The sequence below is a fragment of the Pan troglodytes genome, chromosome X (genome assembly GCF_028858775.2).
Source record: "Pan troglodytes isolate AG18354 chromosome X, NHGRI_mPanTro3-v2.0_pri, whole genome shotgun sequence".
Lineage (NCBI taxonomy): Eukaryota > Metazoa > Chordata > Mammalia > Primates > Hominidae > Pan > Pan troglodytes.
Genome location: NC_072421.2, coordinates 68,300,037 through 68,852,926, shown reverse-complemented (window position 1 = coordinate 68,852,926; position 552,890 = coordinate 68,300,037). Strand labels below are relative to the sequence as shown.

Sequence of the window (552,890 nt, the reverse complement as noted above, 5' to 3'; positions counted from 1 at the left end):
TAAGGCTGAATGTGGTTGGCTCATGCCTGTAATCCCAGCATTTTGGGAGGCTGAGGCAGGAGGATTGCTTGAGCCCAGGAGGTTGAGACCAGCCTGGGCAACAGAGTGAGAGACACTGTCTCTACAAAAAATTTCAAAAGAAAAGAAAAAGGAAATTAATGTTACTTAGCAGTATTTGGTTCTAAGTAGAAGAGTGGGGGCTGTGAGGAAGTTGAGGTTTTTGGTAGTTCATGAATGAGATGACTAAAAATATCTGAGGGGATAGGGAAGAATGGGTATTTCTGTGAAATAAAGGAAAGGAAGGGTAAAGAGAGATTCAACCTTCATAGGCAGCAGTGTTAGAGAATGAACTGCAGAATAAATAGAAAAGCAGCTATAAAATAAAGTGTTAACAAAAATTTGGACAGATGACAACTCATTTAACAAGTGCTAATAGTCTTCTGTGTGTCTGGTCCTATGCTAACAGCAGGGCTGGGGATAGGGTGGAGTGGTTGTGGTACAAGTAAAATATGATATTACATTCTCTTTTTTCGTAGACCTTAAGAGTTCAGTTGAAGAGATGTTTAGCTGGGTGTGGTGGCTTATGCCTGTAATCCCAGCACTTTGGGAGGATTGCTTGAGCCCAGGAGTTGGAGACTAGCCTGGGCAACCGAGTGAGATCTCATCTCTACAAAAAAAAAAAAAAAAAAAAAAAAAAAAAAAATTAAAAATCTGGCCAGGTATGGTGGCACATGATAGTCCCAGCTACTTGGGAGGCTGAAGCCGGAGGATTGCTTGAGCCCAGGAGGTTGTGGAGTGAGCCATGCAGTGAGCCATGATTGTACCACTGCATTCCAGCCTCAAAACAAAATGAAGAGATGTCTATACAAGGCAGGAAAATGCTAGAGACAGAGTAAGAGGTTCAGGCACATCTGGTTAGTTGTCCAGTCTTTTTCTTTTTTAAAAATATCAGGCCAGGTAAATCTCTCTTGGATGTCAAATTGGCCATTTTGGCACATTAACTGGGCCGGGCAAGAATCCTAAATCCAAACCCTCTTACCCATTAACACTGAGGAGAAGCATACTTTTCTTTGATAAGGAATTCTAATTTACATGGGTATTTGCATGTTTACCACTAATTAATCCCCTTTATCTATAGTGCAGAAAGGGCTTAACCTTATGCTGGAACCTGGGGGACAGAGGCTAACGAAAAATTTTGAACATAGCTAGACCCAAAAGAAGTCTAAATCTTCACATTCCAAAGATGCCTTATCTACCCTTTGACCCATTCTTTGAGACAAGGAATTAAGCCAGTAAAGGTGGGAGAGGTGGATAACATTCAGGCTTCTCTGGAGTCGATAGTTATCCTACATGAGATACTTCTATGTTGAAGATATTCCTACTTCTATGTTGAAATATATGCTGTAATAATTTAAGTAAAATTACTTTCTTCTGTGGAAATGTAGAACAGCTGCTCACTGAAATGGATATTTCTTCATATCCTTGAAAACTGTTGAGTCACCCTTAGTATTCTCTTCTTAGATATAATAAGTTCTAATTTTTCCTTACTTGGCTCATTTTTAACCCTTTTATCTTTTTATTATTCTGAAATCTCTCCAAGGCCCTCACATGTCCTCAAGTTGTAGAGTCTTAAATTGGACAACACTTTAATTACAGCCTGAAGGTTAGGTAGTTGTTATTCCATTTATATATCTTAGTATTTGAGTTTACTTTTGAAATATAAAGTCTTAGTGACTAATTTAGCATGTGGTTCTCTGCCACTCCCTTCCTGACCACCCACCACCCCTCATTCTTAATCTTCTTTTTTTACCTTGTTTGTACAAAAACCAGTTGTTGCCTATTTTATTTCTTCTGTCCATACCCTGTCTGTCTATGCATTTAAAAACAGAGAACTCCTTCCTTATAAAACAGACAAACCAGGGATAATTGTCAACATCAAAAAAGAATTCTTTAAATCACTGCAGGCTTCCTTTAAATAGGTGTTTCCTGTGGTGGTTTTAAGTGTTTTTATATAGGTCATCAACTGCTTGATATAAAGAAACTAAAGATAAAGGGTTAAGAGGCAGTGCCAGTTGAAGAACAGTTAGAAATTGGGATAAAACAGTAGTTCTTAGGTAAACAGTAAAATACATTCAGATTCACAGAAAAAAAAATATGTATATATATATTTTTTGAGATGGAGTCTCACAGTGTTGTCCAGGCTGGAGTGCAGTGGCGTGATCTCAGCTCACTGCAATCTCTGCCTCCCAGGTTCAAGCGATCCTCCTGCCTCAGCTTCCCGAGTAGCTGGGACTACAAGCGTGGCACCACCATACCCAGCTAATTTTTGTATTTTTAGTAGAGACGGGGTTTCACCACGTTGGCCAGGCTGGTTTCGAACTCCTGAGCTCAAGTGATCTGCCTGCCTCGGCCTCCCAAAGTGCTGGGATTACAGGCGTAAGCCACTGTACCTGGCCTGATTTATGTATTACTTTTCAAGAGAATGTTATACCAATAATATTTTTTGTCTAGATACAGTGAACTTTTCATCATCTGTACTAATGGAGGCATATACATTTTAATTTTGTTATGCATTTTTGTTGTAACATTTAAATATAGGGATGTCTAATCATAAAATTTAAAAATATTTCATAATGTCATCATACTGAAGACTCAGGAAGATCTGAAAAGAAACAGAAAGAGTACCAGACCTGGAATAGAAACCTGACTTCTAAAATTGGCTATATAGCTAGCTATAGGACCTTAGTTGAATTGCTTCACCATTTTAGGCCTGTTTTCTGAACTATACAATGAGGGATTTCGACCAAATGATCTCTGAGGTATCTTAAATCTCTAGCTTTTTATGATTTCCCACCCTTGCCAAGGAGTTGAGTAAACATTGGAGGTGATGCCACCAAAAAAGTGAAAGCACAATTTTTCCTTTATATGATGGAGTTTGCTGTAGTGTAGTTTTCTCTTTCAGAAATGAACGATTATCCTGATTAGATTTTGTTTGCCCACATCCTGTTATATCAAGTCATGAGTATACCCCCATTGAAACTCAGAGTTGATTTGGTTTACAGTTGTTCTAATTGTATCCTAAGTCTTCTAGCTGAAATTTTAAAATGAAGTAGTCACCCCATGGCGTTATTTATTTATTTTTTGAGAGGGAATCTTGCTCTGTTGCTCAGGCCAGAGTGCAGTGGCATGATCTTGGCTCACTGCAACCTGTGCCTCCCAGGTTCAAGCGATTCTCCTGCCTCAGCCTCCAGAGTAGCTGGGACTACAGGGGCACGCCACCACGCCCGGCTAATTTTTGTATTTTTAGTAGAAGCGGGGTTTCACCATATTGGCCAGGCTGGTCTCAAACTCCTGACCGTATGATCTGCCCACCTCGACCTCCCAAAGTGCTGGGATTGATTACAGGTGTGAGCCACTACGCCCAGCCCCCATGGAGCTATTTTTATTTAAAACACATACATTATAACTCTATTGATCTGATTACAAAAGTGCCTATTTTGTTAAAATGTTTTATTGTGATAAAAATTCAAAAATTATTAATGTTAGCCAACAAAATTCAAGCAAAACATAAATGTGTAAAGTAAAAAGTGAAAGATTTTTCCTTAGTCCCTCTCACCACTCCCATTCTCCAAGAATAACTTAATTTGGTGTGTGTCTTCCCAGATGTTGTTCTGTTTGTGTTTATATATTAATATACACATATATACATATATGAATACCCACACATTTGTATATAGGTTTTTTTAAATGAAATGGGATATTATATGTACTGTTTTGCAACTTTTTTTCACTTTGCATTGTATTCTGGACCTCCTCTTGCATTAATACATGGAAATTTACCTCATTTAAAAAATGACTGCATAACATTTCATGGTATGGTTGTATCACAATTTAATGATTCACCTATTGATGCAAATTTGTCTCCAATCATTCACTATTATAAATAATGCTACATATAACCTTGCTCCAGTGTGTAAGTATTTCTGTAGGATAGATTTTGAGAGAAGGAATTGCTGGGTCAAAAGGTGTGTGCCTTTTACTGTGTGTGTGTCTTTTACTGTGTGTGTGTGTGTGTGTGTGTAGAGATGGGGGAGGGGGGTGGTCTCACTTTGTTGCCCAAGTTGGTCTCGAACTCCTGGCTTCAAACGATTCTCCTGCCTCAGCCTCCCAAAGTGTTGGGATTACAGGCATGAGCCACTGCGCCTGGCCTCATTTTACGTTTTGATAGCTAAAGCTAAATTGCTTTCTTAAAGAATGCAGTTTAGGCTTCCAGTGACAGCAAATGAGAATGTTTCCCCACCCAAAGTGGGGAAATTCTGTTCACAAAAATTTCCTTGCCAAAAGTGGTAAAAATTTAAACAATTGATAATTATCCAAACTATTTGGTGAAAATCATATTTCATGGTTTTAATTTGCATTTTCTGGTACATTTAGTTGTAATGATACCACTGTCAGGTTTTAGTTTCCCCACACATTTACTTTTGGTCGTTCTAGAGGCAGTATCTATTGCTGCTAATTGAGGATACTGACCACTCTTCACCATAAATAAACCATCACACTTAATTAAAGGCCCTGAGTGTTTGTAAGTTTCTTCCCATCTGACTCTGGGGGAAGATGAAGCGATTAGCCTAGTGACAAAGCAACATTATCTGAGGCGCTCTCACAACCAGTACCTTTTTCAGATTGTCACTACTTGAGGTCAAGCCCAGAGCAGCACTGACAGCTCAACTACATGCTCTTCTGACCTCATGGGCAACCTGCTTTGGTACTCGGGGAAATATTACTTTGTCTCTTGAGCCACCATCCCTCCAGCTTGGACCCCCTGTCTAGTTATTTCTCCCAGATCCATACGTTTGATTCCTGGCAGGGATGGAACAAGGATGGGGACCAAGATCATGATGGTGACCATAATAAGAGGTCGGATTACCAGGCCTTCTGGTTGGCTGTCCAAGTGTCAATCAGAAATAAGCTTTAATTGGTCGTACGCAATGGGAAGCACATACCTGTCGTACACAATGGGAAGCACATACCCTCTTCTGATTGGCCTCTTAGTTGAGGGGTGGGCCACAGGGAAACCTGCTGGTTGGCTGGAATGGAAGACCAATAGGAACGCTGTGGCGCTGCTTTCGAAAGCGAGGCCTGCCCCGCGCCCCTGGAGCTGTCAGCGGGTGTCCTGGGAGCTCCAGAGGCCCGATTTGGTAACTGCGCTTTCCTGCAACCTAGGTATCCTCTACCCCGGTCACGCTTCTGGCGTCTCAGAATGTCTCTGGTTGTGCCGTGGTGAATGAAGCCGTAGTCCGCTTGTCCAGCCGTTAGGAAGGTCCTGCCTTAGGCTGCCGATTTCGTTCCACAAACGCCAGCCTGGGGCTCTTCCTGAGATGGGGCCGTTGAAGTCATGGGCCTGGGCCTGGGGAGTGGGGATCAGGGACCAGGGAATGGGACAATACTTTGCGGGCCTCAGGATGAAGTTCTTTATTGCAAGCATTGTGGCCCGATTCGCGGCAGAAGCGCGAGAGGCTGCACTCTGCTGCTGTGAAGGCCTTTTTTGTATTAAGTCTCAGGAAGGGAGCAGGAAGTGTGTGACCCAGAAAGTTCCGCCATCTAGGTGGCCTCCACCATTTCAGCCAGCCGCCGCCTCTGTTGCCTGATTTCACCCCTTGTGGTTCCTTCCTAGACTCATCAGCTCTAAGACCACTGCAGTAAGTACATTAGCCCTTACAGCCCCTACTCAGAAAATCCCCTTTCTTCCTCAATGTCAGTGGGCTTGACCTCCTTGCTTTTATTTATTTTTCTAATTAATTACACCAGTACATTCTCCTTGTAAAAAAAAAAATCAAAACACTATACATATATGGGGCTAACACTTTGGCCATTACGCACAATCCTTGTCCTCTTTCCCTCTTCCCCAGAGTAACTGCTGTTAACAGTTTGGTGTGTATCCTGGCAGCCTTCCAGGTCTTTTTTTCTACTTATCGTAGAAAATACGTTGTGTTGTGTTTTTATTTTAACAAAAATTATACCCTACTGTACATACCCCACAAGTTTTTTCATTCAGTGTTTTGGAAACATTTTTATTTTGGTACATCTAGGTTTACTTTTTATTTTATTTTATTTTTTAGTAGAGACGGGGTTTCCCCATGTTGGCCAGGCTGGTCTCAAACTCCTGACCTCAAGTGATCCAACCGCCTTGGCCTTCCAAAGTGCTGGGATTACAGGTGTGAACCACTGCACCCGGGCAGATTTACTTCTTTTTTTAAAAAGTGATGTATTATGCCATTGTATGGCTATAAAACAGTTTATTTAACCATTTCCTTATTGATAGACTACTAGATTTTTTCAATATTTTGCTTTTACAAATGGTACTGCTATGAGCATTCCTGAACATGACAGTTTCTCTAGGGCAGTGGTTCCCAAACTTCTTGATTGCAGGACCCCTTGACATTCCTAACAGAATTTGTTTATGTAGGTTTATGGCTCTCTCTATTCAATGAAATTAAAACTGGTTGGGTGCGGTGGCTCACGCCTGTAATCTCAGCACTTTGGGAGGCTGAGTCAGGCAGATCATCTGAGGTTAGGAGTTTGAGAACAGCCTGGCCAACATGGTGAAACCCCGTCTCTACTAAAAATACAAAAATTAGCCCGATGTGGTGGCACACACCTGTAATCCCAGCTACTCGGGAGGCTGAGGCGGGAGAATTGCTTGAACCCGGGAGGTGGAGGTTGCAGAAGTCGCGCCATTGCACTCCAGCCTGGGTGACAAGAGCGAGACTCTGTCTCAAAAAAGAAAAGAAAAGCAAACTAACTTTTCCAAAGCAAGAAATGTTATTGAGAAGAGTAAAATTGTTTTGTTTTTTTTACAAGTCTCATTAATGTCTGGCTTAATAATAGTGGACATCTGGAGTCTCATATCTGCCTCTACATTTGATCTATTGGGATGTTTTGGTTGAGTATATCACACATATATTATTGTAAATGTACATGTAACAAAATTTACCATTTTAACCATATTTAAGGAAACATTTCAGTGGCATTAAGTACATTTACATTGTTATACAACCATTACCACCATCCATTTCCAGAATTTTTTCATCTTCCAAACTGAAACTCAAAACAATAACTCCCCATTGTCCCCACCCCCAACCCTAGCAACCACCATTCTATTTTCTGTTTCTATGAATTTGACTATTATAGGTAACCTTATATAAGTGGAACCATATAGTATTTGTATTTTCATGACTGGCTTATTTCTTTTTTTTGAGACGGAGTCTGTGTCGCCCAGGCTGGAGTGCAGTGGTGTGATTTCTACTCACTGCAACCTCCGCCTCCTGGGTTCAAGCAATTCTCCCACCTCAGCCTCCAGAGTAGCTGGGACTAGAGATGCGCGCCACCACACCTGGCTGATTTTTGTATTTTTAGTAGAGATGGAGTTTCACCATGTTGGCCAGGCTGGTTTTGAACTTCTGACCACAAATGATCTGCCCGCCTTGGCCTCCCCAAATTCTGGGATTACAGGTATGAGCCACTGTGCCAGGCCGTGACTGGCTTATTTCACTTAGCAAAATGTGTTCAAGGTTCATTCATGTTGTAGGTTGAGTAATATTCCAAAGTGTGTATATATACAGACATACATACCACGTTTTGTGTGTCCATTCGTCTGTCAAGGACACCTGGGTTGTTTCCACCTTTTGTCTATTGTGAACAATGCTACTATGAATATAGGTATACAAATATCTGTTTACATTTCTGCCTTCAATTCTTTGGGGTATATATCCAGAAGTGGAATTGCTGGGTCATATAGTAGTTCTCACTTCCCTTCTGATGGACATTTATATCAGTGCTACTCAAACTGTATTCCACAGACTGGTGCCAGTCGTGAACTATCACCTGTACACAAGGAGATTAGTATAGGAACTGAGGATAGGCATTTAAAACCTTTTATAGCAATTTCATGTGGCCATGGCATCTAAGTGAATGATCACTTTTCTAGTAATTTGTTTTTTCTCTACAAAGGTATCAGTCTGTGATGGATTGGAAATTTACCAAAAAAATAACAACAACAACAACAACAAAAAACCAAGCTGGGTCAGGCGTGGTGGCTCACGCCTGTAATCACAGCACTTTGGGAGGCCCAGGCAGGAGGATCACTTGAGACCAGCCTGGGCAACAAAGTGAGATCTCATCTCTACAAAAAATTTTAAAAATTAGCTGGGCATGGCCGGGCGCGGTGGCTCACGCCTGTAATCCCAGCACTTTCGGAGGCCGAGGTGGGCGGATCACGAGGTCAGGAGATCGAGACCATCCTGGCTAACACGGTGAAACCCCATCTCTACTAAAAATACAAAAAATTAGCCAGGCGTGGTGGTGGGTGCCTGTAGTCCCGGCTACTCAGGCTGAGGCAGGAGAATGGTGTGAACCCGGGAGGTGGAGCTTGCAGTGAACTGAGATTGCGCCACTGCACTCCAGCCTGGGTGACAGAGCAAGACTCCGTCTCAAAAAAAAAAAAAAAATTAGCTGGGCATGGTGGCATGTGCCTGTAGTCCCAGCTACTCAGGAAGCTGAGGCAGGAGGATTATTTGAGCTTGGGAGGTCAAGGCTGCAGTGAGCTATCATCACACCACTGCACTCTAGCCTGGGCAAAAGAGCAAGATCCTGTCTCAAAACAAAAAAAACAAACAAAAAGACCCCAAACCCCTGGTCTTTTGCCACAGATAGTTTTCATTTTTGTTTTTTACTGAAGATGGGATGTTGCTGTGTTGCCCAGGCTGGTCTCGAATTCCTGGCCTCAAGCAGTCCTCCCACCTTGGCCTCCCAAAGTGCTGGGATTACAGGAGTGAGCCACTGCACCTGGTCACCACAGATAGTTTGGGAAGCACTGATTGAGGTAGATTCCAGTTTGGGGTTGTCATTTGCCATTAACTCTTTTTTATGGACAATGTTTCTCTAAGGTAGGTACTGAAGACTAGAATTACAGGGTTACTGGATTGAAGAGTATGTACATTTTACATTTTATTACTGCAAAATTGCTCTTCGAAAAGGCCAAATGCTTCTAACAATGGTACATGAGTCCTTTTTTTGTGCCAGAAATGATATTCAAAAAAAGAAAACTAAAACAGTATATGAGAGTACCTGTTTCCTTACACTCCTGCCAGCACTTGATATCAATCTCTTAAACTTTTGTTAGTCTGTCAGGCAAAAAATATCTCCTCTTTATTCACAGTTTTATGATTATTAGTGAATTTAAGTATTTTTTCATGTTTATTAACTTTAAATTTTGATGTAGTCAGATATATTATTCCTTTCCTTTATGGCTTTTACTTTTTTGTTGTTTTTTTGTAGAGACAAGTCTCACTTTGTCACCCAGGTTGTAGTGTAGTGGTGCAATCATAGCTCACTGCAGCCTTGAACTCCTGGGCTCAAGAAATCCTCCCACCTCAGCCTCCCCAGTAGCTGGGACCATGGGCACATACCACTACACCTGGCTAATTAAAAAAAAATTTTTTTTGTAGAGATGGGGTCTCACTATGATGCCCAGGGTGGTCTCTAACTCCTGACTTCAAGCGATCCGCCCACCTCGGCCCCCAAAGTGCTGGGATTATAGGCATGAACCACTACACCTGGCCCAGCTTTTGCTTTTTTAGTCTTAAGATGGCTGTTCTTGCTCCAAGGTTTTAAACATATTCATTTATATTTTCTTCTCATGTGTTTCTTCCCCCCTTTTTCTTACAGCTTTATTGAGGTATAATTGATGTACACTAAACTGCACATCCTTAAAGTATATAATTTGATGAATTTGGACATATGTACACACCCATGTATCTATTAACACAATCGAGATAATGAACATGTCCATCACCTCTGAAAATGTCCTTGTGTGTTCCTTTGTTCTCATACATTTCTAAATGTGTGTGTATGCTCATGCACGCATGGATGCATGGATGTGTGCTGGGATTATACACTTTTTCATTTCTTGATTAAGGTAAACTTACATACAGTAAAATTCATCTTGAGTATACATTTCTGCAGGTGCTGACAAATGCATAAAGTCATGTAACAACTGGCCAGGTATGGTGGCTCACGCCTGTAATCCCAGCTCTTTGGGAGGTCGAGGCGGGTGGATCACCTGAGGTCGGGAGTTGGAGAGCAGCCTGACCAACATGGAGAAACCCAGTCTCTACTAAAAATACAAAATTAGCCAGGCGTGGTGGTGCATGCCTGTAATCCCAGCTACTCAGGAGGCTGAGGCAGGAGAATCGCTTGAACCCAGGAGGCAGAGGTTGCGGTGAGCCGAGATCGCGCCATTGCACTCCAGCCTGGGCAACAAGAGCGAAACTCTGTCTAAAAAAAAAAAAAAAGGTCATGTAGCAACCAATACAATGAAGATATAGAATAGTTTCATCACCTCAAAAAATTCCCAGTTCTCCTTTATAGCCTACTCCTCCCCTCTACTTCCCAGTAATCACTGCCTGTTTTTTGTCACTATAGTTTTGCCTTTTCAAACCTGTCATGTAATCATACAGTATATAACCTTTTAAGACTGGCTTCTTTTATTTATTTTTATTTATTATTATTATTATTTTTGAGACGGAGTCTTACTTGTCGCCTAGGCTGGAGGGCAGTGGCGTGATCTCGGCTCACTGCAAACTCTGCCTCCCAGTACAAGCGATTCTCCTGCCTCAGCTTCCCGAGTAGCTGGGATTACAGGTGTGCGGTACCATGCCCAGCTAATTTTTGTATTTTTAGTAGAGACAGAGTTTCACCATGTTGGCCAGGCTGGTCTTGAACTCCTGACCTCAGGTGATTCGCCTGCCTCGGCCTCCCAAAATGCTGCAATTACAGGCACGAGCCACTGTGCCTGGCCTGTTTTTTATTATTATTATTTATTTTGTTTTTTTGAGACGGAGTCTTGCTCTGTCACCCAGGCTGGAATGTAGTGGTGTAATCTTGGCTCACCGCAACCTCCCACTCCCAGGTTCAAGTGATTCTCCTGCCTCAGCCTCCCGAGTAGCTGGGATTACAGGTGCCCGCCACCATATCCAGCTAATTTTTGTATTTTTAGTAGAGACAGGGTTTCACCATGTTGGCCAGGCTGGTCTCGAACTCCTGACCTCAGGTGATCCGCTCGCCTTGGCCTCCCAAAGTGTTGCAATTACAGGTGTGAGCCACCACACCTGGCCTATATATTATTATTATTGTTATTATTTATTTATTATTATTTTTTTGAGACAGAGTCTCACTTTGTTGTCCAGGCTAGAGTGCAGTGGCACGATCATGGCTCACCGCAGCCTCAACCTTCTGGGCTCAGGTGATCCTCCCACCTCAGCCTCCTGAGTAGCTGGGACTACAGGCGCAGGCCACCATGCCCGGCTAAGTTTTTTGTATTTTTTGAAGAGATGGGGTTTTGCCATGTTGTCCAGACTGGTCTTGAACTCCTGGGCTCTAGTGATCCTCTCACCTCAGCCTCCTGAAGTCTTAGGATTACAAGTATGAACCACCACGACTGGCTGGTTTTAATTCTTTAAACTGTTTAGAAGTTACTTTTGTGAATGGTATGAGATATTGCTATAACTTAATTCTTTTTCAAATATTAGGTTCGTGCAAAGTTATTGCAGTTTTTGCCATTAAAAATGGCAAATTTATTTTGCACCAACCTAACAAATAGGTAATCATCACTATATGATTTACTTTCTCCAACGACTTGAAATGACACCTTTATTATATACCCAATTCCCTTATACACACAAATCTGTTTCTGGACCACCTATTTTGTTTCACTGATGTTTGTTCTTATGCCAAAATCACACTTTTTATATTACTGCTATGGCTTTATCATAGTTTTGATACCTGATAAAGTCTTCCCTGTTGTTTTCAGACATTTCTTGCCTAACTAGTTCACTTTTCCTTCTACAAGGATTTTTAGAATCAGCCAATACATTCTCCAAAAAAATGTTGTTGAGATTTTAGTTGAGATTATGTTGAAATTTCAGCTTAATTTGGGGAGAGTGGATATCTTTACATTATTAAATTTTCCCAACCAGGAACATAATATATCCCTCTGTTTATTAAAGTTTTCAGTAATGATATGTCTCTCCTTTTATTTAGGCTTCTTTTATGTTTTATATTATTTTGTAATCCTGTGTTTACTTCTCTTTCTTTCTCATCTGTAAACTTTTGTTTTTTTTGAGACAGGGTCTTGCTGTCACCCAGGCTGGAGTGCAGTGGCACAACCACGGCTTACTGCAGCCTCAACCTCACTGCAGCTATTAACATTTATTTTTTCTTTTTTTTGGAGAGACGAGGTCTCACTATGCTGCCCAGGCTGGTCTTGAACTCCTGGTCTCAAGTGATTCTCCTGCTTGGGCCTCCCAAAATGCTGGGATTATTGGCCTGAGCCACTGCGCCCGGCCTGTAAACTTTTTTGAGTGTAGGGACATTTTTGTTTCATCCCTATATTTGCAGTTCCTGATGTATAGTAAATGCTCAGTAAATGTTTGATGAGCAAATTACACCACAATAAGTGTTCCAGCATTTCATTAAAAATGGTGGACTTCAGCCTGGGCAACATAGTGAGAGACCTCATCTCCACAGAAAATAAAAAGATTAGCTGGGCATGGCGGCATGTGCCTGTGGTTCCTGCTACTCAAGTGGCTGATGTAGGAGGATCGCTTGAGCCCAGGAGGTCGAGGTTGCAGTGCACTTCAGCCTAGGCAACAGAGCAACACCCTGTCTCAAACAACAACAAAAACAAAAAAACAAAACTTGTGGACTTGGGAATGGGGGATTGTGGGGGGAGGGGAAATGGGTGAAGAGGTGGAAATGGCTGGGGAATGGGTGGGGGCCTGGCGGGAGCAGGCAGCAGAGCTGGGTTCCCTGAGTTCTGTCAGGAGGAAGCCAGGCTGCACTTGCTGGGCAGTCGGAGGGGACAGGTGGCACCAGAAGGCAGTTGGACTTACCCTGTCGGTGACTGCGGCCTCTGCCCGTCCTGCCTTGCTGCAGGTGCCTTGGATGAGGCTGCCCCACATGCCCTGAATGATTTTTATAATCAGTGGATAAAGTGGGGAAAAATGTGGAATAACTTCAAATACAGGTAACAGAATGTCTTCAGTCATGAGGGAGGAAGCCGTAGTGAAAATCTGGATATGAACTCTGACAGATATTTGTCAAAAAGAAAAAACATCAATATAGGAGACTCAGCTGCTCGGCAACAAAGTAATCCCTTAAGAGAAAATGTTGCCTTACACCTGGCATGCCAGGCCCTTCAAAGAATTCTTCAAAGAGAAACCAACATTGTGCCACTGAAATCCCTCAAATTGTTGAAATAAGTATCAAAAAGGATAATGATTTTTTGTGTTACCCCAGGAACAAGACTTGCACGAAGAGATTCCTACTTTTGACATGCTCCATGGGGTGGGAAGAGAAACATTTCTGTTACAGTGACCCAGGATTCATTGGATACTGATAAAAAGTTTGGTAGAACTCAAAGTGGACTTCAAAGGAGAGAGAGGTGCTAAGCTCTGTACAGGACATGGACAATGTTTCCAGAAGAACTGTAGGGAAGTCGCTCTCTGAGACAGGTTGCAGGATACTGTGGGCTTGTGTTTTCCCATGAGAACTTACAACAAGCAGTCAAAGCCTCTCTTTTCCAATAAAAGAAAAATCTATTTTTCTGAATTAATGCTGGAGAAATGCCCTTTTCCTGCTGGCTCAGATTTAGCCCCCAAATGGCATTTGATTAAACAGCATACAGCTCCTGTGAGCCCACATTCAACATTTTTTGATGCATTTGATCCATCTTTGGGTTTTTTTTTTCTTTTTTTTTGAGACGGAGTCTCAATCCATTGCCCAGGCTGGAGTGCAGTGGTGTAATCTTGGCTCACTACAACCTTGGCTCACTGCAACCTCTGCCTCCTGGGTTCAAGTGATTCTCCTGCCTCAGCCTCCTGAGTAGCTGGGATTACAGATGCCCGCCACCACGCCCAGCTAATTTTTGTGTATTTTAATAGAGACAGATTTTCGCCATGTTGGCCAGGTTGGTCTGGAACTCCTGACCTCAGGTGATCGGCACACCTCGGCCTCCCAAAGTGCTGGGATTACAGGCGTGAGCCACCTCACCCAGCCCCATATTTGGTTTCTACAGAAGATGAAGATAGTTTAGAGAGAGAAGACTGCTTAGTATTGAAGAAGGGGTTGATCCCCCTCCCGATGCACAAATGCATATGTTTGAAGCGACTGCACAGGTTAATCCATTAAATAAACTGGGACCAAAGTTAGCTCCTGGAACGACTGAAATAAGTGGGGACAGTTCTGCAGTTCCACATGCTAATTGTGACCTGAAAGAGGATACAGCCACCCAGTGTTTGCAGCCATGGAGGGCAGAAGCAGCATGAGGTACATGCCCATGTTAGCAGACAGGGAGCTTGGGAAGTCCACACACAGGCTGATTACAGATACTGCTTCAGACTACAGGGAATCCTTGTTATTGGAGAGTGATGGACCGTTATGAATCAGAAGCCCTTCTAGAAGGGAAATGTGAAGACACATTTTTGCTCAGGGATGCTGGGCAAAGGGACTGCCTCTTCTCTGTGAACTTCTGGGGCTACAACAGATCCTTGCAGGCCTGAATTGAGCAGTAATCACAACTTTGGTTTTGATGCCCATGACCCCTGTTTATTTCACTCCTCCACTGTAACAGGACTTTAAGAACATTATAGCAGCCATAAAAAAAGGATGAGTTAATGTCCTTTGCAGGGACATGGATGAAGCTGGAAACCATCATTCTCAGCAAACTTAACACAGGAACAGAAAACCAACCACCGCATGTTCTCACTCATAAGTGGGAGTTGAACAATGAGAACACATGGACACGGCGTGGGGGCTGTAAGGGGAACATCACACACCAGGGCCTGTCGGGGGGTGGGGAGCTAGGGGAGGGATAGCATTAGGAGAAATACCTAATGGAGATGATGGGTTGATGAGTGCATCAAACCACCATGGCACATGTATACCTATGTAACAAACCTGTGTGTTCTGCACATGTATCCCAGCACTTAAAGTTTAATAGAAAAGAACATTATAAAGATCCCAGTTATTGCATGTTTTTTGAACTGTTGCTTACTATATTACTAGATAGGACTTTCCCTTTTAGCTGTAGTATATCTGTTGTACAATAATCTGCAGGTGCACTACATATGATGGAATTAATGGGCTCCCTTTACCATCAATGTTACAAGATTTTTGAAAAGAGTATCTTTATAAACAAAAATTTAGGGTTCACTAGTGAGAACGAGAACCAGTCAAGGCAAAGTAAACTCTCCTGTCCCCAAAGGGTGTGAATCTCATCTGCTTTCATGTGCATCAGATGTATACCTATAGCAAGCACACATAACGGTGCTAGGTTTTTTCATACAGTATGTAAGCTTAGTGTTAGTATCTGTCAGATGCAACCTTCTGTTACTTATCCAGATAAACGTGGTGTCTAGTGGAACAACAGAGGATAGAACTACAGGTGTTCAGGCCGGGCACAGTGGCTCACACCTGTAATCCCAGCACTTTGGGAGGCTGAGGCAGGCAGGTCACTTGAGCTTAGGAGTTCGAGACCAGACTGGGCAACGTGGTGAAACCCCATCTCTACTGAAAATACAAAAAATTATCTGGGTGTGGTGGCGGGCGCCTGTAATCCCAGCTACTGGGGAGGCTGAGTGGGAGAATTGCTGGAACCTGGGAGGCGGAGGTTGCAGTGAGCCAAGATTGCTCCACTGCACTCCAGTCTGGGAGACAGAGCGAGACTCTGTCAAAACAAAAACAAAAACAAACTACAGGTGTTGAGTAAGACTACAAAACAAGTTTGCCTATTTAGCGAACAGTTTGGTTTTTAATGGCTGTAGTAATTGAGTGAGGCAACTCTGGGGCATTTGCTGTGAAGAATTCTATTTCTTACTGAAGAACAAATTATTAATATCAGATGAGTATTTCAACAGTGTGACTAATGTTTGAAATTATTTTTTCTAAGAGTTTTTCTATAACCTTCCAAAAGTAGTGATGTTTATAATTACTATAAATCAAGCTTTAGAAGTCCAATACAAATAAAATAATGCCTTTCTTTTAGAAAAAAAAATGTAATTTTCTGGCCACAAGGGCATAGTGCATTTCACCTAAATGTTGATGTAGTTTATAGTCAGACTCTTTCTCTTCTGCAAAAGATACTGTTAAGTAAACCAGGTTTTCTAAATAGTCATTCTTAAGAGTTTGGACTTATAAAATTAGTAGCAGAATTTTATTTAAAGGCCCTAGGTATTAGGTTTTTTGTTTTTTTGTTTGTTTGTTTGTTTTTTAGATGGAGTCTTGCTCTGTTGCCCAGACTGGAGTGCAGTGGCACGATCTCAGCTCACTGCAACCTCTGCCTCCCAGGTTCAAGCGATTCTCCTGCCTCAGCCTCCCGAGTACCTGGGACTACAGGCGCTCGCCACCATGCCTGGCTAATTTTTTGTATTTTTAGTAGAGATGTGGTTTCACCGTGTTAGCCAGGATAGTCTTGACCTCCTGACCTTGTGATCCGCCTGCCTCAGCCTCCTAAAGTGCTGGGATTACAGGCGTGAGCCACTGCACCCAGCCAGGTATTAGTTTTTAAGTGAGCGCTTTAACTTAAAACAGCTGCTGCAATATAGTCTTGCATATGATTTTTTAAAAAGTTGATGTGACCGGGCGCGGTGGCTCATGCCTGTAATCCCAGAACTTTGGGAGGCCAAAGCGGGCAGATCACCTGAGGTCAGGAGTTTGAGACCAGCCTGGCCAACATGGTGAAACCTCGTCTTTACTAAAAATACAAAAAATTAGCCGTGCGTGGTGGTGGGCGCCTGTAATCCCAGCTACTCGGGGGGCTGAGACAGGAGAATCGCTTGAACCTGGGAGGCGGAGGTTGCAGTGAGCCGAGATTGCACCATTGCACTCCAGCCAGGGCAACAAGAGCGAAACTTGGTGTCAAAAAAAAAAAAAAGTTGATGTGCAGTCTAATTGTTGTTTCATAAAAGTTGGATCTTCTCCTGTGCCCATAATGATTTTGTGAATCATGAAGAAAATGCGACTAGAAGATGCCCAAACAAATTAGATAATAGTAACTACAATGGTTGCTGATGTTAGATTATTGTTAAACTGTAATTACTAATTTGGATGGCAGTATTTATCTCTTTTTTGTAAACACTCATAGCTAAATTGCTTAAGTATAATTTACAGAATTTCAGTGTAATTTACTCTCAATGGAAAATCTGAAACATAAATTGCAGATTTGAAAGGTACTGTACAACCATTATATCTGTAAATAACTACTTAACACCTCTTTGTCACTTAGAATACTACTTGAGTGTAATACTACTTGAATACTACTGTGAATGTAATACTACTTGAGTGAGCTCTTTTGGAAGTTATATCAAGTTCTAGTGTTTGCTTCTTAGTAACTGAACTGAATGTACAGTTCTGTCCTAGACATTTTGCACTAAAGTGGCTGAATCCATTCTTGTGTCTTTTTGTTAATGTGTTCTGTACCACTGGTGAGTGCTCCATAGTTTCCTTACCTGCTGCTACAGAACGTTATTTTACATCCCTATGGCAATTGCCAAGGCTACAAAAAAGAAAAGCTTTATTTGTATGCCACACTAACTCTTTGACTGCTAATGCGTGTTTCTGCTTGCTGTGCCTTGTTATGGCTGCTTTTTTGTGCTAATAAAGTATGTTTGGTGTTCTCCTTGTATATCTACTGTTTTATACATTTGCAACAATTTCTTTTGTAAATGGAATGGTTTGGGGTTTTTTAAAATAAGCATTATCTAACAACCTACTATAGCTAATGTAGAATTACTGTACAGTCTCATATTGACTTATCAGAATAAGCTAACTCTAAGTTTAATGCTCTGCATCTTATCAATCATAATCACATATACTGTGGAGCAGTATCTGTAGTTACTGAAAATCATTGTACAGTTTAGATTATAACAAAAAACTGGCAGAAATAATAAATCTATTGATTTCTCTGCTTATGGGTGAAAGATCAAAACTATCAATGACATATTATAGTAAATGAGTATCTGTAACCTTCCACACATCAGAAGCAGATTAAATCAAGTCTTGTGAATTATTAATATATCAGTACCACTTATTGGTTTGGGGACCATCTTAATTGAAAATAAATGCCACAAATATAGAAATTTAACCAAAGACTTGTCCATTTTAAAGCAAGATGGGGATTGAAGTCACTTATAATTTCTGTTGCTTATAATTGAAGTCCCTGAAGAACATATATCAAAGTGTTTGAGAACTTCATTCAAACCTTTTTTTTTTTTGAGACGGAGTCTCGATCTATCGCCCTGGCTGGTAGTGCAGTGGTGTGATCTCGGCTCACTGCAACCTCTGCCTCCTGGTTTTAAGCGATTCTCCTGCCTCAGCCTTTGGAGTAGCTGAGATTACAGGTGGGCGCCACCATGCCTGGCTAATTTTTGTATTTTTAGTAGAGACGGGGTTTTACCATGTCGGCCAGGTTGGTCTCGAACTCCTGACCTTAGGTGATCTGCCCGCCTCGGCCTCCCAAAGTGCTGGGATTACAGGCGTGAGCCACCGCACTTGGCCCAAGCCTGCTTTTAAAGTTTTATATGCAATTAGATTGTTATGACCAAGATTGTGTTTTAGGGACGAAACTGGAAACTCCAAGAAAGCACTTGATGTTTTTATATGCTTGTAGCAAATTGATGTTCTAACTGTAGATTTATAGAAAGTATTAATGCTTTTATGTATTTCAGAACTTTCATATGTTAAATGGAAATTATTTTAAATGTGTAACTATTTGAGTTTATGTAAGCATGTATACACTGTGCTAAAAGTCACTTGTGTTTCAATTTGTGTATAATATTAATATGCAACTTTTGGTTTAAATATTTTTCTTAAATTATTAGTGGCTTACCTTTTAAAAAAGAAAAATTACCAGCGTGAAATTGCAAAGAAAAAAAAAGTCTTTGGACTTTCCCCGCTAGAAAAATGCACAAATGTACACAGAATTTTGCATAAGTTTTAAACCTGGACATGCTCCCTGATGCCTATCCATAAGCTTCACATTAAATACTCCTAATCAGAAGTAATAAATCCTATAATAGGATTGCACTTGTTCATAATTCGACCATAGGCCATCAGGGAAGGCTTCATAGAAAAGATAGTTTTTGGTCTGAGATTTAAAGAATGAGTAGGAGTTTCCTGGATTTTCAAGGGCCGGGAAGGGCATTTTAGACTGAAGAGTCCAGTTAACTGAAAACCAATTAATACTGCAAGCCTTTTTGATCATCTGCCTTTTTGTTCACTCTGTCTTGAACCCCTTTGGGCTTCCTTCTGTTCTTCTACACTTTTCCTTACCCTCAATCATCCACCCACTATTGCCTCTCTTGCCAATTATTTGTACTATGTTTTCTGGAAAACTGGTACCATTGTAGACAGACTCTACTGTACCCTAAATTTCCTCACTGAATTCTCTCTCCACTTGCTTGCTTTAACTGAAACCCGGCTTCTCTCCCAGGGTGTGCCCTCTGTATTGCTATGGTTCTTGAGTGAAAGCCTCACATAACTGATTGAACAAATATCCCTACTGATGAACATTTAGGTTGTTTCCAGTTTTACAAACAATGCCACAGTGAAATGCTAATACATGTATGTTTGGGTACATGTGAATATATTTGTAGGATAGATTTGTGGATTTGAAACTGCTGAATCAAATGACACAAACATTAAAAAAATTGATAAATACTGCCAAATTTTTATCCAGAAAGTTTTTTCTAATGTACCTTCTTACCAAGCATATATGAATGCCTGTTTTCTTATACCTCACTGATACTGGAGAGTTATTAATCATTGTAATTTTTGTTTCCCAGAAGTCATCATCATTCCTACTCTTCATCACTGCTTCTAGACCTTTGCTTTCAACCCTCACATTAAAGGCCTCTCTTTTAAGGCTCATGCCTTTTGCAATATTACCTTTTATTCCTTCTCGATGTAGTCATTTATTGCCTTCTTGAATATTTCCTGATATTCTATGGAGACTTGAGCATCTGCTCTCTACCTCCCAGCCCATCACAATGCTCCTGTGGATGAACTGGCCAAGCAACACTCTACCTTCACAGCTCCTTGACCATTTCTAGTGCTCTTCTCCACTCTACTTCTGCAAGAAAGTTTATTAGCCTCATTCTGGATTTTGTCATTTCCCAGAATTACTCTATATCTGAAAATATACAATTCCAATATCTCATTCTCTGTCCACAACTTTTTTTTTTTTTGACAGAGTCTCGCTCTGTCATCCAGGCTGGAGGGTAGTGGCACAATCTTGGCTCACTGCAACCTCCACCTCCTGGGTTTAAGCGATTCTTCTGCCTTAGCCTCCCGTGTAGCTGGGACTACAGGTGTGTGCCACCACGCCCGGCTAATTTTTGTATTTTTAGTAGAGATGGGGTTTCACCATGTTGGCCAGGCTGGTCACGAACTCCTGACCTCAGGTGATCCACCCGCCTTGGCCTCCCAAAGTGCTGGGATTACAGGCATGAGCCGCTGTGCCCGGCCCAAACTTTATTTTTGACATTTTTATTGTTTCACTACACATAGCACCAACTCATTTTATTTTATTTTATTTTATTTTACTTATTTTGAGATGGAGTCTTGCTCTGTAGCCCAGGCTGGAGTGCAGTAGCATGATCTCAGCTCACTGCAACCTCCGCCTCCCAATTTCAAGCGATTCTTCCTCCTCAGTCTCCCAAGTAGCTGGGATTACAGGTGCCTGCCGCCACACCCAGCTAATTTTTTGTATTTTTAGTAGAGATGGGGTTTCACCATGTTGACCAGCCTGGTCTCGAACTCCCGACCTCAGGTGATCTGCCCGCTTCAGCCTCCCAAAGTGCTAGGATTACAGGTGTGAGCCACCTCGCCGGCCAACTCATTGATTTTAACAGGTGCATGGTGTTCCATTGTATACATGGACCATTATTTCATTTTGCCAGATTCACTGTACAGGCATTGTTCTAATGTTTGACTGTTGCAAATACTACTGCATTCTTTTTTGTGCATAGATTATATGTAAAACAATACTCTTTGTACATAAATCTTTGTGTGTCTCTGTGAGTATTACTGTGGGATAAATTTTTAGAAATGGATTGCTGTGTGAAATGATAAACATATTTACAATTTTAGTAGTATAGTCATATAGCCCTATAGAATCTACCAATTTACACTCCACTAACAGTATATAAAAATGTGTTTTCCCCATATACTTGCCAGAATTAGGTCGTTTTTCAATCTTTATCATTTATCAATCATTTTTTCATCCTTATCAACATGATAGGTGAAAAATATCTTGTTTAACTTATTTTTCTTTATTTCATGCTGTTTTTAATCCTTTTTTTCACTCAACAGTACGTTTTGGACATTTTTCTATGTCAATGAATATAGATTACACTATTGTTTTAAGTGGCTTTGTAAGGTGGGCACAGTGGTATGGTGCCTGTAGTCTCAGCTCTTTGGGAGGCTGAGGTGGAAAGATCGCTTGAGTCCAGGAGTTCAAGGCTGTAGTGCCCTATGGTCATGTCTGTGAATAGCCTGGACAACGTAGTGAGATCCCATTTCTTAAAAAATAAAAAAAGGCTGTATAGCATTTCATTGTGAGAATGTAATATTATTTTATTTTATTTATTTTCGAGACAGACTCTCATTACCTCACCCAGGCTGGAATGCAGTGGCACGATCTCAGCTCACTGCAACCTCTGCTTCCCAGGTTCAAGCAATTCTTGTGCCTCAGCCTCCCAAGTAGTTGGGATTAAAGGGATGTGCCACCATGCTCAGCTAATTTTTGTATTTTTAGTAGAGATGGGATTTTGCCATGTTGGCCAGGCTGGTCTTGAACTCCTGGCTTCAAATGATCCACCTGCCTTGGCCTCCCAAAGTGCTGGGATTACAGGCATGAGCCACTGTACCTGGCCTTGCTCAGCATAATGTTTTTGAGATTTATCCATGTTATTGTGTGTATCAAGTTTGTTCCTTTTCAGTGCTGAGTAGCATTCTATTGTATGACTATGCTAGTTTATCCATTCTATTCTTTTTTTTTTTTTTTTTTTTTTTTTTTTTTTTTTTTTTTGAGACAGAGTCTTGCTGTGTCTTGCCCAGGCTGGAGTGCAGTGGCATGATCTCAGCTCACTGTAGCCTCCACCTCCCAGATTCAAACGATTCTCCTGTCTCAGCCTCCTGAGTAGCTGGGACTACAGGTATGTGCTACCACACCCGGCTAATTTTGTACTTTTTAGTAGAGATGGGGTTTCACCATGTTGGCCAGGCTGGTCTCAAACTCCTGACCTTAGGTCCTGCCTTGGCCTCCCAAAGTGCTGGGATTACAGGCATGAGCCGCCGTAACCAGCGTATCCATTCTATTATTGATGGACATTTGGATTATTTACAGTTTTTGGCTACTATGAATAAAGCTGAAGTAAACATTCTGGTACAAGTCTTTTTATAAACATATGCTTCCTTTTTTTTTTTTTTTTTTGTAAATACCTAGAAGTGGAATTGCTAGACTATAGGATAGATGTATATTTAAATTTATAAGAAACTTCTAAGTAATTCTCTAAACAGGTTGTACCATTTTTTATTCCCACTAGCAATATATGAGAATTCTAGTAGTTCTTCATTCTCTCGAACACTTGGTATGGTCAGTCTTTTAACATTTTAGCCATTCTGGTGGGTGTGTAGTAGTATCTCATTGTAGTTTTTTTTTTTTTTTCCAAAGATAGGATCCCAGGCTGGAGTGCAGTGGTACAAATAGCTGGGACTACAGGCCATGCCACCACACCCAGCTAATTTTTGCTTTGTTTTTTGTAGAGGCAGGGCTTCACCATGTTGCCCAGGCTGGTCTGGAACTCTTGGGCTCAAGTGATCCACCTGCCTCGGCCTCCCAAAATGCTCAGATTACAGGTGTAAGCCACTGTGCCTGGCTCATTGTAGTTTTAATATGCATTTCCCTGAGTATTAATGATGTCAAGCACTTTTTCATGTGCTTATTGACCATTCAGATATCTTTGCTAAATATCTATTCAAATCTTTTGTCCATTTTAAAGTTGGATTAAATCCATTTTTAAATGATTGATTTGTAAGAGTTCTTTATATATTCTGCTTACAAGTCCTTTGTCAGATATATGTTTTTCAAGTATTTTCTCTTAGTCTGTGCTTGCCTATTCATTTTCTTAATAGTAGTTTTTCATGAGAAGATTTTAAAATTCAGTGAATTCTAATTTATCATTTTTTTTTTCTTTTATGACTATAGCTTTCTGTGTTCTAAAAGATCTTTGTTTATCCCTAAGTCCCAAAGATTCTCTTCTGGATTTTCTTCTAGAAGCTTTAGAGTTTAGCATTTATATTATATGTTTAGTGTCATGATCCATCTTCAGTTAGTTTTTGGGTATGATGTGGGGTTGGGGTTGAGGTTTATTTTTCCCAAATGAATATCCAGTTATTCTAGCACCATTTGTTGAAAAGACTTTCCTTTCCCCAATCCAACATTGCTTGATCAAAAATCAATGACTTTATATGTGCAAGTTTATTTCTGGGCTCTGTATTCTGTGCCATTGATCTATTTATCTATTAAGTACTGTAGTTTTATAGTAAGTCTTAATGTCAGCAATATAGGTCTTCCAACTTTGCTGTTGTTTTTCAAGATCGTTTTGGATATTTTAGATCCTTTCCATTTCCATATACATTTTAGAATCAGTTTGTCCATTTCTCTTTAAAAAACCTGGTAGTATTATGACTGCTCTTGTATTGAATCTATAGAAGAATTCTGGGAGGATTTACATCTTAACAATATTGTGTCTTCTAACTCATGATCATGGTATATCTATTTATTTCAGGTTTTTATTTGTTTTTTAAAGATGGAGTTTCACTCTGTCACCCAGGCTGGAGTGCAGTGGCATAACTATGACTCACTGCAGCCTCAACCACTCGGGCTCAAGCGATCCTCCCACTTCAGCCTCCCAAGTAGCTGGGACCACAGGTGTGTGCCACCACGCCTGAACAAGTTTTTTTGGTAGAGATGGGGTTTCACTGTGTTGCCCAGGCTGGTCTTGAACTCCTGGGCTCAAGTGATCTGCCTGCCTCGACCTCCCAAAGTGCTGGGATTACAGGCATGAGCCACCATGCCCAGCCTATTTATTTCAGTCTTGTAAAATTCCTCTTAGCAATGTTATGTAGTTTTCAATGTAGAAGTTCCTGGATGGATTTTGCTGAATATTATCAAATGCCTTCTAGAAAGGTTGTATCAGTTTACCTTACCACCAATACTACATTTTCTTTTCTTTTCTTTTCTTTCCTTCCTTCCTTTCTTTCTTTCTTCCTTCCTTCCTTCCTTTTTTTTTTTTTTTTTTTTTGAGATGGAGTTTTGCACTTGTCCCCCAGGCTGGAGTGCAATGGCATGATCTCAGCTCACTGCAACCCCCGCCTCCCCACTTCAAGCGATTCTGCTGCCTCAGCCTCCAGAGTAGCTGGGATTACAGGCACCTGCCACCACGCCCAGGTAATTTTTTGTATTTTTAGTAGAGACGGGGTTTCACCATGTTGGCCAGGCTGGCCTCGAACTCCTGACCTCAGGTGATCCACCTGCCTCGGCCTCCCAAAGTGCTGGGATTACAGGTGTGAGCCACTGTGCTTGGTCTGTTTTCTTATACTCTCATCAACACTGGGTTTTATGTCTTTTTATTCTGTGCCAAACCTAATAGGTGAAAAATTATATATCAGTTTTTTTGTGGGCTTTTTTTTTTTTTTGATGGAGTCTCACTCTGTGGTGGCCCAGGCTGGAGTGCAGTGGTGCGATCTTGGCTCACTGCAATCTCTGCCTCCTGTGTTCAAGTGATTCTCCTGCCTCAGCCTACTGAGTAGCTGGGATTACAGGTGCAGGCCACCACGCCCAGCTAATTTTTATATTTTTAGTAGAGATGGGGTTTTGCCATGTTGGCCAGGCTGGTCTCAAACTCCTGACCTTAGGTGATCTGCCCATCTCGGCCTCCCAAAATGCTGGAATTACAGGCCTGAGCCACCGTGCCAAGCCTATATTTCAGTTTTATTGGCATTTCTTTTATTACTGGTGAGGTTTGCACATACTGTATTTATTGACTTTGTATATAATTTATCATGAATTGACTGTTCTTTGTGCATTTGTCTATTGGGGTGTTCATCTTTTTCATGTTGATATGTAATGATTTGTAAAAGTTTTTTGTATGTTAGGGAAATATATATGTGTGTAACTAGAGAAGTAGGTAGTATTGTCTTTACAACATAAAGAGATTAAGGCTGAGAAAAGCTAAATGACTTGGTTCAAGATCATACAAATAATAAATGATAGAGCAAGGATTTGAATCCTGGTCTATGTGACACAAAATACCATGTTATTTCTATTACAGAAAGCCTATTTTTAATCTGTTAGTAGCTTTTCTAAGTCTTAAAAATTATTTAATATTATTGTCTCCTTTGCTAAAAGCCTTAGTTTTAGAATTTATCTCTTGCTGATGGCCTTGTTAGAACTTTAGAGAACATTTAGTATAGTTTTCTCTCTTTTTTAATCATTCAAAGCTTTTAAAAACTTCATTACTTCAAAATTATTTCAAACTTAAAGAAAAGTTACAGTAATATTACAAAGAACTTCCACTTACCCTTAACCCAGATTCATATATTTTTAACATGTTGCCACATTTGCTTTATCATTCTATCTCTATCTTTATCTATTTTTTCTCTGAATCAGAATAACCTGGAGACATAAGGCCCCTATACTCCTAAATACTTCAGCATATCTTTCCTGAGAACAGGGACATCCTCTTACAAAACCACAGCATAATGATCAAAATCAGGAAAATTAACATTGATGTAATACCACTGCTGTCCACATTCAGCTTTTACCTCTTGTCCTAATAATTTCCTTTATAGCATTTTTCCCCAGTCCAGAATACAGTCCAGGATTATACATTGAATTTAGTTGTCATGTCACTTTAATTGCCTTTAATTTGGAGTAGTTTCTCAGCTTTTCTTTGTCTTTCCTGACATTGACACTTTTGAAGAGTACAGGCCAGATATTTTGTATAATGTTCCTTAGTTTGGGTTTGTCTAATGTTTCCTCATGATTAGATTCAGATTATGCTTCTTTTTGTAGGAATATCACAGAAGTGATGTGTTCTCAGTGCATTGGCAACAGGAGGTACATGATATCACTTTGCCCCATTATTGGTGATATTAACTTTGACTACTTGGTTAAAGTAGGGTCTGCCAGGTTTCTCCACTCTAAAGTTACCATTTTTACCTTTGTAATAAATATGCAATTTGTGGGGGGACACTTTGAGACTGTATAAAATGTCCTATTCCATATCAAAGTCTCAGCCAATAGATTTTAACATTCATTGATTATTGCCTGTATCAGTTATTACTATTATATTTCAAAAATGGTGATTTTCTAAATACATCATTAGTTCTACACTTATTTGCTGGCATTCAATTGTAAAGAAGAGCTTTCCTTTAGCCTATGTATTGATTAATTAATTGATTATCAGTATGGACTCATGGATTCTTACTTATTACATGAGTTATAACGTTTTACTGTTTATTTTGATGCTCTAATTGGCCCAGATTTGGTCAGTGGGAGCTTCTTCAAGCTGGTTTCTGTGTCCATTGACATGCCTCCATCATTCTTTGGCACTTTCTTACTTTCTGGGACAACAGGAATATTTCAGGCTTATCATGTATTTTCCTGGCCCTAACCTTGGAATCAGCTATTTCTCCAAGGAAGCCTGGCTCCCTTAAGTGGGGAATGATATTTAGCAACCAGGATCTCTGTGCTGGGGTATACTTATTGCTACTGAGGTGTCATCACTTTGGGGCTCCTTTAGCTGAGAGACCTAGGATTTATCCCAGGCTTTTGAATCTCTTCCAATATCTCCACCAAGTGAGTTTAGATCTGTGCTTGAATACTTCATTATTTGAGGAAATTGCTCGAGAGACAGTCTCCTTCATTATTGGGCAACCCTTTATATTTGAAAACAGTGGCCATTGGTTTCCTCTACTAAGTCTTGTCTTCTCTGTGCTAAACATCTGCAGTTCCTTTACTGCCATTACTCTCATGGCAGAGTTTGAAGATCTCCTCATCATTCTGGTTATTCTGTTCTGTTCATACTTCAGCTCATGAATATCTCTCTTTAAAGATTGGCATCTAGAATGAAATGTACTATTTCAGGTACATGTTCTGGTCAGTACAGAAGAGTGGGTTAGTGGTTTTCTTTGTTCTAGACCCTATGCTACTACTCATGCAGGCCAAAATTGTTAGCTTTTTTTTCTTTTCTTTTCTTTTTTTTTTTTTTTTGACAGCCACATTGATCACTCTGTTGAATTATGTTGAGCCTATAGTTAGTTGAAATCACTAAGACTAAAAACTCAACTATATTTATCCATTTGGTACTTAAATGCTTATGTTTTAGGACCTAGTATGAGGCTTTAATTTGATCTCTGTCTTTTCAGCCTAAGAAATTTAGCTTATCATTCCTGCTTGTCAAACTTCTTTTGAATCCTGAATGTCATCCAGTTGTACTAGCTTCTTTTCCAGTTTATCATCTGCAAATTTGATTAGTATGCCACTAAGTGTCTTCATACAAATGACTATCTTAAAATATCAAAAAAGGCAGAGCAGAGCTCAAATATTTGCAGCCTGACTAGACACCTTTCCTATGTTGAAATCAATCCATCAAATAAGGGATTGCTACTGTTCATCTACTTTCACCTGCTGTTGTATATAGGATCTGACCCAACAGACCTGTCACAATACTACCTTGAACCAATTTCTAGTGTTTTCCTGGGATTAGTGTTTCAAAGTTATAGGGAAGCTTGTTTATTGTAAAATGGGGACCTTTCACACAGTCCAAATGTGCTATTCTTGAGTGGAGATTGTCCTGGTGTGGCTTGGTCTGTGTCCTCCTTGGTGCCAGAGGCAAAGAGAAATGTTTGAGGCAGCCAAGGCTATTCTACCTTAATCAGAATCTTCATCAAATGTAAGGAACAGAGGTTATCTAGTTCAGACTTCTAAAATCTTACTGATAAAACCTATTAACGTGTCCTTTTCTTTTAATGCTCTGTCAACAAGTGCTCCTACACATTATTTAAAAAGGAGGAAAGGTGCCTTATAGAAAGGGGCTCTCAGAATTTGCAAGTAAGGATGGGAAAAGGTCACTGTCTGAAAATGAAATAAAATGAAACAAAATGGATAAAAACAGCTATCTGAAGGCATACATCTGCAGAATTAATCTACCCTGAGACAGCTAGGTTTTCTTTTAATGAGACTGGAATGTTTTTTAGGTTTCCATCAAAGACCAGAGTATATGGTCTCAGGAAAAAGAGAATGAAATGTAATAATGTAAAGAAATCCTAACTTACTCAACTGCCTTATAAATTGGCCATCTGAAATAGTGATCTATGAATAGAAGGGTAAAGCCTGGTTATCTGCAAGGAGCCTGGAAAGGGGAAGAATAATATTTTATTTCTTTAGCCTTTTCGGTTTTTTTTTTCCGGTTGTTGTTTAATTACATAGGTAACATGTGAGTACATTCTCCTTATAAAAATATTTAAACATTACAGCTAAGAGTAAGTTTCTTCTCACTAAACTTCTTGTCCCCAATTCTGGTTAGTCAGGCTTTTTATAAAAATATCTTGAGTCAAGAAAGATAGTTTATCAGGCTTATATAATCTGATGTTAATATATCCTTTGTGGATATAAACTCCGTTTGTTTTATTTATTTTTGTTTGTTTTCTGTTTTTTTTAAAAAACATTTTTTCCCTTTTTTAAAAAAAATGTGCTCACAAATCAACCTTTTAATATATAGACTGGTCTGCTGAATTTGTCTGCCTGCCTTACTGGAGTAACTACCTTGTACAAAGATATTGCCTACCTAGGAGGTTGTTCTTGTATAGTCAGCAACTAAGCCTCCTGATCTCAAACAGCTCTCTGACATACAGGATTCAAAGAGTTTTTTTTTCTTTTTTTCTTTTTGTTGAGACAGGATCTCACTCTGTCACCCAGGCTGGAGTGCTGTGGCACAATCTTGGCTCACTGCAACCTCCACTTCCCAGGCTCAAGTGATCCTCCCACCTCAGCCTCCCGAATAGCTGGGACCACAGGTGAGCACCACCATACCTGCCTGATTTTTTTCTATTTTTTGTAGAGATGGGATTTTACCACGTTCCTCACGCTGCTCTCGAATTCCTGGACTCAAGCAATCCACCTGCCTTGGCCTCCTAAAGTGCTGGGACTGAAGGCGTGAGCCACTGTGCCCAGCCTAAAGACATTTTTAAAAAGCTCCATGAGGAGCTTTCATTTTACTGGGAAGACTAGACATGCATGTGAGGCATTTTTTGAAGGGGATGATACCATATATTCATATTATAATATAAGACAGTATATATAGCAAAGGGTTAATTGGACAGCATAAATGGGTGCTATACAAATTCATATCCTCTTTCAGTTCCTGTCATCTCTCTTTCTTCCCCTTCATTCACCTTATTTTTCCTCACCTCCCACTCTTCAATTCACTGTGATCTGGTTTCTCTTCTGCCACTGGTGTGAAGTTACTTGAGGTAAAAGATATGGGGCTCCAGGGCCACATGTTATGCTTTGCTTTTTTTTTTTTTTTGAGACAGGGTCTCGCTCTGTCACCCAGGCTGGAGTGCAGTGGCGTGATTCTCGTGCCTCAGCCTCCTGAGTAGCTGGAATTACAGGCGCGTGCCACCATACCTGGCTAATTTTTGTATTTTTAGTAGAGATGGGGTTTCACCACATTGGCCAGTCTAGTCTCAAACTTCTGACCTCAAGTGATCTGCCTGCCTTGGCCTCCCAAAGTGCTGGGATTACAGGCATGAGCTACTGTGCCTGCCCGCTTTGCTGTTTTTGACTAGGCTCATCTTATCCATTCTCTTGGCTTCAGCTGCTTATTATACACTGACTTCACACAAATGTATGTTCAATCCAGACCTCTTTTCTGAGCTTCAGACCCCGGGTAGCCATCTGCCTATTTTCATGCTCCATAGTCATCGCAAATTCACTATTTCCCATACTAAGCTACTTCCTTCCCCACCCTCTCAGCCTAAGCCCATTCCTCCTCTTGTGTTTCTTATGTCAGTGAATGGCACTATCAACCCAGTTCCCCAAGTCTAAAACCTTCACACCATCCTCTCTCTATTTTACCACCAAATCCTTTCAGGTTTATTTGCTAAATATTCACTGGATCCATATACTTCACCTTTTTTCCTAATGCCACTACCCTGGTCCAGGTCACTGTCATCTCAAACTTTATTGCAACTGTCTCCTAATTCATCTACTTGCCCCGACTCTTATTTTACCCTCAAATCATGTCCCACACTATAGCCAGAGAATATATTCTAAAACAAAAACCCTTCAGTGACTTCCCAGTCCCCTTAAGAGAAAATTCAAAATTCTTTAAGTGATTTACAAGGCCCTACATCTGGCTCCTGCATCAGCTTCATTTATCACCACTCCTCATCTCACACTCTGTACCTCAGCAATTCAAAATTCCATTTTCAATGATCGGTATATGCCATGCTCTCTTTCTCTTGAATCCAAGCCCTCATACATGCTACCCCAATGTCTGGTTGGTCCACTTTTAGTGATACTATGGCTGAGCAGTGTGTACAGATTGTGGACAGCTTAATCTTTCTATTTTAAAAGTCCTTATTGCCTTTCTCATCTACCCTCATTGTTAGAAAGGCATCCTCATTGTCTTAGCATCCACTGATGATCATTATCTGAATTATTAGTTTCATAAGGGTATTCCAAATGGTGATTTTCCTAGTTCTGTCATTCCTTCTACACTATTTTTTTTTTGAGTCAGGGTCTTGCTTCATCATCCAAGCTGGAGTGCAGTGGCACGATCATGGCTTATTGTAACTTGGAACTCCTGGGCTCAAGCGACCCTCCTGCTTCAGCCTCCCAAAGTGCTGGTATTAGAGGTGTGAGCCACCTCGCCCAGCTTCTTCTACAACTATTAACTGAAATTCTTCTGTAAATAATTTTCCCTTACCAACTAGGTCTTTTTGGTATCCTAAAATAACCATTTGTACATGATGAGTAGAATAAATGTTTAATTCTTTTGTGAATTTTTCTTTGTGCATAATTTTTTTGTGTATTTTTAAAAATTTAAGTATTTAAATTAGTGATTTGAAGCTTTGGACAATTTTGTCAGAGAAACCATTTATAAGTAGTGGTTATGTTTCCAGAATAGCAGATAAAAACTTGCTTAATCCACAGGGTCAATAAAATATTACACATAGCAATAACAAATATAAAATATTTTTGTAATATTAGTTATGAAACGAAAGAAAACAGTTTTTAAAGTTTAACTTGAGTACCAGTACTTGAGAGAAAAGCAATCTTAATTAGAGGAAGAAGAGGTAGATGGATACTTATGGTGATGTGAAGGGATCTGCAGAGTAATTTCAAGGACTTTTAGAATTTGACGGCATTGGTTCTTTTTTTTTTTTTTTTTTGAGACAGAGTCTCGCTTTGTTGCCCAGCCTGGAGTGCAATGGCACGATCTCAGCTCACTGCAACCTCTGCCTCCCGAATTCAAGCAATTCTCCTGCTTTAGCCTCCCTAGTAGCTGGGATTACAGGCACTCACCACCACGCCCGGCTAATTTTTTTTTTCTTTTTTTGAGGCTGAATGTCGCTCTGTTGCCTAGGCTGGAGTGCAGTGGTGTGATCTCAGCTCACTGCAAGCTCTGCCTCCCAGGTTCATGCCATTCTCCTGCCTCAGCCTCCCGAGTAGCTGGGACTACAGGTGCCTGCCACCACACCTGGCTACTTTTTGGTCTTTTTAGTAGAGATGGGGTTTCACCATGTTAGCCAGGATGGTCTCAAACTCCTGACCTCAGGTGATCTGCCTGCCTCGGCCTCCCAAAGTGTTGGGATTACAGGCGTGAGCCACCTCACCCGGCTGGCATTGATTCTTAATGTTTAATTTCGCTACAGATTTAAGCTATTTCCATTTATTTTTTTTCCCTTTGAGATAGGGTCTTGCTTTGTTGCCCAGGCTGGAGTGCAGTGGCATAATCATAGCTCACTGCAGCCTTGAACTCCTGGTCTCAAGTGATTATCCTGACTCAGCCTCCCAAGTAGCTAGGACTACAGGTACATGCCACAGCTCCTGGTTAATTACTTTTTTTTTTTTTTTTTTTTTTGGTAGAGACAAGGTCTCACTCTGTTGCCCAGGCTGGCCTTGGATTCCTGGGCTCAAATGATTCTCCTGCCTTGGCCTCCCAAAGTGTTGGTATTATAGGCATGAACTACCATGCCCGGCCTTAAGTTTCTTTCTCTTTCTCTCTCTCTTTTAGACAAGGTCTCTCTCTGTCATCCAGGCTGGAGTGCAATAGCATGATCGTAGCTCACTGATACCTTGAACTCCTGGGCTCAAGGGATCCTCCTGCCTCAGCCTCCCAAGTAACTGGAACTACAGGTGCACATCATGATGCCTAGCTAATTGTTTTTTTAATTTTTCTTTTTTTTTTGTAGAAATGGGAAGGTCTCACTATGTTGCCAGGACTGGTCTTGAACTCCTGGCTTCAAGAGATCCTCCTGCCTCAGCCTCTCAAAGTGCTGCTATTACAGGCATGAGCCACCATGCCCAGCCAGTCTCTCTTAATTGAGAGCAGTCTATGCCTCACATTTTCTTTGTCAAGCCATTGGCTTGTTGCAGAAAGTGAATCAGTGGTCCTGTAGAATATCCCACATTTTAGATATGTTTGTTTTCTTTTTTATGCTGTCATTTACTTTATTCCTCTATATCCCACATTTTTCTATAATGGAAGTTAGCTTTAGAAGCTTGATGATATTCAGATTCAACTTTCTTCATTTGGTCAATAATATTTAACAGGGGTAACTGTGTATTTCACTTTGAATCACATCTGGAGGCACACATCCATTCCATTTTTAATAAATGAGTAACATCTGGATTCCTTCATTATTTTATTTAACTTATTATTATTATTTTTAGAAATGTAGTCTTGCTCTGTCACCAGGCTAAAGTGCAGTGGCGTGATCATAGCTCACTGCAGTCTTGATCTCCTGGCTCAAGTGATCCTCCTGTCTTAGCCTCCTGAATAGCTAGAACTGCAAGCATGCACCACCCTGCCTGGCTAATTATTATTATTATTATTTTGAGACAAAGTCTCACTCTGTCACCCAGGCTGGAGTGCAGTGCCAACCTCCGCCTCCCAGGTTCAAGTGAGTCTCCTGCCTCAGCCACCTGAGTAGCTGGGATTACAGGTGTGTGCCACCATACCCTGCTATTTTTTTTAATTTATTTTTTACTTTTAGTAGAGATGAGGTTTCACCATGTTGGCCAGGCTGGTCTTGATCTTTTAGCCTCAAGTGATCTGCCCGCCTCAGCCTCCCAAAGTGCTGGGATTATAGGTGTGAGCCACTGCGCCCAGCCCTGGCTAATTTTTAAATTTTATTTATTTATTTATTTATTTGTTTATTTATTTATTTTTTTGTGTGTGGAGACAAGATCTCTATATGTTGCCCAGGCTGGTCTTAAACTCTTGGGCTTAAGTGATCCTTCCACCTCAGCCTCCCAAAGTATTGGGATTATAGACGTGAGCAACCACGCCCTGCCTGACTCCTTCATTATGTTTCCCGTCAACTTTTCATCTAATAGTTTAATCTGTTATGACCATTGGTGGAATTAATCATTTCACTAGTAGTTTCAAAATAGTGATTCCTTAATTTTGTTTTCCACATTAACTAGTTGGAATTCTTCTGAAAGTAAACTTTCCCTCATCAACTAGGACTATTGTGTTACTCCTACAGGGAAGGCAGGAGACATGATTAATTCTTTCCTTAATTACCAATTTTCAGAGTAAAGAGTTGGTGCTCTACTTACTTTCAATGATATCCAATGAGTTGTATATGTTTGTTATTTCCCTGTCTTTATTAACCACCCTTTAAAAAATGTCTATCACATGTACCCTATAATAAATATGTATATCTATTTATGTATCCATAAAAATTAAAAATTAAAAAATGTATTCAATGGGTTTTAATTGACTGCATTCATTATTCTTGTTAATACTCAATTTTTACCATCTTTTGCCAATGCGTTGCCTCCTGTATGTTCCTGACATGACTCATTAGTGTTCCATAGCTTGCTTGATTCCTGGCACAAGGCTTATATAGTTCCTGCCTCAGACTTGCTATTTCTCCAAGGAGTCCTAGTTGATTTATATTCTCTCTCTCTTTTTTTTAAAACAGCTTTATTAAAGTTTAATTTACATAGCATAAAATTCACCTATTTTAAATATACAATTCAAAACTTTTTAGTAAATTTATAGAGTTGTGCAACTATGTCCACAATCCAGTTTTAAAACATTTCCATCAAACTAAAAGATCCCCTATACACTTTTGCAGTCAATCCTGCTTCCTATCTGTAGCCCCAGGCAACCACTAATATGCTGTCTGTAGATTTGCCTTTTCTAGATATTTTATGTAAATGAAATCATGTGCTATATAGCCTTTTGCTTTCACTCAGCACTAGGTGTTTTTAAAATTTGAAATATAATTCACATGCCATAAAATTCATCATTTTAGAGTGTATAACACAGTGGTTTTTAATATATTCACAAGGTGTTTCAACTATCACCACTATCTAATTCCAAAATATTTCCCTCACACCAAAAAGAAACCCTATACCCATTAGCACGCACTTTCCATTTCCCCCTGCCCTCAGCCCCTGGCAGCCATTAATCTACTTACTGTCTCTATGAATTTGCATACTCTGGACATCTCATATAAATGGAATCATATAATATGTGGTCTTTTGTGTCTGGTTTCTTTCACTTAGCATAGTGTTTTCAAGGTTCATCCACGTTATAGCATGTATCAGTACTTCACTTCTTTTTACGGGTGAATAATATTCCATTGTATGGATATATAACACTTTGTTTATCCATTCGTCAGTTGATGGACATTTTGGGTTGTTTCCACTTTTTGGGTCATAGAGTAACTCTAATGTTTAGCCTTTTGAGGCACTGGTACATTGTTTTCCAAAGCACAGGCTTTTTACATTGGTTGTACCATTTTACGTTTCCACCAGCAGAGTATGAGGGTTTCAGTTTTCTCCGCACCCTTGCCAACACTTACTTATTGTCTCTCATTTTTATGATAGACATCCTAATGAGTGTAGCTACTTTGGAAAAGTCTGGCAGTTCCTCAAAATGTTAAGCTCAGCGTTCTGATCCCCACTCCCTAATGATTGTTGAAGCTTTCCTTTTTTTCTCTTTTTTTTTTTGCCCCATCCCCCTCCACCCCTCTGTTGTATTTTCTTTCTCCTCTCTTGTCCTCTTCTCCTTTCCTCTTTTCCCCTCCTCCCCTCCTCCCCTCCTCCCCTCCTGTCCTTCTGAGACAGGGTCTCATTCTGTTGCCCAGGCTGGAGTGCAGCGGTATGATCACAGCTCACTGCAGCCTCGATCTCCTGGGCTCAAGTGATCCTACCGCCTCAGCCTCCCAAGTAGCTGGGACCACAGGCACATGCCACCATGTCCAGCTAATTTTTATTTTTATTTTTTGTGGAGACGGGGTCTCCCTATGTTGCCTGGGCTGGTCTTGAACTTCTGGCCTCGTGCGATCCTCCTGCCTCAGCCTTCCAAAGTGCTGGAATTACAAGCATTAGCCACCGTACCCAGACTTTTGCTCAGTTAAAAAAAAAATTGGCCGGGCACCGTGGCTCACACCTGTAATCCCAGCACTTTGGGAGGCCGAGGTGGGCGGATTACCTGAGGTCAGGAGTTGGAGACCAGCCTGGCCAACATGGTGAAACCCTGTCTCTACTAAAAATACAAAAATTAGCCGGGCTTGGTGGCACATGCCTGTAATCCCAACTACTTGGGAGGCTGAGGCAGAAGAATTGCTTGAGTCCAGGAGACGGAGGTTGCAGTGAGCCAAGATTGTGCCACTGCACTCCAGCCTGGCCAACAGAGCGAGACTCTGTCTCAAAAAATAAAATAAAATAAAATAATATATATTTTTTTCATTTCTAAGCATGGCTTCCTAGGTATCATATCTGGGTCAGGATAACTTAGTGGTCAGCCAATAATTTGCTGGAGGTTTTCCTTAAACACCTTGGGCCAATATGTCTTCTGCCCTTTGCTGACGAAGTTGTGTGTGGGTTGGGAAACACATTCAAAGTTTGGAGAGTTTACATGTCCTCCATGACTTTTACTTCCTGATAGGCCTTCTCATGTCCTGTGCCTGTGCCTGTGCAAGGCCTCACATTCAGCCAATGAAATGTAAATAACTAGGCCCCTCTCTGGTACCTTGAACTTCAGTGTAGCCTTGCACATGCACACAGCCTCCTAGACAACCAGGGCCTTGAAGGTGCTTATCAAGCCCCACTATTACTGTCCTGTTTTCTGGATCTCTCTGTAAACTTCTGGCAGATCTGCTATTCTGTTGCTTGCTCCAACCAATATTGTAACTTCAGGTAACTGCGATTTTGGCTTCCCGTGTCTGTATGAAATTGAGTTTGCTATTGTTTTAAACACCCCTGGGCATAGGACTTTTTTGGTGCTCGTTCTTTATGAAGTAATTCCCCTCCAGCATCTAAATTGTTATTTTTTTATGGCTTGCCTTGACTTTCGTTGTAAAATCAGCTCCAGGGGACCTAGTGGGAGTGGGGGAGATGGAAGCAGCCCCGTAGTCTCCCACTGTTCTTAGCCAAAGGTTCCACAGGTTTTCTTAATTGCTTCTTAATCCAGTTTTATCATTGTTTTAAGGAAGAGAGGATTTGCTGAGTTCCTCTGCCATTCCAGAAGTCCGGCCTAATTTATGGTTTTTTTTTTTTTTTTTTGAGATGGAGTCTCACTCTGTCACCAGGTTGGAGTGCAGTGGCCCGATCTTGGCTCACTGTAAGCTCCGCCTCCTGGGTTCAATGATTCTCCTGCCTCAGCCTCCTGAGTAGCTGGGATTACAGGCGCATGCCACCACGCCCAGCTAATTTTTGTATTTTTAGTAGAGATGGGGTTTCACCATGTTGGCCAGGATGGTCTCGATCTCTTGACCTGGTGATCTGCCTGCCTTGGCCTCCCAAAGTGCTGGGATTACAGGCGTGAGCCACTGCACCCGGCCACTAATTTATGTTTTAAAAGATCATTCTTAAGTGTTCTTACTACAAAAAAGTATGTGATGTAATGCATATGTTACTTATTAGCTCAATTTAGCCATTCCACAATGTGTACATATTTCAAAACATCATATTGTATACCATAAATATATATACTTTTTATTTGCCAACTTTAAAAAAAGAACATTCTGTTAGGAGTGGAGGATGGAAGGGAAGCTGGTGACCAGGAGTATATAATTTTACTCAGCAGTACTTTGTAAGCAGGAATGGAGAATATAAATAGTTTGGTTGATTTGTGGGTGAGAATTGACATAATAGGGATGGTGGAAAATCAAGGGGATAGGAGAATAGGGAGTGTTGGTTACTGTTATTGAAGTCTCACTGTCCATGGACTCTTTCCTAAGTAGACAAGGAAATGCAGTCCAAAAGTACATGATGGCAATGGACTTTAGGGACTCAGGGGGAAAGGGTGGGAAGGGGGTGAGGGATAAAAGACTACAAATATGGTGCAGTGTATACTGCTCGGGTGATGAGTACACCAAAATCTCATAAATCACTACTAAAGAACTTACTCGTGTAACCAAACACCACCTGTTCCCCAAAAACCTGTGGAAATAAATTTTTTTTAAATAAAGGAATTTGAGACCCCCCGCCAAAAAAACCCAAAAAACCCAAAAGTACGTGATGGCTTTGGAAAATAGGCAAGAGGGTTAATGAATTAAAGGCCTTGAGGCAGTTTAAGGGTAAATTCAGGGAGTATAAGGTTTAAGAGAAGTAGAACAACAAGTAGTTCTGAGAGTGGACCCTCTGTGTTTGGTTTTGGAAGTAGAGCCATTCCAAGTGTCACTCCAGAAACAAATAATTGATACCTGGCAGGGGAGATACCATGATCACAAAGGTGGTTTTCTCAGGGTGAGGCCCATCCATTGCACTCTGGGTGTGTTGGCCCCTGTGATTTCCCCAAATACAGGAAACTCAACTGCATAATGTGTGGTAGTGGGAGACTGAGTTTGTGCTTTCCGCTAAAAAAAAAAAAAAAAAAAAAAAGAAATGGATTATTGAAATGGAATGGAGATGAAGAAGTTAGAATAGGTTATGTCAAGGATCCATGAGGTTTGGGTGTTATATCATCAAGGGGGATAATGAAGACTTTCAGGATGAGAAGAGACAAGGAAAACAGTTGGTACTGAAGTCCTCAGTGAATGTTGGGGGGAGACTTGGAGATTGACATTTAACATTGAGAGGGTCATAAAATTGAGTATTATGAACTTTGAAGAAAGAGGTTATTGAGGTAAGATGGTAAAATAATACCTTGGGGATCCAGTGAAGAAGATACAAGAAGATGATAACCTGATCTTGACTTATGGGGAGATATGAGCAAAGGAAAATGAACAGCCTCAGCTGGGCATGGTTTGTGCACCTGTAATTCCAGCTACTTGGGAGGCTGAAGTGGGAGGACCACTCAAGCCCCAGGAGTTCGAGGCCAGCCTGGGCAACATAGAGCAGGAACACTGTCAGAAAGAAAAGAAAGAAAGAAAGAAAGAAAAGAAAGGAAAGAAAGGAAAGAAAGAAAGAAAGAAAAGAAGAGCCTCAAATGAAGAGCTTTGCCAGGGAGGAAATAGCAGCACAGTTCATGGTTTGGGATGACCAGAGTTCAGGTAAGAAGATGAGATAGAGGCTGAATGGATGGGCATGACCAAAAGCTGGAAGGTTTTAGGGAATGGTGGCTAGTTTTGGCTCAAGCATAGGGTGCAATTAGTTGTATGAGAAAAAGATAATATTGGAATCTATGTGATTAGTTGGAATCCAGAACATAACTAGAGTCATTATTGTTAAAAATATTATTCCTGGCCAGGTGCAGTGGCTCACTCCTGTAATCCCAGCACTTTGGGAGGCCAAGGTGGGCAGATCACGAGGTCAAGAGATCGAGACCATCCTGGCTAACATGGTGAAACCCCGTCTCAACTAAAAATACAAAAAATTAGCCGGGCATGGTGGCGGGTGCCTGTACTCACAGCTACTTGGGAGGCTGAGGCAGAAGAATGGCATGAACCTGGGTGGTGGAGCTTGCAGTGAGCCGAGATCGCACCACTGCACTCCAGCCTGGGCGACAGAGTGAGACTCCATCTCAAAAAAAAAAAAAAAAATATATATATATATATATAATATATATTATATTATATATATAATATATATTATATTATATATATAATATATATTATATTATATATATAATATATATTATATTATATATATAATATATATATATTATATATATAATATATATTATATTATATATATAATATATATATATTATATATATAATATATATTATATTATATATATAATATATATTATATTATATATATAATATATATTATATATATAATATATATTATATATATATATAATATATATTATATATATATAATATTATATATATAATATATATAATTTATATTATATATATATTATATATAATATATATATATTGTATATATAATTATATATATAATATATATATTATATTATATATATATTTCTCTAGACAGTAAACTAAGGAAACTTTTTGAAATTGTTTTGTTTAGATCTCAGTGAAATTTGGGAACTGATATTGGTAGCTGGGAAGTAATTTGACAGCTTTGGAATACTGTGACTATGACAAATGTGAAATTGGTATGTGTGATAAATTATTAATGCCACCAATAGAATTAAAGTTGACTATAGATCATAATTTTGGTAAGAATGCAGTTTAGTATCAAACAGATTTTTCCTTGGGCTGTATCCAGTATACTTGATGAATTTTTGATCTATTTGTAATTAGAAAATTGGAGCCTAAAAAAATGTATTGATGCTGGGAATGGTGGTGTGTGCCTGTAGTCCCAGTTACTCAGGAGACAGAGGCAGTAGGATGACTTGAGCCCAGGAATTTGAGGCTGCAGTAAGCTGTGATTGCACCACTGCACTCCAGGCTGGGTGACAGAGTGAGAACTCATCTCTAAAAACATGTACTGACTTTTTGGAATGACCTTTTTATATTCTTTTCCAGGACCATTTGCAACCCACAATATATATAGGACTACTCAGGATCTGCTTTAGTGTGAGGGTTCCATCTTAATTACCCTAGCTATATTTGATATAATTTTATCTTTGTATAAATAAGATACATAGCTAGAAGCATAGAAGAGAAAATGTAAAGCAACAATGAGAGTGAATCAGAGATGTAGAGCTCCAGTTAAGAAACCCTAAGAATATTAATTGCCGGATGATAATCTGGCACATATTGAGTTCTGGCTACCATTTGTTACAGGATAAAAGAACATTGGAATAATTGGATACTGAGGTGCATAATTGCTGGCAATGGAGTGGAGGAGAGGAGTTGATCAGCTGGAAAGGAGCCTTATAGCTGTTTCTATACTAGTACTGTATATTTGATATTGGTTGACAACAGCAGAAAAATTATTTATCACCATGCTGGGGACTTATTAAATTGATTTCTACTCTGAAGTAATATGGAGGAATTTAATGGTTACTCTTAGAGATGTAATATTTCTTTATTTTTCATTCTAGCAGCCATCAGAAAAAAAAAATCACAAAAATCTATTGCTTGTACAGTCCTGTCATTTGTGACCTGGGATATTGTGCTCTTGGGCTGTCAGAATTCCAGTTTATGAGGCAATCTGTGTCATTCTGGTTTAGCCAGGTGAGTAGTCCCCCGGCTCTGTAGAAAAGAACAAGAAAGAAAAATAATAAAAAAGGGGAATGTGGAAAAATATAGATATGAATCTTAGACCCTAGAGGACAAGTTAAGGCCTGGGTTACAAGCAGCAAAACAGAGAGGAGGCCCCGGGGGTTATGGACACAGTCAGTAGAGTGGTAGTCATTAATTATAAAAACCGAGAGAACTAGGAGAACTAAGCCTGTGTGGGGACCTGGCTTGAGTTCAAAAATGAAGAAGCTTACAATGAACTATAATAAAAATATCTATGAAGGCAAGGTTAAATAGAAAGGAAGTATGCTTTCAAGTTAAAATGAATAGAAGGCCAGGCATGGTGACTCACGCCTGTAATCCTAGTGCTCTGGGAGGCCGAGGTGAGAGGATTGCTTGTGGTCAGAAGTTCGAGACCAGCCTGGACAACATAATGAGACCCTGTTTCTAAAAAAAACTTTTTAAATTAGCTGGAAATGATGGTGCACTAATGTAATCCCAGCTACTTGGAAGGCTGAGGCTAGAGGATTTCTTGAGCCCAGGAATTTCAGGTTGCTGTGAGCTATGATGGTACCACTGCACTCCAGCCGGGGCAGTAGAGTGAAAATATCTATGAATATCTATCTGTCTCAAAAAACAAACAAAAAACCCAAAAAGACCCCCAAAAAACTAAAAATACTAAAAATGGATAGAAGTTTAATTATAGGCTGGGCATGGTGGCTTGCGCCTATAATCCCAGCAATTTGGAAGGCTGAGGTGGGAGGATCACTTGAGCCTAGGAGTTTGAGATCAGCCTGGGCAACATAGTGAGACCTTGTCTCAGCAATAACTAACTAGCTAAATAAATATAAATTTAATTATGATGAATTTCCCTTTTCTAAGGAAATATTGGCTATATAGAGATGCCAATCATATTTTAAAGGTTTATTGGCCGCCTCCATTGCCGCCATCATGCCAGCCCCTCGGGTCTCCGCGAGGCTGGGTGATGCTCCAGAATGGAAGACAAGCCGATTTGGAAGCAGGTTGGATCCAGCTTCATTCAACATTACTACCAGTTATTTGATAACGATAGAACCCAATTAGGCTCAATTTACATTGATGCGTCATGCCTTACGTGAGAAGGACAACAGTTCCAAGGGAAAGCTGCGATTGTGGAGAACTTGTCTAGCCTTCCGTTCCAGAAAATCCAGCACAGCATCACGGTGCAGGACCATTAGCCCATGCCAGATAGCTGCATCATCAGCATGGCTGTGGGTCAGCTTAAGGCGGATGAAGACCTCATCATGGGTTTCCACCAGATGTTCCTATTAAAGAACATCAACGATGCTTTCACCAATGACATGTTCAGGCTTGCCCTGCACAACTTCGGTTGACCTCCTCTCAGCCAGGCACTCATACTGTTTCCTCCTCCCTCCTCTTCCCAATACTATTCCCACTCCTCCAGATGCTCCAAATATCATGCACAAATGAGCAGGGCTGCGGCGGGTGGCGCAGTGCGCTGCTGCCACTGAGGTGTTGTGCATGATGTTTGGAAACTAGACTAGTTGCTTCTGACGGGAGAAGTTTGTGTTGTACCAGCGCATGCCTTGGAAAGACTTAAGTAATGCAAAAGGTTGTCCTTTGTTTTTTTTTTTTTTTTTAAATCTATGGAGAAGTTGCTCTAGTAACCCAAAGAAGGGAAGGAGAAAGCAGCTGCCTCACCGCCCAGACATTGATTTGTTCAGACGATACAATAAAACCACAAAAAATTTATTAACAACAAAAAAAGATTTCTTTAATATTTAATAGTTGAAAGAATGAATCCTGGCTCTTCTGTGTACTAGCTGCCTGATCATGGAAATATTACTTACTTTCTCCAAACTTCAGCTTCTTCATCTATCAAGTGGATTGATACTTACTGTAAGAATTAAATTTAAAAAATAAAGCACTCAACACGATGCCTGGCACATACTTAGAGCTCAGTAAATAGTCACTATTATTAGGCAGTGGAAAGCAGAGTTAATGAGAAGGAAGTTGAATCATGTGAAGGATTATTCTTCACAGATAGGTATGCAATTACTTATTTATTGTCAGAGCAGCTTACAGAAGTTTAAGGGTCAGAGCCTCTTGGACATCAGGCTATAATGAATGCAAATTAGACTCATTTGAAGAAAAGTAGTTCCCTTTTGTTTCCTGAGTTTGTAAGAAATTAGATCTTCTATATATTTTCTCTGATGGTTAATTTTAGATGTCAACTTGACTAGATTAAGGAACACCTAGAATCCTGGTAAAGCATTATTTTGGAGTGTGTCTGTGAGGGTTTCCAGAAGAGATGATTGTGTGAGTCTGAGTGGACTAGGTGGGGAAGATTTGCCCTTAGTGTGGGCAGGCATCATTCAATCTGTTAGGGACCTGTAGAGAACAAAAAATGAGAAAAAGGCAAATGTGTTGATTTATCTGCTGGAGCTGGGATACATTTGTCTCCTGCTTTGGGCAACAGAACTCTGGTCTCCCCGGTCTTTGGACTCCAGAACTTACACCAGTGCTCCCTGCCTAACCTTCGGTTCTCAGGCCTCTGGCCTCCGACTGAGAGTTACACGCCATTGGCTTCCCTGGTTCTGAGGCCTTCAGACTTGGACTGAACCATGCTATCAGCATCCTGGGGTCTCCAGCTTGCAGATGGCCTGTTGTGGGATTTCTCAGCCTCTATAATCATGTGTGCCAATTCCCCTAATAAATTCCCTCTCATATATCTATCTATATGTATCCTATTGGTTCTCTGACTAATATACTTTCAGGATATATATATAATATAATAGTCAGGAGAACTCTGACTAATATACTTTCCTTCCAGAATAGTACTTTTAACATGAGCATTCTTTTTATTATTATTACTTTTTAGATGGAGTTTCACTTTTGTTGCCCAGGCTGGAATGCAATGGCGCAATCTTGGCTCACTGCAACCTCCGCCTCCTGGGTTCAAGTAATTCTCCTGCCTCAGCCTCCCGAGTAGCTGGGATTACAGGCATGCGCCACCACGCCCAGCTAATTTTGTATTTTTAGTAGAGATGGGGTTTATCCATGTTGGTCAGGCTGGTCTCAAACTCCTGACCTCAGGTGATCTGCCTGCCTCGACCTCCCAAAGTGCTGGGATTACAGGCATGAGCCACCGCGCCCAGCCAACATTAGCATTCTTAGTATTTACCATTAGTATTTTTAATGTTTCTGTTTGACTCAAATCTTGAATTTTTTGGAAAATAGTAAAACGATGGACAGGTTAGGTAGATAGGCCATGCTAGTTGAAAACAGAGAAGATGGTAAAGTATAAAAGATAGCTGGGCATGGCGGCACGCACCTGTAGTCCCAGCTACTCAGGAGGCTGAGGTGGGAGAATCACTTCAGACCAGTAGTTTGAGACCAGCCTGGGCAACATAGTGAGACACAATCTCTAAGAAAAAAGAGTTTCCTCCTTAATCAGTTCAGATCACCTTTTGGACATAAGTCATTAGGTTATTTGTCTGGGTAGAGTAAAGCAGGCTGCCGGGAGTTGAAGTGTCACAGGGAGACTAAAGAAGAGGTACTAAAGAGGCTTTTCAGACGGCTTATCGAAGTTAAGGAGGAGGAGTTAGGCCTCTCAGTCTAGATAGCAAGGAAAGGGATGGACTGGTTTTTATGGACCAAGTTTTGTGAGGCCTAAAAAAGCTACTTGGGAGGCTGAGGCAGGAGAATTTGCCCTAAAAGGGCAGGAGGCCTAAAAAAGGAGTCATAGGGGATAAAGTTTAAAGATACAGGATTTTTTGTTGTTATTGTTTTACATTGTTTTATTTATTTTAATTTTTTGAGACAGGGTCTTGCTCTGTTGCCCAGGCTGGAGTGCAATGGTGCGATCTTGGCTCACTGCAACCTCCAACTCCCAGGTTCAAGTGATTGTCCTGCCTCAGCCTCCAGCGTAGCTGGGACTACAGACGCGCACCACCACACCTGGCTAATTTTTGTATTTAGTAAAGACGGGGTTTTATCATGTTGGCCAGGCTGGTCTCGAACTCCTGACCTCATGATCCACCCACCTTGGCCTCCCAAAGTGCTGGGATTACAAGCATGAGCCACCGCTTCTGGCCATACACGTTATTTTTTAGAGAAGTTTTAGATTCACAGCAAAATTGAGCAAAAGGTATAGAGAGTTCCCATATACTTCCTGTCCACACACGCACAATCTCTTTTACTATCAACATCCCACACCAGAGTGGTATATTTGTCACTATCAATGAACCATCATTACTACCCAAGGTCTATAGTTTACATTAGGGTTCACTCTTGGTATTATATATTCTATGGGTTTCAACAAATGTTTAGTGACATGTATCTACCATTACAGTATCATACAGAATAGTTTCACTGCCCTAAAAATCCTCTGTGCTCCACCTATTCATTCCTTTCCTCCCAATGACTGGGAGCCACTATAGTCATCATGATGTACAATAGATCTCCTGGCCAGGTGCAGTGGCTCACGACCATACTCCCAGCACTTTGGGAGGCCAAGGCTGGTGGATCACTTGATGTCAGGAGTTTGAGACCAGCCTGGCCAACATGGTGAAACGCCGTCTCTAGTAAAAATACAAAACTTAGCTGGGCACAGTAGCTTGGGTTTGTGATCCCAGCAACTTGAGAGGCTGAGGCAGTAAGATCACTTGAGACCAGGAGTGTGAGGCTTCAGTGAGCTATGATTGTGCCACTGTACTCCAGTCTTGGCAACAGAACAAGACCCTGTCTCTAAAATAAATAAATAAATAAAAAATATAAAGTGGTTAAAATGGTGAATTTTACCTTAATTTACCTTAATTTAAAAACCACTCTTTTGTTTCTCTGTTATTTACAGAATAAAACTCTTTAACAGGCCAGGCGTGGTGGCTCATGTTTGTAATCCCAGCACTTTGGGAAGCTGAAGTAGGAGGATTAGTTGAGGCCAGGGGTTTGAGAGCAGCCTGGGTGACAGAATGAGACGCTATCTGTACTAAATAAATAAAAAAAAAATACTGCCCACTCTAGTTTTAGTGCCTTGGGAAGCTGAGACAGGAGGATCACTTGAGCCTAGGAGTTGGAGATTCCAGTGAGCTACGAGCACCACTGCACTCCAGCCTATCTCTGAAAAACAAAACAAAACAAAACAAAACAAAACAAAACAAAGCAACTATTTAACTTGGCATACAAAGCCCTACCTGTGTCTCTAGTCTCATTATTCACATGTATCTCCTTTCAAAATATTCTAGACATATTGAAAGTAAAACTTCTTTTTTGTATCTCTGTGTCTTTACATATCCTGTTCCCTATGCCTAGAATTACCAGCATTCTACTGCACTTGGCAAATGTATACTCACTTTAGAAAATCCTGCTAAAATGTTAACCTAAGCTGGGTTTGGTAACACACGTATAATCTCAGCTACACAGGAGGCTGAGGCAGGAGGATCACTTGAGGCCAGTGGTTTAAGACCAGCTTGGCAAGGTAGTGAGACTTTCATCTCTGAAAAAAAAATTAGCAGGCTGTGGTGGTGCACACCTGTAGTCACAGCTATTTGGGAGGCTGAGGTAGAGGACCTCTTGAGCCCAGGACTTGGAGGCTGCAGTGGACTATGATTTCACAATATGAAATCATATGATTTCATATGATATGATTTCACAATATGAAATCATATGATTTCATATGATATGATTTCATATGATATGATTGTGCTACTATACTCCAGCCTGGGCAACAGAGTGAGATCCTGCCTCTAAAAACAAATAAATAATAAATAAATAAAATGTTACCCTCACATGAAGCTTTTCTTAGCTGTCTCTGGGACACTTAGTTGCTTTCTGATCTATATTCCCACAGCACTTTATTCATATTTCTCTTCTATCACTTAGCTGAATTGTTTTGTAACCTGTCAGTTAACATATCTATTTCCCATTTGATCAGTGACTTTTAAACTATTTTAGAGGTCATAGATGATGTACTATAAACTGTGGAATCTGTCTAGAAAAATACACATGTACGTATATATTTACACAGTTGTTCATCAGGTTCATGAACCTCCCAAAGGACATGCACAGACTATTCACCTGCATTAGAATCACTAGGAATGCTTGTTTATAAAGCAACCTGAGTTACTAAATCAGAATCTTTTGAGGGTAGGCCTCAAATATCTTGAACAATCCCACCAGGTAATTCTTTTATTCACTAGGCTTCAAGAACCACTGTCCTAGCTTAAGGACCCCCATGGTAGACAGTGAGTTCTTGAGGGCAGAGAGTGGATATTATTGATCTTTAGATCTTATCTATCCTAAAATCTTATTGATCTTTGGATCTTGTTGATCCTAAGATCTCACCATGTAATAGAGACCAGGCTAAGAAAGAGATCATTTTTAGCCATGGTGATCAGAAAAGGTAGCAACAGGAGATGAGAATCACCTGCCCCATGGAAAATAGGTTTTCAGTAGGTTGAGATGAAGTAGTGGAAAACACTGTAGGCAAAGAGATTGGCAGCAGCAAAGGAGAGAGGCTAGAAAGTGCTATGTATATCCATGGAACCAGTAGGATAGTAGGAAATAAGGCCAGAGAGGCGGCTTATTTAGTCATTAACTAACCATCTCCTCCCAACACACTATGTACTAGATACTATGCAAAACATTGAGAATAAATATATGAATAAGACATGGCTTTTGCTTTTCAGGAATAAGAGCAATCTAGTAGTAGGGGAAACAAACATAAAATGTGATAAAGTATAACAATGGAGAGTGACATTTGAGACATCTTCACAGAGAAGGTAATTAAATGGAAACAGGGAATGAATAAGTATTTACAAAATGCACAAAGTTAGGAAGGATATTTCAGGAAGAAGAATTTAAACTACCCAGGTATGCTGGGGTGAAACAGCATGGCCCATTCTTATAACTGAAAATAGACTGGTATAATTGAACTATAGGTATAGAATAAAGAATTGGATAGAAGGTAAAGTTGGATAGGTAGGCAGTGGTCAGAGCACAGAAGAGCCTTGCATGCCAAACTATGTGAATAACTGGTAGCAGTTGAGGAGCTTTAAAGGGGAGAGTAAACTGTGTTTTAGATGGATGGTTACAGTATAAAGAAGACTGGGCAGGGGAAAGGCCAGAGGTAGGGAGACTAGGAGGACATTGGTATTCTCAAGGGAGAAATGAGGGCCTGAACAAAAGAGAGCAGGTGATATATTCAGAGAGGTTTTGTTTTGTTTTGTTTTGTTTTATGGATTCTTGCTCTATCGCCCAGGCTGGAGTGCAATGGTGTGATCTCGGCTCACTGCAACCTCTGCCTTCTGGGTTCAAGTGATTCTCCTGCCTCAGCCTCCCGAGTAGCTGGGATTACAGGCACGTGCCACCATGCCCGGCTAATTTTTTTTTTATTTTTAGTAGAGACAGGGTTTCACCATTTTGGCCAGGCTGGTCTCAAACTCCTGACCAGAGGTGATCCACCCACCTCAGCCTCCCAAAGTGCTGGGATTACAGGCGTGAGCCACTGTGCCCAGCCCAGATCATTAAAGAAGGATCAATAGGCCTTTGGTGACTAAGTGAATATGGAGAGTGTGAGAGGAGTTAAGAAGGGATTGAAGCCATTAAATGGCATGAAAATAGGTTTAGGAGCCTAGGTCAATGGTGAGACCATTAACCAAGAATGAGACTACAGGCAATAACAAAATTTGGGGAAAAGTGACAGCGATATAATAATTTCTAACATTTACTGAGCACCTACTATGTAGCAGGCACTATACTAAATGTTTTATATGTACTTACTCATTCAATTCTCACAACAACCTTACATGAAGTAGGTATTAATATAAGCCCCATTTTTACAATAGTGTTTAAGGGGTGAGCAGAGAATGAGGAGCCAGTGAAGGAGATTGAGATTATGTTCATTAAATAATCTGAATTTTGTTCTTGTTAATTTATATAGGCATCAGTTTGGGAAAGCACTTACTTGGGTTCTTTATGCCCAGAGCTATGCTAGGTACTTTGGGAGTGATCCATAGTTTGAGATACATTGTACTTTCAAGGTTACAATACTTTTTTTGAAAAGCATACTGAGGAGGTGGGACTTGGGTTGGTGGGCAAAATGGCAAAACCCCACAAAGGTCATAAACAAGACATGTTTCAAAAGAAAACATACATGTGGCCAACAAAAATATGAAAAAAGCTCAACATCACTGATCATTACAGAAATGCAAGTCAAAACCACAATGAGATACCATCTCACATCAGGCTACTATTAAAAAGTCAAAAAATAACAGCTGCTGGCAAGGTTGTGGAGAAAAAGGAACACTTACATACTGCTGGTGGGAGTGTAAATTAGTTCAATCATTGTGGAAGATTGTGTGGCAATTCCTCAAAGACCTAAAAACAGAAATACCATTAGACCCAGCAATCTCTTTATTGGGTATATACCCAAAGGAATATAAACCATTCTGTTTTAAAGGCATACACATGTATGTTCATTGTGACCAAATCACAATAGCAAAGACGTGAAATCAACCTAAATGCCCATCAATGGTAGACTGGATAAGGAAAATGTGGTATGTATACACCATGGAATACTATACAGCCACAAAAAAGAATGAGATCATGTCCTTTGTAGGAGCATGGATGGAGCTGTAGACCATTATTCTTAGCAAACTAATGCAGGAACAGAAAGCCAAATACCGCATGTTCTCACTTATAAGTGGGAGCTGAATGATGAGAACACATGGACTCATAGAGGGAAACAACACACACTGGGCTGGGTGCGGTGGCTCACGCCTGTAATCCCAGCACTTTGGGAGGCCGAGGCGGGTGGATCAGGAGGTCAGGAGATCGAGACCATCCTGGCTAACATGGTGAAACCCTGTCTCTACTAAAAATACAAAAAAAATTAGCCGGGCGTGGTGGCGGGTGCCTGTAGTCCCAGCTAGCTACTGGGGAGGCTGAGGCAGGAAAATAGTGTGAACCTGGGAGGTGGAGCTTGCAGTGAGCCGAGATTGCACCACTGCACTCCAGCCTGGGCGACAGATCGAGACTCCATCTCAAAAACAAAAAACAAACAAAAACAAACAAACAAACAAAAAACCACACACACTGAAGCCTATTGGAGGGTGGGAGGAGAGAGAGGATCAGGAAAAATAACTAATGGGTACTAGGCTTAATACCTGGGTGATAAAATAACCTGTACAACAAACCCCCATGACACAAGTTTATTTATATAACAAACCTGCACATGTACCCTGAACTTAAAATACAAGTTAAATAAAAACAAAACAAAAAATACAAAAATTAGCCAGGTGTGGTGGTGCATGCCTGTAGTCCCAACTACTTGGGAGGCTGAGATGGGAGGATCGATTGACCCCGGGAGTTCAAGGCTGCAGTGAGCCATGGTCACACCACTGTACTCCAGCCTGGGTGACAGAGCAAGACCCTCTCTCAGAAAAAAAAAAAAAAAAAAAAAAAAACATGTAATTTGTCCTGCTTTCTCCCAAGCCCCTGGCAACCACCAATGTGCTTTCTGTCTTTGTGGATTTGTTTATTCTGGACATTTCATGTAAATGGAATCATCCAATATGTGGTTTTTGTGTCTGACTTCTTTGACTTAGCATGATATTTTCAAGTTTTATCCACATTTTGGCATATATCATTACTTCAACCATTTTCTGGCTGAAAAATATTCCATTGTGTGGATACACTACATTTTGTTTTTCCAGTTATCCACTGATGGACGTTTGGGTTGTTTTTACCTTTTCACTACTGTGAATAGTGCTTCTATGAACATACGTTTTCAAGGTTTTGTTTGAATATTTGTTTTGAATCTCTTGGGCATATACCTAGGAGTGGAATTGCTGGGTCATATGGTAATTCTATATTTAACATTTTGGGAAACCACCAACTTTAATTTCCTTTAATCTGGAACATATTCCTTAGCCTTTCTTTGTCATTCATGGCATTAATATTTTTGAAGAACATAGGTCAGTTTTTTTAGAATGTCCCTCATTTTGGGTTTGTCTGATGTTTCCATGCAATTTGATTCAAGTTAAGCATTTTCAGTAGAAATAGTACAGAAGTAATTTGTGTCCTTCTCAGTGCATAATATCAGGAGGCACATGATATTTATTTGTGCCATTACTGGTGATATTAATGTTGATCACCAGTTGGTTAAAAAGATCTGCCAGTTTTCTACATTCTCAAGGTACTATTCTTCCCTTTGCAACTAATAAATACCTTTGAGGAAGATATTTTGAGAATATCTTGTTTCTCATCAAACTTTCACCCACTAGTTCTAGCATTCATTGATGATTCTTGCCTAAAACAAGTATTACTATGCTGTTTGTAAAATATTGCACAATAAGGTATTTTTCTTTGCAGTATCTGACCTTTATTTTGTGCTTGGATTGAGAATGTTGTGACTAAATTTACCTTTTGGAGAAGATACACATCAATCAGCAGCTAACTATATGCTAGTCTAAGTGACACATAGGCACTTAGAGAGAAACAAAGATATGAACATGTAACAATTAGTGTAGGGGGTAGCAGATACATAATTTATCTCCTAAGTTCTTTTTTCCCTGAGTTCATTGGCATTAATGTCACATCATTGTTGTATCGAATTCATTTGGAAATTACTCATTAATTTTTTTACCTTAATAAATCCTTAATTGAAACACTCAATATTTTTGCACAGTAAGTTTTTCATGATATATCATACCTACCACACATAGCACATCACACAGATGGACGTGAGAGCACATGAATTGTCGGTAATTTTAATGAAAACTCTGAATCCCACTGCACAGTGCTGTATCCCATTACTAGTGTGTAGACTGTTGGTTGAGAGAGAGATTCAGAGCACTAAGGAGATAGTGGTGTCAAAGCTAAGGGAGGTGAAAGTTCTAAGGTAGAAAAAGATGAATAGGATCAAATGCTGCAGAGGTCAACTAGTTATTTCATTATACTTGAAAACGCTCATGAAATTTGGCTTTTAAGCACAATTGGTGACCTTCTTGAGCAGTATAATTGGAATGGTATGGTTCAGAAACCAGTTTATAGTGGCTGGAAGAGTAAGGCAAGCACAACCATAAAGAAAATTATTGATAACCTTGAAAAAATTGTAAGTAGTAAAAAATACCAAAACGCCATAAGCAAAGTGAAAAAAGCCAAACTCATGAAAAATACTTTTGGTTTATTTTCAGATTTCAAAATTGTAGATAAGGGATTGAAGACATGTACAACCTTCTTGGAAAGCAGTTGGGCATATACAGTTAGGTGTTGGTTAGTGATGGGGATATCTTCTGAGAAATGCATCGTTAGACAATTTCTTCCTTTTGCAAACATCATAGTGTATTTACACAAACCTAGGTGGTATAGCTTACTACACATCTAGGCTATATGACATAGTCTATTGCTCCTAGGCTACAAACCTTTACAGCATATTACTACATTGAATACTGTAGACAACTGTAGCACATGGTAAGTATCTGTGTAACTATGTTTAGATACATTTATATCTAAACATAAAAAAGGTACATTAAAATAAAGGTAATATAATTTTATGGGACCATCATTGTATATGTGGTCTGTCATTGACCGAAATATAGTTATGTGGCTCATTACTATATAGCAAAGTTGAAGATATCTACCTTTCGACTAAGTAATTCCATTCCTTGTACAAAAAGTACCCATATAAGAGTGTGCATTGCAATATTGCTTGTAGTAGTGAGAAACTGGAAACACAAGTGTCCATTAGTAAGTGAATGAATAAATAAATTATGGTATATTCATATGAAAGGACTCTTTGTTCAAGTTAGTTTAAAATGAATGAACTACGGCTATAGGTGTAAACATGGAAAGATCTCAATATGAAGAAGCAAAAAAACCAAGTTGTGATATAATATGTATAATATGATATTATGGATATAAAACTAAACCATGCCAAAACTTAGTCACTTAAAACAACATTTTATGTATGTATGTTTTAGAGACAGGGTCTTGTTCTGTCACCCAGGCTGGAGTGCAGTGGCATGATCACTGCTCACTGCAGCCTTGACCTCCTGGGCTCAAGCAATCCTCCCACCTCAGCCTCTCGAGTAGCTGAGACCACAGACGTGCGCCACCATGCCCAGCTAATTTTTTATTTTTAATTTTTTTTGTAGAGACGAAGTCTTGCTATGTTGCCCAGGCTGGTCTTGAACTCCTGAGCTCAAGCAATCCTCCCACCTTGGCCTCCGAAAGTGCTGGGATTACAGGCGTGAGCCACTGCACTGGCTTCATTTATTTTATTTGCTCAAAATTCTGTGGATAATTAAATTCTGAGACTAGACTCAGCTGGGCATTTCTTCTGTTGGTCTTGCCTAGGCTCACTCATGCTGTGGCAGTCAGCTGTCAAGTTGGTGGGGGCTGGATGACCTAAGATGACCTCACTCACACATCTGGCAGTTGGCAGGCTATTGGCCACAGTGCCCACAGTGGCCTCTCCAGAAGGTTTGAACCTGTTCATATGGTGGCAGCATTTCAAGAGGGCAAGCCTCAATGTACAAGTGCTTTTCAAGCCTCTGTTTGCATCACATTTGTAGATATCCTGTTGTCCAAAGCAAATCACATGGCCAATACTGAAGGTATGGGTTCAGGTAAGAATGGTTCAATGGGAGTCATTACTCACATCTCGTGTAGTGTACAGACTGTTGGTCGAGAGAGATTCAGAGCACTAAGGAGATAGTGGCGTCAAAGCTAAGGGAAGTGAAAGTTCTAAGGTAGAAAAAGATGAATAGGATCAAATGCTGCGGAGGTCAACTAGTTATTACATACATGGAAATGAGAAATACCAAAGTCTGAATAGTGACCACCTCTGGGGAAAGAGGAAGAGGGATGGGGATGGGATAGGTACACATAATGCTTACTCTATCAATAATGTTTTACTTCTTTAAAAAATAGGAAAGAAATCTGACAAAATGTCAGGCGTGTTTTGTTTTATTTTGTTTTGTTTTGAGATGGAGTTTCGCTATTGTTGCCCAGGCTGGAGTGCAACGGCGCGATCTTGACTCACCGCAACCTCTGCCTCCCAGGTTCAAGCAATTCTCCTGCCTCAGCCTCCTGAGTAGCTGGGATTACAGGCATGCGCCACCACACCTGGCTGATTTTGTATTTTAAATAGAGACGGGGTTTCTCCATGTTGGTCAGGCTGGTCTCAAACTCCCGACCTCAGGTGATCCACCCGCCTTGGCCTCCCAAAGTGCTGCGATTACAGGCGTAAGCCACCGCGCCCAGCCAAAATGTCAGTTTTTAATAAACTGAGTTGTAGGTACATGGGTTTTTATTTTATTATTCTCTACCCTTTTTTGTTTGCTTAAAGTATTTCTAAATTTCAAAAAAGCAAATGGGAGGTGTGGAAATGCAGACTAACCTTTGAAGAAGTTTGGCAAAGGGAAAGAATAATAGGGAAAGCAGACTGTAGCTAGCATAGTTGAAGGAATGCGATTTTTTATTAAGATGGGCAAAGACTTGAGAACACTAATAGGTTAAAGAGAAGATGTCAGTAGAATAGGCTGCTATGAGAGAAAGTTAATTCAAGAAGTACATTTTAGAAGGAAGCTTATTGATCAATTCCTCTGTTGATCACTTCATATGAATTCACTTAGAATATGAAAGGAGATTTTTATGAAACACTATCAAAATTGCTAGCATTAGGCAAGGTCGTGGAGAAAAGGCAATGCTTAGACGCTGCTGATGGGAGTGTAAATTGTGGAAGACAGTGTGGCAATTCCTCAAAGAACTAAAAACTGAAGTACCATTTGACCCAGCAATCCCACTACTGGGTATAACCCAAAACAATAAAGGCACATGCACGCGTATGTTCACTGCAGCAGTATTCACAACAGCAAAGACATGGAATCAACCTAAATGTCCAGCAATGGTAGACTTGATAAAGAAAATGTGGTGGCCAGGCACGGTGGCTCACACCTGTAATCCCAGCACTTTGGGAGGTGGAGGCAGTTGGATAAACCTGAGGTCAGGACTTCGAGACCAGCCTGATCAACATGGTGAAACCCTGTCTCTACTGAAATACAAAATTAGCCGGGCATGGTGGCAGATGCCTGTAATCCCAGCTACTCAGGAGGCTGAGGCAGGAGAATCACTGGAACCTGGGAGGCAGAGTTTGCGGTGAACCAAGATCACGCCATTGCACTCCAGCCTGGGCAACAGAGTAAGACTTCATCTCAAAAAAAAAAAAAAAAAAAAAAAGCAAAGAAAATGTGCTACATATACACCATGGAGTACTACACAGCCATAAAAAGAACAAGATCATGTCCTTTGCAGGAACATGGATGGAGCTGAAGGCCATTATCCTTTGCAAACTAAGGCAGGAACAGAAAACCAAACACTGCATGTTCTCACTTATATGTAGGAGCTAAACAATGAAAACACATGGACACATAGAGGGAAACAACAGACACTGGGGCCTACTTGAGGGAGGAGGATGAGAGGATGGAGAGGTTTAGAAAAAAAAAACAATTCTTGGGTACTATGCTTAGTACCTAGGTAATGAAATAATCTGTACAACAAACCCTTGAGTCACGAGGTTACCTATATAGCAAATATGTACATCTACCTCAAACCTAAAATAAAAGTTAAAATATTAAAAAAAGAAATTTTTTTACTCTAAGTTCTGGGATACATGTGCAGAATGTGCAGGTTTTTTACATAGGTGTACACGTGCCATGGTGGTTTGCTGCACCTATCAACCCATCATCTAGGTTTTAAGCCCCACATGCATTGGGTATTTGTCTTAATGCTCTCCATCCCCCTGCCCCCTAACCCCCGACAGGCCCCAGTGTGTGATGTTTCTCTCCCTGTGTCCACGTGTTCTCATTGTTCAACTCCCATTTATGAGTGAGAACATGTGGTGTTTGGTTTTCTGTTCCTGTGTTAGTTTGCTGAGAATGATGGTTTCCAGCTTCATCCATGTCCCTGCAAAGGACATGAACTCATTCTTAAAAAAAGAAATTTTGTACACACACTTAAATAATATTACTTACAAACCTGTATATTAATAATGTAAGATAGTAAAGTTACTATGTAAGTAGTAAGGCAATATAAATAATAACAAAGCCTGAAACACAATTTTAAAAAATTGCCAGCATTTACTGCTCATAGTTGAATGAATAATGAAAGGACACTGTCTTAGTCCGTTCTCATGCTGCTAATAAAGACATACCTGAGACTAGGTAATTTATAAAGGAAAAAAGTTTAATGGACTCACAGTTCAGCATGGCTGGGGAGGCCTCAGGAAACTTACAATCATAGTGGAGCGGGAAGCAAACACGTCCTTCTTCACATGGTAGCAGCAAGTAGAAGTTCAGAGCAAAGGTGGGAAAAAGCCCCTTATAAAACCATCAGATCTCATGAGAACTCACTCACCATCATGAGAACAGGATGGGGGAAACCGTCCCCCCGATTCAATTATCTCCACCTGGTCTCTCCCAGGACATATGGGGATTATGGGAACTACAATTCAAGATGAGATTTGGATGAGGACACAGCCCAACCATGTCAGACACAGTCAGAAGAAGAAAAAGCAAGGCAACAAACAAAAGGCTACTTACTGCCAAAGAGAAGTTTCAAAATTCATTTATATAGTGAACATTTATTGAGCACTTATAATGTGCTAAACACACTGAGATACAAAGATTGGTTAAGTCTTTCTTTTCTTTCTTTCTTCCTTTCTTCTTTCTTTTCCTTCCTTCCTTCTTTCCTTCCTTCTTTTCTTTCTTTCTTCCCTCCCTCCCTCCCTCCCTCCCTTTCTTCCTTCCTTCCTTCCTTCCTTCCTTCCTTCCTTCCTTCCTTCCTCTCTTTCTTTCTTTTGAGACCAATCTCACTCTTATTGCCCAGGCTGGAGTGCAGGGGCACCATCATAGCTCACTACAGACTCGAACTCCTAGGCTCAAGCAGTCCTGCCACCTCAGCCTCCCGAGTAGCTGGGACTACAGGCACACACCACCACGCCCGGCTGCAAGATTTTATTTCTATCACCATGTATCTTACATCTAGTAGGGGATGATATTGTGTAAACAGAAATATTACATTCTAGTGTGGTAACTGCCATTGCAGAGTGGTGAACAGAGTGCTATGGGAACACAGAGAACAGAACAATCAACTATGTTTAATACACATTGCCTGTAGCATAGTGGTTAAAAGTTCAGGTTTTGAAGACCTATATTTAAATCCCACCATTTAGTAGATGACAATGCTATTTAGCCCCTTTAAATCTCAGCTTTTTCATCTGTAAAATGATAATAGTAGTTATAGAATTGATTGAGGATTAAAATAAGCTAATGAACATAAATTGTTTAGCAAAACTCCTTGATAAATAATAGCTAGTTTGTCTTTCCCAAGAAGACACATACTAAAGGATGAGTAGGTCATTGTCAGGTGAGGAAGAAAGAAAAGGACATTCTAAGAGGACAGGATACAATGTGTGAAGACATGGAGACATTATAGGGCCTGCTGTGTTTGTGGAATGGTGAGAAGCTTAGCATGCAGGAGTTTGGGGGTGGAGTAGAGCGTGAGGCTAACAACCTGGACTGAATCCTAACATGCTAGACCAAGGAGTTGTGTTTTATCCTGTAGGCACCGAGGAGTCAAAAGAATGAGTTTTGTTTTGTAAAGATCATTTCGAAAGTAGTGTGGAAGTTGAACAGGTGTAGAATGGAGAGAGATTGGTGGCAGGACTACTTAGCAGACGTAATAGTCCAAGCTGTACATTATGAGAGTCTGAACCAAGATCGAGGCAGTGCGGGGGAAAGGCTAGGCTTGACAGAATGATATTTATGAGTTAAAATCAACAGGACTGTATGCTGATTGATTAGATGTGCAGCGTTAGGGAGAAGGGATAATTAAGGCAAAAGCAAAAGCTTCTATCTTAGGAACACGGCTTGCGATTGTGAATGAGAATGTAATTCAAGAATTTAGTAAATTGTGGCAGTAGAGAAGGTAAGTCTGATTTTAGACTAGTGGAGCTTAGGGTACCTCTTTGTAACCTGTAGGTAAAGATGCTTAATTGTAATTTGGAAATACAAATCTAGAGCTTAAGCAAGAGTTCGAGGCTATTATTAAAAATTTCCACGGATGAAATTGGAAACCATCATTCTCAGTAAACTATCGCAAGGACAAAAAACCAAACACTGCATGTTGTCACTCATAGATGGGAATTGAATAATGAGAACACATGGACACAGGAAGGGGAACATCACACTCTGGGGACTGTTGTGGGGTCGGGGGAGAGGGGAGGGATAGCATTAGGAGATATACCTAATGTTAAATGACGAGTTAATGGGTGCAGCACACCAGCATGGCACATGTATACATATGTAACTAACCTGCACATTGTGCACATGTACCCTAAAACTTAAAGTATATATAAAAAAAAGAATAAAACAACTTAGATTTAACTGTAAAAAAAAATTTTGCAATCTGTCATTGTATAGATGATAGTTGAAGCTGTGTAGTAAGTAGATAAACTTTGTTCCAGGTGGTGTAAGAAGATAAGAGACTAGGACATAACCTTAGGGAATCCCAATGAATAAGTGTTGAACAGAAGAGGGAAGTCTGAAAGGGAAAGGTAAGAAAAAAAAAATGAAGAGACAGTAGTGTCATTTCTTCCCATTTCACTCCTTTCTTCCCAGAGGCCAAGAAGAACTTCTGGGAAATAAGAGCAACCAATCGCCTTAGGCTGTATAAATATGGGCCAATAAGTTCAGCAACTAGGAAGCTTTCCTTTAAAGTTGGTTGGAGTCATGGCAGAAGGCAGACTGCAGCAAATTGAACAAATGGACAGGGCGAAAGGACAGTGGCTGTAGATTAATTGTTCCAGAAATCTGGCTATGAAAGGAAGGAGGTAGAAAGGATGGTAGTTTGTAACGAGATAGGGGAGAAATAGTGTTTTAACTTTGTTTTAGAATGGGGAAACGTTAAGCATGTCTGTAGGTATATAAGAAAATGCGGAAAATAGAAGAGAAAGGGGATATTTGATGGAATCAGAGTCTAGAGAGACAATCTTCCTCGTAGATTCTTTTGGTGACCACCACTTGTAAGTTGATTTAGGATGTTCAAAGTGTGGAACAAAGCCAGAGAAGAATCGAGAGGGAGTGAGACACAAAAGAACAAAGCTTGGAGTCCTGTTCATTACTTCCTTTTATGTTCTAGAGAATGCTTATCATAGAGAACAATCAGTCTTTCTCTGGGTCTCCATTTACCCTGTTACTTTGCCCTAGAAGATGTTATTCATTTCCCTGACTGAAACAGATGGTAGAAAATGCAACTCAGCTTACTTACTGTTAAAACAAACCATCTTTTTGGACTTTTATTATTTGGAATTTTCTTATAATAGTTATATTTATTTTAGAAATTTTAGATAATACAGATAAACAAAAAATAAAAGAAAACTGGCAGCCCTACTCCCCAGGAATAATCAATATTAACATTTTGGTATATATTCTTTCAGTCTTTTTTCCCTTATCTGTAATAGGAGGAAAATATGCAAATAGCCAACCCCCATGGAACCACTTCCATAAGGCTTCTGTCAGATTCCAAATGTTCCCAAGGCTTCTATTGTACTTATGTAACAAGCCACACAGTGGATTGATTACTGTTAATGTTATGTCCTCTGGGAGTTGCCAAGGAGGCTCACACTTTCAATTACTGTACATCCCAGATTTGAAAGCATATCCCTAACTATTTGTCTTAAGGATTTTAATTTTTTTCTGTCTTGCTACTGGATATAAGTGTCTAACAATTCTCACTGGGAATTGATTAGTGAGTAGGTATTGTCAGGTAACATGATTAATGCTGTAATAAGTATATAGGAAACTAAGAACTCAGAAAAAGAATTACTCATTGAAATTTTAATAATAACTGTCATTTAAGAGATGAGATTAACTATGTGGAGAAGTGGTTTACAACTGTGTTGCTAATGAAAACATAGGAAATAACCAAGTTAATCAAAGTGCAACTTTAGAACTGGGTGGTAACTTAAAAAAGCATTTCTGCCCTCCCTCAGCTGCAGGCATCTCGGCACAGAGAGAGAGAGAGAGAGAGAGAGAGAGAGAGAGAGACTCTGTTTGTTTGGGTAAAAGTAAGGGCAGAGAAAAAAAGTTTCTGTCTGGTAATCCAGAGAATTCTTTCGGATCTGATCCAAGACCACCAAGGCAGTACCTCAATGAGTCTGCAAGAGTCACAGTGTTACTGAGCTTGGGGTGCCCCCTAACGTAGATGTGACTACAGTGACCAAAAACTTAGATCACAACACCCAAAGTCCCTTCGAATACCTGGAAAGTTTCCCAAGAAGGACGGGTATGAACAAGCCCAGACTACAAAGACTACTAAACACCTAACTTTTCAATACTTAGACACTGACGAACATGCACAAGCATGAAGACCATTTAGGAAAACATGATCTTCCCGAATGAACTAAATAAGGCACCAAGGACCAAGCCTGGAGAGACAGAGATATGTGATCTTTCGGACAGAGAATTTGAAATAGCTGTTTTGAAGAAACTCAAGAAAATTCAAGATAACACAGATAAGGAATTCAGAATCCTATCAGATAAATTTAACACAGAGATTTAAATAATTAAAAAGTATCAAGCAGAAATTCTGGTGTTAAAAAATGTAATTGACACACTGAAGAATGAATCAGAGTTTCTTAATTGCAGAATTGATCAAGCAGAAGAAAGAATTAATGAGCTTGAAGACAGGCCATTTGAAAATACATGGCCAGGCATAGTAGCTTATGTCTGTAATCCCAGCACTTCGGGAGGCTGAAGCAGGAGGATCACTTGAGCCCAGGAGTTTAAGAGCAGCCTGGGCAACATAACAAGGCATCATTTCTATAAAATTTTTTTTTAATTAGCTGGGTATGGTGGCATGTGTGCCTGTAGTCTTAGCTACTCAGGAGGCTGAGGCAGGAGGATCACTTGAATCTAGGAGTTCAAGGCTGCAATGAGCTGTGATTGTGCCACTGCACGACAGCCTGGGTGAAAGAGCAAGACCTTGGAAAAAAAACCCACAGTCAGAGGAGACCAAAGAAAAAATAATAAAAAAGAATGAAGCCCACTTACAAGATCTAGAAAATAGCCTCAAAAGGGCAAGTCTAAGAGTTATTGGCCATAAAGAGATGGGAGAGAGAGATAGGGGTGGAAAGTTTATTTAAAGGGACAATAACAGAGAACTTCCCAAACCTAGAGAAAGTTATCAATACTTGAATTCAAGAGAGTTATAGAACAGCAAGTAGATTGAACTGAAATAAGACTATGATTTAATAATCAAACTTCCGAAGGTCAAGAATAAGAAAGGATCCAGGCTGGGCACAGTGGCTCATGCCTGTAATCCCAACACTCTGGGAGGCCAAGGTGGGTGGGTCACTTGAGGCCAGGAGTTCGAGACCAGCCTGGCTAACATGGTGAAACCCTGTCTCTACTAAAAATTAAAAAAATATTAGCCAGGCATGGTGCCCTTCCCCTGCAGTCCCAGCTATTCAGGAGGCTGAAGCATGAGAATTGCTAGAACCTGGGAGGTGGAGGTTGCAGTGAGCTGAGACTGTGCCACTGCACTCCAGTCTGGGTGACAGAGGGAGCCTCTGCCTCAAAAAATAATAATAATAAAATAAAAATAAAAGATACCAAAAGCAGCAAGAGAAAAGAAAGAAAAAAAAACATACAATGGAGCTCCAATATATCCAGCAGCAGACTTTTCAGTGGAAACCTTACAGGCCAGGAGAGAGTGGCGTGACATATTTAAAGTGCTGAAGGAAAAAACTTTTACCCTAAAATAGTATATCTGGCAAAAATATCCTTCAAACATGAAGGAGAAATAAAGACTTTTCCAGACAAACAAAAGCTGAGGGATTTCATCAAAACCAGACTTATCTTACAAGAAATGCTAAAGGGAGTTCTTCAGTCTGAAAGAAAAGGATACTAATGAGGAATAAGAAATCATCTGAAGGTATAATACAAAACTCATGGGTAACAGTAAGTACACAGAAAAACACAAAATATTATAACATTGTAATTGCAATGCATAAATACTTATATCTTGAGTAGAAAGACTAAAAGATGAACCGATCAAAAATAATAACTATGACAACTTTTCAAGACATAAACAGTACAATAAAATATAAATAGAAACAACAAAAAGTTATAAGGCTGGAGGATGAGGTTAAAGTGTAGAGTTTTTATTAGTTTTCTCTTTGCTTGTTTGTTAGTTACCTTGTTTGTTCATGCAATTAGTGTTAAGTTGTCATCAGTTTAATAATAACATTGAATGTAAATGGACTCAACTCTCCAATCAAAAGACACAGAGTGGCTGAATGGATAAAAAAAAGCAAGACCCAATGATCTGTTGCCTACAAGAAGCACACTTCCCCTATAAAGACACACATAGCCTGAAAATAAAGGGATGGAAAAAGATATTCCATGCCAATGGAAATAAAAAAGGAGAAGGAGTAGCTGTACTTCTGTCAGACAAAATAGATTTCAAGACAAAAACTATAAAGAGACAAAGAAGGTCATTATATAATATAAATATATATAAAGAGACAAAGAAGGTCATTATATATAAAGAGACAAAGAAGGTCATTATATAATGATAAATTCAGCAAGAGGATATAACAATTTTAAATACATATGCATCCAACACCAGAGCACCCTGATATACAAAAGGAATATTATTAGAGCTAAAGAAAGAGACAGAACCTAATACAATAATAGCTGTAGACTTCAACACCTCACTTTTAGCATTGGACAGATCATCTGGACAGAAAACCAACAAAGAAACATTGGACTTAATCTGCACTATAGATTAAGATCTGCAAACTGATCTAAAAGATATTTACAGAACATTTCATCCAATGGCTGCAGAATACACATCTTCTCATCAGCACATGGATCATCCTCAAGGATAGACTATATGTTAGGCCACAAAACAAGTCTTAAAACATTAAAAAAAAATTATGTCAAGTACATTCTCTGACCACAGTGGAATAAAACTAGAAATCAATAACAAGAGGAATTTTGGAAACTATACAAACACATGGAAATTAAACACCATGCACTTAAATGACAAGTAGGCCAATAAAAAAAATGAGAAGAAAACTGAAAAATTTCTTGAAACAAATGATAATGGAAGCACAACATACCCAAACCTATGGGACGCAGTGAAAGCAGTTCTAAGAGGGAAGTTTATAGCTATAAGCACCTACGTCAAAAAAGTATTAGGTTGATGCAAAAGTAATCGCGGTTTTTGCCATTGAACATAATGGCAAAAAGTAATGGTTTTCACTTTCAATGGCAAAAACCGCAATTACTTTTGCACCAACCTAGAAAAACCTTCAACCTCGTTCTAGTTGAAGAGATAAACAACCTAAATGAACTTTTCTAGTTCTTTAACATGCATCATTAGGTGGTTTATTTGAAGAATAGAACCTAATGATGCATGAGACAGAACTAGAAAAACTAGAAAAACAAGAAAAAAAACCCCAAAATTAGTAGAAGAAAATAGATAGTAATGATCAGAGCAGAAATAAGTGAAATTGAAACAAATAAAACAATACAAAAGATTGATGAAATGAAAAGTTGTGTATTTTTTGGAAAAGATAAACAATATTGACACACCTTTAGTCAGACTAAGAACAGAAGAGAGATTATCCAAATAAATAAAATCACAGATGAAAAGGGAGACTTTACAACTGATACTGCAGAAATTCAAAGGATCATTAGAGGCCACTATGAGCAACTATATGCCAATAAGTTAGAAAACCTTGAAGAAATGAATAAATTCCTAGACATATACACCCTCCCAAGATTGAACCATGAAGAAATCCAAAACTTGAACACACCAATAACAAGTAATGAGATCGAAGCTATAATAATAAGTCTCCCAGCAAAGATAATCCTGGGGCCCAGTGGCTTCACTGCTGAATTTTACCAAACATTTTAAGAAGAACTAATACCAATCCTATTCAAACTATTCTGAATAATAGAGGAGGAGGGAATATTTTCAAACACACTCTACAAGGCCAGTATTACCCTGATACCAAAACCAGACAAAGACACATCAGAAAAAGAAAACTACAGGCCAGTATCCCTGATGAACGTTAACGTAAAAATTCTCAAGAAGGCCAGGCATGGTGGCTCACGCCTGTAATCCCAGCACTTTGGGAGGATGAGACGGGTGGATCACATGAGGCCAGGAGTTTGAGACCAGCGCGGCCAACACGGTGAAACCCCATCTCTACTAAAAATACAAAAATTAGCTGGGCGTGTTGCTGCACGTCTGTAAACCCAGCTACTCAGGAGGCTGAGCCATGAGAATTGCTTGAACCTGGGAGGCAGAGGTTGCAGTGAGTTGAGATCGTGCCACTGCACTCCAGCCTGGGCAACAGGGTGAGATCTTATCTCAAAAAAAAAAAAATCCTCAAGAAAATACTAACAAACCAGTCAGATGCAATGGCTCATGCCTGTCAATCCCAGTGCTTTGGGAGGCCAATGTGGGAGGATTACTTGAAGCCAGGAGTTTGAGACCAGACTGGGCAACATAGTGAGACCCTGTCTCTACTAAAAAAAAAAAAAAGACAAAAAAAGACTAGCAAATCGAATTCAACAACACATTAAAAGATCATTCATCATGGCCAAGTGGGATTTATCTCTGGATGCAAGGATGGTTTAATGTATGCAAATCAATCAATGAGATATGTCATACCAATAGAACAAAGGACAGAAACCATATGATCATTTCAACTGAAGCTGAAAAAACATTTAATAAAATTCAACATCCCTTCATGATAAAAATCCTCAAGAAACTGGGTATAGAAGAAACATACCTCAACACAACACAAGCCATATATGACAGACCACAGCTAGTATCATACTGAATGAGGAAAACCTCAAGGCCTTTACTCTAAGATCTGGAACACAACAAGGATGACTACTGTAAACACTGTTATTCAACATAGTACTGGAAGTCCTAGCTAGAGCAATCAGACAAGAGAAAGAAATAAAAGGTATCCAAATTGGAAAAGAAATCAAATTATACTTGTTTGTAAATGATATGATCTTATATTTGGAAAAAACCTAAAGACTTCACCAAAAAACTATTAGAACTGATAACAAATTCATAAAGTTACAGGATATAAAATCAACATACAAAAATCAGTAGCATTTCTACATGCCAGCAGTGAATAATCTGAAAAAGAAATCAAGAAGGTAACCCCATTTACAATAGCTGCACATAAAATTAAATAGGAATTAACTTATAAAAGGAAGTGAAAGATCTCTACAATAAAAACTACAAAACATTGGTGAAATAAATTTAACAGGATACAAAATATAGAAAGATATTCCATGTTCATGGACTGAAAGAATCAATATTGTTAAAATGGCCATACTACCAAAAGCAATCTGAAGATTCAATGTAATCCTTATCAAAATACCAATGACATTCTTCGCAGAAATAGAAAAAACAATCCTAAAATTTATGTGGAACCACAAAAGACCCTGAATAGCCAAAGCTATCCTAAGCAAAAAGAACAAAACTGGAGGAATCACATTACCTGACTTCAAATTATACTACAGGCCAGGCACAGTGGCTCATGCCTGTAATCCCAGCACTTTAGGAGGCCAAGGCAGGAGGATCACCTGAGGTCAGGAGTTGGAGATCAGCGTGGCCAATGTGATGAAACCTGTCTCTACTAAAAATACAAAAATTAGCCAGGTGTGGTCATGGGCACCTGTAATCCCAGCTACTGGGGAGTCTGAGGCAGGAAAATAACTTGAACCCAGGAGGTGGAGGTTGCAGTGAGTTGAGATTGCACCACTGCACTCCAGCCTGGGCAACAGAGGGAGTCTTCATCTCAAAAAAAGAAAGAAAAAGAAAAAAAATTATACTACAGAGCTATAGTAACCAAAACAGCATGGTACTGGCATAAAAACAGACATAGACCAATGGAACAGAATAGAGAACCCAGAAACAAATCCATACAACTATAGTAAACTAATCTTCAACAAAAGTGTCCAGAACATACAAAGGGGAAAGGACAGTCTCTTTAATAAATACTGCTGAGAAAACTGGCTATCCATATGCAGAAGAATGAAACTAGATCCCTTTATCTTGCCATATACAAAAACCAAATCAAAATGGATTAAAGACATAAACCTAAGACCTCAAACTATGAAATTACTAAAAGAAAATATTGGGGATTTATATGGTTTGGCTGTGTCTCCACCCAAATCTCATCTTGAATTGTAGCTCCCATAATTCCCACGTGTTGTGGGAGGGACCCAGTGGGAGATAATTGAATTATGGGGCGGTTTCCCCCATACTGTTCTTGTGGCAGTGAATAAGTCTCATGAGATCTGATGGTTTTATAAGGGAAAACCCCTTTCACTTGGTTCTCATTCTCTCTTTTCTGCCACTATGTAAGACATGTCTTTCACCTTCTGCCATGATTGTGAGGCCTCCCCAGCTACGTGGAACTGTGAGTCCATTAAACCTCTTTTTCTTTATAAATTACCCAGTCTCAGGTATGTCTTTATCAGCAGTGTGAAAAATAACTAATACAGGAACTCTCCAGGACGTTGGGCTGGGCAAAGATTTCTTGAAGAATACCCCACAAGCACAGTCAACCAAAGCAAAAATGGACTAATGGGATCACATCAAGTTAAAAACTTCTGTACAGCAAAGGAAACAATCAACAAAGTGAGGAGAGAACCCACGGAATGGGAGAAAATATTTGCAAACTATCTGTCTGACGAGGAGTTAATAATCAGAATATATAAGAAGCTCAAATAACTCTATAGAAAAAAATCTAATAATCCGATTTAAAATGGGCAAAAGATCTGAATAGACATTTCTCAAAAGAAGACATACAAATGGCAAACAGGTATATGAAAAGATGTTCAACGTCAATCATCAGAGAAGTACAAATCAAAACTAGAATGAGATATCATCTCACCCCAGTTAAAATGTCTTTTACCCGAAAGACAGACAATAATAAATTCTAGCAAGGATATGGAGAAAAAGGAACCCTTGTACACTGTTGGTGGGAATGTCAATTAGTACAGCCACTATAGAGGACAGTTTGGATGTTCCTCAAAAAACTAAAAATAGAGCTAGCTACCATATGATCCAACAATCTGACTGCTGGATATATACGCCAAAGAAAGGAAATCAGTATACCGAAGAGATAGCTGCACTCCTATGTTTGTTGCATCATTATTCACAATAGCCAAGATTTTGAAGCAACCTAAGTGTCCATCAACAGATGAGTGGATAAAGAAAGTGCTACATATACACAATGGAGTACTGTTCAGCCATAAAAAAGAATGAGATCCTGTCATTTGCAACAATATGGATGGAATTGGAGGACATTATGTTAAGTGAAATAAGCCAGACACAGAAAGACAAACTTGATGTGTTTTCACTTATTTGAGGGGGCAGAAAATGAAAACAATTGACCCTGGAGATAGAGAGTAGAAGGATAGTTATCAGATGCTTGGGAGGGTAGTGGTGGGGGCAGTGGGAACGATTAATTGGTAAAAAAAATACGGTTGGATAGAATAAATAAGATCTAGTATTTGATAGCACAACAGGGTGACTACAGTCACAATAACTTATCATACATTTAAAAGTAACTAAAAGAGTATAATTGGATTGTTTGTAACACAAAGCAGGATAAATGTTTGTGGTGATGGATATTCCATTTACAATGGTATGATTATTATGCATTATATGCCTATAGGAAAATATCTCACTCACCCCATAAATATATACACCTACTATGCACCCTCAAGATTAAAAATTAAAAAATAAAGCCAAATAACTTTAAATAAAGAACAAAGAATGTTTTAAATAAAATTCATAAAAAAGAGGAAATGAGCTCTGTAGTCAGCCTGAGATACAAGCTTATGGTGAAGGTTCCCACTCCATAGAACAGAGAAGATAGCTTTCCCAGTATAAATGGTATTATATAGTGTTTGAGATAATCTCCTGAAATACTACTCTATACAAACAACACTAACCTTGTAATTATATTTCTTAAGTGACCCACACCCTGAATAATGTCTTTAGAGGTCAAACATCTATAGACTAAAAGCACTTTCGGAAGGCCCATTCATTTCAGGTAGAATGTTTTATAAAAGGATTATTCTTATTGACTTCTAATGTGTCTTCCAACTCTGAAATTCATTCAGGAATGTAATAAATGGAAAGGGGATTGGGAACCACTTATTTCTAAATTTGGTATTCACTATTCCTAAAGTTGCAGTCACCAACATTGCAACTTACAGAGAAATTAGGTGCCACCAGGCTGCGTTAGACTGAGCCTTAAAGATGCCACAGTATCTCTGTGGTATTTCCTAGACCAGGGCCTGATCTGTTGTTTTGTAGGTCCAGAAACTCAATTTTGTCGGTCCATCCAAAGATGATCAGATTCAGAACTAACTTGAATTCTGTGGCCAATAGACCAGAAAGAAATGTATTAATTAATGGTTCTTAAATGTGTGTAGCATTTTAAATCTTTCCTTGTTAGTAACTTTTTTTCTATTTAAAGTAACACATTTGGGGAAAATGCAAGTTGAGAAACAAAATATAAAATATGATTAAGATGACAAACAGCAATTTCACTTCTGAGTATATGCCTGTAAGAATTAGCGCAGGGACTTGAACAGGTATCTGTACAACCACGTTCACAGCAGCATCATTCAGAATAGCCGAAAGGTAGAAGCAACCCAAATGTCCATCAATGGACGAATGGATAAATGAAATGTGGTACACAATGGAATATTATTCAGCCTTAGAAAGGAAGGAAATTCTGACATATGCTACGTGAATAAACTTTGAGGACATTACACTAAATGAAATAAACCAGACCATTCTAATCTGCTCTGTTCCTATTCCTGAAACCTTTATGACTTTGGCCTTTGTGTTCTTTTCCAGGTGACCAGGGGTGATATCTAAAAGAAGAAAGGAAGCATTAATAACATGAAAAACAGATCTGCCTTTAGGGAATGTGCTCCTTGGCTCTAGATTCCAAACTTTGATCTTTTCATTCAACTTAGAATTTATGAGTACTTACTTATGCCAGGTATTTTGTGAGACTTTGGGATAAGAAGTTGTGTAAGATTTAGCCCCTGTACAGGAAGAGTTTATAATTCTGTGGGGGAAACAAACATATGAACAAATAATTGCCATATTGCAAAGCATAAGAACAAGAATAGAGGTGCTATGGGAACACAGTATGGGAGGCTAACAGTGTTAAAAAAAAATCCTCGGCCGAGCATGGTGGCTCATGCCTGTAATCCCAGCACTTTGAGAGGCTGAAGGGGGTGAATCACCTGAGGTCAGGAATTTGAGACCAGCCTGGCCAACATGGTGAAACCCTGTCTCTACTAAAAATACAAAATTAGCCAGGTGTGGTGGCACATGCCTGTAATCCCAGCTACTTAGAAGACTGAGGCAGGAGAATTGCTTGAACCTGGGAGGCAGAGGTTGCAGTGAGCCGAGATCGTGCCATTGCACTCCAGCCTGGGCAACAAGAGAGAAACTCCGTCTCAAAAAAAAAATCCTCATGGAAGAGATAGTTGAGTATTGAAGCATAAGGAGAAATGTACTAGGCAGACATTAGAGAGAACAGCATGAGGAAAGGCAGAGAGAGATGAAAGAACATGGAATGTTTGGGGACCATCAGAAAGTTCCCTCTACGGGCTCTCTAAAAATTCATAACTATACTGAGGTGGGAGACTGGCAGTACTTGTTTTCTGGTCACAACCCTGCTGACCAAAACAGGATATGGTCCAGACAGGATAAAGTGAAGAAACCCGCAGGAAACAGCAGATGGCAACAAAAGTGATCCCTAGCTGCATTTTTTTTTTTTTTTTCCTCCAAGACAGAGTCTTGCTCTGTTGCCTGGGCTGGAGGGCAGTAGTGTGATCTTGGCTCACTGCAACCTCTGCCTCCCGGGTTCAAGTCATTCTCCTGCCTCAGCCTCCCGAGTAGCTGGGATTACAGGCATGCGCCACCACGCCCAGCTAATTTTTGTATTCTTAGGAGAGATGGGGTTTCACCATGTTGGCCAGGTTGGTCTCGAACTCTTGACCTCATGATCCACTTGCCTTGGCCTCCCAAAATGCTGGGATTACAGGCATGAACCACCGTGCCCGCCCCCCTAGCTGCTTTCATTGCTTATTGATATAAGGCACTCGCACCAGGCCATGACAGTTTACAAATGTCATGGCAACAACCCGGAAGTTACCACCCTTTCCATAGCAATAACCTGGAAGTTATCGCCTCTTTCGTAGAAAATTCTAAATAACCCACTCAGTAATTTGCATTCACCCACCCCTTAATTTGCATGTAACTGAAAGTGGGTCTGAGTATAAATACAGTTGCCAAGAACCCAGACCTTGCCAACCCTGGTGCGCTGCCTATGAGGTAGCTGTGCTCCGCAAGGAGCAGTACACTTCAATCAAAGATTACTGTCTCACACTACTGGCTTGCTCTTGACCTTTTTTTTTTTTTTTGAGACAGAGTCTAGCTCTGTCACCCAGGCTGGAGTGCAGTGGCATGATCTCAGCTCACTGCAACCTCCACCTCCTGGGTTCAAGCGATTCTCCTGCCTCAGCCTCCCAAGTAGCTGGGATTATAGGCACACACTATCACACCTGGCTAAATTTTTTATTTTTAGTAGAGACGGGGTTTCACCATGTTGGCCAGGCTGGTCTCAAACTCCTGATCTCAGGCGATCCACCTGCCTCGGCCTCTCAAAGTGCTGGGATTACAAGCATGAGCCACCCTGTCCAGCCTTTTAGCCATTCTTTAAGGGTAGGTTTGTTAACAACAAATTCACTTAATTTTCCTTTATCTGAAGGTATGTCTTTATTAGAACAGTTTTAGATTTATAGAAACATTGCAAAGATCGTACAGAGAGTTTCCATATACCCTGCATCCAGTTTCTCCTATTATTAACCACTTATATTAATATAGTACATTTGTTACAATTAATGAAGCAATATTAATACATTACTATTAAAGTCCATACTTTATTCAGAGTTCCTTAGTTTTTACCTAATGTACTTTAAAAAATTATGTTTAGCAGCAAGGTCTTCCTCTATTGCCTAGGCTGGAGTGCAGTGGTGTGATCATAGCTCACTGCAGCCTTGAACTCCTGGGCCCAAGTGATCCTCTTGCCCTAGTCTCCTGAGTAGCTGAGGCTTCAGGTACATGCCACCATGCCAGGATAATTTTTTAAAAATTTCTAGAAGAGATGTGGTCTACCTATGCTGCCCAGGCTGGACTGGAACTCCTGGCCTCAAGTGATCCTCCCACCTTGGCCTCCCAAAGTGCTGGGATTACAGGCATGAACCACCATGCAGGGCCACGTAATGTCCTTTATCTGCTCCAGAATATCATCTGGAACACTGCATTACATTTAGTCGTCATGTCTCCTTAGGCTCCCCTTGGCTATGACAGTTTCTCAGGTGTTTATTGTTTTTGATGACCTTGATAGTTTGAGAAGTACTTGTCAGTTGTTTTATAAAATATTCAAATTTGTCTGATGTCTGTTGATATGGTTTGGCTCTGCTATGGTTTGGATGGCTCCCCATCCAAATCTCACCTTGAATTGTAATCCCCATAATCCCCATGTGTCAATGGTGGGACCAGGTGGAGGTAATTGGATCATGGGGGCGGTTTCCCCCATGCTGTTCTTGTGATAGTGAGTCTCATGAGATCTGATGGTTTTATAAGCATCTGGCATTTCCCCTCCTTGCACTCACTCCGTCCTGCCACCCTGTGCAGAAGGTGCTTGCTTCTCCTTTGCCTTCAACCATGATTGTAAGTTTCCTGAGGCCTTCCCAGCCATGTGGAACTCTGAGTCAATTAAACCCCTTTCCTTTATAAATTACCCAGTCTCAGGTATTTCTTCATAGCAGTGTGAGATCGAACTAATACACTTGTCTCATGATTAAACTGAGGTTATGGATTTTAGGGAGGAAGAGCACAGAAGTGCCATTTTAATCACATCATATCACAGATACATACTATCGATGTTGATCTTGATCACCTGACTGAAGTAGTCTTTGTCAGGTTTCTCCATAGTAAAGTTATTCTTTTTCTCCTTTTCCATACCATACTTTTGAGATGGAGTTTCGCTCTTGTTGCCCAGGCTAGAGTGCAATCGCACGATCTTGGCTCACTGCAACCTCTGCTTCCTAGGTTCAAGCGATTCTCCTGCTTCAGCCTCCCAAGTAGCTGGGATTACAGGCATGCGCCACCATGCCCAGCTAATTTTGTATTTTTAGTAGAGACCGGGTTTCTGCATGTTGGTCAGGCTGGTCTCAAACTCCTGACCTCAGGTGATCCACCTCCCTTGGCCTCCCAGAGTGCTGGGATTACAGGCATGAGCCACCACGCCCAGCCATACTATACTCTTAGAAGTCACTATGTGCATTCAAACTGAAGGAATAGAGCTATGCTCCACCTCCTTGAGGGCAGAGTACCTATGTAAACTATTTAGAATTGTACATGGGAAATGTATCTCTATCTCTATCTATCTATCTATCTATCTATCTATCTATCTATCTATCTATCATCTATCTATCGGTTATAGTTTGAATGTGTCCCCAAAAGTTCATGCATTGGAAATGTAGTTAAAGAAGTGAGGTCCTTAAGAGGTAATTAGACCATGAAGGCTTTGCCCTCCTGAAAAGATTAATGCTGTTATCTCAGGAGTGGGCTCCTGATAAGTTCATACCCCTTCTGATAAGTTCATACCCCTTCCTCTCTGTCTCACATGTTCGTTTGCCCTTCCATCATAAGATGACCCTTACCAAATGGCACCAACAGCCTCCAGAATCCCAGCCTCCAGAATCATGAGCCAAATAAATGTCTGTTCTTATTAAACTACCCAGTCTATGTTATTCTGTTATAGTAGCAGAAAATGGACTAAGACACTATCTATCTATCCATTCAGCCATCCAGCAATCCATCTGATCAAGTCATTTGTTTACAACAGTATGAACTCATGGGTTATGTTTGGGTTTGTTTGTTTGTTTGTTTTTTTGAGACAGGGTTTTGTTTTGTTGCCAAGGCTGGAGTGCAGTGGTGTGATCACAGCTCACTTCTGCCTCCGGGTTCAAGTGATTCTCCCACCTCAGCTTCCCAAGTAGCTGGGACTACAGGCGGACGCCCCTGCACCCAGCTAATTTTTGTAATTTTTGTAGAGATGGGGTTTCACCATGTTTCCCAAGCTGGTCTTGAACTCCTGAGCTCAAGTGATCCACCTGCTTTGGCCTCCCAAAGTGCTGGGATTACAGGTATGAGCCACCACGCTCAGGCAGATATGTATTTTATACTTTAGGTTATAATACAATACTATATTTTATTGTTCATATTGTTCTAACTTTGGACATTAGAAGCTCTTTTAGTTGCCTCCTGTGTCCCTTTTACATCCTATCATTGTCTTTTTTTTTTCTTTTGAGCACTTCCTTACTTTCTGGCACTACGAGATGTTCCAGCCTTATCTTGTATACTTTCTGCCCTAATCTGACAATTCTTTTCTTTCTGCTCTAAAACAAATGTTGTGCCACTTTATTCTGGCCCATATGGGTTCATTTGCGAAATCTGCTCTCATTGCAATTGGTGTTCTGCTGTAAGTGATGCATCTTTTCTCTTTACCTGACTTCAAGATCCTTCCTTCCTTCCTTCCTTCCTTCCTTCCTTCCTTCCTTCCTTCCTTCCTTCCTTCCTTCCTCTCTTTCTTTCTTGAGACGGAGTTTCACTGTTGTCACCCAGGCTGGAGTGCAGTGGCGTGATCTCGGCTCACTGCAACCTCCATCTCCCGGGTTCAAGCGATTTTCCTGCCTCAGCCTCCCAAGTAGCTGGGATTACAGGTGTGTGCCACCATGCCCGGCTAATTTTTGTAATTTTCGTAGAGACGGGGTTTCACCATGTTGGTCAGGCTGCTCTCGAACCCCTGACCTCAGGTGATCCACTTGCCTCCACCTCCCAAAGTGCTGGGATTACAGGCGTGAGCCACCGTGCCTGGCCTGTTTCCTTATGTTTAATTATGATGCGTCTTGGCATGGATTTCTTTGTAATTCATTCTGCATACTATCCCATATGTGGAGATACCACAAGTTAAAAATATATTCTACAGAAATATAATCACCAATACAAAGATATCCATGTAGAGGATATTTACTGTGGCATTATTATTGATGGCAAAAAAATGGAAACAAACCATAGGGTCAAAGAGAATGTTATTAATTTGGGGAGTTCCTCAGCGATGCAGGTTGAGTTAATCATATTCCTCAGTTTATAGCATATTATCATTATTGATCCATGTTAGGTTCCTCCCTTATATACTCTCTTTTATAAGACTTATTAGGAGTAGAAAAAATATGTATATATTATCTTTCATTCTCATTCCCCATCCCCGTGCCCTCTCCACCTCATAGACAACCATTCTTTAATGTATATCCTTTTGTTTGAATGTATACTTTTGGGGTTTTTTTTGTTTTTTGTGTGTGTGTTTTTTTTTTTTTTTTTGGAGACAGGGTCTCATCTGTCACCCAAGCTGGAGTGCAGTGGAGTGATCATGGCTCACTGCAGCCTCAACCTTCCAGGCTGAGGTGATTCTCCCACCTCAGCCTCCCAAGTAGCTGGAACTACAGGCATGTGCCACCACATCTGGCTCATTTTTGAATTTTTAAAATAGAGCTGGGGTTTTGCCATGTTGCCCAGGCTGTTCTTGAACACCTGGGTTCAAGTGAGCTGCCTGCCTTGGCTTCCTAAAGTGCTGGGATTACAGGCATGAGCCACTGCACCAAGCCTGAATGTATTCTTAAAAGTACAATTTGTTATTTTATGTGTGTATTTTTTTTAATTTTTTTTTTTTTGAGATAGAGTCTCGCTCTGTCACCCAGGCTGGAGTGCAGTGGCATGATCTTAGCTCACTTCAGCCTCTGCCTCCCAGATTTAAGTGATTCCCCTGCTTCAGCCTCCCAAGTAGCTGGGATTACAGATGTGTGCCACCACGCCCAGCTGATTTTTATTTTTATTTATTTATTTATTTTTTCGGTAGAGACGGGGTTTCGCCATGTTGGCCATGCTGCTCTCGAACTCCTACCTCGAATGGTCTGCTCGCCTCAGCCTCCCAACATGCTGGGATTACAGGCATGAGCCACTGGCACCTGGCCTATGTGTGTATTTTAATTTACATAAATTGTATTGTGTTAGACATGTCAATGTTTCCTTTTTCACTCAGCATTCTGTTGTAAAAGCCATTCCTGTTGCTAGGTATATATCTAATGCATTCCTTCTAACTGCTGCATAGTACTCTAAGATATATATCTGCCACATTTTCCCTATTCATTTATCCAGTGATGGGCGATCAGATTACCTCCAACTTCCTGTTATCACAAACAACGATCTGATGAGCATCCTCATACAAGCACCTTAATGGACTTGTGTGGGGATTTCCTTGGCGTAAGAGGAACATATATGTATTTTATGTTTTAATAGATATTTTTAGATTACTTTCCTAAAAGGATACAGCAAGTCATACTTCTGCCAGCAGTGTACAAGAGTGCCTGTGTCCCTGAATCTTCACTAACACCGGATGCCATTATTCTCATTAATTTTGCCCAGTCTTTGTCAGAAATATTGCATGCATTGCCTTAATTTGCATTTCCTTGACTATAAGGTGAGGTTGAGTAGCTTTTCACATGTTTTTGACGACTTGAATTTCTTCCCTAAATTGCCTTGTTTAGATTTTAATTTTGAGTGTGTTCAGTTTGAGACACCTAGGAACATCTAGATGGACCCATCTAGTAGGCAATTCAAAATATGAGCCTGCAGGAGTTTGAGACCAGCTTGGGCAACATGGCGAAAACCCGTCTCTACAAAAAAGCAAGAATTAGCCTGGCATGATGGTATGCACCTGTAGCCCCAGCTACTCAGGAGGCTGAGGTGGGAGGATCACTTGAACCCAGGAAGTGGAGGTTGTGGTAAATCAAGATTATGCCACTGCAATCCATCCTGGGTGACACAGTGAGACTCTATCTCAAAAACAAAAACAAACACAAACAAACAAACAAACAAAAACAAAATATGAGCCTGTAGTTCCAAACAGAATAAAAGTCTGAAGACAGCAATTTGGGAGTTGACAGTTTATAGATGACAGCCAAAATCATCTAAAAGGGATCTGGAAGATAAGATTATCTTTGAAAGAAACTATAAAGTAAGAAAAGAGCTGAAAAGAAGCCCTGCAAGTTCAATATTTAAGCAGCAAATAGAGAGGAACCAGGAAGAATGTCAGAAGGAAAAGTCATAGAGGAGAAAGAGAAGCAGGAAAGAGTGATACCAGAGAAGCCAAGAGAGGAGAAATTTTCAAAGAGGATGTGATTAGCTATTTCCAAGGCTACTGAGAGGCCCTGTGAGATTAGGACTGAAAAGTAATTGTTAGATTTGTCAATTATGGCATTATTTGTGGTGAGGGTAGTGAGGGTAGTTCCAATAATATGGTAGGGGCAGAAACCAGGAGTCAAGTACAGACTCAGAAGCGAGGAAGTAGATATAATGAGAAATAGATGATCTGTTTTTGTTGTTAATTTTCTTTTTGTTGTTGTTGTTGTTGTTTTTGTTGAGATGGAGTCTCGCTCTGTCGCCCAGGCTGGAGTGCAGTGGCGCAATCTGGGTTCACTGCAACCTCTGCCTTCCGGGTTCAAGAGATTCTCCTGCCTCAGCCTCCCGAGTACCTGGGACTACAGGCGTGCACCACCATGCCTGGATAATTTTTGTATTTTGGGTAGAGATGGGGTTTCACCATGTTGCCCAGGCTGGTCTCGAACTCCTGGCCTCAGGTGATCCTACTGCCTCGGCCTCCTAAAGTTCTGGGATTACAGGCATCGGCCACTACACCCAGCTAAGATGATCCTTTAAAGAAGTTTGGATATAAAGGAAAGGAAAGAGGGTGATAGTTAGAGGGATTATAAGGTTTGGGAAAGGCTTCATTTGTTTTAAGAAACAAGAGACTTCACCATTTGTACAGGCTGATGGAAGGAGAGATTAGAGACATAAGAAGAAGAGTTTTTTTGTTTTTTAATTTTAATTTTAGTTAATTTATGTTCATTGAGACAGGGTCTGGTTCTGTCGCCCAGACTGCAGTGCAGTGGTGCCATCACAGCTCATTGCAGCCTCCTGGGCTCAAGCAATCCTCCTGCCTCAGCTCACCATGTAGTTGGGACCACAGGTGTATGGACCGTGCCTGGCTAATGTTTTGATTTTTTGTAAAAATGGTGTCTCACTTTGTTGCCATGCTGGTCTTGAACTCCTGGGCTCAAGCAATCTTCCCACCTTGGCCTCCTAAAGTGGTGAGATTAAAAGCATAAAAGCATGCCACCACGTCTGGCCAGGAGATTTTTTTTTTTAAACGGAGTTTCCCTCTTGTTGCCTAGGCTGGAGTGCAATGGCATGATCTTGGCTCACTGCAACCTCTGCCTCCCAGGTTCAAGCAATTCTCCTGCCTGAGCCTCTGGGGTAGCTGGGATCACAGGCATATGCTACCACGCCCGGCTAATTTTTGTATTTTTAGTAGAGAGGGGTTTCACCATGTTAGTCAGGTAGGTCTCGAGCTCCTGACCTTAGGTGATCCACCCACCTTGGCCTTTCAAAGTACTGGGATTACAGGTGTGAGCCACCGCGCCCGGCCAGGAGATTTTTTTTTTTTTTAATGTCCAAAATAGAACTCCTGATTTCCCTTCCAAACTTACTTCTCCCTAAGACTTTCCAATCTCAGTAAAAGGCACTCTATCACTTAGTTGCTCAGTCCTAAAACCTGAATATCACTGTTGAGTCCTCTTTTCCCCCTCTTTCTCTCATTCCATTTCATGAGCAAGTGGGAATGTTGGAAGAGCACCTAAATATTCTAGTAATCTAAGAAGCTTCCCTTGCTTCTTGAAGCCTTCCCAGAGCAGAATTTTACGAGCCATGTAAGTCGAGGTCAGAGAAAGGATGAGCTTGCTTTTTATTTCCTGACCATGTTCATAGGTAATAGTCAATTTTGAGAAGACAGCAGATACCAACCCTAAACAGCTAACTGAACTTCTTTTGATTACTAAAGACAATACATTGGCTTCAGTGCAATGTTTGGAATGCATGAGAAGCATCATCAAAATAGTACAAACTGGTAATGGGAATACATGTAGCTGTTCTTCATAATAGGTATTCATTCTGATCTTCCTTTCAGTTCTCTGGCTAGGAAGAAAGAGTATTAGGCCCCTCTCTAATAATGAAGGGGGAGGGCATGGGTGAGGGGTGTGTGTGAAAGAAATTAGCCTTTGAAAATGTGCCTTAAAACTCATTAGACTTAAAACCTTAATAGCAAAGATTGTACTCTCAATACCTGGCATATAGTATAGCTACTCAATAAATGTTTGAATCTAAACTGTTAAATTACCTCATCTAATTCTTGCAACAATTCTATGATTGTAAATGTTTTTATCCATATTTTAAAGGTTAAGATAATAAGGCTTAGAGAGTGCCCAAGTTCACGACCTCCCTTTTCGAGACTCATGGGAATGTGCATGCATAAAATAGCCTGTTCTAGAGGAGAGTCAGTGGTTTGGGTTAAGGGGTGAGACTGCAGGAAGAGGGTAGCTCTTCCTCTGCACCAATCGGCTGGCTGGCTTGCTTGCTTGCTTGCTTGCTTGCTTTCTTTCTTTCTTTCTTTCTTTCTCTTTTCTTTCTTTCTTTCTCTTTCTCTTTCTTTCTTTCTTTTTCTTTCTTTCTCGCTCTCTTTCTCTCTTTCCTCTTTCTCTCTCTCTTTCTTTCTTTCCTCTCTCTCTCCCTCTCTCTCTCTCTGTCTCTTTCTTTTTTCTTTTTCCCAAGCTGGAGTGCAATGGTGCGATCTTGGCTGACTGCAACCTCTGCCTCCTGGGTTCAAGCGATTCTCTTGCCTCAGCCTCCCAAGTAGCTGGGACTACAGGCGTGCACCACCACACCCGGCTAATTTTTGTATTTTTAGTAGAGACGGGGGTTTCACCATGTTGGCCAGGCTGATCTCGAACTCCTGACCTCAGGTGATCCGCCCGCCTTGGCCTCCAAAAGTGCTGGGATTACAGGGGTGAGCCACCACGCCTGGCCCCAATCTGCTTTAGAACAGAGTTTCTCAGCTTTGAAACTTGACATTTGCTGCGGGGTAATTCTTTGGTGTGTGTGGGGGTGCTGTCCTGTGCTTTGTACGATGTAGCAGTATCTGGCCTCTACCCACTAGATGTCAGTAGCATGCTCCTCTTCCCGGAATGCTTTGACGACTAAAAATGTCTTCGGACATTGCTGGAAGTTAAAATCACTCCGGAATGAAAACCACTGCTTTAGAGGCTCACAGGACAAAGCCAGTACTGCCCAGGAAGTTCTTCATTTCAAAGAGAGTGACTCTTCCCCAGTCTTTTCTCGCTACAAAGTCAATGGTAGACAGGCTGATGTGAACACAAATTGACCTTGACCAGTTCTAAGTCATTGCCCTTTTTCTGTGCCCTTTATACTCTTCCCTCCCTACAGGAGATTTCTGTTTTCCCTTCCCTTGCAAACCCCACCCCTACCCCCACCCTTTCAACCATGTCGGCCAACGTTGTGCTTGGTGTGAAAATAGCACCCTATGGGCAGTAGAATGGTAGTCACTTAGAGTGTGTTTGAATTTTCTGGTGAAATCCAGGCCCTTTCTGCTACCAAACTGAACTCTAGGCCCTGAGGCTGGTTGGCTCTCCATTCTCATCTCTGCTTCTCTGCCACGGTCTCCTTTGTCGTAGGGAAATGCCAGTCATAGTCATATTTGTGGAATTCCATCCATAGTTTTCAAAAAGTGGTGGAGTCAGGTCTGTCTAAATCCAATGCCTTTGTCTTGCCTCTACCCAAGTCGTTCTCAAACTTCAGTGTGGATCAGAATTTCTCAAAGCTCAGGTTCCCAGACTGAGAAAAGCAAACAAAAAACAAACAAAAACTAGCATTCCCAGTTAAATTTGAAGTTGAATGTGTGTCTCAAATATTGCAAACTTTTATACTAAAAATTTATTCACTGTTCATCTGAAATTCAAACTCAGTGAGTGTCCTGTATTTTATCTAGCAACTCTGTATAGAGAGTTTATTAAAACACGGATTGCTGGGCCCCATCCCTAGAGATTCTGATTCAGTAGGTTTGGATGGGGTCTGAGAATTTGCATATGCTGGTTCAGGGACTACACTTCTGAGAACCACTGGCATGTAGGTTAAATGGTGAAAGACAAGACGTTGCATCTGTGAAGTCTTCCCCTCAAAGTAGCAAAGCAGAAGGGGGAAAATGGCTAAAAAGAAGGTAACTGCCTGATCAGAAATCCATGTGTGAAGATATATGAATTTTTATTGATAACAATAGCGTGCTAGCTATTCAAAACTATGGATTTTGAGCAGTAATGCAAAAACAATCTAAAATTCAGTTTGGGAAACTTATTCTTACAATTTACCAAAACCTAGTGTTAGTCATTGCTCAATTTTAATTAGGTCAACGAGAATGCCTCCTTTTATAAACTAAAGGATTCTTGACATGTATGAGACATTTATGACCCTTGACAATTATGAGATTATCACAGTTTTTTTTTTAAATTTTCTTTAGTGGTTGTTTTCATTAATTATAAAAGTATTATGTGATGCTGGGCGCGGTGGCTCACGCTGATGATCCTAGCGTTTTGAGAGAGTGAGACGGGTGGATCACTTGAGGTCAGGAGTTCGAGACCAGCCTGACCAACATGGTGAAACCCCATCTCTACTAAAAATACAAAAATTAGCCGGGCATGGTCGCAGATGCCTGTAATCCCAGCTACTCAGGAGGCTGAGGCAAGAGAATCACTTGAACCCAGCAGGTGGAGGTTGCAGTGAGCCGAGACCATGCCATTGCACTCCAGCCTGGGCAACAGAAGCGAAACTCCGTCTCAAAAAAACAAACAAAAAAAATAGGTCCCAGCACAGTGGTTTACACCTGTAATCCCAGAATTTAGGACAGGGAGGCCAGGGCAGCAAGACTGCTTGAGGCCAGGAGTTTGAGACCAGCCTGGGCAACATAACAAGACCCTGTCTCTACAAAAATAAAAATAAAAAAATTAGCCAAGCATGGTGGTGCATGCCTGTAGTCCTAGCTACCTGAGAGGCTCAGGCAGGAGGATCATTTGAGCTCAGGAGTACCAGGCTGCCATGAGCTATGACTGCACCACTGCACACTCCAGCCGGGATGACAGAGCAAGACACTGTTCCAAAAAAAAAAGGCAAAAAATCTGAATAGAGACTTCTCAAAAGAAGACACAAATGGCCAAGAAGTATATGAAAAAATGCTTAACATCTGTACTAATCAGGGAAATGCACATCACAACCACAATGAGATATCATCTCACCCCAGTTGGAATGGCTATCATCAAAAAGACAAAAAAAAAAAAAAAGCAAATGCTGGCGAAGATGCAGAGAACAGGAAACTCTTGTATACTGTTTATGGGAATGTAAATTAGTACAGGCATTATGGAAAACGGTATGGAGGTTTCTTCAAAAACTAAAAATAAAACTGGTAGATCTAGCTCTCTTATACTAATCCCTGTCTCCACTCCCTACTTCAATTTTTTTTTTTTTTTTAAAAGATGGAGTTTCACCTTGTTGCCCAGGCTGGAGTGCAATGGTGCGATCTCCGCTTACTGCAACCTCTGCCTCCTGGGTTCAAGTGATTCTCCTGCCTCAGCTCCCAAGTACCTGGGATTACAGGCACCTGCCACCACACCCAGCTAATTTTTGTATTTTTAGTAGAGACGGGGTTTCACCATGTTGGCCAGGCTGGTCTTGATCCCCTGACCTCAGGTTATCTGCCTGCCTCGGCCTCCCAAAGTGCCGGGATTACAGGCGTGAGCCACCATGCCCAGCCTCTACTCCAATTTTCATAGTTATATTACTTTTAGTGTTTCTATAGATTAACTTTGTAACATTAAAAAATAAAACTTTAAGCCTGGCATGGTGGTTGAGTACCCCGTCTGAAAAATTAAAAAAATAAAATAAAATAAAATAAAATAAAAGTTTATTTCTTATTCTGTCAACTCTGATTGTATTTGTTGACTTCCCATTATGTAAGAGGAAGTTATGAATTCCCCATACCTTTTCTCCCAACTTCTCTCCCACCTCCACATTAGGTATATCTTAACTTCTACCTTGTCAAGGTTAAGAACAGTTACAATCTGTTGGGTAACGGTAATTAATTTTTCCATGCATTGTTTATAGGTTGATGCTAAAAGTTGTAAAGCAATAAGCAATATTTGCATTATTACAACTATATAAATGTTTTTCACTGCAGAGACAGGAAGGGTTTTAGGATTACACTTTCTTTTCTAGTGGCACAATGTCATGATTTCTGTGCTACTTGAAGAATATTCCTAGAGTCAAGGTCAGATGGACTCTCTTCTTACACTCCATCCAAAATCATACCACATTTTAGTCTGCTTCATATTTTCTTCTTGTTATACATGCTTATCAAGATTCTGTCTTTCCAAGCTGGAGAAGATTCTATCTCAGGGTCTGGATTTCTCACTACCCCAACTCAGGGGAGTGCTATACGGCCATTTTCCCTTGGCGGTTGTGTGTGGAAAACAATAAATACAGGAGGGTGTATAAATGTAACAGTTTAAATGAAAAAAGAAATTGTCAAGTGTCCCTCCCTGATTATACCCATCTCTTTCTACTCCCCACCGCCTCTGCCAGGTAACCACAGTCATGAATTTCGTGATAACTATTCCCTCAAATAAAAAATAATAATTTTGCCATCTGAGAATGTATCCCTAAATAATATAGTTTAGTTTTGCCTGATTTTGAACTGTGTATAAATGGAATCATACTACATATGTTCTCTTGTGATTTTCTTCTTTTATTCATATTTGAACTTTTGTTTAAATTTATGCTTATTGTTTTCTGCTTGTTCTGTTAGTTACTGAAACAGCTGTCTTAAATTTACTATGATTGTAGTTTTTTTTCTGTTTGTTTCTTCTTCTGCGTCAAAATTTTCTTTGCATTTTATAGCCGTATTATCACATACATATTATCATCCATTTTAAAGTACACAAGCAAACATTCTTTAATAGTATTTTGCAATATTCAGTTTTTTTCTTTTAACTATTACTTCCAACTGGGCACAGTGGCGCACATGCCTATAGTCCTAGCTACTCAGGAAACTGAGGTGGGAAGATTGCATAAGCTCACACGTCTAGTCCAGCCTGGGCAACATAGCAAAATCCTACCTCTAAAACAACAACAACAAAAAACTATGATTCCATTCCACTTCTCCCACAGAATTTTGTCCTAATAGGATATATTTTATGCTTGAAAGTCTTTTTTATTGCCCACCATACTTCTCTGCCTCAAAAATATATGTATTTTGGATTTTTTTTTTTTTTGAGGTGGAGTCTCACTCTGTCACCCAGGCTGGAGTGCAGTGGCACGATCGCGGCTCACTGCAACCTCTGATTCCCAGGTTCAAGCAATTCTCCTGCCTCAGCCTCCCAAGTAACTGGGATTACAGGTGTGTGCCACCACACCCAGCTAATTTTTGTGTTTTTAGTGGAGACGGTGCTTCACCAAGTTGGCCAGCCTGGTCTCCAACTTCTGACCTCAGGTGATCCACCCACCTTGGCCTCCCAAAATGCTGGGATTACAGGCGTGTGCCACCACCCCCAGCTAATTTTTGTATTTTTAGTAGAGATGGGGTTTCACCATGTTGGCCAGGCCCGTCTTGAACTCCTGACCTCAGATGATCCACTCGCCTTGGCCTCCCAAAGTGCTGGGATTGCAGGCGTGAGCCCCTGTGCTCGGCTGTAAAACAGTGATATTTTAATTCCGTTATTAATCATTAAAGAGAAACATCCTCTCGTCTATTATTTGGTTGCCCAATAGTATAGTTTTTAAGGAAAAGCAAGGTAAATGCTTGATTTTTCCCTTTAACATTTTCAAAAATATTGAGTTGGTTTTCTATCATTCTAAAATTTTCAGTAATTTAAAAAAACAGAATCATTATGAACTTGTGGATTTATACCACCAATATAGTTGGTATTTTGGGCTTATCTTGTAAATTCCCTGTCCCAGACCTGGAATCAGCCATTCTCCAAAAAGCCCTGGTTTCTTTTTAGTGAAGAATGGTATTTCAAGGCTACAGTCTTGATGGTAGCAATGCTCATAGCTACTGGGCTGGTCACTGTTTCTAAACTTTTTAAAGAAGAAAATGCCTCATGAATTCACATTGATTATTTTATTTTATTTTATTTATTTATTTTGAGACAGAGGTTTGCTCTTGTTGCCCAGGCTGGAGTGCAGTGGTGCGATCTCGGCTCACCACAACCTCTGCCTCCCGGGTTCAAGCGATTCTCCTGTCAGTAGCTGGGATTATAGGTGTGCGCCACCACGCCCGGCTAATTTTTGTAATTTTAGTAGGGACAGGGTTTCACCATGTTGACCAGGCTGGTCTTAAACTCCTGACCTGAAGTGATCCACTCGCCTCAGCCTCCCAAAGTGTTGGGATTACAGGCATGAGTCACAGCACCAGGCCAGCGCAATGATAATTTTAATTCAAATTCAGGTCTATGGGGTTTTCCTTAACTATCTTACATTTGAATCTCCTTTCTTTGACACTTGAGAATCTTGGTTCCCAAGGACATACGGGATAATACATTCAAATATCACATAACTACTCATTTGCTTTATCCCCTATAATACACACAACTGTCTCAGCATAGTAATATTAGTACTACCACCAGCAATATGATTATGAAAACAATTTGAAATGTTTTTTGCATATCATCTCTTCACTCTTTTCCCATCTTGAGTGATTACATACTGTACTCTGAGAGCCTTCACTGAATCTTACTTCTACAAGTATCCCTGTGTGTTTAGTAAGTTTATTTGATGTTCACCAACAGCCCTTATGTCATTGTATTTCTAGTTATTTTGCCTTTCTGGACTTTGTTCCATAATAGATTCCTCAGGAAGGGTCCACAGGAGCAGCATTTCCTATGTGATTGTGGATTGTTAATAGTTTGTAGCCTCTATCCTGGAAAGCCAGTGTATTAATTTGCTAAGGTTGACATGACAAAATTACAGATTGAATGACAAAAACAGAAATGTATTTTCTCACAGTTCTGGAGGCTAGAAGTCCAAAATCGGGGTATTTGGAAGGCTTGCTTTCTCAGAGGCGTCTTCCCTTGGCTTGCAGATGGCTGCCTCTTGCTGTGTCCCCACATGGTCTTTTCCCTGGTGTCTTTGTGAGTCTACATTTCTTCTTTCTATATTTATTTTTATTTTATTTTATTTTTTGAGACAGGGCCTTGCTGAGTCACCCAGGCTAGAGTGCAGTGGCATGATCATGCGTCACTGTAGCCTTGACCTTCCAGACTCAAGCGATTCTCCCACCTCAGCTTCTCAAGGAACTGGGACTACAGACCTGTGCCACCGTGCCTGGCTAACTTTTAAAAAAATTTTTGTAGAGACGGTGTCTCCCTATGTTGCCCAGCCTGGTCTCAAACTCCTGGGCTCGAATGATCCTCTGGCCTCAGCCTCCCAAAGTGCTGGGATTACAAGTGTGAGCCACCCTGCCTGGCCTCCTCTTCTTATAAAGACACTAGTGAGTTTGGATTAGTGCCCACCTAGCAGCTTCATTTTAATCACCTCTTTTGGGCCGGTGCAGTGGCTCACACCTGTAATCCCAGCACTTTGGGAGGCTGAGATAGGTGGATCACTTGAGGCCAGGAGTTCAAGACCAGCCTAGGCAACATGGCAAAACCCCATCTCTACTAAAAAGTACAAAAATTAGCCAGGTGTGGTGGTGCACACCTGTAGTCTCAGGTACTTGGGAGGCTGATCGCACCACTGCACTCTAGCCTGGGTGACAGAGCTAGACTCTGTCTCAAAAAAAAAAAAAAAAAATCACCTCTTTTAAAGGCCCAATATCCAAATACAGTCTCATTCTGAGGTATTGGGAGTTAGGGAATCAACATATGCATTTGGGGTGAAGGACACAATTTAGCCCATAACAGTCAATTTGGCTGGATAGAAAAGTCTTTGGCTCACATTTTTTTTTCCAACTTTTATTTTAGGTTCCAGGGTAAATGTGCAGGTTTGTTATACAGCTAAACTCGTGCCATAGGGGTTTGTATATAGATTATTTCATCAGCCAGATACTAAGCCTAATACCCAATAGTTATTTTTTCTGCTCCTCTCCTTCCTCTCACCCTCTACCCTCTAGTAGGCCCCAGATAGCGCATTTGTTGTTCCCCTCTATGTGTCCATGTGTTCTCATCATTTAGCTCCCACTTATAAGTAAGAAATGTGGTATTTGGTTTTCTGTTCCTGCGTTAGTTTGCTAAGGCTAATAGCCTCCAGCTCCATCCATGTTCCTGTAAAGGACATAGTCTTGTTCCTTTTTATGGCTGTGCAATATCCCATGGTGTATATGTACCACATTTTCTTTATCTAGTCTACCATTGATGAGGATTTAGTTTGATTCCATGTCTTTGCTATTGTGAATAGTGCTGTGATGAACATATGTCTGTATGTGTCTTTATGGTAGAACTATTTATATTCTTTTGTGTATATACCTAATAATGGGATTGCTGAGTCGAATGGTAATTTTGTTTTAAGTTCTTTGAGAAATCACCACACTACTTTCCACAATGGCTGAACTAATTTACATCCCTACCAGCAGTATATAAGCATTCCCTTTTCTCTGCGACCTCACCAGCATCTGTTATTTCTTTGACTTTTTAATAATTGACTCACATTTTCTTTCCTGAAATGTACTTGAATATGCTACCTTATTTTCTTATGGCATAAAGCATTGCTGTTAATGTATCTGATGACTGGCTTATTTTCTTTCCATTGTTCTCTTTGCCTGGATGCATTTTTTTTTCTTTAAAGTCCATTAATTTTACTAGAATATATTTCAATGTTGGTCATTTTGGGATGATTTTCTCAGGCACGCGAACTGTCTTTTTAATATATTGTTTTAGGCTGGGTGCAGTGGCTCATGCCTGTAATCCCAGCACTTTGGGTTGCCGAGGCAGGTGGATCACCTGAGGTCAGGAGTTCAAGACCAGCCTGGCCAACATGGTGAAATCCCGTCTCTACTAAAAATATAAAAAATTAGCCAGGCGTGGTGGCGGGTGCCTGTAATCCCAGCTACTCAGGAGGCTGAGACAGGAGAATTGGGTGAACCTGGGAGGCGGAGGTTGCAGTGAGCCAAGATCATGCCATCGCACCCCAGCCTGGGCAACAGAGCAAGACTCTGTCTCAAAAAAAAAAAAAAATATATATATATATATATATAATATATATATTATATAATATATATATAATATATATATAATATATATATATTATATATATATATATAGTTTCAAGTCTTTGTTAAAAATAATAAATAAATAGTCTTTATTATTTATTATTTTCCCTCGCTTTGGTTTTCTTCTATGTATGTTGGATTTTCTTTAACTGTCTTTTAAATGTATCACTTTCTCTCAAATCCTTTTATCTCTTTTTTTCTATTCTTTTTGTTTTAAAAATTTATTTCTTTTCATCTTCTGTTTCTCTTAAGGCATTACGTTTTGTGTTTATTTGCTCTTGAGATCCTTCTAGTTTAGAATTCATTTCTGATTGTTTTCTTTTATTTTCAATTATTTATTTAGTCCTATTACTCATTTTTTGAGTTTTTCTAGTTCTGATTTATTTTGTTATTTCATATCTTGTATCATTTTTAACGTCTTTTTACTTGTTTTGAAATAGTAGATTATAGTTTTTATGTTTTGTAGTCATGTATTTCTGCCATGCTTTCATTGTCAAAGGCTGTTATTCTCCTTATTCTCTTTATTCTTACAATAAATGCAACCTTGACCCTTTCTGTTGACCATTTCTATAGGAGTTTTTTTTTTTCTTTTAGAAGGCTGGGTTCAGAATAGATTTTCTAATTTCATGGCTTTTAGCTCCCTCTTCTGTTGCTTTTGTGTAGTTTTTTAAAATGTAGCAACTTTCTTTCTCAGATATCTTGGTGCTGTTTTACTCCTCCACTTTCATCTGAACCTTCTTTTGCTGTGCTGCTATGTTTGGATTCTATTCCCAGCAGTTTCTTTTCAATGTGGGGATTTGTCCTGGAATGGAGCTTTAGCTGGTTAGTTTTGAGAGTGCATGGGGCTCACACTGTTCCAGACCCGTGAAACTGCCTTTGCAAAAATTCTAACACTGAGAAAATTATGGCAGTGAAGGAGATCTGAGCTGGCTAACCCCATCTTGCCTTTGGCCTTAAAGCTGCCCTTAATTATTCCTGGGCTTAGGCCAAACTAACTTTGGGAGACATTTAGCTTATAGTTTAAATGATAATAGCCCTTCCCCAAAACTCAACCACCTTTGTAAAGCTAATGACAGACCACCAGGCTGAGAGGATAAAGGAGCCTGAATTCTACCAAGGTGCAAACATAAATGATTTCCAGCCCTTATTTTGGAGGTCACACGATATGCATCTTCCCCAATTACTCCTGCAGATAATATCACTATTGTAGAACCTAAGATTGGTCTTTTGAGGTCTCTTTTCAGGTTTTTTGCATGTCTGATATCGATGGCGCCACCTGGACTCTCGTCAGCCACTCTTACGGCCCCACCCAGAAGCGACTCAGAGATCAGGAAAACCATACCCCTATGATTGCACACCCAACCAATCAGTAGCAAGCACCCATTGCCTAGCCACCCCCACCCCTTCCCCCAAACTACCTTTGAAAAGCCCTAGCTCCCAAATTCTCTGGGAGATTGACGTGAGTAATAATAAAACTCTGGTCTTCAGTTCAGCCAGCTCTACGTGAATTAAGCTCCTTCTCTATTGTAATTCACTTACTTTGATAAATCGGCTCTATTTGGGCAGCAGGCAAGAAGAACCTATTGGGCGGTCACACCCAAATTGTTCCAACCTCTTTAGGTCTTACCTGCTACTGGAATATGCGTAGCCTCTTCCAGTTTCAGCTGCTGTCCTCAAATTGTCCCTCTAGGCTTCCCAGTGAGTAACTTTGGCTCTTTGGGGATTTTTGGTTTTGCTATCCCATTTTCTCTGTCTTTATGGCAGGGAGGGTTGAGGGATATTCTTTTCTTTCCGACATTTATTTTTAAAAACTATGCCACCTCCACCAACTCCCAAGAATCCTTTCGTCCATTTTTAAAAATTATTATTTTAGAGACAGGCTCTTGCTGTGTCACACAGGCTGGAGTGCAGTTGGCATTATCATAGCTCACTGCAGCCTTGAATTCCTGGGCTCAAGCAATCCTTCTGCCTCAGCCTCCTAAGTAGCTGGGACTACAGGTTTGTGCCACCAAGCCTGGCTAATCTTTATTTATTTATTTTTAGAGATGGCATCTGGTTATGTTGCTTAGGCATGTCTCGAACTCCTGGCCTCAAGTGATCTTTCCGCCTCAGCCTCCCGAGTAGCTGTGATTACAGGCACAAGCCACCTCACCCAGCTTCTCCTGCCCATTAAGTTTTCATTGCAATTATTATATTTCTCAATTTTACACATTCTAAAATCCATTTAAATCAACTTTTGAAGTGTTATTTATTGACAATAAAATGTACCTATATTACATGTACAGTTTTATGAGTTTTGACAAATCAATACTCCTGTGTAATCATCATCACCAACAAGAGAGAATATTTCTAGCATTCCAGAAAGTTCACTTGTGCCCCTTCTCAGTCAATCCTCCCCAACCATGGTCCGAGGCAACCATTTATCTGCTTCCTGTTACTATAGATTTGCCTGTTCTAGAATGCATACAAGTGGAATTGAACAGTATGTACTTTTCTGTGTCTGGGTGCTTTTGCTCAGAATAATGTTTTAGAGATTCATTCATGTTGTTGCCTATATCAATAGTTTGCTCCTTTTTAATGCTAGTATTTCTTCTTATGGATATGCCACCATTAATTCTATTGATGGACATTTGGGTACTTTTTAGTGTTTGGCTATTGTGAATAAAGCAGAATATTCTTGTGCATATCTTGTGATGGATATATGCACTCATCGCTGTTTAGTGTGCCTTGGAGTGGAATTTCTGGGTCACAGGGTACTTGTATGTTTGGCCTTATTAGATACTGCCAAGTAGGTTTCCAAAGTGGTTCTATCAATTTACACTCCTGCTAGTAATTATGAGAGTTCAGGTTGCTCCACATCCTTACCAAAAATTGGCATTTTAGGTTTTTTTTTTTTTTTTTTTTTTTTTTTGACACGGTGCAATTTTGGCTCACTGCAACCTCTGCCTCCTGGGCTCAAGTGATCCTTTCACCTCAGCCTTCCAGATAGCTGGAACTACAGGTGTGGGCTACCACACTCTGCTAATTTTTGTATTTTTTGGTAGAGATGTGGTTTCACCATGTTGCCCAGGCTAGTCTTGAACTCTTGGGCTCAAGCAATCCTCCTGCCTTGGCCTCTTAAAGTGTTGGGATTACAGACGTGAGCCACCATGCCTGGCCAGTATTTTTAAAAATAATTTAAACTTTCTGGTGAGAGAGAGAGTTTTAGTAATTTTTGACAGTGAGCTGCTCATTTTTCTTGGAAAATTATTTGTCGGAATTTTTTGAGTCATAGGGTAAAGGAGCATTTTTTCAGAAAGTTGTGTTTGCTTCTGCTAGGTACTTATGGGCAGTGCTAGTCTCTGACTGTGTAAACTAATTTAAGATTTTTAGACCACCAGTGGTGTATGTTTTAACTGTAAACTTGTGCAAGGACCAGCTTATTGTTCAATTTCTCAGGGACTTATTTATCCCCTCTACTCTGTTCAGAGCAAAGGCAACTTTTCCTTCAGTCCCTTTGGATTGGGGAGTAAGGTGGGGTGGGATAACGTTCTAATCTACCCTTACTTAAGGTTGTAGCCCTTTCTGAATCCAACTAAGACCCAAGGGTACAGAAAGAGGACCTCCTTTTAGTCTTCCCACCTTGGATGGACCTAAGGGTCTATGGGTAATTTAGCTGAAGGTTGCCAAGTTTTGTAGATACTCTCATGCCAAAAGCAGCTTCAGTGTACCACACGTCTGTATGTAACAGGGTATGAATTCCCTTTTATCTTGATAATTCTTTATCATCTTATCAGTCCTTTGATATTTTTAAATAAGTTATTTTATGCTTTATCCAATCTCTTAAGTGATTTTCTGTGAGAGGGTTGGTGCAGATCCTAATCCACCATATTATCAGGAATGGAAATTTTGTTTCATATTTCTGTCATTATTTTCTGGTATAGTTTTTATTTATTTGTTTTTCCTGGAGTTTCTAATTGCCTTTTGTATTTTCTTTTTGAGAAAAGAGACATGACTTCTTCTTCTTCTTCTTTTTTTTTTTCTGATACAGAGTCTCACTCTGTCACCCAGGCTGGAGTGCAGTTGCACGATCATGGCTCACTACAGCCTCCACCTGTCGGGCTCAAGTGATCCCCCCACCTTGGCCTCCTGATTAGCTGGGACTACAGGCACATGCCACAGCACTCAGCTAATTTCTTTCTTTCTTTTTTTTTTTTGGTAGAGACAGAGTCTCACTATGTTGCCCAGACTTGTCTTGAACTCCTGGCTTAAGTGATCCTCTCACCTTGGCCTCCCAAAGTACTGAGATTACAGGCATGAGCTACCATGCCCAGCTGACTTCTTCACATCATTAATATTTTCCAGCTTCTTACTCAGTCTACTCATTGGTTGGAATCTATTTCATTCTTCTTCTTCTTTTTTCTTAATCAAAAGGGGGGTCTCACTATATTGCCTAGGCTGGTCTTGAACTCCTGAGCTCAAGTGATCCTCCTACCTCAGACTCCCAAAGTGCTGGGATTACAGGCATGAGCCACTGCACCTGGCCTATTTCATTCTTCTTGAAGACATTCTTTCTATAGCACTGGTTTCTTTTTTAATTGATACATAATATTTGTACATATTTTGGGGGTACATTTGATATTTTGACACATGCATACAATGTATAATGATCAAATCAGGATATTCAGGACATTTGTCGCCCTGAACATTTGTCATTTCTTTGTGTTGGGAACATTTCAAATCTTCTCTTCTAGCTATTTTGAAATATACAATATATTATTAACCATAGTCACCCTACTATGCTATGGAACACTAGCACTTACTCCTTCTAATGGTGTTTGAAACCACTAACTAGTCTCTCTTCATTCCCTTCCCATACACTTCCCAGTCTCTGGTAACTATCATTCTACTCTTTATCACCATGACATCAATTTTTCCAGCTCCCAAATATGAATGAGAACCTGTGATATTTGTCTTTCTGTGCCTGACTTAAATCACTCAATATAATGTATTCCTCCAGTTCCATCCATGTTGCTGCAAATGACAGGATTTCATTATTTTTTAGGGATAGATAGTATTCCACTGTGTATATATACCACATTTTATTTATCCATTCATCTGCCATTCATCTGTTGATGGACACAAGTTGATTCCATATCTTGGTCATTGTGAATAGTGCTGCAATAAATATGGGGGTGCACATATGCCTTTGATATGTGTGATTTCCTTTCCTTTTGATACCCAGTAGTGGGATTGCTGGGTTGTATGGTAGTTTTATTTTTGGTTTTTTGAGAAACTTCCATACTGTTTTCCATAATGGCTATACTAGTTAGCATTCCCACTGACAGCGTGTAAGAGTTATCTTTTCTTTGTATTTTCACCAGCATTTGATATTTTTTATCTTTTTAGTGATAGTCATTCTAGCTGAGATGATATCTCACTGTGGCTTTGATTTGCATTTCCCTGATGAGTAGTGATGTTGAGGATTTTTTCATATACCTATTGGCCATTTGTATGTCTTCTTTTGAGAAATGTCTGTTCAGATCTGTAGCACTGGTTTCTTATTCTAAATTGGACTGATTGCTTTTCAGACCTACTTTATAATTTTTAACCTTAGAACTTTTCTCTCATTGGATTTACGAGTTATCCACTATTTCTTGCTTCCCATGTTTTTTCCTTTCTTGCATTTACCCAGGTTTTGTTAGAGTACATGCTTATGATGATTTGGCTGTTTTTTTTTTATTTTTTATTAATTTTTTTGAGATGGAGTCTCGCTCTGTCACCAGGCTGGAGTGCAATGGCGCGATCTTGGCTCACTGCAATATCTGCCTCCCAGGTTCAAGTGATTCTCCTGCCTCAGCCTCCCGAGTAGCTGGGACTACAGGCATGCACCACCACGCCCAGCTAATTTTTGTATTTTTAGTAGAGATGGGGTTTCACCATGTTGCCCAGGATGGTCTTGATCTCTTGACCTTGTGATCCACCTGCCTCGGCCTCCCAAAGTGCTGGGATTACAGGCATGAGCCACCGTGCCCGGCTTTGGATAGGTTTTTAATTCTAACTTCAGAGTAATTTTCCCTCAGAATTTTAAAGTGGTCTCACATCTGGTGTTGTTAATGAGAAATCTGCTTTTTGTTTCTTTATGAGTGACCTACTTTTCCTTTCTGGAAGCAGTTACAATTTTCTTTTTATTCCTGATAGTGTAAAGTGATATAGTGTCTAGGTGTGGACTTTTTCCCCTCCTTTGATCTTATTAGATCCTTGCAATCTACTCTGAAGTATCTCTGTTCCCTCCAGGTTAATTCTGCTTGTTTATCTTGGTGTTTCTTTTTATATGCTATTTTTCTTCATATTTCTGGTAGTCTTTGTTTCTTCATATTTAAAAATGAAGCAATAGGTAGTTGATACAGGTTTCTCTACTTTATATATGCAGATCCATTTTCTCACTGGGGTTTTCCCCTGGATAGGGAGTCTAACTAAGACATCTGTGTAACTGGTCAGGGCTTGTGACTAGCGACTTTCTCTTTTATTTTTTTATTTTATTTTATTTATTATTATTATTATACTTTAAGTTTTAGGGTACATGTGCACAATGTGCAGGTTAGTTACATATGTATACATGTGCCATGCTGGTGTGCTGCACCCATGAACTCGTCATTTAGCATTAGGTATATCTCCTAATCCTATCCCTCCCCCCTCCCCCCACCCCACAACAGTCCCCAGAGTGTGATGTTCCCCTTCCTGTGTCCATGTGTTCTCATTGTTCAATTCCCACCTATGAGTGAGAACATGCGGTGTTTGGTTTTTTGTCCTTGCGATAGTTTACTGAGAATGATGATTTCCAATTTCATCCATGTCCCTACAAAGGACATGAACTCATCCTTTTTTATGGCTGCATAGTATTCCATGGTGTATATGTGCCACATTTTCTTAATCCAGTCTATCATTGTTGGGCATTTGGGTTGGTTCCAAGTCTTTGCTATTGTGAATAGTGCCACAATAAACATACATGTGCATGTGTCTTTATAGCAGCATGATTTCTAGTCCTTTGGGTATACACCCAGTAATGGGATGGCTGGGTCAAATGGTATTTCTAGTTCTAGATCCCTGAGGAATCACCATACTGACTTCCACAATGGTTGAACTAGTTTCCAGTCCCACCAACAGTGTAAAAGTGTTCCTATTTCTCCACATCCTCTCCAGCACCTGTTGTTTCCTGACTTTTTAATGATTGCCATTCTAACTGGTGTGAGATGGTATCTCATTGTGGTTTTGATTTGCATTTCCCTGATGGCCAGTGATGATGAGCATTTTTTTCACGTGTCTTTTGGCTGCATAAATGTCTTCTTTTGAGAAATGTCTGTTCATATCCTTTGCCCACTTTTTGATGGGGTTGTTTGTTTTTTTCTCGTAAATTTGTTTGAGTTCATTGTAAATTCTGGATATTAGCCCTTTGTCAGATGAGTAGGTTGTGAAAATTTTCTCCCATTTTGTAGGTTGCCTGTTCACTCTGATGGTAGTTTCTTTTGCTGTGCAGAAGCTCTTTCGTTTAGTTAGATCCCATTTGTCAATTTTGGCTTTTGTTGCCATTGCTTTTGGTGTTTTAGACATGAAGTCCTTGCCCATGCCTATGTCCTGAATGGTAATGCCTAGGTTTTCTTCTAGGGTTTTTATGGTTTTAGGTCTAACATGTAAGTCTTTAATCCATCTTGAATTAATTTTTGTATAAGGTGTAAGGAAGGGATCCAGTTTCAGCTTTCTACATATGACTTCTCTTTTAGACTTAGGTTAGGGAAGCTGCCTTTAGGCTGGAGGCCCTCAAATGCCAAATTAGGAAGAATTTTATTTTGCTCTGTGGCACTAGCACCTACGTGATCCTTAGTTTTCTTTAGGCAGCTTATTCTATTTCTATTGAGTCCTCCAGTTTCCTTTCCTTTCCTTTCTTTCCTTTTCTTTTATTTCTTTTCTCTTCTTTCCTTTTCTTTTCTCCCTTCCCTTCCCTTCCCTCCTTTTTTTTTGGCTAGGAGATAAAGATTGGGCTAACTATGCTAAATATGGGGATGATGGGTGGGGGGATCATAAGGAGCCAATGGGGGCACTTCTTTTTTTTTTTTGGCATATGAAAATTTATTACTACAGGGTTTCCACCATTAATATTTATGATCTTGGTCTTTCCTTCTTGCCTTTGTATAGGGCCAAAAGAGAAACATTGGCTACTTTGACAACCTTAAAGCGGACTCCAGGAATATCACCAACAGCATGACCTTTGCGACCAAATCCAGCAACCAGAACTTCATCATTTCCCTCAATAAAGTTTAAGCAACCGTCGTTGGGTACAAAGGCTGTGATTTTCTTGCCATTCTTGATCAGCTGGACCCTTACACACTTCCTAATGGCAGAATTTGGCTGTTTGGCTTCAACTCCTACTTTTTCCAGCACGATTCCTTTTGCATGAGAAGCACCTCCAAAAGGGTTGGCCTTTAGGGCTGGGGGGCACTTCTTTCACAGGTTTTCAGTTCACCCCCTAGTTTTCGGACTCCCTTCTTATTTTGACCTTGAGCACTTCCTAGCTCTGAAACAGGAACCTCTCTGGGATTCTGCCAGGCACGTTGGCTTGTTCCATTCTGTTTCATCAGTTGACACACTTCCAATCTTCCAAAAATTTTTTAAGCCCATTTTCTTCACTCTTAAGGGCTTATTCTTTTATTACCATTTTAATGGGATGTCAAAAGGGAGGGAGATAAGCACATATCTTTAATCAGACATCTTCAATCAGACATCTTCATTTAGAACTCTCTTATCTTTATAATGGCTTTATAGTAGACCTTTGTGTGGATGTAATATAGTTTATTAAATGCCCAGGTGATGGACATTTGGGTTCTTTCCAGTTTTTCACTATTCAAGCAATGTTATAGTGGACATCTTTTGTACGTAAATCTTTGGGCACCTGTGCAAGTATTTCTATAAGATAAATTCATAGAAGTAAAATTGGTAGATATTGCCAAATCATTCTCTTAAAACATTGATCCCCTTCACACACTCAAAACAGCAAAAAATGGAAATTTCTTCCCTACATCTTCACAACACATTATCATTAATCTTTTTTCATCTTTGCCAATATGATGAGCAAAAATTGGCTCACTCGTTGTTTTAATTCGTATTTCTTAATTATGAGTGAAGTTGAGCGTTTTTTTCAGATATATTGGTCATTAACCAATTTTTTTTCCGTTGGTTACCTATTGATGTCCTTTGCGTATATTGTTTGTCTTTTTCCCATAGATTTGTAGGAGCTCTTTTTATATTATGTATCACAATTCTGAATCTGGGTTTACATCATTAATAAGTTTGGAATATGTAGGGTGAAACCAAATTAAGCAACCTCCTTTACCACAGGATTTTTAAAAAGCCTTTAATGTGATAATTACATTGTGAAGAAGTGAACTTAGTATGTGACATTTCTCAGATTAATCTGACCATAGAACTATTTTTTCTGGAAGTATCTTGAGGAACTAATTCTGAGGGACAAATTTGGGAGCCACTGTCCTACCTAGTGATTAAGTTCGTAAGAATGAGAACTATAGAACTATGCATTATTGACCATTTTATGTTCAGCATCCAGTACCTGGTATGTAGTAAATGCTCTGTAAATATTTGTTGAATGAATATGTTAATGCCTAATAAATGAGCATTTTTGCACCTACTAATATGGTACTTTGATAGATATTGTTCAAGATGTAGTATTATTTTATTTCATCTAATCTGAAAATCATTGACTATAAGATGCACCCATATTTTATGCACCGTTAATAAAGAACAAAATACTGCCAACTAAATTATAACACAAGGCTGGGCACGGTGTTCCCAGCACTTTGGGAGGCTGAGGCAGGAGATTCTCTTGAGGCCAGCAGTTCAAGGCAGCAGTGAGCTATGCTTGTGCCAGCTGCCCTCCAGCCTGCATGACAGAGAGAGATGCAGTCTCTAAGTAAATAAATAAATTATAACACAAGACAATTTTAGCATCTAGAATTTATATTTTATAATTATTGTAGGTTCTGTTTAAGACTTGTTTAGGAGCTGGGCACGGTGGCTCATGCCTGTAATCCCAGCACTTTGGGAGGTTGAGGCGAATGGATTGCTTGGTCCCAGGAATTTGAGACCAGCCTAGGCAACATGGCAAAACCCTGTCTCTCTCTTTTTTTTAAAAGACTTATTTAGAAATGAATTTTTATCATATATCACTATCCTGCATATGTTGCAAGGAACATTGAAAGGAAATAAATAAAACTGGTTAAAGTATTTCTAAAATATTTTTACATTTGGAGATCTGACTTCGAATTACTGTTTGACTCAGTCAACACGTTCTGAGTTTTCCATAAAATATTATTCTCTTTGTCATTAAGAACACTGAGGATTTCCGGGGGAAAAAATTGTGTCCTATTATTGTTTTCTTCTAAGTTGCTGACATCTATTATGCAAGTTTTGACGCTGGTGCTTTTTTGATCTTACCAGAAGGTGTCAGGCAATGACAACTACATCACAACTGCTGCTAGCCGACAGCAAACGTGAGATTCCATTAATTGTAAGATGCGTCCCAATTTCAGAAATTTTAAAAACATGAAGAAATGTGCATCTTTGAATCAATGAAATATGCTATTAGATATTATCATTCTTCTCTTCCTGAATTCTGCATTTCTGTTTAGCTAAATTTCATTTTCTCTTTTCCTTTATAGCCTAGCTTCTCAGAAGAGTAGTCTGCATTTGCTCTTTTTCTTCCTTCTTTTCCATTCACTCCTTAATTCACTGCGTTATGACCCTTCCCATCTCTCCAGTCTGTTTTCAGTACTTATGTACATTCATTCAACAACCAGTGATTGTTTATTGTCTGTTTGGGAAGAGAAATCACAGAATTTTAGAGCTAGATGATCTCCTAATTCTGTCTTGTTTTATATGGCAAACCATCACATATTTGGCTATTATCTGTGGCCTTTTTCTCACATGCCTTGTTTTAGATTCATTTTATTCAAGTTCAATAGTTCTAACTTCATTAGCCAGTCCCCATGTTACAAGGTTTCCCAAAAACGTCCCATCTTAGTTGCCTTAACTTGAACTTGCACTGTAGTTTGCAGTGGCTCTACTCAGATGTGAAGCCTCAAGTGAAATGCATGACCCTCTGCCGCCTTTGAAATACAGTGGAACCACAATGACCTAGCAGACCTTTTACTATAACTAGTCACCTTTTGCTCCCATTCCCCATAGATGCTCTTTCAAACTTCCTTCACCTCTCTTAGGCTGCCTTCTCTATCCTCCCACTCTGAAGATGTCCTGAAAATTAAAGCCAAATACCAGCTCCCCTACCACACCATTTAGTTACATTTGTGTGTGCTTGGAGTACTATATCTTCCCATCTCTACAGGCACATGGCTAGGTCGATATTATTTTTTCTTCTTTCTTTTATCTTCAACTTTTGCATCTCCACTAGATTCTCAGCCGCAGCCAGTAAACATGCTTTAGTAGCCACAGTCTTGTGAGAAGAAATGAGACTTCATTAATTCTTTTTTTTTTTTTTTGAGACGGAGTCTCGCTCTGTCGCCCAGGCTGGAGTGCAGTGGCGCGATCTCAGCTCACTGCAACCTCCACCTCCCGGGTTCAAACGATTCTCCTCTTGCCTCAGCCTTCCAAGTAGCTGGGACTACAGGCACGTGCCACCAAGCCTGGAAATTTTTTGTATTTTTAGTAGAGATGGGGTTTCACCGTGTTAGCCAGGATGGTCTCGATCTCCTGACCTCGTGATCCGCCCGCCTCGGCCTCCCAAAGTGCTGGGATTACAGGCGTGAGCCACCGCACCCGGCCTCTGAGACTTCATTAATTCTATATCCACCTTTAGTTAAATCTATTTTGTTCCTTTTTCATAGATAAACTTCAATTAAAATTTTAAAAATTAATATTTGTTTTTTGGGTCAAAATTCATAAGGTATGAAAGGGCATACTAGGAAAAAAATTCCTTCCCATCCTTATTCCAGTGGCAACCAGGATTTTCAGTTACTTTGGTATTCTTTTGCAGCCCAGGCCTGATGCCCTCTGGCATCCATTGTGTGTAATGAATAAACTTATCTCCTGTGCATCTAGAATGGCATTAGTTATGTGCAGTTCTTGGAGGAATTAGAAAATAGCCACAAAAATAATTTTCTTTAGGGCTTTGTTCTTTGAACACTTGTTGAGAAAAGCTGTAGAGATAAACTATTCATATATAAGCAATTGTGCATGTATATAGAATTTTTCCTCCTTTTTAGAGAAATGGAATTTTTTTTTTTTTTTTTTTTTTTTTTGAGATGGAGTTTCACTCTTGTTGCCCAGGCTGGATTGCAATGGCGCGATCTCAGGTTACTGCAACCTCCGCCTCCCAGGTTCAAGCGATTCTCCTGCCTCAGCCTCCCAAGTAGCTGGGATTACAGGCTCCTGCCACCATGCCTGGCTAATTTTTGTATTTTTAGTAGAGACTGGGTTTTGTCATGTTAGCCAGGTTGGTCTCGAACTCCTGACCTCAGGTGATCCACCCGCCTCAGCCTCCCAAAATGCTGGGATTACAGGAGTGAGCCACAGCGCCTGGCTTAGAAATGGTACATTTCTTACATGCTGCCTTACATCTCTTTTCACTTAACAATATGTATTGGAGATCTATATATCTATATCTATGTCTTTCTATCGATTGGATATATGCATCTCTAAACCTAAAGAGCTCCCTCGTTTAAAATAATTTCACCCATATCTTTAAAAAAACACAGCTTGGCTCAGTGCGATGGCTCATGCCTGTAATCCCAACACTTTGGGAGGCTGAGGGGGGCGGATCACCTGAGGTCAGGAGCTCGAGACTAGCCTGGCTAACATGGTGAAACCCCGTCTCTACTAAAAAAAAATACAAAAATTAGCCGGGCATGGTTGCGTGCACCTGTAATCCCAGCTACTTGGGAAGCTGAGCGGGAAAAGTCGCTTGAACCTGGGAGGCAGAGGTTGCAGTACGCCGAGATCATGCCACTGCACTCCAGCCTGGGAGACAGAGCAAGACTCTGTCTCAAACAAACAAACAAACAAAAACAAACAAAACAAACAAACAACAACAAAAAACACAGCTTGATTGTGCTATAATTCATATACCATGCAATTCACCTACTTAAGAGTACAATTTACTAGGTTTTAGTATATTCACAGAGTTGTGCAACCATCACAACACCTAATTTTATTTTATTTTCTTTTTCTGGAGACAGGATCCCTCTATGTTGGCCAGGCTGGCCTCCAGCTCTTAGGCTCAAGCAATCCTCCCACCTCAGCCTCCTGAGTAGTTGGGACTGCAGGCCCCTTGCCACTACACCTGGCACAACAATCAATTTTAGAACATTTTTATCACCTCAAAAAGAAACCTATACCCATGAGCAATCATTCCTCATTTCCTCCCAAACCTCTCAGCCCCTGGCAGCCATTGATCTACTTCCTGTCTCTATATATTTGACTATTATGAACATTTCATATAAATGCAATTGTAGAGTATGTGGTTTTTTGTGACTGACTTCTTTCACTTAGCATATAGTTTTTAAAGTTCATGTTGTGACATGTATTAGTATTTTATTACTTTATATTGAATAATATTTGATTGTATGGACATACCACATTTTATTTATCCATTCATCAACTGATGAACATTTGAGTGGTTTCTATTTTGGGCTATTATTAATAATGCTGCTATCAATATTGGTGTACAAATTTTTTGTGAACATCTGTTTTTATTTTTCTTGAGTATATACCTAGGAGTAGAATTGCTGGGTCATATGGTAGTCCTATGTTTAACCTTTCGAGGAACTGCCAAACTGTTTTCTGCAGAGGCTGTACCATTTTACATTCCCACCAGTAGTGTATGAGGGTTTCAATTAACCAAATTTTCATCAATACTTTTTATTATCTGTCTTTTTGATCATAGCAGTCCTAGTGAGTGTGAAGTGGTATCTCACTGTGGCTCTGATTTGGATTTTTCTGTTGACTAGTGATATTGACCATCTTTTCCTGTTCTTGTTGGTTATTTGCATATCTTCTTTAAAGAAATGTCTATTTAGATGCTTTGCCTATTTTAAAATTGCATCATCTTATTTTTATTGTGGTAAAGTATACACAATATAAAATTTACCATTTAAACCATTTTTAAATATACAGTTCTATGGCGTTAAGTACATTCCATTGTTGTGCAACCATCACCACCATCCATTTCCAGAACTTTTTCATCTTCCCAACTGAAACTTTGTATCCATTAAAAATACTAACTTTCCATTCCCTCCTCTCCGCAGCTCCTGGCAACTACCATTCTACTTTCTGTCTCTATGTATTTGACTACTCTTAGGAACCTCATATAAGAGGAATCATATGATATTTGTCCTTTTGTTACTGGTTTATTTCCTTTAGCATAATGTCTTCGACTTTTATCTAGTTTTATCTTCGACTTGTAGCATGTGTCCATATTTCCTTCCTTTTAAGGGCTGAGTAATATTCCATTGTATGAATATACTACATTTAATTTATCTATTTATCTGTCAATGAGCACTTGAGTTGCTTCCACCTTTTGATTTGCTGATATGAACATGGGTGTACAAATATCTGTTCAAGTCCCAGCTTTCACTTATTTTGGGTATATACACAGAAGTGAGATTGCTGGATAATATGGTAATTCTGTGCTTAATTATTTGAGGAATTGCCATTTTATTTTCCACAATGGCTGCACAATTTTATATTCCCAGCAGCAATGCACAAGGGTTCCCATTTCTTCACATCTTTTCCAACACTTGTTATTTTCTGTTTTTTTTTTTGATAATAGTAAAAAAATGCATTCTCTCTCTATATATATTCTAGATATCTAGTTTTAAATATATTCTATATATATTAAATATATTCTAGAGACACATCTCTGATCAGATATATCATTTGCAAATATTTTCTCCTATTCCATGGGTTGTCTGTTCTTGATGATATTCTTTGAAGAACAAAAGTTTTTAATTTTCGGCCGGGCACGGTGGCTCACGCCTGTAATCCCAGCACTTTGGGAGGCCGAGGCGGGCGGATCATTTGAGGTCAGGAGTTGGAGACCAGCCTGACCAACATGGTGAAACTCTGTCTCTACTAAAAATACAAAAAAAAACTAGCCGGGGGTGGTGGCGCATACCTGTAGTCCTAGCTATTTGGGAGGCTGAGGCAGGACAATCACTTGAACCCAGGAGGCAGAGGTTGCAGTGAGCCAAGATTGTGCCACTGCACTCCAGCTTGGGCAACAGAGTGAGACTCCATCTCAAAAATAAAAATTAAAAAGTTTTAAATTTTCATGATGTCCAGTTTATCTATTGTTTAAATTCTGTTGCTTGTGGTTTTGGTGTCATATCTAAGAATCCATTGCCAAATCCAAGGTCATGAAGATTTATACCTATGTTTGCTTATAAAAGTTTTATACTTCTAGTGCTTATATTTAGGTCTTTGATCCATTTTCAGTTAGTTTTTGTATACAGTGTGAGGTAAGGGGGTCCAGCTTCATTCTTTTTTATGTGGAGATCTAATTGTCCCACCACCATTTGTTTAAAAGGTTACTCTTTCTCCTATTGCATTGTCTTGGCACCCTTGTCAAAAACCAATTGACTCTAAATGAGAGCGTTTATTTCTGGACTCTGAACTGTATTCCGTTGATCTGTCTGTCCTTATGGTAGTATCACATTGTATAGATTACTGTAGCTTTGTAGTAAGTTTTGAAATTGGGAAGTGTGAGTCCTCCAACTTTGTTCATATTTTTCAAAACTGTTTTGACTATTCTGGGGCTCTCAAATTTCCAAACAAATTTTAGGATCACTTTACCAGTTTCTGCAAAGAAGCCAATTGGAATTTCGACGGCTGTTGCTCTAAGTCCGTAGATCAATTTAGGGAGTATTGCCATCTTAACAATATCAAGTCTTCTGATCCATGAACATGTCATATTTTTCCATTTATTTAGGTCTTCAATTTATTTTAACAATGCTTTGTAGTTTTCAGAGTAAGTTTTACATTTCTTTTGATAAATTTATTCCAAAGCATTTAATTCTTTTTGATGCTGTTATGAATGGAATTATTTTTTATTTCATTTTTAGTTTGTTTATTGATTCTGTATAGAAATACAATTGATTTTTGTATATTGATTTTGTACCTCACAACCTGGATGAACCTGTTTATTAGTTTTATTAGTTCTTAGTGGATTTTTTGGGATTTTCTATATGCAAGATCATGTCATCTGCAAATAGAGATAGTTTACTTTTTCCTTTTCAATCAAGGTGCCTTTTACTAAAAGTAATGGCAAAACCGCAATTACTTTTGCACCAACCAAATATTTAGTTATCTTGCCTAATTGCCCTGGTTAGAACTTCTAGTACAATGAGGAATAGAAGTGGCATGAGTGGACATTCTTGTCTTGTTCTTGATCTTAGGAGAAGAACATTTAACTTTTTTTTTGTTTTTTTGAGACGGATTCTCACTCTGCCTCCCAGGCTGGAGTGCAGTGGCGTAATCTCAGCTCACTGCAACCTACGCCACCGCCCCCACCCCCACCCCAGGTTTAAGTGATTCTCCTGCCTCAGCCTCCCGAGTAGCTGGGATTACAGGTGCCTGTCACCGTGCATGGCTAATTTTTGTATTGTTAGTAGAGACGGGGTTTCACCATCTTGGCCAACTTGGTCTTGAACTCTTGACCTCGTGATCCACCCACCTCAGCCTCCCAAAGTGCTGGGATTACAGGCATCAGCCACCATGCCCGGCCAACAAACTTTTGACCATTAAAGTATGTTAGTTGTGTTTTTTGCTTTTTTTTTTTTTTTTCTGAGACAGAGTCTTGCTCTGTCACCCAGGCTGTGTGCAGGGGCATGATCTCGGCTCACTGCAACCTCCACCTCCCAGGTTCAAGCAATTCTCCTGCCTCAGCCCCCCTAGTAGCTGGGATTACAGGTGCCCGCCACCACACCGGGCTAATTTTTGTATTTTTAGTAGAGATGGGGTTTCACCATGTTGGCCAGGCTGGTCTTGAACTCCTGACCTTGTGATCCGCCCACCTTGGTCACCCAAAGTGCTGGGATTACAGGCATAAGCCACTGCATGAGGCCAGTTGTGGTTTTCAAAAATAGTTCTTGGCCGAGTGCAGTGCTTCACACCTGTAATCCTAGCACTTTGGGAGGCAGAGGCGGGTGGATCACCTGAGGTTAGGAGTTCAAGACCAGTCTGGCCAACATGGTGAAACCCCATCTCTACTACTAAAAATATAAAAATCAGCTGGGCGTGGCAGCGGGCACCTGTAACCCCAGCTACTCGGGAGGCTGAGGCGGGAGAATTGCTTGAACCCGGGAGGCAGAGGTTGCAGTGAGCCAAGATGGCGCCATTGCACTCCAGCTTGGGCAACAAGAACAAAACTCCATTTCAAAAAAAATGAAAAATAAAAATAGTTCTTGAGCATTGCTTCTTCCCCTGTGCTACATCTCTGAGCCTCTACTCTGGAAATGGGGTGGGGACACCGGCTTGTTCTTCTTGGAATGTCACCTGTGTTTAATTAGCAGAGCACTGGGAAAGGCCAGTAGCCTGTAGTCTTATTGGCTTGCCAGTGTAGAACCTCTGCCCTTTAAGGCAGCTGGGACAAGGGCCATCAGGGCTGCAGTATTTTTGTCCTGCTGCACCTGAGTAGAGCCTCTGACCTATGAGTGGGGGGTGGGTGGAGGAGGGCAGCCCTCTTGGCCTGAATTGCCAGGAATTTAGCTTCTCCTGCTGGAGCTGGGGTGGTTGAGAAATGCTGGAGGTCTGCCCTTCCTGGGGAGATATTATAGCCTTTGACCGGGACCAAGCAGGAGAGGATGTCCTGTCTTCTTGGTTATATCTGCCTGGAGTGGAGTGGAGTTTCCATCATGCTGAACTGGGGTCGGGTAGGGTGTGGGTCATTGCTCAAGTATCCCAGACTCTTCTTCTTACTGTGATTTAGTAGGTTTTCTTGCATAAATATTTCTTCATTTGCTCTATGCCCTTAGGGCAATTTCCAGAGAGTTTAAGTGTGTGTGTGTGTGTGTGTGTGTGTAAGTAAGTAGTTTTTACCAACTAGGGAGTTTCACTGGGGAGTGGATCTGTGGAGCTCCTCACACTGACATTTGGAAGTGGAATCTCCCCCATTTTAAAAATAACTCCACTGTATTACACTGAAAGAACCATACTTTATTTAACTAGTTCCATACTGGTTGACATTCAGGTCATTTGAAATACTTTGCCATTAAAAACAATGCTGCTATTAATAACCCTTTATATATTGCTAGTATATCTGTAAGGCAAATTTCTTTTGTTGGGTCAAATTGTATGAATATAAATAACTTTAATAGATGTTGCCAAATTGCCCTCTATTGATGGTTTCACCAGTAATATAAGGGAGTATCTATTTCCTCATACTCTGGCCATCAGTTTGTTATATTGAAAAATGGTGGGTTTTTTTTTTTTTTTTTTGAGATAGGATCTCACTCCATCACCAAGGCTGGAGTGCAGTGGTGTGATCTTGGCTCACTGCAAACTCCACCTCATGAGCTCAATCAATCTTCCCATTTCACACTTGCAAGTAGCTGGGACTACAGGCACGTGCCACCACACCCAGCTAATTTTTTATTTTTTTGGAAAGATGGGTCTCACTATGTTGCACAGGCTGGTCTTGAACTCCTGGCCTCAAGTGATCCTCCTGCCTCAGCCTCCCAAAATGCTGGGATTACATATGTGAACCACCACACCCAGCTGAAAAATGGTTTTTAAATATAGTATTACTTTGTATTTTTCCTATTATGAGTGAAGTTAAGGATGTTTTCATGAGCTTATGGGCCATGCATTTATTTTACTGTTCGCTATTTCTGTCTTTTGTTCATTTTAAAATTGGGATGATGGTTTTTTTCTTATTGATTTGTAGGAGTTCTTTGTATATTAGGGAAATTAGCCTTTTGCCACATGAATTGCAAATTGTTTCATTCAGCATGTCCTTTGTTTTTTTTTAATCTTGCTATCATAGGTTTTGCCATTTAGAATTTCTTTTATTTTTATATGGTCAAATCCGTCAATCCTTTCTTCTATGATTTCTAGGTTTGGTTTATGCTTAGAAGGGTATCTCTCCTCCCTGTTTGAGATAATTAACTACAATCTTCCATGATACCTACTAGTGCAATTATGGTTAGTTGTGGTTTCATTTAAAACATTTTTAAATTAATACATAATATTTGTACATATTTATGGGGTACATGTAATATTTTGTTATGCGCATAGAGTGTGCAATGATCAAGTCAGGGTATTTGATGTGTCCATCACCTCGAGTATTTTTTCATTTGTATGTATTGGGAATGGTTTCATTTTTTTGCCTTTTGTGCTGCTCCTTGTAGAGCAGGGCTAACCCATAGGCAGTGTGCCCAGTGTCAGCTTCATTTTTATTATTATTATTATTTTTTGAGACAGGGCCTGGCTCTGCCACCCAGGCTGGAGTGCAGTGGCATGATCATGGCTCACTGCAACCTCTGCCTCCTGGGTGTAAGTGATCCTCCCACCTCAGCCTCCTGAGTAGCTGAGGCTACAGGCATGCACCACCATGCCTGGCTCAGTTTTGTATTTTTTGTAGAGATGGGATTTCAGTGTGTTTGCCAGGCTGGTCTCTAACTCCTGAACTCAAGCAATCCACCTGACTCGGCCTCCCAAAGTGCTAGGATTACAGGTGTGAGCCACCGCAGCCGGCCATCAGCTTCATTTTTATATTTTAATTTTTTATTTTGGTGTATTTTGGTGTAAGATGTGTCTATGGATCCAAGTTACTTATTTCCGGATAGCTACCCATTTGTCCTCAAGGACAGGGATGATGTTTTCTTTTCTGTATCTCCAGTGCCTAACATACTTCCTGGCCCATTGTAGATTGTAAATGCTGTTTGAATGAAAAACATGATACTTTTTGTACCTTATCATATTTAGTACCTGTTTTACTGTGGCAGACATACCCTAAGGTGACCCCCAATGAGTCACACCTTGTATAATCTCCTTCTCTTGAGTGCAGACAGAACTTGTGACTTGCTTCTAATCCATAGAATATGGCAAAGGTGATGGGATGTCACTCTGATGATTGCATTAAGTTATATAAAACTCTATCTCAGGCTAGGTGCAGTGGCTTATGCCTGTAATCCCAGCACTTTGGGAGGCAGAGGTGGGCGGATTGCTTTCAGCTCAGGAGTTCGAGAGCAGCCTGGGCAACATGGCGAAACCCTGTTTCTACAAAAAATACAAAAAAATTAGCCAGGCATGGCGGCTCATGCCTGCAGTCTCAGCTACTAGGGAGGCTGAGGCTGGAGAATCACTTGAGTCTGGGAAGCAGAGGTTGCAGTGAGCTGAGATCTCATCACTGCACTCTAGCCTGGGTGACACAGTGAGACCCTGTGTCAAAAACAACAATAACAACCACAGCAACAACAACAACTCTATCTCAGCAGAATGGAGTGAGTGAAATTCTCCTGCTAACCTTGAAGGTTCAAATTGCTATGATATAAACTACCTGTAGAGTGGGCCATTTGGTGGGGAACTGCTACAGCCTTTAGGAGCTGAGGGTCTCAGTCCTACAACCAGAAGAAACTAAATTCTGTCAACAACCACATGAACTTGGAAGAGCATTCCAAGCTCCAGCTCAGACTCCAACCCTGGCCTACATCTTGATTTCAGCCTGGTGGGACCCCGAGCAGAGGACCTAGCTAATCTGTGCTGGGATAATTTTAAACTGCTAAATTTGTGGCAGTTTGTTACACAGCAGTAGAAAATTAGCACATTGAAATTGTTGGCACATTTACAACTTGTTATCAATGAATACCTCCAGTTTTTCTTCATATCATTTTAAGTCAGTTCATTCCATCTTATCCCTGTGTGGTCAAGTTTTAAAACTGAATATATGGCTTCTTAAATATTTATTGCCATTAAATTTCACCTTCTTGGTTTGGAATCAGTGTTCTAGCCTGTAGATTATTTGATAGGTTTCATCTTCTCTTCTGTGAATTTTTCCTGGATGGCTTTTTTTTTTCTGCCATTCTGTAGGTTGTTCTTTCTTTTGAGATCTAATAGCCCTTATTACAATGCATTGTAATTATCTGCTTACATGCTCATCTTCCATACTAGACTATGAACTCATTGAAGATAAGGAACTTGACTTTTCACTTCTTAGCACAGTGCCTGACATGTAACAGAAGCTCAGTAATTCTTTTTGTGGCCGGGTGCAGTGATCCACGCCTGTAATCCCAGCACTTTGGGTTGCCTAGGTGGGAGGGAGGATCACTTGAGCCCAGGAGCTCCAGACCAGCCTGCATAACATGGTGAGACCCTGTCTCTATAAAAAGTAAAAAAAAAAAAAAAAAAAAAAAAAGCTGGGCATGGTATTGTGTGCTTGTATTCCCAGACACTTGGGAGGCTGATGTGGGAGGATTGCTTGAGCCGGCTGCAGTGAGCTGTGATCACACCACCACACTTCAGCCTGGGCAACAGAGCGAGACCCTGTCTCAGAAAAACAAAACAAAACAAAAAACAGAAAAGGAAAAGAAAATGAATTTACTTGATCATGTTATTATCTGTTTTAGATTACCAGAAAGTTGGTCTCTATGTAAAGAATAGAAATAATGGAACCAAAATGAGAATTTGTTAGTATATCACTAGGGTTGATCTTGAGAGCAGTCAGAAATTTCTCTAGAGTGTAGAAAGGGAGTTAATCTAGCTATTCTTATTTGATGAAAAATATGTCTAAGAATATCCAATTTCCCATTCATTGAAGCATTGCTTATCATAGTGAAAATGTGAGAACAACATAAATTTATAATAATAAGGAATAGTTATTTTAGGATACCACAAAAGGATAACACAGTAGATTTTGAAAAATGTTCAATGGCAAGTATTTTAGTTTGCTAGGGCTGCCATAACAAAATAGCACAGACGGAGTGGCTTAAACAACAGAAATTAATTTCTTCACAGTTCTGGAGACTAGAAGTCCAAGATCAAGGTATCAGAAGGTTGGTTTCTCCTGAGGCCTTTCTTCTTGGCTTGCAAATGGTCTCCTTCTTGCTGTGTCCTCACATGGTCTATTTTCTGTGTGTATGTGTCTCTGGTGTTTCTTTGTATGTTTAAATTTCCTCTTATAAGGACACCAGTCAGATTGGATTACAGCCCACCCTACTGGCCTCATTTTAGGGAATTTTCCAAATTCTAATGCCCTGCTTCTCTTTTATTAATAATTTAAACAAATGTTTTGAGACAGGGTCTCACCCTGTTGCCCAGGTTGGTGTGCAGTGGGGTGATCATGGTTCACTGCAGCCTCCACCACCCAGGATCAATTGATCCTTCAGCCTCATCCTTTTGAGTAGCTGGGATTACAGGTGCCCGCTACCATACTTTTAAAATTTTTTGTAGAGATAAGGCCTCACTATGTTGCCTAGGCTGGTCTCAAACTCCTGGGCTCAAGTGATCCTCCCACCTCACCTCCCCAAAGTGCTGGAATTACAAGTGTGAGCCACCATGCCTGGCCCCTGCTTCTCTTTTAATTACAAGTTCCAACTTAAATTTTGCTCCCATATCTGATCTCAGGCTGTTAGATGCAGCCATGCCAGTTCTTGAACACATTGCTGCTTAGAAATTTCTTCCACCAGTCTGGGCACAGTGGCTCATGCCTGTAATCCCAACACTGGGTTGCAGGTTGCAGTGAGCTGAGATCTCATTTCGCCAAGGCGGGATGATTGCTTAAGCCCAGGAGTTCCAGACCAGCCTGGAAACATGGCAAGACCCTGTCTCTACAAAAAATGGAAAAAAAAATGGCTGGGCGTAGTGGTATGTGCCTGTAGTCCCAAGCTACTTAGGAGGCTGAGGCAGGAGAATTGCTTGAGCCCAGGAGTTTGAGGCTACAGTAAGGTATGATCCTGCCACTGTACTTCAGCCTGGACAACAGAGCAATATGCTGGCTCAAAAAAAAATTTTTTTTCTTCCACCAGATACCCTAGGTCATCACTCTTAAGTTTAGCCTTCCAGAAAGTCCTAAGGCATGGACACATGCAGTCAAATTCTTTGCTGAGGCTTAACATGGTGACCTTTGCTCCAGTTCCCAATAAGTTTCTCATTTCCATCTGAGACCTCGTTTGCTTGCCTTCACTGCCCATATCACTATCAGCATTTTGGTCACAACCACTTAACCAGTCTCTAAGATGTACCAAATTTTCTTCATCTTCTTGTCTTCCTCTGAGCCCTCCAAACTCTTCCAATCTCTGCCCATTACCCAATTCCAAAGTCACTTCCATATTTTTAGGTATCGTTACAGCAACACTCTACTCTTGGTACCAAAATCTGTATTAGTCAGAGTTATCCAGAGGGATAGAACCAAAAGGATATCTATATATACATATACATATATATACACATATATATGTATATGTATATATGTATATATATGTATATGTATATATGTATATATGTGTGTGTGCATATATATATATATATATAAAGCTTATCTGTTAGTTTATATATATAAGTTTATTAGAAAGAATTGGCTCACACGATTGCAAAGGTGAAGTTCCACTACAGGCCATCAGCAAGCTGGGTAATGAGAAAAGCAAGCAGTGTGGCTTAGTCCAAATCTGAATGCCTCAAAACCTGGGAAGCCAACAGTACAGCCCCGAGTCTGAGGCCAAAGGCCCGACAGCCCTCAGGAGGTACTGGTGTAAGTCCTAGAGTCCAAAGGCTGAAATCCTAGAGTCTGATGTGCAAGGGCAGGAGGAATAAAAGCATCCTGCTCTCAAAGGGAGAGAAAAAGAGGAAACTAAGCAAGCTGAATATCTCCCTTCTTCCACTTGCTTTGTTTATGACCCACCAGCGGCTGACTGGATGGTGCCTGCCCACATTGAGGGTGGGTCTTCCTCTCCTAGTCAGCTGACTCACATGCCAATCTTCTCTGGAAACACCCTCACAGACACACCCCAAAACAATGCTTCACCAGCCATCTGGGCAATCCCTCAGTGCAGTCAAGTTGACACCTAACATTGACCATCAAAAGTAGCTGATTGTTGAAAGAGCGGCACCTCCTTCTGCTGTCTCTTCCTTCCTCTCTTGCCATGTGATGCCTGCTTCCCTTTGCCTTCCACCATGAGTAAAAGCACCCTGAGGCCCTCACCAGAAACAGATGCTGATGTTACGCTTCTTGCAGCTTGCAGAACCATAAGCCAAATAAATCTTTTTTTCTTTATAAATTACCCAGCCTCAGGTATTCGTTTATAGCAATGCAAACGAAGTAAGACACTCCTCCTTTGACATCTAATTGCAAATTCCCACCCTGAGAAGATGTTGAAATTAAAGCATCCATATATTGTACTTTAGACTGCTGTTTTTCTCTTTCTATGGGACCAGACTACATAAGATGTCAAAGCAGGAAACTTGTATTGCAATGGTCTGCCAGGTTCACCCTACTATGATATTATTATGTCTCACTACGTGAGCACAGTCACCATGGTGACTGTTTCCAGATAGCTTTAGAATGACCTCCATTTCCTACACAGCATGTTTGTGTCTTCTTATTCCTGTCTTTTAGGGGCTCTTTCTTCCTTCACAGCTCTCAGCTTTAAAACGTACATACGTCTGCCCCTTCTTCAGAAGCAGCTGGTTCATCTAACTCAACCACTCCTCCTCAAGTGCCTTTTCTCTTATCTGCAGGTGCTCAGATCATATTGGCTCCCTTCCATGAGGCAAACTTGTAGAATCTGTAATTAAGGAGACATAATCTAGGTGAAGGACAACATGGTTTTCATTAGAGGGTTAGCATTCCTAATATTAAGAGTTTATTAAAAGGCTAATAAGTAGGCAGATAGATGAGAAATAAGTGAATGAAATCTAATTAAACTTCTAAAAAGTTTTTGAGAAGGCTTTATGTCAAACGTAATTAAAAAGGAAAGAAAATATCCTTTTTCCCCACATAAAGACAAGCACTTAGTAAGATACCAGATGCTGGGATTGGAAGAGTAATAAAATGATCTCTGCATTTGAGAAGGCTGCCTAGTGGGGGAAAATATATTAACACAATTATTCTTTAATCTAAGAAGTGCTGTATTAGCCATATAAACAGAGGAACAAGAAATGAACAAACTACCTTGGAAGTGAGAGGAGTCAGGTATGCCTTCACAGAAGTGATATTTGAGATGGGACTTTGTAGTGGATATTAATGTTTTTGTTTATTTTAGTTTTTCTTCATGTCAGATAGGTAATGTGCCAATTTCACAGGTTTGAGGGAAGCAGGATGTTAAGGTTTTCATGTTAAGGATTATGTCCATATATAATCCCCCCTTTTCTCCTTCTTAGTTTTGAACCAATTGAGATATAAGTCATAAGCGACAAGTAAATGGAGATCAAAATGTTAGCATTCTTACTGATGAAATTGTTGGTGGACATGGCTTTAGATCTGTGGCCAAGCAGGCCTTTTAAACACCCTCTGCCCTGAATTAGAGAGACTGACTGACTTAGGTGGGTAAGCTAGGCCACCCTCACAGAGAGCAAATCAGAATGCACCCTCTTTGCAGACAGGATGGCTTCAAAAGTGGGAACCAGGAAAAGCTGAGCCACACATTACCCAGTACCTTCTCTCAAATTCATTAGTCAGGTTAGTCAACTTTTTTTTTCTCTAGAGAGGAGTAGTGAAGAGGCAGAAAGAGAAAAAAGTGGTTCACTGTATAACAGCAGACATCTATCTCCTCTGACCTGTGGAGATCTGCCCCTCTCTGTCATATACAATTCTGTTGGGACTGTGCATAAGAGTTCCTTACACTCCACTCCTAAGTGCAGAGGTGGGCACATGACCCCGACTTGACTATTCAAAGCATCCCATAACTTTGGGGTGGCCACAGGTCTCATGCAGGGCCAGCCAGGGTCATCATATGAAATGTGATATATGGACAAAGTCACTGGGGTCTAGTGAGTCTTTCTTTTGGATCACAAGCTGTAAGGATATACCACATCTATATCACAAGCTGTGATAAGCAAAAAGGAATAGGACCTGGAGGAAGGGAGTCTTGATGACAGTGTTTGAACCTTGTTCCTAAAGTGACATTTTTCCTTACACTTACCAGTTATATAAGCCTTGTCTTAGTCCATTTAGTGTTGCTGTAAAGAACTGCCTGAGGCTAATTTATAAAGAAAAGAGGTTTATTTGGCTTACAATTCTGATGCCTGGAAAAGTTCAAGACTGGGCATCTGATGAGGGCCTCAGCTGCTTCCACTCATGGCAGAAGGTGAAGGGGAGCTGGCATGTGCCAGCCTGTTTTTAACAACCAGCTCTTGTAGGAACTAACAGAACTAGAACTCACTCAACCCCAAGGGAGGGGCATTAATTTATTTATGAGGGATTTGCCCCCATGATCCAAATACCTCCCAGTAGGCCCCATCTCCAATATTGGGGATCAAATTTCAACATGAGGCTTGGAGGACAAACTTCCAAACCATAGTAAGCCCATATAGTTCTTTTTTTTTTTTTTTTTTTTTTTTTTTAAAGACAGAGTCTCACTCTGTCTTCCAAGTTGGAGTGCAGCAATGCCATCTCGGCTCACTGCAACCTCTGCCTCCCCAGTTGAAGCAATTCTCCCACCTCAGCCTCCCAAGTAGCTGGGACTACAGGCATGCGCCACCATGCATAGCTAATGTTTTGTATTTTAGTAGAGACAGGGTTTCACCATGTTGCCCAAGCTGGCCTCGAACTCCTGAGCACAGGCAATCCACCTGCCTCGGCCTCCCAAAGTGCTGAGATTACAAGCGTGAGCCACCTTGCCTGTCCCAGTGTAATACAGTCTTGAAACATGAGTTGGCATTTTTTAGAACAGAAAGGAAAGGACATTTCGGGTAAAAGAAAAAGCATGGGCAAAAGCCTAGAGGTTAGAAAGGTTCAGCTGTGGCTACCATAATACCAAACAAAAGAGAGAGAATTGAAAATGAAAGAAAACGTCTTATGTGGAATAGTGTTGCAAACACCCATTTCTAATAAAATAATTTAAAAAAATAGAAATAAACATTTTCTTCATGTGGTAAGGAGACTTCCAAACCAACAGTCACTCTTACTCCCTTTTAAATTGAAAATAAAATAAGGATGTCTGTTATTGTCATTATTATTTAATATTGTATTGGGTGTTCTGGCTAGCGCAATAAGATTTGAAACAGAAATAAGAGGAATCATTATTAGAAAAGAAGAGACAAAAATACTTGCAGATGATGCAGTTGTATGCCTAAGTGTTCTCCAAATAAGAAAAATATACAAAATCCAGGGGAGGAGCCAGGATGGCCAAATAGGAACAGCTCTGGTCTACAGCTCCCAGCGTGAGTGATGCAGAAGATGGGTGATTCCTGCATTTCCATCTGAGGTACCAGGTTCATCTCACTAGGGAGTGCCAGACAGTGGGTGCAGGACAGTGGGTGCAGCGCACCATGTGCGAGCCGAAGCAGGGCGGGGCATTGCCTCACTCAGGAAGCTCAAGGGGTCAGGTAGTTCCCTTTCCTGGTCAAGGAAAGGGGTGACAGACGGCACCTGGAAAATCGGGTCACTCCCACCCGAATACGGCGCTTTTCCGATGGGCTTAGGAAACGGCCCACCAGGAAATTATATCCCGCACCTGGCTCGGAGGGTCCTACGCCCACGGAGTCTTGCTGATTGCTAGCACAGCAGTCTGAGATCAAACTGCAAGGCGGCAGCGAGGCTGGGGGAGGGGCGCCCGCAATTGCCCAGGCTCGCTTAGGTAAACAAAGCAGCCGGGAAGCTCGAACTGGGTGAGCCCACGACAGCTCAAGGGGGCCTGCCTGCCCCTGTAGGCTCCACCTCTGGGGGCAGGGCACAGACAAACAAAAAGACAGCAGTAACCTCTGCAGACTTAAATGTCCCTGTCTGACAGCTTTGAAGAGAGCAGTGGTTCTCCCAGCACGCAGCTGGAGATCTGAGAACGGGCAGACTGCCTCCTCAAGTGGGTCCCTGACCCCTGACTCCTGAGCAGCCTAAGTGGGAGGCAAGCCCCAGCAGGGGCAGACTGACACCTCACACGGCCAGGTACTCCTCTGAGACAAAACTTGCAGAGGAACGATCAGACAGCAGCATTCGCGGTTGATGAAAATCAGCAGTTCTGCAGCCACCGCTGCTGATACCCAGGCAAACAGGGTCTGGAGTGGACCTCTACCAAACTCCAACAGACCTGCAGCTGAGGGTCCTGTCTGTTAGAAGGAAAACTAACAAACAGAAAGGACATCCACACCAAAAACTCATCTGTACATTACCATCATCAAAGACCAAAAGTAGATAAAACCACAAAGATGGGGAAAAAACAGAGCAGAAAAACTGGAAACTCTAAAAAGCAGAGCGCCTCTCCTCCTCCAAAGGAATGCAGTTCCTTACTAGCAACGGAACAAAGCTGGACGGAGAATGACTTTGACGAGGTGAGAGAAGAAGGCTTCAGACGATCAAACTACTCTGAGCTACAGGAGGAAATTCAAACCAAAGGCAAAGAAGTTGAAAACTTTGAAAAAAATTTAGACGAATGTATAACTAGAATAACCAATACAGAGAAGTGCTTAAAGGAGTTGATGGAGCTGAAAGCCAAGGCTCGAGAACTACGTGAAGAATGCAGAAGCCTCAGGAGCCGATGTGATCAACTGGAAGAAAGGGTATCAGTGATGGAAGATGAAATGAATGAAATGAAGCGAGAAGGGAAGTTTAGAGAAAAAAGAATAAAAAGAAATGAACAAAGCCTCCAAGAAATATGGGACTATGTGAAAAGACCAAATCTACGTCTGATTGGTGTACCTGAAAGTGATGGGGAGAATGGAACCAAGTTGGAAAACACTCTGCAGGATATTATCCAGGAGAACTTCCCCAATCTAGCAAGGCAGGCCAACATTCACGTTCAAGAAATACAGAGAACACCACAAAGATACTCCTCGAGAAGAGCAACTCCAAGACACATAATTGTCAGATTCACCAAAGTTGAAATGAAGGAAAAAATGTTAAGGGCAGCCAGAGAGAAAGGTCGGGTTACCCACAAAGGGAAGCCCATCAGACTAACAGTGGATCTCTCAGCAGAAACTCTACAAGCCAGAAGAGAGTGGGGGCCAATATTCAACATTCTTAAAGAAAAGAATTTTCAACCCAGAATTTCATATCCAGCCAAACTAAGTTTCATAAGTGAAGGAGAAATAAAATCCTTTACAGACAAGCAAATGCTGAGAGATTTTGTCACCACCAGGCCTGCCCTAAAAGAGCTCCTGAAGGAAGCACTAAACATGGAAAGGAACAACCGGTACCAGCCACTGCAAAATCATGCCAAAATGTAAAGACCATCGAGACTAGGAAGAAACTGCATCAACTAACGAGCAAAATAACCAGCTAACATCATAATGACAGGACCAAATTCACACATAACAATATTAACTTTAAATATAAATGGACTAAATGCTCCAATTAAAAGACACAGATTGGCAAATTGGATAAAGAGTCAAGACCCATCAGTGTGCTGTATTCAGGAAACCCATCTCACATGCAGAGACACACATAGGCTCAAAATAAAAGGATGGAGGAAGATCTACCAAGCAAATGGAAAACAAACAAAGGCAGGGGTTGCAATCCTAGTCTCTGATCAAACAGACTTTAAACCAACAAAGATCAAAAGAGACACAGAAGGCCATTACATAATGGTAAAGGGATCAATTCAACAAGAAGAGCTAACTATCCTAAATATATATGCACCCAATACAGGAGCACCCAGATTCATAAAGCAAGTCCTGAGTGACCTACAAAGAGACTTAGACTCCCACACAATAATAATGGGAGACTTTAACACCACACTGTCAACATTAGACAGATCAATGAGACAGAAAGTTAGCAAGGATACCCAGGAATTGAACTCAGCTCTGCACCAAGTGGACCTAATAGACATCTACAGAACTCTCCACCCCAAATCAACAGAATATACATTCTTTTCAGCACCACACCACACCTATTCCAAAATTGACCACATAGTTGGAAGTAAAGCACTCCTCAGCAAATGTAAAAGAACAGAAATTATAACAAACTGTCTCTCAGACCACAGTGCAATCAAACTAGAACTCAGGATTAAGAAACTCACTCAAAACTGCTCAACTACACGGAAACTGAACAACCTGCTCCTGAATGACTACTGGGTACATAACAAAATAAAGACAGAAATAAAGATGTTCTTTGAAATCAAAGAGAACAAAGGCACAACATACCAGAATCTCTGGGACGCATTCAAAGCAGCGTGTAGAGGGAAATTTATAGCACTAAACGCCCATAAGAGAAAGCAGGAAAGATCCAAAATTGACACCCTAACATCACAAAAGAACTAGAAAAGCAAGAGCAAACACATTCAAAAGCTAGCAGAAGGCAAGAAATAACTAAAATCAGAGCAGAACTGAAGGAAATAGAGACGTAAAAAACCCTTCAAAAAATTAATGAATCCAGGAGCTGGTTTTTTGAAAGGATCAACGAAATTGATAGACCACTAGCAAGACTAACAAAGAAAAAAAGAGAGAAGAATCAAACAGATGCAATAAAAAATGATAAAGGAGATATCACCACCGGTCCCACAGAAATACAAACTACCATCAGAGAATACTATAAACACCTCTACGCAAATAAACTAGAAAATCTAGAAGAAATGGATAAATTCCTCGACACATACACTCTTCCAAGACTAAACCAGGAAGAAGTTGAATCTCTGAATAGATCAATAACAGGATCTGAAATTGTGGCTATAATCAATAGCTTACCAACCAAAAAGAATCCAGGACCAGATGGATTCACAGCCGAATTCTACCAGAGGTACAAGGAGGAACTGGTACCATTCCTTCTGAAACTATTCCAATCAATAGAAAAAGAGGGAATCCTCCCTAACTCATTTTATGAGGCCAGCATCATCCTGATACCAAAGCCGGGCAGAGACACAACCAAAAAAGAGAATTTTAGACCAATATCCTTGATGAACACTGATGCAAAAATCCTCCATAAAATACTGGCAAACCAAATCCAGCAGCACATCAAAAAGCTTATCCACCATGATCAAGTGGGCTTCATCCCTGGGATGCAAGGTTGGTTCAATATATGCAAATCAATAAATGTCATCCAGCATATAAACAGAGCCAAAGACAAAAACCACATGATTATCTCAATAGATGCAGAAAAGGCCTTTGACAAAATTCAACAGCCCTTCATGCTAAAAACTCTCAATAAATTAGGTATTGATAGGACGTATCTCAAAATAATAGAGCTATTTATGACAAACCCACAGCCAATATCATACTGAATGGGCAAAAACTGGAAGCATTCCCTTTGAAAACTGGCACAAGACAGGGACGCCCTCTCTCACCACTCCTATTCAACATAGTGTTGGAAGTTCTGGCCAGAGCAATTAGGCAGGAGAAGGAAATAAAGGGCATTCAATTAGGAAAAGAGGAAGTCAAATTGTCCCTGTTTGCAGATGACATGATTATATATCTAGAAAACCCCAGTGTCTCAGCCCAAAATCTCCTTAAGCTGATAAGCAACTTCAGCAAAGTCTCAGGATACAAAATCAATGTACAAAAATCACAAGCATTCTTATACACCAATAACAGACAAACAGAGAGCCAAAGCATGAGTGAACTCCCATTCACAATTGCTTCAAAGAGAATAAAATACCTAGGAATCCAACTTACAAGGGATGTGAAGGACCTCTTCAAGGAGAACTACAAACCACTGCTCAACGAAATAAAAGAGGATACAAAGAAATGGAAGAACATTCCATGCTCATGGGTAGGAAGAATCAATATCGTGAAAATGGCCATACTGCCCAAGGTAATTTATAGATTCAATGCCATCCCCATCAAGCTACCAATGACTTTCTTCACAGAATTGGAAAAAACTACTTTAAAGTTCATTTGGAACCAAAAAAGAGCCCTCATCGCCAAGTCAACCCTAAGCCAAAAGAACAAAGCTGGAGGCATCACACTCCCTGACTTCAAAGTATACTACAAGGCTACAGTAACCAAAACAGCATGGTACTGGTACCAAAACAGAGATATAGATCAATGGAACAGAACAGAGCCCTCAGAAATAATGCCACATATCTACAACTATCTGATCTTTGACAAACCTGAGAAAAACAAGCAATGGAGAAAGGATTCCCTATTTAATAAATGGTGCTGGGAAATCTGGCTAGCCATATGTAGAAAGCTGAAACTGGATCCCTTCCTTACACCTTATACAAAAATCAATTCAAGATGGATTAAAGACTTAAACGTTAGACCTAAAACCATAAAAACCCTAGAAGAAAACCTAGGCATTACCATTCAGGACATAGGCATGGGCAAGGACTTCATGTCTAAAACACCAAAAGCAATGGCAACAAAAGCCAAAATTGACAAATGGGATCTAATTAAACTAAAGAGCTTCTGCACAGCAAAAGAAACTACCATCAGAGTGAACAGGCAACCTACAAAATGGGAGAAAATTTTCACAACCTACTCATCTGACAAAGGGCTAATATCCAGAATCTACAATGAACTCAAACAAATTTACAAGAAAAAAAAAACAACCCCATCAAAAAGTGGGCAAAGGATATGAACGGACACTTCTCAAAAGAAGACACTGATGCAGCCAAAAGACTTGTGAAAAAATGCTCATCATCACTGGCCATCAGAGAAATGCAAATCAAAACCACAATGAGATACCATCTCACACCAGTTAGAATGGCAATCATTAAAAAGTCAGGAAACAACAGGTGCTGGAGAGGATGTGGAGAAATAGGAACACTTTTACACTGTTGGTGGGACTGTAAACTAATTCAACCATTGTGGAAGTCAGTGTGGCGATTCCTCAGGGATCTAGAACCAGAAATACCATTTGACCCAGCCATCCCATTACTGGGTATATACCCAAAGGACTAGAAATCATGCTGCTATAAAGACACATGCACATGTATGTTTATTGCGGCACTATTCACAATAGCAAAGACTTGGAACCAACCCAAATGTCCAACAATGATAGATTGGATTAAGAAAATGTGACACATATACACCATGGAATACTATGCAGCCATAAAAAAGGATGAGTTCATGTCCTTTGTAGGGACATGGATGAAACTGGAAATCATCATTCTCAGCAAACTATCGCAAGGACAAAAAACCAAACACCACATGTTCTCACTCATAGGTGGGAATTGAACAATGAGAACACATGGACACAGGAAGGGGAACATCACACTCTGGGGACTGTTGTGGGGTGGGGGGAGGGGGGAGGGATAGGATTAGGAGATATACCTAATGTTAAATGACGAGTTAATGGGTGCAGCACCCCAGCATGGCACATGTATACATATGTAACTAAGCGGCACATTGTGCACATGTACCCTAAAACTTAAAGTATAATAATAATAAAAAAAAGAAAAATATACAAAATCCAGTAGCAATCTTGTATGTCATAAATGACCAATTAGAAAATATAATAAAAGAGATCCTAGGCCTGACACTAAGAAATATATATATGTAATATTTTAAAATAAACTCAATGAGAGATATGACCTAAGAAAAACTACAAAACTTAACTGATAAATGTAAAATAACTTAAATAAAGAGACATCTTTTGTTTCTGGATAGAAAAACTAAATGTAAGAATATTAGGCCAGGTGCCATGGCTCATGCCTGTAATCTCAGCACTTTGGGAGGCTGAGGTGGGCAGATTCCTTGAGCTCAGGAGGTCCAGACCAGCCTGGACAACATGGCGAAACCCCATCTCTACTAAAAACACAAAAATTAGCCATGCATGGTGGTGCACGCCTGTAATCCCAGCTACTTGGGAGGCTGAGTTGGGAGGATCAGGATCACCTGAGCCCGGGGGGTAGCGGCTGTGGTGAGCCGTGATCATGCCATTGCACTCCAGCCTGGGTGACAGAGTGAGACCTTGTCTCAGACAAAAAAAAAAAAAAACCACCAAACCCAAAAGTTATAGCCCCAGATATGGATGGATGTGGCTCATAACACATGATGAACTGATGTAGCTGTCAGATGTTTGCAGTGCATGCATGTGCTCACTATGTGCATAACTGCGTGGCTTGGTTTAACTGGACACAGTTTTCCGCATTTGCCTATTTCCTGATGATGAAATTGCACATTGCACATAAGCAAAGGCAAAATTCACATTCTGCTCTAATTTTTGCCTAATATATCAATTGCCTTGGAATAAAAACAATCGTTATAGCAGAACTGACTATAAAATAACTGTTTTACTTTGAAAGATAAACTGCTTGGAGTACTTTATAAAAGTTAAGTCTTGCTTAACAAATATTAAAACATAGTAAAGCATCTATTATTTAAAATGTTGTGTTGGGAAAAGAAACTGGAAACCACATGAACGTGCATAAATAGGGGACTGGTTAAATAAATGAAGGACCAACCATACTGCAGAACACTTAGCCATTTAAGAGTGAAGTGGGCCGGTTGCGATGGCTCACGCCTGTAATCTTAACACTTTGGGAGGCTGAGGCAGGTGGATCACTTGAGATCAGGAGTTCAAGACCAGCCTGGCCAAAGTGGTGAAACCCCATCTCTACTAAAAATACAAAAATTAGCCGGGAGTGGTGGCAGACACCTGTAATCTCAGCTACTCAGGAGGCTGAGGCAGGAGAATCGCTTGAACCTGGGAGGTGGAGGTTGCAGTGAGCCAAGATCTTGCGCCACTACACTCCAGCCTGGGCAACAGAGCGAGATTCTGTCTCAAAACAAACAAACAAAAGAGTGAGGTGGATCCATGACTGCTGATCTGGTAAGCAGTCCAAAATATACTTTTAAGAAAAAAAAAGAATAAAGGGCAAAAGAATATGTATGCAATGTCATATTTGTATTTTTAAAAGGATATATGTCTTTGTATTCCATGTATTTTCTTGTATAGGTACAGAATCTGGAAGAAAGAAAAATAAACTGTTAACAGTAGGGATATCAGCTGGATGCAGTGGCTCATGCCTGTAATCCCAGCACTTTGAGAGGCTGAGGCAGGTGGATCACGAGGTCGGGAGTTCAAGACCAGCCTGGCCAAGATGGCAAAACCCCGTCTCTACTAAAAATACAAAAATTAGCTGGGCATGGTAGTGGGCGCCTGTAACCCCAGCTACTCGGGAGGCTGAGGCAGAGAATTGCTTGAACCCGGGAGGCGGAGGTTGCAGTGAGCCGAGATGACGCCACTGCACTCCAGCCTGGGTGACAGAGCGAGACTCCGTCTCAAAAACAAACAAAACAAAACAAAAAACAGTAGGGATATCACATTGGGTGGGAGGAGATTTTTACTTTTTATTTTATATTCTCTCACTCTGTCACATGAACATGTTTTGCTCTTGTAATTTTTTTTTTTTTGAGACAGTGTCTTGCTCTGTTGCCCAGGCTGGAGAACAGTGGTGCAATCATAGCTCACTGCAGCCTCATACTCCTGGGCTCAAAAGATCCTCCTGCCTCAGCCTCCCCAGTAGCTAGGGCTACAGGCACAAACCACCATTCCCAGCTATTTTTTTGTAGAGGTAGGATTTAGCTATGTTGCTCAGGCTGGTCTTGAGCTCCTGGCCTCAAGTGATCCTCCTGCCTCAGCCTCCCAAACTGCTGGGATTAGAGGTGTGAGCTGCAGCATCTGGCCTGCTTCTGTAATTTTTAAATTAAAAGCTAATTTTAATGTGCTAAAACTGGAACTGGGACTAAAATAAGTAAATAAATAAATAAATTTAATATGCTAGCATAAATTCAGTCACAGATGGAAAAATAGAAAATCTAGAAATATATGCTAGTATATTTAAGAATTTAATACATGATAAAGTACATATCATCAAAGTCAAAGAAGAATGAGTAATGAATTGTGTTAGGCTGACTGATTTGTATTTTGGCAAAAATTCAAGTTACATATGTATATATATTTCACATTTTGTATATCAAAGGAAATTCAAAATATTTTAAGAGTTATGTAGAAAAAATGGGATATCATCTAGGAAAGTGTGATCATTTCTAAACTTTTAATTTCTTTTTCTTTTTTGAGACAGGGTCTTGCTTTGTTGATGGAGTGCAGTGGAGTGCTCTCAGTTTACTGCAGCCTTGACCTCCCAGGCTCAAGTGATTCTCTCATTTCAGCCTACCGAGTAGCTGGGACTGCAGGCACGCACCACCATGCCTGGCTAATTTTTGTATTTTTAGTAGGGACAGGGTTTCGCCATGTTGCCCAGGCTGGTCTCAAACTCCTGAGCTCAAGAGATCCACCCACCTTGGCCTCCCAAAGTGCTGGAATTACAGGCATAAGCCACCGTGCCTGGCCTCAACTTTTAATTAAAAGAAAATCAAATATATGGATAATTTGAGTAGTATAAGCAATACCCATATTGTTCACCTAGATTCACCACTTTTCAACATTTGTCACATTTGCTCTGTCTCTCTCCACACACATGCAAACACACATTATTTTTGCCGAGCCATTTTCAAGTTTATTACACTTCATCCCTAAATATTTAGCACATATCTCCTAAGAACAAGGACATTCTTTCCTACATAACCTCAATATTATTATCGTGCACAAGAAATTAATATTGATACAGTATCATTAGCTAATATACAGGCCACATTCAAATTTCTGCTATAGTCCCAATCATCTCCTTTATAGATGTTTTCTTAGAATTCCAATCCAAGTTCCAGCTGGGGACCATGCACTTCATAGTGTCATGATTCTCAGTCTCCTCTAGTTCCTTTAGAACAGTCCCCCTACCTAAAAAAAAAAAATCTTTCTTTTTCTTTTCTGTTTTTTTTGAGACAGAGTTTTGCTGTTGTTGCCCAGGCTGGAGTGCAATGGCATGATCTCGGCTCACCTGCAACCTCCGCCTCCCAGGTTCAAGCGATTCTCCTGCCTCAGCCTCCCGAGTAGCTGGGATTACAGGCAAGCGTCACCACACCCGGCTAATTTTTGTATTTTTAGTAGAGATGGGGTTTCTCCATGTTGGTCAGGCTGGTCTCGAACTCCTGACCTCAGGTGATCCACCCGCCTTAGCCTCCCAAAGTGCTGGGATTACAGGCGTGAGCCACCGTGCCCGGCAAAAAATTTTTCAAGACATTTGCAGAACTCTAGCTAGTTGTCTTTTGTCGTATAAAATGTCTTACAATCTGGATTTTTCTGGTTACATCCTCACAACTAGTTTCAGGGTTAAACGTTTTTGGCAAAAATATGTCATGGATGATATGTACTTCTCATTGCATCACATCTGCTGGCATATAATGTCAGTTTGCCCCATTATTTGTGGTGCTAAACTTGATCACTTAGCTAAGGTGTTTTCCACCAGATTTCTCCATTATAAAGTTACTGTTGTAGGAAGAATATTGGCCCCCGTGACTTTTTCCCTTGGTGCTTGTTAGAGCAGTGAATATGTTTCACTGTATGGAAAATGGGCTTTTGCAGAGGTAATTAAAGTTACCAACTGGCCAGTGCAGTGGCTCACACCTGTAATCTCAGCACTTTGGGAGGCTGAGGAGGGCAGATCACTTAAGGTCAGGAGTTCGAAGCCAGCCTGGCCAACATGGTGAAACTCTGTCTCTACTAAAAGTACAAAAATTAGCTGGGCATGGTGGCGCATGCCTGTAGTCCCAGCTGCTCGGGAGGCTGAGGCAGGCGGATCGCTTGAACCTGGGAGGCAGAGATTGCAGTGAGCCAAGATCGCACCACTGCACCAGCCTGGGCGATAGAGTGAGACTCTGTCTCAAAAACAAAACAAAACAAACAAAAAACACAAAACAAAAAACCCTAATACAGGACCTTTCCCTTTATAATTAAACTATAATCTGTGGGGTGGTACTTTGAGGTCATGTGAATATTTTGCTTCCCAACACCCAGGATCATCTATTGATTATCCTTGCCTGAATCAGTTATTACTTTGGTGAGTGCAAAATGGTGGTTTTCTTTCTTTTTTTCCCTCAACTGAATTACATTTTATTTATTCATTTTATTTTTGGCTTTATTGAAGTATAGTTGTAAATAAAAATTGTATATTTTTAAAAGTGTACAACATGATGTTTTTATATATGTATAATATAGTGAAATGATTATCATAATGAGGCTAATTAACATATCCCTCACCTCGCAAAATTACTATTTTTTGATGTGATAAGAACATTTACGCTCTATTCTCAGCAAATTTCAAGTATGTACACGAATATATAATACTATTAACTGTATCAAGCATAATACAGTGTTATAACTATAATGACCATGCTGCACGTTAGATCCCCAGAACTTAGTCATCTTGCATAACTGAAACTCTACATCCTTTGACCAACATCTAGGCAAATTTACAGAGACAAAAAATTGATTTGTGGTTGCCTAGGGATACGGTGAGGGGATTGGGAGAAAATGGGTATTGTCTGGGAATGGGTACAGGGTTTCTTTTTGGAATGATGAAATGTTCTAAAACTGATTGTAGTGATGGATACACAACTCTGTGACTGTATACTAAATCCTATTGAATCGTACTCTTTAAAAGACTGGATTTCATGGCATTTGGATTTTATCTCTGTGATAAATAATCAATCTCATAATCCAATCAATCACCTAATCTAAGCAACCAGATCATATACACTAATATATCATTCCAAATATGTATCAAGTTTTTCTTGAGTACTTTCCATGTGCCAGGCAGGAAGACTTGACTTCATAATCTCATCTAAGCATCACAACAACCTTGTGAAATATGTATATTATGTCCAGAAACTGAGGCTCAGGGATGTTAGGTAATCCACAGTGGCTGAGCTGTGAGTTTAACCTAGGTGCAATTCCAAACACAGCACTCCTAACGTCTATGTAATAAGGTTTCAGTTGTATAGTGTGTGTTTTCTTTCCCTAGTTAGATTAGGACTAGGAGGGCAAGGATTTTATTTTGTGTTTCCTTCATAGTCTCTTCATTGCTGTACTAGCTACTACACATAGTGCTCAATAAATGCTCAATAAATACTTAATGAATGCCAAATGGAGCTGCAGCTGGTTGAAAATACCAATTCTTTCAAAACGGATTTAGATTTTAGATTCATGGGTAATATATTCATCATGGATCATTAAAAGAAGCAAGGATATTTGAGTCCATCCTTAGTCCCCAAGATGTCTTGGTGGAGCAGGGACCACACTTTCACAACCTTTGGTGCTTTCTTATGAGTAAGAATTGATTGGGTCAGATGGATTATGGATCTGACCCAATGTGATCATTCTTAGATTCTTCGGGTCCTTTTCTGTTTCCTAGTATCTCCTAGCCTAAACGGGCCTACCCTGCTGCTGATGCCTCTCCCTGTTTGTCTTTCCTTGTGGCCACATCCCTCTTCTTGTGCATTTGAATAAGATATGGTGCCTATGGGAGGCAGGCATTGAAGTCCAACAGGCCAGGTTTTATCAAAGGTGGTCAACAATAATTATGGTGTGGTGTCAAACAAGTCATGCCTCTGAGCCTCAGCTTACACATCAATAAAATGGAACTAAACAAGCTTCCTCCTCCAAGATGTTGGTATTGTCAGAATTTCACATTTAATAGTTTAATATTTATAGGCAGCTGGAGACACATTATAGAGAGATTGGGGCCTATAAATCAATCTAGACTGGATTAATTATCTGTATACAGGTGGCTTGAAATCATCTTCCATTCTCCTGCTGCCTGCATTAGAAACACCCACAGCTGAGCGTGAGAGCTGAAGGGTCAGGGTCAGATGTGTAGACAAGAAAGCTAAGGAAGAAAGACTGAGAGTGAGGTGGAGACTCCCCTGCTGTGTTCCGCTTCACTCCTGACACACACACACACACACACACGCACCCAACTCCCCCCCATCACACCCCACCTACCTTCCCCATTCCTGCCCAGAATCACTGGTCCTAACAGGGCACAGAGGTGGAAAATCTCATGGGTTCTTTGGCCAGGAAGCCTCTTATTGTCCTGTTCTGACGACCAGCGAGGCAAATGGGAAAAGACTGCCCTCCCCCTTTTCTCGCTCCCCGGCACGCCAGGCTTGCTAGTGAGGATGGGACGCAGTCTCAGGCCCCACGCAATCCTTTTGCAAAGCCAAGAAGTGTGTGTGTTTTGTGTGTGTGTGTGTGTGTGTGTGTATTGTGTGTAGGGAGGAGGATTGGGGGTGGGATCCCATGACGTTACCGGCTCCGCCTCCTGGTGTATATAAGGGGCGCTTGGCGCGCAACGACCCCAAGCCGCAGCTTTGAAGCCTGAGCGGCCGAACTCGGCAGCTCCAACCCAACTCGGCTTAACTCCGCCTCACCGAGCCCAGTCCAAGACTCTGTGCTCCCTAGGTTTGCAACAGCTCTCTGGTAAGCGTTGGGGACCCACACGTGTGTCGGAGGGGGGACGGCGAGGGTCCGGGCGTACCTAGGATTCTCTGGCAACCATGGCATGCAGTTGCATCAACGGGGCCGTGACCTGTTGCTGGCGAGACCCCCGCCCCGGGAGTTAGGGCTCCCGTCTCCACCCCAGCTCCAAACCATTTCTAGATGGGGGCAGGAAAATCTGGGACCTGAGTCGGGGGGCATCGGGTGGAACCCTTCCTCTCTGCTGAGAGGAGAGTGCGAGCAATCTCGGGCTGCCCTGGGGCCCCTCTGGGGGCGCATCTCCAAATCTTTAGATGTCGAAGCCCCGCCTCGCTGTTGATGCTTGCAGGTCAGCCTAGCAGGGCTTGGGAGGAAGTAGGGGAACATTTGCTTACTCCCCTGGGCGACAGCTGCGCTAGTTGAGCAGTGTGGGCTTGGTGAGGAGGGATGGAATTGAGTCGGTGCTCACTTTTAATCTGCAGCGAGGTTGGTCCCCTCTCCCTCTGGGGGGTCTGGGGGCTGTGTCTGTTTGAAGCCCCGGGGGAAGCCCCTGGGTGGAGCTCTGTTTAATTCCCAAATAGCCACAGGCCAAGGAACTGACACATTAGGTTTCAAGATTCCTGGGTTGAGATTAGGATAAACCCTATCAGTTTCTGGCAAGAGAAAGAGACCTAATATTGATTGAGCACTTACTAGGCGCCAGCCACTCTACTTCAGGGGGCTTTCACGCGCCATTTCTGAAATTAGCCCTTCCAAAAACCTTGTAAGGTATTGTAATTGCTACTTGTTTATGAAGAAACTGAGGTTAGAGGTAAAGTGACTTGCCTTTGTCCCTTCCATATCCCCGTCCTCATTTCCCAATAGCTCCTTTGCTTGGTGGAGGGGGTCTTGTAATTCGCTTTCAGAGTTTAGGGATAATGAGCCCTATTGAGGGGTTTTTGTCTTGTTTTTCACCAGATCATCTTCAATTCCTGCTAGGATGCCGTGGCAAGCATTTCGCAGATTTGGTCAAAAGCTGGTACGCAGACGTACACTGGAGTCAGGCATGGCTGAGACTCGCCTTGCCAGATGCCTAAGCACCCTGGATTTAGTGGCCCTGGGTGTGGGCAGCACATTGGGTGCAGGCGTGTATGTCCTAGCTGGCGAGGTGGCCAAAGATAAAGCAGGGCCATCCATTGTGATCTGCTTTTTGGTGGCTGCCCTGTCTTCTGTGTTGGCTGGGCTGTGCTATGCGGAGTTTGGTGCCCGGGTTCCCCGTTCTGGTTCGGCATATCTCTACAGCTATGTCACTGTGGGTGAACTCTGGGCCTTCACCACTGGCTGGAACCTCATCCTCTCCTATGTCATTGGTGAGATATGGTGGGGGAGGGAGGAAACTGCACAGCCAGCAAAGGGGTTTTTGGTCAGGAAATCTGGGTGGAATGGTGAAGCCGAAGTATTCTTTATATTATTCACAGGACCTCAATCTCCCTAAATGTGTGGGTTTGCTGGGGGTCTGGGGGGGGGTGTTGAAGGTGTGGAGAAATTGCTCATTCTACCCATCTCCGTCCTGGTTTCCTTAATTAAGTGAATGGTTTTGGTTCTTAAAAAGTAATAATAGGCCAGGTGCAGTGGCTCACGCCTATAATCCCAACACTTTGGGAAGCCGAGGCAGACAGATCACCTGAGGTCAGGAGTTCAAGACCAGCCTGGCCAACCTGGTGAAACCCTGTCTCTACTAAAAATACAAAAGTTAGCCGCGCAGGGTGGCTTACACCTGTAGTCCCAACTACTCAGGAGGTTGAGGCAGGAGAATCTCTTGAACCTAGGAGGCAGAGGTTGCAGGGAGAGGAGATTGTGCCACTGCACTCCATCCTGGGTGACAGAGTGAGACTTGGTCTCAAAACAAAACAAAAGTAAGAATAGGTGAAAATGGCAGGGACTTGTGTGAGCCTGGGGTCTGGGAAGAAGGGAACTTGACCACATGTTTCTCTCTCTGCTACACCAGGTACAGCCAGTGTGGCCCGGGCCTGGAGCTCTGCTTTTGACAACCTGATTGGGAACCACATCTCTAAGACTCTGCAGGGGTCCATTGCACTGCACGTGCCCCATGTCCTTGCAGAATATCCAGATTTCTTTGCTTTGGGCCTCGTGTTGCTGCTCACTGGTGAGGCAAAGAGCAGGGTATAATGGTGGGGGTTGGGCCAGGAGGGGCTAGTCCTTGGGGCCAGGGATAAGGATGGGGGATGGGCCTGAGAAAGGCTTAAGTGGGGTGATAATGGTGGGGAAGAAGAAAAGCTGGGAAGGAACCTAGAGGCAGGGAAACAAAGCTTGGACTGAAGACTTTCTGGGAGTCCTGAATCCATTTCTCCCACAGGATTGTTGGCTCTCGGGGCTAGTGAGTCGGCCCTGGTTACCAAAGTGTTCACAGGTGTGAACCTTTTGGTTCTTGGGTTCGTCATGATCTCTGGCTTCATTAAGGGGGACGTGCACAACTGGAAGCTCACAGAAGAGGACTACGAATTGGCCATGGCTGAACTCAATGACACCTATAGGTTAGATGGTCACTCTTAGGAGCTGCAGAGCTGGGAAAATGAAGGGGAAGAAGGGGATCTGCTGAAGGATTCTGGATGGAGATGGGAAAAAATGGGAGGCTGGGCTTTGAAGACCTAGCTAACTGGTTTGGCATTAGAGAAAAGATACAGAGTTGGCTGAACACACCCTTACCTTCTCCAACCCTTCTTCCACTCTAGCTTGGGTCCTCTAGGCTCTGGAGGATTTGTGCCTTTCGGCTTCGAGGGAATTCTCCGTGGAGCAGCGACCTGTTTCTATGCATTTGTTGGTTTCGACTGTATTGCTACCACTGGTAACACAGTCATTCCATTCTGTTTCTGTTTGGGGCTTGGGCACAGTGTGTGCCCAGGCTGTATGCAGACTTGGGGTGGTAGAGGAGTGGGCCTGCTTCCCTAATTTAGAACCTTACGCCTTTCCTTCAGGAGAAGAAGCCCAGAATCCCCAGCGTTCCATCCCGATGGGCATTGTGATCTCACTGTCTGTCTGCTTTTTGGCGTATTTTGGTGTCTCTTCTGCACTCACCCTGATGATGCCTTACTACCAGCTTCAGCCTGAGAGCCCTTTGCCTGAGGCATTTCTCTACATTGGATGGGCTCCTGCCCGCTATGTTGTGGCTGTTGGCTCCCTCTGTGCTCTTTCTACCAGGTCAGTATCAAATGTTTGTTTTCTTCTGCTGTCAGAGTCTCAGGTTATAGCATTCAGTACCAGAGAATACCCCTTAAAAGGGCTGTGAGGGGAAAGTGGAGACTCTTTAAACATACAGTCTTGGGAAGAGAGATCCCAGTCAACTCATGCCACCCTGGGCATTCTCCTCTCCAGCCTCCTGGGCTCCATGTTCCCCATGCCTCGGGTGATCTACGCGATGGCAGAGGATGGCCTCCTGTTCCGTGTACTTGCTCGGATCCACACCGGCACACGCACCCCAATCATAGCCACCGTGGTCTCTGGCATTATTGCAGGTAACAGACCCTCTTTCCCCTTCCCTTAGTTGTTTCGCCAACTTCTTTAACTTTGCCACTCCCTTCTCTCATTTCTTGTTTCCTGCCTATTAATTTTAGCATTCATGGCATTCCTCTTCAAACTCACTGATCTTGTGGACCTCATGTCAATTGGGACCCTGCTTGCTTACTCCCTGGTGTCGATTTGTGTTCTCATCCTCAGGTGAGACTCTTCCTCTGCATACTGTGATTTGGATTTTTATTCTTGGATGAGGAATGATGGAGATCTGCTCCTCTTTCCTCCTTCGCCTTCATTATTCCAACTTTCTTTGAGGAATCTGGGTATCTCACCCTGCCAAAAAGAACTTCCCTTAATGGTGATGAGGAAGGTTAAGCTGCCTGGGAGAAGATGATAAAGTGAGTAAAGGTTGTTCTTAATACTGCCATCTTACTTTTGCCTCAGGTATCAGCCTGATCAGGAGACAAAGACTGGGGAAGAAGTGGAGTTGCAGGAGGAGGCAATAACTACTGAATCAGAGAAGTTGACCCTATGGGGACTATTTTTCCCACTCAACTCCATCCCCACTCCACTCTCTGGCCAAATTGTCTATGTTTGTTCCTCATTGCTTGGTGAGCAGTGGAATTTTTCTGGGGTGGCTCTGAGATCAGCGTGATTGGGTCGAAGTGTGTGGCATTTGGTGGCTGAGGAAGAACTAGAGAGAGAGCGACTCTCCTTGGAACAGGGTTTCTAATGTCTTAGCATGTTGGTCTTAAGAGTTGGTTTTGATGTCTCTCAACTTGACCTTTGAAGCTGTCCTGCTGACTGCTCTTTGCCTGGTGCTGGCCCAGTGGTCAGTTCCATTGCTTTCTGGAGACCTGGTGTGGACTGCAGTGGTTGTGCTGCTCCTGCTGCTCATTATTGGGATCATTGTGGTCATCTGGAGACAGCCACAGAGCTCCACTCCCCTTCACTTTAAGGTAAATGAACTCTGTCTTTTTTCCTTGCCAGCCCATCTTGGGAGAATAGGCTCCAGATATCTTGAGGTCTAATAAAGTTCATAGATATTCTTTAATTGAACATGAAAGGGAAGATATAGGAGGTACCTAGGCCAAAGACTTCTTCTCTGACCCTCTTTAGTTCCTTTCCAGTTCCATTTACCCAAACTGCATATTCTTGGAGTCTCATGAGGTATGCTAAATGAGCAGCTACTGAAATGCAGAGGACAAGTAAGAGTTGGACTCACCCTTTTCTGGCCTGCATAGGATAGGGATCTCTTTCTAGGTCACCCTGTGGTATGTACAAAGAAGATTTTACTTTGTTTTCAGGTGCCTGCTTTGCCTCTCCTCCCACTAATGAGCATCTTTGTGAATATTTACCTTATGATGCAGATGACAGCTGGTACCTGGGCCCGATTTGGGGTCTGGATGCTGATTGGTAGGTATCCACTTGGGAAGAGTAGGCTTCTTTGGTGTCCTAGCCCAGCTCCTTTCCCTCTTGGTCTCAAGTAGGAAACCTATGAAGCCTTTACACCCCCACCTCACAGCTACCTTTCCCCACTAGGCTTTGCTATCTACTTCGGCTATGGGATCCAGCACAGCCTGGAAGAGATTAAGAGTAACCAACCCTCACGCAAGTCTAGAGCCAAAACTGTAGACCTTGATCCCGGCACTCTCTATGTCCACTCAGTTTGACATCGTCACACCTAAATGCTGTCTGGTCCCCTGCACAATAATGGAGAGTACTCCTGACCCCAGTGACAGCTAGCCCTCCCCTGTGATGGTGGTGGTGGATACTAATACAGTTCTGTACGATGTGAAGGATGTGTCTTTGCTATTTCTTGTCTATTTTAACCCGTCTGCTTCTAAATGATGTCTAGCTGCTTACCAACTTTAAAAAATGATATTAAAAGAAAGTAGAAAAATAAACTGTGTCCTGTTTTTTGCTTGCTAAAGATGTAGAGCCTGACTTTTAAGAGTGAAGCGCCTCAGAGAAGTGTCCTTTGTGTTTTCTTCAGTTACCACAAAAGCATCTGCTGTGCCTGTGGGTGCTTCTTGTTGAATCAGGGTTTGAGGAGGGTGGTGTAAGTAGGTAGCCATCCAGTCCAGTCACACTTAAAGGAATGGTCTTGAGATATGTTTTCCCCTCATTACACTTAAGGTTAGGTTCTGGATAAGTAGACAGCAACACTTGTCTCTGGGATTTGGGGTGGACTCTGATAGCAACACTGACATTGGTTAGGGCCTACACTGAAACTATTGGCTTCTGTTCCACCTCTTCTAGTTGGACCAGTCCCACACTCCTGTGACTGCCTGAGCATCAGAAATTTTGGCTGCGGTGTTTGGCACTGCTGGGAGGAGGGGTGGATAGTCAGGGGGTTTGGTAAGGGACCACATATATTAATATATGGATACTGTTTGCTGCAGAAGTAGTAGGAAAATAGAGGTCAGAGCTCTGCTCAGAACGAGAACTATTCATTCATCCATTTATTCAACAAACATAGGTGAAGCTCCTATAAAACGTTAGGTCCTGTGGTGGGTGCTGGGGATACAAATGTGAATAAAACATAATCCCCACCCTTAAGGAACTCACAATCTTGTGGAGGAGACAAGCAGGTAAATATGACTACAAAACAGTGTGATTTGTACCAGGGCAGTGCAGAGTGCTGTGGAAGCACAAAGAAGGACATGCTTGAACTGAGTCTGCAGTAGATGCTTAAGAAGTGGACTGAGGGAAGGGCTTGGCTGTCAGTGTACAGTGTGCAAGAAACCACGGAAGTATGAAAAAACAGATTCAAATTGTGTTTGGGGTGTGGCATACAGTTTAATGTAGCTGGAGGGTAGCATATATGCAGCTGTGGTAAAAGATAAAAGGCTGTATACAAGGCCTTGTATACTAAGGAATTTAGATGTTATAAGTGTGTGTGCGGAGAAAAAGAGGTGGGAAGGCCAGGTGCGGTGGCTCACGCCTGTAATCCCAACACTGGGAGGCTGAGGTGGCCGGATCGCTTGAGCTCAGGAGTTCCAGGCCAACCTGGGCAATATAGTGAGACCCTGTTTCTACAAAAAAATAGAAAAAATTAGCTGGTCGTGGTGGTGCACATCTATAGTCCCAGCTACTCAGGAGGCTGAGGTGGAAGGGATCCCTTGAGCCTGGGAAGTTGAGTCTGTAGTGAGCTGTGATAGTGCCACTGTACTTCTGCCTGGGTGACAGAGTGAGACTCTGTTTCAAAAAAGAAAAAAAAAAAGGTGGGGAGTCACTGGACAACTCTAAGCAGGGGGATGGTTGGATTTGTGAGTGTGAGTCTGGCAGCAGCAAGGAAGATGGCTTGGAAGTGAGTGGGACAAGCTAGAGCAGGAAGATAATAGCTACCATTTATTGAGCATTTATTATATTCCATTACTCTGCATACAATCTCATTAAGTCTTTTCAATAACCCTGTGAAATAGATGTTAAGATAGTTATTTTTTGCAGATGAGGAAACAGGCTTTAGGTGAGAAATATGCTTTAGGTCACATAATGTAGAAAGGTCAGAGCCAGGAAAGAAGCCCAGTTTTGTTTGACCCTGCAGCTTATACTCTAACCACTATGCAACATTGCTAGTAGTAACTGACTGCAGTCATTTGGGCAAAATATTTCAGAATTTTGATCAGTTGAATGCAGGGGGTAAAAAAGAAGTGAGTGACATCCAGGTAAAGTTTCTAGGTGCATGATCAAACCATTAACTAATATAAGGGAGCATAAGAGGAAAAGAATATTTGGAAAATAATAATTCAGTTCCAGGTATGATGAGTTTATAAACATACATGTGCTTTTAGCTTCATATATAGGTGAAGATATACAGTCCTGCAGTTGAAATTTGGAGCTAGGATAGAGGTCTGGGCTAAAGTTATAGATTTAGGAGTCAACAACTCAGAGGACAAATATAATGTGATAGAATCTGTGTGGGGCCAAAGATGACCTTCGGGCAAAATAAACTAAATCAAAAGAAAAAATATATTTTGCAGCACAAATTGTATAATTTCCTTTATACACAAACAGCTCTTACAGATCAATAGGAAAGAAGTGAACAACCTGATAGAAAAATTAGCAAAGGATGTAAATAGTTTTCAGAAAAGAATATAAAACACCAACAAATAGAAGAGGCATGCTCAACTTCACTATTAAAGAAGTATGAATGAAAACAAACATGAGGTGTTAGTTCTTACCTTACAGACTGACAAACAAATTTAGATGACTAGGCAAAAGTGAGGCAATAAAGAAAGTGAGGCAAAAGTGAGGGTAAACAGGCAGTCTCATGCATGGTGGTGCTGTACATTCTTGTAACTTTTGTGGAGGGCAATTTGATGATAAGAATTAAAAACACGTTGCTTTTCGTCTGACAATTCCACCCCACCACCTGAATTTTAAAATTTACATATGTATAGAAAAAATTTACATACGTACAAGGATGTTTACTTTTCTTTTTCTTTTTTTTTTGAGACCGGGTCTCATTCTGTTACCCAGGCTGGAGTGCAGTGGTGCAATCACAGCTCAATGCAGCCTGGAACTCCTGAGATCCAAGAGATCTTCCCACCTCAGCCTCTCCAGTAGCTGGGAAGGATGTTTACTTTTATAGGAATTTAAAAAATTATAGGAATTTTAAAAATTTACATATGTATAAACATTTTAAAAATTTACATGTGTATAAGGGTGTTTACTGTGGCATTGCTAATAATAGCATAAAACTTGGAAGCTAGCTAATGTGCATCAGCAAGAAACTAGTTAAATTAGTTATAATACATTAATTCGGGGAATACTTAAGCAGCCATTAAGAGAATAAGAGAATTGCATGTGCCAATAGGTGATACCAAAGACCTTCAAGATACTCTGTTAAGTAAAAATGAAAACAAAACTCAAGTCACAAGGTGCAGAATATTTGTGAAAGAACAAAAGAGAATGTACTTACACATCATTTTTTTTTTTCTGGAAAAAAAAATATATATAAGAAACTGTTAACCTCCGGTTTCTCTTCTGTACTTTTTCCTTTTTTCCTTTTTTTTTTTTTTTACTGTGTGCAAACATTACTATTTTCATTCCTTTTATAATGATCTTAATAGTAAAAGATTAGGGAAACTCTAACATTTAAGGGATAGACAAAGGAGGGGGATTCAATAAAGGAGTTGAAGAAGGGATGACTGACAAGACAGGAGAGTGTGTGGAAGTCTACGGAGGAAAGAACTTTTCAGGAACAATGAATAGGCAATGCCCCAAGTCCACAATGCCAAATGCTGCCTAGAGAGCCGAGTTAAATAAGATAAGGACAGAACAGGGTTCACTGGTTTTTGTCGGTTAGGAGATAGTTGCTCATTTCAAATGTCAGGTGCTGGGGGTGAAAGCTGTGTTGCAGTGGGTTGAGTGAATAGAGGGTGAGGAAGTGGACACAAGGGGCTATAGGTTAGCATTTCAGGCAGTAGCTGGAGGGAATTGAAGGAGAGATTTTTTTTTTTTAAGGTGGCTGATTCTTGCATTTATATACTTAAAGAAGATTGTCAATAGGGAGCACTGATACATCCTGGTACTGCTGTTTAAATAACTCTCATGTGAAGGAGGAAGTGGTTCTGTGATTTGGTTCTCTAGTCAGTTTCCATTCAGTGCAGTGTTTCAGATATCTGAGTATAACCTTCATGAATTTTTCTCTACCTGTGTAGTTCCTGTACTGAGTATTAAAAAAAACCATATTTTAAAGCTTAAATATACTTATTTTAAAAGGAAAACATTTTACCATGATCATAAGTAAAAAAAAGTATTTAATATTTTTCTAATATACATTTAAAGAAATATCTCACTATTAAAAAATGTTTGGCTGTGTAAAATAATCACACATACCACACTTTGGAAACATTCATACAGTTGGGTACCATGCTTGAAGATGGAATTGAAAATTGCTTTAGGCATGGTCTAATCTTAATCTCCACAAGAAGAGAGAGATCACATTGAATCAAATAAGTACAAAGACACAAAATAGGAAATAATAAATGCCCTAAGAGAGGTATGCATGAAGTATCATGAGAATTCACATGACGGAGTTCTTGCAAGTAGTTCTGGGAAGTCTTCACAGAGGTCAAGGCTTTTAAGCTAAAGCTTAAAGAATAGGTAAAATGTGTAATTTAGTGAATTGGAGTGACAGCATCCAGGAGGATGGAATCTTGTGTACAAAGGCAAAAAGATGGGAAAGCTTATAATTCATCTTGCCTGGAGCCTAGGATTTTGAAGGGATGAAGTGGAAAAATAAGGCAGAAAAGGTAGGTTCCAGTGAGACTCTTTTTTTTTTTTTTTTTTTTGACTGGAGTCTCGATCTGTCGCTCAGGCTGGAGTGCAGTGGTGCAATCTCAGCTCACTGAAACCTCCGCCTTCCAGGCTCAAGTGATTCTCCTGCCTCAGCCTCCTGAGTAGCTGGGATTACAGGTGTGTGCCACCTTGCCAGGCTAATTTTTGTATTTTTAGTAGAGACGGGGTTTTGCCATGTTGGCCAGGCTGGTCTCGAACTCCTGACCTCAAGTGATTTGCCAGCCTCAGCCTCCCAAAATGCTGGGATTACAGGCGTGAGCCACCTCACCCGGCCTTCCAGTGAGACTCTTGAGGACCATTAATTCGAGGGCCTGCAATTGAATGGCAATAAGTGTTTGGATGAGTGTTAAGATAGGTGAAGGAGGCAGTGGTTCTGTGATTTGATCATATAATTCCTTCCACCTCTGCTACCTTGTTATGTACTCATAGCCTAGATCTTGCAAGAACGCGGGCCTCTGAAATTACTAATTGAAACATTAAATTCTGCACAAAAGATCCTGAGTAGCCAAAGTAATCTTTTTACCAAAAAGAACAAAGCTGGAGGCATCACTCTACTGCATTTCAAAATATATTACAAAGCTATAGTAATTATCTTGCTTGGAAAAGTTCAAGATTTGGCATCTGGTAGGAACCTCGGGCTGCTTCCACTCTTGGCAGAAGGGGAGCCTACACGTGCAGAGATCACATGGTGAAAGGAAGCAAGAGGAGTGAGGGGAGATGCTAAGTTGTTTTTAGCAACCAGCTATCCTGGGAAGTAATAAAGAACTCATTTTCCCCACATCCCGGAAGGAGGGCAATAATCTATTCATGAGGGATCTGCCCTCATTACCCAGACACCTCCCATTAGGCCCCATCTCCAACACCGGGGATCAAATTTCAACATTAGATTTGGAGGAGAGGCTGAGCGTGGTGGCTCAAGCCTGTAATCCCAGCATTTTGGGAGGCCGAGGCAAGAGGATCACCTGAGGTCAGAAGTTCAAGACCAGCCTGGCCAACATGGTGAAACCCCATCTCTGCTAAAAATACAAAATTAGCGGGTGTGGTGACACACATCTGTAATTCCAGCTACTCAGGAGGCTGAGGCAAGAAAATCGCTTGAACCCAGGAGACAGAGGTTGCAGTAAGCTGAGATCGCACCATTGCACCCCAGCCTGGACGACAGAGCAAGACTTTGTCTCAAAAAAAAAAAAAAAAAAAAGGGATTTGGAAGAGAAAGGCATCCAAACTATAGCAGTAATCAAGCAGCATGATATTAGGATAAAAACAGACGCATTGACCAGTGGAATTGGATAGAGAGCCCAGAAATAAACCCACAAATCTATGGTGAATTAATTTGCAACAGGTACCAAGAACACAAAAAGGGGAAAGGGCAGTGTCTTTAATAAATTGAGTTGAGAAAACTGGATATCTACATACAGAAGAGTAAAAATGGACCCTTATCTCATCCGTTATATAAGAATCAACTCAAAATGGATTAAAGACTTAAATGTAAGGCTTAAAATTATAAAATTTGTCTGGGCCCAGTGGCTCATGCCTGTAATTTCAGCACTTTGGGAGGCTGAGGCAGACAGATTACCTGAGGTCAGGAGTTTGAGACCAGCCTGGCCAACATGGTGAAACCCCATTGCTACTAAAAATACAAAAATTAGCCAGGCATGGTGGCGCACACCTCTAATCCCAGCTACTTGAGAGGCTGAGGCATGAGAATCACTTGAACCCAGGATGCAGAGGTTACAGTGAGCCAAGATTGCGCTGCTGCACTCCGGTCTGGATGACAGAGCGAGACTCTGTCTTAAAAAAAAAAAAAAAGAAAAGAAAAGAGAAGAAAAGAAAAGAAAAGAAAAGAAGCAAAATTAAAACTACCAGAAGAAAACAGAGGAAAAGTTCCATGACATTAGTCTGGGCAGAGATTTTTTTGATATGACCTCAAAAGCACAGACAACAAAAGCAAATGGGGGCCAGGCGAGGTGGCTCCTACCTGTAATCCCAGAATTTTGGGAGGCTGAGGCTGGCAGATCAAGAGGTCAGGAGTTCGAGACCAGCCTGACCAATATGGTGAAACCCCGTCTCTATTAAAAATACAAAAAAAAATTAGCCTGGCATGGTGGGGCATGCCTGTAATCCCAGCTTCTCAGGAGGCTGAAGCAGGAGAATCGCTTGAACCTGGGAGGTGGAGGCTGCAGTGAGCCGAGATCGCACCACTGCATGCAGCCTGGGCGACAGAGCAGACGCCGTCTCAAAAAAAAAAAAAAAAAAGAAAAGCAAATGGGATTGCCTCAAACTAAAAAAAACTGCACTACAGTGGAGACAACCCATGAACTGGAAAAAATATTTGCAAATTATACATTGGGTAAGGGGCTAATATCTAAAATATACAAGGAGCTCCAACTGCTTAATAATAAGAAAACAAACAACTCTATTAAAAGTGGGCAAAGCATATTTCTCAAAAGAAGTCATACAGGCTGAGTGTGATGGCCCACATCTGTAATCCCAGCAGGTTGGGAGTGCGAGGCCAGAGGATCTCTTCAGCCCAGACCAGCCTGAGCAACATAGGGAGACTCTGTCTCCACCAAAAAAAAAGAAAAAAAAATTAGCTGGGCATGGTGGTACATGCCTGTGGTCCCAGTTACTTGGGAGGCTGAGGTGGGAAGACTGCTTGAGCCCAGGAGGCCGAGGCTGCAGTGAGCTATGATTGCGCCACTGCACTCCAGCCTGGGTGACAGAGTGAGACCCTGCCTCAAACAACAACAACACAACAACAACAACAACAAAAACCCAAAACAAAACAAAACAAAACAAAACAAACAAAAGAGATAACATACACATGGTCAATAGATACCACTGGTCAATGAAAAAGTGCTCAACATCTCTACCCATGATCTTAGCCAAAAGGCCAAGAAGCAATTCAACATCTCTAATCATCAGAGAAATGCAAATTAAAAGCACAAGGAGATATTTTATGTGACTCCTGTTAGATTGTCTATTATTAAAAAGGTGAAAGATAAATACTGGCGAGGAAGTAGAGAAAAGAGAACGCTTATAAACTGTTGGTGGTATTGTAAATTAGTATGGCTATTTTGGAAAACAGTATGAAAGTTCCTCAAAAAACTAAGAATAGAATTACCATATAATCCAGTAATTCCACAACTGGGGATATTCCCAAAGGAATTGAAATTGGTATGCCGAAGAGATGTTTGCACTCCCTTGTTCATTGCAGCATTATGCACAACAGCCAAGATATGGAAACAACCTATGTATCCGTCAAGGGATGAATGGATTAGAAAATGTGGTATACGGCCAGGCGCGGTGGCTCATGCCTGTAATCCCAGCACTTTGGGAGGCCATGGTGGGCGGATCATGAGGTCAGGAGTTCAAGACTGCTTGACCAACATGGTGAAACCCTGTCTCTACTGAAAATACAAAAAATTAGCCAGGCGTGGTGGCAGGCGCCTGTAATCCCAGCTACTTGGGAGGCTGAGGCAGGAGAATCGCTTGAACCTGGGAGGCAGAGGTTGCAGTGAGCTGAGACTGTGCCACTACACTCCAGCCTGGGCAACAGAGTGAGACTCCATCTCAAAAAAAAAATATATATATATAAAATATATATATATAATATAATATCATATATAATACATATATAATATATATTATATAATATAATATATAATATATGTATTATATAATATATATAATATATATTATATATTATATATAATATATAAAATATATATTATATATTATATATGTATTATATAAAATATATATTATATAATATATATTATATATAATACATATATTATATATTATCTAATATATAATATATAATATATTATATTATATATTATCTAATATATAATATATAATATATTATATTATATATTATATATTATCTAATATATAATATATTAGATAATATATAATATATTATATATTAGATGATATATTATATATTATATCATATATTATATTATAATTATATATAATATAATTATAATATATATTATTATATATAATATAATATAATATATAATATATATTATATTATATATTATATTATATTATATATTATATATATTATATAATATATATGATATTAATATTATATATATAATATATAATATATAATATATAATATATGATATATATATTATATATTATACACAATATACATAATATATTATATATATATTATAGATTATCTATAATATATATTATAGATAATCTATAATATATATATTATATATTATATATAATATTCTCTAATGTATAATATATATTATCTATAATACATATATTATTATATACCATATATTATATGATATATATTATATATTATCTATATTGTATATATATTATATATATTATCTATTATAATATATATATTATATTTATATTATATTATTATTATATATTATATATTCTATATAATATTATATATAATATTATATATTATGTATTATAGTATATTATATATAATATGTAATATATTATATATAATATTATCTCATATATAATATAATATATTATATATATCATATAAATTATATATTGTATAATATATTATATATAATATATATATTATATAATATATATTATATATATAATATATTATATATTATATATAATATATAATATTATATATTATATATTATATATTATATTATATATTATATATAATATATTATATATTATATATAATATTATATATTATATATATTATATATTATATATAATATATAATATATTATATATATTATATATATATAATATATTATATATATTATATATATATTATATAATATTCCATATAAGATTATATATTATATATTATATAATATATTAGATAATGTTATCTATTATATAATATATTATATATAATTTTATATAATATATTATATAATATTATATATTATATATTATATATAATATATTATAAATAACATTATATATAATATTATATAATATATTATAAATAACATTATATATTATATAATATATTATAAATAATATTATATATAATATCTTATATATAATGTTATATATAATATATAATATATTATATATATTATATATATAATATGTATTTATATTATATATTGTATTATATAATATTATAATATATATTATATATATTATATATTATATTATATATATTATGTTATATATTATATTATATATTATATTATATATTATATTATATATTATTATATACTATATGTAATATATTATATCATATTATATTATATATTATATATCATATATAATATATAATATATATTATATATGATATATAATATATATCTTATATATAATATACATATTATATATTATATATAATATATATTATATATAATATATATATTATATATATTGTAATATATATACTATATATATTTATAAATATCTATAGTATATATATATATAAAATTCTGTCATTTGTGGCTGGGTGCAGTGGCTCACATCTGTAATCCCAGCACTTTGGGAGACCGAGGTGGGTGGATCATTGAGGTCAGGAGTTTGAGAAAATTCTGTTATTCGTTACAACATGGATGAACCTAGATGACATTATGTTAAGTGAGGTGAAATAAACCTGACACAGAAAGACAAATACCATATTATTTCACCCATATGTGGAATCTAAAAAAGTCAAACTCGTAGAAGTAGAGGGTAGAATGGTGGTTACCAGAGGCTGGAGGGAGTGCGGAGGTGGATGGTAAAAGGGGAGATATTGCCCAATGGGTACAAAGTTATAGCTAGATAGCAGGAATAAGTTATGGTGTTCTATTGCACAGCAAGATGACTGTCATCAATTATAATGTATTGTGGGCCAGGTGCAGTGGCTCATGCCTGTAATTCCAGCACTTTGGGAGGTGAAGTGGGGAGAGTCGTTTGAGCCCAGGAGTTTGAGACCACCTGGGCAACATAGTGAGACCCTGTCTCTAGAAAAAAAAAAATTAGTCGAGTGCGGTGGTGCACATCTGTGATCACAGCTACTTGGGAGCCTGAGGCAGGAGGATCACCCGAGCCTGGGAGGTGGAGGCTGCAGTGAGCTGTAATTGTGCCACTGCACTCCAGCCTAGGCAATAGAGTGAGACCCTGTCTCAAACAAACAAACAAACAAACAACTAATATATATTTCAAAATAGCTAAAAGAGGATTTTAAATGTTCTTACTGTGAAGAAATGATAAATATTTGAGGTGACAGATATGCTAATTACCCTGATTTGATCATTGCACAACATATACGTGTATTGAAACATCACATTATATCCTATAAATATATACAATTATTATTTTTCAATTAAAAATAAGCCAAAAACCCCCACATTAAGTTTTCTTTCTAAAACTTCCCAAGCTTTTCTAGCTCACTGGCTCAAGTAACCCCACTACAATTCTCTGGCCTCATGAAGCCTCCAATTCACTGCCCCTCCTACCACACACACTTTTTCTCTTTTCATCACTCCTCCAATCCTTGTTGTTGTTTTTTTTTTTTTTTTGAGACATGATCTCACTCTGTCACCCAGGCTGGAGTGCAGCGGCATGATCACAGCTCACTGCAGCCTCGACCTCCTGGGCTCAAGAGATGCTTCCACCTCAGCCTTCCAAGTAGTTGGGACTACAGGCACTGGCCACCATGTCCGGCTAATTTCTTTTTATGAGACAAACCTGTTGCCTAGGCTGGTCTGGAACTCCTGGGCTCAAGTGATCCTCCCACCTCAGCCTCCCAAAGTATTGGGATTATAGGCATGAGCCACTGCACCCAGCCTCCTCCAAACTTTGCTTGCTCCCTTTTTCACTTAAATTCCTGAATTTATTATTATGACTCTTGCAAATACCTTCAACTGCCTACACAATACTCCATAGTTCCCCTCCACCCACCTCCTGGAGGAATCCACACATTCATCTTCTTTATACTTTAACCTGTATAGTTCAGGATTGGTGGAGGCAATCACACAATGGGCAGGTTAATGATAGTCAAGCTTAATCAACTAGGTCTTCAACATAGCTAAAAATCCCCCTTTACTCTTAATTCTCCAACTCTCTAAAACCACTCACTTACCTTATTCACATTCTTCAGATCTCTCCCTCCTACTCTCTGCTGTTGACTTTGCCTCATACTTTATTGAGAAAATGCATGCCCATCAGATAAGAACTCCTTCATTTTCCTGTGGGTTTTAAAAAATGAAAATAGTGTCTCTTTTTCTCCCTAATGATAAAAATATGTGTTTATTGTAGAAAATTTAAAAACACTGAAAAATGGGGCTGGGTGCTGTAGCTCATGTCTGTAATCCCAGCACTTTGGGAGGCCAAGGCAGGTGGATCCCCTGAGGTCAAGAGTTCAAGACCAGCCTGGCCAACATGGTGAAACTCCATCTCTACCAAAAATACAAAAATGAGCTGGGTGTGGTGGTGCATGCCTGTAGTCCTAGCTACTTGGGAGGCTGAGGCAGGAGAATCACTTGAACCAGAGAGGTGGAGGTTGCAGTGAGCTGAGATTGTGCCACTGCACTCCAGCCTGGGCAACAGAGTGAGACCCTGTCTCAAAAACAAAACAAAACAAAACAAAACAAAACAAAACAAAAATCAGCTGGGCGCAGTGGCTCAGGCCTGTAATCCCAGCACTTTGGGAGGCTGAGACAGGCAGATCACAAGGTCAAGAGATTGAGACCATCCTGGCCAACATGGTGAAACCCCGTCTCTACTAAAAATAATTTTAAAAAAGTTAGCTGGCCGGGCGCGGTGGCTCACGCCTGTAATCCCAGCACTTTGGGAGGCCGAGGCGGGCGGATCACGAGGTCAGGAGATCGAGACCATCCTGGCTAACACGGTGAAACCCCGTCTCTACTAAAAATACAAAAAATTAGCCGGGCGTGTAGCGGGCGCCTGTAGTCCCAGCTACTTGGGAGGCTGAGGCAGGAGAATGGCGTGAACCCGGGAGGCGGAGCTTGCAGTGAGCCGAGATCGCGCCACTGCACTCCAGCCTGGGCGACAGAGCGAGACTCCGTCTCAAAAAAAAAAAAAAAGAAAAAAAAAAAAGTTAGTTGGGCATGGTGGCGTGCGCCGGTAGTCCCAGCTACTCGGGGAGCTGAGGCAGGAAAATCGCTTGAACCTGGGAGGCGGAGGTTGCAGTGAGCCGAGATTGTGCCATTGCACTCCAACCTGGGCAACAGAGCAAGACTTTGCAAAACAAAACAAAACAAAAAACTGAAAAATATAAATAAAGTAAAATTCTCCCAAATCTCACCACTCAGAGATAAACATTGTTGACATTTTGGTAAATACTCTTCCAGACATTTTTGTTTAAATATGCATTCGATTTTACATAAATACGTACCTTTTCTGAAAACATTTTTCTTCTAAAATCTCAACAGTAGAATGTAGACATGTCCCTAGTTTTATAACTATGAAATTGTTATAAATTGTTGTCCAGGCTAGTCAACACTGAGTTAAAAAGTGTTGACTGGTCTCAAGTGGCCCTCTTATCTCGGTCTCCCAAAGTGCTGGGGTTATAGATGTGAGGCATTAAGCCTGGTTGTTTCTGCAACCATTCTTTTTTTTTTTTTTTTTTTTTTTTTTGAGGGGGCACCCAGATTTGAACCATCACAACAGTTTTACTTTTTCTTTCTCTTTCTTTCTTTTTTTTTTTTTTGAGATGGAGTCTCTCTTTGTCGCCCAGGCTGGAGTGCATGTCATGATCTTGGCTCCCTGCAACCTCCACCTCTCAGGTTCAAGCGATTCTCCTGCCTTAGCCTCCCTCGTAGCTGGGAATACAGGGACCCACCACCATGCCCAGCTAATTTTTTTATTTTTAGTAGAGACAGGGTTTCACCATGTTGGCCAGGCTGGTCTGGAGCTCCTGACCCCAGGTGATTCACCTGCCTCGGCCTCCCAAAGTGCTGGGATTACAGGCATGAGCCACTGTGCCCGGCCCATCACAACAGTTTTTAAAGGTTGTATATGTATTCCAAACCATAATATATGTTCCATATACAACTAACGTAGTTGTATAACTTCACCAGTAGTCTGCTGGTGAACAGTTATGTGGTTTACAATGCTTCAGTGAATGTTTCCGTTAATCTGTCTTTGCAAATTTTTCCAATTTCTTCTTTTGGAAAAATCCTAAAAGGGTAATTGTTGGGTGACAGGGTACACACATTTAAGATTTTAATATATATTGCCAAACTGCCTTTCTTCCAGAAAGTTGCATTAATTTAATTTGTATTCCTACTTACAGTGCCCAAGAGTGCTTGTTTTGTATATTTTGACAAATTTAAGGTTTTCTTAATCTTTTTAACTTTTGCCAATCAGATAGATGAAAAATTTACCTTGCTTTAATTTGAATTTCTACGATTACTAGTGAGGTTGAGTATCTTTTTTATTTTATTTTTTTAAAATTTTTAATTAATTAATTAATTAATATTTGAGCCGGGGTCACTCTGTCGCCCAGGCTGGAGTGCAATTGTGTGTTCTCTGCTCACTGCAACCTCCACCTCCTGGGCTCAAGCAATCCTCTCACCTCAAACTCCAGAGTAGCTGGGACTACAAGTGTGCATCACCAGGCCTGGCTAATTTTGCGTAGAGACGAAGTCTCACAACATTCCCCAGGCTGGTCTCAAGCTCCTGGACTCAAGCAATCCTCCCACCTCGGCCTGCCAAAGTGCTGGGATTACAGGTGTGCGCCTTCTTGCCCAACCGAGTATCTTTTTATGTGTTTGTTGGTTGTACTCTTCCTGTGTAATTTGTCTGATCATGTCCTATGAGCTTTTATTTACTAGAGTATTTGTCTTTTTCTTTTTAATTTGAAGAGCTCTTTTTATGTTAGAGATGTTAAGTCTTTATCTGTTACATATGTTGAAAAAATCTTTTTTTAGTCTGTGGTTTGTCTTTCAACCTTGCTTATAGTGCCACTCAGAAGAGTTATTTTTTATGCAGTAAAACTTACTGTTTTCCCTTTTTGATTTGGGTTTCCAGATCATATTTAGATCTTGCCAACTAGGTAAAATTAAAAAAAAACTACTACGTCTTAGTATATTAATAAAGCTATAAGATATTCACACCTATTTTAAATAGAAATTTTATGATTGGATTTAATTTTTGATTAATGTAGAATTTATTTTGGTATATGAAATGAGAGGTAAGGATCTAGTTTTTTTTTTTTAACAAATGGCTCTAAAGTCATTTCAATACTTTTTCTTGAATAATTCTTTGCCCCACTGATTTCAATAATTTCTATGTATATTTGGGTCTGTTTCTGGACTCTATTCTGTTCATTTATCTGTCTGCACTATTACCACACAATTTTATTTGCAATAGTTTTAATATCTGGAAGAACAAGCTCCTCTTCCTCCCTCCATTAATGATTTTGTTTTTAGAATTTTCCTGACTGTAATTGCATGTTTATTCTGGAAGTCTTTCTCTTCTTGTAACAGGGCATAATGCTACTTTATTAACTAATTTGTGTTCTTGGTTGCTAACTGTCTTTTAATCCACTCTATTGATGAGAGTTTTAATAGGCTCTCATTAGAGTCCAAGCTGTTCAACCATCTTATGTACCATGTATTTCACCATTTCTGTAACATTTTGTTAAAGGGTAGGACAGAAAACTTATAGCTTATGTTAGGAGGGTAAAGGAAGATAATCCACAGCATGTTGAGTGCCACTTAATGGCATTTTACTGCTCACTCTTGCTTATCCACCTCAATATGTACCTGCTTCTTTTATCTGCTCTCCTTTTCTCTCTCTTTTACTTTTTTCTTCTGTTTCTTTTAATTTTCATTTACTTGTAACATCTAGGAAGGCCATCTGGATAAAAACAAACAAAAAAAAATTTGAAGATATCCATGTATTATCAGGGTTTTCACCCTTTCCGTACATTTTCCTTTATTCACTGGCCCTTTCAGTGCACTGGTGTCAGCTCAGTAGCCCTAACTTTGGAGTCATATTTACAACTGGTATTCATCAATAGAATCATGTGATTCCTATATGCCTTATATAATCCTGAATAGTATAATATCCATTCTACCGCAGACGTTATTAATCATTAAGAACTCTAAGATGCATGTGAAAGGGCTGCTTGTAGTCTTGAGAGCTGAGTTCTAATTATCACCTTACTTGTTCATCTGTTCATCCATGAACAAAGAAGCTATGGTGGAACCAGGGGTTTAGGTGGGATAATGGAAGTAGGAAGTTTGTCAACCAGGAAATGGGAAATGATAATGGGAACTAACATTTGTTAAGTGACTACTACTATATGCCAGCCACCCATTGTTCTAGATGCTTTATGTGCATTATTCTATTGAACCAGAAGCCTAGAATTACTTTTATTCCCATTGTACATATGAGGAAATTGAGGTGCTAAGATTGTTTTAATATATACGTATTTTTTTAAATAGAGGCTGGGCACGGTGGCTCACACCTGTAATCCCAGCACTTTGGGAGGCTGAGGCGGATGGATCACCTGAGGTCAGGAGTTCGAAACCAGCCTGACTAACATGGTGAAACCCCATCTCTACTAAAAATACCATAATTGTCTGGGCTTTGTGGCGGGTGCCTGTAATCCCAGCTACTTAGGAGGCTGAGGCAGGATAATCTCTTGAACCCAGGAGGCAGAGGTTGCAGTGAGCTGAGATCGCACCATTGCACTCCAGCCTGGGTGACAGAGCGAGACTCCATCTCAAAAAATAAATAAATAAATAAAATTAGAGATGCGGTCTCATTGTTTTGCCCAGGCTGGTCTCAAACTCCTGGGCTGAAGTGATCCTCCCACCCTGGCCTCCCAAAGTGCTGGGATTACAGGTGTGAGCCACTGCACTAAGCCTCTTTTTAAATTTTAATTATTATTATTATCTTTTTTTGTATGGAGACAAGGTCTCACTATGTTGCCCAGGCTGGTCTTGAACTCCCGGGCTCAAGGATTCCTTCTGCCTCAGCTTCCCAAAGTGTTGGGATTACAGGTGTGAATCACCATGCCCAATTTAGATGCTAAGATTCTTAAAGCTGGCTCAAGGCCACACAGTATATGGTGCATGGAGAGTCAGTCAACTGTGGCATACTCCACTGCTCCTTTTCACCAGAATTCTTTCCCTAATATGGCAATCGAGGGTTATGAAATAAAGACATACCAAACTGCAGGATGCAAAAGAAGAGGAATTAATAGCAGTACTTTCTGTTTTCCCATTTTTCTTCATTGTACTATGCAATCTAGATACAATTTTGAAGAGGGAAAATAAATTACTTTTAGTAACCTCATCTTGTCCACGAGATCTAATGACTGATTCTGAGACTTTCAGGATCAGGAAGGAACTCTGTTAATGTTCCCAGAAACTGGAGCCACAATCTCTCTTCTTTATCCTGTTAGCCAGCTCCATATCTGGCCTGAGGTGCACAAGGCTTAAAACAGGGGTATATAGGAAGAAGTGGGAGGCTTATTAATGTTTTGATTCTGTGTTTGTCTACAAATCTGGAGGCATCATGTTTTCACACTGTTATCTCTGAGTGGAGATTAGCATCATGCTTAGATTTAGCTGGAATCAAATTTTTACTTACATATTCCACCCCTCAAGCCATTTGGTTTGGAGATGGGTGGGACATGCGAGCTTGCTGTGAGACTGCAGGGGAGTCTCCTAGTTTCCTAATGATTGGACAAAGGCAGGGCAACAGAAACGTCTTGGAACTAAAAGGCTTTTTTTATTTTTATTTTTTATTTTTATTTATTTTATTTTCATTTTTTTTGAGACGGAGTTTCGCTCTTGTTGCCCAGGCTGAAGTGCAATGGTGCCATCTTGGCTCACCACAACCTCCGCCTCCCAGGTTCAAGAGATTCTCCTGCCTCAGCCTCCGGAGTAGCTGGTTACAGACATGTGTCACCACGCCTGGCTAATTTTGTAATTTTTTAGTAGAGACGGAGTTTCTTCATGTTGGTCAGGCCGGTCTCCAACTCCCGACCTCAGGTGATCCGCCTGCGTCGGCCTCCCAAAGTGCTGGGATTACAGGCGTGAGCCACCGCGCTGGGCCTGTTTATTTATTTATTTTTTGAGACGGAGTTTCCCTCTTGTTGCCCAGGCTGGAGTGCAATGGCGCGATCTCGGCTCACCGCAACCTCTGCCTCCCGGGTTCAAGCGATTCTCCTGCCTCAGCCTCCCAAGTAGCTGGTTACAGGCATGCGCCAGCACATCCAGCCAATTTTGTATTTTTTTTTTTTAGTAGAGACGGGGTTTTGCCATGTCGGTCAGGCCGGTCTCCAACTCCCGACCTCAGGTGATCTACCCGCCTCGGCCTCCGAAAGTGCTGGGATTACAGGCGTGAGCCACCGTGCTCGGCCTATTTATTTATTTATTTATTTATTTTTTGAGACGGAGTTTTTCTCTTGTTGCCCAGGCTGGAGTGCAATGTCTCGGCTCACCACAACCTCTGCCTCCCGGGTTCAAGCGATTCTCCCTCCTGCCTCAACCTCCCAAGTAGCTGGGATTATAGGCATGCACCACCACGCCCAGCTAATTTTGTGTTTTTAGTAGAGACGGGGTTTCTCCATGTTTGTCAGGCTGGTCTGGAGCACCCGATCTCAGGTGATCCGCCTGCCTTGGCCTCCCAAAGTGTTGGGATTACAGGCGTGAGCCACTGCCCCCGACTTATTTTTTATTTTTAAGAGACATGATCTCGCTGTCTCCCAGGCTGGAGTGCAGTGGCAGGATCATGGCTTATTGGACCTAAACTCTCAGGCTCAAATTATCCTTCCACCTCAGCCTCCCAAGTAGCTGGAACTACAGGCGTGTGCCACCACACCTGGATTTTTTTTTTTTTTTTTTTGGTTCAGGTGCAGTCTGGCTTGTTGATCAGGCTGGCCTCGACTAGTCTCCTCAGCTTCTAATATTTCTGCTATTTCTGACCTTTGCCACTCTTGCATAACCAGTGATCAACAATGTCTACTTGCTTTATTTCTTTTTCTGTTCTTTTTTGTGTGTGTGTGAAGTCCTGCTCTCCTTTTGGTAATCCTGGCCATCTGCCCTTTTCCCCCAATTCATTGTCTTATGCTTTCAGAATTACATCATATTTGCTTACTCTCAGTTATTCTCACCCTGAACTCACCAAGTGACTGACTCTCTGAACTGCATCCCCAGGATCTAAGGTCTAGACTGGGTCGCAAGGCTTAGGCTCCGTAACACAGCGTAAAGGCCAAGTGGGAGTGGCTTTAGTGGCCTAGCGTGACACCGCTAGCGTCGCTAGGGGGCGGAGTTTTCTGAACGTCCTCGTGCGCTGTGGACGGAGGTTGTGGAGAGAGCAGGGCGGCATTGGTGGCTGCGGCTGAGGTGAGTGGTTTAGTGGGCAGGAAGGGGTAGAATAGGCTTCAAGCACAAGTTAGTTGCGTAGTTTATAACTAGCAAGAATATATTATAGCCATTAGGCCAAAACTTTTTAGAGCGGCCCTAAGGCAGTGACTTTGTACTACAGAACTGCTCGTCGCTCTCAAGGCGAACGAAGATGGGCAAATGTAATGTTTTTGGACGAGGATTGAGGAGTATGGGGAGCGGTAGTGGGCCACTGAAAACCAGAGATAGTAGTTACTGTAGTTTAGATGCTAAAGGACCTAAATTACGTTGAAGCGGGACTGTTGATGACCGTTGGGGGCAATGTAATGTTTTTTGATGAGGATGGAGGAGTATGGGGAGTGGTGGTGGGCCACTGAAAACCGGAGATAGTAGTTATTGTTGTTTAGATGCTGAAGGACCTAAATTACGTTGAAGCAGGACTGTTTATGACCGTTGGGGGCAGGATACAGAAGGTGCTAGCGTTCTCACAGAGCGGGAAAAAGGACCGTGAGTGATTGGATGCTTTGAATGTGCGGTTGGTAGCGGAAGCGGATTTTGAGCCAATTAGGAGTGCGGTTGGTAGCGGAAGCGGATTTTGAGCCAATTAGGAAGAAGCAGCGAGACCCAGCCAGACCAATAACAGGGTACCACTCAGCTCCATTTCCCCTGTTGCCAGGCAGACTTATGGTAAGAAAAGGTCCCTTTTATGTAACTTGGCAGCCTGGCCCTGCCCCTCACAAAAGCCCTTTCATGGGCTTTTAACTTTACTCAGCCTTTTTTTCTCCCTTTGGATAACAAGTAATGGGAAATATTTCACTGGAAAGAAATTTGTTGAGAAACTAGAGGATAAAACAGAGTATTAAAATATGTTATTATTTCACAGGCTTGAGCCAGAGATTTAAAAATGGACAATGATGATTTTTTTTCCATGGACTTTAAAGGTACGTAGCTCTACGTGGTAGTACAAAATAGTGTCAAACTGCTGCTTTAAGATCTAAATATTGCTGGGCGCGGTGGCTCACGCCTGTAATCCCAGCACTTTGGGAGGCTGAGGCGGGCGGATCACGAGGTCAGGGGCTCGAGACCAGCCTGACCAACATGGTGAAACCCCGTCTCTACTAAACATACAAAAATTAGTTGGGCGTGGTAATCCCAGCTACTCAGGAGGCTGAGGCAAGAGAATCGCTTGAACCTGGGAGGCGGAGTTTGCAGTGAGCAGAGACTGCGCCACTGCGCTCCAGCCTGGGCGACAGAGTGAGACTCCGTCTCAAAAAAAAAAAAAAATCTAAATATTTTGTTTCTGAGTTTTGTCTTTCTGCAGTGTCCATAGCTCCAGGTTTTCTCATTTATGTACCAGAAACAATGTCTATTTTTAACACATTGGGAACCTTTTTATGAACTAGTGTAGGGAGACAGAATTCACAATTCATAACTTGTTTTTTTTTCAGGATTTTTATGGCATGCAAAATAAAACGTTTAATCTGGAAGATAAATCTATTGCAATAAAAATAAGTTTAAAAAATTACTGCAAGTCTTGGAGTTCCTTTCCATAATCATCCATGAAAAATAAATTATATCCTGTGTAGTTTTAGATTTAAGTACATTTTATTGTGTCTTAATTCTTTTGAAAATTGGTAATCCATGTTTGCTATTTATGGGAACTCTCAATAAACAAAAGCAATTTGACTGACCAGAACACCAGATTCCTCAACTGTGCTAGATATAGGAGAGTTTGTGGTACTATCTTTGTTTTTGGGGAATAATGAGACCTGTGGTACCTTCACATTCATATAATAATGAAATATGTGGTAAGAAATGTGGCTACAAATCTATGATTTTAAAAAGTTTAGGTCAACATTTTGTTCATACTTTTTTTTGTTTGCTTGTTTTGTTTGTTTGTTTGTTTGTTGAGACAGTTTTGCTCTTGTTGCCCAGGCTGGAGTGCAGTGGTGCCATCTTGGCTCACTGCAACTTCTGCCTCCTGAGTTCAAGCGATTCTTCTGCCTCAGCCTCCCAAGTAGCTGGGACTACAGGCCCGCGCCACCATGCCTGGCTAATTTTTTGCATTTAGTAGAGACAGGGTTTCACCATGTTGGTCAAGCTGGTCTCGAACTCCTGACCTCAGTTGATACACCTGCCTCGGCCTCCCAAAGTGCTGGGATTACAGGTGTGAGCCACCATGCCAGGCCAATATTTGTTATTTTAAAACAATAACAATAAAGCCTGCTACTATCTACTTTAAGTTTTAAATTAGGATAAAATATCTTAAAGGTATAAAGATGGAATAGGGATTATGACTCTTAAGTTGATAATATTTGAGACTTTGTATTTACATAAATATTTGAATCACACAGAAAAGTATAGAAAATAATATAATGAACATCTGTGTACCTACCACTGAGTTTTGTCAAATCTTAAGCTTGCCATATGCTTCAGATATTTCAAAGAACTAAAAGATTACATGTACCATTTTTCTTTTTAAATTTTATATAAATAGTTATTTTATATTTCTTTTTCCTGCAGCTTGTCTTCTTTTTTCCTTTTTTTGCTCAGCATTGTGATATATATATATATATATATATTTTTTTTTTTTTTTTTTTTGAGACAGAGTTTTGCTCTTGTTGCCCAAGCTGGAGTGCAATGGTGTGACCTCGGCTCACTGCAACCTCTGCCTTCCAGGTTCAAGCGATTCTCCTGCCTCAGCCTCTCGAGTAGCTGGGATTACAGGCACGTGCCACCATGCCCGGCTAATTTTTTGTATTTTTAGTAGAAACGGGGTTTCACCATGTTGGCCAGGCTGGTCTCAAACTCCTGACCTCAGGTGATCTGCCTGCCTCAGCCTCCCAAAGTCTTAGGATTACAGGCGTGAGTCACTGTGCCAGGCTGTGTTTTTAATATTTACCCATATGAATACTTTTAGTTCATTTATTTCCACTGCTGATGAGTAGTATTTCATTGAACGTAAATGTACCACAATTTATTCATTCAGTCTCCTTTGTTGGACATAAAAATGGTTTCAAATATTTGCTGTTAAAAACAACAATGCTACAACGAACACTGTGTTTCTGAGAGTTTAACAGAAACTTTCAAAAACATCTTTGACTACCACTCATGGCAAGAAAATGTTTTGATTACATCCCAGTACATACATACTGTGTCAAAAGTTTAATAAAACAAAATTTTATCCTTATTACATGCAGTACACTATGATATTTTCTATTCTATTTTTCTCATTAAAAAAATGCTGGGTATTCAGCAAAAGGTCTGACTGAAAAGAAATGCTGGGTATGACTCACTACCTCAATACACTGATTGATTTTTTTTTTCTTTTGAGACAGAGTCTCACTCTGTCGTCCAGGCTGGAGTGTAGTGGCACGATCTCGGCTCACTGCAACTTCCACGCCTCCCAGGTTCAAGCAATTCTTCCGACTCAGCCTCCCGCGTAGCTGGGGCTACAGGTGCATGCCGCCACGCCTGGCTAATTTTTTGTAGTTTAGTAGAGATGGGGTTTCGCTGTGTTGCCCAGGCTGGTCTGGAACTCCTGAGCTCAGGCAATCTGCCCGCCTCGGCCTCCCAAAGTGCTAGGATTACAGGTGAGAGCCACCGCTCCTGGCCTTGAGCCACTGCACCCGGCCTTGATTTATTTCTTGAGCTACTGGTAGGTGAGGCTCTAGGGCAGTGCCGTCCAACTGACATGGTGCAAAAACATAAAATTTTATATTTTCTAGTAGTCATATTAAAAATGTTTAAACAGATGAAAATAATTTTAATGATCTAATTTTTTTAACTCAGTGTATCAAAAATTATAACATAATCAATATACAAATTATTAATAAGTTATTTTACATTCTACAGTTTTTGGTACAAAGTCTTTGAAGTCTGGCGTGTATTTTATACTTAAAGCACATCTCATTTTGGATCAGCCACATTTCAAGTGCTCAATAGTCACATGTGGCTAGTGGCTACCATATTGGACAGTGCAGTTCTAGAGTTTACATTTGGGAGTGTAACTGCTGAGTCAAAAGCTATGAGCATCTTTAACTTTATAGATATTGCCAAATTGCTGTCCAAAATGGTCTTAATTCAAACTCCCTTTTCCCCATATCCTTACTAATATTTGATATTGTCAGACTTTTAAAATTTTACAATTTTGAAGACTGTTGTCATTTTTATTTACCATTTTATTTTGGAATAATTTTAGATTTACAGAAAAGTTGCAGAGATAGTGCAGAGAGTTCCCATATACTCTTCAGGCAGTTTCATTTTCCCAAATGTTATCATCTTACATGGGTGTTGTTTTGACTTATATTTTCCTGATAACTAGTGAAGTTGGTGTACTTTCATAGATTTACTGGCTGTTTGAGTTTTCTCTTATGCACACATAAACTTTTTAGTCAAGTTTTATAAAAATGGAGCATAAAAGCCTATCCAATGGCTTTTAGCAATGGCTATAGTTCATTCCTTCTTAGGGAGAATTGACATAACACCAGTCTTTTTTGTATCACCAATCTCAATAAATTTTCAAGACCAAGGCCAGGCCTGGTGGCTCACGCCTGTAATCGCAGCACTTTGGGAGGCTGAGGCGGGAGGAATACTTGAGCCCATGAGTTTGAGACCAGCCTGGGCAACAGAGACCCTGTCTTCACCAAAAAAAAAAAAAAAAAAAAGCTGGATGTGGTGTTGCATGCCTGTAGTAGTCTCAGGAGCCAGAGGTGGGAGGATCGCTTGAGCCTAGGAGGTGGAGGCTGCAGTGAGCCTTGATTGCTCCAGCCTGGGTGACAGAGTGAGATCCTGTCTTAAAAAAAAAATTCAAGACCAGGAAGGAATAGAAATTTGTCTAGATAATTACACCCACTGGGGCTAAATAAATGTAACTCCTTTTCTGCATGTCATCTTCAACTATTTGAAGATAACTTATCTTGTACCCCGGAAAGTGTCTTCAGATTGAGCATTCTCAGTTTGTTCAAACATTCCTGATATTACCTGGTTTCTAGTCCCCTTATCATTTTGTGTGCTATCCTTTAAACATGCTCTATCCTTTTCGTGTTATTTCTTAAAGTGTGGTACCCAGAATAGAACACAATTCTCTATGTTTGATATGATCAGCATAAAATACAGTCATGTGCTGCATAATGACATTTCAGTCAATAAAGGACAGCATATACAACAGTGGTCCCAGAAGATTTTAATGGAGCTGAAAAGTTCCTATCCCCTAGTGATGTCAGAGCTGTTATAAAGTTGTAGAGCAATGCTTTATTCATGTGTTTGTGGTGATGCTGGTGTAAACAAATCTACTGTGCTGCCAGTTGTTTAAAACTATAGCACGTACATTTATGTACAGTACATAATACTTGATGGTGATAATAAATGACTATGCTACTGGTTTATGTATTCACTATACCATACTATGCTATCTTATACTATTTTTTTATCATCATCTTAGAGTGTACTCCTTCTATTTATAAAAAATAAATTTAACTGTAAAATGGCCTCAGGCAGTTCCTTCAGGAGGTATTCCAGAAGGCACTATTATCGCAGTAGGTGACAGGTCCATGCATTTTATTGCCCCTGAAGAACTTCCAGTGGGACAAAACGTGGAGGTGGAAGACAGTGATAGTGATGATCCTGAGCCTGTATAGGCCTAGGCTAATAATGTATGTGTTTGTGTCTTAGTTTTTAACAAAAAGTTTAAAAAGTAAAATTAATAATGTTAACAGAAAAAAGCTTATAGAATAGGGATATAAAGAAAGAAAATATTTTTGTACAGCTGTATAATGTTTGTGCTTTAAGCTAAGTGTTACTACAAAAGCGTTAAAAAGTTAAAAATAATTAAAAAGTTTGTACTTTGGGAGGTTGAGGCGGGCAGATCACTTGAGCTCAGGAGTTCGAGACTGGCCTGGGTATCATGGTGAAACCCTGTCTCTACCAAAAATACAAAAAATTATCATGGCGTGGTGGCACGTGCCTGTGGTTCCAGCTACTCTGTGGTCCCAGCTACTCCATAGGTTGAGGTGAGAGGATTGCTTGAGCCTGGGAGGCAGAGGTTGCAGTGAGCCGAGATCGCACCACTGCATTGCAGCCCCAGTGACAGAGTGAGACCCCATCTCAAACAAACAAACAAAGCTTATAAAGTAAAAAAGTTACAGTAAGCTAAGGTAAATCTATTATTGGAGAAAGAAACATATTCTTTTATAAACTGAGTGTAGCCTAAGTGTGCAGAGTTTATAAAGTCTACAGTAGTGTACAGTAATGTCCTAGGCCTTCACATATATTCACCACTCACTCACTGACTCACCCAGAGCAACTTCCAGGTCTGCAAGCTCCACTCATGGTAAGTGCCCTATACAGGTGTACCTTTTTTTATCTTATAAAAATTTATTATTATGTTATTTGAGGTAGGGTCTCACTCTCTCACCCAGGCTGGTGTGCAGTGGTGTGATCATGGCTCACCACAGCTTCTACCTCCTGGGCCCAAGTAATCCTCCCACCTCAACATCTTGAGTAGCCGGGAATCACAGGCATGCACCACCATGCCCAGATAATTTTTAATTTTTCTGTGGAGACGGGATCTCCCTATGTTGCCCAGGTTGGTTTCGAACTCCTGGGCTCAAGCGATCCTCCTTCCTCGGTGTCCCGAAGTGCTAGGATTACAGCTGTGAGCCATCGTACCCAGTCATTTTTAATCTTTTATATCATATTTTTACTTACCTTTTCTAGGTTTAGATATGTTTAGATACACAAATACTTATCATTGTGTTACAGTTGCCTGCAGTATTCAGTACAGTAACATGAGTTATAGGTTTGTAGCCTAGAAGCAATAGGCTATACCATATAGCCTAGATGTGTAGTAGGCTATACCATCTTGTGTAAGTACACTCTATGACGGGGTCCTCAACCCCTGGGCCACGGACCATTACCTGTCTCTGGCCTGTTAGGAACCTGGCTGCACAGCAGGAGGTGAGCCCCGGGCCAGCAAGCATTACCGCCTGAGCTCCGCCTCCTGTCAGATCAGTGGCCAGTGGCATTAGATTCTCACAGGAGCCTGAACTGCCCACACGAGGGATCTAGGTTGCATGCTCCTTATGAAAATCTAACTAATGCCTGATGATCTGAGGTAGAACAGTTTCATCCCGAAACCATCCCCCCACCATCCGTGGAAAAATTGTCTTCTACAAAACTGGTCCCTGGTGCCAAGAAGGTTGGGGACCACTGCTCTATGATGTTGGGACAATGACAAAAATCACCAAATTACACATTTCTGGAATGTATCCCTGTCCTTAAGTGATGCACGCCTGTAATCTTTCTCTTTAGATTTAGGACTGATCATTTTTCTCTTTAGATAATAATATAGCTAAGACTGAATTTGCTTTTTCTTTCTTTCATACCACGCTAGTTATTCATTTTGAACTTTTTGCCCCCCAAACCCCTCAGTCTTTTTTAAGTATTTATTTATTTATTTAGACAAGGTCTCACTCTATTGCCAGGCTGTAGTGCAGTGGCGCTATCCTCCTAGGTTCAAGCGATCCTCCCGCCTCAGTTTCCTGAGGGAATATAGGCATGCGCCACCATTCCTGACTAATTTTTGTATTTTTGGTAGAGACAGGGTTTCATCATGTTTCCCAGGCTGGTCTCCTGAGCTCCTGAGCTCAAGCGATCTGCCTGCCTACTGGCCTTTTTTCTAGATTTTTCTTTCTTTCTTTTTTTGAGGCAGAGTCTCACTCCATTGCCCAGGTTGGAGTGCAGTGGCATAATCTCAGCTCACTGCAACCTCCACCTCCCAGGCGCAAGCAATTCTTGTGCTTCAGCCTCCTGAGTAGCTATGACTGCAGGCATGCCAGGCTAATTTATGTATTTTTAGTAGAGACAGGGTTTTGCTGTGATGGCCAGGCTGCTCTCGAACTCCTGGCCTCAAGTGATCCACCCACCTCAGCCTCCCAAACTGCTGGGATTATAGGCATGAGTCACCACTGCTGGCCTTCACTGATCTTTTATATATATATTTTTTCATTTTAATTTCGTTTATTTCTATTCTGATCTTTATTATTTCTTTTCTTCAACTAACTTTGGGTTTGGTTTGCTTTTGCTTTTCTAGTTGTTTAAGATGCATCATTAGGTTGTTCGGAGTTTTTCCTCTTTTTTGATGTAGGCACTCATAGTGATAAACTTCACTCTGTATCCCATACGTTTTGGTATGCTGTGTTTCCATTATCATTTGTTTCAAGAAAATTTTCAATTTTCTTCTTCTTCTTCTTTTTTTTTTCTTTTTTTTTTTTTGAGATAGAGTCTCCCTCTGTAGCCCAGGCTGGAGCGCAGTGGCACGATCTCTGTTCACTGCGACCCTGCAACCTCCGCCTCCCGGGTTCAAGCGGTTGTCCTGCCTCAGCCTCCCAAGTAGCCGGGATTACAGGCACCCACCATCACACTTGGCTAATTTTTGTATTTTTATTTTAACTAACTAATTAATTAATTTTTTGTTTGTTTTGAGGCAGAGCCTCACTCTGTTGCCCAGGCTGGAGTGCAGTTGCACCATCTCGGCTCATTGCAACCTCTGCCTCCCAAGTTCAAGTGATTCTCCTGCCTCAGCCTCCCAAGTAGCTGGGATTACAGGCGTGCACCACCACTCCTGGCTATTTTTAAAAAAATATTTTTAGTAGAGACCGGGTTTCACCATGTTGGCCAGGCTGTTCTGGCCAACATGGTGAAACTCCTGACCTCAGGTGAGCCGCCTGCCTCAGCCTCCCAAAATGCTGAGATTACAGGCATGAGCCACCACACCTGGTCCTTTTTTTTTTTTTTTTTTTTAATACAGGACCTCTCTTTGTCACCCAGGCTGGAGTGCAGTGGCATGAACGTATAGGTATGCACCACCACGCCTGGCTAATATTTGTATGTTTTGTAAAGACTGGATTTTGCCATGTTGCCCAGGCTGGTCTTGAACTCCTGAGCTCAAGTGATCTGCTTGCCTCGGCCTCCAGATTACAGGAGGTGCTGGGATTACAGGTGTGAGCCACGGTGCCCAGCCTCTATATTTTCTTTTTCTATTATATTTATGATGATTGTTAGGGAGGTAGACATTAGCTAATTTGTTTCATCAAGTCTTCAGAATATAGTTCCAATGTATACTCAATACCAGCCCTGTCCAGTAGAAATATAATGTGAGTTAGAAATGTAACTTAAAATTTTCTAGTAATCACGTTTAAAAAGTAAAAATAAATAGGTGAAATTAATTTTTAATATAATAATAATTTTAATGCTATAGCCCAGCATATTCATACATTTTTGTTCCAGCATATAATCAGTATACAAAATTGCTGAGATATTTTACATTCTTATTTTAAACTAAGTCTTCGAAACCCATGTGTATTTTACAATTAAAGCACATCCCAATTTGAACTAGCCACATTTTAAGTGCTCAGTAGCCATATATTGCTACCATATTAGAGAGTGCAGATCTAGACTAAAAAGTTTAGTAGTAAAACTCAGTCAAGATAATTGGCTTTCATTGAATCTCAAAGGACTTTATTTGTAATCTTCCCTGAACTATCTTTTCCTTTAAATACAACAATGGGATCCTCAGATTAAGAATGACAGAGTTATTAGGAAATATCCCAAGACAGGGCCACATAGTTTAGAATCATGAGCATACTTATTTTACAGCCTGTACAGAAATCTTACAGATAATCAGTGAGATAATCACTGATGCCACCTGGTATGCACCTATTAGGGGGAATAGTACAGTTTATGGCCGGGTGCCGTGGCTCACGCCTGTAATCCCAGCACTTTGGGAGGCCGAGGCTGGTGGATCATGAGGTCAGGAGATCGAGACCATCCTGGCTAACACTGTGAAACCCCGTCTCTATTAAAAATACAAAAAATTAGCTGAGTGTGCTGGCGGGTACCTGTAGTCCCAGCTACTCGGGAGGCTGAGGCAGGAGAATGGCGTGAACCCGGGAGGCGGAGCTTGCAGTGAGCTGAGATTGCGCCACTGCACTCCAGCCTGGCCGACAGAGTGAGACTCCATCTCAAAAAAAAAAAAAAATACAGTTTATAAAATAAAGACATTGAGTGACCCACAGAATTGAACTTTCTTAGTATGCCATACAGTGTCTTCCAAGTTCTGGCCCCTGTATACCTTTCTAATGGTGTTTTCTCCAGCCATACATAACTGCTTATGCTTGTTTGAATTCATTGTGCTTTTTCACACCTCTGTGCTTTGCCCTCTGGCGTGTTCCTTTCCCTCAGTATCTGCCTGGAAATCTCTAACTCATCCTTCAGCCCCACCTCAAGTAACACTTCAGTGAAGCTTATCCTGCTATTCCTATATTCCATCCCTCAAATGGGCATTTATGCAATCCTTTTACATTCCTGTAGCGTCTTCCACTCACAGCACTTATTACATTATATTATAATTTTTAAATTTTTATTTATTTTTAATTTTTTCCCTTCATCCTACTTTGATCTCATGACTGATTACTACTATAATTTTTAGAATTTAATTACCTTTGGTAGTGCAATCCTCATGATGGCATAGACTGCTTCACTCATCTTTATATTCCTAGCAAGACACCAGGCATTCAAGAAATGTTTGTTGAACTAAATTTTACAAGGAGACATGTAGACATCAGCCAAAGCAGAAAGGGTGCAGTTTCCTTGGATTCTGTTCAGGGCTGAGTTGCTAATAGCTTTGATCTTGGCCAAGTTAGTTAACTTCTCCATGCTTTATTTTAATCAATTATAAAATTAGAGTGTATTACTGGAATTTTAAGGTGATTTAGAGCTTTAAAAAGTTGGTTCATTGATGCATGTATGAGACTGTGTCTTGTTCATGTCATATCTTTGGTGCTTAACAAAGTACTTGGTTATCATTAAAGTTTTATTGAATGATTGAATAAAATAACTCTTGTCTGTTTTCTTTCTTTCTTTCTTTCTTTTTCTTTCTTTTTCTTTCTTTGTCTTCCTTCCTTCCTTCCTTCCTTCCTTCCTTCCTTCCTTCCTTCCTTCTTTCTTTCTTTCCTTAGATGGAGTCTGTCTCTCTCATCCAGGCTGGAGTGCAGTGGCATGATCTCGGCTCACTGCAACCTCCGCCTCCTGTGTTCAAGCGATTCTTCTGCCTCAGCCTCCTAAGTAGCTGGGACTACAGGTGCACGCCACTACGCCCAGCTAATTTTTGTATTTTTAGTAGAGACGGGGTTTCACCATATTGGCCAGGCTGCTTTCGAACTCCTGACCTCGTGATCTGCCTGCCTCGGCCTCCCAAAGTGTTGGGATTACAGGCATGAGCCACTGTGCCAAGCCAACTCTTGTCTGTTTCATTCATATTGCCCACAAGGATAGTAACACTATCACCAAGAGTTACTCTCTGTATATATACATAACATATATATGTTATATATATATATATAATATATAACATATATTATATATAAATATAACATATATAACATATATAACATATATAAAAATATATATGTTATATATAATATATATCTATAAATATATGTTATATATATGTTATATATAATATATATCTATAAATATATGTTATATATATATAATATATATCTATTTTTGAGACGGAGTCTTACTCTGTTGCCCAGGCTAGAGTGCAGTGTCGTGATCTCGGCTCACTACAACCTCTGCTTCTTGGGTTCAAGCGATCCTCTTGCCTCAGCCTCCTGAGTAGCTGGGACTGCAGGTGCACGCCACCACATCTGGCTATTTTTTTTTTGTATTTTTAGTAGAGATGGGGTTTCACCACGTTGGCCAGGCTGGTCTTGAACTCCTGACCTCAAGTGATCGCCTGCCTCGGCCTCCCAAAGTGCTGGGATTATAGGCATGAGCCACTGCACTTGGCCTATGTATATATATTTTTAATTGTTAGCTAATTGTTAGTGGATACATAATAGGCGTATATATTTATGGGGTATATGGGATATTTTGATACAAACATACAATGTGTAATAATTATACCAGGGTAAATGAGGCATCCATCACCTCAAACATTTATCCTTTGTATTACAAACAATCTGATTATACTCTCTTAGTTATTTTCAAGTGTACAATTAAATTGTTATTGCCTATAGTCATCCTGTTTTGCTATCAAATACTAGAATCTTATTCATTCTATTTTTTTTGTACCCATTAGCCATTTTCCCTTCCTCTCCTACCCGTCCCCCCCACAACCTCTCCCAGCCTCATTCTGCGCTCTATCTCCATGAGTTCAATTGTTTTAATTTTTAGCTCTCACAAATAAGTGAGAATATGCACAATTTGTTGTTCTGTGCCTGGCTTATTTCACTTAACATAATGACCTCCAGTTCCATTCATGTTGCTGCAAATGACAGGATCTCATTCTTTTTTTATGGCTGAAGAGTACTCCATTGTGTATACATATGTAGCACATTTTCTCTTTTTTTTTTCTTTTTTTAAATTTGAGATGGAGTCTCTCTGTGTCGCCCAGGCTGGAGTGCAGTGGCACGATTTCGGCTCACTGCAACCTCTGCCTCCTGGGTTCAAGTGATTCTCCTGTCTCAGCCTCCTGAGTAACTGGGATTACATGCATGCGCCATCACTCCTGGCTAATTTTTTGTATTTTTAGTAGAGATGGGATTTCACCATGTTGGCCAGGCTGGTCTTGAATCCCTGAACTCAAGTGATCCACCGGCATAGGCCTCCCAAAGTGCTGGGATTACAGGCGTGAGCCACCACACCTGGCCCATTGTCTTTTTTTTTCTTTTTAATTTTCATGGGCACATAGTAGGCTTATGTATTTATGGGGTACATGAGATGTCTTGATACAGGGATGCAATGTGAAATAAGCACGTTATGGAGAATGGGGTATCCATTCCCTCAAGCATTTACCCTTTGAGTTATAAACAATCCAATTACACTCTTTTAAGTTATTTTATTTTTTGAAACATGGCCTGGCTCCATTTCCCAGGCTGGAGTGCAGTGGTGTGATCTCAGCTCACTGTAGCCTCCACCTCCCAGGGTCAAGCGATCCTCCCACCTAATCCTCCCACGTAGCTGGGACTACAAGCGTTTGCCACCATGCACAGCTAATTTTTGTATTTTTTGTAGAGACAGGGTTTCTCTATGTTTTCCAGGATGTTCTTGAATTCCTGAGCTCAAGTAGTCCACTTGCATCGGCCTCCCAAAGTGCTGGGATTACACGCCTGGCCTTAAGTTATTTAAAAATGTACAATTAAGTTATTATTGACTATAGTCACCGTATTATGGTATCAAATAGTAGGTCTTATTCATTTTTTATATATTTTTTGTACCCATTAACCATTCCCACTTTTCCCCCAGCTCCTACTACCCTTCTCAGCCTCTGGTAACCATCCTTCTACTCTCTATGTCCATAAGTTCAATTGTTTTGATTTTTAGATCCCACAATTAAGTGAGACCATGCAATGTTTGTCTTTCTGTGCTTGGCTTATTTCATTTAACATAATGATCTCCAGTTCCATCCATGTTGTTGCAAGTGACTGGATCTTATTCTTTTTTTTCTTTTTTTTTTTGAGACAGAGTCTTGCTCAGTCGCCCAGGCTGGAGTGCAGTGGTGCGATCTCCGCTCACTGCAAGTTCTGCCTCCTGGTTTCACATCATTCTCCTGCCTCAGCCTCCCGAGTAGCTGGGACTACAGGTGCCCACCACCACGCCTGGCTAATTTTTTTTGTATTTTTAGTAGAGATGGGGTTTCACCATGATAGCCAGGATGGTCTCGGTCTCCTGACCTCGTGATCCACCCGCCTCGGCCTCCCAAAGTGCTGGGATTACAGGCGTGAGCCACCGCGCCTGGCCTGGATCTTATTCTTTATTATGGCCAAATAGTAGTACTCCATTGTGTATAGGTACCACATTTTCTTTTCTTTTCTTTTTTCTTTTCTTTTCTTTTCTTCTTCCTTCCTTTCTTTCTTTCTTTCTTTCTGTCTCTCCCTCTCTCTCCCTCTTTCTTTTCTTTTTTTTTTTGAGGAGTCGTCTTGCTCTGTCACCAGGCTGGAGTGCAGTGGCGTGATCTCGGCTCACTGCAACCTCTGCCTCCCGGGTTCAAGTGATTCCCCTGCCTCAGCTTCCCGAGTAGCTGGGACTACAGGTGCACGCCACCATGCCCAGATAATTTTTCTGTATTTTAGTAGAGACGGGGTTTCACCATGTTGGCCAGGTTGGTCTCCATCTCCTGACCTCATGATCCGCCAGCCTTGGCCTCCCAAAGTGCTGGGATTACAGGTGTGAACTACTGCGCCCGGCCCAATTTTTAGATTTTGGAAGACCCTCTAAACTGTTCTCCATAGTCGTTGTACTAATTTACATTTCCACCAACAGTGTATGAGGGTTCCTTTTTCTCCACATCCTCACCAGCATTTGTTATTGCCTGTCTTTTGGATATAAGCCATTTTAACTGGGTCAAGATGATACCTCATTGTAATTTTGATTTGCATTTCTCTGATGATCAATGATGTTGAGCAGCTTTTCATATGCCTGTTTGCCATTTGTATGTCTTCTTTTGCGAAATGTCTATTCAAATCTTTTGCCCATTTATTGATCAGATTATTAGACCTTTTTTCCCATAGAGTTGTTTAAGCTCCTTATATCTTCTGGTTATTAACCCCTTGTCAGATGGGTGGTTTGCAGATATTTTCTCCCATTCTGTGGGTTGTCTCTTCGCTCTGTTGATTATTTCCTTTGCTTTGCAGAAGCTTTTTAACTTGATGTCGTCCCATTAGTCCATTTTTGTTTTGGTTGCCTATGCTTGTGGGGTTTCACTCAAGAAATTTCTGCCCAGACCCACGTCCTGGAGATTTTCCCCAATGTTTTCTTGTAGTAGTTTAACAGTTTAAAGTCTTAGATTTAAGTCTTTAATACATTTCGATTGGATCTTTGTATATGGAGAGAGATAGGGGACTAGTTTCATTTATGTGCATGTGGATATTCACTTTTCTCAGCACCATTTATTGAAGAAACTGTTTTTTCTCCAGTGTATGTTCTTGGCACCTTTACAAAAGTGAGTAACACTGTAGGTGTGTGGATTTGTTTCTGGGTTCTCTATTCTGTTCCATAGTCTATATGGCTTGTTTTATATGAGTACTATGCTGTTTTGGTTACTATAGCTCTGTAGTATAATTTGAACTCAGGTAATGTGATTACTCCAGTTTTGTTCTTTTTGCTTAGGATAGCTTTGGCTATTCTGGGCCTTTTGAGGCCCCATATAAATTTTAGGATTCTTTTTTCTATTTCTGTGAAGAATGTCATTGGTATTTTGATAGGAACTGCATTGAATCTGTAGACTGCTTTGGGCAGTATGGACATTTTAACAATATTGATTCTTCCAACCCATGAACATAGAATATTTTTTCATTTTTTGGTGTCCTCTTTATTTCATTAGCGTTTATTTTTTTTTTTTTTAAGTTTTGGGATACATGTGTAGATCATACACGTTTGTTACATAGGTATACATGTGCCATGGTGGTTTCACTGCACCTGTCAACCCATCATCTAGGTTTTAAGCCCTGCATGCATTAGGTATTTGTCCTAAGGCTCTCCCTCCCTTTGGCCCCCACCACCTGATGGGCCCTGGTGTGTGATGTTCCCCTCCCTGTGTCCATGTGTTCTCATGCTTAACTCCTACTTATGAGTGAGAACATGTGGTGTTTGGTTTTCTGTTCCTGTGTTAGTTTGCTGAGAATGATGGTTTCCAGCTTCATCCATGTCCCTGCAAAGGACATGAACTCATTCTTTTTTTATGACTGCATAGTATTCCATGGTGTAGATGTGCTACATTTTCTTTATCCATTCTATCATTGATGGGCGTTTGGGTTGGTTCCAAGTCTTCGCTATTGTAAATAGTGCTGCAGTAAACATACGTGTGCCTGTGGCTTTATAGCAGCATGATTTATAACCCTTTGGGTGTATAATCACTAATGGGATTGCTGGGTCAAATGGTATTTCTGGTTCTAGATCCTTGAGGAATTGCCACATTGTCTTCCACAATGGTTGAACTAATTTACACTCCCACCAACAGTGTAAAAGTGTACCTATTTCTCCGCATCCTCTCCAGCATCTGTTGTTTCCTGACTTTTTAATAATCGCCATTCTAGCTGCTGTGAGATGGTATCTCATTGTGGTTTTCATTTGCATTTCTCTAATGACCAGTGATGATTAACTTTTTTTCATATGTTTGCTGGCCGCATAAATGTCTTCTTTTGAGAAGTGTCTGTTTATATCCTTTGCCCACTTTTTGATGGGGTTGTTTTTTTCTTGTAAATTTGTTTAAGGTCCTTGTAGATTCTGGATATTAGACCTTTGTTGGATGGATAGATTGCAAAAATTTTCTCCCAATTCTGTAGGTTGCCTGTTCACTCTGATGGTAGTTTCTTTGGCTGTGCAGAAACTCTTTAGTTTAATTAGATCCCATTTGTCAATTTTGGCTTATGTTGCCATTTCTTTTGGTGTTTTAGTCATGAAGTCTTTGCCCATGCCCATGTCCTGAGTGGTATTGTGTAGGTTTTCTTCTAGGGCTTTTATGGTTTTAGGTTTTACATTTAAGTCTTTAATCCATCTTGAGTTAATTTTTGTATAAGGTGTAGGGAAGGGATCCAGTTTCTGTTTTCTGCGTATGGCTAGCCAGTTTTCCTGGCACCATTTATTAAATAGGGAATCCTTTCCCCATTGCTTGCTTTTGTCAAGTTTGTTGAAGATCAGATGGTTGTAGATGTGTGGTGTTATTTCTGAAGCTTCTGTTCTGTTCCATTGGTCTATATATCTGTTTTGGTACCAGTACCATGCTGTTTTGGTTATTGTAGCCTATTAGTATAATTTGAGGTAAGACAGTGTGATGCCTCCAGCTTTGTTCTTTTTGCTTAGGATTGTCTTGGCTATACAGGCTCTTTTTTGGTTCCATATGAAATTTAAAGTAGTTTTTCTAATTCTGCAAAGAAAGTCAATGATAGCTTAGTAGGAATAGCATTGAATCTATAAATTACTTAGGTCAGTATGCCCATTTTCATGATATTGATTCTTCTTATCCATGAGCATGGAATTTTTTTCCATTTGTTTGTGTCCTCGCTTATTTCCTTGAGCAGTGGTTTGTAGTTCTCCTTGAAGAGATCCTTCACATTCCTTGTAAGTTGTATTCCTAGATATTTTATTCTCTTTGTAGCAATTGTGAATGGGATTTCACTCATGATTTGGTTCTCTGCTTGTCTATTATTGGTATATAGGAATGCTTGTGATTTTTGCACATTGATTTTATATGCTGAAGTTGCTTATCACCTTAAGGAGTATTTGGGCTGAGATGATGGGGTTGTCTAAACATACAATCATGTCATCTGCAAACAGAGATAATTTGGCTTCCTCTCTTCCTATTTGAATACCACTTATTTCTTTTTCTTGCCTCATTGCCCTGGCCAGAACTTCCAACACTATGTTGAATAGGAGTGGTGAGAAAGGGCATCCTTGTCTTGTGCCAGTTTTCAAAGGGAATGCTTCCAGCTTTTGCCCATTCAGTATGATATTGACTGTGGGTTGTCATAAATAGCTCTTATTATTTTGAGATATGTTCCATCAATACCTAGTTTATTGAGAGTTTTTAGCATGAAGGGCTGTTGAATTTTATTAAAGGCTTTTCCTGCATCTATTGAGATAATCATGTGCTTTCTGTCATTGGTTCTGTTTATGTGATGGATTATGTTTATCGATTTGCATATGTTGAACCAGCCTTGCATCCCCGGGATGAAGCCGACTTGATCGTGGTGGATAAGCCTTTTTGATGTGCTGCTGGATTTGGTTTGCCAGTATTTTTTTTTTTTTTTTTTAGACGGAGTCTCGCTCTGTCGCCAGGCTAGAGGGCAGTGGTGCAATCTTGGCTCACTGCAACCTCTTCCTCCCGGGTTCAAGTGATTCTCCTGCCTCAGCCTCCCGAGTAGCTGGGACTACAGGCATGTGCCACCACGCCTAGCTGATTTTTGTATTCTTAGTAGAGACGGGGCTTCGCCAGGTTGGCCAGGATGGTCTCGATCTCTTGACCTCGTGATCTGCTTGCCTTGGCCTCCCAAAGTGCTGGGATTACAGGTGTGAGCCACTGCGCCTGGCCTGGTTTACCAATATTTTATTAAGGATTTTTGTGTCAGTGTTCATCAGGGATATTGGCCTGAAATTTTCTTTTTTCGTGTGTGTGTCTCTGCCAGGTTTTGGTATCAGGATGATGCTGGCCTCATAAAATGAGTTAGGGAGTAGTCTCTCTTTTTCTATTGTTTGGAATAGTTTCGGAAGGAACGGTACCAGCTCCTCTTTGTACCTCTGGTAGAATTCAGCTGTGAATCTGTCTGGTCCTGGGATTTTTTTTGGTTGCTAGGCTATTAATTACTGCCTCAATTTCAGAACTTGTTATTGGTCTATTCAGGGATTTGACTTCTTCCTGATTTAGTCTTGGGAGGTGTATGTGTGCAGGAATTCATCCATTTCTTCTAGATTTTCTAGTTTATTTGTGTAGAGATGTTTATTGTATTCTCTGATGGTAATTTGTATTTCTGTGGGACCAGTGGTGATAGCCTCTTTATAATTTTTTATTGTCTATTTGATTCTTCTCTCTTTTCTTCTTTATTAGTCTAGCTAGTGGTCTATCTATTCTGTTAATCTTTTCAAAAAACCAGCTCCTGGACTCAATGATTTTTTGAAGGGTTTTTTGTGTCTCTATCTCCTTCAGTTCTGCTCTGATCTTAGTTATTTCTTGTCTTCTGGTGGGTTTTGAATTTGTTTGCTCTTGCTTCCCTAGTTCTTTTAATTGTGATGTTTGGGTGTCAATTTCAGATCTATCCAGCTTTCCGATGTGGGCATTTAGTACTATAAATTTCCCACTTAACACTGCTTTAGCTGTGTCCCAGCACAACAACCCTGGTATGTTGTCTCTTTGCTCTCATTGGTTTCAAACAACTTCATTATTTCTGCCTTAATTTCGTTATTACCCAGTAGTCATTCAGGAGCAGGTTGTTCAATTTCCGTATAGTTGTGTGGTTTTGAGTGAGTTTCTTAACCCTGAGTTCTAATTTGATTGCACTGTGTTCTGAGAGACTGTTTGTTATGATTTCCTTTCTTTTGTTATGATTTCCATTCTTTTGCATTTGCTGAGGAGTATTTTACTTCCAATTATGTGGTCGATTTTAGAATAAGTGCTATGTGGTGCCGAGAAGAATGTATATTCTGTTGATTTGGGGTGGAGTGTTCTGTAGATGTCTATTAGCTCCACTTGGTCTAGAGTTGAGTTCAAGTCCTGAATATCCTTGTTAATTTTCTGTCTCGTTGATCTGTCTAATATTGACAGTGGGGTGTTGAAGTCTCCCACTATTATTGTGTGGGAGTCTAAGTCTCTTTGTAGGTCTCTAACAACTTCCTTTATGAATCTGGGTGCTCCTGTATTGGGTGCATATATATTTAGGATAGTTAGCTCTTCTTGTTGTATTGATCTTTTTACCATTATGTAATGCCCTCATCTTTTTTTGATCTTTGTTGGTTTAAAGTGTGTTTTATCAGAGACTAGGATTGCAACCCCTGCTTTTTTTTTGCTTTCCATTTGCTTGGTAAATAACCCTCCATCCCTTTATTTTGAGCTTATGTGTGTCTTTGCACGTGAGATTGATCTCCTGAATACAGCACAGTGATGGGTCTTGACTCTTTATCCAATTTGCCAGTATGTGTCTTTTTTTTTTTTTGAGACTAAGTCTTGCTTTGTCTCCCAGGCTGGAGTGCAGTGGGTCGATCTCATCTCACTGCAACCTCCGCCTCCCAGGTTCAAGGGATTCTATTGCCTCAGCCTCCCAAGTAGCTGGGATTACAGACGTGTGCCACCACACCCAGCAATTTTTTGTATTTTTAGTAGAGACAGGGTTTCACTATGTTGGCCCAGCTGGTCTTGAACTCCTGACCTCGTGATCCACCCGCCTCAGCCTCCCAAAGTGCTGGGATTACAGGCGTGAGCCACTGCACCTGGCTAGTCTGTGTCTTTTAATTGGGGCATTTAGCCCATTTACATTTAAGGTTAACATTGTTATGTGTGAATTTGATCCTGTCAACATGATGCTATCTGGTTATTTTGCTCATTAGTTAATGCAGTTTCTTCATAGTGTTGTTGGTCTTTATATTTTGGTGTGTTTTTGCAGTGGCTGGTACCAGTTTTTCCTTTCCATATTTAGTGCTTCCTTCAGGAGCTCTTGTAAGGCAGGCCCGGTGGTGACAAAATCCCTCAGCATTTGCTTGTCTGGAAAGGATTTTATTTATTTTTATTTATTTATTTATTTTTGCTTATGAAGCTTATTTTGGCTGGATATGAAATTCTGGGTTGAAAATTATTTTCTTTAAGAATGTTGAATATTGGCCCCCACTCTCTTCTGGCTTGTAGGGTTTCTGTAGAGAGATCCACTGTTATTCTGATGGGCTTCCCTTTGTGGGTAACCTGATCTTTCTCTCTGGCTGCCCTTAACATGTTTTCCTTCATTTCAACCTTGGAGAATCTGACGATTGTGTGTCTTGATGTTGCTCTTCTCAAGGACTATCTTAGTAGTGTTTTCCATATTTCCTGAATTTGAATGTTGGGCTGCCTTGCTAGGTTGGGGAAGTTCTCCTGGGTAATATCCTGAAGTGTGTTTTCCAACTTGGTTCCTTTCTCCCCATCACTTTCAGGTACACCAATCAATCGTAAGTTGGATCTTTTCACATAGTCCCATATTTCTTGGAGGCTTTGTTCATTCCTTTTCACTCTTTTTTCTCTAACCTTTTTTTCTTGCTTTATTTCATTAATTTGATCTTCAATCACTGATACCCTTTCTTCTACTTGATCGGATCGGCTATTGAAGCTTGTGCATGCATCACGTAGTTCTCGTGCCATGTTTTCAGCTCCATCAGGTCACTTAAGGTCTTCTCTACACAGTTTATTCTAGTTAGCCATTCATCTAATCTTTTTTTCAAGGTTTTTAGCTTCCTTGCGATGGGTTTGAACATCCTCCTTTAGCTTGGAGAAGTTTGTTATTGCTGACCTTTTGAAGTCTACTTCTGTCAGCTCGTCAAAGTCATTCTCCATCCAGCTTTGTTCCATTGCTGGTGAGGAGCTGCGATCCTTTGGAGGAGGAGAGGCACTCTGGTTTTTAGAATTTTCAGCTTTTCTGCTCTGGTTTCTCCCCATCTTTGTGGTTTTATCTACCTTTGGTCTTTGATGTTGGTGACCTACAGATGGGGTTTTGGTGTAGATGTCCTTTTTGTTGATGTTGATGCTATTCCTTTCTGTTTGCTAGTTTTCCTTCTACCAGTCAGGTCCCTCAGCTGCAGGTCTGTTGGAGTTTGCTGGAGGTCCACTCCAGACCCTGTTTGCCTGGGTATCAGTAGCAGAGGCTGCAGAACAGCAAATATTGCTGCCTTATCCTTCCCCTGGAAGCTTCATCCCAGAGGGACACCCGCCTGTATGAGATGTCAGTCGGCCCCTACTGGGAGGCATCTCCCATTTAGGCTACACGGGGGTCAGGGACCCACTTGAGGAGGCAGTCTGTCCATTCTCCGAGCTCAAACACTGTGCTGGGAGAACCACTGCTCTCTTCAGAGCTGTCAGACAGGGACGTTTAAGTGTGCAGAAGTTTCTGCTGCCTTTTGTTCAGCTCTGCCCTGCCCCCAGAGGTGGAGTCTACAGAGGCAACCAGCCTTGCTGAGCTGCGGTGGGCTCTGCTGAGTTTTAGTTTCCCCAGCTGCTTTGTTTACCTACTCAAGCCTCAGCAATGGCAGAACCCCCTCCCCCTGCTAGGCTGCTGCCTTGCAGTTTGATCTCAAACTGCTGCCCTAGCAGTGATCAAGGCTTTGTTGTCGTGGGACCTGCCAAGCCAGGCATGGGACACAATCTCCTGGTGTGCTGTTTGCTAAGACCGTTGGAAAAGCAGAGTAGTTGGGCAGGAGTGTCCCGTTTTTCCAGGTACCATCTGTCATGGCTTCCCTTGGCTAGGAAAGGGAAATCCCTTGCCCTTTTTGGGTGACCCCTTGCCCTTTTTGGTGAGGCGATGCCCTGCCCTGCTTCGGCTCACCCTCCGTGGGCTGCACACACTGTCCAACCAGTCCCAATGAGATGAACCAGGTACCTCAGTTGGAAATGCGGAAATCACCTGTCTTCTGTGTCGATCACGCTGGGAGCTGCAGACCAGAGCTGTTCCTATTTGACCATCTTGGAATGGAATCCTGAATTAACCTCTTTATCAGTATATAATGACCTTTGTCTCTTTTTAGTTTTTTTCATGAAATCTGTTTTTTCTGACATAAGTATCGGTACTCCTGCTCTTTTTTGGTTTCCATTGGCATGGAATATCTTTCCATCCCTTTATTTTCAGTCTGTGTGTGTCTTTATATGTGAAGTGTGTTTCTTGTAGGCAAGGGATTATTGGGTTTTGTTTTCTCAATTTAGCCACTCTATGTCTTTTGATTTGAGAGGTTAATCCATTTACATTAAATGTTATTATTGATAAGAACTTACTCATGCCATTTTGTTATTTATTTTCTGGTTGTTTTGTGGTCTTCTCTTCCTTCTTTCCTTCCTGTCTTCCTTCAGTGAAGGTGATTTTCTCTGGTGATATGATTTAGTTTCTTGCTTTTTATTTTTTGTGTGTTCATTGTATATTTTTAGGTTTGTAGTTACCACGAGTCTTGCAAATACTATCTTATAACCCATTATTTTAACTTGATAACAACTTAGCACTCTGCATAAACAAACAGGGAAAAAGAAAACTAATAAAAACCTTATGCCTTAACTTCATCCTCCTGCTTTTTAACTTTTTTGTTGTTTTTATTTATATCTTATTGTACTATTTCTGGAAAAGTTGTAGTTGTTATTTTTCATTGGTTCATTGTTTATTCATTCTACTTAGAGTAGTTTACACACCACAGTTACAGTGTTATAATAATTGTGTTATAACAGTGTTACTTTTTTTTTGTACTTACTATTACCAGTGAGGTTTGTACCTTAAGATAATTTTTTTTTTTGAGATGGAGTCTCACTCTTGTCTCCCAGGCTGGAGTGCAATGGTGCAGACTCAGCTCACTGCAACCACCGCCTCCTGGGTTCAAGCGATTCTCCTGCCTCACCCTCCCAAATAGCTGGGATTACAGATGTCTGCCACCACTCCTGGCTAATTTTTGTACTTTTTAGTAGAGACAGGGTTTCACCATGTTGGCCAGGCTCGTCTCAAACTCCTGAGCTCAGGTGATCCACCCACCTCGGCCTCCCAAAGTGCTGGGATTACAGGGATGAGCCACCGTGCCTGGCCCAGATTATTTTTTATTGCTCATTATTATTATAAGAGAGGATCAAAATCCTCTCTTTAGCATTTCTTGTAAGGCAGGTCTGGTGTTGATGAAATCCCTCAGCTTTTGTTTGTCTGGGAAAGTCTTTCTCCTTCACATTTGAAGGATATTTTCACTGGATATACTATTCTAGGGTAAAAGTATTTTTCCCGCAGCACTTTAAATATGTCATGCCAGTCTCTCCTGGCCTATAAGGTTTCCACTGAAAAGTCTGCTGCCAGACATATTGGAGCTCCATTTCATGCGATTTGTTTCTTTTCTCTTGCTGCTTTTAGGATCTTTTCTTTATCCTTGAGCTTTGGGGGTTTGATTATTGTTACATGCCTTAAGGTGGTCTTCTTGGGTTAAATCTACTTGGTGTTCTATAACCTTTTTGTACTTGGATATTGATATCTTTCTCTAGGTTTGGGAAGTTCTCTGTTATCCCTTTGAATAAACTTTCTATCCCTATGTCTTTCTCTTCCTCATCTTTAAGGCCAATAACTATTAGCTTTGCTCTTTTGTGGCTATTTTCTAGATCCTGCAGGTGTGCTTCATTGTTTTTTATTCTTTTTTCTTTTGTCTCCTCTGACTGTGTATTTTCAAATAGCCTGTCTTCAAGCTCACTAAATCTTTCTTTTGCTTGATCAATTTTGCTATTAAAGGACTCTGATGCCTTCTTCAGTATGCTAGTTGCATTTTTAGTTCAGAATTTCTGTTTGATTAATTTAAATTATTTCAATCTCTTTGCTAAATTTAGCTGATAGAATTCTAAATTCCTTCTCTGTGTTATATTGAATTTCTTTGAGTTTCCTCAACACAGCTATTTTGAATTATCTCTCTGAAAGGTCACATGTCTCTTGTTTCTCCAGGTTGGTCCCTAGTGCCTTATTTAGTTCATTTGGTGAGGTCATGTTTTCCTGGATGGTGTTGATGCTAGTAGATGTTCTTTGGTGTCTGGGCATTGAAGAGTTAGGTCTTTATTGCAATCTTTACTGTCTGGGCTTATTTGTACCTGTCCTTCTTTGGAAGGCTTTCCAGATATATGAAAAGACTTTGGTGTTGTGATCTAAGCTGTATCTGCTTTAGGGGGCACCCCAAGTACAGTAATGCTTTGTTTCTTGCAGACTCGTAGAGGTACCACCTTGGTGGCCTTCCATAAGATCCAGAAGCATTCTCTAGATTACCCAGCAGAGGCTTTTCTCTTACTTTCTCCCAGAGTCTCTCTCTCTGTTCTGGAAGCCTGGATCTGGGGGAGGGGTGACAGAAGCATCCCCATGGCCACCACTGCCAAGACTGTACTGGGTCAAACCTGAAGCCAGCACAGTACTGGGTCTCCCCCAAGGCCTGCTGTAACCACCTTTGTAACCAAGGCCCGCTGCTGCCACCTTTGTTCACTCAAGGCCCTAGAGCTCTACAACCAGCAGGTGGTGAAGCCAGCCAGCCTTTTGTCTTTCTCTTAAGGGTATGGAGTTCTCCCAGGCCCTGGGTGGGTCCAGAGATGCTGTCTGGGAGCCGGGACCTGGAGATGGAAACCTTAGACATCTACCTGGTGCACTAATCTACTGTGGTTGAGCTGGTGTTGAAACCCCCAGACAAAGTCCTTCCCACTCTTCCCTCCTTTTTCCCCAGGCAAAGGAGTCTATACCTATGCCCACCACTACAGGCCCATGGGGAGTAATGCCAGGCTACTGCCGATGTTTACTTAAGGCCCAAGGGCTCTTCAGTCAGCTTCTGGTGAATCTTCCAGGCCTGGGACTCATCATTCAGGATAGTGGGCTCTTCTCTGACCCAGGTTAGGTCCAGAGACGGTGTCCAAGAGCCAAGGACTGGAATCCTGGACCCCAAGAGCCTGCTTGGTGTTTTTCCCTACTGTGGCCAAGGTGGCACCTAAGCTCAAGACTTACTCCTCCATCTGCTTTTCTTAAGCAGAAGGGGTCTCTCCCTGTAGCCACCACAGCTGTGAATGCACTGCCTTGAAGGGAAGGATACAGACCTGGTAGGATTCATCACCTGCTAACTAAAGAGCCCTTGGGCCCTGAATAACCATCAGTGATAACCAGGGAGTACATACCCACTGTGGGCCTTGCTGCTGTGGGCCTTGGGCGAGACTCTGAGATGTGTTGGCTTCAGGTGTGAACCAGCGCATTCACAGCTATCCTTTAGTCTCTAAAGTTTAGTGTTCTGAATGTGACTAGATAGGTTTCCTCACCAGAATCAAGTTGGAAATTCCTTTGTGATTAGCATGATATTGTCAGCTCTTGCCTCCCTCCACCCCCAGCCAATTGCCTTCCAAAACTTAACATTGCTTTATCTTCCGATGAGCCCAGTTTGTAGGTTTAGGTTTGCTCTATTCTCTGAGCCTGTTCTATTCAAAGGAAGAAAGAATAGTAGCATTGTAGAGTAGGGAAGGTGTTGGTTTGGATTAAGTTATACTGGCCATCAGATTTGAGCTTTAACATACTAGGGGCATATTCTATGCACCTGTTTAGCTTTGGAGTTGTATCATTTCTTTTTTTATTGTGGTAAGAACGTTTAATATGAGATTTGCTGTCAGCAAAATTTTAAGTATACATTATTGACTGTAAGTATAGTATTGTATAGCAGATCTGTAGTGCTTATTCATCTTGCTTGACTGAAACTTTATGCCCGTTGCTTAGTAACTCCCTATTACCCCTTTCCCCCAGCCCTTGGAAACCACCATTCTACTCTTTGGTTCTATGAATTTGACTATTTTAGGTATTTCATGTAAGTGGAACCATGCAGTATTTGTCTTGTGACTAGCTTATTTCACTTAGTATAATGTCCTCAAGGTTCATCCATATTGTCACATATTATGGAATTTCCTTCTTTTTGAAGACTAAATGGCATTTTATTGTATGTATATACCACATTTTCTTTATCCATTCATTTGCTGGTGGACATTTGCATCATTTCCACATCTTGGCTATTGTGAATAGTGCTACAGTGAACATGGGAGTGCTAATATCTCTTCAAGACCCTGATTTCAATTCATGTGGATAAATACCCAGAAGTGTAATTGCTGTATCATATGCGAGTTGTATTTTTAATTTTTTGAAGAACCTTCATACTGTGTTCCATAGCAGCTTGCACCATTTTGCCATCCTACCAACAGTGTACAAGAGTTCCAATTTCTCTACATCCTCACCAATACTTCTTATTTTTTCTTTCTTTCTTTCTTTCTTTTTCTTTTTCTTTTTTTTTTTTTTTGTGGCAGTGTCTCACTCTTACCCAGGATGGAGTGTAGTGGCTCGATCTTGGCTCACTGCAACCTCTGTCTTCCAGGTTCGAGCAATTCTCCTGCTTCAGCCTCCCAAGTACCTGGCACTACAGGTGGTGCCACCATGCCCAGCTAATTTTTGTATTTTTGGTAGAGATGGGGTTTCACCATGTTGCTCAGGCTGGTCTCGAACTCCTGACCTCAAGTGATCCACCTGCCTCGGCCTCCCAATGTGCTGGGATTACAGGCATAAGCCACTGCGCCTGGCCTTATTTTCTATTTTTTGATAGTGGTTATCTTAATGGATGTGAGGTGATATATCATTGTAATTTTAAATTTTAGTTTGCATTTCCCTGATGATTAGTGATGTTGAGATTTTTTCCATATACCTGTTGGCCATTTGTATATCTTCTTGGAGAAATTTTTGGTACTTTAAAATATTTTCTATCTCTGTTGAAATTCTCACTTTGTTCATGCATTGCTCTCTTGACCTCAGTGAGCATCTTCATGAGAGTTGTTTTAATTCTCTGTCAGGTAAATTATATAACTCTATTTATTAGGGTTGGTTTATGGAGATTATCTTGTTCCTTTGTTTGGAACATCTTTGCCTGGTTTTTCATTTTCCTTGACCCACTGTTGGTGCCTGTGTTAAGGCACCTCTCTCATTCTTCATGGGCTTGTCTTGTACAGGAGAAGGGCCCCCCCAGTTAGCCTTGGCAGAGATTCTGGGGGCCTCTACCACCTCTTTCTCTCCCCAGAGAGAAGCTGGAAGCTATAGTTTTTGTCTGCTTGTTCTGGGCTGAGCCAGAGTGGAGAGCTATGGCATGTACCAGCTCAAGCCACTGTCTCCCATTCTCCCCTGAGCAGCTAGAGTTTGCCGGACCCATCTAAGCCTCAAAACTAGAGAGATATATGCAAGTTCTTTTGGCAGCCCTGGAGAAGTTGGGGCACTAGAGGCACAGATCAACTCTTTTCCCTCCCCACCAGGAAGCAGAGAGCTGGAGCTTTTCATCTGTGGAGGTGTATCATTTCTGCTTGTCATGATTTTCATGAGGTTAGCCTGCCCTGCATCCATCCCTAGTTACTCTCCAGGATCAGGACACTGCTCAGAACTACAATACACTGCTGTGAATAGATCTGTTGGAACTATGGTACATACAGTTCCATCTGACTTCTGCTTTATGACTCGCTGCTTGGATTCTCTTGTACCATATCCAATTTGTCATTTGGGACTTCCTGGAACATTATATAGGAAAAATTATTATCTTTGTGACCGTGGATAGAAATTACGATTTACAATGTAATTTTAGTCTATGACTAAACCTGTTTGCCTGATTTTGCCAGACCCTTTTGACACTGTTTTGGATATTTTGGCTGTCCTCATTCAAACCAACCTCTGCAGTTTGAATAGTTTTCTTTAGCCCACAATCAGAGCTATAGTGTAGTGCTCTGAATGCTTTTGGCTCATTTCTTTCCTCTCTGCTGTTTTTCAGTTGTCTGAGTGTCCTAGCTTGTCACTTGTTCCAGATCCTTCCTGATAGAACCAGTATAGTGGAAAGTGCAGGATTTCAAATCAGAAAGCCTGAATTCAAGTCATAGCTTACTACTTTCTATTTTATCACCATCAAGAAGTCACTTTATCCAGCAAAAAGGCCTGATTTTTAAAAAGTCACTTCATTTTGTTAAAACTTAGTTTCCACATCTTATGAAATAAAAATATCTTCCTTACAGAATAGATTGAAGATTAAATGAGAATGCATATGAAAAAGCTTCGAGACTGGAAAGCAATATGCAAATGTTAATTTTATTGTCATTTCTGGTTCTTTTCTCACTAAAGAAGTTGCATATAATTATTGTGACGGAGTAAAATCTTGAATTGATTTTGGCAGGTCTTTGAGCTGCTTTGGCTTTTGAATGACTGGTTGAGCTGATGGAGGTCACAGGGAAAGACTTGGCAGGACAGTTGATAGATTTTTGTATGTTGTAACAGAAGCTCCCTTCCTCAAGGACAGGGAAAATGTTTATTTTCTATTATACGGTACCTAGAATGTTATCTACTTAATCAGAATTAATTGATACAGATTAACGTGGCTGCCTCAATCGAGTGATCCCCCAGTTTTAACTAGAATGCATCTCATTTAAATTAAATGGACTGAAATCATGTTGTAAATCATAGTTTCTTTCTGTAGCCAGGAAGATAATTTAATAATTTTTTTCAAAACGTACAATCTTGCTTGACAAAACCTTAATACAGTTTGCTGTCTTCTCATCTCAGGAGTAGACTGCATTTTGTATTTGAGACAGTCTCTGCCGCTTAGGCTGGAGTGCAATGGCGTGATCACAACTCACTGTAGTTTCAACCTCCTAGGCTCAAGCGATCCTCCCACCTCAACCACCCGAGTAGCTGGGACCACAGGTGTGGGCTACCATGCCTGGCTAATTTTATTTATTTATTTGTAAAGATGGGGTCTGTCTATATTGCCCAGGGTAGTCTCGAACTCCTGGGCTCAAGCAATCCCCTTGCCTTGGCCTCCCAAATTGCTGGAATTACAAGCGCGAGACACTTTGCCCAGCTGTAGACTGCATTTATAGAAGTTCTTTTCATCGGATGCAGTGGCACACACCTGTAATGCCAGCTACTTGGATGGGAGGATCACTTAAGCCCAAGAGTTTCAGGCCAGGCTGGGCAACATAGCAAGACCCTGTCTCAAAACAAAAACAAAAACAAAAACAAAAAATAGAATTTATTTTCTGAGCTTCTCCCAGATGCAAATCTCTTCTTTATAGTGTAACTCTCAACCTTTCAGCTATGTGATCTCTATCACTTACCCAGCTTTGCTGACTGCATTTTATCCTTAAAGGACTGCAATGCTGTCATTGCCTCAGCTGGTGTCGGTGAAGTTGCTCAGCTGAATAACACTGAAAATATGTTTTGAAAGGACCAGAATTATTTAGACAAAAATGAGTTAATAAAACATTAACCACTTAAGAGAACATTCACAAATCAAAATATATGTCTTCATAGTCTCATAAACTATGTAACCAGAAACTATTATTGGTATTCTACAATAACATCTTAGGATTTTTTTTTTTTTTTTTTTGAGAGACAAGGTCTTGCTCTGTCACCCGCTGGAGTGCCGTGGCATGATCATAGCTTAACTGCAGCTTCCACCTCCTGGGCTGGAGTGATCCTTTCACCTCAGCCACCGAGTAGCTGGAACTACAGGTGTGAGCCACCACACCCAGATAATTTTTAAGTTTTTTATGGAGATGAAGTCTCACTGTGTTCCCCAGGCTGGTCTCAAACTCCTGAGCTCAAGCAATCTACCTGCCTCAGCCTCCCAAACTGTTAGGATTACAGGCATGAGCCACCACGGCTGGCCAGGATGTTTTTTTTAAAACGTATATTGGTGGCATGTGCTTGTAGTCCCAGCTACTCAGCAGGCTGAGGCAGGAGAATTGCTTGAACCTGGGAGGCGGAGATTGCAGTGAGCCAAGATCCCCCACTGTACTTCAGCCTAGGTGACAGAGTAAGACTCTGTCTTAAAAACAAAACAAAACAAACAAACGAAAGTTTATATTGGGGTTTTGTTTTCTTCTCAAAAATATTTTTAAAAATCTGTTCTTTAAACAATATTTGTATTTTTAAAAACATCAATTTTAAAATCTCCCTGATTCTGTTACCAATATTTTGAGTAAGGGCTATATAAATATATGCCCCTCAGCCCAATACTTACCTAATCTTAGAGGAGTCAAGATATTTAACATCAGTCTTTCCATTAAACAACTTATGGGAAAAAGAAAGATAGAGGGTTTCTTTTTTCTTTTTCTTTTTTTTTTTTTTTGAGATAGAGTCTTGTTCTGTTGCCCAGGCTGGAGTGCAGTGGCCGATCTCAGCTCACTGCAACCTCTGCCTCCTGGGTTCAAGAGATTCTCCTGTCTCACCTTCTGGAGTAGCTGGGACTGCAGGTATGTGCCACCGCGCCTGGCTAATTTTTGTATTTTTCTTTTCATATATATTTTTTCACCTAAAGTATTTAAAATGTGTGAATTTTAAATACTTTTTAATTTGCTTTGTGACGTCTTTATTGGAATCTATAGTCTTATGTTTAGCTAGAATTTTAATTTTTAATTTTTATTTTTATGCGTATATAGTAGGTGTATATATTTATAGGATACATGAGATATTTTGATACAGACATAGAATGTGTAATAATCACATCAGGGTAAATAGGATATCCATCACCTCAAGCATTTGTTTAACTGAAATTTTTGTAGCTGATTTATTTTTTACTGTAGCAAGGTAAAAGTTCTGTTTATTTTAGCAGCTTAAAAATCTTTTAGAAGGTGCTTTTATAGTACTGTTATGAATATTAACATTTTTGCTAATTTGAGGCTCAAGAATGTTGCAAGAAATTAGAAATATGTAGCTTATGGACATTTCTGTCACGAGTTTGAAAAAAACCTCAATTTTGATAATATGAAGGGCATCAATTGTGATTCTACATCATGCTTATTGTTTAGTTTTAGTTTTTTTTTTTTTTTTTTGAGACACAGTCTTGCTCTGTTGCCCAGGCTGGAATTCAGTGGCATGATCTGAGCTAACTACAACCTCAACCTCCCAGGCTCAAGCAATTCTTATGCCTCAGCCACCCCAGTAGCTGGGATTACAGGCAGGCACACCACGCCTAGCTAATTTTTGTATTTTTAATAGGGATGGGGTTTTGCCATGCTGAGCAAGCTGGTCTTGAATTCCTGGCCTGAAGTGATCCGCCTGCCTCAGCCTCCCAATGTGCTGGGATTACAAGCATGAGCCACTGGGCCTGGTCTAGTTTTAGTTTTAGTTTTTTTTTTTTGGATGATGTCTTGCTATGTTGCCCAGCCTGTTTCAAACTCCTGGGCTCAAGGGATCCTCCTGCCACAGCCTCCTGAGTAGTTGGTACTACAGGCGTGGAGCATCCTGCCCAGCTAATGCTTGGGTTTGAAGGAATTCCATGGCCTGGTAAGATTCAGCTATTTGGAGTCTGGAGCTCAGACCATTTAGAAAATGGTGACATCATTTGTGCAGATTCAATATCTGGTTAATGTTGCTAATTGAGCGTGTCATTTTTTTCTTGCAAAGTAAGTTCAAGACTTCAGAGCCAGCAGTTAGCTATGTCTGTCTAATGCTTGAAAATATTAGTAAGTTTTTCAGTTTTACAGGGCACATATTCAGATCTTCTTTCAGAATTTCTACATTTTCTGGTTTTGAAGACACTGTTAAGTTCAGTTTTGCAGGGTTTTTTTTGTTTGTTTTAGAGAAAGGGTCTCACTCTGTAGCCCATGCTGCATGGAGTACACTGGCAGGATCGTAGCTCACTGTAGCCTTGAACTCCTGGACTCAAGTGATCCTCCTACCTCAGCCTTTGGACTAGCTAGGGCTAAAGACGTGTGCCACCATGCTTGGCCTGTTTTGTACTTTTAATATTACCTAATAACATTACTATTTGTGAAGTCAATGCATTTTACTTTCTGAGAATGAGTAATGATTAAGTTATAAACAAGTGACTCCCAAAGAATGCAAATTTTATTTGAAAATTATACTCTAGCTTAAAGAAACTTTAAATCTCCAGTTTGGTTTTACTCTAAGGATCAAGTTCCTTCATGCTGTATTCATTTGGCCAATGATTTAGACATAGATTTAAAAATGATTTGCTACATTTAGCCAATGGTAATAGTTCACAGCACATTTATCATCCACTGTTATTTCAGAAGTTGTTGAAAACCTGGTTACAAATGATAATTCACCTAACATACCAGAGGCAATTGATAGACTCTTCAGCGACATAGCAAATATCAACAGGGAGTCTATGGCTGAAATAACAGACATTCAGGTTAGTATAAAAATAATTCTGTTTATGATAAGTTTTGATGATTCTTCATTTTAACCAATGTATTATATAGGTAAAAAAGTAGTCTTCATGCTTAACCATTGCTAAACATATAAAAGTCTATTTTTGGATGTTCACACCTAATTTAGGGGGAAAAATTTTAGAAACCAATGGGAACATATGTGCTCGTTTAATATTTATTATTTATTTATTTATTAGCAATGTTATTTATTATTAATATTTATTAACCTCCCCAGGCTTCAGTTTTCTCACCTGTTAAATGATAATAGTAATACCCACCTCCAAGTGTTGTTATGAATAGTAAACAAAATAACATATATAAGGTCCTGGGCACATACTAGTTATCTTTTCCTTCCCTTTGCAGCAAAGTAGTGGAGCCACCCAGTAGTGGAGAACTCAGTTGACTATAAGCCTTCAGAAGTGCTTTTTTTGGGGGTAATTTTCTAATGTTTAAATGAAGGTCTGTTACTTACTTAATATGGAAGCTGTCTTGAGGCTTGAAACACTTTTGAGAATATTTACCTTGGGCAAATACTTCCATTTTGGTGACTACTTATATGGAAAGGTGAGAGGAAGGTTTACTGTAAATCTCTCTTCCTCTTTATATATATATGTATCTATATATGTATATATGTGTTTATGTATATATAAATACCTTTATTTAGATATAATTTACATACCATGCAATTCACCCATTTCAAGTATACAATTCAATAGTTTTTAGTATTTCACAGAGTTGTTGTGCACCTATCACCACAGTTAGTTAATTTTAGAATATTTTCATCACCTCAAAAAGAAACCGCACACCCATTCACAAACACTCTCCATTTCCTCCCATCCTCTTCCCTCCCTCACCCTCAGCCCTAGGCAACCACTAATCTACTTTTGGTCTCTATGGTTTTGCCTAATGAGGACATTTTATATAAATAGAATCATACAATGTGTGGTTTACTGACTGTTTTCACTTAGCAAGGTGTTTTCAAAGTTCATCCATATTGTTGCATGTATTTGTACTTCATACATTTTTATGACTGAATAATATCCCATTGTGTGGATATACCATATTTTGTTTGTCCATTCATCTATTCATGAACGTTTTCATTGCTTCCACCTTTTGGCTATTATGAATAATGCTGCTATAAATACTCATGTACAGATTTTTATGTTTTCATTTTTCTTAGGTTTGTACCTAAGAATGAAATTGCTGGGCCATGTGTTAACTCTAAACTTTTTTTTTTTTCACTTTTTTTAAATTTTAAGTTCTAGGGTACATGTGCACAACGGGCAGGTTTGTTACATATGTATACATGTGCCATGTTGGTTTGCTGCTGCCAGATTGTTTTCCAAAGTGGCCGCACCATTTTACATTCCCACTAGCAATATAAGAGGGATCCAGTTGGCTGGGCACGGTGACTCACGCCTATAATCCCAGCACTTTGGGACGCCGAGGCGGGCAGATCACAAGGTCAGGAGATCGAGACCATCCTGGCTAACACAGTGAAACCCTGTCTCTACTAAAAATACAAAAATTAGCCGGGCGTGGTGGCAGGCGCCTGTAGTCCCAGCTACTTGGGAGGCTGAGGCAGGAGAATGGCGTGAACCCAGAAGGCGGAGCTTGCAGTGAGCCGAGATTGCACCACTGCACTCCAGCCTGGGTGACAGAACGAGACTCCGTCTCAAAAAAAAAAAAAAAAGAGGGATAGAGGGATCCAGTTTTTCCACCTCCTTGCTGACATTTGTCATTATTTGTCTTTTTGATTATAGTCATTCTAGTGGGTATGAAGTGTTATCTCATTGTGTTTTTTATCGCGGTAAAATACACATAACACAAAATTTACCATCTTAACTATCTTTAGGTGTATAGTTCCCTTGTGTTAAGTATGTTCACATTGTGCAGCTATTATCCAGAACCCTTTTCATCTTGCAAAACTGAAACTCTATATCCATTAAACAACTCCCCCTTGCCCTCTAAAATTCTTACGAATTTTGGGATCAGCTTGTCAACCACCATTCTACTTTCTGTCTCTATAAATTTGACTACTCTCAGTACCTCATGTAAGTGGAATCATGTAATAATTGTCTTTTTGTGGCTGGTTTATTTCTCTTAGTATAATGTCTTCAAGGTTCATTCATGTTGCAGCATGTGTCAGAATTTCCTTCCTTTTTAAGACTGAATAATCCATTGTATGTGTGTACCACATTTTGTTTATCCATTCATTTGTTGATGGACACTTGGGTTGCATCTACCTTTTGCCTATTGTGAATAATGTTGCTATGAGCATTGGCATGGAAATTTCTTTTCAAGTCCCTGCATTTAATTCTTTTGGATATATACCCAGAATTGGAATTGCTGTATCATATGGCAATTCTGTTTTTAATCTTTTGAGGAACCACCATACTGTTTTCCATAGCAACTATACCATTTTACATTTCTATTAATAGTGAACAAGGGTACCAGTTTCTTCACATTATCACCAATACTTGTTGTTCTGTTTTTTTATTGATAGTAGTCATCCTAGTGACTGTGAGGTGGTATCTCAGTTTTTTTTTTTTTTTTTTTTTTTTTTTTTTTTTTTTAAGACAATCACACTCTGTTGCCCAGGCTGGAGTGCAGTGTCAGGATCTCAGTTCACTGCAACCTCTGCCTCCTGGTTTGAAGCAGTTCTCCTGCCTCAGCCACCCAAGTAGCTGGGATTACAGGCAGGCGCCACCACACCTGGCTAATTTTTGTGTTTTTAGTAGAGATGTGTTTTTGCCATGTTGGCCAGGTTGGTTTCGAACTCCTGGCCTCAAGAGATCCACCCACCTCAGCCTCCCAAAGTGCTGGGATTACAGGTGTGAGCCACTGTGCCCGGTGGTAAATCTCTTTTTAGATCATAACCTCTTACTGTACTTAGCTGTTAGTGAAAACAAATTATAAGATTCCAAGAGTTTGGGTTTGTTTGTTTGTTTGTTTGTTTGTTTGTTTTTTGAGACAGTGTCTTGGTCTGGAGTGCAGTTGCATGATCTCGGCTCACTGCATCCTCGACCTCCTGGGCTCAAGTGATCCCCCTCAGCCCTCCGAGTAGCTGGGACTTCAGGCATGTGCCACCATACCCAGCTAATTTTTTGTATTTTTCATAGAGATGGGGTTTCTCCATGTTGCACAGGCTAGTCTTGAAATCCTGAGCTCAAGCAATCTGCCCTCTTTGGCCTCCCAGTGTTAGAATTACAGGCATGAGCCATAAGAGTTTGGTCTTATTTTTGAAGAAGATCTGCTTGGTTTTGGAAATGCCTTCAATTTATTTTCTTTCTGGAAAGTCTAATCTTCATATTATTTACTTCTGTTTGCAGCATGTATTTACTATGCTTATCATTATACATTTATGTAAACCTAAGACAAAACCTGCCACATCTTAGGTGCTTAATATATATGTGTTGAATAAATATGTTTTGTGATTATGAAGTATTTACAGTCATAGTTTATCTTATCCTTTCTAACACAATATGAGAAAATACAAGAATTTATTTAAAATCATAAAGTAACATAACTTCACAGAAAGTTTAAAAAAATGGATACAAAATCACATGCAAACACACCACTTCAATATAACTATTATTTTAATGTATTTTCTTTAATAGTTTTACAGTTTAAATGTTATTTAGCTATAATTATACTGTACATGTAATATTTCTGGCATCATAAAAGGCAATTTGCTCTGTTTTCCCAACATTTTAAAATAAACATTTTCAAACAGAAAAGTTGAAAGAATATTACACTGGACACCTATGTAACAGCCACTTACATTCTACAGTTGTAAACATTTTACCATATTCGCTTCATCACATATACATTTGTCCATTAGCGCATCTTATTTTTTGGGTGCATTTTAAAGTGAGTTGCTGACAACAGTACACTTCCCCCCTAAATGTTTTAGTGTGCATATCATTAACTAGAATCCAATATTTTATTGAAGTTCTTCTTTGGGGTAAGATTTGCATATGTACAACTTTCTGTACATACAGTTTTGTATCTTTCCTTCTTTCCTTTTTCACTAGACATGTAATAAATATTTTCCCGTGTTAAAAACATAGTTTTCATGACCACTATTTTATTTTATTTTTGTTTTTATTTTTATTTTTTTGAGGCAGAGTCTCGCTCTGTCGCTCAGGCTGGAGTGCAGTGGCATGATCTCGGCTCACTGCAACCTCCGCCTCTCAGGTTTAAGTGATTCTTCTGCCTCAGCCTCCCGAGTAGCTGAGACTACAGGTGTGCACCACCACACCTGGCTATTTTTTTTTTTTTTTGTATTTTTAGTAGAGACGGGGTTTCACCAAGTTGGCCAGGCTGGTCTCGAACTCTTGACCTCAAGTGATCCACCTGCCTCGGCCTCCCAGAGTGCTGGGATTACAGGCGTGAGCCACCATGTCTGGCCATGACCACTATTTTAAATGGATGAATACTATTCCATCAAGGAAGGTTATCATAATTCACCTATTTCTTTATTATTGGATATTTATATTGTTTCTCATATTGTTCCTCATTTTTCACTATTATAAATAATGATATGAAGAACACTATTAAGTGCAAAGATTATCCCCCCACACATTTTCATCTATTTCTTAGGATAAAGTCTCAAAAGTGCAACTATTGGGACAAAAGATATGAACTTTATTTGTTTATTTATTTATTTACTCATTTGTTTATTTTTATTGAGACAGAGTCTCGCTCTGTCTCGCCCAGGCTGGAGTGCAGTGGCATGATCTTGGCTCACTGCAACCTCTGCCTCCTGGGGTCAAGTGATTCTCATGCCTCAGCCTCCCGAGTAGCTGGGATTACAGGCACCTGCCACCACGCACGACTAATTTTTGTATATTTTAGTAGAGATGGGGTTTGACCATGTTGGCCAGGCTGGTCTCGAACACCTGACCTCAGGCAATCCGACCGCCTCGGCCTCCCAAAGTGCTGGGATTACAGGCGTGAGCCACCGCACCCAGGCGAACATTTTTATATGTTGCCAAATTGCTTTCCAAAATGCCGAAACAAGTAGCTTCTTTAAGCTATTTAGTCTGGATGCTCATTTCCCATCATAATATGTCAAATCATTTGTTCTTCTGGGTAATTTGGAGTGCAGTTATTAACTCCATGTGTTTTTAGTGATACAAATGAAATAATACTTAGTATGAAAGTCAGCCGGGTGTGGTGGCTCATGCCTGTAATCCCAGCAATTTGGGAGGTCGAGGCGGGCGGATCACCTGAGGTCAGGAGTTCGAGACCAGTCTGGCCTACATGGTGAAACCCCATCTCAAGTAAAAATACAAAAATTAGCCAGGCATTATGGTGGGTGCCTGTAATCCCAGCTACTTGGGAGGCTGAGGTGGGAGAATCACTTGAACCCGGGAGGTGGTGGTTGCAGTGAGCCGAGATCACGCCATTGCACTCCAGCTTGGGCAACAAAATGAGACTCTGTCTCCAAAAAAAAAAAAAAAATAAGGAAGTCATCATTTGATCAACTGTGGCATTGAGGATACTATGTGATGGAGATGGACATGATAATTAGCCCCAGAATAATAAGTGAAATGACAACCATGCTGCATTAGGCTGTTTGCATTGCTATAAAGGAAATACCTGAGGCTGGGTAATTGATAAGGAAAAGAAGTTTATTTGGCTCATGGTTCTGCAGATCATATAAGAAGCATGGCACTGGCATCTGCTTCCAGTGAGAGTCTCTGGAAGTTTCCAATCATGTTGGAAGGGGAAAGGGAGCAGGCATCACATGATGAGAGAGGAGGAAAGAGAAAGGAGGAGGTACCAGGCTCTTTTTTAAGAATCAGATCTTGCAGTAACTAATAGACTGAGAACTCACTCATTACTGTGAGGACAGCACCAAGACAATGAGGGATCCATCCCCGTGACCCAAGTACCTCCCATCAGCCCCACCTCCAACATTGGGGATCAAATTTTGATATGAGATTCCCAGGGGAAATATATCCAAACTATATCACATGTTAAATAAATCATTTGTTTAAACTGAAGCTCATCAGAAAAATGTGAAATGGTAAGTGAGAAAAGTGGCATGGAAGAAAAGACTTAAAACATACATTTTGTACCACTGCTGTGCATAAATTGAGTTAAAGAAAAGAAATAAAACAAAGAATAAATGATACAAAGTAATATAATTAATTGCCAAATTGTATACAACTTAATGAATATATGAATTCAAAGAAGAAAGAACAACGTAGACTGTAATGGTTGCTGAAAGCTTCATTTATGTTGTTGGTGAGACTGAAATGGATTTGAGTTACATAAAAACAAAGGGAGGAGGTATATCAGGTGAAGGTATATCAATAGTATGAATAAAGACACATTGATAGGAATGGACAAGTTGTGTTCAGGAAATAGATAATTACTCTAACAGTGGGTAAGTTTTTGGGGGAGAGGTAGAATGCGACTAGATTATGGAGGGCCTGGAAATGACCCACAATAGTTACATAAGCATACAACATTCAAGAATGAAAATACCGTTGGAGGTGGCCAGTATTTTAACTAACTAAGGAAATGTTTCTCTTTGACCAGATTGAAGAAATGGCAGTAAACCTATGGAACTGGTCACTTACCATAGGAGGAGGTTGGCCTGTAAATGAAGAGCAGAAAATTAGATGTATGTATACATATTGTGACATGTATTATGAGGCGTGTTCTTACTATATATTGGGTAGTATTCCTGCAGCTTAAATAATGTTTTGACCCGTTCTTAGATAGAGATTTGTTAAAAGACAAACAAAACAACCCAGGAACAATGGTTTCTCAAGCAAATGGCCTCCCTCAGTTTTATGATTTTTTTTCCAGAGGTTAGCTCCTTATTAACAAACGTTTAAAGATATCACTGCAAGAAATAGTCAGGAGGTGAACAACAAAGATGATTAAAAGGTGGGACAGTGAGAACTTAAAGAAATGTTAAAGGACATGGATTATTTCTCATGGAGATGATCAAAATCTTCAGGGTTCTGAAGGACCATCAAATAGTAGTTTCCCCTCTATTAATAATAGAATAAGTGTTGCCATATGACATATTCAGATTTTAAAAAGTGTAAAGAATAGTTTCCTCAGGAGGTGGATTGATAAACATTGGAATGAGTTACTGAGAAACTATAGAAATGATTTCTACCTGTGAGAGCAAACAACAAGAACAAAAAAACCAAAAATCTCAAACTAAACTCATCTTCTTGGATGCTTTGAATGTGGTCCACTGTCTGGCAATGTTCTAGTGCTTTAGCTAAATGGGCAAAGTCTAGTGTGCTGACAGTTAGTGATTTTCAACAGGCATAGTGACAGCAAATGCATTTATGGGAAGTATATTGCCAATTATAAAGGATACATTGAAGTAACATACCAAAGGGTGAACCTCTGGACTGCTTGACATTGTAAAGACAAATGACTTTTGTCTGTATGCAACAAATATAATTTACTACTAACTATTTATCTTTGTGAATATGAACAAAACTGTATACAACTTCCGTGTAGATATAGGGTAATTGTGCTTAATATAATCAAGAATATACTTGCTCATGAGTCCACTCTATTAGCATGTTTAGAGAACATTTATAGCTCTTTAACTCTTAGATAAATTGATATCATTGCTCCCAGGAGCCTCAGATCCTGTAGTTATGGGGAGGTCAGAGCTAGGAATTTATCAGTGGAAGAAACTTAGTACACAGGTGAACCGTGTGATATTACAGTGCGTTAATTCTTAACTCCTACCATTCTGCATATGAAGAAGTATTGCTTTAGCTGTTTACTGCTTATCAAATAGGGATATGGTAGATGAAGTGGGTGTCACAGCCTCTTCCCATGTACTGTCTCATTTCTTTTTTTCTTTTTCTTTTTTTTTTTAAGGGACGGCAAGGGGTGAGGGCAGAACCACACAGTGTTGATGGGGTTAGGGCCAGGGAGATGAGAGAGCTAGGGAAGAGAAAAGAGACTGTTAAAAAAAAGGGGGGGGTGCTGTAGGAGGAAAAATACTAAATGGGTGGGGAAAGTGGAGAAAAAAGGGGGAAGCAAGAAGAGGAGAAAGGCAAGAGGGGAGAGAAGAAGAGGGAGAAGCAAGAGATAAGAGAAGAAAAGGGAAGGGTAAGAGAGGGGACAAGAGACAGTAAAGAAGAGAGTCCCATGTACTGTCTCATTTCACGTAGCAGTTCTTAATCAGATATTTGGGTGCTTGTTATGTGTATCATACTTTTTTTGATACAGTGGAGAATAGATTATCAGTGCAGGAGGCCTCCAAATTAAAATAATTTTATTTCAAAAATTTGTTTATTGGAATATATTTTGTTTCCTTAAAAACAAATTTAGTGTTCCTGGATGTGATGAAATAAATCATGAAGATTTATAAGCTATAATTCTTTATTATTTGGAGGAATTATGGAACAATGAACAGGAAAGTCAGAAGTAGATGAATGACTTGTAAGTTTTAGTTTTAGACCTGTTGCATTTGAGATGACAATAAGGTTGGAGATGTGAGACTAGAGCTTATGAGAAAGGTCAGGACTGAGCCTACAGATTTGGCAATGATTTACACAGAGGTGGTAGTTGAAGACAGAAGAGTAGTTGAGTTCTTTGAGGACAAAAATAAAGACCAGTGGTTCTTAAATATTGGTATAAATCAGAATCAGGCTGGTAGCAGTGGCTCACGCCTATAATCCCAGCACTTTGGGAGGCCTAGGTGAGTGGATCATCTGAGATCAGGAGTTCAAGACCAGCCTGGCCAACGTAGTGAAACCCCGTCTCTATTAAAAATACAAAAATTAGTCGGGCATGGTGGTGTGTGCCTGTAATCCCAGCTACTTGGGAGGCTGAAGCAGGAGAATCGCTTGAACCCTGGAGGCGGAGGTTGCAGTGAGCTGAGATCGCACCATTGCACTCCATCCTGGGCGACAAGAGTGAAACTCCGTCCCTCCCCCTCCCCCCAAAAAATCAGAATCACCTGTGAAGCCTGTGAAAAATACAGATGCCCAGGCCCTTGCATTGGTGGTTTTGATTCATTTAGGTTCAGGATGAAACCTGGGCATGTCTATAATTTGAAAAAATGTCTCAGGAATTCTCATGCACATCAAAATTTAAGAATCAGTGGTATTGAGAGAAGAACAAAGTAGTGAGATTTTAACTCTGAATCTATCAGCTTCAAAGTTAAAATAAAAAGAATAGGGATAGATGACCAAAAGGAACAGTCAAAAAATTCTACAGGAGATTGGCCAGGCACAGTGGCTCACGCCTGTAATCCCAGCACTTTGGGAGGCTGAAGCAGGCGGATCACGAGGTCAGGAGATTGAGACCATCCTGACTAACACAGTGAAACTCCGTCTCTACTAAAAATATGAAAAATTAGCCATGCGTGGTGGGCTCCTGTGGTCCCAGCTGCTCAGGAGGCCGAGGCAGGAGAATGGCGTGAACCCGGGAGGCAGAGCTTGCAGCGAGCCGAGATTGCACCACTGCACTCCAGCCTGGGCAACAGAGCAAGACTCCCTCTCAAAAAAACAAAAAAAAATTCTACAGGAGATTTATTAGTCATTTATTGAGTGCATTCTCCGTATAGGGTTCTCGTACCATGTTATGGTACATAGTAAATGAAAGGGAAAAGGTAAGATACCAGAACAAAGATACCAATCTTAAATTATGCTTGAGGATTTCGGAAGGAATAGTTTAAAGCTAGATAAACAATAATTTAAAAATTTATAAATGTCAGAGGGTATAACCCCGTGTTTATCTAAAGTCAATTCAATTTCAGGCTGTGGGTAGAGCAGAGTAAAGCGGATGTTCAAAGGTATCAGTCACCAATTATGTAACCAAGATGTTTATAATATAGAGAGGTCAAGAACAGGCTGGTGAGAAGACAAGATGGAGCAACAGCAACAAAGAAAACATCTTTATATGGAAGTAGCATTCTGTTTCAGCCTCAGCTGCCTTTGGCTTGAAGACTTATTGGTGATAACTATAAACAGCTGGATTACGAATGTCAGGATTGGAGCAGACAAAGTTCTTAGACTAAGATATTTCCCACACAAGGACCAGGATATTTCAGGCCAAGAGGGTAATTTTTTTTTTTTTGAGACAGGATCTGGCTCTGTCACCCAGGTTGGAGTGCAGTGGTGCAATATTGACTCACTGCAACCCCTGCCTCCTGGGCTCAGGTCAACCTCCTACCTCAGCTTCCCGAGTAGCTGGGACTACAAGGCATGTGGCATCACACCTTACTAATTTTTGTATTTTTTGTAGATACAGGTTTTGCCATGTTGCTTAGGCTGGTCTGAAACTCCAAGGGAGTAATATTTTTCAAAAAGGTTATGGCCATTTTGAAATGTTGCTATGAAGTTAAGGAAGGTGATCTTTGGGAGTGCAGTTTTAGTAAAGTGGTAAGGACGCAAAACAGATTGTGGACATTTAAGGAGATGAGTGGGTAGCAAGACAGTAGAGCTAGTAGACAGACTTTTCAATTCAAGAAGCTTGTCAATCAAAGGAAGAGGAGAAATGGGATGCAAGCTTGAAGCATAGTGGGGTTAGTTGATTTTTTTTTTCAAGGTAAGGAGATGGGTACGTTTGAAGGTAGAGAAGAAGGAATAAGTTGAGAGGGAGGTACTCAAGATACTTTTAGAAAGGGGCAATAATTGAGAGATCAGAGTCTTTGAAAATACTGAAGGATTAGCAAACTTTGGAACTTTGGAATAAAGAAAGGAAACATTTTCTTTTTCTTTTCTTTATTTTATTTTATTTTATTTTATTTTACTTTAAGTTCTGGGATACGTGTGCAGAACACGCAGGCTTGTTACATAGGTATACATGTGCCATGGTGATTTGCTGCACCTATCAACCTGTCATCTAGGTTTTAAGCCCCGCATGCATTAGGTATTCGTCCTAATGCTCTCCCTCCCTTTGCCCCCACCCGCTGACAGGCCCGGGTATGTGATGTTCCCCTCCCTTGTCCATGTGTTCTCATTATTCAACTCCCACTTATGAGTGAGAACATTTAGTGTTTGGTTTTCCGTTTCTGTGTTAGTTTGCTGACAGTGATGGTTTCCAGTTTCATCCATGTCCCCGCAAAGGACATGCACTCATTCTTTTGTATGTCTGCATAGTATTCCATGGTGTATATGTGCCACATTTTCTTTATCCAGTCTATCATTGATGAGCATTTGGGTTGGTTCCAAGTCTTTGCTATTGTAAATAGTGCTGCAATAAACATGCGTGTGCCTGTGTCTTTATAGAAGAATGATTTATAATCCTTTGGGTGTATACTCAGTAATGGGATTGCTGGGTCGAAATGGTATTTCTGGTTCTAGAAACCAGAGGAATCGCCACATTGTCTTCTACAATGGTTGAACTAATTTACACTCCCACCAACAGTGTAAAAGCATTCCTATTTCTCCGCATCCTCACCAGCATCTCTTGTTTCTGACTTTTTAATGATCAGCATTCTAACTGGAGTGAGATGGTACCTCATTGTGGTTTTCATTTGCATTTCTCTAATGACCAGTGATGATGAGCTTTTTTTATATGTTTTTTTTGGCCTCAAAAATGTCTTCTTTTGAGAAGTGGCTGTTCATATCCTTCGCCTACTTTTTGATGGGGTTGTTTGTTTTTTTCTTGTAAATTTGTTTAAGTTCCTTGTAGATTCTGGATATTAGACCTTTGTCAGACGGATAGATGGCAAAAATTTTCTCCCATTCTGTAGGTTGCCTGTTCACCCTGACGATAGTTTCTTTTCCTGTGCAGAAGCTCTTTAGTTTAATTAGATCCCATTTTTCAATTTTGGCTTTTGCTGCAATTGCTTTTGGTGTTTTAGTCATGAAGTCTTTGCCCATGCCCATGTCTTGAATGGTATTGCCTACATTTTCTTCTAGGGTTTTTATGGTTTTAGGTCTTATGTTTAAGTCTTTAATCCATGTTGAGTTAATTTTTTTATAAGGTGTAAGGAAAGGATCCAGTTTCTGTTTTCTGCATATGGCTAGCCAGTTTTCCCAACACATTTATTAAATAGGGAATCCTTCCCCCATTGCTTTTTTTTTTGTCAAGTTTGTTGAAGATCGGATGGTTGTAGATGGGTGGTGTTATTTCTGAAGCCTCTGTTCTGTTCCATTGGTGTATATATATTTGTTTTGGTACCAGTATCATGCTGTTTTGGTTACTGTAGCCTTGTAGTATAGTTTGAAGTCAGGTAGTGTGATGCCTCCAGTTTTGTTCTTTTTGCTTAGGATTGTCTTGGCTACACGGGCTCCTTTTTGGTTCCATATGAAATTTAAAGTAGTTTTTTCTAGTTCTGTGAAGAAAGTCAGTGGTAGCTTGATGGGAATAGCATTGAATCTATAAATTACTTTGGGCAGTATGGCCATTTTCACGATATTAATCTTTCCTATCCATGAGCATGGAATTTTTTTCCATTTGTTTGTGTCCTCGCTTATTTCCTTGAGCAGTGGTTTGTAGTTCTCCTTGAAGAGATCCTTCACATTCCTTGTAAGTTGCATTCCTAGGTATTTTATTCTCTGTGTAGCAGTTGTGAATGGGAGTTCACTCATGATTTGGCTGTCTGCTTGTCTATTATTGGTGTATGGGAATGCTTGTGATTTTTACATATTGATTTTGTATCCTGAGACTTTGCTGAAGTTGCTTATCAGCTTAAGGAGTTTTGGGGCTGAGACGATGGTATTGTCTAAATATACAATTATGTCATCTGCAAACACAGACAATTTGACTTCCTCTCTTCCTAATTGAATACGCTTTATTTCTTTCTCTTGCCTGATTGCCCTGGCCAGAACTTTCAATACTGTGTTGAATGGGAGTAGTGAGAGAGGGCATCCTTGTCTTGTGCCAGTTTTCCACAGGAAAGCTTCCAGCTTTTGCCCATTCAGTATGATATTGGCTATGGGTTTGTCATAAATAGCTCTTATTATTTTGAGATATGAGAGTTTTTAGCATGAAATGGTTTTGAATTTTATTGAAGGCCTTTTCTGCATCTATTGAGATAATCATGTGGTTTTTGTCATTGGTTCTGTTTATGCGACGGATTACGTTTACTGATTTGCCTATGTTGAACCAGCCTTGCATCCCAGGGATGAAGCTGACTTGATCGTGGTAGATAAGCTTTTTGATGTGCTGCTGGATTCGATTTGCCAGTATTTTATTGAGGATTTTCGCATTGATGTTCATCAGGGATATTGGCCTGAAATTTTCTTTTCTGTTGTGTCTCTGCCAGGTTTTGGTATCAGGATGATGCTGGCCTCATAAAATCAGTTAGGGAGGAGTCCCTTTTTTTCTATTGATTGGAATAGTTTCAGAAGGAATGGTACCAGCCCCTCTTTGTACCTCTGGTAGGATTCAGCTGTGAATCTGTCTGGTCCTGGGATTTTTTTTTTTTTGGTTGGTAGGCTATTAATTACTGTCTCAATTTCAGAACTTGTTAGTGGTCTATTCAGGGATTCGACATCTTCTGGTTTTGTCTTGGGAGAGTGTATGCGTCCAGGAATTTATCCATTTCTTCTAGATTTTCTAGTTTATTTGTGTGTAGGTGTTTATAGTATTCTCTGATGGTAGTCTGTATTTCTGTGGGATCAGTGGTGATAGCCCCTTTATCATTTTTATTGTCTAATTGATTCTTCTCTCTTTTCTACTTTATTAATCTGGTTAGCGGTGTATCTATTTGCTTAATCTTTTCAGAAAATCAGCTCCTGGATTCATTGATTTTTTTGAAGGGTTTTTTGTGTCTCTGTCTCCTTCAGTTCTGCTCTTATCTTAGTTATTTCTTGTCTTCTGGTGGCTTTTGAATTTGTTTGCTCTTGCTTCTCTAGTTCTTTTAATTGTGATGTTCGGGTGTTGATTTCAGATCTTTCCAGCTTTCCGATGTGGGCATTTAGTGCTGTAAATTTCCCACTTAACACTGCTTTAGCTGTGTCCCAGAGATTCTGGTATGTTGTCTCTTTGTTCTCATTGGTTTCAAAGAACTTCACTATTTCTGCCTTAATTTCGTTATTTACCCAGTAGTCATTCAGGAACAGGTTGTTCAATTTCCATGTAGTTGTGCGGTTTTGAGTGAGTTTCTTAATCCTGAGTTCTAATTTGATTGCACTGTGTTCTGAGAGACTGTTTTGATTTCCGTTCTTTTGCATTTGCTGAGGAGTGTTTTACTTCCAATTATGTGGTCGATTTTAGAATAAGTGCTATATGGTGCTGAGAAGAATGTATATTCTGTTGATTTGAGGTGGAGAGTTCTGTAGATGTCTATTAGGTCTGCTTTCTCCAGAGCTGAGTTCAAGTCCTGAATATCCTTGTTAATTTTCTGTCTTGTTGATCTGTCTAATATTGACAGTGGGGTGTTAAAACCTCCCGCTATTATTGTGTGGGAGTTTAAGTCTCTTTGTAGGTCTCTAAGAACTTGCTTTATGAATCTGGGTGCCCCTGTATTGGGTGCATATATATTTAGGATAGTTAGCTCTTCTTGTTGAATTGATCCCTTTACCATTATGTAATGCCCTTCTTTGTCTCTTTTGATCTTTGTTGGTTTAAAGTGTGTTTTATCAGACTAGGATTGCAACCCCTGCTTTTTTTGTTTTCCATTTGCTTGGTAGATCTTCATCCGTTTATTTTGAGCCTATGTGTGTCTCTGTGTGTGAGATGGTTCTCCTGAATACAGCACACTGATGGGTCTTGACTCTTTATCCAATTTGCCGGTCTGTGTCTTTTAATTGGAGCATTTAGCCCATTTACATTTAAGGTTAATATTGTTATATGTGAATTTGATCCTGTCATCATGATGCTAGCTGGTTATTTTGCTCGTTAATTGATGCAGTTTCTTCATAGTGCCATTGGTCTTTATTTTTTGGTATGTTTTTGCCGCGGCTGTTACTGGTTTTTCCTTTCCATATTTAGTGCTTCCTTCAGGAGCTCTTGTAAGGCAGGCCTGGTGGTCACAAAATCCAACAGCATTTGCTTGTTTGGAAATCTCTTTTGCTCGTGAAGCTTATTTTGGCTGGATATGAAATTCTGGGTTGAAAATTCGTTTCTTTTCTTTTCTTTTTTTTTTTTTTTTTGAGATGGCATCTCGCTCTGTCACCCAGGCTGGAGTGCAGTGGCATGATCTCGGCTCACTGCAACCTCTGCCTCCCGGGTTTGAGTGATTCTTCTGCCTCAGCCTCCCGAGTAGCTGAGACTACAGGTGTGTGCCACCATGCCCAGCTAATTTTTTTTTTGTATTTTTAGTATAGAAAGGGTTTCACTGTATTCGCCAGGCTGGTCTCGAACTCCTGACCTTGTGATCCGCCCACCTCGGCCTCCCAAAGTGCTGGGATTACAGGTGTGAGCCACTGCACCCCGCTGAAAATTCTTTTCTTTAAAAATGTTGAATATTGGCCCCCACTGTCTTCTGGCTTGTAGGATTTCTACAGAGATCCACTGTTATTCTGATGGGCTTCCCTTTGTGGGTAACCTGACCTTTCTCTCTGGCTGCCCTTAATATGTTTTCCTTCATTTCAACCTTGGAGAATCTGATGATTATGTGTCTTGGGGTTGCTCTTCTTGAGGAGTATCTTAGTGGTGTTCTCCATATTTCCTGAAGTTGAATGTTGGCTTGCCTTGCCAGGTTGGGGAAGTTCTCCTGGATAATATCCTGAATTGTGTTTTTCAGCTTGGTTCCATTCTCCCTGTCACTTTCAGGTACACCAATCAATCATACGTTTGGTCTTTTCACATAGTCCCATATTTCTTGGAGGCTTTGTTTGTTCCTTTTCACTCTTTTTTCTCTAATCTTGTCTTCACGCCTTATTTCAGTAAGTTGGTCTTCAACGGTCTTCAATCTCTGACATCCTTTCTTCGCTTGATTGATTTGGCTGTTGATACGTGTGTATGCTTCACGAAGTTCTCCTGCTGTTTTTCAGCTGATCAGTTCATTTATGCTCCTCTCTAAACTGGTTATTCTAGTTAGCAGTTCCTGTAACCTTTTATCAAGGTTCTTAGCTTCCTTGCATTGGGTAGAACATGCTCCTTTAGCTCAGAGGAATTTGTTATACCCACCTTCTGGAGCCTACTTCTGTCAATTTGTCAAACTCATTCTCCGTGCAGTTTTGTGCCCTTGCTGGAGAGGAGTTGCGATCATTTTGAGGGGAAGAGGCATTCTGGTTTTTGGAATTTTCAGCATTTTTGCACTGGTTTTTCCTCATCTTCGTGGATTTATCTACCTTTTTGATCTTTGAGGCTGATGATCTTTGGATGGGGTTTTTGTGTGGGGGTCCTTTTTGTTGATGTTGATGTTGTTGCTTTCCATTTGTTAGTTTTTCTTCTAAGAGTCAGGCCCCTCTTCTGCAGGTCTGCTGCAGTTTGCTGGAGGTCCACTCCAGACCCTGTTCACCTGGTCATCACTAGTGGAGGCTGCAGAACAGCAAAGATTGCTGCCTGCTCCTTCCTCTGGAAACTTTGTCCCAGCGGGGCACCAGCCTAATGCCAGCTGGAGCTTTTCTGTATGAGGTTTTTCTCGACCCCTGTTGGGAGGTCTCTCCCAGTCAGGAGGCACGGGGGTCAGGGACCCACTTGAGGAGGCAGAGTCTGTCCCTTGGCAGAGCTTGAGTGCTGTGCTGGGAGGATCCTCCTTGTTAGGATCAGCTGCTCTCTTCAGAGCCGGCAGGCAGGAAAGTTTAAGTTCACTGAAGCTGTGCCCACAGACGCCCCTTCCCCCAGGTGCTGTCTCCCAGGGTGATGGGAGTTGTATCTATAAGCCCCTGACTGGGGCTGCTACCTTTCTTTCAGAGATGCCCTGCCCAGTGAGGAGGAATCTAGAGAGGCAGTCTGGCCACGGCAGCTTTGTCGCACTGTGTTGAGTTCTGCCCAGTCCGAACTTCCCCTCTTCTTCTTTTTTTTTTTTTTTTTTGAGTTGGAGTTGTGTTCTTATTGCCCAGGCTGGAATGCAATGGCATGATCTCAACTCACTGCAACTTCCGCCTCCCAGGTTGAAGAGACTTTCCTGCCTCAGTCTCTCTAGTAGCTGGGATTACAGGTATGCACCACCACTCCCAGCTAATTTTTTTTTTTTTTTTTTTTTGTATTTTTACTAGAGATGTGGTTACACCATGTTGGTCAGGCTGGTCTTGAACTCCTGAGCTCAGGTGATTTACCCACCTCAGCCTCTTAAAGTGTTGGGATTACAGGTGTGAGCCACCATGCCCAGCCAAAAAGAAACATTTTCAAAAATTTTCAAAACTGGAAATTCAAGTCAGTATAAATATATGATTAGTAATTATTTTACCAAAAGTGTTTTTTAGAATGAATTAATTTTGTTAAGTGATGAATAAATTTTACACTTTATGATGGGCAATACAAATCTGACCATTTCAATTACCCTGTAATTTCCGCTAGACAAATCTCTTTTTCAAAGGACTATTAATTAGAAGTGGTGTTAGCATAGGTAGAATGGCTGCTGACATCTAACATAAAGGTGACTAGTTCATTTATTTGTGAAGCTGTTTTTTAAAACTTGAATATGTTTTATGCTGAAATAAACTAGAGAAATAAAGAGGTTATAATTATTCAAACTTCCCTATTTTCAGGGAAAATGAGTTATATAATGAAGTAGTCTGTATTTTCTAAATTATACTTTAAGAACTGTTATGACATCTACAGAAAAGAATATGTTTAGGCCAGGTGTGGTGGCTCACACCTATAATCCCAGCACTTTGGGAGGCTGAGGTGGGAGGATTGCTTGAGCCCAGGAATTTGAGGCTGCAGTGAGCTATGATCATGCCACTGTATTCTAGCTTGGGTGAGTGACAGAGCGAGACCCCCTCTCTACAGAAAAAAATATATATATATTTAGAAAGTTTCACATTTTAGGAGAGAAATCGAAAACTATTCTGATGTCCAGAGATTTTGTCAGATGTTGAACAGCTTTAGATCAATTGAATTTAGAATTATTTTTCTGTTAACATGGTATACACAAGAGCATCATGTGGAATCAGGTATTTTTAGTGAGTCTTTGGGACTTAAGACCTTAAGAAATTAAAATTTAAGTATTAAATATCTCTCTGGGCCGGTTGTGGTGGCTCACACCTGTAATCCCAGCACTTTGGGAGGCCGAGGCTGGTGGATCACCTGAGGTCAGGAGTTCAAGACCAGCCTGGTCAACGTGGTGAGTCCCCGTCTCTACTAAAAATACAAAAATTAGCTGGGCGTGGTGGCGCATGCCTGTAATCCCAGCTACTCGGGAGGCTGAGGCAGGGGAATCACTGGAACCCGGGAGGTGGAGGCTGTAGTGAGCCAAGATCATGCGTCACTGCACTCCATCCTGGGCGACAGAGTGAGATTCCATCTCAAAAATAAATAAATAAATAAATAAATAAATAAATAAATCTCTTACTGAAACATTCAGTAAATGATTCATTTAATAAGCTTTAGGTCATTTACTTTTGAAAATTGATTTTTTTAAAAGGCCTTTACAATTTTTATTTTTAATAACAACAAAACTGGCTTCCTTCAATTGTCTTTTCTCTTTGGTGTATATAAAAGGAGAATGAATGTTTTGTGTTTATCATTGTCTAATTACTGTTTTGCAGTACATTATGTTGCTTGCAAGTTGCTGAGTATGTGTGAAGCCTCATTTGCCTCAGAACAAAGTATTCAACGACTGATTACGGTAAGTCTTAATTTAGGAGAAAGTGGAGATGAAATGAGATGGTTGTTACTTCTATGAAAATGGTAAAAGTTAGTGTGAAACTGGAAGGGGGTTGAATCTTTTAGTGCTATCCTTTTTTGATGGTGTTCCTTTTCAGTGTTCCTTTTATAATGGTATATTTACTACGCTAAAGTTCTCAGAATACTGTAGTAATTACGGTGGTTCAGTGAACCAAATACTGAACTTATAATTCTGGGTTGATGATTTATTTTTTACTTTTCTCATCTCTAACTTGATAGAGTAACTGTTTCTTCATCTAAGGGAATGGTAATACTTAGTTCTAAATGAGTTTTTCAAATGAAAAATTTGAAGCACTAAGTAAATAAGGAAAAGGGTACAGGATTTGAAGTCTCAAGACCTAGGTTAGGTCTGCCGCTTACTAGCTATGTGACATTGGAAGATTACTTAGTTTTCTCTTTTGTAAAATGAAAATAGTAATATCTACCTTAGAGTGTTATAGAGTTAAAATTAGAGTTTTTGTGAAAAATGCTTTGTAAACTATAAAATATATGTGTAAATACATAGTGGTAGAATTTGTCCATGTAAAATGCTATGACAACAGTCTGATAAATCCTGTATCATATATAATATGATAAAACTGAGTTGAATGCAGGGTTCACCTTGTGTGTTTTCCTTCTTTCAAAGATTGTAGCCACTCCAATGCCTTCACACAGTTATATTTTGTCCAGCTTTTAGGGTTGTTTAGAGTGGGACAGTCAGTTTGAATTGAGCTATTCCATCATGGCTGAAAGTGGAAGTCTTCCTCTTGCATTTCTGTTACTTAAAAGATTTTTTCCTTATAATTTTTATTTTGAGAGGGAGTCACCCTGGCTGGAATGCAGTGGTGTGATCTGGGCTCGCTGCAACCTCCATCTCCTGGGTTCAAGCAATTCTCCTGCCTCAGCCTCCTGAGTAGCTGGGATTACAGGCATGCGCCACCACACCTAGCTAATTTTTGTATTTTTAGTAGAGACAGGGTTTCACCATGTTGGTCAGGCTGGTCTTGAACTCCTGATCTCAGGTGATCTGCTCACCTTGGCCTCCCAAAGTGCTGGGATTACAGCCATGAGCCACTGCGCCTGGCCTAAAAGATTAATTTTTTAAACATTTATTTCCACCCCCCAAAATACAAATGTATGTTTATGTAAAATTAAATTGTTCAGAAAAGTAATTAAAGTAATAAAAAGTGATTTTCTGCTCCATCTACCTGTTCTGTCTCTTTTTTTTTTTTTTGGACAGGATCTCACTCTGTTGCCCAGGCTGGAGTGCAGTGGTGTGTTCTCGGCTCACTGCAGCCTCCACCTCTCAGGTTCAAGCAGTTCTCCTGCCTCAGCTTCCCGAGTAACTGGGATTACAGGTGTTTGCCACCATGCCCAGCTAATTTTTTTTTTTTTAAGTAGAGACAGGGTTTCACCATGTTGGCCAGGCTGGTCTCGAACTCCTGACCTCAAGTGATCCACCCGCCCCGGCCTCCCAAAGTGCTGGGATTACAGGAGTGAGCCACCACACCCAGCCCTATCTGTTCTCTTGCTCCTTAGAGGCAAATACATTTTTTTAGTGGAAAAATATTTTTCCCAGTGTTTTAAAATATTTTATTATGTAAAAAAGCTCAAACATATATAAAACAGGTAAGACAGTACAATGATTCCCTCCATTTACCCATCACTCAGTTAGAGTAATCATCAACTCATGGCCACTCTTGTTTCTTCTATATCTCCTCAAATAGCAAACTCCTGGCCCCACTGGATTATTTTTATTATTTTTTATTTTTTTGAGATAGAGTCTCGCTCTGTCACTCAGGCTGGAGTGCAGTGGCACGATCTCAGCTCACTGTAACCCCTGCGTCCTGGGTTCAAGTGATTCTCCTGCCTCAGCCTCCTGAGTAGCTGGGATTACAGGCGCCCACCACCACACCCAGCTAATTTTTGTATTTTTAGTAGAGATGGGGTTTCACCATGTTGGCCAGGCTGGTCACGAACTCCTGAGCTCAGGTGATCCGCCCACCTTGGCCTCCCAAAGTTCTGGGATTACAGGCATGAGCCACCGCGCCTGGCCAACCCACTGGATTATTTTCAAGCAAATTCAACATGTATAATTTTGCCCATAAATATTTCAGTGTGTGTTTCTAAAAGACAATGTATTTTTTTTCAGCTTGTAAATGCTTAATTTTTTTAAACATAGAGGATGCTTGGTGGTGTATATGTGGCCATTTGATGTTTTTATGACTAAGAGAGTTCAATCTCTTATAGAATGTAAATGTACCCCTACACATTTATTTATTTATTTATTTTCTATTTTTTCCATAAATTATTGGGGTACAGGTAGTATTTGGTTATGTAAGTTCTTCTTCTTCTTTTTTTTTTTCTTGAGATGGAGTCTCACTCTGTCGCCCAGGCTGGAGTGCAGTGGCATGATCTTGGCTCACTGCAACCTCTGCCACCTGGGTTCAAGCAATTCTCCTGCCTCAGCCTCCTGAGAAGCTGGGATTACAGGCCACTGCACCCAGCTAATTTTTGTATTTTTAGTAGAGACGGAGTTTTACCATCTTGGCCAGGCTGGTCTTGAACTCCTGACCTCGTGATCTACCTACCTTGGCCTCCCAAAGTGCTGGGATTACAGGTGTGAGCCACTGCATCTGGCCATGAGTAAGTTCTTTAGTGGTGATTAGTGAGATTTTGGTGCACCCATCACCCAAGCAGTATATAAGGCATCATATTTGTAGTCTTTTATCCCTTGCCCCCCTCCCACTCTTCCCTCCAAATTCCCAAAGTCCATTGTATCATTTTTATGTCTTTGCATCCTCGTAGCTTAGCTCCCACATGTCAGTGAGAACATACGATGTTTGATTTTCCATTCCTGAGTTACTTCACTTAGAATAATAGTCTCCAATCTCATCCAGGTCACTGCAAATTCTGTTAATTCATTCCTTTTTATGGCTGCATAGTATTCAGTTATATATATATACCACAGTTTTTTTATCCACTTGTTGATTGATGGGCATTTGGGTTGGTTCCACGATTTTGCAATACACATGCACATGTAATTCTTATCAAAATTAAGCTTAGTCACTAAAAGAAGATTCGCTATCTGAACTTTGTTCTGCAGGATTTTCACTTTTGCCATCAGGCACTGGAGCATCTGACCTCTCAAGAAGATCTGGGTCTAGTCCTTCTGATATCATTTTTCTTATTGCCATCACTGGTACACTCACTTGAACCATTTTGAGATATATGACATATCTTGAATCTTTAGCTACAGTTAAGATATTTCCTGCTGATACTTAACTTTCCTGTGGTCCAGAGTCTTATGTACTGTCCTGCTGTGATTACTCTGAGGTGACTTCAGAATGTGATCCATTTGTGACACTAGTGGCACTTGAAGGAGATACTTCAAATGTGACATCATCTAGGCCTGGTATAGATGACAACTTTGCATCTACAGTATTGAGAATTGTTTCAATTTGCTGGATACCAAGATAAAGGTTTGCCAGTTTCTCCTCACTAAATGTAGAAGAGCGATTGAGGCACTATACAGTGTGCACCACATTTTGGTTTAGAAAAGCCACCATTCTTTTCTGCTGAATAGCTGGCACCTTGATCAAGTCTACGCCTGACTCCCATGAGAGGAAGCCCATCTATATCCATCTCCTCAGGAGGCAGGGGACCCAGGACTCACCCATGAACTCCTCCCAAATGGGGCCTGCCCAACCCTGTAATCGTGTCCCAGTGCTTCCCCACGTCCCCCAAGACAATGTATTTTTATATTCAACAAACCCAGTTCACTTTACCACACCTGATAAAACCTAACAAAGATTTCCCCAAATCAAATATCTAGTCCTCCCACCCCCTCTCCAATTGGTTTCTTAAAATCAGGACCAAAGATAATCCATACTTTGTATTTTGTTAATATGTCTGTTTTAATGAAACTACATGTTTTCTTCTCTTTTTTTTAAAAAAAAATCTGTTGAACGGATTTATTTGTTGAAGAAATGAGGTTGTCCTATAGAGTTTTCTAAATTCTGGGTTCTGGTGCTTCTTCATGGTGTCACTTAATAGTCCATCGTTTCCTTTAACCCTCGTTTTCTGTAAACTGATAATTAGATCTAGAAGCTTGTTCTGATACAGGTTTGATTTTTGTCAGAATAATTTATAGACAGTATGTTTCTGAATCCTTGGATTCAACCAATCATGGATTGAAAATATTACCAAAAAAGTCTTAAAAAGATAACAATACAATAAAAAATAATACAAATAAAAATACAGTATAACAACTATTCACATAGCATTTATATTGTATTAAATCATCTAGAGATGATTTATAGTACATGGGAAGATGTGTATAGGTTATATGCAAATATTACGCCATTTCATGTAAGAGATTATATAATGTATTTTTATATTTCAAAATATAAAATATTTTAAAATATATGTACAAAATTTATATAAAATATGTGTTTATAAGCAGACAAATATATACTCATATCTCCCCTCATTCCACCATTTTCTTAGATAAATGGTAACAGTCCATATATACTCTTCTTCACCTGATTTTTTTCCCCTCATTTAACATTATATCCTAGGGATTACTCCATAGAAATATATAGAGATATTCCTTATTTTTAATAGCTGTATTTCAATTGCTGTATGTACCTTATTATGTTCAACCAGCCTCCCTTGATGGACATTTGGGTGCTGCAATGAATTGCCTTGTGCCTATGTCTTTGCCACTTCTAAGGCTATTACTATAACCATTTCTGTTTTCACTCTCATGGTTCCCTCTATGTATCTTAGTCATATGCTTGTATCACTGTATTGGTTTGCTAGGGCTGCCATAACACAATATCACAGGTTGGTTGGCTTAAACAACAGATATTTATTGTCCCACAGTTTTGGAGGCTAGAAGTTCAAGATTAAGGTGTCAGCAAGTTTGATTTCTTCTGAGTACTCTTTCCTTGGCTTGCAGATATCCGCCTTCTTGCTGTGTCCTCTCACATGGCCTTTCCTCTGTGTGTGCTCATTTTTCGTGCCCATTTGTGTGTCCAAATTTCCTCTGGTTATAAAGATACCAGTCAGATGAGATTAGGGCCCGCCCTAATGGCCTCATTTTAATGCAATCACTTCTTAAAGCCCCTATCTGCAAATACAGTTACATTCTGAGGTGTTGGAGGTTAGGGCTACAGTGTAGGACTTTAAAGGGACATAATTCTGCTTGTAACAATAACTAATTCTTTTTTTTTTTTTTTTGAGACAGAGTCTCACTCTATTGCCCAAGCTGGAGTGCAGTGGCATGATCTCAGCTCACTACAACCTCCACCTTCTGGGCTCAAGTGATTCTTGTGCCTCAGTCTCCTGAGTAGCTGGGGCTACAGGCATGCACCACCACGCCCAGCTAATTTTTTGTATTTTTAGTAGAGATGGGGTTTTGCCATATTGCCCAGGCTGGTCTCAAACTACTGAGCTCAGGCTTTCCACCTGCCTCGGCCTCTCAAAGTGCTAGGGTTACAGGCGTGAGCCACCATGTCTGGCCAATAACTAATTATTGATTTATCAGCTTTATTTATGATCTATTTATTTGCTATTATGATGGATGAGGATTTAACTCATATCATGTTACCTCCCCATCCCCTCTCAATTTTTGTTAGTTATATTATACTATTTTAAATTTATCTGTTGGCTGTCTTTTAAAACTTAATTATATATATTTTTATATACACACATATAATTTTTTGTATATATTTCAAAAGTATACTTTTTATTGAGACAGGGTCTTGCTCTGTCACCCAGGCTAGAGTGCAATGGCGCGATCTTGGCTCACTGCAACCTTGGCACCCCGGGCTCAAGCAATCCTCCCATCTCAGCCTCCCAAGTAGCTGGGACCACAGGTGTGCACCACCATGCCCAGCTAATTTTTTGTATTTTTAGCACAGATGGGGGTCTCACCGTGTTGCCCAGGCTGGTCTCGAACTCCTGAGTTTAAGAAATCCGTCCACCTCGGCCTCCCAAAGTGCTGGGATTACAGGCATGAGCCACGGCGCCTGGCCTAAAATAACATATACTTTTTTTTTTTTTTTTGAAACAGGGTCTTGCCTGTTGCCCAGGCTGGAGTGCAGTGGCGTGATCATGGCTCACTGCAGCCTTCACCTCCCAGGCTCAAGCAATCTTCCTGCCTCAGCCTCCCTAATAGCTGAGACCACAGGTGTGCACCACCATGCCCAATGAATTTTTAAATTTTTTGTAGAGACAGGGTCTTGCTATGTTATGTTGCTCAGGCCGGTCTTGAATTCCTGTCCTGAAGTCATCCTTTCACCTCAGCCTCACAAACTGCTAAGATTACAGGCGTGAGCCACACCATGCTCAGCCCTAAGTCATATATTTAAACTTTTCTTTCTTTTTTTTTTTAAATCAAATTTGGAGTTTATCTCTTTACTTGCTACTTTGTGAGGTTATTTCCATTCTTTCTATCTCTCTTTCCCTTTAACCTTCCACCTTCTGTCAACCTCTAACATTTGCATTTTGGGCTTTGTTGATCCCTAATAATGAAAACTGAAAAGGCATGTTATTGATTGTGACTATTATTTAACTCTGTGGATTATAATTTGGTATCTCTGTATGTTTCCATCTGCTAGCTCTCTCAATTCTATTTTCTCAGTTATTCTGTTTGTTGAGTGTGATGTCCTTTCATGGCATTGGTTTCCCTCAATTGTTTGGTAATTCTTGCTCATATTTGATTTGAAATTCTGTGATGATCTTCTATGAATATTGTGTCACACTGTGTACTATAACCTGAATCCAGTGACTGATGAAGAGGTAGGACTGGATGTTTTTCATTAACCTGTGTTGTCAGCTACCTAGAACTCTGTTTCTGTCCAGCCAAAGTAATTGTACTCTCTGTTCCTTTCTGGAGAGGAGGGAGGAAGATACCTTTCTTGGGGAGGCCTACTGCCTGATGTTCCTACTGTTCGCATCCAGGGCTGTTTCCACATTTTGCATTTTTGTACATGTTGGGATATCTACCAGTTACAATACTGTGAGCTCCTTCAGTGAGACTGGAATATAAAGGTACTTAATAAACATTTGTTGGATTAATCCAAATTTTATTGCAGATGGAATTAAAAACTAGAACCCCAGTAGTCTAATGCTTATCATATGCCTTTCTTCAAGTATGTGAAGCATTAAGTTTTCAGAACTTTCTCTTCCTATCTAAGTTACTTCAACGTTTTCTTTTAATATTTCCTCAGAAGATGTGTTTTTAAGTCTATTAATTTTTGCTATTATTTTTGTCTTTATGACCATTTCTTTTAAATTGTGGAGTTCAAAGTAGAACACAGAACTCTAACAAATGCTAACTGTTGCTTTTTGTTTTCTGTGAGTTATAAGACTGAATATGGACAGAGGATTCAATATTTTCTCCAATATTCCCCAACCAATTTGGGGGAGGTATGAATTTTTAAAAATTATTTTCTAATTTCTCTCTTCTAGATGAATATGAGAATAGGAAGAGAATGGTTGGATGCTGGAAATTTTCTAATCGCTGATGAATGTTTTCAAGCTGCTGTGGCCGTAAGTTACCATTGACTTTTAGCTGAGGCAATTATTAGTAGTAACATCTGTGGTTATTCTCATTGTTACATTGTACTGTGGGTTTATTTTCCAGAGTCTGGAGCAATTATACGTCAAATTAATTCAAAGGAGCTCCCCTGAGGCTGACTTGACCACGGAGAAGATTACTGTTGAGAGTGACCACTTCAGAGTGCTTTCTTACCAAGCAGAGTCAGTAGGTATCGTGGGCACCAGGGTCTCCCAGTGGGGCATTTTCCATATGTAAAAGTAAAAGTGATGATATATAGCCTATTGGAAGAAAGTCAGATGTCACTGGCCTTTTATAGGATATTAATTTGACCTTTTTATCTCTGTTATATCTGAAGGTGATGTTACTAATGCTGATTGGAATCTATGGGGTGGCTAAGGGTGAGAAGACTGATATACAGCTAAACATCATTTTCACCCCCTGCATGTAACATCTGTCATTTATTTATGGCAGCAATCCCTACTTGAAACACCTGTCTCTGTGACTCTCTCTTACATTCACAGTCTGCCTAAAATATTTGCCTGAAAAGAGCCTTCTCATTTGCAGTTGTTCTGAGTTGTCTATTGATGCTTTCTAAAAGTCTGCTGAGATCACACACTGTTTAAAGTTATACTTTACCTCTGTTTATCTTGTGGGTTTCCTCCTTTTGCCATCATACACTTAGGTGTGCATTTGAGCTATGATGAGTTTGCTTTCTGTTATTACACAATTCTGGAAATGAAAAATCCCCAGCTGGGCATGGTGGCTCGTGCCTGTAATCCCAGCACTTTGGGAGCCTGAAGCGGAAAGATTGCTTGAGCCCAGGAATTGGTGACCAACCTGGGCAGCATAGTAAGACCCCCATCTCTACCAAAAAATAAAAGTAAAAAATTAGCCAGGCTTGGTGGTGTGCACCTGTAGTTCCAGCTACTAGGGAGTCTGAGGCAGAAGGATTCCTTGAACCCAGGTGACAGTGAGCTATGATTGTGCCACTGCACTCCAGCCTGGGTGACAGAGCTAGACTGTGTCTCAAAAAACAAACAAACAAAACAACAATGAAAAAGAAAAGTCCCCTTTTTTATTTTTTAACATATTTACTGAGATATAATTCATATACTATAAAATTCACCCATTTACACTGTGTAATTCAGTAATTTAGTATATTCACAGAATTGTGCAATATTCACCACAAGCTAAGTTTAAAACATGTTTGTCACCCCAAAAAGAAATCCCCATCAGCATTAGCAGTCATTCCTCATTGCTTCTGACCCTAGCTCTAGCAACCGTGAATTTATTTTCTGTTTCTATAGATATGCCTATTTTGGACATTTCATATTAATATAATCATGCAATAAGTGGTCTTTTGTGATTAGCTTCTTTCACTTAGCAAAATTGTTTTCAAGGTTCATCAGTGTTGTTGCATGTTTCGCTGTATGAATATGCCATGTTTTGTTTATCCATTCATCTATTGATGAACATTTGAGTGGTTTCCAATTTTTGTCTATTGTGAATAATTCTAATGTGAACATTCATTTACTCTGTGTGTGTGTGTGTGTGTGTGTGTATGTTTTTAATTTTCTTTGGTATATAACTAGGGGTGGAATTGTTGGGTAGCATGGTAACTCTAAGTCTGTGTTTAACCTTTTGAGAAACTGCCAGAATGTTTTCCATAGTGGCTGAACTATTTTATTACACTTCCCCCAGTAGTATATGAGGGCTCCACCTTCTCTACATCTAAAGGTTTTATAGTTTTAGCACTTACACTTAGATCTGTGGTCCATTTTACATAAATTTTCAGGTATAATGTGAAGTAGTGGTCTAACTTCATTCTTTTGCATGTGGCTATTCAATTGTCCCAGTACCATTTGTTGAGAAGACTATTCTTTCCCCATATTGAATGACCTTAGCACCTTTGTCAAAAATCAATTTATCATAAGTGTGAGGGTTTACTTCTGGACTCTTGATTCTATTCCATTTATCTGTATATCTAGCCTTATGCTGGTACCACACTTGTCTTGATTACTGTAGCTATGTAGTAAGTTTCGAAATTGGGAATTGCAAGTCCTCCAGTTTTGTTCTTTTTAAAGAGTGTTTGGACTTTTCTGGGTCCCTTACATTTCCATATGAATGTTAGGATCAGCTTTTCAATTGGTGTACAGAAGCCAGCTGGAATTTTGATAGGGATAGCATTGAATTTATACAACAATTTGGGGGATATTGTTATCATAAGAATATTGTGTTCTGATCCATGAACATGGGATGTCTTTTCATTTATTTAGGTTTTGTTTAATTTTCTCTCATTTATTTATTTTTATCTTTTTTTTGTAGAGACAAGGTTTTGCTATGTTGCCCAGGCTGGTATCAAACTCCTGGCCTCAAGCAGTCCTCTCACCTTGGCCTCTCAAAGTGCTGGGATTACAGGTGTGAGCCACCATGCCTGGCCAGACCTATGTGTGGTATTTTTGTTGTTGTTTTAGAGACAGGATCTTGCTTTGTTGCCCAGGCTGGAGTAATGTGGCCCAATCATAGCTCACTGCAGCCTCAACCTCCTGGGCTCAAGGGATCCTCCTCCCTCAGCCTCCCGAGTAGGTAAGACTATGGGTGTATGCCACTGTGCCTGGCTAATTAAATAAACATTTTTTTTTTTTTTGTAGAGGGAGGGTTTTACTATGTTGTCTAGGCTGATCTTGAACTCCTGGGCTCAAGTGATTCTCCCACCTTGCCCTCCCAAAGTGCTGGAATTACAGGCATGAACCACTGCGACTGGCCAGACCTATGTGTTTCAATTGTCCACAAGCTCAAACTTAAATCAGTGATGTGACGTAACTGCAAAAAAAGCTAGCACAGTCCTAGGCTATGTTAATAGATACATAGTGTCCTCATCTAGGTAGTTAATTCACATTTTGAATATTGTGATAACTTCTAGGCATCACATTTTAAAATCACTGGGTTGGTGTACAAAATATATGAAAAATATTTGGAGAATATAGTGATGTTTGTCTCAGAAAAAGAAGACAGTAGGAATGATAGCTCTCTTTGAATATTTTAAGGACTATTGTATTAAAAAGGAATTAAACTCCACAGGATGGAATGAAGAACAATGGGTAGAAATTATAGGAAGACAGATTTTGGCTTAATATAAGGAGTAGCCTTTTATCAGTGATAGTAATCCTATAATGGAATAGCTTTCCTGCAAGATTTTAAATCTGTTTTCACTGGAAATTTGTAAGCAAAGGTGTGAATATCCTAAGAATTATACATTGCAGAAGGAATTCCTTCATTTGGTAGGAAATTTGACTACTATGACCCTTAAGTCCCTTTTAACACCAAGATCCTATGATTTCAGAAAGTCTTGTAGCATTTGTTCAGTTTGGTGGATGTTGATATCTAAATGGCATCTTTATATAGCTGGTTAAAAGTGTTAGTTGTTATAATCAGTAATGAGAACTATATAATTCTTGACTTTGATAAGTGATGACATCTTCAGAAGTTGTGGTGAAGGCTAATTCCTTTTGCTCTAAGTTAATTTTTCATTTCTAAGACATTCGCACCATTAGAGTTTATGAGTTTTGTTGATATTTGCTTGGGAGAAGACATCTTTAAAATGGCGGTTAATAGCGGTGTTTGATAATGAGTTTTCTCTGTCCTAATAAAGCTCCTGAGAGGCCTTATCTTTCTCTAGGCATCTACCATTTAACCAGTTAGATAATTGCTTTATTATTTATTAAATTATTCAACAGACAAGGAATATCTTCTATGAACAGACTACTATGCTAGGTTTTGTGGAATAATGCAAATAATCACATATCCTATCCTCAAGGATTATAGTTTAATTGGTGAGATAAAGGATGCATATGCAAGATAGAAAAAATTTGGTACTATAATAGTTGTACAGATAAGTGATCTACATGCAGTGTTCAGTGCTATGTGTGAGTGGAGATGTAATATATGGTCATTTTCCTTAAGAAAATTATAAGCTAGTTTGAGAGATAGGTCATGAATACATTTTCTAAAACTGGAAAAAGGAAAATATTAAGTGCCAAATGAATGACTTAGGTTAGGTGGGACACAGACTTTGTCTAAAGTGGTCACATGACCTTCCTAACAATTGTTAACATTTTATTTTTCCTCAATCCCTATATCCACTTGCAAGGTGAAGGATACTTTTCTGTGTATGCATGTGCCAGATTACCCTTCTGTAATCTTTTAGAATTGTAAAAATAACTATAGATCTTGGTGTTTCTCCTAATTCCCCATTTCCCTTGGTTACTGGCAATGCCTCTTTCTGCAGTGTGCATCATCTGCAGATGCAAGGGTCGTATGTTTTGCTTCTGCTCCCTCCCCTATTTAAAGTAGGACCACTTGTAGAAGCTGACAGGGTCACACTGAGGAAGGGGCTATGAGTTTACCTATAAAGACTATGATGGAGGCTATCCTGGAGATACAAGCCAAGTGAAAGCCAGCTTTCTCTATTATATCAAGGACTTTGGTTCACCATCTTTCCTAGTAGTTGAAAAAGTAGTAATGTAAAAAAATTAATCTGCATTGTCAGCTTCTAGCATAGTACGTAGCATATAATATATATTATGTAAATGTGTGTGGTACAGATGAATCTGCTCTCCCCCTATTATTCCTTTCTGATCTTTTTGCACCCCCCATCCTATCAAAAGAGTGATCAGTAGTATGTAAAATGTGAAAGACTGAAAAACACCAGTACAGGCAAGTGCTACAAGAGTGTAGAAAAGTGGGGAGATTATTGTGGACTGGGTTGTAGAAGACACACAGGATTTAGAGCATGATTTGAACTTTGAAGGAAGAAACAGACTTAGGAAAGTGGGGAAGAGGGCACAGAATATTCCAGGCAGAGCAAAGTCATATAGGCAGAAATGTGCATGCCATGTTTAAGGAACAGTGCGACCAGTTTATCTGAAGGAAAGTATTTTGCAAGGGCACAATGAGTGCTAAGTCTGGAGAAATAAGTAGGGCCAGGTTGAGAAAGCCCAAATATACCTCTTTGAAAAAATACTTTTGATATTTTCCTAAAGGTACTGGGGTGATTGAAAGTGTTTAGGAAGAGGTTTGGTGGCACCTAGTGAAGAGTAACCTGTAATTGTGTTTAGAATTGATTGAAAAGTGAACAGAATCAAGGCATAGTGTAAGCATGAACTGGTGAAAGCCTGGACTATAGTAGTACCAATGAGAATGGGAAAGAAGGGACAGATACAGGAGACATATAAAGGAAGCAGTCATTTATGCTCAGTGAGAAGGACTTGAACCATTGAATCTTTGGAGGCGGGAAAGGGAGGATAATAAAGCCTGTTCATTCCACAAACATTTGCATGTTGTTGGGAGGTGGGAGAGTGTAGTCGAAAGTAGAGCAAACACTGCTAGGCATGGTGGCTCACACCTGTAATCCCAGCACTTTGGGAGGCCAAGGTGGGAGGATCATTTGAGGTCAGGAGTTCAAGACCAGCATGGGCAACATAGCTAGACCCTATCTCTGTGAGAAAAGAAAAAAAATTAGCCAGGCATGGTGGCACATGCCTGTGGTCTCAGCTACATGGGAGGCTGAAACAGGAGGATCACAGATTGAGGCTGCAGTGAGCCATGATTACACCATGGCACTCCAGCCTGGGTGATAGAGTGAATCCCTGTCTTTAAAAAATTAAATTTAATTACATTAAAATTTCAAAAAGCAGAGCAAACGAAAAAGAAGGAATACCAGAGATGAAAGAGGACTAGAACAGTGTGGGTCATCCACGAGAAGAGAGTTTGGAGAAAAGGATGATCAACAGTGGCCAGTGCTTCAGAGAAATAAAAGAAAATGAGGTCGGAATAAACGCCATTGGACCTGACGTTTAGGAAGATGATAGTGACCATAGAAAGCAGTTTCAGTAGTAAGGTGTCTTAGTTCATTTTGTATTGCTATAATGGCATACTTGAGGCTGGGTAATTTATAAAGAAAAGATTTATTCTTGCTCACGGTTCTGCACACTGTACCAAGCATATGCCAGCATCTGCTTCTGGCCAGGGACTTCAGTAAGCTTCCAATCATGCCAAAAGTCGAAGGGGAGCAGGCATGTCACATGACAAGAGAGGGAAAAAGAGATACAGGGGAGGGTGATACCAGACTCTTTCGAACAATGCCATCTTAGAGGAACTACTAGAGCAAGAACTCACTGTTACTGTGGGGAGGGAGCCAAGTCATTCATGAGAGATCTGACTCCATGTCCTAAACACCTCCCACTGGGCCTTACCTCCAAAATTGGGGCATCACATCTCTTTCTTTCTTCCTTTTTTTTTTGAGACAGAGTCTTGCTCTGTTGCCTAGGTTGTAGTGCAGTGGCGTGATCTCAGCTCACTGAAATCTCTGCCTCCTGGGTTCAAGCTATTCTCATGCCTCAGCCTCCAGAGTAGCTGGGATTACAGTCACATGCCACCACGCCCGGCTAATTTTTGTATTTTTAGTAGAGACAGGGTTTCGCCATGTTGGCCAGGCTGGCCTTGAACTCCTCGCCTCAAGCAATCCACCCACCTTGGCCTCCCAAACTGCTGGGATTACAGGCGTGAGCGACCATGCCTGACCTGGGGCATCACATTTCAACATGAGATTTGGAAGGGACAAATATTCCAACTATATCATAAGATAATAGTAGAAAATAGACTGTAAGGGTTTAAGGACTGAATGGGTGGCGAGGCAATGGAAGAAGTTATGGTGGGAGGTTCTGGGAGGTCAAAACTATTTTATAATAATTCTAAAACATTATTTGCCTATTTTTTGCTGTTTTAGCATTTGCTCTGGTGATGCAAAGCAATGATGGGTAAGATTGCTGGCACTTCAACATGAATCAGGTAGTGGCACTAGCATACAGACTAGTCATCTTTTTATTCATCACTGCTATACTCTTACTTTAAGAAGAATGCCAGTCTTAAGACTATACTTTCAGGGATCATTTCTATAGTTTGTTACTAGAGAAGTTTCTCTGAACGTGTATAGCACTGAAAACCACAAAGAAGAGGTGCAGCATTATCTCCTAAGTGTAAAGCCGGCTCTTGATGTTGCTTTGCTGCAACTGCCATTTGCCATTGATGATCGTTCTTTTCTTCCTTTGGGAGACTGGGAAGGAAAGGATGCAATCTGAGTGGTTTTCATTTAAAAAATAAATAAATAAAAAGGATGCCAGTTTTACACAAAACCATCCTTGATAAGCGAGTAAAGATGATTAATTTTATTAAATCTTGGGCCCTTGAACACATATCATTTTAATATGTGTGATGAAAAGGGAAACACTCATATAGCACTTTTGTTGCATATCGAAGTGTGATGGTTATCTGGAGGAGAGGCTCTTAAGTGATTGTTTAATTTGTGAGCCGAATTAACTATTTTGTGTGTGCGTGTGTGTTGGAGTCTTGCTCTGTCACCCAGGCTGGAATGCAATGGCACAATCTTGGCTCACTGCAAACTCCACCTCCTGGGTTCAAGCGATTCTCCTGCCTCAGCCTCCCGAGTAGCTGGGACTACAGGTGCGCATCACCATGCCTGGCTAATTTTTGTATTTTTAGTAGAGACGGAATTTTGCCATGTTGGCCAGGCGGGTCTCGAACTCCTGACCTCAGGTGATCTGCCCACTTCAGCCTCCCAAAGTGCTGGGATTATGGGCGTGAGCCAGTGTGCCCTGCCTGGATTAACTATTTTTAATTTCAAGAATGACTGACACATAAACTTGGCTATTTAGCAGATGTTTTCATAAAAATGAATGAAGTGGGCCAGGCGCAGTGGCCCCTGCCTGTAATCCCATCACTTTGGGAGGCCGAGGCGGGTGGATCGCCTGAGGTCAGGAGTTCAAGACCAGCCTGGCCAAAATGGTAAAACCCCGTCTCTAATAAAAATATAAACGTGGGCTGGGCATGGTGTCAGGTGCCTGTAATTTCAGCTCCTTGGGAGACTGAGGCAGGAGAATCGCTTGAATCCGGGAGACAGAGGTTGCAGTGAGCAGAGATGATGCCACTGCACTTCAGCCTGGGTGACAGTGAGATTCCCTCTCAAAAGTAAAAGATAAAATAAAATGAACCAAGTGAATAGGACTCTATTGTGTATATGTACCATTTTGCATTCTTCATCCATTCATCTGTTGATGGACACTTAGGTTAGCATGTGACTTCTGGGAAAACAATTGACAGTATTTTTTGCCAGTGAAAAAGTTTGAGCTTTTAGGTAAAAACTGAAATTTTAGAAAATGTGTACTTCTACCATGAGCTTGGTAGCTTCTAAATACTTAGTCTTTTTTTTTTTGAGACAGTCTCATTCTGCCACACAGGTTGGAGTGCAGTGGCACAGTCTCAGCTCACTGCAGCCTCTGCCTCCCGGGTTCAAGCGGTTCTCATGCCTCAGCCTCCCAAGTAGCTGGGATTACAGGCGCACACCACCACTGCTGGCTTTTTTGTTTTGTTTTGTTTTGGTATTTCTAGTAGAGATGGGGGTTTCCCCATGTTGGCCAGGCCGGTCTCGAGCTCCTGGCCTCAAGTTATCCACCTGCCTTGGCCTCCCAAAGTGCTGGGACTACAGGCATGAGCCACTGCCTAAATACAAAGTCTTTTTTTTTTTTAATTTTATTGTTATTGTACTTTAAGTTTTAGGGTACTTGTGCACAACGTGCAGGTTTGTTACATATGTATACATGTGCCATGTTGGTGTGCTGCAGCCATTAACTCGTCATTTAGCATTAGGTATATCCCCTAATGCTATCCCTCCCCCCTCCCCCCACCCCACAACAGTCTCCGGTATGTGATGTTCCCCTTCCTGTGTCCATGGGTTCTCATTGTTCAATTCCCACCTATGAGTGAGAACATGCGGTGTTTGGTTTTTTGTCCTGGCGATAGTTTGCTGAGAATGATGGCTTCCAGTTTCATCCATGTCCCTACAAAGGACATGAACTCATCCTTTTTTATGGCTGCATAGTATTCCATGGTGTATATGTGCCACATTTTCTTAATCCAGTCTATCGTTGTTGGACATTTAGGTTGCTTCCAAGTCTTTGCTATTGTGAATAGTGCCGCTATAAACATACGTGTGCATGTGTCTTTATAGCAGCATGATTTATAATCCTTTGGGTATATACCCAGTAATGGGATGGCTGGGTCAAATGGTATTTCTAGTTCTAGATCCCTGAGGAATCGCCACACTGACTTCCACAATGGTTGAACTAGTTTCCAGTCCCACCAACAGTGTAAAAGCATTCCTATTTCTCCACATCCTCTCCAGCACCTGTTGTTTCCTGACTTTTTAATGATGCCATTCTAACTGGTGTGAGATGGTATCTCATTGTGGTTTTGATTTGCATTTCTCTGATGGCCAGTGATGGTGAGCATTTTTTCATGTGTTTTTTGGCTGCATAAATGTCTTCTTTTGAGAAGTGTCTGCTCTTCATATCCTTTGCCCACTTGTTGATGGTGTTGTTTGTTTTTTTCTTGTAAATTTGTTTGAGTTCATTGTAGATTCTGGATATTAGCCCTTTGTCAGATGAGTAGATTGCAAAAATTTTCTCCCATTTTGTAGGTTGCCTGTTCACTCTGATGGTAGTTTCTTTTGCTGTGCAGAAGCTCTTTAGTTTAATTGGATCCCATTTGTCAATTTTGGCTTTTGTTGCCATTGCTTTTGGTGTTTTAGACATGAAGTCCTTGCCCATGCCTATGTCCTGAATGGTATTGCCTAGGTTTTCTTCTAGGGTTTTTATGGTTTTAGGTCTAATGTTTAAGTCTTTAATCCATCTTGAATTAATTTTAGTATAAGGTGTAAGGAAGGGATCCAGCTTCAGCTTTCTACATATGGCTAGCCAGTTTTCCCAGCACCATTTATTAAATAGGGAATCCTTTCCCCATTGCTTGTTTTTGTCAGGTTTGTCAAAGATCAGATAGTTGTAGATATGCGGCATTATTTCTGAGGGCTCTGTTCTGTTTTGGTACCAGTACCATGCTGTTTTGGTTACTGTAGCCTTGTAGTATAGTTTGAAGTCAGGTAGCATGATGCCTCCAGCTTTGTTCTTCTGGCTTAGGATTGTCTTGGCAATGTGGGCTCTTTTTGGTTCCGTATGAACTTTAAAGTAGTTTTTTCCAATTCTGTGAAGAAAGTCATTGGTAGCTTGATGGGGATGGCATTGAAACTATAAATTACCTTGGGCAGTATGGCCATTTTCACGATATTGATTCTTTCTACCCATGAGCATGGAATGTTCTTCCATTTGTCTGTGTCCTCTTTTATTTCCTTGAGCAGTGGTTTGTAGTTCTCCTTGAAGAGGTCCTTCACATCCCGTGTAAGTTGGATTCCTAGGTATTTTATTCTCTTTGAAGCAATTGTGAATGGGAGTTCACTCATGATTTGGCTCTGTTGTCTGTTATTGGTGTATAAGAATGCTTGTGATTTTTGTACATTGATTTTGTGTCCTGAGACTTTGCTGACGTTGCTTATCAGCTTGAGGAGATTTTGGGCTGAGACGATGGGGTTTTCTAGATGTACAATCATGTCATCTACAAACAGGGACAATTTGACTTCCTCTTTTCCTAATTGAATACCCTTTATTTCCTTCTCCTGCCTAATTGCCCTGGCCAGGACTTCCAACACTATGTTGAATAGGAGTGGTGAGAGAGGGCATCCCTGTCTTGTGTCAGTTTTCAAAGGGAATGCTTCCAGTTTTTGCCCATTCAGTATGATATTGGCTGTGGGTTTGTCATAGATAGCTCTTATTATTTGGAGATATGTCCCATCAATACCTAATTTATTGAGAGTTTTTAGCATGAAGGGTTGTTGAATTTTGTCAAAGGCCTTTTCTGCATCTATTGAGATAATCATGTGGTTTTTGTCTTTGGTTCTGTTTATATGCTGGATTACATTTATTGATTTGTGTATGTTGAATCAGCCTTGCATCCCAGGGATGAAGCCCACTTGATCATGGTGGATAAGCTTTTTGATGTGCTGCTGAATTCGGTTTGTGAGTATTTTACTGAGGATTTTTGCATCAATGTTCATCAAGGATATTGGTCTAAAATTCTCTTTTTTTGTTGTGTCTCTGCCAGGCTTTGGTATCAGGATGATGCTGGCCTCATAAAATGAGTTAGGGAGGATTCCCTCTTTTTCCATTCATTGGAATAGTTTCATAAGGAATGGTACCAGCTCCTCCTTGTACCTCTGGTAGAATTCGGCTGTGAATCCATCTGGTCCTGGACTTTTTTTGGTTGGTAAGCTATTGATTATTGCCACAATTTCAGAGCCTGTTATTGGTCTATTCAGAGATTCAACTTCTTCCTGGTTTAGTCTTGGGAGGGTGTATGTGTCGAGGAGTTTATCCATTTCTTCTAGATTTTCTAGTTTATTTGCGTAGAGGTGTTTGTAATATTCTCTGATGGTAGTTTGCATTTCTGTGGGATCGGTGGTGATATCCCCTTTATCATTTTTTATTGCATCTAATTGATTCTTCTCTCTTTTCTTCTTTATTAGTCTTGCTAGCGGTCTATCAATTTCGTTGATCCTTTCAAAAAACCAGCTCCTGGATTCATTAATTTTTTGAAGGGTTTTTTGTGTCTCTATTTCCTTCAGTTCTGCTCTGATTTTAGTTATTTCTTGCCTTCTGCTAGCTTTTGAATGTGTTTGCTCTTGCTTTTCTAGTTCTTTTAATTGTGATGTTAGGGTGTCAATTTTGGATCTTTCCTGCTTCCTCTTGTGGGCATTTAGTGCTATAAGTTTCCCTCTACACACTGCTTTGAATGTGTCCCAGAGATTCTGGTATGTTGTGTCTTTGTTCTCGTTGGTTTCAAAGAACATCTTTATTTCTGCCTTCATTTCATTATGTACCCAGTAGTCATTCAGGAGCAGGTTGTTCAGTTTCCATGTAGTTGAGCGGTTTTGAGTGAGTTTCTTAATCCTGAGTTCTAGTTTGATTGCACTGTGGTCTGAGAGACAGTTTGTTATAATTTCTGTTCTTTTACATTTGCTGAGGAGTGCTTTACTTCCAACTATGTGGTCAATTTTGGAATAGGTGTGGTGTGGTGCTGAAAAGAATGTATATTCTGTTGATTTGGGGTGGAGAGTTCTGTAGATGTCTATTAGGTCCGCTTGGTGCAAAGCTGAGTTCAATTCCTGGGTATCCTTGTTAACTTTCTGTCTCATTGATCTGTCTAATGTTGACAGTGGGGTGTTAAAGTCTCCCATTATTATTGTGTGGGAATCTAAGTCTCTTTGTAGGTCACTCAGGACTTGCTTTATGAATCTGGGTGCTCCTGTATTGGGTGCATATATATTTAGGATAGTTAGTTCTTCTTGTTGAATTGATCCTTTTACCATTATGTAATGGCCTTCTGTGTCTCTTTTGATCTTTGTTGGTTTAAAGTCTGTTTGATCAGAGACTAGGATTGCAACCCCTGCCTTTGTTTGTTTTCCATTTGCTTGGTAGATCTTCCTCCATCCCTTTATTTTGAGCCTATGTGTGTCTCTGCACATGAGATGGGTTTCCTGAATACAGCACACTGATGGGTCTTGACTCTTTATCCAATTTGCCAGTCTGTGTCTTTTAATTGGAGCATTTAGCCCATTTACATTTAAAGTTAATAGTGTTATGTGTGAATTTGATCCTGTCATTATGATGATAGCTGGTTATTTTGCTCGATAGTTGATGCAGTTTCTTCCTAGCCTTGATGGCATTTACAATTTGGTATGTTTTTGCAGTGGCTGGTACCAGTTGTTCCTTTCCATGTTTAGTGCTTCCTTCAGGAGCTCTTTTAGGGCAGGCCTGGTGGTGACAAAATCTCTCAGCATTTGCTTGTCTGTAAAGTATTTTATTTCTCCTTCACTTATGAAGGTTAGTTTGGCTGGATATGAGATTCTGGGTTGAAAATTCTTCCCTTTAAGAATGTTGAATATTGGTCCCCACTCTCTTCTGGCTTGTAGAGTTTCTGCAGAGAGATCAGCTGTTAGTCTGATGGGCTTCCCTTTGTGGGTAACCCGACCTTTCTCTCTGGCTGCCCTTAATGTTTTTTCCTTCATTTCAACTTTGGCGAATCTGACAATTATGTGTCTTGGACTTGCTCTTCTCAAGGAGTATCTTTGTGGTGTTCTCTGTATTTCCTGAATTTGAATGTTGGCCTGCCTTGGTAGATTGGGGAATTTCTCCTGGATAATATCCTGCAGAGTGTTTTCCAGCTTGGTTCCATTCTCCCCATCACTTTCAGCTACACCAATCAGACGTAGATTTGGTCTTTTCAATAGTCCCATATTTCTTGGAGGCTTTGTTCATTTCTTTTGATTCTTTTTTCTCTAAACTTCTCTTCTCGCTTCATTTCATCTTCCATCACTGATACCCTTTCTTCCAGTTGATCGCATTGGCTACTGAGGCTTCTGCATTCATCACGTAGCTCTCGTGCCTTGGTTTTCAGCTGCATCAGGTCCTTGAAGGACTTCTCTGCATTGGTTATTCTAGTATCCGTTCGCCTAATTTTTTTTCAAAGCTTTTAACTTCTTTGCTATTGGTTCGAATTTCCTCCTGTAGCTCAGAGTAGTTTGATTGCCTGAAGCCTTCTTCTCTCAACTCGTCAAAGTCATTCTTCGTCCAGCTTTGTTCCATTGCTGGTGAGGAGCTGCGTTCCTTTGGAGGAGGAGAGGCGCTCTGACTTTTAGAGTTTCCAGTTTTTCTGCTCTGTTTTTTCCCCATCTTTGTGGTTTTATCTACCTTTGTTCTTTGATGATGGTGACCTACAGATGAGTTTTTCATGTGGATGTCCTTTCTGTTTGTTAGTTTTCCTTCTAACAGACAGGGCCCTCAGCTGAAGGTCTGTTGGAGTTTGCTAGAGGTCCACTCCAGACCCAGTTTGCCTGGGTATCAGCAGTGGTGGCTGCAGAACAGCAGATATTGGTGAACTGCAGATGCTGCTGCCTGATCGCTCCTCTGGAAGTTTTGTCTCAGAGGGGTACCCGGCCGTGTGAGGAGTCAGTCCGCCCCTCCTGGGGGGTGCCTCCCAGTTAGGCTACTTGGGGGTCAGGGACCCACTTGAGGAGGCAGTCTGTCCGTTCTTAGATCTCAAGCTGCGTGATGGGAGAACCACTACTCTCTTCAAAGCTGTCAGACAGGGACATTTAAGTCTGCAGAGGTTACTGCTGTCTTTTTGTTTGTCTGTGCCCTGCCCCCAGAGGTGGAGCCTACAGAGGCAGGCAGGCCTCCTTGAGCTGTGGTGGGCTCCACCCAGTTCGAGCTTCCCGGCTGCTTTGTTTACCTAATCAAACAACTAACTCAGCAATGGTGGGTGCCCCTCCCCGAGCCTCGCTGCCGCCTTGCAGTTTGATCTCGGACTGCTGTGCTAGCAATGAGCAAGACTCCATGGGTGTAGGACCCTCCGAGCCAGGTGCGGGATATAATCTCCTGGTGTGCCATTTTTTAAGCCCTTTGGAAAAGCACAGTATTAGGGTGGGAGTGACCCGATTTTCCAGGTGCCATCTGTCACTCCTTTCTTTGACTAGGGAAGGGAATTCCCTGACCCCTTGTGCTTCCCTGGTGAGGCGATGCCTCGCCCTGCTTCGGCTTGTGCACAGTTCGCTGCACCCACTGTCCTGCACCTACTGTCTGGCACTCCCTAGTGAGATGAACCCAGTACCTCAGTTGGAAATGCAGAAATCACCGGTCTTCTGAGTCGCTCACGCTGGGAGCTGTAGACTGGAGCTGTTCCTATTCGGCCATCTTGGCTCCTCCCCTTCTAATACTTAGTCTTTTCTGATGAAATTGGTGATGGTATTAAACAAATGTGATTTTATTTTATTTTATTTGTTTTGAGACCTTGTCTTGCTCCGTTGCCCAGGCTGGAGGGCAGTAGTGCCATCTCGGCTCACTGCAACCTCCACCTCCTGGGTTCAAGCGATTATCCTGCCTCAGCCTCCCGAGTAGCTAGCTGGGACTACAGACAGCCGCCACCATGCTAGGCTAAATTTTGTATTTTTAGTACAGATGCTGTTTCACCGTGTTGACCAGGCTGGTCTTGAACTCCTGACCTCAGGTGATCCACACACCTCGGCCTCCCAAAGCACTGGGATTGCAGGTGTGAGCTACCGTGCCTGGCCAACAAATGTGTTTCTAAAAATTTTTTAAAATTTTGAAATAAGCATAGATTTGCAGGAAACTACAAAAATAGTAAAGAGAGATCTGTGTACCCTTCACCCAGTTTTTTGCCAGTGGCAAAATCTTGCATACATATAGTGCGATATAAAACCAGGAAATAGACATTGATACAATCCACAGACCTTATTTAGATTTCACCAGTTTTACATGAACTCACTTATGTGTGTTTGCATGTGTTTATAGAGCTCTATACAATTTCAGCACATGTGTAGGTGAAGATTCATGTTCACTACCACCACCACAATCAAGATACAGAACAGTTTCATTACCGCACAGATTCTTTACATAACCCCTTTATAGGGATACCCCTTTCCCATCATCCAAAACCTCAGGCAACCAAAACCTAGTCTCCATCTCTATAATTTTGTCATTTTAAGAACATTATATAAATGTAATATTACACTATGTAACCATTTTATATTGGTTGTTTTCACTCAGCATTTTTTTTTTTTTTTGCGATCCGTCCTTGTCTTTTTATGTGTTAATAGTTTGTTCTTTTTGTTTGTTTGTTTTTGAGACAGAGAGTCTCACTCTGTTGCCTAGGCTGGAGTGCAATGGCGTGATCTCGGCTCACTGCAACTACTGCCTCCTGAGTTCAAGTGATTCTCCTGCCTCAGCCTCCCAAGTAGCGTGAGATTACAGGCATGTGCCACCTTGCCTGGCTATTTTTTTTGTATTTTTTAGTATAGATGGCATTTCACCAAGTTGGCCAGGCTGGTTTCAAACTCCTGGCCTCAAGTGATCCACCCACCTCTGCCTATCAAAGTGCTGGGATTACAGGCATGAGTCAACGCACCGAGCCCTGTTCTCTTTTTATTGCTATGTAGAATTCTATGCTATGGATGTACCAATTTGTTTAGCTGTTCACCATTGAAAGAATTTGGGTTGTTTCCAATTTTTGGCTATTGTAAATAAGTTGGCATGAACATTTCCATACAGGTTTTTGTGTGGACATAAAGGGTATATTTAGTTTTATTTTTTTTTTTAGAAACTGCCAACTGTTTTCTAGAGTGGCCATGCCATTTTACATTCTGTGTTTTGTTTTGTTTTCTTGTTTTCTTTTGAGACAGAGTCTCACTCTGTCACCCAGGCTGAGTGCCGTGGCATGATCTCAGCTCACTGCAACCTCCGCCTCCCAGGCTCAAGTGATTCTCCTGCCTCAGCCTCCCGAGTGGCTGAGACTACAGGTGCGTGCCACCATGCCTGGCTAATTTTTGTATTTTTAGTAGAAATGGGGCTTTGCCATCTTGGCCAGGCTTGTCTCAAACTGCTGACCTCAGGTGATCCACCCACCTAGGCCTCCCAAAGTACTGGGATTACAGGTGTGAGCCACTGCACCCAGCCACCATTTAGATTCTTACCAGTAATGTATGAGAGATCCCATTTCTTTGCATCCTTGACAGCATTTGGTATTGTGACCAATTTTTTTATTGTAGCTATCCTAATAGTTATATAGTGATATCTCATTGTGGTTTTAATTTGCATTTCTCTAATGGCTAATGATGTTGAACATCTTTTCATTTACTTATTTGCCATCTGTATCTCCCTTTAGGCAAAATATCTGTCATTTTTCTTGTCTATTTTCTATTTGGATTGTTTGATAGTTTACTGTTGAATTTACAGGATTATTTATATATTCTAGATGTGATTCCCTTGTCAGATAAATATTCGCGAATATTGTCTTGTTGTAGCTTGTCTTTTTGTCCTTTATAATAGGGTCACAGAATACAGTTTTGATGAAGTCCAATTGATTGATTTCTTTTTCTTTTATGGATCATGCTTTTGGTGTCATGTCTCAGAATGTTTCACCTAGCCCTGGGTTTCTTAAATTTCCATTTGAATTTTAAGATCAGCATGTTAATTTCTGCAAAAAAGGCCAACTGGAATTTTAATGGAATTGGATTAAATTTATAGATCAACTCGGGGAGTATTGCCATTTTAATATATTGTCTTTTTTTTTTTTTTTTGAGACAGAGTCTCACTCTATTGCCCAGGCAATATTGCGCCATCTCGGCTCACTGCAGCCTCTGCTTCCCGGGTTCAAGCGATTCTCCTACCTCAGCCTCCTAAGTAGCTGAGATTACAGGCACGCACCACCATGCCTAGCTAGCTACTTTTTGTATTTTTAGTAGAGACGGGGTTTTGCCATGTTGGACAGGCTGGTCTCGAACTCCTGGCCTCAGGTGATCAGCCTACCTTGGCCTCCCAAAGTGCTGGGATTACAGGGGTGAGCCACTGGGCCCAGCCCTGATGGTAGTTTTGATTGCCCCAAATGTACACATTTTTGAATACTGACTTACAGTTTATGAAATGCTTTCACATCTGTGATCCCATTTGATCCTCATAAAAATCAATCCTATATTGTAGACATTACTGTCCCTATTTTATAGTTAACAAAATAGAGCCTCAAAGAGATTGTGACTTACCTAAGTTCACTGAGCCAAGAAGTGGAAAAACTGGGAATGCAAAGCTCATATTCTTTTCACTACATCAGTATAGGCAGGACATCACTCCAGATCTAATGAATCACAGTCTCCCCAAGTGGTGAGAGCTGGGCGTGTGATTTTCAGAAAGCTCCACTGGTGAGTCTGATGCTCACAAAAGGTTACTACAGCACTGTATTGTGCTGCCTCTTCTTTAAGACTTCTTTTACTTTAAATCTTTATCTTTTGGGCTTGAAATATTTGTTTCTAGTCATAAGAAGATGAATAAATTTTCAAAAGTAGCCTGAATTATTAGAGCTTTGATTTCTCTAAGATAAAATCTGAGTAATGATAGACACTTTATGGGTTGTTTGAACATTAAAGTCTCATGTTGTTTTATATGTTATAAGAACAGACAGCAACATCTATCCTCTGATATGGTGTTGTCACTCAGCATTTCTCTTTTATAGTAAGATTTTCTCCACCTTGAATAATGATTCAATCAGCAAGTATTCATAGAATATAGTGTAGACAGGAATATTATTTTCTAATCTCTATATAGAGATTTGGCTTATTGAGGCACTTGTGTTAGCAATTTATTTTCCCCTTTAATAATATCTAGTATTAAAGCCTTATAAGAGAGTATCTACTCAGCAAGATGTCAGGCTTACTATTCAGCAGTTAGAAGAGAAAACTAGAGAGAAGCTGGTGTCTTACGTTGTTTATATTTTCTTCTGTCTACTCAATTCTTTTATTATTCAAAGCACAATAATATTTGACACCACGTAAAGAAGAGAAGAAAGAAAATAGCAAGTGTAGTACTTTATTATTTCCTTGTATGTATCCATGTTTTTCTTAAAAAAATGCTTTGTCTGCCTTTTTGTGTGTGTGTGTGACAGAGTCTCGCTCTGTCTCCCAGGCTGGAGTGCAATGGCTCGATCTCAGCTCGCTGCAACCTCCGCCTCCCGAGTAGCTGGATTGCAGGTGCCCACCACCACACCCAGCTAATTTGTGTTTGGGTTGTTTTGTTTTGTTTGTTTGTTTTTTAGTAGAGACGGGATTTCACCATGTTGGTCAAGCTGGTCTCAAACTGCTGACCTCAGGTGATCCACCCACCTTGGCCTCCCTAGGTGCTGGGATTATAGGCGTGAGCCACTGCGCCTGGCCAACTAAGTTCTTCAGTGGCTGAAACAAGCCTCTTCTACAAGTGCTGAAGTATGTGTGATTGATGTTTACATTCATTTGGGGGTGTTCAGACATAGAATGGTAGAACTGAAAGGAACCCTGCAGATAGTCTAGTACAGTCTCCTCACTTTATGGATGAGGAAACAATCTGTGAGAGCTTAAGGCTCAAAGTTACACATGATAAATGGCAGAGCGGCTCTTTTGGCTTCATGATGAGATTGTACGAAGCTGCTTTTCTTTTTTCTTAAAAAAATTTTTTTTTTAAGAGATGGGGTTTTGCTCTGTCATCTGTGGCAGGAGTAGAGAGGTATCTTCTTAGCTTACTGCAGCTTCAAACTACTGGACTTGAGCAATTTTCCCGCCTCAGCCTCTAAAGTAGCTGGGACTATAGGTGTGTGCCACCATGTCTGGCTAATTGATAAGCTGCTTTTTGTAGTGGATATACATAGCAGTTCAGACTATGAGGTTATTGTGATCTTGCTTTAAGACAAAGACTGCTGTTTAGCTTAATTCCTCTAATGTAGAAGTGAATAGAAGAGCTATTCAAGTTGCAGAAGCATCTAGTAGACCTGGCATTATGTCATAGTATAATAACATAAGGCAGTACAACCAGTTTTTGCATTTCCAGAAAAAAGTAAATGACTCCTGCTCATTCAGTATCAACTCTGTGTCACCAAAGATTACCACTTATTCTTCTGTATTTTGAGCAAGCTATCTGTTTAGCTTGAACAACTAGTATTGCTAAAAATATTAGAAAACAAAATAAGACTTTTAAACACTAGTTAAAATATGCTAAAATTGACTTAGAGACAAATAACCTTGTCATTTCATTTTAACCAATTATTGACATTCTTTATCTTTTTCAGGCAGTTGCTCAAGGGGATTTTCAAAGAGCATCTATGTGTGTACTGCAATGTAAAGATATGTTGATGAGGCTCCCCCAGATGGTGAGTGAAATCTGCATTCTCCAAGAGTTTGAAAATATGCTATATCAAGTTCCAGGAAGAATCATTACTACTTCATGCAACCTTTTGGAGATTCTATTTGAGATCAGTTCCACATAAGTAGCTGATCTTTGAAATATTTTGCTTCCTTTGTTCTTTACCAGAAAGAGCATTTGAAAAAGCTATATGGAATATTTCTTTTTTTTCTTTTCTTTTCTTTTTTTTTTTTTCTGAGATGGAGTCTCACTCTGTCGCCCAGGCTGGAGTGCAGTGATGTGATCTCAGCTCACTGCAACCTCCACCTCCCGGGTTCAAGTGATTCTTGTGCCTCAGCCTCCTGAGTAGCTGGGATTACAGGCCTGCGCCACCACACCTGGCTACTTTTTGTATTTTTAGTACAGACAGGGTTTTGCTATGTTGGCCAGGCTGCTCTGGAACTCCTGGCCTCAAGTGATCCACCCACCTCAGCCTCCCAAAGTACTGGGATTACAGGCATGAGCCACCACACCTGACTGATATGGAATATTTCTTAAAATTTTCTTTGCTTTGTCTTTTATTGTCAAATCATTTTGATAACATTTGCTCCATATTCATGCTATACAACAAAAGAAAGAAAAAAATGAGTTTGTCTGCTGACAAGGTTGATAGCAGTTAATCATGTTACTGCCATAGTATTTTTCTATACTGGGATTTGGAGATGTGAGAGATTTGATAGGATAAAGCCTGCATCCTGGACTGGATCTCATGAAAATTCCTAAATACATAGTTTTTTGCTTTTTCATTTTATCTTCCCTTTCCATTCTTTCTCTCCTATTTCAGTGCCTATGCCTACTTCAGTCTTTACTCTCACAGAGGGATTAATAATGGAGATATAATTGGATATTAGGGAGAATGTTCCCAGTATTGCATACATCGTACCTATTTGTGAGATTGGTCTTATTTTTTCCCCAAATTGGGTGTCATAATGTAGAGCTTAATTCAGTAAACATTTATATGTTGCCTGTTATATGTCACATCAGACATTCTTCTAGGCTTTAAAAACTTTTAAAACAATTTCATATTTATAGAAAAGTTATAAGATTAGTACAAAGAACTCCTGTATACCCTTTGCTTGGAAACGTCATTCAAATTTTCCAATAATGTTCTATATAGAAAATGGTTTCAATCTAGAATTATACATAGTCTTCAGTCTCCTTCAATCTGGAAATCTGGAACACCTCCTCATTCTTGCCTTGTTATTCATGATCTTGGCAGTTTTGAAGATTACAGATCAGTCATTTTGTAGCATGTGATTTAATGTGGGTTTAGCCAAAGTTTCCTCATGATTAGAACAGGTTGTGAATTTGAGGCCAGAAAATCACAGAAGAAATTCTATGTTCTACTCATGGCTTCCTATTGGGTGGTATACAGGATTGATTTATACTATTATTGGTGGTGCTAGCTTTGATCTCTTGATTAAGATCGTGTCTTTCAGGTTTTTTCACTGTAAACCTGTATCATTTCGTGAGTGATACACTGAAACTATGGCAAATCAAATTTCTCATTCTACTTTCACCATCTTTATTCTTTTTTCCTCCATTTTTCTAGCTTTATTGGGGGTATAATTGACAAAATTTGTATATATTTATGGTATATAACATAATATTTTGATATACATTGTGAAAAGATCACCACAATCAAGCCAATTTATATATTCATCAACTCACACAGGTTTTTTTGTGGAGAAATATTTAAGATCTACTTTCTTAGCAATTTTCAAGTATACAATACATTATTATAATATTAACTGTAGTCACTGTGCTGTACAGTACAGCCCCAGAACTTATTCATACGGCCTAAATGAAACTTTGTAACCCCTCCCCTTTTATTTGAAGAGATAGAGTATTGCTCTGTCGCCAGGCTGGAGTGCAGTGGCATGATCCTGGCTCACTGCAGCCTCAACTTCCTCGGCTAAAGTGATCCTCCCACCTCAGCCTCCCGAGTAGCTGGGACTACCGGTGCGTGCCACCAAGGCTGGCTAGTTGTTTTATTTTTTTGTAGAGATGGGGGTCTTACTATGTTATGCAGGCTGATCTTGAACTCCTGGGCTCAGGCAGTCCTCTTGCCCCAGCCACCCAAAGTACTGGGATTATAGACGGGAGCCACTGTGCTTGGACACTTTGTACCCTTTGACCAATATCTCCTCATCCATTCCCCAACCCCCTGGCAACCACCTTTCTACTCTCTACTTCTATGAACTCAGCTTTTTCAGAATCCACATATAAGTGAGACCATGCAGTATTTGTCTTTCTGCGGCTGGCTTATTTCACTTAGCTTAATGTCCTCCAGGTTCATCTGTGTTATCACAAATGGCAGGATTTCCTTCTTTTTTATGGCTGAATAGTATTCTATTGTATATAAATACCACATTTTCTTTACCCATTCATCTCTTGTTGGACCCTTAGGTTGATTCCATAGCTTGGCTATTGTAAATAATGCTGCAGTGAACAAGGGATTGCAGATATCTCTTAAAGATACTTATTTTATTTCCCTTGGGTATATATCCAGAAGTGAGATTGCTGGATAATATGGTAGTTACATTTTTAATTTTTTGAGCAACCTCTATACTGTTTTCTGTAATGGGTATACTAATTTACATTCCCACCAGCAGTGTACAAAGGTTTCCTTTTCTCCATGCCCTTGCCAACACTTCTTTTGTCTTTTTGATAATAGACATTCTAACAGATGTGAGGTGATATCTCATTGTGATTTTAATTTGCATTTCCCTGATGGTTAGTGATGTTGAGCATTTTTTCACATACCTGTTGCTGATTTGTATGCCTTCCTTAGATAAATATCTATTCAGGTCTTTTGCCCATTTTTTCATTGGGTTATTTGTTTATTTGCTATTGCAGTGTTTGAGTTCCTTGTATATTTTGGAGATTAACTCTTTATCAGACGTGTGATTTGTGGATATTTTCTCCTATTCTGTAGGTTGTCTCTTCACTCTGTTGATTGTTTCCTTTGCTGTGCAGAAGCATTTTAGTTTGGTGCAATCTCATTTGCCTATTTTTGCTTTTGTCACCTGTGGGGGTCATATCCAAAAAAATCATTGACCAGGGGTCTATCTCTCTCTTTCCCTCTAATAATTGCTTTATATATCTGAGTGCTCCAGTGTTGGGTGCATGTGTATGTAAAATTGTTATAGCCTCTTGCTGAATTTTCCCCTTTATCCTTATATAGTGACCTTTTTTTCTCTCTCCTTAAAGTTTTTGTCTTGAAATCCATTTTGTCTGATATAAGTATAGGTACTCCTGCTATTTCGTTGTTTCCGTTGTCATGGAATATCTTTTTCCATCCGTTTATTTTCAATCTGTGTGTATCTTCATAGGGGAAATGTGTTTCTTGTAGGCAAGAGATCATTGGGTCTTGTTTTTTTTTAATCCATTCAGCCACTCTATGTCCTTTGATTGGAGAGTTTAGTCTATTTACATTCAGTGTTATTACTGATAAGTAAAGACTTACTCCTGCCACTTTGTTATTTGTTTTCTGATTGTTTTTGGTTTTCTATTTTTTATTCTATTCTATTTCTTTCTTTCCTGTCTTCGTTTTAGTGAAGGCGATTTTCACTGGTGGTATGATTTAATTTCTTCCTTTTTATTTTTTGTGTATTCGTTGTTTTTCAGTTTCAGGTTACCGTGAGGCTTGCAAATGCTATCTTATAATCCATTATTTTAAATTGATGACAGTGTAACACTGATTGTATTAACAAAGAGCCAAACACACACATACACACACACACACACAAACTAATAAAAACTCTACACTTTAACTTTGTTCCCCTGATTAACTTTTTTTGTTTTTCTTTGTGTCTTATGGTACTGTCCATGTTTTGAAAAGTTGTTGTGGTTATTATTTCTGTTTGGTTCATCATTTATTCTTTCTACTTAAGTCAAGAGAAGTTTACACCCCACAATTTCAGTGTGATACCATTCTGTCTTTTTCTGTGTGCTTACTGTTTTTTTTTTTTTTTTTGAGACGGAATGTTGCTCTGTCACCCAGGCTGGAGTGCAGTGGCATGATCTTGGCTCACTGCAACATCCGCCTCCTGGGTTCAAGTAATTCTCCTGCCTCAGCCTCCCAAGTAGCTGGAACTACAGGTGCATGCCACCACACCCGGATAATTTTTGTATTTTTAGTAGAGACGGGGTTTCACCATATTGGTCAGGCTGGTCTCGAACTCCTGACCTCAGGCGATCCACCTGCCTCGGCCTCCCAAAGTGCTGGGATTACAAGCATGAGCCACTGTTTCCAGCTGTCCAGCCGTGTGCTTACTATTACCCATGAGTTTTGTACCTTCAGGTGATTTCTTCTTGCTCATTAACATCCTTTTCTTTCAGATTGAACAACTCCCTTTAGCATTTCTTGTAGGACAGGTCTGGTGTTCATGAAATCCCTCAGCTTTTGTTTGTCTGGGAAAGTCTTTATTTCTCCCTCATGTTTGAAGGATACTTTCTGCTAGATATACTATCCTAGGGTAAACATTTTTTTTTCTCCTTCAGCACTTTAAATATGTCATGCCTCTCTTTCCTGGCCTGTAAAGTTTCTGCTGATAAGTTGGCTGCCGATGTATTGAAGTTCGATTGTATGTGATTTTTTTTCTTTTCTTTTACTGTTTTTGGGATTTTTTCTTTATCCTTGACCTTTGGGAGTTTGATTATTAAATGCCTTGAGGTGTTCTTCTTTGGGTTAAATCTGCGTAGTGTTCTATAACTTTCTTATACTTGAATGTTGATATCTTTCTCCAGGTTTGGGATATTCTCTGATATTATCTCTTCGAATAAACTTCTTACCCATAGCTCTTTCCCTACCTCCTCTTTAAGGCCAATGGATCTTAGATTTACCCTTTTGAGGCTATTTTCTAGATCGTGTAGGTATGCTTCATGCTTTTTTATTTTTTTTCTTTTGTCTCCTCTGATTGTGTATTTTCAAATAGCCTGTCTTGAAGCTCACTAGTTTTCTTCTGCCTGATCAATTCTGCTGCTAAGAGACTGATGCATTCTTAAGCACGTCAATTGCATTTTCAACTCCAGCATTTCTGCTTGATTCTTTTAAATTATTTCAGTCTCTTTGTTAAATTTATCTGATAGAATTCTGAATTCCTTCTTTGTGTTATTTCAAATTTCTTGCAGTTTCTTCAAAATAGCTATTTTGAATTTTCTGTCCAAAAAGTCACATATCTCTGTTTCTGCAGAACTGGTCCCTGGTGCCATATTTAATTCATTTGGTGAAGTCATGTTTTCCTGGATGGTGTTGATGCTTGTAGATATTCATCGGTGTCTGGGCATTGAAGAGTTAGGTATTTATTGTAGTCTTCTCAATCTAGGCTTGCTCATGCCAGTCCTTCTTGGGAAGGCCTTCCAGTTATTCAAAGAGACTTGGACCCCAAGCCTAATAATGCTGTGTTTCTTGTAGACCCATAAAGGGTACTCCTTGATGACCTTGGATAACATCTGAAAGAATTCTCTGGATTACCAGGCAGAAACTCTTGTTCTTTACCCTTACTTTCTCTGAAACATATGGAGTCACTGTCTCTGTGTTGAGCTGGGGGTGTGGTGATGCAAGCCCCCCGGGGGTGTGGTGATGCAAGCACTGGGCCTGTGCTGTGTCAGACTTGAAGCCAGCACAGCACTGGACCTTGCCCAAGGAAGGCCCTTCCCTTTAGGATGGTGAGTTCCCCCACAACCCAGGTGTGTCCAAAGATGCTCTCTGGGAGCCAGGGATTGGAGTCAGAAACTTGAGCAATTTACCTGATGTTTTATTCTACTGCAGTTAAGCTGGCACTCAAATCACAATACAAAGCCCTTCCCACTCTTCCCTCCCTTTCCACAGGCAGAGGAGTCTCTCCCTGTGGCCGCCACCGTCAGTGGTCCATAGGGTGTTCTGCTAGGCCACCACTGATGTTCACATAAAACCCAAGGTCTCTTCCATCAGCTTGTGGTGAATGCTGCCAGGCCTGGGACTCACCCTTCAGGGCAGTGGGCTCTCCTGTGGCCCAGGACGAGAAATACTGTCCAAGAGGCTACACCTGGATTTGGGGACCCCAAGAGCCAAGCTGGTACCTAGAGTGCAGTACAAAGTCCTCTTTACTTTTCCTCTGCTTTTCTCAAACAAAAGGAGTCTTTCACTGGAGCCACCACAGCTGGGAATGTGCTGGGTGTCCCCTGAAGCCAGCACTTCTCAGAGCCCAAGGCCCATGATGTACTCCCTGGGTCGTTAATGGTAATTCCAGGGTTATACCAAGGGTTCTTTAGTCAGCAGGTGGTTAATCCTGCCAGGACTGGATCCTTTCCTTCAAGGCAGTGGGTTCCCTTTTGGCCCAGGATGTGTCTAGAAATGTGGTTTGAGAGCTAGGTCCTGGAATGGGGGCCTCACTACTCTGCCCAGTGCCCTGTCCTACTGTGGCTGAGCTGGTATCCAAGACGCTAGACAAAGTCCTCTTTACTCTTCCCTTTCCTCTACTTAGGCAGAAGGAAGGAGTCACTTTCATTGCTACGAGCTTTATTGCCTGGGGTTGGGGAAGGGATGGTGCAAGCCCTCCCTTTGCTGTGCCAGCTGTTGTCTCCCTAGGTCACGTGGCAAGTTCACTGGCTCTAAGCCCAGCCTTACACTAGGAGTTGCCTAGGAATTGCAGTCCTTGTGCCCCAGACTGCCACTCAAGTTTATGTAGGACCCCAGAGCACTTCAGCCCACAGTGACGAGGCTTGCCAAGAAACTCAAGTTCCCACCACTGGGATGAGGGTAATTCTCCTGTGGCTAAGGCTGGTCCAAACACTCCCTCTGTGCACAAGCGCTGGCTGAACCCAGCATGACTTTTTTCTCTACTGTGACTGTGCAGCACTGAGTTCAATGTAAAGTTCCCCAGCTGCTGTGCTCTTCCTCTGCAATGTGCACAGATTCTCTCTCTGCACTGCATAGCTACTGCCAGGGGAGCGGGGAGGGGTGGCCTTGGAGATTGAAGACTGTTTATCCTGCCCTCTTCAATGCCTCTTTCCACAATATGTAGTTAAAACCGGGTACTGTGAGTGTTCACCTGGTTTTGGTTCTTGTGATTGTGCTTTTCTGTGTGCAGACAGTTGTTAAAATTTGGTGTTCCAGTGGAGGGTACAAACAATGCAGGCTTTTATTCCATGATCTTGCTCCACCCTTATTTTAGCTTTTTTTTTTTTTTTTTTTTTTTTTTTTGACAAGGAGTTTCGCTCTTGTTGCCCAGGCTGGAGTGCAATGGCACAGTCTTGGCTCACTGCAACCTTCGCCTCCCGGGTTCAAACGATCCTCCTGCCTTAGCCTCCCAAGTAGTTGGGATTACAGGCATGAGCCACCATGCCCAGCTACTTTTTTGTATTTTTAGTAGAGACGTGGGGGGGGTTTCATTATGTTGGTCAGGCTGATCTCGAACTCCTGACCTCAGGTGAGCCACCCACCGTGGCCTCCCAAAGTGCTGGAATTACAGGCGTGAGCCACTGCGCCAGGCCAACATCTCTTATAAGGTGATTATTTATTTATTTATTTTATCTGAGACTGAGTCTCGCTCTTTCGCACCCAGGCTGGAGTGCAGTGGCGCGATCTCAGCTCACTGCAACCTCTGTCTCCCGGGTTCAAGCCATTCTCTCACCTCAGTCTCCCAAAGTAGCTGGGATTACAGGCTCCTGCCACTACGTCCAGCTAATTTTTTGTATTTTTAGTAGAGATGTGGTTTCACCATGTTGGTCAGGCTGGTCTTGAACTCCTGACCTCAGGTGATCCGCCCACCTTGGCCTCCCAAAGTGCTGGGATTATAGGCGTGAGCCACCGCACCCGGCCAAAGTGATTTTACTGGAAAAACATTTCGTCGATTCTTGTATGCTGCTCCAAACTTAAAAAAGATCCTTTAAGAATGTAAAAACTTTTAAAATCTCACCATCCATATTGGCCCACAGGTTGTAATTTGCTGACTCATTTCTTTACTGAGACTATATTTTTCTATTTATTTCATGAGTGTTTATAATTATTTGTTCAAACAGTTTTAAAACATCTGATCTAAAGCCCTTATCAGATAGTTTTAACATTCATATCATCTTTCTATGATTGTCTTTTCTTATGTATGTTGAGATTTTCAAGCATTGTCATATACGGAGTAGTTTTTTATTGAACAATATATATATACATTTGTTTTTTGAGACTGAGCCTCCCTCTGTGGCCCAGGCTGGAGTGTGGTGGCATGATCTCAGCTCACTGCAACCTCCATTTCCCGGGTTCAAGCGCTTTTCCTGCCTCAGCCTCCCTAGTAGCTGGGATTACAAGCATACACCACCATGCCCAGCTAATTTTTGTATTTTTAGTAGAGACAGGGTTTCGCCATGTTGGCCAGGCTGGTCTCAGACTTGACCTCAAGTGATCTGCCCACCTCCGCCTCCTAAAGTGCTGGGATTACAAGCATGAGCCAACACACCCAACCCCTATACATTTTCTATATTACATTTTTGGCTTCTGGATCTTGTCTAAATTCTGGGAGAGTGTCGATATTTTTATTATAGCAGGTAATCAATCTGGTAGATTCAGGCAAATTTTAAACTCATTTTTTGTGGGTTATGGTTTCAATGTTGTTTCAATTTTGCAGTGTGCTTCAGGTTTGTCTTGCATATGCAACACTCATTGATCAGTCCTGGTACTTGGCAGAGGTTTATCTGTTAGCTCAGTTATCAAAGTTTTTGTTATGTAAATTAGGTTGAGATTCCTGGTTATTAAGGTTGTAGGATGAGCCTTGAACTTAATCAACTTTATTTTGTTGCTCTTCTGAGCTCCTCTCTCTCTCTCTCTCTATGATCTTCTTGGTAGTTTCTGGTTCTCTGAGCTGTCCTTTTCAGTCCTCTAACCAATAACTATCCATAATCTGCAGTTGCACTGTGACTGGGGCCAAGCAGTAGGAAGACACAGGCAGAGGAAAAAAAGCAGTGGGAGTTTGCCCCATCCTGTGGGAACTACTGCTGCAGTGAATGGACAGTAAGGTTTTCCTCTCTCAAAGTTTTGAGTATTGTGGTTTCCCCTGGCTACCACTGCTGTTGCCACCATGGGATTGCCTAGGGCCTGAGCACAAGAGAATGGAAGAAAGATGAAATAAAAACCAAAGTTGAATATTTGCACTTTCTCTGAGCAATTCAAGCCAGAAGTAGAGAAGCACCCTCAGTCTGTACCACAGCATTCGCTTCTGAGTTTCCGGCTGCATTAAGTTTAGGCCAGGGGATATTAGAGGAAAAGAATGGTAAACTTACCACCAGTTTGGTGTTAACTTGAATTCTGGTGTTCTTCCTTTATTTGCCTTCTGCTATTATTTTTTCAGAGTCCTCAAATAGCTAAGTGCATTCTGTCGAGGTTTATAGTTACATTCAGTGGGAGATAAAGGGTGGTGCATACTTACTTTATCTTACCCAAAACTAAAACACTATTTATTTATTTATTATTTTTATTTTTTGAGATGGAATCTCACTATGTCGCCCAGGCTGGAGTGCAGTGGCATGATCTCGGCTCACTGTAACCTCCATCTTTCAGATTTAAGTGATTCTCCTGCCTCAGCCTCCCAAGTAGCCGGGACTACAGGCATGCAGGCATGCGCCACTATGCCTGGCTAATCTTTGTATTTTTTTTTTTAGTAGAGACAGGGTTTTATCATGTTGGCCAGGCTGGTCTCGAACTCCTGATTTCAAGTGATCTGCCTTCCTTGCCCTCCCAAAGTGCTGGGATTACAGGAGTGAGCCACTGCACCCGGTCTAAAACACTATTTTGATGGTTAACTCTTTCTACATTTGGCCATTAAGAGGCCCTTTAAGCTGATTTGTATGTCTTTTTTGGAGTGGTAGGGTGGTTTACTAGCCTGGTGATCTATTTGTGTCCTTTCAGTTTCCGGCCTGAACTTGTCTTTTTTTTGAAATATTTATTTTGGTAGAATTGACAAATAAAAATTAGTATGTATTTAAGGTGAACAACTTGATGTTTTGATATACATACATATTTTGGAATGATCACTGTGATAAAGGTAATGAACATATTCATCACCTCACATAGTTACCTTTTTTTTGTGGTGAGAACACTTAAGATATAGTCTCTTAGAAAAAAATCACCTATACAATACACAACACAATGTTATTAACTATAGTCACCATGCTGTGCATTAGATCTCCAGAACTTATTCATCTTATATAACTGAAACTTTGTATGCTTTATCTAACATTGCCCTATTTCCCCTTCCCCTGAGCCCCTGGCAGCCACCATTTTATTCTCTGCTTTTGTAAGTTTGACTCTTTTCATTTTACATATAAGTGAGATCATGTAGTATTTGCTTTTCTGTGCCTGGCTTATTTCATTTAGCATAATGTCATCCAGATTTATCCATATAGTTTCAAATGAGACAATTTCCTTTTCTTTTAAGGCTGTGGTATGGGTTCAATGTTTGACGCCACCCACCCCCCACCCCCCAACCAAATCTCATGTTGAAATTTCATCCCTAATGTTGGAGGTGGGGCTTAGTGGGAGGTGTTTGCATCATGAAGGTCATGAAGGCAGATCTCTCATGAATGGCTTGGTGCAGTCCTCATGGTAATGAGTGAGTTCTCTCTATTAGTTCCTGCTAGAGCTGGTTATTTAAAAGAGCCTGTCATCTCCCTCTGCTCTCTCTCTTGCTTCCACTCTCTAGCCATGTGATTTCTGCGCAGGCTAGCTTCTCTTTGCCTTCTACCATGAGTGGAAGCAGCCTGAAGCCATCATCAGAAGCAGATACTGGCACCACCTTGTGCAGCCTGCAAAACCGTTAATCAAATAAACCTCGTTTTAAAATAAATTACCCTAGGAGTGACAGAAAATGTGAAAAAAAATTACTCTTCCTCAGGTATTCCTTTATAGTGACACAAACTGACTAAGGCCGATATGGGGGTGTATGTGTGTATATAGATACATACATATATATACGTATATACAATATCCTGTGTGTGTGTGTATATATACATACCACATTTTGTATATACATGTGTATGTATATCCTGTGTGTGTGTATATACATACCATATTTTCTTTATCCATTTATCCATCAACAGGTATTAGGTTGTTTCCATATCTTGGGTATTGTGAATAATGCTGCAATGAATATGTGAGTGCAGATATCTCAAAATCCTGATTTTAGTTCCTTTGCATACATACAGTTAGCCCTCTGTGACCCTGGGTTCCACATCCATGTATTTAACCAACTGGGGATTGAAAATACTTGGGAAAAAAGGATGGTTGCATCTGTACCAAACATGTAGATACTTTTTTCCTACTACTTTCCTATTCCTACCTAATACAGTTGTTATACTGTATTATTTATATTATTCCCTAAATAATACAGTATAACAACTATTTACATAGCATATTCATTGTATTAGATATTATAAGTAATCTAGAGATGATGTAAAGTATATAGGAGGATGTTTGTAGGTTATATGCAAATACTATGCCATTTTATATAAGGGACTTGAGTATCTGTGGATTTTGGTATCCACAGAGGGTCCTGGAACAAATCCCCAGCAGATACTGAAAGATGACTGTACCTAGAAGTGAAATGGCTATAACATATAGTAGTTTTATTATTTTTTATTAACCTTCCTACTATTTTGCATAATGATTGTACAGATTTACATTGCCAACAGTGTACAAGGGCTCCCTTTTCTCCATTCCTCAATGACACATTATCTTTTGACTTTTTGATAATAGTCATACAAACAGGTGTGAGGTGATGTCCCATCGTGGTGTTGATTTGAATTTTTCTGATGATTAGTGTATTAGTTCGTTCTCACATTGCTATAAAGAACTACCAGAGACTGGGTAATTTATAAAGAAAAGAGGTTTAATTGGTTCACGGTTCCACAGGCTGTACAGGAAGCAAGGCTTGGGGTGGCAGGGGCTCTGGAAACTTACAATCATGGCAGATGGTGAAGGGGAAGCTGGCGCATCCTACATGGCTGGAGCAGAAGGAAGAGAGAGTGAAGGGGGAAGTGCTACACACTTTCAAACAACTAAATCTCATGAGAACTCATTATCATGACAACAGCAAAAGGGAAATCCACCCCTATGATCCAATCACCTCCCACCAGGCCTCTCCCCCAACACTGGGGGTTACAATTCAACAAGAGATTTGGGTGGGGACACAGAGCCAAACCATATCAATTAGTAATGTTCAACACTTTTTCATACACCTGTTGGCCATTTGTATATTTTCTTTGAAGAAATGGTCTATTCAGATCATTTGCCCATTTTTAAATTGAGCTATCTGGTTTTTGTTTTGTTTTGTTTTGTTTTTTGTTTTGCTATTGAGTTGTATGAGTTCCTTACATATCTTGCACATTAATTCCTCATCAGATATATGGTTTGCAAATATTTTGTCTCATTTTGTAGGATGCTTTTTCACTCTGTTGATGGGGTTTCTTTGCTGTGCAGAAGCATTTTAGTTTGATGTAATCCCACTTGTCTATTTTTGTTTTTGGTGCCTGTGCTATTAGAGTCATATACAAAAACTCATTGCCAGGATGAATGTCAAGAAGCTTTTCCCTTGTTTTCTTCTAAAAGTTTTACGGTTTCAGGTATTAAGTCTGATATGGCTTGGATATTTGTCCCTCAGAATCTCATGTTGAAGTGTAATCTCCAATGTTGGAGGTGGGGCCTGGTGGGAGGTGATTGGATCATGGGGGAGGATCCCTTATGAATAGCTTGGTGCTATTCCTCACAATAGTAAGTGAGTTCTCACTCAGAGTTCACACGAGATCTTGTTGTTTAGAAAAGTGTGTGGCACCTCCCTCCTCACTGTCTTGCTCCCGTTCTTGCCATGGGACATGTTTACTCCCCTTTGCCTTCCTGAGGCTCTCACCAGAAGCTGGCCATGATTATAAGCTTCCTGAGGCCCTCATCAGAAGCTGAGAAGCTGTTGGTGCCATTCTTGTACAGCCTGCAGAACCATGAGCCAATTAATAAACCTCTTTTCTTTATGAATTACTTAGTCTCAAGTATTTCTTTATAGCAATGCGAGAACAGCCTAATACAAAGTCTTTAACTTATTCTGAGTTGATTTTTGTATACAGTGTGATATAAGGGTCCAATTTCATTATTTTGCATGTTGATATCCATCAACACTGACTGAAGAGACTGTCTTTTCTTCATTGTGTGTTCTTGGCACTCATGTTGAAGATCAGTTGCCTGTGAATGTGTGGATTTATTTCTGGCTCTTCTATTCTATTCCATTAGTGTATATGTTTGTTCTTATTCTAGTACCATACTGTTTTGATTACTATAGCTTTGTAATAAATTTTGAAATGAGGAAGCATGATGCTCCTGGGTTTGTACTTCTTGCGCAAGATTTCTTTGGCTATTTGGATTCTTTTATGATTTTATATGAATTTTAGGATTGTTTTTCCTATCTGTAAAGAATGCCATTCAGATTTTGATAGTATTACATTGAATCTGTAGATCATTTTAGGTAGTATGGACATTTTAACAATATTAATTATTCCAATCTGTGAACGCGGGATGTATTTCCATTTATCTATGTGCTCTTTAATTTCCTTCATTGATGCTTTACAATTTTCAATGTAGAAGTCTTTCACCTCTTTAAGTTTATTGCTAAGTATTTTGTTTTTTGTTGTTATTGTAAGTGGATTGTTTTCTTAATTTTCTTCTTGGATAGTTTGTTTTTAGTGTATAGAAACGTCACTGATACTTGTATGTTGATTTTGTATCATGTTACTTTAATTTGTTTATTAGTTCTAACTTTTTTTTGGTTGAGTTTTTAGGATTCTCGAAATATATGATCATGTCATTGGCAAGCACAGATGATTTTACCCTTCCTTCTCATTTGGGTGCTTTTTTCTTTTTCTTTCCTAATTGCTGTTGCTGGGACTTCTAGTACTATGTTGAATAGAAGTGTTGAGGGATGGGCTTCCTTGCCTTGTACTAGATCGTGGAGGAAAAGCTTTCAGTTTTTCCCATCAATTATGATGTTAGCTGTGGGCTTTTCATTTATGGCCCTTTGTATTGAGTTATGTTCCTCGTATACCTATTTTGTTGAGAGTGTTCATGTTTAATGGATGTTGAATTTTGTCAAATGCTTTTTCTGCATCCATTGAGATAATCAAGTGGTTTTAATCTTTCATTTTGTTAATATAGTATATATCACATTGATTTTCACGTGTTGAACCATGCTTGCATTCCAGGGATAAATCTCACTGGGTTGTGGTGTATGATCCTTTTAATGTCCTTGTTGGATTCAGTTTCTTAGTATTTTATTGAGGATTTTTGCATCTGTGTTCATCAGGGAAATTGGCCTGCAGTTTTCTTCTGGTGTCCTTGTCTTGCTTTGGTATCAGAGTAATGCTGATTTCATAAAATGAATTTGGAAATATTCCCTCTTCTTTTATTTTTTGGAAGAGTTTGAGAAGGATTGATATTAATTCTTCTTTGAATGTTTGGTAGAATACAACAGAGAAGCCATTTAGTACTGGGATTTTTTTTTCTGGGGCATTTTTAAATTATTGATTCAATCTCTTTATTTGTTATTGGTCTATTGTTTCTATTTCTTCTTGGTTCAGTGTTGTTAGGCTGTATGTTTCTAAGACTTTAGAAGTAATCACCTCTTGCAGACATTGTGGGCTGCTTTTGGTAGGGAAAAACCTTCACCTGTGGGTGTGTGCAGGTGTGCTAGATTGGTGAGGTGTGTGGTGGTGCTGGTTCTGGATGCATGCAAGAATGCTAATCCCAGGGATATGTGGTGGTTCTAGGGCTAGGGAGTGCGTGGTGCCACCAGCTCAAAGGGGTATGCTTGAGATCACCTTGCGGGAGCAGTATCACAGGCTCCAGGTGCATTGGTTGTGGGCTTTGGGTGGCTCCAGCAGCTGAGGTCCACTTTGGCAAAGACCGTGGGGGTCCTCCACTCTGAAGGCTGAAATAGTCCTCAGTGGAAGGCTTCTGGAATTTTCCTGTTCTCCTTTTCCTTCACTTTGGAACTCATAGCTGAAGGAATACCTCTAAGTATTGAGCTACCCTGGCCTAGGGCATGGGGTGATGCAGGCAAAATAAAACTGTTCTGTTCTTCCTACTGTTTTCTATGTGGTTATCCTCAGATTTTGTGTTCCAGTGGGTTGCTTCAGCTTCTTCTTCTTCTTCTTTTTCTTTTTTTCAAGACAGGGTCTCACCTTGTCACCCAGACTGGAGTGCAGTGGTGCAAAAGCGGCTCACTGCAGCCTGGACCTCCTGGGCTCAAGTGATCCTCCCACCTCAGCCAGCCCCACCTCCCTGCTTGTGTAGCTGGGATTCCAGGCGCGCGTCACCACGCCTGGATAATTTTTGTATTTTTTATAGAGATGGGGTTTCGCCATGTTGCCCAGGCTGGACTTGATCTCCTGGGTTTAAGTGATCCGCCCACCTCGGCCTTCCAAAGTGCTGGGATTACAGGCTCTGGAGCTCTCTGAGAGCTGTTTTTGCCTGTATATAGTTGTTAAATCATTGCTTTTGTGGAGACACTAGGGCTGGGAGCTCTTAGTCTGCCATCTTGCTGGTGTTACTTGACTTCTATGTGTTTTTTACGTGTTGCCATTACTTTTGAGCACGTCATTCCTTTCGGGCACAATAAAATATTACAGGCTTATTTTGTATTCCTTTCCTTTCCTTTTTTTTCCTTTCTTTTTCTTTCCTTTCCTTCCTTTTCCTTTTCCTTTCCTTTCTTTTCCTTTTTCCTCTTTCCTTTTTTGAGACAGGGTCTCACTCTGTCACCCAGGCTGGAGTGCAGTAATGTGATCTCACTCACTCTGTCACCTAGGCTGAGTCACCCAGGCTGGAGTGCAGCGGCATGATCTTGGCTCACTGCAACTACTGCCACCTGGGTTCAAGGGGTTCTCCTGCCTCAGCCTCCTGAGTAGCTGCCATTACAGGCGTGTCCCACCACGCCCGGCTAATTTTTGTATTTTTAGCTCACTGCAGCCTCGATTTCCCAGGCTCAAGCAATCTTCCCACCTCAGCCTTCTGGGACTACAGGCACGTGTGTGCTTTCTTGATCAAGCCATGAAATTAACTATGTATCTCAGGAGTCCTTATTTATTTTAGTAGAAAATCTTATTTAGAAGCCAAGATCTGGGCATTACGCATCCTTATTGCTTTTGGGATGTCACTGCTCTCTCAGACCCTCACAGTGGAAAGAGCATATGTGTGTGTGTGTGTGTGTGTGTGTGTGTGTGTATGTGTGTGTGTATGTATGTGTATATATATGTGTGTGTATGTATATACATCTATATTATATACACTCATACATTTCCATTACATTTATCTATATTATTTATCTATTATCTATCTTCTATCATCTCTAATATACTGAAAACCATGATATCGTCTGTTTCAATCCAACAGCAAAATATTCATCCTAATTTTCTCCCTTTTCGTGTTTCTAATTCTCTTCTCCAACAACAAAAAACTTGGCTTCAATTATCCTTAATGTATTTATGTATTTAATCAGTACCCCTGTATGTTACCAGTCTTCCATATTCTCTGCCACTCTATTCACTGTGAGGATGCCCTCTTCTCCATGCTCATTCTCTGATTCTTCATTTTGGGTTTCTCTCCCTGGGTGCTTACCCTCTTCCTTCTACTCTGACTCCCTTTACCTTACCATTATTTCATGTCTATGTTCTCTCACCCTATTTGGGCTCTGAATCTACATGCTCATCTCCTGGGTGGAAGAATAATACTTTTTTTTTTTTTTTTGAGACAGAGTCTCACTCACTCTGTCACCCAGGCTGGAGTGCAGTGGCACGATCTTGGCTCACTGCAACTACCGCCTCCCAGGTTCAAGCGATTGTCCTGCCTCAGCCTCCCGAGTAGCTGGGATTACAGACATGCCCCATTGTGCCTGGCTAATTTTTGTATTTTTAGTAGGGCTGGGGGTTTTACCATGTTGGCCAGGCTGGTCTCAAACTCCTGACCTCAAGTGATCTGCCTGCCTCAGCCTCCCAAAATGCTGGGATTACAGGCAAGATAATACTTTCTTATACTAGACTGATTACATAGAATCTTATCGGGGAGACCACTCAGTCCTCAGAATCTCTGTCCCCCTGGAAAATTATAGAACTATAAAAATAAATTTTAAAAATACCTGTTATTCAAGTGGCCACTGCTATAGGAAGAGAAAGTACATAAAAAATGGATGCCAGTCATGGAGTAATGGGTGATGACATCAGTATGCCTCTAATCCTATTGGAGACTATTATTCTAAGCGAAGTAACTCAGGAATGGAAAACCAAACATCGTATGTTCTCACTCATAAGTGGGAGCTAAGATGTGAGGATGCAAAGGCATAAGAATGACACAGTGGACTTTGGGGACTCAGGGGGAAAGGGTGGGAAGGGGATGAGGGATAAAAGACTACAAACTGGGTGCAGTTTATATTACTCGGTTGATGGGTACACCAAAATCTCACAAATCACCACCAAAGAACTTACTCATGTAAACAAACACCACCTGTTCTCCAATAACCTATGGAAATAAAAAGTTAAAAAAATTAAATAAAATTTTAAAAAGATGTCCTTAATACTTTTAAGATGATTTTGTGAAGTCCTAAAAAATCAAAACCAAAAAACATACTCTTAAGCAAGTCAAATCTAATTAACTTCTATTTTAAAGTAAATATATGCCACACAGCACTTGTAGAAGTTTGACAGAAGCATGAAATCAAGCGATGAAATGGATAGCAATGCAGTAGTCCCCCCTTATCCGTGGGGGACATGTTCCAAGATGTCCAGTGGATACCTGAAACTGCGGATAGTACCAAATCCTATATATACTATGTTTTTTCGTATATATACATACCTCTGATAAATTTTAATTTATAAATTGATACTGTAAGAAATGAATACTACTAATAATAAAATAGAATAATTATAACAATATCCTATAATAAAATTTATGTGAATGTGATCTCTCTCTCTTTTAAAATACCTTATTTTATTATACTCACCCTTCTTTCCTTGGGTAACCGAAGCCATGGCAGGAGGGAAAACCATGGATGGGGGGAACTACTGTAATGGTTTAGTGTCCAGCTTCTATAAGTTTATAGTAATAAATTTATTAACTGGAATAACTAGGACACAGTAATGTTTTATTTAATGGAACTTCCTGATTTAGTGAGAGTTAGAAAATTCTTATATTTTGAACATTTATTTTAAAAAATGTTTGCATATACTTACTTTTATAAGTGGAACATAGGGATTCTTTCTTTGATATTTGAGACTCTTGTAATTAATTACTCAAGACAATGCTCATGATCTGTGTACAGCCTTGCAGGAGGAGCTACTCATTAGTATCGCTAGTTGTGAGACATTTCACTGCTTTGAAAATCAGTATTCTCATCTGTAAAGTGAGAGTGTATGACAACATGGTCTCAAAGATCACTTCAGTGTAAAAATTCCTAGTCCTCAATTTAGGGAAGCCCTGAGCCATAGTGCAGAGGGTATGTGTTCCTATGTATGTATTTTTTATAATAAAATTCTCTGGGAGCAGCTTGTTTACTTAATTCTTTACCTCTTTCTCCTGTTAATCAGAATTTTATTTTGAGTAGTTTGCATGCTTTGGCTTGCTTTGTTATCTTTTATTTCTATCTTTAGTTTCTTCTAGAAGTTATCTTCTGTATAGAGTTTTACTTCATTGTGAAGCTTTTATTTATGCAGAGTAAATGGCCAATTGATGTCTGAAACTCTTTGAAGTAATTCGTTCAAGATTCAGCTAGATTTCATTGCTGCTCTGTGGGAAACAAAGCTTCTAAATGAGGTCTAGGTTGCTTACTCTTTATTACAATTCTTTTATTCTCTTTTGCCTATTTAAATTTACCATTTTGTAGCCAAATATTTGAAAGATAACGTGTAAATATTCTGTACATTTCTCTCTGTAGTAACATTGAATCTCTTGGCACATAAATGAATTACTCCTCTTGATGTAAAACTCAGTTTTCTGCCTATTATGGGCTAGTAGGCATATATTTGCTTTCTGTAGACCTTTCTGCCTACTGCTTTACGTATCTGGGAGAGCCTAATCACTTAAGGTTATCTAGTTTCATTCCAAACTCAAAATCATTTGAGCCTTAAAAATGACTCACTGGTTTTTGTCAGGTTTGTCAAAGATCAGATGGTTGTAGATGTGTGGTATTATTTCTGAGGGCTCTGTTCTGTTCCATTGGTCTGTATCTCTGTTTTGGTACCAGTACCATGCTGTTTTGGTTACTGTAGCCTTGTAGTATAGTTTGAAGTCAGGTGGTGTGATGCTTTCAACTTTGTTCTTTTGACTGAGGATTGACTTGGCAATGCGGGCTCTTTTTTGGTTCCATATGAACTTTAAAGTAGTTTTTTCCAATTCTGTGAAGAAAGTCATTGGTAGCTTGATGGGGATGGCATTGAATCTATAAATTACCTTGGGCAGTATGACCATTTTCATGATATTGATTATTCCTAACCATGAGCATGGAATGTGTTCTTCCATTTTTTTGTGTCCTCTTATGTTTCACTGAGCAGTGATTTGTAGTTCTCCTTGAAGAGGTCCTTCGCATCCCTTGTAAGTTGGATTCCTAGGTATTTTATTCTCTTTGAAGGAATTGTGAATGGGAGTTCACTCATGATTTGGCTCTCTGTTTGTCTGTTATTGGTGTATAAGAATGCTTGTGATTTTTGCACATTGATTTTGTATCCTGAGACTTTACTGAAGTTGCTTATCAGCTTAAGGAGATTTTGGGCTGAGACGATGGGGTTTTCTAGACATACAATCATGTCATCTGCAAACAGGGACAATTTGACTTCCTCTTTTCCTAATTGAATACCCTTTATTTCTTTCTCCTGCCTGATTGCCCTGGCCAGAACTTCCAACACTATGTTGAATAGGAGTGGTGAGAGAGGGCATCCCTGTCTTGTGCCAGTTTTCAAAGGGAATGCTTCCAGTGTTTGCCCATTCAGTATGATATTGGCTGTGGGTTTGTCATAAATAGCTCTTATTATTTCAAGATACATCCCATCAATACCTAATTTATTGAGAGTTTTTAGCATGAAGGGCTGTTGAATTTTGTCAAAGGCCTTTTCTGCATCTATTGAGATAATCATGTGGTTTTTGTCTTTGGTTCTGTTTATATGCTGGATTACATTTATTGATTTGCGTATGTTGAACCAGCCTTGCATCCCAGGGATGAAGCCCACTTGATCATGATAGATAAGCTTTTGGATGTGCTGCTGGATTTGGTTTGCCAGTATTTTATTGAGGATTTTTGCATTGATGTTCCTCAGGGTTATTGGTCTAAAATTCTCTTTTTTTGTTGTGTCTCTGCCAGGCTTTGGTATCAGGATGATGCTGGCCTCATGAAATGAGTTAGGGAGGATTCCTTCTTTTTCTATTGATTGAAATGGTTTCAGAAGGAATGGTACCAGCTCCTCCTTGTACCTCTGGTAGAATTCAGCTGTGACTCCGTCTGGTCCTGGACTTTTTTTGGTTGGTAGGCTATTAATTATTGCCTCAATTTTAGAGCCTGTTATTGGTCTATTCAGAGATTCAACTTCTTCCTGGTGTAGTTTTGGGAGAGTGTATATGTTGAGGAATTTATCCATTTCTTCTAGATTTTCTAGTTTATTTGCATAGAGGTATTTATAGTATTCTCTGATGGTAGTTTGTATTTCTGTGGGATTGGTGGTGATATCCCCTTTATCATTTTTTATTGCATCTATTTGATTCTTCTCTCTTTTCTTCTTTATTAGCCTTGCTAGCGATCTATCAATTTTGTTGATCTTTTCAAAAAACCAGCTCCTGGATTCATTAATTTTTTGAAGGGTTTTTTGTGTCTCTATCTCCTTCGGTTCCCTATTTAATAAATGGTGCTGGGAAAACTGGCCAGCCATATGTAGAAAGCTGAAACTGGATCCCTTCCTTACACCGTATGCAAAAATTAATTCAAGGGCCAGGCGCGGTGCCTCATGCCTGTAATCCCAGCACTTTGGGAGGCCGAGACGGGCGGATCACGAGGTCAGGAGATCGAGACCATCCTGGCTAACACGGTGAAACCCCGTCTCTACTGAAAATACAAAAAATTAGCTGGCCTGGTGGTGGGCGTGCCTGTAGTCCCAGCTACTCAGAAGGCTGAGGCAGGAGAATGATGTGAACCCGAGAGGCGGAGCTTGCAGTGAGCGGAGATCGTGCGCCACTGTAATCTAGCCTGGGTGACAGAGCGAGACTCCGTCTCAAAAAAAAAAATTAATTCAAGATGGATTAAAGACTTAAATATTAGACCTAAAACCATGAAAACCCTAGAAGAAAACCTAGGCAATACCATTCAGGACATAGGCATGGGCAAGGACTTCATGTCTAAAACACCAAAAACAATGGCAACAAAAGCCAAAACTGACAAATGGGATCTAGTTAAACTAAAGAGCTTCTGCACAGCAAAAGAAACTACCATCAGAGTGAACAGGCAGCGTACAGAATGGGAGAAAATTTTTGCAATCTACTTATCTGACAAAGGGCAAATACCCAGAATCTACAAAGAACTCAAACAAATTTACAAGAAATAAACAAACAACCCCATCAACAAGTGGGCGAAGGATATGAACAGACACTTCTCAAAAGAAGACATTTATGCAGCCAACAGACACATGAAAAAATGCTCATCATCACTGGCCATCAGAGAAATGCAAATCAAAACCACAATGAGATACCATCTCACACCAGTTAGAATGGCAATCATTAAAAACTCAGGAAACAACAGGTGCTGGAGAGGATGTGGAGAAATAGGAACACTTTTACACTGTTGGTGGGACTGTAAACTAGTTCAACCATTGTGGAAGTCAGTGTGGCGATTCCTCAGGGATCTTGAACTAGAAATACCATTTGACCCAGCCATCCCATTACTGGGTATATACCCAAAAGATTATAAATCATGCTGCTATAAAGACACATGCTGACATATGTTTATTGCGGCATTATTCACAATAGCAAAGACTTGGAACCAACCCAAATGTCCATCAGTGATAGTCTGGATTAAGAAAATATGGCACATATACACCATGAAATACTATGCAGCCATAGAAAAGGATGAGTTCATGTCCTTTGAAGGGACATGGGTGAAGCTGGAAACCATCATTCTCAGCAAACTGTCACAAAGACAAAAAACCAAACACTGCATGTTCTCACTCATAGGTGAGAATTGAACAATGAGAACACTTGGACACAGGAAGGGGAACATCAGACGCCGGGGCCTGTTGTGGGGTGGGGGCAGGGGGGAGGGATCACATTAGGAGATATACCTAATGTGAATGACGAGTTAATGGGTGCAGCACACCAACATGGCACATGTATACATATGTAGCAAACATGCACGTTGTGTACATGTACCCTAGAACTTAAAGTATAATAAAAAAATTTTTTAAAATGACTCATTGCAATATTTGTAACGACATGTTCTGTAAATTTTAAGTGAGTCATATACTTTTAAACTAAATATCTACAGTATATGGAAAGCTTGGTTAGATTTGTCCATGTTTTGAGGCTCTTTATGTAGCCATTAGAACATTTATTATTCATTCTAACAAATACCAATGTTGATTTTTAGCTCAGGTTGTCACTGTTATTTTTTAAAGTATGGGGTTTCCTTTTTTTTTTTTTAAATACTTTAAGTTCTGGGATAAATGTGCAGAATGTTCAGGTTTGTTACATAGATATACACGTGCCATGGTGGTTTGCTGCATCCATTAACCCGTCATCTACATTAGGTATTTCTTCTAATGCTATCCCTCCCCTACCTCCTCACCCCTCAACAGGCCCCAGTGTATGATGTTCCCCTACCTGTGTCCATGTGTTCTCATTGTTCAGCTCCCACTTATGAGTGAGAACATGCGGTGTTTGGTTTTCTGTTCCTGTGTCAGGTTGCTGAGAATGATGGTTTTCAGCTTCATCCATGTCCCTGCAAAGAACATGAACTCATTCTTTTTTATGGCTGCATAGTATTCCACGGTGTATATGTGCCACATTTTCTTTATCCAGTCTATCACTGATGGGCATTTGGGTTGGTTCCAAGTCTTTGCTATTGTGAACAGTGTTGAAATAAACATATGTGTGTATGTGTCTTTATGATAGAATGATTTATAATCTTTTGGCTATATACCCAGTAATGGGATTGCTGGGTCAAATGGTATTTCTGGTTCTAGATCTTTGAGGAATCACCACACTGTCTTCCACAATGGTTGAACTAATTTACACCCCCACCAACAGTGGAAAAGCATTCCTATTTCTCCACATCCTCTCCAGCATCTGTTGTTTCCTGACTTTTTAATGATCACCATTTTAACTGTCGTGAGATGGTATCTCATTGTGGTTTTGATTTGCATTTCTCTAATGACCAGTGATGATGAGCATTTTTTCATATGTTTGTTGGTCGCATAAATGTCTTCTTTTGAGAAGTGTCTGTTCATATTACTTTTTAATGCCTACTTGTTGTATGTAATTCTTTTTTATCAGTGTGTATCTATACATAGTTTAAAGAGTAAAATAAGTTTACAGGTCTTTTTACAAAATCACCAGTACCTATGAAAAATTAGCCAGGCTTGGTGGCGGGTGCCTGTAATTTTGGCTATTCGGGTGGCTGAGGCACGAGAATGGGTTGAACCTCGGAGGCAGAGGTTGCAGTGAGCCGAGAACGCACCACTGCACTCCAGCCTGGGCGACAGAGTGAGACTCTATCTCAAAAAACAAAACAAAACTAACCCCGAAAAACCAAGATCACCAGTACCCATCCTGACTTTTGGACTTATTTTTATCTCACGTAACAGCTACTTTCAGTTATTTTAGTTGGCTCTTTTTGTATTTACCTCCATGTATCTACATAGTGTTCTTATACTGCTGTGCTGCTTGATTTTTTTACTTTTAGATATTATATATTGACTTCCCACTTTAGAAGGTGAATTTAGTTTCTTTTCTTTTTCCCTCTACCCCCAACACATATGCTCACTTCCTGTCACTCCATCATCTCTATATAGTTTACCATAACTTTGGTTAGATTAATATTTAGTGTTTATACTCCAGTGTTTATATGAATACTATCATAGTTGAATCATATAAAGTACCATGATTACTTTTCTTTTCTTTTCTTGCACAAAAGTTTGTTTTTCCCTGGAGTTAATTATATTGGTTTTCCTGATTACTTGGTATTTCATGTACTTGGTATTATTTCTTCCTTAATTATGTAAACTTCTTTTTAGTATGTTAGAATGTATTAGTTATTTTATCACTTTCACTTGCTTAAAGAAATAACTGTCATGGTTTCTGATCTTCTCTTATCTGTACAGATTGTTGTGTAAGCATCCTGTTCAGTTATCGTTTTGAGATTTTCCTCCTCCATTGACTTGGGAATTCCTTTCAACTCCCTCATAGATTGTAACCCTGTTTCTTGAATCCTGTGTCTTTCTTTTTCTGATTTTACTCCCTAAATTTTGTGGGGCATATCCTCCAGTAGCTTCTTGAGAAAGGTTGCATGAAATGAAAATTGTTTGAAGAGTTTGCATGTCTAAACATATTTTTATTGTACCATCATAATTTATGCTTTCACTGGATATAAAATTTGGACTTGGAAATAATTTTTCCTGAGTATTTTGAAAACATCAGTTAGATTCTCATCTAGCTTCTGATTTGACTACTGAGAAATGTGTTGCAATTTTATTTTCTTTTACTTCTTTTAAATATAAAATTTTTACTTTTGTGGGTATATGATAGATGTATCTATTTATGGGGTACATTAAGGTTTTGATGTAAGCATGCAATTGATAATAATCACGTCATGGAAAATGGAGTATTCATCCCTTCAGGCATTTATCCTTTGTGTTACAAACAATCCAACTGAACTATGTTAGTTATTTTTAAATGTATATTATTTATATAATAATAATAATTATTATTATTTTGAGATGGAATCTCTCTCTGTTGCCCAGGCTGGAGTGCGGTGGCATGATCTCAGCTCACTGCAATCTCTGCCTTCCGGGTTCAAGCGATTCTCCTGCCTCAGCCACCCAAGTAGCTGGGATTACAGGTGCCCACCACCACGCCCAACTAATTTTTCTATTTTTAGTAGAGACAGAGTTTCACCATGTTGGCCAGGCTGGTCTCAAACTCCTGACCTCAAGTGATCCACCCACCTTGGCCTCCCAAAGTGCTGGGATTTCAGGCTTGAGCCACGGTGCCCAGCTTAAAATTTATAATTAAATTATTATTGACCATAGTCACTCTGTAGTGCTATCAAATACTTGGTCTTATTCATTCATTCTTTTTTTTTTTGAGACAGAGTCTCACTCTGTCATCCAGGCTGGAGTGCAGTGGCACGATCTCGGCTTACTGCAACCTCCGCCTCCTGGGTTCAAGAGATTGTCCTGCCTCAGCCTCCTGAGTAGCCCGGATTACAGGCACCTGCCACCACGCCTGGCTAATTTTTGTATTTTTAGTGGAGACGGGGTTTCGCCATGTTGGCCAGGCTGATCTTGAACTCCTGGCCTCAAGTGATCCACCTGTCTTGGTCTCTCAAAGCGCTCGAATTACAGGTGTGAGCCACCGTGCCTGGCCTATTCTTTATTTTAGATTCAAATATATAGTAGGTCTAATGTGCTCAGACACGCATATTGAACTTCTGCTATGTGAATGTACTGTAATTCAAAGGGAAACTTTTTTGAAGCAAGACAGGTCTTTATACATCACTTATGAATAACTTGCTTCAGATCTTGGATTCTTAGTTGAGGATCTGCTTCTGTAGTCTTACTTGGGTAAAACTTATAAAGGACTTTTTATATGGGTATAATCAAATTCTCTAGATAGGTGGTTTCTATAAATGCTGAGGGGATATTTGGATAAATTATTAGCATCAAAATTTCTCCTATGCCATTTCCCAGTATTTTGAGAGATGAAAATTATGTAAAACATGGCATTAATGCAGGGACTGAGATGCTGATTCCTAAGGCAACATTCATATACTTGTTCCTACTTTCATCTCAATGCTAATTTATGTAAAGAAAATGATTGTTGATGCTAAAGAGTGTCCATGAAACTATTTCTAAATACGTCTTTTGACTAGATAGTGCTTTGGACACATTTTAGAACTTCAGAATTTTTAGAATTGTCTCAATTTTGAAAAAAAAAATCATTCATTTCCCAACCTCACTCCTCGTCAATAGTGATTTTTTGTCTTTGAATATACTCCCTGCTCTAGTGCCTTTAACTGGATCTGGCAACCAAAAGCAGGGTTTTAGCCTGCCCTTTGGCTGGGCAATGATTGGGTTTCTCATTTCCTGTTACAAAGCATCTTTTAACTTCTATTAGTAATTTATTGTAATACTTTTTCATACATAACTAATTCTCCAACCGGAGTGTTTTGCAGTTCTTCTTTATACAAATTGAGAAGTTTTGATAAGGAAGCTTATTTTGATGTATAGGACACATTAAGTATGTTTTTGTTTGTTTGTTTTTTGAGACGGAGTTTTGCTCTGTCTCCTAGGCTGGAGTGATGTGGCACCGTCATGGCTCACTGCCACCTCGGCCTCCCAAAGTGTGTTGGGATTTAAGGAAATCATGAATCTAATGCATTTTTTTTTATATTGCAGACTTCAAGTCTTCATCGTCTCTGTTACAACTTTGGAATAGAAACCCAGAAGAATAATAAATATGAAGAAAGTTCTTTCTGGCTTAGGTAACATAAACAAAAAACTGAATGTAAACTCGGGAATATTATCATAGATGTCAGTTAATATTTACTGTAGAGTACTTTGGCAGTTTAAACCTTCTCTGACTTCAGAAGCCAACATGATATATTTATTTACTCTTTTAACATGTATTGTTTATTATTCTTACACATTGTCAGTTCATAGAAAAATGTGTTCTTCCTTCCTTCCTTCCTTCTTTCTTTCTTTTTTCCTTTCTTTCTTTTTTTCTTCTTTTTTTTTTTCGTATCTCTGTCACCTAGGCTGGAGTGCAATGGCATGATCTCTGCTCACTGCAACCTCTGCCTTCTGGGCTCAAGCGATCCTCTGACCTCAGCCTTCCAAGTAGCTGGGACCACAGGCATGTGCCAGTATGCCTGGCTAATTTTTAATATCTTTGGTAGAGAAGGGGTTTCGCCATGTTGCCCAGGCTGTTCTCAAACTCTTGAGCTCAGGCAATCCACCTGCCTCGGTCTCTCAACGTGCTGGGATTACAGGCGTGAGCCACCACGCCTGGCCAGTGTTCTCTTCTTAATATAAGAGCTTACTCCTCTCTCTCCATTCCTCCTTTATATCTCTATCAAGAGTATAGAAAATTTTGTTGTTGTTGCTTTGATACTTATTGTTGTCTGGCAACACCAGAGTATAAGGTGGAGGTGTGATTGGGAGTAGTATTGGCTAAAATTATTAGTCTTAGATGAATTTTGGCATTTTAATATCAGTCAAGTAAGTATATGTTTAATGCTGTATGCTGAGTACTATACTAAGATTTGGAGTGTTGTGCTTTATCTGGAAATATCAAGAAAATTATACAAAAATATAGGAAATGTGCAAGAACCCTTTCTTTCACTGAAAACCTAGGCCCAGCACAGATTCTGACACACAGTAGATACTCAATAATTGTTAGTTAAATGAATATATGTGAAAAATGTATTTTTGTGGAGATGTCACATAAGGTGCAGTGCTTTGAATATCAGGAGATTATGGAGGAGGCTGGGCATGGTGGCTCACACCTGTAATCCCAGCACTTTGGGAGGCCGAGGTGGGCAGATCACCTGAGGTCAGGAGTTCAAGACCAGCCTGGCCAACATGGCAAAACCCCATCTCTACTAAAAATACAAAAATTGGGAGGGTGTGGTGGCACAGGCCTGTAATCCCAGCTACTCGGGAGGCTGAGGCAGGAGAATCGCTTGAACCAGGGAGACGCAGCTTGCAGTGAGCCGAGATCGCACCGCTGCACTCCAGCCTGAGCGACAGAGAGACTCCGTCTCAAAAAAAAAAAAAAAAGAAAAAAAAAAAGGATCATGGAGTAAAATATATCAAATCAATTCACTAAATGTTTACCCTTTCTGAGTGCAGGATTAGTTCTAGTTATTTGGGGATACTCCTATGATTAACTATAGTCTAACTTTTGTGAATATGATGTTTGTCATTTAACAAAATAAATACAAATCTGGGCACTGAGATTATAATACTCAGACATATCTATCACTAGCAAAATGTTGATGCAAATGACTTATATAAGAGACTTTTTAGAGCCCAAAGATTGATCAAACTCTATATAAAGAACTATTCCTAATAGAACAGGCTGGAGTTCTATTCCAGTATTTGACAGTATTTGGGAGCAGAACACTCACAAAGTTTATGGCATCAATGTATCAAAAGACCAGTATGCCAAGAAGGCAGGAATAGGGAGATCCAAAAAAAAAAAAAAAAGAATGCTGGTGCCATGGATGGCTTCTGGAAGCTTAAGACTAGAGGTGAGCTTGGAGTTTATGCCAAGAATGAGGGTGAGTTAGGAGTCATAAAAATAAATGTTCTCTAGGAACTGGTCATAACAGTAGGCTGAGGCCTGACATGGCATGACTTGTAGGTTATTTGCACATACGCCATTGGTTTTTGACTTCTTATCTGTTATCATTTTCTAAAGAATCTCATGGAAAGAAAATATGGTGATGAGACATCCATATTATAAACTAGAATATCTTAGCGGCTATATTTGTAGGAATATAATCTGACCCACAATGATATTTTCATAAAAGTCTAAATAAATAACAAATTTATATAGCACCAGTATGAGTCTTTTGTGTTCACATCACTAGAATAATATTGAAGAAAAGAAGAAAAACTTTAATTTTAGCCCTAGTAATTACATATGATTTTAATCTTTCTGCTTCATTTTTTCTTGCACATCTTTTGGGAATATAAAAATAACCTGGTGAAATATTCACAAATGTTTTAAAAGGAATTATCATATTTTAATGTCTAAAAAGAGGCAAAAATAATTATCAATATTATTAACTGTAGGAATTGTAGCACAGTGAATAGTTTTTCTAACAGTAGACTGTCAGAATTTGTTGTCATCTAAGACATTAGTGTTAAATTGTTAAATATTGTGATACTTTATTTAGAATTGTTGTGGGGTTTACATATGATAATGCATGTATTATAGAGTATTCAGTAACATGCCTGGAAAACAGAAACTGCTTAACAAACGGAAACTGCTGCTACTATCTCTACGTGATGTTTGCTATTTATTAGAGATGGACTCTCTTGTGGCCATTCCACTAGTTTATTCTAAAATGTATCACAGTCGGATCAAGCATGGATTACTTACTAAGTTCCCAAATAAAATGTTATAAAAACAAACATCTACATCTTTAAATCTTTGGAACAATTAAAAAAAAGACATTTTTTTTTTGTAGAGGCGGAGCCTCGCTATATAAACCACGGTGGTCTCAAACTCTGGCCTAAAGTTATCCTCCCACGTCAGCTTCCCAAACTGCTGGAATTACAGGTGTGAGCCACTGCGCCTGACCCTTTGGAATAATTTCTTCATGCTTTATATCCACATGTTAAAAAAACTGTTGGCAGCAGTTGGTGATGCAAGCAGAGATGAATAGCTGCTAATTAAGCACCGTTTTCTGTAAATTTTATACCAGAAGGAGGTCATGGAAAATGAGTACACATTCTACAGGCTTAACTCTTTTGAGAACAGTGAATATCTTAGACTAGAGGTTATATATAATTTGGAAGTACCCATTCAGTCTAAAAGTAAAAACCTCATTTTTCACAAATGATAATATATAAAAATGCTGTAGTATATTCGAATTTTTTTGAAATTGAAGCCTAGAGGAATACTAAATGTAAAGAGTGGTAGTGGGTATTGTTTAAAAAGCTCATTTATTTCCCTTGATTTTTGTTAACATCTCAGTGCAGGACCTTTCTGAGTTTTTATCACCCTCCTGCCTTTTCTTTTGCTAAGAAAAGTTCATAAATAGCTGCTGCTCTCCTTGCTTTCTGCCACACTCTTTTGATCGTGTTCCCTTAGAGATACCACAGGTTAAGAGAAAGCTGCTGTAATTATGAATGAAATTAAAATTCCTTCAGCTCGCTTTACTGTGGATTGTCAACGTATTTGCCTCAACGTATTAAATGACAAATTCTCTTAGACCTTTATAAAATACAAAATTTCAGATTTTTGAAATCCGAATGCAAGGTTTGGAAATAATATATTTAAGAGTTTTTTTGTTTGTTTGTTTAATAAAATACCATTTTTTCCTCCTTCTCCTCCTCTTTTGTAAGTCTCGCAGTACTGAGCTCCTATGTCTGCTCCTGGCAGAAGGCAGGGCTAAGTAGATGAGAAGAGATTGTTGATAGAGAAATTTCCCTCACAATCTAGACAACTTGTTAGTGGCCTCCATTGTTCTGGTGGAATTTAAATTGTGTTTAGCTCTTAAAGTCCTATCTAATGATTAGGACATATATTATGCTGAACTTGGCTTTTCAGAAAAGGTATACAGAAATTTCATTGTAACAAATTTGTATTCTACAAAGAAGAATTGCATATTAATACAAATAAGTTCAACTCAAAAGGCTTTAGGGTTACATTTATTAACCAGAAAGACTTCGCAGATTTTTTTCCCTGGGAGAAAAATGCTCTACTTTCCAAACCTTAGTCATATTCTTAATTCTGGGTGATTTTTCATTTATCTCTAGTAGTTTTATTTCTAAGTCATTTAACTGTATTCCTTGGCACTGCTGACCTACGGCAATATCAGACATCTCTGTGGCTGATAAACACTTGAGAAGTTCACTATTTTCCTTTTGCTGTAAGAAGACCTCCTACTACTTTCTTTTCCCCTCAAGCTTCATTGAGGTATAATTGACAAATTAAAATTGTATGTATTTAATAGTGTACAATGTGATGTTTTGATATATATATATACACTGTGAAATGATTACTACGATCAAGTTGATTATCATATCCATCACCTCACATAGTTACCATTTTTTTCTCACATGTCATTATAACAGAATTTTATTAGTAATCATCAAACACACATTGTTCAAATTTCACTGATTGTCTCATAAAATCTTATACAATTGATTTGTCAAGGCCTATATACTGTGATTGATTAAGGTGTCTCTTATGTCTACTTTAATCCTAGGTTTCTTCCTTTTTTTCCTTGCAATGTATTTGTTAAAGAAGTCAGGTAGCTTCCTGCATTTTGAATTTTGCTGTTTGTGCCCCTGTTCCTTAACATGTTTATTTTTTCTGTGTTCTCTGTATTTCCTACAAATTAGTAATTAAGATTCTAAAGGCTCTTACCAGATTTTTTGGCAGAAGTATTTCACAGGTGGTGTGGTGTATGTCCATCAGGGGTCTTGTATGTTAGTTGTTTTGTTTTTTGTGATATTAGCAGCCATCAGTGATCATTGCCTGGATTCTTTATTTCATCAGTGTTTGTAAAATAATAGTATTCTAATTGTGTCATTTTACTTTTCCTTTATGAGCTGGAATACTTCTCTAGAGTACAACTTCCCTTAGCAACTGTTAGATTACTCTGAGGTCCAATTGTCTGAGTTGCCTTTTTTGTGTGTGTGTGGTGAGAATATTTAATATCTACTCTCAGCAAATTTCAAGTGTACAATGCAGTATTATGAACTATAGTTACCAAGCTGTACACTAGATCTCCTTTTAAGAAAGAGAGAAGAAAGAAAGAAAGAAAGAAAGAAAGAAAATAAAAGAAAAGAAGGAAAAGAAAGAAAAGAAAGGAAAGAAAGGAAAAAGAGAGCATTCGTGGAGACAATGCCCCAAAGAAATCAGAAATTTTCAAATGGATAACTCCTTTGAAGAAGGAATGAGATTCCTGTAATGGCTGCTTCCTGGAAGGCAGTGTCATGTGGAACCCCTTAGCCTCAGCATCCAGAGCTCCAGGAAGGGAACATTTCCAGTCAGGTAGAATTATATATATACTATTTCTTTGGAAACTTCAGCCATCAAGATTCAGCCATCAAAATTCCACCATCATGACTTCTGTTTCAACACAATGGCTCTTAGTCCTCATTTTACTGCTTTTGTTGCTGCCTGTTGTTGAAGCAGTAGAAGCCAGAAATGCAATTGCTGTCATGTTGGGTGTGGTTCTCAGCATTACAGGCATTTGTGCTTGCTTGGGGGTATGTGCACAAAAGAGAAATGGACAGATATGACTTTGAAGGGCATCCCAAATCAAACTTTGCCCTGAAAACCTTTGGACTAGTGAGGCTAAACTTGAGCTTTGGTGTTTGAAAATTTCCAAGAAACAGTAAATAGGGGAGTTCCACATTCTTAGTTGTTTTCCATAAAATGAGAGTAAATTGCTATGTATAAGAAAAAATGTTTTCCTTACAATAAATAATGCACTGAAAAATTAAGCCTATAATTTGTATTTGCTGCTTAGAAAAGGGGTTCAAGAAGTAAGATGGCTGACATTTACATAAGTAATATTTCATAGTTTTCTAATTATCTAAGCTGGGCATGGTGGCATGCGCCTGTAGTCCCAGCTACTTGAAAGGCTGAGGTGGGAGGATCACTTGAACCCAGGAGGTCGAGGCTGCAGTGAGTCATCATCATACCACTGCAGTACAGCCTTGGTGACAGAGTGAGATCTTGTCTCAAAAAAAAAAAAAAAAAAAAAAGCACATGAAATAGGAAGAAGGAAGTTCTTGCCCAGAATCCTAAGAAATCACCACTGTTCAGTTATAATCACTGCCTCCTGAATCATTGAGGAGTCTTTTCTCCATATTTTCATTAGACTTTTGTTATTGCCCAAGTTAATATTGTATTTAAATATCAAATAGCCAAACATAGATGCTTTTATCTCTGGAGAAAAAACATTTAGAAAAATGCATTCAGTGTATCTAACATTGAAGTGGAGAAAAGAGTTAATGTAAAAAAATCCTTTATTTTTATATTTTTCATTTTAAACTTTTATTTTAGGTTTTGGGTACATGTGAAGGTTTGTTACATAGGTAAACTCATGTCATGGGAGTTTGTTGTACAGATTATTTCATCACCCAGGTATTAAGCCCAGTACCCAATAGTTATATTTTTTACTCCTCTCCCTCCTCCCACCCTCCACCCTCCACCCTCAAGTAGACCTCAGTATCTATTGTTCTCTTCTTTGTGTTCATGAGTTTGCATCATTTAGCTCCCACTTACAAGTGAGAACATGTGGTACTTGGTTTGCTTTAAAAAAACACTTTATATTTACATTGAAATGGAGAAGATATTTAATGTTAAAAAACTTTATATTAATTAATTAAGTAACATCCCCATGGGGAGAAGTACTATATTAAATATAAACTCATTATGTTGTTAAAAAAAAAAAGAAGGGACGAAATGATGTTGAAGATGAAACCTGCAGCAGCAGGCTGTACACAACAATTTGTGAGGAAAAAATTAATCGTTTGTGCCCTAATTGAAGAGGAGTGATGATTAATAGTACAAATAATCGCCAACACCATAGACATCTCAATTTGTTCTGCTTATACAAATCTGACTGAAAAAATTGAAGTGGAGCAAACTCAGTGGGTGCCAAAACCATTGTGCCCAGATCAGCGGCAGATAAGAGCAGAGCTTTCATTGGAAATTTTAAACAAGTGGGATCAAAATCCTGAAGCATTTCTTCAAAGAATTGTAACAAGAGATGAACATGGCTTTACCAGTATGATCCCAAAGAGAAATTACAATAAAAGCAGTGGCTACCAAGAAGTGGAAGTGGTCTAGTCAAAGCAAAAGCAGCTCTGTCAAGAGTAAAGATCATAGCAACAGTTTTTTGGGATGCTCAAGGCATTTTGCCTGGTGATTTTTCTGGAGGGCTAAAGAATGATAATGTCTGCTTATTGTGAGAGTTTTTTCAGAAAGCCAAAATTTTAGCAGGAAAATGCCTGAAAAGCTTCACCAGTGTCCTTCACCATAACAATGTTCCTGCTCATTCCTGTCATCAAACAAAAGTAATCTTGTGAATTTCAATGGAAAAACATTAGGCATCCACCTTACAGACATGATTTGGCTCCTTCTGACTTCTTTTTGTTTCCTAATCTTAAAAAATCTGTAAAAGGCACCCATTTTTCCTCAGTTAATGTGAAATGTGAAAAAGATTGCATTGACATAGCTAAATTCCTCAGTTCTTTATGGATGGACTAAATGGCTAGTATCACAAAGGTATCTTAAACTTGATGGAGCTTATGTTGATAAATAAAATTTATATTTTAATCTTTTAATTCCATTTTTCCAAAAGTTTTTTGAGGTCTCATAATATTCTGCAATTCCACAGGCTGTCTCTTCACTCTGTTAATTGTTTCCTTTGCAGTTGTACATGGTATTTAGTTAGATGTAATTCCATTTGTCTATTTTTGTTTTTGTTGTCTGTACTTTGGGAGTCATATCTAAAAAATAATTTCCCATACAATATCAATAAGCTTTCCCCCAGTTTTCTTCTAGTAATTTTACAGTTTCTGGTCTTACATTTAAGTCTGTAATCCATTTTTAATTGATTTTTTGCATAAGGTGGGAGATAAGGTTCCAATTTTATTCTTCTGTATGTGGATATCCAGGTTTTTCCAACACCATTTATTGGAGAAACTCTCTTTTCCCCATTGTATGTTCTTGGCAACTTTGTTGATCATCAGTTGCCCATAAATATGTGGATTTTGTTCTAGATATTCTATTCTGTTCCATTGGTCTGTATGTCTTTTTAAAATGTCCATACCATGCTGTTTTGATGACTATTAGATGTCTAGTGTATTTTGAAATCAGGAAATGTGATGGCTCCAGCTTTGTTCTTTTTGCTGAAGATTGCTTTGGCTATTTAGGTCTTTTGTGATTCCATATAAATTTGAGGATTATTTTTTCTGCTTCTGTGAAAATGCCATTGTCATGTTGACAGGGATAGGACTGAATCTGTAGAATGCTTTAGGTAGTATGGACATTTAAAAATATTAAGTCTTCCAATCTGTGAACACAGGATATCTGTCCCTTTATTTGTGTTTTCTTCAATTTCTTTCTTCAGTGTTTTATAGTTTTCAGTGTGCAAGTCTTTCACCTCCTTGGTTAAATTTACTCATAAGTATTTTATTTTTTGACACTATTATAAATGGGATTGTTTTCTTAATTTTTGGGTATAGTTCATTGTTTGCATATAAAAACTACTGATTTTTATGTTGATTTTGTGATTTGCAACTTTATTGAATTTATTAGTTCTGACAGTTTTTTGGTAGCATTTTAAGGTTTTCTAATATAAGATTATGTCATCTGCAAACAATTTTACTTCTTCCTTTCAAATTTGAATGCCTTCCCCCCCCCCCCCATCTTGCCTAATTGCTCTGGCTAAGACTTCTAGTACAATGTTGAATAGAAGTGGTGAGAGTGGGCATCTTTGCTTTGCTTTTTTCCTATGTTAGAGGAAATGTTTTAACCTTTTTACCATCTAGTATGATGTTAACTGTGGACTTGTTGCATGATTTTTATTATGTTGAGGTACATTCCTTCTATTCCTAATTTTTTGAAATTTTTTTTTATCTTGAAAGGATGAATTTTGTAACAGAAGATTTTTCTGCATCTATCAAGATGACTATATGATTTTTATCCTTTATTCTGTTCAAATGGTGTATCACATTTATTGATTTTTATATGCTGAACCACCCCCACCCTCGTATCTGAGGAATAAATCCTAGTTGATTGTGCTGTATTTGGTTTGCTAGTATTTTGTTAAGGATTTTTTCATCTGTGTTCATCAGGGATAGTTTTTTTGTCATGTCCTTGTCTGGCTTTGATATTAGGGTAATGCTGGCCTCATAGAATGAGTGTGGATAGGTTCTTTCCTCTTCATTTTTAGGGAAGAGTTTGAGAAGGATTGGCGTTAAGTTTTTCTTAAATATTTAGTAGAATTCACCAGTGAAGGCATTTGGCCCTGTGTTTTCCTTGGTTGTGAGATTTTTGATTACTGATTCAGTCACCTTAACATTATTTTATGTTTCTGTGTTTGTTAACTTAAGGCCTCCAGCTGCATCCGTGTTGCTGCATAGGACATGATTTCATTCTTTTTTAATGGCTACATAGTATTTCATGGTGTATATGTACCTCATTTACTTTATGCATTCTGCCATTGATGGGCAGCAAGGTTGGTTCCATGTCTTTACTATTGTGAATAGTGCTGCAATGAACATACAGGTGCATGTGTCTTTTTGGTACAACAATTTGTTTTCTTTTGGCTGTATCCCCAGTAATGAAATTGTGAAATCAAATAGTAGTTCTGTTTTAAGTTCTTTGAGAAATCTCCAAACTGCTTTCCACAGTGGCTGAACTAATTTACATCCCCACCAACAGTGTAAAAGAATTCCCTTTTCTCTGCAGCCCAGCTAACACCTGTTATTCTTTGACTTTTTAATAAAAACCACTTCGACTGGTGTGAGATGGTATCTCATTGTGGTTTTGATTTGCATTTCTCTGATGATTAGTGATGCTGAGCATTTTTTCATATGTTTGTTGACCACTTGTATGTCTTCTTTTGAGAATTGTCTGTTCATGTCTTTTTAACCCCCACTTTTTAATGGGGTTATATTTTGCTTGTTGAATTATTTAAATTCCTTAAAGATTCTGGGTATTAGACGTTTGTTGGATGCATAGCTTGCAAGTATTTACTCCCATTCTGTAGGTTGTCTGTTTACTCTGTTGATAGTTTCTTTTGCTGTGCAGCAGTTCTTTAGTTTAATTAGGTCCCACTTGTCAAGTTTTGGTTTTGTTGCAATTGCTTTTGGTGAGGACTTAGTCATAAATTATTTTCCAAGACTGATGCCACAAGGTAGTCTTCTTTGGCTTAAATCCGCCTGGTGTTCTATAATCTGTTACTTGAATATTGATATCTCTCTAGGTTTGGGAAGTTCTCTGTTATTATCCCTTTGAATAAACTATCTACCACTATATCTTTCTCTACCTCCTCTTTAAGGTCAGTGATTCTTATATTTGCCCTTTATGAGGCTATATTCTAGATCTTGTAGGAATACTTCATTCTTTTTTCTTTTGTCTCCCCTGACTTGTATTTTTAATAGCCTGTCTTCAAGGTCACTACTTATTTCATCTACTTGTTCAGTTGCACTATTAAGATACTCTGATATCAGTATATCAATTGCATTTTTCTATTCCAGAATTTCTGCTTGATTCTTTGTAATTATTTCAATCACTTTGTTAGATATATCTGATAGGATTCTGAATTCCTTCTCTGTGTTATCCTGAATTTTTTTGTTTCTTCAAAACGGCTAATTTGAATTCTCTGCCTGAAAGGTCACATATCTCTGTCACTCTGGGATTGGTCCCTGGTGCCTTATTTAGTTCATTTGGTAAGGGCATGTTTTCCTGGATGGTCTTGAGGCTTGTGGATATTTGTTGGTGTCTGGACAGTGAAGAGTTAGGTATTTACTGTAGTCTTTGCAGTCTAGGCTTATTTGTATCCATCATTTTTGGGAAGGCTTTCTAATATTTGAAGGGATTTGCATGTTGTGTGCTATGTTTTTGGTCACAGCAGCCGTATCTGTCTTAGGAAGCACCCCAAGCCCAGTAACACTGTGAGTCTTGCAGACTTTTAGAGGTCTCACCTTGGTGGTGTTGGATGGGGTCCAGAAAAATTCTCTGGATTACCAAGCAGAGACTCTTTGTTCTCTTCCCTTGCTTTCTCTCTAACAAATGGAGTCTGTTTTTCTGTATTGAACTGTCTGGAGCTAGGGGAGGAGTGATACAAGCACCCCTGTGGCCACTACCCCTGGGACTGCTGTGTCTGACCTGAAGCCAGCGTAGCACTGGGTCTCACCCAAGGCCTGCTGTAATCTGCTACCTGGCTACCACCTATGTTTGCTTAATGAACGAGGGCTCTAATAGCAGGTGAGGCGATGAAGCTTGCCAGGCTTGTGTCCTTCAATTCAGGGCAGCAAGTTCCCCCTGGCTCCTGGTGGGTGCAGAGATGCTGGCCAGGAACAAGGGCCTGGAGTCAGAATCCTTAGGGAGCTACCTGGTGCTCCTTTTTACTATGGCTGATCTGGCACCCAAGCCACAAGAAAAAGTTTTTTTCTACTCTTCCCTCCTCTTTCCACAAGCAGAGGAGTATCTTCCTATGGCCACCACTGTCACAGGCCCGTGGGGAGTACTGCCAGGCTCCACTGATGTTCACTGAAGGCCCAAGGGCTCTTCAGTCAGCTTGTGGTGAATGGTGCTGGGTCTGGGACTCATCTTGCAAGGCAGTGCACTTCTCTCTGACCCAGGGTAGGTCCAGAAATGCCATCCAAGAGTCAAGGTCTGGAATTGGGGACCCAAGAGACTGCTTGGTGCTCTACCCCACTGTGGCTGACCTGGTACCTAAGCTGCAAGGTAAAGTCCCCTTTCATCTTCCCCTTTTTTTTGTCAGGCAGAAGGAGACTCTCCCCATAGCCACCATAGCTGGGAATGTGTTGGCTCACACCTGAAGCCAGCACGTCTCAGATTCTCACCCAAGGCCCATCTATGGTATGCACTACTTGGCTATCACTGCTGATTGTTCAAAATGTGTTGGCTTTCTAGCCAGTGGGTGATGAATCCTTTCAGGACCTGGTCTTTCCTTTCAAGGCAGCAGATCCCCTTCTGGCCCTGGGTGTGTCTAGAAATGTCATCCAGTAGTTAGGGCTTGGAATGGGTGTCTCCTGACTCTTCCTGGTGTCCTATCCTACCATAGCAGAGTTGTTATCCAAATTGCAAGACCAAGCCCTGTTTACTCTTCCCTTTCCTCTCCTCAAGCAGAAGGAAGGAGGTCTCTTGGAGCTGCAACCTGTGCTGCCTGGGCTTGGGGGAGGGGCAGGGTAGGCACTCCCTTGGCCACCCAGGCTGGTGTCTCACATGCCCCCTAAGTTTACTGACTCCATACCCACAAGGACTTGCCTTGTGGCCTAGACTGCCTTTCAGGTTTATTTAGGACCCCAATGCACTTTAGCCGACAGCAATGAGGCTTGCTACAACTCAAGTTCCAATTACTGGAATGGATGATTGCCCTCTGACTAGGGCTGGTCTAAACGTGCTCTCCATTGACGTCAACTGATTTGTGCCTAGTGTTTTCTGCTGTGAAAGGGTGGCACTGAGTTGCAATGCAGAGTCTCACAATCATTGCACTCTCTATCCCCCAAACGCACAGATTCTTCCCATTATGTGGCTGTGAATGGAGAAGGGATGGTGTGGGCAATTCAAGACTGTCTTTCCTACCCTCTTCAGTGCCTCTTTCAGTTATATGAAGTTAAGACCAGGCACTGTGACCACTCACCTGATTTTTGGTTCCTACAAAATTGCTTTTTTTGTGCAGATAGTTGTCAAGTTTGGTGCTCCTGCAGGGAGAATGATCAGTGGAGACTTCCATTTGGCCATCTTGCTCTATCTCCCTCTACATTTATTTTGTATCCTGAAATTTTACTGAAGTCATTTATTAGTTCTAAGAGCCTTTTTTTTTTTTTTTGTAGGCTTTAGTGCTTTCTAGTTATAGAATCATAATGTCAGTGAAGGGAGATAGTTTGACTTCTTCTTTTCCTATTTGGATGCTTTTAATTTCTTTCTCTTGCCTGATCGGTCTGGCTAGGATATATAGTACTTATTAGGCCATTCTTGTTTGCTATAAATACTTGAGACTGTTTTAATTTATAAGAAAAAAGGTTTAATTGGTTCATGGTTCTGTAGGCTGTACAGGAAACATAATGCTGTCATCTGCTTCTGGTAAGGCCTCAGAAAGCTTTTTCTCATGGCAGAAGGTGAAGCGGGAGCAGACATTTCACCCGGCAAAAGCAGAAGAAAGAGAGTGAGGGTGGGAGGGAAAGTGCCACCCACTTCTACAAAACCAGATTTCGTGAGAACTCATTCACTCATCACCAAGGGGATGGGCTAAGCCATTCATGAGAGTTATGCCCCCATGATCCAAACATCTTCCAGCAGGCCCTATCTCCAACACTGGAGATTACAAGTCAACATGAGATTTGGGCAGGGACATTCAAACTACACCACAGTACTATGTTGAATAGAAGTGGTGAGTGTGGGCGTCCTTGTTTGTTCCAGTTCTCAAGGGAAATGTTCCTAGTTTTGGCCTGTTCATTATGATGTTGGCCGTGGGTTTGTCATAGATGGCTCTTATTATTTTGAGATATGTTCCTTTGATGCCTAGTGTATTGGGGGTTTTTTATCATGAATGGGTGTTGGATTTTATTGAATGCATTTTCTGTGACTATTAGAGATGATCATGTGATTTTTGTTTTTAATTCTGTTTATGTGGTCAGTCACATTCATTGATTTGAATATATTGAACCAACCTTGTATCCCAGGAATAAAGCCTACTTGATCGTGGTGAATTAACTTTTTAATGTGCTGCTGGATTCAGTTTGCTAGTATTTTGTTGAGGATTTTTGCATCGATGTTCATCAGTGATATTGGCTGGAAGTTTTGTTTTTTGTTGTTCCTGCCAGATTTAGGTATCAGGCTGATGCCACCATCAGGATGATGCATCGTAGAATGAATTACGGAGGAGTCTCTCCTCTTTGATATTTTGGAATATTTTCAGTAGGATTGGTACCAGCTCTTCTTTGCATGCCTGGTAGAATTTGGATGTAAATTCTAGGTCCAGGGCTTTGTTGTCATTGTTGTTGTTGTCGTTGTTGATCTTCTTTCTCTTTTTTCTTTGTTAATTTAGCTACCAGTCTGTAAATCTTGTTTATTCTTTCAAATAAAACCAAGTTTTGGTTTCGTTGATCTTTTGTATACAGTTTTACATCTCAATTTTATTCAGTTTTGCTATGGTTTTAGTCATTTTTTTTTCTTTTGTTAGCTTTGAGGTTAGTTTGTTTTTGTTTTTCTAATTCCTCTAGTTGTGATGTTACATTGTTAATTTTAGATCTTTCTAACTTCTTGATACAGGCATTTCATGCTATAAACTTTCCTCTTAACACTGCTTTTGCTGCATCCCAGATATATATTTGTGTGTATATATATATATATATATTTTTTTTTTTGAGATAGAGCCTTGCTCTGTAGCTCAGGCTGGAGTGCAGTGGGACAATCTTGGCTCACTGCAACCTCTGCCTCCTGGGTTAAAGCGATTCTCCTGCCTCAGCCTCCTGCATAGCTGGAACTACAGGCGTGTACCACCATGCCTGGCTAATTTTTTTTTTTTTTTTGAGACGGAGTTTTGCTCTTATTGCCCATGCTGGAGTGCAATGGCGCAATCTCGGCTCACCACAACCTCTGCCTCCTGGGTTCAAGTGATTCTCCTGCCTCAGCCTCTCGAGTAGCTGGAATTACAGGCATGTGCCACCATGCCCGGCTAATTTTGCATTTTTGGTAGAGACGGAGTTTCTTCATGTTGGTCAGGCTGGTCTTCAACTCCTGACCTCAAGTGATCCACCCGCCTCGGCCTCCCAAAGTGCTGGGATTACAGGCATGAGCCACTGCATGGCCCATCCCAGAGATTTTGGCATGTCGTGTATCTTAATTAATTTCAAAGTATTTTTTATTTCTGCCTTAATTTTATTGTTTACCTGAAATCACTCAGTAACAAGTTGTGCTTAATTTCCAGGTAATTGTGTGGTTTTAAGGGATCTTCTTTGGTATTCATTTCTATTTTTATTGCACTGTGGTCTGAGTGTATGCTTGGTATGATTTCAGTTTGTTTGAATTCATTGAGATGTGCTTTATGCCCGAGCATATGGTCAATCTTAGAGTATGTTCTGCATGCAGATGAGAAGAATGTGTGTTCCGTGGTTGCTGAGTGACATATTTTGTAGAAATCTATTAGGTCCAATTGTTCAAGTGTTGAATTTAAGTGCAGAATTTCCTCATAAGTTTTCTGCCTTGATGATCTATCTAACGCTGTCAGTGGGTTCTTGAAGTTCCCCTTATTATTGTGTGACTGAGGCTATTCATAGGTCTAGAAGTACTTGTTTTATGAATCAGCGTTCTCTAATGTTGGGTGTATATATATTTAGGATAATTAAGTCTTCTTGTTGAATTGAATCCTTTATTGTTATGTAATGTCCTTTGTCCTTTTTGACTGTTGTTGGTTTAAAGTCTGTTTTATCTAATATAAGAATAGGGACCCCTGCTTTTTTTTTCTGTTTTTATGATAGATCTTTCTCCATCACTTTACTTTGAGCCTGTAGGTGTCATTACATGTGAGATGCATCTCTTAAAGATAGCAGATGATGGTTTCCAGCTTCATCCATGTCCCTACAAAGGACATGAACTCATCATTTTTTATGGCTGCATAGTATTCCATGGTGTATATGTGCCACGGTATACATATGTAACAAACCTGCATGTTGTGCACATGTACCCTAAAACTTAAAGTATAATAATAAAAAAAAAAAGACAGCAAATGATTGGGTCTTGTTTTTTATCCAACTTGCCATTCTTGAAACTTGTGACCTGTGTGCTCAAATGATGCAGGATTGGGACTGGGCCTGCAGCTTTGTACTCTGGCCCCTCATAGTTGAACACTAGCTGTCCTGGTGGGGCTGAAGTGCACCCAAGCCACTGGCAAAGCACTCAGGCAGGGCAGTGGAGGCTGTGCTGTGTGCTTGCTCTTGTAGGAGAATCCAGGCAGGAGCCTTGGGAGGTGTTGCCGACAGAGGGGCATGCAGATCAGATGCACTCCAGTACTGCAGGAAAGCCATCTCTGCTCTATCCTCTCTCTTGGCCCGGCAGTCATCAGGGTCGTGTTTTACTGCAGCTGCCTTGCATGCAGAACCTTCTGGGCTCTGTGCAGGCTTGAGCTCTGCCTCTGTCTACTCTCCTGGCATTTTACCCTGCCAATTTAAATGTCTATGGGGTTTGTGGAATCTCTTGTAGCTAGGATCCCAGAGGTCCGTGGTGGGAGTGTGTTGACTCATAATTCCTTCATTTACCCCTTCCTTAGGACCTGTTGAAGGCTGAGAGCTGGTCCTGGTGCTTGGTGACTCCATGCGGAGTTCCCAGTTTCCTGTGCCTCTTCCAAGTCAGTGTCTGTGTTGCCTCTCTGTTGACTTTCAGTGTTTTCTCTCAAAAGATGTGTTTGAAGTGTGATGGTTTACTTGATATTTGGTTTCTCTTGGTGAGAGAGGTGCTTCCCAGCTGTGTCTTGAACCATCTTGTTCCTTATCCAAGTTTGTACTTTTTAATCATCATCTCTACATTCTCTCCACAGCTCTGTCTCTGTAACCACCATTCTACTCTGTGCTTGTACGAGTTCAGTTGTTTTAGATTCCAGGTACAATTTAAAACATGTGGTATTTGACTCTCCGTGCTGGACTTATTTCACTTAGCATAATATCTTCCTGGTTCATCCATGTTGTCACAAATCACAGTTTTTCCATTCTTTTAAAGGCTGAATAGTATTCCATTGTGTATATAATGCTACATTTTTTAATCCATTTATTTGTTGAGGGACACTTAGGTGGATTCTGTAACTTGGCTATTGTGAGTAGCGTTGCAGTGAACCCAGAAGTGTAGACGTGTCTTTGACAAACTGACTTCAAATATTTGGGGTAAATACCCAAAAGCTGCATCATATAGTAATTTTATTTTTAGTTTGTTGAGGAACTTCTATACAGTTTTCCATAATGTTTGTACTAATTTACCTTCTCATTGACAATGTACAAGGGTTTCCTTTTTTCACATCCTTGCCAACTCTTGTTACCTTTCGTCTCCCCATAATCATTCTGACAGGTATGAGGTGATATCTCATTGTGGGTTTTTTGTTTGTTTGTTTGTTTGAGACAGAGTCTTGCTCTGGAGTGCAGTGGTGCGATCTCGGCTCACTTCAACCTCCGCCTCCAGGGTTCAAGTGATTATCGTGCCTCGGCTTCCCGAGTAGCTGGGATCACAGGCGCCTGCCACCATGCCTAGCTAATTTTTGTATTTTTAGTAGAGACAGGGTTTTGCCATGTTGGCCAGGCTGGTCTCAAACTCCTAAGCTCAGGTGATTTGCTTGCCTTGGCCTCCCAAAGTTTGGGATTACAGGCGTGAGCCACCACACCTGCCCTCACTGTGGTTTTAATTTGAGCTTCCCTAATGTGTAGCGATTTTGAGCATTTTTTCATATATCTGTTGGCCATTTGTATGTGTTCTTTTGAGAAATGTGTATTCACTTTTCTTGCCAACTTTTTTTTTTTTTTGAGACAGGGTCGTGTTGTATTTCCCAAAGTGGTCTTGTGCTGGTCTCGTACTCCTGTGCTCAAGCAATCCTCCTGCATCAGCCTCTGGAGTAGCTAGGATTATAGATGTGTGCCACCATGCCTGGCTTTTTGCCCATTATTTATTTGGATTATTTGTTTTCTTGCTCTCTCTCTCTCTCTCTATATATATATATAATCAAAACCCTTACTGGATATATGGATTAGAAATACTTTCTCCCAATCTGTAGGTTGACTCTTTGCACTGTTAATTGCTTTCATTGCTGTGCAAAAGCTTTTTAGCTTGATATAACCCCACTTGTCTCTTTTTGCCTTTGTTTCCTGTGCTTTTGTGGTCAAATCCAAGAAAACATTGCCCAGACCAGGCCATGTAGTTTTTCCCCTGTGTGTGTGTGTGTGTGTGTTTCCCAAGAGATTTACATTTTCTGATCATCAGGGTTTTTGTAGTTTTCTTTTCTTGGAATGTCTTTGTCTGGCTTTAGTATCAGGGTAATGCTGACCCTGTTAAAAGAGTTTGGAAGTATTGGGTTTTTTTGTATTTTGGAAGAATTACATTTAGGTCTTTAATCCATTTTAAGTTGATTTTTGTACGTGGTGGGAGAGAAGGTTTAAATTTCATTCTTCTGTTTGTGGATATCCAGCTTTCCCAACATCATTTGTTGAAGAGACTATCCCTTTTTCATTGCATATTCTTGGCACCTTTGTTGAAAACCAATTGACCACACATGTGTGGGTTCATTTCTGGGCTCTCTATTCTGTTCCATTGGTTGACACGTCTATTTTTATGCCACTACCATGTTGTTTTAATTACTATAGCTTTGTAATATAGTTTGAAATTAGGTTGTGTGAACCATCCAGCTGTATTCTTTTTGCTCATTGTAGCATTTGCTAATTGGTGTTTTTTGTGGATCCATACACATTTTAGTGTTGTTTTCCCATTTCTATGAAAATTGATATTGGAATTTTTATAGGGATTGCATTGAATCTGCATATCACTTTTGGTAGTATGGATATTGTAACAATATTAATTCTTTCAATCCATGAACATGGGGTATCTTTCCATTTGTGTTTTCAGTTTTTTTTTTCAATTTATAGTTTTCAGTATACATGCCTTTCACTTCCTTGGTTAAATTTATTTCTAGGTATTGGATTTTTTTGTAGCTATTATAAATTAGATTGTTCTCTTTATTTCATTTTTGGATAGTTCATTGATCGTGCCTAGAAACACTATTGATTTTTGCATGTATAATTTGCATTTTGCAACTTTACTGTATTTTTTTATTCATTCTTAACAGTTTTTTGGTGGAGTATTCAGGATTTTCTATATATAAAATCATGTTGTCAGCATCTGATACAATTTCACTTCTTCCTTTCTTGTTTGGATGTCTTTTACTTTCTTTCTTTTGCTTAATTGCTCTGGTGAGGACTTCCAATATTATGTTGGATCGAAATGGCAAGAGGGGGCCGGGTGCAGTGGCTCATGTCTGTAATCCCAGCACTTTGGAAGGCCGAGGTGAGCGGATCACGAGGTCAGGAGATTGAGACCATCCTGGCCAACATGGTGAAACCCCGTCTCTAGTAAAAGTACAAAAATTAGCTGGGTGTGGCAGCATGTGCCTATAATCCCAGATACTTGGGAGGCTGAGGCAGAAGAATCGTTTGAACCTGGGAGGTGGAGGTTGCAATGAGTTGAGATTGCACCACTGCACTCCAACCTGGTGACAAAGCTACACTCCATCTAAAAAAAAAAGAAAAAAAGTGGCAAGAGGGGGATTCCTTGTCTTGTTCTAGATCTTAGAGTAAAGGTTTCAATTTTTTACTGTTGAGTATAATGTTAGCTGTGGGTTTCTTATATATGGACTTTATTGTGTTAAGATACGTTCTTTTTATATCTAATTTGGTGAGAGTTTTATAATGAAAAGATGTTGAATTTTGTCAGATGCTTTATTTATTTATTTGAGATGGAGTTTTGCTTTTGTTGCCCAGGCTGGAGTGCAATGGCACAATCTTGGCTCACTGCAACCTCCTTCTCCCAGCTTCAAGTGATTCTCCTGCCTCAGCCTCCCGAGTGGCTGGAATTACAGGCATGAGCCACCATGCCTGGCTAATTTTGTATTTTTAGTAGAGATGGGTTTTCTCCAAGTTGGTCAGGCTGGTTTCGAACTCCTGACCTCAGGCAATCCGCCCGCTTCGGCCTCCCACGGTGCTGGGATTATAGGTGTGAGTCACCACACTGGGCCAGTCAGATGCTTTTTCCACATCAAATCAGAGGATCATATGTTTTTTGTCCTTTACTCTGTTAATGTGACATACCACATTTACGTTTTGCATATTTTGAACTATTCCATCTCAGGAATAAATCCCACCTGATCATAGTGAATGATCCTTTTAATGTGTTGTTGAATTCAGTTGCTAGTATTTTGTTGAGGATATTTGCATCTATGTTCATCAAGGTTATTGGTCTGTAATTTTCTTTTCTTGGAATGTCCTTGTCTGGATTTGGTATCAGGGTAACGCTAATCTTGTTAATAAAGTTTGGAAGCATTCCCCCTTCTGATTTTTTGGAAGAGTTTGGGAAGGATTGCCATTCATTCTATTATTTATTTATTTTATTATACTTTAAGTTCTACGGTACATGTGCGTTCACAATGTGCAAGTTTGCTACATAGGTATACATGTGCCGTGTTGGTTTGCTGCACCCATCAACTCATCATTTACATTAGGTATTTCTCCTAATGCTATCCCTCCCCCAAGCCCACCACCTCCTGACAGGCCCTGGTGTGTGATGTTCCCCACCCTGTGTCCAAGTGTTCTCATGGTTCAATTCCCACCTATGAGTGAGAACATGTGGTGTTTGGTTTTCTGTCCTTGTGATAGTTTGCTCAGAATGATGGCTTCCAGCTTCATCCATGTCCCTACAAAGGACATGAACTCATCCTTTTTTATGGCTGCATAGTATTCCATGCTGTATATGTGCCATATTTTCTTAATCCAGTCTATCATTGATGGACATTTGGGTTGGTTCCAAGTCTTTACTATTGTGAATAGTGCCACAATAAACATATGTGTGCATGTATCTTTATAGTAGCATGATTTATAATCCTTTGGGTATATACCCAGTAATGGGATCGCTGGGTCAAATGCTATTTCTAGTTCTAGATCCTTGAGGAATCGCCACACTGTCTTCCACAATGGTTGAAGTAATTTACACTCCCACCAACAGTGTAAAAGCGTTCCTATTTTTCCACAACCTTACCAGCACCTGTTGTTTCCTGACTTTTTAATGATCTCTATTCTAACTGGTGTGAGATGGTATCTCATTGTGGTTTTGATTTGCATTTCTCTGATGGCCAGTGATGATGAGCATTTTTTCATGTGTCTGTTGGCTGCATAAGTGTTTTCTTTTGAGAAGTGTCTGTTCATATCCTTCACCCACTTTTTGATGGGGCTGTTTGATTTTTTCTTGTAAATTTGTTTGAGTGCATTGTAGATTCTGCGTATTAGCCCTTTGTCAGATGAGTAGGTTGTGAAAATTTTCTCCCATTTTGTAGGTTGCCTGTTCACTCTGATGGTAGTTTCTTTTGCTGTGCAGAAGCTCTTTAGTTTAATTAGATCCCATTTGTCAATTTTGGCTTTTGTTGCCATAGCTTTTGGTGTTTTAGTCATGAAGTCTTTGCCAGTGCCTATGCCCTGAATGGTATTGCCTAGATTTTCTTCTAGGTTTTTTATGGTTTCAGGTCTAACATTTAATCCATCTTGAATTAATTTTTGTATAAGCTGTATGGAAGGGATCCAGTTTCAGCTTTCCACATATGGCTAGCCAGTTTTCCCAGCACCATTTATTAAATAGGGAATCCTTTCCCCATTTCTTGTTTTTGTCAGGTTTGTCAAAGATCAGATGGTTGTAGATGTGTGGTATTATTTCTGAGGCCTCTGTTCTGTTCCATTGGTCTATATATCTGCTTTAGTACCAGTGTCATGCTGTTTTGGTTACTGTAGACTTGTAGTATAGTTTGAAGTCAGGTAGTGTGATGCCTCCAGCTTTGTTCTTTTTGCTTAGGATTGTCTTGGCAATGTGGGCTCTTTTCTGTTTCCATATAAACTTTAAAGTAGTTTTTTCCAATTCTGTGAAGAAAGTCATTGGTAGCTTAATGGGGATGGCATTGAATCTATAAATTACCTTGGGCAGTATGGCCATTTTCGCGGTATTGATTCTTCCTACCCATGAGCATGGAATGTTCTTCCATTTCTTTGTATCCTCTTTTATTTCGTGGAGCAGTGGTTTGTAGTTCTCCTTGAAGAGGTCCTTCACATCCCTTGTAAGTTGGATTCCTAGGTATTTTATTCTCTTCGAAGCAATTGTGAATGGGAGTTCACTCATGATTTGGCTCTCTGTTTGTACTTGGTGTATAAGAATGCTTGTGATTTTTGTACATTGATTTTGTATCCTGAGACTTTGCTGAAGTTGCTTATCAGCTTAAGGAGATTTTGGGCAGAGATGATGGGGTTTTCTAAATATACAATCATGTCACCTGCAAACAGAGACAATTTGACTTCCTCTTTTCCTAATTGAATACCCTTTATTTCTTTCTCCTGCCTAATTGCCCTAGCCAGAACTTCCAACATTATGTTGAATAGGAGTAGTGAGAGAGGGCATCTTTGTCTTGTGCCGGTTTTCAAAGGAAATGCTTCCAGTTGTTGCCCATTCTGTATGATATTGGCTGTGGGTTTGTCAGAAATAGCTCTTATCTTTTTGAGATACGTTCCATCAATACCTAGTTTATTGAGAGTTTTTAGCATGAAGGGCTGTTGAATTTTGTTGAAGGCCTTTTCTGCATCTATTGCGATAATCATGTGGTTTTTGTCATTGGTTCTCTTTATGTGATGGATTACATTTATTGATTTGCATACATTCAACCAGCCTTGCATCCCAGAGATGAAGCTGACTTGATCGTAGTGGATAAGCTTTTTGATGTGCTGCTGGATTCGGTTTGCCAATATTTTATTGAGGATTTTTGCATCAATGTTCGTCAGGGATATTGGTCTAAAATTCTCTTTTTTTTGTTGTGTCTCTGCCAGGCTTTGGTATCAGGATGATGCTGACCTCATAAAATGAGATAGGGAGGTTTCCCTCTTTTTCTATTGATTGGAATAGTTTCAGAAGGAATGGACCAGCTCCTCTTTGTACCTCTGGTAGAATTCGGCTGTGAGTCCATCTGGTCCTGGACTTTTTTTCGGTTGGTAGGCTATCAATTATTGCCTCAATTTCAGAACCTGTTATTCACCTATTCGGAGATTCAACTTCTTCCTGGTTTAGTCTTGGGAGCGTGTAAGTGTCCAGGAATTTATCCATTCCCTCGAGATTTTCTTGTTTATTTGCATAGACGTGTTTATAGTATTCTCTGATGGCAGTTTGTATTTCTGTGGGATCAGTGGTGATATCCCCTTTGTCATTTTTTATAGCGTCTATTTGATTTTTCTTTCTTTTCTTCTTTGTTAGTCTTGCTAGCGGTCTATCAATTTTGTTGATCTTTTCAAAAATCCAGCTCTTGGATTCATTGATGTTTTGAAGGGATTTTTGTGTCTCTCCTTCAGTTCTGCTCTGATCTTAGTTATTTCTTGCCTTCTGCTAACTTTGAATTTGTTTGCTCTTGCTTCTCTATTTCTTTTAATTGTGATGTTAGGATGTCGATTTTAGATCTTTCCTGCTTTCTCTTGTGGGCATTTAGTGGGCTAAATTTCCCTCTACACACTGCTTTAAATGTGCCCCAGAGATTCTGGTATGTTGTGTCTTTGTTCTCATTGGCTTCAAAAAACATCTTTAATTCTGCCTTCATTTTGTTATTTACCCAGTAGTCATTCAGGAGCAGGTTGTTCAGTTTCCATGTAGTTGTGTGTTTTGAGTGAGTTTCTTAATCCTGAATTCTAATTTGATTGCACTATGGTCTGAGAGACAGTTTCTTGTGATTTCTGTTCTTTTACATTTGCTGAGGAGTGCTTTACTTCCAATTATGTGGTCAATTTTAGAATAAGTGCGATGTGGTGCTGAGAAGAATGTATATTCTGTTGATTTGGGGTGGAGAGTTCTGTAGGTGTCTATTAGGTCCACTTGGTCCAGAGCTGAGTTCAAAGTCCTGGATATCCTTGTTAACCATCTGTCTTGTTGATCTGTCTAATATTGACAGTGGGGTGTTAAAGTCTCCCATTATTATTGTGTGGGAGTCTAAGTCTCTTTGTAGGTCTCTAAGGATTGTTTTGTGAATATGGATGCTCCTGTATTGGGTGCATATATATTTAAGATAGTTAGCTCTTCTTGTTTTATTGATCCTTTTACCATTATGTAATGGCCTTCTTTGTCTCTTTTGATCTTTACTGGTTTAAAGTGTGTTTTATCAGAGACTAGGATTGCAACCCGTTTTTTTTTTTTTTTTTTTTTTTTTTTTTTTTGCTTTCCATTTGCTTGGTAGATCTTCCTCTATTTTTAAATTTTGAGCTTATATGTGTCTCTGCACGTAAGATGAGTCTCCTGAATACAGCACACTGATGGGTCTTGACTCTTTATCCAATTTGCCAGTCTGTGTCTTTTAATTGGGGCATTTAGCCCATTTACATTTAAGGTTAATATTGTTATGTGTGAATTTAATCCCGTCACTATGATGTTAGCTGGTTAGTTTGCCCGTTAATTGATGCAGTTTCTTCCTAGCATCGATGGTCTTTACAATTTGGCGTGTTTTTGCAGTGGCTGGTACCAGTTGTTCCTTTCCATGTTTAGTGCTTCCTTCAGGAGCTCTTGTAAGGCAAGCTTGATGGTGACAAAATGTCTTAGCATTTGCTTGTCTGTAAAGGATTTTATTTCTCCTTCACTTATGAAGCTTAGTTTGGCTGGATATGAAATTCTGGGTTGAAAATTCTTTTCTTTAAGAATGTTGAATATTGGCTGCCATTCTCTTCGGGCTTATAGGGTTTGTGCCAAGAGATCAGCTGTTAGTCTGATGGGCTTCCCTTTGTGGGTAACCCAACCTTTCTTTCTGGCTGCCCTTAACATTTTTTCCTTCATTTCAACCTTGGTGAATCTGACAATTATGTGTCTTGTGGTTGCTCTTCTTGAGGGGTATCTTTGTGGTGTTCTCTGTATTTCCCTGAATTTGAATGTTCACCTACCTTGCTAGGTTGGGGAAGTTCTCCTGGATAATATCCTGAAGAGTGTTATCCAGCTTGGTTCCATTCTCCACCTCAGTTTCAGGGACACCAATCAAACGTAGATTTGGTCTTTTCACATGGTCCCATATTTCTTGGAGATTTTGTTCATTTCTTTTTACTCTTTTTTCTCTAAACTTGTCTTCTCACTTTATTTCATTAATTTGATCTTCAATCAGTGATACCCTCTCTTCCACTTGATCGAATCAGCTACTGAAGCCTGTACATGTGTCACGAAGTTTTCGTGCTATGGTTTTCAGCTCCATTAGGTCATTTAAGGTCTTCTCTACACTGTTTGTTCTAGTTAGCCATCTGACTAACCTTTTTTCAAGATTTTTAGCTTCCTTGAGATGGATTGGAACATGCTTCTTAGCTTGGAGAAGTTTGTTATTACTGACCTTCTGAAGCCTAATTCTGTGAACTCGTCAAAGTCATTCTCCATCCAGCTTTGTTCCATTGCCGGTGAGGAGCTGTGATCCTTTGGAGGAGAAGAGGCTCTCTGGTTTTTAGAATTTTCAGTTTTTCTGCTCTGGTTTCTCCCCATCTTTGTGGTTTTCATCTACCTTTGGTATTTGATGTTGGTGACCTACAGATGGAGTTTTGGTGTAGATGTCCTTTTTGTTGATGTTGATGCTATTTCTTTCTGTTTGTTAGTTTTCCTTCTACCAGTTAGGTCCCTCAGCTGCAGGTCTGTTGGAGTTTGCTGGAGGTCCACTCCAGACCCTGTTTGCCTGGGTATCACCAGCAGAGGCTGCAGAATAGCAAATATTGCTGCCTGATCCTTTCTCTGGAAGCTTCATCCCAGAGGGGCATCTGCCTGTATGAGGTGTCTGTTGGCCGTTACTGGGAGGTGTCTCACATTTAGGCTACACGGGGGTCAGGGACCCACTTGAGGAGGCAGTCTGTCCATTCTCCGAGCTCAAACACTGTGCTGGGAGAACCACTGCTCTCTTCAGAGCTGTCAGACAGGGACGTTTAAGTGTGCAGAAGTTTCTGCTGCCTTTTGTTCAGCTCTGCCCTGTGCACAGAGGTGGAGTCTATAGAGGCAGTGGGCCTTGCTGAGCTGCGGTGGGCTCCGACCAACTTGAGCTTCCCAGCCGCTTTGTTTACCTACTCAAGCCTCAGCAATGGCAGATGCCCCTCCCCCAGCCAGACTGCAGCCTTGCAGTTAGAACTCAAACTGATGCGCTAGCAGTGAGCAAGGCTCCATGGGCGGGGACCCTCCAAGCCAGGCATGGGAGGGAATTTCCTGGTCTGCCGGTTGTGAAGACTGTGGGAAAGGCACAGTATTTGGGCAGGAGTGTACTGTTCCTCCAGGTACAGACTGTCACAGCTTCCCTTGGCTAGGAAAGGGAAGTCCTCAGACCCCCTATGCTTCCCCCATGAGTCGACGCTCCACCCTGCTTTGGTTCACCCTCCATGGGCTGCACCCACTGTCCAACCAGTCCCAATGAGATGAACCATGTACCTCATTTGGAAGTGCAGAAATCACCCATCTTCTGCGTCGATCATGCTGGGCGCTGCAGAGCAGAGCTCTTCCTATTTGGCCATCTTTGAATGGAAAACCTGGCATTCCTTATTTTATAAATGTTTTTCTTGTCTTGTCTTTTTTTTGTGTGTGCGTGATGGAGTCTTGCTCTGTCACCCAGGCTGGAGTGCAGTGGAAGGATCTTGGCTTACTGCAACCTTTGCCTCCCAGGTTCAAGTGATTCTCCTGTCTCAGCCTCCCGAGTAGCTGGGATTACAGGCATGTGTAGCCATGCCTGGCTAGTTTTTTTTTTTTTTTTTTTTTGAGACGGAGTCTCGCTCTGTCACCCAGGCTGGAGTGCAGTGGCGCGATCTCGGCTCACTGCAAGCTCCGCCTCCCGGGTTCACGCCATTCTCCTGCCTCAGCCTCCCGAGTAGCTGGGACTACAGGCGCCCGCTACCACGCCTGGCTAATTTTTTGTATTTTTAGTAGAGACGGGGTTTCACCGTGTTAGCCAGGATGGTCTCGATGTCCTGACCTCGTGATCTGCCCGCCTCGGCCTCCCAAAGTGCTGGGATTACAGGCATGAGCCACTGCGCCTGGCCAAATGTTTTTAATATATGTTTTATAATTAGTTTTTTAAAAAATATTTTAGAAATTCAGCAGTGAACCCATCAGGTCCTTGGCTTTTCTTTGAATGAAGACATTTTATTACTGGATTTAATTTTTAATCATTATTTGCTCAGATTTTCTGATTCAATCTTGATATGTTGTATATATCTAGGAATTTATCCATTTCTTCTAGGTTATCTAGTTTGTTGATGTATAATTGTAATTGTTCATAGTAGTCTCTTATGATTCTTTATTCTTGATATCAGTTGTAACATCTCCTCTCTCATTTCTGATTTTATTTGATTACTCTCTATATCTTAGTTTTGCTAAATGCTTGACAATTTTATCCTTTTAGAAAACCAACTTTTAGTTTCATTGATCTATTGTATTTTTTTGGCCTCTATTTTATTCATTTCTGCTCTGATCTTTATTTTTTTTCTGCCTGTTAACTTTGGGCTTTGTTCTTATTCTAGTTCCTCGAGGAGCAACGTTGTTTATTTGAGATATTTCTTTTTTGATGTAGGCATTTATTGCTGTAAACTTTCTTTTTTTTTTTTTTTTTTGAGATGGGGTCTCGCTCTGTTGCCAAGGCTGGAGTGCAGTGGCATGATCTCAGCTCACTGCAACCTTCATCTACTGGGTTCAAGCAATTCTCCTCCCTCAGCCTCCCGAGTAGCTGGGATTACAGGCACCCATGACCACTCTTGGCTAATTTTTGTATTTTTAATAGGGACGGGGTTTCACCATCTTGGCCAGGCTGGTCTTGAACTCCTGACCTCATGATCCACCCACCTCGGCCTCCCAAAGTGCTGGGATTACAGGCGTGAGCCACCATGCCCGGCTTCCTATTAGTTTTGGTATGGATTGTTTTTATTTTCATTTGTCTGAAGGTACTTAAAAATTTTTTTTTAATTTTTAAAATTTGTACATACATATATATATGTTTGTAGTGACAGGTTCTTGCCATGTTGCCTAGACTAATCTCAAGAAAGCTTCCTGCCTGGGCCTCCTGAAATGATGAGCTTGCAGGCATGAGCCACCTCTAGATGCTTTTAAATTTCCCTTTTAAGTTATTCATTGACCTACTGATTGTTCATGAGCATGGTGTTTAATTTCCATGTATTTGTGATTTTTCCAAAATTCTTCCTGTTATTGATTTCTAGTTTCATACCATTTTGGTCAGAAAGGATACTTGATATGATTTTAGTTTTTTTTTAAATTTCAAAATTTTAAAAGCTCAAGGATCGCTTGAGCCCAGGAGTTTGAGACCAGCCTAGGCATCGTAGCAAGACCCTGTCTCTACCAGAAAAACAAACAAACAAACAAACATAAAACAAAAACAAACAAACAAAACATAGCCTGGTGTGGTAGCCTGCATCTGTAGTTCCAGCTCCTCGGGAGGCTGAGATGGGAGGGTTGCTTGCATCTGGGAGGTTGAGGCTACAGTGAGCTATGATAGTGTCAGTGTACTCCAGCTTGGGTAACAGAGTGAGGCCCTGTTTTTTGTTGTTGTTGTTGTTTGTTTGTTTTAAAGCCCCACTTTCTAATACTATCATCTTTGTGGTTAGGATTTCAACATAGGAATTGTGGGGGAACACAAACATTCAGACCATTAGTACTTACTGATTTTCTTTTTCATAGATCTATTCTGTTTTCAAAGTGGGGTACTGAAGTCTCCTACTATTGTCGTATTGCTGCTTATTTCTCCCTTCAGTCATGTTGATACTTGGTTTATATTTTAGGTGATGTTAAGTAGATATATATTTACAACTGTTATATCCTCTTGATGAATTGACTCCTTTATCATTATATAATGCCCTTCTTTGTCTCTGGTGACAGTTTTTGACATAAATTCTATTTTTTTCTGATATAAGTATACCCAACCCTGCTCTCTTTTGGTTGCTATTTGCATGGAATGTATTTTTTCCATCCCTTCACTTTCAGCCTATGTGTGTCCTTAAAGCTAAAGTGAGTATCTTGTAGGAAGGAAATAGATTTGTTGTTTTATCCATTCAGCCAGTTTGTGTCTTTTGGTTGGAGAAATTAATCCATTACAGTTAAATTAATTATTGATAAGTAAGGACTTAACTATTGTCATTTTATTAGTTGTTTCCTGAATGTTTTATAGTTTCTTTGCTCTTCCCTTCTTGCTGTCTTCCTTTGTGACTTGATTTTTTTTTTATAGTGGTATGGTTTGATCCCTTCTTCTTTATTTTGTGTGTATCAGCTATAATATTTTGCCTGTGGTTGCCATGACAGTTATGTAAGACATCTTATACCAGTTTATTTATTTATTTATTATTTATAATTGCTGTTATTTTTTGAGATGGAGTTTTGCTCTTGGTGCCCAGGCTGGAGTGCAATGATGTGATCTCGGCTCACCGCAACGTCTGCCTCCTGGGTTCAAGTAATTCTCCTGCCTCAGCCTCCTGAGTAGCTGGGATTACAGGCTTGCGCCACCACGCCCAGCTAATTTTGTATTTTTAGTAGAGACGGGGGTTTCTCCATGTTGGTCAGGCTGGTCTCAAACTCCTGACCTCAGGTGATCTTCCTGCCTCGGCCTCCCAAAGTGCTGGGATTACAGGCGTGAGCCACTGCGCCTGGCCACCAGTTTATTTTAAGCTGATAAAAACTTAATTATGATCACATAAAAAGCTCCACATTTTATTCCTTCCCCTCTACATTTTGTTTTTTGATGTCACAGTTAACATCATATTTTGTATTAATGAACAAGTTAATGTAACTGTAGTTACTTTAAATACTTTTTTCTTTGAATTTTAAACAAATTGAACATAAGCTGGGCATGGTGGCTCCTGGCTGTAATCCCAGCACTTTGGGAGACTGAGGTAGGTAGAATGCCTCAGCCCAGGAGTTCAAGACCAGCCTGGGCAACATGGCAAAACCTCATCTCTACAAAATAATAATAATAATAATAATAAATAAATAAAAGAATATAACACTTTACATATGTATGGGGTCCATGTAACTGTTTGTTACGTACATAGAATGTGTAATGATAAAGTCGGGGTATTTGGGGTATCCATCACCTTGAGTATTTATCATTTCTATATGTTGGAAACATTTCAAGTCTTCTCTTCTAGCTATCTGAAATTGGTGCCTGACTCTGCTATTGAACATTAGAACTTATTCCTTCCAACTATATATTTGTAACCATTAACCAACCTCCCCTTTTCTCCCCTCTCCCACCCACACACCTTTCCTAGATTCTGGTATTATCATTCTATTTTCTACCTCCATGAGATCCACATTTTTAGCTCCCACTTCTGAGTGAGAACATATGATATTTATTTTTCTATGCCTGGCTTCACTTAACATAATGACCTCCAGTTCCATCCATGTTATTGCAAATGACTGTATCTCATTCTTCTTCTTCTTTTTTTTTTCCAAGACAGGGTCTCACGCTGGTTGCCCAGGCTGGAGTACAGTGATGTAGTCTTGGCTCACTGTGGCCTCAACTTCCCGGGCTCAGATGATTCTCCCATCTCAGCCTCCCGAGTAGCTGGGACCACAGGCGTGCACCACCACGCCTGGCTAAATTTTTCTATTTTTAGTAGAGACAGGGTTTCACAATGTTGCCCAGGTTGGTCTCGAACTCCTGGACTCAAACAATCCACCCACCTCGGCCCCCCAAAGTGCTGGGATTACAGGCATGGATCTTATTCTTTTTATGGCTGAATAGTACTCTGTTGTGTATATGTACCACATTTTCTTCATCCATTCATCTGTTGATGGACACTTAGGTTGATTACATATTTTTTCTATTGTGAATAGTGCTGCAACAAACATGCAAGTTTAAGTATCCCTTTGATATACTGATTTCCTTTCCTTCAGATAAATACCCAGTAGTGGGATTGCTATATCATATATAGTTCTATTATAAGTTTTTTTTTTTTTTGAGAAATCTCCACACTCTTCTCCATAGTGCTTGTACTAATTTACATTCTCATCAACAGTGCATAAGAATTCCCTTTTCTCTGCATCCTTGCCACCATCCATTAACTTTTGTCTTTTTAATAATAGGCATTCTGACTGGGTGGGGTAAGATGATATTGCATTGTGGTTTTGATTTGCATTTCCCTCATGATTAGTGATATTGAAAATTTGTTCATATACTTGTTTGGCCATTTGTATGCCTTTTTTTTTTTTTTTTTTTTTTTTGAGACGGAGTCTCGCTCTGTCACCCAGGTTGCAGTGCAGTGGCGTGATCTCGGCTCACTGCAACCTTCACCTCCTGGGTTCAGGCGATTCTCCTGCCTCAGCCTCCTGAGTAGCTGGGATCACAGGCGTGCGTCACCACACCCAGCTAATTTTTGTATTTTTAGTAGAGATGGGGTTTCACCGTGCTGGGCAGGCTGGTCTCAAACTCCTCGATTACAGGAGTGAGCCACCGCACCCAGCCTTGTATGTCTTCTTTTGAATAATGTCTGTTCATGTCCTTTACCTCACTTTTTAATGAGATTTTTTTTAATTGTTGAGGTGTTTGAATATGCTGTATATTCCAGATATTAGTCCCTTGTAGAATGAATAGTTTGCAAATATTTTTGTCCTATTCAACAGGTTGTCTCTTTAATTTGTTATTGTTTCTTTTGCTGTGTAGAAGCCTTTTAATTTAATATGGTACCATTTGTCTATTCGTGTTTTTGTTGTCTTTTTGAGGTTGTAGCCATATCATCTTTGCCTAGACCAATGTCCTGAAGCATTTTCCCTATGTTTTCTTCTAGTAGTTTTATAGTTTTAGGTCTTACATTTAAGTCTTTAATCTATCTTGGGTTGATTTTTGTATATGGTGAGAGACAGGGGTTCAATTTTTTTCTCCCGCATATGGATATCTAATTTTCCTAGCACCATTTATTGAAGAGACCAATTTATGTTCTTGATTGCTTTGTCAAAAATTAGTTGGCTGTAAATATGTGGAGTTATTTCTGGATTCTCTGTTTTGTTCCATTGGTCTATGTGTTGTTTTTATACCAATATCATGTTGTTTTGGTTAATACAGGTTTGTAATATATTTTGAGTCAGGTAATATGATGCTGCCAGCTTTGTTTGTTGTTGTTGTTGTTGTTGTTGTTGTTTTTGCTCAGGATTGCTTTGGCTATTCAAGTTCTTTTTTAGGATTATTTTTTCTAATTCTGTGAAAAATGACATTGGTATTTTGATAGGGATTGCATTAAATCTGATTACTTTGGACAGTTTGGTCACTTTAATAATATACACTCTTCTGACCCATGAACATGGGATGTCTTTTTTTTAAATGTTTCCTTTAAACTCTTTCACCAGTGCTTTTTAGTTCTACTTGTAGAGAACTTTCACCTCCTTGATTAAATTTATTACTAGGCATTTTTTGTAGCTGTTTTAAATGGGGTATTTTTCTTGATTTCTTTCTCAGCTAGTTCATTAATGTTGTATAGAAATGCTGCTGATTTTTGTATGTTGATTTTGTATTCTGCAAGTTTACCAAAGTTATTTATTAGATCTAGGAGTTTTTTATGGAGTCTTGAGGTTTTTCTAGACATAAGATCATATCATCAGCAAGGACTTCCTCTTTTCCAGTTTGGATGCCTTTTATTTTTTTCTTTTGCCTGATTGCTCTGGCTACAACTTCCAGTACTATTTTGAATAGGAGTGGTGATAGTGGACGTTCTTGTTTTGTTCCAGTTGTTGGAAGAAAAGCTTCCAGTTTTTTTTTTTTTTTTATGATGTTAGCTGTGGGTTTGTCAAATATGGCCTTTATCGCATTGAGGTACATTTATTCTTTGTAGCTTGTGCTTCACTCCCACCCGAGCCCTGGTGCTGCTGGGCCCCAGGACAGTGTGCAGTCTGTTGTGGGCTGGGCTTTCAAAGTGATATCTTGCTGTATCTGCTCCTGATTTAGGAGTGTGGGACCCAGCCAAGTTCCCTGTCTGGAACAGTGCTATTGTGTGGTTTCTAGGCAGCTCTCTATGTTATTTTCAGGGCCTACAAGGGTCTAGGGGCTTTCCTGTGGCTAGGATTGCAAGAGTCCACAATGGGGATGTGGTCCATTTGGGGTCTCTCACTCTTTCTCTGCATTGGGGAGTCTCTCTCTCAGCTCGCAGCCAATATTGGCCAAGCAAGCTGCCTCACCTCTGTCTCCTTTTTTGCTTTAGGTTTTTCCTGTAACTTCTCTGTTGAATTTCAGTGTTCTCTCTTGGATGATCTATTGAAGTATTATTATGTACTATTTTGGTTCTTATTAGTGGAGGAGGTGAGTATGAGATGCCTTTAGTCAGCCATCTTGAAGCTCCTTATCTTTTAACTTTCATAGTATAGTTAAAAGTGATTTATGTACCACCATTACAATATTAGAATATTGTGAGTTTGAGTATATTCTTACCTTTATGGTGAGTTTTATACATTTATATGTTTTCATGTTGTTTGTTAGCATCTTTTTCTTTTATTAATAACTTGAGGAACTCTTTTCATCATTTTTTGTGGGACAGTGGTGATGAACTCCCACAGCTTTTTGTTTGTCTGGGAAATAATTTCTTCTTTATTTTTGAAACATAGCTTTACTGACTATATTACAATATTCTTCTAGGCAGTTTTTTTTCTTTCAGCATGTAGAATGTGTCATTCCCAACCCCTTTTGGCCTGCAAGGTTTCTGCCGAGAAATCTGGTGATAGTCTTATGGATAGTCTTATGGAGATTGCCTTTTATATGTCACTTTTCTCTTATTACTTTCATGATTCTCCCTTTTTTTGACTTTTATTAATTTGGTTATATTATGTCTTAGTGAAGATCTCTTTACATTAAATTTATTTGGCTTTCTTTGGGCTTCATGGTCTGGATGTTCTCTTTGTTGTCCAGATTGCGGAAGTTTTCTGTCATTCCCTTACTTAACTAAGCTGTCTGACCCTTTCTCTTTCTATATCCTTTTTATGAATCCTCCTGGGATTCCTATAGTGTTTTTTTGTTGTTGTTGTTGCTTGTTTGTTTTCCTTTATGGAGTCCCATAAATTCCATAGGCTTTCTTCACTCTTTTTCATTCTTTTTTTGTCCCTCTGATTGGGTAATTTCAAATGGCCTGTCTTTGAGTTTGCTGATTATTCTGCTTCAGAGAGTCTTCTGTTGAAGCTCTCTGTATGGCCGTTTTTAGTTTCATCATTGTATTGTCCTGCTCCAGAATTTCTGTTTCATTCTTTTTTATGTTTCTTGTTTTTGAACCTCTTCTTATTTTGCTTATATATTTTCTGGTTTTGTTTAGTTGTCTGTGTTCGCTTGTAATTAACTGAGCTCCTTTAAGGTGATTATTTTGAATTCTTTTTCAGGCAGTTTATAGATACTCATTTCTTTAGAATCGGTGACTGGTGCTTTAATTTATTCCTTTGGTGGTGTCGTTTCCTTGATTATTATTTAAAAAGAATTTTTTTAGACAAGGTCTCACTCTGTCACCAGGCTGCAGTGCAGTGTTGTGATCACGACTCACTGCAGCCTCAACCTCCTAGGCCCAAAGAATCTTCCCACCTCAACCTCCCATATCTGCTGGGACCACAGGTGTGCGTCACCATGCCTGACTAATTTTTAAAGTTTTGTATAGATGGGGCCTCCCTAAGTTGCCCAGGCTGGTCTTGAATTCCTGAACTAAAGTGATCCTCCCACCACAGCCTCCCAAAGTGCTGGGATTATAGGTATGAGCCACCACACCTGGCCTTGATTATTTTTTATCTTTGTGGCCTTGCGTTGGTATCTGCACATTTAAACAAATAGGCACACTTTTTCAATATTTACAGACTTGCTTCAGCAGGGAAAGCCCTTTACCAGTCTGCCTGTCTAGTGATTCTGGGTGGGTCATCTCATGAAGACCATGGGCAAATTTTCTGCTGGAGTTCTCAGGTATGCTGACCTAGTGCCTGTGTCTGCATGGCCAGCCTGGAATCTGGGTTTGTGTGGTCCATCCTGGCACTGAGGCAGGCCATGAACTCGGGTAAGAGGCCAGCATAAAGCTTCGTGCCATGAGGACTGATCTAGCACTGAGGCTAATGTGGTCAGTCTCCTGTTGGGATAAGCCTAGAGCCTGGGGCTATGGGGGTGGGTCCATAACTGGGACACGCCTGGAGGCTGGGTTCATGAGGCAAGCCTGGAGCTTTGGGCAATAGGAGCTAACTTGGTGCTGGGGCAGGCTTGAAGTCTGGGTCCATAGTGGTGGGCCTAAGACCTCCTATTTTCTAGTTATGGTAAATTAAATGTAGGGAACAGTCAAAATGGAAGAGTTCCAGACATAGATACAGTAAAAATATAGTTTAAAACTTCTTTGCTTATTAAAAAAGTTATTTGTGGTTGTCATAAAATCTTAAGCATCACAAAAATATGTATTATGGATTGTAAAGTGAGCATCTATTCCACACTCAAAAACAGAATCATTGAAATGGATTTGGAAGATTTAAGGAGTTTTTTTTAAGTTTTTTTTCAAAATAGATTGCATTTAAAAAAGATTAATGGAATGAAGTAAAGCCAAAGAGTATACACAGGAAAATTTGTAATTGGTGATCTCCTGTTATATTAGAGACAATGAGATAAATTGGTAAAATAACAGAAGACATTTGAATTGGACAACATCCAAGAGAGTTGGATAAAACCCTGAAGATGTTCTGTAAAAAATAATATAACATTGACCATAATAAATGAGATTTAATGACATTACTTCTTTGACTTATAGGTTAGAGACTAGGTCCTTATGCTTATAAATTCTTGAAGAAGAGAGTTCTTTGTAGGTTAACAAAAATGAGAGTATTTCTCAATGCAGAGAAAGGGAGCTCTGTGCTGCTTTTCTCCTAATAGGGATACAACCAGATCATAGTTTTTTCAGCATCCTTCTTTTATGGTTACAGTTTATGTTATCTTTTTTTAAACAAACACGTAAATTTATTGTTGCTAGATTTTGGGGATGTTAGTAAACGATTGTGTAGGCAGTATGTTAGGGGAGGAGTAAATTTTTGAGATCCTTTTCCAGCACCATTTAAAATTATCTAAATACTAATCTGAAACCTGTCTCTGTTGGTAAGTAATGTGAGTTGCTTTCTATTGGTCAGGAATAGTTTTTTTTCTTGACGGAATATCTCTGAGTTTGGAGGGAAGTGTGTCTCTTTTCTGCCTGTATAAAACTTATTGTATACCTCTTTGAATTAAAAGAAAAACCCAGAAAAAAATATACTGTTGCTTTCTAAATTCATAGTGCTTAGGTTTAGTAAACCTAGATTACGTAATTTCTTTTTTTTTTTTTTTAATTTGTATTTGTACATAACAGGTATACATCTTTTCAGGGAACATGTGATAATTTAATATATTTATATACTTTGTAAAACATCAAATCAATGTAATTGGGATATATATCCATGAACTTAAATATTTGTCTTTTTTTTTCTTTTATTATTATACTTTAAGTTTTAGGGTACATGTGCACATTGTGCAGGTTAGTTACATTTGTATACATGTGCCATGCTGGTGCGCTGCACCCACTAACTCATCATCTAGCATTAGGTATATCTCCCAATGCTATCCCTCCCCTCTCCCAGATTATGTAATTTCTATACTGCATTTAAAAGAACTATTATATTTACCCTAAGGATAGTATTTAAATAGGGGATATGTTTATTTATTATTGTTTTGCTTTTACTATATTTAGGTAGGAATATATATCACCAGAGGTCTTATATTGAGAAACAAAGGAAATAACAAAGAAATTATAAATGTATTTACGTGCACAAATATTGATGTTCCATCACACAAGGCCAAAGGATGTTTGTACCAGTTTTAATGTACTTAATGTTCATTCCTTTATTTTCCCTTCTCTTCTCAGCCTGAGGCCCTGAGAATCTGACATTATTAGGCAATGTGATCTAAGGGAAGCTCTCAGAGCTGGCAGAAAATTTGTTAATGATAAACTGTGACCTTGAATCACTCAGTTAACTACTATGTACCACAATATCCTCACCTGAAAAATAGGTGCAATATTATGTGTGTCACAGGCATGGAATGAGGATAACAGAAGAAATATAGTAGTTCTTTGAAAAGCTAAGGGTTTACATATACGGTGATAAAATTATTAACTAAAAATCAGCCTATACAAGGCTTATTTTTAATGGAGAGGTAGGTATTAGCACCATCTAGTGGAAACATAATGCATTGTATAATAGCATTTTCAATACGGAAAATAATTTAATATAGATAACTCTTTAGAGCTGGAAGAAATCTTACAGATCACCTATTTAGTAATTTAGAGATTATGTTCTGTGGTGTCCTTAGATTCTACCAGAAGAGCCTCAGGACCTCCTTTAAGAGAAAGAAGAGTCTTTTCCACAATTCTCTAAGATTCTCATGTTGCTTCAAATAGACAAGTTAGGTTTAATCAGTTTTTTATATATGTCCTTGTAAGATTTTGTTTGAAAAAATGATTCACCTTCTTAGAAAATGTTTGAAAATGACTGATTTAGATTAACTCATCTTTGTACAGATAAGGAAATCTAAATTTAGGGAGCTTGAGACTTGTTTGAGGGCACATAGTTGGAACAATAGATCTCTAGTCTTTTAGGAATAGTTTTTCTCTAAAGGTCAGTAGTGATGTCCTTTCTTTTATTCTTGATTGTAGTAATTTGAGCCTTCTCTCTTCTTTTCTTGGTCAATGTTGCTAAAGGTGTCCATTTTTTGATATATTGAAAGCATAAACTTTTGAGTTTGTTGATTTTTCTCTATTGTTTTTTAGTGATCAATTTCATTTATTTCCATTGTAATCTATAATTTCCCCCCTCTGTGCTTGATTTATGCTTAGTTTGCTCTTCCTTTTCCCTTTTCCTAAGGTGAAAGGTTAGCATATTGATTTGAGATCTTTTAAAAATTACTGATGTTTATAGCTATACATTTTCCTTTAACTGTTGCTTTAGTTGTACCTCCTAAGTTTTGGTGTGTGCATTTTCCTTTTTGTTCATCTCAAGGTATTTTCTAATTCCCCTTGTAATTTATTCTGCTGTGCAGAAGCTTTTAAACTTGATGTGATCCCAGTTGTCCATTTTTGCTTTTGTGTCAGTGCTTGTGGGGTATTACTTAAGAAATCTTTGCCCAGACTGATGTTATAGAGATTTTCTCCAATGTTTTCTTGTAGTAGTTTCATAGTTTGAGGAGTTAGATTTAAGTCTTTAATCTATTTTTATTTGATTTTTGTATATGATGAGAGATAGGGGTCTAGTTTCGTTCTTCTGCATATTGGATTCCCCAGCACCATTTCTTCAAGACTCTTTCTTTTCTCCAGTGTATGTGCTTGACACTCAAAATGAGTTCACTGTTAGGTGTGTGGATTTGTTTCTGGGATCTCTATTCTGTTCCATTGGTCTATGTGTCTGTTTTCATGCCAGTACCATGCTATTTTGGTTACTATAGCTCTTTAGTATAATTTGTAGTCAGGTAGTGTGATTCCTCCAGATTTGTTCTTTTCGCTTAGGATAGCTTTGACTATTCTGGGTGTTTTGTGGTTCCATATACATTTCAGGATTTTTTTTTTCTATTTCTATGAAGAATGTCATTGGTATTTTGATAGGGATTGCAGCAAATCTGTAGATTGCTTTGGGTAGTATGGACATGTTAACAGTATTGGTTCTTCCAATTCATTAACATGTAATATCTTTCCACTTTTTGGTGTCCTCTTTAATTTCTTTCTTTCTTTTTCTGAGATGGAGCTTCTTTCTTTTTTTTTTTTTCTTTTTTTGAGACAGAGTCTTGCTCTGTCACCCAGGCTGGAGTGTAGTGGCGCAATCTCAGCTCACTGCAACCTCTACCACCTGGGTTCAAGTGATTCTTCTGCCACAGCCTCCCAAGTAGCTGAGATTACAGGCATGCACCACCATGCCCAGCTAAGTTTTGTATTTTTAGTAGAGCCAGGGTTTCACCATGTTGGCCAGGTTGTTCTGGAACTCCTGACTTCAAGTGATCTGCCTTCCTCAGCCTCCCAAAGTGCTGGGATTACAGGTGTGAGCCACCATGCCCGGTCCTCTTCAATTTATTTCTTCAGTGTTTTATAGTTGTCATTATAGGGATCTTTCACTTCTTTGGTTAATTCATAGGTGTTTAATTTTATTTGTGGCTATTGTAAATAGGATTACTTCTTTTATATCTTTTTCACATTGTTCACTCTTGGCTTATAGAAATGCTACTGATTTTTATATGTTGATTTTGTATCCTGCAACTTTACTGAACTTTTAAATCAGTTTTAATAGTTTTTTGGTGTAGTCTTTAGGTTTTTCCAAATGTGACATTATATCTTCTGCAAGCAAAGATAATTTGACTTATTTTTTTCCAAAGTGGATGTTGATCATTTCTTCTTTTCTGATTGCTTTAGCTAAGACTTCCAGTAGTATGTTGAATAATAGTGATGACAGTGGGCATCCTTGTTGTGTTCCAGATCTTAGAGGAAAGGCTTTCAGTTCTTCCCCATTCCTTATGATACTAGCTGTGGGTCTGTTATATATGGCTTTTATTATGTTAAGGTATGTTCCTTGTATCCCCAGTTTTTTTGAGGGTTTACATCATGAAGGGATGTTGGATTTTCTCAAATGCCTTTTCAGCATCAATTGAAATGATCATATGGTTTTTATCCTTCATTCTGTTGATATGATGTATCACATTGATTGATTTGTATATGTTGAACGATGTTTGCATCCCAAGGGTGGATCACACTTGGTCATGATGATCTTTTTAATATATTGGGCTTGTTGTTGTTGTTGTTGTTTTGAGACAAAGTCTTGCTCTGTCACCCAGGCTGGAGTGCTGGAGTGCAGTGGCATGATCTCCATTCACTGCAACCTCTGCTTCCTGAGTTCAAGTGATTCTCGTGCCTCAGCCACCCGAGTAGCTGGGATTACAGGCTTGTGCCACCACGCCCAGCTAATTTCTATGGTTTTAGTAGAGATGGGGTTTCACCATGTTGGCCAGGCTAGTCTCGAACTCCTGGCCTTAAGTGATTCGCCTGCCTCGGCCTCCCAAACTGCTGGGATTACAGGTGTGAGCCACCGCACTCGGCCATATATTGCTGGATTTGATTTGCTAATATTTTGTTGAGGATTTTTTGCATCAATATTCATCAGATATATTGGCCTGTAGTTTTCTTTTTTTGATGCATCTTTATCTGGTTGGTATCAGGGTAATACTGGCCTCGTAGAATGAGTTTGGATATATTCCCTCCTCCTCTATTTTTCAGAACAGTTTGAGTAGGATTAGTATTAGTTCTTTAAATATTTTATAGAATTCAGCAGTAAAGTCATTGGGTCCCCAGCTTTTCTTTACTGGGAGACTTTTTATTATAGCTTTGATCTCATTACTTGTTGTTGGTGTGTTCAGGTTTTGGATTTCTTTATGCTTCAAACTTGGTAGGTTGTTTGCTTCTAGAAATTTTTTCATTTCTTTAAATTTTTCAATTAATTGGCATATAGCTGTTCACAGTGGCCACTAATTATCCTTTGAATTTTTGTGGTATCAGTTGTGTCTCCTCTTTGATCTGTGATTTTAATATTTGTATCTTCTGTATTTTTTTCTTAGATAGTCTGGCTAAAGTTTTGTCAATTTTGTTTAACTTTTCAAAAAACCGCATTTTTGTTTCATTGATCTTATGTGTTATTTTCTTTATTTCAATTTTATTTATTTCTGCTTTGACCTGTATTATTTCTTTTCTTCTGCTAATTTTGGGTTTGGTTTGTTCTTGCTTTTCTAGTCCTTAAAGGTGTATTGTTAGGTTGTTTATTTGAAAATTTTCTTCTTTTTTGATGTAGGGAGTTATAGCTATAAACTTCCCTCTTAGCATTTCTTTTGCTGTATTCCATACATTTTGGTATGTGATGTTTCCATTATTTGTTTCCAGAAAATTTTCAGCTTTCTTCTTAATTTCTTCATTGACCCACGGTCACTCAGGAGCGTATTGTTTAATTTTCATGTATTTGTATAGTTTCCAAAATTCTTGTTGTTTTTGGTTTCTAATTTTATTCCATTGTGGTCAGAGATGCTTGGTATTATTTTGAATTTTTGCGTGTTTACAACTTGTTTTGTGACCTAACATTTGGTCTGTCTTTGAGAATGATCCATGTGCTGAGGAAAAGAATGTGTATTCTGCAGCTGTTGGATGAAATGTTCTGTAAATATCCATTAGATCCATATGTTCTATAGTGCAAATTAAGTCTGATGCTTCTTTTTTGATTATCTGTCTGGAAGATCTGTCCAATGCCGAAAGTGGGGTGTTGACATCTACAGCTATTATTGTATGAAGTCTATGTTTCTCTTTATCTCTGATAATATTTGCTTTATATATCTGGGTGCTCCAGTGTTGGGTGCATATATATTTAAAATTGTTATATCCTCTTGTGGAATTGTTCCCTTTATCGTTATATAGTGACCTTCTTTGTCTCTTCTTATAGTTTTTGTCTTGACACCTATTTTGTGTGATATAAATATCAGCACTCCTGCTCTTTTTTGGTGTCCATTGGCATGAGATATTTCTGCCACCCACCACTATAACTATTTTTTTTAATTTTTTATTTTATTTCAATAGTTTTTTTTTTCGAACAGGTAGTTTTTGGTTACATGAGCAAGTTCTTTAGTGTTTTTTCTGAGATTTTGGCATACCCGACACCTAAGCAGTGTACACTGTACCCAATATGTAATTTTTTTATCCCTAAGCCCCCTTCCATCTTCCTCCATCTGAGTCCCCAAAGTCCATCATATCATTCTTATGTTTTTGCATCCTCATAGTTTAACTCCCACTTATAAGTGAGAAGATACGAGATTTGGTTTTCCATTCCTGAGTCACTTCACTTAGAATAATGGCCTCCAAGTCCATCCAAGTTGCTGCAAAGGCCATTATTTTGTTCTGTTTTATGGCTGGGTAGTATTCTATGGTGTATATACATTTTCTTTATCCACTCGTTGGTTGATGGTCATTTAGGTTGGCTCCATATTTTTTGCTATTGTGAATTGTGCTGCTATAAAAATGTGTATGTGTTTTTTCGTATGATTTATTTTCCTTTGGGTATATACCCAGTAGTGGGATTGCTGGATCGAATGGTAGTTCTAATTTTAGATTTTTGTTTTGCTTTGTTTTTTGTTTTGAGACAAGGTCTGGCTCTGTCTTCCAGGCTGGAGTGCAGTGGCACGATCTTGGCTCACTGCAACCTGTGCCTCCCAGGCTCAAGCCATCCTCCCACCTCAGCCTCCTGAGTTGCTGGGAGTACAGGCACGCACCACCACACTTGGCTAATTTTTGTATTTTTTGTAGAGACGGGATTTTTCCATGTTGCTCAGGCTGGTCTCGGACTCCTGAGCTCAAGTGATCTGCCCCCTCAGCCTCCCAAAGTGCTGGGATTACAGGCATGAGCCATCATGCCTGGCCCTCATTTTAATTCTTTAAGGCAGCAGTCCCCAACCTTTTTGGCACCAGGGACCAGTTTCGTGGAAGACAGTTTTTCCACGGAGCGGCGGTGGGGGATTGGGGGTGGGGAATGGTTTCTGGATGAAACTCTTTCATCTCAGATCATTAAGTATTAGATCCTTATGAGGAGTGTGCAGCCTAGATCCCTTGCATGCGCAGTTCACAATAGGGTTCGTGCTCCTATGATAATCTAATGCTGCTGCTGATCTGCCAGAAGGTGGAGCTCAGGCAGGAATGCTCACTTGCCCGCCACTCATCTCCTGCTGTGCAGCCCGGTTCCTGCTGTAGGAGCTTCGACCCCCTGCTTTTAAACGTTTTTTTCCTGTTTATATCTTACTGTACTGTCTGTGTCTTGAAAAGTTGTTGTAGTTATTATTTTTTATTGGTTCGTTATTTAGTCTTTCTACTTAAGATAAAAGTAGTTTGCACATCACAGTTACAGTGTCATAATATTCTGTGTTTTTCTGTGTACTTATATTACCAGTGAGTTTTGTATCTTCAAGTGATTACTTACTGCTCACGAACATCCTTTTCTTTCTGATTGAAGTACTCTCTTCAGCATTTCTTGCAGGACAGGTCTGGTGTTCATGAAATTCCTCAGCTTTTGTTTGTCTGGGAAAGTTTTCATTTCTCCTTCATGTTTAAAGGATATTTTTGCTGGATATACTATTTTAGGGTAAAAGTTCTTTTCCTTCAACAGTTTAAATACATCATGCTACTGTCTCCTGGCCTGTAAGGTTTCCATTGAAAAGTCTGCTTGATGTATTGGAGCTCCATTGTATGTTGTTTTTTTCTTTTCTCTTACTGCTTTTAAGATCCTTTCTTTATCATTGGGCTTTAGGAGTTTGATTTTTAAATACTTGAGGTAGCGTTCTTTGGGTTAAATCTGGTGTTCTATAACTGCTTTGTATTTGGATATTGATATCTCCTTCTAGGTTTGGGAAGTTCTCTATTATTATCCCTTTGAATAAACTTTCTTTCTTTTTTTATTATACTTTAAGTTCTAGGGTACATGTGCACAACATGCAGGTTTGTTACATAGGTATACATATGCCATGTTGGTTTGCTGCACCCATCAACTAGTCATTTACATTAGGTATTTCTCTTAATGCTATTGTGTGATGTTCCCCACACTGTGTCCATGTGTTCTCATTGATCAACTCCCACTTATGAGTGAGAACATGCGGTGTTTGGTTTTCTGTCCTTGTGATAGTTTGCTGAGAATGATGGTTTCCAGCTTCATCCATGTCCCTACAAAGGACATGAACTCATCCTTTTTTATGGCTGCATAGTGTTCCATGGTGTATATGTGCCACATTTTCTTAATCCAGTCTATCATTGATGGACATTTGGGTTGGTTCCAAGTCTTTGCTATTGTAAATGGTGCCACAATAAACATATGTGTGCATGTGTCTTTATAGTAGCGTGATTTATAATCCTTTGGGTATATACCCACTAATGGGATGGCTGGGTCAAATGGTATTTCTAGTTCTAGATCCTTGAGGAATCGCCACACTGTCTTCCACAATGGTTGAACTAGTTTACACTCCTAGTAACAGTGTAAAAGTGTTCCTATTTCTCCATATCCTCTCCAGCATCTGTTGTTTCCTGACCTTTTAGTGATCACCATTCTAACTGGTGTGAGATGGCATCTCATTGTGGTTTCGATTTGCATTTCTCTGATGACCAGTGATGATGAGCATTTTTTCATATGTCTGTTCGCTGCATAAATGTTTTCTTTTGAGAAGTGTCTGTTCATATCCTTTGCCTACTTTTTCATGGGGTTGTTGCTGTTTTTCTTGTAAATTTGTTTAAGTTCTTTGTAGATTCTGGACATTAGCCCTTTGTCAGATGGGTAGATTGCAAAAATTTTCTCCCATTCTGTAGGTTGCCTGTTCACTCTGATGATAGTATCTTCTGCCGTGCAGAAGCTCTTTAGTTCAATTAGATCCCATTTGTCAATTTTTGCTTTTGTTGCCATTGCTTTTGGTGTTTTAGTCATGAAGTCTTTGCGCATGCCTATGTCCTGAATGGTATTGTCTAGGTTTTCTTCTAGGGTTTTTTATGGTTTTAGGTCTTACGTTTAAGTCTTTAATCCATCTTGAGTTAATTTTTCTATAAGCTATAAGGAAGGGATCCAGTTTCAGCTTTCTACATATGGCTAGCCAGTTTTCCCAGCACCATTTATTAAATAGGGAATCCTTTCCCCATTTCTTGTTTTTGTCAGGTTTGTCAAAGATCAGATGGTTGTAGATGTGTGGTGTCTGAAGCCTCTGTTCTGTTCCATTGGTCTATATCTCTGTTTTGGTACCAGTATCATGCTGTTTTGGTTACTGTGTCCTTGTAATATAGTTTGAAGTCAGGTAGCATGATGCCTGCAGCTTTGTTCTTTTTGCTTAGGATTGTCTTGGTAATGTGGGCTCTTTTTTGGTTCCATATAAACTTTAAAGTAGTTTTTTCCAATTCTGTGAAGAAAGTCATTGGTAGCTTGATGGGGATGGCATTGAATCTATAAATTACCTTGGCAGTATGACCATTTTCATGATATTGATTATTCCTATCCATGAGCATGGAATGTTCTCCCATTTGTTTGTGTCCTCTTATATTTTGTTGAGCAGTGCTTTGTAGTTCTCCTTGAAGAGGTCCTTCACATCCCTTGTTAGTTGGATTCTTAGGTATTTTATTCTCTTTGTAGTAATTGTGAATGGGAGTTCACTCATGATTTGGCTCTCTGTTTGTCTGTACTTGGTGTATAAGAATGCTTGTGATTTTTGCACATTGATTTTATATCCTGAGACTTTGCTGAAGTTGTTTATCAGTTTAAGGAGATTTTGGGCTGAGAGGATGGGGTTTTCTAAATATACAATCATGTCATCTGCAAACAGCGACAATTTGACTTCCTCTTTTCCTAATTGAATACTCTTTATTTCTTTCTCTTGCCTGATTGTCCTGGCCAGAACTTCCAACATTATGTTGAATAGGAGTGGTGAGAGAGGGCATCCTTGTCTTGTGCCGGTTTTCAAAGGGAATGCTTCCAGTTTTTGCCCATTCAATATGATATTGGCTGTGGGTTCGTCATAAATAGCTCTTATTATTTTGAGATATGTTCCATCAATACCTAGTTTATTGAGAATTTTTAGCATGAAGGGCTGTTGAATTTTGTCAAAGGCCTTTTCTGCATTTATTGAGATAATCATATGGTTTTTGTTGTTGGTTCTGTTTATGTGATGGATTACATTTATTGATTTGCATGAACCAGCCTTGCATCCCAGGGGTGAAGCTGACTTGGTCCTGATTGATAAGCTTTTTGATGTGCTGCTGGATTTGGTTTGCCAGTATTTTATTGAGGATTTTCGCATCGATGTTCATCAGGGCTATTGGTCTAAAATTCTATTTTTTTGTTGTGTCCCTGCCAGGCTTTGGTGTCAGTATGATGTTGGCCTCATAAAATGAGTTAGGGAGGAGTCCCTCTTTTTCTATTGATTGGAATAGTTTCAGAAGGAATGGTACCAGCTCCTCTTTGTACCTCTGATAGAATTTGGCTGTGAGTCCGTCTGGTCCTGGACTTTTTTTGGTTGGTAGGCTATATTAATTATTGCCTCAATTTTGGAACCTGTTATTGGTCTATTCAGAAATTCAACTTCTTCCTGGTTTAGTCTTGGGAGGGTTTATGTGCCCAGGAATTTATCATTTCTTCTAGATTTTCTAGTATATTTGCGTAGAGGTGTTTATAGTATTCTCTGATGGTAGTTTGTATTTCTGTGGGATCAGTGGTGATGTCCCCTTTATCATTTTTTATTGTGTCTATTTGATTCTTCTTTCTTTTCTTCTTTATTAGTCTTGCTAGCAGTCTATCTATTTTGTTGATTTTCAAGAAACCAGCTCTTGGATTCATTGATTTTTTGAAGGGTTTTTTGTGTCTCTGTTTCCTTCAGTTCTGCTCTGATCTTAGTTATTTCTTGCCTTCTGCTAGCTTTTGAATTTGTTTGCACTTGCTTCTCTAGTTCTTTCAATTGTGATGTTAGGGTGTCAATTTTAGATCTTTCTTGCTTTTTCTTGTGGGCATTTAGTGCTATAAATTTCCCCCTTCACACTGCTTTAAATGTGTCCCAGAGATTCTGGTTTATTGTGTCTCTGTCTTATTGGTTTCAAAGAACATCTTTATTTCTACCTTCATTTTGTTATTTACCCAGTAGTCATTCAGGAGCAGGTTGTTCAGTTTCCATGTAGTTGTGTGTTTTGAGTGAGTTTCTTCATCCTGAGTTCTAATTTGATTGCACTGTGGTCTGAGAGACTGTTGTGATTTCTTTTCTTTTGTGTTTGCTGAAGAGTGTTGTACTTCCAATGATGTGGTCAATTTTAGAATAAGTGCGATGTGGTGCTGAGAAGAATGTATATTCTGTTGATTTGGGGTGGAGAGTTCTGTAGATGTCCATTAGGCCCGTTTGGTCCAGAGCTGAGTTCAAGTCCTGGATATCCTTGTTAACTTTGTCATGTCGATCTGTCTAATATTGACAGTGGGTTGTTAAAGTCTCCCATTATTATTGTGTGGGAGTCTAAGTCTCTTTGTAGGTCTCTAAGGACTTGCTTTATGAATCTGGGTGCTGCTGTATTGGGTGCATATATATTTAGGATAGTTAGCTCTTCTTGTTGAACTGATTCTTTTACCATTATGTAATGGCCTTCTTTGTCTCTTTTGATCTTTGTTGGTTTGAAGTGTGTTTTATCAGAGACTAGGATTGCAACCCCTGCTTTTTTTTCTGCTTTCCATTTGCTTGGTAGATCTTCCTCCATCCCTTTATTTTGAGCCTATGTTTGTCTCAGCACATGAGATGGGTCTCCTGAATACAGCACAATGATGGGTCTTGACTCTTTATCCAGTTTGCCAGTCTGTGTCTTTTAATTGGGGTATTCAGCTCATTTACATTTAAGGTTCATATTGTTATGAGTGAATTTGATCCTGTCATTATGATGTTAGCTGGTTATTTTGCCTGTTAATTGATGCAGTTTTTTCCTAGCATAGACGGTCTTTACAATTTGGCATGTTGTTGCAGTGGCTGGTACCAGTTGTTCCTTTCCATGTTTAGTGCTTCCTTCAGGAGCTCTTATAAGACAGGCCTGGTGGTGACAAAATGTCTTAGCATTTACTTGTCTGTAAAAGATTTTATTTCTCCTTCACTTATGAAGCTTAGTTTGGCTGGATATGAAATTCTGGGTTGAAAATTCTTCTCTTTAAAAATGTTGAATATTGGCTGTCACTGTCTTCTGGCTTGTAGGGTTTGTGCTGAGAGATCCGCTGTTAGTCTGATGGGCTTCCCTTTGTGGGTAACCTGACCTTTCTTTCTGGCTGCCCTTAATGTTTTTTTCCTTCATTTCAACCTTGGTGAATCTGACAATTGTGTGTCTTGGGGTCGCTCTTCTCAACGAGTATCTTTGTGGTATTCTCTGTATTTCCTGAATTTGAATGTTGACCTGCCTTGCTAGGTTGGGGAAGGTCTCCTGGATAATATCCTGAAGAGTGTTTTCTAACTTGGATCCATTCTCCCCGTCAGTTTCAGGTACACCAATCAAACGTAGATTTGGTCTTTTCACATAGTCCCATATTTCTTGGAGAATTTGTCCGTTTCTTTTCACTCTTTTCTCTCCAACTTTGTTTTCTCACTTTATTTCATTAATTTGATCTTCAATCACTGTTATCGTTCCTTCCACTTGATTGAATCAGCTATCAAAGCTTGTGCATGTGTAATGAAGTTTTCGTGCTGTGGTTTTCAGCTCCATCAGGTCATTTAAGGTCTTCTCTACACTGTTTATTCTGGTTAGCCAGTTGTCTAACCTTTTTTCAAGGCTTTTAGCTTCCTTGCGATGGGTTAGAACATGCTCTTTTAGCTTGGAGAAATTTGTTATTACCAACCTTCTGAAGCCTACTTCTGTCAACTTGTTAAACTCTTTCTCCATCCAGTTTTGTTCCTTTACTGGTGAGAAGCTCCAATCGTTTGGAGGAGAAGAGGCACTCTGGTTTTTGGAATTTTCAGCTTTTCTGCTCTGGTTTCTCCCCATCTTTGTGGTTTTATCTACCTTTGGTCTTTGATGTTGGTGACCTACAGATGGGGTTTTGGTGTAGATGTCCTTTTTGTTGATGTTGGTGCTATTCCTTTCTGTTAGTTTTCCTTCTAACAGTCGAGCCCCTCAGCTGCAGGTCTGTTGGAGTTTGCTGGAGGTCCACTCCAGACCCTGTTTGCCTGGGATCACCAGTGGAGGCTGCAGAATAGCAAATATTGCTGCTTGATCCTTCCTCTGGAAGCTTTGTACCAGAGGGGCACCCACCTGTGTGAGGTGTCTGTTAGCCCCTATTGGGAGGTGTCTCCCAGTCAGGCTACACAGGGGTCTGGGACCCACTTGAGGAGGCAGTCTGTCCGTTCTCTGAACCTGAACACCATGCTGGGAGAACCATTGCTCTCTTCAGAGCTGTCAGACAGGGACGTTTAGGTCTGCCAAAGCTATCTGCTGCCTTTTGTTCTGCTATGCCCTGCCCACAAAGGTGGAATCTACAGCAAGGCAGTAGGCCTTGCTGAGCTGCAGTGGGCTCCGCCCAGTTCGAGCTTCCTGGCCTCTTTGTTTTCACAGTGAGCACAAAACCGCCTACTCAAGCCTCAGCAATGGCGACACCCCTCCCCCCGCCAAGCTGCTGAGTCGCAGGTTGATCTTAGATGCTGCGCTAGCAGTGAGCAAGGCTCCTTGGGCATGGGACCCGCTGAGCCAAGCACGGGAGGGAACTTCCTGGTCTGCCGGTTGTGAAGACTTTAGGAAAAGCACAGTATTTGGGCAGGAGTATACCATTCCTCCAGGTACAGACTGTCATGGCTTCCCTTGGCTAGGAAAGGAAAGTCCCCAGACCCCTTGTGCTTCCCGGTTGAGGCGATGCACTGCCCTGCTTTGGTTCGCCCTCCGTGGGCTGCATCCACTGTCCAACCAGTCTCAATGAGATAAACCAGGTACCTCAGTTGGAAATGCAGAAATCACTCATCTTCTGCGTCAATCTTGCTGGGAGCTGCAGACCGGAGCTGTTTTTACTCAGCCATCTTGGAAGCCTCCCCACTTTGAATAAACTTTCTAATCTTATCTCTTTCTCTGCTTCTTCTTTAAGGCCAATGATACTTAGATTTGCCCTTTTGAGGCTATTTTCTAGATCTTGTAGGTCTGCTTCATTGTTTTTTATTCTTTTTTCTTTTGTCTCCTCTGACCGTATATTTTCAAATAGCCCATCTTCAAGCTCACTAATTCTTTCTTCTACTTGATCAATTCTGCTATTTAAAGATTCTGATGCAGTCTTGTTCATTATGCCAATTGCAGTTTACAACTCCAGAATTTCTGCACAACTCCAGAATTTCTGCTTTATTCTTTTAATTTCAAATAAATTTGTCTGTTAAAACTTAACAAAAACTTGTTAAGTTTATCTGATAAGATTCTGAATCCCTTCTCTGTGTTATCTTGCATTTCTTCGAGTTTCCTCAAAACAGCTATTTTCAATTCCCTGTCTGAAAGGTCACATGTCTCTGTTTCTCCAGGATTGGTTTCTGGTGCATTTTACTTGATGTGGCCATGTATTCCCGGATTGTCTTGATACGTGTAGATGTTCTTCAGTGTCTGGGCATTTTAGTGTTAGGTATTTATTTTAGACTTCACAGTCTTGGCTTGTTTGTATCCACCCTTCTTGGGAAGGCTTTCCCCATGTTCAGAAGGACTTGGGTGTTGTGATCTGAGCTATATCTGTTTTAGGGGGCATCCCAAGCCCACTAATGCTCTGGTTCTTGTAGACATATAGAGGTACTACCTTGATGGTCTTGGGCAAGATCTGGGAGAATTCTCTGGATTACCAAGCAGAGGCTCTTGTTTTCTTCCCTTACTTTCTCCTAAACAGAGTCTCTCTCTCTCTCTCTTTCTCTCTTTCTCTCTCTCTCTCTCTCTCTCCTGAGCTACCTGAAACTTGGGGTTTAGTGACACAAGCACTACCACTTTGACTGTGCTGGGTCATACTTGAAGCCAGCACAGCACTGGGTCTCACCCAAGGTTTGCTGTAACCACTCTCTACCTACCACCTATGTTTGCTCAAGACTGTGGGGCTCTATAGTCAGTAGGTGGCAAAGCCAGCCAGGCCTGTGTTCTTCCCTTCAGGGCAGTGAGTTCCCCCACACCACAGAAGAGTACAGAAGTGCCATTTGGGAGCCAGGGACTAGAGTTAGAAACCTTAGATATTTACCCGGTGCTCTATTATATTTTACTGTGACTGAGCTGTCAGTTAAACCACAAGATGCAATCCCTCCCACTCTTCCCTCCCCCTTTCCAAAGGCAGAGGAACCTCACCTTGTGGCAACTGCCATCCCAGGCCACAAGGAGTACTGCCTGACTACTGCTGACCACTGTTTCCTTAAGGCCCAAGGGCTCTTCAGTCAGCTTTTGGTGAATGCTGCCTGGTCTGGGACTCACCCTTCACAACACCCAGCTCCCTTCTCACTCACGGTCCAGAAATGCCATTCAAGAGCCAATCCTGGAATTGGGGACCCTAGGAGCTTGCTTGGTGCTCTACTTCCCTGTGGCTGAGCTGGTACCTAAGATGCAAGACACAGTCCCCTTTACGTTTCCCTCTATTTTTCTGAAGCAGAAGGGCCTCTCCCTGAAGCCGCCACAGCTGGGAATGTGCTGAGTCTCACCTGAAGTCAGCAAGTCTCAGGGTCTCACCCAAAGTCCTCGACGTAGGACCTGACTATCACTGCTGGTTATTCAGGGCCCAAGGGCTCTTTGGTTAGCAGATGATGAATGATTCTAGAACTAGGTCCTTTCCTTCAAGAGAGGGTTCTCTTCTGGCCCAGGGTTTGTGCAGAAATGTCTGGGAGCTAGGACCTGGAGAGGAGGCCTCACAACCCTGACCCTTGTCCTATCCTGCTGTGGTTGAGCTGGTATTCGAAGTGCAAGACACAGTCCCCTTTATTTTTCCCCCTGTTTTTCTCAAGCAAAAGGAGTTTCGCCTCATATCCACCACAGCTAGTAATGCGCTGAGTCTCACCTGAAGCCAGCCAGTCTGAGGCTCACTTAATGCCCTTGATGTAGTACCTGGGTGTCACTGTTGGTTATTCAGGGCCCAAGGACTCTTTGTTAGCAGGTGATGAATGATGCCAGAACTGGGTCCTTCCCTTCAAGGCAGTGGGTTCCCTGCTGGCCCAGGATTTGTTTAGAAATGTTCAGGAGCTAGGATCTGAAAGGGGGCCTCACAACCCTGACCCATGCCCTATCCTACTGTAGCTGAGCTGGTATCCAAGATGCAAGACAAAGTTCTCCCCACTCTTCGATTTTCTCTCCTTAAGTGGAAGGAAGGGGTCTCTTTTGGAGTCTTGTTGAGCTGTGCAGCCTGGGGTTAGGAGAGAGGTGATATCAGCACTCTCTAGCCACCCTGGCTGGTGTCTCAGTAGTTTGCACGCCCTCCCCGCCCCCCTCGCCGCCCACCCCCCACCCAAATTCCGGTGACTCTGGGCTTAGTTCAGCACTAGGACTCTCTTAGGAGTTGCAGTCTTTGTGGCCTAGGCTGCCTTTAAAGTTCATTTACCGACCCACAGTACTTCAGCCCACGGTGGCGGGGCTTGTGGGATCTCAAGGTCTGACTGCTAGGATCAGCAATTCCATTCTGACTCGGGCTGGTTTAAACACCCCCTCCACGGGCAGGCGTCAGCTGAGATTGGTCCTGCTTTTCTTTCTGCTATAATGGAGCAGCAGTGAGTTCAATGCCTCATAATTGTTGTGCTCTCCTTCCCCCAGCATACAGCAATGCTCTTTGCACCACCGCCACTGCCAGGGGATGGGAAAAGGGTGGCTTCTGCGATTCAAGACTGTTTTTCTACCTCTTTAGTGCCTCTTTTAGCAATATGAAGTTAAAACCAGGTACTGTGAGTTTCCACCTGATTTCTGGTTCTTAGGAAGGTGATTTTTTTGTGTAGATAGTTGTTAAATTGGTGTCTTTGCAGCAGGAGGGACGATTGGTGGAGCCTTCTATTCCATCTTCTTGTTCCACCTCTGGAATTGCTGATCTTAGGTGAATATTTTATAGTATACTATTTTAATTTGTGTAACATTTTTTGGATTACGTTTTCTTGTCTTTTTCTTTTCTTTTCTTTTCTTTTTTTTTTTTTTTTGAGGCAGAGTATCGCTCTGTCACCCAGGCTGGGATGCAGTGGTGCCATCTCGGCTCACTGCAATCTCCGCCCCCCGGGTTCAAGCAATTCTCTTGCCTCAGCCTCCCGAACAGCTGGGATTACAGGCCTGTGCCACCACGCCCGGCTAATTTTTGTATTTTTGGTAGAGAAGGGGTTTCTCCATGCTGGCCAGGCTGGTCTCCAACTCCTGACTTCAGGTGATAAAAGCTTTACTACTTCATAGCTTTATTCTCTTTTCTTTTTTGGTGATTATTATTATACTTACTATGTCTATATATGTTTAAAAACTCAAGTATGCATGGTTATAATTATTGCTTTGCAAAATCTTATGTATTTTAAAGATTAGACATAAAACAGAACACAAACATATTTATTGTGTTTTTAAATTTTCAACCTTCTTATAACTTTTGGTTCACTTCATTTCTTCTTTTAGATTTGAATTACCATCTGGGGTAATTTCCTTAATTTCTTTCCCACCCCATCTACTCCTTTGTGTTAAACGTTATCGAATATATTACAAATGTTATGCCCCAGTAATACACCTTAAGAATTTTTTTACACAGTTGCTTCTTAAATAAATTAAGAAAGGAAAGTAGAAGACATATATAATCATACTTTCTTTTATAATTACCTCCATAATTACTAGCACTATTTATTTTTTCATATGAATTCAAATTATTCTCTAGTGTCACTTGCTTTCAGCATGAAGAACCTCCTTTTGTATTTCTTATAAGACAGATTGGCTAACAAGAAATTCTCTCACTTTTTGCTTACCTGGGAATGTATTTATTTACTCTTAATTTTGAAAGATAGCTTTTCTAGATATAAGATTCTAATTTCACAGATTTTTTTTCTTTTTTTTGTTTATTATACTTTAAGTTTTAGGGTACAAGTGCACAGCATGCAGGTTAGTTACATATGTATACATGTGCCATGTTGGTGTGCTGCACACAGTAACTCGTCATTTAACATTAGGTATATCTCCTAATGCTATCCCTCCACCCTCCCTCCACCCCACAACAGGCCCCGGTGTGTGATGTTCCCCTTCCTGTGTCCACGTGTTCTCATTGTTCAATTCCCACCTATCAGTGAGAACATGTGGTGTTTGGTTTTTTGTCCTTGCGATAGTTTGCTGAGAATGATGGTTTCCAGCTTCATCCATGTCCCTACAAAGGACATGAACTCATCGTTTTTTATGGTTGCATAGTATTCCATGGTGTATATGTGCCACATTTTCTTAATCCAGTCTATCATTGTTGGACATTTGGATTGGTTCCATATCTTTGCTATTGTGAATAGTGCCGCAATAAACATAGGTGTGCATGTGTCTTTTTATAGCAGCATGGTTTATAATCCTTTGGGTATATACCCAGTAATGGGAGGGCTAGATCAAATGGTATTTCTAGTTCTAGATCCTTGAGGTATCGCCACGCTGTCTTCCACAATGGTTGAACTAGTTTACAGTCCCACCAACAGTATAAAAGTGTTCCTATTTCTCCACATCCTCTCCAGCACCTGTTGTGTCCTGACTTTTTTATATATATATATATATATATTTTTTTTTATTATTATACTTTAAGTTTTAGGGTACATGTGCACATTGTGCAGGTTAGTTACATATGTATACATGTGCCATGCTGGTGCACTGCACCCACTAACTCGTCATCTAGCATTAGGTATATCTCCCAATGCTATCCCTCCCCCCTACCTCCACCCCACAGCAGTCCCCAGAGTGTGATATTCCCCATCCTGTGTCCATGTGATCTCATTGTTCAATTCCCACCTATGAGTGAGAATATGCGGTGTTTGGTTTTTTGTTCTTGCGATAGTTTACTGAGAATGATGATTTCCAATTTCATCCATGTCCCTACAAAGGACATGAACTCATCATTTTTTATGACTGCATAGTATTCCATGGTGTATATGTGCCACATTTTCTTAATCCAGTCTATCATTGTTGGACATTTGGGTTGGTTCCAAGTCTTTGCTATTGTGAATAATGCCGCAATAAACATACGTATGCATGTGTCTTTATAGCAGCATGATTTATAGTCCTTTGGCTATATACCCAGTAATGGGATGGCTGGGTCAAATGGTATTTCCAGTTCTAGATCCCTGAGGAATCGCCACACTGACTTCCACAATGGTTGAACTAGTTTACAGTCCCACCAACAGTGTAAAAGTGTTCCTATTTCTCCACATCCTCTCCAGCACCTGTTGTTTCCTGACTTTTTAATGATTGCCATTCTAACTGGTGTGAGATGGTATCTCATTGTGGTTTTGATTTGCATTTCTCTGATGGCCAGTGATGATGAGCATTTTTTCACGTATCTTTTGGCTGCATAAATGTCTTCTTTTGAGAAGTGTCTGTTCATGTCCTTTGCCCACTTTTTGATGGGGTTGTTTGTTTTTTTTCTTGTAAATTTGCTTGAGTTCTTTGTAGATTCTGGATATTAGCCCTTTGTCAGATGAGTAGGTTGCGAAAATTTTCTCCCATTTTGTAGGTTGCCTGTTCACTCTGATGGTAGTTTCTTTTGCTGTGCAGAAGCTCTTTAGTTTAACTAGATCCCATTTGATACCAAAGCCAGGCAGAGACACAACAAAAAAAGAGAATTTTAGACCCATATCCTTGATGAACATTGATGCAAAAATCCTCGATAAAATACTGGCAAAACGAATCCAGCAGCACATCAAAAAGCTTATCCACCATGATCAAGTGGGCTTCATCCCTGGGATGCAAGGCTGGTTCAATATACGCAAATCAATAAATGTAATCCAGCATATAAACAGAGCCAAAGACAAAAACCACATGATTATCTCAATAGACGCAGAAAAAGCCTTTGACAAAATTCAACAACCCTTCATGCTAAAAACTCTCAATAAATTAGGTATTGATGGGACGTATTTCAAAATAATAAGAGCTATCTATGACAAACCCACAGCCAATATCATACTGAATGGGCAAAAACTGGAAGCATTCCCTTTGAAAACTGGCACAAGACAGGGATGCCCTCTCTCACCACTCCTATTCAACATGGTGTTGGAAGTTCTGGCCAGGGCAATTAGGCAGGAGAAGGAAATAAAAGGTATTCAATTAGGAAAAGAGGAAGTCAAATTGTCCCTGTTTGCAGACGACATGATTGTATATCTAGAAAACCCCATTGTGTCAGCCTAAAATCTCCTTAAGCTGATAAGCAACTTCAGCAAAGTCTCAGGATACAAAATCAATGTACAAAAATCACAAGCATTCTTATACACCAACAACAGACAAACAGAGAGCCAAATCATGAGTGAACTCCCATTCAAAATTGCTTCAAAGAGAATAAAATACCTAGGAATCCAACTTACAAGGGATGTGAAGGACCTCTTCAAGGAGAACTACAAACCACTGCTCAAGGAAATAAAAGAGGATACAAACAAATGGAAGAACATTCCATGCTCATGGGTAGGAAGAATCAATATCATGAAAATGGCCATACTGCCCAAGGTAATTTACAGATTCAATGCCATCCCCATCAAGCTACCAATGCCTTTCTTGACAGAATTGGAAAAAACTACTTTAAAGTTCATATGGAACCAAAAAAGAGCCCGCATTGCCAAGTCAATCCTAAGCCAAAAGAACAAAGCTGGAGGCATCACACTACCTGACTTCAAACTATACTACAGGGCTACAGTAACCAAAACAGCATGGTACTGGTACCAAAACAGAGATATAGATCTATGGAACAGAACAGAGCCCTCAGAGATAATGCAGCATATCTACAACTATCTGATCTTTGACAAACCTGAGAAAAACAAGCAATGGGGAAAGGATTACCTATTTAATAAATGGTGCTGGGAAAACTGGCTAGCCATATGTAGAAAGCTGAAACTGGATCCCTTCCTTACACCTTATACAAAAATCAATTCAAGATGGATTAAAGACTTAAATGTTCGACCTAAAACCATAAAAACCCTAGAAGAAAACCTAGGCATTACCATTCAGGACATAGGCATGGGCAAGGACGTCATGTCTAAAACACCAAAAGCAATGGCAACAAATTTCACAGATTTTTGAATACATCCTTTTTGCCTTCTTTACTCCATGAACTCTGAGGGGTGTCAGCTGTTAATCTTATTGTTACTCCCCTTTATGTGATGAGTCATTTTTCTCTTACTGTTTTCAAGATTTTCTCTTCATCTTTGATGTTCAATAATTTTCGCTCATCATGTGTCTGGATGTAGCTTTTTTAATGCTTATCCTGTTGAATTTCATTGAGCTTCTTGGATGTGTAGATTATTGTTTTTCATCAAATTTGGAGAGTTTTAAGACCATCATTTCTTTGAATATTTATTTGTCCTTTTCTTTCTTTTCTTCTGGTACTCCCATTGTGTATATGTTGGTGTGCTTAATGGTGTCTTACATTTTTCTGAGCCCATGTTCATTTTTCTTCATTTTTTTTTTCTGTTTGTGCCTCAGATTTGTATCGTTTCTATTGCTCTTCAGGTTAGTTTATTGTTTCTTTTGCCTGCTCCAATCTGCTGAATTTTTCATTTCAGTTATTGTACTTTTCAACTCCAGAATTTCCATTTGTTTCTTTTTTAAAAAATAATAAGCATTAGGAGATATACCTAATGTAAATAACGAGTTAATGGGTGCAGCACACCAACATGGTACATGTATACATTTGTAACAAACCTGCAGGTTGTGCACATGTACCCTAGAACTTAAAGTATAATAAAAAATATATAAAAAAATAATTTCTATCTCTTAACTGATACACTCATATTCTCCATATGATGAGTCATTGTTATCAGACCTTCCTTTAATTTTTAAACACGATTTAAAAAAATTCTTTGGACGTAATTATAAAAGTTGCTTTGAAGTCTTTTTCTATTAAGTGCAACATTGGGGCCTCCTCAAAGGAAGTTTCTTTTGCTTTTTTTCTTCTGTGTAGGTCACACTTTTTAATTGTATGTCTTACAATGTTTTGTTAAACACTAGACATTTTGGAAAATATATTGTAGCAAGTCTAGATACTGTTTCTCCTCTTTCTGGGGCTTATTGTTTTTATTGTTTGTTTAGTCATTTATTTGTTCAGTCACTTGGCTGGACTAATTTGGTGGAATTTATTTTCCACACACTGTGTGGCCTCTAATATTCCTGCTCAGAATTTTTCCCCTTGTTTTTATCTTTTCATGACTTCTTATGGAGTCACCCCTGCATCCACATAGTTCACTTACTGGCTAAAGGTTGTGCTGAAGCTCACTTAGCCAGTTAGATTTTTTCATCCTTTCCTGGATGTATGTTTGTTTAGAGACTGCTTTTATAGTTCCGGGAGAGACTAATTCAGTTGGGGACTAATAGCTTGTAGATTCTTTATCTGCTCATACCCAAGAAAGCAGTCTTGAGCATATGCACAGTCTCCCAGATCCCTCAGTATGAGGTCGATTTGATTTTTAAGCTGGGTTCCCTGGATCTTAGCTTACCTTTCAGTTGGTGTTTGGTCAGACGATCTGCTTAAGCCCCTTGAGCCAATGAGGCTCAAGGTACTTTGCTGATAGATCTGTTTATGCCTTGGGTAATGCTTTTCAGTTTGCCCCAACACTTTCTCTGATTGTGCGTGAGTGGGTGCAGAATGGCACATGTGCACAGTCTTCTGGACCCCTAGAGATAAGTGTGACCCCAGAGGTTTTCTTCTTGGCTGTTTCCCTGGTTCTCTGGTAACCTTCTGGTTGGTCTGCTGTTTCCCTTATTGCTACCATTATCATGGAGCTACCAGCTCCCTCTTAATTGCTCACTATCACTTAATTGCTCCATTGTTTTCAGCAGTGTCCTTAGACATGATCTTCTCCATGCTCTGTTTTAAATACATCATTCCCCTCAGGAAGAGATGCAGAGTTCTTCCTCTTTGCTTCTGTTCTTTCCTTCTGGTCAGAACCTCTGTGCCACACGACTAGAGCTGGGCTCATGGCATGCTTCTCTTGAAATGGCACCCCTACCATATTAGTAAATTAGTAAATTCTGGCGGTATGGTAGCCCTTGGTCTTCTTAGTGTGCCCTTTTGACATGAAACCTCTGCCTGATGAGCCAGCTGGAGTAAAGATGACCAGGATCTCAGTATTCTTGACCTGTCACATTTGGGGTAGAATCCTTACCCTAAGAGTGAGAGCTGAGTGGGCAAAGAAAAGCCAGTCCTCTCCATCGTACTTGCCCAGAACACTTCCATGACACAGGCCTGAGAATGGCAAGATAGTCTGGCAGCCTGCTCCTCCGCAGGTGAAACCATAGCCTAGGATTTTAGGAGCTGGCGGGAGAGAGAATTCCTATCTTCTTGGCTGCACCCATCTGGAGCAGCTTCCATCACATGGAGCCAGTATAGATGGGAGCAGTTTATAGTTCAAATGCCATAGACTCTCACTGGTTATACTGAGATTTAGTTTATTTTCATGAATAAATGTTTTCCCATTTTCTGTGTGCCCTTAGGACAATTTCAATTTTCAGAGACTAAGTGGTTGTTTTAATGAATTTTCCAGATGAGTGGTTGTTTCACTGGGGAGAGTGTCTAAAGAGCTCCTTATATCACCATTGCAGAAGTTCCACCCCTCACTGGTTATTTAAAAAACTGGAAGTATAAGGTTAATGTACTAAAGGAGACCTCTATGAAATAGGGCTTACAATGACTAAGCCAGCATTATATCTTTGTTAGCAATCTGAAAACTCAGTTTGATAGTTCTGGGTCATTTATAGTTTATGTTTATTTATATTTATTTATTTATTTCGAGACACAGTTTCACTCTGTCGCCCAGGCTGGAGTGCAGTGGCACAGTATTGGCTCACTGCAACCTCCACCTCCTAGGTTTAAGCGATAATCATGCCTCAGTCTCCCAAGTAGCTGAGATTACAGGCATGTGCCATCACTCCGGCTAATTTTTGTATTATTAGTAGAGACGGGGTTTCACCATGTTGGCCAAGCTTGTCTCAAACTCCTGACCTCAAGTGATCCAACCGCCTCAGGATCCCAAAGTGCTGGAATTACAGGTGTGAGCCACTGTCATTGGCCTAGAGTTTTTTTTTTTTTAAGGAATATTTCAAAGTATTGTCTTCAAGTTAGTTCAGTTCACCAACATTTTATTGACATACTCCCTTGGAATACTAATTTTATGGTGAATAATCTTTGATTTGCTTTGTAGGTATTAGGTTTTGAAACCTTGAAACTAGTATTAATATATTATTTGTGGTTACTGGAATGTCCCATAGATAATATGGTTTGATAATTAAAGCAGAGAACTGAAAATCAAATTTCTCTGCTCCCCAACCCCTCACCCTCATTTTCGGTACCAATCTAGGAAATATCAGAAATAATTTTATTTCTATATTGGTTTAGTCAGCCGCAAAATGGAGCTAATAGTGCTTCAGAAGGGTGGTGTGAGACTTAATGAATATTGCTAAAGCGTTTGTTTCTGTGAAAACAACTGTATTTGTTTTATTTTAAATATATATTTATACTTATTCGGGGTCGGGCCCAACACTTTGGGAGGCTGAGGCTGGTGGATCACTTGAGCTCCGGAGTTCGAGACCAACCTGGCCAACATGGTGAAACCCTATCTCTACTAAAAATACAAAAAAAAAAAAAATTAGCCACGCATGGTGATGAGTTCCTGTAATCCTAGCTACTTGGGAGGCTGAGGCAGGAGAATCGCTTGAACTTGGGAGATGGAGGTTGCAATGAGTCAAGATCGTGCTACTGCACTCCAGCCTGGGTGACAGAATGAGACTCCATCTCGAAAATAACTAAGTAAATCATTAATAAATAAATATATATTTATATTCCTTCAACTTTAAATGGACAACTAAGAGCTTGTATACACTTGTAAAGTATTTTAATGCAGTATGTATTATAATAATTTAATGCAGTAAATTATATATATTTAATGTAGCATATTAAGTTATATATATTTAAGGCAGTATATTAAATTATACCTATTTAGTGCAGTATATATTATATATATTCAATGCTATATATATAGCCAAATGGAAAAAGGCATCAATATAATTGTAGTGTTGATTTATTGGGTATCTCCTAAGGAAATTGTTTTCTACAGTTAGAAAGTATTGCTTTATATCATTATATCATATGGATAATAATCTGTTGTAGTGCAAAACAGAAAAGTTGGAATAAAGTATGCTTATACCATGTCTTCTTAGTAATATATAATCTTGAAAATTATATATAATTTGAAATGGATATATGTTTTTATATATATATATATGTTTTTTTCCTTTTTAATGATAGCCAAAGCTATGATATTGGGAAGATGGATAAGAAATCTACTGGGCCAGAAATGCTGGTAAGGATCATGTTAAATATTGTAGAAATAGGTTGAATAACCTGCTTTATTTTATTGTTATAAAATTATAATAGCGTACTCCCCATTTATGAGTAGATTAGCTATTGGGCACAACATTTAACATCTCAGTGTATTTGTTTTTGTATATTTATATAATAATATAATCTAACTCATAGGCATGTACCCATGAATTAATATATGTAGAGTGCTTTGAACAATGTTTGGGTATGTAAATTTTAACTTTCTTTTCTCTGTGTGTGTGTGCGTGTGTGTGTGTGTGTTTTGAGATAGAATCTCGCTCTGTTGCCCAGGCTGGAATGCAGTGGTGGGATCACTGCAACCTCTGCCTCCCAGGTTCAAGCGATTCTGTAGCCTCAGCCTCCCAAGTAGCTAGGACTACAGGCATGAGCCACCACACCTGGATAATTTTTGTGTTTTTAGCAGAGACGGGGTTCTGCCATGTTGGCCAGGCTGGACTGGAACTCCTGACCTCAGGTGATTTGCCCACCTTGGCCTCTCAAAGTGCTGGGATTACAGGAGTGAGCTACCGTGCCTGGCCTAGTTTTAACTTTTCTTATTGCATATTTTGAAGTTGCAGATTTTTCCCCAACTGCCCAGACAGAACGTGCTTGGATATGGAAATTAATCTTAATATGTAATCAAGCAAAATGTGATTGTGTAAATAAATGTGATGTAAAATTACTACATTCTATAGCAAAATGGAATTTTTTGAATATCCATTTGATTCTTACTATTACAGCATATTAATCAAAATGTAACTGGATACCTTTTTAATGTATTTACCACTGTAATATATGGGGAATAAAAGAGAAGCATAAAATGTAGCTTCTGCCCTTAAGGAACTTATGATTAAAGGATAAAACTAGTACAAGTGACTACAATGAAATATTATCCTGGCTTAATAAAGAAAGAAATCTGACACATGCTACAACATGGGTTAACTGTGAGGAGACTATGCTGAGTGAAACAAGCCAGTCACAAAAAGACAGATAATGTGTGGTTCCACTTACGTGAGGTACGTAGAGTAGTCAAATTCATAGAGACAGAAAGTAAAATGGTGGTTTTAGGGGGTAGGGAGAGGGGAGAATTGGGAACTATTGTTTAATGGGTATAGAGTTTCAGTTTTGCAAGGTAAGAGAGTTCTCGAGATGGATGCTGGTAATGATTGCACAAGAGTGTGAATATACTTAATACTACTGAACTGTACACTTAAAAATGTTTAAGATGGTCATGGAGCCGGGTGCAGTGGTGTGTACCTGTAGTCCCAGCTACTCAGGAGGCTAACCCAGGAGGATTGCATGAAACCAGGAGTTTGAGGCTGCAATGAGCTGTGATCATGCCTGTGAATAGCCACTGCATTCCATCTGGGCAACATAGTAAGACTCCATCTCCAAAAAAAATTTTTTTTTGAGACAGGGTCTTGTCACCCAGGCTGGAGGGCAGTGGTGTGATCAGCTCACTGTAACCTTCAAACTCCTGGGCTCAAGCAGTCCTCCCTTCTCAGCCTACTGAGTAGCTGGGACTACAGGTACACTCCACCACATCTGGCCAATTTTTAGTTTTTTATAGAGATGGGGGTCTCACTTTGTTGCCTGGGCTGGTCTCAAACACCTGGCCTCAAGTGATCCTCCCACCTTGGCCTCCCAAGGTTCTAGGATTACAGGCATGAGCCACTGCACCTGGCCTAAGATTTTAAAAAAAGTTTAAGATGGTCAATTTTATGTTATGTGTATTTTACCACAATTAAAAATAAATTATTTATATATAAATATATAATATTTATATTTATATATAGTGACATTGTCACTTATTATATAACAGTGAGACTCAATTAACTATAATAATTGCAACGATATGGATGTTCTCACCTATAATATTGAATAAATGAAGCAAGATACAAAGTAGTACTTACTGTATGATTCCATAAATGTAAATGCCAAGAACAGTCAAAATGAATATATGGTGTTGGACATCAGGGAATTGGTTACCCCTATTTGAAACAGGGTCTGAAAAGAAGCATGAGTGGGCTTGTTGCTGTTAATGTTCTGTTTCTTAACTTTTTTGTTGTTAACATACATGTGTTTACTTTGGGAAAATTCGTAGAGCCTAGAATTCATAAGAGCATAGAGCTCTTGAGATTTTTATACTTTTCTGTATGTCTTTTATACTTCAATGAAGAAAAATAGAATTTAAAAAACACTACTAGAAGTGAAACAATTTGGGAAGATAATGATAAACTTTGTGGTACTGACCTGAAGTATGCAGAAGTGCATGTAGAAAAGGAGATTATCAAGATTAGCTAGAGTAGTTGTAGGAGCCTTTTGGTAGGAGACAGGTCTTGTTGGGGTCCACACAGTTAAAAGGGAGGAAGAAAATGACTCCAGGCAAGGGATCTAGATGGGAGATGTCTAAGAAGGAAATAAGGATGGAAGATAGGATACAAGCTTGATTAAATGGAATATTCATATTCCATATTGTAAGTTTAGTGAGGTAATACTATGCAGTAATTTTTTATTTCATGCCAGCAGTCATTTATTTGAGGTGTAATTTATATACAGTAAACTTCACAAGTCTCAAGTGTACAGCTTGATGAGTTTTAATATATAGTAGTCTTGTATATTACACCATACAGATCAAGATACAAAAACTTCCCAACACCCCCAAAAGTTCCCTTGGCCCCATTCTAGTTAATACCCACCTCTACTTCCAAGAACAAAAAAACACCATTCTGACTTTTACTACTCTAGATTATTTTTGACTGTTTTTGAGCTTTGTATAAATGGAATCATACAGTTGTCCTGTTTTATGTCTGGCTTTTTTAAAACATACATTGTGAGATTCGTTCATTTTGTTACGTCTTTTGGATGATTTGACACTTTCACTATTATGAAATAGCTACAGTATTTCTCAGAAATGCCATATTTACTCCATAAAAGTCATTTGGGGGAGCTTATAAATTCTTAGAGTTGTTCCACGATAATAATGTGGTGGTAAGCTGATTAAATGAAATATTGCTCTGCCTCAGTTTCCTTATTTTAAAAGGGGGATGATAAAATACGTTAAATACTGTTAAGAAAATAATTATATTAACATAATTATATTAAATTTAAATAAGCCAGGAATATAGCCATTACTGTAACATTCTTAGACAATATTTTATATGGGTAGCATAATGATGAGACATATTCCAAGACTGTGGTCGCTTAAGGAAATGCTATTTCATAAAGATGATTTATGTTTGAGAAGATGCCTGTCACTGTGGGAGTGCTAGTCAGCTGTTGTATTGAAGTTTAACCATCAGATATGTGCTTTTCTTCTTTTTTTTTTTTTCTTACAGGCTAAAGTTCTACGGCTATTAGCCACGAATTATTTGGATTGGGATGACACCAAATATTATGATAAGGCTCTCAATGCTGTAAACCTAGCAAACAAGGTATGGGGCTTGTATTTTTGAATACTAACTTAATGTATTTTTTGAAGTCTTGATCACATTTTGAAATCCAGTTTAGACATTTGCTTCAGCATTTACTCTCACAGATTGTTATAATCTCTTCTATAGCACAGAAAGGAAAAATAAAATATTGCTATAATCTGAATGTTTGTGTCCCCGCAAATTCCTATGTTGAAATCTTAACCCCCAAAGTGATGATATTAAGAGGTGGGGACTTTTTGGTGTAGAATGGACGTAAAAATAAAAGAGGTGGGGACTTTGGGAGATGATAAAGTCATTGGGCAAACCCCTCTTGAATGGTATTACTGCCCTTATAAAAGAGGTCCACAGGAGTTTGTTCACCCCTTTTATCATGTGAGGACATGAGAAGGCACTATCTTTGAGTAAGCAGGCCCTCACCAGACACCGAATCTGCGAGCACCTTGATGTTGGAGTTCCCAGCCTTCAGAACTGTGAGAAATCAATATCTGTTGTTTGTAAAGTATCTAGTTTATGGTATTTTGTTATAGCAGCATGAACAGACTAAAACAAATATACTTCTTTGAACACCAGAGATTTTTGAGAAAATTTTCTTTTCTGTGAAACAGGGATCTCTCTACTGTGAGTTTTTAGGATGAAGAAGTAAATGATAAAATAGGCAGAATAATGGGATTTAATTTTAAAAACAACTCCAGTGGTTGACTTTCAGCTCATGTTCACACATACCTAAAAACATGAATACAAAGCGGGCGTGGTGACACATGCCTGTATTCCCAGTTGCTCAGGAGGCCAATGTGGGAGATTTGCTTGAGGCCAGGAGTTCAAGGCTGCAGTGCACTATGATTGCACCTATGAATAGTCACTGCACTTCAGCCTGGGCAACATAATAGCAAGACCCCATCTCTAAAACGAACAAAACAAAATGTGTATATATCTACACTCCTGGACAAGGAACACTGAAAGGCTGGTGACCCTTTAAAAATAGATTCAGGCTGGGTGCGGTGGCTCATGCCTGTAATCCCAGCACTTTGGGAGGCTGAGGCAGGCAGATCACAAGGTCAAGAGATCGAAACCATCCTGGTCAACATGGTGAAACCCCATCTTTACTAAAAATACAAAAGTTAGCCAGGTGTGGTGGCGTGTGCCTGCAGTCCCAGCTACTCGGGAGGCTGAGGCAGGAGAATCGCTTGAACCCAGGAGGCAGAGGTTGCAGTGAGCCGAGATCGCACCACTGCATTCCAGCCTGGTGACAGAGCAAGTCTCCGTCTCAAAAAATAAATAAATAAATAAATAAATAAAATAAAATAAGAGAGATTCAATTAGGATCAATGTGTTTTACTTAATAAGGCAATTAAATATACTGATACACTTTAGAAAGGTTTTTTTCAACAGAGTGGAAGCATGAAAATGAATAGCTCGATCAACCAGAATGTTAAATTTCTCAAACAGAGCATTTACTTGAACTATATTTTCCTGAAACTTATGTCATGTGGATGGGGTTATTTAATGCTGAAAAACTTGTTCAACATTAAAATTAAAAAATTAATGTAGAAATATTTATAGACAGGAATATTTTCTTTTTTTTAATTTTACTTTAAGTTCTAGGGTACATGTGCAGAATGTGCAGGTTTGTTACATAGGTATACATGTGCCATGGTGGTTTGCTGCACCTATCAACCCGTCACCTAGGTTTTAAGCCCTTGCCTGCATTAGGTATTTGTCCTAATCCTCTCCCTCCCCGTGCCTCCCACCCCCTAACAGGCCCTAGTGTGTGGATGTTCCCCTCCCTGTGTCCATGTGTTCTCATTGTTCTACTCCCACTTATGAGTGAGAACATGCGGTGTTTGGTTTTCTGTTCCTGTGTTAGTTTGCTGAGAATGATGGTTTCCAGCTTCATCCATGTCCCTGCAAAGGACATGAACTCATTCTTTTTTATGGCTGCATAGTATTCCATGCTGTATATGTGCCACATTATCTTTATCCAGTCTATCATGGATGGGTATTTGGGTTGGTTCCAAGTCCTTGCTATTGTAAATAGTGCTGCAATAAATATACGTGTACCTGTGTCTTTACAGCAGAATGACTTATAATCCTTTGGGTATATACCCAGTAATGGGATTGCTGGGACAAATGGTATTTCTGGTTCTAGATCCTTGAGGAATCACCACACTGTCTTTTACAATGGTTGAACTAATTTACACTACCACCAAAAGTGTAAGAGCGTTCCTATTTCTCCACAACCTTACCAGCATCTGTTGTTTCCTGACTTTTTAATAATTGTCATTTTAATTGTCGTGAGATGGTATCTCATTGTGGTTTTGATTTGCATTTCTTTAATGACCAGTGATGATGAGCTTTTTTTCATGTTTGTTGGCCGCATAAATGTCTTCTTTTGAGAAGTGTCTGTTTATATCCTTTGCCCACTTTTTGATGGGGTTGTTTGTTTTTTTCTTATAAATTTGTTTAAGTTCCTTGTAGATTCTGGATATTAAACTTTTGTTAGATGGGTAGATTGTAAAAATTTTCTCCCATTCTGTAGATTGCCTGTTCACTCTGAAGATAATTTCTTTTGCCGTGCAGAAGCTCTTTAGTTTAATTAGATCCCATTTGTCAATTTTGGCTTTTGTTAGAATTGCTTTTGGTGTTTTAGTCATGAAGTCTTTGCCTATGCCTATGTCCTGAATGGTATTGCCTAAGTTTTCTTCTAGGGTTTTTATTGTTTTGGTTTTACATTTAAGTCTTTAATCCATTTTGAGTTAATTTTTGTATAAAGTGTAAGGAAAGGGTCCAGTTTCTGTTTTCTGCATATCAGCCATACTATTTTTCTTAGCAACTGTATCATTTTAAATTCCCATCTATAGTGCACAAGGGTTGCAATTTCTTCACGTCTTCAGCAGCACTTGTTATCTTCTATTTTTTAATAATAGACATCATTATGAGTGTTAGGTTCACCTTTGTTTTTTGAATGATATTTTTTCCAGGTATAGAATTTAAACCAGACAGCTTTTTTTGGGGGGGGGGTATTTTAAATATTTCATTCCACTGTATTCTCATTCTGTTGTTTCTGTTGAGAAATATGGTGCCATTCTTATGTTTGTTCTTTTTTATATAGCGTGTCTTCTTTTCTGAATAAGTTTTGGATTTTTTATCATTGGTTTTGAGCAACTTGATGTTATGCTTTTAAGTAATTTTATTTATGTTTCTCGTGCTTGGGGCTCTTTGTGATTTTTTGGATGTCTAGGAGCATAATTTTCATTATGTTTGAAAAGTTCCAGTATTTCTTCAAATTTTTTTTCTGCTTTCCCCCAAGTACTCTAATTAACCATGTATTAGGCTGCCTGAAGTTGTGCCATAGTTTGCTTATACTCTTTTCACTTAAAACATAATTTGTTATTTTTGTTTCATTTTGGACTGTTTTGTATTGCTATTACTTTTAAGTTCATTAATCTTTCTTCTGCAATGTCTAATCATCTGTTAATCTCATCCCATATATTTTTCATTTCAGACTTTGTAGTTTTTATCTCTAGAAGTTTGATTTGGTTTATTTTTATATCTTCCAAGTCTCTAGTTAAATTTTTGAGCATACAAAATACAGTTATACTTACTCTTTTAATGTCTTTCTTTGATAATTCTAATATCTATGTCACTTCTAGATTAGTTTCCATCTATTGTCTCCCCATTATTGATTGTTTTTGCCTGCTCTGTTTTTCACTGGGTGCCAACTATTTTACATCGTTGGCTGCTGGATATTTTTGTAATACTATAAATCTTATTGAACTTTATTATGGGAAACAGGCAAGTTATTTGGAAACGATTTGATCCCGTTGTTCATGTGAACTCCTGACTCTTGCTTAGTATGAAATATTTCCTTCTTTGTTTTGTAATTATGGATATGTTAATTTATGTTCAGTGAGTGTTAAGTTTTTAGAATCCTATTCAACCTGGATTGAGAGCACGGCCCTGCAGAGAAACTTTTTATTGGCATCAGCCAGATGTAAAAGAGTTACCACTCTTTTGGTTACTTTTATTTTACTTTCTCAGGTTGGAGGTTTTTGGACCACATGAGTAATGTAAATTTGAACTCTGTATCTACATGAAGGCAGAGCCCATTAAAAAATTCTCTAAACCAAAAAACTTATCTACACAAACTTTTTTTTTTTTTTTTTTTTTTTTGCCTCACTCAGAGCTTAGCTAGAAGACAAACTTCCTATGCCATTAGATAAAAGAAAAAAACTCAGGAAACTTACCACCTCCATATGGTTCACTTCTCCAAGTTTTGTTGCCTCACTACAATCTTTGTTTTTGTTTACTTTTAAGAGTCCTCAGGTTGTTGCTTTTTATATCTTGTTCAGAGTTCTTAGTTGTAATTAGTAGAAGGTATAGGCTTAGTTGTCTTGCTTCATATCTGCTGGAACTGAATCTGATAGTAAATTTTTAAAGGAGAAATTAAAATTTGGTATGCCTATGTTGTTTCACAAAATTACCTTTGAAAATGTATTAGTGCAATGAAATAAATATAAAAGGCATAGGTGCTTAGATACTACACCAAAAGCACAAGCAAAAAAGAACAATTAGGTAAAATTAAGTCTCATTAAAATTAATTTTTTTTGCTTCAAAGGAAATCATCAAGAAAATGAAGACACAATCCATAGGATCCTCCCAACAGAATGGGAGAACATATTTGCAAATCATATATCTGTTGTCTATTAACCATAATATAAAAAAGAACTCTTACTATTCAATAAGAAGACAAACAACCCAATTGAAAATGGGCTAAGGAGGCAAAGGAGCTCAATAGACATTCTCCAAATAATACGTACCAGTGGCCAATAAGTACACAAAAAGATACTCAATATCATTAGTTATCAGGGAATGCAAATTAGAAGCACAATGAGAAACCACTTTACATCCACTGGTATGGCCCTCCGACTTGTTTTTATTTCAGAATTGTTTTGGCTCTTCTGAATCTCTTGCATTTTCATATTTTGGAATCAGCTTGTTGATTTCTGCAAAGAAGACAGCTGGGAATTTGGGAGGAATTTTGTTGAATCTGCAGATCAATTTGGGAATTATTGCTATCTTAACAATATTAAGTTTTCAAATCCAGGAACATTTATTCATTGTTTTGTAGTTTTCAATAAATAAGTTTTGTCCTTCTTTTGTTAAATTTATTGCTTCTTTATGCTTTTATAAATGGAATTATTTTCTTGACTTTTGGATTGTTCATTGCTAGTATATAGAAATGCCATTAATTGAAAAAATACTGATATTATATCCTACAATCTTCCTGTACTTGTTCTTTTAGCTTTAATAGTTTTTTAATGGATTCCTTAGGATTTTCTGTACACAAGATCATATTTTCTGGCCGGACGCTGTGGCTCACACCTGTAATCCCAGTACTTTGGGAGGCTGAGGTGGGTGGATCACTTGAGGTCAGGAGTTCGAGACCAACCCGGCCAACATGGTGAAACCCCATCTCTACTAAAAATACAAAATTAACCAGACATGGTGGTGCACTCCTGTAATCCCAGCTATTTGGGAAGCTGAGGCAGGAGAATCACTTGAATCCAGAAGGGAGAGGTTGCAGTGAGCCAAGATTGTGCCATTGCACTCCAGCCTGGGCAACAAGAGCAAAACTCCATCTCAAAAAAAAAAATCATATTTTTTGTAAATAAAGATAGTTTTACTTCTTGCTTTCCAACCTGCGTGCCTTTTGTCTCTTTTTCTTTTCTAATTTTTCTAGCAAGAACATTCATTACTATGTTAAATAGAATTGGCAAGAGCAGTATCTTTCCCTAATCTTAGAGAGCTTTCAGTATTTTGCCATTAAGTATGGTGTTAGCTGTGGGTTTAGTATAGATGCCCTTTGTCAGGTTGAGGAAGCTCCCTTCATTCCTAGTTTTTTGAGAATTGTACAACCACGTTAAAAAACAGTTTGAAGTTACTTGATAAAATAAAATTTGATCATACTGGACCACCCAGCAACTTCACTCCTAGGTATATACTTTAGAGAAGCGCTAGCATTTGTATACAAGGAGAGGTATACAGAATGCTGATTCCAGGATTGTTCATAATAGCAATTGCGTTGGAAACAGCTTAAATGTCCAAAGTAGAATGTGCAAATAAAGTGTGAATTATTCATAAAACAGAGTACTATACAACAGTTGTTCTTAAAATTTAGCTTGTGTAAGTATTACCTAGAGTGTCTGTTAAACACAGTTTGCTCATTTGTTACCTTACTAAACAGATAATAGAATTTATGTTGAATTGGAAACTTTCCATAATGCAAATCAATAATAATTATTTTACACATTTTCCCCCACACATGCACATACAATTGGCTAGGCAATACTCCCAGAGTTTCTCATTTAGTAGGTTTTGGATGGGGCTTGCATTTCTTTTTTTTTCTTTTTTTTTTAAATTATACTTTAAGTTTTAGGGTACATGTGCACGACGTGCAGGTATGTTACATATGTATACTTGTGCCATGTTGGTGTGCTACACCCATTAACTCGTCATTTAACATTAGGTATATCTCCTAATGCTATCCCTCCCCACTCCCCCCAACCCACAACAGGCCCCGGTTGTGATGTTCCCCTTCCTGTGTCCATGGGTTCTCATTGTTCAATTCCCACCTATGAGTGAGAACATGCGGTGTTTGGTTTTTTGTCCTTGCGATAGTTTGCTGAGAATGATGGTTTCCAGCTTCATCCATGTCCCCACAAAGGACATGAACTCATCATTTTTTATGGCTGCATAGTATTCCATGGTGTGTATGTGCCACATTTTCTTAATCCAGTCTATCATTGTTGGACATTTGGGTTGGTTCCAAGTCTTTCCTATTGTGAATAGTGCCGCAATAAACATATGTGTGCGTGTGTCTTTATAGCAGCATGATTTATAGTCCTTTGGGTATATACCCAGTAATGGGATGGCTGGGTCAAATGGTATTTCTAGTTCTCGATCCCTGAGGAATCGCCACACTGACTTCCACAATGGTTGAACTAGTTTACAGTCCGACCAGTAGTGTAAAAGTGTTCCTATTTTTTCACATCCTCACCAGCACCTGTTGTTTCCTGGCTTTTTAATGATCGCCATTCTAACTGGTGTGAGATGGTATCTCACTGTGGTTTTGATTTGCATTTCTCTGATGGCCAATGATGATGAGCATTTTTTCATGTGTTTTTTTGGCTGCATAAATGTCTTCTTTTGAGAAGTGTCTGTTCATATCCTTCACCAACTTGTTGATGGGGTTGTTTGTTTTCTTCCTGTAAATTTGTTGCAGTTCATTGTAGATTCTAGATATTAGCCCTTTGTCAGATGAGTAGATTGCAAAAATTTTCTCCCATTTTGTAGGTCGCCTGTTCACTCTGATGATAGTTTCTTTTGCTGTGCAGAAGCTCTTTATTTTAATTAGATCCCATTTGTCAATTTTGGCTTTTGTTGCCATTGCTTTTGGTGTTTTAGACATGAAGTCCTTGCTCATGCCTATGTCCTGAATGGTATTGCCTAAGTTTTCTTCTAGGGTTTTTATGGTTTTAGGTCTAACATTTAAGTCTTTAATCCATCTTCAATTAATTTTAGTATAAAGTGTAAGGAAGGGATCCAGTTTCAGCTTTCTACATATGGCTAGCCAGTTTTCCCAGCACCATTTATTAAACTGGGAATCCTTTCCCCATTGCTTGTTTTTGTCAGATTTGTCAAAGATCAGATAGTTGTAGATGTGTGGCATTATTTCTGAGGGCTCTGTTCTGTTCCATTTGTCTGTATTTCTGTTTTGGTACCAGTACTATGCTGTTTTGGTTACTGTAGCCTTGTAGTATAGTTTGAAGTCAGGTAGCGTGATGCTTCCAGCTTTGTTCTTTTGGCTTAGGATTGTCTTAGCAATGCAGGCCCTATTTTGGTTCCATAGGAACTTTAAAGTAGTTTTTTCCAATTCTGTGAAGAAAGTCATTGGTAGCTTGATGGGGATGGCATTGAATCTATAAATTACCTTGGACAGTATGGCCATTTTCATGATATTGATTCTTCCTACCCATGAGCATGGAAAGTTCTTCCATTTGTTTGTATCCTCTTTTATTTCATTGAGCAGTGGTTTGTACTTCTTCTTGAAGAGGTCCTTCACGTCTCTTGTAAGTTGGATTCCTAGGTATTTTATTCTCTTTGAAGCAACTGTGAATGGGAGTTCACTCATGATTTGGCTCTCTGTTTGACTGTTATTGGTGTATAAGAATGCTTGTGATTTTTGCTCATTGATTTTGTGTCCTGAGACTTTGCTGAAGTTGCTTATCAGCTTAAGGAGATTTTGGGCTGAGACGATGGGGTTTTCTAGATATACAATCATGTCATCTGCAAACAGGGACAATTTGACTTCCTCTTTCCCTTTATTTCCTTCTGCCTGATTGCCCTGGCCAGAACTTCCAACACTATGTTGAATAGGAGTGGTGAGAGAGGGCATCCCTGTCTTGTGCCAGTTTTCAAAGGGAATGCTTCCAGTTTTTGCCTATTCAGTATGATATTGGCTGTGGGTTTGTCATAGATAGCTCTTATTATTTTGAGATACATCCCATCAATACCTAATTTATTGAGAGTTTTTAGCATGAAGGGTTGTTGAATTTTGTCAAAGGCCTTTTCTGCATCTATTGAGATAATCATGTGGTTTTTGTCATTGGTTCTGTTTATATGCTGGATTACATTTATTGATTTGCACATGTTGAACCAGCCTCGCATCCCAGGAATGAAGTCCACTTGATCATGATGGATAAGCTTTTTGATGTGCTGCTGAATTCAATTTGCCAGTATTTTATTGAGGATTTTGCATCAATGTTCATCAGGGATATTGGTCTAAAATTCTCTTTTTTTGTTGTGTCTCTGTCAGGCTTTGGTATCAGGATGATGCTGGCCTCATAAAATGAGTTAGGGAGGATTCCCTCTTTTTCTATTGATTGGAATAGTTTCAGAAGGAATGGTACCAGCTCCTCCTTGTACCTCTGGTAGAATTCGGCTGTGAATCCATCTGGTCCTGGACTTTTTTTGGTTGGTAAGCTATTGATTATTGCCTCAATTGCAGAGCCTGTTATTCGTCTATTCAGAGGTTCAACTTCTTCCTGGTTTAGTCTTGGGAGGTTGTATGTATCGAGGAATATATCCATTTCTTCTAGATTTTCTAGTTTATTTGCGTAGAGGTGTTTATAGTATTCTCTGATGGTAGTTTGCATTTCTGTGGGATCGGTGGTGATATCCCCTTTATCATTTTTTATTGCGTCTATTTGATTCTTCTCTCTTTTCTTCTTCATTAGTCTTGCTAGCAGTCTATCAATTTTGTTGATCTTTTCAAAAAACCAGCTCCTGGATTCATTGAGTTTTTGAAGGCTTTTTTGTGTCTCTATTTCCTTCAGTTCTGCTCTGATCTTAGTTATTTCTTGCCTTCTGTTAGCTTTTGCATGTGTTTGCTCTTGCTTCTGTAATTCTTTTAATTGTGATGCTAGGGTGTCAATTTTAGATCTTTCCTGCTTTCTCTTGTGGGCATTTAGTGCTATAAATTTCCCTCTACACACTGCATTGAATGTGTCCCAGAGATTCTGGTATGTTGCGTCTTTGTTCTCATTGGTTTCAGAGAACGTCTTTATTTCTGTCTTTATTTTGTTATGTACCCAGTAGTCATTCAGGAGCAGGTTGTTCAGTTTCCATGTAGTTGAGCGGTTTTGAGTCAGTTTCTTAATCCTGAGTTCTAGTTTCATTGCACTGTGGTCTGAGAGACTGTTTGTTATAATTTCTGTTCTTTTACATTTGCTGAGGAGTGCTTTACTTCCAACTATGTGGTCAATTTTGGAATAGGTGTGGTGTGGTGCTGAAAAGAATGTATATTCTGTTGATTTGGGATGGAGAGTTCTGTAGATGTCTATTAGGTCCGCTTGGTGCAGAGCTGAGTTCAGTTCCTGGATATCCTTGTTAACTTTCTGTCGTGTTGATCTGTCTAATGTTGACAGTGGGGTGTTAAAGTCTCCCATTATTATTGTGTGGGAGTCTAAGTCTCTTTGTAGGTCACTCAGGACTTGCTTTATGAATCTGGGTGCTCCTGTATTGGGTGCATATATATTTAGGATAGTTAGCTCTTCTTGTTGAACTGATCCTTTTACCATTATGTAATGGCCTTCTTTGTCTCTTTTGATCTTTGTTGGTTTAAAGTCTGTATTATCAGAGAGTAAGATTGCAACCCCTGCCTTTGTTTGTTTTCCATTTGCTTGGTAGATCTTCCTCCATCCCTTTATTTTGAGCCTATGTGTGTCTCTGCACGTGAGATAGGTTTCCTGAATACAGCACACTGATGGGTCTTGACTCTTTATCCAATTTGCCAGTCTGTGTCTTTTAATTGGAGCATTTAGCGCATTAACATGTAAGGTTAATGTTGTTATGTGTGAATTTGATCCTGTCATTGTGATGTTAGCTGGTTATTTTGCCCGTTAGTTGATGCAGTTCAGCCTTGATGGTCTTTACAATTTGGCGTGTTTTTGCAGTGGCTTGTACCGGTTGTTCCTTTCCATGTTTAGTGCTTCCTTCAGGAGCTCTTTTAGGGCAGGCCTGGTGGTGACAGAATCTCTCAGCATTTGCTTATCTGTAAAGGATTTTATTTCTCCTTCACTTATGAAGCTTAGGTTGGCTGGACGTGAAATTTGGGTTGAAAATTCTTTTCTTTAAGAATGTTGAATATTGGCCCCCACTCTCTTCTGACTTGTAGAGTTTCTGCCGAGAGATCAGCTGTTAGTCTGATGGACTTCCCCTTGTGGGTAACCCGACCTTTCTGTCTGGCTGCCCGTAACATTTTTTCCTTCATTTCAACTTTGGTGAATCTGACAATTATGTTCTTGGAGTTGCTCTTCTCAAGACCTATCTTTGTGGCGTTCTCTGTATTTCCTGAATCTGAATGCTGGCCTGCCTTGCTAGATTGGGGAAGTTCTCCTGGATAGTATCCTGCAGAGTGTTTTGCAACTTGGTTCCATTCTCCCTGTCACTTTCAGGTACACCAATCAGACGTAGATTTGGTCTTTTCACATAGTCCCATATTTCTTGGAGGCTTTTTTCATTTCTTTTTATTCTTTTTTCTCTAAACTTCTCTTCTCGCTTCATTTCATTCATTTGATCTTCCATCACTGATACCCTTTTTTCCAGTTGATTGAATCGGCTACTGAAGCTTGTGCATTCATCACGTAGTTCTTGTGCTGTGGTTTTCAGCTCCATCAGGTCCTTTAAGGACTTCTCTGTATTGGTTATTTTAGTTAGCCATTCGTCTAATTTTTTTTCAAGGTTTTTAACTTCTTTGCCATGGGTTCGAACTTCCTCCTTTAGCTTGGCGTAGTTTAATCGTCTGAAGCCTTCTCTCAACTCGTCAAAGTCATTCTCCATCCAGCTTTGTTCCGTTGCTGGTGAGGAGCTGCACTCCTTTGGAAGAGGAGAGGCAATCTGATTTTTAGAATTTCCAGTTTTTCTGCTCTGTTTTTTCCCCATCTTTGTGGTTTTATCTACCTTTGGTCTTTGATGATGGTGACAAACAGATGGGGTTTTGGTGTGGATGTCCTTTCTGTTTGTTAGTTTTCCTTCTAACAGTCAGGATTCTCAGCTGCAGGTGCATTGGAGTTTGCCAGAGGTCCACTCCAGACCCTGTTTGCCTGGGTATCAGAGCGGAGGCTGCAGAACAGTGGATATTGGTGAACAGCAAATGTTGCTGCTTGATTGTTCCTCTGGAAGTTTTGTCTCAGAGGAGTACCCGGCCGTGTGAGGTGTCAGTCTGCCCCTCCTGGGGGGTGCCTCCCAGTTAGGCTACTCGGGGGTCAGGGACCCACTTCAGGAGGCAGTCTGTCCATTCTCAGATCTCAAGCTGCATGCTGGGAGAACCACTACTGTCTTCAAAGCTGTCAGACAGGGACAGTTAAGTCTGCAGAAGTTTTTGCTGCCTTTTGTTTGGCTATGCCCTGCCCCCAGAGGTGGAGTCTACAGAGGCAGGCAGGCCTTCTTGAGCTGCGGTGGGCTCCACCCAGTTCGAGCTTCCCAGCCTCTTTGTTTACCTACTCAAGCCTCGGCAATGGCGGGCGCCCCTCCCCCAGCCTCGCTGCTGCCTTGCAGTTTGATCTCAGGCTGCTGTGCTAGCAATGAGCGAGGCTCTGTGGGCGTAGGACCCTCCAAGCCAGTCGCAGGATATAATCTCCTGGTGTGCTATTTGCTAAGACCGTTGGAAGTGCGCAGTATTATGGTGGGAGTGACCCGATTTTCCAGGTGCCATCTGTCACTCCTTTCTTTGACTAGGAAAGGGAATTCCCTGACCCCTTGCACTTCCCGGGTGAAGCCATGCCTCGCTCTGCTTCGGTTCATGCTCAGTGCACTGCACCCACTGTCCTGCACTCACTATCCAACACTCCCCAGTGAGATGCACCCAGTACCTCAGTTGGAAATGCAGAAATCACCCGTCTTCTGCGTTGCTCACACTGGGAGCTGTAGACTGGAGCTGTTCCTATTCAGCCATCTTGGCTCCAACCCATGGCTTGCATTTCTTACAAGTTCCCAGATGGTGCTGATTCAGGGACCTCCCTTTGACAGCCATGCTATATAGTAATGAAAACAAATAAGTTTCACATATCTACATGGATGAATCTGAAAAAACATGATTTGAATGAAAGGAATCACAGAAGAACTTAGATACATTATGATTCTGTTTAAGTGAAGTTCAAATGTAGGCAAAACTAAATAATTGTGTTGGCTAGCTTGAGCTGTTATAACTAAATAGTATAAACTGGGTGGCTTAAGCAACAGAACTTTATGTCTCACACTTCTAGGGACTGAGATGTCCAAGATCAAAATACCAGCCTTTTTGGTTCCTGGTGAGGGCCTTTGTCTTGGTTTGAAGATGGCCACCTTCTTTCTATATCTTCATTTGGCAGAGAAAGAGAGAGAGAGAGAGAGATCATCTCTCATCTCTCTCATGTCTTTTCTTATAAGGGCACTTATCCCATTCATGAGGGCTCAGCCCTCATGACCAAATTACCTCCCAAAGCCCCCACCTCAAAATACCATCACATTGGGGATTAGATATTCAATATATGAATTTTAGAAAGACACAAACATTCGGTCCATAGCAACTGTATATTGTGTATATATAAAGAAAAGCAAGGGAATTACTGCACAAAATTCAGGATGGTGTTTACCTCTGTGAGGTGAGGAGGATGCCTATGGGTAAGGATACATTTGAGGCTTTTTATGTGGCAATAATCTGTTTCTTAACCTTGGTAGTGAGGACACTGGTGTTTGTTTTATTATTATTCTGTAAACTATACATATACATTGCATATACATATGTTTATATACTCATGTGTGTGTATGTGTGTATGTGTATGATACACTTCACACTAGAAATGAATACATTATCTTTAGAGCTTACAAAATATCCAGATAGTGTAGTAATGCCTGCCATGATAGACAGAGCTTCAAGGGAGGCAGCATATTGTAATGGAAAGATTATGTCCTTTAGAGTCAGAGAGATCTGAATTCAAATTTCAGCTCTACTACTTACCAGTTGTGTGACCATGGGTAAGTTACTTAACTTTATCTGGCCCTGCAAAACAAGATTCACAATACTTATCTTGTATGTTTGTTGTACCTGGAGCCTGTTTCTCAGTAACTGGTGAAAAGAAAAAAATCAGCAAACAAAAATCTAAGGAAGGGAGCCGGGCATGGTAGTTCATGCCTATAATCCCAGCACATTGGGAGGCTGAGACAGGAGGATTGCTTGAGCCCAGGAAGTGGAGGCTGCAGTGAGCCGTGTTTGTACCACTGCACTCCAGCCTGGGAGACAGAGTGAGACTCTGTCTCAAATAATGAAAAAAAAAAGCAGCCAGGCCTGGTGGCTCATGCCTGTAATCCCTGCACTTTGGGAGGCTGAGGCAGGTGGATCACTTGAGGTCAGGAGTTCGAGAACAGTCTGGCCAACATGGTGAAACCTCGTCTCTACTAAAAATACAAAAATGAGCCAGATGTGGTAGAGTGCACCTGTAATCCCAGCTACTCGGGAGGCTGAGGCAGGAGAATTGCTTGAACCTGGGAGACGGAGGTTGCAGTGAGCCGAGATTGTGCCACTACACTCCAGCCTGGGCGATAGAGTGAGACTCCATCATAAATAAATAAATAAACAAACAAACAAAGCTATGAAGAATGAGAAATAACAGTGAGAAAAGTTACAGAGAAGACTAGGATTTTGATAGTAGGGAGAAAGCTGATGGATTTAGCAGGCAATCTTCATGACTTCTGGAAGTGTAGTTTTAAGAGACAATAAGGATGGACAATATACGGTGCAAATGTTTACAGAAGTGAAGACATGATGATAACAGAAGTAAAATGTCCATTATCTGGGGTTGTTTGGTAATGAAATCAGTGAAAATCATATCTGGAATTGTTTGGTAAAAAAAAAACAGAATGTTAAATTTGTGTGAGAATAGCAGACTCAAGGAAAACAGATGTTGCCAAGATCTGGAAGACCTCTATGTCTCTGAAGATAAAAGGGAATTGAATCCAATACATACTTCAACAAACCTACAGGAAAGATGGTAATGCAATAAATCAAAATTGGCAACTTCAGTTTATTCTTTGTACTAGTGTCATCTATATTTGCAAGCCCTTTTAATACCAGTGCTTACTTTCTCCAACTTTCTATTTTTAAGGCATCTCACATATGAATACCTGTAATTATGTGCAGAGTATGGAGCTAATCAGTACGGTGTTCATGTAGGGGTTAATTGGCTTTGTAGAGAGAAAAGTTCTGTTCTGTGGGCCTAGACTGTACTTTTAGTCTTAGAAAGTTGTTTAAAGATGTACCCTGTCAGGCGAAAGTGGAACCAGGAAGATCACAGATGGCTTAGGGCCAACTAACAATGATTTAGAAATAACGTTGTTATTAATGGTAAACACAACAGGCATATCTTATGGAAAAGACAATACATTTTCTATTTTATTCCGCCATTGTTTGCAAAGGACCTTAGTTAATAAATCTCAAAAGAAAATAAAACTAGCCGGTTTGTGGTTTTGCTTACAAAGAATATGGCCTGAGATTTGTACAGTTTGAGTATTAATCTTGTCATTAAATGTTTGTCACTCATTGGAAATATTTACATGTTCTTTTCCATATATTATTTCATTTAGATTGAAAAAATATTGGGAAATATCCTCAGGGATAGAACAAATGTTATGATATGATCTTCTGTAATTTCGATTTCCTTTGATTATGAGTTATCCCAAGGTGGTTGAATAAAGCAGGCAATTACTTGAAAATTGTCTTTTACATTCCACAATTTTAATATCATTGTGATTTCTTTGTTTAAAATAGGAACATTTAAGTTCTCCTGGGCTTTTCTTAAAAATGAAAATCCTCTTGAAAGGCGAAACATCTAATGAAGAACTCCTTGAAGGTATGATCTCTGTATGTGAAGAGCACACCATTTTGAAACATCACTACAATTTGTTAAATATAAGATCTTTTGTAGTATACTAACAATAGGTGTAATTTGATGGTGGCTGAGAAGGAAAATGATCACCCAGGAAAGGGAAAATATTGTCACCCAGGAAGAAAGAGAGAAAGAAGAAAAAATAGTAGCAAATTTAAAAAGTGTTTTTTTTTTAAAAAAAAAAGCTGAATAAAAGCAATCAGTTTTCTTTTAGTCCAGCAGAGAACTGTAGCTACCCAACCCTTCTGAAGTTGTCTACCACCATGAAGAAAGAAAGATTACCTATTAATGGGAAAAGCCTTTGTAATGCTGTGATTTTTATAATTACTTGTTTATAAACATTGCTATTTATTTTTCATAATTCTCCAAGGACCAGAATGTACACTGCACAAAAGTTGGTCATTGGGCAAGTCACTTAACTTTGCTTTGTTTCTTCATTTAGCAAAAGAGATATTATTATTATCTATCTCATCATGTTGTTTTGAGAATCTTGTGAGAAAATGTGTATAAAGCATTTAACACCATACCTGGTGCATAGTGTGCAATATATGTTACCTATTACTGTAGTTATTATTATTACTGTTATTACTACTATATAGATGCATTACATGAAGCAAAACTATGCACACTAGCCCTTAACATTTCAGTTTTGTTTAGTCATAAAAATTATTTACTCTAATTCTTTTAATGTTGTACATGCTTTTTAGTAATCTTTAAGAGCTGCATTATTTGTACTATACAAAATTATATGTTAGTATAGTTACTGATTATCCAATAAATAATAACAATTTGTTATAGTTAGAACTATAATTCAATTTGGCAGTAGCCCTAAATTTAGTACTACTGAATCTTTCGGCGGCCTCTAGAATTTTAGCCAATCACTTAAGAGACCTCAGAAGCTCAAATGTATTGGGGATTCTGCATCTCTAGGCAACAGTATCACCTCAGCATACACAGATTGAAAAATGTTAGAAACCAGGAAGACAACTCTACTTTTTTGCATTGGGGGAATAAACAAACCAACTAACCAACTAAAATAATACACTTACTCCAACTAAGACAACATAGGAAGACCAGAGAGATGATTGGAGTCACCAAGTTGAAGTACATTAGTTTGGGATGATAATTCCTTATGACAGTGTTTATCCAAATGTAGGTAAGAAGCAGAGTTTAAAATGAAATTGTTCTTTATTCACAGGTTCCTTTTACTTAACTCAATCTAGATACTCCCGAAGTTGCAATGTCAGTCATAGTTTGATTACAGATTAGGAGGCTAACCCAAATCCAAGTTTTTTATATTTAAAAATACTAGATTTTGCATTGAAAGAATATATGAAACTTGCATTTTTATATTCTGTTTGTTGCTTTGCTGGTGAAAATACTTTACTCTTAAAATGGTCAACCTAACTGCCGGCATTATTGCACTGATATTTTTTGTAGTAGAAAGATTGAAATTTAAAAATAAACATTTTTCATTGTGAAAGAATAGCACATAATAATTTAAGACATTTTTGGAAAATACTAAAAATTCTCATGGTCCTACCATCCACTAGAAGCTCCTTGACAGCAGGAATATTTGTTATGTTTTATCCACTGCTAGATTCTCAGCACAAAGCACAATGCCTGGTACAGATAATATGCTCATTAAATATTTGTCAAATAAATAGAATCTAAACACAATCACTTTTAGAAATTTGATCACTTATTTTCAGTATTTTTTCTCTTAGTTTATTTTGCTTTTATTACAGAATTGTAACTATATAGTACATAAAAGTTTGCTTTCTAATTTTTCACTTACTAATCTTATACATTTTTCATATTAGTGTATATTCATTTTTTCCACTTTATTTCATACTCAACAGTTTTAATGGTTGCACAATAGTTTATTGCTACCCTGAAATAGACATACAGTGTATACTTCTTTTCTATTATTATTATAATCTACACTGCTTTTAATATTTTTGTTCATAAACTTTCCCCATATTTATTCCAGGTGACTTTTCAGAAGCACAATTTCTTAAAGGGAATAATAATAGCAGCTGCCATTTATTAAATGCTTACTAAGTGCTAGGTTCTTTGCTATATAATTTCCATACATTATCTCAGGTAATCCTCTCAACAACCCTGAGAAATTGGTGGTATATTCTCCATTTTACAGGTGACAAAACTAAGGTATAGAGAGCTTAACTTGCCTATGGCCATACAAGTAGCAAGTGGTTTCAAATTTAGATCTGTCTGACTTCAGATACCAAGCTCTCTACCCCAGTGTTCTTAGCGTATAGTATTGCCAAGTTGCTTTTTGAAAGGATTGCACCAGATTACTTTGCTATCTGTGCAAGAGTGCTTGTGTCATGACACTCTCCAGCATTGGATGTTAATACTTTAAAAGAAGATTTTGATAAATTTTTAGGCAAAACATGGTATATGGCAAACATTTAGTAAGTAGATTTTGAATAGAGGAAAATTATTGAAAATAACTAAGCTTCCTCAAAAATTAAACTGGTAATTATTTCATTTTTTCATCTTGTTAGCTGTCATGGAAATACTACATGTTGACATGTCCTTGGACTTCTGTCTGAACATTGCTAAACTGCTGATGGATCATGAAAGGTACAGAATTGATTTCCCTTTCTCTAAAGACTGACAGTTTTTGGCTAGGCACCAGTGGCTCACACCTAGAATCCCAGCACTTGGAGAGGCTGAGGCGGGAGGATCCCTTGAGCCCAGGAGCTTGAGACCAACCTTGGCAACATAGCAAGACCCCATCTCTACAAAATATTTTTTAAAAAATTGGCTGGTATGGTGGCATGTGCCTGTAGTCATAGCTACTCGGGAGGCTGAGGCGGGAGGATCACTTGAGCCCAGCAGTTCAAGGTTACAGTGAACTATGATAGTGCCACTGCATTCCAGCATGGGCAGCAGAGCAGGACTCTCTCAAAAATAATTTTAAAAATTTAGTCCCTCCTTCACACTAGCCATGTATCAAATCCAAATAGCTGCATGTAGCTAATGGCTGCCTTATTGGACATTACAGATTAAAAAAATTTCCATTGTCACAGGGAAGTTCTATTGGGCAGCACTGTTTTAGACCCTGTATTTCTTTTAATGCAGACAACATTTAAAATAGTTCTTTTCTGGCAGCTACATCATATGGTTAATTTCCTGGACTTATGAAACTATATGCCTCATATCCTCCACTTTTATGGTTAAGAACCCATTAACCATACTTTATAAACTATTAAATTTCAGCCTGATTGTTACAGCCTATTTTTTCAGTTCTTCTGATCTTTGTGAATTTCACTTCTATCATGCAGTGTATTAACTATTCCTCCCAGTTTGTGTCATCTTCAAATTTGGTATTGCCACCTGTCTTCATCTAATTCAGGGGTCTGCAAACTTTTCTTACAGGTTAAGATATAAGTATACATTTTGGGCTTGTGGGCCACACAGTCTCTGTCACAACTAGTCAACTCTGCCGTCGTGGTGCAAAAGTAGCCATAGACTAATCATAAACAAATGTGTGTGGCTTTTATTCCAGTAAAACTTTATTCATAAAAACAAGTAGAGCAGCTGGACTGCAGGCCATAGTTTTCTAACTCCAGATAATTTGACAAACAGCAAAACTGAGGCCAGAACCTTCGTGGCAGCATAGATTAATCTCCAGGTTAACAGCAATCCATTAATTGATACTTTTTAGTGTACAATCATTGAACCTGTTATAAATCCACCTAATTATAGAGCTAGATGACCTAATTTCCTTCATGTTGTTCACAAAAATTTCATGGAACTTAATTTTTATTTTTTAAAGTTTTGGTTGTTTTTATCCTTCCCTCTTCCAAAAAGAATTTGAAACTTCTTATATTCAAGTGTATAATAAAGCTCTGAAAATTGAAATAGACAATCAAAACCCTGAAAAGGAGGAAGCAAACATACCAAACACAATGGCTAATATAGTTGCTGTGGTAGAGCATTCAATTTAATGGTAAGCTTTCTTGCAGCCAGGGAAAAGGGGCAATGTGATATTTTATACAATTTTCATTATTAAATAACAAAAGCTAACATTTACTGATACTTGCTTTTTACTAGGCACTATTCTAAATTCCTTACATTATAAATTATGAAGTACCTCTAAGGTAATTTGATTAACCCCATTTTGCAGGTGAGAAAAATGAGGGTTAGATAGAAAAGGTAATTTGCCCACAATTGCATAGCTAGGAAGGAGCAGAGCTGGAATTTAAATATGTTTGCAGAGCTCACGCTTTTTATTACTGTAGTAGAAGGAATACATTCAATACTACATTCCAAATCAATTAATCACTAGAAAAAGTTTACAAAGTGGTGGACTATGGGCTGGGTGTGGCGAGAGATGTGTTGCATATAGTTGAATTAGTTGCCAACATTAAACATTCAGGAAATTTCACATAAAAATATGGTTTTCATATATATATATATTATATATATGTATATAATATATACATAGAAAATCTGTGTAATGAAAAATAATTCAAGAAAAGGACTGAAATTTCAACTGGGTTTATTTTGGAAAGTGAATAAAATAAGCAATCCTGTTGTAAAATGTTGTAAAATGCAGTTATGTAGTTATATATTAAGGGAAAAGATTGCCCAGGCATTAGCTCTCTTACAGATGACAACTTTACAAAAAAGTGTCTACTGAGTCACAAAATGTATTCTTTTTTTTTTAGTACCTTCTTTTTTTATTATACTTTAAGTTCTAGGGTACATGTGCACAACATGCAGGTTTGTTACTTATGTATACATGTGCCATGTTGGTGTGCTGCACCCATTAACTCCTCACTTACATTAGGTATATCTCCTAATGCTATCCCTACCCCCTTCTCCCACCCCATGAAAGGCCCCAGTGTGTGATGTTCCCCTTCCTGTGTCCAAGTGTTCTCATTGTTCAATTCCCACCTATGAGTGAGAACATGCAGTGTTTGGTTTTTTGTCCTTGCGATAGTTTGCTGAGAATGATGGTTTCCAGCTTCATCCATGTCCCTACATAGGACAGGGACTCATCCTTTTTATGGCTGCATAATATTCCATGGTGTATATATGCCACATTTTCTTAATCCAGTCTATCATTGTTGGACATTTGGGTTGGTTCCAAGTCTTTCCTATTGTGAATAGTGCCACAATGAACATACGTGTGCATGTGTCTTTATAGCAGCATGATTTATAATCCTTTGGGTATATACCCAGTAATGGGATGGCTGGGTCAAATGCTATTTCTAGTTCTAGACCCTTGAGAAATTGCCACACTGTCTTCCACAATGGTTGAACTAGTTTACAGTCCCACCAACAGTGTAAAAGTGTTCCTATTTCTCCACATCCTCTCCAGCACCTGTTGTTTCCTGACTTTTTAATGATCGCCATTCTAACTGGTGTGAGATGGTATCTCATTGTGGTTTTGATTTGCATTTCTCTGATGGCCAGTGATGATGAGCATTTTTTCACGTATCTTTTGGCTGCATAAATGTCTTCTTTTGAGAAGTGTCTGTTCATGTCCTTTGCCCACTTTTTGATGGGGTTGTTTGTTTTTTCTTGTAAATTTGTTTGAGTTCTTTGTAGATTCTGGATATTAGTTCTTTGTCAGATGAGTAGATTGCAAAAATTTTCTCCCATTCTGTAGGTTGCCTGTTCACTCTGATGGTAGTTTCTTTTGCTGTGCAGAAGCTCTTTAGTTTAACTGGATCCCATTTGTCAATTTTGGCTTTTGTTGCCATTGCTTTTGGTGTTTTCTGTTGCATAGACATAAATAATAATGCCCAGTGAAGCATATTTATTTGTGGTGTCAATGAGAATTTTGATATGATAGAACTTTTGAACATAGTGCCTGTGTCTTAAGTTTAATGTAGACTGGTCAAAATAACTTAAGTATGACTACAGAAGATATTTCTGCAATGGTTAACACAAGACTTGATATGAAACTTAAATCCAAAGTGGCAGTGTTTTTAAAGATAAAAAACTTCAGTGTATTAATTGTATAATTCACCAGGAAACACTGTCCTAAAAAGATAAAAAATGAAACGTGTATATAGTAACAATATATGTATACTAGATATTCTTCTGTGGCCTCAACCGAGATTATTGCTTTTTTGGATGAATTGGATGCACAATACAGTAGTTGCTTCTGCTTCTTGTAGATTAGGGGGCTTAGTTGTATGTGGTGTTGTCACAGGTTGGGTTGCCCTGGAAGCAAATTTTGAGATGGAGGTTAACGTGAAGATAATTTATTAAAGGGTTCTTTCAGGATCAGCACCTGTGAAGGGAAGGGGATGCAGCTGAACTAATGGGAGAAGTTGGCCTAGATGTAGTCAGAAGGCCTCAGCCTTACTTATTGGGAGCTCTGAAGCTGGGATGGTCCCTCCAAATTGTCCTCAGCTAAGGTCAGAGGGCCGGTCCTTATAGCCCAATGTTGACTAGTCTCTGTATGCCAGTTACCCTGGGAAAGGAGAATGACCTTGGGTTTGGTAGCTTTTTTCAGCCTAGCGAATTCCTAAAGAGCAACTGGGGAATAAATACTTCAGTTCTGAAGGGGAGTTTCGGGATGTAGTGCAGCATTTATGTCAGGTGCTGAAGATATATTTTTTGAACTGTTGAAAGAATTCAACTTGTTCATGTCATCCAAGGGAAAATCCCTGACTCAGTTCAGTGACTGACCTTTTTGGTGAATATGATAATCCATATAAACACTCTGAATCTTTCTCGCGAAATTGCTCATAAGTAGTTACACAAATGTAAAATTTAATTCACATGTTCTTAGTGAAGTCATTTTTTGGGGAAATGCTTTTGGCAAGGAATAATCCAGCTTACTTTTCTGTGCTGAAATTGGTGTCCAGAGATGGAAGTGATTACTTAAACTACGTATTCACAATTGCAGGTTTAAAGAGTGAATTCCAAAAAGGAAGTTTTCTGATTTCCAACATTGTGGCAATTAAAAATATTGCCTATTTTGTCTTTTTCAATTAATTTTACTAATGTCAATAAAGAACTACAAATTGAAGAAATTGAACTGCACTGTAGTGTGGTACTGAATCCTAATTAGACAACTTTGGAATATCAGTATGTAGTAGACATTTGCTGCTTTTGGCCATCCATCATTTTATTCATTCCACTTTCCTCTTGATACAGTACCCGAATTTCCACTTAAGTATCTACTTCTCCCTATCAGCCCATGTGGACATTGACATTGGTGTAGAAGAAAGGATTTTAGCTTTCTATTTACAAGTCAACAAAGTAATCAATTTCAAAGGAAAATTTGATAAATTATTTATATTTTTAGATTTCAAATTTAAAATATAGCTGCTCTTTTCCTACCTGTTCATACTATTTGTTAATGTGCTTATACCATCGTTCGGTTAATGATAAAGTTTAATTACATATCTGGCAGTGGATTTTTTTACAGTCTGCTTCACTCATTTATGTTACATATTTGGCTTCTGTAGACAGTGTAGGAAGTTGCATTATATAATGGACAATGCTTTTAGTAATTTTATAGCAAGAGCATAAGTATATTTTACACAGTAAAGTTTTTTTTTTTAAGCAATGAAAGCTAAGCATGCAGAACATTAACTGTTAGAAAGTGAATGAAGTGGCCAGGTGTGGTGGCTCACGCCTGTAATTTCAACACTTTGAGAAGCTGAGGAAGATGGATCGCCTGAGGTCAGGAGTTCAAGACCAGCCTGGTCAACATGGCAAACCCCTGTCTCTACTGAAAATACAAAAATGAGCGGGGTGTGGTGGCACATGCCTGTAATCCCAGCTACTCGGGAGGCTGAGGCATGAGAATTGCTTGAACCCAGGAGACAGAGGTTGCAGTGAGCCAAGATCGCGCCATTGCACTCCAGCCTGGGCGACAGAGCAAGACTCCATCTCAAAAAAAAAAAAAAGAAAAGAAAGTGAATGAAGTTCTGTAATGGACTAAGCTAATGTAGTTCAGACCTAGTTTTCTGATGATCCATCTTGATGCAAGGATAAAATTTTGAATATATAGAATGGATGGAAATACTATGTCTCTTAAGCGATCTTTTTTTTTTTTTGAAATTTCACCTTTTACAGTCAAGCTTCATTAGGAGACAGAGAGCAGACAATTCCAGGTTATATACTTATTAGATCCTAGTAATATCCAGTATTATTTAAGGGAAGAGCATAGGCTTTGGATTCTAGAAAAGCAGGTGAATGGCTTGATACTGTTATTGAATCATTTTTCTGAATTTGTTAGATTATATCTATTTACTCTCTGACATTAACATTTAAGTAAACTTGCAAAAGATAAGATTAATTGGAGGTGGAGCCAAGATGGCTGAATAGGAACAGCTCCAGTCTACAGCTCCCAGCGTGAGCGATGCAGAAGACGAATGATTTCTGCATTTCCAACTGAGGTACCGGGTGCATCTCACTGGGGATTTTTGGACAGTGGGTGCAGGACAGTGGGTGCAGTGCACTGAGCCTGAGTCAAAGCAGGGCAAGGCATGGCCTCACCCGGGAAGTACAAGGGGTCAGGGAATTCCCTTTCCTAGGGGTGATGGATGGCACCTGGAAAATTTGGTCACTCCCACCCTAATACTGCGCTTTTCCAATGGTCTTAGCAAATGGCACACCAGGAGATTATATCCCGCGAATGGTTTGGAGGGTCCTACGCCCACAGAGCCTCGCTCATTGCTAGCACAGCAGTCTGAGATCAAACTGCAAGGCAGCAGCGAGGCTGGGGGAGGGGTGCCCGCCATTGCCGAGGCTTGAGTAGGTAAACAAAGAGGCTGGGCAGCTCGAACTGGGTGGAGCCCACCGCAGCTCAAGAAGGCCTGCCTGCCTCTGTAGACTCCACCTCTGGGGGCAGGGCATAGCCAAACAAAAGGCAGCAAAAACTTCTGCAGACTTAACTGTCCCTGTCTGACAGCTTTGAAGACAGTAGTGGTTCTCCCAGCACGCAGCTTGAGATCTGAGAATGGACAGACTGCCTCCTGAAGTGGGTCCCTGACCCCCGAGTAGCCTAACTGGGAGGCACCCCCCAGGAGGGGCAGACTGACACCTCACACGGCCGGGTACTCCTCTGAGACAAAACTTCCAGAGGAACGATCAAGCAGCAACATTTGCTGTTCACCAATATCCGCTGTTCTGCAGCCTCCACTCTGATACCCAGGCAAACAGGGTCTGGAGTGGACCTCTGGCAAACTCCAATGCACCTGCAGCTGAGGGTCCTGACTGTTAGAAGGAAAACTAACAAACAGAAAGGACATCCACACCAAAACCCCATCTGTTTGTCACCATCATCAAAGACCAAAGGTAGATAAAACCACAAAGATGGGGAAAAAACAGAGCAGAAAAACTGGAAACTCTAAAAATCAGAGCACCTCTCCTCTTCCAAAGGAGCGCAGCTCCTCACCAGCAATGGAACAAAGCTGGACGGAGAATGACTTTGACAAGTTGAGAGAAGAAGGCTTCAGATGATCAAACTACTCCAAGTTAAAGGAGGAAGTTCAAACCCAAGACAAAGAAGATAAAAACCTTGAAAAAAGATTAGACAAATGGCTAACTAGAATAACCAATGCAGAGAAGTCCTTAAAGGACCTGATGGAGCTGAAAACCATGGCACGAGTACTGCGTGACAAATGCACAAGCCTCAGTAGCCGATGCTATCAACTGGAAGAAAGGGTATCAGTGATGGAAGATCAAATGAATGAAATGAAGCGAGAAGAGAAGTTTAGAGAAAAAAGAATAAAAAGAAATGAAAAAAGCCTCCAAGAAATATGGGACTATATGAAAAGACCAAATCTACGTCTGATTGGTGTACCTGAAAGTGACAGGGAGAATGGAACCAAGTTGGAAACCACTGCAGGATATTATCCAGGAGAACTTCCCCAATCTAGCAAGGCAGGCCAGCATTCAGATTCAGGAAATAGAGAGAACGCCACAAAGATACGCCTCGAGAAGAGCAACTCCAAGAACATAATTGTCAGATTCACCAAAGTTGAAATGAAGGAAAAAATGTTAAGTGAAGCCAGAGAGAAAGGTCGGGTTACCCACAAAGGGAAGCCGATCAGACTAACAGCTGATCTCTCAGCAGAAACTCTACAAGGCAGAAGAGCGTGGGGGCCAATATTCAACATTCTTAAAGAAAAGAATTTTCAACCCAGAATTTCATGTCCAGCCAAACTAAGCTTCATAAGTGAAGGAGAAATAAAATCCTTTACAGATAAGCAAATGCTGAGAGATTTTGTCACCACCAGGCCTGCCCTAAAAGAGCTCCTGAAGGAAGCACTAAACATAGAAAGGAACAACCGGTACAAGCCACTGCAAAAACATGCCAAATTGTAAACACCATCAAGGCTAGGAAGAAACTGCCTCAACTGACGAGCAAAATAACCAGCTAACATCACAATGACAGGGTCAAATTCACATATAACAATATTAACCTTAAATGTAAATGGACTAAATGCTCCAATTAAAAGACACAGACTGGCAAATTGGATAAAGAGTCAAGACCCATCAGTGTGCTGTATTCAGGAAACCCATCTCACGTGCAGAGACACACATAGGCTCAAAATAAAGGGATGGAGGAAGATCTACCAAGCAAATGGAAAACAAACAAAGGCAGGGGTTGCAATCCTAGTCTCTGATAATACAGACTTTAAACCAACAAAGATCAAAAGAGACAAAGAAGGCCATTACATAATGGTAAAGGGATCAATTCAACAAGAAGAGCTAACTATCCTAAATATATATGCACCCAATACAGGAGCACCCAGATTCATAAAGCAAGTCCTGAGTGACCTACAAAGAGACTTAGACTCCCACACAATAATAATGGGAGACTTTAACACCCCACTGTCAACATTAGACAGATCAACACGACAGAAAGTTAACAAGGATATCCAGGAACTGAACTCAGCTCTGCACCAAGCGGACCTAATAGACATCCACAGAACTCTCCCTCCCAAATCAACAGAATATACATTCTTTTCAGCACCACACCACACCTATTCCAAAATTGACCACATAGTTGGAAGTAAAGCACTCCTCAGCAAATGTAAAAGAACAGAAATTACAACAAACTGTCTCTCAGACCACAGTGCAATGAAACTAGAACTCAGGATTAAGAAACTGACTCAAAACCGCTCAACTACACAGAAACTGAACAACCTGCTCCTGAATGACTACTGGGTACATAACAAAATAAAGACAGAAATAAAGATGTTCTTTGAAACGAATGAGAACAAAGACGCAACATACCAGAATCTCTGGGACACATTCAAAGCAGTGTGTAGAGGGAAATTTATAGCACTAAATGCCCACAAGAGAAAGCAGGAAAGATGTAAAATTGACACCCTAACATCACAATTAAAAGAACTAGAGAAGCAAGAGCAAACACATGCAAAAGCTAACAGAAGGCAAGAAATAACTAAGATCAGAGCAGAACTGAAGGAAATAGAGACACAAAAAAAGCCTTCAAAAACTCAATGAATCCAGGAGCTGGTTTTTTGAAAAGATCAACAAAATTGATAGACCGCTAGCAAGACTAATAAAGAAGAAAAGAGAGAAGAATCAAATAGATGCAATAAAAAATGATAAAGGGGATATCACCACCGATCCCACAGAAATACAAACTACCATCAGAGAATACTACAAACACCTCTACACAAACAAACTAGAAAATCTAGAAGAAATGGATAAATTCCTTGACACTTACACTCTCCCAAGACTAAACCAGGAAGAAGTTGAATCTCTGAATAGACGAATAACAGGCTCTGCAATTGAGGCAATAATCAATAGCTTACCAACCAAAAAAAGTCCAGGACCAGATGGATTCACAGCCGAATTCTACCAGAGGTACAAGGAGGAGCTGGTACCATTCCTTCTGAAACTATTCCAATCAATAGAAAAAGAGGGAATCCTCCCTAACTCACTTTATGAGGTCAGCATCATCCTGATACCAAAGCCTGGTAGAGGCACAACAAAAAAAGAGAATTTTAGACCATTATTCCTGATGAACATCGATGCAAAAATCCTCAATAAAATACTGGCAAACCGAATCCAGCAGCACATTAAAAAGCTTATCCACCATGATCAAGTGGGCTTCATCCCTGGGATGCGAGGCTGGTTCAACATGTGCAAATCAATAAATGTAATCCAGCATATAAACAGAACCAATGACAAAAACCACATGATTATCTCAATAGATGCAGAAAAGGCCTTTGACAAAATTCAACAACTCTTCATGCTAAAAACTCTCAATAAATTAGGTATTGATGGGATGTATCTCAAAATAATAAGAGCTGTCTATGACAAACCCACAGCCGATATCATACTGAATGGGCAAAATCTGGAAGCATTCCCTTTGAAAACTGGCACAAGACAGGGATGCCCTCTCTCACCACTCCTATTCAACATAGTGTTGGAAGTTCTGGCCAGGTCAATCAGGCAGGAGAAGGAAATAAAGGGTATTCAATTAGGAAAAGAGGAAGTCAAATTGTCCCTGTTTGCAGATGACATGATTGTATATCTAGAAAACCCCATCATCTCAACCCAAAATATCCTTAAGCTGATAAGCAACTTCAGCAAAGTCTCAAGATACAAAATCAATGTGCAAAAATCACAGGCATTCTTATACACCAATAACAGACAAACAGAGAGCCAAATCATGAGTGAACTCCCATTCACAGTTGCTTCAAAGAGAATAAAATACCTAGGAATCCAACTTTCAAGGGATATGAAGGACCTCTTGAAGGAGAACTACAAACCACCGCTCAATGAAATAAAAGAGGATACAAACAAATGGAAGAACATTCCATGCTCATGGGTAGGAAGAATCAATATCATGAAAATGGCCATACTGCCCAAGGTAATTTACAGATTCAATGCCATCCCCATCAAGCTACCGGTGACTTTCTTCACAGAATTCGAAAAAGCTACTTTAAAGTTCATATGGAACCAAAAAAGAGCCCACATTGCCAAGTGAATCCTCAGCCAAAAGAACAAAACTGGAGGCATCACTCTTCCTGACTTCAAACTATACTACAAGGCTACAGTAACCAAAACAGCATAGTACTGGTACCAAAACAGAGATACAGACCAATGGAAAAGAACAGAGCCCTCAGAAATAATGCCACATATCTACAACTATCTGATCTTTGACAAACCTGACAAAAACAAGAAATGGGGAAAGGAGTCCCTATTTAATAAATGGTGCTGGGAAAACTGGCTAGTCATATGTAGAAAGCTGAAATTGGATCCCTTCCTTACACCTTATACTAAAATTAATTCAAGATGGTTTAAAGATTTGAATGTTAGACCTAAAACCATAAAAACCCTAGAAGAAAACCTAGGCAATACCATTCAGGACGTAGGCATGGGCAAGGACTTCATGTCTAAAACACCAAAAGCAATGGCAACAAAAGTCAAAAGTGACAAATGGGATCTAATTAAACTAAAGAGCTTCTGCACAGCAAAAGAAACTACCATCAGAGTGAACAGGCAACCTACAAAATGGGAGAAAATTTTTGCAATCTACTCATCTGACAAAGGGCTAATATCCAGAATCTACAAAGAACTCAAACAAATTTACAAGAAAAAAACAAACAACCCCATCAACAAGTTGGCAAAGGATATGAACGGACACTTCTCAAAAGAAGACATTTGTGCAGCCAAAAGACACGTTAAAAAATGCTCATCATCACTGGCCATCAGAGAAATACAAATCAAAACCACAATGAGATACCATCTCACACCAGTTAGAATGGCGATCATTAAAAAGTCAGGAAACAACAGGTGCTGGAGAGGATGTGGAGAAATAGGAACACTTTTACACTGTTGGTGGGACTGTAAACTAGTTCAACCATTGTGGAAGTCAGTGTGGCGATTCCTGAGGGATCTAGAACTAGAAATACCATTTGACCCAGCCATCCCATTACTGGGTATATACCGAAAGGATTATAAATCATGCTGCTCTAAAGACACACGTACACGTATGTTTATTGCGGCACTATTCACAATAGGAAAGACTTGGAACCAACCCAAATGTCCAACAATGATAGACTGGATTAAGAAAATGTGGCACATATACACCATGGAATACTATGCAGCCATAAAAAAGGATGAGTTCATGTCCCTTGTAGGGACATGGATGAAGCTGGAAACCATCATTCTCAGCAAACTATCGCAAGGACAAAAAACCAAACACCACATGTTCTCACTCTTAGGTGGGAATTGAACAATGAGAACACATGGACACAGGAAGAGGAACATCACACACTGGAGCCTGTTGTGGGGTGGGGGGAGTGGGGAGGGATAGCATTAGGAGATATACCTAATGTTAAATGACGAGTTAATGGGTGCGGCACACCAGCATGGCACATGTATACATATGTAACAAACCTGCACATTGTGCACATGTACCCTAAAACTTAAAGTATAAAAAAAATTAATTTGCTATATCTTTCTCAGTGAATCCTTGTTGCTTTATGTTAGTGCTTCTCAAACTTTAATGTGTATATGATTGGCTAGATCAGCTGAAGATCGTGTTAAGATGCAGATTCTGATTTGGTGGGTCTGGAATGGGACCTGATCTGCATTTCTTAGAAGCTCGCAGGTGATGTCAATGCTGTTGGTCTGTGGCTCTTTCTCAGAGTAGTATGGTTTGGGAATCCACTGCCTCCTAAAAAAAAAAAAAATCAGAACTTTTCCTGTCCCCAGTCTTCATCACCCCTCCATTTATCCGTAATTCCTGAAAGACTTCTTTAATGTATAAGTCTCATCTACAAATTATCTTAGTCCTAGATGTAAATTTATTTGATCCAGGGGTCCTGAACACTTTTATGGCAACTAAGTTACTTTTACTCCTAACCTTGGACTTTAATCCTCTTTTAGAATTTTGTATCTATTTAAAAAATTCTACAAACATGCTATGACTGTAATGAAAAATTTAAAACAAAAAAGATCACATCTAATATTATTATCCTAACAATCTGCTTTTAGTTTTTTCTTTCCTTTAATTCCTTATGCGTATTGGTGCATAATTTTTCCTAGTTATAATGTTAGCATTTGTCATTTATGTTGTTATTGGTGAAAGGCGTCAGGCCCCCCTTTTTTTGATGCTGATTAGGTAAGCTTAATCAGTTACTGTTTATTCCAGTGACAAGAATACTAAATCAAATAAACAAAGGGATCTTGAATTGCAGTTAGAGTACCAAGATAGAATCAGAAACCTAGAGATAGTGATCTAGGAAAGTCAATGCACCAAATAAAAATACAGAACAAGAATGTGGGAGATCAGATTGACATTGCCAAACTAAAATGAAGAAGAGAGGAGAGCAGCAGCAGGCTTGTGAAGTCAAGATCAGAATCCTTGGAAGTCAGATAAGAGATACAGGGAAGCAATTTGTTCAGGCTCATCAAGTAAAAAGAAAGACCAGAAAGCCTTGCATCTTAACCATTTTATTCCCAGCTTTCCTGTTGCATAAAGCCTGATATTGTTTTATTAATATAATAGTTTTTGAACACACTGTTGAATGTTATAATAAAATATTTCAGAGCTATCTAGATTCTACACATTAAATGAGTTCCTGAAAAGTTCTGTTCAGAGAAAATTTGATATGGTATTATTTTTCCATAAACTTACACTATACAAATAAAATGATTTACCTCCAAAAAATGTTTGGCTCTAAGATATAATAAAATTATGCTTAGGAATGTAGCAGAATTTTACAATTATATGTTTAAATGAAATACATTCTTATGATAATGTAATAATACATACTTGAGGTGAGTTGCAGAAATGGCATGCTAGCTGAGTGAGAATATCCTGATAATATAGAAAAAGAGATAGGTACAATATTGAAGACCTCATACTCAATAATAATTCCTTTCTGGGATAGATCTAAAAGGTTATCAGCCACTGAGAAATAAAAGCAAACATCAACTGACCCTTGAGATTTTAATTAATCATGTTTATTCAGATATTCCCATGTAACAGCCACTATCTGAGCTCAGTATTGATGATTGGTATCACCCTAGATCTTTCTCTTCTCCTGTTTCAGGTTGAATATCCCTGTAATGTATTTTGTAGGACATTCGTATTTTTTGTTGTAATGAACATTACATTATGAGTTTATTTTTAGGAATCATAGTTCCAGTCTGTAGGAAATGAAGGTGGTACAGAATACACACTCAGTTCCTGAATCTTCAGTGTAGATAAGTTTTGTTGAAATAGATAAGTTTGTAGGTTTTTTCCCTAGGGGGATTGGTTTTAGGGTTCTTGAGATGGGAAAAGGAGTTTGTTTTTTTTTAAATTATTTCAACTTTTATTTTAGATACAAGGGACACATATGCAGCCTAGTTACATGGGTATATTGTACCCTAGTAGTGAGCATAGTACCCAATAGGTAGTTTTTCAACCTACATGCCCTTCACCTCTCCCCCCTCTACTAGTCCGTTGTCTATTATTCCCATGTTTATGTCCATGTGTGCTCAATGTTTAGCTCCCATTTATAAGTGAGAACATGTGGTATTTGGTTTTCTGTTCCTGTTTTAATTTGCTTAGGATTATGGCCTCCAGTTACATCCATGTTGCTGCAGAGAACATGACTTCATTCTTTTTATGGCTGCATAGTATTCCATGGTATATATGTACCACATCTTCTTTATCCAGTCCACCATTGAGGCACACCTATGTTGATTCCTTGTCTTTGCTATTGTGAATAGCACAGTGACGAACATATGAGTGCATGTGAGGTTTTTTTTGTATAATCTATTTTCCTTTGGGTATATACCCAGTAATGGGATTGCTGGGTCTAATGGTAGCTCTGTTTTAAGTTCTCTGAGGAATCTCCAAACTGCTTTCCACAGTGGCTGAACTAATTTACATTTCCATTAATAGTGTATAAATGTTCCCTTTTCTTGCAGCCTCTCCAGCATCTGTTGCTTTCTGACTTTTTAATAATAGCCATTCTGACTGGTGTGAGATAGTATCTCATTGTGGTTTTGATTTGCATTTTTCTTGTGATTAGTGCTGATGAGCATTTTTTCACATGTTTGTTGGCAGCTTGTATATCTTCTTTTGAGAAGCGTCTGTTCATGTCCTTTGCCCATTTTTTAATGAGGTTATTTGTTTTTTGCTTGTTGATTTTTTTAAAAAATCACCTTTCTGACAAGCTTGTTGATTTTTTTAAAGTTCCTTATAGATTCTGGGATATTATACCTTTGTTAGATCCATAGTTTGTGAATATTTTAATATTCTTTTGATAGATTTTTTTTATGCTGTGCAGAAGCTCTTTAGTGTAAAGAGCTTGTAAGTCTTTACAAGACTAAAGAATTGTAAGTCTCACTTGTCAATTTTTGGTTTTGTTGCAATTGCTTTTGGGGACTTAACCAAAAATTATTTGCCAAGGCTAATGTCAAGAAGGGTGTTTCCTAGGTTTTTAAAGGTTGGTTGCTCCTGGAGAAAGAGTTCAATTTTCCTTACCTCATTGTGTGCACTGACATTCATTTTATCAACAAAAATTGTACCTAGTGCAACATGTTGTCTAGGGTCTGGTTGTAGATACAAGAAATATAACAAACACACATTTCCCTAGTGAATTTATAGCCTACTATAATAAATTAAGCATATATATGCTTGATCAGTTGAGTAACAATAAAATTCAGAATATGAGAAATGTATGGTATAGGCAAAAACAGTATATGAATTCAGAGAGAGTGAAAGATCACTGTTAGCTCTATTAGTCAGGGAATGCTTGATGGAGGAGGTGGGGTCTTAGAAATGGATAAGATTTGCATAGGTGAAGGAGTAGGAATTACTAGCAGGAAGATCAGAGTGAGCACAAGGCAGGTGTGGGGACAATAATTTAGTCCAATAAAGTATTTAGTATCGTTTATGCAAAGGGTACCATGTGGAAAACATAGGCACCACTTGCAAAGAATTTACAAGTCTTACTGGAAAGAGAGTATATGTAAAGATAATAATATAAGACAGCACATGGAAAATGTGGATAAGTGACAAATTGGTATAGGAATTCAGAAGAAGCCTAGACCATCATGGACTAGGAACATCCGAAAGTCTTATTTGAAGGTGAGGTTTGAGCTGGCCTTTGATGGTAGGGTAGGATTTAGAATAGTGGAAAGGAAGAGTTAGGACACCTGTGGTAGGGACTATAGCATAAGTAGATATGGGGACAACATGGTCTATTTAGAATATGATGACTAATGAATCCGAGAGGATTTAGCATAAGTTTTATATAAGGAGTATAATGAAATATAAAGTTAGAGAAGTAAATTGGAGTCATTTATTAAATTCCTTGATACTGGGTTAAAGGACTATATGATATAGGCAAATGGGGACCCACTGAAGGTTTCCAAATAGGATAGTGACATGCTAATAGCAATAATATGCAAGAATTTGAGAGATAGGGAGATTAATTGAGTTGTTGTAAGTAGCTCAAATATGAAGTAATAAGAGCCTGAAACTAGGTTGATAGCAGTGGAAATTCATTCTTTCACGTTTGAGTTCCTACAATGTACCAGTCATTTTGTTGCTAGGCATTGAAGATGCAGAGATAAAATAATATGCATGTCCCTGGTGGTCTCAAGGATATCACTACTTAATGGGGAAGATAAGCTCAAAATTATGAAACAAATACAATCACAGAATATTTTTATACCATAAAAGGGGGGGTTAGAGGATAATTTATGAAGACAAAACTATTCTACCTCTTGCCTACCTATTTGGCATTAGAATTAATACAGTTTTGACTGACTTGCCAGCTGCACACTATCCTTAGGACCTATCTTTTTTTATATATACTTTAAGTTCTAGGGTACATGTGCACAAAGTGCAGGTTTGTTACATATGTATACATGCGCCATGATGGTGTGCTGCACCCATTAACTCGTCATTTACATTAGGTATATCTCCTAATGCTATCCCTCCCCCTCCTCCCACCCCACAACAGGCCCCAGTGTGTGATGTTCCCCTTCCTGTGTCCAAGTGTTCTCATTGTTCAATTCCCACCTATGAGTGAGAATATGCAGTGTTTGATTTTTTGACCTTGCAATAGTTTGCTGAGAATGATGGTTTCCAGCTTCATCTTTGTCCCTACAAAGGACATGAACCCATCATTTTTTATGGCTGCATAGTATTCCATGGTGTATATGTGCCACATTTTCTTAATCCAGTCTATCATTGATGGACATTTGGGTTGGTTCCAAGTCTTTCCTATTGTGAATAGTGCCGCAATAAACATATGTGTGCATGTGTCTTTATAGCAGCATGATTTATAATCCTTTGGGTATATACCCGGTAATGGGATGGCTGGGTCAAATGGTGTTTCTAGTTCTAGATCCTTGAGGAATCGCCACACTGTCTTCCACAATGGTTGAACTAGTTTAGAGTCCCACCAGCAGTGTAAAAGTGTTCCTATTTTTTCACATCCTCACCAGCACCTGTTGTTTCCTGACTTTTTAATGATGCCATTCTAACTGGTGTGAGATGGTATCTCATTGTGGTTTTGATTTGTATTTCTCTGATGGCCAGTGATGATGAGCATTTTTCATGTGTCTTTTGGCTGCATAAATGTCTTCTTTTGAGAAGTGTCTGCTCATATCCTTTGCCCACTTTTTGATGGGGTTGTTTGTTTTTTTCTTGTAAATTTGTTTGAGTTCTTTGTAGATTCTGGATATTAGCCCTTTGTCAGATGAGTAGATTGCAAATATTTTCTCCCATTCTGTAGGTTGCCTGTTCACTCTGATGGTAGTTTCTTTTGCTGTGCAGAAGCTCTTTATTTTAATTAGATCCCATTTGTCAATTTTGGCTTTTGTTGCCATTGCTTTTGCATAGGAAGAATCAATATTGTGAAAATAGCCATACTGCCCAAGGTAATTTATAGATTCAATGCCATCCCCATCAAGCTACCAGTGACTTTCTTCACAGAATTGGAAAAAACTACTTTATAGTTCATATGGAACCAAAAAAGGGCCTGCATTGCCAAGACAATCCTAAGCCAAAAGAACAAAGCTGGAGGCATCACGCTACCTGACTTCAAACTATACTACAAGGCTATAGTAACCAAAACAGCATGGTACTGGTACCAAAACAGAGATATAGACCAATGGAACAGAACAGAGCCCTCAGAAATAATACCACACATCTACAACCATCTGATCTTTGACAAACCTGACAAAAACAAGCAATGGAGAAAGGATTCCCTATTTAATAAATGGTGCTGGGAAAACTGGCTAGCCATATGTAGAAAGCTGAAACTGGATCCCTTCCTTACACCTTATACTAAAATTAATTCAAGATGTCTTAAAGACTTAAATGTTAGACCTAAAACCATAAAAACCCTAGAAGAAAACCTAGGCAATACCATTCAGGACATAGGCATGGGCAAGGACTTCATGTCTAAAGGACCTATCTTTTTTTTTTAAACATTTCCTAGTAAAGCCATAAGTCATACAAATTAGCACTTGTCATAAACGATAAAAGTAAGGAATGTTTCTCTCAGATTCCAGAATAGGAAATGGAAAGAAGTGATGGAAGTGAAAGACATTATGATGGAAGAATAAAGAAGATATGTAACTGGGTATAGGAGGTGGGGAACAGGGAGACAGAAGAGGATAGATAGATGGCAACAGACTCAAGATGATGCAGTGTCCTGGAGGAGCTGGTATAAATAGTATAGAATGTATGTATACAATGTACTTGAACAGTAAAGAATGAAGATTGAGAAAAAGAATAATGATTTCGAGTACTGGACTCAGTAGTAACTTCAAATATCTTTATAATAGCTATCATTCACTGAATGCTTACTTTGTATCAGACACTATTCTAAGGGCTTTTAATTTAATATATTATTTAACCTTTCACAAATACACTGTGAGGTAGGTACTATTAGCATCTTCCACATTATACAGATGGGGAGTATATTAGTCCATTCTCGCACTGCTATAAAGAAATACTTGAGGCTGGGTAATTTATAAAGAAAAGAGGCTTAATTGGCTCATGGTTCCACAGACTGTACAGGAAGTGTGGCAGCATCCGTTTCTGGGGAGACCTCAGGGAACTTTTACTCATGGCAGAAGGCAAAGCAAAAGCAGGCATCTTACATGGCAGAACAGGAGAGAGAGAGAGAGAGAGACAGAGACAGAGACAGAGAGGGAGGGAGGGAGAGAGAGAGAGAGAGAGAGAGAGATACCACACACTTTGAAATGACCAGATCTCGTGAGAACTCCATCATGAGAATAGCACCAAAGGGATGGTGCTAAACCATTCATGAAGGATCCACCTCCATGATTCAATCACCTCCCACTAGGCCCGACCTCCAACACTGGAGACTACAATTGAACGTGAGATTTGGGTGAGGACACATGTCCAAACCATAACAGGGAAGTTAAGAAACTTGACCAAGGTCACAGAGCTAGTAAGTAGTGGAGCAAGGATCCAAACCCAGGCTGGCAAGTTTCAGAACCTGTACTCTTAATTGCAGTGCGATACATATGGCCTATCTAAAGCAAATGTAGAACAGACAGGAGAAATGCAAGAGATAAATGAGATGTTAGGAATTAGAGATAGCTGTAGTAGATCACCTATCTGTTTGGAATATTTTGGCGGTAAATTGGAAAGAAAGGATAAAAATGGTAGAGGGACAAATGGGAAAATCCAACCCCACTAACACCAGTATAGGGGAGATTGTGCATGTCCAAGGCAGAGGAAAAGAATCCTGTATGGAGGGAGGTATCCAGAGGGCTAAAAAGAAGGTGTAATTGAGAAAGTTCAAGCTCCTAATATATAATGGAAGTAGTATACTGATAGGGAGAGGGCACTAGCTCTAGGATCAGTAGGCCTGGTTTCAAATCCTAGCAATTCTCTTTACTAGCTGGCAGGTTGCTTGTGCCTCACTTTCCTCATCTGCAGCTTTCTTATATGTAACATGAGATATGATATTATAACACTTTCTAGGGTTGTTGTCAGATTACAAGAGATTATGTACATAAAATATGTAGAAGTTATAAACTATGATAGGTATTCACTAATTATTAACTTTTTTGATTATTATTTGTTGAGAGGCAATATTGTGTAGTGGTCATGAGTATGCTGCTTAGATTTGAATCCTTGTTCCACCATTAACCAGCTGTATGACTTTAGGTAAGTTTTTAACTTCTTTGTGCCTCAGTTTCCTCATTTTAAAAATGGAGATATCAAAGTACCTACTTCATAAGGTTACTGTGAGGACTAAATGTATTAATATCTGCAAAGTGTTAGAATTGTGCCTGATGCATAATAAGCACTATATAAAGTTTGCCACTATATAAAGTTTGCTACTACTATGATTTGGGGAGCCCTTCATACGTAGTGGACAATAAACCTTGTCTGTTATATGTATTGCAAATATCTTCCCCTTTCTGTCTTTTACTCTACAGAGGTCTTACAATTTGGTGAGGATGTTGAGTGAAAAAAAAGGCCAATCTCAAAAGGTGACATTATAGGAATCTATGTAACATTCTTGAAACAACAAAATTATAGAGATGGACGACAGATTAATGGTTGCCAGGAATTAGGGATGGTGGGGAGAAGGAGAGAAGTAGATGTGACTGTAACAGGGTAGCATGAGGGATATCTTTGTGGTGATAAGACAGTTCTTGTTTGCCATGGTAGTTGCATGAATCTTCATGTGTGACAAAATGGCATAGAACTATATGCAGGCAAACATCTCAGAGATATGCATTTGGTTCCAGAACACTGCAATAAAGCAAGTATTGCAATAAAGTGAGTCACACAATTTTTTTTATTTCTCAGTGCATGTAAAAGTTAGGTTACTATATACTGTAGTCTATTAAGTATGCAATAGCATAATATCTTAAAAACCAAATGTGCATACTTTAATTTTAAAATACGTTATTGCTAAAAAAAATAATAATCTGAGCCTTCAGTGAGTTGTAATCTTTGTGCTAATGAAGGGTCTTGTCTTGATGTTGTTGGCTGCGGACTGATCAGGATGATGGTTGCTGAAGTTGGGGTGGCTATGGCAATTGCTTAAAATAAGTCAACAGTGAAGTTTACCACATTGATTGACTCTTCCTTTAATCAAATATTTCTGTGCAGCATGTTGTGCTGTTTGTTAGCATTTCACCCACAGTAGAACTTCTTGCAAAATTGGAGTCAATTCCCTCAAACCCTGCCGCTGCTTTATCAACTAAATATTATAATATTCTAAATCCTGTGTTGTCTTTCAACAATGTACACGGCATCTTCACCAGAAGTAGATTCTATCTCAAGAAACCACTTTCTTTATTCATCCATAAGAAGCAACTTCTCATCCATTCAAGTCTTATCATGAGATTACAGCAATTCAATCATATCTTCAGGCCCCAGTTCTAATTCTATTTCTCTTGCTATTTCCGCCACATCTGCAGTTACTTCCTCCACTGAAGTCTTGAACCCCTCCAAGTCATCCTTGACGACTGGAGTCAACTTCTTCCAAACTCCTGTTAAATGTTGATATTTTGACCTTCTTCCATGAATCACAAGTGTTTCTAATGGCATCTAGAATGATGAATAATTTCCAGAATGTTTTCAATGTACTTTGTCCAGATCCATGAGAGGAATAACTATCTATGGCAGCTATAGCCTTGCAAAATGTATTTCTTAAATAACAAGACTTGAAAGTCTAAATTACTCCTTGATCCATGGATGTTGTATTAGCAGGCATGAAAACAACATTAATCTCCCTCTGCATCTCCCTTAGAACTCTTGGGTGACCAGATGCATTGTCAACGAGCAGTAATCTTTTCTTCTGAGCAATGGTTCTCAACAGAGGGTTTAAACTATTCAGTGAACCATGCTGTTAACAGATGTGCTATCATCCAGGCTTTGTTGTTCCATTTATAGAGCACAGGCAGAGAAGATTTAGCATAATTCTTAAGGGCCCTGGGATTTTTGGAATGGTAAATAAGCATTGGCTTCAACTTAAAGCCACCAGCTGCATTAGTCTCTAACAAGAGAGTGAGCCTGACCTTTCAAGCTTTGAAGCCAGGTATTGACTTCTCTCTAGCTATAAAGTTCTAGATGGCATCTTCTTCCAATGTAAGAATGTTTCATCTATGTTGAAAATTTATTATTTAGTGTAGCCACCTTCATCAGTGATCTTAGATCTTCTGGATAACTTGCCGCAGCTTCTTCATCAGAACTTGCTGCTTTGCATTGCGCTTTTATGTTACGGAGACAGCTTCTTTCCTTAAACCACAAGAACGAACCTCTGGTAGCTTCAAATTTTGCTTCTGAAGCTTCCTCACCTCTCTAGGCCTTCATAGAATGAAGAGAGTTAGGACGTTGCTCTGGATTAGGCTTTGGCTCAAGAACGTGCTGTGGCTGGGGTTGATCTTCTATCCAGACCACTAAAACTTTGTCCATATTAGCAATAAGGATGTTTTGCTTTTTTATCATTTTTGTGTTCACTGGAGTAGTACTTTTAATTGCCTTCAAGAACTTTTTGTTTGCAGTCGCAATTTGGCTGTTTGGCACAAGAGGCCTAGCTTTTGGCCTAGCTTGGCTTTCAACATGCCTTCCTCACCAAGCTTAATCATCACTGGTTTTTGATTTAAAATGAGAGATATGCGAATATTCCTTGTACTTGAACACTTAGAAGCCATTGTAGGGTTATTAATTGGCCTAGTTTCAGTATTGCTGTGTCTCAGGGAATAGGGGTGCCCAAGGAAAGGGAGAGAGATGGGGAATAATTAGTCAATGAAGCAGTTAGAACACACACATTTGGGCTTAGTTTATGGTACCCCAAAACAATTACAATGTTGACATCAAAGATCACTGGTTACAGTTATAATAATAATGAAAAAAATTGAAATATTGCGAGAATTACTTAAATGTGACAGAGAGACACAAATAGAGTGCATGCTGTTGGAAAAATGGTACCTGTAGACTTGACTTGCTTGATTCAGGGTTGCCACACATCTTCAATTTGTAAAACAAACAAACAGAACAGTATCTGGTGGCACGTGCTTATAGTTCTAACTACTCGGGAGGCTGAGACTAGTCAGGAGGCTTGAGCCAGGAGATCAAGACGGCAGTGAGCTATGATTACAGCACTTCACTCCAGCCTGGGTGACAGAGTGAGACCCTGTTTCAAAAACAAACAAACAAACAAAAAACTAGTAACTGTAAAGTACAATAAAGAGACGTGCAATAAAATGAAGTATGCCTGTTCACACATCGTACCAGTGCTGTTTCCTGCTTTGATATTGTTCTATAGTTATATAAGATTTAACTATAGGAGGAAACTGGGTGAGGGTACATGGGATTTCCTTATACATCTTTTTTTTGCAATTTCCTGTGGATCTATAGTTATTTCAAAGGTAAAAGTTAACAAAGTTTTGATGAAATTAAATTGTCAGCCTTCTTTTTTTATGACTTGTGGATTTTGTGTCATGCCTAGAAAGGCCTTTTGTAAACCAAGATGATAAAAGGTATCTCAAGCAACAATCTATTAGAAAATGATGATGATGATGATGATGATGACCATAAACAGATCCAGTGCATGGTGACAAACAGTTTAAAGGCTTTTATTGTCTGTTTTCTACATTTACTTTCTTTCCTCATGGGTCACTTTGTTCATTTTGGTGCTTCTCTTTAAGGTTGTTCATTTTCTTCAAATGTCTAGTTTCTTCAGATGATCTTGATTCTCTTCATATTTTTAAAAGAAAAGATCTGCTACCAATAGTTTGTGGTTTGATCCTTTGACATCCTTTGGAATAACTTCCCACATGAGTGTTCCGGCTAGCTGCAGGTGTCTCCACTCTGTCATGTAGACAGGTGGGATTTCTTTGGGTCTTTGGGTTATCTATTGTTGTGTAGCAAACCACCCTAAGATTTAGCAGTTTGAATCACTAGTTTATTATTATCTCATGGTGCTGTGGGTTGATTGGGCTCAACTTAGGTGGTTATTGCCTGGAGTCTTACATGGTTGCAGTCAGATAGTGGCTGGTGTTAGAGTCATCTAAATTTTAGATTCTAAAGGCTTGGATGGGCTGAACACTCTATGTTTTCTTCACTCATGTGTCTGTTGTCTAGGCTGGAAGTCACTGGTACGGCTGGATGCTACCCAGACATCTCTGTCTCTTTCTTCATGTGTCTAGGTTAGAATTCCTCCCAGTGTTACATCCTCAGGGTAGTTGGACTTCTTACTGATGGTTAGCTTCATCCAAAGTTCCAAGAGACCAGGCAGATACTGCAAGGCTTATGTCTTATTAGAAGTCATGCATTGTTAAAAGCAAGTCACAGAGCCAGTCTAGATTCAAGGGGAGAGGACTACAAGGGCATGAATACTAGGAAGCATAATTTATTGGGAGTACATCTTTAGAGACTAGCTATTACAGTGGGCTAGAGACACTAGCCCCCACCTCCATCTTGATATGCAAAGTAGGAAATTAGTTCTCTTGCCATATAAGGATTTTCACTACTGTGCTGACTGATTTTCCTCTTTACTCCTTTTCTCATATCTACAGTCTTCCTGTCCCTTATGCTCAAGCTGGGAGGTTCCCATAACTGATCCCTTAAATCATTTAGAAGGTTTGACAGCAGAGTCTGGGGTCAAACATCAATGGCCTCTACTCCTTGCATGCACAACAGAGAATTGGAATAGTTTCTTCAGTTCCTCTAGGATCATCACAAATTTTTCCTGTCCCCTACTAATTAATTTCTAATTTTGTGGAGTTTCCTAGGGTGTTTTTTTTGTTTTTTGTTTTTTGTTTTTTTGCTGGGGGGAACCTATCTATTTCTTCAATGGCCTCCTTTTTGGCTTCTGTTGGGTTTCAGGATTCTCACCTCTTGATTTTTCCATCAGTCTGATTGCTTTTAATTATAGAAATTCTTTAAAGTTTCTTACCAAAGACAATATATTTTCCTGCTCTCTGGCTCTACTATAGATTTATTCTTACATTCATTCTATTTTTTTGAGGTAAATAAGTGTACTCAATCTGCTGTTTTAAACTGAAGGTTAGATAGATGGAATAAAATCTAGCATTCAGTAGCACAATAGGGTGACTATAGTTAGTAATAATTTATTGTATATTTCAAAACAACTAAAAGTGAAATTGGGACATTCACAACAAAAAGAAATGATAAATGCTTGAGGTGGTGGGTATCCCAATTACCCTGAATTGATCATTACACACTGTATGCTTGTGTCAAACTATTGTATGTACCCCATAAGTGTGTACATACTATGTACTTATAAAAATGTACATATTATTTACTTATAATAATAAAAAATAAAAATAAAATGTAAATCTAAACAAGCTTCTTCAGAAATAAATAAATAAATAAATAAAAATTAACTATTCATCCAGTATAGAATAATTTTAAAATGTGGACTTTGGCGTCAGATTACATGTTTTCAAGTTCTTGTTCCTCCACTTTGCAGATGCTTAACCTTATGCAAAGTATTTAAACTATATATGCTTCAGTTTACTATTCATGAATAGTACTTACCTGTTGGGGTTTTCTGAAGATTAAATAAGGAATGTAAAATTCCTGGCATATGATAAGCATCCAACACTTTAGCTGTTATCATTTCTGGAAAAGTATTAGAACTAATACAATAAACATAATATTTCATTCCAAGTTGAGCTGTATGTCTGTGGAATAGAATTCAAATCCATCATTTTACATAAGGTTAGTATTCCTGGACATGATCATGCTGCATTTAGCTTCTTTAGCAGTTTTATCAGCACTTGTGAGCTATGTCTAAGAGTAAATTGCAAGACAGTTTTACTAACACTGAGCCCATTTACAGGCATTAAAGTGATGATTGCTAAAACACCATTTAGCATGAGCAGTGAGTATATGTTAGCAAGAGGTGACATGTGGTATATTGGAACGAGTCCTTGCTACTAACTGAATGACCATGCGACCTCAGACAAGTCATTTAGCTTCTCAGGGCCAGTGACAAGCAGAATAATGTCCCCAAAGGGGCTTCCATGCCCTAATCTCTGGGGCTGTGAATATGTTACCTTACATGGCAAAATTGATTCTGAATATGTAATTAAAGTCACTAACCAGTTGAATTTAAAATAGGGAGATCATCCTGGATTATCTAGGTAGCCCCAGTATAACCACACAAGCTCTTAAAAGCAGAAGAGGAATACAGAAAAAGTAGTCAGATAGATTCAAAGCACAAGAAGTATTTAGCACACCATTACTGGCTCTGAAGAGAGAATGAACCATAAGCCAAGGAATACAAGTGGCCTCTAGGAGCTGACACAGATCCCAGCCAACAGCCAGCAAGGAAATGGGACCTCAGCCCTAGAACCTCACAGAACTGAATTTCGTCAATAGCCTGAATGAGCCTAGAAATGTATTCTCCCCCAAAGCCTCCATATAAGAGCCCAGGATGGCCAGTATCTTGCCTTTGGCCTTGTGTGAGCCTAAGCCTGAATGGATTTCTGAGCTACAAAATTGGGAAATAATAAGTGAGTATTTTGGGGTTTTTTTGTTGTTTGTTTGTTTGTTCGTTTGTTTTTGAGATAGAGTCTTGCTCTGGCACCTAGGCTGGAGTGCAGTGGCGTGATCTCTGCTCACTGCAGCCTTGACTTCCTGGGCTCAGGTGACCCTTCCACCTCAGCCTTCTGAGTAGCTGGGTCTACAGGCGCACACCACCATACCTAGCTATTTTTAATTTTTTTTTGTAGAGACAGGATCTCACTGTGTTGCCCAGGCTGGTCTTGAGCTCCTGGGCTCAAGCGATCCTCCTGTCTTGGCCTCCCAAATTGTTAGAATTACAGACATGAGCCATCCACCTGGTGAGTTTTGTTTTAAATCACTAAGTTTGTGGCAATGTTTTACAACAGCAATAGAAAACTAATATGAGGCCTTAGTTCCTTTTGTAAATGATGGGGTAGGAGGCAGTGTGGAGGAAGTCAGAATAAATGAACTTTAAGGTTCCTTCTAGCTCTAAATTCTGTGATTGCAAGATTCTTATTCAGCTGCTAGTTTGTGAGCTAAAGTCCAGCAACCATAAGTAGTATGGACACACACACACGTACACACACATATATACGTGAGCACTTTCAAGGATACATATGAATATGGCAAAGCTAAAGTTTTAGGGGACTCCATAGTGGCAGATCAACCAGATAGATATTGGAGTGGGTTTTGCAACTGCAAAGCAAATGGTTGCAACCAGGGTTAAGGTTTTTCAGGTAGATCCTGAAACTAAGAATCAATGAAAAAGTGACTTTATATGTGCACAGTTTTCATACCCTGAAATGGAAAAATGATCATTATTATTAAACTAGAAGGTCAGTGGTGTCTGTATTTGCATTATAACAATTTACAGTTCTTATTCTTTTAAAGAATCAATTATGTACCCCATATTTCTAATACATAGTGAATTCTCACAATTTGCTATATTTGGCAAACATACTCTTTGTTTTCTATGAAACTAACTCCAAGGAGCTGAGATTCCAGTAAAACCTGGAAATGAATAGTACATTCCTTAGAGATGTAAACCTCTTTAGAGCAATCTCCAGGGTTCTCTATGCAAGTTGACACTAAATTTATAATGATAATTCTAGCTGGCCTTCCCACCCACCTCTAGCAATTATGCAAAGAAATGCCCAATTTTATGTTATATTGTTGTTTTTTAAAACAGCTTTATGAAGGTGTAATCAACCTACAGTTAAATGCATATATTTGGAATAAGTGTACAATAAGCTTTGATTACACATACATACTTATGAACCCATTATCGCAATCAGGATAATAAACATATTTACCACCCCCAAAAGGTTCCTTGTGGTCTTTTGTAATCTCTCCCTACCTCTCCTTCATCAGACAGCCATTGATCACTGAATGTCACTATAGCTTCATTTGTATTTTCTAGATTTTTATATAAATGAAATTGAGTATACTTTTTAGTCTGGCTTCTTTAACTCAGTATGATTCCCTGAGGTCCACCTATGTTGTTGCATATATCTGTATAGTTTATACTTTTTTATTGCTGAGTAGTAGTCTGTTGTATGGATAGCCTACAATTTGTTTATCTATTCAGCTGTTCATAGACATTTTGATTGTTTTCAGTCTTAGGACATTACAAATAAAGCTGCCGTGAGCATTCACGTGTGTCTCTTTGTATGGACATTTGCTTTCATTTCTTTTGGTAAATACATAGAAGTGAAAAGTCTGGTTTGGATGGTAGGTAGTGCTATGGTTTGGATATGGTTTGTCCCCAGCAAAATTCATGTTTAAATTTGTTCTCCAATGTGGCAGTGTTAGGACTTGGGAGGTGTTTGGGTCATGGAGGTCATGAATAACTTGGGGCTGTTCTTGCAGTAGTGAGTGAGTTCTCGTTTCAAGAGGCTGGATGAGTTCTTACAGGGATGAATCAGTTCTGAGGAGAGTGGGTTGTTATAAAGCCAGGATATCACTTGGGTTTTGCCTCTTTGCTCCTATCCGCTTCCCCTTTGAACTTTCTCCACCAAGTTATGATGTAGCACAAAAGCCCTCATTAGAAGTCAGGGCCACGCTATCATACTAAAACTGTGAGCTAAATAAACTTTTCTTTATAAATTACACAGTCTTAGGTATTCTGTTACAGCAACACAAAATAGACTAATACAGTGCTATGTATTTAAAATTTCAAGAAATTGCCAAGCTTTTCCAAAGTAGTTACAACATTCATTTAACATTCCTACCAGCAGTGTTTGAGAGTTTCAGTTTCTCCACATCCTGACCCACATTTGGTATAGTCAGCCTTTTAAATAGGTATGATGTCTCATTGTGGCTTTAATTTGCACTTTTATAATGACTAATAATGTTGAGCATTTTTTTCATTTGCTTTTCATGTGTGTATCCCTTTTTGTGAAATGCCTGTTCAAATCTTTTGCCCTGTTTTGTTTGTTTGTTTTGTTTTGTTTTAAGTATTGAGTTAGAAACTCCTTTCAGGCCAGGCACGGTGGCTCACGCTTGTAATAGCAGCACTTTGGGAGGCCAACGTGGGCAGATCACGAGGTCAGGAGGTTGAGACCATCCTGGCCAACGTGGTGAAACCTCGTCTGTACTAAAAATACAAAAATTAGCTGGGCATGGTGGTGTGCGCCGGTAGTCCCAGCTACTCAGGAGGCTGAGGCAGGAGAATCACTTGAACCCAGGAGGTGGAGGTTGCAGTGAGCCAAGATCGCACCACTGCACTCCAGCCTGGCAACAGAGTGAGACTCCATCTCACAAAAAAAAAAAAAAGAAAAGAAAAATGAAACTCCTTTCAATATTTGGGTTTTTTTTTAACTTTTATTTTAGGTTCAGAAGTACATGTGCAGGTTTGTTATACAGGAAAACTTCCTTTCAATATTTTGTAAACAAGATCCTTTTTCAACTTTATTGAAGTATAATTGAAAAATTGTATACAGTCAAGGTGAACAATATATTTTGATATATGTATACATTGTGAAATGATTACCACAATGAGGCTAATTAACATATCCATCACCTCACATAGTTACTTCTTTGTGTGGTAAGAATACTTAAGATCCACTCTCTTAGCAAATTTCCGTACATAATATATTATTGTTAACTATAGTCACCATGCTGTACATTAGGTCACCAGAACCTATTCATCTTGCGTAACTGCAAGTTTGTACCCTTTAACTAAAATCTTCCTACCCACCCCTCACCCCAACCCTGCCACTACTGCCCTTGATGACCACCATTCTACCTTGTTTCAATGAGTCTGACTTTTTGAGAGACCACATATAAGTGAAATCATGCAGTATTTGTTGTTCTGTGTCTGGCTTATTTAACTTAACATAACATCCCTACAAGTTCATCCATGTTTTTGTAAATGAGGGAATTTCTTTCTTTTTAAGGATGAATAATATTCCATTGTATATAAATATATACCACATTTTTTAAACCATTAACCACTAATCATCAAGGAAATACAAATCAAAACCACATGAGATATCACCTCACACCTATTAGGATAGATACCTTTTTTAAGAAAAGATAACAAGTGTTGGCAAGGATGTAGAAAAGTTGGAATTTTTTTTTCTTTGAGATGGAGTTTTGCTCTTGTTGCCCAGGCTGGAGTGCAATGGTGCAATCTCTGCTCACTGCAATCTCCTTCTCCTGGGTTCAAGTGATTCTCCTGCCTCAGTCTCCCAAGTAGCTGGGATTACAGGCGTGCACCACCATGCCCAGCTAATTTTTTTGTATTTAGTAGATACGGGGTTTCACCGTGTTATTCAGGCTGGTGTTGAACTCCTTTCCTCAGGTGATCCACCTGCCTCGGCCTCCCAAACTGCTGGGATTACAGGCGTGTGCCACTGCACCCTGCCAGAAGTTGGAATTTTTGTACAGTGCTGGTGGGAATGTAAAATGGTAGAACCCCTGTGGAAAACAGTATGGCAGTTTCTCAAAAAATTAAAGATAGAACTACCATATGATCCAGGAATTCTACTTTTGGTTATATACCCCAAAGAACTGAAAGTAGGATCTGAAAGAGATATCTTCACTCCCATGTTGATTACAGCATTATTCATATTCACTAAAATGTGGAAGGCAACCCAAGTGTCTATTAGTGGATGAATGGGTAAGCAAAATGTGATATGTATATATATACATATTTATATACACACACGCAAACGTATACAGATACATATATATGATGGAATATTATTCAACCTTAAAAAGAAGGAAATCCCACTATTTGTGACAGCATGGATGAACCTCGAGGACATTTTGTTAAGTGAAATAAGCTAGTCACAAGACAAATACTGTGTGATTCCACTTCTGTGAGGTATCTAAAATAGTAAAACTAATAGAAACAGAATAGAATGGTGGTTACTAGGGGCTGGGAGGTGGGGGAGAGGGGGTATTGTTGCTCAATACGTATAAAGTTTCAGTTACACGTTATGAAAAAGTTCTAGAGATCTGTACAATGTAGTGCCTGCAGCTAACAATAAAGTATTGTGCACTCAAAATTGTGTTAAGAGGGTAGATATCATGTTAAGAATTCTTACACCAAAAAACAAAAGAAAAAAAGCACAGAGACCCAAGGGAGCTTTTGGAGGTGACGGATATATTTATTACATTGATTGTGGTGATATCTTGAGTGTGCACATATGTCAAACTCATCAAATTGTATACATTAAACATGTGCAGTGTTTATTGTATATCAACTATACCACAATAAAAATAAGAAATATAGCCACTCCTACTTTTGATTAATGGTTTCATGGTATATTTTTTTCCAAACTTTTATTTTCAACCCTCCTATATCAGTTTTTTTGAAGTAAGTTTCTTGTACACACTCTACAGTTAGGACATGTTTGGGACTTTCCCCTACCTTTTTGAGATATAATTGACAATTAAAAATTGTGTATATTTAATGTGATGTTTTGATATACCTACATATTGTGAAATGATTACCACAACCAAGCTAATTAACATATCCACTTCATGGTTACCTTTTTTTATAGAGAGGATACTTGAGATCTGTTCTTAGCAAATTTCAAGTGTATAATACATTATTATTAACTATAGTCGCCATGCTGTACATTAAGTCTCCAGAACTTAATCAATTTTTAACTTAAAGTGTATATCCTTTGACCAGCATCTCCCCCATTCCCCCACCCATGAAACTCTGGTAACCACCATTCTATTATCTATTACTATGAGTTTAAACTTTTTTTTAGCCTTCACATATTAGTGAGATCATGTAGTATTTGTTTTTCCGTGTCTGACATATTTCACTTAGCATAGTGTCCTCCGCGTTTATTCACTTTGTTGCACATCACAGGCTTCTCTCATTTGAAGGCTGAATAATATTCCATTGTATGTATATAGATCACATTTTACTTATCCATTCATCTGTCAATGGACACTTGGGTTACTTCCACATTTTAGCACATGTGAATAATGCTATGAATATGAGTGCACAAATATCTGTTCGAGACCCTGCTTTCAATTATTTTGGATATGTACCCAGAAGTGATATTGCTGTGTCATATGGTAGTTCTATTTTTAATTTTTTTTGAGAAACTGCCATATTATTTTCCATAGTGGCTGTACAATTTTACATTCCCACCAGCAGTGCACAAGAGTTCCAATTTCTTCACATCCTCACCAACACTTATCTTTTGACTTTTTCACAATAGCCATCCTAACAGGTAGTTTTCATTTGCATCTCCCTGATGGTTGGTGATTTTGAGCATCTTTTTAATATCTTTTGGCTGTTTGTATGTTTTCTTTGGGAAAATGTCTGTACAAGTTCTTTGCAGATTTTTAAATCAGGTTGTTTGATTTTTTTCCCCTTGAGTTAAATGAGTTCCTTACAATTTTAGATATTAGCCTCTTATTGGATATATGGTTTGCAAATATTTTCTTCCATTCTGTAAGTTGCCTTTTGATTTTGCTGATTGTTTTCTTGGTGTATTTTTTTTAGTCTATGCTGCCAATTTCTTTCTTTTAATTGGCATATTTAGACCATTTACATTATTTGTAATTATTGATGTGTTACAGCTTAAGCTTGCCACTTAAATTTTTATTTTCTGATCTATATACACTTTTAAAACCTTTTTAAAAATGTTTATTTATTAGAGACAGGGCCTCACTCTTAGCACCCAGGCTGGAGTGCAATTGTAGCTCACTGTAACCTCAGACTCCTGGACTCAAGTGATCTTCCTGCCTCAGCCTCCTGAGTAGCCAGGACCCTAGGCACACACCACCACACTCAGCTAATTTTCTTTTTCTTTTTAATTTTTTTGTAGAGACAAGGTGTCTTACTATGTTGCCCAGGCTCGTCCCGAACTCCTGGCCTCAATTGATCCTCCTGTCTTGGCCTCCCAAGGCACTGAAATTACAGGCGTGAACCATTGTACCTAACCTCTGCTTTATATTTTAGTTTACTTTTAGTTTTACAGAAAAATTGAGAAGATAGTACAAAGAGTTGCCATATACACTCTACACAGTTTCCCCTAGTATTGCCATCTTATATAGTACCTTTGTCATAAGTAATGGACCAATATTGATACATCATTATTATTAACCTAAAATCAATCGTTAATTCCAATTTCCTTTGTTGTTACCTAATATCCTTTTTCTATTCCAGAATCTTACCTGTGATATCACATTACATTTAGTTGTCATATCTCCTTGGACTTCATTTGGCCATAGTAGTTTCTTAGATATATTTTTCTTTTTGATGATTTTGACAGTCTTGAGACTACCCATCAAGTATTTTGTAGGATACCTATGTATTAGATTTTTTCTGATATTTTTCTCATGATTAGACTGGGGTTATGGGTTTGGGGAGGAAGATCAGTCAGATAAAGTACCATTTTCATTACATCGTTATCAAGGGTATATACTGTCAATATGATTTATGTATGTTGATATTAGCCTTGATTAGTTGGCTGAGTATTCATCAAGTGTTTACACCTTGAAGTTATCCATTTTTCCTTTTTACATACTATATTCTTTGCAGTTGTGGAGTTATGCTCCCCTGCTTAAAGGCATACTTATCTAGATAAATTATTTTGAATTCTTCTACATGGGAAATTTGTCTCTTCTCCCTAATTCATTAATTTGTTCAACCATTTTTATATCAATACGGACTTGGGAATATGTATTTTATTCTTTAGGTTATAATTCAATACTACATTTTTGTTGTTCAGATTGTTTTAGCTTTGGCCATTGGGAGCTCTTTTAATTGACTCCTGCACCCTTTTGACATACCCCAATCAGTGTGGGTGGTTTTGTTTTTTATAAGCAATTCCTTTCTTTCTGACAACATAGAATGTTCTAGGTTCATCTTGTACATTTCTTGCCCCAATCCTGGAATCAACCATTTCTCCTAGGAGATCTAGTTCCTCTCACTGGCAAAGTATATTAGTAACCAAGATCTGAATGTTAGTTGTGCTTGTTGCTACTGGGGTGTCATTTCTTCTAGGCCTTATTAGTTGACAGAGCAAAGAAAATATATGTGTGTATACTAATCTGAGTATATAGACATATATATATAAATATTTTGGTATGTAAACATCTGTATCTATATTAAGTTAAACATAAGTTATTACTGATGTTTCCTATTCTAATTCATTAGCACTTAGATCATTCTAGCCTTGCTTGCAGATTACCCTTGCTTATCTGTTCCCAATCCAACAGTGGGAAACCTGGCTCTTACCATCCATCATTCATTTACTTAATTTTTTAATTGTTCAATTTTAGTATACATGTAAAGCAGTATCAGAATTGTTCACCTGTACCCTCATGAGAAACAACTTTGTCAACTAGAGTACAGTGCTTATGTGCAGTTCTTTTTGCCTTTATTCTTACAGACTCTACTTATTTCCAGAGTTACTTAGATCAGTATCTAGTCCTCCTATTTCCTTTAGTGAAGTTGTTCCACACATTTGTTAGAGTCTCTTGTCACAGTCTCTATTACATCTGAGGATTCCCCCAACCTCCCAAATTATATATATATATAAAATATCAAATTATATATAATATATATAATACCTAGTTATATATAATTATATATATAATTTGTATGCATTGAGATTGACTTGTTGTGTGGTAAAGTCCTGTGGATTTTGACATGCATAATGACACGTATCTGCTATTATAGTATCACACATAGTATTTTCACCATCCTAAAAATCCTCTGTGCCTCATCTCTTCATCTTCCTGAGATGCTGGCAACCACATCTTTTCACTCTCTATTTTTCTTACTGGCCCTTCTTTTTGCTTTTGTGCCATTTCTGCAATGTCACATAATTGGAATCATTCAGTATGTAGTCTTTTTAGATTGGCTTCTTCCACTTAGCAATATGGATTTCAGGTTCCTCTATGTCTTTTTTGTGACTGATAGCTCATCTCTTTGTTTATCTATTTACCTATTGGAGGACATCTTGGTTGCTTCCTGTGTTTGGTGATTATCAATAAAGTTGCTGTAAACATTCACGGGAAGATTTTTGAGTAGATCTAAGTTTTCAAATCAAGTGGGTAAATTCCTAGCAGTGAAATGGCTCCTGTAGGTAAGGTATCATTTCTCTTTCTGTGCATTCGAGACTTTTTTCTTTGTCTTAGGATGGAATTTGACTATGACATGTCTTAGGATGGAATTTCTTTGGATTTATCATGTTTGGAGTTTGCACCGCTCTTTGAATCTCTAGGTTTATGTTTTTTCCCAAATATTTGAGACATTATTTCTTTGAATATTTATTTGTTCTGCCCTACCTTTCTTCTCCTCTTCCAGGGTTCTGATGACATAATGTACATTTTTTGTCTTACACGTCGCTGAGGCTCCATGCAGTTTTTTTTTCAGTCTGTTTTCTCTCTGTTGTTCAGACGAGGTAATTTCTACTTTTTTATTTTTCCTTCTCCTTCCTTCCTTCCTTTTCTTTCTTTTTCTTCCTTTCTTTCCTTTCTTTCTTTTCTTTGAAACAAGGTCTCACTCTGTTGCCCAGGCTGGAGTGCAGTGGTATAATCATAGCTCACTGCAGCCTCAAACACATGGACTCAAGCAGTCCTCCCACTTCAGCCTGCCAAGTAGCTGGGATTACAGGCACCAACCACTGCACATAACTCTACTTTATTTCAAATTCACTTATTCTTTCCTTTGTCCTCTCCATTCTGCTGTAAGCTCATCTGTTGAGTTATTTTTAAGATTTTGGTTATTGTATATACTAGTTTTCTGAGTATTGTAACAAATTACCACAGATGGGATGACTTAAAACAACAGAAATTTATTCTCTCACAATTTTGGAGGCCAGAAGTCCAAAATCAAGGTATTTGTTGGCTTTTTTTTTTAGATTAAAAAGACTTAGATATTTTAATCAATTGAAATGTATGAGTCTTATTCAGATCCTGAGTCAAACACTTAAAATCAATAATGTATGAGACAGTTACATAAATGTGAACAGTAATTAAATACTTAAGAATATTGAGGATATCTTGTTAAGTTTTAAACTGTAATGATAGTATTATGTTTATGATTTTTACAAAAAATAGTTTCTATCTTTAAGAGATAGATAATTAAAATACTAGGAAGTGGATTAATAGGATGTCTTGAATTTACTTCAAAAGCATGAGTGTGTGTGTGTGTCTGTGTGTGTGTCTCTGTGTGTGAATGAGGTGGAAAGATGGGTTAAATAAAATTGGCTTTGATGTTGTTACAGCCTGATAATAATGATGTGTAGGTTCATTACATTATTTTCTCCACTTTGGTATATATTTGAAATTTGTGTAGCAGAGAGTTAAGGAAATACTTATTGATTCAAAGTAAACCGATCTAATCATAACCCTTGTAAATGGATGTCTACCTATGTATAAATAAGGTACTTCTTTTTTTTAAACTATGGGTCTCTTTTTATTAAGGCGAGATCTCTTGCAACTGGTGTTTCATGAATAGAGTTGCCAGATAAAATACAAGACTCGGTTAATTTGAAATTTCAGATAAACAATGTCTAGTATTTTAGAATAAGCACATCCCAGCTATTGCACTTGACACACTAATACTAAAAAAATAATTTTTGTTTATCTGAAATTCTAATTTTACTGGGGCATTCTGTATTTTTTTTTTTTTTACTTTAAGTTCTGGATACATGTGCAGAACGTGCAGGTTTGTTACATAGGTATATGTGTGCCATGGTGGTTTGCTGCACCTATCAACCTGTCACCTAGGTTTTAAGCCCCACATGCATTAGCTATTTGTCCTGATGCTCTCCTTCCCCTCACCCTCACCTCCCGACAGGCTCCAGAGTGTGTTGTTCCTTTCCCTGTCTCCATATGTTCTCATTGTTCAACTCCCACTTATGAGTGAGAACATGTGGTGTTTGGTTTTCTGTTCCTGTGTTAGTTTGCTGAGATGATGGCTTGCAGCTTAATCCATGTCCCTGCAAAAGACATGATCTCATTCATTTTTATGGCTGTGTAGTATTCCATGGTGTATATGTACCACATTTTCTTTATCCAGTCTATCATTGATGGGCATTTGGGTTGGTTCCATGTCTTTGCTGTTGTGAATAGTGCTGCAATGAACATACGTGTGCATATATCTTTATAATAGAATGATTTATATTCCTTGGGTATATACCCAGTAATGGGATTGCTGGGTCAAATGGTATTTCTGATTTTAGATCCTTGAAGAATCACCACACTGTCTTCCACAATGGTTGAACAAAAGCTGAAATTGACAAATGGGGTATAATTAAACTGAAGAGCTTCTGCACAGCAAAAGAAACTATCATCAGAGTGAGCAGGCAACCTACAGAATGAGAAAAAATTTTTGCAATCTACCCATCTGACAAAGGTCTAATATCCAGAATTGACAAAGAACTTAAATTTACAAGAAAAAAAAAACCTTGTCAAAAAGTAGGCAATGAATATGAACAGACACTTCTCAAAAGAAGACATTTATGTGGCCAACAAACATATGGAAAAAAGCTCAGCATTACTGATCATTAGAGAAATGCAAATCAAAACCACAATTAGATACCATCTCACACCAGTCAGAATGGCAATTATTAAAAAGTCAAAAAACAACAGATGCTGGCGAGGCTATGGAGAAATAGGAACACTTACACTGTTGATGGGAATGTAAATTAGTTTGACTTTTCATTTTATTGAAGTTTTCTTTGCAGTGCAGAAGCTTTTTAGTTTGACATAGTCCCATTTGTTTGTTTTTGCTTTAAAAATTTTTTTTGCCTTTGCTTTTGGTGTTCTATACAAAAAAATCCTTGCCAAGGCCAATTTCAAAGAGCTTCTTCCCTATTTTTTTCTTTTAGGAGTTCTAGAGTTTCAAGTCTTACATTTAAGTTTTTAATGCACTTTCTGTTGATTTGTGTGTGTGCCGTAGGATGTGTTCAATTTATTCTTTTGCAGGTGGATGTCCAGTTGTCCAAACACATTTTTTTTTGAGACAGAGTCTCACTCCATCACCCAAGCTAGAGTGTGGTGGCATGATCTTGGCTCACTGCAACCTGTGTCTCCTGGGTTCAAGTGATTCTTGTGCCTCAGCCCTCCCCACATAGCTGGAATTACAGGCATGTGCCACCACATCTGGCTAATTTTTGTATTTTTAGTAGAGATGGGGTTTTGCCACATTGGCCAGGCTGGTCTCAAACTCCTGGCCTCAAGTGATCCACCAACCTCGGCCTTCTGAAGTGCTGGGATTACAGGAGTGAGCCACTGCACCCAGCCCAAGCACAAAAGAGACTGTGCTTTTTCCATTGTGTATTTTGGGCACCTTTGTCAAATACTAGTTGGCTATATATACTTGGTTTTTTGGGGTTTTTTTCTGGGCTCTCGATTCTGTTCCATTGGTCTATGTGTCTGTTTTTATGCCAGTACCATACTGCTTTGATTACTATAGCTTTGTAGTATAATTTGAAATCAGAAAGCGTGATGCCTCCAATTTTGTTTTTGTTTTTAAGGTTGCTTTGGCACAGAGTCTTTTGTGGTTCCATACAAATTTTAATATTAGCTTTTCTATTTCTGTGAAAAATGCCATTGGACTTAAGATAGGGATTTCCTTGCATTTGTAGATCACTTTGAGTAGTGTGGACATTTTAATAATACTAATTCTTTCAATCAATGAACACAGGATATCTTTCTATTTTATTTTTGTTTTCTTCAATTTCATCAATGTTTTATAGTTTTTAGTGTACAGATGTTTCACCTACTTGGTTACTTTTATTCATATATATATATGTATATATATATATATATATATATATACATATATATATATATTTGAGATGGAGTCTCACTCACTCTGTCACCCAGGCTGGAGATCTCGGCTCACTGCAACCTCCACCTCCTGGGTTCAAGTGATTCTCCTGCCTCAGCCTCCTGAGTAGCTGAGATTACAGGCATGCGCCACCATGCCCAGTTAATTTATGCATTTTTAGCAGAGACAGGGTTTCACCATGTTGGCCAGTCTGGTCTCGAACTCCTGACCTCAAGTGATCCACCCTCCTCAGCCTCTCAAAGTGCTGGAATTACAGACGTGAGCCACTGTGCCCAACTATTTTATATATTTTTGATGCTATTGTAAATAGGATTGTTTTCTTGATTTCCTTTTTGGATATTTTATTGTTGGCACAAAGAAACGCTTCTGGGTTTTGTATGTTGATTTTGTAACCTGCAACTTTACTGAAGTAATTTATTAGTTCTTAGAGTTCTTTGGTGGAGTCTTTAGAGTCTTCTGTATATAGGATCACTTGGTCCCATGGAAACAGTTTTTTAGCTCTTCCATTTGGGTCTTTGATCCATTTTGAATTAATTTTTGTATATGATATGAGATAAGAATCCAATTTCATTCATTTGCATGTGGAAATCCCATTTTCCTAGCACCATTTGCTGAAAGGACTGTCCTATCACCATCTGCTGAAAGGACTGTCCTATCACCATTAAATGGTCCTGGCACCTTTGTCACAAATAATTTGATGATATATAACAAGATTTATTTCTGCGTTCTCTATTCCATTCCATTGGTCTATATGTCTATCTTTATGCCAGTTCCACACATTTTCATTACTATGGCTTTGTAATAAGTTTTGAAATCAGAAAGTACAAATCCTCTAATTTTGCTCTTTGTTTTCAAGTTTGTTTAGGGTTTTTGGGGTCCCTTGAGCAAAGTCCATATTAATTTTAGGATGGATTTTTTCCATTTCTGCAAAACACATCATTGGGATTTTGGGGTTTTTTTCAGACAGGGCCTCAGTCTGTCGCCCAGGCTGGAGTGCAGTAGCCCGATCACAGCCCACTGCAGCCTTGACCTCCCAGGGTCAGGCAGTCCTCCCACTTCAGCCTTGCTAGTAGCTGAGACTACAAGCATGCGCCATCACAGCTGCCAATTTTTTGTAGAGACAGGCTTTTGCCATCTTGCCCAAGCTAGTCTCAAACTCCTAGGCTCAAACAGTCTGCCCACCTCAGCCTCTCAAAGTGCTGGGATTACAGGCGTGAACCACCACACCTGGCCTGGGATTTTAATAGGGATAAATATCTGCAAATCTGTAGATCACTTTGGGAATATCAACACATTAACAATATTTAGTCTTCCAACCCGTGAACTGTTTACATTTTTAAATAGAAGATACTAGTGTATTATTTGTGTAATCAAACATAAACAAGTTTTTAGAAAGAGGTTTTGGCCGAGGAACTAGTAAATTTCTCATGTCTTTTCATGTAACTTCACTGGATCTCGGTAACCAATTTTTAAAGCTTGCAATCAGCTCTGGGAAAAACATAAATTAGATATTAGGAGAGAAATGATTATCTGACTATAGGTGTTAATAGAAAATGTTTATGGCTTAATAAACTGAAATTAAATTAAATCATGTAATATTGACAAATTAAGCTTATTTAGACATTTAATAACATTACCTGAGTTCAGATATGCTTTTATCTGGCTTATTTTGCTCACACTGAAATACATTTTAGTCCCATTGATCAATAACCAGTTTTTCTGTTCGCATTGCTTAAAATTGTGTCTCATTGTACAGAGACTCTGTTGGGTTTCATTTCCTGACGATTATTCGTGAACGTTTTAAGTCATCAGAAAATATTGGAAAAGTTCTGATACTCCATACTGACATGCTTTTACAAAGGAAGGAAGAACTTCTTGCCAAGGAGAAGATTGAAGAAATCTTTTTAGGTCAGTAAGATTTTCGCAAGTGTTTTAGAAACGTATTAATTTGTGTATAATTCTTAGATGTCAGAGTAATAGCAAAATCCTCAAGTCAATGGATTTCTTCCACTTCCTTTTTTCCTTCCTCCCTAATGGTCTTTTAACAGTAACACCTCACCTGTCCACATCCCACAAATTGGGCAAGTGGAATGAGAAACTAAGCAAAAATAAGAAAACATCATTGAAAACAGACAAACTTCTGAGCTTAAAGCTCACATGTGGTGGAATATTGTGAGGTTACAAGCCTAATTTAATATCTCTAGTTTGATCTCAATTTAGCTGTGTACCTTTGAGCAAGTCAAAGGACCTTGATTTTTTTTTTCAACTATAAAATGATGATTGTGAACTAAACTCCTGGTTTCTAACTTCTTTTCAGCAGCAGCATCCTTTTGTGATGCAATCTTATATGAACCCCACCCAGAATGAAATAGATTAGAGTTTTTCTGGTTAAAGCAGAGATGTGGAGCCAAATCTGCTCAGCATTCCCCTAATCCTCTGCCTCCCTGCAGAACTTCTGTACCCTGAGAACACAGATAGTAAGATCCCTTTCTTAGAAAATTCTCTTCACCACCTCGTCCTTCCAACTAAGTGCATGTAGAGATATAATTGGAGTGATAGTCACTAAATGTTAACACTGGGGTTTATTCTGAATGGTGGCATTTTAGGTGACGTGTTGCTTTCTTCTAAATACTCTACCATATTGTTTGAATTTTTATAAGCACAATTCATGTTTCTATAAAAACAAAGTCATTAATTTTTTAAAGGAAGTCATCTGAGTAGATGATCTCTAAGAACCATATTTTACTGATAACACCCTCCCTCCAGGCATTTACCAATTATTTTTAGACCCAGTTTTGATAAACTTGGTTATCCGGTTTTCCTACTCTTAACATTTTAATGGTAGCACTTTGCAAATAGAGAAAAGGTTTAAAGGGAAGTATACAGATAGCCTGACCATAGGGAGGAAAAAAAACTCTACCAATTTTATAAAACAGATTCAAATTTTTAATACAACAATCTGTACTGTATAACAACTCCCAAAGGCATCACTGTGATATATTAATAGTACAATAAAATAAAATAGTTGTTAATGTTGACCTCAAGTGGTCAAGAAAAAGTTGAATTATGCTTAAGAAAAGTAGGAAGTTTGTTTACTTTTTAGAAAATTTAAGAACTTTCATGAAAATATTCAGACTTTTTAAATTCAGAAGTGATTTTTATTTAAAGAAAGTAAACTGCCAGTTGACCAGAAAACTTGATTACACAGAATAACTCATTTTCCTAAAATTCCACTTAGACTGTTCTATTGTGACATCTAAGTTACACTTACACTCTCAAAGTATTATAATATTTCAGGTAGATACATTTAGTAGCTGTTTACTCTCATGTGAGTATTTTTAAGTAAGTCATGGAACAAACTACATTTGCTGACTGGGCTAGAGGGTCAGAGATTCCTAATGTTCTAGTCAAGACTTTTGTGGAAATTGATAGTTTATGCCAAAGGGCAGAAGAGGAGGTGCAGAATTCTATTATAGTTTAGACTTTACCTTAATGTGCTAATGTATTTGAACTCTGTAAATGTCTAGACCAGAAACAATCAACGCAAGTTAAGATTTAAAGTAATAAAGTTTATGTGTAAGCATGGTCTTAAAGTATTTTACAAAGGCTTTAAGGCATAATTGGCCTTTCTTGTGAACTTGATCTGATCTATTTAGCACATAATAGTATAAGCACTTCTTATTAATGATTTCTGGCATTGCTGTCTGCTCATTCACAATAACCTTATTAAGGCACCAGATGATGATCTAATTTGGAATGTGGAAAATCAGTTAAAAAGAGAGTAGGCTGGAAAACTATCACAGATTGATGGGAGAATTACTGTGATTCTAGCAAACTCTGATTGCATTATATTATCAATTATGGTAGTAAACCTAAAATTGATGATGAAAACCTGTCTGAATTTTTTTGTGTGTAGCCATTACTTAAAGATTATAGGTTCTGAGTATAGTTAGCTCTCTTTACTTAATGTAATAGACCGAGATTCTTATTTTCAGAGCTTTTTTTTTTTTTCAGCTCACCAAACAGGAAGACAACTGACAGCAGAATCAATGAACTGGTTACACAACATTCTGTGGAGAAAAGCTGCCAGTAGTTTTGAGGTTTGAGAATAATCTCTTTTTCATTCTTTATATTATTTCTCCACTGCAACAAAAAATAGTGCATTCACTATAAAAATAAAAGAGCATCAAATACTTCAATAATCTCTGTTTAGATACCATATATTTATTAAATATTCACAATATAGAGTGTTAATGAGCATTGTGCAAGAGTTTATTAAAAATAATAAGACATGATTCCTCTCCATTGAGAGCTTACAGTGTAGGGAAATGTCATCGCTGATATTAAGATATAAGAATGTAATTTTTTTAACATGAGGGCTGAGAAAGAGTTTTATTCCCTTTAAAAACTTAATGGTGTAATAAAAAATGGAAAAAAAAAAAACCTTTACAAGACAACTCAGGTTTCCTGTAAACCTAAAGATAAGTTTTTTTAAAGCAAAGAACAATCATTTATAATTTTGGTATATTTCCTTCTAATCTTTGTGTATTATACATTTGTGTCCCTGTGTATATAAATCAGATGGGACGTACCATTAAAAAAAAAGTTGTGTTTGCTTCCACTTGCAATTAATATGTAGTAACAGGGACTGTTTTATGTCCCTTCTTGAACAACAAGCCCCTCTCCACAAAGGACAAGACAAAATAGACGAAAAGAAAAAAAAAGGCTTTTATGACCCTGAACATCAGGCAATGAAGGAGAATGGTCCCTGGGAGATAAGAAATAAAGCGAGCATTGGCCGGGCGCGGTGGCTCACGCCTGTAATCCCAGCAATTTGGGAGGCTGAGGTGGGCAGATCACAAGGTCAGGAGATCGAGAACATCCTGGCTAACATGGTGAAAGCCCATCTCTACTAAAATACAAAAAATTAGCTGGGCATGGTAGCACACGCCTGTAGTGTCAGCTACTCAGGAGGCTGAGGCAGGGGAATCACTTGAACCCGGGAGGCAGAGGTTGCAGTGAGCCGAGATCGCGCCACTGCACTCCAGCCTGGCGACAGAGCAAGACTCCATCTCAGAAAAAAAAAAAAAAAAAAGGAAAGAAAAGAAAGAAAGAAAGTGAGCATTACAATTGTGCAGCTTACTGCTTTGAGTTTCCAGGGTATAGCACAAGAAGGGGATCTGAAGCAGAGCCTGGCAAGCGTCCTGATTTGAGATGCAGCTGAGTCTGAGGAGACCAAGGCAGCCAGAATTTATAAGACAAAGTACTGAAGAGGACCACATAGCGTAGATTAGGCATTGTAAAAGAAAAGATTGATAAACTTGAAGTCAGAGCAAAGAAGCTATTCAAAATTAAACACACTGAATAAAAGACTTAAAAGAGCTTCAGTGAGATGAGGGTCCTCTTCCAATGTTTAACAGAGTTCTGATCAGGACATACATGAAGCAAAATTACCTGAAGCTAGGAGAATAACCATCTAAAAATATTAGCGGGAACAGTGCCTAGCACTCACATGGGGTTGAGAATAAGGCCTGTTCTTATCACCCAGTCTGGAAAACCTCTAATTCATGGGGCATTGGGAAGAAAACTCAGAAGGGTCTTGTCTCAGAAGAGGGAAATAATTAGTCCTACACTAAGTCCTGCTCCAGAACTACCTTAAAAATTATAAACCTATGGTGTGAAAGGATCAAATTGATCCCAAGGAACTTAATTGCTTCCCAGAGCAGAGTTCAAGAATATTTATAGGAATATAAAACTGTACAGCACCCAACAGGATAAAGTTTACAATGTCTTGCATCCAGCAAAAAAATTACTGAGCATGTGAAGAGGCATGAAAATGCAACCTATAATGAGGAGAATAAGCAATCAATCGATACTGACCCAGAACTGACATAGAAGTTAGCATTAACAGAGGACATCTCTTATAATTGTATTTCATGCATTCAGAAAGTTAAGTGGAGGCATGGAAGATATGTAAAGACCCAAATCAAACTTATAAAGATGAAAACTCTGTTTAGGATGAGAAGCACATTGGATAGTATTAACATCATATTAGACATTGTAGAAGAAAAGACTGATGAATTTGAAGTTATAGCAAAGAAGCTATTGAAAATGAAATACACAGGGAAAAAACCCTTAAAAAAATTAAAAGAGTTCAGTGAGGTTAGGGACAATTTTAGGTAGCTTAATATACGGGTAACTGGGATTCCCAAATGAGGATGGAGATAATAAATATTTGAAGAAATAAAACTTTCAAAACTTAATGAAAACTCTAAATGCACAGATAGAAAAATCTTAACAAACCCCAAACACAAGAAACACAAAACGACACCAACGCACGTAATCAAAATTCTCAAAACCAGTGATAAAGAGAATGTCCTAAAAGCAGCCAGATAAAAGTGACACCTTATATACAGAGGAATAAATTAAAGAGAACGTCAGATTTCTTGTTGGAAGTAATGCAAGCAAGAACTCAGTGGAGCAGCATCTTTAAAATAATGAAAGAAAATAAAAACCTGTCAGCCAAAATTTCTGTATCCAGCACAAGTATTGTTTAAAATGAAAGTAGTTGGTACAAATGTAAAATAGTGTAGCCACTATGGAAAATAGTATGGCAGCTCCTCAAACAATTAAAAATGTTATTACCATATGATGCAGCATTTTCACTTTTGCTTGTATATCCAAAAGAATTAAAAGCAAGATATTTGCACACCCATGTTTATAGCAGCCAAAAGGTGGAAGCAACCCAAGTTCCATCAACAAATGGTGGATAAATAAAATGGGGTATACTCAAACAATGGAATATTACTTAGCCTTAAAAAGCAAGGACTTCTGATACATGCTATAACATGGATGAGCCTTGAGGACATTATGCTAAGTGACATAACCTGTCACAAAAAATAATACTGTATGGTTCCACTTACATGAGGTACCTAGAGTAGTCAAATCCGTGGAGAAATAAAGTAGAATGGGCCGGACGCGGTGGCTCACACCTGTAATCCTAGCACTTTGGGAGGCCAAGGCGGGTGGATCACTTAAGGTCAGGAGTTCGAGACCAGCCTGGCCAACATGGTGAAACCCCGTCTCTACTAAAAATACAAAAATTAGCCAAGTGTGGTGGCGCACGCATGTAGTTCCAGCTACTCAGGAGGCTGAGGCAGGAGAATCACTTGAACCCAGGAGGCAGATGTTGCAATGAGCCAAGTTTGTGCCACTGCACTCCAGCCTGGGCAACAGAGCGAGACTCTGAGAAAAAGAAAAGAAAAGAAACAGAAAGGAAGAGGGGAAGAGAAGAGAAGAGAAAAGAGAAGAGAAAGAAGAGAGAGAGAGAGGAAAAGAAAAAGAAAAAGAAAAGAAAGAAAGGTGGTTTCCAGGGGCTAGGAGGAGGGGAAAATGTGGAGTTGTTTAATGAGTATAGAGTTTCAGTTTTACTAGATGAAAAAGTTCTGGAGATTGGTTGCAGAGTAGTCAATTTTATGCTATGTGTTTTTTACCATAATAAAAATATGTTTTTAAAAAATGAAAGCAAAATAGTCTTCCAGACATTTAAAAGCTGAAATAACTAATCACTCAAAGATCTACATTACAAGGAAGTCCTCTGAGCAGAAGGAAACTTACACCAGATGGAAATATGAATCCATACAAATGAATAAAGAATACCAGAAATGGTAATTATATGAGTAATTGATAAGATTTTTTTCTTACTATTACAGTCTCTTTAAAAGATAGTTTATTGCTTAAACAAAAATAATAACATTGTATTCTGCAGTTTATAACCTGTAAAAGTAAGATGCATGACAAGAACATATAGGCCAAGAAGAAAGAAATGGAAGTATACCATAAGTGAGGTGGTATAACATCACTTGAAGATAGACTATGATAAGTTAAACATGTATACTATGTACCCTAAAACAACCATTAAAATAGCAAAACAAAGAGTTTTTTTAAAAAATGAGATAAAATCAAATCATAAAAATATTCAAATAATCTAAAATAAGGCAGAAAAAGGAAAGACGGATCAAAAAAGATGGCACAAATAGAAGACAAATAGCAAGATGATAGATTTACATCTAAGCATATGAAAAAAAAATCACATTAAGTGAAAATGACCTCAAGACCCCAGTGAAAAGGCAGAGATTGTCAAACTGGATAAAAGAGCAAGACCCAAGTTTATGTACTGCTTAAAAGAAATGTACTTTAAACATAAAGATACAAATTGGTTATAAACAAAAGCATCAGAAAAATATAGAGAGACAAGATTGTTCTAAAATTTATATATAAAACAATGGAATGAAAATAGCCAAGATACATTATTAAGAAGTCAAAAAATAATAGATGCTGGCAAGGTTGTAGAGAAAAAGGAACACTTATATACTGTTGGTGGGAGTGTAAATTAGTTCAACCACTGTGGAAAGCAGTATGGCTATTTCTGAAAGAACTAAAAGCAGAATACCATTTGGCCCAGCAATCCCATTACTGGCTATATACCCAGAGGAATAAAAATCATTCTATCATAAAGACACATACATGCAAATGTTCATTGCAGCACTATTCACAATAGGAAAGACATGGACTCAACCTAAATGCCCATCAATGACAGACTGAATAAAGAAAATGTGGTACATATACACCGTAGAATATTATGCAGCCATAAAAAAGAAAAGATCATGTCTTTTGCGGGAACATTGATGGAGCTGGAAGCTATCGTCCTGAGAAAACTAACACAGGATCAGAAAGCCAAATTATGCATGTTTTCACTTATAAGTGGGAGTTAAATGATAAGAACTTATGAACACAAAGAAGGAAACAACAGACACTGGTGTCTACTTGAGGGTGGAGGATGAGAGAAGGGAGAGGAGCAGAAAAGATAACTATTGGGTACTGGGCTTAATATCTGGGTGATGCAATAATATGTACAACAAACCCCTGTGACATGTGTTTACCTATGTAACAAACCTTCACCTGTACCCCTAAACCTAAAATAAAAATTATAAAAAGAAAATAGCCAAAACAACCTGAGAGAGAATAGAACAGAAAGAATTACCCTATTCAATTTAAACACTTTTTATATAGCTACAGTAATCTAGACTGTGTGGTATCATTAGAGACATAGATCCATAGATCAATGGAACAGAATGGAAAACCAAAAAATAATCCCGCACAAATATGCTCAACTGATTTTTGAGAAAGCACAAAAGTAATTCAATGGAAAAAGATGGTGTTTTCAACTAATGGTGCTGGAGAAATTGGACATCCATAGAAAAAAAAAACCCTTGACCTTAACTTCACATTTTATACAAAAATTAAATAGATTATAAAATTAGATGTAAAATGTGCAATAAAAATACATAGGAGAAAATCTTCAGGATCTAGGCCAGGTCATGTGCAGCCTATTCCCTGCATGAACTGCACTTGATATGTGACGAAAGACAAGGATGTTAAGAAGTTTATCATTCAAAGTATGGTAGAAAGCCAAGTGTGGTGGCTCATGCCTGTAATCCCAGTGCTTTGAGAGGCTGAGGCAGGAGGATTGCTCGAGCCTAGGAGTTTGGGACCAACCAGCCTGGGCAATATAAAGGAGCACCATCTATACAAAAATAAAAAATTTAGCCTGGTGTGGTAGCATGCACCTGTAGTCCCAGCTACTCAGGAGGCTGAAGCAGAAGGATCCTTTGAGCCCAGGAGTTTAAGGCTGCAGTGAGCTGTGATCATGCCACTTCACTCCAGCCTGGGTCACAGAGCAAGATCCTGTCTCAAAAGCTAAAAACAAAGAAAACAACAAAACATAGTAGAGGCCACAGCTATCAGGGACATAGCTGAAGCCAGTGTCTTTGATGTCTATGTGCTTCCCAAGCTGTTTGTGAAGCTACATTACTGCATGAGTTGCACCATTCACAGCAAGGTAGTCCAGAATCAATCTCGTGAAGCCGGTAAGGACCAAACACCCCAACCCTGATTTAGACCTATGGGTGCTGCCCACCAACCTCCACCAAAGCCTACATATGGAGCTGAGTCCTTAAGGACTGAAAAAAAAGCTATCCTCTGAAGAAAATAAAGTGAAAATTATACTTTAAAAAAAAAGAGATCCTGTTGAATAGATGAAAAAAGCTAGAGACTGGGAGAAAAATTTTCAGACCATGTATACAATAATGGGCTAGTAGCTAAAACATAGAAAGAACTCTCTAAACTCAACGTACAAAGAAAAACAATACAAAAATTAGCAAAGGATATGAACAGACATTTCACCAAAAAGGGATATATGCATGAAAATAAGCACACAAAAAAAGATGACTTATGAGTCATTAGGGAAATGCAAATGAAAACCCCAAGGAGATACCAATACATAATTCTTAGAATAGCCAAAATGGAAAAGATTAACCATACCAAATGCTGATGAAGATGTTGAGGATCTGGAACTTCATGGTGGAAATATAAGATAGTACAGACGGTTTGGAAAATAGTTTGGCAGTTTTCTAAAATGTTAAACTTGCCCCTATCATGTGATCCAGCCATTTCAATCCTATGTATGTACTCAAGAGAAAAGGAATTATTTATCCATACAAAAACTTGCATGTAAAAGCTGATAGCAGCTTTATTTGTAATAGTTAAAAACTGGAAACAGCCAAATGTCCATCAACAAGTGAGTGGATAAACAAACTGGTATGTCCTTCAATGAAATACTACTCAGCAATGAAAAGGAATGAACTATTGATAGATGCAATAATGGGGATAAATCTAGAAACTGTTTTGCTGAGCGAAAGGGGCCAGGCAAAAAAGTATTAATACATATTAGATGATTCCATTGTATAAAAGCCTATAAAATAAAAATTAATAGTTATAGAAAATTATAGAAAGCACATCCATAACTGCTTGGGGTATGAGAGACCAGAATGAACTGGATTGAGGGATTACAAAGAAAAAATGGTTGTGATGGATGTGTTCACTCCGTTGACTGTGTTGATGGTTTTAGCTGTGTGTGTGTGTGTGTGTGTGTGTGTGTATATATATATATATATCAAAACAATTGTACAGTTTAAATATTCATAGTGTTTCATATGTCAATTGTACCTCAATAAAACTGTTTTCCAAAAAATGTTACGGTAGGTTTTGTAGGAGAAAGACGTGAAGAGAAAAAAGGGAACAAAATCTGAGAAACAAAGAATTAGACCCAAGAGAAGGAAAGAGAATCCCTTATAGGAGCATGTAGAAACCTAGGTCTTATGGTCAGGTACCACAAGATAGAATGATATTCGTATTCTCTTTTATAAGGCCTTTATTTATTTTTTTACTGAATAGGTGAAGAACTACTTCAGAATTCCCATTCTTCTATTGATTCTTTTTCTTTCCTCTCATTTTCCAGTCTTGCTGAATAATTTTCTTAAAACATCCACTTCCAACACTGGAGAGGAATGTAATCTTATTTCTAATTGACTATTTCTAATATGACATATTTCTAATCTACTATGACTAATGTAATAGTCAAAGGCAGTGTTTTACCTATTCAGCACAATTGTTTCTAGTTGAAGAGGGTGTTTTATTCCTTGAAGGTCCTAATGGCTCCTATTCTTAATTGAAAAATATGAAGCTTCTTGATAGGGTACAAGGGAATCATTTACCTTACCTTGGTTTATAAGCAGTCTCAGTTTTCTTAGATTAAGAAATAATTATCCAGGTTATTCCTATCAGATTTTCCCTAGCTAGCTTCTTACCATTGAAAATTTTAAATTTACTCAAGAGAAAAATGTATTTTTGTATACAAATACAGCAGCATCAATTACAATAGTAAAAACCCTGCAAATTCACTAAATAGCTAACATTAAGAAAATCATTATATACTTGATTAAATGTTATGTATCTCCTAAAATTGATTACTGTGAAGACTACATAGCAACATAGATTAATATGTATAAAACACAATTAAATGGAAAGAATAGAACATGAAATTCTATATAAGCTACGATTACAACTAGGTAAATATACAAAAGAATACAGTTAAAATTGAACATAGATAAATGAAAATAGCTGCATTAGCATGGTGAATTATGGGTGTTCTCTTTTAAAATTTTTGTCGTTGTTGTTTTAATAACTTTTAAAATAGATTTTAAGATTTCTGGGGTGGTTTACTACACTCTTAGACTCTTCATCCTATGTGTGAAATTTCTAATGTGTACGAAAAAGAAAGAATACTGATTGCCACCTTATCTAAAACTTATGTTGACCAAGACTGATAATAAAATGCACTTAGAACCCTATATAAAGGATATTGTGTTTTGATTGCCTAAAAAAGAAACCAACAGCATCTTTTATTTGTTTCTAGAGGTGACTTGGGAAAGATAGGGTAGCGACATCGCTGTGATTTTGTTGTTTCTTTTTAAACTTTAGGTACAAAATTACACTGATGCCCTACAATGGTACTATTATTCTCTGAGGTTTTATTCAACGGATGAAATGGATCTGGACTTCACCAAGCTGCAGAGGAACATGGCTTGCTGTTACCTGAATTTGCAACAACTTGATAAGGTCCTTTGATTTATCTATTTTCAGAGGTAGCAAATGTTCTTATGTGCAGTGGCAGAGAGATAGATGCCATGCTGTGACTTCTTGGCTGTTAGTTTAGGATGTCTGAGAGTTCCCTCATATAGAACAAGGTCAAATTGACATTTTCTTGATTTGCACACTGTAAACATAGAGTGAAACTTCCCAAAGAAAGAGAGAATTTTGAATACCATTAATTCTATTACTTACCCTTTATTTTTCACACCTATTCTGAAAGGTAATATATCATTGGAACTCCTGAACAAAGTTATCTGCTACTAACCATCTGTAATATTGTCCTTTGCAGCAAGCTAAATTTTGAAGTACACACTTTTGTCAAGCATTCATTGAGACCAAATACTTGAATGAAGTGGCCATTCTTTCACTTTCTAGGTTGTTATCTCTTGCCTTTCCAACCACCCTAGAAAATGTTCTTTAACTGATTTCTTATCAGGACAAAATTCTAGAAGGCAAAGAAGATAAAAGCTTGTTTAAAGATAGAACGGAAATACTTTCCAAAGCAATTAGGACATTTCTTCCTTTGGTTATCATATGGTATGCACGTAATGAGGGGTATTGGCTCTTAGAAGGACAAAGAACTAGAAGGACAAGTGTGAACCCAAATGAAATATGAAGGTTTTTGTTGCCTTTCAAGTTTTAATGACAGGTCTAACCTTTGTTCACCTAGGTGATTAAGGGTAGTGATTCCAGATGTTTTCTTTGAAGGTTTATTTTTGAAGAGTTGTTTATCTGACTTAAATACTTTAGATTTTCTTTCAAGAAAATATTTGCTATTTAGTTTATATGTTATAAAGTCACAGCCCTGGAAGAGAACTTGAAATGTTACTTAATTCATCATAATGTTGTACAGGCCAGCATTTAACTGTTTCAGAAAATAGTTACCTACAGTTTAAGATCTAAAAGGAAGATGATCATGTAGATTTTGTTACCTAATTCTGCACAGGACAGCACTATTTCAGAAAGGTAGTTGCCTACTGTTTACTTAAAGACTAATAAAGAAGGCAACCACAGAGCCTTTATAACTTCCATGATTTATGACACAGTGAGCTAGGCAGCTTGGGAAGGACCTATATCTGGATGTAGACATGCTAGTTGGGGAATGGATGCATTTGCAGGCTAAGGGAGGATATCTAATCAGCCAGTCAGGAAAGAAAGAAAGAACACAGTACCAGACATTATGCTAGGCTCTGAGGTTACAGAGATGAACAAAGTATAGTTGCCTTCAACTCACCCAAGCAGCTGACATCATGGTATCCTAATGGGCAGATAAGCAGAGCATGGCAATGAGAGAAATCTAAATGTTGGAAATAGTCTGTAAGTCAGGCACACAGGTGGTTGGCATCACATAAACATAACAGCAGGGAACAGGGTTTCAATCACAGATATTTGGACTCTGAGACAGTACACAAAATCTTTGAGGAATAGGAGTGTGTGCAGACATACTAGAAAGAGCAAAGTAGATCTCCACAACTAAAGGGGCCAGGATATGAGGCTGTTTTTAAGAGCAGAGCCTCTGCATTGGGAGCCAAACTGGGAAGCAATGACCAGAAGAGGAATACAAGTTGACTAGATACAGTTTTCTGAGACTTAAGCAATGCTACTTACATCTCTTCTAATGTCAAGTTTGGTCCTAGAGCCTAGTATAGCACTGACTTTATAATTGGAAATTCAAATGGTATTAATAGTGAGGTTAGGAAGAATAGGAGAACAGTAAACCAGGTGTATTTTAATGGTGCGTACTCAATATGTAACTGTATCATTTATGGCCAGATTAGTGGTGAAACCAAAGGATATTTTGAATATATTCAAGGTAACTTTGTTGATTACTGTTAGTATATTTCTCCATTTCATCCTTGTCTTGAATTTAGCAGACATTGATTGGATACCCTCCATATGCAATGAATATCCTCTTATGCACTAGGACAGACAGAAAGGTGAAAAAAATACACAATCCATCATATTTTAATAATCCCACCTCGCCAGTGTCTAACCTCTGTTAGCTTTCATTGTCTTTCTTCACTCCTTCCTTTGAGTTGCTTGAGCATTGTTGGGAAAATTTATGAAACCATGTTTATTGGGTTTGCTAAAATTTCATGGTTTTTCAGCTAGGTAGTCAATAATACTGACTCTTGTTGAGTTTTTATCACATTCCCCACAGTGATAATTCCAAAACATTTTTTTTCTGTCCTTAAGCACCCATGCTTTCTCCTTTGTTGTAGCAAAAGATCTTATCGTGTGATTTGCTGAGCTTGTAGCCACTGACATGAACTTCATCAATTTCTCACCTCTTCACCCATCCTTTCTTTTCTCTTACCTACGAGAAAGAAGTAACTTTGTCTGGGGACCTTACTCCACAGATCTCAACCCTAGCTGTTTAATCATTCTCTACTGTTTCTTTTTTTTTTTTTTTTTTTTTTGAGACAGAGTCTCACTCTTGTTGCCCAGGCTGGAGTGCAATGGTGCTATCTCAGCTCACTGCAACCTCCGCCTCCTGAGCTCAAGCAATTCTCCTGTCTCAGCCTCCTGAGTAGCTGGGATTACAGGCATGGGCCACCACGCCTGGGTAATTTTTTATATTTTTAGTAGAGACAGGGTTTCACCTTTTTGGCCAGGCTGGTCTCGAACTCCTGACCTCATGATCTGCCCGCCTCGGCCTCCCAAAGTGCTGGGATTACAGGCGTGAGCCACCGCGCCCGGCCTACTGTTTCTTTCTCCTGTCACTATAATTACCTTGAAGTCTTCTTTATCCAAAAACCTTCCTTCAACTTTGTAATCCTCCTCAAACTTCAGTTCTGTGTCCTTTTTGTTGCCAAACTTTCTAATCCAATTTTTTAGTGTTCATTCATTCAAAAATATTTATTTATTGTCTCCTATGTGTTAAGTACTGTTATAGGCATTGGGGATATAGTAATGAACAAAATATATAAAAACCTTTATCCACATGGACAAATACTGCTGTCCCCATTATTTTCCACTAGGAGAGGCAAACAATAAAAAGATAAATAAGTATTATGTTATATTATAGGGGTCAACAAACTTTCTGTAAAGAACCACAGTAAATATTTTAGGTTTTGCAGGCCATACAGTCTGTGCTGAAACTAATCAACTCTGTTGTTGTGCCTTGAAAATAGCCATAGACAGTATGTAATCAAATTGGTGTGGCTGTGTTCCAATAAAACTATGTTTTGGAATACTGAAATTTGAATTTCATGTAATTTTTGTGTGTCATAAAATATGATTCTTTTGATTTATTTCAGTCACTTAAAATGTAAAATTGTTCTAACTTATGAACTGTACAAAAAATATGGTGAGCCAGATTTTGCCCAAAGGCTATAGTTTGTTGACTCCTGGTATATTAAATATTGATAAGTGCTAAGGAGAAAACTAAGCAGGAAAGGGTGATATTAAATGTTTCGGAGGCGGATGAATGGTTGAACTTTTAGATAGGGTGGTCAGGGAAGTCCTCACTGAGAAGATTGTTTTTAAGTAGAGACCTGAGGAAAAAGAGCATTCCAGATGGAGGGAATAACAACTGCAAAGGCCCTAGGGTATTTAAAGAATGGCAAAGAGACCTTTGTGGCTGGAGCTGAGGGAACATTAGGGGAATTAGGAGATGTGATCAGGGAAGTAGTGGTGTCTTAGTCTGTTTCGTGTTGGTATAACAGAATACCTAAGACTGAGTAATTAATAAAGAAAATAGGTTTATTTAAGCTCATGATTCTGCAGGCTGGGAAGTTCAAGGGCCATGGTGCTGGCATTTGCTTGGCTTCTGGTGAGGGCTTTTGTGCTAGATCAAAACATAGCAGAAAGTCAAAGGGAAGTAGACTCATGCCAGGAGACATAATCCAAGGGGCTTTCTGGCTTTGTAACAACCTACTTTCATGGAAACTGTTTTGTCCTCAACTGGAGTACTTGCTGCTTCCTAGCCATGATCTATGTTTTCTACCTCAGTATCTTTTTTCATGCTTCTTCATTGCAAATTACCTCTTTCCTGCATCCCTAAAATTCCCTTTTCAAAGCCTAGCTTAAAATTCCCTTTTTCAAAGCCTAACTCTTAATGACATTCTTAGCTTCCTGAGGAAATTTCCTTGTCTTGCCTTTCCTCCAAGACTTTGTAACAGTTCTGTTTATCCCTAGATACTTGTTTTCTCATTATATTTTAGTTATTTCTATACCTGCCTTAGTCATCTATTGGACTGTCAGTCACCTCCTTGAGGACAGAGACCATATCTTATCTTTATTTGCCCTTGTACCCAGCATAGTGCCTAATGCATAGTAGATGCTCATTACATTAAAAATAGTTATAAAGACTCAATAAATACCTGTCAATCAACTTCCTCTAATATAGGAATTCCATTTCCTCATGCTATTTCTGTCCTTGCTACTATGCATAATTTGGAAATTAATAGTGATTAAGATCTGTGAGTGCTCTTTGATTATCAGAACTGAATGAGATTATATTATTAAAAATCATCCCACTATAACTTTCTCCAGCTCAGCTCTTTTCTCTTTTGAGGGTGAGAACGCATTTTATTTTGATTTAAAATGAAATATTGAATCATAGGTCAGAAGTTAATTTGGGCAGGCCAAAGGAGTTGAGAAATAGACTCCCTTGAACTTTTTAGTAGATTAGGTTACAGATTCATTAGCTCGCACACTTGGCAACCTCTTTTTGAGATAACAATGCCAATTATAGATCATTTCTTTGGTTTGTTTTCTAAATTGTATAAATAAAAATTTTTAAATTGCTATTATCCATTCAGATATCTTCAGTACTTTGCATGAGACAATATTAAACAATGTCGTTTCATAGATATCAACTCTGCCTTTGAGGTGTTTGTAGTGCCTTAAGCCTGGTATCCTGATTTTGCTATATTATTTTTGAGGATTTAAAAATATTTGGTTTGTGCAAGTCATAGGTTTGAATGGATTAAGGATGAAGGAAATGAGCTTGGGTTCTAAATACAGAAGCAATTTATCACACCTTGATATAATGGGATTTTGCTGCAAACCATAATAAAACCTTAATGTTAGTTGACAGATGGATAATGACTTGTTTTGGTGATAGTCTGTGTAAGTTAATGGGAATGCACAGTTGGGTACTCTTTAACTCAGTACAGAAGTCCCATCCTCAGCTTGCAACTGCAGTTTAGGTACATGAATGTCATTAGCACTACTATAGTTTGATAAAACTGAACCACACTCTCAAACCACAGAATGGCTGTAAGACTTACAACAGACACAAAGATGAGACTATTCATAGAATATTTATGTGACCTAAAGTGAAGACAGTTATGTCTCATGTGCTGCTTATATATTGTTTCTCTTTACCATATAAAGTTCGAAAAATGAGCTTGGGACCAGCAGACATAAACTAGTGATATTCACTAGATGGCACTGTGGCCTCTGTACTTCATCAGCTTGTGCTTGACTGATTCTGAGGGTTTTTTTTTTTTTTTTTTTGTAATTCTTAGGTAGATGTACCTTTCCTACAAATGCATCTATATGGATGTAAAAAAAAAAAAAAACCACTAAAGAAACATAAGATGAAGGTCAGCTGTGACTCATTTGATACAGCTATACTGTAAAAATACCCTGACTGAGATTCCAAGTCAACAAATATTAAATGCCTAATCTGTGCCAAGCACTATAGAATAAGTAGAAGACATGATCTATTCTGTAAGTGAGCCTAAAATATTAATGCGGAAACAATATTTACATATATAAAATAATTAGAAAATAATAAAAGGCTGTTCAATCACACATCATTGTGTGGTATGTACCATATGAACTTAGAATAGGAATATATAGATGAGGACATTTGTGAATATTGATTGAATGTACATATGATGTGAAGCTGAAAAGGGTAACTGATTTGTTAGAAGATAGAGTCAGATCTGAAGGGACCTTAATAGGTTGAAATGATGAGCCTATTCTAGCAAGACGAAGACAAACAGGAAACAACAAAACATCCTGTAATTGGATCCCAAAACCAATTGTACAAGAACAAAGTAGATAAAATATGGCTTTAAAAGCAGCATATGTGAGTCACTTGGTACATTTTATTGACTATAAGCACTGCATAAGCCAAAAATACTAAGAAAGTTTACTCAAATTAGGTTGAATCAATAGAGATTTAATGTATAGAAGGAGAAAAAGTGGCAATCACCCTCTATTCTGCTCTGGTTAGAATATATCTGAAGTACAGATTCAATCAAACACAGACTGAAAATATTCAGAAAAAAAGCAATTTAGAAAATAGCAATACAACATAGAAAATAATGCAAATATAAAACAATACAGTGTAACTACTATTTACAGAACATTTACGTTGCATTAGGTGTAAGTAATCTAGAGATTATTTAAAGTATACAAAAGGATGTGTGTAGGTTATATGCAACTACTATAAGGAACTTGAGCATCTGCAGATTGTGATATCCGAGGGTGTCTTGGAACCAATCCTCTAAAGATACGAAGGAACAACTGTATAGACAGCCCTTGACTTACAAGGGTTCGATTTAGGATTTATCAATCTTATGATAGTATGAAAGCAATACTCATTCAATAAGCTCCTCAAGTTACCATGGGGTTATGTCTGGATAAATCCGTCATAGGTTGAAAATGCACTTTCTATTTAGGATATTTTCAGTTTACCATGGGTTTATCAGGATGTAACCCCATCATTAGTTGAGGAGCATCTGTATTGTATTGGATTGAGGGGCACCACTTATGAAGGAGGATATTGACAAACCCAAGTGTGCCAAGAGGAAGGCACTGAGGATGGTGAGAGCACTAAAAATCATCTAATTTGAAGAATAAAGGAAGTGTGGATGTTAAACTTGGGAAATGGAAGATTTACGAGAAACACGATAGCTTTCTTCCAATATTTGAATGGCTGTCAGGGAGTAAAGAAATTAAATTTATTTCATGAGTGTTTCCATGGGTGAGACCTACAAGGAGTGAGATTTTGGATTATCATAAGGAAACCCTTTCTTAATTATTTGACCTACCAAAACAATGAAATGGATTTTCTTAAAATAGAGTGAATTCTGTCTTCTTGAATATATTTAAGTAAAGACTGAATGACTTGGTATAAATGTTATAGAGGAGATTCAAGCATCAGAAGAATTTTTTGACTAAGAGAACTTTGAGGTATCTTCTGCCCACATTTTTCTGAAATATCAGTATAACCTGATAAAATGTATTATAGTCAAAGAGGATTTTGTGGGGGACTAGGCTCATTAATCACTGAATTTTAAAACTAAAGGAACCCTTGCAAGTCATTACTAATTTATTTTAAAATGAATTTATAAAAATATAATTTACATACAAAAATGCATTCATTTTAGGTATAGTTCAATAATTTTGACCACTTTATACCCCAAATTTACCCACTACCATGGTCTAGATATAGAAGACTTCCATTATCCCGAGAGATTTCCTTGTGTTCCTTCCCAGTCAATCCTCACCTCCACTTCCAGCCCCAGGCAATGACTGGTATGCTTTCTATCACTACAGGTTAGATTTATCTTTCCTAGAGTTTCATATAAATGGAATTACACGGTATGTACTTTACCTTTTTTTAAAATCTGGCTTCTTTCACTCAATTTTAGAATTTTAGAGAATCTCTTCTGGCTTGTAGAGTTTCTGCCGAGAGATCAGCTGTTAGTCTGATGGGCTTCCCTTTGTGGGTAACCCGACCTTTCTCTCTGGCTGCACTTAACATTTTTTCCTTCATTTCAACTTTGGTGAATCTGACAATTATGTGTCTTGGAGTTGCTCTTCTCGAGGAGTATCTTTGTGGCGTTCTCTGTATTTCCTGAATCTGAACGTTGGCCTGCCTTGCTAGATTGGGGAAGTTCTCCTGGATAATATCCTGCAGAGTGTTTTCCAACTTGGTTCCATTCTCCCCGTCACTTTCAGGTACACCAATCAGACATAGATTTGGTCTTTTCACATAGTCCCATATTTCTTGGAGGCTTTTTTCATTTCTTTTTTTTCTTTTTTCTCTAAACTTCTCTTCTCGCTTCATTTCATTCATTTGATCTTCCATCACTGATACCCTTTCTTCCAGTTGATCGAATCGGCTACTGAGGCTTGTGCATTCGCCACGTAGTTCTCGTGCCATGGTTTTCAGCTCCATCAGGTCCTTGAAGGACTTCTCTGCATTGGTTATTCTAGTTAGCCATTTGTCTAATCTTTTTTCAAGGTTTTTTACTTCTTTGCCATGGGTTTGAATGTCCTCCTTTAGCTCGGAGTAGTTTGATCATCTGAAGCCTTCTCTCAACTCGTCAAAGTCATTCTCTATCCAGCTTTGTTCCATTGCTGATGAGGAGCTGCATTCCTTTGGAGGAGGAGAGGCAATCTGATTTTTAGAATTTTCAGTTTTTCTGCTCTGTTTTTTCCCCATCTTTGTGGTTTTATCTACCTTTGGTCTTTGATGATGGTGATGTACAGATGAGGTTTTGGTGTGGATGTCCTTTCTGTTTGTTAGTTTTCCTTCTAACAGACAGGACCCTCAGCTGCAGGTCTGCTGGAGTTTGCTGGAGGTCCACTCCAGACCCTGTTTGCCTGGGTATCAGAGCGGAGGCTGCAGAACAGTGGATATCAGGCAAATGTTGCTGCCTGATCATTCCTCTGGAAGTTTTGTCTCAGAGGAGTACCCGGCTGTGTGAGGTGTCAGTCTGCCCCTACTGGGGGGTGCCTCCCAGTTAGGCTACTTGGGGGTCAGGGACCCACTTCAGGAGGCAGTCTGTCTATTCTCAGATCTCCAGCTGCATGCTAGGAGAACCACTACTCTCTTCAAAGCTGTCAGACAGGGACAGTTAAGTCTGCAGAGGTTTCTGCTGCCTTTTGTTTGGCTATGCCCTGCCCCCAGAGGTGGAGTCTACAGAGGCAGGCAGGCCTCCTTGAGCTGCAGTGGGCTCCACCCAGTTCGAGCTTCCCGGCTGCTTTGTTTACCTACTCAAGCCTGGGCAATGGCGGGCGCCCCTCCCCCAGCCTCACTGCTGCCTTGCAGTTTGATCTCAGACTGCTGTGCTAGCAATGAGCGAGGCTCTGTGGGCGTAGGACCCTCTGAGCCAGGCGTGGGATACAGTCTCCTGGTGTGCCGTTTGCTAAGACCCTTGGAAAAGCGCAGTATTATGGTGGGAGTGACCTGATTTTCCAGGTGCCATCTGTCACCCCTTTCCTTGGCTAGGAAAGGGAATTCCCTGACCCCTTGCACTTCCCGGGTGAGGCAATGCCTCGCCCTGCTTCGGCTCACGCTCGGTGCGCTGCACCCACTGTCCTGCACCCACTGTCCAACAATCCTCAGTGAGATGCACCCAGTACCTCAGTTGGAAATGCAGAAATCATTTGTCTTCTGTGTCACTCACACTGGGAGCTGTAGACTGGAGCTGTTTCTATTCGGCCATCTTGGCTCCATCCCTAATTTTTGTATTTTTAATAGAGACGGGATTTCACCATGTTGGCCAGGCTGGTCTTGAACTCCTGACCTCAGGTGATCCACCCACCTTGACTTCCCAAAGTGTTGGGATTACAGGCGTGAGCCACCACGCCCAGCCTTTTATTGCTATTTTAGAGTATATAAAACAAAATTATAAAACAAAATTAACTGTAAAACAGCCTCAGACAGGTCCTTCAGGAAGTATTCCAGAAGAAGGCATTATCATAGTAAGTGACAGTTCCATGCATGTTATTGCCCCTGAGGACTTTCCAGTGGGACAAGATGTGGAGGTGGAAGACAGTGATACTGATGATCCCGAGCCTGTGTAGGTCTAGGCTAATGTGTTTGCTCATGTCTTAATTTTTAACAAAAAGTTTGAAAAGTCAAAAAAGATTTTAAAGTGTTAAAAATCAAAAATCTTGTAGAATGAGGATATAAAAAGGAAATTTTTGTACAACTGTACAATGTTTGTATTTTAAGCTCGGTGTTATTACAAAATACTTAAAAAGTTTTTTAAATATTAAAAAGTTTATAAAGTTAAAAAGTTACAGTAAACTCCATTATTGAAGAAAGAAAAATATCCTTTTATAAATTGAGTGTAGCCTAAGTATACACTGTTTATAAAGTCTACAGTAGTATACAGTAATATCCTAGGCCTTCACATTCACTCAGCACTCACTGACTTACCCAGAGCAACTTCCAGTCCTACAAGCTCCATTTATGTAAGTACCCTATACAGGTGTACCATTTTTTATGTTTTATACCCTATATTTACTGTATTTTTTCTAGGTTTAGATATGTTTAGATATATAAATACTTACCATTAAAATTGCCTACAGTATTCAGTACAGTCACATGCTGTAGAGATTTGTAGCCTAGGAGCAATGGGCTATACCATATAGTCGTGTATAGTAGGCTATACCATCTAAGTTTGTGTAAGTACACTATGGTGTTCACACAAAGATGAAATTGCCTAATGGCACATTTCTCAGAATGTACCCCTGTTGTTAAGTGACACATGACTGTACCACATTTTGTTTATCCTTTCATCTATTCATTGGACACTTGGGTTGCTTTGACATTTTCACTATTATGAATAAATACTTCTATGAACATAGATATTACAAGTATCTTTTTGAGTTCCTGCTTTCAGTTTTTTTGAGTATTTACCTAATAATATAATCATTGGATCATGTGGTAATTCTGTATTTAACATTTTGAACAATCATCATACTTTTTTCCACAATGGTTGTACCATTTTACATTCCCACCAGTAATGCACAAGTGTTCCAATTTCTCCACATCCTGGTCAACACTCACTGTTTTTAAGTTTTTTGATAAAAGCCATCCTAATGGGTTTGAAGTTCTCTTATTGTGTTTTTGATTTGCATTTCCCTAATGACCAGTGATGTTGAACATATTTTCATGTGCTTATTGGCCATTTGTGTATCTTCTTTGGAGAAACATCTGTTGAAGTCCTTTGCCCATTTTTAATTGGGATTTGTATTTTATAGTGGTTGAATTGTAGGAATTATTTATATATTTCAGATATTAACCCCTTACCAAAATATGATTAGCAAATATGTTTTCCCATTCTGTGGGTTGTCTTTTTCTTAGTGTCTTTTGAAGAACAGTAGATTTTTAAAAAATTTTGATGAGGCCCATTTATCTGATTTTTCTTTTGTTGACTGTGCTTTGGGTGTCATATCCAAGAAGTCATTTGCAAATCCAATGTCATGAAGATTTTCGCATGTGTTTTCTTCTAAGACTTGTATAGTTTTAGCTCTTATGTTTACACCTTTAATCCATGTTGAGTTAATTTTTATGTGTGATATAAGGTAAAGATCCAGCTTCTTTCTTTTGCATGTGGATATCCTGGTTTCCCAGCACCATTTGTTGAAAAGACTGTCCTTTTCCCATTGAATAGTTTGGGAACCCTTGTCAAAAACCATTTCACCATATATGTGAGGGTTCATTTCTGGGCTCTCTATTATATGCCATTGGTCTACATGTCAGTCCTTATCTCAGTACTATACTGTTTTGATTACTATATCTTCATAGCTAAGTCTTGAAATCAGGATCCCTTGAAACTTCATATGAATTTTAGGATGGGTTTTTTTATTTATGAAAAAAAAATGCCCTTGGAATTGTCATAGGGATTACATTGAATCTGTAGATCACTTTGGGTATCTTCATTTTTCAGTGTTTATCTTTTACTGTGGTAAAATATACATTATCTTCATTCCTTCTTAACTTCAAATTTTTTCTTGTTTTTGACTTTTAGTCTCTTTTGGCATTATTGGCTGTATTTATTTACTTTTGACTTTCTTCTTGTTAGTCTTCATTTCTGAAATGACTTCTTTTACTTTTAATATTTTCCTTAGCTCTACCACCTCATTTCTGAGTTTTTCTAATTATTACTATGGGTTTTTTTGTTTGTTTGTTTGTTTGTTTGAGACTGAGTCTCGCTCTGTCGCCCAGGCTGGAGAGCAGTTGTGCTATCTCGGCTCACTGCAACCTCCGCCTCCCAGGTTCAAGCAATTCTCCTCCCTCAGCCTCCCGAGTAGCTGGGATTACAGGCACCCGCCATCGTGCCCGGCTAATTTTTGTATTTTTGTAGAGACGAGGTTTCACCATGTTGGCCAGGCTGGCCAGGTGGAACTCCTGACCTCAGGTGATCCGCCCTCCTCAGCCTCCCAAAGTGCTGAGATTGCAGATGTGAGTCACGACGCCCCGCCGCTAATTCTTATTTAGGTTGATCTTTCATATCTTGTATCATTTTTTTTATTTTTATTATTATTATACTTTAAGTTTTAGGGTACATGTGCACATTGTGCAGGTTAGTTACATATGTATACATGTGCCATGCTGGTGTGCTGCACCCATTAACTCGTCATTTAGCATTAGGTATATCTCCTAATGCTATCCCTCCCCCCTCCCCCCACCCCACAACAGTCCCCAGAGTGTGATGTTCCCCTTCCTGTGTCCATGTGTTCTCATTGTTCAATTCCCATCTATGAGTGAGAACATGCGGTGTTTGGTTTTTTGTCCTTGCGATAGTTTACTGAGAATGATGATTTCCAATTTCATCCATGTCCCTACAAAGGACATGAACTCATCATTTTTTATGGCTGCATAGTATTCCATGGTGTATATGTGCCACATTTTCTTAATCCAGTCTATCATTGTTGGACATTTGGGTTTGTTCCAAGTCTGTGCTATTGTGAATAGTGCCAAAATAAACATACGTGTGCATGTGTCTTTATAGCAGCATGATTTATTTTTAAATGTGTTTAGCTCATTTTTAAATAGTCGGTTATGATTTTGACCTGTTTTTTGAGCACATTTTTCTGACATGCTTTCATTTTCTGTGGGGATACTTTGCTGCTGCTGCTGCTGCTGCTTTTTTTTTTTTAATTTTTTTACAACTTTTTAGGGTATTTACCTTAAAGCTTTACTGTTTCTCATTTTGATGTGAAATTAGTTTTCCTTAACTTATAAAAAGGTAGACATTTAGAAAGTGTTACTACTTCACAGAGCTCCCTTTTTTGTTTTTGGTTTGGTTTGGTTTGTTAGTGTTTAAAAATAAGGCAGCTTTTATTCTGAGATTTCCTGGCTCTGCTTCTCTCTGTCTTTTGGTGTACACCCACACTGTCCAATATGATAGCAATGAGGCATGTGTGGCTATGTACGTTTAAGTTTAAATTAATTAAAATTAAATAAAGTTATAAAAATTTATTTCTTCAATTGCAGTAGCCACATTTCAAGTGCTAAATAGCCATGTGTGGCTAATGACTACTCTATTGAATAGCACAAATATAGAATATTTCCACCATCACAGAACTCTATTGGACAACACTAATCTATACTTTTTCTTTCATCTTTGTTGTCACTGTCCTGTTCAGTTTTTTATTGTACTCTCAGCAGTTTCTCCTTAGTGTGGAGCCTCTCAGAGGGGAGCTCTAGTGGGTAAGCTTTAAGGGTTCATAGGGCCTAGACTACTATCGCTTCTTTAGTACATCTTTGATATGAGGTCCTTGCACTCACTCAATAATGGAGAAAGCAAATTATCTCCCAATTTCAACTGCTATTCTCCAGTTTCCCCATCATGCTATTCAGTTGATTTCTACAAGCCAATTTTGGGGTCCTCCTTTTCTATATAGTCCATTAGACGCTTCCCTATTACTTCCTTTTTTTTCTTCATCCTGTACAGATGCTGACATAATGCAGGTCTTGTAGCTGTTGTTGCTTTTTCTCCACCCACTTGTGTTTCTTAATGCCTCGGGATACTTTGTCACTCAGTTTTGTTATAAACGCTGTCTGTGGTTTTTGGTTTTGCCATCTGCATGCTCAGTTGTTTTTCATGAGAATTCAGAGAAATGTTACCTCTACCACATATTTCCAGAATCATTTTGTATAGTTTTTTTTCTTCCTACCTACCTACCGACAGGGTCTCACTTTGTCACCTAGGCTGGAGTGCAGTGGTGTAAACACAGCTCACAGCATCCTCAACTTCCTGGGCTCAAGTAATCCTCCTACCTTAACCTCCTGAGTAGCTGGGACCACAGGCATGCACCACCATGCCTGGCTAATTTAAAAAAATTTTTTTGTTGAGACGGGGGTCTTACTATGTTGCCCAAGCTGGTCTCAAACTCCTGGACTCAGATGATCCTCTCACCTCAGCCTCCCAAAGTGCTGGGATCACAGGTATGATCAGCCATGCCCAGCCTCATATGGCATATATATATATATATATATATATATATATATATATACACAGCTACCTTTGCTAAAGTCTCTTAATAATTGTAATAATTTGCTTATAAATTCTTCTGGGTTGTCTACATATTCAATTATACAAATTGACAATTGTGTTTCTTCTTTTTCAATATGCTTTATATATTTCTTGTCTTATTTTGTCTAATAATTCAACCACTATGTTGAATTAAAGTGGTGTTTTGGATTTAAAAGGGAAAGCTACCATAAATTGCCATTAAATATGATGTTTGCTTTAGGGTTTTTTTGTGTTGTTGTTGTATATATATGGTATTAGTTTCCTAGGGATGCTATAACAAAGCACTACAAACTGTGTGGCTTAAAACAACAGAAATGTATACACTTATAGTTCTGGAGGCTGGAAGTCCAAAATCAAGGTGTCGATAAAGCTATGCTCTCTCTGAAGACTTTAGTAGAGGATTCTTCCTAGACTAGATTTGCTTAATGGTTAGGTAAATGGTCACTTTTTGTAAATATTCTGTGTGTGCTTGAAAAAAATGTGTTTTCTGCAGTTTTTAGGCACTGTGTATGTACATTTATGTACAGATGTTCCTTGACTTACGATGGAGTTATATCCCAATAAATTGATCATAAGTTGAAAATATCGTAAGGTGAAAATGCAGTTAATGCTGGCAAAATGGCAGGCATCTACAACTTATGATGGTTTGACTTAATGATATTTTGATTTTATAATGATGTAACGGCAATATACATTTAGTAGAAACCATAACCCTGTCATAAGTTGTAAGGAGCTCCCAGACTTACGATGTGGTTACATCCTGATAAACCCGTGGTAAAGTCAAAAACTCATAAGACAGAGACCACCTATATACACACATGTATAAATTTAGATTGTTTGTTCATTTTATTTGGATCTTCTGTATCAAAACTCATATTTTGTGTACTTACTCTATCACTTACTGAGATGAGGTGCTGGAATATCCCTTTATGGTTTGAATTGATCTATTTCTTCATTTAATTTTATCATTTTTGCTTTATATATTTTAGGCCATACTACTTATACATACAAAATTAGTACTGTAATATATTTGTTTGTTGAAGTTTTATTGTTATGCAGTGATCTTCTTTATATCTAGTATTATTTTCTGCCTTAAAGTCATTTTTGTCTGATATTAATATATCCACACTTTGGTTAATATTTTCCAGATAGATCTTCTCTAATCCCTTTACTTTGAACTTTTAATTCATTTATATTTTAGGTGTGCCACTTCTAAAAAACATGTAGTTACATATTTTTAATCCAGTCTGACCATTTTTGTTTTTTAACTAGGGCATTTCGTGTTTATACATTTAATACAATATTGGTATATCTGAGTTTAAATCTATAACTTACTTTATGCTTTCTATTTGTCGTTTCTTTTTTTTTTTTTTTTTTTTGAGACAGAGTCTCACTTTATGCCCAGGCTGGAGTGCAGTAGTACAATCTCTGCTCACTGCAAACTCCGCCTCCCATGTTCAAGTGATTCTCATGCCTCAGCCTCCCAAGTAGCTGGGATCACAGATGTGTGCCACCACACCCAGCTAATTTTTATATTTTTAGTAGAGATGGGGTTTCACCATGCTGGCCAGGCTGGTCTCAAACTCCTGTTCTCAGGGGATCTGCCTGCCTGAGCCTCCCAAAGTGTTGGGATTACAGGCGTGAGCCACTGTGCCTGGCTTCTATTTGTCATTTCTATCCTGTTTCTTTTTCTCTCCTCACTTGCCTTCTTTGGGATCAATGTTTCTAAATAATAGACTTTACTTGTTACAGCAGTTTCAGGTTTACAGAAAAATTGAGTAGGAAATATAGAGAGTTTTCATATACCCCCTCACCGTTCTTCACATACTGTTTCCCCGTCATTAACATCTCGCATTAGTGTGCTATATATGTTACAATTAATAAGCCAATATTGATATGTTATTTTTAACTAAAGTCCGTAGTTTACATTAGGTTTTAGTCTTTGTGTTGTACATCATATGTGGTTTGATGAATGTATAAAAAAGTGTCTACCATTATAATACCATACAGAATAGTTCAACCCCCTGTGGTTCAACTATTCATCCCTTCCTCCCTCTCACTGAACTAGTGTCAACCACTGATCTTTTTACTGTCTCCATAGTTTTGCCTTTTCAGAATGTCACATAATTGGAATCGTGCAGTATGTAGCCTTTTCAAATAGGTTTCTTTCACTTAGCAATATGCATTTAAGATTCCTTCATGTCCTTTTATGGGTTGGTAGTTAATTTTTTTTAGTGCTGAATAATATTCCACTATCTGGATATATTAGTTTATACACTCACCTATGGAAGAACATCTTAGTTGCTTCCAAATTTTGGCAGTTATGAATAAAGCTACTATAAATATCTTTATGTAGATTTTTGTGTAGACATAAGTTTTGACACATTTGAATAAATACCAAAGGTGCAACTGCTGGATTGTATGGCAAGAGTATGTTTAGTTTTGTAGGAAACTGCCAAACTGTCTTCCAAGTTGGCTATACCATTTTTCATTCCCACCAGTGATGAATGAGAGTTCCTGTTGCACCACATCCTTGCCAGCATTATATGTCGTTAAAGTGTTTTGAATTTTAGTTATTCTAATAGATGCATAGTGATATCTCATTGCTGTTTTAATTTGCAAAACCCTAATGACGTAAGATGTTAAGCATCTTTTCATATACTTATTTGCCATCTGTATATTTTATTTAGTGAAGTGTTTCTTCAGGTCTTTTGCCCATTTTATACTTGGGTTGTTTATTTTCTTATTGTTGAATTTGAAGAATTCTTCATACATGTTGAATACCAGTCCTTCATTACATATGTGTTTTGCAAATATTTTTTCCCAATATGTGGCTTTTATCATTATTCTCTTAATGCTGTCTTTCACAGAGCAGTTTTTAATTTTAATGAAGTTTAACTTACCAGTTTTTTCTTTTATAGATATGGTTTTGGTGTTGTGTCTAAAAAGTCATTGCCAAAGTTCACCTAAAATTTCTCCTATGTTATCTTCTAAAAGTTTTATAGTTTGGGTTTTTATATTTAGGTTATAATCCATTTTCAGTTAATTTTTGTGAGAGGTTTATGGTCTGTGTCTAGCTCTACTTTTTTACATGTGGATGTCTAGTTGTTCCAGCACCAGTTGTTAAAAATACTATTTTCGTTTTTTTTCATTGCAGTCTTCCCCTTCTACTAGTGTGAAAATTATTTACTGCTTCTAATCTTTTAGTGGCTATCCTAGAAAGTATAGAATCCTTTCTTAACTGTCTTCCATGTTTGTAATTGCTCTGTGCTGCATTTTGGCTATTTTATTCTTTCTGCCCACTAATTTTCTCTTCACCTGTTTCTAATCTGCTGTTAAACCTGTCTATTATGTTTTAATTTGGGTAATTGGGTTTTTCATTTCAAAAAGCTTCTTTGTTTCAGATCCCTAAGATCACATTTTATGGTCTCTGTTTCGTACTAACTTCACTGATATGCAAAGTATTTAATAACTGGTATGGCACAGGTAATAATGAGACAGAATGGATACCATCTAGAAACAACCACTATAACTGTATTAATTTGTACCACTGTGCATCAACCCACATACATATATTTTGAACATACATTGTATTTCTTTAGACTTTGAAAACATAGGTGTTTTATAACCAGTTTTTCATAATTCTAGTATCTGCATCTTGAGGGTCTGCTTCTGCTATCTCGTTTCTGCTGCTTATGGTACCTTGTTTCTGAGTGTGCTTTGTTATTTTTGTAACGTGTACAACTCATGGTTCTTGAAAAATTATTTATGGAAATATTTCGAAGGCTGACATAAGGTGCTTTCCCCCAGAGAAGATTTACATTTGCTTCTGTAGATGCTTGGGAGCTATCTAAACTAAATTCTCAGCTTTAGGTCTTTTAGCTTCCTGTATAATGTAGTTTGGGTCAGTGAATACATGAGTCTCCTAGTATTACACCTCATGGATTGTTTCCCTCCACCCCATTGTGCTGCCTTCTATTCAGTACTAAGGTAACTTTATTTGCAGTTTTCCAGGGATGTGGGTAGGAGTGGGTTTACTTTTGGCTTGTCCCTAGTCTAGGAGTGTGATCCCTTGGAACTTGATGTCTTTTCCCCTGACCTAGTGATGTCCCTCAAAACTGAAGTTAACATTTGCTTACATTTGCAAATGCTTACCAGATAAAAGCGACTTTACTTTTCTGTTTACCTCTCTGAGACCTCAGTTTTCCTTAGATTTTGCCTTGGTAATTCTTTTGCTATTTGTCAGTTGCTCTTTTGTTCTTTCTGGAAAAAAATTAATATATCGTCCAATATTTTTGGTTGTTTTCAGCAGGAGGGTTGGTCTGACATATCTAACTTACTCTATTTCCAGAAGTATAACTCACTGTTGCGTTAGCATTCTAGAAGAGCACTTCTGCAAATATTTTTCTTAGATTCATATATTTTCATTGTGAGTATCCCTCAGCCATTTTGACTACCTTAATGATATTAGTAAAATATGGTAAGTCCTTCCTTGTAGATTTTATTAAAATGACCCAATGTTTTTCTTTCCAGGCCAAAGAGGCAGTGGCAGAAGCTGAACGACATGACCCTAGAAACGTTTTCACTCAATTTTATATATTCAAGATTGCAGTCATAGAGGGCAACTCTGAAAGAGGTATAAATTTTATTTGTCACTTATATTTGACTATTAACACAAAGAATAAATAATCCTCTTCAACCACAGTGGGAAAAAAACATTGTTTTTAAGACAATAGAATTGAATATATGTTCTGTCTTTCCTATGTAAAGGTGATACAACAATGCAAAAAGAAACCGTGGAAGGTTATATAAAAGTAAAAGAACAGTGGTTACCTATTGAGGGAATAGGAACTGGGCAAATGCGGGACAAGAATTAGGGGAAAGTCTTATCACTATGTACCTTTTTATACTTTTATTTAAACCAACCTATTCAAAAATTAAATTTAAAAAGCTGTATGTGGGTGAGATTATACTAAAAACCCATATCAGTTAAGAATTGTCTTCAAAAAATGAAAGTTGGGGTGCCTTTTGATTGTTTTCACTTATTTGGGAGGTGATTGGTGAGAGATTTGGCCTTGAGATGGAGTTTCTCTCCACAGAGTGGACAGTCTTGGAATTTCACACATGACCCTCATCCCATTAATGTTGAGGCCTTTCCATTAAGTTAAGCATAGTTTCCTAGCTGGTGTGTCTGCATGGGCACATATATGTTGAATTGGTTATAGATATGCCTTTGCTCAGATATTAATGCCTTCAGCCCTCAGGTAGCTGAATTAATCCTGAAGGAGTCTGAGCTCCAGACTGGTTGCCATTTGTTTGGCAGAAGTTAAGAAACTTAAATTAATGGATCCAAACAAAATGTATACGAATCCAATTAAGCAACTGTTTTTGGACACCTACTACGTACAAAGGACTCTGTTATTCACTCCTTAAGAAAAAAGATCATTTATTTTACATTAAAAAAGAAATGTTCCAGAATAGTAAAGTATAACTGTATAATAATTAAGGAATAGTAAATTAGAGGTTAATATTGCTGTCATGTTCATCATCAAAGTTTTCATTAGAGACTTTTAGGCATTTGTTTTACTTGATATACTGTGTTTAAGGGTAAAATAACTTGAAGCTTTTTTGCCAGTAAAAATGGCAAAAATATTAGTAATTTTCCTGTTAAATCTTTTGTTTTAACATTATTTTTTAAAAATTATTTTACTTTTTAAATACAACATCAGATCAACCCTTTTATTTCTTCTCCAGTTGTCTGTGACCATTTTTTAAAAGTCATGTATATTGAAGATACATATAATAAATTTACTCTTGCTAGTGTATGGTCCTATGAGGTTTATATATGTTAAAAATTCTGAGTTTTGATAAGTGCATACAGTCATATAACTACCACCACAATGTAGAAAAAAAATACCTCAGGGCCCTTTACTGTTACTCCTTCTCACCACTTTCAGCCCTGGAAATCAGTAATCTCTTCTATCTCTATAGTTTTGTCTTTTCCAGAATGTCATATAAATGAAATCATATAGTATGAATCTTTTTGAGCTTCTTTCACTTAACTTAATGCATTTGAAACTCACCCATATTGTATTTATCCACAGTTTGTTCTTTTTTATTGCTATGTGGCATTCCATAGTATGGAAATACCACAGTATGGAAAAATGCATTCACCAGTTGAAGGATATTTGAATGGTTTTCAGGGTTTTTTTTCACCTCTGAGACAAGTTCAAAGTTTTCAGTTTTGACAATTGTGAATAAAGGTGCTGTAAAACATCTCTTTACATATTTTCTGTGATAATAATATTGTTTTTTTGAGATGGGGTCTTGCTCTGTCACCCAGGCTGGAGTGCAGTGGCATGATCTCAGCTCACTACAATCTCCACCTCCCAGGTTCAAGCGATTCTCCTGCCTCAGCCACCTGAATAGCTGGGACTACAGGTGTGCACCACCATGCCCAGTTAATTCGATGATAATATTTTACTTCTGTAGGGTAAATATCTAGGAGTGGGACTGTGGACTTACATGGTAAATACATGTTTAACTTTATTAGAAACTGCAAAACTGTTTTCTAAAGCGACTATACAATTTCACCTGTGAACCAGCTATGTTTAAGAGTTCTAGCTGATCTACATCCTCATCAGCACTTGAAATTGTCCACTTAAAAAAATTTAGCCATTCTGGGAGATTATTAAAAAGTCAAGAAACAACAGATGCTGGTGAGGCTGTAGAGAAATAGGAATGCTTTTACACTGTTGGTAGGAATGTAAATTAGTTCAATCATAGCGGAAGACAGCATGGTGATTCTTCAAGGATCTAGAAACGGAAATACTATTTGACCCAGCAATCCCATTACTGGGTATATACTCAAAGGAATATAAATCATTCTATTATAAAGATACATGCACACGTGTGTTCATTGCAGCACTATTCACAATAGCAAAGACATGGAACCAACCCAAATGCCCATCAATTGTAGACTGGATAAAGAAAATGTGGTACATATACACCATGGAATACTATGCAGCCATAAAAAGGAATAAGATCATGTATTTTGCAGGCACATGGATGAAGCTGGAAGCCATCAACCTCAGCAAACTAATGCAGGAACCGAAAACCAAACACCACATGTTCTCACTCATAAGAGGGAGATGAACAATGAGAACACATGGACACAGGAAGGGGAACAACACACACTGGGGCCTGTTGGGGGCGGTGAGGGGAGGGAGAACATCAGGACAAATAGCTAATGCATGTGAGGCTTAAAACCTAGGTGATGGGTTGATAGGTGCATCAAACCACCATGACACACGTATGCCTACGTAATAAAACTGCACTTTCTGCACATGTATCCTAGAACTTAAAGTTAAAACAATAAAAAAGAACAAAAATTTAGCTATTCTGATAGTGGGTAGTAGTGTTTTACTGTGGCATTAGCATTTCCCTAATGTTTAATATTTTATTAAACCATGTATCTTTTTGGGTTGTTTGTACAAATCTTTTTCCCAGTTTAAGATAGGGTACTTTGTTTTATTATTACTGATTTTTGACAGTTCTTTATATATTCTGGATACAAGTTGTCTTTTTTAAAAACTTATTTTTTTAATTGGCAAATAAAAATTATATATATATTGATCATGAACAACATAGTGGGTTTTATTTATTTATTTATTTATTTTATTATTATACTTTAAGTTTCAGGGTACATGTGCACAACGTGCAGGTTTGTTACATATGTATACATGTGCCATGTTGGTGTGCTGCACCCATTAACTCGTCATTTACATTAGGTATATCTCCTAATGCTATCCCTCCCCAGTCCCCCATCCCACAACAGGCCCTGGGGTGTGATGTTCCTCTTCCTGTTTCCAAGTGTTCTCATTGTTCAATTCCCACCTATGAGTGAGAACATGTGGTGTTTGGTTTTTTGTCCTTACTATAGTTTGCTGAGAATGATGATTTCCAGCTTCATCCATGTCCCTACAAAGGACATGAATTCATCATTTTTTATGGCTGCATAATATTCCATGGTGTATATGTGCCACATTTTCTTAATCCAGTCTATCATTGATGGACATTTGGGTTGGTTCCAAGTCTTTGCTATCGTGAATAGTGCTGCAATAAACATACGTGTGCATGTGTCTTTATAGCAGCATGATTTATACTTCTTTGAGTATATACCCAGTAATGGGATGGCTGGGTCAAATGGTGTTTCTAGTTCTAGATCCCTGAGGAATCGCCACACTGACTTCCACAATGGTTGAACTAGTTTACAGTCCCACCAACAGTGTAAAAGTGTTCCTATTTCTCCACATCCTCTCCAGCAACAACATGGTGTTTTAAAGATATGTATACATTGTGGAATGGCTAAATCAAGCTAATTAACATATACATTACCTCACATCCTTTTTTTTTTTTTTTTTTTTTTTTTTTTTGAAGCAAGGTCTTACTCTGTCACCCAAGTGGAAGTGCAGTGGAATGATCACGGCTCATTGCAGCCTTGACCTCCCAGGCTCAAGAAATCCTCCACCTCATCTTTTTTATTATTTTTTGTAGAGATGGAGTCTCACTATGTTGCCCAGGCTGGCCCCAAACTCCTGGGCTCAAGCAATCCTCCTGCTTCAGCCTCCCAAAGTGCTAGGATTACAGGCATGAGCCATCACACCCAACCCTACCTCACATACTTAGCATTTTTTTTGTGGTGAGAACACTTAAACTCTCAGTGATTTTTAAGAATAGAATACATTGTTATAATCTATAGTCACCATGTTGTACAATAGATCTCTTGAACTTGTTCCTTCTGCTCAACGGAAATTCTGTATTCTTTCACCATCTCCCTAATCTCCCCGACTCCTTAGTCCCTGGTAACCACCATTCTACTTTGCTTCTGTGAACATTCTATTCTGCTTCTATGAGGTCAACTTTAGATTTCACATATGAGATCATGTGGTATTTATTTTTGTGTGCCTGGCTTATTTCACTTAATATAATGTCTTCGAGGTTCATACCTTTTTTTCATAAATGACAGGATTTCCTCCTTTTATTGAGGCTGAATAGTATTCCATTGTCTATATATACACCACATTTTCTTTATCCACTTATCCACCGATAAACAGTTAAGTTGATTCCATACCATGGCTATTGTGAATAATGCTGCAATGAATATGGGAGTGCAGATATCTCTTTGACATATTGATTTCACTTCTTTTTTATATTCTACTACGTAGTGGGACTGCTGGATCATATGGTAGTTCTACTTTAATTTTTTTGAGGAACCTCCATACTGCTTTCCATGATGGCTATACTAATTTACATTCCCACCTACAATATGTAAGAGTTCCCTATTCTCCGCATCCTTGTCAGCACTTGCTCTCCTTTGTCTTTTTTATAATAGCCATTCTAGCAGATGTGGGGTGATGTTATCATCGTGGTTTTAATTTGCATTTCTCTGATGAGTAGTGATGTTAGACATTTTTTCATATACTTGTGGACCACTTGCTCATCTCCTTTTGAGAAGTGTCTTTTCAGGTCATTTGCCCATTATAAAATCAGGTTATTTGTTTCCTTCCTATTGAATTGTTTGAATTTCTTATATATTTTGGATGTTAACCCCTTCTCAAATGCCTGGTTTGTAAATATATTCTCCCATTCCATACATTGTGTCTTCACTCTGTTGATGGTTTCTTTTGCTGTGTAGAAGCTTTTTAGTTTGATGTAATCCCATGTGTCTATTTTTGTGTTTAGCAATGTCATGGAGCTTTTCCTCTATGTTTTCTTTTAGTAGTTCTACAGTTTCATGTCTTACGTTTAAATCTTTAATCTATTTTGAATAGCTTTTTTATATATTGTGAGAAAAGGGTCAAATTTTATTCTTCTGCATGTGGGTATCCAGTTTTACCAACACTATTGGTTGAAGAAACTGTCCTTTTCTCATTGTGTGTTCTTGACACCTTTATTGAAAACCAATTGACTGTAAATGTGTGGATTTATTTCTGGGCTCTCTATTTCCTTCCATTGGCCTATGTATCTGTTTTTCTGCCAATACCATGCTGTTTTGATTAGTATAGCTTTGTAGTTTATTTTGACTTCACGTAGTATGGTGCCTTCAGCTTTCTTATTTTTGCTCAAGATTGCTATATCTAGTCAGGGTCTTTTTGCTTCCTTGGAAATGTCAGTATTTTTTTTTTTATTTCTGGGAAAAAATGTCACTGGAATTTTAATAGGGATTGCATTGAATCTGTAGATTGCCTTGGGTAGTATGGACATTTAACAATATTTTTCCAATCCGTGAACATGGGATATCTTTCCATTTCTTTGTGTTTTCTTCACTTTCTTTCATCAGTGTTTTATAGTTTTTAGTGTACATGTCTTTCACTTCAACATTAAATTTGCTCCCAAATATTTTTGTAGCTATTGTAAATGGAATCATGTTTTTAATATTTTTTTCAGGTAGTTTGTTGTTAGTATGTAGAAATGCTACTACTTTGTGTATATTGATTTTGTATCTTGCTACTTAATTGAATTCACTTATTGGTTCTAAATTTTTTTTCATTGCCTCTGTAAGGTTTTCTATATATAAGATCATGTTATTTACAAGCAGACAATTTAACTTCTTCCTTTCCAACTTAGATTTTTCTCATGCCTAATTACTCTGACTAGGACTTCCAGTAGTATGTTGAATAGAAGTAGTGAGAGTGGGTATCCATGTTTTCTTCCTTATTTTAGAGGAAACGCTCCTAACTATTCACCATTGAGTATGGTGTTATTTGTCCATTGGTCATATATGGCCTTTATTGTGTTTTTTTTTTTAATCATGGAATGATGTTGAATTTTGTGAAATGATTTCCATTTTTTGGAAGAATTTGAGAAGGATTGGTATTAGTTCTTTAAATGTTTGGTAGGAGCAGTGACACCATCAGATCCTGAGCTTTTCTTAGATGGAAGATTTTTTGTTATTCATTTAAACTCCTTATTCATTATTTGTTCACATTTTCTATTTCATTATGATTCCATCTGGGTTTTATATGTCTAGGACTTTATCTTTCTTCTAGATTATCCAATTTCTTGGTACATAATTGTTCATAGTAGTCTCATGATTTTTTATATTTCTGTGGTATCAGCTGTACTGTCTTTCTTTTTTTATTTTATTTATTTATCTTTTTTAAATTTTTTTTATTATACTTTAAGTTTTAGGGTACATGTGCACATTGTGCAGGTTAGTTACATACGTATACATGTGCCATGCTGGTGTGCTCCACCCACTAACTTGTCATCTAGCATTAGGTATATCTCCCAATGCTATCCCTCCCCCCTCCCCCCACCCCACAACAGTCCCCAGAGTGTGATGTTCCCCTTCCTGTGTCCATGTGATCTCATTGTTCAATTCCCACCTATGAGTGAGAATATGCGGTGTTTGGTCTTTTGTTCTTGCGATAGTTTACTGAGAATGATGATTTCCAATTTCATCCATGTCCCTACAAAGGACATGAACTCATCATTTTTTATGGCTGCATAGTATTCCATGGTGTATATGTGCCACATTTTCTTAATCCAGTCTATCATTGTTGGACATTTGAGTTGGTTCCAAGCCTTTGCTATTGTGAATAATGCCGCAATAAACATACGTGTGCATGTGTCTTTATAGCAGCATAATTTATAGTCCTTTGGGTATATACCCAGTAATGGGATGGCTGGGTCAAATAAATGGTATTTCTAGTTCTAGATCCCTGAGGAATCGCCACACTGACTTCCACAATGGTTGAACTAGTTTACAGTCCCACCAACAGTGTAAAAGTGTTCCTATTACTCCACATCCTCTCCAGCACCTGTTGTTTCCTGACTTTTTAATGATTGCCATTCTAACTGGTGTGAGATGGTATCTCATTGTGGATTTGATTTGCATTTCTCTGATGGCCAGTGATGGTGAGCATTTTTTCATGTGTTTTTTGGCTGCATAAATGTCTTCTTTTGAGAAGTGTCTGTTCATGTCCTTCACCCACTTTTTGATGGGGTTGTTTGTTTTTTTCTTGTAAATTTGTTTGAGTTCATTGTAGATTCTGGATATTAGCCCTTTGTCAGATGAGTAGGTTGCAAAAATTTTCTCCCAATTTGTACGTTGCCTGTTCACTCTGATGGTAGTTTCTTTTGCTGTGCAGAAGCTCTTTAGTTTAATTAGATCCCATTTGTCAATTTTGTCTTTTGTTGCCATTGCTTTTGGTGTTTTAGACATGAAGTCCTTGCCCATGCCTATGTCCTGAATGGTAATGCCTAGGTTTTCTTCTAGGGTTTTTATGGTTTTAGGTCTAACATTTAAGTCTTTAATCCATCTTGAATTGATTTTTGTATAAGGTGTAAGGAAGGGATCCAGTTTCAGCTTTCTACATATGGCTAGCCAGTTTTCCCAGCACCATTTATTAAATAGGGAATCCTTTCCCCATTGCTTCTTTTTGTCAGGTTTGTCAAAGATCAGATAGTTGTAGATATGCGGCGTTATTTCTGAGGGCTCTGTTCTGTTCCATTGATCTATATCTCTGTTTTGGTACCAGTACCATGCTGTTTTGGTTACTGTAGCCTTGTAGTATAGTTTGAAGTCAGGTAGTGTGATGCCTCCAGCTTTGTTCTTTTGGCTTAGGATTGACTTGGCGATGTGGGCTCTTTTTTGGTTCCATATGAACTTTAAAGTAGTTTTTTCCAATTCTGTGAAGAAAGGCATTGGTAGCTTGATGGGGATGGCATTGAATCTGTAAATTACCTTGGGCAGTATGGCCATTTTCACGATATTGATTCTTCCTACCCATGAGCATGGAATGTTCTTCCATTTGTTTATATGCTCTTTTATTTCCTTGAGCAGCGGTTTGTAGTTCTCCTTGAAGAGGTCCTTCACATCCCTTGTAAGTTGGATTCCTAGGTATTTTATTCTCTTTGAAGCAATTGTGAATGGGAGTTCACTCATGATTTGGCTCTCTGTTGGTGTATAGGAATGCTTGTGATTTTTGCACATTGATTTTGTATCCTGAGACTTTGCTGTAGTTGCTTATCAGCTTAAGGAGATTTTGGGCTGAGACAATGGGGTTTTCTAGATATACAATCATGTCATCTGCAAACAGGGACAATTTGACTTCCTCTTTTCCTAATTGAATACCCTTTATTTCCTTCTCCTGCCTAATTGCCGTGGCCAGAACTTCCAACACTATGTTGAATAGGAGTGGTGAGAGAGGGCATCCCTGTCTTGTGCCAGTTTTCAAAGGGAATGCTTCCAGTGTTTGCCCATTCAGTATGATATTGGCTGTGGGTTTGTCATAGATAGCTCTTATTATTTTGAAACATGTCCCATCAGTACCTAATTTATTGAGAGTTTTTAGCATGAAGTGTTGTTGAATTTTGTCAAAGGCCTTTTCTGCATCTATTGAGATAGTCATGTGGTTTTTGTCTTTGGCTCTGTTTATATGCTGGATTACATTTATTGATTTGCGTATATTGAACCAGCCTTGCATCCCAAGGATGAAGCCCACTTGATCATGGTGGATAAGCTTTTTGATGTGCTGCTGGATTCGGTTTGCCAGTATTTTATTGAGGATTTTTGCATCAATGTTCATCAAGGATATTGGTCTAAAATTCTCTTTTTTGGTTGTGTCTCTGCCCGGCTTTGGTATCAGAATGATGCTGATCTCATAAAATGAGTTAGGGAGGATTCCCTCTTTTTCTATTGATTGGAATAGTTTCAGAAGGAATGGTACCAGTTCCTCCTTGTACCTCTGGTAGAATTCGGCTGTGAATCCATCTGGTCCTGGATTCTTTTTGGTTGGTAAGCTATTGATTATTGCCACAATATCAGATCCTGTTATTGATCTATTCAGAGATTCAACTTCTTCCTGGTTTAGTCTTGGAAGAGTGTATGTGTTGAGGAATTTATCCATTTCTTCTAGATTTTCTAGTTTATTTGCATAGAGGTGTTTGTAGTGTTCTCTGATGGTAGTTTGTATTTCTGTGGGATCGGTGGTGATATCCCCTTTATCATTCTTTATTGCGTCTATTTGATTCTTCTCTCTTTTTTTCTTTATTAGTCTTGCTAGCGGTCTATCAATTTTGTTGATCCTTTCAAAAAACCAGCTCCTGGATTCATGAATTTTTTGAAGGGTTTTTTGTGTCTCTATTTCCTTCAGTTCTGCTCTGATTTTAGTTATTTCTTGCCTTCTGCTAGCTTTTGAATGTGTTTGCTCTTGCTTTTCTAGTTCTTTTAATTGTGATGTTAGGGTGTCAATTTTGGATCTTTCCTGCTTTCTCTTGTGGGCGTTTAGTGCTATAAATTTCCCTCTACACACTGCTTTGAATGTGTCCCAGAGATTCTCGTATGTTGTGTCTTTGTTCTCGTTGGTTTCAAAGAACATCTTTATTTCTGTCTTCATTTCGTTATGTACCCAGCAGTCATTGAGGAGCAGGTTGTTCAGTTTCCATGTAGTTGAGCGGTTTTGAGTGAGATTCTTAATCCTGAGTTCTAGTTTGATTGCACTGTGGTCTGCGAGACAGTTTGTTATAATTTGTGTTCTTTTACATTTGCTGAGGAGAGCTTTACTTCCAAGTATGTGGTCAGTTTTGCAATAGGTGTGGTGTGGTGCTGAAAAAAACGTATATTCTGTTGATTTGGGGTGGAGAGTTCTGTAGATGTCTATTAGGTCCTCTTGGTGCAGAGCTGAGTTCAATTCCTGGGTATCCTTGTTAACTTTCTGTCTCGTTGATCTGTCTAATATTGACAGTGGGGTGTTAAAGTCTCCCATTATTAATGTGTGGGAGTCTAAGTCTCTTTGTAGGTCATTCAGGACTTGCTTTATGAATCTGGGTGCTCCTGTATTGGGTGCATATATATTTAGGATAGTTAGCTCTTCTTGTTGAATTGATCTCTTTACCATTATGTAATGGCCTTCTTTGTCTCTTTTGATCTTTGTTGGTTTAAAGTCTGTTTGATCAGAGACTAGGATTGCAACCCCTGCCTTTGTTTGTTTTCCATTTGCTTGGTAGATCTTCCTCCATCCCTTTATTTTGAGCCTATGTGTGTCTCTGCACGTGAGATGGGTTTCCTGAATACAGCACACTGATGGGTCTTGACTCTATCCAATTTGCCAGTCTGTGTCTTTTAATTGGAGCATTTAGTCCATTTACATTTAAAGTTAATAGTGTTATGTGTGAATTTGATCCTGTCATTATGATGTTAGCTGGTGATTTTGCTCGTTAGTTGATGCAGTTTCTTCCTAGTCTCGATGGTCTTTACATTTTGGCATGATTTTGCAGCAGCTGGTACCCATTGTTCCTTTCCATGTTTAGCACTTCCTTCAGGAGCTCTTTTAGGGCAGGCCTGGTGGTGACAAAATCTCTCAGCATTTGCTTGTCTGTAAAGTATTTTATTTCTCCTTCACTTATGAAGCTTAGTTTGGCTGGATATGAAATTCTGGGTTGAAAATTCTTTTCTTTAAGAATGTTGAATATTGGTCCCCACTCTCTTCTGGCTTGTAGGGTTTCTGCCGAGAGATCCGTTGTTAGTCTGATGGGCTTCCCTTTGACGGTAACCCGACGTTTCTCTCTGGCTGCACTTAACATTTTTTCCTTCATTTCAACTTTGGTGAATCTGACAATTATGTGTCTTGGAGTTGCTCTTCTCGAGGAGTATCTTTGTGGCGTTCTCTGTATTTCCTGAATCTGAACGTTGGCCTGCCTTGCTAGATTGGGGAAATTCTCCTGGATAATATCCTGCAGAGTGCTTTCCAACTTGGTTCCATTCTCCCCATCACTTTCAGGTACACCAATCAGACGTAGATTTGGTCTTTTCATATAGTCCCATATTTCTTGGAGGCTTTGTTCGTTTCTTTGTATTCTTTTTTCTCTATACTTTCCTTCTTGCTTCATTTCATTCATTTCATCTTCCATTGCTGATACCCTTTCTTCCTGTTGATCGCATCGGCTCCTGAGGCTTCTGCATTCTTCACGTAGTTCTCGAGCCTTGGTTTTCAGCTCCATCAGCTCCTTTAAGCACTTCTCTGTATTGGTTATTCTAGTTATACATTCTTCTAAATTTTTTTCAAAGTTTTCAACTTCTTTGCCTTTGGTTTCAATGTCCTCCCGTAGCTCAGAGTAGTTTGATCGTCTGAAGTCTTCTTCTCTCAGCTCGTCAAAGTCCTTCTCCGTCCAGCTTTGTTCTGTTGCTGGTGAGGAGCTGCGTTCCTTTGGAGGAGGAGAGGCGTTCTGATTTTTAGAGTTTCCGGTTTTTCTGTTCTGTTTTTTCCCCATCTTTGTGGTTTTATCTACTTTTGGTCTTTGATGATGGTGATGTACAGATGGGTTTTTAGTGTGGCTGTCCTTTCTGTTTGGTAGTTTTCCTTCTAACAGACAGGACCCTCAGCTGCAGGTCTGTTGGAGTACCCTGCAGTGTGAGGTGTCAGTCTGCCGCTGCTGGGGGGTGCCTCCCAGTTAGGCTGCTTGGGGGTCAGGGGTCAGGGACCCACTTGAGGAGGCAGTCTGCCCGTTCTCAGATCTCCAGCTGCGTACTGGGAGAACCCCTGCTCTCTTCAAAGCTGTCAGACAGGGACATTTAAGTCTGCAGAGGTTACTGCTGTCTTTTTGTTTGTCTGTGCCCTGCCCCCAGAGGTGGAGCCTACAGAGGCATGCAGGCTTCCTTGAACTGTGGTGGGCTCCACCCAGTTGGAGCTTCCTGGCTGCTTTGTTTACCTAAGCAAGCCTGGGCAATGGTGGGCGCCCCTCCCCCAGCCTCACTGCCGCCTTGCAGTTTGATCTCAGACTGCTGTGCTAGCAATCAGCGAGACTCCGTGTGGTAGGACCCTCCAAGCCAGGTGCGGGATATAATCTCGTGGTGTGCCGTTTTTTAAGCCCGTGGGAAAAGCGCAGTATTAGGGTGGGAGTGACCCGATTTTCCAGATGCCATCCGTCACCCCTTTCTTTGATTAGGAAAGGGAACTGCCTGACCCCTTGCGCTTCCCCCCTCCCCGAGTGAGGCAATGCCTCGCCCTGCTTCGGCTCGCGCACAGTGCGCGCACCCACTGACCTGCGCCCACTGTCTGGCACTCCCTAGTCACATGAACCCGGTACCTCAGATGGAAATGCAGAAATCACCCGTCTTCTGCGTGGTTCAGGCTGGGAGCTGTAGACTGGAGCTGTTCCTATTCGGCCATCTTGGCTCCTCCAATGTCTTCTCTTTCATTTCTTGTTTTATTTATTTGAGCCTTATCTTTTTTTCTTAGTCTAAATAAAAGTTTGTCAATTTTGTTCATCTTTTTTTTTTTTTTTTTTTTGAGACAGTTGCTCTGTCTCCCAGGCTGGAATGCAGTGGCGCCATCTCGGCTCACTGCAACCTCCACCTCCCAGGTTCAAGCAGTTCTTCTGCTTCAGCCTCCTAAGTAGCTGGGACTACAGGCACATGCCACCATGCCCAGATAATTTTTTGCATTTTTAGTAGAGATGGAGTTTCACTACATTGGCCAGGCTGGTCTCAAAATTCTGACCTCAAGTGATCTGCCCACCTCAGCCTCCCAAAGTGCTGGGATTACAGGTGTGAGCCACCATACCTGGTGATTTTGTTTATCTTTTCAAAAAAACTAACTGTTAGTTTCTAGTAAGACAAGTCTGGGTGGCAATGAACTCCCTCAGCTTTTGTTTGTCTGGTAAAGTCTTTATCTCTCCTTCATTTCTGAAGGATAGCTTTACTGGGTAAAGTATTAATTGGCAGGGTTTTTTCTCTTCGGCACTTTGAATATATCTTCCCACTCTTTTGTGGCCTATATTTCTGCTGTGAAGAGCACTGCTAGCTTTATTGGAACTCCTTTATATGTGATATGCTGCTTTTCTATTGTTACTTTCAGGATCCTCTCTTTTATGTTGATTTTTGACAGTTTGATTATAATATGTCTTGGTGTTGTCTTGTTTGGATTGTATCTTATTGGAGACTGATGACCTTCCTGTACCTGTATATTTATCTTTCCCCAGGTTTGGAAAGTTTTCTGTTGCTATTGATTGAAATGTGTTTTCCAGACCTTCATATCTCTTTTCTCCTTATTGAACTCCTATAATTCAGATATTTGCCCTTTTGTTGCTGTCCCATAAGTCCCTAAGCTTTTTTTTTTATTGATGAAGATCTTTTTTTAATGTTATTATTTTTTTATTTCCAGCTTGTAAGTTCAGGGGGACATGTGCAGGATGTGCAAGTTTGTTACATAGGTAACCGTGTGCCATGGTGGTTTGCTGCACAAATCATCCCATCACCTAGGTGTTAAGTCCAGCATCCACTAACTGTTCTTCCTTATGATATCCCTCCTCCCAGCCCCCACCCTCCAGCAAGCCCCAGTATGTGTTGCTAACCCCCATGTGTCCATGTGTTCTCATCATTCAGCTTCCACTTATAAGTGAGAACATGCAGTATTTGGTTTTCTGTTCCTGCATTAGTTTGCTGAGGATAATGGCTTCCAGCTCCATCTATGTCCCTGCAAAGGACGTGGTCTTGTTCCTTTGTATGGCTGCATAGTATTCCATGGTGTATATGTACCACATTTTCTTTATTCAGTCTATCATTGATGGGCATACGTTGATTATATGCCTTTGCTATTGTGAATAGTGCTACAATGAACATACGTGTGCATTATTTTTATAACAGAATGATTTATATTCCTTTGGGTATATACCCAGTAATGGGATTGCCAGGTCATATAGTATTTCTGCCTGTAGGTCTTCGAGAAATCACCATAGTCTTCCACAGTGGTTGAACTACTAATTTACATTCCCACCAACAGTGTAAAAGTGTAAAAGCATTCCTTTTTCTCCACACACAACCTTGCCAGCATCTGTTGTTTTTTGAATTTTTAATAATAGTCATTCTGACTGGCATGAGATGGTATCTCATTGTGGTTTTGATTTGCATTTCCCTAATGATCAGTGATGTTGAGCTATTTTTCATACATTTGTTGGCCATGTGTATGTCTTCTTTTGAGAAGTGTCTGTTCATGTCCTTTGCCCACTTTTTAGTGGGTTTTCTTTTTTTTTAATTTGCTTAGGTTCCTTGTAGATGCTGGGTATTAGGCCTTTGTCAGATGGATAGATTGTAAAAATTTTCTCCCATTCTATAATTTATTTGTTCATTCTGATGATAGTTTCTTCTGCTGTGCAGCAGCTCTTTAGTCTGGGAAGGCACTTTATTGGCCTATCAAGGAACTATGGGTAGGCTGTTTTGCATGGTTCACATGTGTGCTGACTCCTGGAGTCCTTTGGCAGCCTGGCCTTGTTCCTGGATTAGCAGCTGGGTGGGCCTGGATGCCTAGGTCCATGGGGTTGGATCTGGAGCCTATATCCACTGAGGTGGACTTCTTGATTGGGTCTGAAGGATTGGGCTTGGAGCCTGTATCCAATGGGGCTGGCCTGAAGTTTAGGCCCCCATTGGCTGACCAAACACTAAAGTGGTGAGTCTGAATCTGCAAGAGCCAGCCAGGTGGGAATGGGCCTTGTGCCTGGGTCCCCTGGGATAGGCCTGGAGCCTGAGTCTGTAGGGGTTGGCCTGGCACTGGGGTGGGCCTCAAGCCTGAGGACTAGGGCAGGCCTCAGTCCTAGGTCAGTGGGTGCTGGCCTGGAACCTTGGTTTGTAGGGGTGGTTTTAGAGCCTCAGTCCATGGGGGCTAGCCTGGCACCTGGGTCTACTGGGGTGGTACTAGACCCTTGGCCTACTGCAGCAGGCCTGGACCCTGGGTCTACTGGAGCTTGGGGCCACTGAGACAGTCCTAGAGCCTGGAGCTGGCCTGGAGTTGGGGCAGATGTGGAGCCTCGGGCCACAAGGACTGCCTTGAAGCCTGGGATTGTTGGTACTAAATTGCTATTTGGAGACACACTGGCTGGCCTAGCGTGTGGGGCTGTGGGGACCTGCCTGGGGCCTGGGTCTGTGGGGGCCAGCCTGGGGGATGGGTGTGTGTATGCTAGCCTGGTGGCTAGGTCTGTGAGGTCTGACCTGGGTCCTGGAGCTGCAGGAGCTGTCCTGGAACCTGGCTGCATAGGGAAGTGCTGAGGCTTTGATCCATGGGGGCCAGCCCATCCCTAGGGTCTATTTGAATTGGCTTGGACCCTTGGTCTGCTGGAGCAGACTTGGACCATGGCTCCACTGGAGTGTGGAGTGACATAAGCAGGCGTGAAGGCTGTGTTCATGAGTGCCAGCCTCGTACCTATGGCCAGGGGTACAGATCTGGTATTGGGGCAGGCCTGTAGCCTGGGGCTGTGTGGGCTGACCTAGCTCTGAGGTGGTCTGAAAACCTGGGGTATGCCTGGATCCTGGGGCTGCAGGGGCTGGCCTGGCACTGAGTAGGCCTGGATCCTATATCTACAAGGAGCAGCCTAGAGGCTGGGTCCATGGGTGCTGACCTGATGACTAGGGCTGTGGGGCTGGCCTAGTGCTGAGGCAGACCTGAAGCCTGGGGCTACGGGGGATCCAGCTTCATACTGGCAGCAATCTGGTGCCTGGAACTACTGATGTCAGCCTCGTCCTAAGGATAGAGACTGCATCTAAAGCCTGAGTCTGTTAGGACTCCTATGGCACTGGGACAGGCCCAAAGCCTGGGGCTAATGGGTCTGGTCCAGCATTGGGGCCAGTCTGGAGCCTGAATCCGCTGGGGTTGGCCTGGTGATGTGGCAGTCCTAGAGATCAAGTCCTTCGGGCAGGTCTGGAGCCTGGGTCTGCAGGATATGACCTGGAGTCTGGGGCCATGGGGGCCTGCCTAGTGATGAGTTTTACTGCCGCCAGCCCATTGTTGTGGTCTGAGGTAAATTCCAGTACTCACTTTCCTCTTCTTCCCCTAAGTGGAGGATATCTGTCTTCATGCTCTATGGCCTGGGGTTGGGGGAGGGGTGACATGGGTATTAAAAAGCTGTTGTTCCTACACTCTTCAATGCATCTTTTCTATTTCTGTGCCACAGCCAGGTGCTGCAATCTCTCACCTAGTTTTCCTAGCTCTTGTGGAGGTATTTCCATGTGTGGATAGTTGTTCAAATTGATGTTCTTGTGGGGAATGAGCGCTGGAAAGTCCTATTCCACCATCTTGTTAATGTTCAGTGGACACAAGCTCTTTATCAGACATGTATTTTGCAAATTTTTTCTTTTTATTAACACCGTCTTTCATGAACAGAAGTTTTAAATTTCGACATAGTCCTATTTATTTTTCTTCTTTTATGGATTGTGCTTTTGGCATTGTAGTTGAGAAATCTTTGCCTACTGCAAGGTGACAGAAAAGGTCTCATGTTTTCTTCAAGAAATTTTACAGTTTTAGGTTTACATTTATGTCTATGAACAATTTTTAGTTAATTTTTGTATTTGGTTCAAGGTATGGATTGAAAAAAAATTTTTTTTTTGCACATGACTATCCAATTGTTCCAGCATCATTTGTTTAACAAACTATTCTTTCTCTGTTGAATTGCCTTTGTGCCTTTATCAGAAATTAGTTGTCATATATGTGTGGATCTCTTTCTGGACTCTATTCCATTCCATTCTTCTATTCATCCATCCTTACACTATTCCCATACTGTCTTTATCAGTGTAGCTATGTAATAAATTTGAAGTCAACTTTAACAAATCCATCCTTACACTATTCCCATGCTGTCTTTATTAGTGTAGCTATGTAATAAATTTGAACCCCAACTTTGTTCTCTTTCTAATTGTTTTGGCTATTCCAAGGTCTTTGTATATCCATATGAATTTTAGAATCATTATTTTAAGTTTTGCATAAATGAATTTTGATTGGTATTACATTGAATCTATAGATCAGCTTGGGGATAACTGACATCTTAACAACGTTGCTGAGTCTTCCAAACCACGAACAACTTACATACCTCCATTTATTTAGGTCTTTAATTTCTCTCAGCAATGTTTTCTACTTTTCATTGTACCTGTCTTCTGCATCTTTTGTCAGATTTATCCCTAAGTACACTATATTTTATGCTATTTTAAATGGCATTTTAAAAAAATTTGATTTCCGATTGCTTATTGTTGATATGTAGAAATACAAATGATTTCTTGTATATTGATCTTATATCCCACAACTTTGGTAAACTCACTTATTAGTTGCAGTACAGTACCTTCCCTGTAGATTCCATCAGATTTTATTTTATTTTTGTTTTGTTTTGTTTGTTTGTTTATGAGACCTGTTCTGTTTCGAGACCTGTTCTGACACCCAGGCTGGAGTGCGGTGGCATGATCTCGGCTCACTGCAACCTCCACCTCCTGGGTTCAAACGATTCTCGTGCCTCAGCCTCCCAAGAAACTGGGATTACAGGCATGCACCACCACGCCTGGCTAATTTTTGTATTTTTAGTAGAAATGGGGTTTCACCACGTTGGCCAGGCTGGTCTCGAACTCCTGGCCTCAAGGAATCCTCCCACCTTGGCCTCCCAAAGTGCTGGGATTACAGGCATGAGCTACTGCACCAGCCCCATCAGATTTTCTCAATAGAAAATCATGTTGCCTGTGGGTAAAGATAATTTCACTTCTTTTTCAATCTGGGTGCAATTTATTTTTTTCTTGCTTTGTTGCTCTTGTTAGATTCTCCAGTAAAATTTGAGTAAAACTGATGAGAGTGGACATCCTTATCTTTTTCCTGATTTTAGGGGGAAAGCATTCAGTCTTCCACCAGTAAGTATGTTAGCTGTAGGTTTTTCACAGATATCCTTTATCAGGTTGAGGGAGTTCCATTTGGTGGTGGGAGGGGTAAGGAATGGATGTTGAATTTGGTTGTATGGTTTTCTGCATCTGTTGAAATGGTCAATTTTTTAAAAATTGTTAATATAGTCAGTTACATTAATTGATTTTCAAATGTTAAACCAATGCTGTGTTTCTGGAACAAGCCCCACTTGATCATGATGTATACTCCTTTTTATATAATTTGATTTGCTAACGGTTTGTTTAGAATATGTGTATCTATGTTCATGAATGAAATTGGTTTGTAGATTTATATTCCTGTAATGTTTTTGGTTTTGCTATCAGAGTAATACTGACTTCATAGGGTGAATTGGGAAGTATATTCTCCTTTTCAGTTTTCTGGAAGAGTTTGTGTTGAAATGATATTATTTCTTCCTCAAATGTTTTTGGTAGATTTCACCAGTGAAGCCATCTGGGACTGGAGTTTTCTTTATGCAAAGGTTTTTAATTATAAATTAAATGTCTTTAATAGACACAGGGCTATTCAAGTTATCTATTATTTATTGATTTAGCTTTGGTGGTTTGTGTCTTTCAAAAATTTGTTTCATCTAAGTTGTTGAAATTATGGGCCTAAAGTTGTTCATAATATCCCCCATATTATCCTTTTAACACCTGTAACTTACAGTGGTGTCACCTTTCTTATTTCTGATATTTGTAATTTATGTCTTCTCTATTTTTCTTCCTGGTCAGTGTAACTAAAGGATCAATCAGTGTAGAAGGTCAATTTTATTGATCTTCTCAAAGAACCCAGCTTTTGGTTTTACTAATTTTTCTCTATCAGTTTTGTTTTTGTTTTTGTTTTTGATAGAGTCTCAAAAAAACGAACACAGCTCACTACAGCCTTGGCCTCCCAGGCTCAGTTTATCCTCCTGCCTCATCCTCCCGAGTAGCTGGGACCACAGGTGCATGCCACTACACCTAGCTCATTTTAAAACTTTTTTGTAGAGATAGGGTCTCACCATGTTGCCCAGGCTGGTCTCAAACTCCTGGGCTCAAACGATCCTCCTACCTTGGCCTCTATTGTTTTTATCTGATTTCTATTTAATTTATTTACGTTCTGATCTTTATCATATCCATTCTTCTGCTTTCTTTGAGTTCCATTTGCTCTACTTTTTCTTATTTCTAAAGGTGAACGCTGAGGTCATTGATTTAAGACCTTTATTCTGCTCTATCTGGACAGTTAATGCTACAAATTATCATCTAATTACTGTTTAGTGACGATACACAAATTTTGATATGTCATGTTTTCATTTTAATTCGGTTCCAAATACTTTCCAATTTAACTTTGGATTCCTTTTTAAACTTGTGGATTATTTAGATGTGTTACTTATTTTCCAAATATTTGCAGATTTTCCAGAGAACATTCTTTTGTTGATTTTTAATTTCATTTCATTGTAGTCAAAGATCATACTTTGTATGACTTTAATCCTTTTAAATATATTGAGACTTGTTCTAGGGCCTAGAATATTGTTTTTCTTGGTAAATATTTCATGTGCACTTGAGAGGAATATACATTTTGCTGGTGTTGGGTTGAATGTGTTATAAATGTTAGCCACATCAAGTTGATTTAGTGTTAAGTGTACTGAATCCTTGCTGATTTTCTATTCTATCAGTTATTGAGAGAGGATATTGAAATCTTTAACTATAATTGTGGATTTGTTCATTTCTTCTTGCAGTTCTACCAGCTTTTGCTTCTTATATTTTGAAATTTTATTGGGTGCATAAGCATTCAGAGTTATGTCCTCATGATAAACTGATTATTGTCTTGAAATAACCTTTTATTGCCAATAATATTCTTTGCTCTGAAATTCACTTTATCTGATATTAATATAGCCACTCCAGCTTTCTTTTGATTACCTTCACTTTAGTGTATATTATCCCATCCTCTTCTTTCAATCAATTTTGCTTTTATATTTAAAGTGTATTTCTTGTAGGTGGCATATATTTAAAAGATGTGTTTTGTTTTGTTTTCAGTCTTACTATCTCTGCCTTTTAATTGGTCATTTGGTCATTTATATTTAACATAGATATTGATACACATAGATTTAAATTTAGCATCTTATTAATTATCTTCTGTTTGTCCCATTTGCTCTTTTTCCTTTTTTCTGCTTTATTTTGGATTAATTGAATTTTTATGATTACATTTATCTCCCTTTTTGCTTATTAGTTTGAACAAATATTTATTTGTTGCTTAAAGTCTATAGTACACATATTTAACTTGTCATATTCCACCTTTAAGAATATAATGGAATATAACACACAGCTACTCAATTTTTTATTTTATTCTGTATTATATTTCAAATTATGGATGTACCAAAGTGTGTTTTGCCCATTAATTATGATGGAATTTAGGCTGATTTCATATTTTACTCTTTTTTTTTTTTTTTTCTGAGACAGAGTTTTGCTCTGTCACCCAGGCTAGAGTGCAGTGGCCCGATCTCGGCTCACTGCAAGCTCCGCCTCCCGGGTTAACACCATTCTCCTGCCTCAGCCTCCCGAGTAGCTGGGACTACAGACGCCCGCAACTACACCTGGCTAATTTTTTGTATTTTTAGTAGAGACGGGGTTTCACCGTGTTAGCCAGGATGGTCTTGATCTCCTGATCTCGCGATCCACCCTCCTCGGCCTCCCAAAGTGCTGGGATTACAGGCGTGAGCCACCGCGCCTGGCCCATATTTTACTCTTATAAACAATGCTGGATAAACATCCTTATGTGTATTTGTTTACTTTTGCAAATATATCCGTAAGATAAAGTCACAGAAGTGCATGTGCAGTTGCTCAGTTGGGCATTTTTCTGGTGTTCAAATCCTCCTTGAAAGCTTAGCAACTCACATTACTTTATGAATACTAATATTTTTTAAATGTTCTTAAAATAAGTTCCAAATTCATTGTGGCATAATTAACCATAGATATGTAATTTCTTTGATTAGAGTATATCATTTTTTAATTTTTTTCTTGTTTTTCAGCTTTGCAGGCAATAATTACTTTAGAGAATATATTAACAGATGAAGAGTCAGAAGATAATGATCTAGTTGCAGAGAGAGGTTCACCTACCATGCTTCTAAGTTTAGCTGCCCAGTTTGCTCTAGAGGTAATTCATATGTATTCATCTACTAGATTTTTATCCTTTTCCTTTTTGAAAGACGATTAATAGAATCATTATCAGTTAGACACAGAAGAGACCTTTACTGTTTGTTTTGCCTCATATTTTCATGCCAAACTTGTTTGCAGAACTGCTTTATTTCTTCTCATTTCACTATAATGCAGACTAAAGTAAATGAAACAGTGAGGTAACAGAATTGTGCTCAAAACAACATAAAAATAAACATAGCAAAACATTAATTTTTTAAAAGAAACTCCAAATTCAAAATGCCATACCATGTCAATAAATAGCTATCTATGTAGAAACTTATCTTTCTCATCAATTTGAACAAAATGGTTTAAATTTCTGGAGATCCTTTGAGTTCATAACCACAAAATAGTATTAGTTTAGAAGTAATAAATAATTGTACCCCTGTTTGTTACTTACAGAATTCTGGTTTTATTAATATATTGAATTAGGAAAAGCATAGTAGCATCTGTGGAGCTCTTAGACTAGGTTTGAATACTTGCTCTGCCATTTAATCTGTGCTTAACTTCTTCAAATCTTAATTTCATCCTTTGCAAAATAAAGATAATGCCTACCTCCAGGATTGTTACGAAAATCGATTAAGATGGCTGAAAATGTGCTTTATAAACTATTAAGTTTATCTTCTTTTTAAAACTACTTTAAATAGGAAGACCATCTTCCTGATCAGAACTACAGTTCCATATTTCTTCCAGTAGCTCTCTTTGGCTTTCTACATCAAATGTACATTTATAAACCTTCCTTTAAAAAGATAATTGCCTTTGGGTTTCCTCTCTTTCATCTTCTTCCCCATTCTGCACAAATACATTCCATATCTGCATCTGCCAAATACTTTTCTTCCTTCAGGAGTTCTATTACCCTTCTCACTAACATCAAAATACATATCATTCAAACTGTATTTAGCAACTACTTTGGGCAAGATATTGGGCTAGATGCTAGAAATATGTTCCTCCAGGACCTCACAAGTCAATTTGAACAGACAAGCCATGCATTAGGAAAGTAAGTCTACAGAATATAGAGTTCTATGTAAGTATATAGAATAAAGACCAAATAGCTAATATATATGTTAAAAATTACCAAAATTCAGAGTAGGAAGAGAGCACTGAGAACCAGAATTGATTTGGGAAGTCTCTACAGTGGAAGGAAACCTTAAGTTGGGCTTTGGAAAGGGTAGCATTTACATAAGTAAGAATGTTTTTTTAAAGGAAGAGATGGTATAAACAAGACATGGAGAAAGGAATGTGATTGGCTTGAGAGACACAGTGTTTGGTTAAAGTGATGGAGGGCTTATGTTTCCACCATTCCAGATGTTTTGCCTGATGTAATAGTGGCTTTTTTTTTTTTTTTTTGACAAAGTCTCGCTCTGTCACCCAGGCTGGAGTGCAGTGGCGTAATCTCAGCTCACTGTAACCTCTGCCTCTCAGGTTCAAGTGATTCTTGTGCCTCAGCCTCCCATGTAGCTGGGATTACAGGTGTGCGCCAGCCACACCTGACTAATTTTTGTATTTTTAGTAGAGGCGGGGTTTCACCATGTTGGCCAAGCTGGTCTGGAGCTCTTGGCCTTAAGTGATCTGTCTACCTCAGCCTCCCAAAGTGCTGGGATTACAGGCATGAGCCACTGCACCGGCCATGACTTTTATTATTATGTTGATGCTATAGGGGAGGAGTATGAGATAAAGTAGAAGAAATAGCTGTGACAAGATTATATATACATTTTATTCTCTAAACAATAAGAAAATATTGATGGTAATTTATGTAAAAGTAGTGCTTTAGGAAAATAATTTGGGTTGTGCATGGGGAAATGAATGGGGAGAAATTATATGTAGGACAGAATGGGAGACTGTGATAATAATCCAGTTTTAAAATAATGAGAGTCTAGACAAGGGTAGTGAGAGTGGGGTATTAAGCAGGCAAAACATTGCTTTCTCTTCTTTTAAAATAAGCTACCTTATCTTTAAATCCCTTTACAAAATTCATTCCCCCACCTCCCAAGAGAAAATGTGGATATTCTAGGTTCTGAAAACTGAAGCAGTCAGGAAGAGAACTTCCACAGATTCCTACTACCACCTCTACTCACACACCAGGAATCACACCACATAGTCTGCCTTCTCAACTGCCACCATAGATTAGCTATCATGTTCCTTCCTAAAGCCAGTCTCTAAACTTACACACTTGTTTCTATCACCTCTTGCCTTTTTCTCACTCACTTTGTCAACTTTTTATTCTCTTACTGGTTTATTCCCATCAGCATATGAACATGCTCATTTATCCCATATCAAACAAACAAAAAGTAAGAAAACCTCTTGACCTTCCTTCTCTCACCAACTACTCCCCAATTTCTCTTCTTCCCTTTGTAGTTAAACTCCTCTAAAGATTTGCCTATATTTACTGTCTCCAATTCTCTCTTGAGCTTACTCCAATCAGGCTTTTGCCCCACCACTCTAACAAAACTGCTTTTGTCAAGGTCACCAATGACCTCTTTATCGTAAATTGCAGTGGTTAATTCTCAGTCCTCATTGTATTTGACCTATCAGCAACATTCAATGCAGTTGATCACTCTTTCCTCCTTGAAACACAGTTGGCTTCCAGGACACCACATTATCCTTATTTTTATCCTACCTCATGAGTCACTCTTTCTTTCTCCTTTGCTAGTTCCTCTTTTCTCTTCAACCATTCTCAGTGTCAAATTATGAGCTCAGGAGAGGAGGTATTAGGGAGTTGAGAAGAAGGGATAAGGTATTAACTATTCATTCAGAAAAGTAAGAAAGTGAATGACTACGGAAGTGCAATATGCTTGCCAGTAGCACTAAGGCCATTTCATGAAGTTTTAAAATAAAACAAGTAGTTGTATGTATTTTTTTCTGGCCACATTCAGCTGATGAGTGGATGTAAGCACCAAAATCAGTAGAAAGTTGGACTTAATCAGAGTTGAGGTTTTGCCAGATGAATACAATAAAGCAAAAGAAGGGCAGGAAAATCAAGGAACAAGGGAGGGGTTATAATTAGTCTCCATGGAATTTAAACTGGGTATGCGGTAGAACATCAAGGGGATGAGGGACAGTGAAAAACTGGTAACATCAGTGGGTTGGGGGTCTTACTGCAGTTGAAGGATTGCTGGAGTCAGGGTAATAGAGGTATCAAGTTGGAAAGGTAAGAGGCGGTAGACAGAAAGTAGAATATGTGAAAGTAAGAGCTGGGGTGGAGAACTAGGGGGAGGGAGGGAGACACCTAGGGCACAAAACTTAAGGAGGTGGTACAAGTAAAGGCTTGGTACTTGTACAACACTGAGAGCCTCCTTAAATTTTTCACCCTAGGTGCTTCACTCACCTCACCTGTCCCACCCTACTCCTAGCCCTGACTGAGAGTGTGAAATGATTGCAATTGTTAGTAATGACAGAGTCTAGTGAATGACTGTGGGAGTGAATGGCTAAGGTAATTGTTAGAGTAAAATTTCAGGAACCAGGAAACTAGAATATTGGGAGGATCCTCTACCTATATATTGAAAATGCGGAAAATATGCCGCGCGCAATGGCTCACGCTTGTAATCCCAGCACTTTGGGAGGCCGAGGCGGGTGGATCACCTGAGGTCAGGAGTTCGAGACCAGCCTGGCCAACATGGTGAAACCCCATCTCTAAAAAAACTACAAAAATTAGCCAGGCGTAGTGGCGGGCGCCTGTAATCCCAGCTACTCAGGAGGCTGAGGCAGGAGAATCGCTTGAACCCAGGAAGCAGAGGTTGCTTCAGCCTGGGTGACAAGAGCAAGAATCCATCTTAAAAAAAAAAAAGAAAAAGAAAAAGAAAATGCCAAAAATTAAGACAGGAGCAGTTTTTGGAAAATATAACTAAGCAATAAGTAAGTCACCAACAAATGAGAAGAAATGACCTGGGAGCTAGTAGGCCACAGCAACAATGAAGGGTAGTGGGTGATATAGTCTGGTTATAGGAAATTCAAAGTTGAGGATTTTAGGGAATAGAATGGGAGAATAATTTTAAAATGGCAATGAAGAGCAAGAAAGACACCTACTCCATCTCCAGGCCTGTGGGTAAGCTAGTGAGAGCAAAAACAGCTACCACTTAAGAGGGCTTCAGTGGAAGCAGCATCCTTGGCAGAAACCTAGATTTCCATTAGAGCAAGAATATGGAGGAAACTTTTAGGGAAGAGGTTGCTGGTAGAGGAGATTTTGCTGAAAGTGGACTGAATTTCAGAGAGCATAGTGGAAGGGTTGGAGGAGTCGGGGAGAGATAGAAAAAGAGGACAGAAGAGGGGATATATGGAGACTTTTGGGAATAGAGTGCTGGAAATGAGGGTGACCTGACAATCTGGGGTTCTTTTGTTTACTGCTAATAAGTGGGGGATAAAGAGCACAATAAGATTAGTCCTAGTGGACTAAGGGTAGTATTGGCAAGGCTTTGAGTGTTTGTGAATAGGGAGGATTCGGTTTCCGGGGCTAATGCAAATGTGTTCTGTTTTTGTCAGTGAGTTGTATCTTCATTCTACCATCTTGCAGTAGCGTTTTTGAGAATACAAAATGAACATGTTTAGATATTTGTCTTATCTTTAATGAACAGGAATATAGATAATATTTTGCAGTATCACTTTGAGATGTAATTTAACGTATTATATTTGTTCTTTTTAGAATGGACAACAAATTGTGGCAGAAAAAGCTTTGGAATATTTAGCTCAACATTCAGAAGACCAGGAACAAGTTCTTACAGCTGTAAAGTAAGTAACCTACATCCTGTGGAAGAGAAAGTATTTCCTCTGCTTATCTTGCTCTTAGTCAATAAACTTTGCCAAAATAGTGCTATTGAGATCAAGGAAACTTTTACATAAAATAGCGAAGCAGAGGAGGGTGAGGTTGGGACTTGATAAATACTTAATGGTATGACTGAGAAAATGCCACAGTGAGAAATAAGAAACCAGCAGGATTCTAGAGTGGTTCTTCTGTTGGTCAATTACACTTGAGGCCACATTTCCAAAGGGAAATGGAGTCACATAAATAAAAGAGTCAGAGGAGTCTTGAGATACTTGCATCCCTTCAGTAAGGTAAATATTTAAAAATCATTCAGGACAGATAGTATTTTTTAAAGCTTTTTAGGTTTTAAAACTTTACCAACTACCTTATTTTGTCAGTTTGTCATTATGCTGCCAGATCCCTTCAAAGAATAGTGATCCCAGTTTGAGACCCAAAGGCCAGTTCTAGTTCCTCTACAGAAAGAAAAAGATAAAGACTGATTTACCATACCTGATGTTCTAGCAGGTGTTTTTGAGCAATGGTATAAACTGTGGAACCATTTAAGAATTTGTTATAAGCAACGCTTTTGTTTTAAAACTCTTTTATTAAATTCCTCTTTCAAAATTATAAAATTGGTATGTTTTCATTGCAACTGTTAAAACAATAAAATATATATAAATTAAATAAGATTAATCTCCCCTTTACCCTCTCTTTTCTCACTTCTCCCTCCCAGAGTAATCAACGTTAGTAACTTGGTATGTATTCATTCACACATGTTTCTTCCTAACCTAAGAATCACTTTCCATATTACTTTGTCATACAGGTGTTTGCTTCGTTTTCTTCTTCCAAAAATTGCTGAAATGCCGGAATCTGAAGATAAGTGAGTTATTTCAACAAAAATGATGTATTCCCCATTAGACAAATTATAGTAACTTACAATATAAATCATATATTAAGAGATACTTAGTGTAGTGGGTAAGATCAATACAGGTTTTGGGGCCAGTCTTCCTGGGTTCATATCCTGGCTCTGCTGCTTACCAGATGTGTAACCTTGAGCAAGTTTCTTAATGTCTCTGGGCTTCAGTTTCCCCAACTGTAAAGTGGGAAGAATAATAATACCTACACCATTGGGTTGCTGTGATGACTCAATGAGTTAAAACATCTAAAAGGCAAAAGACTTATGTGATCTGCAGAGAAACGAGAGTATAAGTTAATACATGTGAAACATTTAGAAGTGTCAGGAACTTAATAAGCCCTCAATAATGTTATCTATGATAGAATTATGATATTGCATCTGTTCCCCCTTTCTTAACAGATGACTCAAATATAGACATATCTCTTACTTTCCCACAGAACATATAACCTGGATGGCTTGTTGGTTATGATTCTGTATCAGGTCTGCTGAGAGTATTCAAATATATTTCTGTGCACAATATCTTTGGAATAAGATATTAAAACTTAACAATTCGTTGAAGACTTTGGTCACCAATTTTTCATTCACAAATCTCACTACCTCCTGATTATTTGAAAGAAAACTCTACTCGGGGTGTTGATTAGGGATAACTTTCAGAGAAATATCACCCATCTCTGCATTCTCTGCTTAGACAAGAACTCTGTAATAGTTCCCTCTACTTCACTTTTGCAGCTGGAGGCAATATATTTTTTCAAATAAATTCTTTTGGATATATCTTTGACTGAGGTAACATAGGACAGATGACTTATAACTGTCATTTTCATAATGCAAATTTTACCCAATTGCATATTATAAGTTTTGCCTTTTCTTTATAGGCTTCATAAATCCATTAGAAGGGAATTCAAACAAACTTAAACCAAACAAAAGATGAAGCAATTGGAATTTTGAATAATGACCAAATATTTGCTGATACTAAGAAATTATTAACTTTTAGACATGATAATTGTAGTGTGGTTGGTTTTTTAAAAGATTGCTTATCTCTTACAGACACATCTTGAAATATGTATGGATGAAATAATGTGATGTCTGGAATTTGCTTCAAAATAATATGGGAGAGGAAGAAGTGGGTGGAGGTATCAAGGAGATAAGATTGATGATGAGTTAATAATTATTGAAGCTGTGTGATAGGTACATGAGGATTCATTATGCTTGTCTGTTAACATTTGGACATCTTTGAAGTTTTCAACAATAAGAAGCTTTTTTAAAAAAGGACTAAACCATGATAACTACTAGATTGTAAGAGTACCTTGAGGGCTAGGACTATATTTGTATTTATCTTTGTATCACTGAAACCTAGGGCAGTATCTGACACATAATTGCCATTCGATTTATTTAAATGACTGAATATTAGTTATTTATTATATCTCCAGCACTGGACTTAAAGATGCTTCATATTTCTCATAATTGTGGCATACAGTCAAACCACACACATTAAAACCAATTGGGAAGTGGGGTAAGGGAGAGAATCCTGTTTGAATTAATGAGAAATTACAAACACTTTTTAAAATATACCTTCATTGTTTTCAAGTAAATGCAGTGACAGAGAACATCCTCTAGCAATGTTTTCAGGTAGAGGTTAGAACCTGATTTAACAAATAGATTAGACTAACTTGTAAAAAATATTTTAAGCGCATAATTCAATGAGAGGGCTCAAGAGAATTGAATTGTAGGTTCAGCTATTTCAATAACTTTTGGTTTACTGTAGGCAATGGCAACTTCTTTAACTTCTCTAAGCTTTATTTTCCTCATCTGTAAAATTTTAAAAACTGGACTGGATAATTTTTATAGGCCTTTTCTGTTCCAAAATTCCTGTGGTTATAAATGAGCAGTATCTACCTAAGTACTAACAACTCATATGCTAAATTTTTTAAAAGCAGTTTTTCTCTTAAATAGATTATACATTCCTTTGCGTGTCTTCATTCTTATTTGTACTGTATATTTTTATTAATGGACCCTTCCTAGATTATTTGATATGGAGTCACCGAATTAAATAGTGAAGAAATCAACTTTAGCTTGGCTGAAATTCAAATTAATAAAATTTACCGTAAGAAGTTACTTTATATAAACCAGACTTCTAAGATTTATCCCTGAAAAATCTGCTGCTTTTCCTGACCACAGTCTTTATATGTTAAACCTCTACTGATACGGCCAGTCTTATAGTATGTTCTACCCTTCTTCCTGTAAACTTCCTTAGTTGAGTTTGCCAATACTTTCATATTCATTCCTTTGTTTGCTTTAAGTTTTTATTTCATTTTATTTTTTAAGTTTAATATTTTATTTTTATTTATATATATATATATATATATATATATATTTTTTTTTTTTTTTTTTTTTTTTTTTTTGAGACGGAGTTTCACTCTTTCGCCCAGGCTGGAGTGCAGTGGTGTGATCTCGGCTCACTGCAAACTCCACCTTCTGGTTTCAAGTGATTCTTCTGCCTCAGCCTCCTGAGTAGCTGGGACTACAGGCATCCGCCACCACACCCGGCTAATTTTTGTATGTTTAGTAGAGACGGGGTTTCACTATGTTGGCCAGGCTAGTCTCAAACTCCTGACCTCGTGATCCTCCCACCTCAGCCTCCCAAAGTTCTGGGATTACAGGTGTGAGCCACCGTGCCCGACCCTAATATTTTATTTTTTTAGTTAAATTTTAGGTTCACAGAAAAGCTAACAGGAAGGCACAGAGATTCCTATATATCCCCTCTCCCCACCACATGCATAGCCTCCTCCATTCCCCGCCAGAGTGCTACAGTTATTACAATTGATGAAGCTAAATTGACATATCATAATCATTTGAAGTCCATAATTTATATTAGGGTTCACTCTTGATGTTGTACATTCTATGGGTTTGGACAAAGGTATAATGGCATGTATGTATCATTACAATATCATACAGAGTATTTTCACTGCCCTAAAAATTCTCTGTGCTCCACCTATTCATTCCTCCTTCATCAACCCCTTACTGTCTCCATAGTTTTGTCTTTTCCAGAATGTCATACAGTTGGAATCATACAATATGTAGCCTTTTCACATTGGCTTCTTTCACTTAGTAATATGCATTTAAGGTTCCTCCATGTATTTTTGTGTCTTGATAGCACTGAATGATATTGTATTGTATGAACGTATCACATTTTATTTATCCATTCACCTACTGAAGGGCATCTTGATTTCTTCCAAGTTTTGGCAATTGTGAATAAAGTTTCTGTAAACATTCATGTGCAGGTAACTTTTTAGCTCCTTTGGTAAATATTAATACCGAGGAGCATGATTGCTGGGTCATATGGTAAGACTATGTATGTTTGGTTTGTGAGAAACCGGTAGACTGTCTTCCAAAGTGGCTGTACCCTTTTACATTCCTTCCTGCCAGCAATGAATAAGAGTCCCTGTTGCTGTGTGCCCTCACCAGCATTTGGTGTTGTCAGTGTTTGAGATTTTGACCATTCTGATAGGTATGCAGTGGTAACTCATTGTTTTATTTTGTATTTTTCTGATGATGTATGATTTGGAGCGTCTTTTTATGTGTGTATTTGTCATCGTGTATCTTCTTTGGTAAGGTTTCTGCTAAGGTCTTTGGCCCATTCTTTTCTCCCAAGGATTTTAGGACCCTTGCCAGCAACCTCAGACCAAATACACTTCTAATTATACCACAGTATAATACCACAGTATAAAGATCCCTGGCGTTTGACCACAGATCCCACATATAACAAAAGGATCATAACGGTTAAAAGACACTGGCACATGGCCGGGCGTTGTGGCTCACAACTGTAATCCCAGCACTTTGGGAGGCCGAGGCGGGCGGATCACAAGGTCAGGAGATTGAGACCATCCTGGCTGACACGGTGAAACCCCATCTCTACTAAAAATACAAAAAATTAGCTGGGCGTGGTGGCAGGTGCCCAGCTACTCGGGAGGCTGTAGTCCCAGCTACTCGGGAGGCTGAGGCAGGAGAATGGCATGAACCCGGGAGGCAGAGCTTGCAGTGAGCCGAGATTGTGCCACTGCACTCTGGGCAACAGAGCGAGACTCCGTCTCAAAAAAAAAAAAAAAAAGATACTGGCATATTACTGGAGTCCCATTCAGTCATTAATAATTTGTCCAGTCCATCATTATATCATGAAATTGTCTCCCAGGTCCCAGGGCAAGGCTACTGAGGTTTCCAGGCTTCTGTTTGGTCAGATTCCAAAAGCAGGAGTGGTCTCCACAATATATGGCTTCACCTTTTCAGGCATCTGGTATAATTGAACTAAGAGACAATATCATCTTTTGCTTTGAGACTCTTTTGAGGTACTGAAGTAATATTGGATTTCCCTTACTACATAACTCATTTGTTCATTTCTTACTCTCATCTACTATTCCTCCTTTTTTCTATTTATAACCAAACTTTTCCACATTTGAAAGAACATTAGGTGCTGGTCCAGATTACAGGCAGCACTACTAATCTAGCAAATGCCTCCCCCTCAGTCCACTGCCATTTATATAAGGTAGGGTTATATAGATACAGAACTAGTGGACTATCTTGACCATTAAGCAATACAACTGCATTTACTCTTAACCCCAATTTTGCTAGATAGGGTAAAGACACACCCTGCCCCCATGAGGCCCTTAGGAATTCTGACATAAAGATTTAAAAATATAGTTAGGTTTCTTGCTTAGGAATCTGCCCTGTTTCCAACACTTGTAGTTGCAGCCATGGTCTTGCTCATGTTTCATCAGGTAGGAAACATAAAGTTGAGGTGATATGAGGAGGAAAGAAAGAAAGAAAAAAAATATTGTCATCATGCCAGTGTCCTACACCCTTGGGAAGAATTGCAGTCATACTAGCATCCTTCCCCAACTCCTCTTCCTCAGACTCAGCAGAAAAACAGAGGAGTCTATCTAGTGGGGACACTTCCTTAGCCCCACCCCCCATTTTGAGTGTGAGCTTGTGAAGGCATGTAAGCCAGTCCTTCATCCCTATGTCTGCCCCCATTTTAGACAACCAATGTTTCAATTGCTTGTTCCGGCTTCCCTTTCTAACTATTATTCCAAGGAGGATATATCTCTGCCCGTTGTTGGACATTATGGGTTGTAAAGTGTGTTTCTTGGTCTGAGAAAATGTGACTCAGCAGCCCAAATTGGTGCCGTATATTCTGTTCCAGTTCTTTTATTACACTCTGAGCATTTGCATCTACCACTGCGTAAGCAAAGGCCAATCCAGAGTTAGTGTCTATTCCTGTCGAAACTCATACCCTGGGGCTATCAGCATCAGTCTGACTTGCTAGCTGTGTTCAGGGCCTTCCCCGTGAGGAATCTGCCACATAGCCATCTTAAGTCTCTGTCTCTTTTGTTGGAAAACAGAACAGTTATTGGCATTTTGTGCTTCAGAGGGTACAAGAGGAATATGTCCAGGTTCAACTTCAGAGGTTACAAGAGGAATATGTCTAGGTTCAACCCATTTCTTTTTGCTGAGTCCCCAGATGCCCACTAATTTCGTGGACCCAGGGGGCCGCCTCAAGGGAGCACACAGAGATATCCACTTGTTGATTCTCATCACCTTCCAAACCTGGAAGGGGATTCTTCTGATGGATATCAACATGTCCTACATTAATGCACCTCTCAGATTTCCATAGTAATTTTCCATAGAGTCATACACCATACAAACATCCTGTTAATGGACCAGTTTTCCATTTGCCTTCTGTAAGACTACATGGCCAGGTCATTGGCCACTGCCAATGAGTCAGTCAAAACCCAAACACAGGGGCTTTTACCACTGTTCAATTCTTCCTTCACTGCTAGGAAAACAGCATGCAGTTCTGCCTGCTAAGATGATTTGTTTTTACCTTCTTTGATCAGATGGTAGCCTTCCAAACAGAATATTGTTTGTTCACCTTGGAACTGCCATGCATAAATTAAGCAGCTCTTTGTCAATCAGTTGAGAACTGTTTATAGGGCACTGTCCCAATGACAATAGAATCCAGCAGCTCCTCATGCATTTCCAAAGTCAGTCCTAGGGGAAATGAGACTCTGCTCATGAGTACCTCCTCCTTGCATTCACAGGTAGCATGATCATGTATAAACCACTTCCATTTTATTATGGAGTTTTTCTGGGCACTGCCCTCCCAATTAGAGTGTTTTTCCAATATCACCCAAGGCTTCATCATGGGTATTTCAGCTTTCAGGATTATTTTCCTCCACCATCCTTCCCATCCTTCCAAGTCTCCAATGTCTATTTTATCCCTTTCTGTGTCCATGTATACACATTATTTAGCTCCCACTTATACTTGAGATGTGGCATTTGACTTTCTGCTTCTGGGTTATTTTACTTAAGATAATGGCCTCCAGTTCTATCCATGCTTCTGCAAAAGACATGGTTTCTTTCCTTTTATGGCTGAGTAGTATCTCATTATATATATATAATGTATATATATGTATTGTATATGTGTATACATGTATTATATATGTGTATATACATATATGTGTATATGTATTACATATAATATATATAATGATATATATGTATATATAATGATATATATATATAAAACCTTCACTTATTCTTCTTTTGATGCTTTTCCTATCTTTATGTAGATCTGAGTTTCTGACCTATATCATTTTCCTTCTCTCTAAATAACTTCTTTTAACATTTCTTACAAGGAAATCTACTGGCAACAAATTCCTTCAACTTTCTTTGTCTGAGAGGTTTTCTTTCTTTTAATTTAATTGTTAATTTTTTCTGGGTACATAGTAGATGTATATATTTATGGGCTACATGTGATATTTTGATACAAGCATACAATGTGTAATAATCACTTCAGGGTACATGGGGTATCCATCACCTCAAACATTTATTGATTATACACTTTTAGTTGTTTTTAAATGTATAATTAAATTACTTTTTACTATAGTCACCTAGTTGTGCTAGAAAATACTAGCTCTTATACATTCTTCCTAGCTATTTCTTTGTACCCATTAACCATCCTCACTTCCTTCTACCCCCCACAACCCTTCCCAGCCTCTGGTAACCATCGTTCTACTCTCTATCTCCATGAGTTAAATTGTTTTAATTTTTGGCTCCCACAAATAAGTGAGAACATGTGAAGTTTGTCTTTCTGTGCCTGGCTTATTTCATTTAACATAATGACCTCCAGTTCCATCCCAGTTGTTGAAAATGACAGGATCTCAATTATTTTCTATGGCCGAATAGTCCTCCATTGTGTATATGTACCACATTTCCTTTATCCATTCATCTGTTGACGGACACTTGGGTTGCTTCTGAATCTTGGCTATTGTGAATAGTGCTGCAACAAACATGGGAGTGCACATATCTCTTTGATGTACTGACTATCTCTTCCTTCTTTCCTTCTGTCCTGTCTTCCTTTTAGTGAGGGTGATTTTTCTCTGGTGGTATGATTTAACTTCTTTGTTTTTTTGTGTGTGTATCTGTTTTATGTTTTTTATTTGAGGTTATCATGAGGCTTGCAAATAATATCTTTTAACCCATTATTTTAATCTGATGACTTAACACTGCTTGCATAAACAAATTAACTACTAACAAGCAAAAGAAAAATAATACAAATTCTACAGCTTAACTTCTTCCCCTCACTTTTTAACTTTTTGTTGTTTCTATTTATATCTTATACTGTCTATGTCTTGAAAAGTTGTTATATTTATTATTTTTGGTTGGTTCATCTTTTACTTTTAGTTTTTCTATTTAAGGGTAGTTTATACACTGTACTTACAGTGCTATAATATTGTGTTTTTTTCTGTGTATTTATATATTACTAGTGAGTTTTGTACCTTCAGATGCTTTTTTCTTGCTCATTAACATCCTTTCATTTCTGATTAAAGTACTCCGTTTAACATTTCTTTTAGGACAGGTCTGGTGTTGATGAAATCCCTCAGCTTTTGTTTGTCTGGGAAAGCCTTTATTTCTCCTACATGTTTAAAGGATATTTTTGCCAGATAATACTATTCTAGGGTAAAAGTTTTTTTCCTTCAACACTTTGAATACGTCATGCCATTGTCTCCCAGTTGTAAGGTTTCCATGGAAAAGTTTGCTGCCAAGCATATTGCAACGCCATTGTATGTTGTTTCTTTTCTGTTGCTTTTAGGATTCTTTCTTTATCCTGAACCTTTGAGAGTTTGATAATTAAATGTCTTGAGGTAGTCTTCTTTGGGTTAAATCTACTTGGTGTTCTATAACTTTCTTGTACTTGGATATTGATATCTTTCTCTAGATTTCTCTAGTTTTCTATTATTATCCCTTTAAGAAACTTTCTACCCATGTCACTTTCTCTGCCTCTTCTTCAAGGCCATTAACTCTTACATTTGCTCTTTTAAAACTGTCTTCTAGATCTTGTAGCTGTGCATCATTTTTAAATTCTTTTTTCTTTTTTCCTCTCACCGTGTGTTTTCAAATAGTGTGTCTTTGAGCTAACTAGTTATTTCTTCTGCCTGATCAGTTCTACTATTTAGAAACTCTGATATATTCTTCAATTGCATTTTTCAACTCCAGAATTTCTGCTTGATTCTTAATTATTTTAATTTCTTTGTTAAATTTATGTGATAGAGTTCTGAATTTCTTCTCTGTTATTTTGAATTTGAATTTCCTCAAAACAGCTATTTTGAATTCTCTTTCTGAATGGTCACATACCTCTGTTTCTCCAGAACTGGTCCCTGGTGTCTTATTTAGTTCATTTGGTGACATCATGTTTTCCTGGGTGGTCTTGATGCTTCTGGGTGTTCATCAGTATCTGGGCACTGAATAATTAGTATTATTGTAGTCTTTGCATTCTGGGCTTATTTGTACCTGTCCTTCTTGGGAGGGCTTTCGTGATATTTAAAAGTACTTGGGTGCTGTGATCTAAGCTGTATCTGCATTAGGGGACACCACAAGCCCAGTAATGCTATAGTTCTTGGAGACTCATAGAGGTACTACCTTGGTGGTTTTGAATAAGGTCCGGAAGAATTCTCTAGATTACCAAGCAGAAACTCTTGTTCTCTTCCCTTACTTTCCCCCAAACAAACGGAGTCTCTCTCTCTCTCTCTCTCGCTCTTTCTCTGTCTCTCTCTCTCACTCTCTCCTGAATTGTCTGGCATTGGGGGTATGTTGATACAAGCACCCCTATGGCCATTACCACTAGAACTGCACTGGGTCAGACTTGAAGCCAACACAGCCCTGGTTCTCACCCAAGGCCCACTGTAAGCACTACCTGACTACCACCTATGTTGTTGGTTCAAGGCCTTAGGGCTCTGCAATCAGCAAGTGGTGAAACCAGCTAGTCCTGTGTCCTCTTCAGGGCAGCAAGTTCCCCCAGGCCCCAGGTGAGTCCAGAGAAGCTGTCCAGGAGCCAGGGACGGCAGTCAAAAACCTTAGAAGTCTAGCTCAGATGTTCTCTTCTACTGTGGCTGAGCTGGCTGTCAAACCATGAGACACAGTCCTTCCCACTCTTCCCTCCCACTTCCACAGGCCCATGGGGAGTACTGCCAGCCTACCGCTGATGTTCACTTAAAGCCTGAGGACTCTTCAGTCACCTTGTGGTAAATGCTGCCAGGCCTTATTTCACCTTTCAGGGCAGTGGGCTCCCCTCTGGCCCAAGGCAGGTCCAGAAATACCACTCAAGAGCCAAGGCCTAGAATTGGGGATCCTGAGATCCCGCTTGATGCTCTACCCTACTGTGGCTGAGCTGGTACCTAAGGCATAAGACAAAGTCCTCTTTACTTTTCCCTCTGCTTTTCTCAAGCAGAAGGAGTCTCTCACCATAGCTGCCATAGCTGGGAATGTGGTGGATCTCACCTGAAGCCAGCACATCTCAGAGTTTCACCCAAGGCCCACAGTGTGCTACTTGGGATAACTGCTGATTATTCATGGCCCAAGGGCTCTTCAGTCAACAGGTGATGGATCCTTCCGGGACTGGGTCCTTCCCTTCAAGGCAATGGGTTCTCTTCTGGCCCAGGGTGTGCATCAAAATGTCATCCAGGAGCTAGAGCCTGGAATGGGGGTCTCATGCCTCTGCCCAGTGCCCTATCCTACTGTGGATGATCTGATATCCAAGATGCAAGACAAAGTCTTCCCTCTCTTCCCTCTCTTCTCTTCAAGCGGAAGGAAGAGGTCTCCTTTGGAGCCACAAGCTATGCTACCCAGGGTTGGGGAGGGGTGGAACAAGCACCCCCTTAGCTACCCCAGCTGGTGGCTCAGTAAGTTGCGTGCCCCCAAGTCCATTGGTTCTGAGCCCAGCTCAGCACTAAGACTTGCAGTCCTTGTGGCCTAGACTGTCTTTCAAGTTTATTTAGAGCCCCAGAGCACTTTAGCCCATGATGACGAGGCTTGCTGGAATTCAGATTCCAACGACTGGGATGGGAGATTCCCCACTTGCTACAGCTGGTCCAAATGCTCCCTCTGTTAGCGGGAGTTGGCTGTGTTTAGCCCAGTTTTCCTTCCTGCTGTGACAGGGCAGCACTGAGTTCAGTGCAAAGTCTGATAATCTCTGCACTCTCTCTCTCTTTCTCAAGTGTGCAGATTTCTCTGCACCAGGCAGCTGCTGGGGGATAGGGAAGGGGTGGCATTGGTGATTAAAGACTGTCTTTCCTACCCTCTTCAGTTCCTCTTTCAACAATATGAAGTTGGAACCAGATACTGTGAGTGCTCACCTGACTTTTGGTTCTTATGAGAGTCATTTTTTGTATGTAGACAGTGGTTACATTTGGTGTTCCTACGGTGGGGGAGGATGATGGGTGGGCCTTCTGTTCCATAATCTTGCTCCACCCCTGTGTCTGAGAGTCTTTATTTTCCTTCACTTTTGAAGTATAATTTCACAAGGTACAAAATTCTGGGTTAGTGGGATTTTCTCTCAACATTTAAATAATTTGCTTCAGTCTCTTCTTTTTTGTGTGGTTTCTGAGCAGAAGTGGAATGTAATTCTTATCTTTGTTCCTCTTTAGGTAAGGTATTTTTTCCTCAGGCTTTTTTTCAGAATTTTGTCTGTATATTTTATTTTCTGTAGTTTGAAAATAAAATGCCTAGATGTCTTTTTTTGTCATTTGTCCTGTTTGATGTTCTGAGCTTCCTGAATCTGTGATTTGATATATATGACATTAATTTGGGGAAATTCTCAGTCATATTATTTGAAGTATTTTTTCTGTTGCATTACCTATTCTTCTCCTTCTGGTATTCCCATTACACATATGTTACACCTTTTGTAGTTGTCTCACAGTCCTTGGATATTCTGTTCTATTTTTTTCAGTCTTTGTTCTCTTTGCTTTTCAGTTTGGGAGGTTTCTGTTTATATACCCTCAAGGGCAGAGATTTTTTTTTTCCTCAGCTTTGTTCAATCTACTAATAAGCCCATCAAAGGTTTTCTCATTTCCGTTACAGTGTTTTTGATCACTAGCATTCCTTTTTGGTTCTTAGGATTTCCATCTCTCTGATTACTTTGCTCATCTGCCCTTGCGTGCTGTCCACTTTATCCATTAGAGCCCTTACAATAATTATCATAATCGTGATCAATTATCATAGTTGTCTTAAATTCCCAGTCTGATAATTCCAACGTTCCTGCTATGTCTAGTTCTAGTGCTTGCTCTGTGTCTTCAAATTGTATTTTCTGCCTTTTAGTATGCCTTCTAATTTTTTCTTAAAAGCTGGGCATGATGTACCAGGTAAAAGGAACTATTAGTTTCCTAATAAATAGGCCTTTAGTAATGTGGTGGTGAATTGTGGGGAGAGGGGAAGCATTATTATTATTATTATTGAGATGGTGTCTCGTTCTGTCACCCAGGCTGGAATGCAGTGGCATGATCATGGCTCACTATAGCCTTGACCCCCACCCAGGCCCAAGTGATCCTCACACCTCAGTCTCCAGAGTAGCTGGAACTGCAGGCATGTGCAACCACAGCTGGCTGATTTTTAAATTTCTGTAGAAATGTGGTCTCACTGTGTTGCCCAGACTAGTCTCAAACTCCTGGATTCAAGCAATCCTCCCGCGTTGGCATCCAAAATGCTGGGATTACAGGCATGAGCCACTGTACCTGGCTGGGAAGCATTCTTTAGTCCTGTGATTAGGTCTTGGTCTTTTAGCAAGCCTATACCTCTGGACTGTGAACTTCACAAGTGCTTCTCAGGTTTTTTTCTCCCCCATTAAGTGGGACAGGATGGCTAGAGTGGACTGAATTTGAGTATTTCCCTTCTCCGAGATCAGTTAGGCTCTGATATACCCCAGAAAGTCAGGCTGTGGTTAAGCAGTTTCTCTTGAGGGCAAGACTTGTTAAGAACAGGGTGCTCTGGCATGTTTTAAAGTGTTTTGTTTGCTCTGCCCCCTGCAAGATGCATAAAGAGATTTTGCTCCAATATTCACTGAGTAGCTAACCAAGCTCCTGGAGGCAAAACTCACAAAACTGTGGAGGCCTCCTTATGACTGGGTCCTCCTGAGTCTTTTAATTCAGACTTGTCCACACTGAGCCTCCAGTGGTTTGTCAGTTACGCTTCAGGTTTTCCTACTCCAGCACTGGTTCCCATGGTAGTTTCCACTTTTGAATCTCTGCACTAGTAAGCTATGACTCCCTATCTTCGCCCTTCTCTCCAATTTTTGTGGCAGTGGTTTTCCCTTTTTCCTCTCGTCTCTTATAGGTCCAAGAAGAGTTACTAATTTTTCAGTGTGTTCAGCGTTTTACTTGTTAGGAGAAACTGGCAACTTCCAAGCTCCTTACATGCATAACTAGAAACCGGAAGTTCTCTTTTAAACTTTATATGCTTAAAGAAGCTTGACAGAGGGGTCAGGAAACCTGGGTCTACTCTTTTCTTCATCTGTAAAATGATGTGTCTGTACAAGATAAGTTATTTTTTAAACTGCATTCCTTAGAACCGTGGAAATTTTGTGGCACTGCATCAGGGACTTCCAGGAAGGTGAAACTCCAAGCTTCCACCCACTCCTCGTTCAACCACAGCAGCTCAACTTTTATCTTTTATCTTTTCTTGTATATTAGACTTTTATACAATTTTATTTGAAATAAATGTTCTAGTTCCCCCCTTCAAAAAAGCTTATAAATCACAGAGATCACCAGCTGCTCTCAAGTGTTATGACCCTACAATATAAAACCTTGTCAGTCATTGAAATCCTTTGCTGAGAGTTTATGAAGAAGTAGAAGAGAGAAAAAATATGAGGGCACTGGGAATGAGTAACTGTATCCTACAGTGGGGAAGAAGATTGTTGAAATGGTAGATTGGTGTCCCGAGCAAAAAACTTCACAATTTTGCATTTTCTTAGTTCAATTCTCAGGCACAAATAGTGTCCCTTTTTAGTTATGTTTTATAGTAAAGATTTGGAGCAGTTGGAAAATATCCTTTTCTTTATTTTTAGGAAGAAAGAAATGGATCGACTTTTGACTTGCCTGAATAGAGGTAAATATCTCCCTGGTTATATTCAGTCCTTCACCTTGCCTCTATTCTCTGTCGAATTCTCCAAGTACACTAAGCACAGCAACTTTAACCTTATGTTTGAGTTAAGCTTCATGCTCCTTATTAATCTTTGCCACAGGAATCTATTTTGGTTTCTTTATTCACAAGCAGAGAAAAGTGTGTCATCATTAGCATTCATCTCCAAATGTGATTTCAGTTCTGTTTTAATTCCTATTTGTTTTAAGGACATTTCCTTCCCTCCCTCCCTCCCGTCCCTCCCTCCCTCCCTCCCTCTCTTCCTTCCTTCCTTCTTTCTCTCCTTCCCCCTTCCCTCCCTCCTTTCCTTTCCTTCTCTCCCTTCCTCCCTTCTCTCCCTCCCTGTCCCTCTACCTTTCTTTTCTAGTAGTCACTTGATCCTAACCTAAGAATTGAACAGGTGAAAAAAGATCAAGACAAATAAAAATACTCTGAACCCTGCTGTTTTTTTCATACCCTCTGAATCAAATTCAGGTTGCATATTCTCTTATTTTCAAGCTGTCCACCCAAGTCTGTGCCATCTCCCTTATCTACTAATAATTTTTCCCTGTCCACTTTATTCAAGCTAATCTCCTAGTTGTATCACATTTTTTTTCTAACTACATGCTTTTTCACATGGCATCCCTTTTAACAGATCTCCCATTTTTACTGTCCATGTACCTCTTTCCTTATGTCCAAAACACACCAAAAAGTTCATATCTTAGAAATTCTATCCTGCTCAGTGCAGTAGTTCAATTTTATACCTCAAATACCTGTCAGCAGGGTGTTAAACATAGCAAAGTGGTTTAGAAACCAGACCACTTCTTTTCAAAAGAGAAAAACTTTGCTGGTTGGCATTCTTATTTCTCAGAAAGAGAATGCCTTCTGATAGTGATAGCACATTCTGGTTCTGTCCTGAGCTTGCTGGCTCAGTAAATATTATGCCAGCATATTGATACTCTTCTAATTCTCAATCTCCAGTTCACTCTTTTAAACGATTGTTTCTATTTTTTATTTCCTCACATGTAAATCATATCTTTCTACCTCAGGTGGTGAATGATTGCACTAATTAAAATTATAAATCTCTCCAAAGACATGTTTGTTCCCCAGAGTTTGAGTTAACAACTTCTTGGAACTTGGTAATGCTTTCTGTCATTTTAATTACTTTTGGTATGCACCCCTACACACATACACAAAAAAGAACTTTCTAAATTCAAACTCCTGTGAGACTGTTCTTAAAGCAGGATTAAACAATTTTGCTAGAGTATAAAATAAGACCATCAGTATCAAATTTTCCTGTTTGTTGCAGCCTTTGTGAAACTTTCTCAGCCTTTTGGTGTAGAAGCCTTAAGTTTGGAGTCAAGAGCTAATGAAGCTCAGTGGTTTCGAAAAACAGGTAAGAGGAAATTCTGTGGCTCTGGGAAACATTGTGGGGTGGTGGAATCAGACAGATGTGATTTCAAATTCTGGATCTTTCATTTGTAGCTGTGGGTACAGAGATAACTTGCTTAATCTGTTTTATTACTTATAAAATGGAAATAGTTATATATACTTCATGCAGTTATTAAGGGTTTTAAATGAAACAGCATTTATACTTTTTTCATAGTAGATACTCAATGGACATTAGTTGTGTCCCTTTTCTATAGAAATGGGTCTAAGATGAAACTAATGAACTGTAACTACAGGTCCCCAAGGTTGTGCTCCTAAACTTGGTTTAGAATACTTAATTTTTTTTTTTTTTTTTTGAGATGGAGTCTCGCTCTGTCGCCCAGGCTGGAGTGCAGTGGCTTGATCTCAGCTCACTGCCAGCTCCGTCTCCCGGGTTCACGCCATTCTCGTGCCTCAGCCTCCCTAGTAGCTGTGACTACAGGCACCCGCCACCACGCCCGGCTAATTTTTTGTATTTTTAGTAGAGACGGGGTTTCACCGTGTTAGCCAGGATGGTCTCGATCTCCTGACCTCGTGATCCACCTGCCTCGGCCTCCCAAAGTGCTAGGATTACAGGCATAAGCCACCGTGCCCGGCCTAGAATACTTAATTTATTTCTGAGTGTGATTGACCAAAAATGAACTATATACAACAATATGGATGAATCTCACAAACATAATGTTGAGCAAAAGAAGCCAGATATTGAAGAATACATATTGTGTTGTTCATTTTATTTATAATTTTTTAAATGGGCAAAACTAATATATGGTGTTATAAGTCAGGATAGTGGTTACCCTGGAAAAGGAGTTGGACTTGAAAGTTGTAGGAGCTTCAGGGTTTCTGGTAATGTTCAAGATCTTTCTTAATGTGGGTGCCAGACGCATGGATATGTCCACTTTGTGAAAATTCATCAAGCTGTACAATTATGAGTTGTGTAATATACTTTATAATGGCTCTATTTCAATAAAAATGATTTTAAAACTTGCGGAGGCAGTTACTACAGTGATAAGTAAGCATGAGCAATTAAGCAGCAGTGCCACAAAGTGGACTGATTCTACATGAACCTGTCCCTGTGTTATGAGGTTTAATAGGGCTTTAATCCTGGGAGAAAGGGAATGAATACTGCAATCTGATTTCTAAGAAACTGATGCAAATAATGAAAAATAACAAACATTTAAAATATAGACAAGTTTGGTGACTTTAATCTTTTGAAGGTTTGAAAAGGAATGTTTTTACTTTACTGCATTTTAATTTGGATTTTCCAAGGGGAAAATGATGCTGACTGATGCCTGATGAGGGCTTCTGCTGCTCTTTGGAAGATATGAATCTCTCCAGTAATTTTTCTCAACTCTTGATTACAGTGTACCTTGTTCTTAGGTGAATTTTAACTTACTTTCACCACTGTGAGTTAGTGAGCTCTATCCATGTTGATCTTCATTTTTAGATAGATTAGTGTCAATTAAGAATTTTTTTTTTTTTTTGAGACGGAGTTTTGCTGCCAGACTGGAGTGCAGTGGTGGCATCATAGCTCACTGTAACCTCAAATTCCTGGTGTCAGTCTTCTGGGACTATAGTTGTGTGCCACCACACCTGGCTAGTTTTGTTTTGTTTTGGTTTGTTTTTTAATGTTTTTGTATAGACGGAGTCTCTCTCTGTTGCCCAGGCTGGTCCTGAACTCCTGGCCTCTAGCAATCCTCCTGCCTTGGTCTCCCAAAGTTCTGGGATTATAGGAATGAGCCACCAAGCCTGGCCTCAGCTAAGAATTCTTATTGCATGTCCCCAATTTTAAAAAATTCAGCAGTACCTCCCTCGGTCATTGGTCTAGTGTTGAAGATTGGAATTGACGAGGGTCTCTAAATTTACCTGGAAAATTTTTCTTTAAAACCTAAAGTTAATTGTTTAAACCTTGAGAAACCCCTTACTAGTATGTTAATATCAAAGGTGTAAGTATCAGAAATTGTAATGGTACAGACTAAATGGTAGATTTTCATAATTTCATATTATTATGTTATTTCATGTTAATTTCCAGCTTGGAACTTGGCTGTGCAATGTGACAAAGATCCAGTGATGATGAGAGAGTTTTTTATACTTTCTTATAAGGTAAGTTTCTTTTAATAAGTATCTCATGTATGGACCACAACAAGGCTATAACCACTATGGCTATAGTAAAGGGCTAAATATAGACTAGGATTGTCTCTTGATCTAGGAACTTTTAATATATATGTAAGCAGGAATGACCTAAGAAGAATTTGTTCCTTTTAGGGTATAACATAAGAATGTGGGGCATATCTTTCTATACCAAAATATCAGAAACATTCATCAGGGAGCCTAAAGTTCTACCATTTAAGACTTATTTCTTTGCCTTTGAAGGGATCTCAGCCTCCCAAAGTCCTATATTAAAATATAAATATCTTTAGGAGGGGAATACTCTAAGTAGTTGTTAATTACCAACACATTATGAAGAGTTATGGGAATAAGTCTACAAGAACATAGAATAAGTATCTGGGGATAGCAGGGGCTGAAAAAAGAGATAAGAAGCTTAGGCCTCCTTTATAACTTTCCTATAGCAGGTCCTGAGTGTAGTGATTTGTGAGTTTGTTATTTAATTATAAGCATTTTTAAATAGTCGTTGGCCTCCAAGGTGGAGGTTAAATGCCAGAAAGAGGACCAAGTATTGACAGGAAGATAAAAGGAGAAGGACTAAAGAATATCCTTCATACACATTCAGGAATACACAGTATGATATGTTGAGATCAATTAAATGTTAAGAGTTTTAGAGCTAGAAAGAACTATAGAGACTATCTAGCACAACTCCTTCATCTCACATAAGAGTAATCAGAGACCTAAAGAGATTGGTTGTCTTAAAATGCTATTAATTTAATAACAATGATGATTATGATCACTGAATGTTTGGGGAGATTAAGAAATAGTCTTTGCAAGTTTAGGCATAACTGCCATTTTAATTAAGTGAAATAAATTGGTTTTAGTTTTGGCATTTGTGATGGGACTTGTAGGATTGGCATGTAAGAATCCAAATGGCCTAGAGTTTTATTGTAGTAGCTGGGAGTTTTTCCTAAAACTATACAATGTTAATGATGAGGTCATGACTAATGCCTGTCAAGATTTGACAATGCCTCTTTCAACCATGACAATATATTAACTAATTTTGGCTCTATTCAATACAAAGGTGGAAATCTTATTTGCCAGGGGAAAAATCACTTAGAAATTACAACGTAAACCAAGAAGTAAATCACTAGATAGAAATACAAGGGCAAATGATACTACTTGTCACTGGAAAAGATAGGAATACTGTGAAGAAATGAAGCTTTTTATCTCTAGGAAGGTACTAAAAACAATGGAAAGTAATATAAAATTAAAAGCATAAATCAGTATTATAGTTTATATCATTTCTATGGTGACATGTGCTTTTCCAGCTGAATTTTCTCATTCAAACAGGAAGTTGCTGATTTTCATTCTGATTGTTTGTGTTCACCTGGCAGAATTCTCACTATTCATTGATGTTCTGGTTACTTCTTATCAGATGTCCCAGTTTTGTCCTTCTGATCAAGTAATTCTGATTGCACGGAAAACATGTTTACTTATGGCAGTTGCAGTTGATCTAGAGCAAGGGAGAAAAGCTTCAACAGCTTTTGAACAGGTAATGTGCAACCTTCAAAGAAAAGACAAGAGTTCAGTGTGCTATTTGATATGTTTGCCTTCCCTGATGCAGTTCTTTTTGATTCTCTTTAGAGAATCCTTTTCTCCACTCTAGCATCATCTTGATTTCAAAAGTTTGTAATGGCTAATTCCTTCCTAAGCAAAGGTTACTTTTGGCGTGGCCTCTTCTTTTAAGAAGATTAGATATCTCTTCTTTTAAAATTCCCCTTCCTATGGACCACTCTTTCCAAAAATGTTTTTAAATATCTTTTATCTTCATTGTCTGCCTGTGATTATATACGCGTTTGGACTCCACTTTTGTTTCTTACCACATCTTCTAAGGAAGAACTCATCTGTTTCCATAGCTTTGATAGCCATCTGAAATTATTACTTATCTGGTTTTTCTTCTCTCAATTGCATTTGCTTTCTTTTTCCCACATCCTTAAATATCTCATTAACTTAATTTCTACAAGACAGAATTCCTTACCTTTGCCTGAATTCCCCTATCAGATTCTTAAATGTTACCCCTTTTAGGAGCTATCAATATCACCGTCTCCCATACACCAGATTATTGGTTTGCTTTTAGCTGTTTACCTTTCTTCTTTCAATCTAAGAAAATTGTCTCCAAATCAGACCAATAGCATTTTTGTATGATTTTTAAGATCTAGATCTCTCTGCTTGGTTTCTCTTACCTGGACAAAGAAAACTTCCTAATTTCCCATACTTGTCACCTTCCCTCCTCTCCAAGTAATATAAACCCTTTGCTGTTTATTCTCTTCCTCCTGTTAATCTCTTATTTCATATTGTTCTTTGGATCTGAAACAAACTCTCACCAGAGCTATGCCAACTATTTCACTTCTTTTCCCTTCCATTGTTGAGTTCAACTCAAAAAACATTTGAGCACCTGACACTTTTCTAGGTACTGGGGATACAGAGATAAAGAAGCCAAAGTCCTTGCCTCTGAGGAGTAAAGGGGGCCCTCTTTTAAGAGTCTTTTTATTTTAAAAGAAGATGAGAAAAGACTCTACCTGCCCCAGAGCAAAATAAACAAACAAAAATTCTACTTAACAGGCAAAGCTAAATGTAATTTAATTCTCAATAGGGACTTTTGCTTTACTAAAAAATAATAATAACATCTTATTTTTATATAGTGCTTTTAAATTTCTAAAAGTTTTTCCTTTTTGGTTGGTAATCCTGAGTTTGTTTAATTTTTTATCTTAGTGAATAGAGATCAAATTGATGTGGGGAAAATTTCACAAACTCTTAAGTACAATCATTATTTTGTTTGTTTCTAACTACCGTTCTTTTTCATTCTGTGTTCTTTCTCATGTACACCTCTGTGTTTTCTCAGAACTCTCTAAACTAGTAACCTTTCTATAATCTTCTTTGCTTTTGAAAGGATGTCTATTTACATAATTGAAGATGCACTTCTGCCTTTTATCATCTAAGTGTGGTCCCTATGAATCAGACAGTGGTACTCTGTCTCTCTAAAGAATACTTGTTGTTCCTGTCCTTCGCCCACTTTTTGATGGGGTTGTTTGTTTTTTTCTTGTAAATTTGTTGGAGTTCCTTGTAGATTCTGGATATTAGCCCTTTGTCAGATGAGTAGGTTGTGAAAATTTTCTCCCATTTTGTAGGTTGCCTGTTCACTCTGATGGTAGTTTCTTTTGCTGTGCAGAAGCTCTTTAGTTTAATTAGATCCCATTTGTCAATTTTGGCTTTGGTTGCCACTGCTTTTGGTGTTTTAGACATGAAGTCCTTGCCCATGCCTATGTCCTGAATGGTAATGCCTAGGTTTTCTTTAGGGTTTTTATGGTTTTAGGTCTAACGTTTAAGTCTTTAATCCATCTTGAATTGATTTTTGTATAAGGTGTAAGGAAGGGATCCAGTTTCAGCTTTCTACATATGGCTAGCCAGTTTTCCCAGCACCATTTATTAAATAGGGAATCCTTTCCCCATTGCTTGTTTTTGTCAGGTTTGTCAAAGATCAGATAGTTGTAGATATGCGGCGTTATTTCTGAGGGCTCTGTTCTGTTGCATTGATCTATATCTCTGTTTTGGTACCAGTACTATGCTGTTTTGGTTACTGTAGCCTTGTAGTATAGTTTGAAGTCAGGTAGTGTGATGCCTCCAGCTTTGTTCTTTTGGCTTAGGGTTGACTTGGCGATGCGGGCTCTTTTTTGGTTCCATATGAACTTTAAAGTAGTTTTTTCCAATTCTGTGAAGAAAATCATTGGTAGCTTGATGGGGATGGCATTGAATCTATAAATTACCTTGGGCAGTATGGCCATTTTCACGATATTGATTCTTCCTACCCATGAGCATGGAATGTTCTTCCATTTGTTTGTATCCTCTTTTATTTCCTTGAGCAGTGGATTGTAGTTCTCCTTGAAGAGTTCCTTCACATCCCTTGTAAGTTGGATTCCTAGGTATTTTATTCTCTTTGAAGCAATTGTGAATGGGAGTTCACTCATGATTTGGCTCTCTGTTTGTCTGTTATTGGTGTATAAGAATGCTTGTGATTTTTGCACATTGATTTTGTATCCTGAGACTTTGCTGAAGTTGCTTATCAGCTTAAGGAGATTTTGGGCTGAGACAATGGGGTTTTCTAGATATACAATCATGTCATCTGCAAACAGGGACAATTTGACTTCCTCTTTTCCTAATTGGATACCCTTTATTTCCTTCTCCTGCCTAATTGCCCTGGCCAGGACTTCCAACACTATGTTGAATAGGAATGGTGAGAGAGGGCATCCCTGTCTTGTGCCAGTTTTCAAAGGGAATGCTTCCAGTTTTTGCCCATTCAGTATGATATTGGCTGTGGGTTTGTCATAGATAGCTCTTATTATTTTGAAATATGTCCCATCAATACCTAATTTATTGAGAGTTTTTAGCATGAAGGGTTGTTGAATTTTGTCAAAGGCCTTTTCTGCATCTATTGAGATAATCATGTGGTTTTTGTCTTTGGCTCTGTTTATATGCTGAATTACATTTATTGATTTGCATATATTGAACCAGCCTTGCATCCCAAGGATGAAGCCCACTTGATCATGGTGGATAAGCTTTTTGATGTGCCGCTGGATTTGGTTTGCCAGTATTATATTGAGGATTTTTGCATCAATGTTCATCAAGGATATTGGTCTAAAATTCTCTTTTTTGGTTGTGTCTCTGCCCGGCTTTGGTATCAGAATGATGCTGGCCTCATAAAATGAGTTAGGGAGGATTCCCTCTTTTTCTATTGATTGGAATAGTTTCAGAAGGAATGGTACCAGTTCCTCCTTGTACCTCTGGTAGAATTCGGCTGTGAATCCATCTGATCCTGGACTCTTTTTGGTTGGTAAGCTATTGATTATTGCCACAATTTCAGATCCTGTTATTGGTCTATTCAGAGATTCAACTTCTTCCTGGTTTAGTCTTGGGAGAGTGTATGTGTCAAGGAATTTATCCATTTCTTCTAGATTTTCTGGTTTATTTGCATAGAGGTGTTTGTAGTATTCTCTGATGGTAGTTTGTATTTCTGTGGGATCGGTGGTGATATCCCCTTTATCATTTTTTATTGTGTCTATTTGATTCTTCTCTCTTTTTTTCTTTATTAGTCTTGCTAGCGGTCTATCAATTTTGTTGATCCTTTCAAAAAACCAGCTCCTGGATTCATGAATTTTTTGAAGGGTTTTTTGTGTCTCTATTTCCTTCAGTTCTGCTCTGATTTTAGTTATTTCTTGCCTTCTGCTAGCTTTTGAATGTGTTTGTTCTTGCTTTTCTAGTTCTTTTAATTGTGATGTTAGGGTGTCAATTTTGGATCTTTCCTGCTTTCTCTTGTGGGCGTTTAGTGCTATAAATTTCCCTCTACACACTGCTTTGAATGTGTCCCAGAGATTCTGGTATGTTGTGTCTTTGTTCTCGTTGGTTTCAAAGAACATCTTTATTTCTGCCTTCATTTCGTTATGTACCCAGTAGACATTCAGGAGCAGGTTGTTCAGTTTCCATGTAGTTGAGCGGTTTTGAGTGAGATTCTTAATCCTGAGTTCTAGTTTGATTGCACTGTGGTCTGAGAGATAGTTTGTTATAATTTGTGTTCTTTTACATTTGCTGAGGAGAGCTTTACTTCCAAGTATGTGGTCAGTTTTGGAATAGGTGTGGTGTGGTGCTGAAAAGAATGTATATTCTGTTGATTTGGGGTGGAGAGTTCTGTAGATGTCTATTAGGTCCGCTTGGTGCAGAGCTGAGTTCAATTCCTGGGTATCCTTATTGACATTCTGTCTCATTGATCTGTCTAATGTTGACGGTTGGGTGTTAAAGTCTCCCATTATTAATGTGTGGGAGTCTAAGTGTCTTTGTAGGTCACTCAGGACTTGCTTTATGAATCTGGGTGCTCCTGTATTGGGTGCATATATATCCAATACGAAGACATTTATGCAGCCAAAAAACACACGAAAAAATGTTCATCATCACTGGCCATCAGAGAAATGCAAATCAAAGCCACAATGAGATACCATCTCGCACCAGTTAGAATGGCGATCATTAAAAAGTCAGGAAACAACAGGTGCTGGAGAGGATGTGGAGAAATAGGAACACTTTTACACTGTTGGTGGGACTGTAAACTAGTTCAACCATTGTGGAAGTCAGTATGGCAATTCCTCAGGGATCTAGAACTAGAAATACCATTTGACCCAGCCATCCCATTACTGGGTATATACCCAAAGGACTATAAATCATGCTGCTATAAATACACATGCACACGTATGTTTATTGAGGCATTATTCACAATAGCAAAGGCTTGGAACCAACCCAAATGTCCAACAATGATAGACTGGATTAAGAAAATGTGGCACATATACACCATGGAATACTATGCAGCCATAAAAAATGATGAGTTCATGTCCTTTGTAGGGACATGGATGAAATTGGAAATCATCATTCTCAGTAAACTATCGCAAGAACAGAAAACCAAACACCGCATATTCTCACTCATAGGTGGGAATTGAACAATGAGATCACATGGACACAGGAAGGGGAACATCACACTCTGGGGACTGTTGTGGGGTGGGGGGAGGGGGAGGGATAGCATTGAGAGATATACCTAATGCTAGATGACGAGTTAGTGGGTGCAGCGCACCAGCATGGCACATGTATACATATGTAACTAACCTGCACAATGTGCACATGTACCCTAAAACTTAAAGTATAATAATAAAAAAAAGAATACTTGTTGATTTCTGTTGTATACATCTGCTCCCTGTTCTCTAAACCCTCATAAGTGGGAATATTTCCAAATAAGTAGCTGATGAAGGAATATAGATGGACTGCATAGTTTTATCAACATTGCCTCTACCCTTCTGAGTATGAGTTAGGAGAAATTGAGGGATAGGTAAAAACATATAGTAATTGTAATTTGTCAAGGAACCACACCTTTTTCCTAGAGCAGGAGTGGGTAAACTACTGCCAGCTGGCCAAATCAGGCCCCTGGGGGGTTGTAGTTGAAAATAAAGAAAATAAAGAAAAATATTTCTTTATTTTATTTGTTTATTTCTTTATTTTCTTTATTTCTTTTCTTTTTTTTGTATATGGCTAGGAAAGCCTAAAATATTTACTGTCTGGCCTTTTGTACAAATAGTGTCCTGATCCCTATCCTTGATTATATTTTAACAGACTTATTGAGGCATAATTCACATACCTTATAATTCACCCACTTAGGTATACAATTTATTGGTTTTTAGAATATTCTCAGAATTGTGCAACTGTTGATACAATCTAATTTTAGAACATTTTTATCACCCTAAAAGGAAACCCCTTACCCACTTAGCAGTCACTTCTCATTGCCTGCCACCAGCACTAAGCAACCATGTACTTTCTGTCTATATAGGCTTGCCTATTCCAGATATTTTGTATAAATGTCATCATCATCATATTTTACACGAAAGTCAAATGTTTTTTGATGTGTAGTCTTTTCTGACTGGCTCCTTTCATAAATGCCTGAATAACATTTTCAAGGTTCTTTGTGTTGTAGCATGTATCAGCGTTTCATTTCTTTTTATGGCTGAATTATATTCCATTGTATAAATATATCACATTTTTAAAATCCATTCATCCATTGATGGACATTTGGGTTGTTTCCAATTTTCAGCTCTTGTGAATAATGCCGTGATGAACAATTTATGTACAAATTTTTGCATGGAAATCTGTTTTCATTTCTTTCAATATGAAATATACCTAGGATTCGTATTGCTGGGTCATACAATAACTCTATGTTTCATCATTTGAGGAATGCTGGAGTTTTTCAAAGCACCTGCACCATTTTACATTCCCACCAGGACTGAATGAGGATTCCAATTTCTCCACCTCCTTGCCACCACTTGTTATTATATCTTTTTAATTATAGCCGTCCTAGTGAGTATAAATTGATACCTCATTGTGGTTTTGATGTGCATTTCCATTATGACTAATGATGTTGAGAATCTTTTCGTGTGTTTATTGGCCATTTGTATATCTTCTTTGGAAAATATCTATTGAAATCTTTTTGCATTTATCTATTTATTTAGAGATGGAGTCTTGTTCTGTCACCCAGGCTGGAGTGCAGTGGCACGATCTCAGCTCACTGCAATCTCTGCCTCCCAGGTTCAAGTGATTCTCCTGCCTCAGCCTCCCAAGTAGCTGGGACTACAGCCACACACCACTGTGCCCAGCTAATTTTTGTATTTTTGTAGAGACAGGGTTTTGCCATGTTGGCCAGGTTGGTCTCAAACTCCTTACCTCAACTGATCCGCCCACCTTGGCCTTCCAAAGTGCTTCATGCTCATTTTAAATTAGCCTATTTGTCTTTTTACCACTGAGTTGTAATAATTCTTTATATATTCTTTATACTATACTCTTATCAAATACATGATTTGCAGTTATTTTCTCCTGTTCTGTGGTTTGTCTTTTCCATTTCTTGCTAGTGCCCTTTGAAATACATTTTTAATTTTGATGATATCCATTTTATTTATTTTGTTATCATATCTAAGACCATTTTCTAATCCAAAATCATGAAGGTTTACCTCAATGTTTTCTTATAAGGTTTTTTATATTTTCAGCTCTTACATGTAGATCTGTGATCCATTTTGAGTTAATTTTTGTGTATGGTGTGAGATAGGGGTCCAACTTTATTGTTTTGCATTTGAATATCCATTTTTCCTAGTACTATTTGTTGAAGACTGTTTTTTCCCCTTGAATTATCTTCGTGCCATTGTTGAAAATCACTTGACCACAAATGAGAAGGTTTATTCTCAATTCTATTCCATTGACATCTATGTCTATCCTCAGGGCAATACCACATTGCCTTGATAATTATAGCTTTATGTAGTACATTTTGAAATAGGGAGGTGTTAGTCCCCCCTCATTGTTCTTCTTTTTAAAGATTGTTCTGGCTATTCTAGGTCCCTGGAATTTCCATTAGGACCAACTTGTTGATTTCTGCAAAAAAGCCAGCTGTGATTTTGATAGGGGTTGCATTGAAACTGTAAATCAGTTTAGGGAGAATATTAAAGCCTCTGATTCATGAACATGGAATATCTTTCCATTTATTTAGGTTTTTCACTTCTTTCAACAATGTTTTGTGGTTTTCAGATTATAAATTTTTCACTACTTTTTGTAGTCTCTTCAGATTTTGTATTTCCTCTTGAGTCAGTTTTAGTAGTTTATCTTTCTAGAAATTTATCCATTACATCTAAGTTATAGAATTTGTTGGTTTACAGTTGTTCATAGTATTCCCTTATAGTCCTCTTTATTTTTGTAAGGTCAGTAGTGATACCTCCTCTTTTACTCCTAATTTTAGTTATTTGTGTCTTCTCTCTTTTTGTTCTTGGTCAGTATAGACAAAAGTATATCAATTTGTTGTTCTTTTCGAGAACAACTTTTGGTTTCATTTTTTCTATTGCATTTCTAGTCTCTATTTCATTAATTCCCACTCAAATCTTCCTTCTGCTTGCTTACAGTTCAATTTGCTTTGTTTTTACAGCTTCTTAAGGTAAAACTTGGAGTTACTGATTTGAGATATTTCTTTTTTTTAATATCAACTTTTGCAGCTATAAATTTCCCTTCAAGAACTGCATTAAACTGCATCCCATAAATTTTGGTATGTTGTATTTTTTTCATTCATCTCAAAATATTTTCTAATTTTAATTGTGTTTTCCTGTTTGACTCATTTATTATTTAGGAATCTGTTGTTTAATTTTCACATATTTGTGAATTTCCCAAATTGTTTTCTCTTGCTGATTTTAAATTTTATTCCACTGTGGTCAGAGTACATACTTTGTGACCTCAATTATTTTAAATTTATTTGAAGTTTGTGTTATGGCCTAGCATGTCAGCTATCCTAGAGAAAGTGCCATGCATGTGTGCTTGAGAAGAATGTACATTCTACTTGGGTTAGTGAAATGTTTTATGGCTATTAGGTCTAGTAGGTTGATAGTGTTGTTCAAGTGTTCTATATCCTTGATGGTTTTCTGCCTACTTATTCTATTCATTACTTAAAGTGGGCTATTGAAGTCTCCAACTAATAAAAGTTGAAGTATCTATTTCTTTCTTCAATTCTACCCAGTTTTGCTTTATATTTTTGGGGCTCTGTTGTTAGGTCATATATGTTTATAATTGCTATACATTTCCAATGGATTGGCCCCTTTAACATTATAAAATTTTCCTCTTTGTTCCTAGTAATTTTTTTTTGTTTTAGAGTCTATTTTTGTCTTATTTTAGTAGTGTCACCCTAACATTCTTATGGTCAATGTTTCCATAACATAACTTTTTCCATCCTTTCACAATCAACCTATTTATTTGTCTCTGAACCTAATATGTGTCTCTTGTAGACAGAATGTAGTTGGGTCATCTTTGTTTCAATATGATAATCTTTGTCTTTTATTGGGTTGTTTAATGCACTCACATTTGATGTTACTATTTTTATGGTTGAATTTACTTATGCCACTTTACTTTTTGGTTTCTATATATCTCATGTATTTTTTATTCCTGACTTTCTCCTTTACTCTTTTCTTTTGCATTAAGTGAATGTTTTCTAATATAACATTTTTGTTCTTTTAATGATTTTTACACAATATTTGAGTTATTTTCTTAGTGGTCACTCTGGGGCTTACAATATAAATCTTAATTTATCAGAATCTACATCAGATTATAAACCCAATTTCAGTGAGATATAGAAATGCTATTCCTATTAGCTCTGTTCTCTCCTCTTTTTTTATGCTATTTTGTTATACACATTACATCTATATATGCTCCAAACACAACAATACATCTTATAGTATCACTTTATAGAATTTTAAGTATTTTAAAGAAACTCAGAGAAGAGGCCGGGTGTGGTAGCTCACACCTGTAAACCTAGCACTTTGGGAGGCCGAGGTGGGCAGACCACTTGAGGTCAGGAGTTCAAAATCAGCCTGGCCAACATGGTGAAACCCCATCTCTACTAAAAATACACACAAAATTAGCTGGGCATGGTGGCAGGTGCCTATAATCCCAGCTACTCAGGAGGCTAAGGCAGGAGAATCACTTGAATCCGGCAGGCAGAGGTTGCAGTGAGCCAAGATCGCGCCATTGCACTCCAGCCCGGGCAACAAGAGCGAAACTCTGTCTCAAAAATAAAGAAACTTAGAGAAGAAAGTATATATTATAGTTTCTTATATTAAGCATCTTACTTACCTTTTACGCTTTTCCTCATTTTTTCCTGTAGATTAGAGTTACTATATGGTCTCTGGATTAGTCTGTTCTCTCACACACTATGAAGAAATACCTGAGACTGGGTAATTTATAAAGGAAAGCGGTTTAATTGACTCATAGTTCCACATAGATGGGGAGGCCTCAGGAAACTTAGAATCATGATGGAAGGCACCTCTTCACAGGGTAGCAGGAAAGAGAATGAAAGCCGAGTGAAGTGGGAAGCCGCTTACAGAACCATCAGATCTTGTGAGAATTTACTATCACGAGAATAGCATGGGGGAAACTGCCCCCATGATTCAATTACCTCCCACTGGGTCCCTCGCACCACACATGGAGATTATGGGAACTACAATTCAAGGTGAGATTTGTGTGGGGACACAGCCAAACCATATCAGTCTCATTTTCTTACTCCAAAACAACTTTCTTCCCACCTGCCTCTTGTGCTGTTATTGTCAAATATATTTCATTTCTATATATCAGAGGCCAAACAATACAAATATATATTCACATATATGTGTATATATATTGTTTTTTTAAAACAAGAGAAGAAGAAATATACATTTATATTAATACTATCTTTTATAATTATATAATTAATGCTACCAGTGCTCTTTGTTTTTTCATCTGGATTCAAATTACTGCCTGGCATTACTTGCTTTTCAGCCTGAAAGATTGTCTCTTAGCAACGAATTCTCTCAGCTCTTATTTATCCAGGGACATCTTTATTTCACCTTCTCTGAATAATAGTTTTGCTAGGTATTAGATTATTAGTAGACTTTTATTTTTCTTTGATCACTTTGGATATGTTGTCCCACTGCCTTCTGGCCTTTATTGTTTTTAATGAGAAATCAGCTATTAATCTTAATCACCCGTACATGTGGCGAGTCATGTTTCTCTTTGCTAGTTTCAAATTTTTCTTTGTCTTTTACCATTTTGTAATGTATCTTGGTTGGATATCTTTGTGTTTCTTGATCCCACCTAGAGTTTTTTGGGCTTCTTGAGTGTGTAGATTATTGTTTTTCATCAAAATTAGGGAATTTTCAGACATTTGTTTAAAATATTTTTTCTCTTTTTCGCTCCTTTTCTTTTGGTAATCCCATTATGGGTATATTGGTGTGCCTAATGGTGTCCCATGTTTTACTGAGGCTTGGTTTATTTTTTTTCTTTTTCATTCTGCTCTCATATTTTGTAATCTCTGCTAATCTATCTTCATGTTTGCTGATTGCTTCCTCTGCTAAGTCAAACCTAATGTTGATACCCTCTAGTGAGTTTTAAAATTTCATTTATTGTAGCTTTCAACTCCAGAATTTCCATCTGATTTTTATAATTTTTATCCTTTTATTGAGATTCATTTTTGATGAACATTTTTATCATACCTTCTTTCTTTAAGTTTGGTTTCATTTAGTATTTGAATATATTTAAAATAGCTGCTTTGAATTCTGTGTGTATTAAGTTTAACATCTGGGCCTTTTCAAAATCAGTTCCTGTTACCTGCTTTTTTCCTATGTAGAAGTCACACTTTCCTGTGTCTTTGCATATCTTGTAATTTTCTGTTGAAAACTGGACGTTTTAGATAATATGTTGTAGTATCTTTGGGTACTGATCTCCCCATGGGGTTTGTGGATGTTAATGTTTGCTTCTTTATTTGTTTAGTGAATTAGCTATAGGGAAATAGTGAAGTCTATTTTCCCCATGGTACATAGACTCTGATGTCACTCTTTGGAAGGCACAGTCTTTGCCTGTGCAAAGACTGCTTATATCTCCCTCTGGTAAAGGATGACAGTGATTTTAGGAGAGTTCTTTATTACTCTTTTCCTGATCTGACCTCTTAAGCTTCTAGATGACCTTCTTCTATTGGTAGCACATCCAGCTGTTAGTCTTGACTAATTGCTAGGTGATTACTGTGTGTGTGCATGTGCGTGTGTGTGTGTGTGTGTGTGTGTGTGTGTTAAAATGCTCTTGTGCATAAATTGCCCCACAGCCTGTTCCAATTAAAAGAAGACCCCTTTGAAGGAATAGAAATCTTCTTAGCTGTCTCTTCACATACTTCTCTCTATAAACTTCTAGTTGGTCTATTATTTTCTTCTTAATATCATTGAGCTACCAATCTCCTCTTAATTGCTCACTACCAAAATCTCCATGATTTTTTACAGTGTCCTTAGACTTGAACTTCCCCACGCTCTGTTCCAATTAAAGTCATTTCCTTTAGGGAGTGCTATAGATCTGCCTCTCCTACTGGGCAGAAACTGAACCACTGTTTTGGAGCTAGGGGCAGGGACAGTGGCCCACTTCTGTCAGAGTGACAATCCAATTGTATGAGTGGAAGACTGGACAAGAGTTGTAGTCCCTGATATTCTTGGCTTGCTGCTCCCAGCATGGACACTCTATCCTATAAGCAGCTGAGATGAGAGCTGAGATGAGAGAGCTGAGATGAGATGAGATTGAGACCCAGGATCCTGAGCTTGCAATGCCTGGGATAGAGCTTTTGCCTTACAAATAGAGGCTGGGTAGAGAAAGAGAGTTCTAGGCCTCTGAGCTATGCTTGTTTATAATAGAGCTTCTACAATAGAGATCTGGGGGGATGAGAAGTGCCAGCATTCTGGCCCTTCAGAGAATCCCTAGCCCAGAAACTGGAGGTAGAGAGTCCTATCTTCTTGGCCACACCCACCTAAAGTAGTGCTTACATCACACTGAGCTGGCGGATGGTGAGTGAATCATAGCTTAAATGTCACAGGCTCTTACTGTTCTTACTAAGACTTAGTAGATTTCCTGGAATAAATGTTTCTTCATTTTCTGTATACCCTCAGGGCAATTTCCTGAGCCTTTACATGATTATGTTTTCTAATTTTCACTAGTTATGATGATTGTTTTGCTGAGGAGAGGATCCATGGAGCTCCTCACACAACCATTCTAGAAGTGTTTCTCTTCTGTTCTAGATTGTTAAAGAAATTGATAATGCTCAAGATTTTCTATTTAATCCTCATTTTTCTGAAACAATAAGGAAATGTGCAAATAGAGGCTAATATTTCTATATAAACTCCAAAATGTTCGGTTTAAACTATCATTTTTCTATTAATTTATTTTTACCTGTTTTTAATGAAAATGATATGAGATTATATTAATTTGCTTAAAGTTGTTTTTTGTTGTGACTAATTAACTTGTTGCACTGTTGCCAAACAGACCATGTTCCTGAGTCGTGCATTTGAGGAGATCCGGACATGCAATGACATCCATAATTTCCTGAAACAAACAGGTACAGTAGGAACTGGAAGTTTGGTAACACAGTTTGAAAGGAGCTTAGAATCGAATAAACAAGTCTTTTGTCACCAGAAATTTGTGCCACTGCAGTACTTGATAACCAGTCAAATGTGTTTTTTTTCTGTTGTTTTGTTTTGTTTTTTCGAGTCAGGGTCTCACTGTGTCACCCAGGCTGGAGCGCGGTGATGTGATCTTGGCTCACTGCAACCTCTGCCTTCTGGGTTCAAGCAATTTTCCCACCTCAGCCTCCTGAGTAGCTGGGAATACAGGCATGCACTACAACGCCTGGCTAAACTTTTCTGTTTTTTGGTAGAGATAGGGTTTCACCATGTTGGCCAAGCTGGTCTCGAACTCCTGACCTCAAGTGATTTGCCCACCTCGGCCTCCCAAAGTACTGGGATTACAGGTGTGAGCCACCACTCCCAGCCCAGATGATTCTTTAAGAGCTGATTTTTTCCCCGCTCTATATCAGTATTGACTCTGTAACACACTACTTAGATTAAGAATATTTTTTACTTTGCTTTATACGAAAGTATAGCATTAAATATTTTATTATTGTTTAACATAATATTATCAATCTTAGATCACTAGATTTAATGTCTAATTTAATCAAGCTTTAACTTTGACTAAATGTAGGCTAGTCTTCACAATCAAGATAACAGATACTGCTAATATTTTGTTATAAAATTATGTAAATAGGCTGCATGCGGTGGCTCACGCCTGTAATCCCAGCACTTTGGGAGGCCGAGGCGGGCAGATCACCTGAGATTAGGAGTTTGAGGCCAGCCTGACCAACACGGAGAAAGCCCGTCTCTACCAAAAATACAAAGTTAGCCAGGCATGGTGGCACATGCCTGTAATCCCAGCTACTCAGGAGGCTGAGGCATCCTTGAATCTCTTGAACCCAGGAGGCAGGGGTTGCAGTGAGCCAAGATCACGCCATTGCACTCCAGCCTGGGCAACAAGAGCGAAACTCTGTCTCAAAATAAATAAATAAATACATAAATACACAAATAAATAAATAAATAAAATAATCTAAACAGTAGTAAGCCTTTGGAAGTTATATAATATCTTGATTCTATTTCCTCATTAAATATGGTATTGGCTTTTAGGTTTAGACTGAAGTTTTTACAATGTGTTTTTCTGTCCCTGTTTCAGAATTTGTTAAAATCAATGGATATTCAATTGAATTACATGCTTTTTCAGACTTTATGGAGATAGTCATATTTTTCTCTTTTGAACTATTAATATATTGAGTTATAATAATAGATTTTATAAAATTAAGTCATCATTTCATTCCTGGAATAAACCCTATTTGGTCATAGTATGTTATTATTTTAATATATTGATGAATTCTGTTTTCCAACATTTAGAAATTATTGGTCTGTCACTTTGTTTTTGCTTATGTGTTATGTCTTTGGCAGTTTGAGTATCAAATTATAGGAATTATAAGGAAGAACATAAACACATAAAATTTAATTTACTTCTCGTAGTCTATGACAGTCACTTAAATGAATAAAAACAACAAAAAGTAAAGATAGAGAAAACCCAAATAAAATACTTATTATAGAAGATTTAATGGAAGTAAAACTCTGTAGCCTGAAAATATACTGTGTATCCTGAGAACAGAAAACATATCATCTTTTCGTGTGCCTTTTGAAGTTTTACAAAATTGATGTCAAGGAAGACCTGAATAAATTCTAAGACATGTAAATAAAACAGACAACATCGTCTGATCACAATGCAAAAACTAGAGATTAATATTGGAATCATTCTTTTGAAATACCCTACCACCTGGACATTTTTTAAAAACCCAAACTACAGTATACCTAGGCTCTAATGGTAATGAAAATAACTCATAGTAGAATTTAAAGTGCTAAAGCAGTGCTCAGAGCAAATTCATTGCCTCCGTGACTTTTCTTTAAGCAAGTATGCAGTGGCTCACGCCTGTAATCCCAGTACTTTGGGAGGCCGAGGTGGGTGGATCACATGAGGCCAGGAATTCGAGACCACCCTGCCAACATGACGAAACCCCATCTCTACTAAAAATACAAAAACCAGCCAAATATGGTGGCATGTGCCCGTAATCCCAGCTACTCGGGAGCCTGAGACACGAGAATCGCTTGAACCCCGCAGGCGGAGTTTGCAGTAAGCCTAGATTGTCCACTGCACTCCAGCCTGGGCAGCACAGCAAGACACTGTTTCCAAAAAAATAAAAAATAAAAAAGTATGTCAGAATGCTAACTGTCCACCAAAAAAAATGAATTTCTTCTTTTTTAGGAATACAACTAGGCTATAGATAGAGTAGATAGAGAGATATAGTGAGATAGAGATAAATGCCTCTCTATATATACATATATATAGTCTAAGTATATTTTTATACACACAGCTAGACTATATACATATATATATGTATCTATATAGTTTATATATAGACTTCAGGTAATCTTCAGAGTTTTTTTTAACTGTCTATACATTATAGAGATTTAATGGCTGTAGTTAATTAAGGTGACTAATATCAGAATGAAGGAAAGTAAAATTCCCTATTGGAAAACAGTACATTATTTCATGAAAGTTTTGTGGTAAAATATATATAACATAAAATATGCTATTTTGACCATTTTTAAGTGTACAGTTGTACAACCATTACCACTATCTATTTTTAAATTTTTTCGTCATCCCAAACAGAAACTCTGTACCCATTAAAGAATAATTTCCCCATTCCCCCTTTCTCCAGCCCCTGGTAACCTCTCATATGCTTACTGCCTCTATGAATTTGCCTATTCTAGATATTTCTTTCTTTTTTTTTTTTTGGTTTGGGGTTTTGGTCTGTTGCTTAGGATGGAGTGCAGTGGCACAATCATAGCTCACTGCAGCCTTGAACCCTGCGCTCAAGCTATCCTCCCACCTTGACCTCCTTAAGTGCTGTGATTACAGGTGTGAACCACCATGCCCAGCCCTAGATATTTCCTTTAAGTGAATCATACAATATTTGTCCTTTTGTAACTGGCTTATTTCACTTAGCGTAATGTATTCAAGATTCGTCCATGTCATAGCATGTGTCAAAATTCCCTTCCATTTTAAGGCTGAATTCTATTCCATCATATGGTGTATTAGTCCATTTTCATACTGCTATAAAGAACTGCCTGAGACTGGGTAATTTATAAAGGAAAGAGGTTTAATTGACTCACAGTTCAGCATGGCTGGGGAGGCCTTAGGAAACTTAGAATCATGGCAGAAGGCGAAGGGGAAGCAAGGCACCTTCTTCACAAGGTGATGGGAAGGAGAAGTGCCGAGTGAAGGGGAAGAGTCCCTTATAAAACCATCAGATCTCATGAGAACTCACTGTCACGAGAAGGGCAAGAGGGAAATTGCCCTCGTGATTCAATCACCTCCACCCAGTCTCTCCCTTAATACATGGGAATTATGGGGATTACAATTCAAGAAGAGATTTGGGTGGAGACACAAAGCCTAACCATATGATTCCACCCTGGACCCTCCCAAATCTCATGTGCCTTTCACATTTCAAAACCAATCATGCCTTCCCAACAGTCCCCCAAAGTCTTAATTCATTCCAGCATTAACCCATAAGTCCATGTTCAAAGTCTCATCTGAGACAAGGCAAGTCCCTTCCACCTGTAAGCCTATAACAGCAAAACCAAGTTAGTTACTTCCTAGATAAAATGGGGGTACAGATATTGGGTAAATACACCCATTCCAAATGGGAGAAATTGGCCAAAACAAAGGGGCTACAGGCCCCATGCAAATCTGAAATCCAGCAGGGCATCAAATCTTAAAGCTCCAAAATGATCTCCTTTGACTCCCTGTCTCACATACAGGTCATGCTGATGCAAGAGGTGGGTTCCCATCGTCTTGGGCAGCTCTGCCCCTGTGGCTTTGCAGGGTACAGCCTCCCTCTTGGTTGCTTTCACGGGCTGGCATTGAGTGTCTGTGGCTTTTCTGGGTGCACAGTGCAAGCTGTCAGTGGATCTACCATTCTGGGGTCTGGAGGACGGTGGCCCTCTTCTTACAGCTCCACCAGGCAGTGCCCCAGTGGGGACTCTGTGTGGGGGCTCCAACCCCACATTTCCCTTCCTCACTACCCTAGCAGAGGTTCTCCATGAGGACTCCACCCCTGCAGCAAACTTCTCCACGGACACCCATTTGTTTCCATACATCCTCTGAAATCTAGGTAGAAGTTCCCAAACCTTAATTCTTGACTTCTGTGCACCCGCAGGCACAACACCACATGAAAGCCACCAAGGCTTGGGGCTTGCACCCTCTGAAGCAATGGCCTGAGCTGTATGTTGGCCCCTTTTAGCCATGGCTAGGATGTGGCTAAAAGTCATAGTTCCAAGAGTATACAAAGCAGAGAAGCCCTGGGCCTGGCCCATGAAACCATTTTTCCCTCCTAGGCCTCCAGACCTGTGATGGGAGGAGCTGCCTTGAAGGTCTCTGACGTGCCCTGGAGACATTTTCCCTATTGTCTTTGTGATTAACATTGGGCTCCTCGTTACTTATGCAAATATCTGCAGCCAGCTTGAATTTCTCCCCAGAAAATGGGTTTCTCTCTTCAGTTGCATTGTCAGGCTGAAAATTTTCCAAACTTTTATGCTCTGCTTCCCTTTTAAACATAAGTTCCAATTTCAGATCATCTCTCTCAAGTTCATAGTTCCATAGGTCTCTAGGGCAGAGGCAAAATGCCACCAGTCTCTTTGCTAAAGCATAGCAAGAGTGACCTTTGCTCCAGTTCCCAAGAAGTTCCTCATCTCCATGTGAGATTATGTCAGCCTGGGCTTCACTGTCCATATCACTATAAGCATTTTGGCCAAAACCATTCAACAAGTCTCTAGGAAGTTCCAAACTTTCCCAGATCTTCCTGTCTTCTAAACCCTCCAAAGTGTTCCAACCTCTTACCTGTCACCCAGTTCCAAAGTCACTTCCACATTTTTGGGTCTCTTTATAGCAGTACCTCACTCTACTGGCACCAATTTACTGTATTAGTCCATTCTCGCCATTTTACATTCCCACCAGGAAATGTATCTTAATTTCTCCACCTCCTTGCCAACACTTGTTGTTTTCCATTTTTTATTATTATAGCTATTCTAGTAGGTTAAATAGTATCTCCTGGTTTTGATTAGTATTTCTCTGATGACTAAAGATGTTGAGCATCTTTTCATGTGCTTATTGGTTATTTGTATTTCATCTTTGAGGGAGGGAAAGGACTTGTCTATTCAAGTTCTTTGCCCATATTTAAAATTGGGTTGTTTTTTGGTGTTGCGTTTTAGGATTTCTTTATATATTCTGTATATTAAACCCTTATCAGGTATATGATTTGCAAATATTTTCTCCTGCATGTTTTCTTTTCACTTTCTTGATAATGTCCTTTGATGTAAAAAAGTTTTTAACTTTGATGAAGTCCAATTTATCTACCTTTTCTTTTGTTGCTTGTGCTTTCAGTGTCATGTCAAAGAATCCATTGCCAAATCCAAAGTCATGAAGATTTATTCCTATAAATTCTTCTAAGAGTTTTATGGTTTTAGCTTATATGTTTGAGTAATTGATCCATTTTGAGTTCATTTTTATATTCAATGGTGTAGTAGGCATCCAACTTCATTCTTTTGCCTGTGGAAATCCAGTTGCCACCATGCCATTTGTTGAAGAGACTATTATTTTTTGTTTGTTTGTTTGTTTTGAGATGGAGTTTTGCTTGTTGCCCAGGCTGGAGTGCAATGGCATAACCTTGGCTCACTACAACCTCCTCCTCCCTGGTTCAAGTGATTCTTCTGCCTCAGCCTCCCAAGTAGCTGGGATTACAGGCATGCACCACCATGCCCGGCTAATTTTGTATTTTTAGTAGAGGTAGGGTTTCACCATGTTGGTCAGGCTGGTCTCCAACTCCTGACCTCAGGTGATCCACCCACCTCAGCCTCCCAAAGTGCTGGGATTACAGGTGTAAGCCACCACACCCGGCCTGAAGAGACTATTCTTTGTCCCATATAATGGTCTTGACACCCTTGTTGAAAATCAGTCAGCCATAGATGTATGGGTTTATTTCTTAACTCTCAGTTCTATTCTATTGGTCTATATGTCTATCTGTATGGTAGTACCACACTGTTTTATTACTGTAGCTTTCTAATAAGCTTTGAAACAGAGAAGTGTTGGCCCTCCAGCTTTGTTATTTTTCAAGATTCATTTTGAACTATTGGGGCACCTTACAATTCCATATAAATTTGAGAATTGACTTTTTCATTTCTGTAAAAAGAGGCTGGTGGAATTTTGATAGGGATCGCTTAGCATAATATAAGTTTTGAAATGTTGACATCTTAACAATATTAAGTCTTCCAATCCATAAATGTAGGCTGTCTTTTCATTTATTTAGGTCTTCTTTAATGTCTTTCATCAGTGTGTTATAGTAATCATTGTACAGATCTTCCACCTTCTTGGCTAAATTCATTCTTTTGAATACTATTGTAAATGAATTGTTTTCTTAATTTCCTCTTTAGATTGTTCATTGCTGATGTATAGAAACACAATTGATCTTTGCATGTTCATCTTGTACCTGCAACTTTGCCGAATTTGTAGCTTTCTTGAGGTTTCTTTGGTATTTTCTATACGTAGGGTCATGTCATCTGTGAACAGTGAGAGTTACACTTCTTTCTTTTTACTTTGGATGCCTTTTGTTTCTCTTTGTTGCCTAATTTATCTGGCTAAAACTTCCTGTACAATGTTGAATAGCGGTAGTGAGAGAGGGCATCCTTGTCTTGTTCCTGATCTTAGGGCTAAGCTTCCACCTTTGAGTATAATGTTAACTGTGGAATTTTTTTTAATGCCCTTTATCAGATTGAGGCTATTCCCTTCCATTCCTAGTTTATCTTGAAAATATTTTGGATTTCATCACATGATTTTTCTGCATCAATGAATATGACCTTTTTTCCTTTTTTCTATTGATGTGGTATATTACATTAATTGATTTGCTTATGTTGAACTTGCGTTCTTGGGGTAAATCACACCTAATCAGATTGTATAATCCTTTAATATGCTGTAAGATTTGGTTTGCTAGTATTTTCTTGGGGTTTTTTAAATTGATATCCATAAAGAATATTGGTTTGTAATTTTCTTTTCTTGTGATGTCTACATTTGGCTTTAGTATCAGGGTAATGCTGGCTTCATAGAAGAAGTTAGGAAGTATTCCCTCCTCTTCCATTATTTGGAAGAGTTTGAGAGAACTGCTGTTTATTCTTCTTTAAATGTTTGGAAGAATTCACCAGTGAAGCCATCTGGTCCTAGACTTCTGTTTATTGGGAGGTTTTAAATTACTTATTTAATCTCTTTACTTGTTATAGGTCTGTTGAGATTTTCTATTTCTTCTAAAGTCAATTTAGTAATTTGTGTGCTTTTAGGAATTTGTCATTTTATCTAAGTTATCTAATTTTTTGATGTACAGTAGTTCATAGTAATCTCTATTTGTGATTCAATTTTTGGAAGGTAAAATCAAGAGTTGTTAGAGGCAAATTGGGCCTTGATTAAAATAGGATCTGGTAGTTCTGTTTTTAGTTCTTTGAGAAATCTTCACACTGTTGTCCATGGAAGCTCTACTGATTTACATTCCCACCAGCAGTGTAAAGCATTTCCTTTTCTCTGCATCCTTGCCAACATCGTTATTTTTTGACATTTTAATAATGGACATCCTGACTGGTGTAAGATGATATGTCATTGTGGTTTTAATTTGCATTTTTCTGATGACTTTTCAATCCAGCAATGCCACTACTAGGTATCTACCCAAAGGAAAAGAAATTATATATTAAAAAGATACCAGCACCCATATATTTATTGCAGCACTATTCACAGTTGCAATGATATGGAGTCAACCTACGTATCCATCAATGGAAGACTGGACAAAGAAAATGTGGAATGAAGATACACACAATTAAATAGTACTCAGCCATAAAAATAGAATGAAATCAGGTCATTTGCAGTAACGTGGATGAAACTGGAGGCCATTATCTTAAGTGAAACAACTCAGAACCAGAACGTCAAATACTGCATGTTCTCACTCATAAGTGGGAGCTAAATAAAGTATGCACATGGACATAGAGTGTGGAATAATGGACACTGGAGACTAGGAAGGGTGAGATGGTGGGAGGGGGTTAAAGGATGAGAAATTACTTAATAGGTACAATGTACATTATTTGGGTGATGGTTACAGTAAATACCCAGACTTCACTACTACTTAATATATCCATGTAACAAAACTGAATTTCTGTCCTTTAAATTTATATAAATTAAAAATAAAAATAAATAAATAGGATCATGAGTGCCCAATAAACAATACTTGGTTACCTATTTAAACAAAGTGACAATCAAACATTTAAAAATAAACATAGGGCTTTGGAAGGCCGAGGTGGGTGGATCACCTGAAGTCAGGAGTTCAAGACCAGCCTGGCCAACATGGTGAAACCCCGTATCTACTAAAAATACAAAAATTAGCTCGGTGTGGTGGTGCACGCCTGTAATCCCAGCTACTCGGGAGGCTGAGGTAGGAGAATTGCTTGAACCTGGGAGGTGGAGATTGCAGTGAGCCAAGATTGTGCCACTGCACTCCAGCCTGGGAGACAGAGTGAGATTCCATCACAAAAATAAATAAATAAATAAATAAATAAATAAATAAATAAATAAATGTACATAGGAGGTAACACAATTCTAACATAGGAGGTAACACAATTCTAAAGAACTTTAGCTCTTTGGCAAGTGAGGAACCTTTGTTCTTTGTTAGTTTGCCACTAAATAATCAAAAATAAAGAAAAAGACAACATAAAGCTCAGAGAATTATTCTTGTAAAACACAGAGTCTGCTATCTAGGCAGATTACACAGAAGATGAAGAATAACTTTTGCATTGTGGTGAAGGCATTAATCAATAAACGAAGGAAGCAAGCCCATCAAAATTTAGATAAGGTTGCTACAATTTTAACACATTGCATAGCTTTATTTCAGACCTAGGTTTAAACCAGGGCAAAAAAATTTAACTTTCCCAGTTTGTCCTTCATTATGCTCTTTGATGTTCTGGAACAAACTGACCATCTTTCAGAGCATCTGCTAGGTCAAAACTATTTTTATTATAATACTAAGATGTGTAGTTTTTCAGGGGCAGTATGATGTGTGATATTGTAATAGATTGAATGCAGAAGCAGATAGTAGAGTCTAATTATTTCTATTAAGTTGGGCATTAGGGAACTTTGCAAAAATGTGAAGCAATCTTCTTATTTTTAAAATAAAATTATTTTTATTAAAATTGACATCAACATGCAACAGATTCATCTCAAATCAATTCAATCAATAAATATATTTAATTTTTTCTGTTTTAATTTATAATATGGTAAGTATTGATAGTTACAACATACATGCGGAAAACCTCTTTGGAAGTCCTTAGTAATATTTCAGAGTACGAAGAGGTCCTGAGAACAGAAAGTTTGAGAACTACTGTCTTAGAAACAAACTACTTTTCCCTTTAAAACAGAAGCATATACCCATTTGTCACTATTGCTCATAATATAATCTCAACCACTTGTTTTAATTTTAACTTTTAACCAAAATAATATCTATTTCAAAGAGAAAATTTGAGGGGTGCAATTGAGAACTATCTCTCACAAACATTATAGCAGATTAACAGAGCTCATGAACACATGTAGCACTTTCAATGTACACACCCAACCCTTTTAAAGAGGAAAATCAACACAACCATTAACATGACCCAAAGATATTGCCTCTTTATAGCATATAAAAATAAGAAGCAACAGTATATAGGACCAGGCGCGGTGGCTCATGCCTGTAATCCCAACACTTTGGGAGGCCGACGCAGGTGAATCACGAGGTCAGGGGATCAAGACTAGCCTGACCAACATGGTGAAACCCCATCTCTACTAAAAATACAAAAAATTAGCCGGGTATGGTGGTACATGCCTGTAGTCCCAGCTACTTGGGAGGCTGTGCTAGGAGAATTACTTGAACCCGGCAGGCGGAGGTTGCAGTGAGCCGAGATCACGCCACTGCACTCCAGCCTGGGTGACAGGGTGAGACTCCATCTTAAAAAAAAAAAAAAAAAAAGAAGCAACAGTATATAAACTTGAAACTGCTTAGTGAGGCCAAGGTAGGGAGATTGCTTGAGCCCAGGAGTTCAAGACCAGCCTGGGCAACATAGGAAGACCCTGTCTCTATAAATAATTTTTTAAAGAATTAACCAGGAATAGTGGCACATGCTTATACTCCCAGCTACTCGGGAGGCTGTGGCAGGAGGATTGCCTGAGCCTGGAAGGCTGTGGCTGCAGTGAGCCATGATTGTGCCACCGCACTCCAGCCTGGGTGACAGAGTGAGACCCTGTCTCAAAAAAACAAAACAAAACAAAAACAAAAACAAAAAACTGTGCTTAGTAATCAATATTTAAGCAGTCTATATTAATTAAAATTTATGTAGGTATCCAATGATTATCCATTAATGAACTCAATTTAATATAAAACCAGTGTTTAAGTTAATTAGATTATCTTAAATCTAACATACCACAGAATGTAATTACTGCTGAAATAAAAGTTTGTCAGAACAGGGATTCAATTTCAGTTGAACACAAATTTACATCTTTCATAATCTTAAATATTACATATAAGTAACATTATCTTATTTGATTAGTAAATCTGTATACATTTAGGAAAAACAGACTGAAGTAAAATAAAATGTATGCTTGTTTTATACATTACATAAATAAATCACCAAAAATGACATAGCTCTTTTAAATAAAAATTATTTTTAATGTTTTATTTTTAATTTTTGTAGGTACATTATAAGTGTATCTATTTATTGTTACATGAGATATTTTGATACAGGCATGCCATGCATGATAATCACATTAGGGTACATGAAGTAGCCATCACATCAAACATTTATCCTTTGTGTTACAAACAATCCAATTATACTCTTTTAGTTATTTTTAAATGTACAATTAATACTGACTGTGGTCACCCTGTTAGGCTAGCAAACACTAGGTCTATTCATTCTTTCTATATTTTTTACCCATTACCCATCCCCACATTCTCCCCTACTATCTTTCCCAGCTTCTGGTAACCATCATTCTACTCTCTATTTCCATGAGTTCAGTTGGCTTAATTTTTAGCTTCCACAAATAAGTGAGAACATGCAAGGTTTGTCTTTCTGTGCCTGGCTTATTTCACTTAACATAATGACCTCCAGTCCCATTCATATTGTTGCAAATGACTAGATCTCATTCTTTTTAATGGCTGAATAGTGCTCCATTGTGTATATGTACCACATTTTCTCTATCCATTCATCTGTTGATGGGCAGTTAGGTTGCTTCCAAATCTTGGCTATTGTGAATAGTGCTGCAATACATATGGGAGTGCAGATATCTCTTCAATATGCTGATTTCCTTTCTTTTGAGTGTATACCTAGGAGTGGGATTGGTGACTCTCCTCCATAGTGGTTGTACTAATTTATGTCCCCACCAGCAGTGTACAAGGGTTCCCTTTTTTCCACGTCATCGCCAGCATTTGTTTTTGCCTATCTTTTGGATATAAGCCATTTTAACTAGGATGAGATAATATCTCACTGTAGTTTTGGTTTGCATTTCTCTGATGATCAATGATGCGGAGCAACTTTTCAGTTGCCTGTTTGCCATTCCTGTGTCTTCTTTTGAGAAATGTCTATTCAGATCCTTTGCTCATTTTAAAAATTAGATTACTAGATTTTTTCCTATAGAGTTGTTTGAGCTCTGTATATATATCTGCTTATTAATCCCTTGTCAGAGGGGTAGTTTGCAAATACTTTTTCCCATTCTGTGGATTGTCTCTTCAGTTTCTTTTTTGTTTTTTTTGTTTTTTTTTGTTTTGAGACGGAGTCTTGCTCTGTCGCCCAGGCTGGAGTGCAGTGGTGCGATCTCGGCTTACTGCAAGCTCCGCCTCCTGGGTTCACCCACCATTCTCCTGCCTCAGCCTCCCGAGTAGCTGGGACTACAGGCGCCCGCCACCACACCCAGCTAATTTTTTTTTTTTTTGTATTTTTAGTAGAGATGGGGTTTCACCGTGTTAGCCAGGATGGTCTCGATCTCCTGACCTCGTGATCCACCCACCTCCGCCTCCCAAAGTGCTGGGATTACAGGTGTGAGCCACCGCGCCCGGCCCAGTTTCTTGATTTAAACAAGAATTATTAAACAAATCTCATTTGCCAAAGATTTACCTTAATTCTGGATTCTCAAAATGTTTGAGTTAGCAGAATTTTTTGTAAAAATATTTTTAGTTTAGCACATTTTAGTATTAAAAGTTCAACTTCTGGCCGGGTGCAGTAACCAGCACTTTGGGAGGCCAAGACGGGTGGATCACCTGAGGTCAGGAGTTCAAGACCAGTCTGGCCAACATGGCGAAACCCTGTCTCTACTAAAAATACGAAAAATTAGCTGGGTGTGGTGGTGGGCGCCTGTAATCCCAGCTACTTGGAAGGCTGAGGCAGGAGAATTGCTCGAACCCGGGAGGCAGAGGTTGCAGTGAGCCAAGATCGTGCAATTGCACTCCAGTCTGGACAACAAGAGCAAAACTCTGTCTCAAAAAAAAAAAAAAAAAAAGAAGTTCAACTTCTTTTTTTCTTGGAATTAAAAAAATATGTATGTAAATTCTTATTTATGTCTATAAACCAATTAGAACAGAGCTCTTTAATTTAGGAAACTTTATAATATAACTTATTAATACTCCCCAGAGATAGGAAAATATTTTACACTCACACAATGTGAGGTCAAAGCCTTTTTCAGTTGTAGACACATAGACATAGATAAAGTGATCTTATGAATTCCGATCTACAATTTCAGCTATAAGTTAAGAGTAAACACAGAAATATGCCAGTCCAGATATTACAGTGTTCACCTTCCCTGCGGGTGTGAAATTACTGATTAATTTAAGTTCAAAATGAACAAATAGAACAACAAAAAAGACAAATTCTCTGTTATTTCCCACCCATCAGTGACTAGATAAGTGACTAGATAATCCCTTAGTCCAATTACAAAGACCACCAAATGGTCAAACCATATAATCACATTCCCAGTCATTGCTGCTACCAAGGAAGAATATAACTTACTGACTATACACAAACCAGAAACTAAAACAAAACATAAACTCAATAGAAAAGAAAGAAGCAGAGATTCAACAAATTTCTGCTGCCACTTTGGATTCAATCTGGAAGCCAAGAAAAGATTAATGTAAACAATCTAGGAGTTACATTTCTCCAGTAACACAATTTACCTGGCCCTGTCAAGTGTATCCATTGGGCATCTCAGTCAGTACTTTTAAGATATAACCTTGGCTGGGTGTGGTGGCTCACACCTGTAATCCCAGCACTTTGGGAGGCCAAGGCAGGCAGATCACCTGAGGTCAGGAGTTTGAGACCAGCTTGGCCAACTTGGTGAAACCCCGTCTCTACTAAAAATACAAAAATTAGCTTGGCGTGGTGGTGGGCACCTGTAATCCCAGCTACTTGGTAGGCTGAAGCAGGAGAATCGCTTGAACCCAGGAGGCGGAGGTTGCGGTGAGCAGAGATCCTGCCACTGCACTCCAACCTGGTGACAGAGTGAGACTGTCTCAAAAAAAAAAAGATATAATCATGACTCTCTTAGGAATATTAAATGAACACATCAAGGATTTTATTTAATTCATTAACTGATGAGGAAACCGAGAAGATGTTACAACCAATTTCAATTTGCATTTCATTTTGGTTGCTTGGTTTTTCCTGTTTTCTGTCTCTTACTGTTATTCAGCGGTATCTTTTTTCCCTTTGCTGCTTCCACTTCCTTTTGCTGCTTCCAGTTTTACTTTTATTCCTGTGGTGGCTTTATTTTTTTACCTTCTTTGTCTCTGAAATAGCTCATATTCCATTTCCTTTTGTTGTGTACCAACTCTTCCCTGAGTTCTAGCATTTCTGTTTTATATTCTTGTTTTATAGAGATGACTACTTAATTAATATTACTGAATTTATGCTGATATGTTTAGTCACAATTTTAATATGCATATGGCAACATTTCTCTGGTAAGAATTCTCCATCTGCCATTTTTTTTTTCTGTTTCTTCCATCCCATTTTCATGTAGTATCTTTGTGTATAAACTGTGCTGGAGTTGTTTGTTTTGTTTTGCTTTGCTTGATAACATCTTTAATTGCAATGAGGTCTCTTTAGACCTTCTACTTGCAGATGATACATGTGGAGAGGAGCTCAGGACCTGATCAAGGATAATAGAAATTTTTACTTAAGTTCTAAGGTTGTTGCGTATGTGAGTTCTTGTAGGCTCTACATCTTCTCAGCCAGTGGATATAGGCAGCTATGGACTTCTCATAACAAAGACTCTTTCCTCCCCACTGCTTCACTGACCTGTTGCTCACTCTTTATTCTCTGCTTCTCAAAACCAAACTAAGTCCAGACGAGTTCCCTTTACCAGCCTCTAAACTCTTTTCTTGTTATTGTAGATAAAGGATTTGCACTTCAGGGTGTGCTCCTCCCCTTGGAGTGCTGTACTTTTGCTGACTTTTTCTGATTCTATTTTTATTTTTAAAACATATGTGTGTATGTGTACACAAATACCCTAGACTATAAGCTCCACAAGGGCAGATACTGTGTCTGATTTTGCTTACGTTTGTATTGTGCGCCTAGCACATAATAGGTCTTCAGAATATGCACACATATATATATTCTTATAAAATGTGTGTATATGTATATATATTTATGAATGCATATTTCATCTATAAAGCCTTGGAAGGACACACACCAAACTTAACACTTGATAGCTCTTGGAACAAGTATTAGTGTGTTTAAGGGACTTTCACTTTTCATTTTGTTTTTTGTTTCTGCATTTGAATTTTTCAATGAATACATAGTACTTTAATAATTAAAATGAAAGATACATTTAGAAAAATTATTCTGACTTGTTAAAGGTTTCTTGAGATTTTGTATTTCCAATGAACTAATGCTTAAAATAATGAGCCCAGTATGTCAGTAATGTAAATAAATCATTAAGCTACCAACTGCAAATAGATAAATTGAGGGAAAGTACAAAGCCAGTGAATCATAAATTCTTGAGGGAAAATTGGAAAACGCCATCCTTTTAAAAATCTACTCCAAATCAGAGTTAATTAAGAGCTGTATAAACAGTGATTAAAATTTTAGTGCTATGGGAATTGGCTTTTACAAAAGGATTAACCCTGACATGCCATTATATTAGTGACCTAAGGAAAGCAGCTCACCACATTTATTCTGCAAAGTATTTATTAAATTCCTAAGGACTACTATGTATTGTGGAAATAAGGAAATGTATTACTGTCTCTGTCCCTAACAAATTTACAGCAAAGAAAGGTCAGAAACATAATCAATTATACATATATAAGGCAAAATGAAATAACTATACTAATAGGGATACAGAATATATGGGACCACAGAGGAAGAAATGATCTATTCCAAAAGGTGATATTTGAACTTACTCTTCAAGAATAAATAGAATTTTAATGGTAGGAACCAAGTGAACAGAAGCCAGGAGTAATACAGGAGAACATTGTTAGTTTGGGGATTATCTCTTATTCAGGGGTTATATAGTGGGAGATAAGTCCATGTCTTAGTCTGTTTCTGCTGCTGTAGCAAAACACCTCATGCAGACCGGGTAACTTACAAAAGAGAAAATTTTTTTTTTCTCACATTTCTGGAGGCTGGGAAGTCTATGGTCAAGGATCCAGAAGGTTCAGTTTTCTGGTGAGGGCTGCTCTCTGATTGCAAGATGATACCTTGTTGCTGCATCCTCCAGAGGGGAGAAACACTGTGTCTTCACAGGGAGGAAAGTGGAAGGGCAAGAAAAGTTAGTGCTGTGTGGAAGCCTCTTTTTTAAGGTCCATAAGGGCTATCTGTAACCCTGTTCATGAGGGAGGAGCCCTCTGGGTCTAATAAGCTATTAAAGGTTCCACCTCTTATCCTATCACATTGGCCATTAAGTTTCAACATCTGAATTTTGGAGGGGACACATTCAAACCACAGTAGGCTGAAAGTAGTGTGATTTGTGATGTGCCCATTCTCAATAACAAATTAGGCCACTAGTATCACCTAGTTCCAAGCTATCTCATGTCTCACTTGGACCACTGCAATAGCTTCCCAAGTGTCCTCTCTGCTGCACTTCTTGCCCTCCTAATAAATTCAATAGCCACACAGCAGCCAGAGTATTTTAACATAAGTCAGTTCATGTCAGTCTCCTTGCACTTCCCATTTAAATGGATTTAAAATAAAATCCCAAGTCCTTACCATAATCTACAAGGCCATAGATAATCCGGTCCTTAGATACCTTCCTCGCCACCTCTCCTGCCACTCTGCCTCATAGCTCCATGTACTCTAGCCCTACTATGTCTCGATAACACCTTGTACTTCCCTGCTTCTGGGCCTTTGTATTTGCCCTTTCCTTTGCATTGGACACTGTTGTCCTAGATATTCATATGCCTTGCTCCCCAACTTGCTCAAGTTTTACCCCCTCAGAGACCACACCCTTTCAAAAATAGCAACTTTCAGTACTATTTACCCCCTTAACCTGTGTGTTGACTACTTGACATATTCTATGTTGCTTATTGTTTGTCTCCCTAAATAGAATCTAAGTTCCATGCAGGCAGAAAAGTTGTCTGTCTTGTTCATTCTTTATCCATACCTCCTAAAGTTTTGCCTGGCATATAATAGGGCTCAATAAATATTTATTAAATGAAATTCTGCTATAACACCAGAAATTATATCATTAGAGAGTCATTTATTTTAGTCTTAGAGTGTTTTGATCTTAGAGAACCCTCTGCAAAGATCCTTGGGAGAGCTCACAATTCAGTCATTATCAGCGTATACTCTGGGAGAGGAACATTTAGAAAAAAGTACTTAATGGAGATTGAACTTGGGATTTAGAGCAGAGAAGGGCAGGTTTCCAGGGGTGAAAAAGGAAATTTAAGGGGAAGTTGGGTTTGTACCAAAGATGACTTTGCTTATAGTGAGAAGATACTCAAACCTTTCTTACTTGAGGAAGCTCACAGCTTCTGAATCTCTCTTTCTGGCTGTGAAAAGAAATTTCCTCTTTTGGGTCTCCCTTGAAGATTATCATTTTTGGATGTTGCTAAGAGCATCCTTGGAGTCAGAGTCTCTATATATAGCGAATCATCAAATGTTAGGGCTAGAAGTAATCTTGGTGATTTGGTTTCTTAAAACTATTTATTTTATAACATGAGTTAAACATTTATCACAAAAACAGGAAGATAGAGAAAAGGCTTTAGTTTTTGTAGGTCATTGCAAGGAAGAATTTCACTTATCTCCAGTGCTATAATTTTGACTTTGGTATAAAGTATTCATCAAGTGTCATCATCGAAAGTATTAGTGGTTATGACAAACAAGGCAAACCTCCTGAGAACTTTAGAACAAAGCCCAGCATGGATGTTCCGCCAGCATAAATGCAGTTCAGCTGGCAGGGCAGAGCATTATCTACGTTTTTATGTATTATATATTACATATTTATATATTAGGGTCTCCTCAACCCATAACTGGAAAGGTCATTCTAATTTATCCAAATACAATAGATAAAAGCTGCCATTTAACAAGGTGTATGCTAGAAATAGAAATATTTTTTGTCTTTTCCATTGTATACACCAAAACTAGGATTGAATGCTTATTCCTTTGCAGGCATTCTTTGCTTGGTTCCTTCATTGGCTTAATACAGCAATCAGTCATGCATTACTTTTGTCTCAGAGATTAGTTCTCATGGATAAGAAATTCTCAGAGATGAAAGTTTTGAGATCAGCCAAAAGAAAAGGCAATTGGAGCTGATCCTCAGGCACATTAAACAGAATGGCAAAACTTGAGTAGATTTTCTAGTGTACATTTTGAGCCAGAACTTAGGCCACAGAAATAGGAGAACCTGAGTTTAGGATTTTTCCTGGAAGGAAATTAGACAATTAGCTGGAGATACCCAAGTATCTCTGATAAAAATGGATCCTAAAAGTCTTCACTTTTGGCAGCATTCCATTTAAATCATGCCTCATAGTCAGCATAAGCTTACCCTAATGATGCAATCCAAAGCCTTAATGGCAGTGAGTAGAGACTCTGATACAGGGCTATGGAGTCACTGAAGAAATATAGTAGGGGTTCCAGGTTGAGGAGACAGGTTTGTTATGGTTCCCAGATACTTATGGTGATATATACTATTCCTTCTCCCAAGTGCCTGATCTAATTAGGAATGTCAGTCCAATCTCCCTGTTCCCAATATATATCTTATTATGGTTTGCTTTTAGAAAGGACAAATGTGAATCTGGAAATTTTATTTATTTATTTATTTATTTATTATACTTTAAGTTATAGGGTACAGATGCACAACGTGCAGGTTAGTTACATATGTATACATGTGCCATGTCGGTGTGCTGCACCCATCAACTCATCATTTAACATTAGGTATATCTCCTAATGTCATCCCTCCCCCCTCCCCCCACCCCACAGCAGGCCCTGGTGTGTGATGTTCCCCCTCCTGTGTCCATGTGCTCTCATTGTTCAATTCCCATCTATGAGTGAGAACATGCGGTGCTTGGTTTTTTGTCCTTGCGATAGTTTGCTGAGAATGATGGTCTCCAGCTTCATCCATGTCCCTACAAAGGACATGAACTCATCATTTTTTATGGCTGCATAGTATTCCATGGTGTACATGTGCCACATTTACTTAATCCAGTCTATCATTGTTGGACATTTGGGTTGGTTCCAAGTCTTTGCTATTGTGAATAGTGCTGCAGTAAACATACGTGTGCATGTGTCTTTATAGCAGCATGATTTAAAATCTTTTGGGTATATACTCAGTAATGGGATGGCTGGGTCAAATGGTATTTCTAGTTCTAGATCCCTGAGGAATCGCCACACTGACTTCCACAATGGTTGAACTAGTTTACAGTCCCACCAACAGTGTAAAAGTGTTCCTATTTCTCCACACCCTCTCCAGCACCTGTTGTTTCCTGACTTTTTAATGATCACCATTCTAACTGGTGTGAGATGGTATCTCATTGTGGTTTTGATTTGCATTTCTCTGATGGCCAGTGATGGTGAGCATTTTTTCATGTGTTTTTTGGCTGCAAAGATGTCTTCTTTTGAGAAGTGTCTGTTCATATCCTTTGCCCACTTTTTGATGGGGTTGTTTTTTTTTTCTTGTAAATTTGTTTGAGTTCTTTGTAGATTCTGGATATTAGCCCTTTGTCAGATGAGTAGATTGCAAAAATTATCTCCCATTCTGTAGGTTGCCTGTTAGATGGTAGTTTCTTTTGCTGTGCAGAAGCTCTTTAGTTTAATTAGATCCCATTTGTCAATTTTGGCTTTTGTTGCCATTGCTTTTGCTGTTTTAGACATTTTCTTGTACAGTTATCTTAGCACAATGTCTCCTGATCAGAATAAGTTGTGTACTATACCTCACCTACACATTCATTACTTATTTTCACAAGACTTCCCAAGCTTTAAACTTCAGTCCACCACCAACTGATTATATATATATATATATATATATATATATATATATATATATCTCACAATACATATTCTTTTCAAGTGTACTTGTAACATATACCAAAATAGATCATATGCTGGGCCAAAAAGCAAGTCTCAACAAGTTTCAAAGGATTGAAATCATACAAGGTATGTTATCCAAACAAAGTATAATTAAATGAGAAAGCAACAACAGAAAGATGATTAGGAAACCCCCACTTTTGGAAATCTAAAAGAAACATTTCTAAATAACCCATCAGTCAAAGAAAAAATCAAAATGAAAACGATGGAATAGATTGAACTTAACAAAAATGAAATATGACATCAAAACTTGTTGGATACAACTAAAATAAAGGAAAAGACATAGCTTTAAATGCATATATTAGAAAAGATTAAGGGTTGAAAATTGATGATCTAAGCTTCCAACTTGAGTCTGGGGAAAGAACAGCAAATTAAAGATAGTAGAAGGAAGAATGTAACAAAGATAAGAGCAGAAAACAAAGAAATGAAAAATAACATATAACACAGAAAATCAGGCTGGGCACAGTGGCTCATGCCTGTAATCCCAGCACTTTGGGAGGCCAAGGCGGGCAGATCACCTGAGGTCAGGAGTTTGAGACCAGCCTGGCCAACATGGTGAAGCCCCGTCTCTACTAAAAATACAAAAATTAGCCAGGCATGGTGGCACATGCCTGTAATCACAGCTACTGGGGAGGCTGAGGCGTGAGAATCGCCTGAGCTTGGAAGGTAGAGGTTGCAGTGAGCCAAGATCACGCCACTACAATCCAGCCTGGGTGACAGAGCAAGACTCTGTCTCAAAACAACAACAACAACAACAACAACACAGAAAATCAACAAAGTTATAGGTTGCTTCTTTGGAAAGATTAATACAATTGCTAAAAGTCTTGCAAGATGGATCAAGAAAGAACACAAATTACCAATATCAGTAATTCAAAAGTGGGCATCACTACAAATCCTTCAGACATTAAAATCACAATAAAAAGGATATTGTGAACAAATTTATGCCAATAAATTTGACAGTTTGGACAAAATGGACAAATTCCTTGAAAAGTACAGCTACCAAAATTACTTTCCTGACCCCCATTACTTCTCAGCTTTTTGGCTAAGATCAAGTACAAAATTGTGCCCCCAAGAGTAGTCCTATTTAGACTATTTTAAATAGTCCTAAACCTACTAAAGAAATGCAACCTTAAATACCTTCTCACAAAGGAAATGGCTTTACCAGTACATTATTCCAAATATATAAGAAAGAAATAATAGATTTTGGGTTGGAGCCAAGATGGCCAAATAGGAACAGCTCTGGTCTACAGCTCCCAGCGTGAACGACGCAGAAGACGGGTGATTTCTGCATTTCCATCTGAGGTACCGGGTTCATCTCACTAGGGAGTGCCAGACAGTGGGCGCAGGACAGTGGGTGCAGCGCACCATGCATGAGCTGAAGCAGGGCGAGGCATTGCCTCACTTGGGAAGTGCAAGGGTTCAGGGAGTTCCCTTTCCTAGTCAAAGAAAGGGGTGACAGACGGCACCTGGAAAATCGGGTCACTCCCACCCCAATACTGCGCTTTTCTGACGGGCTTAAAAAATGGCGCACCAGGAGATTATATCCCGCACATGGCTTGGAGGGTCCTATGCCCACAGAGTCTCACTGATTGATAGCACAGCAGTCTGAGATCAAACTGCAAGGCGGCAGCGAGGCCAGGGGAGGGGTGCCTGCCATTGCCCAGGCTTGCTTAGGTAAACAAAGCAGCCTGGAAGCTTGAACTGGGTGGAGCCCACCACAGCTCGAGGAAGCCTGCCTGCCTCTGTAGGCTCCACCTCTGGCGGCAGGGCACAGACAAACATAAAGACAGCAGTAACCTCTGCAGACTTAAATGTCCCTGTCTGACAGCTTTGAAGAGAGCAGTGGTTCTCCCAGCACGCAGCTGGAGATCTGAGAATCAGCAGACTGCCTCCTCAAGTGGGTCCCTGACACCGACCCCCGAGCAGCCTAACTGGGAGGCACCCCCCAGTAGGGGCAGACTGACACCTCACACAGCTGGGTACTCCTCTGAGACAAAACTTCCAGCGGAAAGATCAGACAGCAGCATTTGCGGTTCACGAAAATCCGCTGTTCTGCAGCCACCGCTGCTGGTACCCAGGCAAACAGGGTCTGGAGTGGACCTCTAGCAAACGCCAACAGACCTGCAGCTGAGGGTCCTGTCTGTTAGAAGGAAAACTAACAAACAGAAAGGACATCCACACTAAAAATCCATCTGTACATCACCATCATCAAAGACCAAAAGTAGATAAAACCACAAAGATGGGGAAAAAACAGAGCAGAAAAACTGGAAACTCTAAAAAGCAGGAGCGCCTCTCCTCCTCCAAAAGAACGCAGCTCCTTACCAGCAACGGAACAAAGCTGGACGGAGAATGACTTTGACGAGGTGAGAGAAGAAGGCTTCAGACGATCAAACTACTCTGAGCTACAGGAGGAAATTCAAACCAAAGGCAAAGAAGTTGAAAACTTTGAAAAAAATTTAGACGAATGTATAACTAGAATAACCAATACAGAGAAGTGCTTAAAGGAGGTGATGGAGCTGAAAGCCAAGGCTCAAGAACTACGTGAAGAATGCAGAAGCCTCAGGAGCCGATGCGATCAACTGGAAGAAAGGGTGTCAGTGATGGAAGATGAAATGAATGAAATGAAGCAAGAAGGGAAGTTTAGAGAAGAAAGAATAAAAAGAAATGAACAAAGCTTCCAAGAAATATGGGACTATGTGAAAAGACCAAATCTGCATCTGATTGGTGTACCTGAAGGTGACGGGGAGAATGGAACCAAGTTGGAAAACACTCTGTAGGATATTATCCAGGAGAACTTCCCCAATCTAACGAGGCAGGCCAACATTCAGATTCAGGAAATACAGAGAACGCCACAAAGATACTCCTCGAGAAGAGCAACTCAAAGACACATAATTGTCAGATTCACCAAAGCTGAAATGAAGGAAAAAATGTTAAGGGCAGCCAGAGAGAAAGGTCGGGTTACCCACAAAGGGAAGCCCATCAGACTAACAGCTGATCTCTCGGCAGAAACTCTACAAGCCAGAAGAGAGTGGGGGCCAATATTCAACATTCTTAAAGAAAAGAATTTTCAACCCAGAATTTCATATCCAGCCAAACTGAGCTTCATAAGTGAAGGAGAAATAAAATACTTTACAGACAAGCAAATGCTGAGAGATTTTGTCACCACCAGGCCTGCCCTAAAAGAGCTCCCGAAGGAAGCACTAAACATGGAAAGGAACAACTGGGACCAGCCACGGCAAAACCATGCCAAAATGTAAAGACCATCGAGACTAGGAAGAAACTGCATCAACTAACGAGCAAAATAACCAGCTAACATCATAATGACAGGATCAAATTCACACATAACAATATTAACTTTAATTGTAAATGGACTAAATGCTCCAATTAAAAGACACAGACTGGCAAATTGGATAAAGAGTCAAGACCCATCAATGTGCTGTATTCAGGAAACCCATCTCACGTGCAGAGACACACATAGGCTCAAAATAAAAAGATGGAGGAAGATCTACCAAGCACATGGAAAACAAACAAAGGCAGGGGTTGCAATCCTATTCTCTGATCAAACAGACTTTAAACCAACAAAGATCAAAAGAGACAAAGAAAGCCATTACATAATGGTAAAGGGATCAATTCAACAAGAAGAGCTAACTATCCTAAATATATATGCACCCAATACAGGAGCACTCTGATTCATAAAGCAACTCCTGAGTGACCTACAAAGAGACTTAGACTCCCACACAATAATAATGGGAGACTTTAACACCCCTCTGTAAATATTAGACAGTTCAGCGAGACAGAAAGTTAACAAGGATACCCAGGAATTGAACTCAGCTCTGCACCAAGTGGACCTAATAGACATCTACAGAACTCTTCACCCCAAATCAACAGAATATACATTTTTTTCAGCACCACACCACACCTATTCCAAAACTGACCACATACTTGGAAGTAAAGCTCTCCTCAGCAAATGTAAAAGAACAGACATTATAACAAACTGTCTCTCAGACCACAGTGCAATCAAACTATAAATCAGGATTAAGAAACTGACTCAAAACCGCTCAACTACATGGAAACTGAACAACCTGCTCCTGAATGACTACTGGGTACATAACGAAACGAAGGCAGAAATAAAGATGTTCTTTGAAACCAACGAGAACAAAGACACAACATACCAGAATCTCTGGGACGCATTCAAAACAGTATGTAGAGGGAAATTTGTAGCCTTAAATGCCCACAAGAGAAAGCAGGAAAGATCTAAAATTGACACCCTAACATCACAATTAAAAGAACTAGAAAAGCAAGAGCAAACACATTCAAAAGCTAGCAGAAGGCAAGAAATAACTAAAATCAGAGCAGAACTGAAGGAAATAGAGACACAAAAAAAGCCTTCAAAAACTCAATGAATCCAGGAGCTGGTTTTCTGAAAGCATCAACAAAATTGATAGACCTCTAGCAAAACTAATAAGGAAGAAAAGAGAGAAGAATCAAATAGATGCAATAAAAAATGATAAAGGGGATATCACCACCGATCCCACAGAAATACAAACTACCATCAGAGAATACTACAAACACCTCTACGCAAATAAACTAGAAAATCTAGAAGAAATGGATAAATTCCTCGACACATACACCCTCCCAAGACTAAACCAGGAAGAAGTTGAATCACTGAATAGACCAATAACAGGCTCTGAAATTGTGGCAATAATCAATAGCTTACCAACCAAAAAGAGCCCAGGACCAGATGGATTCACAGCCGAATTCTACCAGAGGTACAAGGAGGAACTGGTACCATTCCTTCTGAAACTATTCCAATCAATAGAAAAAGAGGGAATCCTCCCTAACTCACTTTATGAGGCCAGCATCATTCTGATACCAAAGCCGGGCAGAGACACAACCAAAAAAGAGAATTTTAGACCAATATCCTTGATGAACATTGATGCAAAAATCCTCCATAAAATACTGGCAATCCGAATCCAGCAGCACATCAAAAAGCTTATCCACCATGATCAAGTGGGCTTCATCCCTAGGATGCAAGGCTGGTTCAATATATGCAAATCAGTAAATGTAATCCAGCATATAAACAGAACCAAAGACAAAAACCACGTGATTATCTCAATAGATGCAGAAAAGGCCTTTGACAAAATTCAACAACACTTCATGCTAAAAATTCTCAATAAATTAGGTATTGATGGGATGTATTTCAAAATAATAAGAGCTATCTATGACAAACCCACAGCCAATATCATACTGAATGGGCAAACACTGGAAGCATTCCCTTTGAAAACTGGCACAAGACAGGGATGCCCTCTCTCACCACTCCTATTCAACATAGTGTTGGAAGTTCTGGCCAGGGCAATTAGGCAGGAGAAGGAAATAAAGGGTATTCAATTAGGAAAAGAGGAAGTCAAATTGTCCCTGTTTGCAGATGACATGATTGTATATCTAGAAAACCCCATCATCTCAGCCCAAAATCTCCTTAAGCTGATAAGCAACTTCAGCAAAGTCTCAGGATACAAAATCAATGTACAAAAATCACAAGCATTCTTATACACCAATAACAGACAAACAGAGAGCCAAATCATGAGTGAACTCCCATTCACAATTGCTTCAAAGAGAATAAAATACCTAGGAATCCAACTTACAAGGGATGTGAAGGACCTCTTCAAGGAGAACTACAAACCACTGCTCAAGGAAATAAAAGAGGATACAAACAAATGGAAGAACATGCCATGCTCATGGGTAGGAGGAATCAATATCGTGAAAATGGCCATACTGCCCAAGGTAATTTATGGATTCAATGCCATCCCCATCAAGCTACCAATGACTTTCTTCACAGAATTGGAAAAAACTACTTTAAAGTTCATATGGAACCAAAAAAGAGCCTGCATCGCCAAGTCAATCCTAAGCCAAAAGAACAAAGCTTGAGGCATCAAGCTACCTGACTTCAAACTATACTACAAGGCTACAGTAACCAAAACAGCATAGTACTGGTACCAAAACAGAGATACAGATCAATGGAACAGAACAGAGCCCTCAGAAATAACGCTGCATATCTACAACTATCTGATCTTTGACAAACCTGACAAAAACAAGCAATGGGGAAAGGATTCCCTATTTAATAAATGGTGCTGGGAAAACTGGCTAGCCATATGTAGAAAGCTGAAACTGGATCCCTTCCTTACACCTTATACAAAAATCAATTCAAGATGGATTAAAGACTTAAACGTTAGACCTAAAACCGTAAAAACTCTAGAGGAAAACCTAGGCATTACCATTCAGGACATAGGCATGGGCAAGGACTTCATGTCTAAAACACCAAAAGCAGTGGCAACCAAAGCCAAAATTGACAAATGGGATCTAATTAAACTAAAGAGCTTCTGCACAGCAAAAGAAACTACCATCAGAGTGAACAGGCAACCTACAAAATGGGAGAAAATTTTCACAACCTACTCATCTGACAAAGGGCTAATATCCAGAATCTACAAAGAACTCAAACAAATTTACAAGAAAAAAACAACCCCATCAAAAAGTGGGCGAAGGACATGAACAGACACTTCTCAAAAGAAGACATTTATGCAGCCAATAAACACATGAAAAAATGCTCACCATCACTGGCCATCAGAGAAATGCAAATCAAAACCACATCTCACACCAGTTAGAATGACGATCATTAAAAAGTCAGGAAACAACAGGTGCTGGAGAGGATGTGGAGAAATAGGAACACTTTTACACTGTTGGTGGGACTGTAAACTAGTTCAACCATTGTGGAAGTCAGTGTGGCGATTCCTCAGGGATCTAGAACTAGAAATACCATTTAACCCAGCAATCCCATTACTGGGTATATACCCAAAGGACTATAAATCATGCTGCTATAAAGACACATGCACACATATGTTTATTGTGGCACTATTCACAGTAGGAAAGACCTGGAACCAACCCAAATGTCCAACAATGATAGACTGGATTAAGAAAATGTGGCACATATACACCATGGAATACTATGCAGCCATAAAAAATGAATTCATGTCCTTTGTAGGGACATGGATGAAATTGGAAATCATCATTCTCAGTAAACTATTGCAAGAACAAAAAACCAAACACTGCATGTTCTCCCTAATAGGTGGGAATTGAACGATGAGAACACATGGACACAGGAAGGGGAACATCACACTCTGGGGACTGTTGTGGGGTGGGGGGAGGGGCGAGGGATAGCTTTAGGAGATATACCTAATGCTAAATGACGAGTTAATGGGTGCAGCACACCATCATGGCACATGTATACATATGTAACTAACCTGCACATTGTGCACATGTACCCTAAAACTTAAAGTATTATAATAATAAAATAAAATAAAAAGAAAGAAATAATATCAATCTCATACAAATATCTCTTATGGAAAATAAAGAAAAAAGTAATACAGTGATTTTATGAGGCCAGCATGACTCTGATTCCAAAAACTAAAAAGAAAAATACAAGTCAGTGTCAGTGTCTTTTTTGTTTGTTTGTTTTTGTTTTTGTTTTTTTGAGATGAAGTCTCACTCTGTCGCCCAGGCTGGAGCACAGTGGCACGATCTCAGCTTACTGCAATATTTGCCTCCCAGGTTCCAGCGATTCTCCAGCCTCAGCCTCCCAAGTAGCTGGGACTACAGGCATGCACCACCACGCCCAGCTAATTTTTGTATTTTTAGTAGAGATGGGGTTTCACCATGTTGGCAAGGCTGGTCTTGAACTCCTGACCTCAGGTGATCCGCCCGCCTCGGCTTCCCAAAGTGCTGGAATTACAGGCATGAACCACCACACCCGGCCTCAGGCCAGTATCTTAAATGATAGATGCAAAGATCCTAAACACATTTTAGAAAGTTGAATCCAGCAATATATAAAAAGGATACTGCATCATGACCAATATTGCTTATCCCAGGAATTCAACATTCAAAAATGAGTGCACATTAACAAAATAAAAGAGGAAAATATAATAATCTCAATAGATGCAGAAAAAGCATTTGAAAAAAATTCCATACCCATTCATGACGAGAACACTCAACGAACTAGGAATAGAAAGTCACTTCCTCAATCTGATAAACATTACTTGAAAACAAACTACTCCTTATTTTGTACTTAATGTTAAAATATGAACACTTTCTCACTGATGTCAGGGAATGAAACATGGATATACACTATCACCACTTCCATTCAATATTATACTGGAATAATTCCAGGCCTCCTAGTAACCCATTTCACATCTTAGGTCTAATTGATCACTCTCTCCATGCTGCCTCTTAAAGACAATCTGTTCTTTTTTAACTTCAGTTGTAAACCCTTTATATGCTTTAAGACGGTTTCCAAAGCATTTGTTAAGCTCTGTCTTCTTCAGATCAACTATTTCAGAAATAGGTTCTATTTTCCAACCTTCTAGTCATAGCCATTCTTCTCCTTTACATGTTTTCCAGTAGTGGATTGTGAATCAGAACATGTGGGATTAGGGTCCTGGCTCTCCATTAATTTGCTGTTTCTATGGGTAGGAACAGCATTTAGTTTCTCAGCCATAATCTTCTCATCTGGAAAGTGGGGTTAATAACCCCTGCCCTGTGTATGCATTAGAAGGGCATTTCGCCTATCCGAAGAACTCAGAATAATGGAGCAATTTCTAAACCATGACTTTGAAAGCACTGCAGAGACCCAGCCAATCTACCATTTCCAGGAGCTTACAACATAATTCCAACAACAAATGTAACCTGAAATAGATAAACAAACTGTACATCTGTATAATGGAATACTACTCAGAAGTAAATGAATGTTGAATGCATTTGCCAAGTGAAAAAAGACAGACCCAAAAGGCTATGATTCCATTTATATGATATCCTGGAAAAGGTAAAACCATAGGAACAGAAAACACATCAGTAGTTGCCAGAGGTTGGACATTGGAGTAGGAGTTCCCTATAAAGGGGTAACATGAGAGAATCTTTAGGGTAATGAATGTTCTATAAGGAGCAGTGATAGTGGACACACAATTCTATGCATTTTTCACAACCAATAGAACTATATGCCACAAAGAGTAGATTTTACCGGATACAATTTTAAAATAAATCAATCAGGATGTGGAGGGAATCCCAGATGGAATTCAGACTGTGACAAATGAATCTGACTCTATTACGAATGAACTACATAGCCACATGGAAGGGGGTGAGGAAGAAAGAAGCCGATTTAAGTAACTTTGAAAAACTCTGTTTTGATTAGATGCAAGGCTAAAGACAAAAAGAACTATGCACAATACTGTATTCTAGTTGGTAACTTTTTTCACGTGGATATGGATTAGCAATAATGAAAATACTTTACATGTTTAGTCAGTTTTGCTGTTACATGGCATATGCATGCCTAAAAATTATTACAGTATCCAAAATTGTGTAATAAAGACCACAGGGCTTATGGGAAAAAATGGGGTTGGGGTATAACACTAAAAAATTTGGTCTGTGACATATTAAAAAAAAGATAAGAGCCTAATAAAATGACAGCATGGTTTTATATATGTTGAATGACTAAAAATACATGAATACTACAATAAATATGGCTATTTACCTTAAAAAAGACCTGGCATTTGCTTATGGAAGTGAATATCAGAAGGACTGCAGCTTGTGAGATACTGTGAAGTGGTGGGAGGAGGTTGTCTGAAATCTGATGGAAAGTTGTAGCAACAGATGTGGATGAGTGTGGCCCATAACACATTCAGTGAACTGAGGTAGTGGATAGAAGTTTGAGTTGTGCACATGTGTGTGTTATGCATATTCCTATACAGCTTGGTTCAGCCAGATGCTGCTTTCTGCATTCACTTACTATTTCACATAGACTAAATTGCACATAAGCAAGTACTTAATTTACATAATTTACATTAATTGTTACCTAATATATCAATCATGTTGGAACAAATTCACATTTTCAAAACAAACATTATAACAACTGTATGTATGTGTGTGTATATATAGTATGTATTATGTATATGCAAATAGACATGCATATAATATGGTTTTCTTTATCTGTGATTTGGAATAAAGTTTTAAAAATAAGTAAATTTGGGCTGGGCACAGTGGCTCACACCTGTAATCTCAGCACTTTGGGAGGCCAAGGCAGGTGGATCATGAAGTCAGGAGTTCGAGACCAGCCTGGCCAATATGGTGAAACCCCGTCTCTACTAAAAATACAAAAATTAGCTGGGCATGGTGGCACGTGCCTGTAGTCCCAGCTACTCGGGAGGCTGAGGCAGAAGAATTGCTTGAACCCAGGAAGTGGAGGTTGCAGTGAGCTGAGATCACGCCACCGCACTCCAGCCTGGGCGACAGAAAAAGACTCTGTCAAAAAAAAAAAAAAAAAGTAAATTGGTATGGTTGTTGGATACAGGTTTATATATAAATAATTAATTATATTTCTGTATACTAGCAAGAAATTATTGGAAAGTGACCTTTAAAATACAATTTTTGATAGCATCAAAATCCATCAAATGCCTAGTAATCTATAATGAAAGATGTATAAGACCTCTGCACTGAAAGCCACAAAACCTTGAAACATGGCTGAAAGAAATTTTTAAAGGTCTAAATAAACGCAGATATATGCCATGTTCATGTGTTAGAAAACTCAATATTGTTAGGATATATCAGTTTTCCCAAATTGATCTATAGATTCAAAGCAATCCCAATCAAAATCCCAGCTGGGGCTGTGTGTGGTGGCTTACAGTACTATAATCCTAGCACTTTGAAAGGCCAAGGTGGGAGGATTGGTTGAGCCCAGGAGTTCAAGTATGGCCTAGGCAACATGGCGAGACCCTATGTTTACCAAAAAAAAAAAAAAAAAAACCGGTGTGGTGGCATGCACCTGTGGTCACAGTGGTCACAGCTACTTGGGAGGCTGAGGCAAGAAGATCACTTGAGCCCAGGAATTTGAGGTTACAGTGAGCTATGATTGCGCCACTACACTCTAGCCTGAGTGACAAAGTGAGAACTTGTCTCAAAAGATAATGAAATAAAATAAATGAAAAATCATAGGAGAATATCTTCATGACTTTGTGGAGACAAAAGTTTACCAACTATAAAAGAAAATATTGATAAAGTGGACTTCATTACAAGTGAGAACTTTGGTCCGTCAAAAGATACCGTTGAGAAAAGAAAAAGACAAGCCACAGATAGGAAGAAGATATGCCAATACATAAGCTTGACAACTTCCAGAATATATAAAGAATTCTTACAACTCAACAAGAAAAGACAAATAACCCAATAAAAAAATGGACAAAAGAATTGAATGGCTGGGCACAGTGGCTCGTTCCTGTAATCCCAGCACTTTGGGAGGCTGAGGTGGGTGGATCACCTGAGGTTGGGAGTTCGAGACCAGCCTGACCAACATGGAGAAACCCCATCTCTACTAAAAATACAAAATTAAGCGGGCGTGGTGGCACATACCTGTAATCCCAGCTACTCGGTAGGCTGAGGCAGGAGAATCGTTTGAACCCAGGAAGCGGAGGTCACGGTCAGCTGAGATCACGCCATTGCACTCCAGCCTGGGCAACAAGAGTGAAAATCCATCTCAAAAAAAAAAGAATTGAATGGAAATTTCACCAAAAAAAAAATGTATAAATGGTCAACAAGCAAAGGAAAAGATGCTCAGCATCATTACTCATCAAGAAAATGCACATTGAGAAGCCGCTGCACCCTCACTGAAATGACTAAAAAAAAATCAAGTGTTAATGAGGGTGGGAAGCAACTGGAGTCCTGGCACACCACTAGTGGAAATGTAATTGGTACAACCACTTTGGAAAACTGTTTGGCAGTATCTGCTAAAACCAAACATGTTTCTATCCCAGCAGTGACCGTGAAATCTCACTTTTAGATATATACTCAGGTGAAATGAGTACATCTCTTCACCACAGTATGTACAAGAATGTTCAAGACAGCTCTATTCATAGAACTAAAAATTTGAAACAACATTACTGTTCATCAGCAGAATGATAGATTAAATAAATTGTGGTATGTTCATACAATGGAATACTACAAAGCAATAAAAAGAATGAACATCTGATAGCATACAAAAATATTTATGAATATGACAGACATTATGAGTAAAAGAAGTTGGTCCCAAAAGAATACACAATATAAATTCAATTTTTCAAACAATCGTATTGAGATATAACTCACATGCCATGCAGTTCACCCATCAAAGTGTACAATTCAATACACTTTAGTATATTCACAGATATGTGCAACCACCACTGACAATCAATTTTGGAACATTTTATTACCTCAAAAGGAAAGCAACGTACCCTTTAGTTACCCTTGCATTTCTCCCACAAGCCCTGAACAACCACTAATCTACTTTCTGTTTCTATAGCTTTGCATATTCTGAACACTTCATTTAAATAAAATTATATAATACATGGACTTTTGTGACTGCCTTATTTCACTTAGCATATTTTTGAAGTTCATTCATGTTGTGGCATGTCAGTACTTCATTACTTTTTATGGTCAAATAATATTCCATTGCCTGGGCATACCATGTTTTATTCATCCATTCATCAGTTGATGGACATTTGGATCATTTCTATCTTGTAGCTATTATGAATAATGCTGCTGTAAACACTTGTGCACAAGTTTTTGTGTGGACCTATTTTCACTTTTTTGTGTGTGTATACCTAGGAGTGGAATTGCTGGGTCATATGGTAACCCTATGTTTAATCATTTGAGGAACTGCCAGAGTGTTTTTCAAAGCAGCTGCATCATTTTACATTTCCACCAGCAATGTATGAGGCTTCCAGTTTCTCCACCTCCTTCTCAACACTTGTATTACCTGCCTTTTTTATTCTAGCCATCCTAGTGAATGTATAGTGATATCTTATTATGGTTTTGATTTCCTGATGACTAATTTTCCTGATGACCAATGGTGTTGAGCATCTTTTCAGATGGTTATTGGCCATTGTATATCTTCTTTGGAGAGTATCTATTCACACCCTTTCCCAATTTTTCATTAGGCTGCCTTTTATTATTGAATAGCAAGAGTTATTTATGTATTCTAGATACATGTCTTTGATCAGATATATGCCTTGATTTTGCCCCACTCTGTCAATTGTCTTTTCTCTTTCTTGATCATGTCCTTTGAAATACAAAATTCGTTAACTTTGAGGAGGTCCAGTTTATCTATTTTTCTTTCATTGCTTATGCTTTTGATATCATATCTAAGAATCCATTGCCAAATCAAAAGTTATGAAGGTTTACCCCTCTGTTTTCTTCCGTGAGTTTTATAGTTTAGCTCTTATCTTTAAATATTTGATCTATTTCGAGTTAATTCTTGTATATGCTATGAGGTGAGGGTCTAACTTCATTCTTTATCATGTGGCTATCCAGTTGTCCCAGAACTATTTGTTTAAAAGACTATCCTTTCCCTCATTGGATGGTCTTTGCCCCTTTTGGAAAATCAGTTGACCACAGACACATTGTTTTATTTCTGGGTTGTCAATTCTGTTCCATATATATATATCCTTATGTCAGTACCATGCTGTCTTGATTACCATTGCTTTCTATTTTCTTTTTCTTTTCCTTTCTTTTTTGTTGAGACTGAGTCTTGCTCTGTTGCCCAGGCTGGAGTGCAATGGTGCCATCTCGGCTTACTGCAACCTCTGCCTCCTTGGTTCAAGCAATTCTCCTCTCAGCCTCCCAAGTAGCTGGGACTACAGGTGGCCACCACCACATCTGGCTAATTTTTGTATTTTTAGTAGAGACAGGGTTTCACCGAGTTAGCCAGGCTGGTCTCACTCCTGACCTCAAGTGATCTGCCCACCTCAGCCTCCCAAAGTGCTGGGACTATAGGCATGAGCCACTGCGCCCAGCCTCCATTGCTTTCTAGTAAGCTTTGAAATCAGGAAGTGTTAGTCCTACAACTTTATTCTTGGTTTTCAAGATTGTTTTGGTTATTCTGGGTCCCTTGAATTTCCATACGAGTTTCAAGATCAACTGTCAGTTTCTGAAAAAAATAACTGAGCTGGGATGCTGATAGGGATTGTGTTGAATCTATAGATAATTTTGGGGAGTGTTGTCATCTTAATGATAAATCATCAAATCCATGAACATGGGATATGTTTCCATTTTGTTACATCTTGTTTATTTCAATGATGTTTTATAGTTTTTTGTTTATAAGTTACATAACAAAATGGAAACTAAGTTACATAACTTATGCACTAAAAACTATAAACGTACACACTAATTCTTTCTTTTTCTTTTTTTTTTTTTGAGACAGAGTCTCACTCTGTTACTCAGACTGGAGTGCAGTGGTGCGATGTCAGCTCACTACAACCTCTGCCTCCCGGGTTCAAGTGATTCTCATGTCTCAGCCTCCTGAGTAGCTGGAATTACACACATGCGCCCCCACACCCGGCTAATTTTTTTTTTTTTTATAGAGATGGGATTCTGCCATGTTGGCCAGACTGGTCTCAAACTCCTGGCCTCAAGTGATCCACCTGCCTTGGCCTCCCAAAGTGCTGGAATTACAGTTGTGAGCCACTGTGCCTGGCCCTTGTTCTTTATTTCTAAGTATTTTCTTCTTTTTGATGCTGTTATAAAGGGAATTGTTTCAATTTTATTTTCAGCTTACTTATTGCTGCTATATAAAAATAGAATTGGCCAGGCATGGTGGCTCACTTTGGGAGGCCAAGACTGGAGTATCACTTGAGCTCAGGAGTTTGAGACCAGCCTGGGCAACATAGTGAGACCTTGTCTCTAATAAATAAATAAATAAATACTTGATTGTTGTATATTGATCTTGATGAACTTGCTGATTAGTTATAATGGCATTTTACTGGATTCCCTAGGAATTTTATTCACAAGATTATATCATCTTGGGAATAAGATTGATGTTTTTATTCCTTTTGATGCTATTGTAAATGGATTTATTTTGCAGAGCTTCAAAACACTTGAAGCAAAAACTGCTAGAACTAAAATGAGGAATAGACAAATCCATAACTACTTGGAAACTTCAATATTCCTTTCTTAGTAATCAATAGAATAGGTCAACAAATACTCAATAAAGATGTAGAAGACACGAGCAACACTATCAGCCAACTTGACCTAATTGACATTTAGAACACTCTACCCAACAACAGCAGAATACAGTTTTTTCAAATTCACAAGGAATATTCATCATTGTAAGCCATATTCTGAACCACGAAACAAACTTCAAAAAATTTAAAAGTATTGAAATCATAAAATTATTGAAATATCCAAGTATTTTCTCTGACCACAAGAGAATTATATATCTATAATACAAAGTTATCTGTAAAACCTTCCAATATTTGGAAATTAAACAACATACTTTAAAATAATCCAGTAGGCCAAAGAGGAAGTGACAGGGGAAATTAGGAATTTTTTTAATTGAATGAAGATGAAGACACAACATATAAAAATGTGTAGGCTACAACTAGAGCAGTATCTAGACAAAAGTGTATAGCATTAAATGCTCCTATTAGAAAAAAAAAGAAAGGTCTCAAGTAATCTAAGTCTCCACCTTAAGAAACTAGAAAAAATGAGCAAATTAAACCCAATCAAGCAAAAGAAAAGTAATAAAAATAAGAGCACAGATCAATAAAATTTAAGACAGAAAACAGTAGATAAAGTCAATGAAACCAAAAGTTTTTTTTTCTTTTGAAAAGACCAATACAAATGATAAACCTCTAGCCAGGCAGATCAAGCACAAATTAACAATATCAGGCATAAATGTGGAGACCTCACTAGAGATCCTACAGACATTTTAAAAGGTAATAAGGGAATATTATGAACACTTTTATGTCCATGAATTTAGAATTTTAGGTGAAATGTACAAATTTCTTGAAAGTCACAAACTACCAAAGCTCCGTCAAGAAGAACTATATACTCCTATGCCTATTAATTAAATTCATAGTTTAAAATCTTCCAACAAAGAAAACTGCATTGAAGAATTCTACCTAACATTTAAAGAAGATGTAATACCAACTCTATACAAACTCATCCTGAAAGGAGGGCCCAATTCCCAGTTCATCTTATGAGACTATTATCCTGATACCAGTAGTAGACAGACAATATAAGAAACTGCAGACCAAGATTCCTCATGAAAATAGATGCAAAACATAAATGCAGAAAAGCAAAGATAGTTGCTACCTTGGTTGGATGGTATTGACTGGAAAGGAGCACAAAGGAACCTTCTGTATTGTTGGAAGTGTTTGTTATCACAATCTAGGTAGTTATTACACGGGTTTAAACACATGTAAAAACTCATCAAGCTGTTTAAGGTTAGAGCACTTCTTTCAGTTTGTTGTATATATGTCATACCTCAAAACATTTTTCAATGTTCAATCTACCAAGAAGGATGAATGAAAACTGTCTCACATAGTTTAGTGTATGACACCTGACATGAAATTCTTTCTATGCTGATGCCCAAGAAATTCTGTCGACTAATGAAACAGTTTGGAAACTCTCCTCTATTCTGCTTAAAATAAAGTCACTGTTGGTTTATACAGCACTGTATCTTCTGGTTAACTCGGCCATTAGAGTGAGCACCAGCCCAGTTGAAAGTTCACAAGAAGCAAGTAAACATTGGATTTGATTTAGAATCAATAATAGCAGCAGGGTTTTCTCAGGCTGTTTAGAAGCATCGTGGCAATTGTTTGAGAAAATATAGGTAGTTCTAGTGAATGCGCTACAGAATGTTGGAAGTAGCGGTTAGCTTAGAGATTTTAAAATGTTAGAATCAAATAAAAAACAAAAATAAAATTTAGAATCTGTCTACAGCAGTGAAGATGACCTTCAAATTGTAAGTAAAATTAATATTTCTTAGAAGGAAAACCTCTCCAGTTAGTGAAATTACAACCAAAGAGAATAATATAATATAATCACAAAGAATGTTGCATTTTTGCCTCTTTCTTAGGGACCTTCTCAAATGATTCATGTGAGAAATTGCTTCTGCTGTACGAGTTTGAAGTTAGAGCCAAATTGAATGATCCATTACTGGAAAGCTTCCTGGAATCAGTGTGGGAGTTGCCTCATTTAGAAACTAAAACATTTGAAACAATTGCAAGTAAGAGCTATATTTATGCTTTTGTAAGGCTGGTGCCCATTTAGATCGTATGACTTTTTTTCTTCTCTTTACTCTTCTTTCTTACCTCCAGGTAGGAAATAATTTTTCCTCATAGCACTTTGTTTCTCCTTCTCTAATGCCATTCTTAGACTATTTTGTATTATGATCATTTGTGCATTTATCTTCTTCACTCTATGAGATTATAATCTCTTTAGGGTCATAAACAATAATTACTTAATTTGTACTTACAAACCCTAGCGAAGTTCATTGCTCCTAATAGGTGCTCAAATTTTTTCTGTGTGGAATTTAATTATGTAACTACACAACAGGGGGAGCTCAAACTTTAGAAAGTTTTTCTGGGCTAGCTAGAAATAACTGAGTGCTTCAACAATCAAAAGTGATGCAATCTTAGCTGTTTGTTGAAATGTACAGAGAAATACTGGTAATATTTTTTAACACAACTGCCACTCTCAAATTTCAGGCCAAACTTTAAGTGGGTTTGGGGGCATAGAGCCTTTTTGGGAGTACACTGCAGGAAACAGCCTAATTATCTTCCCTTTTTATCTCTCACCCTCTTCAGGAGCATGTGTGTGGTTAATAAAAATATTAGGTAGCTCCAAGTGCACAAGAGTCACATTTGCCTTTCCTTGGTCTTGCCAAGACAGAATTCCTAGAGCCATGGAGCAGATGATATATACTTTATGGACATGTGACAGCAACCACTGCTCCTTGTATAATGGAACTCCAATTCTAAAAATCTGTTAAATGCATCTGGAGGTCTTAGGGTTAGTTACCTCTGATACTCCCTTGTCAAGTGTTTCCTATTTTTAGTATCAGATAAAAATAGGACATTTTAATACAAACCTGTTTCAATTAGTGCCCTTTTACTGATCTGCTTTCTGTTTCCTTCTTAGTGTGCCCTTCCTTGACTGTCATTCATAAGATTATTGCTTCACCTGTATGACTGTGTGCAAGGTCATAGAAACAGTAGGTTTTCTGTTGATGTTTGCTGAAAAAAGGATGTTACCTGGTAATCCCACCATGCTACTCTGCCCAGAAAGTAGAAGCTATTTCCAAAAGCGACTGTAGATTTATCATTTATAAAATTCATTGTTTATTTTTGTTCATCTGTTTCAGCCCAGTTTCATTAGAGAAAGCAAGTGGTAGCCTGGGATGAAAACTGTGATGGGTGACATTATCATGTTCACAACCTTTTTCCTTTTCTTACTCTAGTAATAGCAATGGAAAAGCCTGCACACTATCCTTTGATTGCTCTCAAGGCCTTGAAAAAGGCTTTATTGCTCTACAAAAAGGAAGAACCAATTGATATATCACAATACAGGTTAGTAAATACAATCCAGCCTTTTTGCTAGCCAAAAGAACTATAGTCAATGCCTCAAAAGTAACCAATCGTTCTTAATTGACTCAACTTTAAAGATGATATGGGGATGATCTGGGGGCATTCTTGTGAACAGCTCCATACTGAGAGTTGTATTACAGACCAATAATTATTTAGCAAAGTCAAGGAGCTTGGTTTTCCCAAAGGAGAAAAAAAAGGGGAAAAGTTGCTTCTTTGTGTGAATCTGTGTATATAATAAAACTGCTAAGTACCTTTCTTTCTTTGTTTCATCACTAAATAATATTCCAAATGTACAGAAAAGCACAGGGGTTAATATAACAAACACCAACGTATCCAGCACCCAGATTTATTTGTTTTATTTTTAGAGATGGGGTCTCGTGATGTTGCCCAGGCTGGATTCAAACTCCTGGGCTCAAATGATTCTCCACCTCAGCTTCATGAGTAGCTGGGATTACAGGCACGCAGCACCCAGATTTAACAAATGTTAACATCTTGCTATGTTTGCCTCATTATTTTTCTAAGCACTTTAAGCACCGGTAAGTGCTGTATAAAATATTATCTATTGGAGACTTTTTTGTTTTCTGTGTCCAGACATGGGGAAAAATAGATGTTGTGTGACTTTTTTTGTCTGGAAAACATCATTACAGTCTTCCTGTGTTAAGGCACGAAAGACAGTTCTTGTGGAATCATTCCACTTTAAACCCCAGTTCCCTTGCCCATTTGAGGAAGTACCGAGATGCTTTAAAATGCCTGTAAATTGAACCAGCTCATAAAATATAATAGACAGCCACAACTCCTTCGTGCAGGAAACTAAAAAAAGAATGAAAGACAACCATAGGCATGAAAAAAGAAAGGATTGGTCAACCTGTTTTACAGCTTCAAAAATCTGTCTTCTGAGGTTGGAGGCCAGATAAAACCGAGGGAAGAACAGAAGTGTTTTGAAGCTGTTAGTCTGGGATGAGATCCAGGTTTTACTTATCTTAGCCATGAAGCCAATGATTTCTTTCCTTATGGGATGAGTTTTCTCTTTTTGATTTTCAGCAAATGTATGCACAACTTGGTTAACCTCTCAGTGCCAGATGGGGCGTCGAATGTAGAGCTCTGTCCCCTGGAAGAAGTTTGGGGCTATTTTGAAGATGCTCTGAGCCACATTAGCCGCACTGTAAGTCAAATAGTGATATTAAACTTTCAGTTAATTTTAAAGAACTGAACTGTCTTGTGTACTATAAATTATATACAATAATGCTTTCTGATATGAGTTTTAGGATAAATTCATATTACGATTTTGTAGTTACACACTACAGAATTTTCCTGGGTTTCTGAAATATAAATAGTTGAAAGTAGACATTTTCTAACACAAGTGTATTATGGATTAGGTCCAAGTAGCAGTACCACCAGGCATTTTGAATTATTTTATATTTTCAAATCATGGTGGGATGATTACTTTCTCTGTGATGATATGAACCTTTTGAAAAAAGTTATTGCTATTCCCATCCTTTCTCAGAAGCATCCTTTCTCAGAAGAGTAGAAGGAACATTGAAGACCTGTATTCTGGTCCCTCCTCTGCTGATTTCTTTTTCTTTTCTGTGCAGGTCTATTCAGTTGTTTTAAAATTAGGTTTCTTGAGGTATAATTCACATATCATAAAATTCACCCATGGCTTGTGCACAATTCAGTAAATTTATAGAGTTGTGCAACTATCACTACAATCCAGTGTTTTTTAGTTTTAAAAATGTTTTATTTTTAATTTTTGTGGGTACATAGCGGTGTACATGTACCCATATTTATGGGGTACATGAGATTTTTTGGTACAGGCATATAATGCATAATAATCATATCAGGATAAATGGGGTATCCATCACCTCAAGCATTCATCCTTTGTGTTACAAGCAATTCAATTATACTTTTAGTTTTTTTAAATGTACAATTAAATTATTGTTGATTATAATCACCCTGTTGTGCTATTAAGTACAGATCTTATTCATTCTATTTTTTGTACCTATTAACCATTTCCACATTTCCCCCACCCCTCCTCTGGTAACCATCACTCTACTCTTTCTCTCCCCAGCAGTTCAATTATTTTAATTTTTAGCTTTCACAAATAAGTGAGAACATGTGAAGTTTGTTTTTTTTTTTTTTGTGCTGGGCTTATTTCACTCAACATACTGACCTCCAGTTCCATCCATGTTGTTGCAAGTGACTGGATCTTATTTTTTTTATGGCTGAATAGTACTCCATTGTGTATAGGTACCACATTTTCTTTATCCATTCATCTGTTGATGGACACTTAGGTTGCTTGCAAATCTTAGCTATTGTAAACAGTGCTGCAACAAACATAGGAGTGCAGATACCTCTTTGATATACTGATTTCCTTTCTTTTGGGTATATATCCAGTAGTGGGATTGCTGGATCATACGGTAACTCAATTTTTCGTATTTTGAGGAACCTCCGAACTGTTCTCCATAGTGGTTGTACTAATTTACTTTCCCACCAACAGTGTGCAAGGGTTCCCTTTTCTCCACATCCTCACCAGCACTTCCTATTATTGCCTGTCATTTGGATATAAGCCATTTTAACTGGGGTGAGATGATATCTCACTGTAGTTTTGATTTGCAGTTCTCTGATGATCAGTGATAGTAAGTACCTTTTCATATGCCTGTTTGCCATTTGTTTGTCTTCTTTTGAGAAATGTCTATTCAGATCTTTTCCTTATTTTAAAACTCGATTATTAGATTTTTTTTCCTATAGAGTTGTTTGAGCTCTGTATATATTCTGGTTATTAATCCCTTATCAGAGGGGTAGTGTGTAAATATTTTCTCTCATTCTGCAGGTTGTCTCTTCACTTTGTTGATTGTTTCCTTTGCTGTGCAGAAGCTTTTTAGCTTGATGTGATCCCATTTGTCCATTTTTGATTTGGTTGCCCATACTTGTAGGATATTGCTCAAGGAATCTTTGCCTACTCCAATATCCTGGAGAGCTTTCCCAATATTTTCTTGTAGTAGTTTCATAGTTTGAGGTGTTCGATTTAAGTCTTTAATCCATTTTGATTTGATCTTTGTATAAGGCAAGACATAGGGATCTCAACTTTCCTCCTTCTGCATATGGATATCCAGTTTTCCCAGCACCATTTATTGAAGAGACTCTTCTTTCCCCAAAGTATGTTCTTGGCACCTTTGTCAAAAATGAGTTCACTGTAGATGTATGGATTTATTTCTGGGTTTGCTATTCTGTTCCACTGTGTTGAGCTGCCTGGGGCTGGAGGAGGGGTGATACAAGCACCCTTGTGGCCACTGCCACTGGGACTGTGCTGGTCAGACCTGAAGCCAGCACAGCACTGGGTCTCACCCAAGGCCCACTGTAACCACTACCTGGCTACCACCTATGTTTGCTCAATGCCTTAGGGCTCTACAGTCAGCAGGTGATGAAGCCAGCCAGGCTGTCCTTCCCTTCGGGGCAGCGACTTCCCCCTGGCCCCAGAGATGACATGCAGGAGCCAGGGCCTGGAGTCAGAAACCCTAGAAATCTACCTAGTGCTCTATTCTACTGCAGCTTAGCTGGTATCCAAACCACAAGACAAAGTCCTTCCCACTCTTTCCTCTTTCCACATGCAGAAGAGTCTCTCCCCGTGGCCACCACCATCAGGTGGTGTGGGGAGTTCTGCTGGGCTACTGCCAGTGTTCACTTAAGGCCCAAGGGCTCTGCAATCAGCTTGTGGTGAATGCTGCCAGGCCTGGGACTCATACTTCAGAGAAGTGGGCTCCTCTCTGGCCCAGGACAGGTACAGAAATGCCATCCAAGAGCCAAGGCCTGGAACCGGGGACCCTAGGAGCCCACTTGGTGCTCTAACACACTGTGGCTGAGTTGATATGTAAGCTGCAATACAAAATCCTCTTTACTCTTCCCTCTGCTTTTCTCAAGCAGAAGGAGTCTCTCCTCATAGCCACCACAGCTGGGAATGTACTGGGTCACAACTGAAGCCAGCATGTCTCAGAGTCTCACCTAAGGCCCACAGTATGTACTACCTGGCTACTGCTGCTGATCACTGAGGGCCAAAGTGCTATTTAGTCAGCAGGTGATGAATCCTGCCGAGACTGGGTCCTTCCCTTCAAGGCAGTGGGTACCTTTTAGCCCGAGGTGTGTCTCAAAATGTTATCTGGGAACTAGGTCCTGGAATGGGGCCTTCATGACTATGCCAAGTGCCCTGTCCTACTGTGGCTGAGCTGGTATCCAAGATGCAAGACAAAGTCCCCCTTAAGCTTCCCTCTCCTCTCCTCTAGTGGAAGGAAGGGGTCTGTTTTGGAGCTGCAAACTGCACTGCCTGGGGTTGAGGGAGGGGTCGTGCAATCACTCCCTTGGCTGCCCTGGCTGGTGTCTCACTAGGTCGCATGTCCCCCAGATGCACTGGCTCCAAGCCCAGCACAGCACAAAGATTTGCCCAGGAGTTGCAGTCCTTGTGGCCTAGGCTGCCTCTCAAATTTATTTAGAACCCCAGAGCACTTTAGCTCTCAGTGGCAAGGCTTGTTGGAACTCAAGTTCCAACTACTGGGATGGACAATTGCTCTCTAGCTAGGGCTGGTCTAAATACTCCCTCCATGAGCATCAGTTGAGTTCTGCCCAGTGTTACTTTCCGCTGTGACAGGGCAGCACTGAGTTCCAAGCAAGATCCCACAATCACTGTGCTCTCCCTTCCCCAAGCACACAGATTCGCCATGCCATGCAGCCACTGTTGGGGCATAGGAGAGGGGTGGCATTGGCAGTTCAAGATTGTCTTTCCTACACTCTTCAGTGGCTCTTTCGGTGATACGAAGTTAAAACCAGGTGCTGTGATCACTCACCTGATTTTTTATTATTTTTTTTTTAATTTTATTATTATTATACTTTAAGTTTTAGGGTACATGTGCACAATGTGCAGGTTTGTTACATATGTATACATGTGCCATGCTGGTGTGCTGCACCCATTAACTCATCATTTAGCATTAGGTATATCTCCTAATGCTATCCCTCCCCACTCCCCCCACCCCACAACAGGCCCCGGTGTGTGATGTTCCCCTTCCTATGTCCATGTGTTCTCATTGTTCAATTCCCACCTATGAGTGAGAACATGCGGTGTTTGGTTTTTTGTCCTGGCGATAGTTTGCTGAGAATGATGGTTTCCAGCTTCATCCATGTCCCTACAAAGGACATGAACTCATCATTTTTTATGGCTGCATAGTATTCCATGGTGTATGTGTGCCAATTTTCTTAATCCAGTCTATCATTGCTGGACATTTGGGTTGGTTCCAAGTCTTTGCTATTGTGAACAGCGCTGCAATAAACACACTTGTGCATGTGTCTTTATAGCAGCATGATTTATAGTCCTTTGGGTATATACCCAGTAATGGGATTGCTGGGTCAAATGGTATTTCTAGTTCAAGATCCCTGAGGAATCGCCACACTGACTTCCACAATGGTTGAACTAGTTTACAGTCCCACCAACAGTGTAAAAGTGTTCCTGTTTCTCCACATCCTCTCCAGCACCTGTTGTTTCCTGACTTTTTAATGATTGCCATTCTAACTGGTGTGAGATGGTGTCTCATTGTGGTTTTGATTTGCGTTTCTCTGATGGCCAGTGATGATAAGCATTTTTTCATGTGTATTTTGGCTGCATAAATGTCTTCTTTTGAGAAGTGTCTGTTCATGTCCTTTGCCCACTTTTTAATGGGGTTGTTTGTTTTTTTCTTATAAATTTGTTTGAGTTCATTGTAGATTCTGGATATTAGCCCTTTGTCAGATGAGCAGGTTGCAAACATTTTCTCCCATTCTGTAGGTTGCCTGTTCACTCTGATGGTAGTTTCTTTTGCTGTGCAGGAGCTCTTTAGTTTAATTAGATCCCATTTGTCTGATTTTTTATTCTTAATTTTTGTGTAGATAGTTATTAAATTTGGTGTTCCTGCAGAGAGGATGATTGGTGGAGGCTTCTAATCAGCCATCTTGCTCCGTCCTTCCTCCCACAATCCAGCCTTAGAACATTTCCATTACCCTAGAAATTTTCCCCTTGCCCATTTGCAGACAATTCTTGCTCCCATCTTCAGCTCCAGGCAACCACAGATCCGCTTTCTGTCTCTGTAGATTTTCTCTTTCTGGACACATCATATAAATGAAATTATATAATACGTGGCCTCTTGTGTCTGGCTTATTTCATTGAGCATAACGTTTTTGAGGTTCGTCCATGTTGTGGCATTATCAGTATTCCATTCCTTTTTTTTTTTTTTTTTTTTGCTGAATAATATTCTAGGGAATGGATATAACACACTTTGTTTATCTGTTCATCAGTTCATAGATATTTGAGTTGTTTCCACTTTTTGGCTATCATGAATAATGCTACTATAAATATTCATGTGCAAGTGTTTTTGTGAGCATATGTGTTTAATTCTCTTGAATATATACCTAGGAATGGAATTGTTGGGTCATCAGGTAAATCTATGTTCAACTTTTGGAGGAGCTGCAGTCTGTTTGCCAAAGTGGCCATACCATTTTACATTTTCACTAGCGGTGTATGAGGATTCCAGCTTCTCTACATTCTCAACACTTGCTATTGTTCATCTTTTCTTTTTTTTGTTATAGCCATTGTGGTTTTGATTTATATTTCCTTGATGGCTAATGGTGATGATCATTTTTTCATGTACTTATTGACTGTTTGTATATTGTGTTTGGATAAATGTCTATTCAATTATTTTCCCATTTTTAAAATGGAATTTTTTATTGAGTTATAAGAGTTCTTTATATATTCTGGATACAAGTCCTTTACCAGATATATGATTTGTAAGTATTTTCTCCTAGTCTCTGGCTTGTCTTTTCATTTTCTTAAGGGTATCATTTGAAGAGCCAAAGTTTTTAATTTTGATGAAGTCCAATCTATCAATTTTTTCTTTTGTGGGTAGTGTTTTGGTCATGCTGAGAAATCTTTGCCCAACCCACGTTTACAAAGATTTTTTCCTACGTGTTTCTGTAGAAGTTTTATACTTTTATCTCTGACATGTAGCTCTATGATTCATTTTAAATTTTGTTATAGTGTGAGGTAAGGGTCTAAATGATGTTTTGTTTGTTTGCTGTTGCATATTAATATCACTCCTCTGCTGTTTGACTTCAGTTTTCACATTTGTAAAGTGGGAATAATACCTGATCTGACTCTCCCACACTGGGGTTGTAAGGATCAATGAAAATAATGTATGTTTTGTAAACTTTAACAGCTTGTACACGTGTAAGGCAGTATTGTTATTATAAGAGAGCTATAAAACATTAAGAACACTACATGCCTTGCTTAAAGTTACACAGAAAGTCATTATTTGAGTCCATGTTAATATCTGAGGATCCTGACTGCTCTTGACTCAACTACTTCTTAATATATAAATATAGTCATGTGCCACATAATGATATTTCATAATATATAATGGTGGTCCTGTAAGATTATAATGGAGCTGAAAAATTCCTGTCACCTAGTGACATCATAGCCATCGTAAGGCAACACATTACTCACATGTTTGTAGTAATGCCAGTGTTAACAAAACTTACTGAACTGCCAGTCATGTAAAAGTACAGCACATACAATTAGATACAGTCCATAATTCTTGTTAATGATATAACAAATTACTATGTTACTGTTTCATGTATTTACTATACTTTTATCATTATTTTAAAGTATATTCCTTTTACTTATAAAAGAAAGTTAAAACTGTAAGGCAGCTTCAGGCAAGTCCTTCAGGAGACATTCCAGAAAATGGCATTATCATCCTAGGAAATGACAGCTCCATGTATGTTTTGCCCAAGAAGCCTTTCCAGCAGGACAAGATGTGGAGGTGGGAGACAGTGATATTGATGATCCTGGCCCTGGGTAGGCCTAGGTTAAAGTGTGTGTTTGTGTCTTAGTTTTTAACAAAAAGTTTTAAAAGTTTTTTAAAAAATTAAAAATAGGAAAACACTTATACAATAAGGAGATAAAGAAAATATTTTTGTACAACTGTATAATGTGTTTGTGTTTTAAGCTAAATGTTATTACAAAAGAGTCAAAAAGTTGGGGTTTTTTGTTTTGTTTTTGTTTTTTTGAGACAGAGTCTTGCTCTGTCACCCAGGCTGGAGTGTCATGGCGCAATCTCGGCTCACTGCAACATCTGCCTCCCGGGTTCAAGCAGTTTTCCTGCTTCAGCCTCCCAAATAGCTGAGACTATAGGTGCATGCCACCACACCCGGCTAATTTTTGTATTTTTACTGGAGACGAGGTTTCACCACATTGGCCAGGCTGGCCTCAAGCTCCTGACCTCAAGTGATTGTCCCACTTCAGCCTCCCAAAGTGCTGGGATTACAGGCGTGAGCCAGCATGACTGGCCAAAAAAAAAATTTTTTTTTAATTAAAAAGGTTTTCTTTGGGTTTTTTTTGTTTGTTTTTTTGGGTTTTTTTTTTTGTTTTTTTTTTTTTGAGATGGAGTCTCGCTGTCACTGACGCTGGAGTGCGAAGGCACAATCTCGGCTCACTGCAACCTCTGCCTCCCAGGCTCAAGTGATTCTGCTGCCTCAGCCTCCCAAGTAGCTGGGATTACAGGCGTGTGCCACCACATCTGGCTAATTTTGTATTTTTAGTAGAGACAGGGTTTCACCATGTTGGTCAGGCTGGTCTCAAACTCCTGACCTCAAGTGATCCATCCGCCTCAACCTCCCAAAGTGCTGGGATTACAGTTTATAAAGGAAAAAAGTTGCAGTAAGACAAGGCCAATTTATATTTATATATTTTTTGAGACAAAGTCTCTGTCACCCAGGCTGGAGTGCAGTGGCATGATCTCAGCTCACTACAGCTTTGACCTCCCAGGTACAATCAATCCTCCCACCTCAGCCTCCTGAGTAGCTGGGACCACACGTGCGCACCACCACACCCTGCTAATTTGTTTGTATTTTTAGTAGAGACAGGGTTTCACCATGTTGCCCAGGCTGGTCTCAAACTCAGGTTCAAGTAATCTGCTCAAGTAATCTGCCCACCTTGGTCTCCCAAAGTGCTGAGAATACAGGTGTGAGCCACCACACCTGGCCAAAGTTAATTTATTATTAAGAAAGAAAAATACCCTTTAATAAACTGAGTGCAGCTTAGGTATACAGTGTTTATAAAGTCTGCAGTAATGTACAAGAATGTCCTACACCTTCATGTTCACTCACCACTCACTCACTGACTCACCCAGAGCAACTTGTAGTCCTGCAAGCTCTATTCATGGTTAGTGCCCTATACAGGAGTACCATTTTTTATCTTTCATACCACATTTTTCCTCTACCATTTCTATGTTTAGATACACAAATACTTACCTCTGGGTTACAGTTGCCTGCAGTAGTCAGTAGAGTCACGTGCTGTATGGGTTTGTAGCCTAGGAGCAATGGGCTTTACCATATCGCCTAGGTGTGTAGGAGGCTATACCATATAAGTTTGTGTAAGGACACTCTATGATATTCACACAATGACGAAATCACCTAATGATACATTTCTCAGCTTGTGTCCCCATTGTGAAGTGAGACATGACTATCTGCAAATCACAACAGATGGTGGAACATTATAGCAGGGTGACAATCTGATACAAACTAGCATTGACTTACCAAAGCCTAGAATTCTCCTGGAGATGTGTAATTATGGCCTGTGTGAATTTAAGTTTAAAAATAAAAACTTCAACATTGGACATTTGGATTATTTATTTTACTGTCTTCTCGGATGAATAGGAAATTCTATTTCTAAGCCATGAGCCTCATCTGGACCTTTCAGGTGTGTTTGCCATAGTGACCAATACAAACTGAAATTAGATTGTACTATAACTCCAAGTTGATCAATTTCCATAGTCTCTCTATAAGGCCAAAATTTCTCTGTGCATTTTGTTTTTGCCACTTTCATTCTGTCCAATATATTGCAGTTCCAATTCTCTGGCTCTTGGGTTACCTGTTAGAGAGCTTAATGTTTTTCTACTTTTCTCATGAGTTTCCCATCCATTTATTGCTCATCCCCTGAAACATGACTGGATAGTTAGCTTTTTAATGCAGTGATTAATTTATTTTTTTATTTTTTAATTTTTATTTATTTTTTTTTTATTTATTTATTTTTTTGAGACGGAGTCTCGCTGTGTCACCCAGGCTGGAGTGCAGTGGCGCGATCTCGGCTCACTGCAAGCTCCGCCTCCCGGGTTCATGCCATTCTCCTGCCTCAGCCTCCTGAGTAGCTGGGACTACAGGCACCCGCCACCACACCCGGCTAATTTTTTTGTATTTTTAGTAGAGACGGGGTTTCACCGTATTAGCCAGGATGGTCTTGATCTCCTGACCTTGTGATCCGCCCACCTCGGCCTCCCAAAGTGCTGGGATTACAGGCGTGAGCCACCACGCCCAGCCTGCAGTGATTAATTTAATAACCCTCTTGGCTCTTTATATTATATATGTTGCTTTATCCTATTTGATTGAATGTGCCGTGCATCTCCTTTGTTTTAAATGCTTGGGAGAAAATTCTGCCTTTGTTTGACTGACTTTTTTAATGACCAGTCACTCATTCATTATTCACTGAGCAGATAACCTTTATCAAGTGCCTCCACACACTGGCAAAATGGCTATCATACAAATATAAAACCTCATGCCTCACAATATTATGCTTTAGACTGAGCAGAGTACTCTTACGTCCACTCTCTCGTACAACCTCCAACAGCAATTATATGAAGTAGACAATGCTGCTATTGTTATCCCTAATTTATCAATGAGGGAATTTTAAGATTCAAAAAGTCAAGTAACCAATTTACCTAAGGTCATTCATGACTAATGAGTGAGAGTCAGGACTAGAATGCAGGTCTTCTGAGCTCCTGTCTTAGTCAGTTTGGGCTGCTATAACAAAAATACCATAGAGTGGGTGGATCATAAATAACAGAAATTTATTTCTCACAGTTTGGGAGGATAGAAAGTCCAAGATCAAGACACTGGCAGATTCAGTGTCCGGTGAGGGTCCGCTTCCCCATAGAGGGTCCTTTCTGACTGTAAGCTCACATGGCAGAAGGGGTAAAGGATCTCTCTAGGGTCTGTTTTATAAGGGCACTAATCCTATTCATGAGAGCACTCCTCTTATGACCTTATCACCTCCCAACAGCCCCACCTCCTAATATCATCACCTTGGAGGTTAGGATTTTAACATACTAATTTTGAGGGGACACAAACATTCAGTCCATTGCACATCAACTACAGGGCTGTTTCCACTGGAGGTGCGTGGCTTCTTTACCAGTTTTTGCTAGGAAATTTTAGTTTAAAGGAGAAGCTCAAGTTGATATTTAGAAGCTAGTGGTAATGAAAAAGCAGGGAGATGACTCCCAGGCTTAAGCAGACAAACCTATCAACCTATGTAGGTTCATATTCTAGATAATTTTTAAGAAGAAGTCGATTGTTCAGGTTTTTTTAAATCAAAATTTTATTTTGAAATAATTGTAGATTTACACGCATTTGTAAGAAATAACACAGAGAGATCTCGTGTACTCTTTTTATTGTTTGTTTGTTTGTTTTTGAGACAGAGTCTCGCTCTGTCACCCAGGCTGGAGTGCAGTGGCGCCATCTCGGCTTACTGCAACCTCCGCCTCCCAGGTTCAAGTGATTCTCATGCCTCAGCCTCCCGAGTAGCTGGGACTACAGGCACATGCCACCATGCCTGGCTAAATTTTTTTGTATTTTCGGTAGAGATGGGTTTTCACCATGTAGGACAGGCTGGTCTCGAACTTCTGGCCTCAAGTGATCTGCTCGCCTTGTCCTCCCAAAGTGCTCATGTACTCTTTACCCAGTTTCCCCCAACGATAACAAAACTATAGTACAACATCACAATCAAGATGTTGGCATTATCACAATCAAGACTTAGAGCATTGCATTTCTGTCACCACAAGTATTCCTCATGTTTCCTTTGTATAGCCCTCACACTCTTCTCTCCCACTCGCAGCTCCTCCTTAAACCCTGACAACTGCAAATCTATTACCAATTTCTATAATTTTGTCATTTCAAGCATGTCATATAAATGTGATCAAACAGTATATAGCTTTTGAGATTTGGAATCATACAGTACATAACTTTTTGAGATTGGCTTTTTTTGAGACAGGGTCTTGCTCTGTCACCAAGGCTAGAGTGCAGTGAAGCTGATCATAGCTCAGCCTCAGCCCCCCAGGCTTAAGCGATCCTCCCACCTCAACTCCCCGAGTAGCTGGGACCACAGGCATGCACCACCAAGCCCAGCTAATTTTTTAATTTTTTTGTAGAGATGGTCTCAAACTCCTGGACTAAGCGATCCTCCCTCCTTGGCCTCCCAAAGTGCTGGGATTATAGGCATGAGCCACCACACCTGGCCAAGATTGGTTCTTTTCACTTAGCATAATTCTCTAGAGATTCATCAAGTCATTGTTTGTTACAAAAGGACAAATATTGTATCCTTCTATTTATATGAAGTACCCAGAGTGGTCAAATTCATAGAGATGGACACCTGCAGGGGAGGCTCCCCAGGAAGAGCTGACTGGGTGTTTAATGGCCTCTTCTTGCAGGCTCAAGATTGACCTTAGCTTGGAGACACTGGGCTTGAGCTTCTATTTCCCAGTCAGGGTTGTTCACTCAGTTTTACATGAGAAAATACTCAGTGTTTGAAGAATCCAGCAAAATTACTCAAACTCAGTGTTTATGGAAGGGAATAAAATAGTAAGGCATTTACATTTTATATCTCCATAAACAAGCAAAAGTGTCTATCTCTTTCAGACAACAAACATGTCATTTAATTATCTCCATAATAAAAAAGATTATTTAATAAACAATTGAAAAAAAAAGAAAGTAAAGTGGTAGTCACCAAGGACTGAGGTTATTATATAATGGGTACAGATCTTTAGCTTTGCAAGATGAAACTGGTTCTGGAGATGGATGGTAGTGATGATAGCACAACAATGTGAATGTACTTAACGCCACTAAACTGTTCACTTAAAATGATTAAGATGGTTAAATTTTGTGCTATATGTATTTTACCCCATTTTTTAAGTCATAGAAAAGAATCTTTGTCAGGTATCGTAACATTTCTGTCGTCTCAGTGTTGGCATCAATTCATTGTCTTTTTTCATTATTTGAGATCTTCCTGATTATTGGTATAATGAGTAAATTTGTTAAACCTGGACAATTTCATATTTTGTTCTGAGACTCTGGATCTCATTTAAACCTTCTGTTTTAACTTGGTTTCTCTGACCTGCTTTAGCAAGGGAGTGGGCCCAGCCTTGTTACTTCCAGGTAGAAGTAGAAACAAGCCTAAGTTTCTAACTTGACCTCCATCATTGATACTCAAGGTAGAGGACTCCTTTTTACTACTGGTCCCTTGGCTAGAGACAGCAGACTTTTCTTGGGGCTTTTTTCTTTTTTTTTCTTTTTGGGTCTATGTCTGTTGGCATCTCTAGCACCAAGTTTGGGGTATATGAAGCAAAAAGAAAACCCAGAGAACTTATCACTGTGTCAATCCTTGGCTCCAAGGTCTTCCCTTTCTCTACACCTTTCAGAGGTTTCTTATGTTTGTTTTATGTATAATGTTCAGGAGTTAGTTTTATTTAGCAGGAAGAATAGGGATAAGTACATTTATTCCGTCTCATGGAAGTGGAAATTTCTTGGTTCATTTTTAAGAATATACAAAGACTTAAATAATGGTGGGGGGGAAACCTACACTTAAAGAGAAGGGACAAACCTAATCCTCACAGCTGATGTCAGAGTCACAGAGTCACAAAGGCATTTTGTAACCAAGAAGCCCAGAAGAACACAGACTCTTTCCTTTTACAAGGGAAGCTAAGGTGATTCAAACTACTGAGCTACATTCTCTAAGAGTTTGCTTCCCAAAGCGTGATCAGCATCCCCTAGGAGCTTGTTAGAAGCATGGAATCTTAGGCCCCAGACCTACTGAATCAGTCTGCGTTTTAGCTATACTTCCGGCCGGGCACGGTGGCTCACGCCTGTAATCCTAGCACTTTGGGAGGCCGAGGCGGATGGATTACTTGAGGTCAGAGTTCAAAACCAGCCTGGCCATCATGGTGAAACCCTGTCTCTACCAAAATTACAAAAGTTAGCCGGGCGTAGTGGTAGGCGCCTGTAATCCCAGCTACTTGGGAGGCTGAGGCCGAAGAATTGCTTGAACCTAGGAGGCGGAGGTTGCAATGAGCCAAGATCACACCACTGCACTCCAGCTTGGGCAACAGAGTGAGACTCCATCTTAAAAAAAAAAAAAAATATATATATATATATATATATATATATATATTTCCAAGTGTCTTTTATGCACATTAAAGTTTGAGAAGGTCATTTATCAGTATCTTTTGTCTCTTGTTTGGCCTTCTACTCGTTCAATTTCATCTCAGTTCCTACTTCTGCCAATCTTATATAAGTTCATAGATTAGGCAATTGGGATCTAAAGGAAATATAAGGTAAAGCTTCATTCAATGACTGAGAAAATTTAGAACTGGAAACTAATGATCTTTGCAGTTACCTAATTTAAGCTCATTATTTTGCAAATTGAGGCATTGAAAGGTTAAATATCTGACACAAGGTCATACCACTATATAATGGCAAAGCTAAAAATTGCAGCCGTGTTATTTCTTCATAGGACAATGGTCCTTGGGTTTTCTTTCATCTATTTTTTAATAAAATTTTTTTAATTGAGAGGAGGTCTTACTATGTTGCCCAGGCTGGTCTCAAATTCCTGGGCTCAAGCAATCCTCCTGCCATGTCCTCTCAAAGTGCTGGGATTATAGGTGTGAGCCCCTGCACCCAGCCTTCTTTCATCTAAATCTTCCTCCTTCCAAGCCTCACGTCTCCCTGAGACTGGAATTGAGGTTCATACAAAGCCATCTTTGAGTCAGACTTTGATATTGTGTCTCTCCTACAGCTTTGTAGTTTCCTAATTGGTCTCTGGCTCTTTCTTCTCTTCTCCATTTTTTCCTGTGCATCCCTATCAAATATATCTCCCTAAAACACAACTTTTGCTCTATCACTCCCTTTCCCTCAAATCTTTTAACAACTCTGTATTTCCCAAATCCTTACCTAGACCCTTAAGGCTATCTATCCATAACCTCATTCAACCCCCAAAACAAGACAGAGTTTTTCCCAGGCAATAGTCAATATTCTCTTTATCATCAACCTTCACCTCCTTCTCTCCCTTCTTCTTAGAACAAAGCAGAATCTTCCCTGAAGAAAACGTGTCCCTCACTACCAATTTTTATGGAGGTCTCATCTTTTCCAACTCCCTTTTTCTCAGCAGAAGGGACTAAATTACCTGGATCTTTGCTCCATGGTGGCACTTTGTACTATTTATATACCACCTTCCTACGGCTTCTCTTCACTTAAAACCTATATCTCTTCATCACCAATGTTGTCATGTCCTGGACCCACCTTTTCCTTCCTTGGTAACTTCATTGTTATTTATTATCCTAAGTGACTTTGGCATCCATGTTAGCAATTCTTGTACCTCACAGTTTCCGTTTTTCACTTTTTAGCCACTGTCTACCTCCCATATAAGCCACCCACTGTGGCACTGCTCCATCTTCAAGATTGGTAACTAACGCAACACTTTTCTATTGAGTCTAATCTCCCTTACTTCCCCATATCTATTCTCTGTTCTCACTTGAACTTCAAATCACTCGTCTTTTCCCACTCTATTATAGTCCAGTCTAACTACCTTTTTTTCTTTTTCTCTTTCTTTCTCTTTTCTTTATTTCTTTATTTGCTTCCTTCCTTCTTCCCTCCCTTCTTTCCTCCCCTTCCTTCTCTCTTTCTCTCTTCTTTTGATTATTCCTGCTGTTTCATTTTTTTCCAAACCTGGTACCTTGCCACCATCAGTTCTTCTGCTCCTGATCTTGAGCAGCAGAAGCACTAAAGAAAGTTACAGAACCATCTAGATCTGGCCCAGTACAGATTCATTCTGTTAAGCTTTCAGTGGGTTCTCATTGCTGCTCAGAAATTCTTTTATTCTTGTCAACTTTTTGGCAAACTCAAGTAAAGTGGCTGCTTCAAACCTTTTCTAATCTCGTAAAAACTTAGACCTACCTCATTCCCCATTAGATGATCTCATCATATCATTTCAGTTGAGAAGATCAAGGGCATCACATATGAGATCCCTCATTGGCCCATGTCTCAACCATAACATTCTACCACTGTACCTATCTACTCGCCTTTCTTCTTTTTTCAAAAGAAATTTTCTCAACCTTGCACTGTCAGTTCAATCCCCTTCTACTTCCTGAGGCATTTTACTGCCTGTCCATCATTTTTACTCTCTGCCTACAGATGGTTCCATTCTGCTTTCAAGAATGCATAAGTCTCAAACAAATGGAAATATATACCATGTTCTTGGACAGGAAAGCCCTAACAGTATAAAGTCAGTTTCCCTAAATTCAATGCAATAAATTCAGTCAAAATTAAAATCTCAATAGGATTTTTAATGAAACTTGATGATTCTAAAATTCTTCCCTAAAAGAAAATGAACCAAAACATTTTTTGTAAAAGAACAAGGAAGGATTTGCCTTATCAAATACTTTTAAAACTGTAAAATGATATTAATTTTAAAAGTATGGCGTTAGTGCAAAAATCTACAAAGAGATTAATAGAACAGGACTGAGCCCAGAAGGAGATACACCTATCTATGAGAATTTTGTATGCAATGGAGAAGGTATATCACATCACTGAGGGAACAATTGGTAAAATGGTATTGGGACAATTTAAAAAGCAAAGTTACATCCTTATTTTTAAACTGAGGGGCGTTATAGCATAGTGGTTAAGAGAACAGACTTTGGAGCCACATAGCCAGTTCAAATAAATTCTGGCTACACCATTTATTAGCTGTATGACTTTGGTCTTATTAATTAATTATGTATACCTCTGTATCCTCATCTGTAAAATAAATATAATAATAATCTCAGCACTTTGGGAGGCAAAGGCAGGAGTATCGCTTGAGGCCAGGAGTTCAAGACCAGCCTGGCCAACATAGCAAGATCTTGTCTCTATGAAAAATAAATAAATAAATAAAAGCTAAAAAAAGTGCCTACCTTACAGTATTATTAGTATTAAATAACTTAATATATATAAAGCACTTATAGCAGCACATAGTAAGTACTATATAAGTGATAGTATTATTTTTTGCCTTATACCATGCACAAAAATAAAGTCCAAAAGGAAGAAATAAAGAAAATCCAGATAGATTAAAGAGCTAAACATAAAATCAAAGCTATAAAAGCATTAGGAAAAAACAGAGGAAAGCATTTTTTTAAATCATGGAATGGAGAGGACCCACTCAGAAGCTGTATAAGAAACAAATAGTTTTGGTTACATGAATTAATAAATAGCACAAGATACCACAAAACATTTTAGGCCTGGTGGAGTGGCTCATGCATGTAATCCCAGCACTTTTGGAGGCCGAGGTGGGAGGTTCACTTGAAGCCAGAAGTTTGGGACCAGCCTGGGCAATAAAGTGACACTCTGTCTCTATGAAAAAAAAAAAAAACCCATAAGTTTTGTGGGTTTTTTTTTGAAATGGAGTTTCACTCCATCACCCAGGCTGGAGTGCAATGGCATGATGATGGTTCACTGTAGCCTTGACCTCCTGGGCTCAAGAGATCCTCCCACCTCACCCTCCCAAGTAGCTGAGACTACAGGCACATGCCACTACACCCAGCTAATTTTTTGTATGTTTGGTAGAGATGTGGTTTCACCATGTCTCCTAGGCTGGTCTCAACCTTCTGAGCTCAAGCAACTCACCCTCCTTGGCCTTCCAAAGTGCTGGGATTATAGGCATGAGCCACCACACCCAGGCAGATATGTATTTTATACTTTGGGTTATAATACAATATTACTTTATTTTATTGTTCATATTGTTCTAGCTTTGAAAAAGTCTGGCAGCTTCCCAGAAGGTTAAACATAGTTACCCTGTGACCCAGAAATTCCACTGGTAGGTGTATACCCAAGAGGAATGAAAACATGTGTCCAAAGACTCATAGCAAATGTTCATAGCAAAGTTTTTCATATAGCCCAAAATGGAAACAGCCTGAATGTCTGTTAGCCAATGAATGGGTAAACAAAATGTGGTATTTCCATTCAATGGAATACTATTTGTCCATTGAAAGGAATGAAGTACTAACACGTGCTATAACATGGATAAACCTTGAAAACATGGTAAGTGAAAGATGTCAGTCACAAGGGCCCACATACTGCCTGGCCCCATTTATCTTAAATGTCCAGAAAAGGCCAATCTATAAGAGACAGAAATGAGAGTAATGGTTGCCCAGGGCTTAGTGGGGTAGAGGGGCAGGTTGAGAGGAAATGGAAGGATATTGGCTGGGGGCAGGGGGAATATGGAGCCAATGGGCATGGGCTTTCCTTTTGGAGGAATGAAAATATTCCATAATTGATTGTGGTGATGGTGGCAGAACTCTGTGAATACTGTGAATATACTAAAAACCACCATATTGTACACTTTAGGTAAACTATGGTATTTTTTTAATTGTATCTTAATAAAGCTGACGCACATACTATTTACTTTGGGAATCTATGGAGAGCCTAAAAGGACAGGCATTTGTGCTCCAGAATACCTACGATTCAGTTAGAGATCTACATGGCTGCCATATGTATTAAGATGTTGAGGACAGAGAAAACTGGTTTCCAATATGTGGCCCCAAAAACCATCAGAGCAAACACCTCAGTTTGCTGACATTGATTTGTATTACACGTAGGCAAGTCCATGTGGCTTTCAGGTCAGTAGCTGTGTGGATGCATTTCTTTATTGAGGATTAATGATTTTCATAAGCAATGCTGGGCATGAGGGCAACTAATGCAAATTAAAATAAAACTCGAGTGTTCCCTAACTCATTGGATGACACCATCATTCTTCTGGTTGCCCAAGCCAGACATCTAGGAGTCATCCTCAGCACCTCCCTCACTCCCACTTCTAATCTATCACCAAGTACTATCAATTTGACCTCCCAAATATCTCTCAAATTCATCTACTTCCTCCTATCTTTCACCATCAGTAACCTAGTTCAAGTTACACACCTTTTATCTTAGCTACTTTAGTGATCTCAGGAACCTTTTAACTGGTCTCGCATCTACTCTTGCTTTCTTCCTTCCTTTCTTTGCCCAGCAACCAAGGTGTTCTTTTCCTTTTTTTTTTTTTTTTTTTTTTTTTGAGATGGAGTCTCTCTCTGTCGCCAGGCTGGAGTGCAGTGGTGCAATCTCGGCTCACTGCAACCTCTGCCTCCCAGGTTCAAGCGATTCCCCTGCCTCAGCCTCCCCAGTAGCTGGGACTACAGGCAGCCACCACCACGCCCAGCTAATTTTTGTATTTTTAGTAGAGATGAGGTTTCACCATGTTGGCCAGGATGGTCTCGATCTCTTGACCTCGTGATCCGCCCACCTCGGCCTCCCAAAGTCCTGGGGTTACAGGTGTGATCCACCATGCCCAGCCAATCTTTTACATTTTTGAGTATGCATGACCTTTTGAAATCCTCTTTAGTAGTTTCCCATTGCTCTTAAAATAAAGACCAAAATCTTGAATGTGGTATACAAGATCCTACTAACCTATTTGTCCTCATCTTGAGTCAGTCTTTCCCTCACATTCTGCACTGTCGGCCACACTTTACAAGACCACAAATTACCACCGTCTAGGCAAATATGATGGTCTCTTTTCCCTGGCCTTCGTTATTGACCACTGCCTCCTTATTGAAATTCTGTTTTCCTTTGTCCTTTATTTTCTCGCCACTCCTCTGCGTTCTTTTCCCTCTTACCACCCAACTATGAACATTTCCAATATTCTCTACTCTTTGCTACTCTGTATTCTGTACTCTGTCCTTTAAGTGAATTAATACACTTAACTATTACCTGAGTTCCAATCCATATCTGCAACAGCCTGCTTATCTCCAGAGTTACCTCAAGCCAACATGTTTAAAATAGAACTTATTGTTGTCTTTATCCCTTATCCCCAGAAACATGTCCTTCAATTTTTTCTTTCAGTGATGCCAGCATTCTTTCAGCCATTCAAACTACATACCTTAGAGCCATTTTCACTTGACCTGTCATTCCCCATATCAAATCAGTTACCAAGTTCTATTGATTCTTCCTTTAAATGATTCTTACATCTGTCCATCTAAATTGTCACTATTTTAGTTCTGACCCTCATCACTTCATTCTTAGATCACACAACTCCTTTTATTTTATTTTATTTTATTTTTATTTTTATTTTTATTTATTTATTTTTTTGAGACAGAATCTCGCCCTGTCGCCCAGGCTGGAGTGCAGTGGTGCGATCTTGGCTCACTTCAAGCTCCGCCTCCCAGGTTCACGCCATTCTCCTGCCTCAGCCTTCCGAGTAGCTGGGACTACAGGTGCCTGCCACCACGCCCGGCTAATGTTTTGTATTTTTAGTAGAGACAGGGTTTCACCATGTTAGCCAGGATGTTCTTGATCTCCTGACCTCGTGATCTGCCTGCCTCGGCCTCCCAAAGTGCTGGGATTACAGGCACAAGCCACCACGCCGGGCCTTTATTTTATTTTTTGAGACGGAGTTTGGAGTTTCACTCTTGTTGCCCAGGCTGGAGTGCAATGGCACAATCTCGGCTCACCACAACCTCCGCCTCCTGGGTTCAAGCGATTCTCCTGCCTCAGCCTCCCGAGTAGCTGGGATTACAGGCATGCGCCATCACACCCAGCTATTTTGTATTTTTAGTAGAGACGGGGTTTCTCCATGTTGGTCAGGCTGGTCTCAAACTCCCGACCTCAGGTGATCTGCCCGCCTTGGCCTCCCAAAGGGCTGGGATTACAGGTGTGAGCCACTGCGCCAGGCCATAACTCCCTTTAAACAAGTCTCCCTGTCTGTGTTTTCCCACACGGAGGTCTGTTCTAAACACCACTGGCATTTCTATCTTATTAAAACTACACTTTCATCATATCACTCTCCTTCTCAAAAAGTTTCAGTGCCTTCCCGTTGCCAGCAGGATAAATTTCAAAATCTGAAGCCTGTAATGCAAAAACCCTTAACACTCCAGCCCACAAGATGTTAGCAAACGTTCCACATACCCTGGGTTAGACAAAGTTCCATGGTTTCTTTACTGTAAAACTTCCCTAAACTTTCAGTGAACTAATGTGCATTATAATGCTCCAAAAGGGTGATATATAGAATGCGGCATTTCCAAAATGTATTTGACTAAAGAACTCTATTTTCATAGACCATCTGTTAACATTTCTCATGACACTAGTGTTCTGAGGAAGAACATTGAGGAAAGGCTTAGGAAGCCCCATCCTACATTTCCAGTCTTATTTCCCGTTAACTCCTCTACATAAATCGTCTGCTTAGGCCAAAGAACTCTTGGTCTTCCTAAGACATGCTTGTTCTCAAGCACAATCCAAGTCTTCATTTATTCTGTTCTACCCACATGGAATGCCCTTCTCTTTCTCTGAATATCTATATTTTTCTTTTTAATTGAGATTTAGTTCATATATCATAAAACTCACATTAAGGTATACAGTTCAGTGAGTTATAGTATATTCACAAGATTGTGCAACCATCACCATTATCTAATTCTAGAACATTTTCGTCATCCCCAAAAGAAACTCTATACCCATTAGCAGTCCTTCCCCATACCTCCCTTCCCCAGCCCCTGGCAACCACAAATCTCCTTTCTGTCTCTATGGCTTTGCCTATTCTGCACATTTCATATAATCTCTGTATATGTAGATCCTACTCATCTACCCTAAGATCATGTTTGTTTGTTTGTTTAAGTCGTTTTTTTCATTCACAACATTAAAATCACAACACTCATACCCTGTATCAGACACTGTGCCAAGCAAAGGCAAATGTCATTTTACCTTCAAGGGGCTCCCTGCCTAGTGGGGGAGACAGGCAGTACAGTGTTCAAAGTACTATTATGGTGCTGTGAACAAAGTAGCAGAGGGGCAAAGAGGTTTGAGCAAGAAATTGTGGAGAGCCAGGGAAATCCTCACTGAGGAGGTGGCATCTGACTGGATATTGATTCATTTGTTCATTCATTCATTCAGCAAACATCTGTTGTGCCTCTTATGTGCCAGGCACAGTGCTGGACTCTGAAGATACAAAAATGCACAGGAAAAATTCCCTGTACCTCAAGGAACTCAATAGTCTGGAGGAGATAAATACATAGCATTTCAAAACAATATAACATAAGTTATATTAGAGGAATGGAAAGCTCACTGTGGGAACAGACAACTAACTGTTCTTGTGAATTTGAAGAAAAAGTATAAGTCTATGAAGTGGACAAGGATGAGGAGTAGTGTTTCAAGCAGAGACTAGACCGCCTCTGACTGGAATATCCTAGTGCTCATTTCTTTAACTGAATGAGAGCACCTAATGTTTGTGTCTCTTAATCACATACCTTGTGAAGTCATCTTTACATGTGGATGCCTTGTGTCCCCAAAAGCATTGCACAACCTTTAGGATAAAAGTTTTGTCTTTTCCCTCTTAGTGCCCTCATTATCACAGTGTTTTATGTATAGTAATTTCTTTTTGGATCCAAATGAATGAAAGGATGACAGCTGAGACAGCATTCTTGACACTCTCAAAAAGCTGCTGCCTAATGTGTCTCCTATCACATTTCTCCCTTCTGGGGCTTTAACATGAATGCTTTCTTTGTGTTCCATCTCCTATGCAAGAACCAAGAAAGTAGCTTCTTAGACTAATACTTTTCACTATTGCAAAGTATTGTGAAGAAGCAAATATAATCTTGTGATTAGTCATGTTAAAGACCACTGATAAGGCTAAGGGACCATCTTAGAAATGTGTGCTGTGTTCATAGCTAGGTAGATATCGTTAACTCTGAAGATGAATGTAATTTCTACTCCAAATATGGACTAATTCTGGTGACAGAAATTAAGAAATTCAATAAAACTGCTTCTTGACAACCTTATCCGAAAAGTAGAGGTAGGTATTAGGGAGGTAATTGACTGAAGACAGAATCAAGGGAAGCTCCAAACAGTATGCAGGTTTTTCTCGTGCCTCAGGAAGATTAGGAATCTTTCTAATTCTTTCCTTCAGTCAGAGAGGACCTCGGTTTACGTCTCTTCATGAGATCTTGCTATGGAACATTCTACAGCTGACAAACCTTCAAAGTGCTCTCCTCCTACACTCTCCAGGAGCACAGACCTTCCTAAACATCAGCAGAGCTCCTATTGTTTGTTTAGTAATAAAGGGACATAGCATGGATACAGGTAGTGCCACAATGAACTGTGACAGTAATAACTGCAAAATTTCTGTTCTTGGATTTCAGAAAGACTACCCAGAAATGGAGATTCTGTGGCTGATGGTCAAGTCCTGGAATACCGGAGTACTTATGTTTAGCAGGAGCAAGTATGTATCTGCTGAAAAGTGGTGTGGCCTGGCCTTGCGTTTCCTTAACCACCTTACCTCCTTCAAGGAAAGCTATGAAACTCAGGTAAGGAGGGAGAGGGCTAGGGCAGATGACATGACCTAGGGGGCAAGAGGTTATGGCTGGGCTCTCCACAAGGACTCAACCCCATCCTCCTTGGCTAGGAAAGGATCTTGCTCATTGTTCCTCTCAATGGTTCCACATAACTTCAAGAATCAGGAGACCATAAACAGTAATTCCTTAGAGCAAACACCAAGAAGGACAGAGAACAGGGGGAAATTTAAGGATAGCAAATGGAATCTAATTAAGAGGAATGCCAAGAGTGAGCTCTGGAAAGATGCATCACTGTCAGTGCCAGTGCATGTGGGAAAGGACTGGCCTCTGCTCAAAGCAATAACTGTTGAAAAAGGCATTTTCTCCAGGAACTATTCTCAGTTGCAGAGTTCTGGGCCATTGGCTAACCAGGAGAGGTTTGGTAGAGAAAAAGCCTTGTTACCAAATAAGAGCAAAGGATATTTTATAGTTAAGTATCTTCTCCCTTATAATAGGGGATTCCTTTTCCTCAAGAGAGGACTATTTTCTCCCCAAATCTGAGATGCTTCAGATCTCCGAAGGTAACGGTTAGACTTTCATGCCATCACCGTGGGTCTGGGAAGCTTTCCCACATTTCTGTTTCCCCTCAAGAAATCTATTTGTTGTTCTCTTTCCCAGATGAATATGCTGTATAGTCAGCTTGTGGAAGCATTGAGTAACAACAGGGGCCCAGTTTTTCATGAACATGGCTACTGGAGCAAGTCAGATTAGGCAAACTCATGGCCACATGAAGAAGATACATTGTCCCGAGATGCTGACTGTTTAAATTTTTGCCAGAGTTTCTCTTGAGCTTTTGTTTCTGTTTGCTCAGACCCTGTTTTCATGTTGTTGAATAAACTTTCTAAAATAAAAGCATGCTGAATTTACCTTGGTGACCAGCTCATTTCTGGGGGACAAATGAATTTTCCAAAGTGCTAAGGATGATATTGAAATAGACCATGTGAGAGCAAGATGGTTTATGCCCCATCTGAACAAAAGAGAATGTTCATCCCAGTTCAACACAGATTGCATTTTATTCCCAAAGTGCTCAAATTCCTAATCCCTGAAGATATCAAAGAATCCCAGACTCTTATTTGGAAGGACCTTAGTGGTCACCAGGGCCAGCATTTATCTGATTCATGAAATCTCTCTCTAACATCCTTGAGAATCCGTTGCCCAGTTTCTAACAGAACTTATTCCAGGCCAGGCGTAGTGGCTTGTGCCTGTAATCCCAGCACTTTGGGAGGCTGAGGTGGGCAGATCACTTGAGGCCAGGAGTTCAAGACCAGCCTGGCCAACATGGCAAAACTCCATCTCTACTAAAAATACAAAAAAAAAAAAAAAGCCAGGCATGGTGGCGCGTGCCTGTAGTCCCAGCTACTCGGGAGGCTGAGGCAGGAGAATCGTTTGAACCCAGGAGGCAGAGGTTGCAGTGAGCTGAGATCGAGCCACTGTATGCCAGCCTAGGTGACAGAGCAAGACTCCATCTCGAAAAACAAAAAAAGGAACTTATCCCATGACAGGGAACTCCTGAGATAGCTGAACCCACCTATTTTGCTCTCTAATTGGTAAAATGTCCTACCTCATACTAAACAGAAGTCTGTCTCCCTGTAACAAATCTGCTTCCTGTGTCACAGATGCCCCTTGGAGATGCCTCTGAAGACAGAAGCCATACCTATCTTTGTCCTCCAGGCTTTTTCTCCTTCGAGGTAAACATCCTCAGACCCCTTAGTTGTTCCTCATGTGATCTGGTCACCTCACCTTCCAAAAGCCAAGCCCCATGTTCCAGTGAGGCCTGACCAATACAGTTGAGCAGCCTCTTTCTGGGTAGACTGGCATTAGTGTACCATAAGATTACACTACCTTTTTCCTCCAGTTGATTTGTATTAACATTTTTAAACTTTTGATTTTGACATAGTTTCAGACTTAAGAAAAGTTGCAACCAAGCACAAAGAATTGACATACACCCTTTATCTAGCTTCTCTATTTATTTTTTACCACATTGCCTTCCTGTCACTCTCTCAGTTTCTTTCTGAACCAGTTGAGATTAATTTGCAGACATCCTGCCCCATTTCCCCTTAATGCTTCAGTGAGTATTTCATAAAAACAGGGATACTCTCTTACATAACCACAGTACAACCATCAAAATTAGGAAATTAACAATGATTCAATTCTACCATCTAATCCACAGACCGCATTCAAATTTCACTGATTGATTAACTTAGTAGAGTCCTTCCTAAGTTCAGGATTATAAGTTGTATTTAGTTTTCATGTCTCTACCATCTCCTACAAACTGAAATGATTCCTCTATCTTTCCTTATCTTTTATGACCTTGACATTTTTGAAGAGTACAGGCTAATTACTTTGTACCATGCACCTCAATTTAGGTGATTCTGATGTTTCCTAATGATTAGCTTCAGTTTATGCATTTTGGGTAGGCATACCACAAAAAAATGATGTGTTCTCAGTGCATCATACCAGCAAGCACACAATGTCAATTTGCCCTGTTACTGAAGTTAAGAAGATGTCTGCCAGGTCCCTCCAATGTAAAGTCAGTTGCTAAATATTTTGTACTTAGTGGTTAATAATTAATTATGAGGTACTTGGTGGAAGATAGTTTGAGACTAAGTAAATACCACATTCCTCATTAAACTTTCACCACTAGTTTTAGCATCCATTGGTGATTCTTGCCTGAACATTTGTACTGTGATGGTTGCTAAATGTTGATTTTTCTGCTTCCATCATTCCTTCTTCATTTATTAGTTGGCATTGGTAAGGTAGAGGTTTTTCTTCTCCCCCATTTATTCATGTTTTTAAAATACATTTTAGTACAGACTAATGGATTCCTGTTTTATTAAATGGGTTATAAGCCATTATCATTATTTATTTTGCTGCCCAAAGCTGGGTCCTTACCCCCATTTGACATGTCCCCATCATTCTTTCAGCACTTCCTTATTTTGTGGCACAATAAGATGCACCAGAGCTTATCTTGTACTTTCCCTGTGCCAGACCCGGAATCAGTCATTTCTCCAAGGAGCCATGATGCCTTATAACAGAGTGGTAGTGTCCAAGATCTGGGTCCTAGAGGTGTACTCATTGTTACGAGGGTGACATTATTTCTAGGTCCTCTCAGTGGACAGAGCTGGGAAATAAATGTGTGTATGTGTACATACGTATACATGAATGTATACGTATACATGCACACATAGAAAATCATGAGTTCATACTGATAGCTCCATTTTCTTTTCTTCCTTTTTTTTTTTTTTTTTAGATGGAGTCTTGCTGTGTCGCCCAGGCTGGAGTGCAATGGCACTATCTCGGCACACTGCAACCTCTGCCTCGCGGGTTCAAGCGATTCTCCTGCCTCAACCTCCCAAGTAGCTGAGACAACAGGCATGTGCCACCACGCCTGGCTAATTTTTGTATTTTTAGTAGAGACGAGATTTCGCCATGTTGGCCAGGCTAGTCTCGAACTCCTGACCTCAGGAGATCCACCCACCTCGGCCTCCCAAAATGCTGGGATTATAAGCGTGAGCCACCGCACCTGGCTGATGATAGCTCCATTTTCAATCCAACACCAGTGGATTTATTCTAGCTTTCTCCCCTTTCCCTATTTGTAACTCTTTCAACATTAGAAGCCTGGCTGATTAACCTCCGATATTCACTTATTGGCTCATTCTCTCGGTATGATCCCAATCTCCTACTCATTTTGGTTGTCTCCCCAGCCCTAACCTCACCAACCTGACCAAGAGGCTGCCCCTTTGGCCCAAGCCCCAGTGAACACTCTGGCCAACTTATCAAGGGAGCCGCCAGTCTAGAGAGCAAGCAAGCTGAGTCTCTAGCTGAACCTGCCACCAGGCCCTGACCCTGACCCCCGCCGCGCCGAGGAGAAGGGAAAGAAACCACATGGCATCGAAGCAGGCCCTTCATGTTGTTGACTCACCAGGCTCACTGTTTGCTCTTCCCTGCCTTCACCTTAGTTTGCTCCTACTTATCTTTGAGAAGTCGGCTCATGTGTCAGTTCCTCGGAAAAGCTTTCCCTAACTAGGTCAGGTTCTCTTATTCTATGCTCTCAGCATTGTTTTATTCTTCACAGCTTAAAATAAATACATTTGTTTGTGGAATAATTTGATTAATGTCCATTTCCCTCAATAGTCTTTAAGCTCCATGAGAGAAGATGTTGTGTTTTCCTCACCATTGTATAATCCCAGGGTCTAGCACAGTGCCTGGCATGCTTTTTTTTTTTTGAGATAGGGTCCTGCTCTGTTGCCCAGGCTGGAGGGCAGTGGTGCAATCTCAGCTCACTGCAACCTCCGCCTCCTGGGCTCAAATGATCCTCCCATCTCAGTCTTCCAAGTAGCTGGGACTACAGAGGAGTGCCACCACACTCGGCTAATTTTTCTATTTTTTGTAGAGATGGGATTTCACCATGTTGCCCAGGCTGCTCTTGAACTCCTGAGCTCAAATGATCTGCCCGCCTCTGCCTCCCAGTGTGCTGGGATTACAGGTGTGAGCCACTGTACCTGGCCTGCCTGGTACTTCCAATAAATATTTGTTGAAAGAAGAATGAAAACTTCTAAGTCTTTTTTTCTACACATACGGCCATTAATTAATGTCTCTGCTTGTACTTCCAGGTTTTTGTGTTTGTTTTTGAAACAGCATTTTGCTCTGTCACCCAGGCCACAGTGCAGTGGCTCAATCATAGCTCACTGCAGCTTCAAACTCCCAGGCTCAAGCGATCCTCCTGCCTCAGCCTCCCGAGTAGTGGGGACCACAGGCATGCACCACCATGATTAGCTAATTTTTTTTATTATTATTTTTAGTAGAGACGAGGTCTCACTATGTTGTCCAGACTGGTCTCAAACTCCTGAGCTCAAGTGATCTTCCTGCTTCAGCTTCCCAAAATGTTAGGATTGCAGGCATGAGCCGCCATGTCCGGCCTACTTCCAGTTTTTAAAACATCTTAATTGGCTGGGTGTGGTGGCTCATGCCTGTAATTCCAGCTCTTTGGGAGGCCGAGGCAGGTGGATCCCCTGAGGTTGGAGTTTGAGACCAGCCTGACCAACATGGAGAAACCCCGTCTCTACTAAAAATACAAAAATTAGCCGGACGTGGTGGCGCATGCCTATAATCCCAGCTACTCGGGAGGCTGAGGCAGGAGAATCGCTTGAACCTGGGAGGTGGAGGTTGCAGTGAGCCGAGATCGTGCCATTGCACTCAAGTCTGGGCAACGAGCGAAACTCCATCTCAAAAAAACAAACAACAACAACAACAACAACAAAAAACCATCTAATTGATTGTATCACTATTAAATTGCTCTTGCCAGCTAATCTTTTTGGATGCGGAGACTGTCTTTAAGTATGTTACTTATCCCTCTCCGGTTGACATCATCTGCACATTTGATCAGCATGCCAGCTAGTGGCTTTAACCAAGTATATGATAAAACACTGAACAGGAGAGGGCTGAGACAGAGCTTGGTGAAGTGCTTTGCAGTCTTACTTCTGGGTTATTTCATTCACACAACAAATATTTCCTGAACACTTCCTGCTAATGGACTGGACACTTCATGGTACAAGAGATAAAGTGGTGAACAAAATAGAGGACCAAGTCTCTCCTTCAAAGAGCTTACATTCTAGTGGGGGCAATAGGTAATAAACTAGTATATAAATAGCTTAAACATTGATCCGTTAATAGCAGACTTTGGGATGATCATTTGCCTGCTCAATAATTGTACTATCTACACTTTTCCAGCCTTTTCACAAGAATGTCATGAGTGATTTTTGTCAATGCCTTGCTGGAACCCAGCTACAGTTTACCTATTTTCGAAGCTTTACCCATTTATGTTGATTTACTAAGCTCATTTCAGAAAAGAAAATGAGCTTACTCTGTCTTAAGCTATTCTTAGGTAAAGGGTTTATAAACTCTTTGTGATCACTAGCTCCCCTCTAAAGACTCTCGTGCAAACCATTCCTTCCAATAACGTATTCCAGAAACTTGCTTGGGATTAAGATGAAACCTTCTTGTCTAAAGCTTGTGAAATCTATCTTCTTCCAAAAAAAAAAAAAAAAGAGGGGGGCCGGGTGCAGTGGCTCACCCCTGTAATCCCAGCACTTTGGGAGGCCGAGGTGGGCAGATCATGAGGTCAGGAGATCAAGACCATCCTGGCTAATACGGTGAAACCCCGTCTCTACTAAAAATACAAAAAAATTAGCCGAGTGTGGTGGCGGGTGCCTGTAGTCCCAGCTACTCGGGAGGCTGAGGCAGGAGAATGGTGTGAACCCGGGAGGCGGAGCTTGCAGTGAGCCGAGATCGCGCCACTGCACTCCAGCCTGGGTGACAGAGCAAGACTTCATCTCAAAAAAAGAAAAGCATAATCCTTCTCTAGGCTTTGGGGCATCTCTCATTCCCCATGATTCCCCAAAGGTTACAAACACCAGTTTAGCGATCTCACTACAGGTTCTCTCAACATCCTGACATACAATTTGTCCAGGTCAAGAGACTTATTTAAAGCACCTTGGTGCTTTCTTACTTACCATGATCCCCAGTTGCCTCTTGCCAATGTCTACTTGACCCTTTCCAATCTAATGTTCAGAGTTTGGATGGCAGAGAAGACCAAAGCAAAGTAGGAATTGCAGGGTCATATTTATCTTTGTTGTCTGGTAAGCATTGCACCATTTTATTTTTCATTTTATACCCTGTGGTACTATTGGAATTTTTTTTACATGTGCTTATATTACTTTTATAATTTAAAAAACTAATCATAACTAAAACATACTATGTGCCCCAAATGGACTTGAAGGCTTCCTTGATTTGTTTTTTGATGCAAACTAAGCTGTAAATGGCCTCTGTTTTTTTAACTCCTAGCATTAGCTCATTTTGGGCCAGGCCTTCCTGACATGACTCAGGCAGTTCCATCTTACCATCTTATATTCTTCCTTGGTCAGATGCTCTTCTTTCTACATTTTTAATGTCTCACCATCAAAGAACCCTCTGTCGGCCAGGCGTGGTGGCTCATGCCTGTAATCCCAGCACTTGGGGAGGCCAAGGTGGGCAGATCACCTGAGGTCGGGAGTTCAAGACCAGCCTGACCAACATGGAGAAACCCTGTCTCTACTAAAAAAAAAAAAAAATACAAAATTGGCCAGGCATGGTGGCACATGCCTGTAATCCCAGCTACTCAGGAGGCTGAAGCAGGAGAATTGCTTGAACCCAGGAGGCAAAGGTTGTGGTGGGCTGAGATTGCGCCATTGCACTCCAGCCTGGGCAACAGGAGCAAAACTCCATCTCAAAACAAAGAACTCTCTGTGTATTTGCATCATTTTCTTTAAATACCCCTCCTTTTACGTGTTCCTTAAAATAATTCACACATATATGGTCAGAATTTAGTTTTTAAGAGCCTTTCAACCCTTTTGGGAAGGCAGCCAGGTAGAAAGTGCAGGAAAACTAACAATTAATGCATACCCACTAAGAGCTAAGCACTTACACATGTGCTATCTCATTTAATTAGATAACAACCCTGTGAAGTAGGTGATTCCATTTCATTCCCTCCTTCTTTCACTCTCTCTCTTCCCTTTCTCCTTAGTGATTCCTGTGAGAAAGTGAAGCTCAGAGAGTTTAAGTAACTTAACCAAGGTAACACAGCTGGTAAATGGCATAGCCATGATTTAAAGTCACATCTGGCCAGGCACAATGGTTCATACCTATTATCCCAGCATTTTAGGAGGCTGAGGCAGGTGAATTGCTTGAGCCCAGGAGTTCAAGACCAGCCTGGGCAACATGGTGAAACCCAGTCTCTACAACAAAATACAAAACTTAGCCAGGTGTTGTGATGAGTGTCTGTAGTCCCAGCTACTCAAAAGGCTGAGGTGGGAAGATCACTTGACCTTGGGAGGCAGAGGTTGCCTCCCAAGCTCAGATTATACCACTGCACTCCAGCCTGGGTGACAGAGTGAGACTCTGTCTCAAAAAAAAATTTTTTTTAAGTCATATGTATCAGACCTGTCCTCACTCTTTTCCCTCATGCTACCTTTCTTTTCTCTGAACTTTGAAGTCTGCCCTCTTAAATTCTTAGGCAAAATACCTTACTATGTCTAGCCTTATGCTCTCACAAACTGACATCATATGGTTCCACAAGTTTCCACTTCACCCATCAGTTCTTCATTAATTGGTCAGAATTCGGTAATAAACAGCAAACAGTCCCTCTTGTTGATTTCTTTACATTCTGAGGGGTAATATCGTCAGTAAGACAAGTAAAGAATTTCTAGGCCAGGCGAGGTGGCTCACACCTGTAATCCCAACACTTTGAGAGGCCAGGGAGGGCAGATCGCCTGAGGTCAGGAGTTCGAGATAAGCCTGGCCAACATAGTGAAACCCCATCTCTACTAAAAATACAAAAATTAGCCGGGCATGGTAGAGGGCGCCTGTAATATCAGCTATGGGAGGCTGAGGCAGGAGAATCGTGTGAACGTGGGATACGGAAGTTGCAATGAACTGAGATCATGCCACTGCACTCCAGCCTGTGAGACAGAGTGAGACTTTGTTTCAAAAAGAGGGAAAAAAAGGCCCGTTCCAAGATGGCCAAATAGGAAAAGCTCTGGTCTACAGCTCCCAGCATGATCAACTCAGAAGACTGGTGATTTCTGCATTTCCAACTGAAGTACCTGGTTCATCTCATTGGGACTGGTTGGACAGTGGGTGCAGCCCACCGAGGGTGAGCTGCTGAAGCAGGGCGGGACATCACCTCACCCAGGAAGCACAAGGGGTCAGGGGATTTCCCTTTCCTAGCCAAGGGAAGCCGTGACAGACTGTACTGGAAAATCGGGACACTCCCAACCAAATACTGCACTTTTCCAATGGTCTTAGCAAACGGCACACCAGGAGATTATATCCCGTGCCTGGCTCGGCAGGTCCCATGCCCGCGGAGCTTTGCTCACTGCTAGCACAGCAGTCCGAGATCAAACTGCAAGGTGGCAGCCTGGCTGGGGGAGGGTCATCCACCATTGCAGAGGCTTCAGTAGGTAAACAAAGCGGCCAGGAAGCTTGAACTCGGTGGAGCCCACCACAGCTCAATGAGGCCTGCCTGCCTCTGTAGACTCCACCTCTGGGGGCAGGGCATAGCTGAACAAAAGGCAGAAGAAACTTCTGCAGACTTAAACTGTCTGACATCTCTGAAGAGAGCAGTGGTTCTCCAAGCACAGTGTTTGAGCTCTGAGAACAGACAGACTGCCTCCTCAAGTGGGTCCCTGAGCCCCATGTAGCCTAACTGGGAGACATCTCCCAGTGGGGGCCAATTGACACATCATACAGCAGAGTGCCCCTCTGAGACGAAGCTTCCAGAGGAAGAATCAGGCAGCAATATTTGCTGTTCTGCAATATTTGCTGTTCTGCAGCCTCCACGGCTGTTACCCAGGCAAACAGGGTCTGGAGTGGACCTCCAGCAAACTCCAACAGACCTGCAGCTGAGGGACCTGACTGGTAGAAGGAAAACTAACTAACAGAAAGAAATAGCATCAACATCAACAAAAAGGACATCCACACCAAAACCCCATCTGTAGGTCACCATCATCAAAGACCAAAGATAGATAAAACCACAAAGATGGGGAGAAACCAGAGCAGAAAAGCTGAAAATTCTAAAAACCAGAGAACCTCTTCTCCTCCAAAGGATCACAGCTCCTCACCAGCAACGGAACAAAGCTGGACAGAGAATGACTTTGATGAGTTCACAGAACTAGGCTTCAGAAGGTCGGTAACAACAAACTTCTTCAAGCTAAAGGAGGATGTTCGAACCCATCGCAAGGAAGCTAAAAACCTTGAAACAAGATTAGACAAATGGCTAACTAGAATAAACAGTGTAGAGAAGACCTTAAATGACCTGATGGAGCTTAAAACCATGGCATGAGAACTACGTGACGCATGCACAAGCTTCAGTAGCCAATTTGATCAAGTGGAAGAAAGGGTATCAGTGATTGAAGATCAAATTAATGAAATGCAGCGAGAAGAGAAGTTTAGAGAAAAAAGAGTAAAAAGAAACAGACAAATCTTCCAAGAAATATGGGACTATGTGAAAAAACCAAATCTACGTTTGATTGGTGTACCTGAAAGTGATGGGGAGAATGGAACCAAGATGGAAAACACTCTGCAGGATATTATACAGGAAAACTTCCCAAACCTAATAAGGCAGGCCAGAATTCAAATTCAGGGGAAATTCCGAGAACACCACTAAGATACTCCTCTAGAAGAGCAACCCCAAGACATATAATTGTCAGATTCACCAAGGTTGAAATGAAGGAAACAATGTTAAGGGCAGCCAGAGAGAAAGGTCGGGTTACCCACAAAGGGAAGCCCATTGGACTAACAGCTGATCTCTCAGCAGAAACTCTACAAGCCAGAAGAGAGTGGGGGCCAATATTCAACATTCTTGAAGAAAATAATTTTCAACCCAGAATTTCATATCCAGCCAAACTAAGCTTCATAAGTGAAAGAGAAATGAAATCCTTTACAGACAAACAAATGCTGAGAGATTTTGTCACCAGCAGGCCTCCCTTACAAGAGCTCCTGAAGGAAGCACTAAACATGGAAAGGAACAACCCGTACCAGCCACTGCAAAAACATGCCAAATTGTAAAGACCATCGATGCTAGGAAGAAACTGCATCAATTAATGGGCAAAATAACCAGCTAATATCATAATGATGGGATCAAATTCACACATAACAATATTAACTTTAAATGTAAATGGGCTAAATGCCCCAATTAAAAGACACAGACTAGCAAATTGGATAAAGACTCAAGACCCATCAGTGTGCTGTATTCAGGAGACCCATCTCACACGCAGAGACACACATAGGCACAAAATAAAAGGATGGAGGAAGATCTACCAAGCAAATGGAAAACAAAAAAGAGCAGGGGTTATAATCCTAGTCTCTGATAAAACAGACTTTAAACCAACAAAGATCAAAAGAGACAAGGCCATTACATAATGGTAAAGGGATCAGTTCAACAAGAAGAGCTAACTATCTTAAATATATATGCACCCAATACAGGAGCACCCAGATTCATAAAGCAAGTCCTTAGAGATCTACAAAGAGACTTAGACTCCCACACAATAATAATGGGAGAGTTTAACACCCCACTGTAAATATTAGACAGATCAATGAGACAGGTTAACAAGGATATCCAGGACTTGAACTCAGCTCTGCACCAAGCAGACCTAATAGACATCTACAGAACTCTCCACCCCAAATCAACAGAATATACATTCTTATCAGCACCACATCTCACTTATTCCAAAATTGACCACATAGTTGGAAGTAAAGCACTCCTCAGCAAATGTAAAAGAACAGAAATTATAACAAACTGTCTCTCAGACCACAGTGCAATCAAATTAGAACGCAGGATTAAGAAACTCACTCAAAACTACACAACTACATGGAAACTGAACAACCTGCTCCTGAATGACTACTGGGCACATAATGAAATGAAGGCAGAAATAAAGATGTTCCTTGAAACCAGTGAGAACAAAGACACAACATACCAGAATCTCTGGGACACATTTAAAGCAGTGTGTAGAGGCAAATTTGTAGCACTAATTGCCCACAAGAGAAAGCAGGAAAGATCTAAAATCGACACCCTAACATCACAATTAAAACAACTAGAGAAGCAAGAGCAAACACATTCAAAAGCTAGCAGAAGGCAAGAAATAACTAAGATCAGAGCAAAACTGAAGGAGACAGAGACACAAAAACCCTTCAAAAAATCAATAAGTCCAGCAGCTGTGTTTTTTTTTAAAGATCAACAAAATTGATAGACCACTACCAAGACTAATAAAGAAGAAAAGAGAGAAGAATCAAATAGATGCAATAAAAAATGATAAAGGGGATATCACCACCGATCCCACAGAAATACAAACTACCATCAGAGAATACTATAAACACCTCTATGCAAATAAACTAGAAAATCTAGAAGAAATGGACAAATTCCTGGACACATACACCTTCCCAAGACTACACCAGGAAGAAGTTGAATCTCTGAATAGACCAATAACAGGCTCTGAAATTGAGGCAATTATTAATAGCCTACCAACCAAAAATGTACAAGACCAGAAGGATTCACAGCCGAATTCTATGAGAGGTACAAAAAGGAGCTGGTGCCATTCTTTCTGAAACTATTCCAATCAACAGAAAAAGAGGGAATCCTCCCTAACTCATTTTATGAGTACAGCATCATCCTGATACCAAAGCCTGGCAGAGACACAACAAAAAAAGAGAATTTTAGACCAATATCCCTGATGAACATTGATGCAAAAATCCTCAATAAAATACTGGCAAACCAAATCCAGCGGCACATCAAAAAGCTTATCCACCAAGATCAAGTTGGCTTCAACCCTGGGATACAAGGCTGGTTCAACATACACAAATCAATAAATGTAATCCATCACATAAATGGAAGCAAAGGCAAAAACCGCATGATTATCTCAATAGATACAGAAAAGGCCATTGACAAAATTCAACAGCCCTTCATGCTAAAAACTCTCAATAAACTAGGTATTGATGGAACGTATCTCAAAATAATAAGAGCTATTTATGACAAACCCATAGCCAATATCATACTGAACGGGCAAACACTGGAAGCATTCCCTTTGAAAACCTGCACCAGACAAAGATGCCCTCTCTCACCAGTCCTATTCAACATAGGGTTGGAAGTTCTGGCCAGGGCAATCAGGGAAGAGAAAGAAATAAAGGGTATTCAATTAGGAAAAGAGGAAGCCAAATTGTCCCTGTTTGCAGATGACGTGATTGTATATTTAGAAAACCCCATCATCTTAGCCCCAAATCTCCTTAAGCTGATAAGCAACTTCAGCAAAGTCTCAGGATACAAAATCAATGTGCAAAAATCACAAGCATTCCTATACACCAACAACAGACAAACAGAGAGCCAAATCGTGAGTGAACTCCCATTCACAATTACTACAAAGAGAATAAAATACCTAGGAATCCAACTTACAAGGGATATGAAGGAACTCTTCAAGGAGAAGTACAAACCACTGCTCAATGAAATAAAAGAGGACACAAACAAATGGAAGAACATTCCATGCTCATGGGTAGGAAGAATCAATATCATGAAAATGGCCATACTGCCCAAGGTAATTTATAGATTCAATGCCATCCCCATCAAGCTACCAATGACTTTCTTCACAGAATTGGAAAAAACTACTTTAAAGTTCATATGGAACCAAAAAAGAGCCCGCATTGCTAAGACAATCCTAAGCAAAAAGAACAAAGCTTGAGGCATCAAGCTACCTGACTTCAAACTATACTACAAGGCTACGGTAACCAAAACAGCATGGTACTGGTACCAAAACAGAGTTATAGACCAATGGAATAGAACAGAGACCTCAGAAATAACACCACACATCTACAACCATCTGATCTTTCACAAACCTGACAAAAACAAGAAATGGGGAAAGGATTCTCTATTTAATAAATGGTGCTGGGAAAACTGGCTAGCCATATGTAGAAAGCTGAACCTGGATCCCTTCCTTACACCTTATATAAAATTAATTCAAGATGGATTAAAGACTTAAATGTTAGACCTAAAACCATAAAAACCCTAGAAGAAAACCTAGGCAATACCATTCAGGACATAGGCATGGGCAAAGACTTCATGACCAAAACACCAAAAACAATGGCAACAAAAGGCCAAAATTGACAAATGGGATCTAATTAAACTAAAGAGCTTCTGCACAGCAAAAGAAACTACCATCAGAGTGAAGAGGCAATCTACAAACTGGGAGAAAATTTTCGCAACCTACTCTTCTGACAAAGGGCTAATATCCAGAATCTACAATGAACTCAAACAAATTTACAAGAAAAAATCAAACAACTCCATCAACAAGTGGGCAAAGGATATGAACAAACACTTCTCAAAGGAAGACATTTATGCAGCCAACAGACACATGAAAAAATGCTCATCATCACTGGTCATCAAAGAAATGCAAATGAAAACCACAATGAGATACTATCTCACTCCAGTTAGAATGGCAATCATTAAAAGTCATGAAACAACAGGTGCTGGAGAGGATGTGGAGAAATAGGAACACTTTTACACTGCTGGTGGGACTGTAAACTAGTTCAACCATTGTGGAAGTCAGTGTGGCGATTCCTCAAGGATCTAGAACTAGAAATACCATTTGAACCAGCAATCCCATTACTGGGTATATACCCAAAGGATTATAAATCATGCTACTATAAAGATGCATGCACACATATGTTTACTGCAGCACTATTCACAATAGGAAAGACTTGGAACCAACCCAAATGTCCATCAATGATAGACTGGATTAAGAAAATGTGGCACATATACACCATGGAATACTATGCAGCCATAAAAAAGGATGAGTTCATGTCCTTTGTAGGGACATGGATGAAGCTAGAAACCATCATTCTCAGCAAACTATCGCAAGGACAGAAAACGAAACACCGCATGTTCTCACTCATAGGTGGGAACTGAACAATGAGAACACTCGGACACAGTGTGGGGAACATCACACACCGGGGCCTGTTGTGGGGTGGGGGGGGTGGAGGAGGGATAGCATTAGGAGAAATACCTAATGTAAATGACGAGTTAATGGGTGCAGCACACCAACATGGCACATGTATACATATGTAACAAACCTGCACATTGTGCACATGTACCCTAAAACTTAAAGTATAATTTTTAAAAAAAGAAGAATTTCTAAATGTCCTTCTTTGTGTGTGTGTGTGTGTGTGTGTGTGTGTGTGTGACCGAGTTTCACTCTTGTTGCCCAGGCTGGAGTGCAATGGCACTATCTCAGCTCACTGCAACCTCTGCTTCCCAGGTTCAAGTGATTCTCCTGCCTCAGCCTCCCGAGTAGCTGGGATTACAGGCGCGTCCCACCACGCCCAGCTAATATTTGTATTTTTAGTAGTGATGGGGTTTCACTGTGTTGGCCAAGCTAGTCTCGAACTCCTGACCTCAGGTGATCCAACTGCCTCAGCCTCCCAAAGTGCTGGGATTACAGGTGTGAGCCACCATGCCTGGCCAAATGTCCTGCTTTTAAGCAAAGGAAACTTAACAGCAACTCTGAGCAAAGTCCCTCATTGCTGCTGTATCTTGCCCTGTGCCATTTTTGTGATGTGCATCAGGAGTATGTCACCCATTTCCTCCATTTTGCAGGGCAGTGGTATGTTACACTATATAACTCCCCTCTTTCTTTCTCCATTTTTTTTTTTTTTTTTTAGATGGAGTCTCGACTCTGACACCAGGCTGGAGTGTAGTGGCATGATCTCAGCTCACTGCAACCTCCACTGGGTTCAAGCCATTCTCCTGCCTCAGCCTCCCGAGTAGCTGGGACTACAGGCACCCGCCACCACGCCTGGCTAATTTTTGTATTTTTAGTAGAGACGGGGTTTCACCATGTTGGCCAAGATGGTCTTGATCTCTTGACCTCGTGATCCGCCTGCCTCAGCCTCCCAAAGTGCTGGGATTACAGGCATGAGCCACCGCACCCGGCCCTTTCTCCTTTTAACTTCACCAAAACTCTGTAGAGGGCTATATCCCCACCTTTGTGGATTTCTATGCATATAGCACAACGTCATCTCCCATTCTAAAGGACGTCTTCTTAGGCTTCTTCAAATGCCAAATTCCAGTTGTAAGTTTCATTCCCCCAAATCTTAGTGATACCTCTTAGCTAGTATTTATCACCATGAGCAAGTTCACTCTATAATATTAAGTTGAACCATATGAGGTCACCATTTTTGTAGTCAAAAACAGTTGGATAATGGCAATTTCATATGGTTCAAACTAATGCATGTGCTGTGTATTTATACCAAGACAGCTGAAGCTGTAAGTTCTATTTATGACTCTTTTCCAAGATATATTCTTCTGTGCCTTAATGGGCACCTCCCCCAGTAGTGTTCTTGCTGTCATATCTGATATCATTCCAGAGCAATTGATTTTATAATATTATCAGGACACTTTTTTCCTTCCCCTTCCGTTTTCAATTTAAAGTTCTCTTTATCAGATCAACACGGCTCTCGGTAAACACATTTTTCCCAGTTATCATAGAGAACTCTGTCCTTAGCCAAGAGCCCAGCAATCCAGTATTTTAAACCATGATCCAGACAAAACAAATCCTATTCTAAAATTCCATCTCTAGGGGATCACCCCACTGTGCCCATATCCCAGCTACTCCAGAGGCTGAGGTGGGAGGATTGCTTGAGGCCAGGAGTTTGAGGCTGCAGTGAACTATGATCCTGCCTGTGAATAGCCACTGCACTCCAGCTGGGGCAACATAGGACAATCCCATCTCAAAAATAAATAAATAAATAAATGTTTAAAATTCCATCTCAAAAGGCAGCCATTTCATTATATATATATTTCATTATTATATATATATTTCATTTCATTATTATATATAATATACATTACATATGTTATGTATTATATATATATCCTTTTTTTTTTTGAGATGGAGTTTCACTCTTGTTGCCCAGGCTGGAGTGCAATGGCAGAATCTCTGCTCATTGCAACCTCCGCCTCCCAGGTTCAAGCAATTCTCCTGCATCAGCCTCCTGAGTAGCTGGGATTACAGGCACCCCCCACCACGCCTGGCTAATTCTGTATTTTTAGTAGAGACGGGGTTTCTCCATGTTGGCCAGGCTGGTCTTGAACTCCCGACCTCAGGTGATCCACCCATCTTGGCCTCCAAAAGTGCTGGGATTACAGGCGTGAGCCACCATGCCCAGCCTATATATTCTTTTTTATTGCAAAGTACCAATTTTCTTGTGTAAGAGGAAAACAAAACCACCTGGTCCCCCAAGTCCTTGAATTTTCTGCCCACAACTTTATAGTCCTTGAAGATCATCTCCATGTCCCCTTTGGTGTAGCCACTCATCCCTACAAGAGGGACAACTGCTAGAATAAGAGGTGGAGGAAAGTGGAGATGGGCAGCATTTATTTGACTTGATGGGTTTCCCACAGCTCTTCGTTAAATGGCAATGAAAATACATGATCAAAGGCAATAGTCATGTTATGTCTGCATATTTACAGCCCCCTCCATATCATCAATCAGGAAGTCACCAACTTCATTCATTCATTCATTCATTCATTCATTCATCTGTCCATTCATCCAGTGAATAACTGTGGTTTAGATCCTCAATGAGCTTATAGTCTGATAGGGGAAGGGGTTAGGCTTCCATTTATTGTATTAGAATGATTACAATATTAAAGATAGAGGATGGGTGCCATGAAAGTGGGGGGAAAGTACTGAGATTCCAAAGGAGGGAATAAGGAAATGCTTTGCAGGCAGGGCACCCAGTCACTGCTCATGCCTGTAATCCCAGCACTTTGGGAGGCTGAGGCAGGAGGACCACTTGAGGCCAGGAGTTCAAGACCAGCCTGGCCATCATGGTGAAACCCCGTCGCTACTAAAAATACAAAAATTAGCCGGGTGTGGTGGTGTGCACCCGCAATCCCAGCTATTCGGGAGGCTGAGGCATCAGAATCGCTTGAACTCAGGAGGTGGAGTTTGCAGTGAGCCAAGATCGCGACACTGCACTCCAGCCACTCCATCTCTAAATAATAATAAGAAGAAGAAGAAAATGCTTTGTGGAGAAGGTTGAACTGGGCTTTAAAGATGTATACGATTTGGACATAAGGAAGGAAAGGAGAGGTATTCCAGGCAAAAGGAAAAGCATGGCAAAGGTGCATAGCTTTGTGTGAGGGGCAGTGGGTTCAGTGTATTTGCAGCATGGAGTCCTTAAAGGGGAATAGTGGGAAGAGGTTAAAAAGGCAGGTTGGAAGCAGACTATGGAGGGTCTGGAATATCTACCTAAGGAGTTTAGACTTTTATTGTGTAAACCACTGAAGGAGTTTGAGCTTGGGAGTGGCAGGGTCAGAAATGGACCCCAGGAGTATTAACCTGGGCAACACTGGGTAAATTGGATTGGAGAAGGGAGAAGGTAGAGGAAGGAAGACTAACTTGGAGGCCACTATAATCTCCCTATGTTGCCCTTTTTTCTTTTCTTTTCTTTCTTCTTTTCTTTTGTTTTCTTTTCTTTTCTTTTTTTTTTTTGAGATGGAGTCTCAGTCTGTCACCCAGGTTGGAGTGCAATGGTGCGGTCTCGGCTCACTGCAACCTCTGCCTCCCAGGTTCAGGTGATTCTTCTGCCTCAGCCTCCCGAGTAGCTGGGACTACAGGCATTTGCCACCACACCTGGCTAATTTTTGTATTTTTAGTAGAGATGGGGTTTCACTATGTTGGCCAATTTGGTCTCGAACTTCTGACCTTGTGATCCACCCGCCTTGGCCTCCCAAAGTGCTGGGATTACAGGCATAAGCCACTGTGCCCAGCCCTATGTCACCCTTTTATAAAGGTCCACAATTTTCATTAACAGCACTTATCAGTTTGTGTGATTATTTATTTAATATCAGACTAGCTCCAAGACAGTAAACTCTGTAAGGGCAGAGGCCATATCTGTTTTGCTCACTGTTGTATCCACAGGGTCTGACACATGGAGAGAATAATTGACAGTGCCAAATATAACAGAAAGGCTGAATTGTGTGTTGGTTGAATGAATGGAAATAATGAAGAATTGAATTGCGGCAACTGCAGTGAAACCCTGTCTCTACTAAAAGTACAAAAGTTAGCCCAGCATGGTAGGTATGAGGTCTGTGAAGGCATAAGATCTGGTGACTTGGGACTGGGCACAGTGCTTCACACCTGTAATCCCAACACTTTGGGAGGCTGAGGCAGGTGGATCACCTGAGGTCAGGAGTTCGAGACCAGCCTGGCCAACATAGTGGCAGGCGCCTGTAATCCCAGCTACTCGGGAGGCTGAGGCGGGAGAATCGCTTGAACCCAGGAGGTGGAGGTTGCAGTGAACCAAGATCGTGCCACTGCACTCCAGCCTGGGTTATGGAGTGAGAAACTGTCTCAAAAAAAAAAAAAAAAAAGATCTGGTGACTTGGAAGTCGTATTGACTTTTAGGCACAATTTCAGTGGGGTAGTGAGAGAGCAGAAGCTAGACAACAAAGAAGTACAAGGTGGAAAGTAGCAGCAGAACTAGGCAAGTCAGCAGAGTACAGGCACCCACACTGGAACCAAATTGTCTGGTTTCAAACCCTTGCTCTCCCACTTGGGAGTTATATGACCTTGGGCAAGTTATTAAATGTCTGCAGACCTCAGTTTCCTCATCTATAAGATGTCCACAACTACCCTCACAGACTTGTAAAGAGAAAGTGAGTAAATACACACAAAGCTCTTCGAGTAATACCTGACACAGAACAGGCGCTTTCTAATGTTTACTGTCATTATTCTGCTCTTGCTGTCTGGCAGGGTCACCTGCAACCACTAAATCTTGACATTTCTCTCTTCATTCTCTCATTCTCCAGATCTCTATTTACTGCCTCCTGGAAAGGCTTCCGGCCTATTATTATAGGGCAGCTCTAGTCATGCAGGGGTTTTCTCTCTCTCTTTTTTTTTTTTTTTTTGTCTTCTACTCATATTCTTGACTCTGGTTTTTATTCCCCTTTACCTCCTCTATTGCTTCTTATTATTTCTTCTGTAGAATGACCCAATTCACCCCTTAGTGACGTGAACTCTAGTAGACCCTGAAGCATGTGTCTGTCATTTCCTCCTTTGACATTCCTCTACTTAACAGCAGGATCTGTTTACTTTTACCTCCTTATTTTTTTATCCTTTTTTTTGCATTTCTCCCAACCTCTCTGATAAGCCAGAAGAGAGTGGCAGTTTGCAAACCTAGTTTGCGAGCCTTTTTATTTCCTCAAGAAAAGATGAAAGTTGAAAAGCTTCCACTGATTCTAACAGCCACAAAGCCAGCAATTGCTCCAACTAAAAGACAAACCTGGTTACTCCACTCTGCAGCGCACAGGGGCAGTTTCCACACCTCCTAGTTATGTCTCCCACCTATGACTATGCTCCCATGTGCCCAGCCCCCACACCACCCTCCCACCCATCTCAAATGCCTCTCAGCAGGAGCCACTGGGGGCACCTCAACTCTACTTAGGAGGGGTTCCATCTTGTGGTACTTTTGGCACCTCCATTCCCATATTTCCCTAGCACCATTTCTTTGCCCGACTGAAAGAAGTGATTCTATCACAAAGTTGTCTATTTTGTCCTGCTGTCCTGGAATGAGACCCTTCTGCCCAGCTAGGAAAAAGCCATTTCCCCTGGTCCCAGTCCATGCATGTCCCAGGTGTTCTTTGCTTCTTCACAGCAGGCACCAAGCCTGTCCGTTTGTACTGTCTGATTGTGTATAAACCGAATGTGCTCAAGCGCCATGTTCTTTGACAGCTCTGTTTAAGCCTTTTATGTCATCTGTGTCACCATTTGGTTTTTTTAACTGCAAATTCACAAAAAGTGTGAACTGGCTTTTTGTGAGGGATTCGGCATAGCACATGCCCTTTAGAATTCTACTACTTTATCATGATCATTAAGTGTGGGAGCTGGGAGAGGCTTTGGAGATTCTTTGTCTAACTTCCTCATGTTTTAGAGTAAGATAGTGAGGCTCAGAAAGGGGAAGTTCATTCACAAATCATTTATCGAGTATCAATCATGTTCAAGGCATGTGCTGTGAGGGATAGAAAGATACACTAGATACAACCCCAGCCTTCTAGAAGCTTTTTGACTGGTTGGAGAGTGTATTATTGACACATTGCTACCATGCAAGAACAGAGTGTGTTCAGTACCAACTGCTAGAGCAGTTCAAAAGGAGGGAAGGGGAAGCTCCTCTGCCATGATCAGTGACATGATCATGGAAGGTGACATTTGAGCTGGAGCTTGAAGGGTTTCATTAAATAAGAGATGGGGACTGAAAACACTCCAGACAGAGGTCTTGCTCATGGGTAAAAACTCAGAGTCTAGATTGGTTTGTAGAGAAGTATCAGGAGATAATGCTGGACAAGCAGATTAGGGCCAGTGGAGTGTGAAATACTTCCCTCCTGAACACCCATGTCCCCTCCCCTACCAGGCTGGTCCTGCTTATCTCACAGGTTTCAACGTGAATTTCATCTCCTCAGAGAAGTTGTCCCTGGGCACCTTTTCTAAGTATTAGCCTCTATCATTGTATCCTATGTACTTCCTTCATGGCATTCACTCAAATGTGTACTTATGTATTTAGTCATTTCCTGCTTTGCTGTCCCCCGCCCCCAACTAGATGATGGGCCCCTTGAAAACAGGCTTTATTTGCCATTGTCTTTCCAGCACCACGCACAATGCTTATCAGCAGGTGCTCACCAAGAAGTAGCTCTTGTCACTACAAGGGTAGGGGCAGTGATAATGACAACAAAGGACTGGATTGAAAAGACATTGCAAATAATCCACACATTTTGGTAGGAGATCGGATGTGATGACCAGAGTGGGGAGATCAGGGCTTAAACCTGGGTGACTAGAGCAATGGCAGCACTTAGGGGTGGGGGAAGAGAGCAAAGGGATCAGAGCTGTAGGTGGGAGGAGCCCATGGAAGGGGTGGGGCAGGATGGGAGAGAAGTGAAGTCATCGGGGAGAGCAAGGCATTTTCCCGTCTAGGGTCTTGGAATTTCATGCTTGGAAGGTAATGGCTGGTCTTTGAGGGCTTCTAGATGCTTGATCAACTTGTGTTGCATAAACGAGTGATGGTAGTAAAGGAGAGCAGGGCGGGTAAAAGGTTCAGCCCTGGGTGAGAAGACAGTAGAGTGAAAAGAAGGGGAAGGAGCAATAAAGGATCAGAAATGGATGAAGAAGATGAAAAAGAGGAGTCATAATGATGGAGTGAAATCCCAGAGGAAGCGGCAGTGGCTTCAGAAAAGAAGCTCTCCATAAAACAAACCAAAATAATTCACACTCGCCACAGGTTTGGACCTGGTCAAATCACTTCCCTCCAAGCTTGAGCCAAAGACCAGTGCAGCTCTTTTCTTTTACCAAGCATCTACTATGTGCCAGATACTGTACTAAGTGCGGGGGGTATAAAGGTGAACAGGACATAGTCTCTGCTCTCAACGAGGAGTCTAGGAGAGGAAGACAGATGCAAAGAGATGGGGCAAGAAAATGTTCTAAGCAGAGCAAAGTGAGATGCAGCCTGGGCCTGGTGTGCTGAAGAGCACAGCTGCTACAGCCAGACAGCCTGTTTTGGGCTCATAGCTCTGCTACTTATCAGCTGTGTGCCTTGGTTTCCCCATCTGGAAAACAGGGATAATAAGAGTAACTGGGCCAGGCGTGGTGGCTCACACCTGTAATCCCAGCACTTTGGGAGGCCGAGGTGGGTGGATCACTTGAGCCCAGGAGTTCAAGACCAGCCTGGCCAACATGGCGAGACTCCATCTCTACTAAAAATACAAAAATTAGCTGGGCGTGGTGGCACACACCTGTAATCCCAGCTACTTAGGAGGCTGAGTCAGAAGAATCGCTGGGACCCGGGAGGCGGATGTTGCAGCGAACTGAGATAGTGCCACTGTAGTCCAGACTGAGCAACAGAGACTCCATCTCAAAAAAAAAAGAAAAGAAAAGAAAAGAAAAAAAAGAGTAAAGAGTACCTGCCTTCTAGGGCTGTTTTGAGCAACAGGTGAATTAGTATGTGTACAGCACATAGTAAGCAGGAAATAAATATGAGCTGCTATAGTGATGACCAAAGTCCTTACAGGGTATAAGACAGCACTCAGGGTGGGAAGGTCAATTCTACCTACAGGGTGAAAGGGAAGAAGAGGTGGTGGTTCAGGAAAGTGAGCACTGAGAGGGGAATTCTTGAATTGAGTCTCGAGATATTAAGAGGAGGCCAGGTGCAGTGGCTCACGCCTGTAATGCCAGCACTTTGGGAGGGCGAGACAGTAGGGGGATTGCTTGCGCCCAGGAGTTGGAGACGAGCCTGGGCAACATGGTGAAACTCCGTTTCTACAGAAAATGCAAAAATTAGCTGGGCCTGGTGGCACACGCCTGGGGTCCCAGCTACTCGTGAGGCTGAGATGGGAGAATCACTTGAGCCTGGGAGGTAGAGAGGCTGCAGTGAGCTATGATCACACCACTGCACTCCAGCCTGGGTGACAGATGAGACCCTGTCTCTCTGTCTCTCTCCCCTACCCTCGGTCTCTCAGTCTTCCAGGTTAAGCAAGATGGGGCAGCAGCAAGGGCATTTATGGGCATACAGAAAAAGGATGAGCCAAGACCCAGGGCTGTGGTGCATTCAGGGAACTCAAATGCGTAGAACAGAAGGGGGCACAGCAGAAGAGACAGGAGAGAAAGCCTGGGGCCTGATGGTGGAAGGGCTATGCTAAGGAGCTGGGACTTCAACTTCTCCCTGTGGGTGGCAGGACCCATGGGAAGGGTAGGGCATGTGAGGCAGATGATTCTGTCAGCCTGGGCAGGACTGGCCATAGGCAGACAGGAAGGCCAGACAACAGAGTATCCTCTCATACATGCTCTTCACTGGGAGAACGCAGGTCTGAAGCCCATTCTCAAACCACCCGCTTTCCAGTTCTTCAAAGTGTTAGGTACGTGTGCTTAGACTACCAGTGGTGGTGGAGGGAAGGCCACACGGGTAGTTCAGTCGGTCTAACATGGAAGAAGCCAGTGGGCATCACATTGTGCACAATGGGAACAGCTCTGCAGATAAAATCTAGCTGGGGCTTGTTAAAGAAGCTTTGCTATTTTCTGGCAAAGCAATGAGGTATCGACACCCTGTTCACTGGGGAGGAACCGAGGTATGCAGGAGCCAATACTATTTCTTGGAAGTGACAGGGGAAGAACCTTTTGAGGAAACAAATCTGAGCTTCAGAATGTTATTTGCAATGATGATAAAATGTCCTAGAGGTGCCAAGGAAATGGCTGGAGATGGATAAAAGGACTAGTGGAATCAAGGCCATGAAATCTTAGGTGGGAACAGGGATGAAATACAAAACTCGGGAATGCTGAGACTGAATGAACACTTCCAAGGCCCAGGTTGAGGTTGTCGGGCATCCAGGATCGCTTTTGACTTCAGTGCTAATTCGTCAGCTTGCCTTGAGAAAATTACCAGCTCTCTCAACACTTTCTCACCTAATTGCAGTGGTTGGTATTAAGCAAGGATTATCCCTGAA

The 552,890-nt window shown here is 39.4% G+C and overlaps 3 protein-coding genes, 1 long non-coding RNA gene, 2 other non-coding genes and 3 pseudogenes across 7 annotated transcripts; 8 read left to right on the top strand and 1 right to left on the bottom strand.

Annotated features, from left to right (window-relative positions):
• The first annotated feature begins 5,136 nt into the window (after positions 1 to 5,136).
• Positions 5,137 to 31,191, top strand: LOC129138719 (uncharacterized). Its single transcript, XR_008542002.2, has 4 exons — positions 5,137 to 5,223; positions 5,556 to 5,699; positions 29,082 to 29,199; positions 30,927 to 31,191. It is a non-coding gene; the product is annotated as an uncharacterized LOC129138719 (long non-coding RNA).
• Positions 12,770 to 15,405, top strand: LOC100610210 (suppressor of cytokine signaling 5-like; annotated as a pseudogene).
• Positions 31,192 to 38,071: 6,880 nt separating the features above from the next.
• On the top strand, positions 38,072 to 38,235 carry LOC112207245 (U1 spliceosomal RNA). Its single transcript, XR_002941695.2, has one exon. It is a non-coding gene; the product is annotated as a U1 spliceosomal RNA (small nuclear RNA).
• Positions 38,236 to 39,776: 1,541 nt separating this feature from the next.
• Positions 39,777 to 46,516, top strand: LOC129138718 (nuclear transport factor 2-like; annotated as a pseudogene).
• An 81,099-nt stretch (positions 46,517 to 127,615) lies between these two features.
• Positions 127,616 to 133,193, top strand: SLC7A3 (solute carrier family 7 member 3). The gene is made up of 12 exons (XM_003954526.6): positions 127,616 to 127,753; positions 128,708 to 129,099; positions 129,738 to 129,896; positions 130,107 to 130,284; positions 130,483 to 130,595; positions 130,726 to 130,948; positions 131,123 to 131,262; positions 131,362 to 131,464; positions 131,705 to 131,871; positions 132,053 to 132,219; positions 132,568 to 132,676; positions 132,803 to 133,193. Exons 2-12 carry the CDS (start codon positions 128,730 to 128,732, stop codon positions 132,931 to 132,933), a joined length of 1,860 nt encoding a protein of 619 aa, XP_003954575.2. The 5' UTR covers positions 127,616 to 127,753; positions 128,708 to 128,729; the 3' UTR covers positions 132,934 to 133,193.
• An 18,600-nt stretch (positions 133,194 to 151,793) lies between these two features.
• Positions 151,794 to 533,363, top strand: TEX11 (testis expressed 11). Of its 2 annotated transcripts, XM_016944288.4 has the most exons (31): positions 151,794 to 151,875; positions 152,759 to 152,816; positions 184,175 to 184,296; positions 190,871 to 190,955; positions 202,876 to 202,955; positions 210,473 to 210,553; positions 210,648 to 210,767; positions 230,187 to 230,267; positions 256,946 to 257,031; positions 317,721 to 317,775; positions 321,134 to 321,229; positions 336,594 to 336,675; positions 339,243 to 339,321; positions 379,234 to 379,385; positions 381,492 to 381,577; positions 389,859 to 389,996; positions 408,809 to 408,911; positions 429,965 to 430,089; positions 434,764 to 434,849; positions 435,686 to 435,742; positions 449,166 to 449,206; positions 450,528 to 450,614; positions 452,676 to 452,746; positions 454,188 to 454,304; positions 467,186 to 467,258; positions 503,822 to 503,971; positions 505,205 to 505,313; positions 506,373 to 506,493; positions 528,635 to 528,799; positions 530,443 to 530,514; positions 532,531 to 533,363. In XM_016944288.4, the coding sequence occupies exons 2-31, from the start codon at positions 152,780 to 152,782 to the stop codon at positions 532,534 to 532,536; spliced, it is 2,763 nt and encodes a 920-aa protein (XP_016799777.2). In that variant the 5' UTR covers positions 151,794 to 151,875; positions 152,759 to 152,779; the 3' UTR covers positions 532,537 to 533,363. The 2 variants fall into 2 exon arrangements, with proteins under 2 accessions (XP_016799777.2, XP_054532422.1); XM_054676447.2 differs by lacking the exons at positions 530,443 to 530,514; positions 532,531 to 533,363 and adding an exon at positions 529,445 to 529,692.
• LOC100608336 (WASH complex subunit 3-like) lies at positions 206,031 to 206,638 on the bottom strand (annotated as a pseudogene).
• Positions 217,492 to 217,707, top strand: LOC112207262 (small nucleolar RNA U3). The gene has a single exon (XR_002941702.1). It is a non-coding gene; the product is annotated as a small nucleolar RNA U3 (small nucleolar RNA).
• Positions 262,176 to 262,534, top strand: LOC112206880 (small integral membrane protein 30-like). Its single transcript, XM_024353187.2, has one exon. The coding sequence runs from the start codon at positions 262,226 to 262,228 to the stop codon at positions 262,532 to 262,534; it is 309 nt and encodes a 102-aa protein (XP_024208955.1). The 5' UTR covers positions 262,176 to 262,225.
• Positions 533,364 to 552,890: the final 19,527 nt, after the last annotated feature.

Coding starts and splice junctions, on each gene's coding strand:
- SLC7A3 (XM_003954526.6), top strand. CDS start 128,730: ATGCCGTGGCAAGCATTTCGCAGATTTGGTCAAAAGCTGGTACGCAGA. Junction 132,220..132,567: donor CCACTCCCCTTCACTTTAAG/GTAAATGAACTC, acceptor CTTTGTTTTCAG/GTGCCTGCTTTGCCTCTCCT. Junction 132,677..132,802: donor TGGGGTCTGGATGCTGATTG/GTAGGTATCCAC, acceptor TTTCCCCACTAG/GCTTTGCTATCTACTTCGGC.
- TEX11 (XM_054676447.2), top strand. CDS start 152,780: ATGGACAATGATGATTTTTTTTCCATGGACTTTAAAG. Junction 381,578..389,858: donor AAGCTGCCAGTAGTTTTGAG/GTTTGAGAATAA, acceptor TTTAAACTTTAG/GTACAAAATTACACTGATGC. Junction 389,997..408,808: donor ATTTGCAACAACTTGATAAG/GTCCTTTGATTT, acceptor TTTTCTTTCCAG/GCCAAAGAGGCAGTGGCAGA.
- LOC112206880 (XM_024353187.2), top strand. CDS start 262,226: ATGTGGAACCCCTTAGCCTCAGCATCCAGAGCTCCAGGAAGGGAACAT.